Source organism: Falco punctatus (assembly GCF_963210335.1).
Source record: "Falco punctatus genome assembly, chromosome: Z".
In the NCBI taxonomy this organism is placed as follows: Eukaryota; Metazoa; Chordata; class Aves; order Falconiformes; family Falconidae; genus Falco; species Falco punctatus.
This window is the reverse complement of record NC_137586.1, coordinates 63,240,239-63,816,954: the sequence shown is the minus strand read 5'-3', so window position 1 is coordinate 63,816,954 and position 576,716 is coordinate 63,240,239. Positions and strand designations below refer to the sequence as shown.

Here is a 576,716-nt window from a genome sequence, read left to right as displayed (position 1 = left end):
CCATCCGATTTCCTAGGAAAAATACTGTTCAACAGTTGAAAAAGCAAGATACATTACTTCAGTATTTGAAATATTCATCTGATGGCACATTTCTCCATCCTGTACTGGCTACCATATATTCATTTAACAGTGGTGGCAGGTATTTGCCTGAGGATAGGTAACTACGTACATTTTCAGCTTCTCAAGATAAAGTCACACAGTACTTTACCTGTACAGCTAATGAGTCCCAAATTAATCCATACATTTTTGAAGGGTATGAATATGTTTTGGAGGAATGAATCAGCTTAGCAAGAAAGGGTGAATTCTGTCCATAAAGACCACTGTCTACACAAAAAACAAATTTTAAAACCTTTTTCACCTTAAAGAGTTACAATTCGTACAGGCAACACCTTAAAATTCATAACGTTCAGTTTGAATCTAATGCCGAACTTTTTGAAAAAAGCTTATCATATACCTAAGTATATCACAGTCAAATTATTTAGAAAAGTAGAGAATGCAGGTTTACTGCTGAACTGGCTAGGTAGTCAGTAAAACAAGTTTGAGAAATGAGATTGCCTTAATCCAAGTATACAAAACTGAAATACAAAACTGATTAAGACTATTTTAAATCAGGATGTTTTATCACTTTCCTGTGCCTATCTGTCACTAGGATTTACAGGAGTATGGTCTAGCTGGTTTCTACAAAGGATAGATACCATGCAGTATAGCTGAATTATTTGTTGTAATCAAATACCTGTATTTTCCTCCATACATATAGGGTGGGTTTTTTCCATTTTAAAGTGGTTGATTCAGTAAAAAATCTCTTTTGTGCCAAATAAATAAGAATTATTAATTAAATCAATGAGAAACGGAATGCCTGAAAGAAAATTATGCATAATTTTGTACAATTCAACATCATTGGCAATCTTTGCTTCTGGCTTATGGTTGATTCAGGATGGAGATTAAATTACCATTTATAATACTGGAGGAGAGGTGGTCCATTTAAGTCATGGCTTAAATACTGAATGTTGACTGAAAAATGTAGAGAAGCACCTGGCAAGCGTTTAAATCCTTTTCTGGGAGTAATTTAACTTATTATGAAAGGGGGCAAAAAAGCTACATTACAAAGCTGAGAGAGGAGTAAAATTTCTTTCAACTATCTAAAAAAAAAAGTGGTTTTAAATGCTTTGTGTGACATTTAGATGGACTTCAAATGCTTCTGTCTACATCACATAAAGTAACTTTCTCTGTGAATGTACACCTGTGTTACTGCTAAGCAAATGTTATTTCACCATCAAATTCCATTCTTCCAGTATGTTTGCTTGTTGAAGAATGCATAACAATTCCCCTTGATATAAATAATCCACTTGTAATGGTCTATTATACATCTTTTTTCCAAAAGCACTATTTTTTTTTTTTGTCAGATGCTGAAGAATTTCATAAGGGTATTATATGCTTAAGCAGTCTTTGAGTGTTAGTTTACAAGAACAACACATGTTAAAAAGAAAAGCAAAAGTTGATGAAATTTTATTCACCAGAGACACAAATCCTACAACAGGAGCTACCTTTCACTATTTTCATGAAAAGTTCATGGTACAAGCCCTAGGTTTTACCTTCTACTAGGAAACACACTTGTAAACCTAGATTAGAGCTTAGAAGGAAGTTAGTGAACTAGGATTTTTTTCCCTGCACACATGTGTCTGAGGAAAATATGGTTGTCTTTCCTTATGCTCACTGGCATATTTATATCAAGTCTATGGTCAGAAGCACAACTTGTGTAAGTTAGCATAGCCCTATTAGCTCATTATGCTAAAATATAAAGCAGGGAATTTTTGCCATATTAATGTGCTGGGGTACTGTCATACAGATGACCACAAACGGCTCTTTCTTGACCTCCATGGAAAGGGGAGGACCCAGCAAAAGTTGAAAAGTAGGAGGGTTTCCTTGGGGTTATACAGGGATGCCTTGGGATCAATCTAAATGGAGCTCTACAAGGCTCATGAGGATGCAGTTTCTTTGATATCCAGGATGTATCTTTGATATCCGGTCAAATTTTCAGACTTGTAGCACTCCATCTTCTGCTGGGATTGATGAGTTTATGTTCACAGGTTGTATAACAGCTACACTAATTTCTTTTAACCCTCAACCCTGCTTGCAATGCTATTTCCTAAATGATGAAAGGAGAGCCATATAACTCTTTAGATTTGACTTTAAATAAAGCCACACCTACAGACTCCTTCTGTAACATCTCCCTTCTCCTGTCTTGTGCTTCTTCCCTAGCTGAGTGAATTCCCTAGCTGTTGATAAAACTGTAGCTTGCATTCTAGTAAAGGCTGTGCCAGAATGTAACAGAAGTCTTCTATTTTATCTTTTCTATTGATAGTCAGCTCTAAATTCCACATTTGTTTTCTAACAGATATAATTTCTTCCACAACATTACGGTAAAGAAAAAAAAACCCACTACCTTAGATCTTAAACAGGCCTGAAATCATACAGCACATGTTGACAAAAATTTGTTAATCTATGTCTGAGTCTGAGGTGAATTTTGTTACAGCAAACACATAAATCACTTGGTCTAGTTCTCCTTTTACATGCTTGTTTTATTCTTATTCCTCTGGCATTTGCCAGTTGGCCGAGTGAGTCTTTGGCTCATCATATGTATGCTAACACAAGTGCTTTAAAAAAAAAATAATCCTGGATCTTTGCAAGCTCATAAATATATCTGAATAATACTAATGAATAATATTCTGAAATCTCAATAAAACCAGCTGCAAAGACCAACGATAGACGTAATTTGAAATTCATGCTTAGCACAAAAAAAGATACCAAAGGAAGCCCAAAAAATGTCACAAAACTAAAAAAAAGTTGACAGCCTTCAACTCTTTTACAGAAATGTAGGTTGCAATAATATGTATTTACACATTCACTTTGTATCTTAGAATTAAATGTGTCCAATCATGCACTCTACAGATGTAATAGGAGGTTTTGATGACTTTTGCAAAACATTAAGTAGTAATTAGGAAAGCTTCCAAACCTAGTCAGTAAATTAATAGGTCTAGGAAACTCATATAGGATCTGGCTTATATTTGCTTTCTGTGATCAGTTTTTTTTGTGAATATACCAGGCTTTTGCAAATGGTACAAATCAGTTTAATATATAGCAGAATGAGTTTAATGCTACAACAATAGTACTATAAATCAGAAGCATTACAGTGAGTCATACTGAAAGCTACAGCTTTTTCCAACTCTTTGTATTTGCAAGCACAGTCAGAATCACATTTTTTTTCCCCAGTCCGGCATGTTTGAAAGTCATTGTTCATAAATGTTTTCCTTGTTTCCTAGTGACATTGTTCCTAGTCAAAACTAAACTATTTCTCTTGTGCTGCATAACTAAACCATTATTTTTTTCTTGCACATTTTTTTCTGTCATTATGAAGAGCTCTGTATAATGAATGGGTTACCAATAAAATGTTTACATTAGCTGACATCATACTTCTGGCCTCCATGACAAAAATTCTCTTTACCCATTATTAAGTTGGTTTTTCAGAAAAATAACAAGTAGACATTTTATGATACATAAATTGTACTTGTGGCACAGAGTGACCTTAAAAACTATGCACTATGTATTAAGTTATGGAATGAACAATACCATAACCCTCACAGAAAAATCTTTTGAAGTAAATAATTCCCTGATAACATCTGAAATCACAGTGAAACTGTAAGTGGTAAAATATGTTATTACACTGATGTTTAGAATGTGTCATGTCCCATTATTATTGAAACTTTCCAGGATCATAATGTGATGTCTGTGATATGATCCTGTGATCAAAAAGTAAATTTTTAGCATAACGCTTCAGTTTCAGCCAAAATTAACTTAACAGGTTTAGGAGGGTGCAGCCCCTTAGGATGTGTTTCTGCAAGAGTGAAGTTAAGGAAGGGAAATTAAAGAAAGTTATAACAGGATTCAAGCTTATTGTATATAATTCTGCTCACTTGATATCAGAAAGGGCTCAAAAACATACATCACGTATATGATGGTATGAAAAAGGATGAAATGAATAGTCCTGACTAACAAGGTCTACTTAATTTTTGCTTGAATGAGAACTGCACATTTCTTTAAAATGGTAATTTGATATATTCCATTGATTTTTGAGTCTTTTCAATTCTTCTCCAAGCAGAGGTACAGAAAGGCAAATAAGGTTATCCCAGTATCATTTCTGGTGCTGTAGGCAAACTGGAATCTTATGCAGTCTGTTTTCACAAATCAACAAATATCCCAGTGTACTTTCCAATGTAATTTCCAGACAATTATTGTGTAAATAAAATATCTGATCTTATAAATTTCCCGTCTTTGGTGTTTTGACATATGTAGGATTATTGAAAAGCAATAATTCAATAGTCAAAGAAATAACACCCTGTATCATATTTTTCCCTCTTGCCAGGTGACCATATGTAAAACCAGCTTATATCTATTGTGTCTGGCAATGCTGTTTTTCACAGTCACAATCATCCCACGTTAGTTCCTACAACACTTGAGTGAGAGCATAAACTCTACCAGCAGAACCAAACTGTATCAGTTTTAGACTCAGCCTGGAGGTGATCATATTGATATATCCAATATTCTACTAGCATGGAAGTGAACCCAAAATGTAACACACTGAGACATAACCATAGAGCTCACACAACCTCCGTACACTCATGACAAAATATGTAACTACACTTTACATTAAAGATGCTGTAATTTTTAGTTTTGATTCAGAAACTGCACGCACATCGTCTAAATGAACCATTATATCAATGTGACATATTTTGCTGTGGTTTAGACCACTGCATCTTGGATGTGTTCAGTCTATTTGCGTAACTGCCACTAAATGTGCCTGTGTCATGTAACAGTTATGTGGGAAATGGCTGCCTTGAATGTGGGAGACAACCCCTTCTGTTCCCAAACCATAGGGACTAAGGCAGGAACAGAGGGACAGGAAAGAACAAGATGCAGACATGTCCTTTGGATTTGCACTTCACAGCTCCTGGCTGAGCATTAATATTGTAAAGGGGCAGAAGGTATTTTAATAAATCAAAGCCACAGGAGTTTCAGTCTCTGGGCAGTATAGTCTTGTATCTTTCCCTCCACAAATTCCACAGATTTCCCAGGCCTAATCATTTCTGGGCCTGAGTTTTGGATGCATTGTGTGAATTACACCCTTTTGGCAAATTTCTCTAGTATATATTAGTATTGATATAGTGCAGGATCCAATGAATGAAACTATATGAAACCAAGAGACTGACACCGACAGCAGTAGCAGAGCCTATGTGATTCTAAGACAGATACAGATATCCACCAACAAGGTCAAAAAGAGAAAGGAATACCTTTATATCAATGCTGAGAGTATCATCCAGGAGGATGGACATATGGACTCTGCAAATGTCAAGCTGTACTCATCGCTAGGATGCATATTTGACTAGGGAGTGATCTGAACATCGTGCAGTTGTTTACCACATTAAAAAATACTCAACAGCAGAGGTAACAAAGATAATGAAGTGAATATAACCATGAATGCTACCAAGTAATAAAAGTCATGAGGAATTTGGATCACAAAGAACATGAATCCTAATTAAACTCAGACCATATTTCATGGTGGGGGACTGTATTGCTTTGTACATTATTCTAACTGCCTTTCATCAAGCTGTTTTTTCAGTGGTAAGGTGCAACCAGCTGCTGAGTATGGAAGAAGAGCGCTGGAAGTGCGCTTCATGAAATGCTACAGGCAGCTGGAAACACAGACTAGAACAGAATGCCTAGGCACTGAGTCCAGTGGTCTGCAGGCATCTTTCTTAAGTGCCTAGGAGTGCACATCTTGCTTGCTTCCTACACACAAAAGTTTTTCTTAGTATGATATTTAGATTATCAACAACAACAAACAAAAACCTAGAGGGATCAAAAGCGAGAATGACCAGAATGTGTCTGGTGAGGGAAATGAGAAAAAATAATACCATTTTCCTAGTTCTCCAGAATAACCAACAAACCACTATATAAATTTCCCATGTGAGGCAGAAAGTAGGTGAAGCAATATGCTTCAAAGAAATAAGGAGAAAATCCAAAGGGAACAAACAATTCTATTTGACAAAAAATTCCTCCTTGTCTGAAATCTTGCTGAAGCCCTGAGAGATTTTTAACACTCTTAGGAATACCAATACATGGTCTCTGTCCAAGACTGAATTCTGATGCAAAAGAGGAAAAACATATCCTCCTGGAAACACAACTGTATCGGAAAATGTGTGGTAGACAGGGAGGGGAGAGAGGAAAAGAAAGAGAAAAAGAAAATGAGAAGGAAAGGAGTTATTTTTTGCTGCCATGGGGAACAAGAAAAATCTATAGAGTAAATCATCTGTGATTAAGTTTTGGTTGAAAATGCTTTAGGGATACCAGCAAATCTGTCCATGTAGTGGAAAATAAGTACCAAAATGTCCATGGAGTGATTTAGCTAACCCCTAGCACCCTGAGGGCTTCCAGTTGCCACATGGAAAGGGTGAGGATCTTCTCTGTTATATATGTCAACTTCATGCAGATTCTGCCAACAATGTAGGGTATCTAAAATTGTTTTAGCCACTTAGGTTGAAGGATCTGATTTTTGCCATGTACCACAAGACAACTCAAAGATCACTGTTATTGTGGCATAGATTAATTTGCATGCAACTTTCAAAGTCTGTCATGAAATTATTATGGTTCCACTTACCTGTGGGAAAGTAACCATCTAACAGTTAGAAATGTTTTCATTTCTAGTTTAAACACAGTGATGGCAAATTCATTACTTTCTGTCTTGCACCTGTGCTATCTTTTCATTTAAATAGTTGGACCTCCCAAAATATACAGAATAAACGTATGCTGTTCTCTACCTACAGTCTGGTTTTGCTATTTCAGTGCAATTAATGACCACTTCAGTAATACTGAAAAGTCTTATTAGTGTCTGAGTGCATGACTCTGAATTTTTTACTCTGAAATTTAATTCCCATTTTTGTTCCTTGTCTGCAAGGTCATCCTGTACTTCCCATATGTTTTCCTCAGTAATAGTAGCACTTGTCTATCACATGCCTACACTTTTCACCCTGAGATTTCCAGCAAGGCTTCTCCTTTTTAAGCTGCGTATTTGTTGAGGATTTCTGCCTAAGAAACAGAACAGAGTGTCTGGCACAAGTGCTGACTGAGTGAGGGAGATGTGACCCACTGCCACACCTGCCCCACCACTGGGGACAGGAGTGCAGGTATCCCCACTTCTGTAAATCTGGGGCTGAGAAGCAGATGTAAAATACTACTTTCATATCTGAAGAAGAAGCAAAGGTTGAATGGGTCTAACTTTAGCGATTTTTTTGTTGTGAGTGGAGTTCATACAAGTATGAGTAGGTAGATATATTTCAAGTCAACCCCTGCTTCTGGTTTTAGGAGTGGGGCACAAATGAGTTGGGAGGTGCTGTGGTGCTTGAAGGGTCGCCCATAAGCAAAGGCAAATGGGCAGAGCTGAGGGTCATTAAACATCTTCAGCACAAGACTACAGTGTCTGGAGAGGAAACATCATGCAAACACAGATTATTTCCTGCCCCTGACACACATCACTCTCCACCCCCCCACCCCCAAGTCTATCCCTTTTATAGATACTACATTCCTTTATTTTGCTGCGAGGAATGTGGCACACATCATCCATACATTTCACCTACACGTGTCTGAAATCTATTTAGTCTGAAATCACCATACAATGCAGAATATTCTGAATACCCTAACGAAAATCCCTAGCCACCAGGCTGATAATTTTCCCCTAAATACATGCTGTTGCAGTTTCCCTTTTAGTTTCTTCCCCCCTCATCATTCCCATATTAACGGCCATCATCTCCATTTTGCACAGTGATTTACTATAGGACACTATAAGAAACACCTCACTTAAGATAGATGAGGTCCACTGCATTAACCTTGCCAAAAGAATCAGTTATCTTATATAAAAAAAAAAAATTATTAAATTAGTCTCACACAATCTACTTTTGACAAAACTACACTGTACTTTACTATTTTCATTTGCCTTCATGCTCGTAATCACACTTTTCTACACAAATCTGTTAAAGACTTTACACAGTATCAAATAAAAATTTCTGCATTAGAAAAGATTACTCTTCCTCTCCACATACCACCTTCACCCCCCTTGTTAAAGTACAGGTATTGTTCTGCCATTGCCAACTTCTAGCTTTCACCAATACGTGAAGTTCCTTGGTATGGCAAAATTACACTTTTGTAATTTTTACTAACACTTTCAACTTTTGTTCATCTTTTCAGTATCTTACAAGAAATAGCCCCCTCCCTTCCCCAATGCTTTTTCATAGAGCAGTGTAAGTTGGGCCTGCCTGTTAGATGTTGCAAAACCTTTATTCCCTTTTTCTGCCCTGATTTCTACTACAAGATCCATCAATCACCGTTTGGAAGTGTCCATCATATAGTGGGAAGCATCCAGAAATATGGGAAGTTCTCTTATCCAGGGCAAATCACCAGCAATAAGATGGGATCTGGCAAAATTTATCTGCCAGATCTTCAGGATAATTAAAAACAAGCTTTTGCAAGTGAGGCTCACACATCTAAAAACAGCAATAGCTAATTTGTAGCACTGATTATGCATTTAGCAGGTACAAAAATTTCTGTCTAGAGCAACATCTTTCAGAAATCTGTAATGTGCTATCTTTGACCTGCTACTTACCTTATAAATATAATGTGAAAACATGGGCCAATTTTACTAAAAGGTTATGATATTCAGCGCACAGCTGCAGCACAACATAAATATTAGAAGTCATATGTGCCAGACTGATTCCCAGTGGTGAATCAGTGGAGAGTCAGTTGACATGAAAAGAGTACTTACATATATTCCTGACTAGTATCTTATCATGTGTTATCTATAATCAAGTTAAAAATCCCTCAACTTGTAGTCTAGCAGAAAGGATATATACAGATAAAATATGATCCTATAGATCTTTCACATGAAAGATTTACTGTCAATAAAAACATTTTAAATGCGTGCTTATGTATCTTTATTCTCTACATTATTTCTAATCTACATCTGTAACAAGAAATTATTGCACTTGAAAAGAATCATAATCCACGTGTAAGATGCAATGTTCAGGAAATCACCATATTTGGTGGTCTATCCAAACAGTGTCATAAAATAGAGTGATTTAGAAACATAAATAGCTAGAAAACCATCTAAAACTAACTTTTATGAAGGATTTTTTTTTCTGCCCAACACTTGTAGCAAACATACAAATGAATTAAATACTGCTTTTTTCTGACATGAATCTGAAAATGAGATCATGGTATTGAGAAGCTCTTAAAGCATCACAAGTATGTTGTAAGGCAATCTTAAAACAGTGCAATATATTTCTAATATTTCCATATATACAGTGTTAATTTCATTTGTTTACTGACTCCGCAAGAACAAATATATTTGGAGTAAAACTTTCAGTCTTTGTTTCCTACCTTGCGCTAAGCTTTCTTGTAGGAGTGAGGAGGACCAAGAATGGCTCACTCCATTGCTGAGGTATGCTAATGAAAGGTTACACGTGCACTTCCCTCCCAGCTGGAGTGAGAGTACAGACCTGTAACACGGCTGGTCTGGTCTCCAAGACTGATTCAAAACCACTCAGATCCTGTCTTTCTCAAAGTGTGCCAAAATGCACTCAGCTGTTCTTTCTGCAGTTGTGGAGCAGGAACTCTTCAAAAAACTGAAGAACTGCACATTATATGTCCATAACTGGCTTGCTTATATAAAAGAAAGAATTACTACTGCTCCCTGTCATTCATGGAGTCCAAAGTAGAGGATCCAGATAGAGGAATGCTGCAAATGAAGGGTTCGCCTTTTCCTTTTTTTTTTTTTTTTTTTTTCCTTTAAAGAAGAAATTTCATTACAGAACCTACAAAGAAAGAAATAGAGAACATCTAGATAGCCGTTTCCCAACAAGAGACCAGTTTTAAGTTGAAAGATTGTGAGCTGAACAGTTTAGCCACGTTAAATCTCTGCTATGCAAACTATGAGGCCAAAAAAACCCCACCAAAAGGAGAAGAATAAGAAAGATTCTAGAAGTGGTATACAGATAAAAACAAGGAACAGGACAGGATTTCAGGGCTACGTAGACATAATTATTGATTTAACATGCATGCACAGGGACCATGACTGAGACTGGAGTAAGTGACCTGCACAGATAGCTGGCTTCTCTGAGCACTAATGATACTGTCATTAACAAAACCGTCATAAAGGCATGCTTGTTCATTGATGATGAGCACCTGGATGTACACATTTAGCTGTGTCCCGATAAAACAGTGAGTATTTGTTAATTACAAAACCAAAAAATTGAATTTACTTGTGGTTCCGGCTGCCAGAAAATTGTATTTAGAACTGATCGGAAGTATGAAGAATCCAAAATGCTGATAGCTGCAGTCAAAACTCAGGCAAGTTTCTGGTAATTTCTTGGAGGGCTGCTAGGAAGACTGAGTTTCCAACATCCAAGACTTCAGGGCAGGCCCGTTCAAGCCAGTATTACTAGGTTTTGTGTTGGAATAGAGAGCCAAATGTCCCATTTCAGAGGAGGAGCCAGCAAGCTGTAGGCTTACAGGAACCAGACTTCAGGCACATGGCTCATATGGGTATGCAAGACCGTGCATAACGGAGTGGCAAGACTTCTGGCACTGCACTGTCTAATCCTGCTGACACCAAGGTGGGTCTAACCTGGACCCAGACAGATTTGATCAGCAGTCACTGGAGTCTCCCAAAGCTCTGGGTTGTTTGAAAAAGTGTTGATAATATGTACCCTATGTATTTGCGCTTTTTTTGGTTTTGTTTTCATTTCAAATTGCCTTGGACTAAATGAATGCTTGAAAAAAGAATGTCAGTGAGATGAGCTGTTGTAGAAGCCAAGGAATAAAAGGGCATGAGGGAGAATTTCAGCTGGGATCATTCTACTGGCCTGAACAGCATAACAAGCAATGATAAAAAGATGTACATCAGTGCTTGCTCTTAGTGCAGGGTGCTAGAAGAAGCATCAGCTGTTTGCAGCCAAGAAAACAGCAATTACCACAGACTGGAGAAGTCTTCAGCTAACATCAATTATTGCAGACCAGTCGTCTGCCTATTGCTTATCTTTTTATATTCCTGGGCAAAAGGTGAATTTAGCTGTGTCGCTGTGGGAGTGTCAGTATTACTGACATAGTTTATGAACAGCTTAGTGCTGTGTAGAGCTTTAAGGACGGACAGCCATTCTGTGATGCTCCACTGTCTTTGGTGGGCTGGGGCTCACATCAATGTGCTGTAAAAAGGTTTTTTGTAAAAAGCATAACTCACCAAAAAGCATCCAGGACTTAGAACTATTTCCTTCAGTCCATTTTAAGGAAGTCAGATTTTTGATTTATTATGTATTTCTTTATACATTTACAGAACGGACATATCTGTTACCATCGAGACTCTAAATGCCTTGTAAATAACACTTGGTTGTCTTAGACATAATTTCTAAAATCTTTCCTAGCAGACATCTATAGTACATACTGCTCCAGGCAGAAAAAAAAGAGCAGCTTTTCCATGAAGCCAGACTACAGAAGAGCACAGCAACAGCTATAAAAAGTCTTTACTATGGCTTTCCCTTCAACAATGTCACACTTCAGGAAAGTAGAGAGTAACAAAAACAAACCTTGCAAAGGCTAGGAAGCGTTAATCTCACATAGCATTAAAAGTGTCATGAACAGCATGGAGCAAGCAGTGTTTGCTCAGAGCAATTAGTAAGATCAGGGCTGGTGAAATCTCAGAAACGCATTAGCTTGTAAAGTTTAAAGGACTAGAAATAATGGCTAGCACTGATGTTGTAGGTCTTGCTGCTGTGGAATAAGGGGGAAAAGGCAGAGAAAGCTGAGTTCTCAAGAAGTTCAGACTATTTAATTAGTTGCCAAAAGTACACAGTACTTGGAAGTTGTGCTTGTTGGGGATTTACCCATCACTTCCTTCATGGACTGTGGAGGCAAAGGGAACACAACCGATAAATTTTCTAAATTAATAAAAAAATGATAAACATAGTTTTATCCTCTACTGAAATACAGAAGACATATGGTATTGTCCTGGTTTCAGCTGGGGTAGAGTTAATTTTCTTCTTAGTAGTTAGTACAGTGCTGTGTTTTGGCTCTAATGTGAGAGCAGTGTTGATATGTGCTGATGTTTTTTAGTTGTTGTTGGGTGTTGTTTATACTAAATCAAGGACATTTCGGTTCCTTGGGCCCTGCCAGCCAGAGGGCTGGAGGGACATGGGAAACTAGGAGGGGACACAGCCAGGACAGGTGACCTGAACTAGCCATAGAGGTATTCCACACCACAGGACATCATGCCGAGTATATAAACTGAGGGTAGAAGAAGGAAGAGGGGGGGACATTTGGCATTATGACGTTTGTCTTCCCCTTACGCATGATGGAGCCCGGCTTCCCTGGGGATGGCTGAGCACCTGCCTGCCCATGGGAAGCGGTGAATGAATTCCTTGTTTTGCTTTGCTTGCGTGTGTGGCTTTTGCTTTACCTATTAAATTGTTCTTATCTCAACCCTTGAGTTTTACATTCTCTTCTGATTCTCCTCCCCATCCCTCTAGGTGGGGGGGAGTGAGCAAGCAGCTGCCTGGGGCTTTGTTGCCAGCCAGGGTTAAACCACGACAGATATGAGGAAAATCTGGTTCTCAAGGAGGACTTCAGCCATCTTGGTATCTGCTGGAAGGAACACAGCCAGGCACATGCAGTCCAGGAGGTTCCTGCAGAGCACTGATGGTAACTTTTTGATGCAGGTGGTGGAGAACCCATGAGGCAAGGTTGTACTCACAAATAAAGGACTGGTTGGGGATGTGAAGGTTGGGGGCAGCCTTGGTTGCAGTGACCCTGAGGTGGTGGAATTCAGGATCCTGCATGGAGAAGGCAGGGCAATAAGTAGAATTGCAGCCTTGGGCTTCAGGAGAGTTAACTTTGGCCTCCTCAAGGACCTACTTGGAGGAATCCCATGGATTAGGGCTTGGTAGGTAGGGAAGTCCAAGACAGCTGGCTATTATTCCAGCATCACTTCCTCCAAGCTCAAGATCGGTGTATGCCTATGAGTAAGAAATCAAGCAAAAGTGGCAGGAGGCCTGCAAGGATAAGCAAGGAGCTGCTGGCAATGCTCAAACAGAAGAAGAAAGTTTGCTGGATGTGGAAAAAGTGACAAGTGACTTGGGAGGAATATAGGAATTTTGTCAGAACATGCAGGGAGGCTATGCAGAAAGTGAAATTCCATTTGGAATTAAATCTGTCAGGGAATGTCAAGGACAAAAAGTGCTTTTTCAAGTACATCAGTAGCAAAAAGATGACAAGGGAAACTGTTGGCCTATTGCTGAATGAGGTGGGTGCCCTGGTGACAAAGGACACAGAGAAGGCAGAGTTACTAAATGGCCTCTTTGCTTCAGTCTTTACTGCCAAGCTTCTCTGACCTGGAGGCAAGAGAGGAACTCTGGACACAAGAAGACTTTCCCTTGGTTGTGGAGGGTCACATCAGAGATCACTTAAGCAAATCTGACACCCACAAATGCAGGGGGCCTGATGGGCTGCACCCCTGAATACTAAGGGAGTTGGCAGGTGTAACCGCTAAGCCATTCTTCATCATCTTTTAAAGGTCATGGAGAACAGGAAATATGCCTGAGGACTGGAGAAAAGCCAATGTCACTCCAGTCTACAAAGAGGGCAAGAAGGAGTTCCCAGGAAACTGCAGGCTGGTCAGCCTCACCTCCATCCCTGGAAAGGTGATGGAACAGCTCATCCTGGAGGTTATCTCAAAGCATGGGGAGGAAAAAAACATAATCAATTGTACTCAACATGGATTCACCAAGGGGAAATCGTGCCTGTTCAACATGCTAGCCTTCTGTGATGAAATGTCTGGCTGGGTAGATGAGGGGAGAGTGGTGAATGCTGTCTACCTTGACCTCAGCAAGGCTTTTGACACTGTCTCCCGTAACATCCCCATAGGTAAGCTCCGGCAGTGTGGGTTGGGTGAGTGGACAGGGCGGTGGATTGAGAACTGGCTGAATGGCAGAGCTCAGGGGGCTGTGACCAGCAGCACAGAGCCTGGCTGGGGGCCTGTAACAAACTGCAATGCAGGAAGTTTCATCTGAATATGAGTAAAAACTTCTTTACCTTGAGGGTGACAGCACCCTGGAACAGGCTGTCCAGGGAGGCTGCAGTCTCCTTCTCCGAAAACATTAAAAACTCACCTGGATGCGATGCTGTGCAACCTGCTCTAGTGAACATGCTTTATCAGGAGGTTGGACTAGATGACCTCCAGTGGTTCCTTACAACCTTGACCATTCTGTGAAGACAGGCAAAATAGAACACACTGGTTAACTATTTATTTCTTCCCCTTGTATGCTTGAATATATCTTCCTTTTCCTGGTGATCTGTTCTTTTCTAAAACACTCTGTATTCATAAAGAACTTGGGTATGTGCCAGGGAGGGTTGAGGTTCCCTAGATGGGCATGGCTTCTAGATTTGGCTATAAATTTGTGTTTGGTTTCTCATTTCAGAGCAACCAAGCAAACAATATCTAGTGGTTCAAGGAATTTAATTATTTAATTATTTGAGAAGTGCTTTCCCTGAAAAGCAAAGTGGGTTTTGCTGCTTTTTAAAAAAATTATTTGTTAAAGATCTTTATGTTTAATGGTAGAGATAGAAGACTGACATATGGTGGACTTGGCAGGCGTAGGTTTACAGTTGGACTTGATTATCTGAAAGGTCTTGTCCAATGAAAATGGTTCTATGATTCTATGATTTAGGAAGCACTGTCCACTGTAGATACAGAAATGCTATTACTGGTGGACAGATCAAGTCATGTGTGTTAACCATTAGAATATATAACAGATAAGGAAGGCAAGTGGCTTAATCAGCAATTTTAATCTTATTCTCAAAACACTGCTAAAATAAATGTGGTTTTTTTAGAAAACTACCACGAAGCCTAGTAACACTAAGATTATGCACTTCTCCCAGTATGTGGTTGAAGTCTGAGAAAGAAACCGTATCTTCTGTCTCTCCTGCTGAATCCTGAAATCCATCTCCTTTGTTTATCTTTCAGCTTCTTCTGAGGTCAGCATTTAGATTTTCTTTTCAACATTTCCCAAACACAAGTCCCTCAGTGTAACTTTCTTTATTTCCAGCTAAAACTGCCCTTAATTGAGTCAAAGATGGCCCACAGAAATATATGAATAAAGGTAGAAAAGAGGGATTGTGGTAACTTAGAACTCCTCCCAGAAAAATCTTACTGACTTAAGGTTAGTAATGGGATGGGATCTGAATTAAACAAAATGATCCCCCCTCCCATGCCCTCCGTAGAAAGTACCTAACCATCAGCCTGCCACAGTTTCTTTTCCTGTCAGGCTCTAGGATTTATGTTTGCCAAGATACGCCATTCTAATTTAGCAGAAAAACTTGGGTATTCTCAAGTTTCCCAAGGGGAAAAAAACCAAAAACTTTTCTATAGGTGTAAACTATAGAGTAAATATAATAGTAAAGTACTATTACTTTATTCCTGTCAATAGCTCTAAAGTAGTGAGGTTAACACTGTTAAAACTATTCCAAGCATTAAGACAATTTGTAATGAAAATTTCCCTTGTTTGTTTCTAAGTGATTTGTTTTGTGCTTTCTGCAGACATTTTAGTATACCAGAACAAATGTCCTGCAGTTGTATGTGCTGAAACAGAGTAGCTTAAGCAACTATTGTTTAATATTTATGAAGAGACTTTTCAATGAATAGTGGTAAGTTTTACCCAAAACATGCTCTAAGAATTTAATATAGTCAAGGAATGTAACAATATAACTAATCGTTCAGGTTTTAAATATTGAAATAATCAATACAAAGATTAATATTTTCAGTTAAGGGTTAGTGAGGAACCCAAATCCGAAATCAAGATTTTGATGAACATCCAATCATTTCAAACACGGTGGAATTTTTTAAAAGTTTCTAAGCAAATTCAGTAAAGTCCAAAGAAATGCAACATGGTACTGTGTGGAAAACTCTCTGGGGAGAGAGGCAAGAATGGTAAGAACACTGAGATGATGCTAAATAAATATAGATGTCCACCGGCTGTCTGAAAACAGTTGTTGGGTCAGAAAAAGATAACCTGGGCTATTCTAAAGGATTAGTCTTTGGACTGGTTTCATTTAATAGTTTTCTTAATAATACTGCTATAATATTCCAAGCAATATTCCAAACTGATGCACATGCCTCAAAGAGGATCAAATTAGGAAGTATTTATCATTGCACAGGAGGTTCATTAACAAAATGGCTTACCCTGAGGACTGATTATCTGAAGAAAAATGATACAAAAGTCAAGGTTATGCACTTGGAGGTAACTAGAATTTCTGTGACAAGCTGTGGGCTCATCAGTTTTAAGCATATGAAGAAGAAAGAAGGAGATGTAAGTATTTATTTTAACTGAGAATGACTACAAGTTACTAATATAAACTGTCTTTGAAACAAAGCAGATTAAAACCTAGCATATTTCAGAACATATTCCTGTAAAGTAAAGACTTTTAATTTGCAAAGGAATGGTGAGACCTTATCTAGAAAACAATTCTGAAACCATATTCTCAGAGCATAGGTTTAGTTAAAATTAATTCAGTCTTCTAGGATGGCCTTGAAAATAATGTTTTCTTGGTGGAGAATAAAAATGGGCAGTCTATCTAACACAAGAATGCTAAAAAACAATTGGCTTCCTCAGCCTAGGTAACAAGGGCTGTATTCTGTAAATACACTAAATACAATACACATCAAGCACCACTGCGGGGAAAGATCTGTTTAAGCTAAAATAGAAATAAATAGGCATAAATTGACCATGAGTAGTTTAGGAAATCATATGATGGCAACCCTGCAGAAATGGGGCTCCAGAGGAGCACTTCCAAACAAGCAGTTGGGATAAAAACAAATAAAAGAGCTAACTTAAAGTGATGTTTCATGGGTTTATGAAAGGCATTATCCAGCATGGTTTCCAACAGTATTGGGATGACAGTCAACAGCCAAGAACTCCCAGTGTCCTGACATAAATTTCCTAGGTTTTCTTCTTCCATGTGCTTTTCTGTTAAATGTAGAAGACATATTCAAGTCTATACATATATTTTTTCCAATTCATCTTGCAAAGTGAATATTTCTTAAAGCAGATATTTGCAGCAGGATAACAGCAGGTTAATAAAATCTGCACACATCTTCATGGAGATCTGCATGTAGGGCTGTACAGTACTTCAGACTGTAAGTTACTTTTGCCCCATTTTATGAGTTTAATGTTTTATTTTTAGTTGCTGTGTTAATTTTATACCAAAGTAAATACAAGCGCCACTGCCTTTCAGAACTACAACAGTCTGGTGTTTCATTATTTCTAATTAGGGGGTTTCTTTACTTTCATGCCTATCCATAACTTGTATTACTGTTAATGGGAACTGTTTGTGTACTGATCTGAGAATATACCCCTCAGATACTGTGTAAATAGCTTCACAGTTGACTGGCCGTTGCTTACCATCTGAGCAAACTGATATCCTCATGCACCACTTATCAGAATTTGATGAGAAAAAAAAATAATTATGAGTTCTGAAGGCCAGGGTAAGGGGAAATAAATAGTTTAAATTAGGATAAAGGCACACAAGGGCACTGGTTCAGTTTGTCCTAAGCTAATGATCACACTATGCCCTCCCAAAACTGTTCAAGACGCATGACATTTCACCCACCCTAGGTAACACAGAAAGTAGGACTCACTCCGAAACAGAATTTAGCTGTCTTCTGTAGGCTAGTTAACTCTGGCTCCATTCATAACAAAGGAGGAGAAACAGGGAATAAACCTCCCCTTGGAAACACCTGTCTCTTTTTCCAGTAACTGGACGACCAGTACAGGCTGTCTTTCTTTTAATGACTAAAATCTTGAGCTAAATCACACCGAGTGTGAGACACTTTAGGGGAATCCTTGACTTACAAACTAGCTCTCTCTTTTGTAGAATATGTCTGAAAAAGAGTCAGGAAGTCTCATTATCCTTTTCCTGATTTTAATTATAAAAAACAAACATAAAATTTCATTTCTGATTAAATAGATCATTTCTGAAACAGCAAATGTTGGTTAGAAGACAGATGATCAATGGAGAAATACAGTATCCAAACTGGGAAGAATCATTTTAAGAAACTTGTTATTCTAAAGGCAGGTGGTTTACATAGTATTAGCATAATTATTTATAGCTATGAAATCAGTAATTACTATGGAAATAATTTAGATTTCCCTGCAGTAGCCTCACATGGTTTCTCAGTAATAAACTACTATGTTCCCTTTTCCAAGCAGAGTGGAAGCAGCCCCACAGCAGTAAATAATGTTCTTTTCTATCAGTGTTATTATTTTGCTGTTTTGCAGATAGGACACAGCAGCAAACTGAGCAGCAGTTGTGTGAATGGTGTTTTAAAAACCCAAACAACAAACCTCTAAGCTTGTGATCTGACTGCCCTATAAGCCTGCTCATCATCACAAGTCTGAATGCACACTTAAGGCTTATAGTGAAATGTGAGCCTATAAAATACATGGAGGAAAACAAACTTTGCTGACCTAGAATGTGGCAAATACAATCTGTCCTATGCACAGATATTGAAATTATAAAGAGAACCAATGATGTATAAAGAGAAACCTCTGATGTTGCCAGGATACTGGAGCTGAATTTTCAATTTTATCCTTTGTCTGTGTTAAAAGTAATAAATAAGCAATTAAAAAAGAAACAATAGATTAACAGAGAGGGGAAAAGGTTGCAGAGTAATTTGTTTTCCTTTCTGAAAAGCATAACTACTTGCGTATACGATATACAAATTAATTCCTTTTTCATTCTAATGTGATAGCCCCTATTGTTTTGTGATTCATTTGCTTCTCACACCTTTCCTTTTTGACTATGAGAAAACTAAAACCAGACAGCTTCATTAAATAAGAACATTACAATAAAAGCTCAAGTACTCTAAGTCATGGTAAGAGTCCCAAAATAAACAGTGATCACATGAAAACAGCCCCATTGGGAGCTGAACTGACATCAGAGCTCTAAATAAGATGGGGATAAAAACATACTTGTGATACAAATGTGTCTGTCTTAAAAAGAAATTGGCTGTGGAGATGCATTTTGCAGCGTAGAGTGACCTCCAATTATAAATACTTTTCTTCCCCTCCCTGAATTTGAATGCCTTAATGTTCACACTGAAGGGAACCTGGACATAAGTCTGCTTGCATATATATGCAACATATACATGTTGCTATGATTTTATCTCCTGAGTGCAATTCAATGGGATTTACTTCCATGTGTATGAGAGTCCCTTTCTCTCTCGTTTTCTTTGTTTCAGTCACACAAAGAAATGAAGCCACAGTGAACTTAGTCCCCAGGTGGCTTTTGCTTTACTTAGTAGCAACAGCTACAGAGACCTATTTGGTTTGGGTTTTCTCAAATGCTGGACTTGTTAACAGTCGTCAAACAGGAAAAATAAACCAGCACAATTAATTTCTCCCCCACTATGAAAGGGATGTGCAAAGAAGCAGCATGTTTCTAACTAGGCAGTAATAGGTACAGTGGAAAACATATTTACAACACTTGAAACATCTGAAAAAGAAAGGATTCCAGCTGAAAAACATTTTTTTTGCTGGGTCTTTTGGTGCATAATTGTCAATATGCTAGCAGGAAGAAGTAGTATTACCCAACTGGGATCCATTTACAACCAAGCAACCACATAATGCATGTTTACAAAAGATGTAGAGCTTGGTTTTGAAGGAAAGAACGCCATTCCACTGCCACCAAAGCAGAGTGATGTGTACAGTTAGGACATCTTTTCTTAGTTGCAAAATTAGTGTAAAATTGCTAGGGCCATAAACTACGTCAGCATAAGTCACTCTAATTTGATGGGTGAAGGTAGGATTTTCAAACAACAGGCTTCTCGTTTTAGTTTTTATTTTAATCAGCTAAATAATGAGATGGGGGTAGAGTTGCTTAACCAGGCCAAGGGAAGAAGAAAGCAGAATCATCTTAAAACACCAATCCTGGATTTAATAGCCTACAACAAAACACTAAGCAGGTCAGCTTCATGGTTCAGCAATTCCTAAAAGCCCTGTCTACTTCTCAGCAGCTTATCAGCGGCCAGTGTGTAAGATCTCCCAATGAGATCTGATTTACAGCACTAAAGGGTTTTGCTGTGAAAATGAAGGGCAAGAATGGCACACTGTTTTCTGTACATTCTGTCTGTGCACACATATATTAAAAAAACCCCAAACCCTCAGAAACTAATTCATTCCTCATGATAAGGATCTCTTGCATTTTTCATTAACATAAACAGGTCACAACACCTGGAAAAGCTTACACAGAACTCAGCAGCAATCTGGTTTGTTTTTCTGGGTCAAAGTCAGAGTTTATCTTGTTAAGCTATCTAATTGAACACAGCCCATGTGATACAACAGGACTAAGTGCATTAAATGAGGAGGCACTGGAAAGGGGGTGTGTGTGTGTGTGCACGTATTTCTGTGTGGTGCTGGGTAGGTGCAGCTTCCTGGAAATACCTAAATTACCTTTGAAATCACTATTTTTGTGGCTGGAGAAAAAAGATGTCCAACTTCTATAATACGTTTTGTGTACACACACACACACACACATGTTGTCCAAGGCTAGTTTAATATGTTGTGATTATAAAGTGGTATTTCACCTTAAGCAAAATGAACATGTCCTGATCTCCATTTGCCTGGGGTAAATGTGAAATAATTTTATTGTTGTCAGATGAACAATGGCGGGTTTACATAGATATAACCAAGACCAAAATCAGCTCCCAAATGTCAAGTGAGTTAAAGCCACAAACAGCATGATTTAAACACAGTTGTACAAACCAGGCCGTATGCAGATCTCAGTAAAGTGAATTATATATAATAACACTTACAGTTTCCTAGTACTATTAGATTTGCCTTTTTACATAAATGCTTAAGTTATGATAAAAACCAGAGCTGTGTCAGTTCTTTTCAGTCTCAGCACATTTGCTATTAGCATAAGAAATGCTGCTTATGGCAGAGGCAGCCGTGCTTGAAATTTCTGAATTAATGGATTTGATTTCCTCTTGAGACAAACCATCAGCCTTGCAGTAATGGAAATAGATATAGTTGGTAAAACAAATAAAAAGCTGGCATGCAGATAAAATGGGTTTCAGTTTAAAATAGTAATGTTGTAATTGAAGTGAACAATTACAGGGTTGCTCCTAGGCACAAAAGAAATACCACGAAAATGAAGTAATGTTTTTGTTAAGTATAGTCATTTCATGAAAATGTAGAGCTGCAGATGTCATTGTCTGGAAAAAGGAAAACTATACTTATTCTCCTTAGCTGAGATCCTCTGATAAGATTTTGTTAATTTTAATAATAATTGCTAATATTAAATCTAAATTTCACATGGGGAGAGAGGAAAGAGAGAGGGTGAGCAAAAGCTTTACAACTGGTACTAAGCCAAAAAGGCTCGCTCGCCTTTCAAGGCATTTCAGTTATCAAGGGTCAGACGCCTGCAGGAAGAATATTGGGAGGGCAGGGGGAGGGAAATAATTTTCATTTGGTAGAATAAAGCTCTCTTGTCTGTATCCTTTGTCAGGGCTATAACACTGGAAAGCCCGGACAGGAAGGGAGGATTGCTGTCCATGCTGGGTAATCACCGACTGGAAACTGCGACGTTCCCCTGAGGAAACAGCGGAGGAACATGCTCAGCATCAGATCTCTTTACCAAAGACATTTTCTTTAACTGGGTCGTGCTTCTGACTGGCTTTCAGCTATATACACCACTGGGGAGAAGCAGGGACTTTCAGCATATGAGAGCCTTTCATATTAACGTGTAAAAGTAAAAGTAATGAAGCACACCGAACGCCACCAATGTAAGTGTCACCTCAAATCTGAGAGTGCATTCATTAACTCCACCGCAACAAAATGCTCTGCTGTGTCCTATATTTCCTCTTGCTTTGTATGCATGACAGAAAATGTTCTCATCGCAATTCTTCGTAGAGATCTATTAATTAACAGATCACGATTAGTGACTTGACAGTCAGCAGAGCCCACAGCTCTTCTTGCAGTGGATAAGCCACAGGATGCTACCTGGCACAGCAAATGCTGTCCACTTGATACATTTTTATCACCCAGAGTTTGCACTTACACTGCTGCACCACACGATACGAGGCATGGCCGATGGCTCCACAGTTATGCGGCCAATGCACAGTTCATAGCTGTACTGGTTTTGTAGTTCCAGGAGCAACTTTTTAGGCATTTTTTTGTCTCCTGCCCTATCGCTGGGGATAACTGTGGTGAGGCGTGAGGCTGCAGCCCACCCGCCCAGGGTCTGGTGGGCACCCTTCTGTGGGTCTGGGTCGCTCCCTGAGGGCTTCAGCTGCGTCATGTCCAGGAGTAGCCTTTAGCGAGGAGTTTCTAAATGCCATGGTTTATTATCATTTGTTATTCAATTATATCAGCCTCCAGTGTCCTGCGTGGTATTTCACACACAGAGGCAAAGCTCCTACATACAAATGAATTTTCTGCTGTAACTACTGTATGTCTGTACTGCAAGATATAATAGCAGCCTATTTACATATGTCACTCGAAAGTGCTCACACTGAAATTTTACTGCTTTCTTCACACTCTTGCACTTACATAAATACACCCACGCAGTACAGGTGGATTTCTGAATTGTCAAGTGTTTCTCTTCCATTAGGAGACATTTTTTGAAACAAATTAGTGCCAAATGCATCATGGTCTAAATGTATTTATTACTTTATTTGGTGTTTTAAAAGCTCTTCTGAAATTTTTTAAACAAGGTGATGTGCATCCACGGAATTCAATATACACTTAATCTGTGAAGGAAATAAATGTCTGACATAAAGATTTAAATCTTTATTTTCCTCCCTTGACATGGTGGCTGGTGACACATAAATGTACTTTTTTTTTCCCCTTTGACAGAGTAATAAAAATCTCATTATCTCTGAATAGGCAGCAATTTCGTTATCTAATCTTTTTACCAAAAGGTTAGTTAATTAATCAGAAACAAATCCTGATTATTATTTCAATAGAATTAGAAAGACAAATCACCAGAGTACGGCTAAATAGGGCAGGCCTGTGGTTTAACCTGCCTCATTTACATCCAAGTACAATGATTGTCAGGAGCTCGCAGTGAGCAAACAGCCCCGAGAACATAAGCCAGCAGATGGTTTTCTCTCGTCGCTAGCCTTTCCTCTCCTCTAATGCCTCTGATCCCATTACCTCACTGAATCCGTTACCAGGGTAACTGTTAAATTGCTGTGAAAGGCATGGTAATAAAGTAACCTGTCACACTGGCAATAAAAGCAGCAGAATTTTCCTGTTCACTGAACTTTTCAGCTCATCAATACTCGCTTTATGGAGAAATTCACCACTACACACAGGTCAGCTGCAGGAATTGTTCCATGAGGCTTTTGAAAAGCAAACCAAAGTTCATGTAAACATGGGAAAGGTATAATTAAAGACTGGATTCAGAAATGCACACAGCGTTAATGCTTTGCTATTTACTGTAGAAGGTTAGTAGGAGATTAGAGATATTCAGGTTGCTGCTTTTTTTAAGCATGCTTTATAAATAACCTTCACTGCAGGCAGGATGATGATTAATCCAAAATCATTTTGATAGTGTTTAAAACCATAACCTCTGTTGCATCAGGCTGCTTACCTTTAGCAGCTGTACTCTGACCTATTTGCTGGAGTGGATTTTGTTATCACAGGATAATCTGATGCCAGAAGGATCCATTTAGAATTGTTTTCCAGCATTTGTCTACATTCCATTGTTTTAGAGACTGTTGAAGCAAGTTTGATATCTTTAACAGGTTTTTGCAATATAGGGGTGTTTCCATTAATAAGACCTTACTGAATGTAACCCTAGGGAGAAAGAAAGCATACAGCCACTCTGCCAGTCCTCCAATATGAAAATGCTTTCCCTAGTTTTCTATTTAATATATCCTACTGCAATTTTGATCCAAAAAAAGAAGAGCAAGATTTCTTTTCTGTCAGCACACTGCTCCCGCACCCCCCCACCCCCCTGCCCCCCTTAGAAATACATGGTAAGAGGTTTTTCCACAGGGCACATGCACTATTTGCCTGTGATCAGAGCTGAACTTGAAAATGTCATGTGGAAAAACCCTCCTGACTTCAATTAGGCACACAAGGCACTGTAAGAACATGAATGAAAAAGAGAGAATATATCTAATCCTTGTTATTAGCCTTTTGCAGACTCTACACTTTCAGCTCCATTTGGTAATACCATTAATTATACAGCAGTAATCTTGGAATCTATTGGAGTTTACTTGTTAGGATAGCATCTCTTTCAGTGTCCTTTTTTCAAACTTGCAGACACTTACAGCTTGTTATGAAAAATTGAAAGCATTTCTTTGACCAACAGCAAGTGTGAACTACAGTGACTATTCCAGTTGCAGGTGATAAAAAATAAGTGTCTTTAAATAGTAGCCACGTTACATAGTCCTGAGAGTATGGATTTAAAGTAAGGCTTGTTGCAGTCAAACCTTTGTGCACACTGTCTTCAACTTTTAGATAACCACGTTCAAGACAATACTCCTTGTGACATTGCTGTGGTAAAGGCTGATTTTACCCTCCTGAATGAAGGCATGTTTGCTGCTTTCCAAAAACATCTCATAACTCTAGGAGCTGTTTAGAGGGAAAGGACTTAAAGATTATGTCCTGTTAGATATTACTACTGCATTCAGTGACCTTTAGCTCCTTACACAAGCCAGGGTTCTTCAAAATGCTGGAAATCTTCAGGGGAAGTTTGTATGAAGAAAAACAAGCCAACTGCACACAAAACTGTAAACTCAGAGCCTTCAGCAGAGAAGCATTTATTAACTTGCATGAAATAAAAAATGTTATGCTGATCTCTAATCTAGAATTAAACTGGACCATTTCTGACATTCAAGAAACTCTAAATCTTGCTGGTATCTGGTGTGTGTATCACGTCTAGTTATAGATAAAAGTGGAAATATGTCTTCAAATATGCCAAAATTCTTGCTCTTTTCAGGTGACTAGTAGGGGAAGCAATGTTCCCATGAGATCTGCAGACCATTTTGCAGGTGTAAGAAGTCCCGGTAAGATACCCTTGGCAGAGCCTTCACTCCATAGTCTTTTATGTTTAAATAGAGCAAATGTCAGGAAGGGTGACATGCACTTAGCTTCAAGGAAAGAATCAAGTTCTTAATAGCTGCCGTTGTTTTAATTTAAAATTTACCTTAAACTGTGTGCATACGGGATTGTTCATGATTACACTTTGGCAGAATGCAAACATAAATGAGATGTCAACATGGATAAATTCCTTCCTTTGAAAATGTGTATGAATATTCATGAGCAACATTTGTTAGCTCATTTTCCCAGCTCTGGTTCGAATGCACAGAGCAGGGTTTCTGTGCTTTGTGTGAGCCTCTAAGGAAAAGTCTTCCTGCCAACAGATTCTGGTGGTGTAAAGAGGCACAGTCTTTTGGTAGCAGCTCTCTACTCCGATTTGATTTCACCATCCCTGTAGCTGCAATTTACATATTCAAAAAGTCAAGAGTTCACACTAGGCTGAATTACAGCTGGGTCCATTTATACTGGCACACCTTGGGTTTGCCTCACCGAAATCTGTAAAGTTATGGCATCAGAAAGAAAAAATGGTGTCAGAAGAGGACTGAAGCTGCTCTCTTTGAAAAAGAAAGAAAGAGGAGTAATTGTGTCTCTCATTCCACCAGATGCTGTGTCCTTATTATTGTCCTCCTCAATAGCATGTTGTGACTAGACTGGCTATGCAGCATGTAGCCCTTTTCTCCTCGGATTAAATTCATCGCTGTGCAGTGGAGCATCACGCAGCCTCAGCGCCACGTACACCCCACGTGCAGCTCTGCTTTCAGCCCTTGCGTGCTGCACAGTCCTTGCACGGGCCTTGCACAGGTGTAGATTACACCTTTCAGCTTTAATTTGAAAAGACAAGTGGCTGTGAAAATACCACAGGCTTAGATCCACCAGGCACTGCTGGGAATTTTCCAGCCTCACTGATTAGTTTCTGAATGTCATGGTTAACCATCAAATCAGAAGAGCTTGCTTTGCGAAAACAGCCGAATATTTCCAACTTCTGGCAGGGTCTGGGCACACCACCTTAGACATTTATAGTCTTACTCCTAGTTCAGTGACAAATTGAGGCCTCAGATACATCAGAACCAAAATTCCCACCCCGCCTCCTCCAATTTTTGATGTCTATTTTGGCTCCCTTGTCTGTTTGGAACAAGAATATTTTCCTTACTCCATTTCTATCTCTGAACATTTCTCACTGTCTGTCATAGCTGCCAGTAACGAAGTTCACAAAAGACAAAGGAGCATAGAAACAAATCTAAAACATATTGAACTACTCTTTCATTGCATAACTTATAGTGGGCCAAATTCTATTAAGAAGCAGATCCAGGGAGGAAAAAAAATAATAATCCCAACACTGCCACATATTTCAGTGGAGTTCTATTGATTTGCATCAGTCAAGTAACCAAACTGCAGCTATTTATCTTGATGGAGTGAAAGAACTGGGAAGGACATCTATCTCTCAGGGTTACTATATAGCTTATTTGATCTTACCTATATGTTTGATTGATCCTGCTAGCTTATATTTTATGCATCTCTTATCCTTTGACAGTGGAACAGTGTAAAAGTGCATCTTCCTTTGTTTTCTTTTTTAACATTTTACACCATGCTCCCTGTATTGTCCTTTTTTCATCTACAAATTAAAAATTTACAGCTCTCATATCCAGCATGGGCAATTATGTATGAATATCAATCCAATCACTTACCCTGAAATAAAGGTTTATGATGCAAACAGTTTTTTGTAGTCCTTCACATTGCCAGAGACTGGGGTGGAGGTGGGAAGGGGGGACAACAAAAACCCACGTCAACCCTGGATTTTTGATGGCCCTGCTGTTTTGTGCTGTGACATCATGCTCCCTGAAGAAACAAGATGCATCAAGCAGTGCCTAAAACACATCCTCTTCAAACACCGGGAATGATTATTTCAGCAAGTTTTAGCTTTCAGCAGCAACATATGTAGCAGCAGCTGTGCAGTAGTGCTTTGAGACCACGGGTACTTTGGAACCCAGTAAAGAAAACTGTGACTTGCATGTAAAGAGCAGGAAAAAAGTTTTTCCTCATTCAGAATTGTGCTGAGACTTCAGAAGCTTAAAGGACTAACAAAGCAGTTTACTTCACCCACTGGGATCGAACGATCTGCCCTTCAAAAATTTCAATACACATGTACATTAAAAAATATGACCAGTAAAATTTTTCAACAATTTTAGCTGACTGGTTTGCATCAATGTTTCACACCAAGAGTGTAAGTGTCTTTGATCCCCAGCTAAACTCTTTTCCTCTCCAGATCTTCCATTCATAATTATCTGTATTATTTTGCTTTCTATATGTTATCAACAGAAAATTCATGGTCATAGCCTGAAGATCAAAGATGAAGTTTAATCTTCAGATTGTGCTGCTCATGCTCATAAACCACTCAAGCGCCACTCCTGCTGTCTGTGACAGCGGCAGAATCCTTGATTCAATTATAGGTTACAGTCAATGGGGATCCCGCTTTAATCTGTGTACAAACAAAAGGATAAAACAGAAACATGTACCCATTCTAAGGATGATACTTTATTACAGTGTGACATCAGGCAGCACTGCAATAATACAGGCTGGTTTCGGAAAACGGATGAGATTAAATTGTCTGCTAGGTTATGCCTGCCTGTTATGTACAGACTGGCACACATACTGCTCTGCTTCCCTGTCATTTATCTGGCTCACAAAGACTTTGATCCACTACATGTTGCCTGATCACACAATTCCAGTGAGTCTGAAGGATTCCCAGCATTATGCAGGATTAGACCATTATTCTAAACATGATAGGATTTTTCAAATACTACTTGGATATGAGATATTATTCAGGGGAGTAATTCTATTGAAATAATCAACATTTTTGTTCAAGTGTTAGCATGTTCACATATCAGGATGTCTGAAATCAGTTTCCACATTTTCCAGTGCTTTTTGAACTCTCAGTGTTACATGCTTCTTCCAAGGTCAACTTAAATGAAAGGTAACTTTGCAGGTAGCTGGCCGGTCTGTGGCCATGGCAGCCTTCCACCACATTCAAGCAGGACCTCTTTATGCATCAAGCTGGCATTCCCCAAGCTCCATTATTATTATTCCAATTTCAGAAAACACTTAAACACATGCTTAATTTCAAGACACATTTCAAATATCAGGGGACTTCAGCATTTGCTTAAGTATTTTCACAAATTGATTAACTGAACTGTGAGGGAGGGACACCAGTAGAGAAAAAGACTATTTCTAGCAGTAACAACAGCTCTTCCTTGGATAAATTCTGCATTTTTAGCCCACCCATCTCACTCCCTCTTCCTTCCTGCTTTCCACCACTCCACGTGTGGTGGTGGTCTAAGCCCTGCAACAGCGTTTGGTGATGGCAGGCACAGGGGCAGAAGGAGCAGGCAGGGGTCTCTCCATGCTTCCTCCCCTTCCCAATTACCTCAGCTAGCTTCTGCTCCTGCCCCCTCCACCACTGCGTGCAGCATCTTGGCTTGTTACACCGGGATTTTCCTGTCAAAAGAGCTTGCCTCATTCTGCTACACCAGAGAAAAGTATATTTGCATTGCTGAGCCTTTTTCTCCCCACCCGCCCCCTCTCCCCGCAATGCACAGGTTCATTGTATCAAGTGATGCAAAATAACTTGACACAACTGCATGGCATAATGAAAATTAGAACAACCTCTTTTGGGAAGGAGAGCAAACTGTCTTGGCACCACATTAGAGCAAATAGCAGCTCATTCAATGCTCATATCATCTATAAACCACCAGTAACCCATTTGTCAACTACTGGAATAATTTTAACACACCTCAATAAAAAATTGTATTACTTTGATATCTAATGTGATTAAGGTTCTAAGTTTGTACTTTATTAAATCTCTGTGGCTCCTTCTTGTCATTTCCTTTGAACAGTGGTTATAAAAAAAAAAAAAAAAAAAGTAAATTTAAACAGATCAATTTAAAACCTAGTGGAATGAGTTATCAGAGAAGAAATAGGGAATATCCCCTGAATAATGATGTTTTACTCAGGAACAAGGATCTTTCACAAGCTGTACTTCTGAAGGAGCTCCTGTAGTTCTCTGAAGTTACAGACATTTCGCACACCAGGGGAAGGCTGAACAGAAAGTTACGTGAAAAAACAAATGAATTGCTTCCCACTGGTATAGTTAGAGCAGTTCTTGAGGGCTCCCTTACAGTGGACATCATTTAAAAGCCACTGTTTGTCAACAGGTACCACACAGTTACTGCAGTTGTTTCCTGCAAAGCTCTGGTGCTTCAGACACAGCTCGGTGACAGCTCTTGACAAATGCTGGCTTTTAAGTGGCAACCAGTATAATTATGGCATTCATGAAAGTGAGAGATGAACAGTGCTGACTGAAAAGGAGCCAGGTATCATATCGTGTGGGCTAGTGCCATGCCTGCTTTCCCACACCGTGCTGCCAATGCTGCTTGGTCCTGAGCAGCGGGGCGCCTGCTATCCCAGCCTTGAGCTGCTTCCGAGCTGGAGCTGTCAATTTTATATTTTTTTCAAACTTCACAGTGGGTTTTATAATGAGGTGCTTTTGAAAGGACAAGGATGAGAGGTCACCAAGCATGTTTCCATGCTTAACATAAAAGCGAAACTCATCTAATCTGCTCTCGTTGTTCTGTACACGTTTTTCTCTGGTCTGATGGAGATCAAGAAATTAGGAGGCTCAAAAAGATGGCACAAATCTATGTGGATATAGGTCAGGCTACACATGTCATAAAGCCACTTGCTTTTCAATAGCATTGGTTTGTCAGATCTGTTCTTAAGAGTAGAATTTAATTCATTTTATGAGCTAAAAGTCACATATAGGAGGGATTTTGTTGTATAAGCTAAATTTTTGTACTGATATTCATAAAAATAGTTGCATTGGAAAAAGTCCTGTTTAATTTGCAAGGACAAGTTCTGGATGCCAGATTTAATGTTATTCATGCATTAATGTTATCCGTGTGTGTTCATCATCTTTTCTGAATGTTTCTATAGTCCACAGGAAAGGAAAGAAGGACACCAGTTTGTTAATGAAAAGTATCCTCTGTGCTACAGGGCTTAATTAAAGCTACATAGACCAGCTGAATTTCAGCGCTTCATTCTTTCACCGTACTGTGAATGTAGCATGATGTAGTCTGTAGTCATACTAATGTTCAATATGTGAATAGTTGTTCATCTGAATAGTTTCATTGAAATCAATGGGCTTAACTCACATGAGTAAGGTCTTAGAAGACTGGGATATATTTATATTCATACTGAAACCATGACTTCCCTGTTCACTGCTACTTAGTTTGCCTTATTAATCTGCTGGCATCATCCCTCAGTTTCACTGAGGCATATCCAAAGCAGAGAAATGAAGCACTTTCTGTAATTTTTGGGGACTCCAAACAGTCACTTAAAAGCACATAGTGAAAGTCTGCTGAACCAAAAACAATTATCTAAGAAGCAAACTCGTTGTTTCATCTATAAGTCATTATTTCTGTGGCAGCAGAGCAAATGAAAACTAAAATATTTATGATTTCTAATACCATAAATTTGAGTGTACTCCTGCTTGCCTTAGAGCATGTTACACCTTCCTACATTTAACAAGGCAAACTTGTATAAGAAAAGCAGTGCTTATTGAGAATCGCTGGTATAGGAGTTTATGGATAACCAGCACAGGTTTCCTTTCTGCACAGATTGCACTGTTTATTCACATTTGGCTGCCTTTGCCAGGCACTTGTCATGGAAAAGGGATGGGATTTTGTTCTAAATGCTCACTTTTTTTTCTGTGATTTATCCAAGACGCTGCCTGAAGTACAATTTTGTCCCATGGACCTATGTTCAGCTGATATGTATGAATAAATAACACACACTAACCTGTTTTGTCTGTGCCAAATACAGGGGCACATACTGTCACGGAAGTTGTAGCCATAATCCCTGGATGTACGCTGTCATCAGACCCTTATGTTAATTTATATGAACATTATACACCAAATATAGCCAACAGGGAATTCCCTTAACGTGAGGCCAACCACTGCAGAGTCAAAAGACACCATGACAGCCAGTGTGCCATCACCTTTGAGACCATTAACAGTAAAGAAGGAAATATGGTCATCATACAGTCCAATTAACCTAAGCATCATCTTTTAAAAACTTTGGCTGTAGCACTATTGTTTTCCTCAGAGAAAAAGAAAAATCATCAGAATCATCTTTTTCTGCATAATTTCGGTACTGAAGATCATTTTGAGATTTCTGGATGAAGTAGCATCAAAATGAAAGGAAACAATTTTGCTTAGATCTGTGTGGTCTACTTGTCTTGGTTAATTAGATCTTCATTTCCTTTTATTTTTTTTTTAAAAAAAAAGAAAGGAAAAAATACAAGAGATGACAATAAAAAGAAATGAGAAATAGCTGACAAACAAAACAGTACAAAAGATACAGAAGCAGTGATACCCAGGCTGCTTTTCAGATGAGGTTATGAAAAACTGGACTGATTTGGCAAACATACACAGTTACTTGGTTGTTATGTTATACTTTCAGTGCTATAATAGCATTTTAACTTTATGATTATATTTTATGACATTATTATTATTCAAGGTTATAAATTTGAAAAAATTTCACACCACAACTCTCCACCAAAAATAAATGAATTGTCTATTCCAACAGTGCTTGAAACCAATTATGCCAATTTACTAGAATACAAGACTAAAATTAAGCAAGAAAGGAGGACAGATTAGAAATCACTGGAACCTTCCCTGCCCACCCTGGGTACTGGAAAGCAGGAGAGGGAATTTAGGACTTAAGAGATTTTATAGATGTTTTTAAGCTTTGCTTAAAATGGCCACTCTGACAGCATGTCTGAAAAAATAATATATTACGTCTCTGCTATTTTGTTGACAAAGAATTAAAAGTTAATCTCGTAGTACCTCTGTGGAAAGTTCCAAGAGCAAAGGTTCTGTTCAGCGGGCTTACATCTCCCTCCGTATTTTGCTGCCCTGGGAAAATAATAAAAAAAAAAATCCTTGTAGCAGCAATACAGCAGTCATGCTGGGTCATGAAACTAATTATGTTTTGTGATGGTGGAAATTCTCCATTTCTGTGTGAAGGGGCACTGCTGCATGATAGATGAGTGTTGGAAAGGCAGTACATTGTGCTCTTTCATCTCTGTCACTGCATATTTATTCTGACTGCTCCTAAATTATTCATTTTCTTTAAGCAATCAATATTAATAATCTGATTTGCTCCTTGGCATTTTTAGTCACACTTCTGTTTAACTGACTGTAAATAAAGGTCACTTGGAGGCTTCCTGCTGCTGTTCTGAAGGTCCTTGCCTAATTAATTCCCAACACTTTTTTTCCCTGTGACTCTGATTAGCAGTTGCAATCAAGTTCAGCAATTAGCTGCCTCCTTGCACAGTGATTTGCTCACTCTGCCTCTCTGTATAAAGCTACATTTGGTCTCTACTTTAGAAAGGCATAAGAAGGAATTTAAATTCATTTGTTTTCTGTTCCCTGACCATGCAGAACAGATCAGATTTGTCACTGCTTGTGCATAACCTTTGCCAATCTACATCGCACCTAATAATTATCCCTGACGCCCCCAACAGACATCATAAAGGTAATGAGTGGTCTCACCAACAACCCACTTAAGGTATACCTAATCTCAACCTCTTGTAACAACAAACAGCTACAGCTCATCCAATGATTCTAAGTTATTTAAGAGTTCCTATGGTTTAGTTTACATCAAATTACTTTTAAAGAAGGGGTCTACTTCACATTTAATGGTTTTACCTTTGTATGCTTGTGGCCTCGGGACAAGTCCCAGACTGAAACACCTATGGAGGTCTTATTCTAGTCCACAAGAAGACACAGATCTTAACCATGTTTGAGCTTGGGAAATAATAATCTTGGTGAATTATTTTTGCCTTTAATTTCTAGAACTATGGAAAAGTTGTTGGAAATTTCAGTACTGCAATAAGATTCTAGTCAGGAAGGATGTCTAATTTGTAGTTGACAGTGCAAAGAGGAGACGGTCTCCTCCAGTACTCTTCAGCAACTATGTATTTGAAAAGCAAGGAACAAGAGATAAAGAATTACTGTAAACATTGTAGAAATATCATAAACATTTTCTTACAGGCCTCCCCAACCAGTCTTTGTGTTCTCCATTCTTATTATTGTGTCCAGGCTAACTATTTCCAGGCATTATTTTTTAATGAAGTATTTCTGAAAAAAAGCATTTTTAGTTTCAGTCTTATTTATAAATGCATTGATTTAAATGCTTCCAATTCAAACAGTGATTCCATATGGATATTAATTCAGACAGAATCATTTCCATTGTCTGAGCGAAAACTAAGATGTGTGCACAGGAGAAATCCTTCTTTAGCTGAAGCCTGTTTCTATTCATTCACAGTTATTCAACGAATCTACAGGCAGGTTTTAAAAAGGTGATAGAACTGCAGCTGTCAGAGAGTCTGTCATGTCAGCATTGTACCCACAACATTTTCTGTTAGTGTTATTACTATTTTGTGCATCCCAGTCCTTGACAAGTAAGCAAACAGTAGGACTGACAAACACCACCAGAATGAAATAAGTATCTATGAATACATCTTTAAGACATAGCCAGACCCTAGAGGAAGAAAATAAAGGTCTAAATTCCCACATATTGGGCATAAGGATTTAAACTGTCACCCACCTTTCACAACTCACTACAAAAACGTCTTCATATTTCATTTTGACCTTGGAGTTCTTTGAGCTTAGGGGAGTTTTCTACAGGTGGGTTTAAGTGCCCTGAAAAAGAGACAGATCAGAATTTAACCTGGTTACTCTGTACTTACAATTTACTAAGCATATAAAGTCAGTTCCTTAAACACAGCCCATTTCTACTGCTAGCACCTACAGAGCCCCTCTTCTGACAGCAGCAAGCCAAAGCATGCATGCCCTGAACAAGCAAATTTTTTCCTTTCTGTTCTGGCAAGTGTGTTCATTTAATCTCACAGGGGATCTGACAGCTTTCCCCAGCTCCTAAAGCAATTCTTTAGCACTCATTGAAAAGTGCCCTAAGCAAAAGGCAGCAAAACTGACTGGTGGTTGCATGCAGAGACAGGCAACCAGGGAACTAAGCAGAGTTAGTCTGCTTCCTCAACGTGTAACGCACAAAATCAAGGCTAGAAGCAATAGTTAAGTCACTCTTGGATTTATCACTTAATGAACATAAATACACAAAACAGAATGGTATTGTTGTGAATCATTATATAAAACATCTGGTGCTTTGAAATACAGGCATGTACACACAGTGAAGCACTTGTAGCTGCAGTGGTTAGGGCTGTAAAACTCACATACTCAAAACATCCCTCATTTCTAGGGTGGCAACTTTCCATGTTTGGTCTCATCCCAAAAGTAAGTATCTTGGAACAGTTTAAAAAAAATTCCTTTCAGCTTTTTTAGATTTGTGGCAACAAAATGTATTATTCTCATTGAAGAAAAAAAAAATCACAAAAATTTTGCTGAGAAAATAAATGATGAAATTTATTAATGAAGAGTATGTGCCTAAGGCAGTGAGAAAGGAACCCAAAGCTGTTGTTACAGTCACAAATGTTTGAAGACTTGCTGTGGTGAATTACTCTTCATTCAAAATTGTATGTGATGTACACGGGTTTCCTTTACCAGCTCTTTCCTGTGGTTGTTCTGAAGTTACGTATAGTTCTTGCTTGCTTAGTGTCTCTTGCATGAGACCACATATCACCACTGTTTTCTCTATAGGACATAAAATATCCTTCAGATTTGGAGCAAAGCACTCACAGTAGAGAAACATGCTGTCTGTGTAACCTTGGAAAAAAAGATTTAGCTCCTCACATTTGTGTAATAGCATTTATAATTACTCATTGGGGAGGTATTATTTATGAAAGCCTTCCTGAAGGTAATGCCTTGCAAACATGTAAAGGATTACATAGATATTTATTGCCTTGTACTTGGAAGAACAAAGCGAGCTGTATGGGGAGAACTTTTTTCCTCCTGGTCCAGGTTTTTCTTCCTTCCTCTGAGCCCAGTGTGCACAGCAGTGGCTGAGTCTGAGGAAGCAGAGGAAAAGCAGAAGGGGTGGGTGGTCTGGAAAACACTGTCTGTACTATATCCTATTTTCATAAACATAGCAGTTATTCAGAAGGATGGCTCACTGGAATGACACTTGAAATCTTTACTCTCTGTTGGGAGTTCACATCCCACTGAGACATGGATTGACCCTTACTTTCATTCTCCATGTGCATTGAGGACAGTTTAATACCGTTTATTTTGAATTTTTTTGCAACATATTCCACGGCAGAACTTTATACCTATCCTCTGATACTGTATGCAATTTATGGAACAGATGGTTGAAGAGCAGCAATCTACCTGCATTTGTTAAACATTTGTCCTTTCTGTTAAACCCTTGAGGCAGTTGACTGTTGTCCTCTACAGACACAACGGTAGTTCTGTGATACTTTGTATATTAGTCATGTTCAGAATGAAAGGTCTTAAATACTTCATTTGAACATGCTATATGGGAGATGTTGTCTCCCAAGATACTGATTTAATCTAATAGTGAATAGTAATCACCGTTGCTTAACTGAAACAGTATTACCATGAATTTATCTAGCAATGAATAGATTAATGGTGATTAAGCTGGCAATCTTAACATGGATGATCTTTTAATAAATAAGTTACAAAATGGAGATGAAAGATATTTTTTTTTCTTGTTAAAAAGGTTCTGGATTGTTTTGTTCTAGCAGTGTTGCTCAAGGGCAATTGAGTTCATGGACTGTCCTGATACCTACCTTGAAAATGAAACTAAGAAGCCGTAATTACATTATTTGCAAACTGTAAAGCTTTGAAGTCCAAGTATATCTTGTAACACATTCTGATTTTCTTCCTCTCTTGTACCCAGTTTTTCATGAAAAAATTTTTTTAAAGAAAATAAGTGCAAAAAGAAACTGTGTTCATGCAACATTCAGTTTACACGGTGAACTACTCAAATGTCAAGAAATGCCAAAGGATGAACGCAAAACTGTAAGAGTGTCCTCCTGTGTGTGTATATTATAATAAGCTTCAGTTCCAGAATGACACAGAACAATGTAAGTTATATGTCAGGAAAATAGACTATGGAAGTAATCTGAATGAATGTTCCTTCTGCCCTGGGCTATGAATAATATTTGATTAACAGGACAATGAATATAAAACTACTTGGGCCCTAACAAAAAATAAAGAGGAAGCTTGACCTCTCAGGGCATTCCCCTGAGAGAACACAGATGACTCTGACCTAATATCTTTGCTTCTATCTGTTGCTACTCAAGAAATAACAGTAGTAGTGAGTAAAGTTGTGTTTGTAATTTCTTACATCCTTTTCCTTCCTGTACAAGAAATCCTCAGGGCATGCATTAGTTCATTATCTATGATCCCTTCTCCTCCACCCTGTAATGGAGAAGTAGTCTGAACTGCACTGGAAATCTGATTAGTTCCAAATTCGGAGATTACAAAGAAATGCCCCTTTCCGAGGAGGACTCTAGTTAGGGTACTTAATGGGTTCTTTTCCTGTCTTACAATATCCTGAAAACTTTGTTATACCTTAATGAGGAACAAAAATGGTTTCTTCTTTTATTTTTACACATAGCATGGTAATTTATAGTCACTGTACAGTGTGGATGAAGAGTTCAAAGGACCCATTTCCTAACAGTGGATGACCCAGGTGATTTCTCTTTGGTTATATTAGCAGCAAGAAAAAGACATCTAAAGTCTGCACAGTTTGAAATATTTGGAGGCTAGTCCACAGAAAATCTCACTATTTCCCAACTCCTCTGACATTTGAATCAGGATGGAACAGTGGTTTGTCTTCAGCTGATACGTTATGACCAGATATCAAAAACAAAGATAGTAAGAAAATCAAAACCCTATTATAATTCTGCTAATGTAAATGTAGCAAATATATATCTGACCTTGCATATTTAACTTATTTGAAGTGGAAAATAAAATGAAGAGGGGGTGAGAGAAAAGGGTTTGGGAATGTCAGGAATATTGACTCTTGGTAAAGGTAGCAGGAGTGCAAGCTTGCCATTCAAAGTTTATTCCTTTAATACTCCTGTGTATGCATGGATCAAGAAAAATACTATGTAATACTCTGTAGAAGAATCTTGTGGAACTGGTGCAGTGTAACTGTGAGAAAACACGTGGTTCTGAGTCCAGTTAAAATATTCATAGGTGATCTTACAGCCACCAGGGCGCTAACAAATTGTGTGAAGTAGTACAAAATTTACAGGAATATGGACTCTGGAGAACATAAGAAGCTAATTGTGCTCACAACAGTTTCAATGACTATACTAAGAGTTCTCTGATTCATGGATTTTGGAATAAATGCAGATCAGGAAATACACATTCGCAGAATCACAGAATTACAGAATGGTTGCATTTGACAGGGACCTCTGGAGGTCATCTTGTTCAACTCCCATGTTCAAGTGGGTCACCTAGAGCTGATTGCCCAGGACTATGACAAGATGGCTGTTGAGTATCTCCAAGGATGGAGACTCCATCACCTCCTTGGGCAACCTGTGCCAGTGCTTAGTCGCCCTCACAGGGAAAAAATGTTTCCTGATGTTCAGATGGAGCCTCCCGTGTTTCAGTGTGTGCCCATTGCCTCTGCTCCTGGCACTGTGCAACAGTGAAGAGAACCTGGCTTCATCCTCTTGGCAGCCTTCCTTCAAGTATGTATATACATTGATAAGACCTTCGTGAACCTTCTTTTCTCAAACTGAACAGTCCCAGGTCTCTCAGCCTTTCCTCATAGGAGAGATACTGCTGTCACTTCATCATCCCAGCACTGAACATAGTACTTCAGGTGTGGACTTACCAGGGCTGAGAAGAGGGGAAGCATCACCTACCTCAGCCTGCTGGCAATACTTCTAATGCAGCCCTGGACACTGTTAGTCTTTGCAGCAAGGGCACATTGCTGGTCCATGTTCAACTTGGTGTCCATCAGGACCCCAAGGGCCTTTTCTGCTGAGCTGCTTTCTGGCTGGGTGGACCCCAGCACGTACTGGTTCCTGCGGCTGTTTCTCCCCGGGTGCAGATCTTCATGTTTCCCCTTGTTGAACTTCATTGAGGTTCTTGTCAGTCCCTTTAGGGACAGCCTGTTAAGGCTTCCTGGATGGCAGCACAACTCTGTGCTGTATCAGCCCCCCCTCACAGTTTGGTGTCATTCATTTTTATTCTTGTTTAGTTGGAAAAAGTTTGTCTCTCAGTTAAATTTTCAAATGGACAAGGTGCAATGTATTTTCTGCACATGAACTTTTCAAGATCCATGTAGCACTGGAGATGTTCAGATGTCTATTAGTGAAAACCCACGAGTTTTTCCCTCCCATCAGGTTTGTACGCAGCCCTATTTGAACTTAGCCCTACCCAAATTCAGGTACCATTAATTCCTAGAGCAGTTTAGTCACTCAAAAGTACACCACAGTTCTCAGAGGAGATACAGTTACAGACCACACGGTCAGTGACATAGGGTCAGATGTAGACAGTTGTAGGAAATACCTGTAAGTGCAAGCAACTCCCTGCTTTAGTATTGAAGGTACAGATGAGAGATGGGAAAGCTCAGCTGAGGATCTGTTTTGCTCTTCCCATCTCGCTGCTGTCAGCTCTTACTTCTGCTTGGTATGTTAAATGTGCTGGCAGCTGGAAATACCCTGCTGACCCAGCTCTTCCTTCCTAGTGGTTTCATGAGATGCATGTTTATCAGACCCGGGCAAGCTCCTGTATTTCAGAAATGAAAGGACAAGGAATAATCTCTGAAGCCTCATGGCAAAGCAAGGCAAATGCAATGAACAGCTGGCAAAAGGGAAGACTCTCTTGACCTTTAAATAAAATGTTTAAAAATAAATGTATGCTTTAGAAGTAAGCCAGCAAGAAGCAATCATGATTCAGCCTTGAAGAAAAGGTATTGGAGTTGAATGTCCCATACAATAAGAGATACCAATTTCATACATGACAAAAACATTAGAAAGAATAATAGAAGGAAAGCTTAAGAAGGCTAAGTGGAAAGTTCTGTAGCCAGGACATATTCACATACGGAAAAGTTCCCATGTTTTACATGGATTGACTTGATTTCTGATGATACAGCTTTGCAGCTCCAGGAGATGTATATGCCCCAATACATTACTTTGATCAGTCTCAGTTACTTCCTTCTTTTTGTCAATATCCAAATAAATTCAATTTCACTGACAGACTCTAAGAAGGAAACACCAGCTTGAAGAGTATGAAGAAAAATTACATAGCTACAAAGGTAGATAATCTGTGAATGACAAATTAACCCCAAAAGTCTTCCCACTTTATCCTCACCAGTGAGAATGAAATTGTTCCCTAACTGCACTATTTAATGTATTCTTTGTGCGTTCATTTTACAAGATATCATAAAAATTATGACAAAGTTCCGCACTTTAAAGTTTTTACAGCTGTATCCCACCCTATAGACATATATGGCTATCTCTAAATCTTTCATACTCTATCTACAAAGAGAAATTAATATCCATTATTTTCAAAACATTCATTCGAAGATTCATGTGGAGGTTTTGTTTAAAGCTTTTTCAGTTACTTGACAGATATTTTCCTTCTTTCCTCAAGACAAGATATTAGGATGCTTAGCATGAAAATTGTTTATTTTATCCACCATGACATCTGTTTAATAAGCAGCTACAGAGGAAGTTTCCCCAGTGACTGGCCACATAGACTGCTTGTAGAATCAGAAACCCCCTCAAGACCATCTCTTGTGGAGAGAGCCTGTTTGGTCCTCAACAGAAAGAATCATGGCCCTTCTTATTTTCTTGACTGTTTTAAATGTGGTAAACAAGGTTTTTAACTTATTTCTTGTGCTTGATCAAATATTCATTGATTAATAGGTTTGGTATCTGTAAAAGTACTTTAACAAATTAAACCATTGTTTCTTGATGGTTTAAATCAAGTTCTTTGACATCTGACATCTCTGAAGATGAAGGTACTAATAACTGCCAAGGATCTAGGAGACTGGTGATTCTTGACCAAAAGAGCTCCCTTTGTAGCTAATGCACCTTATTACAAATTTTAATAAGTATTTTCTTCTTTCTGATGTAGACAGCTTAGTTCTTTAGCATGTGGGTTTTAGAGAGCTAAATAGCAAAGTACTTTTTTCCCACTCCTGTGAAGGAAACATTTTAAAAGTAGATGAGGTGTGAAGTACTATTCCAGTGTTCTGTATCCACTCTTGGCTTTCATCTACATAGGCAGTTTGGATTGTGTGAAAATATATAAACCCCATTGTGACAAGTGAGAACTACTGCAAGTGCTTTATGACTTAAATATTTAAGTTAAAGCATTTGAAATCTGATAAAGGCAATCTGTATACAAAGGGAAAAATACTCATGGAAGTTCAAACTTTAAAGTTCAGGAAAAAAAAATGGAAAAGGTGGGAATCCAACCTGCTTAACCAGTGCAGTCCATTTTCATATTTCAGAGACATCTGTAGAAAGTAGGAAGAGAAGGTCAACACCAACACACACACACCCACACACCCACACACCCCAAGTTGTTTCTTTCTCATGATTTCGGCTTTTAGAATGCTTGGTATTTGTTATGGGGTGGAAAACCTTTCCTATTTGGTCCTGTCTTCTTTTTACTAAATAGATTATAATAGTGCTGCCTCCTTCAGTGGCCTGCATGGAGGCTGTCCTATGTCCTCCAGTCCACTCACAGCTCCTAATTTTCACCTTCCGTCCATCTCGTTCATGCTATTTTCAATCCCTATGATAACAAGTGGTAAACCAACATTGCTGCCTCCACCCTCTTCATCTTTCCTGATAAATGACAGCAGCCATTCTCCTGACCACTATTTGGACTTTTGTCTGATTCTCTTTGCTCTGATCCAAAGGCTAATGAAGCTCAGGGGAAATCAGTAATGACTTTAATAGTTGCAGAAGGTGACAAAGGCTTTTGTCTCTGTCTTTTGTCCAAATGATTCCTGTCTTTCTATCTTCACCTGTAACCCTCCAATTGAACACAGACCCCTCCACTCAAACTCATATGTCTTCCAAAATATCTAAAATAAACAGCATTTCTCATTCAGACTTTTTTTCCCTCCTGTGCTCTCAGTTCAACTTTCCTTTTAATTTTTTAAGTTTCACTGACTGTATGAATACTCTTAAATCTAATACTTAACCTCTTACAAATTATCAGAAAGTTATGTCATCCTCTCTACCCTTTTTCTCTCACTCTAACATTCTTTATACCCCAAGGGTGGACCTATTGTATCCCCCAAAAATTAGTTATATTCTCATTATCTTTCTGACATGCCTATCCTGCCTATAAGTCTGCTCACTAATGTTTTCACTTTCCACACTCAATTTACATGCTTTAATTTTGCCTTCAAAATGGAGATAGCTTGATTTGCATAGCTTTTCTGTGCTGCCTTTGTCTGCTTCTGTCATTCCTTTGTCTTTATCCAGTGTTGTCAACACTGGATTCTTTCCTTATTCAGGCAAGTGCTCATGCCCCAGCTCTCTTCTTTTTCAAACCATTCAACAAAATATTTTGCTCTTAAATCTTCCATTTCCAATAGGTTTTCCAGTAATGTAAAGACAGATGAATTAAAAAAGTAAAAAGGTACAGGCCATGGAACAGCAAACCATATGGATCACTTAATCATTTAACTGTGTTCATGGTTCCCTTCTCCCTTCTGTTTTTACATGCGAAGTTGCTAACTAATGTAATATTTATTCACTTTTCCAATGCACCTGCTTGAATATGCTGCACATCATCCCTTCTTAATCATTTTATACCTCACATATAAAACACAAATCAATTAACTGCCATAGTTCTCCATCTAGTCTGTAGACTATATTGATTTCCATCCATTTTGTGAGAAAAAAGTGAATAATCCTTGACAGATTTTCTAGTAGGTAAATCTCAGCTGCCCGAAGCTTATATTAATTTGCACACTGACATATTCTGTGGATTTAAAGGACAGTGTTCTTATAGGATTAGAATTGACTTGCTTTTAGGGACAGTACAGCTGTGTTAATTTGTATAAGCAGGGGGCACAATTAAAGGAGAAGTCATTTGGACAGGTTGCCCTTGTTCTTCAGTGTTCCTTGACTTCTGAAAACACCCCCTGGGGACATGACCAAACCTTCAGGCACGGGCAACAAAGTAGTAGGGAAGTCTGAGTGAGGGAGTGTGGAGTGGAGAAGAACTAAAGGGCAGAGGAAAGATCAAAAAGCCATTTCCAGCACCATCCCACAGGGAAAAATGGCCCTTCCCAAAGGTGCAATCTCAAGTGAAAAGAAAATATTGTCTGAATATTTTTATGTATTATGTTATATATATATAAATATATAATATTGTATATTATATAATATCTATTTTATTTTTTATATATAACCTGTATTTCCTAGTAACACCATATGTTTTGTAAGTCCATTTCTAGACTGTCTAAACCTTTTTGAGATAGTACTATGTATTACTCTTCAGAAAGGGTTTTCTTTCAATTTCAAAGCCTTTGAATAACATTATTGCCACAAGTGTACTACCAAGAGAAATGCTTCTGTCCAATTCCCATAGTTTTTAAGTTTGTAGATCGTCTGAAATGTGCCGTTGTAAGACTTCTCCACAGTTGATTTTAATCTCATGAAATAAAATTAAATAAAAAAATAAAATCTACTACTTTTCAGGGAAATATATTTGGTTACGATTTTCCTTGTGAAATTGCAGTTAGCTAAAGTTACATTTAGGGGGTTGGATTTTTTTTCTTAATTTCTTTTTTAGTTTTATTTCTACAAAGGAAAGAGGATAAACTAAAGGAGTGATCTGTATATATCACTTTTTGATAAAATTTATTTATAGATAAATATATCTACACACATAGACATTTATTAAATCAATTACAAGCTCACAGCTAATTTAAAACTACTCTTAACTGTGGTAAAATTCACAGTAATTCTCTCCACTTATTAAAATACAAGAAGTAACATATACTATTATATATACCAATATGTCTGAGTAAGCAGTGGTTTAATGCTGTTTCCTTAATTTATTCTCTTTTGTAAATCAGTTTGAGCAACTCACATGAAGACTGGCCATTTAGACAGACTTCAGTTTCAATCAGAAATAAAAACAGCTACACATACTTCAATTTATTGATGTCTAGATTTTTCCTATACATTCATGAATATATCTCAGATTATTCTATTTAAAACCCCACCAGTGGCAAACCTTCTGCCTGTCCAACAGGCTAGAGAAGGCTTGCATTTGGAAAAACGAAGTTGCTGTTAATGCAGTTCATTAACCTAGAAAAAAGGATATCCGATCTTCAGCCATCCCCTTTATGTGATCTCATAGCAAATTCTCAGGACTGCTTAAATAAACTAAGAGGCTAACAACAGCGTTTGATGTCAGAGGAATATACTGCCCATTCAAGTTCACAGCACCTGCAGAAACGTAGGAAGATGCTCTGACGCCACCAGAACAGGAAGCCCAGCTTCCTGCCCCTGCTCCAACACAGCCAGACGTCATGTGGAGAACCCACCCGCAAATGAGGGCAGGGGATGATCAGAGCAGACTGCATGCTGCACAGGTGATAAACAGAAACAGGCAGTAGTAAAAGGGAAGTAGGAAGGAAAATTATGGAAAGGGAAGGTTGTGAAGACTACAAGACTTAAGGTGAACTGTGGGAATAGGGTTATAGGTGCTGCTGTGGATGTGCTTAAATGCCTGGTCACCTGGATAAGCATCTGAACCATTTGGATAACATTCAAACCTTTGAATACTAATCTGAGTTATGTCTGTTGACTTTGTCCACCGCTTATGTTCTCTGGAGAGCAAGGCTTGGCAGGGAATGAACTGATGACAGAGCAGGCTAGCTCTGGCCTTCTCATTAACACGTCCTACGCTTTGGCATCACACAGCATTCCTAGAGTGGGAGTTTTGGGAAGATACACTTTGTGCTACTTGCCAGATGGAATTCAGACGATTTAAAGAAACATAAAAAACCACACACAAATAAACAGAACAGTAGGGGGAAAAAAAAAAAAAAAAAAAAAAAAAAGAAGAAGGAATTTGTTTGGGTTGAGAAATACACTTCTTCCTGGTTCTTCATCTGAGTTTAATGTTAATCACACCTTTTATGAAAAAAATAAGACAGAAAGAGATCTCTAAAAACATGTGCTTGTACAAAAAGCCATTTTTTGAGGTTTTAGACCAAACACAGTGGACAAGAAACAGACTTAGGCCACTTCACAAACGAAACAGAGCTGAAGCCTACAGAGCTTAAGAATTTTACTAGTGGGGATTATTTGGCAAAATAATGTAGAATATGTTTTACTTTCCAGGACTGGTAGATGGAATTAACTGGACACCAAGTTCAACTGTCCCAAGGCCAGACTGGGATCCTTCCCGTTATTTTCCTACTCTCCAAGTTCATGCCCTCAGAATAAAATGTGTGCCATGTGCAAGCCTTTAATGTCTTCCAGTCTGTTGAAGCACCCTAAGAAATGCTCTAACACGGCTAAAAAGAATTGTCAGGCATTTCTGTAGGATGCTGGGCACAGATCCTCACACGAGAGGTAGAATAGACTTTTTTTACCCAGTGTAAAACCAAACACGTCTGTTCTCTTCTTCCCTTTACTTCACAGCCCTGTGTCTAGGCTTAACCCTGGGGACTGCCATACCCACTGCTGTATCATGTAGCAGCTATCAAGCTAAAGAATTTGCCTGTCATAAGATTACCTTACCACAAAAAGACACTGTCACCCTCAGTCTGCCCTTTGGGTTGCTCGACCGTGTGCTCTCACCTTTGCCATGGATCTGTCATAAAGGCAAAACTAACTAAACCATGAATCAGTTTTTCTGTCAGATGAACAGCTACAATACGAAACAGGAAAAACAGCATCAATATAAGAAGAAGAGGAAAGTTTGACATGGAATTGCATAAACCTTTGGAGGACCTAAAAGAAGAAATAAAAGTATTTTATTTCTTATCAGTGCTGTGCTTTTGTGGTACTGACTGGCTTAAGCATACATTTTAACTTATGTGATTACTGTTTTAAAGAGACGAAAAGTGGGTGGGGTTTGTAATTCTAACTTTATGTGCAGTCAAGCTAGCAAAAGAATTACAAAAGTGCTCTACAGTAGTTAGACAAACAGCTGAGGGGAGACTAGAATTGCAGCTCTGTTTCCTATGTTCATTATGACATTGTGGCTTTTTGGAACAGAATTTTTCACACACATTCTGGCTTTCTCCACAAATAAAAAATAGCAGAGATTTGTGAGGTTTGTATGATTCTTATAAATTATTTTTATCATGGCAACATGACAGGGTTGGAATAGCTTAACTGTAAAAATGGAATCTTTAGAGGGCAGCATGTGATGGTCACTGTTATGGGAAGAGCTCATAAGAAAAGCTTTCAAATGATTTTACCTGGCTGTAGAATGTGTGGCTTTCTGTTCCTGCTTCTTTCTCAAAGGGTAGGACTCTTTCACACATATTCAGATAAAACTTTGAAATTCTGCAAACTATTTATAGCCAACATATTTTAAATATTGCAAAGATGTGAGAAATGCAACAACTCACAGTATTTCAAAATATACAGTTTAACTCCATGTCCTCTCATTCAAATTAAAGTATTTTTCCAGAAAGCATTTTGTCTGATTTCAGAAAGTAGTAAGCCAAAGCACGCTTGCATGCTGTATAGCAATTAGAATTGTACTGTAAAGTGTGGGAATCACTTTAAAGATCATTTAATGAATCTGATTCTTTTCAAATATGTATGAAGGCATGCTCACATCTATATTGATACATACATATGCACATGTATATTACATATTATAGATATACAAAGAGCATATACCTTCTCTTTTTTCCCCCAATGACTCAATATGTGATTAGAGACAATAAAAATCTTGCCTTATCAAACTGATGCATTTGAGAATACTGTCAGTGATAGCTGTGCAGAGATATATCCCCTACAAAAGCATGCAATTCTCCCAAGTTTGCTTTCATAAAAGATTTATTTCTATCATAAACCATCACCTGTCTCTTAGTCCTCTGACATTACAATGCTGTCACATTCAGCACAGTGGGGTGGCTGGGGTTTTCTCTTTTTTGCAAATATGAAGATTGACAGGCAGCTGACAGTGTTAAAGAACAAGATACGAACAAATATATAACATTTGTACCAGCTGAATAGCTACAGCAAACAAAGTAATAAACTGTCCTTTTTACACCTGTGAAAAAGATCATACAGGGAATGAGCAAAATAAATGGGGTGTACATAAAAAAAATTACCCTGGCTGGGAACAGGCATCTTATCATAAAATCATTTCTAATTGTTACTATAATTTAGTACTTTCTTCTCTCCTTTGGATATTTTCTTGCATTTTGGTGCCCATTCTATCTCGCTCACACACATTGTATGTCAGAACAAAGGCAGTATTTGTACTGCCTTCTGAGCATCTAACTCTGGTGGTGAATCGCTGCCTTGTCAGTACCCATCTCTATAAACTGTAGAGGAAATCTAGGTGCCTTATTTAGTCCACTTAATTGTACCTAAGTGAGACACCCAAAGTGGAATGGACATTATAAATACCCTCCAATGTGTCCTCTGCTCTGAAAGTTGTCACAAGGCATTGTTGACTGTGGTCCTTATTTACTGATTTTTGCCGACATTCATTGTGAAGGAGAATATTAATGATAGAGTATTTATACAGAAGTCTCCTTATCGTGACCTTCTATATCCTTAACAATCCTGGCAATCTACTCTCCAGAGGTTTGCATAACCTAGTAAGTACAGATGGATTTCCTTTACAACTGAGGGTCAAAGGTAAAGGAGCATGTTCTTAGATGTGTCACTACATGAATTAAAATGTAGTAATGAATTTGTGGTGTACTCTGTGACTTTATGTTAGACCTTGACCTTAATATCACATTTAACTGAGCACAATCATAGGTCACAAATTAGAAAGGTTTAAGCAATCTTCTGCTCTATCAAGGGAACCCGATTTAATCAGATCTGATTTAATATGCTGCTCAGAGTTTAGGGAGCACTAGACTAATATTACTAAGAAAGAAACTGTCACCATATCTACATCCGTGCTGCAAAAGCACAAAAAGGCATTGGGGTGCAATTCCAGCATTTTGCAGCAGCTTACAGTGAAGAATTAGCATTTTTTAATGTGATCCTTTCTTTTTTTTTTTCCCAGATAAATGGTGCTCTGAAACTCTTCTAATACCAACTGTTTACAACATAATGATTACAAAGATTACATCATTGCAGTAATGTGTTTCATCATTCACTGGGAGAATACCCACAAAGAGGCAAAATTTCAGTATCAAAAAGCACACTGGAGTAGGAGTTAAGGTGTCATGCAGAGCCAGCAACTCAAAAGGTGTCCATGGAAGGGACAAAGGGAAGGAAAGACCCTGAGTACCTGTGAGTGGAAGTAGAGGTGCAGAGTGACTTCATGCCCTTGAAAGTGGCAGCATGGGACAAGCACTGTCATCTAATTGTACGGATCCCATTCCCATTCCTTTACAAAGCAAAGGAGAAAAGAAGAGAAAGTGAGAATAAAGTGTTTCTGCAACAGGGGCATGACTTATATTCAGCCTTGCTTTTTTCAGATGCACTATGACAGCTGCAGATGTGCTCATAATTATTCAGCTAAAACTACAGATACATAAATATGCACCATTCACATAAGTTATTTCTCATCTGAGACAAAAAAAGCCTGCCCAAATACAAGATTGCAGAGAAAATATAATACTCCAGAACTGTAAGTGTGCATATGAATAGAGAAGTTGACTCCAACTGGACTTGAGATTAGATCAACAAAGCTAATCGATTTGCTGATTTATCTGTCCTTAGATTTGCATACAGATTTAACATAAAAGACAAACAGTACAGATACAACCTGAACACATCTGATGAATCCAGCTATTTTATGTGGTATAGTAAGACAAATACACTTAGTTGCCTCCTATGTCTGCTCCAAGTCTGATGGTCAAACATTGGTTTTCTTTTTTGTTTAAAACTATATCAGGTTTACTGTTTCAAACTGCAATATTTGAAGGCGTCAAGTAAAAATAAACTGATTGCTATCTACCAGTGTAATCCTGAGTTCATGTACATATACATTAACTTATTCCCAGGAAACACCATATTTGCTTTTCTTTCTCTTTTAAACAAGGCTATTAACATTGAATCATCCCAGTGTGGTAAAAATGAGTTTGCAGTGCTGTAACAATTCTGCAGTGGTTAGCGGTGCTTTGAAATAAAACCACAATATATTCTACCTTAAAAATTACGTTGAAAATAGAAGATACAGGTCTTAACTCAGAAGACCAGTGCAGATAAATCCCACAGAAAGTGAGTGGAAATTGTTTTATAATTCTTGCTTGCATAAAGGTCTCATTTAAGCTTGTTTAGGATCTTCCCTGTATACTTTTGATGTATTCTAGATACCTTCCTCCATAGTGAAGAAGAAATCTAATTAAAAAAAAGAGGAAATCAAACTTCTGACAATTAGAAATTTAAGAACATTTTAGAAGTGTCATTTGGAAATTCCAGAAATCAGACTGTGTTACTACAGAATAACCCTATTTATCTGCAAAATCAGATTACACCTACAAAACATTTAAATTGAAAAAGCCAGGAAAACATTTTGTGAATTAAATAGTACAGTTCTTCAGATCAGAACCCTGGGATGAATCACGTGCCCTACCACATATGACCCTTGGCTCCATATCACTATAGAAGTAATTTGTCAATTTTAATGTTAATGCTGAAATGGCTGGATGACAAACACGGACATCCATTTTCTGTAATGGAAATAAACTTGATATGTCAACAAATAACAAACCAATTGACTTACAAAGGAGATCTTCCAATAATTTAGTTTCAGTCAATACTGTTGGAATAAGCCTGTGATTAGTAGGAGTTTATGTAAATTCTCTTGAATGACAACATGAACCTCTTTTGTAAAGAAAAATAAAAGCTGCCTACTTCTCTTGCATTTTTGTTATTTATTTTGGCACACCTAACTGTAACTCTTGCTCTTTGTGCATGGGGTGTGCGGGGGAAGAAGTCAACATCTATACATAGGGAGCTCCTTCTCAGCAAAGTAGCTGCACAAAATTTTTTTAACAAAAACAATCACAAAATTTTCTGCAGTCTGCTTAAATCTTCTCCAGAGTTAGAGGTATCTGACAGTAAATCAGGACAGCCAAGAGATTAAGGTAGAACTAGGAAAAAGGTGAGAATTATGAGTCTTTTCCCTTATTTTCTTTAATTATATTAACTGCATTTGAGATTAGAAGTAGTTTAGTTCTGAATGTTTGCTAAACCTCTCAAGTAGCTGTTTTCCTGACAGTAGTGAAATTCAATAAGAAAGTGATCTAGAAAGTCACAGTTAAGCATTTCTGAAGCATGAATCATCAAATTATGTGCAGTGAATGATTGGGACAAAATGAAAAATGTCTAGCTGTCCTTTAAAAGTCTTTCATTTGCATACAAAAACCTAGCAAAACAGTACATGTAACTGTTAATTTTGATTAACCAAGCCTATAGTGTCAACAAATGAGGAGTTACATCTGAGTAAGTGGCACATTTTGTGTATGTCATTTCCCTTGGAAAGCAGGGGGCACTGTAAGAAGTTGCAGCCTTCTTTATGAAACTGTTGTAAACTATCTACATTAGTCAAAATTTACATGGCTGAAAAAATGCAAACTGCTTTCCAGTCTGTATTACTGGGATTTAGCTGTAACTTAACTTAGCCCTGTTTTCCCAGCCTTTATCTATCAATTCATAAAAAGCAGTCAGCTAGGTCAACAGGCTGCACATCTGGACTGGTGTATTTTCAAAAGCAGAGAGCCTTTGAGAGGAAGGAAATAAGAAAAGTTGCAAAGTATGTTACACTGTCCTTTATTCTCACAGCTACAAATTGGATTTCAATCTAGTATTCAGTGCCTGAATTACTGCTGATTTTGAAAGGACTAACAAAGCCAAATACCTCAGTGCCAACAGGTTTCTTCCCAGTACTGTCCTTTTTCCCCAGCTTTTGTATTTCCTCCCAGCTAAGTGTATTTCCCAATGTTTACCTTTCTAATCCTGCATTTTCCATGAGTCTTATTCAATCACCAAAAAAAAGAGATCTTAAAATATTTCATTGACAATATAAAAGATGGTTGCTATTAATTATGTCTTTGATAACTGAAATATGGATAATCTGAAATGTCTGGAGTTTCTCAATTTTAAGTTAGAGTATAAATGTATACTTTGTAACCAGAAAAGAAGAATAAAATATAATGCGCTGCAGCATTTTTTCCAACTGGTTTTCCATAAATTGGGATTCTTAGATTCAAATCCACTATCAACAGCTCCTCAGTCTTCCAAAGCTGATACTGTTTGTTCCAGTTTCTCTGGTAGGTAGGCCTAAATTTGATTATACAAAAAAAAAAAAAAAAAAAAAAAAAAAAGAAAAAGAAGAAAAAGATGTGAATGGTAACCTCCAGACTTCACAAAATGGAGATAACAAACATTCCAAAGATCCAGTCTTCCTCACCTCTGCAGTGTTTTCATCTCTTTTTCTTACGTTGCTGCCTACTTCATTTCTGTTAGTGCTTAAGAACAGACCTTACACCTGTGCTACCTGAAACAGTAAACACAGTAATAAATAAATAAATACATACGTACATACCAGACTACATTTTAACCCCTTTATCACTTTGTACTGGGTTTCTGTGGCAAGGATTTGGTAGCAGGGGAAGGCCAGGCTGCAAATGTGGCTTCTGTGACAAGACAACAGGTGCTTCCCCCATGTCCAGCAGAGCCACCTCCAACTGGTGCCAAGGCAGACTCGCCGCTGGCCAAAGCTGAGCCCAGCAGCAGCAGTGTCTGAGCTATGCAACAGCAGCTGTGAGAGAGGGGTGACAACATGTGAGAGCGACAGCCCTGCAGCCCCCAGGCCAGCGCCGCAGGAGGGGCAGGGGGGGCTCCAGGGGCCGCAGCAGAGATTCCCCCCAGCCCGTGGTGAAGCCCACGGTGAGGCAGGCTGTTCCCTCAGCCCGTGGAGGCACACGGTGGGGCAGGTACCACCTGCAGCCCGTGGAGGCCCATGGCAGAGCAGATGCCCACCTGCAGCCCATGGAGGCCCATGGCAGAGCAGATGCCCACCTGCAGCCCGCGGGGGACCCACACACAGCTGCAGGTGCGCAGGCCCTGAGGGAAGCTGCAGCCCATGGAAACCCCGCACCAGAGCAGGCTGCCAGCAGGAGCTGCGGCCTGCAGAGGGGAGCCCATGCAGGAGCTGGTTTTCTGGTAGGACCTGACCCAGGGGGTAGCAGTCTGTTCCCGAAGGACTGCATCCCATAGTGAGGACCCAAGCTGGAGCAGAAGAGTGTGATGAGATGGGAGCAGCAGAGCATTGCGAATGGCCAGCACCCCCCATTCCACATCCCCCTGTGTCACTGGGGCAGAAGAGGTAGAAGAGTCGGGAGTGAAGTTGAGCCTAGGAAGAAGGGGGGTGGGGTGCTGTTTTTACTGTCTTTGTTACTAATTGGTAATAAATTAATTTTCCCAAGTCAAGTCTGGTTTATCTGTGGTGGTAATTGGTGAGTGACCTCCCTGTCTTTATCTTGACCCACAACTTTTTATATTGCATTTTCTCCCCCTGTCCTGCTGAGGAGGGCTTGGTGGGCACCTGGCAGCCAGCCAGAGTCAACTCCTGTAGGTTGTGTGTGGGATCCTAGGGATCTAAGGTACTCAGACTTGCAAATTTTTTTCACTGTTTTTTCTCTTACTCAAAGTAAACTCTTCAAAAAACCTCAGAAAGTATCTGAACTTTTCAGAAATCATTGCCAAGACAATGAATCAGAGCCTAACCATCTTATCCATAACAGTGTCAGCACCTTGCGCTCTAGAAGTAGATATTTAATTTCTCCTCACCTTGTGCTCCAGAAGTAGAGACTTAACTCCTCCTGCATCTTTCTCCTGACCAGCAAGGTCCTACACCTAGCTAAAAATTACCCACCTGATGTTCCTGGGTTCCTAACAACTAAGTCTAAAATTATATTACTGTTTGGATATCTGTGCCCAAGATTTACTTGATACCAAGTTCCACATTTACTAGATTTTATTTTTTTTTTATTTTATTTGTACACAATAGCCATTTTAAAAGGTTTGTATCAGCTGTCCATTCAAAGTAATCTGAACGGTCATCGTGCAGAACTGGGGAGGCAGCAAAGGCACACAATGATGATATGTGACAGGAGCATGGAGGTTCAGTGAGTAGGGCGGCCTCAAGACTGTCCTGCCAGTGAAGATGGCAACTTGCAAAACTGCAGGACCAAAGATAAAAAGGAGGCCTTGTTTTAAAGGAAAGAGAAAGCAATAAAAATAAAATTGAGGAATAGCAATACTAAACCCTAAAGACACAAAAAATACAGAGGATAGTTAATATATCCATTTTAGAAAACAGGTAGATAAAAAGATCTCTTTTACCAACAGGAACCAGATTCTGATGCCAACACAAATCAAGCAAAACTCCACTGAAATCAGAATACTCCTGAAATTTTTATTATTAGGTTGGTACAAACAAGATCAGGTTCCAGCCAGCTTCACAGAAGCTCAGAAAATCCACGACAGTTTATAGTGACAAGCGTGGTTACTTGTGATTGAAACACACCAACATCCTCCAGAGAATACAAAGATATATACACATATTCAGAAGGAGAAATTCCACATTAACTGTTACCAGAAAGAGGCACAATAATTAAGGTATTAAAATGTTCTTTTTATTTCTAGTTATCCTCTATCCCCTTGGAGAGAACTCATGAACATTTTCTATCCTGTGATATCATGAGCACACTAAAAATATTTGCAATGTCTCCTTTACCCTTGGTGACCTTGTGAGTGTGCTTGACACAATGAATATACTGAAATTTATTAAGGTTCAGAATGCTCACTTCAATGCTTCTGTGGCTGAGATGATTTTTTTATTAAGTGGTCTCTGTAATAATTTATTAGCATTTTGAGCTAAACAAGTACATTGATTTCTCAAGCAGCTGCATAGTTCCTGACACTAAAGATCTTAGGTATTTTACATCATAACCACGCCACGCTTCATAGGAAATATCTTGTTAAACTTAATGGTAGTCCAAATATATTTTTTTTCCCATGCATTAGCCTTCATTTTAAAACTCTTTCCACTAGTCTAAAACACAACATCAAAGTGAATAGATCACAGAGTTAGGTTTGTTAGGATTTTTGGTTTTGTTTAGCTTGTTTTTATGCTAAATATTTGGCACAGGACTCAGGACAAGTGCATTAATAAACACAATTAATTAATAAGAAACATAATTACTATAATAACTATATAAAATTATAAACATGTCCATCTGAAAAATCACTGCAGACATCATAATCTTTAAAAACAAAATTTTAACCTGAACACATACATTTTGACAAACACTATGGGTTGCTAACCCAGTGGTTTGTGTAAATCTTGGAGTGATTTGCTTTAATATTAAAACACCTGGTTTCAAGTTGTAGCGCGAACGTTTTGCACAGTGTAACTCAAAAACTGCAAACCACAAGAACTCATGACTAATATGCAGCACATAAGTGACAAAAGCAAAACAGTAGTATAAATGCAATGCAGTAAATCAAGACCAGATGTAACACATAATAAATCAATCAAAGCTGCCAAAAATTACTAAATGTAGTGAATTTAATTAAAGATGCTGCTGCCTCTCTAGACAATTCAGATATAACCATTAGCATAGGCCTCCTGCTTTTCCCCTCGCCTCTTTTTTAAGCGATACCTTGGCCTGTTTTTCTCTCCTCCTTCAAGCAAGATCCATGAAAAGCAACAGGAAGAGCACAGAGCAAATACTATGGAAGATGGTGCCATGTCCCAGCCATACCCAGGATGCAGAAAACACTGATTCTGTAAAGGGGAACAGAGTCAGACTAGCTGATCTAATCCTCTGGAGATAAACAGTAAAACTTACCTGTTGGCTAACATACATATTCACATTTCTGCTCCTTTGTCTCTGCCACTGTTCAGAAGGTACTCTCCAGGCCTGATCCACCTTACACACTTGCTGGTGCACACCTGCCACACCTGTCCCACTCGAAGCAGTAGTGATGCATAGCCCCGCTTAGCAGCACAGCTTTGGTGAAACCCCTGCCATGGATGCAATGGAGCTGAAAGAGGAGAACTTTTGCCAAAACAAAGCTTTTGCTCTTTATTTACAAATCCATAGGAATTTCCTCTCAGAAAAACATGGTAATGCACATCATGTCTACTCTTCAAGCAGGTGTGCACAGCTTGGGGCAGTGCTGGTGGTTAATGGCTCTCCGCCATGGGCAATGAGATGCAGCCTGTAGCAAGTCAGTGTGCCTTCATGGAGGTGCTGTGCTAAACTGCCATCTCCACCTACACCAGGTAGCACATTGTACTGCGTGCAGCAGCTCCAGAAGCATGTATTCCCAGAAGTGAAGAATAGTGCTTTCCTTCCTAATAACAAAACGTGAAAATGTCTCCACTTTATAGATTCATCCACCTGAAAGGGTAGCCAAGTTTTCAGACTCTCTCCTAGGAAAAGTTGATGGAAAATAAGTTAATTTCCAGTTTTTAAGTTCAAATCCAGCTTCCAGACAGGCACCACAATAATAAACCACTGTGGGATATTTTTGCTAAAGAAACCTCACATTATCTATCCAAAAAATAATTTCTGATCCCATGAGTAGCATTCCCTCTGCTAGTTACCACTGTGTATGTTTGAGTACAAGTTAAGAAGATGATGCTTCTTGCATTAAGCATTTTTGCCTTGAGTTATTGACACATTTTAAATTATTCTTCTTTATGTCCATCCTTAATAGAACAGAAATCTGCTACAAAAGATCTTTCTTAACTGACTGCCTCAGGTGCTGCACAGAGATTCATGATTTAACAGCTCCTCTAAACAGACAGGCATATTGCTTGTTTAATAGGCTTGTTCAGCTCTTTGGCATCTGTGAGGTATAAGTGGATTATGGAGGTTTGTTTGTCTGGCTATCTGATTAAACAGCTTTCCAAATAATTGTCATAAATATCCCTACTTCCTTAACTCAATTAATGAAATGTAGTAAATACTGAGTATACCGCTTCTATTGATTATAGAGTTGCTTAGGAAACGCATAACTATTGCCATCCAATGCTACTTGCTGTGGTTCTGGTTTCACAGAGAATGGAGATACATCTAAAGAAAAACAATAGAAAAACTCATATAACTCACACAAATATTTCTTTTGTCACTGCTAATGATTCTTCTTTCTGCCATGAGTTTTCTGAAGACAGGTTTAATGGAAAACATATGGATTCATTATTGCTGAAAATCAACATCACTTCAGACAATCATTTGTTTGCTTTCTAGAAAAGGTTATTTATGCAGAAAAATTACACTCTGGGAGTTTTAATAACCATCTTGCAATCCTTGTAATGGTAATCTGAATCCTTCAGTAAAAACAGTCAGCATAGGAGTGTTTTGGGAACAGGATGAATAGAGATAGCTCACACAAACAAGACTGGCAGTTATCAGACTTGATTTTTTTTCCCTTTTCCTTTTCATAAGCTAAGCAAAACCAAATAGCTATTAAGTAGACTAAATATTTTCATTTATCATAGGAAACACTTAAAAGAATAATCGTTTCCCCATTCAAAAAATAAATGTATGGTAAAAGCACAAGGTTCATGAAAAAAAAAATGTCCTGTGAAAAGCTATTAAAATATTAAATATTTATGTTTTCAAAGCTTCATCTATTTCACATCCCCTTAACTATTTTAGCATGATTTTATGAATATTTAATGCTATAAAAAACATTCTTTCTGTGATCCTGTTGAAATATTCAGCAAAAAAATAATGTCATTTACACCAGATGATTAATGTCCAAGATTCCTAAATCAACAAGCACAGAGACCAGGGAACATTGGTAAAAATGGGTTGCAGTCTCGAGTCTGAAATGGGGTTGTGTCCTTGAGAACAGCAGCATTGGAGAAACCCAATAAGGATGCTGGCTGTGTTATATTTAAAAACAAGAGGAGGCATGTGTTGTGCACTCTGTGGGGGAAGACGTATGTGCAGCGTGATTCAGCGTCACAATGGCAGCAGTGCAAGGGAGTAGATGTGCTAGCTGAGCTGAACAAAAGCTAACAACAGTAGAACAAAAAAGCTTTTGTGCAAAGGCAGGAGAAACCCAATTCAAACAAGCCAAGTGGAATTAGAAGTCTGAGTGAAATATGCTTGTTTAAAAAGACCATTCCTGTCTGGAGATGGACATTGCCTCCCTTCTTACACTGCTGTAGCACTTACCTGGCTTGCTGGAAAGCAGAGTGTGTTACATGCAGCTGTTGATGTCAGCAGACAACACTAAATGCCCCCAGTTATTTCATTATTTATGAAATGTTTGCTGGGTGAAGTCAGTGGCTTCATGATGAAAAAGCTCCAACAATGAGGCCCTGTCAGATTTTTGGCGGAGACACATCCAAACACATAAAAACAAGTTTAAACACTATCGTTTATGCATAATTCTTTCTTGGCATGTGTCCTCAGTTACCACAATTTGCAGCCAGAAAACACTTACTTCTACTTTTTTTTGCTGTGAAATAATCTGGCCAAAAGTGTATCTAATTCCCCTCCTCTCCCAGAAGAGAAACAGCCTTGTCAAGAGCTGGGTTGTATGTGTGTTTGAAATATCGAGCTTTCTATTTACCGCACAGCTGCACTGACTCGAGCAGCTCTGCCTGCTGCCAGACGCCTGGAGCCACAGCCCCACAGCTTCCCACAAGCATCATGGGCGGCCAGGTCTCGACTTCTCAACTAGACCCAGCCTTGGCTCTGCTCTGGCCGCTGATCCACCCCTATAAAACACATGCAGAATGGCAAGCCATCACTGTGCCAAGTGATGGAGTCAGCATGGACGGGGCGGGAGCACAGCGCAGAGCTATGAACACTTTGCAAAGGTGCACTTCGAAGCTGATTTATGGCTGGAAAGCCCTCTTGGTGCAAATAGTTCATAAAGCATATGACCTAAGTACTTGCCCACAGGGCCACAATAACATTTATGTAGCATAAATTAATGTGTTTCAACCACTAATTCAATCTGGCTAGCTAATTCCTCTGGTTTTGGCAGAGTCTGACCCCTGCAACAAAGTACTGTGCTTGTGGTGATGACTCACAGTTCTGGCTGCACTACGTTTTAGAGTCACACGCACCCTTGCGAACAAAGAGTGCTATTCGTCGAGCAGTCGTAAAAATATACCTCCAGAATATGTTTGGATCACTGCAAATTGAAACTTCCTTTTTATAGGAGCCTGATCAAAACCAGCTGTGGGAGTCAAGCAGGAACAGATTTATAAATTACATTAGAAACCTGACAAATTCAGAGAGAAGCAGCTGAGCAAATGCCTATAATCCACAGGAGAGACACATATAACACACAATAGCTTGAGACTTCCCCAGAGGAAAATCCTTCACTGGATGTGCATTTTTTTGCAAGTGTTTTTCTTTTCTGATTCTTTCCTCAGTCAAAGGCTACATTTAAGTAGTGTCCCGAATTCAGAGAGACTTTAGGAGTGCTTTTAATGATGCTACAACCAGAGAACAAAAAAGGCGAAGCAAATGTCTGAGAACAACAACCTTTTCTGTGCCTCTCTCCAACAAGTATGATTAGTAACATGCCTGTCTGTAGCAAATCAGCTGTGAGATAGCCAAATATATATGTTGGAGAGAAAAAGCAAGTGGGTAGCAGTCCCCTGATCCATAACTTCCCCAGCTATCAAGATCACTTGGTGTTAGACTGCTAATACTGTTCAGGTAGTGAAGTCTTACTGAATTCTCAACACCAAATCCATTATCTTTCACCCTATGACTGGTCAGATGACCATCTTCCACCCTTTCAGATCCAGTTGTGCCTACAGCAAGTGTTCATGGAGATCCACACATTCATAATCTTCATGGCTGACTACTGCAGTTCATGATGCCTGTAAATAAAACCATATGCTTTGGAAAAATTCCAGGTGCACCAAGCCATGGCAGCCTGTCTGCTTAGCATCCTATTGCTGTGAATATCTGAGCTCCTCTGCCTGTACGCAGGCTCCCCATTGGAAACCAAATCCAGTTCCTGATTCCTGATTCCTCTTATGACCTTCAAAGTCAGCAACGTGACCTGCTGTGATGGCCTAAACCCCAACCTATCCAAAGAAAGCGGGTGACAAGAGACGCTAAATGCCAGCTCAGACAGCTTTATTACTACTACGCTATTTGTGATCTTTATAAAAAACCCCAAACTATATAGCATATATTGTGAGACTGACAGAAAGATAATGGTTCCTGTGACTTAAAATGTTTGCATTTTTACAAAAACATGAAGATGTCAAAATGCAAACCATCTTGTGAGAAAAATAAAATTAAAGAGAACTTCAGTCACCCTATTGTGAAAAATTTACATATCCCAGTGTCTCTCTTTCAAAAGATCAGTCAGTGACACCCAACCCCATGTTTAGCATGCATTCTCAGGGCTAAGTGAACACACTATTTGTTGTTTCAGGTAAAAAGAAGGTTATTTCAGTAAAGAAAACAAAGAAGATGTTACCAAAATGTTGTGATGGTTCTGTTGTATTACTCATCTCAGAAACCTCAAGTTTAACAAGAGCAAAGAGGACTTGCAATATTATCTCTAAAGGCAGCAATGCAAAAGGTTGGATTAGTTACAGCAGTGAAGAAAAAGCCCTAATAAATCCTTGAGTAGCAGCTAGAACAAGGCTGTGGCAGGCAAGGTGTGCAGACAATGATTATTTTTCTGATTAAACAAACTAATTTAGTTCAGAGAAACTGAATACTCTTTTGAGTACCTAAAATCTTCCTTATGTGAGAAAAAGAATAGGATGTACATTTTGGGGTGCCCTTTTTGAGTTGTGCTTGTAATCAAGATTGTAATCTCCTGTTCCAATAAAATGAGACCAGACTTGTTCTAATGTTGATCTAAGCAAATCAGATGAGTTGAAAAAATTGCTCAGTTGAAAGGCATAGACCCAAATGAAGTGTTGAAGAAGAGAATGCCCTTGGTTGCTTGCAACACAGCTTAGTTTTGAATGCAATAGCATATGGTGTCAACAGTCTATTTCTCATGGAACTATACTCCAAGGCTGATAGCATCTTGTAAGAAGTTTTGGAGAATATACTACTCTGTGTTTATCCCATGAGTGTGTCAAGAGGGCCAGGCAGATCAGCCAGGGAGTAATCACCTTCTCCACAGATGGAAAGCACCTGTCATGACTTTTGGTCTTGCTCTTTGATCCTCCCCAGTTTGTGTTGTACTAGATGAAAATTTCAGTTAAGGAGAACCTTAGTGCTATAGGCAGAAATTTCACACAGACTGGCTCTTTACTGTAGGGCTTACCCTTGAAAGAGTTAAAAAGAACTAATAAACTAGACAATTAAAAGCAAAATTAATTGCTCTACATTAGCTTCATCTAAGCAAATTCCTAACGCCCACTCACTTATGAACACAAGCACAAACAAATAAGCAGTTAACCAAGAGGTGAAGAAAATAATACTTCATAACAATTGCCATCATAGTCACATTGATTATCAGCAAGGCACTACACGTTTTGTCACTGTGATTAAAGAGGAGGTGGTATGTGTTGTATTCCCACTTTTGAGACAATAGACATTTCATGAATATTTTGTGTTTTTACTCACTCGGGGAAAAGCTTACAATTTGGAGCAAGTCTATGAATGTAACCTAGCTGTATGTAGAACACTGTACAGTGAAAAATCACTCTGGTAAATAGTCTGAAAGATCCTAAGGCAAGTATCAGAGATTTCCACCCACTTGCACTTCCTAATGCTGTACAAATACAGTTTTGTGTTTTAGGGAATTTCCTGCTGTGATGCTGGTAAAAGAATTGTTTTCAGTTTGCTGAGGCTACTGTAAGTGTTTAGGCAAGCAAAGCTTTGAGACATAGATATGTTTGCTACAACACACTTGCATGAGGAAATGCCCCTGGAGAGATTTGGGAGCCATCATTTAAACAAAATGACATTCCTCAATAGTTATAGCTGTTGCATTATGCCAGGATTTTACAAAAAAGAGTCTCAGTATCTTATTTGTTTTTGGATGTAGCTATGCAGGCAGAGCAACTTTTGTTTTGTGGATGGATCCTGATGTTTTCACCTAGACCAGCTGGAGTAATATGATCCAGCCTAAGCAAGTTTCTTGTATCCCTAATTCTTCCCCCAAGAGCTGCCACTGTGTAACACTTACTAATTCTTAAGCTAATGCTACAATGACATGATGTGGCCTAGTTGATTTTCTGGAAATTATCACTTCCGTCATTTCCAACATCTTAACTAACAGCATACAAGCTCGAAGGCTTTCAAATGTAGTCCAAAGCTGTCTCTGTTTCTCATCCAATCTCTTGAACAGAAAGGAGTAGCAAGCATAATTGATGGTTACATTTTCATAACTCTACTCCTTTTCCATTAAAAAAAAACATACCTATGGATTTTTTAGTTGATTTATTACGCTAATTAGCAATACATTTCTCTAAGGAATATTAAGTGTAACTTTTTGAATGCAGAAGCAGACTTTCTTAGAAGGAAACCAAGAAACGATCAAATTGCAGGTATAATAGTCAGCACTATTATGGAACCTGCAAACTTCACAATATCCATAATTAGTTCCATGTAAATATTGCATGAATGAAGCACAATGGAGTTCTTGTTTCAAAATAAACGTGTCCTCAGGCAGGAGGATGATTGTTGAATTTTCATGGCTATACATTTCTAACACCAGACATAGCAACTAATGAGTGAAGCTGTCACTATGACAGATTAAAATATGACACATTGCACCCTTAAAGACATGGAATTTAAAAACACGTGATAAGAATGTCTCAATTTTTAAAAGCCATTTTTAACTTATACCATTAAGAAATGTATAAATTAAGTTGGTTTGTGAGGCTTTTAAAAATCTTTACACATCAATTTAATGGTGTGTCAGGCTTAAAAGGGAAAAGTGTCAGACTGATTTGATAAGAAAGATATCAGAAGTGCATTTATTGAGCATGTATAAAGATTTTTTAATTTTATTTTATTTTAGATTATTTTATGCTAGGAGGGAAGAGATAGAAGCAGCGTAGGGAGAATGTGTAAGCTGTGTAAATGACATTGATTTTGTGTTATAACTCATTGATGCTGTGTACATGTAAAACATATATATGTTGAAGGGGAGGATTTTATGCACTTAATGTACTTATTTGCCACCTCTTTTGATCTTGTTAGAGTTTTTCTAGTTTCATAACCCTAACATGTTGACCTCTGAAGTAGAAACATGAAGAAAGAATCAAAATGTAGTCCTTGAAGTTTCAGTGAAGCAAATGGAAGAAAAGCTATTATAAAGGGTCACCACTCCTTACATCCTACTTTACTCCCATATAATGCAGAGGGGTAGGTTCTCATTTAGGAAACAACATCTTTTTCCTTACAAAGTAAGTTGCTTGCAACCTTGGGGACAAGAACAGCTGGGGAAAAAAAAAAAAAAAAAAAGAAAGAACAAAAATGAAAAGCTTTACCTGGAACAGACTAAAGGCTGGAGATCCACTGCTCTTTAAAGGGTTTCCATCAGAATGTTAAATTAAACAACCTGAAATGTCCAAGATAGGGACTCAAAGGTACAGAATGTATGCTGCCCAGAACTACTTCCTGACCTGGTGGATCAATATAAGATCTACACAAGTACCCTTTCAGAATTTGGCCTCGCATTTTACTGTTTGGCCAGAAGGCTAGGTAGACTATCAAATTACTTTAGGGTGCCAAAGCTCTCTTAGCAATTTCGTGTTGGTGGGGCAAGCCTGAGCGATGTGGCATTATTCTCACATGCCTCACTGAGATGCAGCACACACCTCAGCAGCTCTGTCCAGAAGGCATCGTGGACTCATCACTTATGCTGGAGTGGTACTACAGAGAAAGATTCCTCCCTTCCTGGAATAGCTGAGTTATGGGACTTTTTAATTGCTTAAATTTTCCCTGAAGTAGTTCTACAACAACTGGTAGATTTGTTGGACAAATATATATGAGATCTACTCATTTGTATCTGGTTTAGCAGTTTAGCAGATCACCTGTTAATGGTAGTGGAAGCCCAGACTACCACCTTTTCCCCTCTCTTTTTCTTTTTTAACAGTATTGAAAAACAGCTGAACCAGGCTGACAAAGGTAAAGGACAAATGTTGTATTTTAAACCTGTCAGTGAAAAAGCATCTGAAATAGTGCCTCTCACAGAGCATACATGCATCTGTTTTTTTCAATAACATGGCGATTTTACCTGTCATGTTTCTCTCCCCATCTGCTTCACTAAAAGCAGATCTAGAGATACTTTCACAGAGGAAGATGGCACTTGAAAGCAAATCTGCCAGAAGGAAGAGCCTGGTTGGACAAACAAGCCATGACCAAGACATCATAAGTCAACCATGTCAAATAAACAAGAGAGCTACCAACACGGACACATCAAGTCGGCATGGGCCCAGCAGAATGTGACTGTTAGTCTTCTTACACAGCCTCTGCCTCTGCCTGAACAACCAGAGGTTAGACTAGGAAATTTATGGAGCATCTCGCAGGTGGAAAATCCCTGGAGAACCCCACCTGTACAGAGCAGCAGCTCTTTTTCCTTCATGCCATCTGCTGTGCTTTTTGTCCCATCCTCCAACCCCACTGCTCAACCAGGCAGCCTGCCATGACATTGAAGAAACAATTCCTTGTACAAATAGCACTGAAAAAGGACTTTTAGTAACATAAAAACTAATCAAGACAGGATGGCATAGTTTACAGGTATTCTCCCTTACAGTAACCTCAGTAAATTGATTATTCTCACATGGCTCTGAAAGATCATCTTCATTCCCGTGTTACTGTATTTTTAAAGAAATAATTTCCCATTCTGAAATACATTATTTTTTATTTAAATCCAGTTGTCTTTTCAGTGGTATTTATATATTATATATATAAAAGTGAGCAATGAAAATACTCTCAGCAACTTCATTCACACTGTATATACTGAGATCTTAAAGTTCTTCTTCTGCCAGCCCTTTGGTGAGGGCTAGAAGTTCCCACTTTCCTGCTAGATGACTCCACCACATGCTTACGTTTGTGTCCCTGGGGAGGGCTGCAACCAGCCAGGTTCCTGGCACTGATCATCAGCTAAGGTCCCCATATCTGAGCTCTGGCATCCCCACCTGCCTCTGGAGCAAGGTTCAAGCACAACCATCAGGCCTCACAGAAAGGACATCTGAGGCTGCTTACCTCTCCCTGCTTTCTCAGGGGCTCAGTGAGAAGGCTGTCACCTGGAACAGTGTTTTCCGATCACAGTTTCACCTGACTTAAAGCAGAGATTTGTGTTCACAGCTGCCCAGGATATCCTCCATGCCTTCAAGCCGTTGGCTCAATGTGATATACTGCTGGAGTTTTCTCTAATCACAAGCAATAAACACTGCACAAGATGCCTGTGCTTCCTCAAGGTTCTCCATGTCTTTCTGTGTCATCAGAGGGAGTGCCGGAGTTGCATGTCAACATTTTGCAGATGTAACAGTATTCAGGATAGGAAAATCTAAATTAGCAAACATTAATAATGTACATGAAAATTAGAAAGTAAACCATATTTTCTTAATAATATGAAAGAGCCAACAGGTTCTTATGTATAATTTGAATAACTATTATTTTAAAACTCTCATTTAAAATATTTATTAAGATACATATGTTTACATCTCAACTTTCTGATAATCAATAAACAGGAAAAAGGTTACTCTTTCTATTAAAGGACCCTTCTTTTGGGGAAAGACTTCTGTCATTTTTGTGGCATAATTTATTTCTCAGAAATTCCTTTTCTCAGAAATTCCTTTTATCTACTGTATTTCACAAATCTGTTTGAAGTTCAGACAGCTCTAGACAGATGAAGTCACTGGTATGTATTTAAAAAAAAACCACCTTTGAAATATAATCAATAGTTTCTGCATGATTCAATAAAGAACTCTCTAAAGAGGAAATACAATTCCTCTGTGTTCCCCTGAACTATACTTTTATCTGCCTTTGTGACCACTTCCAAAGTTTGCACCTTTGACTTTGGGCAACTGAAATAATATAGCCCATTTTGCTCAATAAATCTTCTTCATTAAATGTAAACAATAGACCTACTTTAGAAAAAAGATGTATTTATGGGTGACGTCCACGGTTCTGGAAACATTTAGGGCATACAGGATTTTTTTGGAGGTTTACTATAGGTCTTTACTATCCATTCTAACATAGTATTACCTCATTATCATAACGATGCTATACTTATTAATGAGCCTATTCTGTACTGCAGCATCTTCATCTACAAACCATTAACAATATTTCCCCTTGTATTGTACATAGAAAGTGGTTTTCATTTTCTTCTTCTATTTATTTGTATTAAATTGGGTTATTATTAGAAGCCCTTTCAAGCAGGAGGCAGTTATTTGAAGGTAAAGATAACGATTTCTTAGGATGCAATCCTATTTCAGCAGCGTCGATAGTAAAGCTGTTGGCACTTCATGGCAGCAGGACTCAGCTGCGTTGAGCCAAAGAAACTCTACAGAAAGGGCATTCTGGGCTTACACAAGCAGACAGTGCAGAACATGGCCTTTTGTGTTTAAATAATTATATTGTTGTCACAGTAAAAGCCTTCACAGTTGTCGTTTCTAAGCACATAGAACTACAGGTTGTTGCCTGCATGCACTGTGTAAAAATGTTCTAAAACCCAGTAAGTATAGCCACAACAAACTCTTTATAGCTTGCCTCTCTCTATCACACGGCTTTTCTTCCAGCAAAGGGTATCAGCCACGCATTCCTACCAACCAAGTGAAGAGTGAACATCGTGGGTTAGATTACAGGAAAGCAAGTGGAGATGTTGCCTTCCTTCCTCAGTACATCGTGCTCCAAGAGAATCTGTGTAATTTATAGCAGTGGTAACCACAAGGGTAATGTCATTTCCTACTGGCTGGCCAAGCTGATTCAAACCAAATGACCCTGCAAAACCCCACTGTAAATTTCTTTCTCACACAAGTTCTCTGAAGAAACATTGACTCACCATGGTCCTCCACTCAGAGAGTCTATTTGTTGTCAATGTCAAGCTTCCTGGCCCCCTTTCAGTGTGCTGAGCCTCATCCCACACTGCATATGCTGAATCCTTGCTTGACGCTCTTTTTCTCTACCAGCATCAGTGCTCTTCTGCAGCTTCTGCTGGTTTTTCCTCTAGATGTATAATTGCAACTTGTATCACTGTAACAGAGCTTTTGTGGGTTTTCTGACTTTTTGAAAGGCAGAATGTATCCCTGTAGTGTTTGCACTCCTTTATTTGTGTAAGGAAACACCACCTAAGTGGTGGGCTGCAGGCACAAATTGAGAAGATGCAGCAACTAAATTCTCTTGAGTGTTAGATCAGAGGTCTTGCACTGGAAATATTTTTCCTCATGAGCATGCTCTGATTAGAGAAAGCAGTTTGACCTCCTGCACTGAGAATATTGCCAAAGTTCAAGAATTCATAAGTTAATAATAGCTTCTAGCTTCCTCTACTGCCTGGAAGAAATTAACACCACTCTGCATTTCCCCGTCCTTTGCTAAAATATTGGGCTAAAATTCTTACAAATTTTAAGCTAAATTTGTGACACTATCTCTCCACTAATGCTAGCAACCATGCTATTTTCCCAGTGTTTAGAGATACATGAATGAAGCCTGGTAAAAATTATTGGAGGAAGCATTTTTAATAACAAGATAACATGGTAACGTTAGAGAGAGCCATACTCAAACATGAGTGGGAGAAGGTACCTCCCATCCTCCCTGCCTTCAGGATATTTCCAGCTATCCTTCCCTGCTGTGTGGAGTTAGAGAAAGGCTTTCCCATGCATTTTTGCTTCTTTAAGTATCCAGATATGACACCTATTCCACACTAGAGTTTATTGCCACGAGAAAAAAAACAATTTGGAAAACCATGAACGAGAAATGTGCAAATATTTGATTTATTAGGTTAGGGCTCGTATAATGGGATGAGTTGTGTTGGTCTCATTAACAAAGAGAACTTTCTTTCTCCAAGCCATCTGGAATAACAAAGGCAATTGTGTGACAGTTTAAATGAAACTAAGACATTTAATGTAGATTTTATTTCTATTTCTGATGCTTACTAGTCACAGGAATAATTTCCAATAGAAAAAAAAATAATCACAAATTCCAAAGAAAAACCAACAAACCAGGCAAAACAACCCAAGGAAAAGACACTCTTGCATATCACCTGTAGTAATAACAAAAATGTCATTCGGGCGAAACGTTGCAGCTCAGGACAATGCATATGCTTAAAGAAATTGTTAATGTTTGTGTGTTTGAAACATTTATAGCTTTTTTCTTTTGCCATTGAAAACCAAGGAGACAAAAGATAATATAGACATCTGTTGTATTTTTCCTGAATGTAATGTAGTTAATTATAATCAGTGAGGTTTTGCTTTTTATGTAACAGTCTAATATACTGTTTAAAATGAGTGTTGTTCAGATCAAATACAAAGTATGACAAAGCTGAACCGTGTCAACATATTCATGTACTGTCACAGGCACAGGCCGTTCCAGAAATGTGTTTGCCATACAGAAAATTCGCCTTTACTTCAAAAGGGTTGGGTAGTCTATAGACAAGACATTGAATTTTTCTCCTGCTTCTAAATGGTGTAGTTTCAAGGGCATGATGCATCACAAAACGTTTGATATCAGCTAAAATTAATGTGATTACAGTATGAACCAAAAGAAAAAGAGACATAGATTTGTATTTAGTTGTAAATTTGGAATTCAGACAGTTTCATTTAAAAGATCTTTAAAGTTCATACGCCTACACATCCTTTCAGATGAGTTAGGGATGATTGATGATCCTGTATCCAACATCATCTTAATATTTTAATGCAAAACATAGTAAATTATTTTATTGTTTTGCATTCATTGAAAACCGGCAAATATTTTTTGACAAAGACTAGTAAATTGTGTCTCTTTTCAGTTAAAAATTTTACAATTTTTACAATTACTTTTTTAAATAAAAGTAGTATCTGTGCTCATAAGTTATTTATAGATTAATTTCTGTAAATAATTATTGTCTCGCAAATGGGTCATAAAATATGCTGTGTGCTTGACATAAAATCAAAGGTGTTTTCATTATTTTGTTTTGGACGTAGTACTTGCACAGATGATATCAACTTGCTGACCAAATAAATATGGTTCTTAAAAAAATATTTGTACTTGCATATTCACTATTTTGAAATCAAAACTGTTCTTCAGGAGTATTTATTAATTGTTATTTTATGTTGTACTATTTTTTAAAAAATATCTTCCAGTAATTGTTTCTGCTTAAACAAAACAAAAAAATCAAACCAAAACAAAAAAGTTCATGGAAAGAATTCCTGGAAAAATTCTAATGGACACAGGTTTGCTTAAGCATCCCATCTATAACTTAGAGATGCTACTGCATTTTCATGTGAAATGAAACCAAAGAAAATTTTCATACGAACTTTTAATATTTCTTACACTTCTGTATTAGATTAAATCCAAATGGTTTAAAAGATTGTTTCTGAAGTTAATCCAACTAGTCTAGGAGTCAGCTATTGACTCTTGGATATTTTTTCAAAATTCCCTCATTTCATCTAGGCTAGAAATATCATTAGAATAGCTTTGCATATGGTAATTTTGCTAACACTTCTTCCTAGATCAAGTTAAGCTTGAAAGTATGAAGGTATACAAAGAACGTATATACAGCCAACAAACAGACATAAAAGGGTGAACAACTGCTCACACAATGTTATAATGATATAGCTACGTAAATAAGGAAAGAATTTAAAAGGTGTTCTATATATGAGGATCAATGTGAAATAATGATCAAAGCAAGAAACAAAATCATTAAATTGCAGATGAGGTATTACTGATTTCCCTGGTAAGCATATGTTTTGTAAAGATATGATAAGGTAATCACAAAGAAGTCCTTTAAAAATTCCATTATTCTAAGTAAGCAAGTCGGGAAACACCTTTAAGACGGGGTTTTAATATATTTTTAAGTAAAGAAACAAATATCTGCACAGAAGGAGTAACAAAAGCAATGCTAAGGGAAATCAAGATTTCTTTTACACTGAGCAGTCTTTATTAATGTGATATGTTTATTGATGGTGCTGGATAAAACAGCATCATCTCTCGACACAATTTCCCCAAAGGTCAAGGTTTCAGTATATGTGTTAGAAAATTACAGATCTCACATTAGATTCAAACCAATATACGTTGTTCTTATACCTTTGGGAGTATTCACAGTGAAGGTTTTTGTTTCAGCCCCTTTCTAATATTTATGTAGTCTACATTGTGAAAGTGCCAAACTCTTAGGAAAAGTAGACCTCCTTACTCTGTGCAACTTAATCTTTGCAGAGAAGCAGAAAGACATAGCCAAGTTCCTTTGAGCAGACTGTTAGTCTGTAAATTACTGACCTGAGAATTTGTATAGTTCTACTTTATATTGAATGACCAAGGCAACATTAAAAAAGAACCATTTTCACTCTTGAAGATGTTAGTTTGTAACATTTGAAGTTGTTACTTTATAAAATATTTTTTTATCTTTCATCTTACTATAGCCATGTGGGTTTTTTACTAATTTCTAACACAGTTTTCAAAAAGAATTAGTAGCTTTATGTAAGATGGGGTACCAAACACCATTAGTCTATAAAACCCTTTTAGATGAATAAGAAAACAGGACTATAACGACGAATTCTGTCAAGATTTAAGTCAGAAAATTGGAGAGCAATAAAATTTGAACATTAGTTTTTTCACTTTAATCTTTGGGACCCAGTTAAAGGTTTATGAGTGCCCGTTCAAAATCTTACAGGATTTGCAAAGGAAAGGCCAATAAAATGCATACTTATGAAGACATATATTTATGAAATAACCTACTTTCAGATCTTGAAGAAAAAGATATGCAGCAATGTATCTGAGGACTATCTAATGGACCCAGATGTAAATAAGATCCAGCAAAATGAAGTATGGAGTAGGAGTACAGACATTATTAGATTAAAACCACCCAATGCTAGAAGTGAAAGACATGATTGTACAAAGCATCCAGTCTTTTAGGCCCAAGGCAAACCCCAAGATCAAACAATCAAAAAACCCAGCATGCTACAACTGAAGACAGTTCCCAAACATGATCTGCAGCAGAGCACAGGGGTACACATGTGCATCAGGGATGCCTTGCCAAGGAACACTGGCCCCATTCACACCTCCCCATTATGCCCAGCCTTGTGGCCAGAAGCAGCTTTGTACTTGGGCATGGCTCAGGACCCAGTTACTGAAGAGACCTCCTTGTTCATGTGGCACCACCAAACTGAGACCCCCTGAGGACTGGTGCTGGGACTCATGGATGTCATCAAGACTATCCTCTGAAACAGTGGGTGGCTGGCTGCCATGGGACCTGGGAGGGAGCAGTCTTGATTTTGGAAACTGTTTCCTACCTGTACAAGAGTCAAATCTGATGTCCTCTGGAGGACTTTCTAAAGTCTATCTTCATCTGGAGAAAGGAATGGTTAAAAGAAATTAATCTGGTGCCTGTGACAGCAATGGGCTACACTGGACAAGTCAGACTACACCACAATATACAGATTTTGTTGGTTTGGATGTGGATTTTACAGTGAAGGAGAGGCACAGTTCTTCTATGGCATAAATAGGTAAAAGACAAATGTAGTTAATTTTGAAAGTATGTTTAATACTAAATCTGAACCATAATTTTGTATAGAAGGGTCACTTAACTGGGAACTATAAGATGTTGGTATATTTTTTTCACTTGGCCATGTAGGAATATCTACATCTCAGATATATAATATATTTTGAAACAAAAATAACTTCCAAGCCACTTGCCAATACATCTTAACAGAACTCTAAAAAACACTATGGTACTGGAACAGTGAAATTCCATTAGGCAAGCTGCAAATACCAAATTGAAACAGACTGAGATCTTAAAAATTGGTTTCCACTTGGCTAAAACCTCCACTGGAGAGTGTTAGTGAACGTGTCAAGCAAACAAATGCTAGCTGACAGGATTTTAAAGTAAACTTGCTTCATAATGATCACTATCTCATGAGAGAGCAAGAATGAAATAATTTTTTTGATTTAATTTGCCATTAGGATATTCAAATCTCTTCCATCTTTTTGAAACAAAGTTTCCTTTCAATTTAAACATTTTTACATTACTGCATTTCTTACAGCAGTGCACAACCTTGTTTGCCAAGAATGCAATTAATACAGTGAAAGCGCTTTGCTAATGGCGCTATCTTCCTTGTTCTTTGGTATATTATTTCCTGCAGCTTAAACCTAACTAATTTAGATATTTCTCCTTAAACCAGTCTAGTGCTGTTGTACACTTAAAAGGACTGAACAGTGACAGCAGAGCTTGGTTCATGTTTAGGGGATAGATTCAGTGTTAACACATGCTTATCAATACTAAAGTCAATACCATTGCCCCAGGTTTAAGACCTGTGTGGCTAAAGTTAGAGTGCTTGATCAAGAATCAGGATTTTTACTTCAGCATTGAAGATTGAAATTGAATCAATTGTTTATAACCAAGAATCATAGTTATTGTGAGACAATTTCTTTTTGTGAAAGGCAACCAACAGAACTTGATGGAAATATGTTTCAAGATTAAATTCTTGGGATTAATCTGAAGACTTACCAGTCTTAACACTAAGGGCTGAATATTGAACGTCTCAAGTAAGACAAAGGTAATGCATATGGATTCTGATATTTGCATTTTGTAGAGAGAACTGAAATGTTGTTATTCAACTACAACATCTATCTGTGTAATGATCTTCTAAAGAGGTAAGGAGATACATATGATCACCTCTAAGATAAAACTGAAAATTAGTAAGGATTATAATAGAACATAATAGCACGAGCTTGTAATACTTAGCAGATTTCATCTTGCATACATTTATATACATGATCATACACACATAAATATGCACTTATAGACACAGAATATGATGGCTGGGGACACTTCTACAGATTGGTTTTGCATTGATGAGTCCAATTAGCTGCATCATTGTCTATATTTGCAGCAGCTTTGGCTTTAATTTAATATCTCCTAATTTACTCCCTAAGAAGGGGGACATGGCTAGTGAAATTAAAAATAGAAATGAGGATAGGCCATTATTGTATGTATGCCTCAATAGAATCTTTCTTATGCAGTAAGTTACCCCAGCAACCCAGTTTATTGTGTTTTCAAGTTGAGTGGTTATTCTGTGTTGTGCTTGGGGAAAGGCACTGTCCAAGCTGAGAAGGTTCTCAGCAGGCAACTGTGCAGCTTCGTTTGCAACATGGGGGCAGGGCTGGTTCCTGGTCCCTATCCATCACTAAACATTTACCTGCTGAGGTCAGTTCTCTATTACCTGTTGATATTTAAAATACCTCCAAGGCTTCATCTGATTAAAACTGGAAAAACAAGGTTATTATAATTTGCATTTCATGTGAATTTTGTATACAGGGAGCACCAAAAGAACTGATGGAAGTGAAACAAAATGAGAGCAGAAGTATCACAAATGTACGTGTAAGGAGTATTACCTCTCGCTGTATAGAATATATCTTCCAGTGATTGGGAAAGAAATCAAGCTGAAAAGTAACTGAAAGTCTGGATAAATCTACCTGTTACCAGGGTGTCAGAAGCAGTGGCCTGGGATGTGCACATATCATATGACGCTTCCTCAAAGGCTGGATCATAAAAGATACAGTACACGGTGCTAATGTGATAACTTCTAAGAAACATTTCACATGTCAAGTAAATGTAACCCCTACGTTATGCCCTCCACATTTTCTCTGAAATACTGCAGAAGGTGTAGTTACAATATTCAAGGATAATGATTAAGCAGAAATCTGTTCCTTAAAATATAAATATAACATAAGAAAACCAGGAATAATGTCCACAAGATCACCTTGCCATTGAATGAAGTTAATCCATATCAGCAAAGGCTCTTTTAGCAAGAATGGAAAAGTGGTATCGCTCAACTGAGTGGAAACAACATGCAGTGCAACACTAGAAATCAGGTCAGATAAGTATTGTGGTCAGACTCAGACCAAAGTTGGTGGGTGGTATTTAGGGCAAATCAGAACACGATGGTCTGAAAAAAAAACCAAAAAAAATCCCCAAAAAGCCAAAACAAAAAAACCCCAAACAAACAAACAAAAAAACCGCCAGAAGTAATTCAGAGGTAAAAGCCATGACTTAAGGCTGAAAGTAAATATAATCTCAAGGCAGTCTAACCCCTGTTCTCAAAACACACCGCTGTTCAGGAAATCCTTAGCGTTAATGAGCTGAAAATTAACCCCAGTTTGAGGAGATGTAAAACTGGCTGTTAAATCAGTTTTGAATATCCTGGTCCAAACCTGTTACTGTTTTTCTGAAGTGATGACCTAAAAAGATTCTGAACAACAAAAAGTTTGAGATATTTAGATATTTTACATATGCAGTTTTGCAAAATGCGAACTAGCACAGATGATAGAATTTCCTGATGCGGTTCAATTATATCCACTGGAATATCATAGTAGAGACACTTGCAATTTCTATTTTTCAAGACAGCATTGACTTCCTCATTTAAGGTTCTCTGAAGCACATTACAGTCAGTCTTTATTATATGTAACTAGAACTGACAACTGCAGCACTGAAGATGCCCATGTACTCAAGTCACAGTGGTTTTTGTGTGTAGGACAATTTTCAAGCAATCAGAAGTTTAACAGAACAGATGTCTGAATTTCTGTTGTATATTGAGGATCATAGGTGTTATTCACTGAGAAGATACAGTTCATATCTTGCCTATTTTTGCCAATTTTACTTGTAGATTGCTGTAGCCAATTTAGAGTCCCAACCAACTCCCCTTCCAAAGGAAAATCTCTGTAAAAAGGCAGAAGAATTTTTTGTTTTCTGTGCTATTATAAAAAAAAAATGAAACAATAACATGGTAAAACGACATGAAGTCACGTGGCCAGAAATGACAGAAGAGCAAAATGAAAACCTATTTCTGCCTGAATAAAACCTGGACCTGGAAAATGAGTTTCCAGGCAAAATGCAGCGTAAAAAAGTAGGCATAAATTAAAACTACCACAAACAGCATAAACATGTTAGTACAACTGGCTGCAAGGACTTCTGCAAGTATTACTTTTTCTAATACAGTAAGCAAACTGTGGCAAGCATTGGTATGGGATCACCTCATGGCATCACATCATGTTTCATGGACTTCTCTTTCTGTGTGGATAATACCCTACAATTTCAATTACAGAGGCACTGCAGTCCTATTAAGGTATCAAAATCCTAATAAGGTGTCCTAATTCGTATACCCTGCAATCATAATAAGGTATCAAAACTTCGCTAGAGTCCATCTATACTGGCATCTTGCATGAGAAAAAGTACAATATTGCTAATAAGGGCCAAAACAATTTTTGGGCACAGTTGCATTGAGTGCTGAATTTGATCACATTAAGCTGCAGCTTTCCCAACAAACACTTTTGTGTGCATTATTACATTATCTATGCACTGTGGTTTGTAAGAATAAAATAGGAAAAAGAGCCACAATCCCAGGCTATATAGTCTCTTAAATTCCAATCAGAAAACAAAACCAAAATTAGCAGCAGACTTTACCACATGCCAGCTGATGACTTCAAGCTTGAGAGAGTTTGGGAAAATTACCAGCAGTAGCCAGCTTAAAGCCTCTAGCAAAAATTTAATACACCCCCTCCACTCTCCAAATTGCACAAAACCTCTTGTTTCAAAAGCAAATAGCTATGAAACAGCATTTGTATATTAACAGAGAACAAGCTTAAATTACAACATGTACTATAAAATTAACAAATAAGGAATATTATCAATAGAGTCCTCGTGTTAGACAAATTTACTCCGTATGAATTGCAGAAGTCTTAAATGTTCAATTAGCAATGAGTAACTCTCTAATGATTATGATATCATGCCATAAACTAGCTAATGAGTCCTAATGAGTGAAAAAGTTCACTGGAGATATATACGTATTAAGAAAATCAATGGAGACTGTGGCACCTAAATGAGTTTCTGAGTACTGCTTTCCAGAAATGTGGTACTATTAGGAGGAAATCACATTTTTTAAATGGTTAGCAGGGCGTTTTTTTAGTTATCTACCTGCTTTGTGAATGTTCTGGTCCCTCAGGGTTCTTCAGGGAGGGGCTTGGCAGGTGGGGACAGCGGCACCAAAGATGAGGGGGCAAGCCACTGGGTAAACTGGAAGTGTGCAGGATCATGACCAAGCTCACATTGCAAAGCCCTGGTGGTGGGAAGCTAATCCCTTCCCCTGACCCTCATACAGCCCTCTGGAACAGGGCACGTTTTCCTCTCCCTGGGTTGTTTGGTGGCATCTAACAAACCACATTACGAAACTTGCAACTGGGACGAGCTGGTGGTGTCCAGAAGTGGTCACATGTTCTCTGCTCCATCTATAGGAGGAAAAGGGCATTGCTACAGGACCTAGTTAGCAGCAGCAGTCACACTGGAAAGGTCACCTGATGACCAGTTATAACATCATTACCCACATTAAATAGAAGAAATATCCATTCAGGCTCTTCAGACACCTTGAAATGGGAATACTTCAGCTTTCTCAGAGGTTCATTCAGTTGCAGCTTAGCACAGGTGTTGTGGACTGGATGCTTGGAGACCCAGTGTTAAGCAGCCTCAGTTATTACCACTCTTCTGTTCTTGAAAAAGACTCCCACATTTTGTTCAGTGGGACTTGCCAACCCTGTGTTCCACAGCTGCTTTTAAGCATCCAGTTTGTAACGAAAATGCGGTCACACTGTCACCGTATAAACTAGGGATGGCAGAGGCAGCGTATGCCTGAAGTGCTCAGGACTTTTTATCCTTTGCTTCAGAGAAAGTCCTGCAAATGTAAAGAAGCCTTATTTCTCCCTCTTAAACATCTGTTCAAGATTATTTGTTGTGTTATGCTCACTATCACACATTTCCCAAAAGCCACAAGTCTCAAGAATTGTATATTTAGAAACAGACCTTAAAAAATACTCTCAGAAAATTTCTCCCCAAACCCAACATAATTTTCATCAAGCTGCGCTCCAAGTATTAGAGAAAGGCAAACAGATGTTCACACTCAATCTTATGGTCTAAGAAAATGCTGAACCTATTGACAGATGTAGTAACAAATCCAGCTTTAAATAAGTGGAACATCCCAAATAATCATGCTAAACTTCTACTTTATTCTGGTAGGCAATAATATGATTTAAACACAGAGTGCTGCTGAAACTGTAAAACACACTTCAATGTCAGGGGAAGAAAACATCATTACTACTCAATGAAAATCAAAGGAGATTATTTAATTAAGATAATTTCATCCTTTATGCAAATAAAATAACCTGAGTCTGTTTCCTTCTGCCTTGCTTCTTCCTGCCCCCCACCATCAGTTCGTTGAATCATTTTGGTCAAAAGCATAGTTTAAATCCACATCATATGCTTTCACAACACCTATTTTACACTTATTAGCCATTTCTAAGCTTTCTTTAAACAAAATAGGGGGCAATCATTTCTGACCACATCTTCCAGAAACAGGTTCCTTATTAGCATTTAATCTTACTTTCTTTTCTTTCCTATCTTCTCTATGGTCAATTATCTTGTTTTCTGCCCTGTTATTTCTTTTTCTAATCACAGCATTATACAGTCTTGCTCTCAAGGCTATATTCCACACTGTTAAGATCTTATTATATCTTCACACTGCAAATACAGGAACTCTTCAGAGTAGGTGCTGTGTCTCAGCCATTACAGCAATTTGGTGCCTGCTACTTTGCACCTTTTGTCCTGTAAATTCTTTGTCTTAAAATGGCAGTAATCTTCACAGTTTTTTTATTCTTTAATGTCTTATGACTAACAGAATAACTGATTATTATGCCAATGCAGGTAAAGTATTTACAACAACATCAGATATTTTATTGCAGCTAAAGCTACTTATGTATTAATGTTTATCAGAAAATACGGGACTTTTGAAGGAATAATATCTCAATACACAGACATAGGTTTCTTGTAAGTCTTCTCATTTCTGCCTCATTGCAATTACTTATTTTTCTCTTATTCTTTCACTTTCATGCTTAAGTTCTGGTCAATTCTGAGTAGTTGCTTTCATAATACTCTTTTCTCTCTTTTCTCCTCCAGAAAGGAAAACAAATAATCCCAGAGGCCAAGAACTCTTTTCATGTTTTCTACATCACAGAATCAAAAAAGACCATTGCTTTGGTATGTATGAACACCTCTGTTATACATCTGGGTTGAAGAACACATGATAGAATTTGGGTTGAGAAAAAAAGACAGGTCCAGGGTTTCTGCAGTATTGCTGAAACATTCAGTATGATTTTACCCAAAGCATACTTTTTTATAAGCATTGCAGTGACAGCACAGTCACCACCACCAGTTAGTACCATTGTTTGCAGATTCAGGAAGTTATGAATACAGAGAAGCTTATCTTCTTTAGTAATATGCAGTGTTGTGTACATGACATCAAAGAACAACCTGAAAGGAAGACTGAAGACAACACACTTATGTCATTTTTTTTTTTTTTTAAAGTAAAAAAGAAGAGCAGGAATGAAAATATTCTAGTACATCAGAAGAATTTAATGCTGTGGAAGGAAAATAATAAAGAACATGCGTTTGGTTCATGCCCAGAGAAGTTCTTAATTAATTTTTCTTCATTGATATAGAGTGGGGGTCCATGCTTCCAAAAATATTTTAGGAATAATTGCAAAGAGAAGTAATACTTTAAAAAATTACTGTGCTATTTTTTAAAAATAAATTTTTGCTCCATTTCCCTGTAGTATTTTTTTTCAAAATAGAATATAATAACATAACTGGACTTAATATGGCAAAGATGTTGGGTTTGTGGCTACGTTATACACAATAGAGCATCCTATGTCTATTTTGTAAGTGGTTGGTAAAGGCTTTTATGGCCGAGATAAAAAGTATTGCCATATTTATATGGGCAAAAAATCTCACTCACTCAGAATAAGCATTCCTGAACAATACCTGTCAACAAATAGACAGGTGCCCTGTACCACCAGAATTAGCAGGCAGAAGACAGCCTTATTGTTCTTTAAAACAGAGTGAGCAAGAGCAGTTATGCAATTTAATCTTTTTCCCAGTGCTGTACACACCCACTCACAGATGGACGCTTTGCAAGAAGTACAATCCAAATGGAGAGTAGATAGGGAGCAAGGTGGATACTGGGCAGATAAATGTATTGTAGATTGGGACCCTTTTGGAAAACTCAGGACCCAGATCTGAGAAAAATCAGATGAAGGATGAAGGCCCATGTCCACATTACAACACTCAATGCAGAAACCTGGTGTGAAGCTGAATGTTTTCAATATTTTTCTACCCATAAGAGGCTAAAGCTACTACAAGAACACCAGCTTTGAAGTGCTCCCCTATTTTGTTTTGCCAACTGGTATGGTCAGAAAAATATCTGTTTAATCTAGATGGAGCTGACAGACTTTTTCTAGGTTATTGTGATGTCACATAGTTTGTCAGGCTTTGGCTAGGCGCAAGACTATAACAGTGTTTAAGTAAAAAGTCATAAATACCATAACTTCTTGAGTAATTTCTACAGTGGGAACTTCACCTCCAAGGTGGGCGTTGAGAGCACCTGCAGTCAGAGAGAGCGCCTTTGGGGCTTGCGTCTGGCCTGTGATTTCTGATTCACACCCAAATTGAAAGAACAAAAGTTTGGGATGACAACAGTAGTGCCTAGAACTAATTTCACATACAAGGAGACAGTAGGAATTTGTTCAAGACTCAAGCTTACCTTCTTAAGCACAAATAATAGGAGCAGATGCGTATTTCTCTTAGGTTTCATTTTTGTCTTTGAATGTATTTTGTTTTGATTTGCTATTCCAGGAACCTTGCCAAGTGTCCCAAGGATGTTTGAAGAGTATATTGTTTCTAGCTAGTATGTCTTCTGCCAACAAATTCCACCTTGTACCTCTTCTTTTCCACAGCACCCCAACAAGTGAGAAGTGCAGGTTCCTTCAGGGCAGTTCCTCTTCCTGCCTCCTAGGAGCAGGGGCAAATTCTTGCATTGTTTGTGCCAGCACTCCTTTGAAGCTCAGTACAGGTTCAGTTTAGTGTCAACAAATGAAAAGGATCAGAGTAGATATATATAAACAAAATTAATTTCAATACCTAAAGCATAATCTAAAATTTTGCTGAATATGCTAGCAGGGAAAATCTCACTTTTGAAGTAGGCTTTCAAATAGAGATAAGTCTTATAGAAGAACATCAGAGAGCACTGATAGCTGCTTGCTCTTCACTCAGCCATGTGAAAATATTGTTTAATTATGGATCAAGTTCAGCCTTTAGCTCCTTGACCAGTGTTGATTATTCTTTTCATTTCCTTCTGTGAGATCATGCTGAGCAGGGTTGATGTGCAGATAAAAATTTATATTATTCACCCATCTATATTCTCTAGAGAACATCAAAAACTATAAAAGGAAGGAAGAGGAAATAAAAAAACCCCACCCCTTGGTGTGCTTTGAATTAAGACAAAAGATAGAATTGAATTAGACAAAGGATAGAATAGCGAGAACTGGGTCTAAAACAATAAAGTACAACTCTCTCTAGACAAGAGATTCGAGAAATGGAGACAACAACCATTTTTCTCAGGCACCTAAATTAAAAAAATATATAATTCTTTGACAAAAACACATAAAACAGAACTCTCTTAATTCTAATGCTTTTATTGTTAATGCAAAGCAGGTTGTCTCTGAATAGACCATTTTTTTTTTTTTTTTTTTTTTTTTAATGGACAGGATAACCTAAAGGGCAGTTTGCTCTCTTCTTTACCTTAGCTTATGTCTCCTGTGTGGTGTATTTAGCTCTAAAAGGGTTATCCGGCAGCAGACAGCAACTTGTCCCTTATGAGGTGTTCAGAACATTGTTACTCCTTGAAATACCAATGGAACAGACAATAGAAGTTGCAATGTAAGACCATTTTTTTTTTGGACAAAATTCCTACGTGCCTCACCAGCCGTTGTCTGTGGTTTCAGACCTTTGCATCTATTGAGAACTCAAGAAATTAATGGGTTTCAGTATGGTGTATCAGGATCACCTCTGTGCACAGCAGGATAAAGACAGTAAAAAGAGCTAAAACTGATGTTATGCACTTATCTTTGAACTGCATTGATTGCTTTTACCTTACCTTCAGTGTGTGTTTCCTCTGTGAGAGCATAGCTCAGCATGATTTCAGCAGCTGTGTTGATCTCCTGTGAGATAAACTATTTTTAACAATGCTTTATCACAAACATATTTTAATTAATACAAGTGCAAGAAAAGACCAAATTAGGAACTGTTTCTGCATCTTAATCACACGTATGTAGACATTTTCTATAGACTTACTTGAAATGAAGCCAGTGAAGCATGATCAAGAAACTGTCAACTTGGCCTAAATAAGTGACAACAGTATACTGAGAGCAACTGAGTAAAAGCTGAGTATAGGTCACTAGAGCTTCCAAGCAGATGTACCCAGCCATACCTATGAAGAGTTTGTGAACCATTTTGTCATTCTGGAAAGCACTGGTGAGAAATGAAACAAAACAGCAACACGGACTAATCTAATACAGTTTATGTCTTTACCTACACAGGACAACAAGAACTGTGTCTTTCCTATTGCATCTGTTATTCTTTCTCCCCCTGTTTGTTCCCTGTGTGGTTGTATTAGGTTAAAAACTCCTGAGAGTTTAAATGAAAACACGACCAAAACGCCCAGCATCTGTGCAGCATCCACTGTACAGTGTAGACATTCAGAATAAGTAAAGACAAGAATTCTTAATTACAGTGATTAGCATACTATAACACAGTCAGTCTGTGCTGAAGATCCTGAGGGAAGATTTGCTGAAGGACCAATTTTTTTAACCTGGGATGACTTAATGGTATAATATAAAGAAGCTCAGGAGTCTATTCTAAACAGCAGCAGCCTCTACCTTCATCTGTAGCCTATGTCTGTCAAGCCACAGTGTGAACATGGCAGATATCATCAAAGCCTGAGAGCAGAAATGACTGCCTGAAGACCTGCATTCAGTTTCAAAAAGTAAAATTGAAGATATGACCTTTATAGCTGTATATTTTTCATTAATACCACATCATATACTTTGCAAATCACTCCAACAGAGAAAATGTTTTGCTTCACTTCAAAAGAGCTATATCATGTTTTGTTGTCAAGCACAGTGAGAACAGTTCTTACAGGTTTTTTTCTTTCCACGTATCACATCAGAGTATGTCTACACCAGCATAGTAAACATCAGCCTAATAGAGGTAAATACAGGGGCAAATTTTTCACTGCAACTTATCAATCACTTCTATAACATTCTCATTTTGGGGCGTCTCTGCCAGATGTAGTTACAGCCCACTTTCTCCATCTGTCTGCCACCAGACATAGATCAGCTACTGTGAAAGGCATGTATCTTAGATTATTGACAAATAGGTCAGTTATTTCCTATGCAAAAGTTCAGTCTCCTCAGCAGAAGTACATGAATAGAACTAAGTCTTATCGGAAGCTTAAGAGTCTGTATAAACGTTACACGTTTCTCTGTAGAGTTGTACTTAGTCCTGTCTTAATATTTCACAGACAGCAGCTAGTTCAATCTTTTTTGCCATCCTGACATGCATCCAGTTGCTAAATTGGTTGCTGTTTAGGGTATGTCTATTCTGCAATTCAAAAGTGTGACTGCTGATGAGGCAGACATATTTAACTTGCCTTTTAGAGGAGAGGAAGGTGACAGATGTGCCATCAATCTCTAAAGGTGATTCAAGGGTAATCCTTAAAATGACACACTTGAAAGTCAAACTCCACGCCATTAAAATTTGTTTCCAGAAAGATTAAAAAAAAAATAATAAAAAAATTAATGACCACTGGGATCAATATGACATACTGGGAAATAATCAACATTGCTTTTGTAGCTGGAAGTCATAGCTAATACAGTCACTAGATTTATATGAAGAGATCACCTAGTACGTGTGGGTAAGCATGAGATAGCTGGTACCATGTAGTTGAACTTTCAGAAAAGCTTTCAGCCTTGCTTCTCTTCAAACACTGGTTCCAAAGGTATTACAAGATAGGAGAGAAGACAAGGCCAAGAAGTAAAAACATATTAAAAATAGTAAATCAAATATAGAAAGAAATGGTCATTTTTATCAAAAGGGAGGAAGCCACAAGATTGCTACTGAGATCTATGTATTTTACGTATTTATAAATAATCAGGAAAAGATGACAACTAGGTAGGTGCTAAAACTTGCCAACAACATTGGAGGCATGAAATGGGTTCCATACAAAAAAAAAGAAAAAAATGTACCAGGATGCTTTATCTTAAAAATAATATGACTGAAGGGATACAGTTGCAGTTAATAAAATGACAAAGAAGGAATTATTCAAATGAAATTATCAAAGAGCAGGTTTAACAATCATCCAAACAGGAATACATTCACTTCTAAGCTTTCCAAAGAACATATTCAAGTTTTGACTGAAAAAGCAAGGTTCTCATACTCAGATTCAATCAAAATTGTTCATAAATGTTCCTTAGGTGAGGAAACCAAAAGAAAATCTAGCGGTTTATTCACCTGATTAGATACCAGGAAAAAGGAAGCTGCAATTACCATGAAGAGTGCTGCTGTGATTTCCCCCAATGGATACCTGTGGTCCCACAGGAGTAACCCTGACAAAGTAGACTTACGGGACTGGCTGCATCAGCACTTCTCCCAAGTACTTAGCTTTGCATCCTGCCCTGTGCCATTAAAGAGCAAGGACAGATGTGTGCTTTGGGGGACTGCCTGCTAGCTGGGCTGAGTTTTGTCTGGCATTGTTGATTTACCCAAATAACGTTTCCACCAACCGGTCCCACAGCTCAGCTTCCACCAGCTGAATTCAAAAAGTGAATCAAGCCTACTAACTCTCTCCAATAAGTGTGGAAAAAGAGTAAGTAAGAGGATTAAATAGCTAGTAATACCATGGAGAAATATAAACTCAGTGCTGGGGAAATTGTTCCAGCTCATGGGAACATTTTGTATTAATATGTGGCCTTAACATCTTCTTTTGTAGTCCAGTGCAGTAAAAGAATGGAATCACTCCCTTATTGAACAGTATCTACAGAAAATAACAAAATGCAAATGTTTCTCTGTACACTGCACATGGGACATCTGTAGGGTCACATCATCTTTTTCCTTTCCTTAATATTGCAGACTCTACTAAGAAGGACTGAGAGCTCAGTCTTTCCCTTTTGGCTTTCCTTAGAGCAAGCCAGCTGCCCCATGGAGCTATCAAGCAGGGTTTATTTTTCCTGGCTTGGATGCAAACCTCTAGTTATTAATATGAGAGTGAGCTCTGCTAGCTGACAATTTAAGATAAAGTAAATTGGAAGTGACATAAAGGAGCGTGTGGGTGTTAATGTGCGTCACCAAGGTTCTTTTCTGACATCCTGAAAGGTCTCGTCTGTATGGTCGACACTAGCAACCTTTACCAGTGACCCTGTGCTATTAAAGGGTAGGCACTCTCATTGATTTGTAAAAGTGACAGATGCGGCATGTGGTTGTAAATTAGCCATGTGAAGTCAGTCTCCAGAGATTTCCAAGTGTGTTTTTTCCTTTGCAATGATTTGTGTTCTTCCATTTGCCAAGCTGCATGAAGTGAAGCACTTAACTCTTTTTCACCATCTTGTTGTACTTCACTTCTTTCTGAGTTTGTTTTATTTCTCCTACTCTCTTTAAGCTATTGTGATTCATAAGGCTAAACTTCTGCTCAATTGTCTCTCAAAATTTTTTTTTTCCTCATCATACCAGTTCTGATGGTTAGCAAAGTCATATCAGGATAAGCTGAAATCTCTTTCACCCCCTTAAGGCCTAGATTTTATTTACAAATGTGTATATATGTATGCATGCATAAATATGTTCATTAATTTTGCGTATAACAGAATGTTCTTGTGAAGGCTTAAGTGAAGGCTTTGTTAACAACTGAACCATAGCCACTGCTCACATACTCTGCAGATACAGACTGCATGAGCTTCCAAGTGTCTTCAACTCTTACACAGAAACCCAGCTGTGACAGAATTGCGCAACTTGAGACAGGGCCAAGTCATCTTATACAGCGACAACTGCATAATCGAAGGATGATAACATGAAGTAAATGTTATTTTCTAGGCTCAATCACATGATTTGCTTCAGTCTTCTAACAGGTATCTGCAGTTATTGCATGAAATTAAGACTTATGGGTGATCTGGAACAACCACATGGTCCATCCCCACCAGGCAGGCATTAGTTAGAACACACAGTCTGCCTTCTCTGTTTAGTCTGCTTGAGAATTTCTTTCCATGGAAATTCAATCATGCCTTTGTAATGCTGATTTTAGATATGCACTTACATTGTAATTAATCTGCTACAATAAATCAGAATTCCATTTATGTAAAGATTAGCTAGATAATCAACCTTCTAATAATTAAATTTAGGGCATCTAAACACTTACCACAAAAAGTATCTGTGTGCCACTGCTACAAAACCAAACCCAAAGCAAAACAAAAACATGTCAAGACAAATTATTCCCTGGACTAAATGTCACCAGCTGTAAAAAACACCATCACAAAAGGTGCAGGTTAAAAGGTCATGACCCCATAAAACTACTATTCTCGCTCCTTATCCTAAATCACTTCCAATTATGTATGGTAAGGTCTTTTCATTTTGAACTGGAAAATACTTTTTCTGAGAATTTCAAGCTGGGCATTCAGCACGGATCCAGAGGGGAAAGGTTCAGAGTTTTAGCTGCTAAACTACCAAATCTCTGTCCTCTTCTCTATTGTCTTTTCTTTTGAAGTTATTTGCAACAGTTATTTCTAGTGAGTATTTGCTCCATGGGGAGGGCTTGTGCAGCAGTCATGATAGACTCTGAAACAGTCTTACAGATTATTTAGGTTTCTACCAGTCCGTAACAGTGCCATTCTTTCCAGCTTTAGCCAAATGCATATAAGCACCCTTTTAAGACAGTGGTGTTTGAGGCTTAGATGTTGGTCCCTAAAGTTGAATTTGAGGGCAAAACCCCTGCCTAATAGATTTCCAAACTTCTTCCTATGCAACTACCATGTGATCTTAGTGCACTGAGATCACTCCAACATCTGTGTGGATCACCTCAGTACGTGCAACACCATCACGGACATTGCTGGGTGTCGTGGTTTAACCCTGGCTGGTGACTAAGCCCCATGCAACCACTGGCTTACACTCCCACCCCCACCCCCAGTGGGAAGGGAGAGAGGATTGGAAGAGTAAAAGTGAGAAAATTTGTGGGTTAAGATAAAGACAGTTTAATAGGTAAAGCAAAATCTCCACACGCAAGCAAAGTGAAGCAAGGAATTAATTCACCGCTTCCCATGGGCAGGCAGGTGCTCAGCCATCCCCAGGGAAGCCGGGCTCCATTATGCTTAACAGTTACTAGGGAAGACAAACACCATAACGCTAAACATCTTCCCCTTCCTGCTTCTTCCTCCAGCTTATATATACTCAGCATGCTGTCATATGGTATGGGATATTCCCCTGGCCAGCTTGGGTCAGCCGCCCTGGCTGCGTCCCCTCCTAACCTCCTCTGCCCCTCCAGCCCTCTTGCTGGCAGGACATGAGAAACTGAAAAGTTCTCGACTTAATACAAACATCACCCAGCAACAAGTAAAAACATCAGCGTGTTATCAACATTGTTCTCACACCAAATCCAAAGCACAGCACTGCACCAGCCACTATGATGACAATTAACTCTGTCCCAGCTGAAACCAAGGACACCAGGGCAAGCTCGCTTCCTGAGAGAAAGAGAATGATTGCAGAAATGACAGGACTCCTTAGTGTTAAAATTTAGTACCAAGCTAGAGCACCATAATCTTCACAGTAGAAGCCACTGTCTCATCAAGCTGCCAAATCTCAGGTCACAGTGTTAATCATTTATGTGTTCAGAACTGCTGTTTGGAGTGGTGTTGGAAGGCTAGGTTAACAATGTAAGGGGCTGGAAAGGGTTTAAGTTTTTTCAGATATTTTTTTTCCCCCTAGTAGCCTCTAAATGTTTTATAATTGTTAATTTTAAACCTATTTCCTGGTCAATCATTCTCAAGCTACTCATTCCCACCCTTTAGTAAAGTCCAAAATTGAGTGTTACTATGGAAACTGCTACAGATGTAACAGCTGCAATTCACAAGAAAGAGAAAGAAGAGGAAAATGGATCAAGAAGTGTCACTTGCATTATGCAAAATTTCATAGCTATGTATGAATTGCATGCTGTGAATAAGGTCCTTTGTGAACCTAAAAAGTTAGAAAGGTCACCCTAGCATTAGAGGAAATGATTTCTAAGTCAGTAAATGAATTGCTTTCAAAATTTCAAAATTCCTATGTGAAAAAAGAGTTATTTATAATCTTTCTTTCTAAAGTCCATCTGTCTTTTCATACAATAAAAATGTATTTCTTTTTTCTCTTTTTTTTTTTTTTTTTTTTTTGTGTGTGTGTGTGTGTGTGTGTCAGAAAACAGAAAAGTCAATCCTAGGTTTCTTTAAGTCTTAAACCACTTTAAGCACAACAGACATGCCACCAGTGTTTGTTACGAAGTTGTCAGTTATTTCTTTAATTTGCATATTTAAAGGTATTTTCTCCCACTCACTTGAACACATCTGTGTATTCAGCAAAAGAAAACAGGGCTATGAACACTCAAAAGAATAGAATTACTGTAGTAAACAAAGGCTGTGCAGGCATGTACTCAGCCTGTTTCTCTTATCAGCTACAATATTTTTACACCCCCATAAATTCCACTGACTGCCAGCAGGTTTCTCAGACAGGGCCTGGAGAGCCTTAGAGAGGGGAGGGAGAATCAGGCCTTTTGTCTAGTGCTCAGCTGCCATCAATTATTTAGGAGCAAAATTATGTGACATTTTTCTTTCAATTATGCTGTTTAACAAGGCTTGGGAGTTAATGCTGACCAGAAGATATTTTATCCAAGATATGGTGTAAAATACTCTGTTCTCTGTAGAATAGATCTCCCTTGGCTCTCAATTAATGACTGCAGCCATGCAGCCACACTAAACTGGCTAATCTCACTTGACGAGCTGAAAGCACCACTGTGTTTGTTAAAAGATTTTTTGCTCTTCTCTAAGTATATTGAGAAGAACTGTTTGTGCTGGACACACAGTAATAAAAATTTGTCAAATCTGTCAGAAGGCTTGGTTCCTAAATACAATTCTTCAAAGAAAGAAGTGTGTAAAAAACAGAAGGCACGCTGCTTTATTATTACTATGGGGACTGTGTGATCTTGTGTCTGACAAAGATCTGTTTAAGATGTATGAGTGGTGCTGTGAGTCTATATCCAACACCATCCCTATTGTTTTTCATCCAGCAGTTTAGTCTTCAGCCTGGAAACTCACTTGTGCCTTTTGCCCTTGACTTCACAGTTCTGCACAAGCTACTAAGTACATTCCCAAGCTGTGCATTTTACGCACTCTGAACAGTAAGCAACCATTTAAACATTATGACATCTACTGGGGCGTGCATCAAATGTAAAGAAGAAATGCTTAACAAGTATATTTTTAACAAAGTCTTATTTCCACATGAAGCACTGCCTGGCATCACAGCTTCTGAAAAACTGTAATGACTCACTCACTGGAAAACTCAGTGTAAATGGAAATACAGTTTCTGGATTTGACAACTACCTGCGCCCTTTACAGCTCCATTATTTGACATTTGATCATAAATCATGGGTCCTTTGAGAAATAAGTTCATTCCTTGTCTTCAAATCTTATTTCTTCCTTTTGTGTCCATCTATCGTTTTCTTTTCATATATGCAAACAATATCCCTATATTTTTCTGACTGGTTTTGCTGTCTTTACTTCACCCCCAGGGGCAGCAAAATGTGTAGCATAAGAGTTGCAAGCCTGTGCATGCTGTTGTCTATTGTTCACTTACGTTCTACCACAAATTTCAGATCAGCACTGAAAAATCAATTCTGACACCAGCTAACCTAGCATTTCTTGATGTTCTGGTAAACACAGAGGCTACAATTTCAGGGAAGTCTTAACATCTGTGAAGAAAATATGTCTGCAACTCCATTCAAAGCATCTATCTTTTGGAGATATAGTTCAGCCAATTCAAAAAACTTCAGAAAATCTCTAATCTGTATTACCTAGTTTTTTTCTATTCTTTCATCACTTGCAGTCCTTTATAGGCAGAATGATTGCTTTAAAATGCTGCTTTATCTTTGAGCCATGATACTTCACACATGTTGGTTAAATCACAGATTAAATGGTAACACTGAGGAACTAGAGGGATTAATGTGATTCAGCAAAGCCAAAGAAACTTCATTTCACATAAATTTGGTGTCCCCCATCAAACTGATTCAAAGTTATTTAGAGCATGAACTACAACATAAGGAACCGAGATTGCACGAAGACCTATTTGGTCTAAAGGACTGATTCATGCAGCATTTGGGGTTGCATTTGCATTACTTTAGCAATCTATGCACGTTGTTTGCTCTGATACTTCATCACAGATTGCAACCCACCTCCTGCCCTTCAGCCAGAGAGGCACTTATGTGCGTGCAAACTTGCTGAATTCCTGCAGTGACTTAAAGCTGGGTGTTGCCTCAGATCACAGAATTGAGCTTTGCAACCATGTCCTGCAGGTGAAGGGCAGAGCTGGCAGCCAAGGGAGAAGACAGCCAGAAGGACAGCTTTCAGCCACAGTTTTGTCGGTCCAGGAGCTGGTGAGGTCCTTAGCATGTCTGCAATAGCCCCAAGATCGTGTCTGTCTTCCAACAGACTATGCATACCATGGTCTGCTCTGCTGTTTAGCAGAGGCATCATGGCCCTTCCTGCTTGCTATCTGACTCCTAGCAAGCCGTTTTCACTAGAGCTTGCCCAGCACAAGGAACTTCTTTGTAATGCAGAAAGAGGGGCTTTAGGATTCTTTCGTGGTAATCTGGCCCCTTCATCCCTAAGAAAAAGATTGTGGCATCCCTCCCACACACAATTCAAAGCAAAATTTCTTGTCTCAGAAACAGGAGTTTCAGGGGAATCAGCTCTTTCAAGACTTACCTCCGGAAAGCAAAATCCTTAGACATGAAAGCCAGGGTCCATTTCCTCTTTCTCAACTGAAATCACAGTATATCCCTTTCTCCAACCCAAGGAATTTATCAGGAGCTCACACTGTGGCAGATGATCTATCAGCAGACAAGGCTCTGTGAAATCATCTCACTCCCTTCACAAATATGTCATACATTAAGGCTCCCTTGGAGTATCAGGAACACTGTTTCTTTTCCTTAAGAAAGAACGATCTTTATTTTTTCAGTCCTGTAGAAAATTAGAAATACATAGGAGCATTTCAACAGCCAGCTGGTCAAGATAATAATCTTTTCTTCAGTTTTACTGGTATCTTCCTTCAAAATACAAATTTAAAATGTGGCCACGATTCCTCTTAAGCATCTGATCAGAACTGCAGAGCATGACATTTCACACAGAAGTGCCTTCTCAAACATTTGTATAATTCAATGTGAAAAATATCCTTTATCCCAGAGGAATTTTATGGAAGAGTGAAATCTCAGGCGCATGAAATCACCAAAAATGGAATGGAATGGAAAATTTTTCCCTTGTAAATTTTCCACATAAAAATATCCCCTCTCTTTTAAAGGCCTATATTAAAAGCAAAACGTAATAAAGACAGAAATAAACCCATGTGTATTAGTCATGGTTTAGGCATTAGCATACCTTATATTTATGAATTGTTGAGCCATTTTATTTTGTAATAAATGGTGAATAATTGATTTATCTCCATGCTTCCAGTAATTTGTTCCACATTCTCTGTACTTGTGATTTTATTTCCTTTTCAAAGAAAAGCAAGTGAGGAATTGATTGACGTACTTTGGCTACGGCTATGCACAGTTTTATCTAGGATAGATTTCAGAGACCACACACTTTTTTGTTTTGAAAGGCTGTGTTTCTATTTGAAAAATTGCATTCATTACTGTACTTGTGTCTTTTTTCATTAAGACCATTCTTTTCTGTATTATTACCATTTATTGGTGAAAAGCACTCTACAGTACTTGCAGAATTTGCTTATCTTCACATTTATAACAAGAAATACTTACGCTGTCTCGTGTGACAGCCAGGAAAAATGGAGAAGCCCAGATGAGTTATATATCCATACCCATTCTATGAAATACACCTGAAAATGAAAAAACAGTGGCTATTTATTGTAATGACACTGGCTTTAGGATGGCCTTACTGCTTATTAATGTCCTTTTATTCCCCTTCAAATCAAGGATAAACTGTAAATGTTATTGAAAGTTGTTACTGAAATTATATCACTATCAAAAAAAACCAAAATAACTTCCATATACAGAAAATAAAGATGAGGTGCGAGGCCCATATATATATCCAGTAAATGGAATATGTAACACATCAGAAATAATTGCAAAAGAAGTTTAGAGTATCCAGGAAAAACTGAATCCAAAACTAAGAACAACGCTTTGATCTTCAGCTGGTCTGCACTTTACAATACCAAGACCTCATTGGTTATCCTCTAGAGTTTGTCTCAGTAAATTAAACTCCATAAATACAAATAATTTTTTTTTTAAAAAAAGGCCATATATGTGGCCTTTCTTATACAATTATGAGAGTCATGTGAGTGAGCAGCAAGCCATTCAACTGTGAAACATGGTAACATATGACGTGATCCAACCTAAAGAGCCTGCAGTGGGAAGCAACAAGTTAGAGAAATCTGGTATAATTATTGAGAAATGGAGATGATTTGGGAAGAGAAACTGTAGGAATAAAATATGAAGCCCTGATGAGACAATTAAAATTTAGCAGCAAAGGTTGAAGCACGTCTTAACCTCTGATACCACTTGATGCCTTACTTAGTGTCATAGGAAGTATGAGTTTTCTAAAGAGAATAGCTCGGTGACTATCCAAACCTTTATAAAGGCAACTTTCCATGAAAACAGCTGACCATGTGACAGACACTTCAGCAAATGTCTGTCTTCAAAAGAAATAAAATAACGGTTTGGAGGGCATGTTTTTTAAAGGCAGTAATCTGGCTCTTTCAATCACAAGGCAACATGTTACTACATCTATTTTAGATTGCAGTGTGGTTGTCAAAAAGTTGCAGCATTGGTTTAAAATTTGAGCTAATATAACTGTTGAAAGCTGTCTTGAATGAGTATAATGTTTAGAGGAACAAATCATGACATAACTTCAAAATTCCTTTGAAGAAATGTTCTTTTTCTAGTTGCAAAAGCAGTTCACAGTACTGCTATGTATGACTTAGTGATGTTAAAAGCTAATAATTTAACAGAAATGTGTATTTTTTTCTTTTATTGACCAGAAGCTTAATTTAGTCATTGGAAGCCTATTTTCAAAGCAAAGCTAGCATTAGAACCTCAGAAGAGTCGCTTTTGAAACATTTAGCCACCAAAGCACTAAATGGTAATCTATGTAATCATTGCTTTATGTAGAACTTAAACTGAATTCCAGGTAAGAATTACCATTCATTTGTAATGAAAGAAATCTAATAGGAGAACCTGGGAATTATGTGTCTATTTAAAAATGGAAGACATTTCCCATAGCTGCCTTTATCTGACTGGAAGAGCTCACAGCCACGGAACTATAACTACATAGTTCCCTCATGGATGAAAAAAAATCCCAAACCCTATCTGCTTGCATGCAATGTTATGAGGCCTCTTACCTGTACTTGTCAGGCATCGTCGTTCATGACAGACAGCAGAAAGGATGCAAGTGTGTGTGTTATTGTGGGCTGAGAACAGATTACAGTATTTAGATAGCTTTTATGTCCAGTCACATACTGGTGACACTATATATCAATGCCAGGTTTAGGACATCATAGAGGTGCTCTGCTGGACCCAGGGAGAAATCTCTGGAGATGAAAAGGTGTTCCTAGAAGTGTAATAATTATGGAAGTGACAGGTAATCTGCACTTGGGCTCAGTCCACCCTTTTACAGAAAATATAGGGTTAGTCCCAGGAGTTTTATATTTCCATTAAGAAGGGAATGGACAAGTTCTCTATAAAAAACAGATTTCCTCTCTTTAGCTGTATGACACAAAAGGGCCCCCTCTGGTAGTTCTGATTTTTTCCCCCCCACTGTGTTCGCAGAGGTTCAGCACCTTGAGCGTGTGTAATGCTCTGCACACCAGAGCAGGGACATAGCCTCCGGGCTGCCAGGTAACAGGGCAGCACACACCAGTCCGCCTCCCAGTACTGCTACACATAGCAGGGGTGACCCAGTGCCTTTCAGGAAGGCTCTAGTGAACTCCAAGTCACATCTGTTTTGAACGCTCTTTGAACACAATCTTTTCCACATTTCCATTGTATATTGCAAAGACTCAGCATTTTTTAGCATCACAAAACCGACTCAGGATGTGAATGTAACCAGCACAACCCAAACCATTGTGTAAGAATTCCTGGCTTAGGAAGGACCATGGCTAGAAATGCCTGAAGAGGAGAGAGTCAACATGCTTACCTGTAAGGCAAGACATGATTCTGAGAATCACGGAGTGACTGAACAGTTCAGGCTGGCAGGGACCTCTGGATTTCATCTGATTCAACCTCCCTGCTCAAGCAGAGCCACTTAAAGCTGGGTGCCCTGGACCGTGTCCAGACAGTTTTTGCACATGTCCAAGGTGTAAGACTCCACAATTTCTCTGGGCAAACTGTACCAGTGCCCAGTCACCCTCACACTGAAAAAGTGTTTCCTTTTGTTCAAGAGGAACCTCCTTGTCAGAGTCTGCTGCTCTCTGACCAGGTTATTTTGTATGTTCCATACATGGAATGTGTAATGTTTAATATCAGATTTACTTATCTGAAGATACTTTGTTACAAGGAATTTCTGATTTAGCAGAGTGATACAGACTTAGCAAAATATATGTAGCAATTGCAATAAACAGTTTAATCACGATGACAATGTGCTTCCCATTATTGGTCTCCCTAGTGTGCTCACCATCACGACACTGGGCATCCCCAATTGCCAGAAAGGCATCTGTGGGTTGAAGGCATCTCAACTCCAATGCTCTCTATGAACGCCTTTCATTAGTTTTTAGGTAGTCTGTGCTGAGCAGAGCCACTTACTCACTCCCCCTATGTTGACCTGTGTAACTCAGGAAGATATTCAAGTTCTTTAAATGAACTGAGGAAGAAACCTTCCTACCATCAGCTGATCACCACTCCACTGTTGATAGCTGTTAATCTAACAGCTGTTAATCTAACAGGGGTCCTCACACTTTTTAACCAGGGGGCCGGCACGGATGCAGTGGCAGGCAGCCATCTGCGGCTGCTTGGTTTCCCCCCCCAGTCCCTGACGAGGGGGGGGGGGTGGGGGTGGGGAAGGGGGGTCTGTAAATACCGGGGGCCGGATTGAGGACCCTGGGGGGCCGTATCCAGCCTACGGGCCGTAGTTAGAGGACCCCTGATCTAAAACAAAGGCCACCACCAGGTCCCTTTGGTGTTGAGATCAGGTCAGCTGCTTTCAGCAGCTGTGATCAGTCCCAGGCTGCACTCTTCTCTGAGCTTCATGGGCACATTGCCCTGGCCCATGTCCTCTGAGTCTTCTTTCGTGGTAGGAGTTTCTTGTTCAGTCACAGTGGCAATACACTGAAAACAAGCAGATGAGGGGGGAGGGCACCCCTGTGAAGATCTCTGTGCCCTGGACACATACTCTTCCCTCAGGAGACCTTGGCATTGTGTATGACATGGGATGCTCTGACATGCAGAGCAAGTGGGTACACTGGTGTCAATTTCTATGTTAAATGTTAGTAAAGCTTAATTTATTTGTAGAGCTTTTTTTTTTGTTGTTGTTGTATGAACTAAATATAGTTCTAGTGCCTCTGCACACCCCAGGGGATATTCTTGCTCACCCCTGGGGTTCAACCCCTCTGTGGTGGAGCCCAGGGGGTGAGAAAACCGAAGTGAGGCACAATCTGCCTGCCCTCTGCGGGAGGCGACATTGCAAGGCCAGAAGTTCTCAGCACCTGCCTCGGTACAAGTGGCATCCCCAGCTCCGGATCAGCATTGTTAGCAGTAATGATTTTGGTGGTTAGGTTTTAGTAGGAAGACTGTTTCCACCTCAGACCCTTACTCAAAGCTGCATTCCCACATTGGTTTGCTTCTATATGACTTTACGAAAACTTGGAAAGCTCTCAAGTGAGGTGAGAGATCTGGGACTTAGTAGAATCTGAGCTTGATTGTTACAAGAAATCAGTAATTGCTTCTGGATCAGTTGGTTCTCTTTGACTGGTGAACTAGAAAGTCGGTCTGGGATTCGGCTGTATGAACAGGACAGGACGGCTGGGTGGGGTTTCTTATTGCGACAGCTTCCAGGTACCTGACGCTGCTGGCTTGGTACCTGGTGGGTCTCCCGATCTGCCATAGCGAGCAGCAGGGTCCCAGCCCGCTGCCTGTGGCGGTCAGGTTTGGGCAGCGAGGGGTGGCTGGTGAGTGGGCGTTCGGTGGCCCTGGCACGGCCAGAGCAGGGGCTGCTGCCAGCGTGGACAGCCACGGGAGCCCCAGGTGCCCGAGGTGAGGCCGCGGGGCAGCCTCGGGGCCGGCAGAGCCGCTGCGCCCGGTGCAGGGGCAGGAGGGCGGGAGACCCCGGCCCTCTGTGCAGGTGCCCGGCTGTCCGTGGGAGCTGTGCCCTGGCTGGCTGGAGGAGCGGGGGCGGCAGGAGCCGCTGCTGGGGGCCGGGCAGGGCCTGGCTGCGCTGCGGTGGCAGGGAAAGGGAGGGGGCGCGAGGTCTGGCAGCTGCGGCTGCACCCCCACGCTGCACATCTGGGCTGCCTCTGGAGTGGTTTTCCTCCAGAGCTGGCACCGGTGGAAATGCAGCTGCTGCTCTCCTCTGGTGGCCAACTCTTTGCTTGCTGTTCTGGTTTAACCCCGGCTGGCAACCAAGCCCCAGGCAGCCACTCGCTCACTCCCCCTCACTTGGAGGGATGGGGAGGAGAATCAGAAAGGAATGTAAAACTCGAGTGTTGAGATAAAACAATGTAATAGGTAAAGCAAAAGATGCATAGGCAAGCAAAGCAGAGCAAGGAATTCATTCACCGCTTCCCACGGGCAGGCAGGTGCTCAGCCATCCCCAGGGAAGCCGGGCTCCATCCCGTGTGATGGTTACTCAGGAAGACAAACACCATAATGCCACATGTCCCCCCCTTCCTCCTTCTTCCCCCAGTTTATATACTCAGCATGACGTCATATGGTACGGAATACCTCCTGGCTAGTTCAGGTCACCCGTCCTGGCTGTGTTTCCTCCCAATTTCCCATGCACCCCCAGCCCTCTTGCTGGCAGGGCCTGAGAAAATAATAAGTCCTTGACTGAGTGTAAACACCACCCAGCCACAGCCATACCCATCCGTGTGCTGTCAGCATGTGTACCAGCTACTGAAAAGAAAATTCATTCTATCCCAGTCAAAACCAGGGCAACCTCTCAAGCGAGTGGGGATCACTTCTCTTGAAGATGGGGTTGTAGTAGAAGCAAGAAGAAGAGTTAGTCTTTGGAGAGGGGAAACACCAAGACAGGAGAACTGAGTGTTGTAACAGCAAAAGACCAACATGGGTCTTTGCAAGATCTATTGGGCATTTGAAACCTAAAGCTTAGGCAGAACAAAAGGTTATGCTCTGGTTCTGTGACATAATGGCCACCCTTGTGTTTTCATCTGAAACAATGAGAAAGGAATGAATCTCTAAGCATTTCCTGCCCTTCTTTCTTCCATTGCCAAGGCTTATGATACTGGAAGGTGAAGCTTTTGTGCTACAATTGCTATGAGAGTCAGTTCATGCACAGGGGATGTGATGTACCTTGCTATGAGCAGAAGATGCTTTTGCTTCTGCCAGAAATTCACCAAGCGAGTCAGACATTTTTGACTCCTGTTGTACTATGGTGAATGCATAGAGGTGGAGCTGATGAAGGAAACTTGTCATGCTGTCAGTTTTTAAAAAAGTGGCACAGAAAGGTATGTGCCAGCACCTCCTTTTTGAGGGGTTCCTTGTCGATGGCAACATGATGCCATCATCAACCACTGAATGGATGGAAACCAATTGCTTTGGAGAACTCTTCAAAGCTTCTTTGGAAAAATGAGGGATGTGAAATCATCAGTTTCACCAGAGGTCTCCTCTAAAGAAATGCAATGAACTCTGTTGGTTTTGTGGTCCCCCCTGCATGCTTGGAAATGTTTTTCATCCTTGAGGGATGCTAGATCAACATCACAAGGTGCACTTTTGATCCATCCTGGAGGGACAGAGGAAGTTGAGTCTGTCAATTCAAAGAGCTCATCTGAAGCAAAGCAGGAGATATTTCTCCTGAAGATGGCCCCCTTTCAAGCTCTCTTGACAGGGTTAGACCAAAGTGGTGCCTAGCTGTAGGCATTTCTCTGGGCAGTTGGGCTTGGTCCGGCCAGACAGCAAGCACTAACGAGTTGGCACCATCTGGCTGCGGGTACTAAGTGGAAGTTCTCAAATGTCTCCATGATGCTGTGCCTAATGGCGGTGACATCAGAGCCTGGTGCCCGTGTGCTGGCATGCTGCAGCACTAAGAGAGGAAGCTGCTGAGCAGCAGTTTTTACTTGTCATTTCCAGTGCTGCAGGTGCAACGGTCTTGAAATGGTGTAGGTGATGCCAGGGCAGTGCTGTGTCCCGTTGTCGGTAGGAGCTGGTGGCCAGGGAGGGAGAGGGAGGGCTGCAGCGTTAGGCATCACAGTGTCCCATGGTGGAGGTTATCCAGCTGGGCACTTCCCCCACATCCAGTCGCTGCCCTCTTTGCTGTAGTGGTGGCTTTGGAGCTCCCTCCTGAGAGCATGCTTGGGCAAGAGCTGTGATGGATGGACAGTGCTGGTGCTGCAGCCAGTGCCCAAGCTGCTGGGTTTGTGGAGTGTCTCCTCCTCTGAACATTGCGTGGCCTTGGACATGTTGTGCCCTGAATAGCTGCAATCTGGACTCCTTTATTTCCCTCTGGGTTCCTCAGCTCTGCGTGGAAATGCATTTCCCAAGTAGTGCAGGTGAAGGGAGATCAAAACCTCTGCCCAGTTTCTCCCCATTTCTGAGCCTAAGAAGGGCTCTGTGATTTAAACCGCCCTCCTTTTGTCTGGGCAGTCCTGGTACCCATGTGATGCTCCCGGATTTAAGCAGTTTCTCTGTGGCTACTCTGTAGGATCAACTGAAGGTAAAACACTAAGTACGTTTTGCAAATGATATAAATGGGAGATAGGAAACTGCCTCTGTTTCTTTGAATGGGTTCCTATGTTTTTATTTGACATTTAAAATCCAGAAAGCAAATGAACAAAATCAATAACCCTGTCAACTTTCTAGAGTCAATATTCTCCCTACTGCTTCAAGTATTTTTTATGTAGAGGACCGGTTTGATATAGTGCAAGTAGGAATCAGCACTTCTGTTCCCTTCAGCATTTGAATCAGGCTCAGGGAGGTTTAAGAAAGCCTGGACTAAGCATGGGGACAATACACCTTGGGAACCTGTGGGCAGAGCGAGGACAATACACCTTGGGAACCTGTGGGCAGAGCGAGGACAATACACCTTGGGAACCTGTGGGCAGAGCTAAGTGACTGGAGTTTGGCAGGGTAAGAAGGGTCTCCTCCAAGTGCTGGAGCATCCCTAAAGGCCTAGCACAGGAAGAAGTGAGTTGCAAATCGGGTGGCCTTTGCTGTTAACCCTGCAATGTTGTTCAACGCAATAGCTTGGGAAAGAAGGGTTGTGTCTGTGGGCTGAGTGGGTTGCCAAGCGAAGAGGAGAGAGCTGTAGGGACATGTTCGTAGCAGCAACTGCAGCAGTAACTAGTATAAGAACTGTATAAAAATAATAGCTACTACCAAAAACTAGTACAAGTAATTTGGCTGGTGTATTTGCTTTAATAAAGTTCATTGTGCAAACATGACAATGTAAAAGCAATGCTGAGGCACGAGGCTTTGGCTGTGGTTTGGGAGAACATGTCTTCTCTGGTACATCTTTCCTGTGGTGGCTCATCTCACAAGAAAGTAATTCTTAGTGTATTTCCTTATCGAAGCAGAATCTGGCAAATACCACGAGCATGTTAGAACATCAGTACTTCAATGTGTGTACAGAACAGTACAGCTGTGTAGCCCATCTCCCAGACAGTATTGTTTGTTCTAGTACTTGTTTCTTCCAATTTTCAGCAACATTTTCCAGTCATCTTCCAGCACTTTTCTCACTATTAAGAACAAAACCTGAAAAGAAGCTGCTAGAGATTTATCATTAAGGTCAGTGAACTGTTGTGTCACCCTCACAGTAAAAATGTATTTCCTGATGTTCAGAGGGAACCCCCTGTGTTTCAGTGTGTGTCCACTGCTTCTGGTACTGTGTCAGCCTGTCCTGACACAGCCTGGCTGTGTCCTCTTTGCACCCTCCCTGCAGGTATTTATACACATTGATGAGGTCCCCCATAACAAACTGACCCAGCTCTCTCAGCCTTTCCTCATAGGAGAGAAGCTCCTGTCCCTTCATCATCTTTGAGGCCCCTCCCTTGACTCTCTTCAGTATGTGACAGTGTCTGTTTTGTACTGGGGAGCCCAGCACTGAAAGTACCCCAGGTGTGGCCCCACCAGTGCTGAACAGAGAGGAAGGATCACCTCCCTCAACCTGCTGGTAATAAATTGTTTAATGCTGCCCAGGATACCATTCACTTTCTTTGCAGCAAGGCCACATTGCTGGCATATGCTCAACTTGATGTCCACCAGGACACTCAGGGCCTTTTTGGCCAGCCTGATTTCCAGCTGGGCAGCCCCCAGCACATACTGGTGCCCGGGGTCGTCCCTCCTCAGGTGCAGGACTTTATACTTCTCCTTGTTAAATTTCATGAAGTTCCTGTCAGACCTTTCCTTCAGCCTTTCCTCCTTGTACTAGATCCTAGTATAGTAACTTTTTAAAAATTGAACTGAAATCAGAAAAGTCTTGTTAAACTCAGTCTTTCAGCTTGATATAGACAGTACAGTGTTGATTGAAGGCAGCATGGGTTTGAAAGGTCAAAACCATGGTATGGTTTGTCTTTGCAGGACTTCTATTGTAATAAACTGTGTAGAGCATTTTGCCTCACTTTCCTTAGCCATGACATTTTATTTGTGCAGTATGATAACTTTTAAACAAACACCATCATACTGTTAACATACAGCAAACAAATAATTGCTTTTCTTGAAAGCTCCCTTTCTCACCTCTCAGGCATCCACAAATCATAACAAGTACATACCTGACATTAATATCTTTCTCACCTAGAAAAGTCACCAAGTTGCTCTGGGAACCTTTTAAGCATTTTGAAGTCATCTTCCATCCATATATTTGCCAGCACAGTACTAGGGCTTCTTTTCAATTTGCAGTTGCGCTGGGGAAGTATTTTGATTCTTGATTTAGATCGTGGTCTCCCAAAGGTTCCAGGGTTTCCGGCTGAAAGATAAAGCTTCATGTTTTATGGTTCCTTGCAGCAGAGCAGTAACACACACCACACACTGCAATCCAGTCCACAGTTTTTTGAAAGTAATTCCAGTACTTATTTTGTGAGTCTTCTGATACTTGAGCACCATTTCCCAAGGGAACGAGTCAACCTGTATACATTTTCAGCTTCTCTTTGTTGCATGAACCATGTGGCACTCCAAGGGTACACTTGCAGTGGTGTTAGGTAACGAACTGGAGGGCCTATATAGAAATATCTGAATATTTGTCACCTGGTATTACAAGCTGCAGCCTAGAGCCATGCCTGCATTCAAAGAAATCCTGTGTTCTCTAGTATAACCTATCCAACAGTGGGTGCAGGATTAAATAAAGCTCCTCAAATCAGGAACCACTGTTTGTCCTTTCCTGTGTAAAGTGTATTGCAAATGACCATGGAGCTGAAATAATATTTTAACCTTAATAACTATTTCACACTCCAGGGTATCTTGAACTCATTGTTTCAAACAAGCTATAGCCTATCCCATATGGGAGGCACAGAGCCAGCACAGACAGTTCCAAGCAGAGCAACCTGCTCAGTGTTCATCTGGAAACTATCCAAGCACTGACCCACTTGAAATTACATGTTTACTAAGCTTCACTTAATAAAATGCATAATACAGAAATTATCACCACACATCCTTTACCATCTTTGCAAATCTACAGTGATGACACAGTACAAACAAGCCCACAGCTATTTAAAAAAAAAAAACCCAACTAATTTTAAATTACAGATTTACGGTTGCATGCACAGAAGTATTAACCTTGTTTTTCTCTGCAGACCTAAAGAAGCTCTACATTTTATATGGCTTTGCTTCCCCCCTACCCCCACCACATGACTTGTAGGTTCGCCAAAAGATGCTTGCTTTCTTTCTTTTTCCCTTTGCTTTTCAGAGGCCTGCTAGGTTCTCTTTTTTGTGTGTCAGTTCAGGCTATAACCCTGCAGTTTGAGTTTATCTTGGCCGTAAAACGCAACAGTAATTTATATGCTCCCTTACTCGGCACTCCTCTGAGGCATTGCCAGCTGTCTAGCCAGCAGTTTAAAGAAAGAGCTGTAATGAGCACAAGTGTGCAGGGGGTAAGGGGAAGGCACACGCAGTACACAGCCATGTTCCTGTTTCCTTAGCTGGTGGTGGTTACATTTAAATGGCATTACAGCAAGCTGTCAGCATGGCGAGAATCTCTGCACAGGCACTGCACACCTCCTTCTGTGGATTTCTCATTCCTTTCTTTCATTCCTCAGTGAAGAATAGGTTTCAAGGATGAGACAAAGCCCAGAGCAGCTGTTATGTGATATGGAACGTGAGTTATGAGTGTAAAACCTTGCTCCCTCCTGCCTTTTTCCCCTTTATCAAGAGTAAGCTCTTTGAGCAGGCAGACAAAGCCTGATGGTGATCTTGATGTACTTGACATGGGCTTTGATTTTAGCTTGCCAGAGCTTCAGTTTTTGATGTAATACAGTTGTGAGTTTTATTTCTTCCATAGCTGTGCAGTGTGCTTATTTAAACTTTGCCAGCACTGTAGTGTTAAAAAAAAAAAAAATATAGGGAAGGAAAAAAAAGTATTTTGCCTGTAAGTCACTCCTGCCAAGGACTTTTTTCCCTGCTGTTGTCTCTAAAATATTGTGATATTTAAAGCAAAAGTTACATGTTCACACAGTCCCTGTGTATTGCTGAAATCCTTCAGATAGCCTCAGTACTTTCCCTAAAGTCCATTAAAAAATAGTAGGTTAGACTCTGATCTCAGTGAGGCCAGTGTGAATCCAGAAAAAAATCCCACGTCATCCCACTAGGATCAGTAGAATTCATTTAGCATTACACTGATGCAACAGATGAAAACCTGGCTCAGTACAACCCTTCCACTTACATGACAAAATGCTTTCTTTTCCTATAAACTTTCTACAAAATCAAACTATCCAATATTTAACTGGAGGTTTTGGGCTCTTCAACACATCAGCAGAAAAATATGGCTTTGATTCTTACGATATTCTTAAATAAGATGAGAGTTATGATCTGATAAAAAACAATGTCAGTGCAGAAATTCAGTTCTCCCTCAACCCCCACCAATACTGCATAACCTCTAATTGGCCTTGAGCTGGAATTTCCCTTTGCTGTACAGCAGGACAAAAACTAAGACTCCTTAAAAAAGGCAGAGTCCAGAAAATGCTATAAATACTTTAACCCCAGCAGAGCACAGTGTACAGGTAAATTCTTTCTTATGTGATGTTTTAAATTATTGGTCCCACACACAAGGTACCTCGAAAAGGGAAACTCCTCCTCAGTCACTACACTTAACCTGTCCAAATCCATGATATATAAAGCATTTTGGAGTATCTGAACCCACAATAATGAGTAACTCATCTAGGCTGATCTAAGCTTCATTAATCAAAGGAATCATATGTAGATAACCCACAAGTCAACATATATATTTTGAAGCACAGTTTTGAGTGAGATCCCATCTGGAAGGTCTTGACTCCTATGCTGTTTATTCTAATAAATCCTGGCTAAGTAGTTAAATGTAATAAAGCCCTCCCTCAAGGTGTAATTTTCACTATGATTCAATACAAATAAACCTACAAATGCACGATTTCTTCTTTCAAGGATCCCATGAACAGGTTTGTTTAATCATAAAACAAAGTGTCCTAGAGGGGTCAGAAATATAGGCAGGAAGTAACAAAACGAGATTCAACATGAAAAAGGCAAGTTAACGTGTCTGAGGGAAAAATAAACTGAAACAGATATTCAGCAGGAGGGAGGCACTTGCAAAACAGTGAAGGTAAAAAAGCTCAATAAAACTAATAGAAAAGTCAAAATTAGCAAAGAACTTGTAATAGGAAAGTGGTGGCAAAAGCGAGCAATACATTTTATGAAACCATATGAAAAAGCCATCATATGCATCTGTATAGCAGTGGTGTGACTGAACTCAAACATCAATATTCATTTCTTGCCAACTAAGGTGAGACACAAAGTTGCTAACACGTCAGAGAAAGTTCAGAGAACTTGCATAAATAAAGGATTTAGCAGCATGATCAAAACCACAGGTCCTGAGATTTCTTCTACAGAAATCATTTTCAGTATTTCCAGACTTAAAATGCAGCAAGATCAGCTAAATACCAATTAACGGCCGCTATGATTAACTGCAGGATGCAGACACCAGCAAGACATCAAAATTACCCAGGTCAAGGACTGACTACGAGCGATCCTCTGAGACCCTCTTCCTCTTCATCATCAGAAGCAAACAAGCTTGGAGACTATGTGGTGGTCTGCAGTATTGAGCCACACAGAGTCCTTAGTCCAAGAAGGTATAACTGTGAGTCAGAAGATGGAAGAAAGCCAAAATAAATGTAGATTGAATATCAGAAAAAACATCCCTGTTCTGAAAGCCAAGTCTAGCCTCCCTAAATACTTGGAAGAAAGTACCACCATCTGTTGGATCATTTAAAACAAAAGAGTGTAACATGCTACAAAATATGTATTTTAGCAATTTAAATGATAGCTCTCTCTCTCTCCACATCTCATACTACCTGTTTAGATTGCCACCTGATGCATTTGTGCAGCACAAGCTGTCGCTGTGCAGCTCCCTCCTTTGGCTATAACTGTTTACCTGCCTGCCTTGGACTTCCAAGGACCAAGTAATTTCCCCCACATTTTCCATCCGTAAAATCCTTGGGCCAAAGACCCCTTCACACTCCTTCTGTCCATGGGTTTATCCATAGAGGTCACTTCCAGCAAGCTGGCAGTGCCTCTTTTCCAAACCGGCATGAATGGGAGAAATTAACCAGTCCCTCTCTGCTGAGGCAACTAACAGATGTGCCTCATTCACCAGCGTAACATGGAGAAATTTCATCTAAAAGAATGACAGACAATATTTTGGACTCAGGATTCAGCAATATGTACATCCTGGATAGGCTAAACGAGTCTAAATTTCCACGAGCTGCTAGAAACAGTCACATACTCTGAGGCTAATTTAGATATTTGCATCTCATCTGAAACATTTAACTTGCTCCTTCATTTATGGGAAGATGCCTGTGTAAAAATGAAGAAAAATGTCTTTCCTTCCATCTTTCCCACAGTTAAGGTTTTATTTACCTTATATAATCACTTTCTTCCCTGTCGCCAAAAAGCAACAAATAGCACTTCCTAGAGCAGTGCACAAAAGGAGGAGCCACGGGATTAAAAGGCAGACACAGCAGCTTCATTAACACTTCCTTCCTCCTTTCTAAAAACTGAACAAGAAAAGATTGAACTTCAAAAAAAGAATGACTACTATTATTTCTTTTTCCTCAGATTCATCGTTTAGTTTTTCTCTCTGTATCTGACCTCAGATCCCATTGATATCATAAACCTGACATCTTTCTGGGTTTCCTTGGGCTTTTTCAATTCCGTTCCAAAGACATAATGACAAAATTGGTGGAAACACTTCTGGCTACTTTGGATGAATGCAGAGGTACCTTAGGCTTTGCTCTATCATTACAAGTTTTACCTGTTGGTTTACAATGAAGAAATAACATAAATGATAACGGTAAGTGCCAACTGCTTGATATCCAAAAATCCAACATTATTCCAGAGAATCATGCATTATATGCCTTCTCATGCTTTACATGTTTTCCTCTTTTTAATCACGAATGTGCAGGCAAAATAAGCATTTAAATTACACTTGTTGGATGACCATAATTCATTGAAGAGGGAGGTGGCAGTTCTAGTATCAACAAGAGATTCTTTTCCCCACCCCCCACCCCCCACCCCCCCACCCCCCATTCTTGGTAATTAAAAGGCATAAATCACTGTCTTCCTTTGAAAGATTTTGTTCATATTTTGAAGATTTTTATCCAGTCAATTAAGAATTTCTAACTTTCAGATACTAATGATGCACTGTGAGAGTTTTAAATACCAATTTTTTTTATAATCACTCATCACGTTAAGAAATTCAAGGAAAAACACTAACAAAGCTGGTTTTGATTTTTTTGATCACCAACCTGATTAGAAGGTTGCTGGGATTGATTTCGGGTTTTTTTTAACAGAAACCGATTTATAGAGAAGATGGCAGTCAGCAAAGAAAGTAATGACACAGAGCCTTTGAAAGAAAGCCCCTTCCGTGCCCTACAAGTACATAGTCAAAATGAGTAATTGGATGAAGAGCAGATGTCAAAACTAGAAACACCAAAGTCATGGCATCAGGCAGAGAACAAAAGAGACAGAGGTATTTTTAAAGGCATCAGCCACTTCTCCGATGACCACCTGCTGAGTAAGCTCCTGTCCCCTGATAGCTGAGACAATCCACACAAAGGCTCCTAACTGGTTTCTGAAACAAAAACCAACAAAAGATGCAGAACTGCCATTAGCCATCCCTGATTGGAAGCAGATTGTGGCCCTCCTCTCCCCCCCTCCCCCCACCTCCCTCCCCGCCCCCCCCTCCCCGCCCCGTGGGACTTCGCAATTTCTGCTGCGCGTCAACTCCTGCAGCCCCCTCTTCTGCGGGACAGCTTTCATCAGCACTGGGGGACCTGCGCTGTTCCCAGTGTTCTGGCTGCTGCGCGGGAGGGCAGTTTTCAGTCCTTCTCATATCCCTACAGCTTTTTCCAGTAGAGTCTGGGACCCTCGCATGGCAAATCTAAACAGGCATGCTTTTCACATTTACCTTCGATGCAGTTCCATGCCTATGAATACCCGAGGATTAAAGGTTGAAAACTGCTATGAAGGTGCATTTTAGACTCCTGTGCTCCAGCAGAGCGCCCACTTCCCACCAGATTTACACAAATGTTTGGTGTAAGAATTTGGAAGCCAGCAAACACAGGAGTTGAGCCTGGCTACTCGGTTACTGCTCCGGAGGCGAACAAAAGGAAGGAAGCGAACAAATCAGGGGGAGGGAGAGACAGATTAAGTTACCAGAGGCTCTGACCCTGAAGGCTCAAGAAGTAAAGTCAGGGAAAGCAGAGGCACTAGTTAGTTGGAAATTCCTTTAAATTCCTTTAATCCCTTAGGTCGGTTTAAAGGGAAATGATCTGACCATTCTGCATCTGCTAGTGATTGAAGGCAAATAAGGAGCATTGTGTGATTTCCAGTTCAAGAAGTATATAGTACACACAGCTTTTATGAAAGCAAATACAGCAAATCTCAATTGACTTAGGCTGACTAATAAACCCTGAGATGCCTCTAACATATGGGAAGCTGATGCTGGCTACAGACTCCCCAGAATAAAAAAAAAAAAAAAGAAAACAAAGAAAGAAAAAAAGCCCCAAACCAAAACCAAAAACACGAACCCTCCAAGTCTCTAAAGTGAAGGAGGGGGGAAAAGGGAAATAATTTACTGCAAGGAATGTTTTTGGCTGAAACACTGTAGTCCCCAAATCATCCTCAATATTTAGTCTGCTGTTATGTAGACAGAAAAAAAGCCTAAAATCACACCCTACTGGGCCTCTCAGATTAAGCCGCCTGCTACACGTCTCTAACTGGAAACAGCCTTCCAGGGCTTGTTTATGTAATAATGACACCATACAATAAGAGCCTGACTACAGAGGAAAGCTTTATTGGACCTTCTAATAAATATTATTAGTGTGTAGCACTGGAAATGATCCCGTTCAGGCTTGTAATGTACAGTGATTAAGGGCTAGACCATGCCTGTAAAGCAATAGCTTGGCAGTGGGTGTCAGTTAACACAAAGACATGCTTTTCAGAGACACCACTCGACTGCACATCCTCTCCAGGCTCCCTACCCATTTCTCTATCATTCCCCTTACATCCCCACAGGTGCCACGCATGGCAGCCCCACAGTAATGAACCTTCCTCTTCCCCACTCTGCCCAGTCTGAGGAGGTTCATTTCCTAGGGCCTGGAGCTCAGGAAATCTGTAACTGAGATTAACCTTTATTGAAGGGGTCAGAGGAAAGACTTCCTGCCTCCTCACTATCTAAATCGGTATCAACACATGGAAAATGAAATGCATAGCTACGAAATAGCAAACACCACAGAGCAAGGATCAGGCAGTTGCTGGAACACACGTGTGGGTGTATACAGTCCTCATAAATTGTTTTTTAGTGCTTGATAAATAATACTAAGCCAAGTTAATTTTAAAAAAGATTTGACTCCTCCAGGTTGCCAGTTTTGGCTCAGTCCCCTACAAACATCTGAAATACACCAGGTCTGACTGCTAAAGGTCTGCTCCTCCCTCATGCCTCATTCCTGTTTATTAGCAACATTTTCAGCATGAAAAAATAGTCTTTTCTTCTGACTGCATTTAGTTACAAAAGACTCTTCTTTCAATGTTCATGTGTATACACTTTGGTCTCCTGTAGCACATTATAGAGCATCACCATTCAAATGCATGAGCTCTGCACACTGACTGAGGCTGGATAGAGTTTGGCTGTGCTGCACAGCAGAAAAAAAATTGAAAAACATTTAGGTTTTTGTAAATTAATAATAACTTTCTCTACATACTCTATTTTCTATTGGTATGGCTCTTACAACATTTAACAATTTGAAGAGAGAGAAATTTTATAACAGAGTGTTCTGCAGCAAGATTGCCTGGCCTCCTCTTCTAAATACATAACTGCTAATTCTTTATGCCAAGTGCTGAATTCTTAAAAACTCCTTAGTTACTCCTGGGATAAATGTCTCCATTCCTTTCTTGTAAGTTGAATGATTTTGGCAAGAGTAAGAGTAACAGAAATAATAACACTAATAATAGGAAAAGGATTTGTAATGTCAATTTTAAATGTTGCATTCAGAAACCTACTGAAGTATTTTCCTAGGATTCCAAATGCTGTACTGGTTCTTGGCAATGCTCAAAACTATCCTCTCACTCTTTCATGCTGCTCTGTTTCCTACAAATCTGCTGACAACATCTTTCCAAACTGTTCCAAAGGAAACAAACCAGCATGTCTACAAAGTCAAGCCTCTTTTAAAACTGGCTTCTAAGCATACAGCAAGATGATGTACAAGAAGATACCCCTCTGAAATCATGTCGAAGCAAAAGTATTCATATTCGAAGAGAAAAAGCAACATAGAACTCTACAAATATAACAGTAAAAAAGTGTAATTTGCAATCAGGCAGCGTTAAATGCCAATAATGCTCCATAATGAGATGTTATCTTGATGTTGAGGTCAAAGGTATGCTATAACTACCAGAAAAAAAAAAAAAAAAAAGAAAAGACATCTTTCTGTTATTAGAAGGATCTTAATCTTAAATGTTTTTCTTCAACAAATAAAATTCACTTTTTTTAAAGCACCTGAATAAATATGTTTACTTGAAGGCTGATTAGTGTAATATCATAATTGGTCATATCAATTATAAGACATAACAATGTGGGAATAAAAATGTGAAGATATGCTTAGTACAGACTTATGTCTAGAAATGTAGGGAGATGCATTTCCAGGAAGTACTTACTGAAATGATTGTGAATATGTGAAGAAAAAAATGAAGATTGAAATATCCCACTGTCTTGGCTCTCCTTCTCTCTCTCTTTGTACTTGGTAACACTGAACATGGGGTCAACAATGAGCCAGCTTCTGCAGGTGCATGAAATCAGAAACTAAGTATGTGGAGGGGGAGAGGAAAAAAAAAACAAGAAAGAAGAAAGAAAACAATAATTATGGCAGCATACCAAATTCCTCTCTCAGGAGCAGATAGACACATAGGAGAATGTGTTTTGCAACTGGACATTTTTTAGATGACAATGGAAAAAATCTGAAATTACAACAGAGCTGAATACAAAGCCAAACAAAGCAACTGGAAGAGGTGTTCCAGGCAGCAAAGACTGCAGTGTGGTCCTTTGTTATTTAAGTAATTTGATAACAAAACGGAATGGCACATGTAAAATTCAAAAAGCACACAAATAGTTTAACTATTGCCAAAAGTCAAACCTGAAGGATATCTTTAAAAAAAAACCCACAGGGTCAAGAGCCTGGAAAAAATGTCCGAATAAGCTGTGTGACACGGCTGACTCATGCAGTTACTAAGCTACCCTTCACCCATATTTTTTGATTGAAGTAGTCATTAGAAATCATAGAAAATGGTTAAGGAGGAAACATGACTGTTGGAGCTTAGCTTGTTTGTAACCTTGGCCATGTGACCTAGCAAGGCTCTACTTGTAAATCCTCTTCTTTCTCTTTTAAATTCTATTCTGGATTTTAAAATTTCCCCACTAAACTGAACACCTCTGCATTGTTGCTTTTGTGTATCACCTCTGTTATGGCAAAACAATTTGAAAATTCTGAGATTTTTTAAAGGCAAATATTTTCCCTTCCTTGATTATTTGTGTGTATCCTCCTTGCAGCTTGCACAATTTTCCCATGTGTTTCTTGAGCAGTGGGCACCTGGACACAAATACCTGCTATACACTCTTCTTACTCATAAAACTTATTTGCAAGCTCTGCTTCCTGTGAAAGACTACTTGTCCTTATCATATTCTGTATCAACTGTATTCTTCAGTGTTTGACTGTGTATGTATGAACGCTGCTGTTTGTCTTCCTAGGAGCACAGGTAACTTCATCAATTTATAATATTCATCCTGTTCTGCCAAACAGTTGTGTCATCTGCATATTGTAACAGTCATGACTGGGAAACCTCTTTCTGGTCGTAAATAAGCCGTGTCATGATCAGAACTCTTTAAAAAAAATGGAATAAGAACTTCCTAATTTTAAAATTATTTTACTTTATTTATTATTTATTTGTTTGTTTGTTTATTACATTATTTATTTATTCTTTAGTAATGATTGGTAGAACTTCACCAAAGAGTTTACCATTTTGTTTGATAGACCCATCATTATATACAGCATCGAAAGCAATAAAAAATGAAAATTGGTTTAACATTAGCTTCCTTTCAGCTCTGCAGAACATCCCATGTTTCCAAAAGTATGGAAAAACAGTGTTAATGGATCAGAGAGGTCACCAGCTAGCTTCTTTAAGATGATCTTGTTTTGAAAATTTTAAATCTCTTCAAATAATTTAGATTTAACTGATGATTTAACTGTTTAACAGCCTTCAGTGTTACTTACAGAATGGGAAAAAATATCATCTTTGCCACTAATACTCTTGGGTGGCATGTACAATACCTGGTTGCAATACAAGAACACAGACAATTCAAATGCTTCCATCTTGTTCTTGAGTGCAATTTGGTTGTTTGTAAATACCTCCTGGTGTCTGTTCTCCAGTGCTCTGTCATGATTTTGCTTCATAGCTGCTATCACTGTGACAAAACAAGCGATGCTATTTCTAACAGATAGCTGTTGGCTTTCCCTTCTCACCAATCCAGATAGAGTGGCCAGAGCCCCAGGTCCCTGTCCTGCAGACCTCTCCACCATGCTTCAGAAAAAACAAGATGAACTTTTTTCTGAGAACACATAGGTTATTCAGAATTCTGCTAGTACAGTCACCAATTTTCAGTTTTATTTCTTCCTAGTTTCATGTCTTCTTCACCTAGAACAATTGATTTCTCTTCCAACAAACATGGAGGACTATGTAAACTGAACCCCTTCTTCCCACAGAATACCCTAAAAAAATCAAAACCTTCTACATCACATCTTATAACCACTGTCTAGTTCATTGCCTTTGACATCTGAACATAAAAGATTTCAATTATAGTATCTTGGACTTTTGCTTCTGCATCCTTCAGTACCATACATTGTCTGTAATTCGTAATTTTATTAAGAAGGAATGAAACTTTAGCTTACTCAAGACTAAATTATCCATTTTTAAAAGATTTTAATGTATCTTGAAATTAAAAATACAAAAATAGAATATACTCTTGTAATGAAAAACTTGTAGCATTTTAAATAAAAATTTTGGCACTTCTGAAATAAATTGTTTCATCTGGAAAATGTTGAAGAAGTGTCTAAACTTTAAAAAGTTTTCTTCTGGATGCAGGAGTCTTCTTAAATGAATTCAGCCTTAATAATTAAATAATTTAAGTATTCCATCCCTACATCCTGATGTCATTACTACCACTGGAGAAAAATTCACACACATTCTAATTCTGAATATGTAATACCAAAGAACAATATTGGCAAAAATTAGTAGCTAGAGCCTTACAACAACAGATGCCTTGCAGCATAAAGACAGTTGCAGCTAGGTACATCTTTTGCTGAAATCTACAGCAAAATTTTGATTGCCAGCAAGCAGTAAGAGCAGGATTTGCAGAAGTCACCACTGTAACCAAATGGGATCATGACTGTGAAGAGAATGTGGTATCAGCCATGGCATAGCATGGCCATTCCCACATTTGCATGCTACAGCCAGGAGATAGATAACAAATTGATTAAAAGTAAGAAAAAATGCTAAAAGTCGGTACAGTATTATCCCAGGGAGACTTTATGACTTCTCTGTTTTGACTTCACTCCTGATGCTTATCTCTACAAAAGCAAATTAAGTTATTTTCAAGTTTTACAAATCTCCCCAATATACAGCTGTCCTACTTACCATAGCACTGATCACATTTACATCTTGACATTTCATGACATGAACAAGCCACCTATCATGTATTGGCAGTGAGGAACTACCGAGAAACAACTGCTATAAAACAGACAGTCTTGGCTCTTTAATGAAGGACTCTTACATCAACAAAGCATGAACTTATCCAAACTGGAAAAGAATACCTTACAATAGTGTTTGCATGCAAAAAAGATTTTGCAGTGTGGCCAAGGACAGATAATTATTTGCACAAAGACTAATGACAAATTCTTAGAGAGACCTTCCAAAATGGTTATTCAATAGCATATGCTATTGAAGTGAAAGTGATATAACAAAGGACCTGAATGCTAATAATACTGCCAAGAATGCCTCTAAACAGATCAAAAGTGACAATGAGGCTCAGAGCAAGGGTGAAGGAGTCAGAGGCTCAGATGGTATTTTCATTAATCCTTCCATCAAGGGTCAAAGGATCAGACCAGGACAGATTCATCCTACAGATGAAAGTAGGGCTGCACAGATGGTTCACCAGGAGGGCTTTAGTTTCCCTGACTTTGGGAAGATGCTCCATAAGCCATTGGTGGAGGGTGGTTTCTATGTCATGAAAAGGATATGTACATATTTGCATGATACTCACTAGCTTTACAGAAGAGACTCTTCAGCTGCAACAAACTGGGAACAAGAAACCACAACAATATGGGTAAAGGCCCTTAAAGCAAGAAGAATGAAGTTATTCAGAGAAGCATCACAGAAAGGAAGTAAGTTATATGTTTGTGATTTCTGTGCACCAATACAAGAAGATTGGGAAACAATCAAGAAGAGACATAAGTATTAATTGAAGATGAAAGCTATGATTTAACTGGTCTAACAGACATTTGTTGGGAAGAGTGATGTGATGAGAAGGAAAGATTTGGAAAATGTTGATGTGTCACAAGAAGCAAGCAAGTCCTGGTTTGGGGGGATCAAAGACCTTTTGACAGTCTGATAATGAATAAGGCAGAACTCAGGAGCCCAACAGTCAACACATTCAGACAAATGAACTGCAAAGTTTCAAAAAAGGCATAGAAGTTAAGGCAATTATGAAAGAAAATATGACAGATTATCTGAAAAATTAAATACTTCTAGTCATGTAGTCATGACCTGTTTTACCATTCTGGGTTCTCAGGGAAGCATCATCATCTGTGATCTTCAAGAAATCACAGAAGACAGAGAAGGCACCAGTAAAATTACAAAGGCACATCTGGGTGATTTAGAAAGGAAAATAAGTTACAAAAAGTTTTAGGGCAGACATGTAGCTTCAGTTCTGGGAAAAAAAATGTTGAACCAGTCAGATATTTTGCTGAGATCATCAGAAAATATAATTTAAAAAAAAAAGGGTGGGGGGTCAGGGAGGGGGGAGAAAAGAAAGAGATGAACAACAGCCAGCAAGGTTTTGTCAGGAACAAATTATGTCAAACCAATCTAATTTCATTCTGTGACAGAATACCTTATGGATACACAGTCATTCTGTGACAAAATACCTCATGGATACAGCAGAAGCAGAAAATGTCATCTTTTTAATTAAGGCCTTTGACTCTGTCTCATATAACGTGCTCATAAGCAAGCTAGGAAAACATGTAGAGATGAAATTGCTTAACGTAGATGCAAAAATGATTAGAAAGCTGTATTCAGACAGCAGTTGCTGTTCTCTCTCTTATAGAAGGAATTTACCAAAACTGAAGGTCTATATTCTGGTCCTGTAGTATCAACACTTTTATTAATGATTTAAATGAAAAAGCATGCTTATTAAATTTACCATATACTAAGCAAGCTGGTAGAAGCTGCAGATATTCTTAAAGGCAGGACTGAAATTCAAAAGGATCCTTACAAACTGAATGAAAGAAAAAGAGAAAGAGGGATGCAAAAAAGCAAGGAAGCTGTAGAAGGGTTAAGCAGAAAAAGCTTAATCAAGAAAGAACGAAATGCCTCCTGGGCAGCAGTCTTACTGGCTAGTCTGGAGGCTGTAGTGAAATCATAAGGTGAACTTTAGTCAATAAAGTTGCAAAAAGAGCCAAGCATAATTTGGCATACATGACAGGACAATAATTTATAACCACGGAATTAATCCCTCACCTTCTACCTCTACAGCATTACTGAAAGACAGTGTAACACGATCACTTTTAGGCAACACAGATTCACATAATAATTAAGGTTGGAAAGCAGCCCTCAAGGTCATCTAGTCAAAGCAACACTAGCTTCCAAGCTAGGTCAGATTGCTTAAGATCTTAATTAGGTGAGTTTTGAAAATCTCCAAGGGTGGAGGTTTCACAGTCTCTCAGAGCCCCTGTTTCAGTGCTTGCCACTGTCACTACAAGTACTCAGTTAAAATTTCCGTTATTGCAGCTTGTTACCACCGCCTCACATCTTTTCACCGGGCACCTTAGAAACATTTGGCTCTGTCTTCTCTACACAGCATTAGGTTGTTAAGCAGCAACTAGTCCTTTCTAGCCTCCTTTTCTCTGGCCTAAACAAACCCAGCTCCCTCAGCCTCCCCTTCTGAGTGTGTGTGTTGCAGGGGTGGGGGTGGAGGTGGAAGCAGCCAAATCTACAAAAAGACCTTCAAAGAAGAATGTTAAAAAGTCCAGAGGAGAGCAGCTGAGAATAATCAGTTGTCTAGAAAATGTGCCCTGTGGGGAAAGATTAAAAGAACGGGCATTGCTTAGCTCAGAGAAGACAAAACTGATAGGGGAACATGGTAGTGGTGTTCAAATACACTAAAAAAAAAGGGTAGAGAAAGGGAGAGGAGAATACCTTGTTCTCCATATCAATGGCAGTTAGAATAAGAGGCAATGGATTTAAATTGCATAAGGGAGCATAAGATTAGATTAGGAGAAATTTCCTAAGGGTAAGGAAGGTGAAGTACTAGAACAGATTGCCTGGGGAGATTGTCAAATATTCATCACCAGAGAGTTTTCAAAACAGATTGGTATAGTTTGTCCTGACACAGGGCACAGAACAGTCTAGTATTCAAGTCCTATTTTCTGGGCTTTTGCGTACAAAGCTGACTGAAGAACAGTTTTGTGGCCCGGAAATACGGCAACTGAACAAGAATAAAGGATAGTCACTCTGATAAAAAGCATTAATCAAAGCAAGTGTGTGCTGGCTTCAAGGCAGGGACTAGAAATAATTTGAGGGGAAATAAAACATCAAGGTTTACTTTCTATCTTTATAAAAAATACATTTATGATAAAGGTCTCACTTCCATCATTCTGTCAGAACTGGCAGAGACTATAGGAGGAGCTGCATCTGCTTCCTCAGTACACTGATGCTATTAAAATTAAAGAAGTGTACAGAAGAATATCATATACATGTTCGTGTGCATATCAGAGACAGAAAGATTTCACTGAGAAAAGAAACTCTCAGAAAATATGCCAAATCCATTCTGGAGTAGAAGTCTGTAACTGCAATGCTACAGATTCTGTACAGGGGCCAAACATGATCAATGACATCAGCCAACTAGGGAGCAATTAAGATTCATGTGGGAGACTGAAACAAGCAGAAATTCAGTCACATCACCCTGTCACAGTGCCACACCAACCAAATGAAGAGGAAAAATCCCTGCAAAACTAAGAATTAAACTTGCTGGGATTCTATTAAAGACATAGGAGGCCTTAGTAGGCTAGTACATTACTTGCACATATTGCAGATGTGTAAGACTTAAATCTACCTCCAGAAATATTGCAAATAGCAGAGATGGAAGGACTAACAGGACCCAACAAAAATGCCTGGGGAGAGGGAATGAGAGAGAGGGGGAAAGACAGATACATGACTAGAACTACAATCCAGATACTTTAACAAACTTAACAAAATGTTTCCTTCTGAACACATCTGTATGCTAAGACGGCAGTATCTTGTGCTGTGCAGATCACTCCTGGCTAGACATACGTGTTTCAGCAAACTCACACAGGCATTTATCCAGTAGAAACACATGGCAGGAACTGGTGCTATAGTGGACACTGACTTCTCAATTTGCAGAGAATTATTCACAACCTGGGGGTAGAAAACAGACAATAAAAACCAGAGGTATAGGAACAGCCTCCTGAAGCACCACCATCTCAGCAGAACTAGAGGCAAGGCAATCTTCTGCCATGACAGGATTTTTATTTGCCCCACCTGCAATGTCCATTGAGCACTTTATATACCAATGTGCATTACAGTAGCCTCCCAGATTCCCAAAGAAAATATCTTCTTTCTCAGAAAGGATTATTTAGCAACACATTTTTATAAAATGCCGGCTAAAATATGCATGGGTGACTTTCATCACACATACATGCATATGTTGGATAAGATTCAACACACTTAACAGACATCCACAGATGGCCTTCATGCAAACTGTAAGGACTCAGAGGTGTCCCCTGCTCACTGGTCATCAGTGAGAGGGGAGACACCTCATCCTTCACACCAAATCTGTGCCCTGTGCAAGCACTGTGTAGAGGTGAAGTCTTCAAAGTTTGTCAAGGCCATAAACCCGCTAGGTAAAACTCAGTGTGTTTTTAAGAATTTTGTCTTTCATAGATATGGGAGTCACTGTACAGCAATAAACATCCTTTCAAATTTCTTTTCACGGACCAGCATCAGGCCAGTATAAACATCTAATTTTAAGGTAACTGCTGTTTCCCTTTTTAGGCAGTTTCAGCTGAAGTCATGGTGAAAAACAAGAAACTGCTTTTGCTTTTGTCAGAGTCCCTTGAGACAAGACATTACAACAAGCATTTTTAAAGTGTCTTTTTCCTTCACAGAAATAATCAGACCAAAGGAGTGCAACATTACTTCTGTCACGGTAGAGATGATTAACTGATTATTCATTCTAGACAGATACTTCTTGGTCATCTACACTAGCTTGAAAACCTGGGAGTTGTGCATTTTAACACGCATATTTGGGTTAGAACAAGAAAGTGACATACCACATCTATTTAAAGTATATGTTTAAAGAGAAAAGATGAACACCAGAACTTTGTATATCTCAACTTCAGCTATTTAAATCTTCACAACATGAGCACTGTGTCAGCCACTGCTTCATTTGTTTTTTTAAAACATAGGTTTGTGGGGTGTTGAATTTTGGGTAAAAGCAAAACAATTTTAGCTGCTTAATGATCATCATGTTGTCTCACATTGGTCACACAGTGATATAACATGTGTTTAAAGTGCTGGTACATACTTCAAGGTAACGCACCATCACTGCCTTCCCCTGTTGCCCTCTTTTTTTATGTCTGGTAAGTATGACCATTCCAATCCACTGAATTCTACAATTCCTACACTCTTAGTTTCTAAACTTACTCACCTGAATACAAAAATAGGGCTATTCTTAGGTTCCTGGATGGGAGCCTAAAATCCTTCCTTGAGTTTCATCTAGAAAAGTTAAGCCTCTCTTTTCTTGTCTGCATTCTCCTGATGTGATGCCGTGAAATAGTTTCCATGTTGCATTTCAGAGACTAGAAGTGTGGGTGAGGGATCCCAGCTGAACTGGAAAGAAAATATTTTGGGACTTTTCTGTATTTAAACTGATACATAAAAACAGCATGGGAAATTACATAATTAATGTATTTGGTTTTCTTACACCTTTAAATTATACTTAATTGTGTTGTGTAATAAATATGCTTTTTGTTTGTTTATAATTGGGCTTAAAATAATGTGTGTATATATATGTTATTTGACTTTAAAACTTCATTAAACCACAATGGTTTTTACTTTCACTTTGTCCCCCTGTCCCCCCATCCACCCCCCCTAATGTTAGCATGCTTGTTGGGGGAGCTGGAAAAAAAAGAAAGGTCCAAATAAAATCCTGTGAAAACCCAAACAGGGTAGATAGATTGATATACTTGTTCTGAATGGCCACTGTGAGAAGAGTAAAATATCATAGACAGTAAGCAATAGAATAGTCAGAGGTGGAGTGTGTACGATAACAGTGGTTAAATTGAAGAAGTGAAGAAGTGACTTCTGGTTAGTGGAGCAGAATCTTGTTAGTGGTCAATTAGGCGGTAAGGCATTAAGAAGCCATTGGCCAAAGGAGCACGAAGGTGTTGCATGCCAGTGTTCTCATTCCAGATACACTGAATGGTTCATACTCTCAGCTGAGTTACACTGCACCTCATTAATGGTGCATCTATTCTGTTTTGTTTTCCTCAGCAAAACCCTAAAAATGAGATGTCAAAGCATGATATTAATTTGCAGGGAGGAAAAAAGAAATAGAATTTACCAAAAGATGCTCTTGAAAGAAATTTTAATTAGACCATCTGCACGCTAAATACAATGGAAAGAATATGGCCCTGTGGAAGGAATTTGTGTTTATGACACATAAAACTCTGGTCACTTCTGTATTAAGCATCTGAAGAGTCTATCACTGAAAAAAATGTAACAGTGATGTCTGTTAACAAACTAACTGAACTGATGGTAAACCAGATACTCTTTTGGATACACACGGGCCAAGACTATGAGCTCCTCTGCAGTAAAGTTGCATCAAATGCCATGTATCTTACATTAAGTTTGCAAAGTTAAATGTTCTGTTTAAGCAGGCATGTAACAACGTGCTGTTGAGAGCAGATACTTGCATTTGACTGTAATCAGTTAGTATTTATGGCCAGTGGCTTTTGTTGCTATTATAAAGAGGAGTGTCAGTGTCAACAAATTGAAATTTCTGCAACTGAAGAGTAGAAGTAGTTGGCAACATACTATTTTTTTTTCCCCCACTGTGGAATTAACAGTAGTGAAAAAAAAAATGCCACATTCTGTTAATGCTTATACCTGTATAAATTTGGAAAGATTGGTGTAGGTTTTCAGTCCTGCAGGTAACTCTTCAGGGATACAATCCATTTAGGGTCCAATTAATTTGCATAAAATAAACATTCAAGAGTTATTAACAGGGTGAAATATTTTGATGTTCATAGACTACTATTAATTCATGAAATCATGAAAACACATTATAAGACTGAGCATTTCTTTTCAAGAACTATTATTATTTCAATCCTAATGAAGACCACGCAAGGTTTTTTAAATGCTTTTCCCCTTTATTTTGTATTATCTTGCTGTACCCAGAGCAAAAGAAAAACTCAGATTTGCCGAAAATAGTGAGGGGAAGAAAAAAAAAAAAAAAAGACAATACTTTCTCTTAAAAAAAACCCAAAACACCAAACAAAGGTGTCCTGTATCTTCCCAGCAAAAGGACCTTCCCGGTGGGACCTCTTTGGCTTTTGGCATGAGTGTGGCCTCATCCATTTTCAACAGCCAGTAGGATAACGAGTCCATTGTTATGGAAATAAGCTCACTGCTGGTAATATGCTCTGACTCCTGTTCACTTTACACACTACATCTTGAATTTTTTAACAAAGTTGTATATTATAAGAAGGGGAAAAAAAATGAAAGGATGACAAATTAACAACGGTTTCATCAGGTTTTTTTATCTAGTGACCTTATATAGGAATGAAGTTATAAAGCATGCCTACAATGTGGAAGTTGAAGATTGTTAAAAATTTTTGGTATTAAAATGATTGATTCAGCCATCTTGGGCCACTGTATAGGATTTGTTAATTCCTGCTTTAGACTGTTGTTTTCAGGTTATGTGAGGCATTTCCATTTAACTTTTCCTATATAGGGAGAGAGAGTTGATTTCTGGATTTCATCTACGCTAAATGCAAAGGTGTTAATAAGACCCAGTCCTAGCATGCAACCCTTTGTTCTAAATAGCCCATCACAAACTAACCTAATAGAATGCAGAGGCATCTGGAGAAGTCATTTTTAGCTGAATCTTTCTGATTAATTTCACCTGAGATGGGAGTATGATAGACATTGCAAAGACAGTGTCGGCACAAGTGCTAGGGAATCCCATGTTGCAGATTACAGCGAGTGAGGTGAGAATAAATGATTCCGTATCCAGTTGGCATTATACCTGATTAGATATCCATGAAAAGACATACTGACATGAACTTCTTATCTGGTTATACACTAACTTTTCAACCAGCAGCTAGCACTTTGCCAGTGTCTTATCTACAGTATTCTGGCTGTGTTCTGTTGGCTTATTTCCTAGTAGTCTATCAAATCTATTGGCAATACTATTAGTTAAAGACATAGTCAATGAATTAGATGAATTAATGTTCAGAGGGCCAGGAATAAACCTATTAGTCACCCAAACAGGCTTCCAACTTGAAGAACCCATGAACTTTGTGCAAAACTTAACTTCTGTTTCCTTATCTGGGAAATGTATCCATGTATTACAACTGGGTCTTTTAGTATGATGAGACAAAACCAAACCTCATCCTGCAGAGATAACAGAAAAATTCATCAGAGCTAGACAACAAAGGCCCACTTCATTTGTAAATATACATATCTATTTAAAGTATTTTGATTTAAAACTAATTTCTGCCTGAAGATGCCAGACTAAATTTGAGCCCACTATACTTCCTTGAAAAATGTTGCAAGAATTAGTTGTACACATTGCTTTTCATTTGAACTGTGAGGGACTTTACTATACACACATTTTTTCTTTCCTTAAACTTTTGTTTTCCTTTATTTTTCCATAGGTACCTGTCTTGCCGCAACAGTTCTCTGGGAACAGTCATGTCTGCAGTAGCAGTGGATTGTAAAATGCTTTGGCCTTGTCCCACCAGCACTGCGGACTGGGCTGTGACAACTACAGAGGAATGGCTGCTGGGGTGCTTCATGCCTCCAGAATGCTGGGATTTTCATCCTGATAGGGCTCTTCTGCTTGGCTCATTGGTTCTGCTTTTCTCTCAAATAATGGTAGATGCTGGATGGGGAAAATGTAAGAGAAAAGAGAGGGAAAATCCTAGCACTACACTACCAGGGTCTGTAACATGCCCACTTAGGAAACCGTGAGACTTCAGAGTCTGTCAAGGATTTAGGGAATAAAAAGTAATTTGATTACAGGTGCTCAAGTAGCATTCATTTTATTCTTATTAGCTGAGAAATGTCTCTAGGGATTGCATGCTAATCTTCTCAAAAGCAGATAAATGGCTCTATTAAAAGCGGTGTACATAGCTCTGTAGCATCAGAGCATTTTATGAACCCAGGGAAACTGTAAATATAAAACAAGAGAGAGGAAACATCTTCTTCAAACCTTGTGTAGATGACTATATTTGTCTTTGGTGATTTGTAATCCTAAAAGGAAGTTTATACATAGAAAGAATATTGAGGAATTGTGGCAATATGTTTCCTTTTATTTGCTTTAAGGGCCAGACATACTGAAAAATGCAATATAAAGCATCTTTATTTTTGAAGATTAAAGGGAATTAAACCCCTGAACCTATACTTTATTGTTTCATATATGCTTTCCAAAGTGAAAAGGGAACAAAAAAAAATGAAAAAAAATAGCTAGAGTGCTACTTAAAACTCAAAATGTCTATACATTAAAATGAATATATTTCTTTGTAGTTACACATGGTGAATTGCATAATTTAGGTTTTGTCTTGTCAACCAAACTAGCGTTTTTCAGGTTTTTGTAGTTACAATATTTTGAAAAGAAATTTAGGAAAAATATAGACATGATTTTGTAACAGTGTACAGTATACAAATGCCATATGCTGCATAGCATTAGACAAGTACAACATATTTTGGATACAGGGCACTGACTCTTCAGTATATTTACACTTAAGGATTGTTTTGAACTTGGATAACAAGGCATAGGACTCTGGTCAGTGTAGTGCCTTCAGACATGTGTGTGCAACTTCCATGAAAATTAATGAAAACAGAGCCCAGACATGCAAATCTAAAACTAGGTTTCAAAGGCCAGATGTAAGCTTCAGTGGAAGTCTTGACTTAAATGAGCTTTGGATCAATGCCAAGAATTTACTTTGTAAATGTTTCTCCCAGCAAGGTTCAGGGTACAAAATAAACATTTCCATACCGTCTTTTGTAATAAACAATTACAAAGGTAAACTGAGAAGCTGTCATTGTTGAGGTGGAAGCAGCTTTGTGTTGAATTTCCTTTCCTTTAAGGAAAATACAGGTTTGGCTCTGCAGAAAATATCATTTCATTAGTTTCAAATACCAGTTATACACAAAATACTATCTGATGGCTGAAGAAACTGAGCCAAGAACACAGATCAGGGAGAGATCTGTTGAAGCTGTTATTTCACAGACTCACAAAATGGTGAGTGGAGAAATGCCAAAACCACAAAGCTGTGATCAGGCGATGAACTTCTCTGAAGTTCAAGGTCACTTCAGCTGGGAGGTTCAACTAAGCCCAGCCCTGTAAGTAGTTAATTTTTTTCTCACAGAACATTTGGAGGTCTAGTCCAAGCAATTTGCCATTTTAAGGACCTAATCACAAGCACGATGCACACTGGTCCTTGTGCGTCAGCACAGCTCCAGCACAGTGACCGGAAAGTCTGCGGCTACCCCTGCACATCTTGTGTGCCTGCGGATGGTTGCGATTACATGTATCGGCACAGCTGCATATTCTTTTTTTAAATACTTCCCTGTCTGCTGCCAGTGACTGTAAATTTAATGAAAGCACCTGCTGCCCTCTTGCCTAGTTAATTCATAGTGATCTGCCTGAACTAAAGGAAATTTCAAAAAAGCCTCTGTTCTTCAGTAATAAATTACCAGTCTATATCATGGCCTAAAGGGCCTTTGATTCATGTAATATTACACTTACACTAAGCTCTGCTGGCAGCAGGGACATTTAGTTTCCCTAAGTAGACTGGAGAGAAGGGGAAAGAGGCAGGAGGGAAGGGAGAGGAAAGGGAGGGAGGTGGCTGGTGAGATTAAATAAAATGAGAAGATCAATTGCCTGAATATTGACAGCTGAGGAAGGTCTTTGTCCTTGACCTCTTACCCTGAGGCATTTTTTCACTATGGGTAAAAGCCCTGGTTGCTGAAAATTCATAATTTGCATTGACAAGCTATATTTTAAAATCTTTTTCTCAAACAAATATGCAATAACTTCTTTAGTCTGAATTTTCGATTTAGCTCACATTTATCAGTAAAATGAATGTCATTCTAGTTAGGTAGTAACATTGTAAACTGAAAGCAGTAATGCCTGCACCAATTATCGTTTTATGCATTTCCTTTAAACAGAAACAATAAATCAGGAAGCTTCTGAGAAAATAATTCTGGAATAAAGAATTTATTGGGGTGGAGGAAGAAAGGCAGGCAGCTGAAGTGAATATAAAATAAAGAGCATTGTAAAGGGAAATAGATCAATTATATTCCCCTGGAAAAGCACGTGGTGCAAATGAAAAGTTACAGCCACATTAAAACAAACCTGAAACCCAAAACATAAGCAGTATCCGAAAAAGATTTATGTGAAAGTAGAAACTGTGGAAGTGCAGGGCATTACAAATAGAATTTTGTATATCCCGCAGTTTCTGGCTCCCTCAGAATTTGTCTTTGAGGTATTGGGAGGTTCTGACTTCCACAATTTGAATGACTAATTTATGTCAGATGCATAAGGCATTCTGTCAGGTAGGTAATATACAGCTCCTGTACTCTACTCACACCAAGTAGTATCTCCACACCTGGTAACTAAACACATGTGCATATGCCTTAACTTTAAACATATGCAGAAGGATTTTCAGGACTAACCGAAGCCCAACTGAGTGAACTGAAACAAACACTGAGTATGGAACTGTGCCAGGTACAGAAAGGTGGTAGAAACAGAGACAAATTAAAATTGAAATGTGTAAGAGTAAGAAGTAGGAATATCATTCAATCACTTGCTTTTAGTTGCCTCAGGCTCATATTTTAGGGACTGCAACATCCATTATAAAAAATAAATCCAAAGAAGCATTTTATCCTTTGAACAAATTGTTAATCCTAAATTAAACATATAGTTAGATGATGTTACATTGTATGCAGCTTGACAGAGGTCTGAACATAAACTTCATGCCTATTTCTGCATCTGTTTTAAAGTATCTTTCTATTATAATAAGGTATAAAATGTTTTCCTGAATACAAGTCAAGTTTCTCACTTTTGGCATTATAAGAATCAAAACCCAGCATGAAACTCACAATTACATCACAAGAATTGGCAACACTACAACTTTTTTACCTTCCCCCTTTCATAAGCACTTACATTATTATAATGCAGGAATAAAACATTACCAGTCTGGGCCGGTAACATGCCAAATCGACTTCACACTCAGAACACAAAGGTGCAAATGTTCATAGCAGGACATGGTCTCATTTTTCATAGCACTCAGACATCTCATTCTCTTAACACAGAATGTCGCGTGTTGTGTGCATATACAGAATAAAATGTATGTAAATATTGCAGGATTTTCAAGCTACTCTGAACCATGCCCTGGACCAGTCCTAAACTTAAGACCCTGACAGTTTGGGGTTTTTTTAAGAGGTTTGGGATTTTTCTTTTTATTGAGGCTTGTTGGAGGATTAGCTCTCTTTTTAAACCAGAACTGAGAGGCCATTGCATAGAGCCATGGGAGGGTGAGAGAGTTCAGATGTGTCCTGTCATCACCACCCAGAAGAGTGTAATGAAGTTACAGGAGTGGATGTGTAATGGATAATTTGAAAGTGCAGTAAAAGTAATACAGTGCCCACAATATATCATGCACTGCACAGCATCGTAAGTAGATGAGGATCTAGACGTTAAAAACTTTCATTTTGTTTCAAGCAAAAGACTGAAAACTCTCTTAGTTGTTTCAGGTATCAGTAGCAGCTTTGAGTGCCCTTGGCCCCTTTTTCACGAGCAAGTGAGTTGCCTTACACACTTTTCAACCCATATGACACCACATCCCTTTCCCTTGTATTGCATCAAAGTGCTCGCTGATTTTAATGGGATCATTTCTGAAGTAAACTGAGAAAGAAAGTATCAATGCTGGTCTCACAGACAGCAAAATGTGACTATGAACACAAATAAAGACATTACCTGCATTGAGAGTTGCACCCATTCATCCACCTATAACTACCACATGTGGAGAACAAATGCCCGGACACACAGAGATGAAATGTTCAGTATATCAGATCTTGGTGTGGATACCAGCTTCCACAAAACAAGCTTAATAAAAAGTGCTCTGCCCTTTTCTTTTTACACTGACCTCTCCTATTGTATCAAATCTCTTCAGCACCTTGTTTTATAATCATGATTATAGTATGGATGCAACACACCAGTGTCTGTGAGCTTTTATTTTGCTCAGTGATACTCACTATCTAGGTGAAGCTTATCTGTGCAGGAGATGATAGTTTTATTAAAGCCATCTCAAGACTTTCTCCTTTTTTTGTCCAGACTGGCTTCCTTCAGCACATTGCCTTATATGCAGCTGAATCCCTGACTGGAAAGCAGTCCATATGCACCACAGTGACAAACATCTCTCCAGAATGAATGTCCTCTTGTGAGACTCCAGCAACGTTGATGAGGATGATGTAACACAAGGGGCTGTTAGGGAAAGAACGAGCATTTAAAGAAATTTAAATCTCTGCTGTCACTGCTGTTCCCCTCCTGTGTTCATCATACAACATAGGCTTTACACAGTAGTATTTTCCAAAGCACTAAATCTCCTCTGGCATTTTTCCTTTTAAATAAAACATATTGGAATAGCTGTCATAAAGTCACCAACCCCAGCTTAATCTGCTTTCTGTACGCAGACAGTCCTTCCTCATTGTTACTAGGTGACTAGATTTTATGTATATACTTTTTCTCCTTGAATGAATAAAGTCCCAAAAGACTAGGTAGCCACACACTCTGTAATTCCACCCAGATAACAGATTGCAGAATTTATAGCTTGGTTCCTGCATGGTGCAAAGTCATACAGTGTATATAGAACTGGGCTGAAAACTTGAGAGATTCTCAAGAGAGATCTAGTCTGGCTGACTCTATTAGAGAAACTCCCTTTACATATGTAATAAACTCATTCAGATCACATAAAAGGTATCTGAACCCATTAAAATTTTGCCTTGACTGCTGGATGAAGTCTGATTTCTGTGCTTCCCAGCTAGGTTTCTATGATTTTATCCTCACTTAAAATATTTCACTAGGAACTTGACAGACATTCAGTCCTTTCTTACAGGACTCAAACCCTGTGGTAGCTGCATTGTGTTTGTACAACTGCCATCATTCTTTCAAACTGTAACTCTGGAAACCATTAATTAAGTAATCAAGTTAGAAAGTAGAAATTAAGAATTAGTCACAGTACCTAAACGGTAAGCCAATTAATACAACAAAACAAAAGAATACTGAGACAAATGATACATAAAAACAAAACACTCATTAGGAAAACAGATTTTATCAACATCAGCATGTATTTACCACACATGGAAACACACAAAGGATATCCTTGTTGCATTATGTTGCATTCCCTTCGAGGAAAGATGAACTGTCCTTCCACAATATTCCTCTTCTACTAACCTGTTAAAATACAAACCTCAATTCCCAGTGGTTTCAAGAAGTAGAAGCTATCACTCTCTAAATGAATGAAAAGAACCACCTTTTCAGATTATTCAATTAAAGTGAAAAAGTATCTCAAAACACAGGAATGACATGGAGGAGTTCAACCTCAAACTTTTCAGCATGGGAACTCAGTGTTTAGAGGTCCAAAACTGACTTGACATTCCTTGCCACTATAGAATTGTTAATGTGAAACCAACAGTCATGTGCGTATGTATATACACGCATATATACACAATTTTTTTTTCATTTTCTGATGGATGCTGCTTTCTTATGATGTGTGTTCTGTTTACATCACAAGGACTGATGTATATAGTGGTTATGCTCTGTAGCACCAGATGGGCTCCAGCTTCATTTTTCAAGGTACTTCTGAGACACACAGGGGTAAAACTCCCTATCTGAAAAAAAAATATAGTCAAAACAAAATTGGTCATACCTCCTTCCCCCTTGAACCACTACTGGCATCTCTCCAAAGCATACGTTTCCAGTCTGAAAATTTATGCTTTAAATTGCTATGTAAACTGATCCTGTCATGTAAATTGTTGCAGTCTGTTCTTCCTGCATTTGTGGACTCTTTGCTATTAGTTGTAAGCAACAGTCAGCCACTCTGAAGAAGTTAATAGCTGAAGGGCTCCTCAGCAGGCCAAAGAACAGGAATACAGCATAGATCTCTGCGAAGAAAATCATGCATTTACTAGAAAATGAAAAATCCTCACTGATGTTTCTAGTTCGTAGTACAAGTCTTTATTCCATCTTCCACCTTTTCCTAATATTTTTCTGCCAGAATTAGAATATGCATACACTACATTTTATTTAATTTAAGACAGTTTATAAATTTTAACTTAAAAGATTAAATGTAAAAAATTATAGTCTTTATTTTTTTCCCTCTTTCAATATTTTAAGTAATTTCCATAGACCAGAGTTCTGACCAAAACCAAAAGTTGCCTATTTAATGTGTCAAAACAGTCAACTACTCTGGGTGGGTTTTTTGCTGTTAATATTTTGCCCCCTGCATTAATCACCAAATAATGTGGAACAGAAACTGCCAGCTACATGATCTGCAGAATTGCTTGGGAAAAATTGATAGATGGCTGTTTGCATCAGCAATCAAAGAGCTTTGACTTTTTCTAGTTGCCAAAGAATACCCTTCCAGAAGGTGGTTACCTTTTTTATAGACTTTGATTAATGGTTTGGGGTGAAATAAAGGCACTTTTGTGGGGCTTAGCTTACAAAGAGCATTGAGTACCGCAGCTTTAAAAATAAAGCCCCCTTTTCAGATGACTAAAATTGCTGCATCAAAAGCCAGTGTTAGCATCTGAAAAATGTATCTGGTGCTGCTAAGATGTTTTGACATCAAAAAAAGAATTGCTACACATTTTTCCACCTGCAGTATATGAGAGAACACTAGCACTGCTAACCCTGGATTGCAATTACGGCTTCCATTCATGTCTCTTTGGCATTCAAAAAATGTACATCTACAACAGAAAATCCCACACTCTTCCAAGAGCATGCCATCCTGACTGAAAGCTTTATAACCAGACCCAGTGGTATCTCATAGAACAATTGGAATCCCAAGCATGTTTTCACAATGTTATAGGAAAACATTTAGCTTGTGTAATGAACAACAATAGAAGCAGCAATCAAAGAAAATCATGATTGTCAACAATGAGAAATAATGTCTCTTAGCAACCAAGTTTCAATTACTCTTTGTTTGCTAACAAGCACCAAGATATTTAAGGCTGGTAGCTTTATTCCAGTAAGTAGTGCACTATCAAAGACCATGATAAAGAGCTCCTGTTTTAACCAGCTCTAGTTTGCAATCAAACATCTTGCAATTAATTTTATTAGTGTTTTAGAACTAATTTACTTTGAATAAGCTGTAACTATGATTTGTTATTGTCATGCAATAAATAGAATTGTAATGTGTAATAATTATTTGTTTAAATAATAGAATCATTGGCATACAGATGATAATCCAAGCAAGAAAAAAATTATTACCATTAATAATAAGATTAAACAAAATTGTATCCAAGAATAGATCCCAGGAGAACCCTTCAGCTATTTTAGGTGAAGTAGAAATAATAGTACTAATTAAGACAGAACACTGGCTGTCATACAGATAGCTGCAAACAGTGCTTCCTAGTGAAACAATGAGACTTCGTCAAATTGATAAAAATGACCTGACTGCAATCCACTGTGCCTATGGCTGTTACCAAGCCTCTGAAAAGTTACTAATTAAATGCCCTGCTCACTTTCTTACACACATACACACTGCCCATGATCATGAAAGTGTTGAATTTATATACTTCTTGAATGAAATGCATATAATTCTGAATTTCTGGATTCTTTATTTCAGGAGAGGTTTTAACCAAACATCCAGGCAGGTGGTCTTTTTCCTGATGGAGCGGCTGGAGTGCAACACAGGTAGCTCAGCACTGAAACCAGCTGGTCCATTTACTCCATCTGCTGTGTCTCTGCGTGTTACAGAAAGGAAGGGATTCTCACTCCCCTGGTTGTTCCTGAGCAACACAGGTTTTTTACTCAGAAGTCAGGTATTTGAGCAGCACTGTGTAAGGAATCGGAAGAATGCAGAAGTCAGAGCAGGAAGAAGTGCTAGCGTTGGATGGAGCGTGCAGGTTAAGAGGTTCACCAGCCCAGGCTGACAATGCAGGGGTGCAGCTCCCGTTCCAGAGGCAGCACAGGCCCTAACCAGTTCGATGCTTCCCAAAGAAAGCTGTGTCAGTGGGGGAAGTGCACGGCACACTGAACCCTGGTGAGGGCAAAGGGCAGGACCTGACGTCCCATGCAGCAGAGGCCATCGTACCACGGACACCCCAAGGCAGCCACCCCCTCTGGGTGCTATCATGCCTGCTGGCCATCCCTGCTGCTGCCCAACCATTCTTTCTTCCCTGCTGCCAACCCCAAAAAGAGGTTACTCCTTTTTTCAGTTCTTCAAATATATCTTTTTTATTCAGGTTTCCCTTCTGTAACCGGAAGACTTAACAACTCCTTTGCTAGTGTTTTCACACAGTGTTGGTGTCTGGGGCTTCGCTGGAACCATCGGAAATTACAAGGCCCATGCTAACAAGCTGCAAGAATTGGCAATGCCGAAGTTCAGTCTCTGCAGCTTGTATTTTCATACTATGGGGGTATTAGACCTTATTCTACCCCATTTGAGGTGGTGTCAGTCAAAAAATTATTTGGATTGCAAAATCTTCTAGCCCCTAATGTATAAAGAAGTGGCTATTTCGGGTGCTTTTTTTCTTCAATTAGAACAAAATTAGTGAAGACATAATACTTTGTGTATTGATTGATTGATTTCTTCTTAAATTTCACTAATAATTCCCTTTAAAATTAGATTAAATGTACATTAAATGAATGCAGGTACGTGTATGCTGGCTCAACATACAGTACAAGATGCTTTTGTGCTTCTTCCAACGTGTGACAGAGGGAAGCCCATTATCCCATCAGTGGTAGTATATTTCTCTTTCCTTTGCTCTATTCACATGCCTCAGTCAGTCTAGGGTTAACAATTCTAACATGTTCATTTAATCCTTTGTCTGAGAGGAAGTTAAGAAGGTTCTTTAATAGCACCAATTAAAGAGGTTGGTTGGCCCCCAGGACTGCGGAGAGACTGAAATGCTTTCAGTACCGGCTGTCTAACAGCAGACAGCTAGAGAATAATATTTTATGAGTAATGCTGACTCAGACAATCATGTCATTGAATAGCGTTAGCACCATGGACCCATTGTTCTTGTAAACTGCCATAGCAGGTCAAAATTTTGTGAGAGTGTTTTCATGGGGTTTTTTCCCTACATGAAACCTGAGGAAACAGTAAGGTCTCTGACCATGTAATGAACCAGACCAAGGAATGACTGGAGACCATGCGTTTCCAATCCACTTTCTGTGCCACCCTCAGATATGATCAAATCCATGATGTAAATTCAGGCATTTGTTGTTTCTCATGTAGAGAAGCTACCACATAATTATTTCCAGATTTGTAAGGGGAGACTGCTTCCCCCTCCTCCTCAGAAATTACACTGATCTAAGTTTTACTCACAGAGTAGTCAGCCGTATTAGTACAATCTCATACTTTGGATCTGCAATTTGTGGTCCAGACTAATACTCTTTAAAAAAGCTTAAGGACTGCTTTTCAGGTTAATGAGATTTTGGATCAGACACTGAAGAGCTAAGGATCGCCGCTATCCAAACCACACTGATCATTCTGTGCTCTTCCTGTTGACTCCCATTGCATTATTTTTGCTTTAACCCACCCACCTTCAGTGTCTTTCAGCTGTTCTCTCAGCACTGTAGGGGGTCTTGAACTTTTGAGAATGAATGAGGTGTGCCAAGCTAAGAATAATTACTTTATTGATGTCACTTCAGCTTTCAACCCACTTTTAACCAAGCTTCTACTGCTTGAAACAGTAGGTCATTTGTAGCACATTATGCAAATGTTAAAACTAATCTTTTGCATAATACATAAGAGCTCAGTTTGTGCATTAACTAATTTATCTGACTACACAGGAGCTACAAATGCTGATTTTTATTAAGCTTTTCATTAAGTCAGAATGTAGCTGAAGTGTGTGCATATAAATATATATATATTTATATAGTCACAAAAAGAAATTACTTCAAAAGCAGAAACAATCACTTGATACATGGTCTTTGTCAATTCCACTAGTAAATGAGGACTCCTTTCATGACAGATAAGCATAATCTGGAAGAAATTGGATTCTCCCTTTGCAGTAAATAGGTAAATGAATGAGGACATGCATAGCCTTTCAAAAGGATCTGAAATTATGTTTGTATGAGATGCAAAGAATGTATATAGATTGTCAACTCTCATACAACCCTTCCCTAGATTAAGTCACTAAAATTGGATTAAATCTCATCCATCTCATCTGCTGGGTTTTTTAGCATGGGATAAGTAAAGGAAATTATGAGTGACCTCTTTTTATTTAAAATTTCTTTATTTAATTTCCACAGAAAGCACTTTATTATCTAAATATAGAACATAATTTAATAGCAAAAATAAATTAAGATTTCTAGGTGCTGTACTACAAACAACACAGTTATCATACTACCTACAACTCTGCACTCATAGTTCATTGTTGGACAGCTGCTTTATTGACCTTGATGGGGAGTTTTGCATGTTTAGGAACTAGTGATGCACATAACACCTAATATAAGTAGGCACAGGACTGTGCTGTGCTGTGCTGTACTGCGCTACACATACCTTCAGGTCTGTGGCCTTCAGGTCTGTGCTGCCCTGCACAAATTCCTTGGCTGCAGCTTGAACTCAGCCAGTACATTGCAAGAGACAAGGCTGTAGGCAGCTCCCACTGGGTACTGCGCCACCTTCGTGGCTTTGCCTTTACCTAAAAGCACATCAAGAAGTTCTCCAGAGAGCATCTTCTAGGAATACAATTGTTTTCTTGTGAGGAAATCATATGACCAAAAGAGAGATTGTTTTTCCATGGACAGAATCTGCTCTGCACAGCGTGGTGTGTGAAAATCTGAGCTCCAACCAATACCACACAAACACAGGGCAACCAGCAGCCAAGGGGACATCAGATTTGCTGGGTATCTACATTCCTCTTCTTATTAAAGCAATTATCTTATTCAACCATTTGTTGCTGGGTCTTTCTTATTGAGATACAGAATGAGTCCTGCACTTTCTGTCTCTCACCCCGCTGTTCCCACCATCCAGTGGGGAACAGCTGTTATTGGAGAAGACCTCTTAGATCTTCTGCTCTACTGGCAGCATACAGTTTACCAAGGCCATGTGAAACATAAAAACACACAAAGAACACACCAAAAACAACTGCAGCAGCTGCTTTCCAGTTCTATTCAGTCTCCTTCCCCTTCATGTGAAATAAATTCACATTTTCCCTATTTGTGTCTTTCTGGGCAAGCAGTGAGAGATTAATAACTACCTTCAGTCTCACATTAAAATGTATATTGACATTGTAGTCACTTTGCCAAGAGCCTAGAAGGTCAACATGCTTCAAGAGAGGTAATAAGTGATGCTCCCTCCTTATATTCAACAGCAGTATCTAACAGGCTGCAACAGATGGGGAAAGAGGAGTGAGATGTCAGCTATCCTCCCAGATCCTGCAAGGTCTTTAGATCAGTTCATTAAAATTAATGACCAATCACCATGTGTTATGCATAAGAACAGATCACTCTTCCATTATCCATGTAAACAAAAAAAAACCAACATTACATTACTATTGTGATACTCTGTGCACAAACGGTTCTGGGATTTGGCCACATGCCCCACTTTATGGCAGAATATTTATTAAATTATTAAAATTTATAGGTTGATAGCACTTTCAAACAATTTATTGTAACTGTAAAATATTTTAAGTTTTGAAAACACAATAAAATTGATTTAATAATCCCCTAATCTTATACACAACTTCCTCTAGACTTTTCTTCAATTACACCTCATAAATTATAATTTATTGTATGTTATAGAAACATTAAAAAATAAACACTTCATGAGAATTTCATCAGACTAATTTATTTCATTGAGTTAACAAGGAAGCATAACAAATTCACACATGACCTCTGAACTCTGAGCACAGAGCCTCAAATTCAGTCCACCAACAAGAAAATCCATCTGCCAAAGATAACAACTAAATGTTCTGTTTAACTTGTGCCAAGAAGTTTACCCTAATGACTGGGGGCGGGGGGGGGGGGGGGGGGCGGGGATAGAACAAACAAAAACCTCGCACAATTATTTCAGTTCTTTTAAAACAACATTAGAGTTCAAAGATTTAAAAAAATCAACACTGTCTCCTTTTTATGAGGTTTCTTTAGTAAAGACGTGTCTCTGGAAGTAGAAGTAGACAGCTGTAGTAAAGTCTAAATGCAAATAATTTCTACTTTATAAATGAAAGATATCACTCCAGTGTCAGCCGCAACTACATCACTTCAGTCAAATACCTTATTAAAATATTGCCCTGATTTGTGGTGATACTGTTTTGGGATTTGTTTTATTCTGCATGCACCGCAACATTTAAGTTGCGCCAGCAGAAGCCATGGTGAATATTGAGAGGTTCAGAATATGAAGAATGTAACACCCCACTGCAGCAGACCTAAACGAGTCAGGAAATTGTCATAAATTAGCCATCCCCCAAAGGACCCTGTTAGGCCAAATGATTCTTAATAGCGATGACCACTGCCTGATAGTGACTAGTGTTTCTGCTGAGTCTGGACGCTTTCATAGGATTTCACAGTATATAAGCCATCATACATTCACTTACAGTCATGTTGGATCTGTCATCTTCTTCAGTGATTTTCCCCCCACATCTTACGTGTGACTATATATAGCAGCATATGATTTAATTCACCAGCTCCTGCTTTTTGCAGTTAACTTGCTCTTTGTAGTAGTCACTTGCCATTCCTAGAGGATGCGCTAGTTTAATTCTCGGTGCTTCTGCTTCGTGTGCTGATTATGATTAACCTTGTTGACTTTATTGACAGGGAATCTTTTAAACATCCCACTCCATCAGAAATTATAGGATAATCTTGTGGTATGTATAGCTATTCCCAACAAGATTAGGCAGTATGGTAATTTTGTCAGGGGGTAGAAAGAGATGGTAGGTAGAGATGATTAACGGTCACACAATAGCGCTCTTGGTTGCACTATTTCAAGTGCATGGTAAACTGGAAGTTCTTCGGCATCATACGTGGGCAGGCCTCAATAGTATGATGGACTGTCTACTTCATTGAACTAGTACCCATAATTTATGAGTAAAGCTTGGCTCTAATGAGGCAGAAAAAAAGAAAACTTTAAAGTCTGTGACAGTATCAAGTACATTTTAAAGAGTTAATAGGAAAAGAAATCACTATAATACAATATGTTTCTGAAGTGGAGCAGTTTTTTCTCCATCAGATCAACTAATTTCATTTCTCTACTACCTGATCAGTATTTGTTAGAAGATATTTTGCTTCAAACCCTATTCCTGCTGAAGTCAACAAGAATTGTCTTCAACAGGGCCAGCAGGATTTTACTCTGAGAAATGCGTATGCATTTTTCTCACAATGCAAACCTTGTTGCCACACAATAAGATAAGGTAATGAAGTGACTGAGCATCAAGACTCCTGTTGTCTGCGGCATATTTGCTGTTACAAATATTCCGAGGTTTCTATTGTCGGTATTGAAGACAGACGTCCTTTGTTAAAGTTTATAGCCACTATTTTTCTAATTTATGGGTGATGTTTTACACACCATGCCCTTAGCTTTCTCAAAGGTTCTGCTTAAACTGCCTGTCTCCTTTAAAAGCAGCACAAGAATTGAACACAAGCCTAGGTTTTGCTATGAATTCTGCAGCACACAGGTAGTCTTATTACACTTATTACACTAAAAGCCTGCTTTTTCCTTATAACTGAAGTTATTCTGTTGCTGTTTTGTGACATGCCTAGTGGGGCATAATGCAGAAGCTGGCAAAGCCAATAGATATGCTCACATTTACTTCTGTTTTCTCAATGAAGTCATTTAAGGTACTTGACTTTCTAGAAAGTCCTTCTTTAAGGGAGAATGGGGAAAACACACATTTTCTTTCTACCCACACAGATTCATAAAAATTTATCACATAGACAGATGAGCTTAATTCTAACAACTACAGAAAATATCTTGGTAAACAATTTATTTTTAATTTTCATTCATCTTACAGTTAAGAAAATATTAACTCACCCTTTCACAGGGAGAAACTCAAAAAATGTAAGAAAAAATGTGCACATGTACACAGGTTCAGAAGATACTACTATTCCAACTCAAAATTATACAGGCTTTTGGAATAGTAGAAACATTATTGCCACTGTGAACAAGCAGTGCTGTTAAGGTTGCACAGTAATTCCACTACAGTCTGTTGGCTGCTACCTCTAGCTTCAATATTCTTCAAAAATATGTCAGCTTCTGTTGTGTTTTTTACCCCTCTTATCAGAACTTCTTCACTGTAAATTGTAATATCCCACAGGATCTGTTCTTTTGAGTGATACACTTTTGCTGCCGTATACATCCCCAACAGCAGTCTGCAGAAACTATGGCTATGTCTACACGAGCCAACAGAGCAGCCAGAGAGCTCTGTAGAGCTGCAGCTAGTGGCAAGAACCTGAGACCTATACAACACACATCTCAGGGTTTGTTTGTATGCTTGTTTCTACCTTTTTTTTTTTTTTTCTTTGGGGAACTATTTCTTATGGACTGTGATTGGGGTGCATAAGGTACCTTTTGCTAAAGTGTATTCCATTTGAGTTTCATCTAACAGAAATCCATGCTGAGCACGCTGACACTGCTGTGCGCTATGCAGTTCAGTAGAGACAACTTGGGCATCTGCTTCAAAAGCATGCTTCTGATCAAAACTAAAAGCCCATGTAGGCACATCCAGTGTTTCCCTAGAAGAATACTGAACCTGTCTTCCCTGATTTGCAAGGTCATTTTAAGGAACATTGTCGAATTGACATTAGTCATCTATTTATAATGTCTTCCTTTGCAGATTGTGCTCCCTTTCGGGAAATATTATTTACCTTTTGAGAGCTTAACATGCTATAAAAGCTGCCACGATTTTTTTTTTTCCTTCCATGAAATGCCATTCCATGTTCTTATACTCCCTCAAAGTTTTCTTAAGTAATGGATCTATCCAGTTCTTTAAGCTTCTGCCTTAGGGCAAAACCAAGTTATTATGGAAAGTTATTATGGGTTGAGCACTTTCAGCTATATTCTACTCTATGCTAAGAGATTTCTCTGGAATGTGGCATACCTACTGAAATTGTAGAATAAGTAGTATTTGGTCATATAATTAAACATTGTATCATAATACATAGGAACAAGGAAAGCTTATTTTTAACAATTTTCTTTTAAGATTTCAGTAGCTTACTTGCAGTCTTAATGTTCTTGTGATAGCACATACTTGCAGCTATATTATGAAGGATGTAAAAGGCTATATTCCCATTTTCCTCCATTTTCCATACAAAACATACACCAAAAATACTTTTCTAACACAATTACTTTACTCAAGGCATACCAGATACATTATATTTCAGAACTCCTACACACACTGCAGACCTTTTTTTATAATAATTCCTTAACTGCTCCTTTATGGCTAGAGGGAAAATGGCTTTGAGTCTATGAATATGAAAAACACTTATTGTCATCTGTATTTATAGAGGTTGAAAATACTTGAAGGCAATAAAAATGTCCAGGCTAACCCTTGTTTCAGGTGGCAGTGCAATAAAGCTGGCCTAAATAGAGCTTGCACAGGACCACTGTGGGCTCTAGAGGACATCAGTCCTCAGTATCCAGCCCGGGCTGCAGAGCACATCCCTCCACACAGACTGCAAGGGACCGGAACTCCTCTGCGGATTTTGCATCTTAACCTGCACATGCACTGGAGCATTTCTGAGGGTATTTGGGTTGGCTTTGGCTGACCCATGAGGATAAAGAGGCAAAGGAGGCTGGAAGCACTGAGCCTTCACTCTGCCTCCTCCAGCTGGAAATCGAGTACAAACGGTCCTCCTTTTCAAAACCCAACAGGTTACATTGCTTTGGTACAGTGAGTCTCCACATGACCCTTGAGCACCAGCATGTACTCATTTACCCCAGCCTTGTGGTTTTCACTGGACTTTAATGAGACTCATAAAAATGTAATACTGTATTTGACATACTAATGCTTTAAATTTTTTAAAAACAAGCATGACAATAAAAATAGATGGACATATTGTGAAACTATGATTGCAGGCAGAATTTAGTTTCTGTAAAATGTAACTCTTTTCCACTTTAAATTTTAGTTATGACTATTAGCAGTTTATGTAACATGATAAAATAATAGGTAAAACATTTAGCAATGCTAAGGGAAAATGTAATCTAATAGAAGAAATATACACTGTCTTCTTAACAATTGCTTAGAAATATTTTAAAGTATCACAAATGAATGACTTTTCAAATAACACTCCTTCTTCAGAATAACTTTTCATAGTAATCAAATTCAGAATCATTATGATATTACAAAGAAGGAAATACCCACTGTATTTCTAGTGAATACAGTGAAGTACTCCTGCAGGAAAAAAAATGAAAGCATTTTTCTTCTTACTAAGAAACTACTAGTACCAGCCATTCTCTCATAAGGAAGCAGTCACAGTACGTAATAAAATCATGCCATAGACCTCTGTGACCTAGGAAAGATTTTTTTGTACCTCAAGTCTCACCAGTTTTCCTGAGTACATCAATAGGCCTAACCAAAAAAGACTCTTCCCCAAAACTTGTCCTTGTACAAACTATATCTTTTACAAACTTAGTAACCTAGTCTTAGTTTCTTGCTAAATGTTTCTTTCCTGTCGGTCAGCAAGATATTTTTAAATCATAAGGACATGAACTTACCCCAACTCTGTTTTTCCACTGGAAATGAGAAAATGAAAATATTTGTAAATGTCCCATTTTAATTACTTCGACATGAATAACTGCTGCTAAGACTTTGCCATTAGAGCAAAACACTCGGGCACTGTGATAATAGGGTTTTTTTGTAAAAAAAAAAAAAAAAAGAAAGAAAAACAAAGAAAAAAATATCTCTAGGCTTTTCCTGAGAAAAGTGAAAGCACTTACATCCCTGTGTAGCTCAGAAGACCACATTAGGATATAAGGCTATCCACCTGTGCAGCATGCACTTCATAAGAAAAATATTAATATGCAAATAATTGCTCCTAATCAAAAATCTGCATGAAATTCAGTGAATGAAGTTTCTTTAAAAAAAAAAAAAAAAAACAAAACCCTGCCAAAAAAAATTTCCAAGGAGCAAATAAGGAAAAAAATCATTTGCAAATAATTTGTGAATAAAATCAGAGTCTAAACACATCAGATAAACTGTTGTGAAAATTGCTTTCTTGGGACTGTAATTTAAACCTTTACTACATTAGTAGTTTTAAAATATGGCAGCTTCATACACAGTGATTTTGTTTACAAAACATTTCTACTTGCATGTTCACTAAAGCAGAATGAGAAATGCATGTTCCCTTCACATTGGTGGTACTTTCTTTTCATTTACGTCTTCCTTTTTCCATCTACCAGTGAATTCAGAGGTGGCTGAGTTGGGATGTTCCCACCCTATACACACATTTTGCTAGCTTGAACTCTGAGAGCACACCAAAAGTATTTTTCTCTCCAGTTAGTGCAAAGAATCTTTCTAAGCTACCTAACTGCTTAGGAAGTCTTCAAGAAAAGATAAAGCTTCAGGACTGTCTCCAGAAAAGCTGCAGATAAGCTTAAAAAAGATTATTGCAATGTTTCCAACTGCCACATGCTCAATATTTTGTTTCAAAAATTATTATTAAAGTACTTTAGCAGTGCTTAAAATACAGATTTGCTTCCTTTTTTTTTTTCCCTAGGAATATTAGGGCTCATATTTTTGAAGAAAAATTGTACCTACATCTATCCTCATCTCATGCTTGCAGTCAGATTTACTTCCAACAGCTAGATTTTGAATGTATTGAATATACATTTGAAAATATTTTGAATATAGCTTTCTAGTATATATTTTGAATAAAAATTACTACCTCTTGTTCATATTTTACTGGAGACATTTCTAGCTGAGATTTATCAGCTATAGCCAATGGTCCTCCATAAGAGACACCCTTCCAGGGTACAGTTATAGCTCTGTAAAAGAATGTAGCTGGCTCTGCTATTTCTATCACTATTTTAACCAGAAGAATTTCAATTCATTAAGGAATACTTGGCCAAGTCCTTCTGTAGTTAATACTTTGTACGTTGTAAATATCAAATGCTATCAGAAGAATTTTGGCATAAACAGAGGTGAAAGTGCTGAACCGTCAGCACAACTTGAAGCCTGAGAAAAGCTATGATCTAGCTATGGCTTGTTTTTGCAGTGCTGATCACATGTCATTGGTGGTTAATAGAGAAGTTTGCATGCGCTTAAAGAAAAAAAAAGAGCTTAGTAGGAAAAGCAAAAAGTACATTTTAGACTGGAAATGTTTGGACTTCCTTTTTTTTCTAGCTCATAACAATTTTTGTAATTTTCGATACTTTTTATAAACTAAAAAAAAACAATAATGCCTTCATCTTCTCTAGAAATACAACTACAGAGCCTCTCAACACATTTATGGGTTCAAAAAATAATTACAGTACATGAAGACCTGTTCAAATGTTCAAATGTACTTGGATTACACTGAACTGCTAACACGGCTGCCCAAAGGGGAAAGAGAAAAAAATAGCCATCTCTGGCCCAAAGTAAGCTGCCCAGGAGGGAGAAGATGATGTCCTCTCCAGCACCGTGCAGCCGCTGGTGCCACCTCTGTGGTAGCCCAGGACCATAAGAAGCCACAGGCTCTGCAACCTGTTTTCGCTCCGGGACCTCATGTTTGCATCTGGTTACCACCACAGCCTGGCAATTGCTTCTTCTTCCTGGCAGTTTTTACAAAGGAGTGTATTTTCCATGCTTCTGTAGGACAGGGTTTCATGGAAAGGAGCCTCTGGGGGACCGGGAATCACCAGTCCAGGGGGGTTCACACTGCAGTGGGGCCAGGCTCATCTTCACAACTGCCCCCTTCACCCATGTCCCCAGTCATCTCTCCGCACACCCATGGCTCACTCCTGCAGGTGCTGCCAGACCTTCTTCCACACCTTTATTTATTACTATATACACCCATATATTACTATTTCAAGCTTTACATACATGGCTGTGTCAGACTAGAAGGTCTGTACCTGTAATCAGCACATCAAAAACTTCTTTCATGCTGCAAAAATGCCTCAAATGGACCAGAAAAATACAACAAAATAATCCCCATATTTATGAAACATTGCCTAGAAGCACTGGAGTGACCAGCCAACACAACAGCAGCGCAACCCAGCATGCAGAACACAGGGAGGAACCTGGCATTTCAAGTGAAAACAAGCAGTAATGATAAAGGTGTGTACTTAATTTCCTGCAGATTTGTTCCCTGTTGCAAATTTTAGACCTTACACGGATTTTGAGTTTCCCTTCATCAGTCAAGCAAGGCTGGAAAAAAAGAGATTTGGAGAAGTTGCAGCAGTATACAGGGCTTTGACAGAAACATCATGCATGCCATTCATCTGATCACCACTTGTGAAAGTGTGTCCTTAACTCTGTACGTCCTGACACCTCCAGCAGTGCTGTTTCTGCTACTCAGTATTGTTCTGTTACCCTCTCTGTTCCTGCCCTTATTTAACTTTCTTTCTAAGTTAATCAGTTCTCATTGATTGTCAATCCTGCTCTCGTACTGTTCTTTGCTGTTTTATTTCCAAGCTTGGCTGTGTGTGGACCATGGCAGGTCACTCTCACAAATTTGTGCTTAAGAGTTAAGCACTGATACTGGAACCAGGGAGCCAGGTTTTCTGGAAATGCTGGATTGTTGTCAACATCACCCAAACAAGTGCTTAAACCTGACACAGCCTTCAGCCTTGTAATGGGTTAAAAACATCAGAGATTGGTTTTGAGACAAAGTAATAATCCTGGCCGTGAAGACCAAGGTGGACCAAGCATACACTCATGTTTCAGCTGTGTAATTTATTGCTGTTAAGATGGACCTTCAGTCTTGGACAAGAGGAAAAAATCAATATTAATCCACTCATACTTGTAATGGAAGGATGTGGTCGCATAAAGTATCACTGGGTAGTGCAGGACTGCAGCCTGAGGTTGAAGACAGATGCTATAGGTTTGCTATGGAAACAAGAGACCATAACAACGTATCTGATATGGAAAAATCAATCACACTGCTACTAGCTGGAAACTGCTATATGTTGAGGAAAGAATATAAAGTACTTCAAGCAATTGTTGAAGAGAAGAGGTTTCATAATTATTTAATGGCTTTAGAGGTCAAAACAATTAAAATATCATTTCTCAGTATTTTCTCTGAGATTTGTTTCCAGGAGGGGGAAAGAGGAAGATAATATTTTCTCAGTGTTCGTTGTCTCGACTTAAACAGTGACATACAGAGATAATAACAAACAACGTTACCAGCCCAGATGCACTATGCTTTTTTCAGCTAGAAACTATGTAGCATTTTTTTTTTGAAACTAGAAAAGACTTTTTTTTTTTTAATTAAAAAAAAGTAAGAAAATCTTCATGCTGTTTCTTACAACACATCAACAGCTTTCTGTTCTCTGAGGTGGTTCTCTCTGAGAATATGTGTTGCAAAATAACAAGCAGCAGCTATGAGACCTTAAGGGTTCAAGTGCACAATGGATGCTGGTACCTGCAACCTCTCTAGCTGCACTAGGCTTATTTGTTACCAAAGCTCCTATTGTTTAACATCGATTACCATTTCTTCTAAAATTAAAATATAAAAAATCAGCCCTTGTTACATGACTGTTACCTAGCCATTTTAATCACAGCAAGGCAAGTGTCAGTGATAAGATTTACCTTGGGTGACCTCTTGTGGGGGGGTGAAAATTCCTTCAAAAAGAGCAAGCAATTTACACTGCCTTTAAAAGCACACTTAACCAACTGTGTGAAATAAACAAAGATCTTAGTCCATTTTCTAGCTATGCTTTCCAGACTATAGTACAAGCAATACAGATACTAATAGTCTTGTCATTAATATTCTGCCTAATGAGAGTGACACTGTTTAAGTAGGATGATGTGCAGATAATTCTTCCATAACAGTACTGAGGCTGAATTACAAATAAGAGAAAGTTAATAATAGTTGCCTGTATTATACTAGTCCTAAGAATGGGCTGAAGATGCCTGAGGATGGCCCAGCTCCTGTTTTCACTAACACAAAAAACTTTAATTCTCAAAATCCACGGCTGCTTTTGAATGTATTTTGTATGAAATGGTGGGGTTTGCACAATATAAAAACCATTTGCATGTGTAAACCTGGTAAATAATAAATACATGAAGGAAAAAAGTTGCCGTTATTTCTAACTCCAGAAAATAGAGTACATCACACCATTTATTAATGATTATATAGCCAAAAGCGATCTGCAAAATTACTTTCCCATGGTTTATCACTATGTCTTAATTGTGTTCTTTCCACTTTTTTTCAGTCAAACAACTGGAGAGGACAACATTGACAACTGACATAATATAAGCAAGCAAAGAGAAACCATGAGTAGCAAGTAGTCAAAGCAAACATCACAGGTTTTCCTCACTATCAAGTGCATGTCTGCAACCTGCCAAGGGAACTTGAGGATTAAATTATTTGTAGAGTGGCATGATATTTTAAAAAGGAGCATGAAGGATAAAACACTTAAGGATCAACCTTTTAATGTTTTCATTACATTTCTCATTGATGCAAAAAAAAGTTATAATTTCTGCATAATTACATGAAACACTCAAACAACTTACATATATGTGCATGTCTTGTATATATCTACGTATACACCTCTGTGAGCATTGAGTTTTTCCCCAGCAAGCTTACTGACATTTTTCCTCTCTCACTTGTCTCAACTAATGCAGTGGTTCTGTAAGTGTTTGAGCTCAGACTGGATTTTTTTTTTTTTTTTTTTTTTTTTTGGGGGGGGGGCATTGATATGCACTTCTGCTAAAGTGCACTGTGCAAACATTGGAAACAATTAGTGCAAATAAAAAACAATGACTCTTCAGTCCTCAGAAGCATGTATTACATTATTTTTGCAAAGAGGGCTGAAAGAAAAATAGGATGCGGTATAGAGGCCAACTTTGTACTCTGAAAAAGGTAACATTGCTATTGAAGTCAGTGGGAGCTGAGCATGATTTTCCAAGGACAGTCTGTACTCAAGTAGCTAACACATCTGAAGGACTGAGACTGACAGTCTTTCAAGTGGAATGGGTTAACCACACTTTGTTTGAATAAATCAGTTAACCAAATGAACATCATCATTTAGGTGACGACTCTGAAGAGGAAAATAGGAACAGTACTTCCCTTTGAAATAATGACAATCTTTTTCCACGGCTCTAAGAAGCAAGAAGGCAAATGTTGGGCACTTCTTTATAAAGCTGTTCAAATATTATTGAATTATGCTTTTTATTATTTGAAGTCAGCTGTGCAGCAGAAATATTTAAAAGTAAGCGTGGATTTTCCTGAGTTGTAAAAAATGGTCCTCCACCTTTTGGCATTAGTTGAATTTGGATCAGGCACTGAAACACATAAAGGTGTCAGCTGTTTATTTATTTATTACATTTCTTTTTTTACTTATTTATATTTGCTTGCTAGGCAGGTTTTTCCTCAAGCTCTTACAAGCCTTATTTATTATTCATTTTCATCCCAGGAAGAGAAACTTGAAATATTTATCCACAGGATATTATTTTTTAGAAATATTTTCCAAAAGTGCCATATAAGCTCAATGGCTAAATCCTTTCTGAGACAGCCAACATGATTATCTTCTCTGAAATCTCACTTTTTAAAAGGTTAATAATTAAAACATTACATAAACCAAAACAGTAAGCCAGGCATACAGTTCATAGGACAAAATGATTACTTGGAGAGAAACTGTGGAATGAATTTCTTTCAGTTCAGCAGGCTGTTGCTTTAATTTTATTGAGTTTTATTCCAGGTCTAACAAAATTAATCATTTCTGGGAAATGCTAGCACAACGACAGACCTCGCCATGCAAACTGTTTTACAAGGAAGCTGTTTCAAGCCATAAGCTGCCACCATGAGCAAACAACTGACGGCCAGCAGTGTTTTTGTTAGACTCTGACAAGGGAATCAATAGACACGGAAAAGGTTCAATCAGAACAGACACCACTAATACGAATGGCCTTTTGGGACCCACAGAAGCGTGGAACTGCTTTTCCATGTTAATTTCTCCTCACTACCCTTGGGGTTATCACCTTCTTTGGCCCCTGTTAATTAAAAACTGCCTCCTGTTAAAGTTCTTTGGCAGGCATTCGCCTTGTGTCAACCCACTTTGTTGGCTGCTGAGAAAGGAAATGAAGGGAAGGAGAATTCAGAAACTGCCACGTGAAATGCTGACAAAATCCTTCCTTGCAACCACCCCTTGACACAAATGCACAGATTTCTCTCTCCATCACTTCAGATACTGAGACAACTTACACATGACATGCAAGAGGCAGATTTTAACTATTCATTATGCAACTGTCTCTTTTTATGAGGATATGGATATAAAAGTAGCCCTGAAAAAGCAAATAATTGATTTTTCAGATAGGCAGCCAAACGGCGAGGGAGGGGGAGGGGGGCGGGGGGGAAAATATGTATTTGATACATTCAAATAAAGCTCATGTACCACTTTTCCTTTGTTTTCTATCTTGCAAAAGTGAAAGCTGCTCCTTTGCTTCCACTCCTCCCAGACTGCTTCATGCTCATGTTTCATTTTACCTACAGGGAAAAATTCCATTTCTGTCAAGTTTGTAGGAAAAACAAGACCAATGAAATGACAGTTTCCAGGAATGGGAGGGAGCAGTATTATATCTGTTTTACTTAATAGTTCAGTGATTAGAGCATTTGTCCTGAATGAGTTCAATCTCACATCTGTCTGAAGGCATTCAGATCCCTCTGTCCCAAGAGACCACAAAGGTATTCAAAGGGAAGAAGGTTATCAGGCCGTGGTTAGCTGTTCTCTCCTTGTGTATAAATAATTAAATCTTCATTAGACTGAGGACCCAGCTGCCACTGCTGAGATTCATTTCCTCTTTCCAGTTCAGCAACTATTTATTTATTTTATACAAAGCTGGAAGGTCTCCAGCCGAAGGGACTGAGGGAGCCCTGCCCAGAAAACCCCATGAAACCACAGTTCAGGTGCACATGCAAGGAAAGGGAGCTGTAAGCTCAGACTGAGCTTCAAGGCAGAGAGGGCGTAAAAACTCCACTCCTGAGGCTTCCAAGGCTCCACTAGATGAGGCCAGGCTGACTTGATCTACCCTGGGCCACAGCCCAGCTCTGAGCAGCAGTCTGGGAAAGTTAACTTCCAGAGATCCATAGGATCCCTAGACCCCTACAGGTCTCCTGTATCCCTAAACCTCATTGGAAATACCAGGCTGACCAAGAATTCTGAAAGATTTCTCTGCTGTTGTCTCCATTTCATCTTAAATGTTTTTGCTAGAACTTTCCTGGGCTATTTTGCTACCTTTCTGGGCTAAGAATTCAGTGAATCTAAACTCTCCTCTTCCAAGACAAAGTAGATTTCATCATTTTTACTGAACTAATATTCAGCATATTGATATCCTTTAAAGGTTTAATATGTTATATTCTTGGAATCCATAAGAAAAATATAACAGATCTGATCTTCATTTGATATACACATGAAAACTTGATCAGTGTCAGATTTACACCATCTGACAACCTGATCTATCATAATAAAATTTTGTATTTGACATCAGTCATCCGTACCACCCACATCATGTTGCTAACAGTGTCAAGTCAATGCTGATAAATAATTATTTTCTTAAAAACTTATTCTTGCGTAAAAAGAAAAAGTTCTTTAGATAGGATTTATGATTTCATTTCAATGGAAGACATGGAACAATTTATTGTTAGAAGATGGAATTGTAATATCAGAGGTAAGTTGACCACAGCTCAGTGGCTGTTAGGCTTGGGTTTGGTTTTTTTTATAACTTACATGACATTTTCTACTCATTATGCATGAATCAGATCAATCAAAATAAGCATTTTCCTGAGCCATTGCTGATTTCTATAATCAAATCTGTTGGTTTGTTTTTTGGTTTTTTTTTTTGTTTGTTTTGTTTTGGGTTGGGTTTTTGTTGTTTGTTTGTGTGGTTTTATTTTTCCCCCCAGTTAAGGACACATCACTCTCCCACCCATAAATTTCTGATTAACCTAGAACGTTGAGTCCTAGATAAAGGTATAAACTAAACCTTTTCCCACCCAATATTTAACATAGGATATTGAAGTGACATTTTCAAAGATTTCTGCACACTTTCATTCCCTAAAACCTGCACGTAAGGGCAGGATCATCTGACTCTTCAAATAAACTAGGAAGTCCCATGTCAATATAATCATTTTCCTTGGAAAACAAAGGCGTTTGCTTAACCAACTATTTTACCTTCCTAGTTCCTCTTCTGTGTACATATTTTATGCCCATTTTTCAAATGTTGTGTTAGGGAAAATGTAGTAGGGTGAAAAAAAAAAGAGAAAACAGGTTTGTAAATTAATGTGAAAAAGCTTGTCTGAGGTTTGCATTTCCTCTGTTTTGTCTTCAGTTTACCACAGGGGAGAATGAAGGATCCCATGTGATTATTTTTTTTCCTCTTTTGAGCTTCTTTTTTTTTCTTTTTTTTCCTTTTTTTTTTTTCCATTGAAAATAAAGGACTTCAGAAATGGAAGAGGTTGGCTCTGCAGAATAAAGAAAAATTCCTTTTTCAGTACCATTGTTCACTGTACATTCAATGACTGCTACTTCTGGATTTAGAATATATTCAGCCATGCAGTAGCGATACAATTTCACCTGGTTGACTGAACTGTTGAAGTGGAACTAGCTGGATTTGGGCAAGAGTCTCATGAACTGTTTTTTTTGCAGTGGTAATAGCAAACATGCATTACCTCAGTCACTTAGTATCTGTTCCTGGAAGGAAAAGTCCAGTAGTCCAGCATTTCAAGATAAGAACTGGGAGCCGCTTTTGCATTGAAATCTCACATAAATGAAGAAAGCATTGTGGGAGTGACAGGCAAAAGGAAACAGCTTTGAGGACAGGAACTTCTTCATCAGTCAGTAAAAGACAAATGATGGCCTCTAGCAAAGTTGTTGAAGACTTGTCAAAATAGCTGAAGTAAGTGTTACAATTCTGTCATGGTATGTTTATAAAAAGACTGGGAGGATGATAAGGAAAAGGATGTGTATTTTCTGAAACACCCAACCCTGCAAGCAACTACAGCTGCAAGCCAGCAAGGCAAAACTCTGCACCTCTTTCTGATTACAAAGCTGGGGCTGCAGAAGCATTTCTACGTTGTCCAAAAGCAGTCCTGACACAAATAGCAGAACACAATGCAATCCAAACACTCAAAGTATGATTTTTCTCCCTTGTCCCTTTCTATCCTCAGGTTGGAGAAAAAGGTTCAGTCATGTTAGAAAACCCTGGCTTTAAATACCATGAGATTTGACTCTCATGTAAAACCCGCTAACTCCTCACTATGAGGGCAGTAACAAAACAGCAGTAACAGAAGTGAACTGTTTGTATTTGCTGACATCTCAGTAAGCTGTGGATTTAGTCTCAGCAATAGGTAAAAGTGGATGCAGTGTTTATTTTAACTGGATTGCTGCAATCTCTCAGACGCTTAATTTACCCTGGTTATGTGACATACCTTATGGAGATCTGAGAGCAGACACACACACACTGTGTGTCTGTATGCTTCTTTGTGATCAAGTATATCAGTGTCTGTTCAACCCATATATTCGTATGACAGAGACCACCGTGTTTTTCTATCTTAACACAACTCTGTGTTATTACACTGCATTACGAAAGCATACACTTTGAAGAAATATGTAGGTCTAAAAATTACCTCCACCAAGACTGAAAATGCCTGGAAAAGTAACTGGCAAGATTTGAGCACCACGATATTTCACTTTTTATAAATTCTAATATTGAAATATCTGCAGCATGAAACCCACAACACTGCATCAAGAGCTGTTTACCATTCTGAATATGTATATGCGGGCTCCTGTACATTTTAGAAGAGTATTTCCAACCACAGCTCAGAAAAGCAGGTAATACATACCATCAGCAATCAAACATCAAACAAAAGTTAAATGTTTGACATTGTGTTCACTACAAAGTAGGTAAATCATTTTGATGTTAACAAACGCACACAAAACCGTCCCTTACTCAGAAAGGTAGATCAGGTTATATTATCTCTAAATATATGGCAATAATGTATAGGATTAATCCTGTTTTATTTTTTCCTTTAGAAGTTTAATATTTTATTACAGTCGAAGGGAGCAGAGCACCTAACTCATCCCCTCTGACAACCACTTTCTTTGTCTAATTTCCATTCGTTTCTTTGGCAGCTAAAACACCTTGAAATTACCTTCTCCAGTATGGAATAATAATTTTTTTTTCCCCCCACTAGCTCTGGCTGTCAGAGTGATTAGAATTTTAATTAGTAAAGCAGTGAGGAGGGAGGGAAATTATGGAGAAAAGCACATGAAAGATTCACCAGAGCAGGGAAGACAAAGAGGCGTTGGAGGCAGCCTCACAGCTTGCTTGTTACAGCAGCAATTGCAGAGCTGTGCTTGAATCTATAGCACTAACACAGCACCGTCCTTTAGACCTCTGACAACGTCAGGCTTCTGGAGCATTAGAAAACATTTTTATCAGTTGTCACTCAGAGCAAGACAAGGTTTTTAAAGCACTCCAACTAGGAGCCGCTCCACTGCTGGGCTCATTTTGGCCCTTTGATCTGCTCTGCAGGACTCTGAGCTCAGAACTCAAGCCGTGAAGACAAGATTGTCAATGATACAGACTGCTACCATCCAACTATTATGCCAATTAATATTGTAATTATGTATCAGCATCTGGAATTTTTATAAAACAAAGGAAGCCTCTAAATGCCGAAGGGCTGATGGGGGAGAGAAACAGCAGAAACCTTTCTGTGAACAATGGTGTATATTTTCATTTGGAATAAAAAATTGCATTTTAGCAGCAAAACCACCGTGACTGGTTGTTCAGTTGTCTGTGATCTGCATAGGCATTTTTGCCTTGATATTGTGGCTTTGATGCCACAGCTCAGTGCAGGAGGTAGCTTGGACCAGGAGGGGAAGCCCCTTAAAGGCTAATGAGCCGAGCGCTGGGTATGGATGTGGCTGCCTCGCACCTAGGTCCTGGTGAGCCACAGATGCCTTTTACTTGCCTTGGGAGCCTTCCCAGGCTATCCCCACCCTCTCCTCACTTACCTCCAACATTTCTGCCCATGTCTCGCTCTGGAGGGGACCTCCACCTACTGGGGTTCTGCTCCTCACTAGGTCTGTCAGCCCTATTCCCCACTATTATTGCTATCACTGTTGTCACTTCTATTATATGAGCTCATTCAATTGACAGGTAAGATCAGCAGCACGCTGTGCATGGCAAGGTACATACACGCACTAAATGCAGGAATGAATATGTGCTATTACCTATTCAACAGCAGGAGAGCTCAGGAACAGAGGTGCTGAGTGGCAGAATGGGAAATTGAATCCCATTCTGGTGCATGAACAACAAATTTATTCTTTCTAAACTCATATCCTCTCAACCTAGTCCTTGTACTCAAAGATATTTTAATCAGCTGAGAGCAAATAATTTTCTGTCTCTACAGGGTCTAATCCTGAATTCCTCACTCACATGACTGGTTTCCTTCCAGTGAATCCAAGCTTTCAGCAGATAACACCAAAGTAACAACCGGAGAAGATTTAAAACATTTTAAAAGGGGGTTATCAATCTGTGCCACTGATCTTTCAAAATAGTTGTGTGTGTGTGCTCCTATTTCACCAGAGGTCATTCACAGAATATTCACTAGGAATTTTTGAACTTTTTGTTTGACAGGTATTTTAATTCTGTTCCACATCAGCCTTAGCTATTATTCTGCCTAGAATAAAATACAAGAATTACAATAGCTAGGTTCTCACAGAGGATTGTTGCCCAGTCACTAGCAAATACTCTACGAGGGGAACAAACCAGCTTGCTGACCTTTTCTCTGGTAACATAGCACATAACATATTTGTAATTTATGGAAATCAATCCACAGATAACTTTCTGTTTCAAGAAATTATATCTCAGTGCAAGATCCAAATAAAAGTGATGAAAAGGTAATAAGGCAAGTAATACAACAATACAGATAACCCCCAAATCTGAGGTTCAAAGCACAGATCTTGACTACACAGCTGTAAATACTGGTAAGAAGCCAATAATTACAGCTAAAGTCAACTGACAGCTGTTTTAAAGCACAGCATTGAAACTAGCATTGCAATTGCTACCTTCCAGTCCTGGCTGCTAAAATAGCAGACAAGAAACCGAAAACTAAAATCCAGACTTTTAAAAATAGCTCATCACTTTTTCCTTTAATTGCTTGCCTGCTCTGAAATCATCTACATTTCATGGTATGTTTAGTGACAAGGAAGATTTTGTGCAATGCTTTTACCACTATGATGATCTCATTCTAAAATATCACTATGAAAACCATATGTGTTTACAGAAACTCTAAGGGAGCTAATGATTGAGACTTGCCTCTAGAACAGAGCACACAGTGGGCAAAAGAAGAAAGAGTTAATGGAAGGCACAAGAAATCACCTTTTCTTCTCACCAGCAGATCTGCAAGTGCATCAGGTGATCAGGTGTTCCTGTGGATGCAACGTGTGCAGGAGAATCAGAGATATGTCTTCTACTCTTTCTAGTCTTCAAAGGAAGCTACCAGCTCTGAGGTGTCATCACATCCCTATTGTTCCACCAAACCTGAATACTCTTTTGGGGATTTAGCAGGAACAGGAGTTGTACTAGCAAAAACATGTGCAGTTTATTCCTGTAGGGGTGAACCCAGTATGTACTGTTACAATGGTAATGGTATTTAGAGTTCCCAAAATAAACAGGAATTTGATTTATGCACTTTCATGTGACCTGTTACTACAGTAATTTGAACTGTGTACTGCCTTAAAAGCTCATTCCATACTGTCTTGGAGAAAGTCTTAAATTGGAAAGTTTTCTAAAAAAATCCTGATTTAGCTCTTAAAATGCACCACTGAACTGCAAGACAAGGCACCCCATTACCCAACATATGCTAGTAAGTGGTCATAATCATGCCTGCCTATACAGTCTGCATATTCAGTGCCTTAATAATCACGCTGACTTCAATTACAACCATCTCCTAGTTCCTCAGTCACACAGTTATGTCTCAGAAAGAATACCATGACAAGGCAAATGAACATTAATGAGGTACAAACTAGTCCTAGTTAATGCTGGAAACAACAAATAGTCCCAAAGCCCTCTATTCAGAAATACCTTTTCACAACACTTTCATACAGGCACTCCAAGAAACAAAGAATACATGAATAAAAAAGATGAAAACTGTGGGTAATGTGCCAGAAGAATCTGATTTAAGTAAATGTGGATGATTTGTTTGCTGAATGTTGCACAAATGTGGTGTGAGAGCAGGATGAATTCAATCCAATTCTTCAGCCATGGAGAATCTATATTTCATATAGATTTTAAAAGTTGCCTTAGGACTTTAGTCCTAAAAATAATTTGAATATCCTGCAGAGGGAAATCCCCAGTACATATGACTTCTTCAGCATTAGCCGATGCCTTCCCAGGCCTGATATTTTTGTATTTCAGGCATAGAATGAAGGTGTTCAGAGGGGGTTAAAGTTCAGTAAATAGAAACAGAAGATGTAACCCCAAAAGTCAAGTATTGATTCTACCCAGGCTTATCTTCAAAGCCTTGACAAAGCTGGGGACTACACAAGGATAAGAAGTTGAGTTAGGGCTTCTGGAAATATTTACAGCAATAAACTGTGTGAAGACAAATGGTGCTGTGTCAGTTCTGAGACTACACACAGATCCCCCAGAAAGATTCAAACCATAGTACACAAACGAAGAAACACCTAAATAGCACAAGCACTTCGGATTTTACTGACGGTCACAATATTTCATGTATTCCAAACACCCGAAACCAAGTGATTTAAGAAAAGTCCCTATAAGAGGCTTTATAAAAGGCTTATTTGTCCGTCTTTTTTTTTTTTTTTTAATAAAAATTTACTTCTACACCTCACAGCTGTGAAAAATATTCAAAAATATTCAAAACCAGAAAATTATGATCATTCTGAAAGCTCATACCTGGGAGACCCAGCAAGAAAGACAGAGGGGGGTGGCAAAAAGAGCACAAACCAAGCCAAACATTTCCATGGCTGGATCTTTTTGGTTTTTTACATGATGTGAAGTTGGCAAATGCAAACTCATGATTTTAAAGGTACAGAGTAACCTAATCAGAGAAAAGTGGAAAAATTCAGAAGAAAAGGTAATGACCTACAAAAATCTCCTGTCATGCTATCCCAGACTAAGGATTTCTCTCATCTTGCAGCAAGACTTCCATGGAGGTGTCCTTCCTAACCCTGCTTTGTAGTGGAGCTTTTCAAGCTCACATGTCCCCTCAACTTGTATTCCTAAGTTTTTCTTTTCAATGCAGTGATTCATGTTGACATGTTAAGAAAAAGCACTGATGTCAATACATAGGGGAGGTCTCCCAAAGGCTAATTGAAAACAAGATTGTTTCAAAAGAAAATTATTCATCTCTCAGACTTATGCCTCCCTGCACAGATATAACCAGCATAAAATGGCTCAAGTTGAGATCATGAGTTTTGCAATCCACTTTGTTGAAATACATCTTTACACAGCCTGTCAGAAGATAGGAGACAGATGTTCAATGTTTTCCACACTAATCTTCAAATAAACCACATGAGTTTTATGAGTGTTTCTCAGTGGGATAGAAAATGGCCTAGCCAAACAGCCTGGAAACTACAGAGTAATTGTATTTTTGTTTGGAAGCTAGAAGTAGACTCCTCTTTTCTCCTATCAGTTGAAAAACCTTGTCTGGAGAGGCTCTGTTAGAGAGCGCTTTTGCTTCATTTTCCCCCCCACTGCTCCTGTCTCATATGGGATCGCCTACAAAAACAGTGCCTGAGGGATCTATATTCAGTTTTCTAAAGCAAACATAACACAAGCACTGTTCCTGGGTTACACATTTTACTCCTGTAATACAAAATGTGAAAGAACATCCCCTAATGGCATGCAAATCATGTTCTTGCAATTTTCAAGTGTCGAGTGTTTTTCATATTGTTTCTTGGAAAAGAGATGTTCTTACATGCTGACTTCGTATGTTGAACAGCTATGTGAATTCTGTAGCATGCTAGCATACAGTGTTTCCCATGTCAGACAAATATCTTTTCTAGATGGCAATACAAAACTGTAAGTTCTTACTTTATGGCTAGATACTGAAGTCCTCACTCAGGAAAAATGGTCACTTAATTAGCACTCAGTTCACAGAGACTAAGGTCAGAAGGGACCATTAGATCTTCTTAAATTTCATCTACTTAGCTTTGTATTGAGCTCATTAACTTACATTTGGCTAGAGTACCATTTGTGTTTGGCCAAACTGTATTTTCTAATAAATTTTCACTGTGCACACAGTAACACATGGACAATTCACCAATGGTCCCAAGAGTTTAACAGTCTCACTGTAAAAAAAAAAAGAAAACTAAATGTGCCTTATTTTCAAATGTAACTGATCTGGTGTTGACTTCCAGCCACTGGTTCTTCTTGTTCTCTTCTGAGCTAGACAAAAGAACCCTTCATTACACAGTTTTTCCCCTCAGTGGGAGTACTTCAGCTGTATCGTCAAGTCACCTCTCAGACTCCTGTTTGGTGAATTACACAGGCTGAGCTTGAAGCCTACCACATGAATCTGTATTCCTCCAAAATAAATTTTGTTGCTTTTTTCCACACCCTCTCCAATTTTTAAAGAACCTTCTACAATATACACACTAGAACTTGGCACAGTATTCTAGGAGCAGTTTCACCAATGTTACTTGCAGTTAAAAAGAAGTTTCTTCTCTCACTTTCTTACACTCCCAAGGATAGTACCAGCACTTTTGGCATAAGTATTGCATTGGAACCCCCATCAGAGATCCTTACAGAGAAAAGTAGTCCTGTTTTCCATAAAAAAAGTCCTGCAGTCCTTGATACTGCAAAGTTGCTTTGCGGTTGGCTGTTTTGCTAGCATTTGATCACACAAAATAACACATAGTTTCCATGAGAGGCAGTTTTCTTTCCCCATAGCCAGCAATCTGAAACCAGGACATCAACTTTTGAACCACACTGACTACATGGGAAAAGTGTAGAACAAAGCATGTAGTGGCCACTGCAGAGGACCATTATGATATGACAATACTTTTGAGAGTAGCAAAAGCAATTAATTAAAAATTGTTAAAAACAGTATTTTGAAAGCGTGACACTCTGCGAAGACATGGAAACAGAAGGGAAGAACACAAAGCCCTTCAAAACTCCTCTGGAGTCTCCACAGAAACAGTCGTATTTAGACATATCCGCCTTTTGTATTTTCACAGCAAGCAGCTCCTGACATCCTGGCTTATGCCTTGAAGAAGGCTCTCTGGAGTCAATCCAGCTGCACACAAATAGGCACTAAATGAAATTTTGAGGGTCGTTTCGATAGTGGTGACATCAACAAGGGTTCAAGAGATCGGTCCTGAGTCACATGGGAGATGTGTTGCTTTGTGGAGTGTTTCTCACAATGAGACAATGAAAATGCATAACATTTACAATGTGCTATGGACTTTACCTCCTCATAGATGATTCTGCATTTTCTTCAAAACCCACAGAATTTCTGATGTACCTGTGTGAATTATGAAACACAGAATTGCAGTTAATGCTATGTACCTGCAGTGAAAGATAGAGCTGAGGATCACAAGGACTGGCCAGTGGGTAAGAGCGAAAAAGGACTAAACAAATGAGGAGAACCATCTCTAGCACAAGAAACATAAAATGAAAAAAGTCACGTGCTCAATCCCCAATGGCATAGCAGTGTGAGACATTAGAGGATGTACATGTCTAGATGTTATAGTTTTGACAGCTGATTTTCTACACACTTAATAGCAGGACATTTCTAAGAACGATGGGGGATGTGAACCCTTCCTGAAACATTCAGGTTTTCCTATGAAATAACAAAAAGAGTGATGAGATTTCTTATCTCTGAGATCAAGTCCTCCAGGCTACACAGCCAGCAGGCTGGAGATAGGAAGGATAGTGCCTTGTTCATTTTATGTTGCTATGGAATAAATGAGGATTGCAGATTCATATTTTCTTCTTAAGGCCTTTTTTTGTAACACAGTGGGCTACATCCTCCTTAGGGAGAACAGAAGGGTTTGCAGAGTGTTGTGAAGCAGCAGGCAGCAGCACTGCATCAACCCTGCAGCAAGCAGAAACCACTCTTGTTCCCTGAGTAAAAGAAGCAGAAACTGTAAGTATTTACACTATTATTTATATTTTATTTATGTTTAAGTTCTGGCAGCAGCTCAGTTCCTTCTAAATAGGGACTGCAGTAGTAACTGAATTTCAGTCTCATACCCTTGTCCTAGAATTACCAACCTCCTGTTGATCCAGTATGAAGACAAGTGCACCAAAAATATAATGTGGTTTTGCAGCATTTCAGAAGTACAAGTTTTAACTGTGAGAGAAAAACCATCCACCTTTCATTTGAAAACGTGCTAGAAAGTCTGTGGTGCACAACATGTGAGCAATAACTGGGTCCCTTGATCTGTTTTCATGCATGATCTCCGAGCTTTCTGTAATGAAAAACATATGAAAAGAAAATGAAGGACAGAGAGGAGTAGCATTCTTCAAATCATTCCTAACTGAGGGCATAGGATACTTCACAGATATTTCATTAAAAACTAAACCCCATTTATCCACAGATATGTGCAAGGGCCAAATCTGCAAATATTCATAAGATGGCAGTGAAACAAAAAACTATGGCTTTTTATGAAATAACCATGAAAGTCTCAGTCTCTGGCACAGTTTGGGCAATGATAAATGCATAGCCATAGTGACAGCAAGTGACTCATTGTTTTTGACAACTATGTAAAAAAAGGGGAGCAAACGCTGCCAAGGAGGGTTACGAACTCCACATTTTTAAGTGGATCAAATGCAAGTCACTTGCTATCCTATACTTAGAGTTTTTATTTGATTACGTCAACATACTGAGAGGTGGCCAAAGGAAATTTGGTAGGCACCAACAGACAGCACATTCTTTATAGAAGAGGAATGGAAGATTCAGATTCTATTCACTGAACACAGTTGTTAATGTTTCTGATTGATTAAGAAATAGGACATGACAGAATGCAGAAATACTGTAGCACTTGCAGAGTACTCTATGTTCAACAGTGTACAAGAGGGAAAAGTGAACTAAATAAATGGGTATTTTTAGATTGGGAGAACATCACAAGACATGTATAGAGGATACTTTGCTTTTTCTCATACAGCAAGAGATAAAATATGGTGCAAAACACTTCCATTAATGTAGCACATCAGAGGCTTGTTTTTCCCCCTGAACTTCCACTCCTGGCTAATGTGTTTATTCCAAAGAAAGCAAGGTGTCTGCAGCTGCCTCCAACAATTACGGTAGTCAGCAAATGAAAAGGTGGGTTGGACAGGCAGAAAAAATTGGCCGAATAGGTAGGCCATGGGCAATTTCAATTTATCAAGGCTGGCTTCTTCTCCTCCCTCTTCTTCTCTTCAAAGCACTCCTCCCTCTGTCTTACCGGTGAAACCAGCCTTACCCCAGATCTCCTCAGTCTCATTCTTCCCATCTTCTCCAGATCCGCAGCTGCAATCACCTCCTCACTTTTTCCTCTGTTAGTATCCACCCACTTCTGTGACCCTAGCTCACGTAATAAGCACTACCTCATTTTTGTCTTGGGGTTTTTAGGGCTGGAGAAGCAGCCTCCTTCCCAACCCCGCAGCTAAATCGTGGGGACACATAAGCCTTGGGCTCTCACTTTGGCTGACCAGACACCTCAGCAGCAGTGACAAGTTCCATTTTGGCTACTGGTGGGCCAAAAGCCCAGCATGCCGTTGATAGCTTTCCCCCAGCACATGTAGCCCAGCGATGAAGCTGGTGCAGGGGCTGAGCTGCTATTGTGTAGGCACACGAGAATCTGCCAAGCCAAGGAATGACTTGTGCAAAACATGAGGACAAACCTCACGCTGGGCCTTTAAGGTGCCTTTTATAGCAAGTAGAGGGAAAGAAGGCAGATTACATATCAATTCAAGCATTGGTAAAGTTGTCAATTTTATAGTCTATGAGGATAGATAATGCAGTTTCCAAAAGAGCAGCGACTAGCAGGAAGAGCTAAAAAGCAGTCACTGATGCTAGTTATTATTCAAACTCTAATCCTGGTCTTTACCCCCCCTCAGAGCAGTATTCACAGCACATCATATTTTAAAGCCTAAACTGTACTTATCTCACACCTCTAAATCTGGCACAGAATAACCAACTCTCAGTAAGGAATGAAAAAATAAAGCCAACAGAAAGCTGCCTAACTGAATTCTTGGGACAATGAAGTGTGAACAGGTGTGATGATGTGTTAAACAGCATGTGGCAAAAATGCCTGTGCTTGCTAATGAGGTGACAGTTGCTTGTTATGCAAACTGTCCTAGTAAAATCATCTTTGCCTGGTACCTATGCCCTTGGGCTCACATCCAATCAACCTGAGAGGTGGAACATATCATTCAAAATGACAATCATCAGTATAGATAACTATATGAGACCTATATGCAAGAAACCCCCAATATTTGCTACTGTAAGGTAAATGCAAGTTCTCATCAGCAAGTTTGGAACATGAAAGTTTCCCTAGTCAAAAAGGAGTGGGGACTGATGAGAACTGCAAGCCCCACTAGTGGGAAATTTGACTAATTAAAATGAAATCCCCATTCAATGTATTTCTGTAGCTTGAAATAACACTGATCTTTTCCAACGGAGTGCTAATAAATTTACATATTACATTGTGAAGAGCTAGAAGAGAAATGGAACAATATGGGCATGTCTGTGATTTTTCTCCCAGAACACAGCCTTCCTTTTTATTTTATTTATTGGAGGGAGAAAGAAAAGGAGGCAGGGAAGGAAGAGTAATAATCCTGTAATTGTTCCTCCTGACGTTTTTTGCTGGAGAGTGTTACACCTTTTGCATCTTAAAGAAATTAGAAAGAAATTAAAATCTACTGCCAATACATATATTAACATATCAACAACTGAAACCATTGAAATCAATAAAGTAGGATGATACATTAACCTTTAGAGAACTGGACTTCAAGATGAAGACTGATGGAGTGCTTCTGTGTTTGATCAGCTCATTTAAGCCAGTATGCAATGTAAGTTAATTGGCTGTTTCAAAGTAGTGCACAGAGATTTTCATGGTTTAAAAAAAGACTTCATTTTCATTATTATTACTGTAGCAAATTTTAAATCTCCTTACGTTGTTTCCACGTCCTTTTACTATGAACAGCAATACAGAAGGTATATTGTACTGCAACACATGCTTTAAACGACAATAATTTTTTAGGCTCATTTTCAATCTTCTCTTTTTCCTTGCCATGATATTTACTTCCTTTTGGAGAGAGCAAAGGAATGAGGAGAAATCATGCACACTAAATAGATCACAGCATTCAAACGCATAAAGCCCAGCATACATGAACTCTGGATATTTCAAGAAAAAGAAATTTCTGACAAAATGCTTCTTGGAATTTTATCTTCCACAGCATGGAAGGCAATTTATATTCAGTGTTAATGACAGTAATATGCAAAAATAAGATGTCTGCTGCATTGAAAATAGTTCCTCTTAGTTTTTAGCCAAAAGGAGGATATTCCTGACATATTTTGAAAGAAGTTGGATATGTTCGAATTAATTATGAGAAAGACTGAGGAAGATGGTATGCAGAAAAATATTTTTTTTTCCTGAGCCTTTCAAAAATATTTCAGCTCTTTAAGCAAGGAATAATACTAATGACTCATAACAGGAAATGCATATAAATAGCAAAGTATTATGGCAAACCATATTTACCTTTCATTTTTAGGATTAAATACTGTCACTGAAACAATGTAGTTTGCCTAACATTATACTTATTGTTTTCTGTGACAGCTGTTATTTTCTAAATTTTATGGGTGAATTAACTTATAGAATAGGGATTATTTACCGTATATGTGTGACTACAATTATTTTTAAAGGGAGGAAAGCATTTAAACACATGCATACACTGAGAACAAAATATAATCCTATCTTTCTGAACTCAAGTTGACCTATATGGGTTTGCTGACACAACATAATTATGTTGAACAACCTCGTTATAGAATAGGGAAAGCTTCCTGTGGCTGTGCTGGTTTAGCCAATATCTGTACAATATCAATTGGGCAAATGCCCTCCACAATTAGAAAAATTAATGTTATAATAATCTGTCATTAGAATCAATAACTCTTTTGTTATTCATAATGCCTGAAGTGCTAAAATAAACCTGTTGTGCAATAAATTTAGTGGTTTGTCACTTAATACAATATGATTTTACAATATTGCTAATGTGCACAAAACATTCAAATATATAATATTGGCATATATGATATTTATGATAAATTGAATGTAGGAAGGAATCTAGGCCAAGTCTTCATGTTGCTCAGCTGAGGTTGGGAAAATCAATGTTGCTCATAATGCATCTGTGACTTAAATGAGATCTGAAGCTTAAATGAGAAAACTTCTGAGTTAGAGGATGTACTTCTTTATTTACCCTTAGCTGCTTTTTTTTTTTTTTTTTTCACATTTCTATGAAATCCAAGGCATCTAAGAAAAATTACTAAGACATTTTAGATCTTTCCAATGGAAACAGTATGCATGTGATTAAGAAAAAAGAAATGGTCTACCGTAACTTTGAAAACTATTTCATTTTCGATTTACTTCAAATTCCATGTATGCCTTTCAAATTTAACAGTAAAATAACAGAAGAATTACAGATCTGAAATAAGTACAGAATTATATCCCCAAAACACAAGTAGAAAGCAGATATATGTAGAACTTCGTTTTCTTTCACAATTTCTTCTGTGGAACAATCCTACCTTATCCAGGGGCTTCAAACAGAGAAAAAAAAATGAAAGAATGTAGCTAGTGAGATTAGCTACAAGGCTACCTAGCACTAATATAAACTCTATCCTATATGTCAAATTTTTGAAGATATTTCTTTTGTAACATCCTATAACTTTGTACCTCCATTAGGACTTAGTCTGTTGCAGTTAATACAATCAACCTGGAATATTCCTGATGATCTGTCAGAAGACAATGAAGTTCTGAAAAAATGGACTATTAAATGAGGAAAAATTCTGATTTTATGTCTTAGAGTTGTCTGAAAAAGAGGTGCAAGAACAGCAGACACTAGGAAATACCCAGAAATTCTGGGTTTCATTCAGCTGCACAAACAATACAAAATCTGGAAATTAAATAACTTTTGAAGTATCATTGGCATACACTGAAACATCAAAAAGAATAAACATTAGTCCCATATCTGCAAGAAATATTAGGAAAAGTAACAACTTAACTGAGAATAACTAGTTTAAAGAGTCTGTCAACATTCCCATGGTTTTATAGGCTGCACATCCAATTCGTACCACATATTTTCTGAGAGTCTCCACAAGTTCAAGACTGTTAAACTGTGTCTCTTCAAAACGGTCCTAAAAATCAAGTCCATATGAAATCCTCCAGATTAATTAAAAAAAAAAAAAAAAAAAGAACCACAAATATACTTCCTTCATTACCGTATCATCCTGGAAGTTCTGTGGTAATTGCTCTTAATTACATTCTTATTAGCCTTTTTTCAGTGACTGTGCCTTAATACAGTGTCTTTAGGACACAGAGTAGTTTGCTTTGTTCACCTGTAGTGGTGTCATGTCAGTTACGATATACATTGTTTTTAATGTAACAACAGTAGCTGATTTTACTTAAGTAAAATATTCATAAAATAGGTAGGAACTTTCCAGGCAAGGATAACACTATTTCTGTTTCTTGCCCATTCTGGTAAATGCATTAAAATCATATGTCATGATTAAACTCAGAGGCAAGGGGAACTTTTAACTCCATGTATTGAAAATCTATTTTTCATGCATGCAGTGTATTCCCTTGACTAGTAATTATAATTTAGGAAGTTCAAGTAGAACTGTGTATATCATTCCTTCTGCCAAAAACACTCTGGTAAATCTTTGTTCTTTTGACCTGAAACCCTTGACTCAGTCCTGGGAAGTCTATAGTATGTTATTAGGTTGGAAGCATACTGTAAACTCTCATCTGCTTTCACAACAGTATTGTATGTCTTGCTTGAGCTTTCTTATAAATATCTTTAAGTATACTAAACCATATCGTATCAAATTTACAATTCAAGGTCATGAATTATATGATAATAAAGTGGATTTTAACGCTTTCTTTCTCCAAAAAGAAAACTCACACTCAAAATATTTTCTCATACTGTGGCTTGGATTACCACATTTTGAATTTATGCTGGCCTGACAATGACACTCATAATTTTTTTCAGCACTGTTTTCAAGTCAGTTCATAATCAGTATGAACTAAGTCCTGTTTTAAAACTCTTTTTTTCATATACATATGTCTAGGCTTACATCCAAGGTTTGGGGTGGCTCAGGCTTACTGTGTGAGGTTTTGGGGCTTTTTTTACTTTTCATTTGTATGAGATTGTCTCCATCATTGAAGAAACAGAAGACTATTAATTAAGTAGGACAATGTCACTTTTCTGCATATGCAACAAAGAGGTATCAAACTGATTGATGTTTGGAAAAACATCTGTACTTCTACTGTTCTCCTGTGGCTCAGTTGCCAATTCACAGAAAGGCACTACTACCTTCTCAAAATATGCAAAATGGAAGTCCAACATAAGAAGTTGGATCCTCCCTCAGGTAGACATCATGACAAAAAACTGCCATATATCCATAGTCATTGACAAGTTTTCATGTGATTCTGTTATAAACCTACACCCAAAAATATATCTTCTTTTGTGTAAGAATGATTCTAGCTGGACTTGACTTATGTAGAAAATTGACAACTTGTAAGACAGGCAACACCAGAAGTTTTGCTGTCTGTCAGCCAAAAATTCAGCTTTGGTGTATGATTATGACTAGAAACAGATGAAAACTTGCAGTAAATTCCTGAAAATGCAGTGTAGGCCATTTGAAATTATGACCAATTTTCATCCCTATTTCTTCTAACAAAAAAAGATGATGAGAGAGTGGATGAAAACTTTGAACACTGAAATTTACATTTTGAAAGAAAAATACTGTTTTCAGTCTGAAGTACAATTCATGTAAATTTTTTCTTCATTTTAAAACAGGGGAAGCATTAGTTTTAGTTAAGACGCTCAAACCAAGAATTAATAATACTGCCTTAGAAATAAGTTACTTTTGCCAGCATATTTTTCATTACTATTATGAGTTGGACTACAGGTAGCTGAAGATTAAAAAAGAAGTTGAGACTACAATCTTTTTTTTTATTTCAGTTTCTGTATAAAAATGTCACAGAATTAGCTGAAATGTGAAAAACATCAACCTCAAACACTGTTGTGATACAATGCTGGAGAAAGAGTTATCTATTTCAAGCCAGAGAGTGACCCACCATGATGGAGAAACTGAATTATGCAGGTATTCTACATGGCCAAAAGACTAAGCAGAGTGTAGAAACTGTATTTTGAGGATGGTTATGGAAAGAAAGCAGCCTGGGCTGAAATGCTGAGCAAAATACATTGCCTTATTTATTCTTTTTTCAGGAAACAGGTTTTTTTTTTTGCTTTGGGGTTTATTTTTCCTTTCAGATACCTTGGATGCATGTGCAGAATTGCTGACTCTTTTCATCATTTTTTCTTCCCAACAAAAATGTCTGGGTTTAGTTGGAATTTTGGATAGTTGTTCAAGTCAAATAATACTTTCAAGGCACATCCAGACACTGCATGTGATCTGAATTATGTCGTCAGGAACAAAGGTTCTGAGAGCAAAGAGGTCAAAGGTCAAGTAACATGATTTCTAATTTACCCTAAGAAAGAACACAGTGAACTTTCCCACCTTTGTGCAATTGAAAAGAGGGGAAGGAAGAACCGCTTAGCACTTTGTCATTTTGCAGAGAAGTTTCTTCTTCCCTGTAACCACAAAGTTCCTTCTCATAAGATTCCTTTAATAATCCATACTAGCAAACCCCAAACCAGTTAGCATACCTGCAGATACAGTGCACATTGGAAAAAAGAGTCATAGTTAAGGTGAAAATGAAGGTGGTTCCTTTTAAAGTTTTTCTTCAACTATAAATATCATCTACTGATATTTGTGCTACTGTCATGGTGCCCATCTCATCATATGTGTAAGATTTTATAGTGCATCTGTCACCACACATAGCTATCTGTTAGTTTAATTAAACATGTCATCTTTGAATATGCCACTCTTCTTCTCAGGTTCTTTGTAGAATAGAGTATGATCACTAACTTGTAAAAAAAATCTTGCAGACATGATGGAGTGTCAGGAAGCTCTGCTCTATTTTGCAATAAGACTATTGCAGAAACAGCCCTAACTTGAAACTTCTAGAAACTATAAAGCAATCAAAACCCAAAATACTTTAGAACCAAATATGCTTTCATTGTTAACATCATGCAAAAATACAAAAACGTACCGATATTATTCTGCCTCTGTCATGCCATTCAAAACAAGCAATGTTTTTGCTCTGTCATAAAGCTGTATAAAATGCAGTCATGGACTAAATCATGTGAAAAATAATCACTTTGTTATCCTGAGATCAATTTCAGTTTATAGTGAGCTCTCACAGTGTTTTCTAGCCAACAAAGCCAATGCTGAAATGATGGCAAAGGATGTTGCTTTCGTCAGACAGTAGGTTGAGTGGGAAGAGGACCACTTACGAAGGCAGAAGTTAGAGTTAGTGGCACTAAGCAATTTCTTTCCATCATGGATGAAGTCTCTAAAGAGCAATATCTATTCAAACCAAGAAAAGAAAAAGACTGATTATTAGAAAATATGAAGAAAAACCTTTTGTACTGATGCCCTAATTTCAGAAAGCAGAAGCAAAGTTAGCAAAATTAATCTAATACTAGCAGACTTTGAATGACTAAATAACGTCTCCATCCTTGCTTCTACTATCAAATCATCCTGTCTAGACTTTGAAAAGAGTGTCTTTTTCCTCAAAATGAGATGAGGAAATTTTCTAAATGAACCTGGCTGGCAGCAGGTTCTCTTCAGGGTTCTGGCTCACTCTAAATGTACTTTTAAAAAGAAATGTAAGATACTGTGCCCACAGGGTATGCAGTTTCACCCAATCTGTACTCTAGTAGCTAGAAGCAAGACAACCTCACCTGTGCATGTTGTCTTATGTCTTGAAAAATATTGTGTTTATGATAATATATTAGATTAGATAGTTACAATTTCTTGCAATCTTCTGGGACTAGCCAAATTTCTGATATCAAGGATGCAGCTGTACAATGAAGGGAAAAGCAAATTCATCTATCATTTCCAGCTGGTAGTGCTGAATGGAAACAAATCTGCTGAGACCCATGAGACAGTCACATGCAGAAGCAGTCTCTGAAAATATTAGAAGTTAACCAGCTACTGTGGGACATTGAATTTACATCAGAAAGACATGTACCTGAAATTCCTGTGATACTGAATGTGTCTGCCTAAGATTTTGTTCAAGCCTAGAAAACTTCTTGTCCTTTTCTTCAGTCTATAAATAAAAAAGGGAAGCTAGGATGAGGCATGAAAATTTTCTTCGTTATATTAATTCAGTGTAGCATTTGACAAGTAGGTAGCTAAACATCTCATAACAATATTTCGTCCGTTTCTGAAAAACACATCTTGCTCTTAAAACTCCAGTGAGTGGGGTTTGGGTTTTGACTGCTTTTTACATTCCCTTGAGAGGAACTATATTTATCTATGTAAATAATAACCCACCTGAACAGTTAAGTTGAAAACTGGTGGGGTTTATTCATATGCCATTGATGGATATGATTTATAAGAATTTGTCATTCATTGTGGAAAATTCTCAATTAGCATCATGGATGAGTTGCAAATAAATCAATCAACCTTTCACATGTCTTTAAAACCCACAGCAATAATATCAACAATACTTTATTGTTAAAAGCTAACTCCAACAAAATTCAACAACCCATCAGAAACAGGCAGAAGTGTTGGAATTACCTTAAAATAAAGCTAATTAAAAAAATATGAAGGTAATAGCCAAGCATTCAAACTTTTGTACTGAAACGGACAAACTGAATTGTAACTCAGTTCTGTCTTAAAAAGTAAAAAAAATTTCCTCACCTTTAAATGTAAATCTTACTAACACAGAATGCATATTTTTAAGAAGTAATGGTTAGTACATGTTCCCATTCATGCCGTGCTTATCATTGGATGGTTACATACTTCCTGAACCCATACTGTGGGAAGGGAGCAGTAGCCAGCAGCAAGCAGATGGGTGATCTCAGTCTTTAGCCAGTGAAGTCTTCTACAGTGGAAAACAATTTACATGTCTAATTGAACTCTGCTATTACCAGTTTCTTTGCCATGATTTCTCACTTTAAAACGTCTTCAAATTTTAGCATTCTGCTTTTAAAATGAAAACCTATTCCTACTTCTCAGGAAAGCTGTTTGATGTACTAGCCACATTCTTCACGAATTTTCATCCCCTTATCTTTACAGCATAGTCACAAAAGTCATCCAAGTATAATAGCAGAATGTGCCTGTTAGTATTCTTCCAGTTTTATATTCTAATATAAGGTAGACTATGAACCCTGGTTCCTAATCCTGGACAACCTATTTTCCTTTACAAAATCTATTTGATGATTTCAACTGAATCCATCTTTGGTGCTATGTACTGGTCAAGTTCACAGAATTGACATCATAACTCAGTTTAGTTGTCAATTTTTAACCCAAGAAATAGCTCAAACAGAGTTAGTGTGATAACGGAACTACCTCTCATCCTGTCCTTTACAAAGAACAGTTATTTTAAGTCAGCATTGACTAAGGTCACCTGTAAACCAGTATAGAATATTTCTGAATACCAAACACCTTTCTAATCACCCTGTAGTCAGCGGATAAAACACAGAAGACTGGTTGTCAGCTTTTTGTTGTTGAATTTTGGTAAACATTAAGACTGGTGAACACAAGTTTCCATTTGAGAAAAGAAAGCAAAATGTCTGTCAAAGGGGAAGTCTGCAGGGATAAATGCTACGAAGGCACAAGTATTGAACCAGACATGCCACAGTACTAAGGAAAAAACAGTACAAATCACATATGAAAAAAAAGACGAAGTGTGTTCTGAAAAAAAGATTAAGTTCATCTGTAAAGATGAACTATGGGGTCTTTTTTCCTCTTGGTTTGTATACAAAATTCCAGCATGCTGAATAACAAATACATTTTTATTTTAAACACAACAGCTGCCAAACATCTTAGCTGCTTGGGAAATGCCAGGAAAAAATATTGTTTTACAGAAAGCTTCCTAACAACATATTCTTTCAATAATACTGTTGATATAACTACTAGAAATGTATGGCAAGAGATAAGACAATTCCTCTAAATCAGTTACTTGTTTTAGCCATAAACAAGTTACTGACTGACATTGCTAAATAGGAACTCAGCCTATGCTGATGTATATCATACGGGAATGAGTATCTTAAAATATGAAATCTCCCAAATGTATCTCCAAATGTCCCAACTTGTCCAACATCAGCACTCTACGTTCTGTGATGACATCTCATGTATTCCATGTTTTCACTGTAGCAGTAGGAAAGGCAAAGAAAAGATCATATCTCACAGAGCTTTGGAAAAAACTTTTCTCATTTGTTTTCTGACAGAATTGTTCTTCATTTATGCTTATCTAATTGGCACCATTGACACAAAGCCTTCCCACAGCATGCCTTAATTTTGTGCCCCCACTAGCTTTAAAAGGCTAGTGAGGAAGAGTATTTGACCTACTAGTAAACGTGTAGTTTCTCTGAACCCAGAGATAATTCACTACAGTTTTTCACAGTTTCACATCTCCTTCTGTATAATTCCATTTATTTTCCGCTTGTGTGTGTGTGGCCTACAGCAGAAAATACTGAACAAATTAAGCCTTTGGATATGAGCCTTTGGGTTATGTCATGCAACATTAAAAAAGTTTCTAAGAGGTACTACAGAAAAAGGTTGGCTGTGCCGTTCTGCCATGGGGGTAGTGTATCATACTATATAGTATGATAGCGCCTCATACTTCATTCAACATCTCCCAGCTGTTCAGCACTTTGCAAGGTCCCACTGAAATTTTTCATATCGGTTATCAGCCCCAGGATGTTTTTCAGCTGCCCAGAAGGAAAATTTTCAACCATTTTTTTCTGGTTATTTCTAAGAACATGGCTAAGGGAAGATGACTCTGATTGCCAAATACGAAGTTCCTATAGTGAACACATCATTTGACAGAATGATTTTCAGCCACCTTTTTCTTAATCAAAACTAACTACTTCCTTTTTGTGTGTGTCCAAGATGCTCTCTCAGTTGTTTTCTTTAAAATCTGCCAAACTTGTTTGAAATAGAAGTGTCTGAAATCTTGACATCTACCTGTGCTCAGAAGCAATGTATTAGAACTTAGCAGTGAAATTCTCCACTGAACACAACCTTCCTGGCATTTTCCACAATGAAGATGACAAATACAGTCCTGGTTTTCTGTGCTGGTTTGTGGTCTGTACAAAAGAGCAGGATAAGTCTTAGCTTAGCTGCTTCCATTTTCTAACTGTTACTTCATGTCCTCTAATGCCCCTGAGCTCCTAACATTCACTTAATTAATTCAGCAAATATCTCTTAACTATCATAATTATGTATTTCATATAGAATAAAATTAATTCAAATTTATAACAGCATTATCTAGATTGTACTTCAGTTAATAAATATACAAATGGTTAAAATAATCAGATTAACTATTTGAATGAATAAGGAAGGCACATTTTGCACAAAGAAAACACTGTAGTCAATGGATCTATTAATACATTACATTCTCCATCACAATTTACATATTAATGCTTCTGCATGAGCACATCAAAAATAATGGAATTTAATAAGGAAGTTAGAGCCAACAAAGTGATTTTGCATTAGTAAGTTATTGGCTGAAGCCATAAACTAATATGAGATTTAAATATGTAGGCCTGCCCATTCTAACACAGAACAATTATTTGATGTAGCTGTTGAGAGCAAGAAAGACAACATATTGCTAGTGCCAGTGCCAGAAGCAAAGTGTAACTAGCTAAATACAGTAGCCTCAAAGCCACATTTGTACTTAACCAATTTTAAACTATTTGCCACCATCAGAGAATTAAGCGCAGAAATACAAGAGAGATTCAGAAAGCAGATAAATAAGTAGAGAAGCTTTAAAGGCATGGGAAAAGCCTTCTGGCTAAATAACAACACTAAATCATGTCAGCTTGCTGTGACCAGGAATGTAGAAATCAATGTCAGAATTCAGCTGCAATTTAGTCAGGGGCAGGGGACCGAAACAAGTGCAAAGGAGTCTAAGGACATCTTCTAGGGAATAAGAAAGCTCTCAAAACGTGGACTGAAAAAACTCTTGAAAAACCCAATTACCTGACAGCTACTGCACTGGAGAGTGCTCTGTTTGTCTGGAGGCAAAGGAGAAGAGAGGTTCTGAGCTGACCCAGTGCTCTGGGAACCCTAGAGCAAGTGGCATGCTTAGATGTTCATCCAAGATCATTTTCTGACATACGTAAAATGGCAGCGCCTTTTACTCTGTCAAGGAAGCCCTGCTGAGGGAATACAGCAGATACCAAGTACTTTTCTACTCCAGACACATCAAGCACAGTGCCCCAGCAAGCAGTGTAGTCATGTGGGCACATTCACGTCTCTTCTTCAGTCTTCTCAGGTTGCCAGGTTGAGCCTGGCCCTCAAAGTGTTTCAAAGGAACACAGTATTTCTAGAAGTTTGCTGATATTAAAGAGGTACTAAGACCTACAGACATGACATTTTGATCTGGGCAGGGGGTGGGACGCATGGACACAGACAACAATAACCACAGAAGATGATGATCCAGAAGCCCCAGGTGGCTTTGGAAAGAGCTGCTGAATAAGCAGTAAGAAATAGAAAAGCTAAAATAGTGAAACAGGAGGATGTTCAAAGTACCTGTTGTTTCACACCCTGCTGATGTATCTGTACCAATGAATTAGAGAAGCAGAATTTACTGGGAATAAAATAGGAAATATACACACACACACACATGCATATATACAATATGTACCTATACATATTTCCCATATACTTATATGTATATATATAAGTGTGTCTATATATACACACAATTGCTAGGAGGTGGATAGGATGAAAAATGTTACCCAGGACACTAATGCACTGTTCCATGACTTTTTTGTAATAAGCTGTACTTATTACAAAACTTTTGATTTATTTACAATTTTATAAAAAGAGCTTTGCATTCTAAGACTAGTAGCCTCAAACAGCCAAAAAGAAGTTACAAGAGAACAAGAATCAAAGAAATGGTGGTTCCCTTTGGCCATAGACAGTTTGTCAAGGGGCAGCATTTTGAGTTGCACATCCGGACCTAAACACATCACAAAGCTGTGATTGCTGAAATAGCCACAAGACATAAAAACAATCTGAAGTCGAAGAAAATAAATTCAGTACTTTCACTAACCACAATTCAAATAATGAACTTTCTCCCACCTCAGGTTTTTGTAGAATATCTCTCTTGCAGGAAGAATGAAACACCCATTTTCTTACAGCCTAATGTCTGACATGTAGGGCTACCTTTAGCCCTAGTCACCTGATCACCGTTCAAGTTCCTTAACAGCTTAAATTTTGGAAGAATTTAAATATTAAGACTTTTTAATTTTTTTTATTAAATTGAAAAAATATATTTATTAGCTAATTATCTCATGTTGTATTTATATTGAACTATTTTTCATTTATTTGCAGTATGTCATGTTTAACAGTTCAGTAAAGCCATTTTAAAATCATGTATTTGGAGTACTTTCTTTTTCCTGAAACCTGAACCTTGACCTGTCTTGGCTTCTAGCTCCTGCTAAGGGGATTGATGTATGACTTAACCAGAAAAAGTGAAAATCTAAAGTAACTAGTAGCATTTTATTTATAAAATATGCATTAAGCATACACATGTTCCCAGGTAACTGGAAGAAATCTAATGACTTGTTTGACCTTTGACAAGAAGCCAGAACAGGTGAACCACTGATGTTAAGCTCCAAGCAGTTATAGAACTGCACATCTATGTTGTAATGTAATGGAGGCTCAAGCATTTCTTCTGAAACTCAAAATCCTGTTTATCTTTCTCATTCAATCAACATAACTGCTCAGTTAAATAAAATAAGCACTATTGGTTCTGCCTTGCAACTGTTAAAACCTTTGTGAGAAAGAATTGGAGTTAACAGTGCGATTAGATTTTTAATCAGTTTTATCAGGCATCACTATGAATCATTAACACGTCCTTCTGTCTAAATACATTGCTACTGACTTTATTGTAATAAATGTCAAGTGAAATTATGACTGTTGTCTTACACCAAAGTATACTGACACATGGTATGTGCCCTGAGGACCTTACATGTAAGACTGGAATATGTGTAGGAAAAGAACAGCAAAGACTGAGAAAATGGCTATTCAAGGTGAGAATAAGGAATAAAACTTTGTCCATCTGCCCAGAGTGATGACTGCTAGTCAGCATTGCTTGTTGATTCCTTGATTTTGAGAAAATTATTTTTTACCTATGCAATACCTTACAGACTGAGACACAGACCATGAAGTACAGTCATATATCTATAAACCTGTATCTTTTTGGCTGTCATGGGTTTTCCCTCTGCAAGTTCCCTGTTGTAAGCTGAAAAGTAAATAGACCATTCTTACATCCAGAGAGATAAAAGAAAACCCACAGTCAATAGTAGCTAGAAAATCAGTTCATAATTTTTAACCTACTGAACAGAACAATAAAACATCGTACCAAACCTTTATCCTTCACGCACACGATATATTACACATGCTTTACACTGCATGGTATCCTCCCAGCAGGGCAAGTACAAAAATGGATTTATGATTAGTATCATAAATCCCTTATCAGTTGTGATCATATGTGTATGGCATAAGAATTTGCTTTGCACCGTTACCAAGGGTAATATAAATCGTTGATAAAATAGGTAATTGCTCAATAATGGTCTGGTCATAGCCACAGAGTAATTGATCTGCAGGTTTACCTTCTTTATTCTTACAAGAATAATCATCCAGAAATGACAAAGGGTGATGCAAGCCATTCCTTTCCTGATAGATAATATAACTGTGGAAAAGCCAATTAAAGTTTCAAATCAATATTTTGATATATCTTTAAGAAAAAGCTTTCTTTGCATAGTAACACAAATTAAAATCAGCATTAACAGTTAGTGCATCAGTGCTGTGAATACTGCAATATAATTAATAAGTGACATTGCCAGAATATCAGGTTGTTGTTACTTAAAAATGTTGCTGTCATTGTCACTTTTGGCTAAATAGTTCGCTTTAATATAAATGAGAGTAGAACTAAAAAATCTTGATGTTTAATGATACTCTTAGCTTGATGTAATATCCTATTGCAACCTCTATTTTGCTATTATGTAATGACAAAATGAAAAAAATTAAAACCTCCCAGAAACAGCATGTTTTTCAATTTTTCTATTTTAATATTTTTTTTACTTGCAATTAAAAAAGTAATTCATGAAAGCAAAGCTAAAAATTAACCTCACTTAAAATCCTAAACAGATGGAAAGAAGGTATAGAGTAAGTTTTCCCCGAGAAGGGGAAGAAAGAGTGATTGTCTAAAATTTCTACTAAATTCCATATGTTAAACATAAATTGGGTTAAAATCACTATATTGCATATATTATGTTGATATGGAAAATTATTCAGAGATAGGCTCTGAAAAGCTAGACTAGTAACTAAAAAAGCAGAAGTACCTATTTGGAACAACTCTACGAAGTTTTCTGTGGAGATCACCCCAAGAAAAGGATCACTGAGTGGTGGTAGTAATCTCCCCATGAAGCAATTGAACAGAGGTATTTTTCAGGCTGACATTTGCATCCTTGGTCAAACCTCAGTCCTTTCAAGAGTGAAGACTGTTTTTTGCAGTCTGAAATGAAGGAAAAGCTTTTAAAATGGGAGGAAATGGAAAGTCTTTTAAAGGGACTGGCAAAAATCAGTTGGGTTACTTCACTTCCCTCATGACTACCACAAAATTCATGACATCCTCCCCCACTTTGACTATGCCTTGATCATGACAGCTCTAGGGATCTGGAAAAAGTGGGCTTTATAATAATACATCCTTTAAAAAAAGAGAGAAAATCAAGAAGCTGGAAATGGCAGGAACTAGACTTCTTTATCTGTTGAAATTATGTATGCATTATAATTTCTGCTATTAAGAAATTTTGCACTGTATCTCAAGTTATTCATTATAACTTTGAAGTCAAGTCTGTAAATAAGAATAAAAGTCTTTTCCCACAGTGACACATTTCCTCCATTTACTAAGCAATGAACTAGTTTCCATTCATTGTTTGTATGGCATCATTAAATATAAGCAGGATTTCTATCCAAATGAATTCAATTTGTGTTTCACATTAGTGTAACCAGGGGGTTTATATCTCTGTTGCTGTACTAATATTTCTAGTGACAGGACAGGCCTATCCCACATTCCTTATTAAGCAAAACTCCCAGTGAAACCACAAAAGCTTTTTCTTTATAGCAACAGTAGGAAGGAACCCAGTGCCAGAACAAACCCAGGACTAAATCCACATATTGTATCTGTACTTGACTGCAGTTGCACTGGAGGAGAAAATGAGGAAACTTTACGCTCTGCAGAAGTGTTACGTGAAACTCTAAAAACTTTCTACACATTTTTCAAGACTGACATGACAGGAAATTAAAATCCTACCTAATTCTATGTCATTTCACAATAAACCTTATCTCTTCTGCAGTGTTTACAGCAAAACAGCACCAAGTGTAAGTGTGCAGATGCTGATGCTGGAAAAGGCCCAAAGCTGAATGATATCAATAAGCCCTACAGGGCATTCCAGTTACGCTTCAAGTAAACCTAAATTGATTGATGTTATTAGTCTCTCTTCCAGCTGTTTGCATGCAGGAAAATGTTTACTTAAAAAATTTCACTAAGCAATATTATTAATGATTTTGCAAGTTATATGCTATATATACTATATATATATGCTATATATACTATAGACAGTAAATCACATCTGCTAAAATACTACTGAAAAGTGTATTTTTAAATGTGAATTTAAAGTGAATGCTCTAAGGAGACTTTCCTGTAGCTCACATAGGAAGCATCTCCTTTAACAGAAGAAAACTAATTTTACACGCCTGTATAGATTCAACATCTTAGTCACTTTCATTACTTTATAAGCGTAATGTAGTTGGGGGCCACTTTTTAGTTAAAGTTTTTCACTTTCCAGATTTTAAGCATGAATAAGTTCTTAGATGTGCAATACATTTTTCCACAGAACAAAAAATGTTTCCTAAAATCTTTGCAGTTTTCACCATCATGCTGCTTTCCCATATATAACTATCCAGAAGGCAACAATATAATGAAGCAGACCAGAGTACTGTAATTTGGAACCAGGACTAAGAAAACAAACATATGGAATAGAAAACATTTTAACAGTCTGAATCTGATTCAATTCAGAGAAAGAAAGGGTCGTTCTGAAATGAAGCAACTGTACTGGAGTGCTGAGACCTATATAACAGGTTCAAAAATCAGAATTAGGGAAGAAATAACATTTCAGGGCTTAACAGAGTTTTATCTGTAAGTGAAAGAAAGTGTAAAAGCCTTTTCTATTCAGGAGAAAGGGTCCTTGCTGCTCAGCCAAATACTTTTCCCAGTTTCTTGTGCCTGAAACATTTCCCAGTGCATCCAGCAGAGTCAATTTTACCTTTGAAAGGACATGCAAAAGTACTTTTGGTACAACATGCTTTATGTCACTGGTAAGATCTGCATATTTAAAAAAACAGAAGGTATGCTCAGTTGTGAAATCAGCTGTTATACATATACTGCACACACATGCACAGAAATGCCTCAAGTTGAAAAGAACAAATAAGACCTCTTTGACAAGATCAGCATGAATACAAATAATTCTATTAAGTGTATATTCTTATTAAATACTTACATACAGAAACTTTCATTAAAACATGGAGAGATCAGCTACAGCTGGGAAAACATAGGATATTTTGGAACTTTTGACATGTTTTTAATCACTCCATGTTACAAAGATTTGTTTAAAGTTAAGAGAAAGATTTCTGTAATTTTTTAAAGATTTAAGAAATCTTCTAAAGATTTAAGAAATGCAAATCTCATACACTAGAAATATAACATTTGCAGTTCCCGGTGCCATAACCTGAGGTCATTTACCAAGCACACCTGGTATATTGAGTGTATGCTTGTCTTTCATAAGCCAAAGGAGTATAAAAAAGCAAGTTTAAAGTCAGAACATACCTTGCAGTTAATTTTATAATTCACTTGTTCAGGAGAACAATTTGGCTGAGCAGTACAAGTTAGACTCTTTAGGTATAAGACATCCTCCTTGCACTGCTCGATCACACTTCCCATTAGAATTTGGCAAAAGATGTCACATCCAAAAGCAAATGAGTTCAGATTAGAATTTCTTTCTAGTTTTAGAAGTCTGGAGAAGTATATGCACTCTTTCCTTCAGAGCGGTTTTCCATTTTACCTCTGGTTGTCAGGGATCCATCTCACATGGACTACATCAATGAATCGCATTGCTGTGACAAAATTCCTCACTTTGATCCAGACCCCATGTTGACCCAAGAATACAGACAGTAAGATATCACTGAGTAACACAGATTATATTTAAAACACCTGTCCATTAGTGCATGTGACAGAGTAGCTCTTTCTGTAGTATTTAGCATTATCTTTGCGGCTAATAAAGTTATGGGACTTGTTCTAAATTGTTCAATACAATCACCTAGACACTGTGTACAGTTTGGGGCCCCTCAGTACAGAAAAAATACTAATAAGGCAGGGTGAGCTCAGCAGAATGCCCCTGAGGTGGTCAGGGCTGAGGATTCCACCCTGAAAGAGAGTCTGGAGGACCAGGGCTGGTTTAGCCTGGAGAAGGGACAGCTCCGGAGGCACCTAACAGCAGCCCACAGTGCCTACAAGCGGTCATCCAGGAGTCAGAGCTAGGCTTTTCCCAGCAGGGCATAGCAGGAGATGAAGGACACAAGAGGCTTGGATTTGCCATAAGGAAACCTTTTCCTTAGATTAAATTAATAATGAAAATGGTCTGAAATATTAATTTGTACTAATCTTTCTTTAGAAAGATTTTTGTGAATTCTTTTGTACGAACCATGAAAATAATTTTAGAAACCCCTTTAGGTACAGGCTTATGAAAGATCATAACTATACATGTAAATACTGTTTTAAAATATACACAAGCAGATTTCATCACAAAGTAAAGCAAAGCTTTTCTATGTTGCAGTCTAGGGAATATGAGATGACAGAATCACTATTTGTTAGATAACAAAAATAAAATAATAAAAAGGCTATGAAGAATAGAAAGAATATTTTAGAATAGAATATTTTAGAATATTTTAGAATTAGAATTAGAAATAGACTAGACTTGACTAGACTTGACTAGACTAGAATAGAATAGAATAGAATAGAACAAAATAGATAGAATAGAATAGAATAGAACAAAATAAAATAGAATAGAATATTTTAGTTGCAAGGGGTCTACAATGTTCCTCTAGTTCAACTGCCTGACCAGTTCAGGGCTGACCAAGTTAAAGCATGTTATTAAGGGCATTGTCCATATGCCTCTTAGACACTGACAGGAATGGGAAAAAAAAAAATAGTGGGCTAAATTTTAAGACAAATATCAAGAAAACCCTATGAGAGAAAGATCTCTTGGGCTGAACTGTAGAGCATACCTCCACTGGCATAATTAGGAAATTGCTTCTAACTCCAATACAAGCAAGACTAGACTCATGTCTCTGGACAGGAGATGGCTGGGATCCTACTGCTTAAGACTTTTAAGCCTGCTATGTATGATACATTAGTAAACTGGCAATAGAAAAAAATGTTCATTGGCAAAGAAATTTGCCTTAGTGGATGATGACATTTCTAGTTTTCCATCTGTACCACACATATCAGAGAATTCAAAACTAGAATAATACCTCCCATGCCACCTTGTCTTTGGGAAGTAAGCAACAAACAGACCTGTTATGGAATCTTTTAAAGAAAGTTAATGGAAAAACTAAGGTAGAGAAAAAAGTGATGGACATTTTTCGTGGAATCCATCAGTGTCAAAAATGCAAAATAATTTCACAGCTTTCTCGTGCAAATCTGATAAGAGTTTGCTAGTCCTAGCTTGACTTCCTGGAAAGAGATGACTGCAAGGTGAGTAAAACCCACCAGTGTCTGTAACTCAAATTATTAGTCTCTGCCCTGACAACTATAAGCTTTGGTTCCTCTACTAAATAGTGTTATGACTGATTCAAACAGCTTGTGCACATACCACTGAAATCTCTCATAATAAAAGGTATTGTATTCACTGCATGAGACTGTGGTAGATCCAGTCACAAGTCCATTTACAAATGTCTTCTCCGAGCAGCTGTAAAATCAGGTCAGCAGAGCACTTATGACTGGCTACATCAGTCATCTAGGACTTCAGCTGCTTGTCTTGACTTCTTCATATAGATGCAGCAATTGATAAATAAGAGGTTTGGTGTTAACATGGCTTAAAATAGCCAACTGTAATTAACATTAGCTTGTCATTAAAACCACGGTTACTGGTTACTCTTAAAGGTAATGCTTTTGGTATGCTCAGTCAAGATTAGGCCCATTAAAAAGCTGTCAGAATTTTTCTCTTACTTCTTCCATGCTGCAGTGGACACTTCTAACTCATAAGATCTTTCCTTTCCAAACCATTGAAGTAGCAAGCAAAAGATCTTTGGGTTTGATGACTGTGGCTGAAGCAATCAAGATGATAAATACCCACATTATCTGACCATGTTTACAAATGACTGTGATGGTCCTTTTTAACACTAAGAGGCCACCATGTGCTGCAGTCACTGTTTGTGAATCTGTCTCCCTGATTAGTCAGTGCTCTCTGTAATAACCCTGATAGCACTGAACATATGTCGTGGGAAAATGTTGTCAAGCAAAAAGCTAAGCTAATCTCATCTATCTCTGTCAGCTTTAATACATATACTTACTATTTCAGATTTTTTTTATAGGATAGTAACAGATTTGAATCATAATACTTAAGCATTTTCACTCCTGAATAAAATAATCTCTTGAATTTAAAATAGCATTACTGGAAGCATTAGGAAATGACTGGCCTTGTTGCTCAATTTAAATTCAAGGCATAGACTAGCACAGATAATCATTAGCCATACCTAATTAAGCAAGGCACATGTAACTGAGACACTGAGCAAGAAAGCAAAATGTAGCTTGCCACACATGCCCATACCATCGTGTATGTATATATTCAAGCGCAATCAGAGACTCTGTTGAAATCTACTATATTGTGTCAGAAGAAATTTAATGTCTTCATGTGAACACTAGGTTTTATTTCTCTTTCAGTTGCTAATCTCAAAGAACCTTTAATGATTCAGTTATTGCTTACGTATCTATAACCATGAGATCACATGCAGAGTTAGCTAGAATAGAAACTTACAAAAGACTGCTATGTCATGGTTTTTATTGTTTGTGCACAGCTGTAGGATCCCAGATATAATGTATATTTTATACAGAGGAATGACCTTTTTTAAGGCAAGTATTTTTTTTTTACAGAGAAAAGGTTTTTCAGCAGTGCCTCTGCTAAAACATCTTCATAAATAATGTCACATCTTACGATTTTACTACAAGAAAAAAGGACAATTACACAGTAATGCATTGGATACACAAGTTCATTCGTGTGTAACAGCCACTGCCATGTTATACTGAATCACCCAGAAGAGTCAACATTCTTCTAAATTAATTACAGCCATTTAGCAATAACAATAAGTGTAGTAACCTACAATGTACTTTGCTCTGTCTGAGCTGCCTGCATGGAAGTGTTGCTGATTCAGATGACTGTTATGCAATTCATTTCTGAACATACAGTTTATACTTTACTACCCTCTTATTATTCAAGTCATGCTTACAACTCATGAGAGACTGAGCTAAGACCAACAGAACCGTACTCAACACTGATTTTGTGATGTAGCTCAAGCCAAATGTCAATAATGAGTGTATGAGGAAAAAATCTAACCTCCTCTATTCCTCTAGAGCTGCTAAATTCTATATGCAACTAAATGTACAGCAGATGTTAAATGTGATTAGAACGCTTGCTCACTGCTAATGTTTGTCAGTAATGAGAACCTTATGAAAAGTTAAGATACAAAACAAGTACAGGGAATTACTAATCCGTAAACCTCTCTCCCCTCCCCCCAACACCAGAGGGATCACATTTGATGGAGTTCCTGCCTTGTTTCGCACTGGAAGTACGAGGGGCTTGACTAGGAATTTATCACTTACATTTTTCAAAACTATTATTGAAATAACCAAGCCAGGCTTCTTTAATGAATAAAACTTAAATTGAAAAATCAGGCTGCTAGCTGGCTGAATATTTTGCAGAAAACATTCTAAGTATTCTGTCAAGCAAATAAAAATATATTAGATCCCCAAATCCTTATTAGAATTTGAGTAAGCCAGAATTCAACGAAAGCCTCATTGTGCAGCCATCACTGGTCGGAGCTCTGTCAAAGCTGCCATGCCCTAAGCCTAAGCTGTGCTAGCATATCTGTACAACTTTTTGGTGTGAAACTGTCTTGCACATATCCAGGTGTAGATGTGCCCTTACAATGCATCCTGCATACTGGAGATGACTCTTGCATGCAATGGTTAAGCATAAGCAGTGTTGTTCAGCAGTCTCTGAACACCCAGTTAAAGAAAATATGGAGAGCTTTACACTAATAATGACTGAGGGAAAACTGGATCTGTGTTCACAAAGCTCACTCTGGATTTTGTCCTGAAATACATTCATGCACATTTCTGCTTACATCTGACAGCTTTCAAAAGAACCCATGTTTCTCCAGCCATCTACCCAATTATACAGAACAAGCTGTACACAATTTTTTTTTTTTTTTTCCAGATGAAGGTAATTAGCTGGGAATTATGCACAGGCATACTTATGTTGTTCTGATCTATCTATTCCAATATGAAAAAAACAAATTCATTCTCTATGCAGACAAAGCCATAAACATAATTTTTAAATCTACAGGAAAATCAAGCAAGAAAATTGGAAATTTTACAACATCATTAAGAGTAGTCCTTAGCTATTTTGTATTTTTAGCCATTCTTTTATATGTAGAGAAACTAAGTAACTGAGGCCCACAGCAAGAAAGCACAGACAGGACAGAATTAGATTTAAGCAACCTTACACAGTGCCAGCTCAGCCAAAGAGACATGTTTTGTACATATTTTTGCAAAAAGGCAGAATTTGACTGTTACAGTGATTTACTCTTCATTACCAAAAAATGTCTGTAATGATTGTCATACTTAGCAAACAGAATACTCTTTAAAGGAGGGTCTTCAGCTTAAACTAACTACTTAGAAAACCATCTTCGTAAAGGTGTTCTTGCTGCCTACTGGCAACTTTAATGGCGTATCTCAATCTGATCCCAGATAAGTACCACTGTAAGGCCTTCTGGGCCTTACTGGTGTGTCTAAGATATAATTACTATTTTTTAAGAGTATGTTTTATATATATTTATATATGCATCTCAAAGATTTACTTTAAGTTTAATGACTACAGCTAATGAATACTTCCTGCTTGCCAATATCATTTCATAGGTCACCCATACCTAAGAAATCACTCTGACATTATTACCTGCATAAATCCTCTGTGAACCTTTGTATGGAAAATCAGATTTTTATTTTTAGAAGAAACATACTTAGGGTAAAAATTAAATTATTTTAACTAGCTTATTGGCTGAATGGCAGAGCTCAGGGGGCTGTGACCAGCAGCACAGAGCCTGGCTGGGGGCCTGTAGCTCGTGGTGTTCCCCAGGGGTCAGTGCTGGGTCCAGCCCTGTTCAACTCATTCACCAGTGACCTGGACGAGGGGACAGAGCGCACCCTCAGCAAGCTGCTGATGATACAGAACCCGGAGGAGCGGCTGATGCACCAGAGGCTGCGCTGCCATTCAGCGAGACCCGGACACGCTGGAGAGCTGGGGCAGAGGGACCTCATGGAGTTCAGCAAAGGCAAGTGCAGGGTCCTGCCCCTGGGGAGGGACAGCCCCAGGCACCAGCACAGCCTGGGGGTGACCTGCTGGAAGGCAGCTCTGTGGAGAAGGACCTGGGAGTGCTGGTGGGCAGCAAGGTGCCCATGGGTCAGCAGTGTGCCCTGGTGGCCAGGAAGGCCAATGGGATCCTGGGGGGCATTAGGAGGACCATGGCCACAGGTCAAGGGAGGTGACCCTCCCCTTCTACTCTGTCCTGGTGAGGCTGCATCTGGAGTACTGTGCCCAGTTCTGGGCTCCCCAGTCAAGAGAGACGGGGAACTACTGGAGAGGGTCCAGCAGAGGGCTATGAAGGTGATGGGGGGACTGGAGTATCTCTCTTATGACAAAAGGTTGAGAGAGCTGGGGCTGTTTGGCCTAGAGCAGAGCAGACTGAGAGGGGCTCTTATCAATGCCTACAAATACCTTAATGGTGGGTGTCAGGAGGATGGGTCCAGGCTCTTTTCAGCAGTGCCCAGCGACAGGACAAGGGGCAATGGGCACAAACTGCAACAGGGGAAGTTCTGTCTGAATGTGAGGAAAATCTTCTTTACTTTGAGGATGGCAGAGCCCTGGAACAGGCTGCCCAGAGAAGCAGTGGAGTCTCCTTGTCTGAAGATATTTAAGACCCACATGGACACAATTCTGTGCAGTCTGCTCCAGGTTTTTGTTTTGGGGGGGAGCTGAATCTCCAGAGGTACCTTCCAACTGTGATTCCAACCGTTCTGTGATGATGTGATTTTGTGACTTTTTTTAAAAAAAGTGAAAAAACACAAAGCTATAGGTGAAGTTATGTTCTTCTCCATGTTATTTTGGAGTTACACATAATTTTAAATTCCAGCATCAAAATGTCTTGTCACTATCACAGAGTGATTCCCTGATCATGTATATATGTGATTAGGTTTTTCACAATTGCCCTAGTCAACCTGTACATGTATTCAGTACCCAACGAAGTGACTTACAAAAATGCGGGCCAATCTTCTAATTAAAATCTATGATTCTAATGTAAGAAATCCCAACAAATCTTTTGAAGCGCTGAGAGACAGTACATGCGAGTTTTCCCCATGGTGATGTCTAACAAAAGATGCCAGTTGGAAATGGAATGTAGATCCATTCATTTGTAATCCCATGATCAAAATACCTTGCAGAAGCACATTTTTAAGCATAAATCATTGATTTTTTTTTAGAGTGCATATTATATATGCCCCATTACCCAATTTAATTACACTTAGTTAATTTTATAGATGAGCATATTTTTCATTGTCTCATTCTGTCATAAATTGTGCCTTAAGGAAGTAAAATAGTGGCTCTAACACCTTTACACACAGACCCCACTCTTTTACTTCATGAATCCAATAGTTTCTCTCTTCCTTCACCGAATGGAAGTGTTTGGTTTTATCACCACGGGAGAAAGATGTTAATGCCTGCTTCTGACTGGCCTTGAGATCACAGATCTTTAACAAGCATTTCTTTTTAAGCAGTACAGGCTTTCTATTAGATTAAAGGTGAAGGCCCAGCATTTTAAATAAAAATTGTTTAAGCAATTCTTCCAGCATGACATTTATTAAATGTTCATGCAATCTTCAGAAAAATTACATACTTCATCTCAAATCAGTGACTGCTTCTTTGATAAAGATTTTCTTTGAAAAGCAGCCCTTCTATATCTCAGCAACCCTTTTGGCAATTAAACTTTCTCAAGAAATAAAAAATGTTTCATAGTAAATAAGATTGGGTTTTATTCTAATATCTTATGATGTCATTGAAAAGGGTGTTTATTGAGTGAAGAGTGTCTGTCTTTATGGGAAAAGACACTAGGATCTAGTTGTTGTGGTTTAACCTCGGCCAGCAACCAAGGACCATGCAGCTACTCGCTCACTCCCCCTCACCAAGAGGGATGAGGAGAAGAATTGTAAAGGAATGTAAAATTTGAGGGCTGAGATAAGAACAATTTAATAATTGAAATAAAAATGAAAGAACAATAGTAACAATGATGACAACAACAGTTATAATGAAAAGGGTGAGGAAAAAAATAAAATCCAGAGGGAAAGGAAGAAAGGAACACGTGGTGCACAATGCAGTTGCTCGCTACCCACCAACCAATGCCCAATCAGTCCCTGAGCAATGACCTGCCCGCCCTGGCCATCCCCCCAGGTATATATACCAGGCATGACATCCCATGGTATGGAATACTTCTTTGGCTAGTTCGGGTTGGCTGTCCTGGCTGTGTCCCCTCCCATTTTCTTGTGCCCCTCCAGCCTTTTCATTAACAAGGCCTGAGGAACTGAAAAGTCGTCTACTTAGTATAAACATTACCTAGCAGCAACTAAAACCATCAATGTTATCAACATTGTTCTCACATCAAAGCCGAAACACAGCACCATACTAGCTCCTAAGAAGATAATTAACTCTAACCCAGCTGAGACCAGAGCACTAGTAGTTGCATGCAAAGCTCAGACAAAGAAAGAAGGATGCTTTCAGCTTGGTGGCAGGGAAGGGGAAGGAGAGAAGAGAGGGAATACCTTTGGTTTTCCAAACCATGCCTAATTTTCCTTTCTCCTGTCTCCACCCCAATGTCTCCCTCTATTTTGATTTTAAGAACACCTTTGGATTTTTACATATCATACGGTTCACTGATGAGGACTGTATCAGCCCTAAGCACTGCTTTTCAGACTGGAAGAACTTTAAAAGCTGGTTCATCTAAGGAATGAGCTTCCTAGCACTTTCTCTCAGTCCCCAAACCCAGAAGGCACCACCTACAGCCCAAGAATAGCTCACAAAGAGAGGGAAAACTTACTTTCTTTAATCCACTTTCTCCTAGTTTCTTTCCACCCCCATTTATCAAGCATATATGATGACCTTCATTCACCTTCATTTCACTCATTCTCATGAGGCATTACATTCAAATTGTCAACTCATTGCAGCATCAAAAGGAAGAAAAGAATTGCTTTTCTTTTAGGCTGAACAGTTGAAGTGGAATGCAAGTAAGAGGACAAAAGACAATTCAACACTTATGACATATAGTATATGTAGTTTTGACTCAAAAGGCAGTTTCACACTTCAATGTAAAAAATTATACTTTTTGGGGGTTTTCCCCTTTCTATTTTTACAAAGTTTTAAAAAGTTCCACAGATCTATGAAAGTTATGAAACATGAAAACTATCTTAAGTCAAATTTCAGACATTTAAAACAGAGTTTCAAATAACTGTCCAACAAGTGAATTATATAAAATGTGCTCATATTCATATGCATGCTTTCAAACAACTGGCAACAGTTTTATCCAGGAAGGAAAGATGTTTCGTTAATGTAAATGGAAAGCTTTACACACAGCTGACAGCTGAATAAACACATGGTTTTTCTTTGTCTTCCACTTATATTTAACAACTTAAAACAGTCCCCCTCCTGTACTGGCCCTTCACATTGGACAGGAAGACAGAATAAATCTTCTCATGTAAACCACCTTTACTCCTTCGATTTCAAACTACTCTTCAAACTATTTGTTCAACTTACCAACATATTTAAGCTCATATCAGTTACTCTGCCTGGGGTTACAGAAGAAGTGTTGACAAGTGAGAAAAGACAGTAGGAAATGTCTTTGCTAAGGCATGAACCTTTGAAGTTTCTGATACACCATTGCTATCAGCTGTCCTTTCGTATCACACTCTTCTTATGAAGACCTTCCTTGCTCTTGACGTTTTCTAGACTATAGTGTCTCTGCTATTCAACTAGTTTAAAAAGTCACAAAGAATGTACTGAGCATGGATTAATTTGCAGATAATTATGTCTATTTTTATGCTATAAGCAATACACATTTAAAATACATGTTAATATTTTTGCTGCTCTGGATTCTACTGAAATACAATGGAAAATGAGATGGTGCATGACTGAGTCCCCAGTGCATATTTGAAGGTCACATTACATGACGATTGTCATGATGATTAGAATGGCTAATGCCATGTATATGTGTGTGATTTTTAACTAGATTCTCCTCTTTTCCCTTCCTTTCTTACACTCTCAGAAAGCTTCTCCTGTTCCCCAGGAAGATGGATCCAGGTTGAGTGCAAGTTATCTCAGATCTCACTCTGAATAAAGAAACACAAACCAGAATTCCCACAGAATATTTACTAGGGCAGGGGAAGATCTTCGTGGAGTGAAGGTCAGTGTGAACATAGTGGTCAGAGGCTAACAGAAGAAAAGTTTCCGCTTACAGTAAGCTTGTAAAATTAATTCGATGTTGTTTATTTTCCCCCTGCAACTTGAATAAAATGAGCATGGATGTTTTCATGCTGTGTGCTATGACAGCCTAAAAAGAAGAATCACTTGCCTTGCCTTGCTGTGCCTTGCCGTGCCTTGCCGTGCCGTGCCTTGCCTTTCCATCTTCATTAAAGCATGCTCTTTTCTAAACATGTTATTACTTTTTCAGTCATGACAGAAAGAGAGGTTGTGCTGTACAGCTCTATTTTGTGTTTAACAAACCGTATAACCAGACCTGTTATTGTGTGTTTCTCTGTCTTTGAATCTATTCATGTGGAGGTATCCTTGAATTTAAAATCAGAGAAGGAGAAGGTGTCTTTTATATTTATTGAAGACAGTAATTTCCTTTGACTTTTTTCACACTCTGTTTTAACACCCTATTAATGCCTAATGGGGAATTCAGCCATAGACAGCAGTGATTAGATTGCAAAACATGAGATAAACCAGAGAACATACTCAAAAAGCTTCAGGCTAAGAAGTAACCCAAGGAAGACATAGGACTGTAGTTTGATGTGGTTATGTTGCCAGTGATTCGGGAGGAAATGCTCAGAAGCACCATGCTAATTCAAATCAGATTTCACAATCACTACCATTGTTTGCTCTAAGTAGTTGTGTTTACTAAAAGCTCCCAGATCATATTCATTACAGTCCTGAAAGGTTAGGAGAAACAGAGGTTTGCTCCCTTGCCCATTTGAAAAAAATTCACACACTAAGCAAATTGCAGAAAGATTTTCCTTTCTTTAAAACACAAGAAGGTGAATAGGAAACATTAAGTTTCTATGTCCAGTATTAACCATTCATCTAAAAATCATTCATAAACCTGCTCCTTGAAATCCTAGATAAAACTTTCAGTTTAACAGTTTAGCCCTATGGCAAAGGAGGCTGGAAAGATTAAGGAAGTTTCATTTAATTCTTGTAGTTAAGGAGAGCTGTTGAAAGATAAGGGGTATCCAAAGAGTAAACAAAAACTACAACAGCTTTAAATTAATATCACAACATCATTTTATTTCACGTAACTTTCCCCTTGCATTAAAAACATATAATGTTTTTACTAACTGATTTCACAGTAACTATTTAGAGTATTTCTAAACATTTTCATACACAGTTCAGTCAAATGGAGAAATGTGAGCTAAAAAGGACTAAAAAAATTTGGAAAAAGGACCTGTCGTGTTTATATATTGAACAACTTTATTTCTCTTAAAATATAAAGAACTGTGGGTTTGCTTTTTGTGGCAGGCAACTTTTCCAGTTAAATTAAGAGAAAAAAGAAAATAAAAGGCTTTGGCATTGCTTCTGCTACTTCTAATATACACCAAAGGAATAATTATGATCTGTGTTTTTTAAAAGCCTCTTTAATTCAGCATTAATTACACATAAAGGGTACTACACTCACTCTTGGTTGATGGTGATTGCAATACAGTTAGGTGTGATCTTGCAAACAGACCTGTTGACCTCGAATTCCCAATGAAGTCAACAAAACTGTGGACAGGGTAATGCATTAAAACATAACCTTTTTCAAAGCCAAGGCCAGAGTTAAGAGGCAGATGCTAGAAACTAAATGTACATGGATGTGCATGCATGCAGCTGGCTGTTGTTTATGGTGGGGTGTGTGTAACAAGCTGTTATAGATTATTTTGCTTGAAATGCAAAAAGGGATACCACAAGAGTCATCTCCAGGCAACTCAAAACACTGTTTTTCCACCTTTACCACACTAAAATGAAAAAGTGTCTCGTTTGATCTGAAGAGCAAGTCATTTTATTGGTGGTACTTTGAAATTAAATATCTCCTAAAAAGTATTTCAGATTTTTGTTCTTCCCCTTCACATTTTTTCAACCAAGTATATTCACCTAATTTTGACACGATTTGCATATAGCTTTGTCTGTCCCTTTCAACCCATGAAGTCTCATATGAAGGATTTTACTCAGTCTTCCCATTCACAATCATTAGTAATACAGTTACAACAGAATTATTTTCTTAAGTTCTGAGGTCAAGGTGGGAGCTTCCTTAGGTTTGGGGTTCTTTTTTCCTCCTTTTTTCCTTTTTCCTTTCTTGTTAGCTTGATTGTCTCTGTGTAACAGCAGAAATCTTTTCTGAAAGCCTCCCAGTTTTTGACCTGTCTTGAATCTGTCTCACTTGGCTACAGATGGCCTATCAAATCCATCAAGTCCTGATTGGAATAGATTACTAAATTGATGGAGCGCTGGGATTAGGCCCATCTGTCTGCAGGAAGCTCTGTAATCATGATGAGAGGTTATTGTTGCCTGGGAGCTGAAAAGCAGCAAACCATGCAGCGCTAGAGGATCAACCAAGGCTTTCCATAAAGTAAAGGAGATGGAAAAAAAATTCTGCTGAATTCAGTGAACACCAGCAAGATGCTGTACATACACTTGAAATACTCTTTCATTGAACATGCATCTTGTTAAGATTATTTTCTGTGAGAAATAGAGTTTTAAAGACCCCCTTTTTTTTTTTTACCCTTCTATTGTTAGAGGGCATCATCACAGTTAAGAGAGTCAGAAATTTTGGTCCTGAATGCCTGTTTGAATGCTAGTAGTCTTGAGGTTCAGCAGATGAACTGGAATGAAAGTAAAGGTTAACCCTATCCTATCTACCAAAGTCAAGTGTAAATAAAGACATATAGTAAGGCATTAACCATATATAATAATTCTCTTAATTTGGAATCGTCTTACTTCTTGATGTAAATCTCAAAAAATACCCAAAATACCATTGCAAGTAATGCTGAGAGGAACCTGGTTTCATTCTATAGCCTTTTCAGAGTTTTCATCAGGTTTCTTTTGTTCTTTGAAGCAAATTGAAGTTTGAAATGTTTTCACTGAAACATAGGACTGCATTGAACTGTCCTGAGGCTTCCAAGCCAAGGAGGTATGAAAGTAACTTTAGAGTTTGTCTGCACTGAATATAAGAAACTGTAGTTCAAGCTTTTGCTGTGCTTTCTCCACCAGAGAGATCTAGAAGAACACATCATGCTCTGGCACTCATCCAGACATGTTCAGAGCTAAGATCCATTCTAAGCCAAAGCCTCAGGAATGGGTAAGCTTTCAGAATGGGGTACCAACTGCACTCACTTGCTTCCTTGCCTTCCATCTCAACTTCAACACCCCCAACAGCAAGACAGATCTGATAAACTTACAGCAAAAAGTCTTATGTAATCAAGTCTATGCCTCTTTACCTCTCAGACACAAACAGTTAATTTAGCAGATCAGGAAAAAAATGTGGTTTGGTTTTTTTGTTGTTGTTTTTTTTTTTTTTTCCTGTCAGTTTAGTTCAGTTCAATTTCATAATTTAAGGACTATTTTCCCCTATGCAGTTCATGAGTATTTTGCTATTAATTTCAGTAATATGAAGACTTGGTGTCTAGGAGACCAGACAGTAAGTTACTCTATTTGTACTTTAAACTCATCATTTCCGTACACTCAAATAGAATTGTATGATTTGTATGGGTAGCAATGTGTATGTGTGTTATAATGGTTGTCTTTTTTTTTAACAGAAAAATTAAAGTGTGTGAAGAAATGTTAATGTTTTTTTACTAAGATAAAAGCCAAAGACCTTTATAAATCTTCTTTTGATAGTACTTTAATGAGAAGATTCATTTTATGCCACTGCTTAGCAGACATTGCCTCCATAAATTCTAATGCTGAATTTTAAAAATAAGGTTAAGAAGAAAGAAAGAAAAAGATACACTCAACACGTTTGTTCAAGTGGAGTATTTATATATTCTCTCAGGCTCCTCACCCAAAATTTGAGTTTGAGATCAGATCTTCTATTATTATTATTTTCTATTCTCAATTACTTAGGCCTTTTTATGAATGCAGATAAATGCCAATGTTCCTATTTGTACACATTCATATTTGATTCTTTTAAGTTCAAAACAGAAATATAGGAACCCTATGTTCTATACCTTTAAGTCTTTCCTTAAATTCTCACTTAGAATAACCTGTCTCCATTTTGGAGCAAGGGATGTAACACAGGGAAAAGAACGACCTATGACCAATCACTAATGATTTAGAAATGAAAGTGAGCCAAAACAGTTCAAACAATTTTTGCCCTCATAGTGACAGAAAATACAGTGGGGGTGAGGGTGGGTGGGAAGTGTGTTTTAATCCTAACATAAGGTACCAAGGTGTTGCCATAAATTATATGAAGACAACAGTTAAATTGTGTTCCTTTAATAGTTGTCTTTCTTATAATATACCACTTACACTTTTTTTCTTACTGGGGAAAATTATGTGAGACACACTGAGGAAAGAAAATTGTTGAGCAACATCATCTATTAAGGAAAATGCTACAAACTTTGGTAAACAAAGCAGTCTTATCCTTCCTTCTGAATTTGCTTGTTGTACTCAGGATGTTTCTACTGCTGGGGAATGCAAGTAGGGTGACCCTAAAAACAAAAGTGCAACTTTTATTGGGACATTGGGAATTGTCTGAATTGGGAAATTTAGAAACCCAGGCCTTAGGAAGGAAATTATGCCCTTTGGCAGTGACAGGCTGGACCAAGAGGAAGGCAGGGGATAATTCTTGAAACACACACGAAGTCTGAGGCAGCAGAAAAAAGGAAGGACTGGTGATTCACTAGTCAAACACCCCATTCTGTCAAGTTTCCAAATGATTACAGGACAAGTTTCCAATCTAACATTAGTCACTGGAAATTAAAACCTGCAAATAATACTTTCTTCCCCTTCCCTATCTTGAAAACAGAGATAATAAAAATTTTCTTAACTGCAGATAGTCAAGATTTTGAAGTGTTTACACACGATGTAAACCAGCTCATATAAATATTGGAGTTTGCTGGATGCTGTCAGTAACTTCAGGGAAGGGTCCCAAAGCCACTGTCTCCAATCTGTCCTCAGAGCCTACTGCTCTACTCCACAGATCTTCCCATAGCCTCCCTGTCAGCCCTGAGGCAATGACTGTGGACTGCTCCTCAGCTACTTCAGATTCTGGGTTCCAGCAATGACGGTGCTGATAATAAGAGATAAGCAAGAATTTCACAGCTTTCTGCCACACCAAAATCCCAGATGAAAAATGCAAAGAGAAAACACCAACAGCCTGGCCAATGCACTGTCCTCCAGCAAGCTTAGTTTCTCCTTAACTAACCACAGTAAAGGATGGTCAAATACGCACTCAATGACTGTAGGTTCTTCTGGTCCCACAGCAGCCAACAAAGAGAACACAAACAATACACATTTTCATAATTCAGTAAAATCTCTGTAATTACCTCAAGGCTTGATGGATTTTTAAAAAAAATGACAAAGGAGAGGGAGTGAAAAAGAAGTATCAGGTGGTAGCTACGAATCTATTTTTGGTTATCCCTGGATGAGTTACTTAAACTAGTGGATTACTCATAGAATCATAGAATCATTTAGGCTAGAAAGGATATTTAAGATCATCAAGTCCGACCATCAACCCAGGCCTCAAGACCCTCCTCTCTGCTACTACTCTCAACAATGTAGGACACAATGCAGCAGTGATGCTAATCACACTACATCCTGCCCTTCCTAGTCCTACGAAAGCTGCTTACAGATACTTACAAAACCCCTTACCAGTTTTACAAGCGCGACTGTACAAATAAGCTCACATTGTCTAGTTTACATGGATTTTGCCTTACTTCTGTGTTTGCTCTAGCACATCTCTCCAACATCCTGGGAAACTGAGAGCTGACTAAGCTAAGGAACAGAATTCTTACATTTTAATTTCTTGCTGGCAATATACTAATTAATGATGTGGGTTTGTTCCCAGATTTCAAATGCTAAGATACAGCAACTGACAGTAAAAAACATGAATGCATAGTCCTTCTATATTACGAAAGATTTCTACCTTGTAAAAATAAGATATGTGTCATGTGCAAACATTATTTTACCTATTTATTTTTAGCTAAAAAATTTGAGGCATAGTTTCTTAACATGATATACTATATACACTATATAACCACTTTATAAATAGGATCTTGCAAGTATTTGTGATAAGATTAAAAAGGGAAGAAAAATGTCACATCCTAAATGTTTTGCAGATATCCTTAAACAATTCTTTAATGCCTGTGAAAAATTAAATATTGATATATCCCTCCCTCCTACACCTACTTCTCTAGCTATCTAATAATATGTACTGTACTTTGTCTACTATGTGTACCTTTCATTTTGGTCAAAGCCTTTAATCCTCCACTTTTTAGATAAAATGCCATAACCATAATGTAGTAGGTTAAGCTTGATTGACAAGTGCATATACTTAGAGCTTCAATAGTGGAGTATGTTTTACAGTTGGAAATAATGCACAACTTTGAAAATAACGAAGTTGTGCCCTTTCTCTGGGATAAAAGGATCATATCAAAATGGTTCATTTCCTTGGCAGAATGAAATAAAAGACTTCCTTTAACAAGGAACATTTCCCAAAAGGCTGCTGGAGGAAGTTTCTTTGACTGGGTAATATTATACCAAGAAGAAAATCTAACGAAGTGAAAGTAGAATATTAGGAAATGTTCCCCTTTTAATCTCATTTTGTATTCAGTGATGTATGGAAAAGATAAAATAAAGGAAAGAAATGGCTAAATATTTTTGCCAACATTTAGAGAAATGAAGGTTGTTGTGAAAAGAGTAAGCTGGTAAATGAGAAGGACATGTTGAATCCTCCTAATCAAATCTTTTCCACATCTGCCTTTGTTATTTTAATTCCAATACCTTTCACGGACAACACAATTTAAATTTAACCATGATTCCCTTAGTTTGGATCAGTGGCCATTTCAGTCTTATTCAAATGCCTTACAGCTGATAAGGAGTCATAAAGAGGAGAGAGAGTTTGAAAGACATGATGTACATTCAGGTTTCAGCCACAGGGAAGAAACTCTGGTTTAAATACCTAGTTTAACACTGACATAGCTGTATGCCATAGAAGGCCTTTTTTTCTCTTATGTATGCTGGGCATTTCTGGTAAGCAGCAACATTCCAGTTCCATGCACCATGCATAGCCACGCACCCTGGCTCATCAGGAGCAGCATAAACTATTCACACACACCCTCCAAGGCCTGCATTCAAGGACTTTGTTGGGAAAAGTACTTGTGAATGGGGTACAGAGCATACTCCCAGTTTCCAAACAGGAGAGGTGATAGTTCTTATTGCCCCATCACTACTGGCACTCTCTACTGCTTCATCCCAGCCACTAACATAGCTCTTCAGCCTTCCTCTTCAGAAATTTTTGTTACTGGGAAAGGTCACTACTTTTGTGTCAGGAATTGCTGAACCCTTTTACCTAAGAGTAAATTTCAACCTAAAAGTCAGATTAATGGCAAAACAATTACAGAAATAATATTTTGGGGAGTATAATGGTGACTAAACAAAAGTTAAACAAGATTTTGTCCTGGAGTTAATATTTGATCTTATATATATAAGTTAATATAGATTCAAGTGTTTTCAGAAGTTTGAGGCAGAGCAAACACCATGCCAAGCAAGTCTGCCATCCATGCTTCCGGGCAGAACTTCTGGGGCTGAGCCCACTGTCAGTGCAATAGACATTCACCCCATGTCCCACAGCCTTTCTGCCTGTCTATATGTACTTGAGCACTTCCTGGCATATGTCACTGCTCCCTCGCTGCACCTGTCACGTGACAAGTTGACATGCCGGTGAAGAGGGTTCTCTGCAGTGCACGAGCCTTTTAGTGTGGGCACTGCCATTGGAATATGTCTACATGGACAAACGGAATCAGTGTCCATATGAATATGGGGATATGGACAAACTGAATCAACTGCTGGACCAGCAACTAAAATGGAATATGATTTCCTTACAAATAAGTCTCATTACATATATATATATATATATAAATGTTAATTTTGCAGTAACAGTTTTCCTTAAATAGCATAATTATTTTAATATTACTTAAATTATATAAATGTGTGTGTGTGTGTGTAATCAAGATTTTTTTTTGAAAGGGATAAAGAATTTTTTCCCTTTTAGCTTTTCTATGGAGTCAGCAACTCCATCGTATCAGGTAGGAGAAACAAGATGCATGCAACATGTGGTGTGCTTTCAGTTACAATGGCTCAGTAGAAAAGAAATTGTCATGATGACATGAAAAGAAATCATCAGGAAGAAAATATGCAGCACAAAATAATTTACTAATAAGCATGGAAAAAAAAAAAGACTACTACTTTTCTAACCATATTTGCACTGGACTAATTTGAAATAACTTCTTTATATCCAATGTTTCAACATGCATTACACTTAGATTTATTAAGACATTTAGTATATGGTAAATGTGGTTCAATTGATTATTAAAAGCATATTCATTAATATTTAACAATGCTTGTAAGGTTCCTCTCCTACAGCTTTACCCAAGCTGAACAAATGTGGTTTTAATAATCTACTGGTCGGTATGTAATTAACACAAATAACTGTCTTAATGTACTTAATTCAAATGTCAATTCAAGACTCATTTTAAAATGCTACCTTCCAAACAATGTAACATGACTATCATGATTATCAAAATGTTCATATTGTGAAGATGATTTGTTCTTCAAAGTGTTCATTGGGAAAACAGATAAAAAGGAGAATAAATCAGCCCTTGAGAAGCTAAATCACTGTTTACTTCCCAGGAGTTTTACTGTATATAGGGAATATTATAATCATGTCAGCATTTTTTTTTACACACAATAGAAGAAATACACATAATTTTATTTGAATCACACTAATAACTAAATAAATGAAGAAATAAAGAAGTAAATTTGGCTCCTGCACTCACTTCTATGATTTTAACAGTATAATTTTAATCTTATGTTTAAAAGGCAAAATGAAGACACTCTTGGTGTTGTCTTGGAAAACAAAAGTGGGGCAGAATGTTTTTTCTGTAAAGTTTGGGTTTTTACGATCCTACCATTTGCAGCTATCCTGGTTTCTATGAGACACCATTTAAGCTTACATTCTGAAGTCTGTCTAATTATTGCGATTAAAAGTTGGAATAAGTTGTGAGCAATAAAAGGAGTAAATTATATCCAGTCTGAAAGTAGAACTAATTATAAAGCTGTTGCTTGATTAAAGTGTTTATACTGAAAAGTATTAAAGGGATTAGTCTAAAGCTTTACATCCTGCAGCACAGAATTAATATGCAGGATTTAAACACTCAAATTAATTCAGGTGCACCAAACAATTATATAGAATAGGAACACTCGACCCAGCTAATGGCCGCACTAGTCCGCCAAGCTAATTTATATTCATGTACTTATTGACCTCTCTGCACGTTCACAAAAGGACTGTTCTAATGCTAATGCATGCTTCCAAGACAGTCTCCATCTACTGCATCTAATCACAGAGGACTTTAGTAAGAAGACAACAATGTACCCCACAGCTAACATTTTGCACCAATGAAATGTTTCCTGAAGGACAGATGTGGCTTTCTTAGATTTCTCTGCACACAGCAGTCTGAATTATGATCTGGGATACATGAATGAATCACTGCCAACAGGAGAAGCCTCAGAATATGCAGTTGAGAGAAGGATTTATTACAGAGCATTCAAGCATAATACAAAAAAAGGAAAAAAAAAGAAAAAAAAAGAAAAAAAAAGAGAAGATACACTAGACAATATAGGGGACAGTGTATGGGATGATGTGGGCAGAAGCAAAAAGAGGAGGAGGTGTAAGAGATATCTCTAGTGAGCAGCTCCTACCTACATACACCAAAGTGAACTAAAGCATTAAAATAAAATAGTATCTGATGCAAGGATACACTTAAAATAGAGTCTTTTTAAAAGTCACATCAAAAAATGGTATTGGGCTGCTTTAGTAACAGCCTTCAGACATATGTGTGACCTTGTGGAAAGATGTCTCCAGTGCTGAACTCACAAGCAAATAAAGAAAAAGAGCAGATTTCAGGAGGAACTTACAAAGCCTGATTGCAGAGTTCAGTTCCCCAGCAACCACAAATAAGCTTTATTAAACAAGTGAATAGACAAACAGAAAAAAAATATTGAGGTTGGGTTTATATAACCATCAAAAGGCAAAGACAGCACTGGAAGAGACAAATACAAATCCTACATCACTTTACACGTAATGCCTAAGTGAAGGCACAAAAACTTTAAGCTACAGAAGTAAAAAATTGTAGGCAATACTATCAATTGTGTTTGGAGGAGTCACTCAGGGATGATCCTAGTGCTGTGTCAGAGCAATGCTGACATACTTTGGTAACAAGACACCCAGAACAAGCCCTCCACTGACTCTTCCAGAACATGGCCATGCCCAGAGCAGCCAGGCTAAGCAACAATGCCACCCCCAAGCTCAGAAAATAATGAATGCTGGCATGGTGAGAGCATCTGAGATAAAGACCTCAGCATGACCTGGCTAGCATTGACTATGTTCTGTCTTATCTCATGCGTAAGTGACAGTCTGCCAATGGAAAGTGAAACACGCATCCATAGGCCCCAAAAGTTTCCACCAGATAAACAAAAATATTTCAGTCCTGGCATTGTGCTTAACCATTTTATATCTCTGCAATAAAAAATTCTTATTTTCAACAGCACCCAAAAAATCAAGTTTCAGGATTCTTCAGTCTGTTCTATGGTGAAAAATACCTGGCCAGCACCTCTTCACTTTATAGTTTTGAGTCATCTTCAAATCAAATATTTCAGATGCCAAACCATGGGACACTTAAACCCTTATTGCTCCTCCAGTGTGTAGTCTTCTGAGAGCTTTCTTACTCCTGGAAAACATCCTCAAATTTCTTCCCAGATGATTTCTTTTTCTGTACTTCCTCCTATCCTCAAAAAGAGAAGATCCATTTGATAACACCAGAGGTTACAACACTCATTTTAAACTCATTAGTAAGAAACTCACTTTTTAGATCACTTATGCAGTAGTGATTTTTTTGCTCTTTGCAGTTCTGTTTTCCATTGGGTTTATGCTGTTTTGGATTCTCAGATACCTCCAAAGGTTAGTCTGAACATTTGGGACTAAAACTTTATTTGGACAACAAATCCAGCTTGCTTTGCTCATGGTTGTCCTCCAGACCGCTGCTTTTCCTTCCCACACTGCAGTCATCAACCATTATTTTTAATCAGAAACTCAGCCCCTCACCCTCTGCAAGATTTGGCTCCCTTGCCTCTTATCACCAACGCTTTCTAGTCTCTCTGGCCATGTGTTATCGTTATATAGTGCTCAGTAACTCTCTCAGTCCTCTGAATTACTGTGCTGTGTTCAGCCTTCCCTGTTCAATTCAAAACTGCTGAATATATCACATGCTGCATAGAACAAAATAAGGCAAATGCTAAAGGTGGCAACCTTCAGATTGTCTCCCATTTTACTGGCTCATGTTGCTTACAGATATATGACAAGCACTTTATGAAACAAGACAAGCAGTCTTGTTTCTGCTGTCTTGTGTTCCCAGAGAGTAACAAGTCTGACAGAGCTTTCAATTGTTTTACTCTTCTGCCTGTGGTACTTTAAAAATTACTTTTAATTCCTGGTACCATCCACCCAAAACCTGTTCCTTTTCTTGCTTAAGCATTCAAAGAAAGGTGTTAAAAGACAAGGTCACAAAAGATAGCTATTGAAGAAATGCAGTTATCTCTTGCCCAGCCTGAAAAATGAAGAGTTTTTACTCACAGCCACAGTGTTTTTGGCAGCAAACACATTATTATCACTCCAGCAAGCTTCACATCAGGAGAGGTAGAGCGCTGAGTTCGCTTCTCCTGGAGAAGTCTACAGAGATAGCTAATTGCAGTCTTCAGCTGTGAAAAGGGGAATCTAGAGAAGACAGAGCCAGACTCTTTTCAGATGTGCACAGAAAACCAATGAGAGTCAGTGGTGTCAATCTGCAGCAGCAGGACTAACTGGCTAATCAAACACAAAGAAGGAAGGTTTTCCCGTGAGAGAGGTTGTGCACTGGAACAGGTTGATCAGAGAAGGTGTAGAGATGTTCAAACTCATCTGGACTAGGCCCTAAGCAACCTGATCCAACTCCAAAGCAGAAGTTTGGACAAGACAACCTTCAGAGATGGTTTTTAAATTCAATTGTTATTAATCTAATACTTATACCTTTTCTAGATCAAATATCAATAGCCCTGGTAAATCTTTTGTAAAGCGATTGTTATGTAAGTATAGAGGTTTTAGAAGGGACCATTAAAGGTCATCTAGTTCAATGACCTCAGCAATGAGCAGGGATAACCTGAACTAGATCATCTTGCTCAAAGCCCTGTCCAACCTGACCTTAAATGTTTCCATGATTTTAGCTGGAATGATTGTGCAAATGTGTATGCATGGAGAGGAATGCAAAAATGGGGAAGGGGATTTCTCTCCTTAGTCTTCAAGGATAGATCTGACCAACATCTAGAATTACAAATGTGTAACAGGTCCTGGACTATGGCAGAATAGATTCAGAAACAAGTACTAGAAGACCAACTTCTAAGGTATGTCAGATGATTCTTCTCATTCTCTGGAGCGGCTTTTGGCATTAAACTAGTATACTGCAACATGGTGCCTTGCCCTGCAGAGATTGCTTTCTTTCCTAGTGGAAACAGGAACCTTCAGCACCGCTTTTACTACATGAGTGAGTATGCTGCAGTGACACAGAATATCTGGGTGTCTTGCTCTGCTAAAATGGCAGTGCTACAGGAAGTAAATCTATAATACAACTTTGAGAAAAGTGAAAGAAAAATGATCACCTCCCAAATTCTCTTCTCTGACCATTCCAAAATATGCTTAGATGGTAAATTTCTTCAAAAATCCAAACGGTATTGCCACGATCTCGGGCTTCAGTTCTTCTCACCTCAAGGAATTTTCCTTTTGTGCCTCCAATACCAACTGCACATTATAAATTCAGTAAGGAACTGGTAACAACGAGACTAGCTTTTTTGACAGCAGAGCCCTTGCAGAAGCCAGATACTGTTGAGTCCCCTGATCAGTGGAGAACGTAGCTTTTGAGGCTTGGATTCACAAATAGGTATTTAATATCAGGATTTTTCCTTATGTGTCAGTTGTCCAACACATTCAAGCAATTCTTAAGATGAGTGAAACATCTACAAACAAGAACACTTTGCTCTGCTGATACATGCAGGAGCGTGGTGTGCTGTGATAACTTCTGGTAGGGAGACATAGAGATTAGAGACCTGTTGCTAGTGTCACAGCCCTGTTTCTATCAATGAAACAAAAGGATTCAGCAAATGTCCACATTCCCGAGAACAAATAGGTAAAATATGGAAAAGCCATTTTCCCAGGAAATACATAAAATTCATCCTCTTAATTAGCAGCTGAAAGCTGCATGGTTCCTGACAGCTGAGAACATTGTTTGAAACTGGTAGCTCCATCAATAGGCTCCATACAAGTAGAGAAAAACCACCAGCACCTCTGACCCTTTCTATCTAGCTAGAAACTGCTTACCTCATCTCTTAATTTTTTGGGATATATTTACATGGGAACCCCTGCATCTGTCAAGGTCAGACCGTCAGCCCACATACCTTTGGAAGATGCAGAGGAAAGGCTTTTTCATTAGCTACTCTTAAACACTGATACATCATCTGAAGGGACTGTCTTATGTGTTTTCAGCTATATGGACAGTCTAGGGCTTTTCATTTATTGCCTCTTTTTCAGTCCAGCTTTTATTCTTATTCGTATATTCATATACATATACAGCTAGAATTCTCTTATTCAATACCACATTTCTGTCAATGGGACTAGACAAACATTTACAAGGACAAATTAATTCTTGCTAAACTGAATTCTCTGGGAATTAATTTACTGTTATAACTAAATTTACATTTTAAAAAATAATTCAAAAGTTCAGGAAGGGGGGGGAACATTTTCTAAAATATATTCTCTGCCCATTCCAGACTTACTTTAAAAAACACTTTTGCCATAAAAGACAGAGATATGAAAAGGCCATGATTCTTATTTCCCCTTTGTGTACCTGTGGTTGCACACTCAGTCTAAAGGGACTCATGGAAGATTTTGCCTAACTTCACAGGTTTTATATGACCTGCTTTGTTAGTATAAATTCTTGTACTGAACTTCAGATTATAATTTCAGACCACTAATAGATCAACTCAGGCAAGGAGAAAACCTTGCTGTATTTTGAAATAACTACACACCTAGAAATGATGGACAGTTCAACATCTATGTATATATAGGTGTCCTCGAAACAACTGTTGAAATATCCATTTAAAATACTTATATAAATAATTAATTATGAACAATTCCACCATGGAATTAAAAAGAAGGTTACTAGAGGACTTACTGTCCCAAATCCTTTTATTTTTATTATTGTTATTTTGATGCCATTTTCTTTGAAGACAATGATAGCCTAAAACAAGAGTAGAGATGCACTTGTGCAGTCTTGTGTTCACTGCTGGGAAGGAAGAAGAATATAGAGTATGCTGCAAGCGGAACAGGTTTAAATATTTAAAATCTTAGCTATCCACCATGGGTCTTGTTCACAAACAACATATGATTTTTATTTAGTTAGTTAGTTATTAAGAGCAAGACTCCAGTGAAGAAAGATATTTTTAATATGCAGTACTCAAAGCCTTCCAAGCCTGGAAAGAATTAAATATGTGGAAGAAAGAAAAAATTCTTAAATAATTTAAAGAAAATCTACTGCAGATATATTTTTTCCTAAACAAAAGACTGAAACATTTGAGGTTTGTCTCCTCTACAGATTTATTTAGCATTTCTGATAGATGGCAGTTGGATCTTACTTGGAAGAGTGAAGCTCTCAAGCTACCTGTAAACCAGGTACAGCATTAACTATGGCAGTAGAAACCTCACTGTACTCCCATGTACCCCTATGCCTTTACATTAACCTAAACTGACCCTGTATCCTTAATTAAGCAGCAGTGGACTATCTGAAGTAATTTTTAAGCAGTGAATTCAACTGAAATTTGACTTTAGATCATAAGCCAAACTGTTTTCATATGGAAATACCTTTTATCCTAAAGCTTTTACCAATAAATTCAAATATCTTTGATTTAAAAGAATCCAAACCTACAAGTACACACTTTTGTAACTGGGGTGTAATTTTTCACCCTTAAAATTTCAATCACATTTTTCTCAAGCTAGAACAAAAGACTAAAGTAAGGAGAAGACAAGGCAAAGTACAAAGGTATATGTCTTCTCATTTTATCTACATAAAGGTGGTGTGCTCCCTGGAGCTCTCACCCTTTCCAGCTCATGAAATTAAACACATGAGACATGTGGGGTCTAACTTGCTATTGCTCATAGATTTAGTATGTATGAGCGGCTAGAAAATGCCCGGTTTTGGCCACTCATTCCAAATTTCCAACTGGAAGTCAACTACTTCACCAACTTCTCTCCTTTTGCAGGAGAAGAAACAGATAAAGAAGACATGCTGAATACATTTTGCACTGTATGTGATTAAAGTTCCGCTGACTAGGTCTTCAGGACACAGGAAATTGCATCCAATATTTCGACATTTCTGAAAGAAGAAGTCCTAAGCTTCCCACTATTTTTATAGCAGCACAGAGTCTGTTCTGGACTTTATGGAGGTCAAAAACACAAAACACAAGCTCCTGGAGAAATTAATGTACAAATGTTTGTTAAGTTGATAGTATAAGGTGCTGCCAGAAGGCGCAAACTTCCTTTTAAAATAATTTTAAATCCTTCTTTTTTTCTTCTCTTCTCTCATTTTTACCACTGCTTGACATAATAAACAGAAAAAAACCCACCACCTTACAAGGTCACACCAAATATCTATCCTGCCCAGTAACCCTTTCTCTGAGACTGGCCAATAAGGAATACCTAAGGATTTTTTTTGTAAGAAACAGAGCTCTTACAAAAAAAAACAAACACCAAAACTTCTCCAGAATCACTCCCAGTCTTCACTATTTTTAGCTGCAGCACCTTCTGAGCCATCTCCGTGTTTAAAAACACACGCTAGGTTTTTCCCATTTATAGCTTGATTGCTTTTTGAACCCTTGTAAACTTCAAGCATTCATGTATTTTGTGGAAAGAACTTCACGTATTTACTGAAAAACTACCTCCTTTCTTTATTTTGAATGCACTGTCTGCTACCTCATTTGATGCCCCCTTATTTTCATACTGGGAGAAGATATAGACATTCCTTATTCACTTTTTCTATGCCACTTATGAGTTGACATTACATCTTAATCTCTTCCACTCTTCCTCACTCTGTGGACAGATATTTTTCTAAGCTCAGGAATCATAGCTCTCATGTGGATCATTTCATACCTTTGATGATGCAACAAGTAATTACTATGTAGTGCTCAAAATGCATTACAGACACTTCCTCTGGTTTTGGCCTATTTAATGATAACCAACAATGCTTGTCATACCTTTCAAAAATAGTATAAATTAATAAGAAATAGATTTCACACCACTTTCCTTTTCATTTTTTAAATGCAGAAAAAGCACTTAGTGAACTGTAAGAAGGAAGTGGTACACCACACATCAGACTCTTACCCAGTGAGTCCTTCTTTTAAACCAAGCCATCAGCATCACTTGAGGCTACAGAGCTGTCTAAAGGCATTGATTTCTTTTAGTCTTTCTTTCTTTCTTTCTCTAAAAATAATGAAGTGATAAAGGGACACAAATTATTTTCAAGGATATTTTGTACCCACCTGTCTGAGAGGTAAATGAAAACCAATTGTGTCTATTATTGATTAAGAAATAGTTTATTATTATACTAATGAATATTTTTCCTGTCACTGTTCAATCAGAATTACTTTAAACAGGCACATAAGGGATGCCTATAGAAAAAGTCTAAGAGTGTAACATGTTAACTCACACTGGGAAAACCATGGTTATGCTGTGAGGCTTTAAAATTAATTCTAAAAGCAGACAGTCCAGGGAAGAAAAAATTACTAGTGTTTTAATTTTTAGTAAATTATTCCAGGCAGCTTGAATCAAAAACTTGATATTTACATTTGATTTTCGTTTCAAAGGGCATGAATAGCGCAGTCTAGACTTATTGTACTTTGATATATAGTTGCTATAGCAACACATGTAAATTATTAATCTTTGTATGTGAAATATCTCCAAAGGACAGATTACCTTTGTGTTAAAAATGCAGATAGTTTTTAATATTTCCTTGTGATGAAGTAGATTGCTTATAAAATAATGTAGTCAGGAAAATTAGATCTCCTGAAATGTCTAGTAGGTGCCCCAGAACTGAAAGCTAATCTGAAGCTAAAAATTAAATTAATAGTAATACCATATGAAATTCTATATAATATTTTAAATGGGTGAATATCTTGACTTCATGTTTCTGCCTAGAAGCATCCCCGTTCCACTCTTATAAGTAACATAAGCATGTGTAAAGCAATGGAGTGCAGGATCCAAGAAGGACACACAGCTATGCAACGTGAATGAGAGAGACCATGCTTACCTGTACTGCAAAGCAATAAATACCCTGCAAATGGGGTTGCACCATCAAAATACTTTGATTCTCTATGGAGAAGAAAGGAATTTCTTAAGTCTTGATGGTAGCCTTCTGGAAGTTATCACATTTCTGCATTAGCCTATGAGATTACTTGTAAAATCTGCCTGCATATTTTAGCTCTAGGTATTGTCTTTCTTTTAGAAGACATTAAAGAAAGCACAGTGTCCCTGTGTTTTAATGACAGATCAAACTAACCAGGAGACCTTCAAGGATGTTAGTACAGTTTGAGCCATGTATATTGAAAAGCAAGAGGCTGGGGAAATTTTCCAACACATACATTCTATTATAGAAATAAATTCTATGCTATGAAAACTGCTGAGAAATAAAGAAAGAAGGTCCCATATTAAGGCATTTCCAGGAAACAGAAAATAAATAAACAAATAAATTCAGTCCAACTTTGCACACAGTTTTGGGCACATTATAAGTTAACATTTGTTAGCAATATTGGTAGGTTTCTTTTATTAAGAAAGATGTTGGCTGGGAATAACCAAGAAAACTGATAGAGTACCCTAGTCATATTTGGCTATAGTTATGAACTTGGTTCCTACTCAGTAACTTAGGAAATTAAAAACACTAAATCTAAGGCTTTCTCCACCGGGACTTAATCCGTCCAATTTACAAGTTGAGGGTTTATAAAGGCTTTTCTGAAAGAAATGGGGAAATGTCAGCAACAATATCTTGGTAGAGTTGCACTGAATCTATTAACCTTGCCCAGAGAATCTAACGTTATAATTATCTCATTTACAACATTATTATATATCATTAATGACCATGGCATCAAATCTCAAACTAGGTTTTGTATTTCAGAAAAATTTACATGTCTATAATATAGATTATTGTTTTCTTATTCAGGAAAATATATTAAAATATTATTTACAATATTTCAACTTTAAGGAAAACACAACATTTGAGGTGACCGGGGTGGGGGGAGGGAAAATTTATAAAATCTTCAGACATCAATGAGTATCTGTGACTAAGCTAATGTTTCTCCTCTCTAATTAAGCAATATGAAGCATGAAGTACATTCAGTTAGTCTGAGTATATATAGATACTGAGAGTCTCAGGTGGAGATAGGCATAAAGGGAGATTTTTGTGCAAAATGGAACACAACACTCCAAAACCACACTGGAATCCCTCCAGAAACACCTACCACCCCCAGCTTACTTCAGAGAAGAAATTCAGAAGTGGCCCACAAATTTATTACATGTCTAATCAAAAAAAAGAGGGCAGGAAAAGCAGTACCATTTGTCTCCTGTGTGACCTACAAAATGCTTTTAACTTCCCTCTATTTTTTGGTAAGTTTCAAAAGCTTGAAACACCAGAGATAGTTTTTAATTTTAAATATTACTTCCTTGCAATTTTTCTGTCCTTTTGATTTACAAGTTTTATGCTTGTATTTCATTCTAAGTCAACCCCAAACCACATGCGGAACCACAACGAATGAGAACTGCTTCTGAGCAGGTGTCACTGTTACCATGCCATTCCCAGGCATAAAAAGTACAAAAATATGCAGAGGATGCTTCCTACCTCATGAGGGATGAGTATGCCAGGTTCCTGCACAGTCTGGCCCTACAGATAACAGATAAAGGGTACCTTTCAAAACAGCATGTGAGAAATACTGCTATTTCTCATGGATACCTCAGTAACCAAACACATCTCATTTCTGTTTCTCTGGCACAGAGACTTAAGGTAAATATCTTAATAGTATGTTGTCTACCTTAACCTTATAATCAGTATAGGCAATGTTGGATTTAAATGCATAAACTGATTAATCTAGTGACGTTCTATGATGGAGTGACTGCCTCAGTGGACCAGGGAAGAGCTACAGTTGTCACCTACCTAAGGCATTTGATAACACTCCATATGCAACATTCTTGCTGATAAATGGAGAGATGTGCGCTTGATGAATGGACTGGTAGGTAGATAAGTAATTGGATGACAGCTGCCTCCAAAAGTTACTGCCGATGGCTCAATGTGCAAGCAGATACCAGTAACAAGTGATGTCCCTCAAGGCTTCCTACTGGAACCAATATTATTTAATATCTTCATCATCAACATAGTGCAATTGAGTGCTTCCTAAACAAGTTTACAGATGACACAAAGCTGAGTGGTGCGGTTCATTCCCTAGAGGGAAGGGAAGCCATCCAGGTGGAACTCAACAGGCTTGAGGAGTAGGCCCATGCAATCCTCCTGAAGTTCAACAAAGCCAATCCTGCACCAGGGTCAGTACAATCCCTAGTATCAGTGCAGGATGGGGGGTGAAGGGATTGAAAGCAGAGAAGGACTTGGGAATTGTAGTAGATGAAAAATTGGGCATGAGCCAGCAATGTGTGCTTGCGGCCCAGAAAGCCAGTCATATCCTGGGCCGCATAGAAAGGGTGGCCAGCAGGCCGAGGGAGGTGATTCTCCCTCTCTGCTCTGCTCTCATGAGACTCCACCCAGAGCTCAGGAGCCCCCAGCACAAGAAAGACAGAGCTGTTGGAGTGAGTCCAGAGGAGGCCACAAAAATGATGAGAAGGCTGGAACACCTCTTCTGTAAGGAAAGGCGAAGAGAGTTGGGCTGGTTCAGCCTGGAGAAGAGAAGGCTACAGGGAGACCTTATTGCAGCCTTTCAATAGATAAAGGGGAAGTACAAGAAAGATGGAGAGGGACTTTTTACCAAGACCTGTAGTGACAGGAAAACAGGCAGTGGTTTTAAACTGAAAGAGGGTAGGTTTAGATTTGATTAAGGAAGAATTTTTTTACAAAGAGGGTGGTGAGACACAGGAACGGGTTGCCCAGAGAATCTGTGGATGCCTTATACCTTATACACTTGGAAGTGTTCAAGGTCAGGCTGCATGGGACTTTGAGAAACCTGATCTAGTGAAAGATGTTCCTGCCCATGGCAGGAGGGTTGGACTAGGTGATCTTTAAAAATCTGTTCCAAAGTAAACAATTCTGTGATTCTATGAACCACTTCAGATTTACATAAACAAATTGGGTTTGTAATTCTGCTACTCTGAGATGAACTAGAAATGTGCAGCCACCACTTGCATATGAGTATTGACTTAACTACGTACTGCAGCTGGGTTTTGCTTTAAATCACAGTTGAAATTATGCTTTACAATTCCACTAGTAGGAAACTCAGAAAAGTCTGAATAGAGATCTTGAAGAATGCTGGCTCTCATCTCAAGTGTCAGATACTACATACCAGTGTATGAAAAACACTCTGATGCAATCTTTTATGCATCAGCCCTGATGCAATGTAAGCATTGCTTTATTTTAAGGAATATTCTACATTCTTTCAGGCAAAAATATTTTTTTCTCTTCAAGTTGTTGAATATATGTAGGATTAGTGTAGCTTGTGCTGTGTGAGTAATTTAGAATTGTAAGGTACAATAAGTAATTTGATTTACTGCTGACAGGACTAGCTTTGATTCATGTATGTCATTTCCCCTTGCAAGACTAAAATAGTTAAAATTTGGATTGCATTAGTTCAACTTTTCCAGCTAGCTCAATATAAACTGTTGTCTGTCAAACAGTTACAGTACCTAAAAGGACAGAGGTTTTTTTCTTCTGTTGTAAAGGTGGTAACAAATACAAAAAGATTACATCAGAGCTTGTTTGCTGGTGAACTTCTATTTCCCTTACTAAACACTTGCATACCTGCAGGAACACATTCTAATGTGTTTATTATGTTTATTTTAATAAACATGTTATATGTCTGTTAGAAATAGGTGATCATTCCCCATTTCACCATCAAAAAGGCAAATGTATGTAGTGATCCAATATATTTAACTAGCTAGTTTCTCCCTCTTTTCTGCAATACAATGCAATACATCCTTTGTAGTCAGGCAAATTTTGGCTTTCATCTTCCTTTGAACCAACATCTACCTAATCTAAGAGTTGACAGACATGAATATCATTAATTGCATTCATAAAATGATGTGCTGGTTTTGGCTGGGATACAGTTAATTTTCTCCACAGTAGCTAGTATGCGGCTCTTTTTTGGATTTGTACTGGAAACAGGGTTGACAACACAGGGATGTGTTAGTTACTGCTGAGCAGTGCTTGCACAGAGCCAGTGGCTTTTCTGCCCCTCACCCACCCCACCAATGAGTAGGCTGGGGGGGAACAAGAAGCTGGGAGGGGACACAGCCAGGGCAGCTGATCCCAACTGATCTGAGGGATATTCCATACCATACGGCGTCACGCTCAGCAGATAAAGCTGGGGAAAGAAGGAAGGGATGGACTTTCAGAGTGATGACATTTGTCTTCCCAAGTAACCATTACACTTTACGTGATGGAGCCCGGCTTCCTTGGGGATGGCTGAGCACCTGCCTGCCCTTGGGGAGTGGTGAATTAACTCCTTGTGTTCCTTTGCTTGCATGCGTGGCTTTTACATTATTAAACTGTCTTTATTTCAGCCCACGTTTTCTCACTTTTTCCGATCCTCTCCCCCATCCCACTATGGGGGGAGTGAGCAAGTGGCTGCGTGGGGCTTAGTTGCCGGCTAGGGTTAAAGCACAACAAATGAGAAGTTAGTGAGGATATGAAAATATAATGCTTATGATAGGTGTCAGAACAATAAATGAAGAGATGCTCAGTCACTGAGTGCCAGTCCTTGAGGTCTGTATTATATGCAGTGACTCCAAACTATTCAAGAATGTAGCAGCCTAGGACAAACAACCTCTGCTAAAAAGTATGCCTGAAAGGGATGGCATGCAAGAATTTAGCTACTACTTTCTGAGACATCAGTTGCCTTAGAATCTCTCTATGCACAGGTCTGTAATATTTTGGCTTCATCTGGTCCTGATCAATACCTATAAACAGCTATCAGAAAAACCTGAACACGAGTCCTATACAGATAGATGTCCATGCTCTTTACAGAATAATATTTTCTGTTGGTCAGTCTATTGTCATCAATGGTAGGACATGAACATATCAGTTAACATCTGGATGAAGACAAACACAAGCAAGATAGAGATGGTGCTGGTAGACAAATAAAAAAAACCCTACCCTTAGCTATGAAAAATTCCTGGCTGTCATAGGCGTCCTTTCACTGATGGACTACATTCAGTTCAAAATCTAAAAATGGTTGTAGAGTCATTCTCAACACTAGCCTTTTGCTTAGCAGTATGAGCTTCACGCTACCTATGGTTGTCTAGAAAATTCAGCTCTTCCTGATGCCACAGATCAATGTACTCAAGACCACTAGCCGTACCTTTGAAACGTGCCAGGGGGAAGCATTTAGTTGTGGTAGCAAATCTGCTTTTTCATTCTTTCTCTTTCACTGAGGTTCAAGGGAATAGAGTTATGAGACTCACACCTACAACTACTTTTATTCAGTCAGGACTTATTGCCACCATTCTCTTCTTCCAGCCTGTAATTTCATCTGCAATTTTGCTGAGTGATGAGCAATTAAAATGCTTATTTTCTTACATATCTTTAAAATTCATAAAAGCCACAAGTTATAAGTGTTAGCACCTGCAATATGGAGTTATAATGACCTTGATAAAATGCTGTGAAAAATGACTAATATTTGAGGGTTGAAAGATTAATTACTAGTCAGTTGCACTCAATAAAGATATTTCAAACTCCCCAGTTGTGAATATTGAAATAAAATGTGGCAAACAATAAAGTCAGGTAATAGTTTTGATAGCTTTTACTAACTCTACATTCTCTGACTTGAAGCCATTTATCCCAGAAGGATTTTTTGATACAGAAAAGAACCCTTATCAATAAATCAATGTTTAATATCTCAAGAAAAAAGATTTCACAATGAAGTATATTTTTCTCCTAGATAACAGACAATCTATAGAAAATGTACTTCACTGGAAAATATTGATACTGGCCTATCAAATAGCCTACCTTGAATTTAATTATGTAAAATCAGAAAATCCAATTATTTTGGAAAAAAACCAGCTGCAGTTCTATTCACTAGGCTAGCTCAATGAAAATATTATGACTTGACAGTAGCCACAGAGCAATTAACAGTTAGGCCACAAATGCTCAGACCTACTAGTTCAAGATCACAGTGTTCTAGGGCACCAGGAGTGTGAGCAAACCGGACAGTCACACCTCTGCCATCATTGTCTAAAAATAACACAAATAAAAACCACTCGCCATTTCACTTCAGAGAATAAATTCTGACTAACATTGCTAAAGAATAATGCCCACAAATACCCAAATATCAAATTCACCTTTACCCATTAAAGATGTAAAAGCCAGCTAGGAAATTAAATATTGGGATTTCAGCTCCTTTCTCATTCACATGTGCATACTATGAATTACAGCATGTTCCAATCAGAATTTTTGGGCTGGGGCAAAAGAAAAATTCTAATTCATGTTTGAATCTAATAACCAAAATAATTTAATTTGCATTGCTTTGACACCTTTTTTCTTCTCCTTCATGCAAAGGAACAAGACAATGTTCCAGTCTTGCCACATTATACACTCTGAATCCTGCAGAAATTATCACAACTGAGCTGCAATTTCTATATTTGTTCCTTCTGTAACTGCAGATTTTCATTATTATGAAATCCTTGGCTTTTCTTTTTAAACTCTTTCTCTTGTCATTTTACACATCAGCTCTCAACAGCACACAGTGGACATTCACATCCCACAGCTCTGGGGACCTGACTTGCAGCCCAGGGTCAGAGGTTTTGGCTGTAGTCAACAGTGGGAATGAAGCTCTTTGACAGGGCAATGTAAAAAACCTCAGTTTTTGCTCCAGACATTGGCTTGACAGGGACCTAGGGAGCAAGTCCTAAAGCTAGATGGTCTGAACAACCTCAAAACGTAGAGTTCTCTTGTTCAGTTTATCTCTACATTCAGGAACTAGTGTCTGTACAGTTTATAAAAAAACAAAAAATGAAACACACACGTTTGCACTTGATGTGAGAAATATACAACCTGGAATATCTTACCATAGCAAGGAAAAATTTACAGTGACCTTTTCTTCACTTGGATTTCTTAATCTGCATAACGTTCTAAATAATCATTGCAAGATCAAGCTCTTTCTACCCTGATGCTGTCATGACATAGATCAAAATGGAGTATTGAAATATATCAACATAATAAAAAAATATTTTAAAAATCATGGGTTTATTATAATAAAGTTGAATGTCATGGGAACTATTGATTTTGCCTGTGCAAAACTCTTAGGGAAAAAATACCCTCATGAATTAATGTTCCAGCTTTTAAAACTGCAAAAGTCTTACTTATAATTTAGTGACTTGAAGGGAAAATGTCACTGATGTGCTATACCTGTGGTAACTTGTTTTCTCTAGCTGTAAGATACCTTACTAGAGTTGAATTTTAGAACAGCTACTTTAGAAATACCTCCTTCTTTTCTAATTCTGAAATAAAACACTAGCATTCCCACTACTGAATGGGACTATTTAGAGTAATCTTTTTATGAATCCATTATTTCAGTATTTATTATCATCATGCTTTTTGGGGATACCTTGGTTAGACACAGTTCTAAAGTATTAAAAAAAGTCAACTAAGGAGCCTCACACAAGCTTTTCACAGCTTTCCATCTACCATGCTCAAAAATATATTTAATCCTAGATAGAAGAGGTGAAATGGACTTATAGTTCATCTGAGTTTGGATTGTCACTACTGAATTTCCTCAAATACTTTATCTGTCTAGCCTATTTTTTCAGTATCAGCAACTATGGTGCTTCCATGTTGACCTCAGAAGATTACAACAGATTTTAGCTGGCTCTCTTACTCTTTGTCTGATGGAAAGTACATTTTCCTGTGCAGATTTTCACATTCTGGCACTGTGTTTAAGAGTTCCTCCCCTCCTTCTCACCAGCAGCCTTGTGACACTCCCTAATCCATGTTTCTCCCCTGAGCTGCTTTTTTTTTCTGTCCCTCTTTCTTCAACTGTCAGTTCTCCAAGCCCTTTCACATCATGCTTGCCGGCCTTCAAGTTACCTCCAGTTTACCAACATCTCTTTAAAATACTTTCTTTATATGATGTACATAAAGTATATGTAAAGTGTAAAGTAGAAGCAATTTAAAAGAGAAAGTGGAATGGGAACTAGCATTAGCCTTTAATGCTTATTTCTTCTTTCCCTTCTAATATCCTTGTTTGGGATATAACATTCTGTAAAAAAAGCAGATTGAAAAGCTAGCAGACAGATTCGAAGGTGTTCAGACATAAAAAGGTAAGCTCTTACTATATATTTCGCTTGAAATCAAACTCAGAAACCTAATAAGGTGAGAGCAGGGGGCACTAATACCCCCTCTGCTGCTACTCCTTGCCACCAACCACCAAGGCAAGGAAGCTGCAGTAGCCAAGAGCATGAGCTTTTCTAAATTGTTCCAGGCTTCAAGACCACCATTATTGGTTGGCCTGACCAGGCACATTCTCTCCATTTATGTGGCCTCCTTTAGTTACTTGGCAATGTTTGATATGCTGGTGTCCGCGGCAAGTGTTTTCTTTTGTGAGAGTCCTTCGCTCCTTCCCCTTCAGAAAAGACTATTTAATCCACCTATAACTAAGCAGACATTTTCAGTGCTTTTTTCTCCTTTAATGTCAAGTTTGACTAACAAATCAGATGTCCCTGTGCTTAGAAGCCGTGCAGAGCATACCTTCCCCCTCAGTGACAGCCAAGTTCAGCCCAAAGCACAGCTGTCACTGCCAGCTTTTTACAAAAATAAAACTAATGTTTCCTCCCACACTTCTTTTTTTTTCTGTAATTGCTGTAACTATCAAACTCTCACCCAGAAACAGGAGACCAAAATTTGATTGTCCCTTCAGCATGAGGAATTTAAACCCACAGCACCCATATGCCCAGCTGACTGTCCTAAGAACCAGAACGTGCTGGTTTATGCATAAAAGTCTGTAAGATTCATGAAGAGACAGAAAACACAGGAAAGTGCTTCACTCCACAGAGCAGGGATGAAAGAAGTTTGCTAGGATGAGAATCCTGAATTTTTATTTCCCTTCCAGGAACAGATCATGATTTTGCATTAAATAAACAGTACATGAAGCACATTGAATGTCCTGCCAGCATGCCGCTTTCTTGCCCTGAAAAACCCTTGACCCTCTTTCTTCAAAGAAGCTGAAAAAGAAACCTATGTGGATGTTGCTGTAATACAATTTGTCCACAAGCAGGAGGTGACTTCTATAATCAGTTCCCCCTGAATGCTCTCACTCCAGACTGAGTCAGACGTAAGCTACTGTATTTCATTTGGGGCCCATTTTAAAAATGCTTATGGGTAGAGTGAAAGTTGAAACAAGAATACATGGTAGAATTGCCTTAGAATTTAAAAAGACTTAAATTTCTGATAGCATCAGTATATTTCAGAATAACTTCAATGATGTTGGTCTTGTTGACAACATCAATTGCATCTGTTAATGTCAGATACTTAAAATCAGTCCTCAGACCTTATACTTTAGCCACTTCCCTTAGAAAATTAGTAAAAAGTGGCAGGTACTGATATGGCACATGCTGACTTTTATTCTTTGCTTTAAGTATACTAATAGTCTATCTCCTAAAAATCTCATTCCATGAGATTGAAAGTGTCTTATCTTATAACAGGAGTCTCTAAAATGAGCATTTTGCTACAAAATGCTTAGGCAAACATATAGAATGTGATGCAAAGGATGTGCATAAACTTCAATGAACAACAGAAAAAATAAATTACACTCCTGTGTCCTTTTAAGCATAACCAATAGGGAGCTGTCTGGCTACATTAATTTTTACACTTGTTTTAGCTAATCTGAGATATTAATTTAAAAGCTAATACTAAAGGATATGTACCTGTGGCATTCACTGGAGAGCACAAAGTCCCATAACAAACAGGTAAGCAGCACTGCTCCATACATATCAAAAGAGAGGAGGTTAAACTGCTTGTCACAATGTTGCAGAGTGGTTATCAGAAATAGTATTTTGTCAACGTCCTATGCTTTAATAGAAAACACAATTTGATGTCAATTACAAATATGAAATGAGGGAGGCGTTAGAAAACGTGATGACACATGCAAGCAGCTTCCTGTCACGTGTCAGAGTGTTCTAGCAGAATATTTTGTTAATTGCTTCATTCTGCCCTGAAAAATACAACAGTGAACAAGACACAAATTACAACCAACAGTTAAGTATTTTACTAGCAGTCCTTCCAATTTACTTTGCTTCTGATCACATTTTTCCCAGAGCCATCTCTTAACAAGCACAGAATTTCTAAAGGAATGCTCTTTTTGACAAACTGCACATGAAAAAACAATAAACCCAAAATAAAAAAGTAAAATCTAAATCTTTTCCATTTCATGAGTACTACACTTCTAAGAAAAATCTTTTCAGCTCCCTGAATTCCAAGGTGTTTATTCATAATATCCTGAAGTGTTTTGCAAAATCACTTTTACAAAATGTGCAGCATCCATAGCATCTAAAACAAAGCAAAAACTTCCTTTAAAAATTAAACTTAAATGATCATTAATTTTAAAAGTTTCCCCTATTTCTCTTTTTTACAATAGAAATTCTAACCTAGAATACTAATTAACCTATGAGGCACAAGTCAGTTCATGAAAATCTGCTCTTGAAACAAGATTTTTGTTTACTTTTCAGGTTTTAAGATAAGTTTCATCAACTAAAGTATCAAGAACGTTTGTAAGTGAAGTATTTTTCTGGGAATTTGCATGCAGTCTCTGTTTTAATCTTTCCTTTTTGTGGAAAGTATAGTGGGCATGCATCCGTCTGTCAATCAATCAATCTAATTATCTGTTTCTTGTATGTGTGAGATTGTGTGTATGTATACACAGTATACAGTGTGTCTACACCTATGTTGTTCCTCCCTCTGAATATTAGGGGGCCAAAAATAGACACTTGAGGTCAGCAGTAAAAATTTGGAAAGCAGTAATCATCAATAATGTTAGCAGCCAGGTAATAGTGAACAGAAATACAGTTTTCTCTGCCAAACAGTTGGAATTTTTGGTTATTTCCCATTTTAAAATAGGATTCCTAAAACTGTTTAGTATCTGAGAAGGCAACTGCTATGCTTTCGTGCCCATACAAAATCTTAATACTGGGATCTCATATAGTAAACTGACAGAACTAAATGAATTTCCTGTTTTCATCTTAACTCCTTGGGTTTGGCATAAAAATATGCATTAATGATGCAATTTAAATAAAGAGAGCACTTAAGTTTTCTACATTTCAAACTAGCTTGTTTTTGAAGGTTTCTGTTCAATGTCATTACAAAAAAAAAAAAAAAAAAAGAAAAAAGGAAAAAAAAAAACCCAAAACAAACCATCCTCTGTCAAGTAGCACTAAGGTTCAGGTAATTTAAAAACCCTTGGTTCTCTACACCACAACACAGGGAGATACTGGAAAATCACAGATATTGGTTTAGACATCTGAAACGGGAGAGATGTCATTACAATAGTACTGAATGGTGATGCATGTCATTAAAAGAAGATGTTGCATGACATGTCTTTCAATTATTTGGATGCACTAGAAATACTGCAGGAATTTCTCTTAAACAGTATAAAGCTAATGGCATGCCAATCAAATTCAATGGAATGTCACAGAAATGCAGATGGCTCGAAAAAAAAAATCATAGCATTCAGTTTATTGTGTCCCCTCCTCCTGCTAGAGAAGGACTATCTTTTACAGGGAACATGAAAACAAGGCAAGCTGGCATTGGCATCCCACTTACATCCCCACATTTGTTTAAAAGCAAAAAAGGAGTTTGGCATAAATCAAATTTGCTTCAAAGACAAGCAAATACTATCCTTAATAAAAGATCTAAGGTGTATATCCTAGCTCAGGGCTCACACACTTCCAGGCTGATTGGAGATACAGAGTTTAACAGACCAGCACACAGGGCACAGATCTCTAGAAGAAAATTATCTCAAGAGGCCAAAACAGGTTTCCATGGCTTATAACTGATGGTATGTGAAATGGGGGAAATATATAATGGAAATGTTTAATAGATGCTTATATTTGAATACTGGAACTGGCATGGGGTATTTCATAAAGCTTACTGCCCAGCAGGGGTGAACGGTCTTTGGCTACACTTCAAACCATTATTATCTTTCCAATGATTGTTAATTCTTCTTAAACACCTTAATCATTATTTCTTCTTTAATGACATATTTTTAACTAGAAGATTCTGCTTGCAGTGATAATAATTTTCAGGTAAGCAAAACCAATCGGAGCATTTTATGAGGAAAACAGAAAGATATAAATGAAATAAATGCATGCACAAGTCTCATGCCAAAGGCTGGAATAAGAAAGAAAGGGAGGAAGGAAGGAAGGAATGATGCATGATATGCAATTAGCACTTAATTTACAGTAGGAGAGCAGAAAAAAGTGTTGGGGTGGGAGCACTGAAGGGTCAATGGAAGAGCTGTTTCTGCAGGAGTCCATGGGTTACTTTCAGGCAAACTGTAGACAATTAGTAGGAATTGAGTCAGTGCTTCAGAAAGATTTGGAGAATACAAGAAAGGAAAATTACAGTTTCAGTGGTTTTTTTTTTTTAGTGCCAGGGTGAGCTGTTTTCCCAACAGCAGGGTTCCTAATTATGATTAGCTATTTGCAATTGTGGAGGAAAATGTGTTGAGTGTCTACATTTTCATCAGGATGAGAGGATAGGCTGTTGAGTTTTCTTCACGGGAAGCACTGGCCCTTTGAAAGGCTTATCATTTTCTAGGCAGGAAAGAGGCTATACATTAGAAATGTTACAGGATGGGCCTTCTTTTGACAGCTTATACCAATATGTTATTGATCACACTGCACACACACACATACACACACACACACCCCCTTCTCTATTTTACCTATTATAGACATAATACAAATATGCAAACTCCTCAAATTAAAGCATACCATATTTTAATTAAAATTATGTTTTGGAAGCTGATACTAAGTAATAAAAAGAAAAAATGTTTCTACATTGACAGAGTAGGTGTGAGAGGGAAAGTTGGAAACAAGTTTTCATTACGCCTCTCTCTGAGGTAAGAGTGGAAGGTAAACTGCTGAAAAACCCTTGATTTACAAATTTACATATACTTGATACTTTCTCAAGGGTCTTAGTGATTTCACATGTCCCTAATCTATCCTCCAGCCCAGCTCATAGCAAGAAGGACAAAACAGGAAAAGCAAAATACTTCTTCCTTACTCTGGTTTCCTGGTAGAAACTCTGCATCACTGAAGCTGCCCTGCATCTAACTCCATATTTCCTAAAGCTATTCATTGAAAATCCTGTCTTTTTGTTTATCAGCAAAGATCCTTGCATTTTTACAAGTACTCTACAAATTAGAGTAAAGCAGAATGATGGAAAAAAAACCAAAAAAATCATAAATTCTCTTATTTTGTGTAGAGAAAATTTGTCTATACAAGCATGATCTATTTTTACATAAGTACATACTTTTTAAAAAACAATAATAATCATGACTACATCAGGAATAATACCATTGGTAAAATCTCCATCGTTTAATTGGCTATTACCTAGTCACCTGTCATAGCTTATTTACATTCCTGCCATAAAAAATGAAATTAAGGTGATCATTCAGAGCACAGTGAACAGAAAAAAATGCTAAGTATAAAAAATGAACTATCAGTGACCCAGAAAATAACCTTGTTGGCCTCTGTCACAGTGATGCTTAGCCTGCATCAGGGAATAAGTCTGTACCATGGCTTTATAAAATCAAAATTGTTAAGCAATGTTTTATGTATTGGCCATTATTGTTATTCTGGATCTAGATAAGCACAAGGCTGGAAATGACAGAATCCTGCCTGATTGTTTTTTTCTCTTTAGAGTAATGCAAAGGTAACTCATTTGCCCGGAGAGCATCATCTTCATTTCCTGATTAAATGCAATCAGAGTGCTTTGGCTGGCAATCTGGTCTAATTTAAAAACTATCATACCAAGTGATCACTGTTAATAACTACCAATATTATACAGCTTTGAAATGAAGGTCAAAAGCTGTGGCTTGAAAGCCAAGACAGGATCATAGCTTTACTGTTGCTCATGGGAAGATCCTTTTGCTCTGATCTAAATGGGTCCTATGACAAATGCCCACAGTAGGTATTTTACTCACCCCTCATAGAAAGAGTACTAAAAAAAAATGCTAGGGAATAATAGGGTTTATCAGCCTTTCCATTTGCAGAACCTTGGATTATACTGCTTCTGGAAGTTAACTAAACTTCCTATTGTAGCTACACAGAATGCTTCATTCCATATCAAGATTTGGTAAAGATTTGGTCTATCAAAATAGTACTTATGCTATTACTAAGTACATATACTAAGTGCATTATGGACAAGGGAGAAGAATCACTGAAGTGCATTGGCACTGAAAATGTAAAGAATTAGCCAAAAGAGCCCAAAAGAACAGTGTTGAGGCAGCTACAGACACACAAACACACATACAACCAGTCAGACCTGATTTTCTTTGGCAGTGGACCAGTCTAGTATCACATCAGAGACAGGCAGGTTCCCACCATTATGCCAGCAGTTCTCATATTTTTGTGGTCCATAAATGCAAAGCAAGGATAGAAAGTTTTTGCTATGATCAGCAACAGTAAAAATCACAGAACAATTTATTTCATTTGGTCATCAGCTGCATGGCTTAACTATGAAAGCAAGAGCAATGCTGAATGACAGGAAAGGAGCCCTGTCACTCATGTATGGGACCTCTCACGTCTTCCCCATGATCTCCAAGTGCAATGTGCTGGCAGCTATACTACCTACGTTATGCAAGAACACACTTTTCACAGAGTGTCTCCCATGCTCCATCTGCAGAGGTCTGGATAATTCTTTTAATTATAGCTCAGACTTCTGATTGCATAAGAGTAAGCTATGGACTGAGACCCTCAAAACATTTTCACAATATTGCTGTTCTAGTGATACCAATGATGAGACCAGCTGGTGCTCTTTCTGTGGAAAACACTGATCACCATCAACACCACTACACAGACAGCAGTACAGAGGGTGTACTTTCAGCTTGGGCTTCCCTGTTGACCATGTCCAGTGCTGCTGGTGTTTTTTTTCAAAAGGCACTCACCTTCAAGCAGCACAGCATCTGAGAGCAGGGAATACACACATATAACAATAAAAAAACAGGTACACACACACAAACACAAGGCCATTTTTAAGGAACTATAATTCACACTAAATAGATACGTTAGTTTACAGAAAAGGCATTTGTACTTTTTGTAAAAAGTGATCATTGTAAATCTTGTAAGGATGCACAAAGATACATTCTTTTGTTCACGAGTAACAAAGAGCTTTAACGCCTGCAGTTTCAAACCTCTGTGCAACCATAACAGTGTCACTGCTGTAGCACATCCATAATCTGTAGCACATTTTGAGATTCTCAGATGAAAGGCCCTATATAAATGGAAACTATTATTATCTATATAGCAGACAGATCTGCTGTAATATGCTGTTCTCCTCAGGGGGCTCAGGCATGTGAGCTGTTAAGTACTCTCCATTTCCATTACATCTCCTTGGAGCTGAGAGCACTCAGCATCTAGGAGGATCAAGCACAGAACTGAGTTTGGGCTTCAAAACCACAACCTTCATATATGCAAAACTTCCATCAAGGTTTTTAGTCTGTGCTTTGGGTTGTGGTAAGTGCGACAAAAAGAGGAAGTGTAGCAGAAACATTAGAGAAAAAAGCAAAATACAATAAAACTCTAAAGATATAAATAAATTACTTAAACCATTAAAAGGGTTATTGCTGTTTGAAGACTAGATTACTGAAATTACTGTCCTCCCATCAGATGACTAAATAATGTACAACATAAAAGAAGAGACATTGTACTGGCCATAAAACTCACATAGCATCAACAGTGAAATACACATTTATTAAATGACATATAAAATTAAATAATAATTACACGAGCATTAAATGTGGAAAAAGAAATTCAAACTGTGGCTGTGCATAAACTGAAACATTTGCTTTGTTTTACCCAGTGCGCACACACAAAGCAGTAAATTTCTCACTAAGGGTTTTAGGTTTTTTTTCCCCTCCCCCCACTGGGAACAGCACAATTTCAAATCCTCAGTATTTCCACCTCTAATTGCTAGAAGGGTTCATTATCAGCTGTCTAAAGTGCAATATATCAACCTTGCAAAGCTGATATACAAAAGACTTTCACACATCTGATGGGCTGCTGTGCTAAATACATCTTAATTTGTGCTGCATCTGCTGTTTTCTAATTTGTTTGTCATGCTGTGAATGCTACAGACTTTGCTACAGCAGCTCCCTGATTTTTTATTTTTAAAAACACAGCAGCTACTCAGAAAATGGCTGAGTGCCACCATTGTTCCTCTGATCCATGGAATGACATCAGTTCTCTTATATTAAGCATTAAATACTTGATGATATATGTTTAATATATTACATACACATGGTCCCATATGTCTCCATATACAAACTATATGTACGTGTGTGCTATTTACATCTTCCCTGTTAGCATGTGTTAGATTATAGATCTCTTCAAACCGGTTTCTTTGCATTTAGAAGAATGCTTTATGTCCTGTGTGCCTTCAGTTTTTACTGGCAATCCACGTTTTTGGTCAAAAACCTGGAAGAGGCGTGCTGCCAAAATCCTAATTCTTAATGATTTTTACACATGAATGAAGACTAGTGCCTTTTTTTTTTTTTTTTTTTGCATATTGAAGAGCATTTGTGAACCTACCTACAGCCCTCAGTGAAATGAGTTTGGTGTTCTCTGTTCAGTCCCTGCTGAGCTGAAAAGCAAGTGGTAGAACAACATGTGTAATTCAGCATGATTTAGAATAGATCAAAGTCTCTGTACAGAAGAAGCCTCAGCTTGAGCTGGCAGGGAAATTAAATTTCTACTCTTTTCTCTTTAAAGTGGAGAGTTTTCCGAATACAGTGAGTGAGCACTAACACTGGGGAGAGTGCAATGAACTTTTAGTGAAGCAGCCTGTGCTGTCATTTACCTTCACAATCACAAGAGTCCCCCAGGCACTCTCCCCCCAAAAATAAGAGTGAAATACCAAGTGGCATTTTGTGCACATCCTCCTGCAATTCCATGGTTTGCAAGGTTAGAAAGGTGTCCACCTGGCACCATACACAGCTTCCAGGAGAACCTGATCTCTCAGAGCCCTTTCTTTTAGGAAGGCCAAACCACTGCCAGTCACGCCACCACAAAAGTCAGCTTTCAAAGAGATTTAAAATCACACACAAAGCAGAATCTTGTCATTGTCAAATCTCTATGTGGTGTACACAAAATGAGATACCATAACCCAAGCCATAGATTTATTACAAATAATGTCCCTTATTTTTTCATGTTTAACTGTCAGTCTTCCCAGCTAGACAAGAAAATGTGTCTTGTGCACGGTAGGTGAGATATAATGAGGAGGATAACTCCCTTTGTTTTGACACAGCCCGGGCTTTAAAGGAGCAGCTGGAAAGCAGATTTACTTCTCCTGCTTTTTGCAGCATGACTCCTGATGCTCCAGATATGGAGAGTTATTTACATAATCATAGAATCATAGAATCGTTTAGGTTGGAAAAGACTTCTAAGATCATTGAGTCCAACTGTTAACCTAGCACTGCCAAGTCCACCACTAAACCAAGTCTCCAAGCACCACATCTACAAGTCTTTTAAATACCTCCGGGGATGATAACTCAAACACTTCCCCAGGCAACCTGTTCCAATGCTTGAATCAGTTTCTCGTCTCCAATGCCAATCAATTTCAGGTGTCAAGTCCTCACAAGAACATGCAGCAGCTATTACAGAGGCAGGCTTTATGACTGGGGAAGCCATAGACAAATCAGTGTTACCATAAAGGAGTATGTTTAATCAACAAAGCATATTGTTCATCTAGTATGGAAGAAAAAAAACCCTCATAGAGTAACAGCATTTGTAAAGGTTAATCGATTCAGCTAATTGTAAATGCTCTCAGTTGCCAGTCCCTAAACAGTTCCTTTTCTTTGTAGCTGGTAATTCACTGTGGGATGCAGCAACACTAAGCTGGAAAGAAGGGAAGGGAAGGAAAGCAGTCAAATTTCTCATTACTCTCCATGCTGTACTCTGCCTCTGCCTGTAACATCAATGTATTTACCACAGGGAGATAATCTTTTCTTTCTGCTAGCATTGCCTTTCCTCCTTCATTACCCACAAAACAAAGCAAGAGGTCTATGCTTCATGGTCCAGGCAGATGAAAAGGAAATCAGGGTATTGATCTTTTTGTTCAATTCTTTAAAAGCCGTGTATGACTAATCAGTGGGGTAGTTATTGCAGTGCTCTTTATTTCATGGCCATAAGAAAAGATTTTTTTTGTTCGCTAAGAATTGTTTCCTGTAGAAAAAAGGACAATCAACATGTTTCTGTGTGTCTGAGAAGCAAAGACAGGGCCACACTACAATAAAGCAGATAGAGTCTGATTTGAAATTTTGTCTCTAGCCCAATTTAAAATCAGCCTGTGAAGGCAGGTTGATAGCCTCTGACAACTCATGAGCTCTGCACTTGTTTGTTATTTCTGAAAGCACTTTGGAGTTTTCTAAGGTTATACCTAGTCCTTTTTCAATGTATTTCCTATTCCCGTTTCTGTATCCTGAGTCTGAAATACAAAAAGCTTTCCTTATGGCACCCACCTCAGTGTGCCTTTCAAATAATGCCAAAGTTACCACATCTGCTTGAAGGCACTGTTTAGTTTTGTCCCTCATGTATTTCTGGTGTTTACAGCAACTGAAAGACATTAGCACCTTCTAATTGTACTTTTACAAAGCCAGCCAGAGGTCAGAGACTTCAGGTCTTCACGGAATCAATCAATATTGATTAAAGGTCAAAGCAAGTGCTGAAAACACAGCGCACACTCCCACCAAACAAAGCACCATCCTTCCTGTAGCAACAAGAGAAAGAGGACAGAGGGAGAAATAGCAGCTTGTTTCATCCCTTTCTTCTGAGTCCCAGCCGCCAACACCCTTCTTGTCCTCTCCGTGCCCCTGCCAGCACCTCCTGGCTCATTGTGGCCAACTAAGCCCACCCTTTGCTTGGATATCCCGCAAGAAGAAAGCTCTGGATATTTTTTCTTGTGGGTATTTTAAAAATCTCAACGCAGACTTCACTTGTCAAATGTCTGCCGGGACAAGGCTCTGAGGATCAGTAACAAGGATATATCCAGGAAAAATACATGTTCATACAAGGTAATTCAGCTAAGGCTATCACATAAGTGCTCTGCTAGGATGAGTATTTCATATTAAACTGATAACTATATGATTGGTTTGGTTGTTTACAAGTAGATCGTCTGATATTTTGCCTCTCTTGCTCTTTTAGCATATAGGAAAGTCTGTTCCTACTGGGCATATCATTAAAAAGTCGAAATTCAAGGCAAATTATTAAAACCAAAAGCTGTTACATCAGCTGAGGAAACATCTGAAGTACAAATTTCATTACTGTGATGACAATTACATTTTTAATTTGCTGTGTTTAATGAGTTTGTACCTTTGCTCCCAATTCCTAGTAGAAAAATGTGATAAAATGCTGAGTTGTGGTGGAACAAAAGCAAAAAACACAGTTATGGAAAGTGTGTTTTATTAAGCAGAAATGCTCTTCCTACAACCATTGTTTCAGACATAAGTTAATAAATCATTTGTTTATTTTACACAAATAATTGCAACTTAAGAGTGCCACACAGCTTTACAGCACAAGGAACACAAAGGAAAAAATGTGCTTCTGCGTAACAGCTCAGTATCAGCCTAGATGTTAAATATCCTAAGAGATCCCTTATCTGTTAGTTGTGCGCTTCCTAAACCATAAAGATCCCTTTCCTTTGTCCCTGTCCTCTTGACTTAACCTTCAGGGTGGTGTCATAACTTTGAGAAGAGCCTCCTGGCCACGTTTTGGCAGCTGCTCTAAGTTTTAATTCCTATTAACTCATCTCTCACACAGCAAGGAAAACTGGGACCCTATTACTCTGTGAGGTCTGGGGGTATGTTGCTCTTCACCTCATTGTTGCACTCTCCACCACTACCATATTGCTCTCTCTTATACCTTCTCCCCTTCCCACTCTCTTCCCTCCACGCCCTTCTTTTTTCCCTTTTTTTTTAAGGAAACAGTTTATTTTTCTTTCCAGATGGTAAATTTTTATATCAGTTTAATAATCTCTTGAAGGTATACTGGAGTATTGCTCAACTCACTTCTAAATTAAAGTACTTATTAAAAAACTTTGAAGCACTTTAACAATTTTAAATCATGCTGCACATAGCAATTTAAAATTATTGGAGCAGTTTTATAAGCACTTGAATTTGGAGGTGATCAAAGACCTGAAAATGTGCAATATAGGGTAATTTAAAATTATTAGAGTACTTCACATTTTTTATAAGCTTTTCAGTTTGGAAGCGATCAGGTTCTGACTTGTGAGCTTGCACATTGTAATGTGAGTGCTCCTCATTCTTTGAGAGATACAGTCTGTTAAATCAAACTACTTCAGTAATTGTAAATTGCTATACACACAGCATGCTTAGAAACCTGAATTCACTTCTTAAATTAAAAATATTTTTCACTCCAATACTGTAAAAAGTGACTCTTGAGTGACACAAGAGCAATATATCCTTTTGGAGAAGGTTGGCTGAAGTTTCCCAGGATGAAAACAAACAAAAAAGTCTACATCAAAAATATTTGAAGAGGTCATATGAGAATATTTTCTATAAGCCTATATATTGAATCTTCAACAATGCTCAAAATCAGCCTTCCCCATGCTCACACACAGTGTTCTACACATCTTAATTTCATCAATAAGAATTTGTAAGATCAATAATCATATACAAAGCTAAGTAAGACTCATACAGGAATAATGTTGTGTATTTCCATGTTGCTCATACTAGTGATTAAAAGTAATCTCACTAGAGACTTTTACAACTTCTAGTCTTTCAGTTGAGTAAAGCAGTTTTGTCCTTGTTCAAGACAACATTTCATAGTCTCCTCTCTGGAGGAGAGAAGCATCCTCTCTGGAGAAGAGTCTCAAAACAAAAACCCCACAAGAATTCAGACTAGACATAAGTGAGGATCTCTCTGTAGGCATTGTTGTATATGTGTAACATAAACATATAAAATATACTTTATACCAAAAAAAAGTGCTTTTAGGTATTTTGTGTCAGGGTTTTTATTTACCAATGGAAAACTTCAAACAATAAGTACAGCAGAGAAAACAATACAAAAAATGGGCTTGCTAACAAAACTGGAAACAATGAAAAGTTAACATTATTTGTGAAAGAGCTGAATTGCTGTTACTTCAGAGTGCTGCAAGCCATAGAGTGCGCCTATCAGAAGAAAGCAAGTAAGGGTGCATGGAAGCAAGTAAAGCCAAGTAGCTTTCCATAAAAACAAAACATCTCTAAGAGTTCAGCAAAAGGGCAACAGTAGCAAGACTACAGTGCTCTGTGGTAGATGAAAGCTTTAGACTTTAAAGTCAGATCTAAGAGTGCAGATATTTGTGTTTATCTTTTGTGATTTGTGTTCCTCTTTATATTAAAACTGTAAGAATGAAATGATGAGCTGATTGCTCCCATGAACAACAAGATTTCAGGCAGGCAGATGGGATTAAATATTAATCCCAAAATAGCATCATCATTAATTACCATGTACCAGCAATAAGTGCTGTATTTATGGCAATCCTTAGTGATTCAGTATTTATAAAATTTGATGTAATGATTTAACATGCAATGTTTCAATGTCAGGGCTGCAAAACATGAAAATCATGTGAAAACATTTAAAGAACCACTTTTAGCTATTAAGTAATGAGAAAGCACAAAGGGATAAGCTAATCAGGCAAGTAGTGTGTCTGAGAGAAGACTGTTCAACTTGGGTGAATTTAATACAACTGTCAGTTTGTTTCTTAGCTTCTAGAAACAGAAGCTGCTTGACAGTGTAACCTAACCCAGAGGTTTGGAGCTCACAGTGAACAAAACTATGTAGAAAAGACCCAGATAACTGTATAATACACAATATTAGGGAATAAACTGTCTTTCAGGGAAGTTTCTTCCTCTGCTGTTTTCACACAGTAATTGTCTTGTGGCTCATATTCCAGGAAATTATATCTCTTCCTATGAAAATCCTCATGACACTATATATATATATATTTGTTCATGTAATTCATTTCTATCAGAGTCCTGTAGAGTGTCTGTTCTTTTTGATTTAATGTACTAAAGAACTGCACAAGTTAATGCACTATATTTTACTAAAGTTCTGTATAAAAAGTATTTCCATTTATCAGTTTAAAATTCCAGTCTTGTCCACAATCATTGAAACAACAGCTTTCTTTTTATACAGGGTCAAGCTTCTTAATACTACTCATGTCTTAAAAATGTCAAATCACTTTTTAACTTCCTTTCATCTACAGTTCAAATCTGGACTAAATGTCCCCTTTCTTCTGTTGTTCCTACAGATGCAACTTCAAAGAGCACTTCAGAAAAGCTTTTGCAGGATTTGTATTTTTATAAACGTATTTTTGGGACCTCCCTTTTGATTTTTTCTGCGCACCTCTGATAGCAGCACATGTCAGAGCTATTCACCAAAAGACACTAGCAACTTTTTTAGGAAACCCATGCTGTTTGTTAATTCAGTAGGTATACCACTGAGTAGGTCACCACATTAGCAGCCATCAGCTGTTTTAAGTATAAAACCTCATCTGCCTCTCTTCTTGCAATACATACAAGCCCACAACCCAACATTACATTGTAGCTCCTGGAGTCACCTGTGGAAAATTTACTTCTTTGCTATCAGAAGATGAGTCCCAGTTACAGTAGTTTATTCCTCTGTTCTATTTTGTCCAACTTCTCGCTCATTTTAATCCCTTTCTCAGTAAATCAGAGATGTACTTGTTTACTCTGTGATGTTTCTATGTAATTCCATCTAATTTTGGATTTTGGCTTTGATGCCTTCAGTGCACACACATGTTCGTATTCCGTTCAGACAGCAGCACACCAAGCAGTAAACTGGATATAATCTAGCTCTGCTCTTCAAACTAAAATTAAACATATTATTTTACTCTTATTGAGTTTACAGTTTATCAGTTTGTGTTCTGCTGTTCAGCTAGGAGCTATAGCTGTTCTAGCTTCTTGAACACATTTTATTGACTGCAGTCCACTAAAAATTCTGCCCCTCATCAGCAAACACAGCCAAGCTCCCTTGTGGTTACACAGTGTTGTCAGAGGCTTTTCTCAGCTCTTTCACTTTACAAGATCACTTGTCCCTAGTAATACATATATAATTCACGTATGAACTAGAATAGTTCCCCGAAAGCCATTCATTCCCAGAGGAAACTACTCTTTAATTGTTTGTTATGCCCTCTCAGCAGGGAGGCTGACTTACACCATACATGTGCATCATTTTATTTAAATGACAACCTACCTTGCTACGAAAGCTGCCTGAGCTATTTGATCTTCTTCCACTAAGGCTGCCAACTACAGAAAGTCCCTCGAGAACAAAGCAGCAGATGAAAAAGAAGTGCTGCTGCTTCAGGCAAGCCCTTTTAGCCAGAACTGTAATAGCAGCAATGTGCAGCAGGAAAAAATACATGCTTCGAAGGTAATTATGGTGGGCTGCATCTACCTATCTTTATTTAAGGTACACATTTTAGGTTTGATTTCCTTTCAGTGGCAAAGGGAACTGCAAACAGCATCAGCCTAAACAATTGAGCACTAACTGCAATCCAGAAAAAGAAGCTTCTCTCCCATCCTCTGCCATCCTCTCCGCAAGGATCACACCTTGCGATAAATGCTGCAAGGCTGATGTCCTGCGGCAGCGTGCCTCCCAGATGCTCCAGTGGTCTCTTGGTCCTTCCTGATTTCACGCTATCGCCTCGGTCCCCTCGCTGGGTCACTTCCAAGACACCCCAGGTTGCGTTGGAACTCTTTTCCAGCACGACTTGGGGTCAGCAACACCGTTGTGCTGCTTTAACGGACACCAGAGAGACGGGGGATAGAGCTCAACACTGCATGAGAAAATAGCACCTCACAGAGCAATGCAAAAGCACAGGCTGAACAAAATTGGCTGTTTTGCTTGACAGATGTTTACATGAACCCTCTCTTCACTTCTAATATTTGGGAAATTATTGCCTGAGGTTTGCTTTGATTTTGAAGTTCAAATGAAGCATTAAAAACTATCCCCACAAAGGAAAGCAGAATTGCTGTTTCACTGGATTTTGAATCCTAAGCCTCAAAATCACCCCCAGGTCTCTCAAAAAGCTTTATGAAGGAAAAGGGGCAGAAAAAAGCCCCAAGCAACACACCACCCTTTGCCTGGACCTGGGCTGACTTTCAAATCTGAAATGAAACACAAAACTAGGCAACATTTGAGTTAACGTTTCAAAGTAAGTTGTAGTTAGAGGGTTAGATTCAATCTGAAAATAATGAGTAAGCATGTTGGTTTACATTACGCCTCTGTATTGCTTCTGATGATAAAACTCATCATTATGGGAATGATTATGGAATTTTTATTTCAGGATTTTTCCTAACCTGAAGATTATCACCTACATTATGGAGTCTGAAAACAAAAATATATGGCTTTGGCATAAGGTATAAAGGACATGCCCTGCAGATTCTTCAGCAAGATTACTAAGTCAGCAAAGTGCTCATCTTCAGCGTCCAAATCAGGTTTTAATGGCTGGAGGAAACACCACAACAGAAATTTGGGAGTGTGATTTTATACTTTCTCATGCAGCACAGACACTATCAGTAAAGGTCTGAGCTATTTATCTCCGTCTCTTGTTTCAGCGTTGAGTGGAAGAACTTGCAGCCAGCAGCACAGCACAGCACAATCCTGCTCGGGAGAAAGCTGGCAAGGGCACTGAGTTTTTAAGTGGCTTTTACCAATCCACACTGTTAGCACCTGCTGCCACTGCAGCTTATCCAAAAGCAGCACTGCCTCATTGGCTTTCCACCGCTCCGACTGGAAGTGCCCACAAATGTGGCATGGATGACATGCCTCGGCAGCAGCTGAAGAGGACTTCAGAGGAAGATCTGGGCAGACGTGATTCACATCAGGGTAACCAATTTAGAAAGCCAAAAAAAACCCAATCCCGGAGAGGCAAAGGAACACATACATGTGTCAGGTAACTCATTCTTGCATCCCCTCCATTTTAATAAAAGGATCAGTTATGTTCTGTGTATTTATACATCCATTTCTTTCTTTGCAAGCCAGTGACAGCCCACAGAGCTCTGCACAGATTTGCCAAAAATAATTACTCTGGTCACTTAGCAAAGCAGAAGATCTGTCATCCAGAAACCTATTGCCTAGCAACAGTTCACTTACCCTTCCTCCCTTGCAATGAGCAAACACTGCCTGCCCTCCCTGCTCCCCTCTTGTTTTTATTGGCTTTCTGGCTGCTGGCAGAAACCACCACTCACCTGGGTGTAAAACCCCTCCTGACAGGAGGACTGTCTGTGCCATTTAGGTCCAAGTACATGTGAGAAGATGCGTCTTGTTACTGAAGAAAAGGTGCAACTTCTGCCTTTGATAAAATAGTTTCACACTATGAACGCACTTCAAATTAGATCATCGGTGTGGTAGCTCTGGGCAAACCGTGATATGGTGTGGTGGGGGGAGAGAAAAGGAAGTGACAAACCCAGCCATACCAGGCAACAAATTGTAGCAGCACTACCTGCAGCTGTAAGACACCTAATTTTCCTCAAAGGTTTTTCATTAGAAAATATTTTATTATTACTGTAACATTATGCAATTGTAAATTAATTTCTAATCTTTTTTCATATGAAAGTATTTAGGCAGGGGGTTGTGGAAAACAACTTTCCCTGTGGAAGTGTTCCTGCTCCTTCCCCCGACTCAGGCAGCACCATTTGGTTGCCTGATGGTTGGTGATTGTCAGCAGTACAGAGCTTTTTTTCTTATTTTTTGCAAAGCATTATTTTGGATGATTGCACAATTTATTTTGCTAACAACTTTGTGTAACATTCTGTGACCCTTTTGGACATCTCAAAGCTAGAAATTAAATTAACATGACACAACTTTTGCCTTTCTGCTATACCACCCACCTCTCTGCCCCATGTTACACCAGGGGAGCCTCAGACCTGACAGCTGTCCTTAATCTCAGTAGTGGCACAGCTAGCTTTTAAGTACCAGCTCTCCCAGAGCTGTATGCAGATAAGTGACAATTATCTAAGATATAAATACTGTATATTCTCCCTATGGCACATCTGTGCTGCTTCACAGTGTAAAACTTACATATAGGCTGTAGCTATATTTGTCACTGCTTGGCATGCATATAATAATAGGCACATTCTAAAAGTTATTTCAGATTTAAAAATGTCAGAAAGTACTCACTCCAAACGTTTTTCTCCGCTAGTCAGAAATAACTCTAAAAAACCCCATCATAAAGACACAGAGACTTTTTGAACTGTCCTAGTGCTCAACACCTCACGTCCATTTCCCAAAACACAAGATACCAGAAATCAATCTTTATTTAAAGAAGTGTTAGATGTCAGTTTTGAAATACACAACTTTGAGATGAGATTTTAACTTGAGTTGCCTTTGAACACCCAGATCATGCAGTAAACAAAGAAGATAAGGGGGAAAATATTGCTATTCTATATATCAACATTTCACTGCTTTGACTAATGGAGTGTTCTTTAAATAACAACACAGTGCCCTTATAAACATTTGCTATTATGTTTTATTTTATGTTCACAGTTTTTGGAAATTGTTTCAAATTTCTGGGGAGGTTATCTACTGATTTCAGTATTGCTGTTACTTTATTGCTTGTCATAAAATGTTTCAGTCTGAAATAAAATATCTCTCCCTACCACTCTTGTCCCTGCCCATTTGGCAGTGATTTTATCTTTTGTTTTAAATGCTGCAAAAACTAATACTGTGTCCTTGTTCATGTGCCAGCATCCTTGATTATTTCAGCTGCAGTATGAACAGTTTGGTGAATACTGTTTGATAGTTAGCTACTGCTGAAGAACCTGGAAAGTAAAAAGAATACTTGCTGTTCAGCAAATCTTCCCCTACCCCCACCCACCCCCCACCCCCAACAGGAATATGGCAATTCATTAATGAAAGAGATGCAGCAAATCCCTAGAACAGTCTCTGATTAAGATCCAATTTAACGGATCTTAATTCCAGGTCCTAAACTTTGACTTTTTCTATTTCTAAACTATTTGGCACATAAATTGAAGACATGAGCTTAAAAAAAAATAATGTATAAAACATGAAAAAAATGTTTCTAAGATTCTTTATAGTTTTTCAGCTGAATTACTTACTTTTTCTATTTTTTTGGTAACAGGCATCTAGCCACAGATTTAAAGATGCCCTCTTAAATGTAATTAGTTTCCTACAGAAATGTTCATAGTGTATGTATCATGTGTTACACTTTAACAAATAGAAATGCACATTCCAATGCATTCATTATCTTAGATGTTAATAATACCAGGCTTGATCCAGCATCACTGAAACATATGGGAACTTGCATAGTTATCCCTACAGAAGCAGAAACACAGTAATACTATTGAGCCTATGTCCAGATAGAAAGTCTGAATAACATTTTGAACATAACACCACAGAGAAAAAAGTTGAAGTGGAAGAAGTGAGGTTTAGAATGTTCAGAATGAAAAACAAACAGAAGAACAGAGGACATAGATGCAGGGTAAAGATGGGGCAAACCAAGGATGACTATTGGCAGGAACAAATTATGTCTCCCAGAGTTCTATATTACAGGGCACTCTGTTGTACAGGATGTGTAGTAGCAGAAGCAAGCAAACCACGGATTGCGCAATAGTTCAAAAGCAAATACTCTTTTGAGTATTTCTGTTTCTCTGCTTCATTTTCCTCTCTTATATCATGTACCTCCTAGGTTTATAGCAATTGTTAAGGGATTCATGATGCCTTCTCTTCCACTAGCATAGTTTTCCCTGTAAAAGAGGCAGTCTTCTGCTGGTTTGCTGGCATGTCCTACTGTATTACATTTTTTCTGTTTTGTGGGCTGAAAGAGTTTCTTTCACTGATGACTTCAAATTCACCTGAAGTCATAGCTTCATCATCATCATCATCATCATCATCATCATCATCATCATCAATAATCAAAGTCTCCATTTGACTGATTTTTTTATTGAGTTACTACTCAGACGGTTTGAACCTAGAGAAAAAATATCGGGTATGCCTTTAAGTAGCTGAAGTTTTTTCATTCGATGTTGCTCCACTGAGCCAGATCTTAACAACTCTGTTAAACATCATATTGCCCCATATTGAAATGTTTTCATTATTAACCTACATTGCCTTTGTCTTTGACTCAAAGAATACAACTTCATAACCCAGACTCTGCTGGGCTTAAAAGCAATGCCAGAAGTTCCCCAGACTGTTACACAGCTCCATAGCAATGCCTGCAACAAGCACTGGCAGAAACTGATGTATTCATACCACTGGGAAGAATTTATTCATGCCTGAGCTGATGGAGCAAACAAGGACTTGTTTGGTCTCTGTAAGGGCTACCAGTGTCACTGATCCTGGTACAACACAACAATGGAAACATATTTGAAAATTTTCAGCTTAAGCAAAGCCTATTTGAGCTGAGTATATCCATACCTAGTCTCAGTGAATTGTTTAACTGCTAGTTCTTGCTCTTTGTTCCAGTCAGAGACTGTGCATGAACAGCTGCTGATTTCATTACTTTTCAAAAATTTTTATAATACAAACAACCTTCAGCTTATTGTATTAAGTAAGCTTTTGCTTTGAGCTTCATACTTGCTTATAATAGTAATGAGTCCATGCAGTGAATGAGAAGCAGCAGTGAAGAGAGAAAAGAGCCTGCCAAAAATAAGAGGCTTAGGCCATATGGAGACATCAAGGGATATCTCTGATGTGGATGCTGCCAGCACTGCTTCTTCCTTTCTGCTTGGCATTTCTGAAAGCCACCTCATACTTCTGAAACTCTCTCAGGCTTTGCTGTGTAGCACGGGGGACTATTCTCCAGTAAATGAGACATCACTGAGCTCCATGTTTTCCAAAAAGCCTGGAGAGCTCAGTGAAAAATAAAAAGCAGACCTAAGGTACTCCCACAACTGCCAAACAGCTGATTCTAATGGCAGACCCAGATGCCTGCATAGCTTCCCTGAAATTAATGGGACTGGAGGGAAAGGGAATGCATGAGATGGGGGTAACTGGATATGGCATGGATGAGAAATCAGGGCATAACTGTGATCGTAGCAAGGTCTTCCTGCAAGAAAGTCAGTGCTTTGGTCGAGCCTGAGGCTGGGCATTTAAATCCTTGCTCATTTGGCATTCATGGTCTAATTAAAAGTTATGTCCAACTTGTGAACAGCCATAATGCTATACCAACACATGGATATGGCTGAGCAACTGAAAAATTATGTATGGAAGAGAACTGAGTAGAGGAGTTCCAAACAGAAATGTCCAGACAACTATCCATTCTGATATGATTTCCTGTGGGTAAAGAAACATGCCACTGCTAATCCAGGTCTTGGAAACGTTAGCTTAAAAACATAAAATAGTGCGTCCACAGCTGCAAGGCTCTTTTTGTCCTTGGTGAGCTGAGCAGACGGGTGTGGGAAACACCTCCCACACTAATTTTACGTCTGAGCACTAGTATCCCACATAACCAAACAATACCTAGTTATGTACCCCAGATGGCTTTTGGTTTAATTAGTTGGCAGAGAACAGTACAAATTCTGTGGGATTACGTGTTCGTGATGGGCACAACATTTTGCTTGAATTGATTTTGACAACTGATTAAATGCCAGAAGAGCAAAAGTTCATTTTGCAAAGTATTACGTTTACTAAAAAAAAAAAATAAAAAAAATAAAAAAAGCAAAAAAACCACACCCAAAACCAACTTAACCTCGTGGTTGCTATATAGTCCTGACTCCTACTGAGCTTGTAAATGCTCACTGCTTACGTACCTGCTACTGTATGCATTATTGCTTTCAGTAATGCTACTGACATAACTATTTAATATTCACATTAAACTACTACTGCTAGCATTTGATTCCTATTGCTAAGTGCTGTACAAATGTATTGGAATGACCTGTCTTCCCTTTGCGAATGGAGCATAGAAATGGGGCAGTGGGAGTCTGTCTTGATGAATTTATCACACAACATTTAGCAGCTCAACACCTGCATATAGCTACACTATGGCCAATAATTTTTCAAGGAATAACTCATGAACATCTTGTAATAAAGTGAAGAAATAGCATTTCAGGGTCTTTTGACTATTGTTTATTTCAGCTGAAATACGTATTTGCAGCCCAGCAGTCAGACATATTTCCATTGTATGAATGCTGTTATTTTCAGCTTTGTTGGGGTACAGCTAGCTATAGCAGCATCCCCAGAAATATCTCTGATATAAATGCTCCCCATAGTACAGAGGAAATGAAATCAAGGCATTAGGAATAACCTTTCACTTTTTTTGCAAAGTAAAACTTTGCCCTGGCATTTGAATAGAGAAATTACAGTTGTGATAAAATTTACATTTTCTATAAAACAGGAATATAGGGATCTACCTGAAAGTGGTCTGACTACTGTAAAAACTAACCTGAAATGTTCCTTTTCTTTTGCTTTTCAAATGCACTTGGCTATTTACTGTAGTATTTTTCAGTCAAGCATGATCAAAGAATGCCAAGCATGGCTTAGTATTTCTTTATCTACGATGCAACAATAACCTAGAGACAGGAAAAGAAGAACACTATGGAAAGTCTTTCTGTCTCCATTAGCCACAGATCTCCACTAGGACAGCACACAAAAGTCTGACTGTAAGCAGGTGATTTAATACTTCTTCCAATTCATTCTTTCAAATTCAGCAGTTTCAACTCTGAAAGGATTATTATTGTTTTCCTCAGCTGATCAGCAAGCTTTTGGCCAAATGCCTATGGAACAGGGGGTAACCATGAATTAAAACACCTCTTTGGTGAACTTCTGCATACCTGCATGAAGATAATTAGATGAAATTTCCTTAGCTGTAGTCTAGACGACACACACTGCAACAAGGTGTGTTGCATGCAATAAGGTCTTCTTCCCTGTAGAGGAAAGTTTCTTTGCAAATCTGTTTTTCAACCAGAATGTAGGAAAGCAGGCAGTCCCACATGCATTTGTATAAGGGTTTTCACTGCAGCCAGCAGCAGAGAGCCACTAACCTCTCCAAGGTGCATAAAACATAATTCGTCAATATTTAAGCGCTGTTTGAGACATGTCAATTGAAGCAGAAATGTAATGTATTTCACTTTACATTTTATGCTTTGCTTTTTGCTTCACATTTTGCTAGGGTGACATTGTTTTCTTGGGAGGCTCGTTCCTTCACATTCAACTCCAAGTCCCGAAGAAAAGAGGAAAGCCTGTTTCTGTGCAATCCCTCAATGTAGGGCTCCTGGCCACCACATATCCCTCAGCTCATTGCAGAATTATCTTATGGAATAGGTAGCACTGTTCCAAAATAGTGGATCTGAGGAACTTTCCCTAAAATACCACGACACTGCACAGCAAGGTATTAAGGGATACATTGTCAGCTGTCCCGCAGTTGAGCCAGTCAGCAATGCAAGCGCCTGGTGAAAGGGCTATGGAGTCTGTTGCTTAGCCAGCTTTTAGACCCCTGTTTCAAAACACGAACTCTACATGTCTGCATTTCACACATAATGACATCTCCCCCAGAGGCACAACACAAGGAGATTAAGTATTCTCTCAACTAAAGAATAGAAAACACATGCACAGAGAAGTTGCAAGTTGCACAATAGCTTGCTACCCTATTTTTATTCAATTCTATATATTAATCATTAAAACACTAATGAGTTGTTAAAGCACTGAAGAGGTGTTCTGTAAGGATGCTCCTCAGGCCTTCAAAGTGTTAGGGGCCTCTGGACTTAGGAAAGCAGGGAGGCTGGAGGATGTTACTGATTTGTACTATTTCTCTTGTGGGCTGACTAGTTGTTTCTTTCATTACCCCACAGGTTATGGAGGAAAAAGTACTTATCACTTCCTGGGCAGAAGTCTGAAGGATCCTAGAAAAGAGTGTGCTGAACCTCAACCCGGTCCAATATTTATATATTCAGGAAACATTACTCTTCAGATGCACACTACAGGGGCTGTGCAGATGCTTTCTTTGGCAGCAGTGTGTTGCATGCTGTAATTTCTCATTAGCAACAAAGTTCTCAACTACAGTCTAGCTCAAGAAAACTGTAAATAAATTTCACATTAGACATTTTGTTCCTCAATTGTTTTCACATGTTCCTAATAAAGCTTCCTGCTGTGAGGACTGTTGGACAGGAATACATCCAAGAAAAGAGAATGTGCTTTTACCTTATTTTCCATACAAAATGAATGACCATATCGATAATGAGCAATGATGGTTTAAAAACCATATTATGCCATGTAATTTGAATGATAATTTGCAGTTATGAGTGAGATAGTAAAATATACTCTTTGATGGTTCAATGAGGCTGAAACATAATTTTAAAGAACAGTTTTACAGATTCTCCACTTTTCCTGCACTAATACTGACAAATAATATTGGTGACTGTTAGCATCCATTCTGCTATTTATTTCATTTTTTCATATGCAGCATTTCTAGTAGAAGTATTTAGCCACTTGGGGATTGTGTGTGGGTTGGAGACATGGAGATAGAGTTTAAATTCCCACCATTTCCCACATTCCTGTCCTAATTCATGCTTTTGACCATTTCTAATCTCTACCAGGGTCATGACTTAGTTGCTTTGGACTCTCACATTTCAACTTTTTTTAGAATCACATATCTAAGTTAAATCAAATAGCTCTGAGGAAATATTTCAACAAGGATTGACTTTCTCGTTTTTATTGATTACAGTATTGTGTCGTATGACATCTTTCTGCAACAGCTTTCATAATTTTTTGGTTATGCAGAGGTAAATACAGTCATTATTAATATATTAGCATAACCTTACTAGTATGATCTGCACCATGGATTTCTACTACCATCAACCCAAGACCTCTGAGACATCCATTTGTCAAGTGGTTGCTCATTACATCCCCCAGCCGGTCAAGAGAGTCTCTGTTGCTTTCCTGTTTCTTTTTCCATGTCTTCTCTCCTAAGCCACCTGGTGGGGAAGAAATAAAACTTTAAACCCACAGTTATACACTCTTAAATGCCCCAATGAGATCTACTTATGCCCGAAAAGGAAGACAAGAAGAGACTTGACACAAAGACTTCTATGCTGACCTCTCCTTGGTGGTTGCTTAATCAGCTTCTCTTTCTAGTGTGTATCATTCTCCTCTTATATGCTACACTTCTCACTATAAACTTTGGGTGAAGAATGCCTGTAATAAACCTCAAGATTCATTAGTACTGCTGTAATTGAAACTAACAATGATGCTTTATATAAATACATACAGCTGGAATTTCTTCTCTCAGCATATGTTATCAGCAGATCTGAAATTCTTACTTATCATAATTCCTGCCAAATAACACCAATCTCCAGCACTTCAGCATTCAAAGCAATAGCCCTATTTCCTCTAGTTGAGAAGACAGACTTTATAAGCAATGTCATTTTATCAGGTTTGTTGTTAAATATTAATGTGGAAATTAAGCAAGGTTTAAGCATTGGGTTTTAAGATTTATTTTTCATTACATCTGTTTAACAAACCATTATTAATATGCTGTGAAATGAGAAATCTACAGCATCACTAATAAAACCTTTTAAGTGGTAATCCTTCAGAATCCTTCCTTTTAGTGGTTGAGCATTTGCAGTACTAAACCAATGAAATTCACACGTACTGCAATGGAGTAGTGGAGCAATTATTACAACATTTTTTCCAAAGTACCTTAGGCTTTAGATGATTAGAGAGTAGTCTTGTTTCAAACTTTCTGCCAACAGTGAGGCTTTAAGTTGACTTGGAATGTGGATAAATTGTAGGATAATGTATGCTGACAGTTTAATAACATGGGTTACTATCCTTAGTTTGCTTTATGATGTAATACATCTTTATAGGAGTCTCTGGAGATTTCTACTATGATTTTCAAGGCAGAGAGAACTCAATAAACTAAAATACTCTGAGCAAGTATTCTATTTCCTGTATACTTTGGAAATTTTCCTGAAAAATAAATAGGTGCTACAACTTTTAAAAGTTTTTCTGACATGACTTTTTGTTTTTCTTGTCATGTAATAGATTTTAAAGGTACATTTCATATAAAGTTATACATTTTCTTAAGTTCCTTTTTATAATAAATGGTCTTATTTTTCAGATCTCTAGGGGAATTTTCTTTTCTATAAAACACAGTAATTGGTTTTCTTTTCGCCTCTTTCAATTCTCATTATACATGCATTTAGATCATTCAGCTTGAAAAAGTTTACTGGTAAAGGTCACATACGTTTGGGCTAATTATTCCTCATGTTTTGACAAGTACATGCATAATAATGGCTAAGTATCAAGCAGCATAAATCCAAATAACAAAGTCAAATATAAGAATTAGCTAATTCTTCAGCTGCTTTCAGTTCATTTTTACAGGTAATCAGGAGAAGAAACTAATTTAGAATGGAAAGAAATTAGTGGGTTTTAGTAATATCAGTCTAAGTGAAAATAGTTTAAAAGGATATCCAATCAACTTCAATATTAAATAAATTCAATTGCCAGTTTTGACAATATTCTTGCAATGCTAGAATTCAGAAACTACTGAAACCAAATTCTTTATTTAATGTACTTCTTTTACATTAGTTTTTGAAGTGTAATCGCTTTTTAGAATTATGCCTATAGATGACGTTGTGCAAATGCTTTCAAGCCTACTGCTAACATGATTTGCTGTGATTATGTGTCCACAAAGGTTTGTCTAAATAGATGATTACCTAGACAATGTGGTATTCCTCCCTATTCCAGGCTAGCTGACCACACAGAAAGTTTTTCAGGACAATTTTACGAAGCCTTTTTGGTATGAATGATTCAAATGAGCTAGGCTGTTATGCCCACACCAGTATTTATGACACATTCTTTCCACTCATATTGTGTAAACAAAAATTTGCTCATCTGAATGTTTGCAGTAAGTGCATAAATGTAGCCTGAAATAAATCTGTACTGTTTGTCAAATAAACGTTAACAAATACTTCCTTAAAGTATGCACAAGCTCTACTTTCCTGTTAAAATAAACCTATTGTAAAATAACCCTCATTAGGTAATTCCTGAAGGACATGTTGTAAGACCACCAGTGCAGAGAAGGTCTAATGTTGTGATTACAGACACTCCATAAAGACAAAAAGCCAAAACTGGAGCATGTGACCTAAAACGTCTTTTAACTATCATTTAATCCCTTCTCTTTTCATCATCCCTTTGCTGAATCCAGGTAAGTGCTGCAACCAGCAAGCTCCCTGAAGCCTCTCAAGCCAAAACCATTTTCATAGCCCCCACAGGAGGAATACTCAAATTTTTCACCATCGGTGGTCACACTGGCCTCTTGCCAAAAGCCTGAGGGCCATGCCTAATTGACATTTACATCTACATACATTTTCATCCCTAGAAAATATAAGCATACACACAACCGTGACATTTGCTTAGGCTAGTACCACTGACAAGATAATTCACTGAAAACCTGTTTAGATTAGTTGTAAGATTTGCTCTTGCCCAGCTGCCACTGTGCACCCCCACAGGCAGTATGTGACCATCCCATGGGCCACGTACCCAGCAGCAAACCTCCGCAGTGCCAGAAACAGCCAGGACCAGACTTCTGAAGGTGCTTGGCAAATGAAGCATACAGATAGGGGTAACAAATAGGGTTGAAAAACCAGATCATTCAGCCCCAATAACTGCTGTTGAAATATGATACTGTCAAAAATTTGCATCTGTAACCATAAACTTGGAAGCCTACTGCACTTTCTGGTTTTACTCGTTTTTTTTACTTACTATGAAAATGTAAATCCTACCTAGCTCCATGGTAGTCATAAATCAGATGGTTCCTAATTGTGTCGATGGGCTTGCTGAATGACTGGCAGACTTCATTATTATTTCTGTGACTGATCACATCTCTTACTCTGCCTGTGTATCCTAAGGGGAATGCCAAAAAAGCATAAAATGCTGAAGCTAAATTTAGCTGGGACAGAAGTAGAGAAAAAAAATTATTATTAATATTATTAATATTATTAATATTATTAATAATAATATTTTTATTATTATTATTACGTTGCCTGAAAATTATCTTGTGCATAGGCATACTTGCATGCACACATACACCTTTTATTATGGTGTTAGATATGTGCTTCTTCTATATATCACATATGGGGTCAGCTCCCTCTTGACCAGCACAGAGGCAACTCCACTGGGACTCTCTGAAGTTAAGACCACAGCTTATTACACCTTCACCTAAGAGGCTATCCGGGAAGAGACGGTAGCACTTTGTACCTCCTGCAAATCATTACAATAGAGAAACTGCAATAATCAGCTGATCAGTCACCACTGGGTTGCAGAATGCAAATCTTATTTGCCCTTTAACATTATTGTTAAGAATATATACTCCAGGATCAGCTCTTGGTTTCTGGACCAGTAAAAGAGCCTCATATTCAATATAGGTAGAATTACAAAAAAAAAAAAAAAAAAAAAAAAAGGTGGTCAAGTAAAAATTTGTTCTGGAAGCAAGATAGAGCTGTTCAACTGCTTATTCTATTTCATAATATTTATAGAGATGTTAGAGAAAAGTAAGTGTAAGTTATTGACTTGCAGGTTACCTTAAGCTTCTATAGAGATTTTTTTCAAGATTATTTCAAAGTACTGTATGAACTCAAATCTTACAATAGCCCATTTAAAATCTGGTGCAGAGGTTCAATGTTCAGAACCACAGACCAACACAGTTCAAAACCAAAGCTAAATCTTACCTCCCTGGCGTCTTCCTACCCCGTGCCATAACTACCACCTTCACAGCTGAAACCATACAACTACTAATATCAGTATTTTCCGAACCTACATCTGAGTTTCTTCTGATATACTTCAGTCTAAGAAACAGAAGCATCAAGCCCTTCAATGTGCAATTTCTCTTGGTAAGTATGCTCAACCTTGTCTCTGGAGCATTCTGCAGACACAGTGAATCAATGCCAGACACCTGACCCACTGATCTTCACTCTCTGTCTTCCACCACTAATAGCTGATAAATCTGTTTTGTTGAGAAGAAATAAAAAGCAATCAGCATGGGACTCCTTCATTTGAAATATTTATTTGGGCAGCCAAAGCTATCACCGTCGCTGAAACTGAGTGACGGCAAACTAGGGCCCTATTTTGGCCAGTATATGGGACAAGTACAACAACGAACCTTTATTTTCACAAGATTGAAACATTCAATCAATTTCATTGTAAACTGAATCCCCCAAACAGGCTTATATGGGGTCCTAGGTGGGAGTTGTTTTGGCCTCCAAATAATGCTATAGCTGATCTAATAAACTACCCAGAGATAGTATGTCGATAACAAAGAACTGAGTTGCGTGGCTATGGAGAAAAAGTTGTCTATAAATACTTGGGTCACACAAAACAGTACTGTTTAGAACAAAATGTTGATGCATCAAATATGTAAATGATTAGATTACAATTATAAAAGTCATTGCAAAGCATTAAAGACATAGCTGGCAGAGCTCCTACCAGTTAAATCTAATCTCCAATACATATCAGATGAAGCTTGGCTTGTCTTGTTAGGTAAACAAAATGTGTCTTGACTGTCATTGCCATAAAATATTAATGCACTGGAAGTCTCTAAACCTTGCTAAGCATAAGGCCTATTATCACACTTAAGAGCAAAGCAATCTAATAAATCGCTGGCTGTATAAAAACTAAGTCAGCTGGCAGAGACAGTTATCTCCCTAAGGGATAGTAAGAGCCTAATCTTCAACTACAGCAGCTGCAGTTTCAGAGAAATTATGTTTCTACTGCTCACTAGAAATACATTTGTGCTGAATTCTGTTATTTAAACTCTAATGGAATCATTAGGAGTATCCATACATTATCAACAATACAAAATGAACTGAAAAAAACATCTATGACACAGGCTTATTAGAGGCATCATTTTTTTTATTATTATTATGCTTGATCTTTGTTGCTTTTAGTTAGGGCCAAACAAAAGCTGAACTGAATGCTCCTAATACTCATTTTCTTGCAACATCAAGCTCATACATAAATAATCTTGTGTGTTTAGTAAGCACTGAGACGATGTCCTTAATTGAAAACAACTTACTTGTTTGGCGCTGGTATGAGGTCCTTGAGGCTGTATTTAACTATAAACACAATATTGTCATATACTTTGTAACAGAACAGATAACATCATGATTATGTTATTTTTATGGTGTACTTAGGGAAAATAGTGTGTGATTCAAGAGAAACAAATCACCAGAGACATACAAGACTACACATACAAAAAGTAGTTAACAGACAAAATACCTCAGGATATTATCAAAATTATTTATTTGTTACCTTTGAGATTAATAGGAAATTAGTCTGTCCTCAAAATGGACTAGGGCAACACCTAAATAGCATGAATTATATCTTTAGATGATGCTAAAAATTTTCATAGGATAAATGCATCCTGGAAAAAGAATCTTTAAATATGCTACAGGCAAATGTTGGTTGCTCCTGAAAAAGGTTTTGATAATTTATATGACAAAATAAACAATATTGTGTTTGATTGCACATTTCCCATTAAATTTTATTTAAAGTGAATATTAGTAAGTTATTGGGTGAGCAGTTTAGATTTTTTAGTGTAAATCCTATCAAACCAAAATAATTTTTCCTGGAGCCCTGGTGTCTGTCTGTTTGGTCCCACACAAAATCATGGAATGGTTGAGTATGGAAAGGATGGGGGGGGGGGGGGGTGTCTATAGTCCATACCCTGCTCAAAGCACTGCCAATTAAGTCAGGTTGCTCTGGGCTGCGTCCAGTCAGGATCTGAATGTCTCCCATGACACCAAACCCACAACCTCAGTAGGCAATCTGTTCCAGTATTTAATTGTCCCCAGGGTGAATATTTTCCTCCCATGCAATCAGAATTTCCTATTTTCCAGCTTCTGATTCTTTTCTTACCACGCTGCACCTCAGAGACAAGTCTGACTCCATCTTCCATACTTCCTTCCATCTGGTAAGTGTAAGCTGCGATAGGGTCTCACCTCAGCCTCCTCCCCCTGAGGCTGAACAGACTAGATTCCCTCAGCCTTTCCCTATACATCATGTACCTCCTGACCAGTTTGGAGGACTGCTGTTAGACTCCTTCCACTATGTCAACACCTTTCTTGTAGCAAGGAACCAAAAATGGACGCAGCACTTCAGATGTAGTCTCACAAGTTTTCCTCTGGACAGAGAGGAATAATCATCTCACTCAACCTGCTGGCTGCACTTTTGCTAATACCTCTTCTACACACCAGAAACTGCAATAACTAAAGTCATCAAGGACCTATGAGTTTGGAAGCACTGCAAGACTGTGCCAGCATGGACTCCTATGACAAAAATGACTATCTCCTAGTTAAAAGTTACGTGTATGATATAGTGGGAAAGGCAGGTGGAAGAACAGAAGCATGTGGACATGCTGTGAGAACTCTGGAGATGAAGAACATAATTTTTGTAGCTAAATATTTAATATTTCCTGACACTGTTCTGCTACATTTTTTCCATTGTAAACCATGTCGTCTTCCTCCTTTTATAGAAACACAAAAATTGTCCTGCTTTCTCTTCTAGCTGTCTTTCCCCCTTTTTTGGATCTACCATGATATTTTTTGCTGTGACATCCTGACCAGTTCATCAATTTTCTATCTTGAACTTAAAGTTTCCTGGAAAGGCTCAGAGACTGTAAAACAGCTACTTATCTGCTTAGGGATGTCAGCTCATAAAACCACATGAGAAACTGAGAAAGTTGGAGCTGTTTAGATTCAAAATAAGATAGATGCATATAAAAGAGTATTTCAAACAGAAAACATACATCAAACAGTTCCTGTGTGGCATTTTTCATAAGAACAAAGGGGTATGAAAAGACAGTGAAAGGCAGCAAAATTTAAACTGATAAAAGGAAACACTTCTTTTACAAAACTCCACCTGTAGAAATCATTGGTATAACATATTTCTGGGAATGAGCATCTTAGCAGGATGGCAAGATTAGGCATTAGAGTAATATAAGTTATGGTTGCCTACATTTAAAGAGCCTTAAGGTTGCAAAACTCAGTGCTGTACTCTTAGGAAAAAAAAATGCAATGCAAAGTTGCTTAAGCTACTTTAATTGGTTCCCTCGTGCATATGCATTATGATATGATCTTCACAATTACCAACCTACATGATTACTTGCTATTCCCTCAAATACTGGCAATTCCTAGCTTTGAAGTCTTTAACTCTTCACCTTTAATAACATTTCTAATTCCTCTTCTTTCTTTTAAATTGAATATTGAATATGAAATAACTTCTCAATAAGGAAACCTATACTGAGCTCCAGGATGTTGGAACTGTTAATTTCACCAGATGAGAAGCCAGTACCTGAACTAAAGACACAACTGGCTGCAACAGGAGGTTCTTACACTTTTAAATCAATTAGTAAAGCAGGAACAGAAGGGACTGTCACTGAGTTCTGCAATTGTTTCTGACACCAGACTAAGTAAAACCTCTGGTTCTAGCAGCAAGTGCATAACAGCAACCAGCCACTTCTCTCAGCGGCAGCAATAGCTTGCCCTGCCTTGCAGCTCTGTACCAAGCACTAACCAGATTCCCTGGTCTGTTTCTCTCCCTGGCTCACACCTTTACTTTTACCTGTCTTGTCTGCAATGAAAACTTGAATTGCTGTCTCTTAATTTCTTCTGCCATCCTGCCCTTCCACCAACTCTACTGGTCCCCACAGGCCAATAAAAATGTTGCTTTCTAGTAAAGAAGTTTGCAAGAAGGATACCCATCCAGTTTTTAATCTTTCGGGATCTGCTTATGCTGTAAACTGGATATAGGACAAAGCATCTCCCTGAGGCTGGTAAAACACAACATCTTTGCTCTCAGGAGAGAAGCAGAATCAATGTTCCTGCACAGGGATGACTGTGGGATTACCATGCAGATCAGGTGTTCTGCCTAACATCACTCTTGCTGCAGCTGGAATGGGCACAATGAACAATGATTCAATGAACTCTCCTCTTCCACAATAGCTGTGCTTTTCTTAGGTATCTAGTTAAATATGTGGACCAGACAAAGGCAGTATAATAGAGGTGAGGCAGTGGAATGATTTGTAATAATACTGTGGATCCACGAACAGCCTTCTCTATTACAGTCCGGTCACAAGTCTTCATATCTTTCCTGTCAAGTCAGACCTGTGATTTGCAAGTGATGTTCATTTATTCATATAGATGCCTAGATAGCCAAAAGTGTCAAGTTATTAGGTGGCTTGTTACTGAAGAGTGACCTGGAAACAAATAGGAATTCTGCGCTTTCATCACTGAGTAGTTTTATCAAGGTTGAGACATACCAAGCTAGATCCTGTTCTTGTTTAAAGAGGCAAAATAAGCTTAGCAACTTAGCAGATTCTGCCTGGAAAGAAAGATCAGAATCTGGCTCATGAAGTCGAATCACTGAGCCATTGCTTAATTACGTTTGTTTAAAGTAATAGGAAAACAGTGGCACCTGCCTCCACAAGGAAACAGGGAGGCTAAAAGGAGAAATTATTAATGTAACACTCTGTTAAAGTGCTATTTGTGTTAGGCCAGCTAAATAGAATCAATTTGTCAAAGACTTTCCTGTCATTAATATTTCTTGTCCATCAAAAGGGAGAAACAAATCTCAGCTGCATTTTATTCCCCAGGGTATGAAGGATATAATCCCAACACATCACGCTCACTCTCTGTATCAGGCTGTCTTTTAGAAACAGACCAAAACAGTGGTGCAGACTTCTTGAGTGCTCTGAGATCACACTTCTTTGCGGATTAGGTGTTAATGATGCGTAGCTGTTTTCTCTAGGATTTACTCATTGACACATAAGTAGATATGCTTAGTAAGCAAAGAAAATATCTGAAAGTGTTTACTGTCTTGGTACTTGCAATACTGTCTTGTTGAACATACTGCTGAGTTTGTTATAGTTCAGAGAAGACAAAATAAAACTTCAAGTTTATGAATTCTGGCATTTACTGTCAAAAACACTGTTCAGATCCAGAAGCAATTTTGCACTTGCCTAAGCTTCACCCATTCACTAAAGCAACCAATCATTTTTAAAAGCTTTCTAAAGAACACATTCAAGCTGGTTTTGTCCATCTTTGTTGTAAGCAAGGAACATCAACTGATTATTTGTAATACCATCATCTGATATTTTCTTGGGTCATACTCTTAACACCTTTCACATAGTGTTGCACAAGAAACCAAAAGAGTATTTTGAATAGTTTATGATACTGACTCTTCTTTAAAATCAGCAACAGGATTTAGAGGGGTAATTGTTGCAACTACTATGATCATCAATCTTCCTTGCAAGTGCTTTATTTCCTCAAAAGTCTTTGTTTATTTGAGACAATTTTATTGATTTCATCTCACCCATATCAGATTTCCTGCAAAGAGTCATCTTTTCCCAAAAGATTATGTCAACAATGCTAACCCAGGATAATCTAAGTGCAATGATTTCCACTCAAATTCAGATGCTGAAGAGAGATATATCCCTCCTGTGGGGGTATAGTATAGGCAAGTGGAGGTATTTCTTTTTTGATTTGGACACTATAGTTATAATCACTTCTTACTAGAGATGTCAAATTACCTTTGTTGTATTTATTACTGCATCTGCACCCTTTGCCTTTGGAATTCCCCCTTGTCTGCCAGACTGAGTGAAAACTCAGCTGTTAATATAGCAGTTAATGTGATGAAACAGCTGACAGTGCTCAGATAGACAGACATCTACTGTCCAGTAGTAATGGTTCCTCAGCTAGCGCTTCTGGAGAACAAGATTATGCATTTAGATAACTAGCAGACCTCACTCCATCTCCTTTGCACTCAGGCAAGGATCTTGCCAAAAACACTCACTTGCATTTCTGCATTCTTGATTAAATATTCCTTATATTTGCAAAAGAAGTTGGAAAAGTATTAGGTTCATTCGAGCATCTCCACTAAGATGTGGGCCACATCTTCAAAAAGACCTTTTGAACATAAGCTGCCACATTCAGGGTAGTTCATCTGATTTAAAGTATTTCACTTTTAAAGAAGGGAAACAGCTTCTTTCCACTAAAAGCCAAGAAAATTAAGTCTATTCCAGTTGGTATTGCCACACTGAGTCCTAATATCTGGAGAAGATGCCCCACGGTGTCCCAGGCATGCAGCACCATGATCCCTACTCTTTCCTCAATTTCTTTCCAGCTGCTGTTACTAACATCTCCTGCTTACTGGACTGCCATGGATATTACCCACTTAGCTGTGTCAGTGAGCATAGCTCACTCATCCAGGAAATCAGTATTATCAGCCACAGTCACAGGAAATACACTTAGAAATTGCAAGAGCACAGCTTTTTTGGCTTAAAATTTTTTTCTAATTTTCTACCTTCTGCTCAGCTTTCTGCTTCCACGCTCTTCAAGAAGACACTCATTCCCACTGGTAAAACCTGTTGAATACATCATGAATGGCCCTTCTGGAAAAAATACAAACAACTTTTCTCTTTGCTCACTGAAATTATATGGTTCCTCAAGAGCTGACTTCCAGTTCTGCAACAGGTTGAAAGTCTTAGAATCTACTGTTTTATTGTAGTGGACATGATTACTTTTAAAATTGTATTAAAAAAATTAATTCCACAACTAAATTAAAACAATAAATAACAGTTGTAAGTGTTCCAGGTTAGTTCAGTCATTAATGCACTGGATGTACTCTGGCAACCTTATCCATGCATCATCTGCTTGAGTAGATAATTACACTATAAGTCTACAGTTCGATGCAGTGGAATGACTTACAGAGTAAACCACGAAATACATGGGTCTATTTCAGCTGTTTGGATGTTACTCACAGTATTCTAAGGTACTACCACTTTTAGGAAATGTGGATGCATAACAAAACACCCCAAGCTTCACATGGTAGGTATCTTTATGCTTGGAAATATATGCGACAAATTCCAGAGTCACAAGAGAGATACTTTGCTTCAAGAAAGAGGAGCAGACTTGCAGCAAACCCACTATCTATTCTGTTATGGTTGTGGAATAAGCAGGTGCAAGGTGGAATACAACACATTTTACAGAAAGGGCAGCAACCAGCACTTGGTAATGGTATGATTTCAATGCAGTTTATACTTCATATTATTAAGGAGCTGGTATGAATCATGCTAGGTTAGAGGCAACTGTGTAGTAGTAAATAAAAAAGTAGATAATCTGACCTGTTTGATGTGTATCACAATAAGTTAACCTTTATAGTGGTCACATTAGATGCAAGTAAATTCTGTTTCCTTGCATTTACTTTCAGCTGCATTATTATTTAGAGATGGATATTGTGAACATCTGTTTAAGGCCACTTTTTCTGGCAAAGCCAGTGACTTGTCCTGGTAGAAGCAGGCTTGCTCACATTTTTATAATTCAGATACTGCATATGCCATGACTTTATGATGCTTTATTCTTCTATTGAAGCATTTTATTTTATAAATAAATACCTTAGGTAATACTTACTAAATCTTTGTTATGGAAATCTTTTCCCCAACAGAATGTGAAGAAGTCATTTGTAGATACAATATTCGATTTCCATATATGCTCAAAAGAGACAAATGCATCATAAGAGCTTTGTGAAGAAACACCTGTCAAAAATATAGTTCCAATATGATATACTTTGCAGCATGAATCCATGCAAAATTTTTTCCTGTAATTTTTCTGATTTAATTAAACAGCTTAAGGTGATGGCCTTCTGTCATTTTTCTTAAAAGTTGTTCAGTTCCATATATGAATCTCTGAAGTAGTCAGGGAATGCAACTCCCTCCTCAAAAACACAATTTTAGTGCAAATAGTAGGAAATTTTAGAGCAAACAGGAAGAAAACTGATAAAGTATAGATAAAGACAGATAAAGTATTCTGTCTACATTTTCCAAAATTGCTTGAGGGTGATGAGCCCTTTTCAGGATAAGAATTTTACTACACTCTTTACAAAGACCTGAATCCTTAGTAATTTAATTACAGTGAGACAGGGTCTAATTGCATGAAATACTGAAATATTGCATATACTCTGACCAACAAAGCAATTGTTTTACAACACTGAAGGTCCAGCTGGAAAGAAAAAAGCACTATCCCAGAATATCAACATTGAGATTTTAGCTCAGTAATTTTTAGTTTATTCAAGTTTTGAATATAATCATGCTAAATACAAACCTGTTTTGCTAATACAGGGAGTTTCACACAAGACTGGAATGGAGAAACGATAGTAATCTATTAGATGGCAATTGGAATCATGTTTTTAAGCCATTAGCACTGAACTGAGAGTTGACACAAAAATTAAGCAAAAAGGTTCATGTGAGAATACTTTTGCAATTCAGGCAAAAATTACTGTTTCTTGATTAAATAAAACCAGTTGTCAGTTCCTACAGAGTTGTCAGGATTTCTCACAGTTACCCAGACATTACTGTCACATAAGTGCTACCTTGGGTGAAAGACCTGGTGAATCATTTTCCCATCTATGAATCACTGAGAAAATAGCTCAGCACACTGGGACAAGAGCTTAAAGACCAGGCAGTTGCAGACTCCCACCACCACTTCAAGAATGGATCACTGCCTCAAGGAAATCTGAAGAGAGAATACGTATCAGGCTTTTTAGTTTGCTTGGTTTTGGCACAGTAACAAATCAGTTTCCACTGGTTTCACTGCAGCTTTGCTCATGGTTAATAAACCATGCATTTTTTTTTTCCTTCAGAATATAAGAATCTAGAATTTGAGTTGCCAGAATGATTATCACAGAAGAACAAATTATAATTAGAAATCATTTATTCACCTCATGTAACTGTGAAAGGCAATTTGGTAGTGAAGCAAACCCTGTCATCACTAAGCAATGCAAACAGTTGAGTACCAAACAGCCTTAAATATGAAGTTTTCTCTTATTGAATCATGACAAAGCATAAGCCTATCTTTTGGTGGGGAGGGGACGAGACAACAGAGAACCCATTTTGTTGGCAATGAGAGTTTCATGAACCATGGAATCAATTCCTCTTCTTTGCTACTCCCTTACTATCTGAAGACTAACGTTGTCCCCATCACATCCCAAAAGCCTGAGATACCACAGCTAGAAGTATTGCTAGAACCCACTGGAATACTGCTACACCCTTGTCAAAAGTCCTGTTTGGGCTCAGGTAAGCTTACACCATTGCTTGGGGTGACATTCACATGTTGTCATTGCTCACCCTGGCTCTAAAACATATTTTGCTGAGAATTCCAGCTGATATACAACATTTTGCTTGTTGAAACAAAGCTGCTGTTAATACAAAAAGTTTTGATACAAAATCAACAGGGAGTGACCTGAAACTAGGCTGACTTCATTGCTTGGCCAAACATATATATTCTGACAAGGCCTACCACACCTTGATCACCTCTGTGCATGTAGTAGCGCATTTAATGAGGACTGATGTATATATATGTCATAGTACTAACATTATAGAGAACAGTAGCCTCATTACCACTGATACCGTTAGAAAAGGAGCGAGGAGGACCACCCATCAAGTTCCTGTCTCTCCCACCAAAAAGAGCAGGATCTGGCTGTGACTTCTTAAGTCCACATGATTCAAAGTAATCAGTGATGAATGGTGTCATAAAGTTTATGGATTAGGACAGTTTGTTATAGTTGTGTGTGATAGATGCTCATTAGCAAACACCTCCAGTGTCCCTACCCCTGCCTTTTCTGTTCATCTTTGTACCATCAAATAGCAACTTTTGTTGAAACACCTCATACAGCACACAGACCTACAGCTACACTCAAGCGCATGATTAGCACTGAAATTCAAGTGCTAAGGAAGACATCCTGTTTTCCTGTGAGAGACCAGTCTCTCTTCCAGAAGCAGTAACCATATGATGGGATACTCCCTCTCATATCTAGGGGCTATCCAAGGGACTATACCTACTTGATCCCAGAAACACCTTTGACCAAAGTAAAATCTCAAACCTTGTGACATACATATAGATGAGTAGAACTAAATATGCAGATAGAAATTTAGCTTTGGCATTCACTGCTATCTGAGCTGTTCCCCTTGGAATATATTAACAGTGTTTCTTTGAATGAATGAATACATGACTGACATACTTAGTGCCATCCAGATAATTGAATCTGGAAATAGACATAGGTCTCCTGCTTTTACAAGTCAAGTCATCTCAAAAAAATCAACGTGTACGGAATAAGAGAGGATCCCTCCTTCGTTATTAATACTAAGTCACTGTCCTTTGTAGTACCAACCACTTTATTGAAGTACCAAGTCATCTTAATCTATTTTTCTCTATGTAGTCTGGCTATCTAAAGCCTTACATTTCTAAATTCTTGCTATAGCGGACATTTGCATTGTTTGACACACAGTGCTAAGCAATAAACTTAACAAAGTCATACTTCCATTTCTTAGAATTACATATTTTAAGTTGAAAATACTCTTGTACCGTTACCCAGTTTTATAAAAATAAAATGTGTAAATGCTTAGAAGATAGATAGGAGGAACATATTATCTACAAAGACCAAGCATACAACAGAAATAACTTATTTCAAAATGTGATCAGCAGGCAATACAATGAAAATAATAGTTTCCCTGGAAACTACTCCAGGGTTTGAGTAAAAATATTCAGAAATAGCAAAAAACTTTTATTTTCACTTAACATTTAAGGTGAGTAAAGCACAAAAGTCAAGAGCTGCTAGATACAGCCAAAATGACAGCCTGCTAAAATACTTACTCGAAATTACTTTCATTGCAAAGAATCCTAATGCACTTGGATTTAAATCTGAAACAGATCATTTGCAGTAGCTCTGAGATTTCCACCTATACCCAAAGTAGCCTCTATTTGCACTATATATTAAAGCTAATATTTAAGAAAATTAAGTCAATAGATATATAGATGTCTTACAGAATGGCAGTTGCAAAAGACAGCCTTTTTGACTTTCTGAAAGCTGCAAAACTGCAGCAGGTCATTAAGGTTTGACATAGACAAGAAAACAAAACAGTACTCTATACTGCAGCAGTCTAAGAGAAACTCCATCAACTGAATTCAAATTTAGCCTCATTTTAGGATCCTTTATTTATAGCTACAGTGGTCCTCAGAAGTTTTACAGAAATCGTATAAAACACAAGGAGTGGCATAAGCAGGGACTGCTCGTCGGGAAACAAGCTCTCAGCTCACCTCATTCAGAAACTTGTTTTGTGACTCTTGGAATGATATCTAACTTCTGTGTTGCTTGTCTCCTGCTGTCTCAAAAAAACCCGGTGTCCACACCCTTGTAACAAGATTTCATTCACACACCATGTTTGAGTGCATGGAACTCTCCAATAAGGCACTGCCATTCAGCAGTCGCACCAGGGGATGCATTCCGTGCTTTTCCCCAACCCCATGCACAGGAAAGACCTCTGTATACTAAAAGCTCAGGAGCACCAGATTTTCCTTTTCATTTTCTTCTTTGTTTCTTTTTTTTTTTAAAAACGATTTATATCAAATTAAAATATTAAATCACCACAAATATCTGTTAAAGGTAATTTGTGATTAAAAACTGTGAGTTTTTCAATTTTCTTCAGGTTTTTCGCTGTTCATCACTTTTTTTCAGAAACAGACTGCCAAGCAATCCCAGTTATTCTTCATTTTGTAATTGCTCTTTACATGCATCCATATCAGAAGGGAACTGATCTTAAGAGACCTGCCAGCAGGGCTCAGAGCTGAATACTTTGCAGGGGGACTACTCTCCTACATGCTGCCTGGGCAGAGAAGCAGAGTCAAGTTTTTTAATAGCACTGTTTTTCTCTCCATCTGTCCATTCTTACTCCTCCTATGTGTTCTTCACCTTTTTTCTGTAAATTGAGGAACATAAAAAAAAAAAAAAAGACACCACAGAAAACTATGACTGAGTGTTTTCCAGTTGCAGATAATGAATCTTAAAGAGCTCTTTTAGGTAAAGAAGGGCAGATAAAACCTCTTCTGAGACAGTTTTTACAGCTGTTAATCTCAAAATGGACCCATCCTTTACATTGCCAAAAAGGACTTACTAGTACCTGACTACTGGTGGTTTCTAGTTGCCTGAAAAAGGTACATTGTTCAATGCAGTCAAAGAGAATTTCCTCAAAAAGGGTTCCAGAATAGCTGCTTGCTAAAATGGTGTTGCCTCCAGCTCAAACAGAGAGAGGTCAAGAAGGGAATAAGCCTCAAACCCTTGCACTGCAAGCGCCCCACATACAGCTGAAGGTAGATGCCTCATGGGATCAGTTACCAAAACCCCTTCACGAGTGTGGGTGCCCATCATCTCAGTCTCAAAGAATTAAGCAGAGTTTGCTTTGCACCTATCCAGGAGGCAGCCTTTTACAAAACAGTTCCTCGGACACAAAGCTAGAGATGTGCAGTGAAGCAGATACTGTGTATTCAGTCTCTACTTGCCAGAGGGGATCCAGGTGGGACCCAGACCCCTCATTGTGATGCTCACCAGGACTCTCTTGCTTCCTGGCTTTAAAAAGCTACAGTTGTATTATCTTGTATCACTCTGTACTCCTACATAGATGTTGTTAAGGTGGCAGTTTGTCCATGGGGACTGTAAAAACTAGGCAGTGACCAAATACTATGAACACAGAAACCACCCTCTCCACCTTTCCTCTTAACATGTGCCTTGTGAAAAAGATTGGGTCAAAGAGGGAGAAGAAAAAGTAGTCTGTGGCTTGATGCTTATAAACTACACCTAGGAAAGAGGAGAACAGGGTTCGGCTCCCTGAAAAAACATGATTATGCAGCAGGTCTTGCCCCTAGACACTATGGGAGAATCATTGCCTCTGCCAACCCACTAATGACTCATGTTCTCATTGACGGTGCAATCTGCACAGTGGCACTGGGTATCATCCAAGAAACCCTATCAGATCAAGACCCATGACAGGTTCAGCTGTAATCAGGCTGTGATGAGACACCTAATCAGGCCAGTGATGAACTGCTCAACCCTGCCAGGATGTAGGCTCTGGAGGCAAACCTAAGTATCCTGCAGGTCACTTCCAGTCTGTATTAGACTGCTGGTATGAAAAATAATAGTCATTTTGTTCTAAAAACCACATGAAAGAAGGAGTTTATGCAACTTGGGCAGCTGGGAAGGGTGTCCTTAGGATCCCAGTTAAGTATTTTCTCTATTTTTAAATGACAGTTTTTCAACAGCAAGTATATTAAATTAGAATTTGGCATTTAAACATCAAGATCTAGTAATAGCACGTGCTGACAAGACTTAGCATGTTCTTTTGTAAAAAGCATTAACAGCAATGTTTCCTTTTACCAAATGTTTTGATAGATAATGGATGTTAACATGGTCCCCAAAGTAAATTACTGCTGCTGGCGCCCCCAGAAAGAGCAACCAATACCAAGGTCACACCCGTACAGAGGATATGTTTAAATGTGAAGTCTTTTTCTGTGGTTCACTTCTCTGTTAGAACACCAGAGACAACTACAGATGAATGTGCAAAAATAAACAGAGACATGGTGTTTTGCTGCCTCTGCTACAAAACTTAGTCACCTTAAGTCTACAGTTGGAGTGATCTCTAGGTACCGTGCAGCAGTAGCAGTGCAGCTAAATGCCAGTGCAGGCTGCCAAGCAGCAGTGGTTCTCCTGCTCTGGCTCTTACACAGCCACCCCAAGAAGCAAATATTCCCAGGAGACATTTCAGTAAAATCATCTGCTCAGCTAACCCTGAAGCTGAAAGAACAATAAGACTATATGGATAGCATCTGTAGAAGCCTCCAGGTTAAGCATGGTGCTTATAGCACAATATATTTACTGTAATGAATGTAATTACAAACCATACCCTTTTGTAAATCCTTCCATTACGCTCAAGCTTCCTGACCAGAAGAGCCACAGCCACATCACCCCTGCCTTATGTGCTGCACAGTGGTTGTACACAAGGTAGCTCTTTTCCCATGGTGACTAGAAAGTCTGAATTGGGCAGATGGTAGTTGTTGCAAATCTTTGCTTTTTCTTGCGTGGCTGGTTAGGAATCTCACCATTACTATTTTTGATTATTGTTGGTCAACAAAGATGTGCACAAAGAGGTTGGAAAAATTTGCTAGGAGTTATGATAGTCTGGTCTCTGACATCACCATCCCCAGATTTGAAAACTTTACTCCTGCATAAACTCAGTAGCCTGAGTACAACTATTGCATTTTTTCACAAATGTACCCAACTTCAACCTGATGGCTCAGAGGCAGGGGGATGGAGATGGGGAAATCATGTCTGTTCCAGTATTTGTTACCTTTGCTATTCAAAACTTGCTTTATTATATAGAAAAAAAGAACACTGGAACACAGAGAACCTCAAGGTAAAACAACATCAAAATACACCTGCCTGTTTTTAAAATTTGAAAAATGCATCAAGAAATATCTATTTTACATTATTCTTCTTCTTGTATGTTTTCCTTTCTCCTCAGACAGAAAGAGATCCCCAGCATTATTTGTCATTTTAAGTACAGTTAGCCTATGATTGTTTTTACTAGAAATGTGCCCTCCATAAAAATAGGGGGTTTATGTATTCCTACAGAAATTTGGTTGTGATCAAAATAGTCTGCCATTTTTTTGTGTAAGTGCATACTAACAATTCTTTTGATAACAGTAATATTTTCACATACTAATGAAATTGTCCACTAAGTCATACTGCTTTGTCCCTGCTGTTACACTATGTATAAACCAGATGGGTAGGTACTGTCTGGGCTCTCCTCCAAGAAGTTATCAGCTTTGTTTCTTGTTGGCCAAGCATATCACCTTCAATTTATAATCACTATCCACTAACCCAAGGACATCAGGACTCAGTTCCTAAGTTCTGTCTCCTTACTGAATTTCTGCCAATCCCCTGACAAGGATGAATCTGTCTTCCTATGTTATACTTGGGCAACCTTCGTGCTATGTTACAGCCACAGGAGGTGCACCTGTTTCCCCACAGAAATAATTTTAAAGCCTTGATAAAGATGGGAACAGTTTACACTGGCATGATTTGTAAAAAATGGAACATGGTACGGTTAGGGAGAGAAAAACCCCAATATACCAGGTTTTATCAGAAGTGAAAAACCCACAAAACCCCAACGTTGGGAGAGGCAGCTCGCTGTTGATTCTGACAGACTACTTAAGGCAGAGGGTTAGAGAGGTTTCACTAGTAGGAATTGGTTTGGGCTGTGGAAAGCTTAGCACACTTGGGTTTTGTGACAAACATAATAAGAGATATATGCCAAAATATTACTTAATACATAAAAAAGAAAAGAATCAAAACATAACAAACTTAGTCAAAACTTATCAAAGTCCCTTTTTACGAGAGAACAACTGTTAAGGTCTTTTATTCTGTCAAGCAGTTCTTTTACTGAAGAAAGAGCTCTGTTGACTATTTCCCAGTTATGACTGCAAGATGCTTTTCCTGCCTTTGATAAAGAAGCTGGTCTGAAATTTAGACATTATGGTAAGTAGAGGGATAATCTGTCTGGTTTGGCCAGTCCAGCTTTACTGGTGTTTTTGCAGGTTAAGCAATAAACTGTTCCCCATCCCATTAGATGATGCTGCCCTTGGCAGGTGGACCTGTGATTCCGTGACCTCAGGAGCCTGTGAAAGGAATGGAAGGGCGAGAAGCAATAAGCGGAGAGTAGGATATGGAGGCACCTCACGTGCCTCTGGTGGGGCTCCCTCCTCTGAGAAAGCTGCCTACACACACAGCCTCACCAGCACAACATCAGATGGCAAAATGGTGATGACAGCCATGGCAAGAGCAACTGTCAGTGTGCAGAAGTGACAGGGAGCTCCTGGGTGAAGCAGAGCAGGTGGACATCCTCTTCCTCTCTCTTCCACCTGTCCATTCAATGCGAACTCTGTTGTCTCTTTAACAGGTGTCTGGAAGACAGAGAGAATGGGTTTACCTGTAATCTCATTGCTTTATTCACTGGGTTTCATTTCACTGGACCAAGAACCAGTATATCATATTTCTAGTCCCACCTTTCTCTTCTTTCCCAGAGAATGGTTTACAGCTCTAGGTCCATACCACCAGGCATTTGTTAAGCTTATTTTAATTTCTGCCTCTTCCTTTTTTGTACTTTTGGCATCAGCATTTTGGTTACAGCTACTGCAGTACTTTATTTTGTTCTATTTTAGGAAAATAAATTAACTAATTTCTAATTAATTATTTTTAGAAAAGAGATTAATTTAGAATTAATTGACACCAATTGGCAAAAAAAGTATGAAATGCTAGTAGCAATCATTAATCCCATAGGCCACAGAGATGTCAGAAAAGCATGCATGCAGCAGATAAAGGGGCCTTGTAAAAATGAGTTTTACAAAGAAATCTCTGGGGGTGGAGAATAAATCTGCTGAGTATCACCAGCTGCCAACTCTGCAACTGGATGATCTTTGTGTGCTTTGTGCCTTGGCCTTCACATCAGCTTTTTTTCCCTGCCCACTCTCCCAAAATTAAATCCTTTAACTCTCATCAAACATTCACCATGGAAGGGAGATCAGAAAACTGGCATGAAATTCCAAACTGCCTCAGTAGTTTGGCAAACTATGTATTTTATAAGTGTTCCTAAAGTATTGCCTGACAACAGCTAACAGGTGAGCTTGCTATATTTTTAGACTGTTATGCATGATGTCTTAGTGCAGGTGCATGCCAACATATGCTGTGAAAACATAATTGTTCGATGTGTCAGTTTCCTGCATTCAGCCTCACAGCGTTGGGTATAAATGTTAAAGGCTCAGTTTTGAAAACTACACAATATAAATGGAAGCCTACAACATTTTTTCACTTAAGATTTGTACCCTTCAGGTGATGCACAAAGCTTACTGAGTAGCCTGAAGTGAACCACAACCACCAAGTAGCAGGAAAAATACCTGTGGCATACGTGTATTTTACAATCAGCGAAGTGTAGCATGTATTAAATTCTGAGGACAAATGTTCATGCAGAAGCACTTCTGCTTCACACAGCACTCATTGGCTGTGAAGATGCATCGTTCTCTATCCTGCCAACCTTGTTGTTGTGTCCCTATTACTGCTCTGTAGTCACAAACTGACTTACTGTTGCCTGATAAATGTCAGTACCCCACCAAGTCAGTGTGCAAGAAAGGCCCACAAAGAACTACCAGAATAAGCAACTTAATGAACCAAACTCCAAATAAATTGTAGAAATAGATCGCATCTTGATGGGCTCAATAAACAGGATGACACTGAAATGAGTTTTGAAGGAAAATAAAATCAAATCTTTGTTAGTAGTGCTATTTCTTGGCTATGCAACTTCAAAGCATGACAGAAAGGTCTTGTTTCAGATCTTTGATATTCCAAGCAGCTCAGAGATCTGTGACCAAAAGGACTTAAGGCAAAAGTTCTGTTCCTTAAACCAGTTCTCTTCCAAGTATGAAATCTAGGAACAGTCCACATGTTTGTAATGCCCATATCATATGAAAAACTTGAAGAAAACCACAGCCTAGAGTATCTTAACTGTGACTAAATAAATTTAATAATATGTTCAGTAATTGATAAACATATGGGATGTTTATTTTGCTGTCATTAATTTGCCAGACTGAAATATCTTTCCCTAATTAGTCATGTCACCTACATTAAAAATGACAACCAGAAATTGAGAAAAAAATATAAAGTGCATGGTTTCTTTAAGAGTATGTATGGACTCCATTCCCAGCCAGGCCACCACCTGCTTTCCATCTCTTTTGTTCTTTACTAGACCGAATCTCCAGGGAAAAACTGAAAAAATGCTATGGTACACACTCAATATATTTATGTTGTTTATTCATGCTACTTCTTGTCAAAGCAAATTCAAGTAACAAACCCTATTATTTTTATATGTTTATTGAGTACTGTGCAAACTCTACAGTGTCTGTATTAGTTTATCTCTTGCCTGAGAAATGCATTGCTCTAAGTGCCAGAGTTTTACAGCACCAGGTTTCTGTTTGCTCAGTTGTGACTTGGGATGAGGGGGAGTTAAGCTATATTTTATAATACTGGAAGAGATTGTATTACATTTATTATTTTATTGTTGTAGCTTATGGACTGAAGTACAGTAGAAGAGAATACTGTTCTTTTGAGGAAATATTTCACAGGATAAACAATGTATATCATGAGAAAATGCATAGGGATAATATGGCACCAGTGAGACAATAAACTCAGAATGTTGCTGAGAACTCCAAGTAATCTTTGCAAACTATTTACAGGGAGCTTTGTATGTATTTACAAGGCATATAAAACAACATTTACAATAATAAAAAAAATGTTCTATTTCAGGTCTAATATTTGAAAGCCAGGTCGACCTGTCATTCATTCCAGCACAAGGATCTATTGCCCTTCAGTTCTGCAGCATCTCACAGGGGACAGTCCTGGTGGCTAACTCATGTGAAATGTTGTTATTTTTGTCCTTCAAAACTCTGCTGGCTTGCCTCTGCTTTCTTAAATGAACATGTTTACTTTCCATACAGACAAAGCAATGATACATCCTCCAATGTGACAAGTACGTGGACAAGTGCTGTTACCACCACTAGCTTGCTCCCATTCTCCATGAGCAGTCTCCCCAGGCTTCTTTACCCCTTTCCCTCCACTCCCCACTGACCCACTGTGTCCTCTCAAAGCCAGGTACACCATCCTGCCACTCATACTTGCAAATTAGCCACATACTGCTGTATACCACTTGTAACCAAATCATCCCTGAAGCACAGAAAACAAAAGGGAAGGGCCTCCAAGGCAAAGGCTGCCAACACTGAGAAAAGGCTCTGAGGACAGGATCTCAAAACTGCAATGGAGAACATTTCCCATTCGGTACCATGGCAACTGAACAAAGAACAGTAATTGCTTGTTCCTATCCTCACCTCCCAGATTCACTGCATCTGGGCTGGCTTGTTTTTGAGGATTGGACCTTTACCTGTCTCTGGGTGCCTGGCATATACAACAGAGGGGGTGTGGAGGTGGAGAAAGAAAAAAAAAAAAAAAAAACGGAGGGGGAAGATGACAAAAGAAGATACCTTCAGAAAACTCTGAGTAGTCTTAACAAAAAATTTCTTGGGCTGGAAAGCAGGACAGGGCTTTGCCATGACTTAAAAAGAGTAAGAAACAAGCAAAGAAATTCAAAGATCATGAACAGGTAGATTGTTTTACTTGAAAACGTGCTGCAGCCACAGTTGTTGTCTCTAAAGCACCTGAGCATGCAATACCATTTTACAGCTTGTCAGGCAACAGACAAGGCTGAGAGACTGAAGTTATATACAGTTGTAAAGTGACAGTCCAAAAAGGTTGCACGCTGCACTGTTAGGCAGGAATAGAGAAGTCATGACTTTTTGCGGATAGGCTTTACAATACTGCTCCACTGCACTGAGCTCTGCTTCTGCACTTTTCTTGTTGATTCAGATATCATGCTTTGATACAGCTCAATATAATTTCACCTCCTATTTTAAAATTAAATAAATTAATTTTGAGGAAACATGACTAAATGATCTAAAATGCGATTAAAGAAAAGCCTGACTTCATGAAAAGCATTCTTCTTAAATGTGGAAGGACAGTTCCCAAAAATAAATATACTGTAACTTCATAAACATTTCATAAAGTGCTGTAGTATTTCATGAGTTTTCTGTATGTTGTGTGAAATGTTGCAGGATAGTTATAGAAGTTACAATGACATATTAAATCCTACTTATGTTTCAAGTAATTTCACATAATATTGTTGTGCTGCTGAGTGCCTGCACATAATACCACATACAACTTCCATGAAATTAACTTGGTTTTAGTTACACGCATAGAAGCTTTTAGTGCTGAAATACAAACACACCACTAACCTGGCCACATGTCAGCAGAATGTATTTTTGATCATGGAGTTTTACCAGCTAGTCTCATTAATCAGAAAATGCCCATATGCTTCCTATATCAGTCAGATGATTTTAGGTATTGTGAAAAATAGCGTGCATTTGTAAAATATGACAGTCCCTAGCTTTATCATAAGACAAAAATAATCTTTCTAAGCCCAAGCAGAGTAATTTATGACAAGCAAGGACCTCAAAAGAATGAAGACATTCCAGAGCTGCTGAAATTCTCATCCAGTGTTTATAAAAGGTAGTATCTCTTTATCTGCTTAATATTAAAATCTATTTTAAATTCTCCAGTTCCACAGGTATCACAAGCCTTTTCAAATCTTCACAGCTTACAAATGATGCACCTGCCAGTGATGAAACACTGCACTGAAATACTTCTTCCCACCCACGCAATGGAAGGCCTTCTGCAGAAGGACTGAAAGCATTCCCACACATCTCATTCCACATGAAAATCTACAGCTAACCCTCATCATTTCTGGGCCATGAAACATTATTTTAATAGCAGAGCTCACCTCCATTTAATCATCTGGGTAAACTATCTAGGTAAAAAAAATCCTCTGCTACCAAAACGCCACCGCAGAAGCCCAGCTCTGCACACATCCCCAGGAAAGCATCACTTGCCATCGTGGTCAGCAAAGGCCTGTAGCTCAGTTCTTTCTCATTAGTCAGCATGAGTTGCTGAAGCCCAGAAATGGCTTTACACAGTACAAATCTGATCCAAGGAAATGTCAGTCTACATTGTCCTCTTTCTTCTCCTACTCCTGCTGCTACTGGCAGGGCAGCTGCTTGTGCTACTCTCCAAATTTTAGCAAAAGTTGGCCAGCAGGTGCACCTGATGACCTGCTAAGCCGGCATAGGGCAATGGCACCTATACAAACCTCTGTTTCTGATGGCTGGAACAGAACTGTATCATCACCCTATCTAACAGTATTATCTGAAATTCTGGTAGCATACCTACAGAAAACAGATCATAGGATATCAGAGGAAGAATTTGCACACTTCACCTAGACCCCAAAATTGTTGTATGAAATGTTGCTTTTGGATGACTGCCCCAAGAAAGCCCATAATGCACTGAGGGCAACAATCCCATGATGGACATAGCCAGCAGTGAGAAAACTTGCACATATATCTGCATAGGCTGCTGCTTGAAAGCGGTATAGAAACATCCAGCCATGTGGTCAGACCTCTCAGATACAAAACCCTCTGCAGATGCCATCTCCTCTGCAAAAGTTTGCACAGGCCACTGCAAAGTAAGATCCTTATGTAGACAAAATTTCAGTTATGTATTTGAAAAAAAACCACATTTTATCTTTATGCTAAGATATTATTACCTGTCAGTTCTCCCTTTCTCTAACAAAAAGGTTATTTTTTTATTTAAACAATAAAAGGAGTAATATATCTTACTTGAGCAGCAAAAGATTTCCTACAATGGAAATAAAACCATAGCGGACCTGTTATTTTGCTATTGTTCATATCTGATATCCTCGACAAAAGCAACGTTCTTACAAATAATAATGTAGTCTTGTCAGGTTTTTTACTGCAAACCGCTGTAAAGTCCCATCCTGAAATCTTTTGTTTATTTTGTGGTTTGTTTTCTTGGCATGCTCCATACCACATTCTGATTTGTATACCAGGTGAAATTTGAGACCAATTTTTGATTCAGTTACTCAATCATCATATCGTATAGTGCCACAAATAAAATGTATCACTGATACGAAATCTCAGTGACATCAGCAAGGTTGCTCCTGTATTTACCAACAGGCAGAATGTTTAGAAGAACAAAGAGCCATTCAGAAAGAGATTTTGACTAGCTTCTGCGTTAGATGCTAATGTTTCATGGCACTGCCCTTCCTGCATGTCTTTTTCCCTCCATTACTTTCTTACTGAAGTTCTCCTGATATTAATAACACACCATTCAGTACCAGTTTCCTCCTTCTTGGCATAAAAGTATGGTATTATGTATTGTTTAGATGACAGCCAGCACTCAGGGACTGCAAAAGGCCATGTGTTTGAAAGAAATAGACTAAACTCTTGAGAGAGAGAACGCCTCCTCTTCCACCTATTAAGCAAAAAGATGGAAGAAAAGCAGCACTCTCTTCTCCTCTCTACAATTAAGAAAACTGAAAAAGAAAATTATTAATGCCTGGATTTCAAAGATGCTAAATAAAACAGAATAGATAATGAGTTTAGGCTCCTGCCAAGCTTTCAGGCAACAAGACCTCTGCAGCTGGGTCTGGAAGTACAATGTGGGAAATCCTACAGGTGATACACACATCACCTGCCCCAGCTTTAGTCACTGTGGATCATATCTACATCAAGAACAGAGCAGCAACAGTGGTGAGGAAGGGCATCTTACCTCTAGCATGATACCATGTTAGTCCCCTTACTCTGGCTTTGGAAGCCAAGCTCAGTTCTCTGTATTGTATCACACTGTGTCATGAGCTAGTTAACTTCTCAGCTTGAGACTGTATTTCAGAGGCAGCTACACCACATTCTGATCCTGCACCAACATAATTTAGTAAATGTCACCTGACATGAGTGACCTTTTAAAGCCAATAAACCCTTCACCACCTCAATGGGAATTGTCCAAAATTTTTTCCAGTGAGAAAAAATGTCCCTTGCAGTTAAACATTTCTGCAGCATAAGGAACCTCCATCACATATTCAAAAGCCACCTGATTTGTGTGGAAAAAGGGAGGTTTTCCCCCTGGTTTATCTTTTTTGTTTGTTTGGGGTTTTGGGGGGGGGTGGGGGGGGGTGGTTTCTTGCTTTTTGTTTGTTTGTTTGTTTTTGGGTTTTGTGTTTGTTTTTTTTTAAAAAAAGATCTTTAAAATCTAACTATTGTTAATGCAAGGGGCTTTGGGAAATTATTTCTTTCTTGTCTTTTTTTCCAGTAAGGAATATTTGAGCAATGAAGTGTAACTTGTTAATGCTCCACTCTTTGTAATCTGTGCATGCCTCATCTTTTGGCAATCTGTTGAAAAATCTGCATTTAACATATTTTGGTTGCTAACAATTTGAGAAACAACATTCTCCTGGGTACTAGCTAAAATGGTGGAAATTTGCATTCTGGTGACTATTAAGCAATTTGTAGTAAAAGAAAAAGTGTTTAGTATAATTGTTAGGAATTGCTATTAGGTCTTTCTCAAATTTCTCTCTCAACTTGATTAGTTCCATTAACTGGCTTTTTTCCACCCTCTGCTCTAAGCTCTTTCTTTCTGTTCTTGTTTTGCATTTGTTTGTTTGTTTTACAGTCAGGACAAATGATTTTATCCCAGACGTAGAGCTAAGCACTCTCAGAATAACTGAATCATTTAGTGGTGCTTGGCTTCATGTGTTTGTCAGCTGCAGATGACATTTAGCACAGGCTTTATCTCAGTTGTGGTAATTATTATACTGACATGAGCTCTCATACACAGTACAGATTGTTTTCAGCAGATGTAACCAAGCAACTCTGCTTTCCCTGAAATAGTTTATCTGGCTTTCAGAGTGTGACAATATTCAGATACATATGCACACACCCTTTTATATACATAGGGACAGATATAAAAAGCAGGCCAGGGCCAGTTTTAAGGCAGTATCTGCTCTTTTTTCTGAGTCAATTCAATTACCCCACGCAAGGGTAGTATAGAATCTCTCAGTTGTACACCGCTCCAGCATTGCATGCTGGCTGTGCATCTTATTATACATGAAGGTTATTGTTATTGTAATGTATCTCAGTGGTATACCAAATGTTACTTTAATGATGTAATTAATATGCTTGGATTTACCATCTGATGTTCTTAGGCACCACTTGTGTTAGTATGTGATACTACCAATTTCAAAGGTATTTGGAAACAGCAGCTTTTTGTTAAGAGAGCTGGCAAAGAAAGAGAAAGGATTAATAACAAGTAACGTTCTCTAACAACACTTCAAAAACATTTGTGTCAGAAGTGTTCAGCTGACATGACAACTCAGAGTGATGCTGCCTCTGAAGTTTGTACAATATGTGTTATTTATATATAGATGGCCTTTTTCTTTATTATTATTCCTTTTGTTGTTGTTGTTATTATTATTATTATTATTATTATTATTATAAGGTTTAGCAGAAACAAAACAATACTAGAGTGTGAAATTTGCAATCAGTTGAACAACTTTTGGGATGGACTGCTTTCAGTACTAAAAAAAGAGTTAACACTGACTTTTTTGATGAATTAAGTTTACAAGGAAGAAAACTTGCCCCTACCCCCACCCTCCACCCACCCCACCCCTGAAGAGCACTTGGTTCTTCTAGAAAAGATAACAGACACCAATGCCATGCAGTTACCTTAGTGTAACAGGGATGGTACCTGAAAGTGAAGTGCATGTACATAAACATAGTAAAAGACCAAAGCAGATTCTGAATTAATCTTCACCAACAAAACTGTCACTCATCACTTGCTAACTACATATGAGTTCTTTTATTAGAAAAGCAATTATGAGCATAAATAAGAAATAGAATGAAGCCTAATGTATATTAATGGTGGGCAGAATTTAAGAATGTCCAAGAACACCGCATGAAGAAACAAATTTTAAAAGATTTTTCTTAGTCTTTAGTCTCCATCAGAGAGATACGTTGTGTTCTTGATACCACAGAACAGCTTCTTTCTGGTGTGATTTCCAGTTTTTTTCTAGGTCATGCTAGAAACACCCTAAAAATACTCTCCCATTTTCCTTGCAAAACCCACACATTTGTCAAGGAAATAAAAAGACTCAGGAATGCTACTACTGACTTTTGAAATATACATATTTTAAGAAATTAGAAAAATCAGTCAAAAAGATGAATGAGGTTTTAAAAAAAGAATAAAATCCAAAGACTATAGGAAGCTTTACACTGAAATATGCTTTCTTTCATTTCATAGATCTAGATAGCTGCTACTACACTGCCAATGTTTGAGTAGACCTTGCCCAAAAAAGCATTTGTATTTAAATAATATTTTAGTGGAAATGTATCATTCCAAAGATTTTAATAGTTTAATATGGGATTCATGAATACCATCACATTTTGTTACTAGTGGAAAAAGGTATTTATGTAGGAATAAGTTCTTGTGCAAAATGCTAGATTGAGTTAAATGCACTTGCCAATCAATAACAGAACATGTACAGTACAAGATGCATACTATAAATTTATGGATGCCAAATAGATAATTTTGATCTTTTTCTTCAGCTTCTGAATCCTCCATCACCATGGTCCATCTCTTGTGATTATACCTGCTGCTCTGACATCTAAGTTTCTTTAAATAAGTAATAGTGAAATTAGATATCTTGACATTTCAAAGTACACTGCTTTTAGAAATACAAAACACATTCAGGACAGAAAGTATTTTTTAATCTCTACCACTACCAACATTTGATCTTGAAATCACTGCTGTCTTGAAGTAAAGAGACACATAAGAATGCATCACACCACAGGAGGGATGCAGAAATGGCCTTTTGAACTCTTTCCTGTGGTGAATGTTTGCCTGTGGATTGATGCCAATTGACACATTCTCGTGGTGTGAATAACTTGAGTCTAAGCCCTTGGAACAAGGGACTCTTTAGGCAGAGTATCTATAGTACTTCAAGAAACAGATTTCAAATATTAAATTTCAATAGTAAATGTCTCCAAGTGACTTTTTATTCACTTTTCTTGCTTTCCTCCACCATCCCCATACACATCTTCCTAAAAAGAGTATTTATTAAAAGGTCTGAGCCCTGTGAGAAGCCCAACACCTGGAACTCCAATTAAAATCTATCCAACTAGCCAGACTTTGCAGCTGCTTATACAGCTCAGCATTTAAACCAATACTAAGACTATGGTGGGACAGCAGATATATGTATTTCCTTTCCATAGTTCGTCCAGCAAGCTTCCCACATACTGCACTACCTCACTTAATCCCCAACATGAACAGACCACCTTGATGGTGTGAAGGACCACAGTCTGACCAGCAAATTCATGATAATCAAGATTTTTAAAGACTCATTTATGTAATACCCAAACACAAGCAAGTTTCTATAACCTTGGTCTGACATAGTCCTGCAAAAGCATCAGCTGTCTGAATTCTTAGTTACACAATTGCCTTAAAAGGACAAATCATTTTAGAAGGCATCTCTCAGGTCAAGAAACATTAACATGTATCCTAGCCACACAGAAACAGAGCCTGTGTATTAAAGAAAAAGACGTACTCAGAATAGAAGTAGAGGGCAAAAGTGTTTTCTTACGAGAAATAAATCATCTTCAGATTTATATTACTTGGCTATGGAGTTGCTGGAGTCCCATTTAAATAAAGCAGTCCAACTAACAAACAACAGGAAGATGTCAAACACATGGACAATAAAATTATAAAACTTCTTCAACTTGTTGAAGACACTCAGCACTTCAGAAACTTTTAACAAATACATGTTAGGTATTAAGGATGTAAAGTACCCCTTTTCCCCCAGCTCATATTTTTATTGTTTTTACAAGTGCTTAATAGCAGTAGATGAATGTAATAATAATAATATTCTAAGTCTTTTTCCTCTAGGAATTAAGAAGTAACAAGAAGAATACTGTTATGGTGATAAGATTTATGATGCTAAATTTCCATTATTTTATTTTTTTTTGAATGACTCAAAGGCACCTATGTTACAAAGATTATTCGCTAGAGAAAAGAGAGAGCACACTGCATTTTGAGTATTAAAGAACCCTTAGTACATCAGCAACCATTCTTTTTTTCCAGGTACTATATTTTTGACACAGAAGGAGAAAGCTAGAAAACAAAGCCCAAATACACATTATTAGAGATAACATACCTATTTATCCAAGAGGCAATGAGAATAAATTAATAATCTGTATAAAGCCACAGCAAATGAAATTCTGTAACAGGCCAGGAAAAAAGAAAAAAAAAAAAAAAAAAAAAAAGAGAGACTTAATCATTTCAGTGGTTATTTGCTTATTTTACCCTCGGAAGTCCCCTATTTTTCTTTTACAGTCTCTCCTTATAGAAGGTAAGGGTTGATGATGACTTAATCTCCTTTTCAAAGAGACAGAGCAGCTGAAACAGCCTAGTTAAGAACTACAAATTTTTCCTTGCTGTCTCCTTTGCCTCAGGAGGGAAATAGTCTGCTTTTGTCAATGTAAATGTAGGCTAGTAGTTGATTATTCCTCTTTATCACTCCTTCCTCACGTGCCAACTCAGCAGTACTGTGAGGTGTGCAAGTAGGCAAGGAAGAGAGAGGTATTTTACTCAGAACATTTTATTCTGTATTACAAAACAGAAAACTAACATTAAGTAGTAAATTCATTTGGGGACCAATCTTCCCTCTCCCACGTGGAAATCAACGGCTGTTTTGCTGCTGGCTTCACTAAGAACTAGATTGGATGTTTCACACTTTGGGAAAGAAATTTTGAATATATCCTCATAATAAAACACAAATCCCTGAGATCACAATATTCTCAAAGATATGCAAAATGCTGCTGAGATTCTCAATGTGCTTCAAAACCAGATTTTATTTTTAATTTATTTATGCATGTACAATGAGAAATGCAGCTTCATGGACATATTCTTTGTCTCTGTTTCCTGCTTCTCTGTCACTCTTGTCAAGGATTTCATTGCCCTTTAAAATTAGGGAATAATTTTTGCTGTAAAAAACAGAATAAGAATTAATTCAGTTAAATGTCTGAATAACTTGACTTTTTAAAAGTAGTTCAATAATGATTTTATAGGTGGACAATTTTTATAGAAAGAAAAAAAAACAGATTTTCTTCTGTACGAAAGATTTTATTAGCGAGCCACTGGATTTCTTTTAAATTTAAAACTTATAAATATATGTACATTTAACATCAAATCTACTGAGATTGTTTGAACAAGTAAGATGACGTTAATTTAACCCACTGTAAATGTAACACTGACATATTACACTGACATATTAACATTGGTGCTAAAGTTTTGCGTTTGCACAGGATGAGCTGGGGAAGAAGGAAGCTGAGGGCATCTGAACAGCCTGGTAAGCACACAAAGCTGCATCCTGAATGGCTGTTCTTTAGACTTTTCTGTGATATGGGGATTCATCTTGCTTTTTCCTCTGTTAATGGAGGAAATCAGAAATTAAAAAGAAGCGTGCACAACAACTTATTGGTGGCAGCCATTAAAGGAATTACCTTGCTCATTGAATACCATTTAGCTTGGAATCAGTGCTAGTACTATTAATTTCTACCTTTTTAATGCACACTTTAGCTAGCACATGACCCATACTGTGTAACAGCAGTTACACCCCAGGGACTAGAGATTAACAGCATGTGCTACGAGTGGTTTATTTTACAATTGCTGTGAAATAAAAGCTGATGGAAATGAGCCACTGGTGAATTACTTTGCCAGCAAAATCAACAATATTTTTCTCGTCATGGAAAAGCTCCTTCTTCTCTCTTGATTTTTTTCCTACAACTGGTTTCATAGAAGAACACAATAGGGGAAATTTGGGGGAGGGGAAAAACAGAAAAGCAAGATTATACACTCAATCCTGCCATTTTCATTGTCTGTTGCAGCTCATCTGAATAAATTTTACTAGCTAAATTTCTGTGTCACAGTTAATTAAAAAACAATTTAGGCATAAAAAGCAACAGTCAAATGAAATGAAAATTATTTTCCGATAAACTCCAGTCAGTCAGCTTCTCCTTCTCATTAAAGGAACATTAATGCAGCTGCTACACCCGCATATTTTTTTGGAGTACTAGGGAAGAAGAAAATTAATCTCACAGCAGGGTATTATGGACGTTTTGTTGTTTTTTCAGCCCATAATGAATGAAAAACAGTGCACCAAAAAAGTTTTACTTCTCTCCACAGCCTTTCTACTGAGCAGTAAATTTATTTCAATTTAAAATAGAAGACAAATGTAAAACAGTCCACACTGTTAAGAAGCACATAGAAAGTGTGTGTGTGTGCTCTGGCCATTAGGGACAACCTGCACAGAAACCACATTGGTTTCCAGTCACACAAGGAGGTTTCCCCCTGTCCCAACATGTTCCCCCAACAAGAAACTTACATCACAGACAGGATAAATCTCATCAGCTCTTACTCCTCTAGTGATAAAACATGCTGAATTCTTCCTTTAAAAAGGTATCTTCTTAAAAACATTATCTGGAGAGTAATGGAGAAGACCGATACTAAAGGCAGACACCAGAAGAAGGGGCAAACATACCCATCAGTCATAGACACATTTTGCCTACAATTCACTGGATTTTGTTCCCACTTTAGTGAGATTTTTTCCCTTTTTACACTCTTGCCTGCCTTTAACTTCAAGCAAATATTTATTTACCTTTGGTGTCACTCTAAGATTCAGAGCAAATGTGAAAATTTTGTCTGTTGCCTGGTTGTTTGTCTGTAACACACAGTGCTTATTGCTGATGGATACCACTGACTGCCTTACCTGATCCTTTAGCACCCCAGCAGCCATGCATACCTTACTCAGGGCAATCAGATAATGGTATGCGGCATGCTTTACATGTGCAGAATTGAGAATTCACTGTGAACCTAGTTACAACTACAATGCAGTTGAGAGAGTAAGATGATTTAATAAATAGTATAAGGGTTCTTTGACAAGACATGTTAATACTACAGCCTTTTCCAAACTGTTCCAAGTAGTGGTAAGAAGCTGTAACTCCACATGTTTACTTGTACCATGTTTTATCAGTATGCATGTATGTAACAAATCAGTATTCATATGTAATGAGTATACTTAATCTTAGACATTGCTTCATCACAGAGGACTCGCCATTTAAGTCTCCATCCAAAATTTTGCTGATATTTTTAGATGTTGGTATGGAGCTGATGTACAAAGAGGCCCCGAAACGGACTAAAAAGGAAACAGAGCTGGACAATTTTTCAGTGTTTTTTTAGTGTTTAGACAATTTCTTAGAGCATTTTCTGGTGAACTGCCTTATCTTACCCTAAAGACATTTTAAGAAACACAGCTCCATCTTTTCTACCCCTATTCCTGATCATATGGAAGAAATTTCTCAATATCATAATTTAAAACAACCAACCCACTCTTGTTCCAAACCCAGGGCTTTCCCCAGTCACTCACCCTACAAAACATATTCTGGTATCACCCTGTAGAACTTGACTGTGCATTCATAAGACTGCTGGATTTTCTTATACAGCCATTTCACTGTAAATCTTCCAACAAAATACTTAGCTTCACACAGAATGAAAATCACACTATAATTCGATCCAGTGATGGCCTGAATTCACTGCAGTGTGGGCAAGAGCTTTATAGAGTATGTCACCAAGAATGGCTGCCTCTGTTAATAAAGCTTCTGGTTTGTAAGGAATTAAGAAAATGAAAACCTGGAAAGTGAACGCATACAGTATTTCCTATTAGTTTTACACAGATGACTATGCTGGTCCTAAATGGGTAAGCCTTATATGTCATTTCCTGGTGAATGAGCATTTAATTATATCTGGGGGGTTTATGCTTACATCATCTATTGCTTCTGTATGGCTGTACACTTGAGTACAAGCAAATCTGTCCAAAGGTGCTTATAGAAATCTCAAACAAGGATAGTGTAGGTTTTTCTTTTTCCCCATGAGTTTACACATGGGATCTCAAATGCTATGATTTGAGCTTGGCGTATGAGATAGGTGGTGCAAATAAAAAGTCAGATTTCAGCACCAGTGACTCCAATCTGCAGTAATGAGGACAGGTGTATGTGATAAACAAAGAGAAAGACTGATCAAGGTCTGAAGGATGAAACAAAAATGATGGGTAAGCATGCATTTGCCTGAGTACTACGGCCCTTGATACAATAGAGGCACACAAAAGCTCAAACCACAGACTGCTAATATCCAAAGAATACGTTATTCCTTTTCCGAAGAAATCAGGTGTTTAAATTGAAGGGGATGGGAGTAGTAAGATAATAAGCAAAGTAAACAATAAAAAGAGTGTAGTATCTGGGTACACCACTGAGCCTTGTTAAAACACACAACACTGTCATTTTGCTGTTGCCTGTTTCTCGTTATGTTCTGCTTGTATACATCTGAATGTCATTATCTAATTTCAGAAATGCTGTGGGGACATAGATAAACACAAAAGCACTCGGGGTCATGCTAATTTTATTCTCTACAGGCACAGACAAAGTAAAGCCAGGCTTACTCATGTTGCTTCTTAGATGGTGTATTTCTGAAACATTGTGGCTTTCTTAAAAGGAGACATATATATTTCTACTAAAAGCAGGTAATGCCAGCTTTTCTAAGTGGCTGATTCAACCAATAATCTGCCTGGAGAATTTCTGAAAGCTCAGGCAAAATGCATGTCATAGCTTAAGAAACAAAACTTTTATAATGTATGATTCTGGTGGTGGTTGAAAGGCATCCAGTTATCCTTCATCGCATTGAGGATGCACTAGATGAACTGAAAGATAATATTCTTTCAGTTAAAGGGTGGGAAAGGGGAAGAACACACATATATTTTAATAAACTATCTTTAGGTAAGACACTTAAAGCTGGTGTAGCTTGCAATTCTGGAGAACACTTTAGGAATCCAAGCTCAATGGTTTCTACCAAATTGAAACATGCTCAGCACAACAAAGCTGAAATTCTAACTACAAAAATATCAAAATGCACAGAACTGGAGAAAGAGTATTAAATAACTCGTTCCCCCTAAAAAAGGACCTTGGGAAGAGAGCAGTGTAGGCTACAATGAATACAGCTAGGCAAGGTATATTCCAGAGGGAGTAGTAGCTAGGGCATAAAAGATGACAGGTTTCACAGTTTTATTCACCGGTGACTCAATTTTATGCTCAGTTAATTAATGCCAGTATTGATAAAAGTTGTCAAATCCCAAGTTTAGAACTGTGATTGTCACAAGCCTCATGTAAGAGAGAGACACAATAACTTATACTTCATGCAACACACTTGACACTGGTAATAATGGCTGAAATGACAGCCCCTTTTCCTTTTTGGTGTTCAATTTTTGATACATTTTTGCTTTGGCAATAAAAGTTTTCTGGTATGGTGGACTTACTGGGGAGGAAACATGGCTAAAAATCATGGTGATGTTGCCCATAGACAACAAATGTGAACTAGCATTTATGAAGTAGAGGATCTGAAAGTGAAATTGTAAAAAATATTTGTGACTCTGGCACCTCTAAAATGTTATTGAAAGCTTGTAAATTGATCAGCTCCAGCAAGCAGCTGGAAATATACAACTTTGGGAAGCAAAGAAATGCTCAGCTCTGTTTCACCAATAAATGCTCTTAAGATGAAATCTTTGTTGATGTAAATGAGCTATGTAAGCAATTGCATGACAGAGTCTTAAATACGTACATTCTTCATTTGTCTGCTATATGGGCAGTTCAACTCAGTAATTCGTAATACCAAAGTGATCACCCCTCAGAATCCCCTTTCCCTTGCAAATTTCAGTATCTGAAGCATGCAATCATACCAAATCACAACACATTTCTAGATACTTTAAAGCAATTCTGAAAAATACTGGAATTCCTCTTACCTGGAAAGTTCCATACTGCACAGATGTTCTACAGGTGCTTTTATACAAGAACCAATTTCATGGGGAACTGCTAAAAGGTGTTTCTTGAAAAGCTGTACATTTTTCTCAAGCCTGTTTTATACCCCTTCTACTTTAATCATCAGGACTCCAAATTATCTTTAAGAGTAAAGAATGTTGTCACAAAAATCTTATTAGTTAGCAATTAGGGGGTTTATAGTGAATAACATAAAATATACAGAGGGAACATTACAACTAAACAGGTATTTAGAAATGTCCTGTCAAAGTAATTTACACAAGTCTGGTATTGAACATAATCTGTTCTGTAAATCAAAATATCAAAATGTGGAAGCCTGTCACTTTCACCTCATATTAAAACCTTTTCTGATTTACACAATTGCATTTTCCAATATCTACATTATGAGTAATTGTGTAATTCATGCAGTCCTTAGTAAGTGTATATTACACATCTTCCAGTAGAAGGTTTTATAAATGCATCTTGTGGTGGTGAATTAAAGAGGCAACTGACATATAATGAATATTTAAATGTAATTGCTTCAGCAAACAATGTACAAACTATGGCTCATACGATGCTCATATAAATTAAGTTCGTCATTACTGCAATTTTATAAGTGAGCTTGGATTCCCTCTACCACTCTCCCTCCTCCTTATTCCCTCCCCTTTTCCTTTCCCTCTTTTGCTTGCAGGGGCATTTAATGCTCCTTTTTTCCCCCCTGCTCCTTGGCTGATACAAAGATCTATCTAACAGGCCTGAGACTGAGACTAAACATAGACTGGCTTACCGTGTCTTTACATTCCTACCTTCACCACGCTAGCATCCATCTCCTACCTTTCCAGTTTCCGATTTGCCACTGTTTATTGACATATGTAAGGTCAGGTTTAAGAACAGCATGAGGATCAGACTCTTGCTAGACCTGCCAATATATTGATGAGACCAGTACATAAAGCAAGGCTTGAACCCCCCCAGCTCTAGCACCCAATTTACGTAGCTGATTGGAGCCTTCTTACATGATTGTTGTAATAAGCAGTAAATAAAATATCCACAAGAAAAAAGAATATAAAAAAAAAGAAAACATCAAAATGAGATGGACCAGATTGTCCTAAAACTACAGATAACCTTGACTTTTCATTCCTGACTAAACAGAAGAGAATTTCCAGGGGCTAAGAGAGCACTGGAAAAGGATTAATTTAGCTGACCTAAGTACACCGAAAATAGGTTTTCTTGAATCACACAGACCTAAAGTAGGCTTTTGATGATCCAGAACTAATAACAGAGATTAATTACAGTTCTTTGACGCAATGTATATTTTAGAGATCTGATGAAATCTATGTTCTGCCTGCCATAATCAAATGGGCTTATTAAACTTGAGTAGCACAATAAGCCTAAAATAAATAGCACCATTAAACTTGTTGTTACAGCACATGGGTTGGAGAAGAAAACAGTCATGCACTTGCAGAAACCTTGAGGTTCTATTTCGTAATAAATCACCTTCTGGACAAAATTACTCAGCCACTATTCTTCACAAAAAAATCAGAACAAACAATGAGATTGTTTCAAATACCTTCATTTTCACTGCAAGTTGATTTTTAAAAAAATCATACCAAAGCAAATGTATGATAATACATTCTTTGTTCAAAACATTTACAGTGGCTTCCTAAAGCAGTTTTCTTGGAAAGGCAGTGGCTATCACAATACTGTTTTGCATGCCAGAACATGGAAGCAAAACTCCAGTTAAAGCTTGCTTTCAAACACCATTTGCAAGGAACCTACCATGTTCCAAGGTAGTTATACATCCCCTGTCTGCATCAAAATTTTGGACCAACTTCCCTCTGTCAGAGAAATTTTTCTTTGGATTTGAAAATGCTAGGAGAAAAAAAGAATGAATGCAATCCTAAAACTAACGAGTCTTCCCCCATCAATGTACATGTACCAACAGAAACATCACAAAAAGGCATTTCTTGCTTCATCATCATCCTTTCCCTTTCTCTTCTCTCTCTTTTCCACCCAATTCGAATAATTGGAAGATCTGCAATCGTTTTCTGAATCTTCTTAGGACCCTTTTTGGACTCAATTTCTGTAACAGGTTCAGTTCTTTCACTTCTCCTACCTGAAGTTTAGGCTTATACATTTAGGTGATTTCTCTGAAGGACAGGGAACTTGATGGGTTGCATACAACAAAATGGTCCCAAAAGGGTTGGAAAATGGTAGGTTTTTCATAGACAGAAATTTATCTTGGTTTCAGTACTTTGTTCATTTCTCCAACCCATTTCAAGTCTGGTAGGCCACAGAGGAGGAGTTTCAAGCATTAGAATAAAGTTCAAATCTGTAAATTCACACCAAGCCTCTGGGACAGAGATTGTAAACACTTTGTGCCTTAGTATAACACTTCCAAAAATAGGATTCCTCCCAACACTTTTATCTAGTTGCTTTGTCTGTAAACTCTTTGGGACATCGTCCGTCACCTTTAGTAAAATCACCGAGCACAAAGTAGAATGAATTTGAATTTAGCCTGAGTTTGCAGTAAAAATTAAATACTGCATCAGTATTTTAAGTAAAACACACGTTAAGCTTTTAGACAACTCCACAAAATGTTAGTTGGAGAATACTAATTGGAAGTTCAGTTTTTTCCTGTCTTCTTCACTACATAAAGATTTAATGAGTGATGAGTTTTTAAGCTCAACAATGACTCCCCTACATTTTATTACCCCTTTTGAAAGACACCACAGCAACCATAGTCTTGAACTTCCCCCATGTTTCCCTGCTTGTGGGTAGCTGTGTTGTCCTAAGCCTTCTCATGAATTTCTGTCTTGCCACCCACATCATATTTAGTGGTACTGCCCCAGAAATTTCAGTACCAGCTATAGTTCCTCACATAGATCAGATCCATTACTGCTCATTATTAAATGTTTACCACAATATGTACAGACATCATTAGCCTCAAGGACCTAATTTAGGAGCATGGGTCCTTCAACTGTCCATAGGGAAAAAACAATACTGCCAACAGCAACTCTGACACCTGAAATAGGTGGTAAACTCTGGATCTAGGTATTCTAAGCATTCATCTAAAGATACTACCTCTCTGCACTGACTATGTTGTGAGTGAGCCTGTGATCCTAGATTAGGTGCTTGAGGCAGCAAAATATATCTGTTGCATTGCACATGTGCCTATACTTTATGAAGAAAAATGATAGATAATGGTAACTGCATAATCCACAGAAAGCCTTCCTCTCTTCGTAGCTGCATATGAAAGATTTCTAACCTCCATTAGATCATTGACGACTTCATCAGAAAGTCAAAAGGACTGTAATGCAGATAAAAAAAAAATATACTGTCCATTTGGGAAAAAATCTAGAGAAAATAAAGTTACTTTTCTTCCAAAATAGTTTATATGGAAGAAATATGGAAGCTATTACAAATGTAGGAAATTGTTCTTTCAGTTTTATCCAAGAGACAGAAATAAAAATGTGCATGTTTGAAGGTTTTCATAAAAGCCGTTACAAACTTCTTGCAGTACTTTTCAATAATCACATTACTTCAAGCAACTTAGTCTCATCCTACTTGTCTTTGATTTTTCTGTTGTTGTTGTTTAAGTTTCTTTAACAAGTAAAACAGCAGCTAGATACATAAACTGTCACTTGCCATAGACCTATACAGCTCTTTATGGGACATAGAAGAACAGAAAAAATTGTCTAGGAAACATGTTCTTGGAAAAAAATGCATTGAATTTTTATCATTAAGACTTTTCCCAGGGACTCAGGAGAGACTCAAACCAACCATATTTCTCATCCTTCTGCCCAGAACACCCACCTTCTTAACAGAGCCAACTCATTTCTGTTATTTCCAGCACAAGAAAAAAGGTGATGCAGTTTTCTTTTCAGGCTCTTGAACTATTTATTGTTCAGCAAAAGAAAATTTGGCCTTGCTATTTGAAGACCATGACAGAGATGAATCTGAGAAAAAATTTCATATGGCTGCAAAAGTACAAAAATTCATGTAATAGGGAATATAACAAGTAAGCCTATAGGCCTAAAATGCAAAAATGCTATGGAGCTTGTAATATGTATTCTAACATACTGCATGCAGCACAGTGACAGATGATGCTAATGTAGTACTAGAAGCATGAAAGTAATCTTGTTGTGAAGACAGAAAATATCTTACTTGTAGGAGTTTTTAAGGTATGCTCTCAATATGTCTGTTAAATAAACTTAATGAGGTAACTTGTTAAAAAGCATGATATTTGACTCCTATAGACTGCTGTTTTGCAGTACTGCCCCTAAATTCATTGGTGTGCTATTGATCTAAATTAACTGTTCACTCATTCATGTGTGCAGCTGTAAAGTGAAATTACAACCTTCTGTTCAGTTCTAAGAGTTATTTCCAGGACATTTCAATTTGTTACAAGATTTCCCAGTTGCTGAAGAGTCTAACATTTCAGAGTACAGTTTCATTGGGTATTTTGTTACCTGGCCCATGCTGTAAAATTCTAGGATGGTTTTCACAGAAAAAACATGCAGAAAAACCTACTGAAGCAGTCTTTGTTCTCTTGTAGGCCAGAGCTATTCGGTCAGCCATTGTATGCATTGCCACACAGTGACAACAGCAATGGATTAGAGGCAGCCTGAGATGTATTTCCTCCCTCATCGCTGTCATACTGAGAGAAAGAAGTAGCCTATTCCCTGTGCCATCTCCATACATGCACACAAACAGTGGAGAAACACAAAAAGCAAAAGAGCGTGCAGTACTTCCCAGCTGCTTCTCATCGTGGCACGGGGATCAGATTGTTCATATAACTTGATGATGCCTCCCAGTGCCTGGTTTCATCAGATTTGCACTCCAACTGCAACAAGCAGTACAGTAAACATGTAGACCATGAACACACAGCAGGTCATCAAAGCAGACACAGAAATCCATGGATATAAGACAGTGGACTTTCCTGGGAAAAATCATATTTCTTATTGTATTTTCAGCATGTTAAAAAAGCATCCTTTATCTACATTTACCATCTATTGTTTTCCACAAGAAGCTGACATAAAAGCAGGCACAATTTTTCCTGTTCAACCAAAAGAATGTTCATTTCAACCATGTATTTTGACCTTTTTTAAGAATGCATATAATTGATAACACACCATTCACAGTGATGCTATAAATATAGGACAGTTTCCTTGTTATTAAAATCCTGTTTGAAGTCACTACGGCTCCAGAAGAACATTCATAAAATAATAGCGAAGATTTTGTATGTATAATATGTTGAAAATTTTAATTGATGTAACCGGATTTTAACTGAAGTCAAATAATATCCCAAAGGTATTTTTGAATATATATAATCCCGTGGTCAAAAAAACTATTGTAAACAGCAAATGAGAGTGGTAGAAATTATTTACCCTCAAAGCTCAGCATTTAGTGTTAGTCCCAATCAAAGATCTACATATCTCAGATCGCACAAAAAACCTGCAAATGTAGAATAAGGCTGTTGCCCTGGGGGAGGTAGGAGAGAAGGAATATAACTTCCTCACAAAGGAACCTTACCACAACATGGTATTGAACAGCATTTAACAAGTTCCATGGAAATCCTTTTTTTCCAGACTTCATGTCTTCAGTGAATGTTTATAGAGTATAAGTCCGCAACATACAAGTATGCCAGCAACTCTTAGCTGTGCTTTTTAACTACTCGGCACAGAGATAAATGTTGTACAAAATAACACAGGGCTTGAACTAATGATTTCCTGAGACTTATTTAGTCTCAAGGCACTCAACCACTTAGTGTTATAATAATCACAATAAAATCTTTAAAAAAATATTTTAAAATAATTTTAAAATACTACTACTAATAATGCCATTTGTCCCTCATAATAACTTTTTTTCAAATTAGGGGAAATATAGTGATGTTTATCTTATGCTGATGGAAGCCTCTTCGCTCCCAGCAGTCATCTGTTTGAAACATCATGAGCTACAGTTTGTATCCAGACCAGCTTAAATCCTTTGAATGAACTTTTCTCTCAGAATTTTTCTAATGACATTTTAAATCTGTTTACATGCCTTTCTTTGGCAATTCACAATATTTTTTTAAAAGGATTCCCTTTAGCTTGTTTTGTATCTTCTGCAGAATAACTTCACTGGATGTTGCATACCTGTTATAATGTGAAAAACAGTGAACAATATCTCCCCATTCACTCTGACCATAACATTTGCTATTACATGGACATCTATCAAAATCACCTTCAGACAACTCTTTCATATAGTAAGAAGACTTAAGACTCTTTTCCTTTCTCTATAAAGTAATGAACTGATTATCTTTGATCATTCCCATTTCCTTCTCTGTGCTGTTCCTAGTTCTGTTCAGCCCTTTTCCAGATGGAATTTATTGCAGTCATAATCATTTTAAAATGTCTGCAGACTATGGGCTAGTTGTGTGGTGTCACGATGTTTTGTTCCCTATTCCTGTTCCACTAACATCTTATTTACCATTTTCACTACTGCTAGGGACTGAGGCGAACATTTCAGAGCGTTGTTCACTGTCAAATATTGACTCACAAATGAGGCACCACTAATTTCAAGCCAGTTGTGTCTGCAGTCAAGACTGCCTTGCCATCTGCATTGCTTCATATTTATTGACATTAAATGTTAGCTGGCACTTCATTACTCGCTTGCTCGTTGACAACCTTCTGCAACTCTTTCCTACCTTGAGTAGTTTTCTAATGTCAAAGCCTTGTCATCTCACTGTTCACCCCATTTCTAAATGTTTTCTGAAGATCAGCATCGAATAAGATTGTTACCTGCAGAGGCAATCAAGGAATGCCACTGACAGTGTACATTCATTGTAAAAACTTCCCACTGTTTTCCTGATTTTTCTCAGTAATTAATCACCATTTTTCTGCAAATCCAATGGGCTGTCAGCAAGCTGCCCTCATCTGTGTTTGCTGGCATGACTTTCAGCACTCCAGCAGGACCACAGGACATGACTTACCACACTGATTTCCCAGCTGACTAACTAACTCTATTCTTTCTTATAGTTTCTGCCAATATGACTGATACAGAAGTAAGATGTAATGGCCTGTAGATCCCCAGATAGCCTTTGGAGTCCTTTTTGAAAACTTGTTCTCATTTGCTTCCCTATTCTTTTCTTGGATTCAAGCAACAGGTTTTACATCATATAGTTGGTAGCAATTCAGTCTAGACCCCCTGGGTGAAATCTTTTGCTCTGACAATTCATTACTCTATATTTTGCTCTAAAATCTTTTCCAGTAATGTGCCTATTCAAGTCTAATGAACACAAATATAAAGAAATCATTTAGATTTTACCACTGTTGCCTTGAGTGCTCAGTTTTATATGCCAGCCATCTATCAGCCCTATGGAATGAAGTACAAGCTTCCAGTTTCTGATGTGTTTGAAACCATTCTTATTACTCATTTTTATGCTTAAAACCATTTACTCTTCAAAAATCTTCATTGCCTGCCCGGTTAGATATGATTTCAGATTTAACTTACCATAATTTATATTCTTTCTATTGTCTTTGGACACAATTTTCAATTTTCTGAAAGAAGACTTTTCAATTTTTATGATCACTTTACTCTGCTGCAAAAACTATGACACTATAAAGCAACGATATCAGAACATGATTGCACCACACCACGCTGCCCCAGATTAGCTTAAAACATAAGCATTTTTTTCATATAATATAAACAATTTCCAAATTTTTGTGGGGTTATCTTTCCCAATAATTTTTTTAGATTCAAATTCAAACGTCCACCTTTGGTCCAAATGCAGACATTCAAACATCAGTAACAGAGATGAGCCAGAAACTCGGCAGTTTCCAAGGTGAAATTAATTCTCCATAAACACACTTATGGTCAGAATTTATGTGTACAAGATAAAAAAATGCAAGAAAGAAATAGAACAAGTAAAGATCCCTTCTTTTTTTTCAGGTCTTGAAAAACCCTTTGACCACACCATCGGAAGCCTTGTTCCTCCTATTTATCCAGCAGATCCAGGTGACAGACAATCCAAATGTCAGCTAGTGTGGAAGAACAGAAATAAGCTGTAGTTTTTATCTTGACACCTTTTAGAATTCTAACATCTAATGTCATTTTGTACTGTTCTGGGACAGTAATTACATAGAAAACACATTATAAATACATGCTAATGAGATAAAGCAACACAAAATGTGTCCCTCACTAATGCAATCCAAGGAGTATAGCACTGAAGCAGGAACACATAACAGCAACTATCAAAAAAAAAAAAATGTCAGGACTTAAAACATACTGAAATGTATTGATGTGTTTTATACATGCTGTAGTGTTGATGCAGACTTGTTATTTATACAAAGTTCCCAGTAGACAGTGAGGTAGTGTGCTGACTAAAAATCCAGCTTATCTTCAGCTGAGCCATTTGGCCATGTATCTTCAGTGAAACTGATTTATAAATATGCCAGGAGGTAAACTTACGCTTAGTAACCCATGTTTTGACAAAAGCAACATTCACATATATACATGAGTCGATACACAGAAGTGACCAAAAGTAATATATTATTTATGTTATTTATTAGATTTATAACAAATCAGGGAAGCTGAATTGACTTGCAGTTACTGTATGAAACCGTATTGGAGATTAACACGGAATTAATTAGTCTCCACCTAAAGTCAGTGACCCAGTTCCAAGTGATTTCCATGATGCAATAAAAAAGGATTCTTAAAAGTTGGAAATATCAAAGTCTTGAAAAACTGAAACATTAACTGTTTCACATATGAAACTAATTTCATAGCTGAATAATAGGGCAAAAATACATAACTAGAGAAAAGAAGAAGCCTTACCATTTTGCAGCCATTCCTTATCGTGGAGTTAAAGTCTACATATCCTTTAGAGAATACATTTCAGAACCAGAGGAAGTTTTCTAGTTGAAATACATCCCATGTCATGGATCCTTACCTAGTAAACATCACTGGCCCTCAGCCTACATTGAGGTAAATGCACTAGGGCTCAAGTTAATGACAGGTACATGAAAGAACACCTCTGTTTCGTCATTTGCATAGATACAGCTCAACCAGCAACTGCCTTTTCAATTCAATGTCTCTGTTTGGTTTGTCCTAACCTGCATGCACAGCCCACACAGACAAGAAAGTATATCCAGGTGGCATTTTTCATCCAGAGTCCTCTCTACTTTCTACTGAAAAAGGCTCAGGCAAGCCTGCTCTTAATTTGGGAGCCTTAGTGAAGATTTTCAAGTCAGGTAGGATGAATTTAGCATTTCATTTGCAGTTACTGCCAAGCACTGACTTCATTCTTCTGTAAGAATACAGCTAAAGTTGCCCTGAAACACTGAAGCAACTGAAGAAATCTTTGTTCACAGGATTTCTTTTTTAAATCTGATTTGCATTTTTCTTTCATAATTTTCTGTCAGTTACCAGGAATTGGACAATTACTGCCAAAAAACAGCACAACTGCAGCTTGTAGCGTGGTATCCACAAAGTAACTCTCACCCCATGGATCTTATTTAGGTATTGCTTTTCATGAGGCTTGGAACATGGTTTTAAAAACCACTTGTTAACAACATGAATAGAGAAATACTCAAGATTATCTCTTTTTTTCCTGGAGCATTCCTTTATGTTTCTCCTTAACCTAATGCAATATCACAGTTATTATTATAAGTGCCTAATTCCAGTTCTTTTTAAACAGTCACTAGGAACTCTATGTTTCTGAGAGACCCTCTGTACGTTTTTGTATTGAAATAGTTGAAAAAAAAACTATCAATGAAAATAAAGCTTTCAAAACTGGTCTCCCAAGAGCAGTAAAACACACTCTAAGAAGCAAATGATTTGAAACCAAAGCATAGTCTGGATTTTCAGTATAACTTTGGTAAGGAAAATATTGTTTTAACTGTAACATCCAATGACTAAGACCCTAAAACAGGAAGAACCCAGAGAGTTGACTGATGATGCAGAAAGCAAAGAACACAATAGAAGAATCATTGATATTAACATGAGTAAAAGGCTTACTTGACTGTTAAGTTCCTTAGCAGTCCTAAAGATTTAGGGATGACAGTGGTAAGTACAATAACCTGTGGCAATAATGAGTTTTGCTATGGCAGTTTTTCCTTTTGCAGTAAAATGGATCATGAAAGCACTAGCAAAGAGTTTTTCAAAGAACAATATATTTTGGCAAACACGTCAGTCAAAAATGAAGGAAACCAAGACACTTTGCAAGGGGAAAGTTTTCATTAGGGAACCCCTTCAAAATTCAGACTGGTTCAATGTTCATGAAAAAAACAAATGGAGGAGAGCCATTAGATGAGATAGGATTTAAAGGTTTAATTCTGGAAAGAGTTTTGCACCCTCAAAAGAATTACCAAGCCACACATCCATGTATTGAGTTTCATGAGGTGGCTGAATGCTTATTTTATTATATAAAACAGAAAAAAGAAGTCTTATTAGCAGCATGATACCTGGGTGGACATATACCTGTGTTTACTTCCTAAAGTAACTCAATAAACTAGGTCTGGTTAGTCAGACCTATTGTCAAAAAAGAAGCAAAATTGTGATGTTCTTAAGTGCCAATTACTTGGAATACATGCATGAAGTATTACAAAATCCCCACCTTCTGTGAGTTTCCATTCATGGTTGGACCACGTATTTCAGCAGAAACTTAGCTGACACCACAAATAAGGTTGCTGGAAGGAAATGGTAAAATCCTGCATTCATTACATTCAGCTTCAACAGTCTTATTGAGTTTAGCACAGATAATATTTTCTCACATGGTATATCTTTAAGATTCATCCAGGTGCAACAGCTGGAAAGAGAAGCCACCTTAAGTTCTTAGCACTGGATACTATACGGTATCAGGGGAAGTTAGTGGTTTACTTACTAAATAAAATATTGTCAAAGTGAGCAGTTAGAGAAGTTCTTCTCTTTCTGATAGTATTTCAATATTGAAAAGCCACAGTTTGTCTTTAATTCAATACTACTGCAATGCCTAACAGACTGGGGACTCAGATGCAGGGACACATCAATAAAGAATATCAAAAACTCTTAAACATAAATCAGTCACTAATAAGCCCAGCTCACTCAAGAAAAGAGTACTTTGGGGTATTTGCAGAAGAGAATGCAATATTTGTCCAGAATGGAATGAAAGGGCATGCCAATTATATCCTAGGCTGAGAGCAGCTCCTTGGAGATATGGATACATGGTTCCCATCCATAGTCTTAGGACTATTAATGCATCATAAATTATATTTCCAGAGGAGGTGTCCTTGTCTATTATAAATCAGGATGTTTATGTAGGTTTCTATTCCAAGGCACCTCCGTGATTTTTTCTTACTTGTCTCAATGTTAGATGACATAATTCTACCAAAAGGGTTGACAATAGCCACAATCCATGGTTCTTATTCTTAACTTACTTGCATATCTATGCTGTAACACCATGGAGAGCCTCTGAATTGGATGTAGAGTTTGAAATCTGAATGAAAATCCGAGATCAATGTTCCACTGATTTCCTATTCTGAGGCAGGAAAAAGAGCTTTCAGGGCTCATGGACCTCTCTATGACCTTTGCCTTCAGGCAGAAAACCCGTAGAAGTTACAGGTTCAGTTTCTAAAACTACTTTGCAGCTGACAATAAGTATTTCTCCATGAGTCAACTGCTAAAACATTCAGATAAGTAGAGCTAACAATATATCTAGAAAACAGCCTTGTCATTGACAGCAAAGGTTATGTTTGCAGTGTCTATTGCAAGCCAATACAGTTCTTGTTCTTGCTCAAATGCTGGGCAGAAACGAGCTTGATCTGTCTAGGTGTAGGCTGGAGAAAAAAAGCCTAATGTCTGCATTCATACGGTGTCAAGCCCAAAGTAATCAGTAAAATATCCTGCTGATATGCAGGAGCTTTTAGTGGATCTAATTTTGCACTACATTAGCACTTCTTTACCTATTTCTACCCTTACCACTTTTGACTACTATCAATCCCAGGAGACTATCAGTCTTCACTGAATGTCAAACTGCTGCTTAGTTAAAGTCAGGTGATGCTCTGGGCCCTCATCATTACATATTTCCCCAAAATATATACACATTATTCTAGAGAAAGAATAAAATACATTTTAATAAATCTTCTGTACCGAAGAAAAATCAGTTTTCAATAGATAGCTTTCAAAAAAAGAGTTCTGCAAATAAATTAAGGTCAAAGGAAAGAAGGAACATCATCACCACCACTCCCAATGTAGAAAATTTCTGCAGGTTGCTCTTGAAAAGAAGATTGGATAGGGGTAGGATTCAGGAACTTTGTGGTTCTCCCCTATAGCACAGGCATTTTTCTTCCTGCAGTGAGCTCCAAAGCTATATAGCTAAATGTGGATGGATAAAAAAGGGTGCCAAAATTTTTACTGTCATCTAAACTTGTAGGTTTTGTCAATTAAAACATTAAAATGAAAGGGTGAGACACTATGTAAATAGAAGCTTAGATCTGAAGACATCTTTTAAATCAAAAACATAGGTGTTCGGTGCCATTTCAGATGTACCAATATAATTTTATCTGCCTTCAACTGACAACCAGAAAAACATGCTTCTCCATAAGTCCAGTGCCCAATGTGTCATCCCTGTGCTGATGCCTCAGATAACTATGGACATCTCAAATGGTAGTAGGCACCTACAAAAGAATAAGTGAACAGAATTTAGCATGTCAGAATATAATTTTTGAGAACTGATCACACTTACATGCTGTCATTTAAGGGCATTATTTACATGGAGGTTCAAGAGACCTTTGTCTTCATATCCTAGAGTCTGGAAAAACAGCTTCTTGAGTCAATCTCCATTCCTTTTCTTCTCAATAATATATGTCTGTTTCTTTACACGACAGATAATTTGAGGGGAAAATGGTGATTACTGGAAAGAGACAATCCTTAGTTTACAAATAAAAGTACACTCTTTACTTTGCCTTTTAAACTTCACTAAAATATCATTGAAAAACAGTTGAAGAGTAATGAAACAAATTTCAGTTGGCTGCCTTTAGCCAGCCAGTCACACTCTCCTTGCCACTGATCTCATAAGGTTAAAAGACTTTTATATCAAATCTTTGTAATTCTTAAAACATTCAGTATTTCAGTCCATTAAAGGTTTCAAAAATAGTAGATGAGTTAAAATTAAAGCTATCTAAAACAACCAAACAATGCTGTGCAGGGCGGCTGCATTATATGTGCTACAAGGGAATCACGGGGAACTTCCCACTCTAGCACCAGGCAAAAGTGAAATGTGCAAGAACAGATAAAACAGAAAAAGCAGAGACCTTGTAAATAACAGGAAAATTATATATACTTATTGTTATGACCACACTTTTAATATTACACAATTATTTATATCTTAATTTTTTTAAAAAAGCATTAGATATGATGCAAGAAAAATGCCTACCTCACATCATTGAATTACAGTCATGTCCCTCTAGCCACATTCCTAGATGTCAACCAGCCTAGCACAGAGACCTACACAAACCAGAAGTACTAAGTTACCAGGATCCCACTGCCTCCTAATTGACCAAGCAGTAATCAATAACAATTTTGTCTATCCACATACACTAAATGCCAGAAGACTGAAAGACCTTGTGATGGTTCATTAAATGTCAGTCTATTTTTTCCTTTCAATACTGAGATATCATTGTAAGAAAAAAAGCCTATGCTACAGGTCAGCTGGTTTTAAATCCATGCTGCTAAAGCTGTTCAGGAAATATTCATGTAATTTCTACTTCAGAAACACATTACGAAAATAAAATATTTTTGTGAAAGTGTCCAGCTGTGAATGAGTTTCCACTGGGAAAGCTTAATTCAGGTGCAAAATGACATTTCAGAAAAACAGAAGAGTTAGACTTCTCGAGAAAGGAATGGCCTTACTATCAGGACAGCTATTCCAAAGGCTGTTTCACACATTTTTAACCACTGTGCTACTAAATATATCAATAATTGGTGAATTTGACCTTCAGCTTTCTATATCTCTTGCTTTGATTTTCACTTCTTTTTATTTTCAACACCTTGGTTTCCTCAGTTGCCCTGATTTTATAACTGTTTCATAAGAAAATATGTGGAAAGAGCATAAAGATAGCTTTTAAGACTGGTACACCCACTCAGAAAATGTGATCCTTTCAGCATTACTTATATAGCAAAACACATAGCTATATGAACAGATTTAGAAGAATGTTTCTGCCAAAAGATCTGTCAATTCATTAATTTGCCTTCTTTAAGAGAAAATTCTTGTTATCAGAAGAATTTTTGCACGGCGGATATATTTGTTCAGTACCAAATGTATGGATGAGTTTGATGCATGGGTGGAAAATACAGTTTACAAGACAGAGTGATAATACTGTTCACCACCACTCAGCTTCCCTGCTGATGACAGAAGGAGGTTCTCAAAAAAATAACAAGCATGTAGTAAAAACTGGGCAAACGCAAGCTGTTCTGGCTACATCTGAAAACACTCTTCCAAAAGGAAAACTCAGTAGGCAAACGTAGGGAACTTCCTTTGAAGGAAGCAGCCTCTCTCTCTTGTGTAATAGCTCAACTATGTTTACACTGAAACTTAGACACTACTATTCTGGAGCAGAAAAGAACACACCGCAGCCCCTTCAGAAGGCGTGTAGTCAATGGTAGTTGCCACTATTTCAAGACGGCCACATTCTTTATAATGTGTACAATTTGATAAACACATCTATAAAATCCTTTCCTTTCAGTCCCCAAAACCAGTATGGATTTGTCCCTGAAACAGAAATGTGATGCCTTGTACCATGAAGACAGACTCATCTGCTGGAGAGCTAGCAACAGGATCTGTTGCAGTACGGCAGCCCACTGAATCACATTAGACAGCAGTTGTTTATTTGTTCTAAGCTATGGACAGGTAGCATTTTGCTCCCGTAAGACATAGTTTGAAAGCAAAAGATACATTTAGCATTGTGTAGGAAGGAAAGGTATGTCTTTCACACCTCCTTGAAAGTGAAACACTTTCATTATTGAGTCTCCTTGCACTGCAAGTGAGAAATCTGCTGAACTGTGTTCTACCCACTATCCCACATCACAAATTGTTAGCCTGTAACTTCTGAATTAGAGACAATGACTACAGAAATGTCCCCGTTCCTAACAGCACTTTGTTATGAAAGACACTGAGTAGTACTTCCTATACTCAATAGTAAAGAGGAAAAAAAAAACACTGGATGGCATTCTTCTTCCAAGTCCTCAGGTCCTTTCAAAATCCTGATTAAAGAAACCCATCCCTTGAAAGCAAGCCTTCCTTGTTCCAGAGGTACCCCAGAAACTGTTAATGTTAGAAAAATACTTGAGCGTTACCATATACCTAGTTTAGAGAGGATCACAGATAATCCTAGAAAAATAAAATACGTACATAGCTCTTTTGAGTTAATAAAAGCAGAGAGGTAAAAGAAAGTAAAACATCTCTAAAGGAAAGTTCTTAACTTGGGACTTTGGAGGCCCTGCTTTCAGGAGTCTTGATTCTACATTTCACACGTGGATACAATACTTGCCAGTTTTATAACAGTATTTCTGAAAATGGTCATTGAAAATACTGTAAAAAGCTCAGGCATCATGGAAATATAGGTCTCAAAGAGGAAGCTTCAGGAAGAGACCAGTGGTAAGCAGAAACACAAAGAATTTTTAACAAATAGCATTTACACTGGCAATAATTTTACTGAGCACAGAAGAAAACATACCTTTCAAACAGGATTAAAATGTTAAAAACAAAAGGAGGATGAAGGCCAGGAGACTAAGCTAAAAACACACAGAAAAAAAGTGCTTACTATGGGGTTCCTAATACTTCAGCAAACACAAAACTGTTAGGGGAACTGCTTTTAGAGAAGGATTACTAAATTTAAAAGACACATGAAAAGCTCAGAGGTTTTGTGTGTTAATACTCCCTGACTTAAGATTATTTTTCCACTCTGATGTATTAAATTAACACTTGTATTACAGTGACTTTAGAAAAAAAAACTTCAAAGAACAGAAAACCTCAAAGATCAAAGACTATCATTTCCCAAGTTTACATGCTACTTCCAAAAATGTTCACCTAGCAAATTTCAACAGCCTGGCAACAAAATATTTGCACAAAGTCATATTTAATTAAACAGCCAAAGACTGTAATCGCCTAATTATATCACTAACCTTAGTCCTGCACTGATTCATTGGAAAGGGATTCAGGCAGCAGCCAGTAGGGAGTTACTGGCTCTGTCCTGAGAAATGTGAATACTTACACCATTATTTGTTTCTCTTAGCAAATTAATTTGTAGAGATCAATCATTGCTAGCTAGCAAAATCACACACTCCTAAATAGACAGAGCACGCTTACATTTGAAAGAACATTCATGTATTTAAAGATTTCATCAGCTGGCCATATGAATCTCATTTGTTTAGGTTCACTTTAAGTTCAGTGATCTCTGCTTTATTCATTTTCTCCCAAGTCTGTTTTGAATTTCAGATATGAACAAATGAAACAAGCTATCCTTCCATCCTGTGTGACTTCATCCCTTTCCTCCTTGAATTAATCCTCCTGCCTTCATATATGTAGTCTGATTATAGGCACATTCTGTCTCCATATGACTTTTGGGCTGCTTTTCCTCTGCTGTCATAAGGCTCTGTGAATCCCAGGAAAATCAAGGTCAAGATAAAACTGCATATTTTGGACCATTTTACTAAAAATCAACTAAATTCTTTAGAATTAACTTTTCGCTTTCCCTTTACATCTACCACGGCAGTTCTGATCCACATGAGCAGGTGCAGCACCTGGTGCTAAGCTCCTAGCATCTGCAGTGTATGCTCCTTGGGGTTATTTGTTCAGATTAGATGTACTCTGATCCCCTAAATTAGAAGTCCCCACTTCACATATACTTCAAAGCTGTGCAAAGGGCCAATTACTGGGTCTGAATCTCAGTAGAAGTTGAGGTGCCATCAGTAAGTATCTGGCCCAGAGCTCCTAGTTTAGCTGTCTCAGAGAAATCTACTGTGACATGGATTGAAATGTTGTGCCACCCAAATCCCCACAACGTGGTGACTCACTTCAACACCACGCTACAAAAAGGCTGCTGCCATCTCACCCTTACTAACATAGTAACAAGAAGTAAGGAATGCATCTGAACCAGGCTTTGATTATACAGTGAACCCTATAACCAGGCTTCTCAGTGGCAGAGGTCACAGCAAAAATTTTGCAGAGCTACAGAACCGCACACAAAGGAAGCTGCTTCTCCATCGATATCACAGATCTAGCAGTGAGGCAGCCCATAAATCTGGATTCTGTACAAAACCAGTCAACAAACTGTCTGGTCCTCGCAACATACTTTTTGGGAATGTGCATCAGTTACACTACAGTATGAATGAAAGCTTATCAGAACACCTCATCCAGCCACAGGGGGAGGTTGGCGTTTGTGGCACATGAAATTGAAATTGCAACATTGTTATTAAAACAGTTTCTCTGATGTTTCCCAAACTATGGTTTTTACTTTTCATTTAATGATAAAATGTCAAGTTCTTTTCTTAATTCAATACAGATTGCCACAATCTCTGAGCACAGATTATTTCTCTTTCCATACTTTATCTCAGAAGCCAAATAGGAACCACACTGTTGGTGAGCATTTCTTTTCGTCAAAAGACATAGGCTTTTTTAAGGTTGGTTGAACAAAATCATCCAAGCTACTGGCAGTGGAAAAATATTGTTCAGAGGAATATTATTTGTAGTGTAGAGCTGTGCTTATTCCAGGCTGCGTTGCCAGCACCATGAAACGCAGGGCACAAAGCCCTGGTTTGTTTTTAAGTCCACAGCACAGCTGTTGTAGGAAACCTGCCTAAGTATTCACCAGTCAGTTGTCAGGAGAAGTCAGCCATTTGTTCAAGTTACCTGATACTCTGAGAAAATGAAAGTAATGAAAGTAAACTAAGCATGCAATGCTGATAGGCTTTTTAATGACTTGAGGTCAGAGGGCTTCTCCATCTATACAAGGCAGCCAGCAGAAGAAAAATCCAAATTCAAATGGTAATTCAGACATCTGATTTCCCAGACTGCAACCAATGTCTTTCTAATGGTTTCCTGGGTTGGTTGCAATTGTAATTACATACACTCTTTCCGATACTGGCAAACCTACAATTCAGGAGCACAGCTGGAGGAATGAAGACACCTCACCCTTACTGCCAAGAAGACATACTGCTATGAGGCAGCCAGAGGAAAAGAGGATTAGGACACTGTCAATGGAAAGAATATCGTGTATTAGAGGTGGAACTGAACTTACTGAGCAAATGCATCACTGCTGCAACAGTAGCATGGTTTAACTGGGCATACACAAAAGCAACCTGGAAAACAGGAGATAACCAAGGCATCAGTGCAGTTTGGGTTATAGTTATTCTGAGGAGAGAAGTGTTCACTGCTTGATGGTTGTGGTTTTCTGAATGGATCTTAGGCACATACCCTGAAGACATTAGCATGCATCTTTTTCCTTATAGACAATGGAATTTCTTATTTATTATTATTTCCTAGAATACACATGAAATAAGAAATACCAATAGGACAGGCATTATAACATTATCAACAAAATACAGATCTATAGGATAGAGAAGTAATACTAAATCAGTGGACAGAGGATTTTGTTTTTTTAAAGACTAATAGCAGAAGCTCCAAATTCTGAATTTGTGCAATTATAATGGGAATTTTCTTTTAAACATTCAAAGTTATTTAGGAAACCAGAAAGTCTTTGTAGGATATAATGCAGACCTTCAAGTATAAGAAGAATCACAATTTTGAAATATTATATTCTGTGTAAGAAAATGCATGTTACCTTTTTTAGTAGAAAACTTCTTTTTTTCTTTAAGTGAAACTATTCTTACTTCTGATAACTTCTGACAATCATTATCTTTTCTTTTCCCTGTTCCCTGCATGCACACACCTCTTTTTCTCAAATATTGTTAGCCACCGGAACTGTGAGTACAAGTTAGAGAAAGAAAAAGAATTTAAAAGGAAGTAGAAACCATGAAGGTTTTGTGAACACATTCTGCATATATTCCCTGGAAAATCTGGCCCTAATTTGTTACTAAAAATAAATAGTTTGTTCTGTACGTGAAAACATTCCACCAGCTTGCAATCGTCAAAATAATCTTTCATCTTTCCATGTTCATGATAGAAGTTCTGAAAAAAGCACAAGACTTTATTTGCCCTCCCACTGACATCCAAAGTTGTTTGCTTTACTTCTGAGGGCACTGGAGTTAGGCACACAACTCCGGGCCACAGAATTAAAGTATATTATTGCATCCTTAACAATGGACTGCATGGGGGAACCGTTGAATCAGGAATACAACTTCCTACCAATCAGGAAGCACTGTTAATGATTTTCAGTCAATTAAAGAGAGCACACTTATTACTCTGTTGTGTTGGTGAAGAAAATATTCAGCAACTATTTCCGTGCTATAAAAGGAACACATGAACTAACTTTTATGCTATGCTTATGCACAAACATAGACCATCTTGTTCCCCACAGAAGCTACAGAATGCTAAGTCATCCCTCTCACATTTGTTTTCAGTTTTCTTGGAAGAAAGTGCAGACTACTAGCATTGCAAACATATGTTCTTTAGTACAGCAAGCAGCCTGAAAAACATAAGCTAGCAGAAAAGAATATCCTTGAGAAGGTGTAGTTGAATTCCTTTAAATACTTTAAACAATCAGAGCTTCTGCAAAATGCACAGGTGATTTTCCTGCCTGATTCACCAAAATAATTCTTTCTCCTATGAAAAGGAAAATTATATGAGCCAAAGGCACATGTTTGAGTTTTATTTCCTTGGGTATCAGGAGGAGAAAGAAAAAAGGAGTCTGAAGGGAAGGTAAGGAATATATGCATGCTTGCTAAATTTCATGTGAGAAGTATGTGAAAAAGTTGGAAACTTAGAGAAGAAAAAAGGTGGACTCATTTAATACCTGAACTCAAAAAGCTGTTTTCTAGTTGTTACTGTAGCAAATATACTCAAAGTGAATGATATAAACCACTAATTGGGGCTGAATTGCTTGTGTGCATTTGCTTGAGCAACAGAATTCCCCTTGCAGAGAATTCCTGCATTTATAAAAGGGCTGAAAATTAAAATTTCCTGCTTTTGTCAAATGGAAGCATGTTTCAACAGGACTCTGAAAACATCTAAAGGATTCTTGCATCCTGAGATCATCTGACTTAAGTTTTGAAGTGTTGTTTCTTCATGAACTGTGAGACAAGTATAGGATAAGTGGTTGCAGATTCTTTAAAATACAAGAAGAAAATCATTAAAAACTGATCATCATACTTGGTGATTTCTGTCAAATATCAATAGCATGACTCAGCTGCTGAGGTGTTTGCTGTGAGCTGCACATTACCACCACCCCTGCTCACACTGCCCTGTATGCTTAGATTGATGTCACCACAGTTTTAACCCAAGAAAGGTAATAGCCTGAAATAGCATCAAGCATTCTCTGCTGCTTAAACACAGAAAAGGTATACTACCAACCCCTGCCCTCTTCCTTGTCAATGTTTCTCCAGCCACTTGTGAAGGAATCATGTGTCGGAACAAGTGTTCACCCTCACTGCTTATTTAGTGCTTGGCCTTCAGGCTGAAACTGCCAGCTAGTTCATCAGCTGTGGCCATACCACAATGCAGAATGATTCCTTGGATCTAGAAAAAGCATTATCAACTTATTCCAGGCCAGTCATCAAACTATTAAATCTTCAGTTAAAAAAAACAACCAAAAATTATTCACAACAAACCATTGGATAAGTTTCCCAAAATAGACAGGTACAATTTTATCCAGTTACATTTCATCTCCTATTACGAAACCAGAAATGTCAAACACAGCAACTTATTTATCAAAGAACACCTTTTCAAGTTTGGTTCAGTATCACAAAATTCAAAAACGAGAAGACTGAGCAACCACTGTTTTAAAATTACAATGAAACAGAAATACCAGAATGAGACGATTTGAAAGACTGAAGATGGAGGAGTAGAGGAAATCAGACCCAAGAGGGGTATGCTCCAAAGTGCATACACATACGCATATGCATGCACAAAAACTACTACATACACATAATAAAAATAGGCTTAATATATGGTAGAGGTTCAGAGACACTCTTGCTTTTAGGCTTTGACTTTCCAGGGTTTTCATTTTAAACAACACAAAACCAAAAGACCCCATCCCTCAGTTCCCAAACTGCAGCTTTTAGAATCACTTTACCTGCTGATACAACATTTCCTCTTCTCAGTCAACCTTTCTGCAGGGAGTAGATCTTAAAGACAGCATAGGAGATGCCCTTCTGTTGTGCAAGTTACCAATTGCAGAAAATGGGTAGAGGGAAACGTGTGATCCAGCATCCACTCCATTCAGGAGCAGCATCATAGGAGGACACTGCTCCCAAGATATTTATTCTACAGCATTTGCCACACCATATTCAAGGCAGGACAGCACAGGAGTGCTGGAGAGACTCCAGTGCCACTGTGTGGGGGAGGGCAGAAGGAAGGAAGGAAGGAAGGAAGGAAAGAAGGAAGGAAGGAGGGAGGGAGGGAGGGAGGGAAGGGAGGGAGGGAGGGAGGAAGGAAGGAAGGAAGGAAGGAAGGAAGGAAGGAAGGAAGGAAGGAAGGAAGGAGGGAAGGAAGGAAGGAGGGAAGGAAGGAAGGAAGGAAGGAAGGAAGGAAGGAAGGAAGGAAGGAAGGAAGGAAGGAAGGAGGGAAGGAAGGAAGGAAGGAGGGAGGGAGGGAGGGAGGGAGGGAGGGAGGAAGGAAGGAAGGAAGGAAGGAAGGAAGGAAGGAAGGAAGGAGGGAGGGAGGGAGGGAGGGAAGGAAGGAAGGAAGGAAGGAAGGAAGGAAGGAAGGAAGGAGGGAGGGAGGGAGGGAGGGAGGAAGGAAGGAAGGAGGGAGGGAGGGAGGGAGGGAGGGAGGGAGGGAGGACTACTACTTCTAAGAGGTCTCTTAGAGCTTTTGAGATCTTTGGAGATCTTTTGAGAGATCACACATAACTTGACTTCAATAAAACACTCAAGAACCTAGAGACAGTAGCAGAAAAAGGCTTCACTGTGTGACTGCCACTTCCTACTATAAAACATGTAAAAATATCCAGGTCTTGCTGATATTCTTCTAACTATGATTTAAAACGTGCAGTTATATCACCACATCTAACCTAGCATGAGGCCATCCTTATAGTAATTTACTCACAAGAACAATATTACATGGTCACAAGGTTTCAGACACAGCTTTGTCTACTCACAACCATGGTATAGTAGAGAAGGCTTACAGAAGAGACGTGGGATAGCTGGCCTAATGCAATGAAGTGTAGCTACATTGCTTTCCAAAAAGGGAACAATTCATGAAGTCAGGTTCAAAGACTGATCTTCCAAAGTTACAAAGGTAACAACATCAGTTTTTTGATAGATGGTTCTTCTGAGCCAACAGTATTTCACCAGTACCAAAAATAAGAAAGTATGCCCAGAGTTACGCAGGAAAAATGGTCACCACCAACACCTAGAGAGAAAACGTACAATGTACTAATGGGCCGTGGAAGGCAGAATGGGGAGGGAAACATTTTAATGCTGATCTTTCATCAGGAAAGGATTTTAACAAATGTAACTGAAATAAAACTGTTTTCTCTGTATGAAAGCCAGTAAAATCATTATGACATACTGAGCTTCAGGGTATATACTCTTCAGTTAAGTGAGGTAGATGATGATGTTTAAGTAACAGATATGTTTTTGTCAGGTTATTTCAATCATCAGCATAACTACCATGGCTGTGGAACAATCTGATCTTTTTTTTAACTAAGTAAACATTAATTATATTATTCATTTACTAAGGAATCAATTTTTGTCCATAAAAGTATTAAGAAAACACAGTTACAGGCCCATAAAACTGCTCAAGACATAGAGTCAAAGAGAAGCAATAAGAACTTGTATGGGTACTCCTCTTGTCCTTATTTATATACACTTTCACATCAATCAAAACCTCCAGTATTTTTTACAAATATTATCACCTTCCTTAGCTGCTCTATTTGGTAACCATTTCCCGTAAAAAGAGAGTAAAGAAGAAACTCAGCATTCAGTATTGATATGCACAAGAACTATGACCCAGGCTTAGATTAAAATAGCTAAGTCATGTTGGAGGTATCCATTCAATATTTTATATGCATAGATCATACTGTATAAAGGGGAGAGCTTTTGCCTTATGGGCAGTGGGTAGAGTGGAAATATGAGAAATTTGAGCTTTCTTCTGTATTTTACTACTGACAGATGAGCTTGGAGACATAACTAGTCTGTCTTTGTATCACTGAAGCAATGATGGTTAACCGTATTGGTAAAATATTTCAGGAACAACAGGCAAGAAGTGTTACAGCAGCTACAGCTCTAGTTGTGCTACAACTCTAACTGTACATTTGACACTGAGTGATTAAGCTCTGAAACTCAGTAAGAAGAGTCATAAGATACACGCCTGCTAACATGAATGCATGCTTCAGACCTGGAGCTCCAAAACTAACAGATTTCTTTCTTATCTCTTGAAAAATGAAGTTCTAGAAACTGATTCTAGCAAACACTTTTAATTTTAACTGTTAGTCTCAATTTATTAGAAAATACAACTGAAAGTACATTAAAAAATATAGTCATTTTATTCAGGTTCAACAGAACACTTTCTTTCATGGAGGTAACACACCATTCAAAGTAAAGAACCACTGCAAAGAACATTTATCTAATTTCAGGCATAATACTTTCAAAAAAAGTTTTTTAATTCTTACAAGTAAAATTAAAGCAAAAGTATAATTAATAATCACAGCTTTGACTTTAGAACATAAATTAACACAGCTATACTGACCAGATAAGCCACTCTGATTTCTAATAATAAGGAATGCATGGTCCCAGCCCTGGCTTATAGAACTTCACCTACCAAAATTTCACAGCAAAAAAATTCTTTTTTTTTTTTTGAATACAGAGATGCTTTGTGAATTCAGTCAGGATACTGAGTTAATCAAGGTTTTTTTGTTTTTTCTTTATAGTAACTTGTTTATTTCTGTGACATTTCTTTTTCCAGGTGCAAAATTATTTGTGACGGATGCTGACTGAAAGTGCAGTCCTGATTTATTTCCATACAGCACTTATATGACTAGGCACAGTGTGAGGCTTTACATAATTTAGAAAAAATATTACTTGCAAGTCTTCCGAATCTTACTTGGTAGGAGAGATCATCAAAATATTCTTTTCAGGCTACTTAATGATTTATACCAGCCTACAGTGCATGAGCATTTGCCAGCCTGTCTTTTTCCAGTATGAATTATCTTGCTAAATCTAAAAAATATATTTAATTAGTTATCACAGTACCCATATAGCAGTCAGTGGGTTATGGATGTTGTTTTAGAGTAGCTTTTATTCCCAAATAGACCAAAAATTTGAATTGATTTTTTTAAAGGCTAACATATTTCTCATTGCTACAACTTGCTTGAATTACTTCATGATTCACAAAATTTTCCACTTTGTAAGGAAAAGGTCTTTCACCTCTGGTTCAAGCCACATGCACGGTATAAACATACCACAGAGTGGTAGCATAAGGTTGCAAATAAAATATGAATTGCAATTATCTCACCAAATGCACAGACTCTGCTTTAAATATGTTGCTGTACATTACATGTAGTTACTAGACTTTTTTTCCTTCATCTCCCTTAGTAATTTCAACTCGGTAAGTTTGAGTTCAGTTAAAATATTTAATGATTCCATTATGCTACCAGTACATAAACATAGCACTCCCACTAAATATTTATAGCTGAATAATCATGTTTTATGAATACAAACATGCAAAAAAAATTACTTAGGCACCATGACAAATTGTCATTCCGTTTTCTACACAAACCAGTTTTACAAGCCATTTGTACACAAACCATACAGTTTAGTTCAGAGATGAATGAAACTATGCAGTAAAAAAGCAAGCAGAATTTATTCTTTTCTTTGCAGAAGAAATACAATGAAGAAATACTACTCACCGTGGCCTCCCATACCATTTGCAAATAATCAGGCTCTTATTAAAATTATGTCACTCACTCTTCTTTATGTCAATCTTAATATTAACTGATGGCCTTACTAATAGATCATAATAAGTTAATTAAGCATTGCAAATGCTAATACCAATTAGCTGGTTGTTGGGTTTTTTTCCCCCTCTGGGCACAATTCTAGGTAAACCTGTTTGAAATTAGTAAATGTATGCTATTAAAAATGAAAGGATAAATAAGGATCAAAAGATCTTCTTTCTACAAGCAGAAGTGTGCTGCTGAATGGAAAACAAACTAAACAGGGTCATCATCTTTCAAGAACATTGAAGCACAGAAGTATCTTGAATGGTTTAAATAGGTTCAGATACAGAGGTGGTTTGTGCTGCAATATTATGTTTATCATGATCAAACTATTTCTTTTTACCACTTAACCACCTGATCTTGAAACAACATCGGTCTCATATTCTGTTGGGTGTAGAGTTCATTGTACATACATTCAGTAGTGCTCCATGGAAGCAGTACTACACAGAGCTGACCACTGAGACGCCTAACTCCTAAATGCCCTGATTTTAGATACAGCAAACCCCATCTCTCCTATTCATCATAAGAAGGTTTGGTAGTCACTGGAGCTGGCACCCCTGAAAAGCAACATCCCCAGCAGGGTCTGGACTCAGGTAACTGTGGTGAAGTACTACAGAACGGGGGAGCCGCATCTGAAATACCCCCCTTGCGGCTCTTTGGTACTTGTCTTGGGCTTTCTGGAAGTGCCTTCCTCTACCTCAGTTTCACAGTGACAAGCATTCTTCCCACTGGCCAAGAAACTACAACCAAAAGGGGATGGGTATGTTTATGCAGTAACTCAATGATTCAGACAAATTAATTAAGAGACAAACAGCCATTCATACGCTATTAGTGGGTATGTTATTTACTAAGACAGTGCCAGGCAGCTAGAACTGTCACAAGATGCTATGGAGTCGCACAATGCCTGTGTTTGGTTGCTGTTTTCACTGATAATGTGGAAGAAAGCCTTACTTTCAGGTAAGTTACCAAGCAAGCACATTTAAAGAAGTCACTACAGGTATATTTTGTGCCTACCTCACATTCCCCTGCTTGGTCTCAACCTGGTAATGTATTTATTCTCTTTTGTAGTATCTTCTTTTAAAATGCAATCTTCTAAAAAAAAATCTTTGTTAAAGAACAAACAGGTAAAATACTGACCTCAGAGGGCTCACTGGAAGCTTTTTCCCACCTTCTGATGCAGTGTCCTAAAATTATGACAATAAATAATTTAAACATTCCTGAATGAGTCTATTTTTCTAGCAGCCAGAAGGGGACACTTTTATATCACTGCTGCAGCTAGAAGTCATCACAGAAATTTATTTCCATGTAATACAAGCCATAAGCATATGCGTTAATTTAAGAAACTAAATCGCCCAAACTACAGGAAAAAAGGACAATGGAATCCAAAACTAAAAGTGTGAGGTGAAACAGTTTGCTCTCAGATTACGAACATTCATCTCCATCCACCAGCAATACCTGTCCGCACTATGAGCACTTCCAGAGAACACAGAGAATGTCATTCCTTCTACAGATACATCATTTTAGGGAAAAAGAAGGATAAAATCCGTTCACTTAAAGCATTTACTTGACTCTTGAAAAGGATCCTTTTAGCAAGAAAGGGACAAGATCTTATGGAATAACATTTGCCCTTAATCAAGCAAAGAGAGGAGGCAGAAGGAAGAGAGCAGGGCAGAGGGAGTGGCCTCATGAAAGTCATCTGTAAAACATAATAGTATCAGTGACACCATGAAACACAATGTAGTTCCAAGCACAAAAGCCCTGTTGCGCATGCTGACTTCGTTACAGGAGAAAGCTTAACCTGTCACTGTGACAGCATGCTTTGACTATGATATTCATAGAGGATAAATCAATCCAGTCTGTCCACTTGCTTTGCTATTAAAGCTGACGTGGAAGCAGCAGTGAGCATCACTAGAGAAATCATGGCAATATACATCTGTCATATTATAATATGGCAGGATCAGAGATCATCCCAGGGTGTCATAATTGTAATTTCAGAAAACCAAATTTGGTTTATGTGATAACACCCACTTGTATCCCTTTAGCTTGTATTTCCAATTTGCTGCCTGTTTGCATCTATTCAGAAATGAAGTATTGCATGTCATTAAATACAGTTTAAATAAGTTAGGCCTGACTGTGAAAGATCAACATGAAATGAGGAGGTACAAGGTCAGCTGCAGTGGCTACAATAGGAAGCCCTTTGATGTGTGAGGTCTGTGAAGCATAGCTACAATACAATATAATTTGAGAGTATATGCTTTATGGAGGTTTGGAGGATGGGATTTCTTCTTTTGTAGTTCCCTACAAAAGAACCCATTACCAACAGAACAATGAAAAACCCAGAAGAGTTGATAAATCAAGCCTTCAACAAAATGATATATGCCCCCAAATTAAGTAATGAGTACTTAGTTTACCTTCCAAATTGTAATTAAGCTCTAGTCTCACCTCCAGACCTTCAAGCGGGGAAGAACAGTTGATCACAACATTGTTTACTGAATGTCTTACTATGGAAAGGGCTACTTCTACAGCAATTTACACATTACCAAGCAAAATGGGGATGAAAGATTTGCCTTGCACAGCTCTTAATTTTTAACACAGTTTCCTAGACTGGTACCCTACAGAATATTTCTATCAACACTGTCTTTTTCTGTTCAAGATTTCTGCTAAATAAATTCCTGCAGCACTTAACTATTGCTAAAGTATTAGACAAGTTCTTTTGGCTCTACAGTTCTTCACTGCTATGGCTTACTTCTGTATTTTTCAATTTCTATCTTTTTGTTCAGAAGTCATGAGTTAAAGACATTTTAGATCAGGTTTTGGGGTACTCAGTACCTCCTCCTGGATGCATGATAGAAATATCATGGCAAACCTACTTGCAAAGAGATGGCACAGAGAAAACATAAATTTACCGCCTATTAGTGATGCACTGGAACAAAACATTCAAATTTACCTAAGTATTTTTCACCTACATCATTGTGTGAAGTTAACACACATGAAAATTCTAAGAGGACACATAGAGGACCCCTAATATCCTTTGGTATTTAGGGGTGAAATCATAAAAAGGAAAAAGTTCTGTTCAGTCTAATTAAGTTGCAAGAAAGCTCTGGTTGACTTTCAGATCTGTGCAACAGGCAGCTAACAGGCAGCAGGCAATGATTTCTGTGAGGTGACTGTCAGAAAAATGCAAAGCTGAGATAAAGACAAAGTGCGTAAGAATATGGTCTCCAGTTCTAACCGACACTAGCTCTCCCAGCCAGCGCTGCCTCAGTATGCGTTTCTGAATGCAGCCAAGTAAGAGGTCTTCCTTCTCTGCAATTTTTCTTTCTTTATACAAAACATTTCTTCTCCCAGGTTGTTTTATAAGAATACACTTAGTCTCAGAATATTTACATAGGGCTGTTGAAAAGCTTCTACCACCATGCATACATTATTATTTTTTTAAATACTTAAAGCCAGCTATATGTATATAGCAGAACAAAGTGTTCAGAGGGAAACACAATGACTCTTCTAGAACAAAGCCAATCAGTGCTTGATATTGTGAAAAAAAACCAGAAGACACATGAAGTTACAGCAATTGCAATAAGAAATTCCAAGAGCATGAAGCAGCACTTATATTATTCTGGTACCCAAACTTGGGTGCAGTTCCTCTAACACAGCTCTGAGGTTAAGGAAACCAACATGACACCTTTGCAAGAAAAGGAGACTGCAAGGTTAATATATTCCAAATGTTGGAAATACAAGGTATTTTCACTGTGGCAATATCCTGCCTTGCATTGTGTTATTTTTAGCCTGTCCTAAAATATGACATGATGGATAAAGGAAATGACTATTTTTATGGCCAAAGCTTGTGTGCAAAGATAAGGTGTGATGAATTAGCAGCTGCAAAAGAAGTAAAAGGTCTTTGTTTAATCTTAGCAGGAAAAAAAAGAAGCTGTTTTGATCTATTTCAATTTTTTCTTTTTTTTTTCCCTAATAGCAAAATGCATCTAGTTCTTCTGAAAAAAATCTGTAAATTCAACTTAAACCCTAAGTATCCAGTTTCATGAAAGACAGACAACATACTGCAAATCAAATTATTTCCTCCTTTAATGCTAAATATAGTTTAAACCTGGAAAAAAAAATCTTAGTTAAAATTATGCATGATCAAACCACAAAATAAATTTCTAGAAAATGTTGTAGCTATTTCTTCAACTGAGTTTTGAAGTTTTGTGTATACATTAATGTTTTACATTCTTTTTAACACACAAGAGACATACAGCGAATCCAGCAGGATTCTCCTGCTCCCTGGCAAATCAGATTCACATAAAAGAGACACATTCAGAAAACAATAATATTAATTCCATTGCCATCAGTGAACATACAACGTACAAAGTTGCATTGACTTAAAACCACAAAAACACAAAGTGTGCGTCCATGTTGTCTACAAATGAATTTCATTCAAACCACTTTACTTGGCTTCTCAATTCTCCAATCTCCATTAACATGTTTTATTTTCACTTGCATATTTTGTCAGACTTTAACTGCTACTCTTGGAATGTTTTGGTGCTAGGAAACACCACTTGTTCACATGAATGAGAAAGAATTTTATTATAAAGCACAAAAGGTTGAATGAGAATAAGAATGCATATTTACATGACCCTCAGACTGGACAACATGATTCTGTGGTTAAAATGTTCTTTTTTTGTGCCCTATTTTGAGTGGACAAAGGTGGAAAACAATCCTATAAGAGCAAACAGTCCAATGACGATATGATGTATTTCCACAGGAATTTCAATAGAATTTGAAATTTTCAAAATCACCATAAGCCTTACAGGTCTCTGCATTCCCTGCTCCCCAAACACTGGGGAGGGGAGAGGCAAGGGGAGACAACATCACAACCCAACTACTGCAGCACTTCCACACCCCCGAGAAAGGGATCCAAATTGCAGATTCCAAGAGGTTTATAGTTGTAAATTTCTGTTAGATGATAAAAGCCAGGATATTTTTAATGAGCTGTAGGAGGGAAAGAAAAGAAACAAGGCAAGGAATTTACACAATGGAGTTTCTGCCTTTGCAAATGATACAAAATTCCCCCTTACCTGATCACCTATCTGCAAAATAAAAGATGCGCTTTACAGAAGACCGAATAATTCAGATAAGCAAGCCCCTCCAAAATAATTTGGGAGGCATGAATTATCAATATATTTTGCACACTTTTTTCATACAGGAACAACTCCAGATTTTAAAAGCATTACCTCCAAGTTGCATATAAACAAATCCAGCAGCTGGCAGTCACACGCATTTCCTGCAGTGAGGCTGCATTTCTAAAATCAAGAAAACACAAAAGAACTCTCTTACATTTGCATCCCACCATCCACACACAGAAAGCAAGCAGAAATGTACATATGCAACTAATTTACACAAAAGTGTTGAGTGGGCACAAATACAAAGTCAAAAGTGCCCTTTTCAAAGTTCAGATGAGGGAAAAAGAGGAAGAAGGGAACTGAAGTCAATAAAACCAGAATTTTTAAATTAATAGAATATGTCATGTCCAATATACTTCTTTATTAAATTTTTAGTTGTTTATCAATCTGTCACCACAGATTTGAATATGATATTGCTCTGGAAATACATAAAACCTGGAACTTTCATTTGGGTTTACAGAAGAGATGATGAGCACCATTAAAGGAGGTTTTTGCACATGTGGATGCTTTTTGAAACATGTGTTTTTCATGTATTTTCATTTGATTGTTTGATGTTCCATTGAGTCTAACAAATGGTTGAATTAAAGGTCTGAACTGTTTCAAATGATGAAGGTTCAAAAGAATCCACAACTAATCAGAACTGCCTTCAGACATTTCCAAGCTAAGGAAAAATCTTTTTATTTTGCAATTGCTCACTCTCTCCCGTGCAAAACACCAACTTATAAAAGAACAAGACTCCTAGCTAATGATGGAAACATGTAATATATACTGCGTTCTTACCTTATGTGATATACTGAGGAAAACAACAGCAAAATTAACCTTTTATAAGAAACACTTTAGGTGTCAGTAAATAGATACCAATGCTGTACAGTGCAGTTCCCGTCTAAATTACCTTCTCAGCAATTAACATTCTCTCCATTTTCCTCACAGTAAGAGGAAAAGTTGTAAGTGAATGTTCATTCATCCCATGGCAACTGTACAAGAGCCACTAATAAAATGAATGTCATAAATAAACATATTGCTGCGTAAAGGAAACACATTCTCAGTCTTCTCCTCTGGATACCTTCAGACCCAACTACATACAGACCACCACGAATATTTCACATCCTCTGTGCTAAGTATTAATTTTTTATTAATATCTCCAGTATATTCATCTGCACTAGGTTGGCTTTAAGACAACATAGACCTAATGAATGTAAATCCTGACAGAAGTGAGCATGTCACAAAGCTGGCTGAATTAAAGCACTGAAGTCATTAAAAAAACATCAAAGGAATGATGCATACTGATCAGTTTTTTCTATTTGTAGCAGTTTATAACATGTTAAAATGCTATTGCTTCCCATTCATTTTTAGGAACTATCTGTGCTCTCCAGAGCTGACTTCTTGACACCACTCAAACACCTTTAGAATAGAATGGGAGGGGAAGGGGAAGGGGAAGGGGAAGGGGAAGGGGAAGGGGAAGGGGAAGGGGAAGGGGAAGGGGAAGGGGAAGGGGAAGGGGAAGGGGAAGGGGAAGGGGAAGGGGAAGGGGAAGGGGAAGGGGAAGGGGAAGGGGAAGGGAATAATTTTGGTTGGAAGGAACCTACAAGAATCTTGTAGTCCAACTCTCTAACTTCTTCAGGGCTGACGAAGTTAAAGCAAAGGTTTGATTCAATCTTTAGGAGCAGAACGTACTTTCAGGCAGCTGTTGCCTACTCTAAGAAAAAGGATTCTGCCACATCAGATTCAGCCCAGCAGATTAACTTGTAACAAACTGGGTAAGTTAGACCTTGTGTTTCAGCTAAACAGCTTGAGTAAATGGGCCAGATTCAGCAATACTGTGTTCAGTGGTGGTGGGATTTTTGGTTATTTTTCAAAAGAGCATATCAATGGCTTTTACTTCAACAGTATTGTGTCATCATGAAAACACAGTATTTTGAGTCAGCCCTGAATTCAAACTCCATGTTGTGATGGAACTGTGCCAAAATTTTCTAGCTCAATTCCCTGAGTTCAGTTTGAAAAACTGAAACCTGACCCTAAGTCTCCCAACTCATTCTTCATTTATAGATCATATAGTTCAATACTCAGGTCAGACAGAGATCAAGAGTTAAAAAAGAACTTGGAGCTCCAAATTGTCTCTCAATGGGGAAGCTAGCAACAAATGTTGGACAACATGATGGATAAATACGTGGTCGAAATCACACAATGAGCAGGGAATGGTTTGTAACACTTCCTGAAACTCACCATAGCCTGCCACAATATGCTTTGTGGTTTGAATTGTTTTGAAAATATCTCTCCCCTTGCTTTTCTTCTTTTAAATGATCAGCAATTTTCAAGTGAAACTGAGAAACCTAAAACCTGTAAGCATTCAATTTTTCACTTTTAGGGTGAAACACAAGTGTATTTTGATCACTTTAAAAATAATATCCAAATCTATCTCTGCACAGATGCATTTTACTGAGTTTGTAAATGTTGTTAGTAGCTTCATTGTATGGAAATTAAAACTAAATGAGTGACATTAATACTATGCAAAGAATAATTCAGAAGTCTAAGCTGATCCATTGTGGGTTGTGGCCCCTGGTGTCAATTCCACCATCCCTAGAAGAGTCAATAGAGATTAATTAGGTTCAACACATTTCTAATTTAAGTAACTATGCTTGACCTATTGTGTTCTGCCAGAAACTAGGTTTTTAATGATATTTTTCAGAATGCTTGCATGATAAAAAAAAAAAAAATCTTGCCAATATCCCAGATAATATTTTATTGAAGTCAGGGTCCAAACACAAGCATTGTCAATAAGCCTGCACTATTTGGAAGAACTACTCGATGTTTTTTTAGATCCAACCCATTCTGATTTTCATGTAATGGCAAATAGAATTTTTTTCCCTTGAAATTTATAATTCATTTTCATGAACTATTACACTTTGGCTGATTCTGGGTCTGATTTTTTCCTCTAAGCATAAAGTATGGGAAGAACTATTTGTGTCATTTACTTTTCCAAGTCTATTTGTTGGAAAACTTTCATACCAAAAGTGCCTTTCCCATTGGGGTTTTACATGATCTCAATTTCATAGCTGTGGTAGATCATACTTTATAACCTCAAATGAGATGAGAATAATTTAAGTAGATGAAAGGCAGCCACTAATTGGTAAAGCAAATAAAATTCCATTTTGGTAGACTTTTCTCCCTTCCCTCCCTGCCCCTTCTCACTCCCTCCTGTTTTCCATGTGTAATTCTCATTCTGGTTGTCATGCATGAACACATCAAGTTCAAGACACAATAGTGGCATTTCTCAAAAAGGTTTATGAATAAGAATATTAAGCCAGAACAGCTGTGTTGACTTGGAATTCCTCTTTAGCCAGCAAAACTGACAGAATCTTATAATACACTACTGCTTCTTTAACAGTTTTTAAAGAACACATTTCTCTAATCAAACACATACTTTTTTTGTTGTTGACATTTTTATTGATTGGAAAAAACCTACAGGCACAAAGGGACAAAAACACCTTCACATATCCATATTTCATCTTAGTTGCCATTTCTGGTATTTTATTATTCAGAAGTTCTAATGTATTTTCAACAACAGATCTGTGATATAGGCAAGTCCTTTTGGGCTTGGGTGATGTTTGCTTTTCCCTTTGAGCTAGGAAAAGAGGAATAAGTTCTGACAAGCAATAATTCCTGTAGGGAAGCACATGTTTTGGATTAGCCAAAGGAAGGTTTAATTTATTTAAGAGTCCAGTAAAAAGTGGAGCTCTGGCTGTTGCAAGCAAACCACCTCATCAATGCCTTGCTTCATCAAGATCTAGCAGAACAAGGAGACATGTGAGGGAAGACTTCAGCAGGTGCAACAGAAGTTGCAGATGCTCTGTTGAAGAGGGACATGTGTGTCGTGTCATCCTCTCAAGAAGGACTGAACACCACCTGTATTAGGAATAAAAACAGAAAAGCTGTAGCGAAAAAAGGAAATAATATAAATAGATCAAACAGTATTGTGTCAGCTGCATATCTAATCATCTTGCCAGTACTGCAAGAGGGTTGCAAAACAGACTTCCTCTGGAGTCTGCATTAAAAAATAGATTCTTCTCATGGATGAGACTGTCCTAATCCATATTTCACAATACAATTAGTAAATCCAAGAGAAGATATTTAGCTGGCCACATTTTCTCTCCCTTCTCCCAAGCATCAAAAATCACTTACACTTCTTTTCCAATCAGTGAAAAAAATTCACTTGTATCTAGCATGGCTGCATTTTTCTTCCTCAGCTATTCATTGTTAACGGCTGCCTAGATCCTTAAATATTCACATGATAGCTGGCAATACATAATTAAAGGATAAAAAATGTGGATATCTTCTAATTTGCATTAGAACTGTTGCATATTTTCTTACTGAGTTAGTCAATAGTAATAACTTGGCAAAAGATAAGGAGTCACACTTGTTATGGGTAGCTTCATTCTTTGTTTTACTTGTTAAAATTATTTTATTAAATTATTTATTTCTGATATTTATACATAAATTGTTCATAAGGTATTTTTTTTCAAATATGAACTTCAGAATATCATTTTATCTGTATATATTAAGGGGATTTTGGCAAATATACTTATATTCCCTGAGGATTTGTGCTGTCAGGAAAAGTACCAAGATTCTTTTCTTTGATGCCCAGAGGCTTCACCCAACTGATTCTTATAATTCCAGGTCAATAAAAAGAACCCTGTCAAAAGCTGTGTTACCAGCAGTGCTTTAAAAATTGCTGGCTCTGCAGAACAGATTCAGATTTCTTAGCAACCCCCTGACACTAGAGGAAAAACACTTCCCAAGCTTGAACACCTTTATCAGCTGTGCTCACACAAGAAAACAAAACATGTGTTGGCAGCCTTGAGAAACAGTCAAATGAGAACAAAGTAACACTTTGACAGACAGGTATCTACTGTTAAAAACATGAATTTTTCACACTTTGTTTTCACGATGTCTCAGTTAAGACCGAGCATTTCTATCCCTTGATTTTGTGTTATTATGAAAGAAAGGCAGAAAGACCAGGAGGATAAGACTGTGCAGGTGAAAGAGGGAGTCTTACACCCAAGGGACCTCAGGGTGGAAGGAAGGCATAACCCCAAGCAAGGTAACCAAGTAGCACCTTGGTTGGTGTTGATCTCATAACACCATGTTGAAGGGAACTGCAGCCATTGGAGAAAACCCAAAGTCACTTGCATCCACCAGATGACATAACCCTGCATCTCCTATTTCCTGGGAAAACATCTTCCCCACCAAGAAAAAGACAATTGGAGACAGATAAGCACAACAAACCAGTTAAGCCCATTGCTAAGCCCATTGCATTTTGCATGGCATAGTTACACAACACCTGGTCTGAGATGCCAGCAGAATGTTGGCGTGGAGGCCAAGCAGCTACATGTTAACAGGAGCAAGTCACATGTGGGCACCTGTGCAGGGACAGAAGTGCTGTGACCACGGAAATTAGTATCTAAGAAAGCTGACAGTTACACAGCTTGGCTCTACCAAATCGCCTGCTTGGAGGACTGAATTGCTAGACAGGCAGCTAAAGTTTGTTAGAAACATTTTTTAATACACAATGCTTTTCTTGACCTAGTCCTAACCAAATGTGCCATCAACACACAGGAAGCTTCTGAGGAGCAAAGAAATGAAGCCAGTTTGGCACCCTTCCCACTAGACCCCCCTCATTTTATATGAGCAAAGACATAGTAGGTTAATAGTACTTTACCAGAAATCATTATTTTCAAGTAAACCAGAGCCATAAGCACTGAAGAATCTCAAGCCAATAGCTTTTCGACAAATAACTTGAAATAGAACCAGTAAATCTGAACGTATCTTGTAGAATCTTGCTTAAGGTTTTCTCTGTGAGTTACTTTGTTCAAGCACAGCTCATATGACCCATTTCTGTTCTCTATCAAGCAGAAAACCTCTAATCTGTTTTCCATTGCACCTGCAATTACAGACTCACTCAAAAATTTTCTCCTCCAGTCTATCCCTGATATCTATTTGGAATTTGGTATGATGGAAAACTTCCCTGCTTCCAAACTTCAGCTTGAAACTTTCAGGACACTTACAGGAAAAATAAACCAACCACATTTCTTTCCACTTTTATAGTAAGTTTATTTTGAAATCTGAACACATCTTCATGAAAAATTGTTGCCAGAGGCCCAGCTCTACATGATTTTTATTATAACACCTCTGCTATTCTTTTATCCACAAGACTGAATGCAATGTTCAGATTTCAAATAGCACACAGGTCAACCACGAGAAAGATGAAGTTGTGTTTAGCAGATAAAAACAAAGAACAAATGGGAGGCCAGATTAGATTACTGCCTGTCAGCAGACCTTATGAGGCAATTGGCTGGCAGCTTTGGTAATGCTAACTACAAACAGCTTGCAATACCGAGCCATTACATATATTCCTTGCCAAGACTGGCTGTCAGCTGTATGACTGGCCATTTCCTGCCAACATAGTTGACATTCTCTCCTCATTTATTAGTGAGGGCCCTGTACTTGCTGACATGGAAAGTCAACAACCATCAATCCCTCATCTTATGCTACCTACTGAATCAGGTTGTCTAAATTACTAATAGCAAGGAATGTATACTATTTTCATTGGGTCACAAAATACTTTTTTTTCTGATGTCCATCATGTTTGCAATATACATGCCCTGGAAACTATTTTTTCTGTATCTTTCTTTCTTTCTGATTAAAGTAGCATTATGTGGTCATTTCTTATTTATTGCTAGAGGCAGGCTTACTTTCACAGAAGTACAGCAGCTGGCAAAAAAAAAAAAAAAAAAAAAAAAAATCGAGTACATCCATTTCCAGAAAGCAGAATCATCAGCAAACTAGCAAAACTAATTATCTCGCCATATTTTCTGGAAAGCACATCTAGTTCCAGTACAAGTAATTGTGACAGAGAAACCTCAAATGATTGTTTGGACATCCATGCAGTATTAATACAACTCTGACCATTGTCTCCTCATTGTGGTCTGTAAGCCCTTGATTTCATCACTCTTCTTTATCTCAACAACTTGGAGGGGACAATACAGACAAAAGAGTTTTTAAGATAAGCATTTGTAGAGTTATTGGTGCTAAAGAGTTTTCAGCAACCTGCCCTTGGAAAACCTGAAGGTTTTTGACAACTTGCTCAGCTTGTCTGACTTTCATCACTGAAACAAACTACTAGGCAGCCTTCTCTGGAGTTGCTTAACCTACGCTCTTCTGTTCAGCAACTAATTTTATGATGTTATCTTTAAATTCTACATTCAAACTAGGTCAGATTTCAAATACAGAAACCCATTCAATGAGTCTATCTTTCTTTTGCATTGCTAGGTTTGGCGTGGGGAGGGTGGTGGTGGTGTCCCTCTGTATCTGAGAGTCCCAGATCCCTTATTCCAAATCCAAAAATATTGAATGTTTACCACAACTTCTAAACAAATGTTTTGGGCAACAATTTGGTTCAGCATATCCAGATACCCATTAGCACATTTTTCCAGGTAAATTTCTGACAATGTCCAACATTGGTCCAAGACCCAGAACCACTTACTGAAGCTCCAGCTATATGTTTGAAAGTCAAGACAACAACTAGACACAAAGTATCTCTGAGTTTAGCCTAAAATATCATATTTTTACTTTCTCTCTCTGCATGCCAATTGGCAGTTTTCTAGAGAAACCAGTCAAGAAAAACAAGAGAAAACAAAAATTAAGAAGGAGAGATTATGGTAAACATACTGTCTATGAGTGTTAGCCTTTAAACACATTTCCACCAGTTACAGAGATACACTGTGTGACTTCAGGTAAATTGTTAAAACGTCTTGGTGCTTCAAATTCGGTCTATAAAATGGGAGGATGGTAATTCCCAACCCTATGGTGTGGACTACAGGGCAGGAACTTCACACTATAGAGTGATGAAGATTGTATGATTACCCAGAACAAACAAAGTTAAGAAAGAATTTGAACTAATAGCACTCAGAAGACAAACCAACACAACCCAAGATGATCTGAGCACCAAATACACTTGGAATGCTGTGGAAGTAAAATTTGCAGAAGACAGACCATCACATTTCCTTCCATCTACTTTTTTTGGTCTCCAACGGGAGAACAATTTGTCTGCGTATACAGATATACCATATAATTTCAGATATCACCTTAAGAAGGAAGAAAACATGAAAAAGCATCACGACAAAAATGTTCTCCAAAGATCTTAATTCTCTAGGATTGCATCAGCTAATGACAAGCCTTCATTTATGATTCACTTAATTTGAATGAACTTGTATTTGAGACCCACTCAGAATATTTGCATCAGTTTTCATCAGCAGAAATTACATGTAAAGGTAATCCCCTTACATTTCCAAAGTATACCAGGACGTAGTAATGCAGACATTGTAACCCTCCCTCAATCATGGAAAATGGCCCTGTATTTTCTATGGCACTGTATCTTTAAAGATAACAAATCCATGCAGTCCTCAGAGGTACAATTTGATGAGTTCTGAAAACAGCACAAAAATGCCTGACTTAATACTATATTAGGCCTTTTATAGTTTGCTGCGAGCACCAGACTTAAAATAATTTTCAACCTATCCACATAACCGTGGTGTTATGTTTCCACGTTCCAGATTATGAGTCAACTCCCATCTAAACATGCAATGTTCTTGGCAGACTTTGACTTACCCAAAAACATTAAGTTTCTGAATACAGATTGCTATAAGCCTCCCAGGCAGCACGAGAACAAGCAACTTCTGTTTATATTTAAAATCTGCAGCCTCCCCTTCATCTCAGTAAAGCTTGTTAAAAAAGTTATTACAGGTCAAAGCTAGAAAACAACACCACGTGGGGTTTTTTTCTTGTAAGATATAAAATAGATTATATGTATAAATTTCTATAGTAAAACAGGCAAATTAGCTCATATCAAAACACTTGAAAAAAATTGAAATTACATAGAAAATGGACAGTATAGCCACACACAGTATAACCAAACTACTAGGTTTAGCAGTTGGTTTTACTTTGGAGCAGTTAGAAACCAGAATAAAATGTCCGGAAAATAAATAAAATTGAAGCAAATAATTTGATCTAAACATTCTTAACATAAACCACTCGATTTTCCTTTTTTTTTTACTGTGGCTTTCTTCTTAAACTCAATTCCAAAGTTTCATGCACAGAATCATTCAGAAATTTCCCTTCATATCTGGAGAAATCAGACTAGTAAGGCTCAGTAATATCCATGAGTTCCTCTTTAACCATGCAAAAATGGACAACTTCATTCAATACTTTCATTTGAGGTAGAGGCTACCCTTTGTAACGTTACTTTACTGGGAATTAAAAAACTATAAAGTTGCTTTTAGTTAACGTGTAAGCAATTTTAACATAATTCTACTAATGACATTTATGGTCTTTGGTATATATGAATTTGCTTTACCCTCAAGGTAACAGAATTGTTCTTGTTCTGCAGATAGATTTACATATTTTTAGATGAAACTCTATTTTTCAATGCTCAGTTGATTCTCTAGTTTATCAACTTTGTTTTTCCTATTGGAAACAAGATTTGTGGGATCAAAACATATATATGAAATCAGAACTCATCAATGGCTTGCACATTTAATTTTGTACACTCAAAAATGAGATTTAACGAATAATTGGTAGCTATTTGCAGCGGTTGTTCAACACAAAGACTGAAGTTATGAGCACTGTAATAGAAATATTGCATAAACTGATGGTTTATGGTATCTAACAGAAAAGAAGATTGTAGCTGGTGCTCAGGATATATAGCACAATTCCTGCTCATTGTGCATGGCAAAATGGCTTCCCCTGACAACTGCCTAAAAAACAGCTGAAAAATCAGCCAACTGCTCATGGATAATTCCCTCATAATAAAGGAAGAAAAATTCAGAATGTCAGTTATTTATAATCAACTCATTCAAGCCCAGTGCTTGGAAATGTACCCAATGATTTGTATTCATTAAAGTGAAGAAAGCAATTGCTGTATTTTCCCCTCTCTATATCAAGGAGTCTACTTTATTTCCCATCTAGTTAATTTCTTTATCCTTCCAACTCGTTCTGCCCTCCCACTCCAGCACAGACACATTTCAGACTCAATAGCTATTTAATTAAACAAACATTTTTTCACTAAATTCTTGATTTACTGTGCAATGTCTAGTTAGAGCGGACTTCCAACAGGAAAGACAAAAATAAAGTCAGGACCTATGACGGAGGATAGTTCAGTACTGATGCAAGTGAGGCGTGAGCCTCACCGTGTTGGACACAGGAAGGTTCACATTCCTCTGTGAAATCCATTCTATGACACCACCCCATGTGACTCCCACCCTCCTTGAGGACTGTGGTTCTTCGCACCTCAAGAGCAGGCCACTCCTAATGAACTTTTCTCCTGAATACTCTGCAATTCTACAGCATTCTGCTTGGCTGATCTAACCGGGGAGTGCAGTGCAGGAGAAGAGAAAAAGTCACTGTCTTCTAGACATTTTAGAGAGGCTTCCAATACATTCAAAAATCTACTAGGAAACTTGTGTTTATGCTGTTCAGCTGATATAATATTCAGTTTTCCCACCATAAAACTGTAGCAGTCCCATAGCATGGAATTATTCTGCTGCCATTTCACGCAACACACATTTCATCCAATTACAATTATTTTTACACAGACAGAAGTACGGAAAGGTGACAGCTCAGTAATTTACAGGTGGTGGGCAGAGAAGCACCTATTGTAAGTCAAGCCAAAAGATGATTTTAAATCCTGAACTACTCTGTAAGTGTCAATCCTGCTTTTTCTTTTTTTCTTCTGTAAAAACTGCTGTTGAAAAAACAGACAAGAGAAAAGCAGATTCATAAATTTATCCCTCAGTCTCATTTAAGGGACTCAGATAAATTTGGGCCAGGATATGTATCATCTTTTAAAGAATCAAACTCAATTGAGACTCTACAAACCCATCTTTGGTTTGGGTATCTTTGTTTGAAAAACCTTCTGACGGATTGATGTGAGTAAATGTTTTTAAATTAGTAAAAGACCAGACAATAATGTTCCCGAAACATTTTGCCAGCCGTAAATTGATGGATTTTCTCTGTTTGCCAGTAATTCACGATACCACACTGCCTCAATTCAATTAGGTTGGTTAAAAGGCATTTTTCTTGCTATAAATGCTTCTCAGTTGTGGAAATATCTGTAACAAAAACAAGATTACACATGATTGGTATTTATGGGGCAGTCTTATTGTATTGGAAATTGAATTCCAAGAACCCAGACTTTCATACTTCTTTAAAAAGTCTTTCTATGGAAAAGCAGATTTGCTGACAGAAATAATTCTCATCTGACAGCTGTTTAGTAGCCCAAAGTCTAAGACCATTCCCAGAGGACAGATGTCTGCATCTTGAAAACCAGCACTACTACCAATAGCAAGAGTAAACATTTTACACAGAAAGTCAAAACAGAGGTCAGCACAGAGCTGATGCACCACAGCATCAGCCCAGGTGAAGTTTTTGGAAAGCACAACACAATCAGACCGTAGAAGCCAGTCATAAGTGTCCCATATTCAGCTTCCTCCGTGGTGACTCCTTGATGCTTTGCTGTTTTTCTCTTGTATTCCCCCTTATAACCTGACCTTTTACCAACATTACAAGAGACAAAGTCCAGTAATACAAAATCAAACTATAAATAATATCAATTAGATTCCCTGTAATAAAGAACTGAGACCACACTGTAAACTTCCTAGGTATAACAAATGCCAATATCTATCATTTACTGACCAAGAACAATGAGGGTAGGAACAGAGTGACATACACAAGTATAGCAAAGTACTAGAAAATATGGTTCAAATTTTGACATTTAGAAAAAGATTCAGATGTCAGACTAGGTCAAACAGACAACAAATCTAAGGAGACTGGGCAGACAGAAGTGGTGCAGTAACATCAGTGTTGCACTTTTAATTGTTAGATACTGCCTGCCCAACAGATCATGACCCAAACACAAATGTTTGGAAGCTGAAATGCAAGCATGCAATGATTTACCATGTTTGAACTATTTTTTCACATAAATGTATAGTCTTTTGTTTTTGAAGTCCAGCTACAGGAAAATTAGGTAAAAATATATACCTTTATTGACTATACTTTTAGGAGCACAGAATAGGTGTACATTTACGTACTGGAAAACTCACACCTTCAGAGTTTCCACAAAAATGTGCTAATCTAACAGATCTGAATGAGCTGGAAGACTTGAAAAGATAAAACTAACCTGCAGGTCTGTATACGGACAAGCTAGTTTGGGAAGAATTCCTGCGCTTTCCCTAGACTTGGAATATTTAGAAAAAATTAGCAAATATCAGTATCTAGATGCTATTTTCTCGTCACAGTATACATAGGATATGAAAACGTCAGGCTCCAGAACTCTTCATTTGCAACTCCTATCACTTCACTTTCAAGAAGGTAAAAACCTGCACCTGTTTTTTGTTTTAAAAGTGTAATACACAAGGTATATTTAGCCTATTCAAAATTCTGATTATCAGACTGGGGGGAGAGAGGGGGTTACATACATACAGAAAAGTGACTGAACAAATTCAAGTGACTGAAGACACTTGACTGCAGATGGGTCCAGAAGAGGGCTACAAAAATGATTGAGGGGATGGGATACCTCTTCTATGAGGAAAGGCTGAGAGAGCTGGTTTTTTTCAGCCTTGAAAAGAGAAGCCTCCAGGGAGATGTTATTGCAGCTTTTCAGTACTTAAAGGGAGTCTACAAGAAAGATGGGGATGGACTTTTTATCAGGGCCTGTTGCAATAGGACAAGGGGTAATGGTTTTAAACTAAAAGACCTTAGATGCAGACTAGATATAATTTAGAATTTTTTTATGATGAGGTGGTAAAACACAGGAACAAGTTGCCCAGAGAGTTAGCAGATGCGCCATCCCTGGAGATGTTCAAGGTCAGGCAGGACAGGGCTCTGAGCAACCTGACCTGGTTGAAGATGTCCCTGCTCATTGCAGGGGGTGGGCTAGATGGTCTTTAATGGTGCCTTCCAACCCAAACAATGCTGATTCTAAGACTGAAATAATTCAAAGCTAGAGTAAGTATTTTAGATATTTTAGTATTTACACACATAAAGTAAATACTAGCCTTCTCTGAAATAAAACCATACTTTTAATTTTGACACTCCCAAATTGCCGTCTGTGTAAGGATGGATTTTGTAAATGTTATTTGTGTCATTTGTCAATCTTAGGGATAAGAAAGGCAGACATACATATATATATATTCAGCAAGACACTTAACTGCACTTACCTATTTATAATTGGGCTACTTTTCTATTTAAGTAAAATCAGTATTTGGCAGCAGGACAACAAAAATATCTAAATAATTTTGATCCACAATGATAAAATAATGGGCATACAGGCAAAGTGTCATTCACTGGTCAAAAAAACAAAGGCAAAATATTTACACCAGTCACTGTATCTTAAATCTATTTTGTATGAACTGATATTTGTGAAGCACAGCTCCACTCACTATTTGTGGGATACTTAACAGGTACTTAAAAATTGACAGCAGAATTATATTCTCCTTAATTTCCATTAGAAATGAAATGTCACTGATTTCTGTTTGCCTGGACTGGCTGTGCAGCATCTTTCATGATTCTTCTTTGCACCAAATATCACTGATAAAAATTACCACATATCACTGGATAGAAATTTTCAGCACTTATAAGAGTTCTGCAACTCAACAGAAACAGAGATTTGCATTGACTGAGGCACTGTGCAGTGTACATCATTTATTTTCATGTGCTGGAGACCCTAATCCCAGGATATGATTGCCTATGAGTAGACTGGAGCAAAAAAATATAGGAAAAAGCTGAGCTATACTTGTCATCCAACTCTTAACAAAGCTATTCATGGCACATACAATGATTCACAAAGAGAGTACACCAGGATGAAATACCATCTGAGCTCAGGAAATACCACCTTTTACTGTTGCTCAGATATATATCTCCTTGGAAGAAGAAAAAAATAAAAACCAACCAAACAACAAAATAGAAAGAAAAAAAAAATGAAGAAGAAAAAGGTTCAGTTTGACTTGCATGAAGATATATTAATGTGTTATTTTAGGTCCATAAATGAATCTTCAAGCTACTTTATCATGTGTGTTACTTTGGCATGCAGTCCTGCATACTACTACATGACCTCTGAGTAAGTCCATTTTGAGGAACATTATCTTATATTTTCACATGGTGAAGATACCAACAACTGGAGAATCTAAATATATACTATTAGCAAGTGGAAAAGTATGCAAGAACGAGAATGCATGCCAATTCTGTCCACTGATGCTTTCATTGTCTCTTATTACTATTTTAAAAGCTACATGAGTACATGGTAATTTTGTGGGTTGGCTTGCAATGCAGTCATTCACTATTTTCCTTAACAGCCTTCTACATCCCAGTGGAACAGAACTCCATCTTTCCTCTGCAAATCCACTAGTGAACTGAAAGCCCGAGATGGAGCTCAATATTTCCAATCAGATGCAAGACAACAGACACGATAACTATTATCTGTGCTTGGGCTGCCAATGGATACACTAAAGATGTGTTTGACCTGATGCATAATCAGTTTATCCTGCTTCTCCAGAAAGACTCAGGGGAGGAAGCTGAAAAATATTAATATGTGTTTTCTACTCTATACAACGTAACAAAAAAATATACTCTCTCAGTGAATTAGTGGACAGAACTCCACAAGACTGCAGTTGGATTTTGAGCTTGTACTGAGCTCCTCAGCTAGGGCCAGCATACTGCATCACAGTAGGTATAACAGGAGTGTTAGAAGAAAGGGGGCTGGGTTGGTTTGAGAATCCAAGAACAGAGCAATGGGCAGGAAATTTAAACAGCGTGGAAGCAATGGGCTAAAAAAAGTCCTGACCAGGGTTAACTCTGACACCAGAGTATCCTTAGTATCTCTGTGAAATGTTTGTTTTCAGATTGTAACCCATCAAAATATTTGGAGTTTCATTTTAGTGACTGACCCTTAAGATTTTATCACTTTCACTATCACTCCCCACCCACGAATATACCTCTAGCTCAGATTCCCCACATTAACATTTTCCTTAAATGCAAAATGGCTCCAAAAAGCAGAACAGATGGAGCTGCTTTCTTTCTCTCCACAAAAACACTAGATAGGTAGGAGTGTCATTTTCACACCATTTTCCTAGTACTAAGTATGATAAAAAACAATGACGACCAAAGTAAATGCATATAAAGGGATTTGTGCAGGTGAAAAAGATCATGTGACTTCTGCTAATCTCTGCATCTGCCTTAAGGCATATTTCATGTTAAACTCCATCCTCTAATATTCCTTCATATCTTATTTTAAATCCTGCAGAGCATGTACATCATGTTCTTTTATGTTCTATTTTACTCATTCATATGAACATATGTTTCTTTACATTTTGGCAGTTCTTCAGATAGGATCATTTGAAAAAGGCTTACAGTTAATGACTTTAACCTTCCTAAACAAAACACACTGCCTCTTCAAAATTTGGAACACTTTTCCTAGCACTGACAACCACTTCTGTTAGCCAGACCAGTCGTTCATATAGATAATTATATTTTAATTAAAAAAAAATCCCTCCAAAACTGCCACACACATGTCTGGAACATTAAAGGATATTGTTATTCTTAGCAGAAATTCTTCTATATATATAAAAAGCAGCACCTTAGAGCACTTTTTGCCTTTATCTTCAACATTATTTTTTTCCAATAGATTGTCATCAACCATCAGAAAAAGGAACAACACTGACAATTGCTCAAACAAATTTGGAGAAACTTTTAGCCAATGACAAGCTTTATAAGATAAGCATCTCCAAAAAATAGGTACAAATGAAATTCTCAAATAAATTCAAAAAGACTCATGGATGAGACAAAGTTGATAAATCCTTTCTATACTGCATTCAAAAGCTTCTGGATCAAACAACTATGGTTAAGACTAGAATAGGTAGAAGGTCATATCAGCAGTTGTACCCCTTCTAACTGTAAAAAATAACTAGTTCCAAGTTGAAAAACCTTTGGCCTAGCTCTTCTAGTGTTTTTCTGGAAACACACTGAATTCTTGAAAAGTATGTGCAGCTGGAGTAAACAATTAGAGTGACATTAAGGCATAATTTTGCCCCATATATTTAAACGAAATGTCAATACTTTATCTTTCATCCAGTGTATTACAGCCTTCACATCAGACTGGGGCAGGAGAACTGCACTCAGACTGAAATAATACTGGCATGTAACTTTTATTTCCATTTTTACTGATAATGGTTGGGAATCAAGAGGTAGCATAGCATTTAGCACAAAAACTGGAAGCAGAACACTTGGTGCACATAGCAGCATTTTTCCTTTGACTCAGCGAAAATGTGAAAGAAATTGATACAGGCATATTAGCCAATGTCTCTGTTTCAATACATCTAGTGAAAAGCTATTCTCCAACAGGTTTCTGGTTAACAAGACTTTTTGTCAGCCTGCTTAAAGTACAAAGCAGTTGTTACTTAAGGCTACTGATCAGAAGAAAAATAAATGTTAACAGGAGTAGTGAGGAACCAAGAGAAGACTGTACCTCTTACAAGATGTTTGGCCACTGATTTCTAAATCATGGACGCTGAGCTCCTTTTCTTCCATCAATTACTGTTGGATCAGTAGCAAAAGTGTAGCACAGTTCTCTTCCACTCCATTTCATGCATGCTTCCAAGTCCAGAAATTCCCCTGTGTTTTTATTCTTGAAGAGCAAGCCATGTTGCCATCTATAAAGGAGCTACAAAGCAGTGGCTTATCCTCCTTCCCACCACTGCTTCTCAAATGGTCTGCTAGTTATCTGATCTCTTTGTCCTCAGGCAGCATTTTTTCAAGAATATCCTTCAAAGTCCAAAAGTCAACATACAAAAAAAAGCAGAACAGCAGAGGCTCTAAGGTCTGAGTAAAAGTAAGATAGAAAGAAAGAAAGCTCATTCAGCAGCACGATGATCAATGTTACAAATTTGTGCAATGATCTTGTCGGTAGATGTTCATCTTTCTGAGTTTAAGTTTGCTTGGACACTTTCCCCCACACTCTGCATGACCTACTGCAGTCTACAGATAGAACAAACCCAAGCAGCATCCATCTGACCTCATTTTCCTACCTGCTTCTGCCAGGAGATGTAAAAATAATACATACCTAATAGAGTTTTAAATACATTTATTGAAACAGAAGCTGCTTCCACATGCAGTGTTTCACAGAGTCACCATTATCTGAACTCCTGGAAAAACACAGTAAGAGCTGGGCCTGAGGCTGAATGGCTGCAAACAACAAGCTGTTGTAGTAAAGCTTTTCTACAAGCCTTCCATTCATTCTTGTTCCTATTACAGAGCACCTGTTTCCAATCATCACCTCAAAAAATGTAATCTTTTCCTCATTTTTGCCTTCCTCATTTTGCCTCAGCAAAATGAATTGAAAACCAGAGCCTGGAAATTATGGGGAGGAATTTATTTCCTTCTTATTTCCCAATAAACTGGGACACAGGGATTGCTGCACCCTTAGCGTCAGGTAGAGATTACATTTGAATTCTTCCACCCCTCAGGGTGCACCTCTGATATGGGGCCACTTACACTCTTTAAGTCCCTGGAAAGGTAGTCATGGTGCTCCTCAATGCTCTGCAATGAGGTCTAAGGAGAGAGCGAGATAAGTTTGAACTGCCTCACACAAACAAGTTATTTGAACCTATGTCTCTTATGCCCAGACTTACAGTGGACTATAGACAAAAAGGACAGCTGTTCCCATTATCTTTGTGAAGGTAATTCCTCCTTACTGAGGCATTCATTTCCTCTCTCTTTCAACATCATTCCTGTTTAGATCCATCCGTCTGTCTGCATCCCTTCAGCCCTTTACATAACTTGGTAGCACAAACAATCACATTAAAAAAAAATCCAGTAGGAGAGGGTTTTGTTGTTGCTGGTTTAATCTAAACCTCTGTATTCTTCAAGAAACTTAACTGATATTCTTCAGAATGTTTCTCTGGAAAACATTTTTCCTTCATCAGAAACCTTTTATTTTTCTATATTCACCCTCAAACTACAATGGATAAAATGAAAACAGACCCAGAATTTATATACCTTTATCTACATACAATGAATTATTATATTAATACATTATTTTAACATAGCAATCTTTTCCTGGAATGTTCAAAACTACTATTCTTCAAGCCAAGCTAAAGCCCCAGAGTGTATCAGCAAATGTAAAAAAATTCACAGCTATAAATATAAAAAACTACTAATGTGAAAAGCAAGGCAAACATAAGATAAAACATATGTGAACAAAGAGCACAGGTGGTAGGAAGATCACAGTAACGAAACAGAATTCCTTTGCTGCAAACATTTACCTGTAGGACTTACACCTTGCCTGCAATTTCACAAACCAGGTGAGAGCTGTATACATGGAGCAAAAGGAAAAATGCTACCATGACACTGATAACACCACACAAGGCAGTAATAAAAAAGATAAAAATCAATACAAGAACGTTGCAGATGAAGATGCCAAATCAACCAAGCCAGATAATCATTGTTCAAATTAATATTACTACATTAATAAAAAGTGGTTTGCCAAAATCTATGGGAACATATTGATAACTATGAAATTCCAATGGAAATGTAGCAGGAAACCTTCCTGATCTCTCTGAAATTTCTCAGCAACCCCCATCACTTCTGACATAAATTTATCAGGTCACATCTACAAATCCAAGTTCTGTTTCACTCAGTGCAGCTAGTGACATTTATATATGATGTATGACTAATATAATTACTATGTGCCACACGAAAAAGCATTTTTCTTAAAAAACTGTGTTACTGTATTGCATTCTGTAAAAAAATAATACTGAGAGTCAGAGCAAAATTACTCAAATCTTCCACAGCCTAAGTTATGGAAGTTACAGAATCATTAGTCTCCTCAAAAGTATCCAAGCCTCTCAGCCAAGTCCTTTGTCAGTGATTTTATATCACTTTTACTACTACTGTGAAGCAGCAGGACCTCAGAGTACAGCATCCTTACACAACAGGGTAAGGAACAGGTGAGGAACAGTTGAAGGATGTAGCATTTGCTTAAGAGAGCAAGCGAAACTGCCTGACTTACACGTATTATTAATATTCAAACCACAGCCATAAGAAGCCAGTGAAGGAAACATATTATTACTACTTGAATGTCAACAAGGCCAAAGGAGTTCAGGAGACAAATAATTTCCCGGGAGAATCAATTGTTGTGGTAGACATAACAGAATAAAACCACTTACATACCCTTTTGTTTAACCTTTCAAAGTGCTTTAGAAATCTCTCCAATTCTTCCTGTCTGAGACAGATTTTATGTGCAGACTTTAGGAGGGACTTGCCAAATTCTTCAGTAATTCCAGACACCGAGGTCTCTAGCTATTTAAAGTGATTAGTAATAATTAATACAGATTTTAGATTTCAGTTATTCAATTCTGCAGCCAGAATTTTATTGACTTCTCTGTCTCGCTCAGATTAATTAAGTGCTACCTACTAGTAAAGATTCCTTTTTCTTTTTTTTTTAAACATTGAAAATAACAATGCAGAAATTACTAGGAGTGGTTCTCCCTGTTGCCCTGGTTCAGAAAATACCTCTCACAACAGCTTTCTAACAGATAATTTCTTGGTTATTTATGCTGGCTTTACCAAATAACCTATAATCTGTAGTAACCTATAAACCTTTCCCCAGTGTTTTCAGAAATATTTCCTGGATACTTCTCTAGAAAAGACAGAACATACTCACTAGCAATCTCCTAAGTATTAGAGTTGTGCCTCTTTCCCACCTTTTCTTCAGCTCCCATTTTATCAATGGATTCACTTAGATATAAAATGACAACCTCCTCATCTGAACATTTTTTTCTTTTCTTCCTCAACTGATTTACAAACAGTTCTTGCTTTCTGAGCATTAGCAATCCATGGCTTTACCCACCAGTAAAACTGTTGTTCTTTAATAGTTCTAGACTTCAAAAATACAGCTGCAATATACCTAGTCCTTTGGAAGACATTAAGGCTAGTAAGTAGCCATCAGGGAAGGAACTTCTAACTTATGTACTGAGTTATTTGCATAAACTGAAAGCTAAAACACTCTTGCCTAATATATATATTTTTTATATTATATATCTATTATAATATATATAATAAATATATATTATATTGCTTATAATCAGAAAAAAGACTCAAGAGAACACATTAGATGTCTCTTCAGAGTATCAAGAAAAACATCAAGAATTCCTGCACAGAACCACTGAAATAGGTACAAAGGGATTTATTTCAGTACAAAATCTGAAGTGTTCCTTTAAAATACTAAGCCCTTGAGAAGGGAGGGAAAATGATCATTTAAAAGATAGTAACATAAAATGTTCTCCTATAAAGCTGAAGACAGAAGAACATTACTTCCCTAGGTTGTAAAAAAATAGCCATATAGAGAAAATATTTTCAAACAATATTACAAAATAAGCTTAGATGTTAATGATCTACATCCAGCTATATTCAAAATGAAAGCTACAAGATAACACAAGTATACAATATAAGCAATGTCATACAAATAGACTTATGCAAAATTAGTGACATTGAATTAAAATGACATGGAAAGAGACCATACCACTACACATTTATGCTGCATCACATATTCAAATATCTTTGGTGACCTGACAGAACAAACAGGCTGTAGTTAAGATCAAGCAAAAAAATGAAAAATAGAGGGGATTAAAAAAGGACATTGCAATTAATGAACAAAGAAAAAATCCTAAAACATAAAAGCAATCACTTATCCCAAGTCAATTTAGAAGTGTTTTTCACCATCAACAAGACCACAAAAGTCATATAAACTTGAAAGATCTGCAGTAGCCACATGAAAATAAACATGGGAATCTTAAAGAGCACAGAAGAGAGCTTTGGCAGGAATAAATTTTTGGCTTTTGTCAACAGACCTACAGCAGCTTTTCTCAATAGAATATCTGGAATGCTTTCTCACACCTCTAAGTACCGTGGTTTTGGTTTCACCAGGCTTGTATTTTTAATGCCGGGCTTTTTCTAACATTTCAGCTTCTTCTAGCATTTCAGTTATCAGTAGTATCATTAATGCTCAGAATGAGCAGAGCTTTTCTTTAGTATTTTCACCTCCTCAGAGAAGGAATAAGTTATTTAACCATGCTTTAACTTGATGGTGACAGGCTACTTACTTGACTGGAAGTCAGAAAGATTCCTGATTCAAACTATGATTGAAATTCTTTCCCACTAATTGTTGCATTATTAAGCTGAACAATGTGTTATAACTTATGCTCACCTTTCTCTCAGGAGAAGAGTGTCAAACCTGTTACAACAGCACAGTGAGGACTGATTCCCTGTGGGTGACTGCTTACTTCACTCTTACACTGCTATTCTTAAATGGCTCAACAGACTGTGATAATTAGACTCAGTCCCTCTCAAACAATAATTGGGCTTTTAAACAGGACCACAAAGATAAAACAGATATGCTTGTTACCTTTCATAGTAAAATTGCAGAAGATACTGCATTTCATATTATAAAATACTCCTTTAGGCAGGAGTTTCTTCTAGTAGATCGGTATGAATAGTAACAGTTATCTAAATCACATAGACTACTAGTAAAAGCAGTGAGATCCGGCTATTTTTCATTCCTGTATCATTTATCTGCATCAGAAACCTTTCTTCACTTTAAATATGAACAAACTATGTCTTCTTTTGTCTTTTTAAACTTAATGCATAATAGTGAAAAATAAATGTTCATAGAGAAAAACAATCATCTAATGGAAATAAAAGAACAAGAGAGGAAACACACTTCAAGCTAAATTATAGAGGATAAAATCTGTCTTCTCATAAACATCCCATAGACTCCCTGCACAAATACATTCTGGTAATGGTTCATCAAACGCTGATGTGCATGAGGAGTTTCTACTGGTTATAATGATTCCTACATGAAAAACATTTAGCTCTCTGAAAAAAAAAAAAAAAAAAAAAACCAACAAAAAAAACAAGGGAAAAAAAACCCAAACAAAATAAACACACACAAAAAAAAAAAACAAACAACACATAACAAAAAACAAAAAACACCAGCGCATCAAAATGTACTGCTTAAGCACGGGGGGGTGGGGGGTGGGGGGGTGGGGGGGTGGCGAGAATATGAGTACTGGGTCAACATTTCCAACAGTTCTTTCACAAGTGCCAAAGAACTGAAGCAGACTGAGCAAATACAAATGTAGAGAAAGACAAACACCGTTAACTTGACTTGAACTCCACCTGCAGAGAGAACACTGTTAGCCTGTTTCTGACAGATACAAGCAGACACACAGGTCTGTATCCATTCATTTCTACAGGCTTAATTAAAAGGCTTCAGATGTTTCTTGGATGAACCATTTCTCTTTGCTGCAGCAGGATACACGGGTGTATAATCTTTTAGAAATGACTCAGTTGCTTTTAAACACAGCTGAAGAAAACATTTCACGCATCAGTGGATACATGGGTTAATTGTAGCCATATTGGACCTTAAAGCACAGCTATACACAGAGAAACAGTTCGACTTCTTCAGTATTTTCCTCTATCTTTCTAAGAGGTTTGTGTGCATTTTTTTTAACAAGGGCTGATTGCTCTGATTAAATTCAGAGTATTTCTAATATGAATTTGGCGTCAAATGTGTCCTTTTGAAACAGTGAGTTACAACCAATTTCATTCTTATTTCTGTGATTTTGTGGGACTTTGTGTATCTAATCAATGGGACTTTAAAAATTATGAAGACACAGGGATGAATTCATCTCATTCATGGCAAAGAGGTCACAGACCAGACACCACAACTCCAAAACACCCAAGCCCAGTCTGTAGCTATGAATCAGAACCGAGAGCTTTCCTTCCTTCCCTACATTTTTTACAAGGCACATAAAGAGCCTCCAATATCAACAGATTGAATTTTCACATTGATTTTTATGGAGTTGGATGGTACATCATGAATGCATAACTAACAAGATTCTACAGACTAATACAGTCACCAAATATTTCTCTCTGTTTAAGCATACTTTCCGTAGGAGGGAGCAAGCTGAAGCAATATGCTGCAGGTTTCCGTGCCTCTCCATATGAACTTAGCCGGTACCCTGTCGTGAGAGCAGCTGCTGCTCTCTGCTGTAATGGATGGAGGCTTGGAAACATCCTTAGAAGACAGGACTACATTTGTGGTCACTAGAACTTTTAAATCTTCAAAAGCACATTTCCATGCTCTACCAAAGGCCTATTGTGAGCCTTTTGAGAACCTATTGCTGTGGCCTGGCACTCCAAGAACAAATCACCATTTCATTTCCTTTGCAGTTGTGCTCACACTGAGCACTGGTATCATTTCCAGTACATTTCTAGGTGTTGAAATGAGAACTAGACTTCAGCAGTCAGGTGCCCTAAAAAACACACTAAGCTGCCTTTTATTGAAAATTGCCAAGGAGAAGGTACATCCACATGTTAAAGTTCAGTGTTAACGTCTCAAACACAGCGTAACTCCATCACAAAGCTAACTGGAGACACGGGACCAGAGCACACACATCCACTGCCCCTGGAGCTAGCTCTCCTGCAGCTGTTTCAGGCATTTTCTAGGACAGACTCCACTGAACTGGAACACCTCCATCGCTGCTTCTGTTATACTGTAACAATATCTTCCATTTTCATCTGGTAATATCAATTGTCTTGGTGATGTTAAGTTTATCTTCTAAATTCCCCTAAAATAAACAGTCTCCTGTATAAACTACCAAGCCTTGATGAATCTTTAGTTTCCTTTGGAAGACTCCCAGGACACAAGTAATGCTGAATGAGGGGCAGTGAAGTCTGTGTTTTCTGCAGATCAGAAAAAATTGCAGTTTGACTAAACATTACAGAATTTAGGAAACAATGTGTACATATCAAGGCAGAAGATTCACTTTTTCTTATTTCTTTTTATTAATCCAATTTCATTTGGTCACTTCACACCTTTTGCTTGCAGAAACAGGGATTAAATTTCAAATGTTAGCTGGCCTGACTAAATTAGGTGGCTGCAAGATCCCATAAGCTGCTTTTTACAGCAATAGTGAGCTCTCAGCACTACTGCACAGCCCTTAATTTCAATCGCTTACTTATTTGGTCATGTTGAACACACCACATTTTTTTTTTTCGCTCCTTGGGGAAAGGGGTTCATAAAAACATGGTTTTAAAATTGGTACAGCCATCCTACAAAAGATCATCTAGTAAGGGTAAAGGCTGGAGGGGAGAAAGACAAAGCACTCCAGAGAGAAAAAAAAAATGTTTAAAGACAGACACCTGGAAATTTTCATTTGTCTTAACTTGACCAAAATTACACCAGGACTAAGCAATGCACACTGTCTCAGCCATACTTTTACCATCGGTTGCAGCAAAGAAGCTTAGTCTTTCCTCCATGCATGCTGCCATTTCTACATTATCAATTCTGGCTCAGTTATTTAACGATGTGAAACACAAACATTTCTTTATCAACTCATTTTGCAAAATATCCTGCCTAATTAATCTCTACTCACTACTACCTTTTACTTTCTTTCTGTTTTTAACCAGAACGTTTTGCTGCTAACTTACAAGAAGATGACATAGGGCAATTATCATTAAAACACAGCAGTACAAAGCTATGGTAATGAGAAGAGCTACAGTTCATTCACTGAGGTTCTGGAAATGATGAAAGGAGTAAACTGAGCCTACCTTTCTTTTATAGATAACAAAGCAATTACAACATGTAAAGTAACACAGAGAAAATAATAATTTACTGGAAAACTGAGAGAACAGCGGTCTCTAAAAAATACAAAGGCAAACAAGTTGTATAAAAGATAATTCACTGTATCAAAAACTATTTTGAATAGGTGGCATTAAAAAGTACTGGGATGCATAGCAAGTAAAACCACTATTTGAAAAAGAAACCCTGTTAATTGGAAAATTAAAAAAAAAAAAAAAAAAAACACAGGGAAAAGAACCCAAACAACTCCTCAACTGTATTTGCAGAACATGTCAGTTTCAGTGCCTATTGAAATAAGGTGTAGCTCCATTGACTTCTGCTAGGTTGGAATTGTCCATTTTATTCTGCAGGGAGCTTCCTGAGTATTCAAAGCAGGGCAGTGGTGCCCTCCACAGAATACAGATGCCAAAGATGGGTATCTTGCTTATCTCCCTGGCACAGGGTTCAGCATGAACAGCTACAGACCAGAACGCAGCATTAACCCCATATGCCAGGCTAAGGAGCTGAGGCTTTATGCAGTGCTCCAGCAGATTAGGAGCAGGAGTAAGTGCCGAGTGACCCAGGTTCCCACACTCTTTCTGAACTTGTTTTATTGCAGAGCATAACCTCTATGAGTTTCAATTCTCCCACTTGAAAAAGTGAGATAATTACACCTCTGTACCTCACTGGGACTCTGTGAAGCTTAAATTAATAATGTTTGCCAAGTGCTATGTAAGTGCAAAAAATTATTAAGGTCATTCAGCATCAAAAAGGGGACCAGAGTCCAAGGTTTTACGGCTCTTGGCCCCATATATAATCCACAATACTTTCCACTCAAGCAGTCACATTAAATAAAACTAGGACTTCAACTCTTACTATTTAGTGTGTGAAATGTCCTAGGCAGCAGTTCATTACAAAACTGGTTTCTACAAAACACATACATGTTTACACAGCAAATTATGGGTTTTTTGAGCTGCCTAACTACTTATAAAGACATTTGCTGGAAGTTTGATGAACAAGTTTCCTCCAAGCCTTTTATCACACAAGCAGATTGGTTTTTCCAAGACATTAAAAAATAAACCTGACAAAGAAAGGATAAATCTTACAAATATCTCATAGATGGAACTTTGTTTATTTTCAAAGACATCTTAGGAATATATCACTTTTTCATTTTTCTTTCTTTCTTTTTCTTTCTTTCTTTTTCTTTCTTTCTTTCTTTCTTTCTCTTTTTAAGGTCAAAATATGCTTCTTTTTATTGGGTGAAAAAGAATACAAGGTTTTCTCTTTATATTCATGGAAGCATTTATTCTTAAGAAGAAAAAGTAACCCATTAACAAACCTTAACTTAGAAGTATGCTGTTATAAAGAGGGTTTAAACACAGTATAAATGTACCCCTAATAAAGCCCTGGTCCATCGATTGAGAAGACTCTTGGGGAAACAGAAAGAATGAGAAAAAATTGTCAGATCAAACTGGCTCACAGCTAAGGGGAGGTACTGTAGGTAACTTTAGTATTGCAAGACAACATGATGGAACCAGTTGCTATTTCCATATGCTTCCTCTTCCAGATAAATGCAGTGAAGAGCAATTGTTCTCTGCAGTACAGTTTAAGAACTGGCAAAATATGTTGTAATATCCTTTCCAGTCACACTAAGAACAAAGCTCTCCAAAACATACTCAGTTCTTTCCTTTCCTGGGGCTGGGCAGGGGAGAGGAATTTTCAGCACACTTAAAAAAATCTCTCCTTGAAAACAGATAATAATTTGAAACAATAGCTCTCTGTAATATGTTCTCCATCCCACAGGAATCCAGTATTGTTTGCAAATGTCAGACGCCCAGGAGAAAATTTCCCTGGAATAAATTAATTTCATATATTAGCATTTTTGTAAAAGAAACAAGAAGAGTGCCTTGAAGTTCACAGATGAGGTTACCCTCAGAACTTCACCCAGACTCTGCAAAATTCAGACCCAGCCTTTATTCTAACTTCTTTGTCTACCATGGAACAATACATGACAACGATTTTAAAATAAGTATTTTTTTGTTTGCTTTGTTTGTTTGTTTGTTTGTTTGGGAATGCCAGGATGAGGTTTGGGTGTTATTTTCCCCATCGCTCAATGGTATTCATAGTTACAGCTTTAATTCTTGATGTTGTGAGGTCTTAAAAATGGAAAAAAGCTAAGATTAACATTGGGCAGGACAATGGTATTTGCTCAGAATTAAAAGTCATGAAAAAAGTCATACCCATAATGTCGAAATATACACAGACTTCTTTTATAGAGAACATCTTGTGAAAATTTCTGACACCATTATAAAATTTAGTTTTACATTCCCTTAATTTGCAAAATAAAATACTCCATCTGGAAAACAATACTGTTACTAATAGTAGTAAGCCTCACTTTTTATTTTAAAGGAAAATGCACAGAAATAAGCATCATTATGTTACCCTGGACCTTGCTATTTCACCAATAGTTTTATAAATTCATTGATAGCTGCTGGTGAAAAGCAGTAGTTAATTGGAAAATGTGGATATAAAAATACACACATCTTGGTTTGAACCAAGTAAACTTTTTTCACTTTAGAACAAGAAGGAAAGCTTTGCTAGCCTTGTAGCCAGATTTTCTTTGCCGATGGAATATAAAGCAGTACTGTTATTTATGAAGATGGAAGAAAGGTCTCTAATTTAAAGTGAAATGTTTCGTCTGCCTTTGAAACAAACAGACTTTCTGATAAAGAAATCAGTTTGAATTTGTTTTGGCCTGCTGGAGTAAAATCATTAGGAGTATTACATATATTTCTGGTTATGGACAATAAACATGATAGAAACATGTTTAACTTCACATTTCTGTTTGCTTTGCAAGTCATGTTGGAAAGTTCTCAACTATAAAACCCATGCAAGTCCTCAGGCTTTGCTTTACAGACTGACAGTGAATTAACATATCTCCTACAACGTAGCTATCCCTTAAGAGGCAGAATTACCTGTTTCTGGAGTGGTGAGAGGGGAGAACCATTTAAGGCCTATCTGATTAACCAGATGCCTTACAGGGAATATATTTCATGCGCTGAAAAGGTGGAATGAAATTCAAAATTCCTTATCGTGCTTTTTTTCTTCCTGAACATCTCTGATTTCATCCCCAACCAAGCATATTTCAGCTCTGCAACATGAATGTAAATTATTGTGATAATGTCACAATAATATAAGAGCTACATGCTTGAAGTCAGCTTGGTGAAAATAGAAGGAATTGCTACATACAGCAATGCCTGACATGTTGCACACATCACTCTATTAGTCCCAGGGAGACTGTATCTTTAAACGAGAGAGCGTTTCAGTTTCAGTGCATTGTCTGGTTCCTGTCTCCTTCCACATTCCTTATGTCAGCTCTGTAACTATTACTCGAGCTAATCTAAAAGAAATAACCTACCTATTCAGGAGAAGTCTGAACATTTCACTTAAGATTACATTTCTTCCTTTCCATGTCAGGAGCGATAAGCAAAACCCAATATCCTGAGTAGAGAAATGATAATTCAAAGAGAAAGAAAATACTCTTGACATTTTAACAATAACTAGTTATTAATATAATTCACTTCAGTTGAAAGAAAGTGGAATACATTTACAATGTGACTGAATAAAGGTTAAGTGTATTTTGTGTTTTGCTCTGCATTAAATATAAATATCTGTCATATCAAATCCTAGACTAGTTGTAAGCACCCTCTTAAAATCTATGTTTCTAGTAGAACGGAAAGCAATTTGAAATACCTTTTTTGCAAATGACAAAATCCAAACCAAGTAGACCTCCTATGGAATTGCTCAAGAAAAACTAGCACAGCTATTTCTGGCAGTTATCCACACACTGGGAACATCACAATCTCCTTAAATGCAACCGATACTGTTAAGATACGGTACCCTTGCAGCAGCTCACTTAGGATCAGTTTCCCAATAGGAAGTAATGTAAAGCAGACCTGTGTCTTCCTTTCTCTTGCTTGTTTCATAGTAGCTCTTCCATACTCCCCTCTATGAAAACCATATATTTTTACACAAGAAAATATTTAACTAAGCAAAACACCACTGTAGATTTATTAATAATTTTTTAAAGGTACATGCAGCAGTTAACTACTCTGTTACAAAACCACAAGACAAAGAATAAACACAATTGAAAACAAATGCCATCCTCTCCCTTTTCTTAAGTTATAAGGGCAGTCTATCTGAAGGAAGCATTGGCTTCTCCACTTTTGGAGTCAAAGAATGACTCCATCAGGGCTCTGCTCACTTTCATCAGTAGTTCTTGGCTTTTTCTTGGGACGCTTCCTAGCCATCATTTGAAATGCCATTTGTTTTCCTATAAAACTTTGGGCAAATAGTAGTCTCCCAAAGGTAAGAGCAGCAATAGACTTTAAGCTGGTTCCCTCCTACACTTTCTCTTTTAATTGGCCACCAATGGCATAACACTTCTGTTCTAATGCTAGGAGATAAGACTTGTCATCACTAGCAACAGTCTAATTATCTTGAAAAAAAAAACAAACCCAAAGCGCTATAGCTTCTGGGAATTTTACACCATTCAGGATCTGGGGGTTCAAAAGCCCACTTAGGACGTCTACTCCAGACAGTGAAGTACTACAGTCAAGATCCAAGCTTTGCTTGCTACTATTTGCTTTACGATGGTGAGAACTATGTACAAGGTTGCCTACGTAGATACCAGCTCCCATACATTTGTTCCCTATACCGTAATCAGCCACTAACAAATGAGTGTGTGTAACAGAATAAAGGGTATCTGTCTGTAGCATTTCTCTTTCCCTCACATGCTTACCTTCTAAAGCACAAACGGTAAAGCACTTTGCAGAGGTGGTGTGGAAAGGATGCTCTGTGGAATGTGGGAATCCTCAGTCAGAACAAGAAAGGAGACGTGAAAGACATTGGTGTGCAGAGGTGCTTTTCAACTGGAAGGAATTTAATGGAGAAAGCTGAGAAAGAAAATAACAGGGAATAACACAAAAGGATACGGCAGGGGCCAGGGAGGGGGGAAGTTAACGAGAAGTTCAGCTGCAAATCCATGCAGTATAAAAGTATACAAAGGTAGTTAGAAAAACGTGTTTAGTCTGTGAACGGAACATGCGGCTCATTCTGAACTTTTTTTTGCATTAGAAAGACCATTCCAACATGAGTAACAGATATGCATGTTTACTTACTCTACTGCTATAAGCAAATATATTGTACAATATATAAGAAGGTAAAGAATGCAGCCAGATCTCACTAAGGACAGATGTATTTTGTGTGCTGCAGCTCCGAGCAAAGCAGAAACTTGTAACACTAACAACATTTGCAAAGTTTTAAAAGTCACCAGCTCTGTTCAGAAAACATCTGCAGAAGCCAGCTGCACATGGACAATGCCAAAGAGTAAGGAGAAAACAAGCCAATAAATTTTTCCTTTTAAATCTAAGATGACAGGCTCAAAGGCTGCTGAACAACCACTTTTTGCTGGGAGAAAGACACATAAAACTTCTGCAATGAGAGTGAAAGAGGAGGGTGGAATGAATACAGAATTCTACTAACGTGAATGGAAAGTATACACATAGGGAAAGCAACCTCAGTGGAAAATGCAACAAGGCAATTAAAATAGATACCAACTTAGAGAAATACTTTGCAGCTCCATATCCACTTCTGCTGCTCTCTCTGAAGTGAAAAACAGAGATTGAAAGCAAATCTAACTCACTTCTCTACCACAGAAGGAGGACAACCTCCCTGTAAGAACAGCAGCTTTCCTGCATGGAGGGCACAGCAGTGGCTATACTGCAGGAAGTATGCAAGAGAAGGAAGCTCAGAAAGGTCTGCTTAGATATTCCTTACTTTTCAGGGACACCTCCATGGGAAATGTCCTCCATACCTATCTGCCTGACCTCAAGATAGGTGTTAGGCTCTGGATTTGTTAAAAGTCCTATGACTTAGCAAATAGTCAAACACTAACAGATGTTAAGCAGTTGCAGCTTAGGCAGTATATTTTTTTTGGATTTGCCTACAAAGAGAATGAGGGTAATATACAGCAAGGTGGCAATTTAAGTTTTGCTATGTAGGCTAAGGGGATAACCTCAATTTCCCCCCCAGCTCAGCTTGGGACTCTGACCTTTGGGCTAGTTAGCTATGCCGCAATCATCCTGTGAAGTCACTTTCAACTCCATTGAACACTATTGGCTGGGGAAAAAAAGCATCTTTAGGAATGAAGTATTTCTTTAAAAATCAGTAAATAAAAAGCTCTAATTAAAATGCATACTTATCGATATTGGAAAATAATAGGTAGCACTCTATCATAATTTCTTATTCTATGGAATCTTCGTTTCCATAGGACCATGAGAGCTAACCAATTACTTAATAAAACTATTTCTAAATGCTTTTTTCTTTAAAAAAGTATTTCTAAAACAATTGTAAATACCTATTATTTAACTTAAATTTTATAGTCACATAATCTTTCAGTGTATGTGTTTAATACCTTCTAGAAACACTTCCTACAAGTGTCTTTCACTGAATTCAAGGCACATTTTGGGGAAAGCACAACAGTATTCAATTTTAAAATCACTTTAGGTCTACCTAGTGGTTTTCTGAGTGGGAGGAAGACAGTGGGAATCACTGTGCATAGCTAGGAACCGGAGACAGACCCAAGGAAGATTATTTTCACTTAGAAAATAGCTGAAGTGTTCCCTGCTTCTTCATCAGACAAATGGGTTAGAAGTCCAGAAGTAAGCCTGCTGTACTGAAGCTGTGACTTTGCGTTTGTAAGCATTTTGACCAATACCATTAAAAGTCACAAAAAAAACACATTGGTAACCAGAAGAGAAAAGCTACTACTAACTCATAGGAGAATTAGGAAGTTGAAAATTCTGCCGTGTCAATAATTTTGGCCTTTGCTTTAGATTAAAAGAATGGGGATGAGACAACACAGAAAAACAATATTCACACTTTCATAAACCAAACTTGTGTCTAGAAATGCATTTTGCAGTTTAAAACCTTTCCATTCCTTTTTTTTAAGGAGTGGCAAGAGACCCAGATGATGGAAACCCTGAGGGCTAAACTATTTTTACATTGTCAAAACAACATATTTCCTTAAAACCACATTTAGATGAAACCTTTCTAAAGCCATTCAAACTCAGATATACCAAACTTGCTTTCAGAAATGAAATAAAAAGAATGCCATTTTTGCTATAAGTATTGTAAATGATCATTTGGTCCTTAACAGCTCACAAGTTCTTGATCATGTTAATGATACTGTTTCGGGGTTGCTAGAAGAATCCCACCAGCTGTCTGTGTTTTACATAAGGGTTGAATCAGTGATATCAGATTATAGTGAAAAGAGTGGCCAAGAACTGAGCACAGAACAAGAATGAAACCTGTTTCTTATTGTAGCTCTTTGTAAACCATTTGTCAACTTTTGTTTGACAAGTTACCTCTGAAGCACGATAGAGCCTAACCATGAATACTACAAGCTTGTCATTTCATTCAAATCACTAAAAGCCCAAACAATTGTACTGAAAGCTTTTCATAATCCAGTGAAGATGTTCTACACAAGTCACTATTAACCAAAGAGAACACACTGCCACTAATGACTGTAACACTAATTGGAGTTATATATTATCATCATCAAGCACAGTGTCGTCTTATCTGCTAGGAGGTAGCCTGCACAGGTTCACTCAGGAAGCACTCAACAAAAACACTATGGTTTCTCCCACAAAAATTGAGCGTACATTTATATTTTACGGTGTCTGTACCACAGTTAGAACGTGAAAGCTCATGCTAGTGTATCATTGCTCACTTTGAACTGGGTAATGGAGCAACTGATTCAGGACAGTATTAACAGCTGGCCAAAAAGTGAGCTGAAGACACACCTTCTTACACAGGGAGCCAGTCTGTACTTCACCACATAACATTACAGACAACCTCCCCAAAGGTGGCATTTTAAATAATTTTAAATTATCATGGTGTCTATAAAAGATGCAGTCACACTTCTGACTACTCCAGAAATGTACCCTACAAGAACACACAAACCTAGAACAGTCATCAAGATAGATAATGTAATCGCTTACCTAAAAAAAAAAAGTTAGAGAAAATTTGTATGACTACAATCATGATGCTTATACCTTTTCTCCTTGTAAAAAATCTTATTGTGGACATCAAACAGAATGTGGATCAACACAGTAGCTGTGGGACACTAAAATCAGTGGATATAATTGCTGGCACTTTTAGCAATACTTTTTTATAAGTTTCTAGAGAGGCCAGTTTTGTTTAAGACAGGAAACTAGAAAGTAATTAAAATGAATTTTCCATTTTATAGTTATTTTTCCTTTTCCACTTCAACTTCATACTGTAATTTTTCTTTCACATTTCTTTCACTTCATATTCATTTCCATTTCCCTTGTTAGTGCTACAAAATCCCATAATCTGTGAGTAGTCCATTAAAACTGGAGTAAAATAACAATGGAGCAATTAGTTGTTTATACTGAACTTCACAGCAACACTGTTTAAGAGATAAAAAATCTACGTAAAAATTCACAAACTAAATGATTTGCATACCAAATTAAACTGTATGGTGTATTTTCAATGTTGGAAGCAAGCTAAGGTACCTAATGAAACATCAATGATTTCTGAATGGTCCCCCAGAGACAACATACATCAAAACAGTCTTTTCAAAAGGAAGGCAAGATTTACTACATCACTGAATGGTGGTAAAATAATTAATATTAAGAATCTAATTTTATCCTTGAAGCAGCAAATCACCTTTTAGCCAACATAGCACTTATACAATAATATTAATTTAAAACAATTATATATAATCACATATCCTAATTTTTACTTTCAATTGAGGATTGCTATATCATACTACATATTCTAGGGTTTTCGTGCCATAAATAATGTCTTTGACTACCTCAAATAGCATTTTTTTAAGTGAAGAAGACATACAAGATTTTTTTTTTTTAAATTAATTACAATTCCCACCCAGGAAACAGACTACTATGCACAGATCTGACAAGGGTTTTGTTGCTGTTGTTGTTAGGGTGGTGTGTATTTTCATTTTGTGGGTGTTTCAGACCTGAAAATTGAACTTGTACAAAACCCAATGAGGCTGTCCAAAGGGTAGCAATTTCTCTTTATGCCATGAGGCAGCAACCTCATATTCCACCTATAATACCAACTTTTGTATTTGCACAGTATAATAAAACACTTAAGTGAATTATCATGTCGTAGAAACAGGTATAGAGCCTGATGTGTCATTATATTTTAGACAATTTACATGATTCAGCATAAAGACAGGTAGCAACATAGGACAATTGAATTCTCAGCTTGCAGGAAGAGAGTAGTGATAGCTGTGATGTTAAAAATACCAGTCTTTCCGTTGCAGTTACCTCAGGTCAGTAATTCATAGGGCAGGAAGGGCAGAAGCCTTAACTTCATAAAACTGTGGTAAGTGCTGAGCTAGCTACTGCCACCCAGATCTTGAGGCTGTCGTAGGCTGTTCTCCGAAAGCATCAGTACTCAGTAACAAACAGATGTTAGAGATGATCTGGAAAAAAAAAATAATAATAGCAAACAGAACCGGAGAAAAGCATCATGCCTCAGTGAAAAATCCATGCGGCAGCAATGCTTTGATGCTGCATGTAGTTCTGGACTTGTATCAAAAAGGACTAAGCTGGAAAGAGCAACATAGATGATCAAAAGTACAACACACCACCTGCCTAAGGAGTTACTAAATAGATGACTCTTTTCAGCCTGGACAAAAGATCACTAAGTGGGGAAGGATGTGCTAGGAAGTACCTACAAAGTCACAAGCGCTTGGAGAAATGAAAGTGAAAAGGCTTTCCTTAACCTTTTACATTGCAAGAACTCACAAAGCAAATGAAACAACCCGGGTTCTGCCTGCACCCCATGACCTTCTCCACACCCCACCCTCCCCAAACAGTCATTCTTCACACAAGGACCAGTCGAGCTTTGGAAATCCTTGCCACAGGGCACTGTGGCTATTAGGTGCTTATAGGCATTTATGAAGCAACTGGACAACTTGATAGGAGAGGAAGAGACCACTAGGCTGTTGAATAAAAAGACAGAAAATCCCATGCTACAGGTTGCTGGAAACTGAGACCTTGTTTTGGAGGAGGTGTCCTCACCGTGCTGCTGCCTTGTGGTGTCCCCCATGTCCTGAGGCACCTTGAGGCTACTGCTCCCAACTCCTGGCCTGACAGATGTCAGTCTCAGTCTGGAACAACCATTCACACAATTTTATAGAATAAACCAGTCAAACATCTACTGCATACCTCAAGGTGTTGAAGCTATTTTTAGGGTGTAATATAACTCTATTTACTCAGCAGCTATGGTAAAATTAATGCAGAGCACGGTTGAACCTGGGCAGGAGAGATTATCAAAATTTAAGGCAATACAGCCAAAGTCTTAAATCAGAAGACTGCCCCCAGCTGAGGAGCTGAGCATGTCATAGTTTAGACTTCTCTAGGTATTAAATTCTTTACGTGACAGACTGCCTTTCTTCTGGGGCTTTTTGAAATTAACACCACTTTGCCACTTTCAACTCAACCTCTTGTTTTGAATTGGCTGTTATTTAGTTTCCACATTTTATACTGTCCCATCTCAGATTAGCAATCTCTGCTCATGTAATTACTTCCAGTATCCTAATGTAATAGGTGGAGTTAATTACTGGGAGTACCACAGTAATGCAACCATGATTTTCTACCAGTTCCCAAGAGGGTTCCAAGTGCAGAAATATAATGTTTTAAAAGTTCCTTTAAAATGCTTAAAATGTGTCATATGAAATAAATGGTGTATAGGGTGAGAAGACTGCCTCAGTGTCACAATCAATCAGGAAGGAGAGAAAGAGAGAAAGGGAGAAAGGGAGGGAGGAAAGGAAGTGGGAGAAAGAGGGAGTGAGGCAGGGAGGGAGGGAGGCAGGGAGGGATGGAGGGAGGGAGGACCTGTTAGGTTAACTGAAGAACAGGCAAAACCCCAGAACATATTAAGAAATACATAAACTACCTCTGAGGTCTCCTGTTAGAAGGTTGTATATTAAGAAGTGGGTTCAAAACCACCAAGTTTTGGAGTCCTACCTGAACAAACCACTAGCTCTTGTATTCTCTTGTTATCTAGTGGGTTAAATACTATACTTTTTCAAAATCCTGAAGGACATACTCCCTTAAAAGAAAAGAATACACAAGAATAAAAATAACTGAAAGAACCCCCACTCTTAAAAAGATAATTTCCTCTTATTTATAACTTGCTAACTAGCAATAAAGTGTTCAAACTCTGGAAAAATCAGAAAAGACCTGTTTTCCAGCTTTCCAAAACAAGCCCCAGTATTATAGAATTTCATATGTTGAGGTCACCAGTCAAAACAACTTTCTTAGCCCATTTTGGTCAAATTCCCAATAAAAATCAAGACTTCTCATTCTTTCTTTCTCCAAGCCAGTCATTTTGGAATCTGTCAGTGACAGACGCTGTAGCCATCCTTCAGCCCTAGTTAAATACTGTTAGTTACACAGCTTTAACATATAACCTATTCAACAGCAATGCATTGAAAGTGTTCTTCCAAACTATTGTCTGCTAATGAAACAGCAGCTCTTCTATATTAAGTTATATTATATTATGGTGGTGCTTCACCTCTTCACAATGTAGTTCACTGAGAGACCAAGGATGCTGCCAACCCCTTGCCCTTTAATCAAATCTGAATACTCAAATGTTTTATCTGGTCAAACTATTTATTAAGTTTGGCCTTGCACATGGTCTTACTTTAACTCCTGTGTGGTTTCTGTAAAGTCTGACAGGACATCTTGGTGTGGTTATGGCTCCTATATGTGCTGAAGGAATTATTGCAGTATTATAACACGTATTGTCAACTGGGAACTAGCAAACCAACTAAAATAAAATAACTGTAATCCTACACCTTCATTAAAATTCGGTTCAAAGTGTGACTATTAAAGAGGAGGAAGTATGGCCTTGCAGCTAACGCCACAGCTATATGCTGGAGGCTTCAGTTCCTGGTAGTCTCAAAGATTTTTTGATTGATCTGGAGCTGTGTCTCTTAGAGCCATGAGATTGGAAGCACTTGCTGATAGAGCATCTAGCCACATTTGCAGAGGTTTCTCAAAAAGTCTTTATAGTAATTGACGTTCAGTGTTGTGCAAGCATGAAAGCTAGCATTTTTAGAAACTTCAGCACATATGTATCTGTGCCTCCCCTCCAGATGCCTGTATGCCTTGGAAACACTGAAAGTTCTCACCAGTTTTCAGCTGTAAACTAGGGATAACATTGCCAAATCTACTTCACTGCAGTTTTTAGAAGACAATTTTACCTGAGAGCCACCCTGATGGTCAGGGTGGCTTATGGTTTTATGTCATAATAAATGGCTGCTCTGCACAGCCATCCTCTAGCAAAAGTAGGAAAGATCTCAGTACAAAGCAGTTAGCTTTTTCATCATTCTGTCTCAGAAACACTTGGCACTATTTTTGTGAGATTTGCTGTAAAAGGAGAGAGATGGCTAGGAAAGACTTTTTTTTTCCTTTTTTTTTTTTAATACTATTTCCTTTCCTACTTCAGATACAAAGGTAGAAAGATCAAATGCATTACTAATAAAGCATATTTCTCCCTCATGACCCCCTTCCCAGAATTCCCACCAGTGGAGATCCTGGATTAACTGTTTTTATAGAAGTCCAAAATCCACAAGCCCATAAAGCAAATGGTTCAAATACATTTATTACTATACTGTTTGCAGAATATTAGGTTGTTACAGAAATTTCTATGTGCCAGGGGACCATTGAGTAAAGGGGATCCATGTGCCACATGAGAGAAACAGCGCTTTGCTGCGCTGCAGAATCATGCTAATAGGACTGCCATGGAGGTAGCTGTTAAAGACTAATGAATGAAGCTGGGAAAAAGAATGATCATATTACCTCCCAAAAGGTCTGAAAGGGATATCAAAGGCACCTGAGCCAATGGTGTGGATTGACTGAAAAAGCAGAAATCAAAACAGAGCTCAAAAGGCACTTTCAGTGTTGGACCTTTCTTTAGGGTTTGTCAAAGAACTGAAGGATGAATAAGGATATGGACATTGAATGAAAGCAAAATAGCAATTTTAAAGAAAAATGTCTAGTCTTTACTTAATTTTGTTTTGAAATTATAAAAGTGAAAACTTCGGTAATTTTTCCCTGTTGGGCAAGTAGACACAATTACTTTATTATATATCCAATGAAATGCTTTTTGCAATGAAAGCAACTTCATTAGTGAAGAGAAACAGCATCAGAAGTAGCAGTGTCTGATGAATATTGCAATATAACTTAGGACATTTTTTTTCAAAACAATGAATTGTTATGAATTTATTATATAAGATGGAAACACTCTAAAATTCTTAAGGAAAATCAGCAGAGTTCTAAAACAATCTCTTTTTATTTTTTCAAGAGGAATCTGCAGTTCTGTAGTAAAAGCAACGTAATCAGCACATTCCCCTGTTCTATTTTGTACCTAAGGCACAGTGTTCAAAACCAAATTCAATTTCTAATTCCACGCTAGAAGTATGGTTTCCACTAAAGGCAGCTCTCTCAATTAATTTCAATTAGCAGAAAGTGGCACCTGGATACAGATTTTAATTTCTGCTGACTCCAGAGCTTGTCATAAAACTCACATCCAGGCAAGATCCTGAAACCCCATCTCTTTCTGGATGATCTTCTTTCTCGAATGAAGATCTGTTGTGTTCAGACGCAAGAGCTGCTTGGTATACTGAGTAACTTCTGACAAGATTATGGAAGGCTATATACCAAACCGGTAGCTGGTCGGTTCAAAACTTGAGTGATGGAGGTGAGCTGGGTTACTTTTCTACAGCTATTATTCTGGAACTGGAAGTTCTTCAGCTTTAGCACACCTTTTGATAACGAGACAAAAAGCAAACAGCACCATGGTTTTTCCCAGTTGTAAATCCTGATTGTGATTTCACAGCAAAATAAAGCAAAAATAAGTCTGATCTACATTTACAAACATTAAAAATAGGCATGTATAGATTTGAAAAAGGTTCTGTAAAGCTTTCATCTACTAATAACTGGTTTCTGTATTTGGCACTCATGACCTGAGCTCTGTATTACATTAGCAACTGCTATGTTAGTGTGTAATTCTATGTTTTCATACTCTTGAAAAATCTTTCTGTCCATATTCAAGCACAAGTCTGGGGTGGCTTTTTATTTAAAAAGGTAAGATCGTCTGTCTTGGAAAACATACTATATTGTTTTACTTTTGTTAACTGTATTTGAATATCTGTCTTACACAGTACCTTGCAGGCTATGAATATTCAAGAGATTGTCTCCAGCTAAGCAATTTCAATTTATCTGTCTCTCACATCATAATCAGAAAAATGGTTTGCATTTTACATAAAATGGACAGAGTCCCAGAAATCCATTGCCTGCCAGAATTTAAACTTCCTACTGTTCAGAGAAGAAATCATGCAGGATTTACTACCAATGCTACAATCAGGTTGCAATAAATGTTACTTTGAATTAGATGTGTTTTAATTTACCATGACTTTTGCATCTCTAGGCACCCTGTTGGAGTTCTGCTGTTAATATTAAGTGAAGCACATAGTTCTTTTGTTACTCATTAATGGCCCTATTCAACAGAAATTGAATTTCCACAGCTGCCAAGCACTGCAAGCTCCTAAGGCTGTGTACACACAGAGACTGATCCTGATGTAACTGTTAGAATTTGCTTCTCATACAGTGAGAACTTTCTCCAGGACTGCCATACAATCTCAGATGGTCTTCCACAGTCCACTCATTTAGATCTAAGGAGAAGAAACATGTCCAGGCAATGGACTGGACTGTTTCTGGAAGTGTTAACACACCTCTCCATTTCAAAAGGTATCCTCTGAACATTACAGTCCTGTCCAGGTATTTCAAGTCATAAGTGTCCTACCAATCTGGCATGAAAATATTTCATTAAACTCTATGAAAGCTGATGAAAGCACACTTCTTTATGGAGCTGATAACAGGTAATAGGAAAGCATGCATTTTCAATGCTTTCACTCTTCCATTTTGTCAAAGGATATCCAAATTTGGTTCTTATTGTTTCCACAATATGTCTCTGAGAATGCAGGATTCCTACTTTACTAGGAAGTCTCCTGAACTCAGGAAAAGCTGAAGACATTCCCACAGCTACTTCATTTCCATAGCCGTTATATGTTAGATGATTAATGTGGGGTCACAGAACGAAAACTTGTTTCTCTACACTAGGATTTCTGATGATGTGACTTCTGCTAAATATAGGAGCTTAAGGTAAATTCCTTAGTAATTGTTTCTCCTCAAACATAATCTTGACTAAAATTATTAAAACTTCAAAGAAAGCATTTTAATATAGCACTTGTCAAAAACTTGGCATTTCTGTAGATATAGCTCTTCATGTCTTCTCTTACTTTGTCAGTCAACCAGCTTATGCTGGGGTTGAGGAAAGGCATTGAACACCAGCTGAGCATCATAATTTATGGAGATGGAATACTATGGTAAAAGCAGTGCCACCAAGAAAGACTTTCCAGCCTCTGCAACCTGTTTGCTGCCTGAAAAGATATCATGAACCTATACCCAGACAATTCTCTACCTATCATCTGCAGACATTTTACAGGCCCTGTCTCCCACAAGGACAGAGGACTTACACTGGAAGTGGCTTATTTCCACGCTCATAATTAGGAAAGAAAAGCTCAATTATTTTTTTTCTTAAAATACCAGGGTCTCTATCATCAAAAGGGCATGCAGTATTCCCGTTTATCTCTGCAATGAGAAATTGATTGGATTTATACAGTTTTTACCCCGTTGCTACTCTGATTTTCTTTTTACTGCAGCTTATAGCTGCGACATTCCAATGACTTTCTAAATGCATGCCAGGAATGTACACTTAGATCATTACAGCACGAAAATTAGTATTTATAGATTAAAACCTGAAAGTTATAAAATGTAATAAACTAAACTAAACACAAGATAAATACAACAGAGGAGTTGATTCTTTGCCAGCATGAAAATTCACTATATTCAGTGGGACTTCTTGTAAACTCCAGGACTAATCTCCTGTATTTCCACAATCTACACTGATGTTAGTCTGCAGATCATAGAAGGCATGACTTTAGAAATGGTCTTTGTAATTAACATGAATAAAAGGCTAGCAGCACTGAGTATACTTTTTCTATTCAAGTATGAGAAAAATCAATATAATTTGACAGAAATCGCTACTAAGCTTCATGTTAACGGAATACGTATTTTTATTTTTTTAAAGTGGTATTTTGACCTTTCTTGGGTAAGCTCCACATAGCATAGTCTTTTATACTAAACATAGTTTAACTAAGACTAAGTCAGTGAATTCAGCAGTAGGAAAATAAAGAGTGGACTACCTACTGTCATGTGTTGCAGACAGGGAATCCTTTGTGAGCACCTGAACACATACATACCTTTGTCATTTTCATGACATTTTATCATGCAGCACCTGGTACAATACAGTCTCAATTATATATGTCCCTAAAGATAGCACTATTGCTATTGATAAAAAAATGTTCATGCTTCCCATTCCCACTCTCAGATGGGGTCATATAACACGCCGCACTGTACACTGTCCTGCTGTTTTTTATACTGGAATGTAGCATCATGGAATATCTAAAGTCAGAAGAGACCCATAAAGGTCATCAAGTCCAACTCCCTGCTCTTCACAGGACTGCCTAAAACTAAACCATATGACCAAGAGCATCATCCAGCTCCTTGAACTCCAACAGGCTTGGTGCTGTAACCACTTCTCTGGGGAGTCTGCTCCAGTGACTGACCACTCTCTCAGGGAAGAACCTCTCTCTGTAAGGCTTCTCTACCCTCAAGTGAGTCCACAGCTCCTCCTAATTTAGTATAATGTTACTTAACATACATTTCACTCCTGCATCCAGATAATTTATAAAAACATTAAAGAGCACTGGCCCTAAAACTGAGCCCTGCAGAACTACGATTGACTCTTGATTTTTCCATCCATTTTTATTTTCTCTTGTACTTCTATCTAGGTTTCTGTCTTTATTTTTTGGAAAAAAAATAAAAAATAAAAATTAAGCATTTGTGAAACATTTTAAAATTAAAGACAAACTTGTGTAAGATAGTTCTAGTTGCAAATAATTCTGAATCTTTAGGATGAAATTTCAAGAAAAGTCAATTAAATGCTCAAAAAATAGTCACTATTCTACACAAAGACCTGTTCAAATTAGCAGTCCACTGGCACTGCCTGGTGGGTATGCAGAGAAACTGTTTTACAGAATAGAAAGAAAGAAGGACGAAGAAGTTTTAGTTCATGCTTCTGTATCAAACAATGTTCAAATATACCTGACAAATGTGTCTCTAAAGATGACCTGAAAGACAGCCAGCGATGGAAAATCCATACTATCCCCCAAGTAAAGTATTCCAGTGTTTCACTGTCCTTACCATTGTAAAGGTATGTTGCTGATTTCTAGCTTGACCTTTCTTCCTTCTTGCCATCTGAGCTCATCAGCACTCTCCTCTACACAGAAGGGAGAAAAATTCATTCCCCTCCTTTCATCAAGCAGATTTGTAATTATATAAATAATTAATTCTCCGTGCTTTCCTAACCTTTTCCTTAAGATAAACATTTACAGGCACTTGAACTTTTTCTCACAGGTCACATTTGCTAGTTCTTCTCTGGATCTCAGTTTATCTATGACTCTCCTTAAGCACCCAAAACCAGATGTTTCTCTGGTTAAGGGTTCAGATGTGCTACTTGAGAAGCAATACCATGATCCATTCATGTTTCTCTTGGTATGAGTTAATACCCAACACTTCCTTTAGGGCGCCTACCCTGTACTTGTGGAGTTCCTATGTTAATGTGTTAGATTGTCCTCTCTTGAGTGTCATCTTATTTTTGTTCCTGACCACCTTCATAAACTTTTTCACCTACAGTTAATCACCTCCAAATGTGAATGAGAAGAATTTTTCATTTTCATTAAAATCTGAACAGTCTTAGACCCCTTAAGGAAGCACAATATATATACATCCCCATTTCAACAGTAAATTTGTGGTAACAGATTCTATATATATTGCTACTTACTATGGCAATATTTTCAGTCAAGATGGTGTTTTTATAGCATCCCTTTTAGGCCACCCCATTAACCAGTGTCAAAAGCTGGTGGTATGTACTGTATCTTCCCTATCCAAACTGCTCATCACTTTGCTGTAATTTTTTTTCAACTTGTTGTGTTCTCAATAAACCCAGGTTACTTACTACTCTTTCCCCTGTTATTTCTTAAATGCTCAGAATTCTGGGAACAGAAGTAGCTTGTTGGTCTGTACTTCCTGGATCTCTTCTCTCCTCTCCCTGTTTCTATGTAAAAATTAACATTAGGCACTACTTTTGCCATTTTCTAGCACTTCTGTTCCACAGTTGTCCTTCACCATTTCCCAAAGGCAACTTCCAGCCATTCTGGAATTGCTTAAGCCAGGTCACTAAGCACAGTATTATGAAGTTTATCAGACCAGACAATTTGAAAACAACTAATTTATGTAAGTGCTCTCTAATCTGTTATTTCTGCAGTTCAGATTGAACCTTTTGTCATTGGTATTAACTGTGTTAACCATCTGCTCCTGACTGACCGTTTTGTGAAGACTAAATGCAACAAGGCCTGGATATCATTTGATGGTTTTCAGCTTGGGAAAGGAAATGGTTTCCTTTTCCCTTCAGCTTCCTTTTACTAATAATAGACTTAAGGAACTCACTATTAACTTATTTTCAAATGGTTTTTATTTACCCTTGATACTTCCTGCTATTTAACCTCATTTTGTGCCTTGACTTTCTGATTTTGTTACTACATATTCACATTATACTTCTCTTCCATCAGACTATCATCTAAATAACCAAGTTTACATTTTGTGTTCAGTCCTTTTGCGAAGTCAGTAAAGCTGCCTTGACTTGGCCTTATTTGCTATACCTATCTGTCCTGTGGCAGCTTTCTGTAGCTGCTTTTTCATCAGGCTTTCCACCAATCTGACCTCAAACAACAATGCTGAGAGTTCATTGAAATGTGCTTTCTGGAAGTTCATGATCTTTATTTTGCTTTCTCTCTTCTTCTCTTCCCAAGGATCATAAAATCTTATTTCAATTTCACTCACTCTCAGTTCATAGCCTCAGGCAGTTCTAGATTTGATTGCCCTCTCTCTCTGCTTGCTGCCTCCACCTTCTTTAGCAAAAGAAAGCTTTCATCTGTCAATTCCTGTATTTTGCTGGAAAGCCTGGGTCTTCACTTGAATTTGTTAAGATCTTCCATGGAACATGAAGTTTTTCACTTCATGCTTTCTACATTTTGATTTGGCTTTGTTATCTGATTAAATATTTTTGTGTAAACAGACCAAAACCAATGATGTATATTTCTAACATGTAAGCCTGCATGTTTTATTATAGACTTTGAACAAGTCTAACTGCATATGTACTGAAAACCTCAGGGCAGGCATATTGTGTTTTTCGTGTTCAAGATCACACTTTTCTTTTTTTTTTCCCCCCTGAACAAGCTATACACTTGTATATTAGCATTCCAGTAATGAGTAATTCCACAAAACCTGTTATACTAGTTGAATGATGCTCCTGATTGTGTATTGAGATTTACAACTTCTCCTGTTTATATTCCACATTGTTTCACTTATGTGCTGAACATGCAAGATGTTATTTTTATTAGCTTTTATGAGTGAACTAACTCAGTTTTGTTGTCTTGTGTAGAAGACTGTTTATGATCGTCCATGGTTTCTTCTCATATCCTGCTTCTTGATCTTCACTGAGGTGATAAGTGCAGCGGTGCTTCCTCCCACTTTTTGAATAAATTCATTCTTGCCCAGTAGCCCATGAAACATCATTGCAAGACATTTTATACTTACCTTTGAAAAATGCCAGTGTAGTAAACACTACTCAAACATCTGAGTTCAAATTATGTGGGGTTTGTGGGGTGGATTTTTGTTTGTTTCATTTTTTAAACAAGGCAGAACTGAGAGGAATACCTGTACTTACCTTTCAAGTGAACATAAGTGAACATTGAACCTTATTTCTTTATTCAGTTATAAGAAGGTGCTCCAGAAGCTTATTTCTGTTCTGCTAAAATCAGTAAAATCTGACACTAATCTTTCTCTTTGATTGCATTATTCCATAGTTGCCTATGTCAAGACTTCTTAACCCTTCTTTGAAGCAGCTGGTTACTGAGTTTGTTGGATACAGAGTACTAGACTAGCTAGGACCCTGACATAGCAATTTACATGATTCTTTCCCAAGTGATCCTCTTCAGCCTTTTTCATCCGTTTTTCACTAGGGCCCCAGCTGCTGCTCCTAACACTGGATCCCAGGCAAATTGCTTATGATACCTTCATCATTTTTTAGACAGGATGAAGAAGTCAAACAGGGAGCAGAAGACTACCATTCTTTTGATATGCAGCCAACAAGGAAACCCCACTGCATCAGACTGGCAACCACGCAGCAGCACAGCAGACAGCACTCCTCACACCTGACGGCTACGCAGATCCCAGTGGCAGGAGACAGGAGGGGGAGATGATAGGTTCACCATTAAACCGTAGCAGATGAAGAAACCAGGATACTCACATGAAAAGCAGTTGAGACTGCAGCAAACACAGAAGAAAACATCAAGTACTGCATATGTTTAAAAAGGCACATACAGTATCTCAAGGTGTTGCAGAGTCTTTAAAGCACAGGAGAGGTGTCAATGTCTGCATTACTGGGGTGATCAAAGTATTTGATGAAGATGACAAGGATGACAATGAAGAATAACAAGAAGCAAACTGCTTCAGAGAACACTGGGTACCGTGAAGTTTCCATGCACTAATTCAAATTATTAAATCTCAACTCCTCTGACAGTTCTAGGGAAGTACACAAGAACTGTTTACTATTAACATCACCATATCTACACATTTAACTAAAACCCAAACATATCAATGCTTTCTGTAACAACTGAACATAAGTCATCCTTTAGTGTGTCCCTTTCTAGCTTACCTAGTCTAAAGAAAACTAAACTTGTAGACTAGTACAATACAAGTAGACTCTTGAATGCCGCCTGTTTTTCTGAATTCCTCTTTTAACCTGATTCACACATTGTGCTAGGCCAAAAAGCACCTGGACAATAGGGGGTCAGTAGCTGACAAGTTCTAAAACCAACAGGTTTGCTTTTTCTCATAAAAGTTTTAAAGCCATTTCATTCTCAAGAGCAAGCAGTAACAGATGTTACAGATGATAGGAAAAGAGGCCTTTGTCCGAGAAAGCACAGGAATAGCTCTGTGACAAAATCCAGTTCATATGTGTACCATCAAAAATAGACGATTGAGTTTTAAGAGAGTGTTTTCAGAAGTCTGATGGGCTGTTTTATGTATTTCTCTTTGTGCTTTATTCCTTCTCCCCAGCCCAAGATATTACTCCTAGAAGGCCTGTGAAAGAAAAGAAAGAAAAAATCTCTTTTGCTTTTTAAAGACACTGACTATCTTGTTCCATTCCTATGTCTTATTAATTGCATTGCTAAGTGGTTTCTTTATTAAAAGAATCAGGATCATGTTCAACTTACAGGAGTAGCAATGGCCAGTCTGCATGAAAAAAATCCATGGTGAAGCACACAAAGTATAAACAGGAAGCATCTCCTGTAATGAACTTGGTGGCAATTAATATCAGGTTCAACTCCCTGTGCTGACATGTGAGGTTCGCCTAGATCTCACACAATCAACATATGGAACAAAATTGATCTTACCTATTTTCAACACATACAGAACATCAGGCTTCACAACATAAGCTGACTGCATTGGTCTTGAACTTCACATGCAGTAATTATCAGATTAATTAACAGATGTAATGGGCAGTGGCATGTACCCTAAAAGGCAGGTGAGAAGTAAATAAACTTAGCCAGGCGGACCTGCTCTGGACACCCAGGCTGAGAATGACTGCAGACCCCATCAGTTCATAACCAGTTCATAACCATAACACAAGAGTACCATGCGGGAGTTTCCCCAGTTCCAGCTGGACTGTTAGTACAGAGCAATTTGCTCTGAAAAGGAAAAGTAAATTCCCCATATATTACAGATCACTGCATCAGCTCTTTTTTTGTTGTTGTTGCATTACAGGGGGCTTCCTGATTGAGAATGGATTTCACTAACATTATACAATGAATGTTAATCATAGCTTTTCCATCATCTTTGTGCAAGTAAAATAAATTAGCTCAAGTAACTGTTCAGAGCTTAAAATGATTCCTGGTGAAATTATTAATTCTTTTTATTAAAAATTTCATGGCATTTAAAAATCAGTTTATGACCAAGGTGTTTGCTTTCCAAGAGAAATCATTTTGTGAGATCTATTTTTATGAGAAGTCTTTTATTAATTATAGCCAAAGATACTTCAAAACATGCTTACCTTTTTAAAAAAAAAAAAAACATGGTATGATTGACCTCCATTTAGTTCAAACTGAGCAAAGTAGATCTTGATAAGAAAATTGTCAGTAGGTAGTACTTTATCAGTAGAAAAAAGTACATGCTATGACATAGCCTAGGGGATTAGGGAGTGGAATTTTTCCACCACTTCAGGTTTCAAATCTGTATCATGGAGTCTTTCAGGAAGGCAAAAATATTTCTCTTTGTTTTTACTCTCTCACTTTGTATTTTTCTTCCAGGAAAAAATAAAAAAATTAAATAAACCAAGGGTTGCAACTTCCTTTAAAAAGAAGGGGGCCAGGGCCGGGGGGGGAGGGGTGGGGGGGGCAGGGTGCTTTGTGATAGTCATCCTACTGCGGATTGCCAGTTAAGATTTTTCTTTTACATAAATATTAATTGAAATATCTACAGGAGATTTTGTAAAATCCACTTGAAGTCTGATATCCATATCTTTAAAAGGAAGCAATCTTGTGGGAGTCTGAAAGTGCAGTTTTATTTTCACCCATTAGACAATAATGCTATAATTTACCTTGTCAGCCCAAATCTGCTTTACTAGATGCAGTCTTCACACATTGCCCTTCTTGTTCTGTCAAAATTACCAGTGTGAAATTAGAAGGGAAACTGATATCACTGCAACAATAGTTTGACATCTTATTGTACAGTGGTCTGGATAAGTGACTCAGCCTGAATGAGCAACATGATCGTAATGAAATATCTTGCCATACAGTTTGCACACATATATTGCCTATCAGGCTCCAATATAAAAACAAACCATTTTACAAGAAGATGGTAAATTACTGTTATAGTGACATTTTGCTTTCTAAAGAACCTCATCACAAAGAGTGTAACAATCCAAGTCACAGTTCTGGAGATTTGTAATTGCAGCAGTATATATATGCTCAAGCCCTCATTCTGGGCACAGTTGTAAGCTGCATCAGTCTTCCTAGTATCTTAGTCCTGCTTCTTTAAGCTGAATGATGGCAGGTGCTGTCAATCAATTTATTAACCCTTAAGATGTATAGCCAGACGTGGCAGAGAACAGGTTCCCTCTGTGACAGAAGGATACAGTGGAAAGGATGCTGTTGCTTCCAGGCAAGCAGAAACCAGCAATGGCATGGCTAAGCTGACTAGCACCTGGCAGAGGACAGACAGTCCCATCAGCATCCATCTCAAAAGCCATACTTGAGAAGCACAAAGCAGGAAAACCACTGAGAATCGACTGTACTGCTACTGCAGTGACTCTGGACATTCTGCTTCTTAACCATGTCTTATGGTTTCACCTGAATTATAAAGATTATGTCCAAAGGTACAGACAAATCCATCGCTGGTGGCACCCCAAGCTCTCAGTGAGGGACCACTGGAAATGTATCTGGTAATCAGCCTTTGCTGTCTTCCTGACTTCCAACAGAAGGAGAAGGAGAAAGGCAGTAAAAAGCAATGATACTTAAAAAGAAAGTAATTTCTAAGTGTGGCTTTAGGCCCAAATTCTTCCTTTCCAACTAAGTGCTTAACGAAGTCACTAAATCATCCCAGCCTTCCTCTGGAGTCAATATAGGAAAACAGTGGGCACGATTAGCTGCTAGATTAACGAGGTACCCAAAGGCAACAAGTCACCTGCCGTCAGCACCTCAGGAACGAAGGAACTGACTGGGCCAAAACCACTTACTTACTTCAAGAAAGTAACACACTCTATTCAGCTTATTAACTTGTGATCTACACAATGATGAATTTAAGCATTTTCTTAAAGACTTTCTTCAACTGTTACTGGAAATAGCTAAAAAGGCATGAAACAATTTACTGATATTACAACTATTTCAGCTAAATCTATGGGATGGACATGGACTAAGGTTACTCGAAGGACAAAGGAACATTTTGTGCATTTGCAGGCACTGTTCAGCTAAGTGTGCCGCTATTATATTGTGTTTCACACTATGAAAACCTTGAATTTTACATTTGCTTCTCTGATGAGACTGCCTTTGGTTTGGCTATAATATGTCCTCTCCTGTTTCAATAAAATAAATTTCCACTCAGAGCTTTTAAATTACACTTCAATTATTAAAAATTTAAAAGTAAGGTATTTGACCATAATTTTAACAGAAGGTTCCATATTAGGTATACATTAAGTGGAATACATGAGTACTCCTTTGGAGTCATGTGTGTTTGTCACACATAATACACAAAACAAGTAGATTAGAATAGCACTGAACTCAAAGCAGCATTCAGTGCAGAATGTGTCCTGACACTATTATTTCTATTCAGATAAATCTTTGGGGGAAAATTCTGTGTAAACAGAATTACATTAGAAAGCTATTTCAAGTGAAAGAAACAAAACCTTTTAAAACTATGAAAAGCCACAAGAGATAGTCAGCTGACACCTTAAAATTAGGAAAGCCCCTAATTTCAGAGCCTTGGTAATCATTCATGTAGAAATCATTTTCTATAACTAGTTGCTTTCTGGGAACTGTGATCAGCAGAATTCTTGCATACAGTTAGTGTAACCTTGGAAATGTCTCTGGGTGTTAATTATTATAAAGAGCAACTGCAAAAACGACAAAGACGTGTGAACACGTATTTCTTTAAGAAGGGTGCCCTTAATCTTTTTACTTGAGCTGAATTTCATATGAACTTCCTTCCACATTTTCTTTGCACTTGACAAAGAAGAAAATTATCCTTTCTGACCTCCACTGTAGGTACTTAAAAAGGAGATAAAAGATTTTTGCCAACATGGCTACTCACTCTCCCGACCAAACCGTACCACTTCCTTACACAGGTCTTGCTACGCCCGTTAGAGGAAGCACAGTGGTTAGTCTCATGCAACATTGCCATCTGGTGAAGAAGCGCTTTCATTACACTATGAGCATACCAGACAATGCTTTACAAAAACAAAACTAGTGAAGTTGGCTGCTTTACTCACCCATGACCGACCACCTTTGAGTACTCAGCAGGCAAGATATGGGATTACAGGAAAACAGGCAGTGTCCCCTTAAAAAGTAATATATTCTTGCAGATCTAGTTTGTATCATCCAAAACTGTGTTCTGTGACCAAAAATGTGTTCACACTGTCAGAGGCTCTGGCTGCACCTCATACATTATATGTACAAGCAGATGTAATCAGAGCAGTGGAATAAATTGCACAGGTTTAAAGCAAACAACCATAACTTGCACTGGTGTTTTAGCAATGGAGAAGAAAAGAGGAAAGCATGATCAAAAGAACTAGAGATGCAATTTAAAAAGAAATAACTGTTGCTATTGCACTAGATAAATTGCTAGACACCAGAGGAGCAAGTAATCACTTGCTTTTTTTTTTACCCAAAAATAATCTGTGTTGGTAAACTTCATAACCTGACATTATTAGGCCGCTGTACAGAAAAATAAGAAGGTGACATTAATTTCCCCCCCCCAATGATAAGTAACTATAATTGAGTGCCAATGATCCACAGGAATAACTTGTCAAGTCTGCAACTACTCGTTACATACATGAAACAAAGTACAAAAAAGTGATAACAAATATACAGAGTATACACATACAGTACAAAGCTCATTTTAAAAATTAGAAAAATGTGAGCAGTGCTACATTGTTAAAAAAACACACACAAACAAAACAAAACAAAACAAAAAAGCAAAACAAACCCAAAGCACTGGAGTTTTTCTTCAGTCTGTTAAGGAGATAAGGCTCATGTCTGACAGTGTCTCAGTAATGGTGGACCAGTTTTGGCCAATTCTGTTGGAAAGCCAGAGTTCAGGAATAATCAAGTTCCTGTGAGTGAAAATGTTCTGAAGGAAAGATATGCCTTTCCTATCATTATAAGTTTTATTTCTGGACAAACAACCAGCTGGGGTACCAACAGGGACCAGCTGTAAGCATCACCCTACACACTGAAAAGGGCAGGTGTGAATGCAGTGCAGAGAGAGAAGAGTTGCAGTCAGAAGAGTAAGCTTAGGAGATAAATCCTGGCGCTACTTCCAGCCTCAGATCAGCTGGTCACAGATGTTAAGAAAGAACAACATTTTATTAAATCCTAGATAAGCAGCAAGAGTCAGGCCTAGAGAAATGGATCAGTTGAAGTCACGGAACCTTCTAATTGTTGAAATGGAGAGCTTCTTTTATGCTCTGGTGCAAAGACACTATATACACCAGAAGTTCTTAATGTTCCCTGGCTGTGTCTGCAAACCTCGCTGCTTCAGCTTCTCACTGAACAAAGTTACAGTCTATTCTCTGTCAAGAGAAAAAACTTTGTCAACTTCTTTGTCAAGAAGTCAAAACCAATTCTCAAAACTTGGTGCTTAAGATGTACCTTTTAACTCCTCAAATGTCAAAGCAATTAAAAAAAAAAAAAAAAAAAGGTACTTGTGTACTTACAAAGGGTATCTTTATTCATTTTATATACTTCAAAGCACATGAAAATGTATACACTTAAAAGCAAGTGTAGAGCCTGCCATGTGCCCTTGTGATGTAAGGATATCACAAGCAGTTCTTAGAAGCTTGATCTCTTAAGTAAAAACCATGGGGAATTTAAGTCAAGCCATGGGTAATAACATCGTAAGAACATGAGATGCTCTTGTTGCATCAGCATCTTACTGCTTTTAGAATTATAACAGCACATCGCAACAGTAACTCAAATGAATAAATTAGAGATAGGCAGCCCAAAGCTAATGCTGAGAATGAGCACATGTTGCAGCGGGCCAAATTTACCTGGATCACAGAGTACTACAGGCAGCCTAGGCAGCAAAACTTGAAAAAAAATATTTAGAAAGGGAAGTTCCTCAAAAGCTTTGTCTCCAGTCTGTGGGATGAAATATGGGCCACATAAAGGTACAACAGCAGCTTGCCTGTGAGCTCTAGAGTGATTTTGGATATTGCCAAACCTGGAGGGAAGTCTTTCTGCTGCTGCTTTACCTTTGACAACTACAGCAATATTAGGATGCTTTCCCCCTCATCTCCAGGCCCAGGAAAAAGTGAGAATATTCAGGTTTGCTCTTTTTACTGCAGAGGAAGATCTTTGTTGATCCAGCCACATTTTGATCCTCTATCTACAGTAGCTTTTGTGTATGCCCTGCCACTGCTATTTCTGCTGGAAGCTCAGTCAATACCAGAAGCTTACGGTCACTAATGGTAGTAAATTAACCTCAGACGGAGACATTTCTGCTCTTTGAGCAGAAGCTGAATAGGAAAACAAGTCACCAGGGGTATAATTTTCGATTCATTTGTACATATAATTATTCAGTTTGTTTAGGCAGGTATGTGTTCTGAACAATTTGCAGACTTAATCAAAAAGCTCATTTGGGGAAGAGTAAACTTTTTTGTTTCTGATGTTCGGAAGCAGTGTTACACTCGGACTGACACGGGCACATGCCAGGCACAGCACTTCTACCTTTGCCTTCTCATCTTTGCCTTCTCAGCTTAAAACCAAGAAGGGAAGGCTGTTGACAATGGAAAAAAATCCAAAACGGTGTGCTGTATGGAAAACAAAAAGAAGGAAGCTTTTATTTTTTTGAAAAATAGTGAAAGTAAGGCTCTCAAGAAATTCTCTGATCAAAAAGTCCCTTTAAGAGCCAACAAATCTCTTGTACAGATCCCAGGGGAAGTCATGCTCAAGGTCACTAAAATCCTCTGAAAATAAATTTTGAATGGGAGAGAGACTGATGACGTCAAATAGCAAAGTGTAGAGCAACAATAAACAAAAGTCTTAATTGCCTGATCATGTATAGTTGGGGGTGGGGGTGGGGTTGATGTAATATAAATGTGTTATAGAGGAGAACAAGCAGGTCTCTGTACCTGCCAATGTTCCTTGTGCTAGCAGAGGCCCTTCCCAAAGGGATGAAGACACATCTATTATGTCAATGTTGCCCTTTAATTCTTAACCACAGATTTACTTTCCACAAGTCACAGATCTATGAAACATAGTAGAAGATGCTACACACTCTCCTGCCACTGTCAGACAGAAGAATGGAAAAGCAGCAAGGCAGCCATTTGAATGATTCTGTAACACCTCAGTTTCTTAATTCCTCTCATGATTTTACAAGCTGCTGCTAACTCAGTTCAAGCATTTTGACATGGCTTTAAAAAAAGAGATGACCATTAAGGAACAAATGCTCAAATACACAATAATGCAAAAATGAGCCTTTTAAAAATGGCAGATCCACCTCACTGAGTGCAAGAGCCACCTTCAACTCACACTGCCAGGAATGCAAGCAAGCATTTAAAGGGGAACCTAATTACGAAAACTGACTGGCACTAGGAGTCGTTGGTCTTTTGGTGCAGGGAGAAATTAATCTAGCACAGAAGACTTGGAAGCTGTATAACGTAAAGGGCACTCTGCAAACTGGTCACTAGGTGCAGACTAAATTCTGCATTACGCATTCATAGAGGGCTCTGCCAGCATTAAATCAGAGAAACAGTCAAATATGGGAAGCCTTTGAGCCCACAGACTAGTTGACTTTTGCAGACCCTGCATAGCACAATTTAACCTGTGTTTTACCCACATTAAAAGGGAGCTGTTGCTTTGAGGGTGAGTTAAATACATCCTTATCCTATGTGCAGGATTATACATGGTCGACATATGAGTCAACAGTGAATATTATTTCTCCAAGATTCATCTCCAACCAGCAGAGACGTTCACATGTACAGTACAATGGGGATATTTTAATTCCTTTCCATATTTATCTGACATTAATTAAAGAAAAGGAAGTGAAAAGGCATACTTGCATATGTGCATATAGAATAAAAGCAAAAGCAACGTAAAAATAAAGATGACTTGGATTCAAGTCAAATAACCTGCAAGACAGTCACATCACAAGGAAATGGTGTGGTAAGCCAGACACCCAGAAGAGACAAAAACACAGGGAGATACAAAAGCAGCTTTCTGTCAGGGTGTATTTTAAATTACTTGAAAATTGTAACTTATCTCAAAGAAAAATCTGAGAAAGACATGTACCATATGGTCTTTATACAGTCTTTATATACCATCTATTTAGAATACAGCTTTAAAAAGTTTTGCAATCTCTGGACACGAATATCATCTTCCCATGGCTGTAAGGAAGGCACATCAGTACAGAATACCACAACTTTTTAAAAACCTTGAATAATTGCCACCCAACATGCATAGAAATTTATTATTTTAACCTAACATTATATCTGTACCAAACCACTACAACAAAAGGTAGGGTGTCGACAAAAATGTTTGCAGTCAAAGCACACGTGATGAGTTTCATCAGAGATACAGAACAAAAGCTCGTGCAGCAAGTCAGTTTAAAACTAGGGGAAAAAGCTCAGCACTATTTCATTGAAGATTTTTTTCTCTGAAAGACATTAAATTCCATGATCATGTGTCTTTTCATTGCTAGAAGCAGATGCTGCAAAGCACTGTTGAGAAGTCGGCAACTATTGTTGTCCTACAGACTAAAGCTGCAGTTGCTAGTCCTCTGCGGTAAAGAAGCCAGACATGAAAACAGTGACAGAACACTGTGTCTGAAGCTTTAACTACAGCCCACGTCCCTACCAAACTCATTCCTAAAGAACAGTAACATTTAAAAAAAATAATTTAACTCACACTCTCAAATATGTATGTGCATAACACCCAACAATCCCAGAGACATCTCTGTTGTACCAGCACTGTAAAAATGCAACACATGGGGACTTTCCTAACTGGATTTTTTATTATTATTATTATTTTATGGAATTGATGTAAATCCAATTTCAATCAGCAATTAACAGAAAATAAGGAAAAAAATACAAGTCTTTATAGTCATTAATTTAATTTATTAGCTATTGTGACCTCAAAAAAACCCAAGCCATTGAATTTCATCCTGTATTACCATCCTCAAGCTTTCTGGGTCACCTTTGTTAAAAGATGACATTCTGTCTTTGAGTTGTATGACGAAGAACTTAACAGTCTTAAGGAAATAATTTCAGTGCTTAGTTCCAATGCATTTAAACGTGTGCTCTTTTATTTCTAGATACAACTTTATTGCCAGTCAGTTTTTCACATTCTGCTTTTGTCTTCTTTGTCCAAATGGTGCTGATTTTACCTCTCAATGACCAGGTTGCCAGTCCAAGTCCTCTAGTAGTATAAAGCCTATCCTACACAGTGTCCTATAAGACAGGCAAATCCCAGGTAGCAGCACTTGCCCTGGTCAATGGCACAGTATGACTAGCAAGTATATGTTAGCTCAGGTGCAAAAGCAATACACCTATAGCTATGCACTATGTTAAACTGATCATAGAGGTATATCAACAGTAATTCCCGTTTTGGTGATGGCCCAAACACTACCAGCTTCAGCAGAGGCATACATGTGGAAAGGGGATCTGTGCTACTTTACACTGAGACAGACATACCATTTAAGAAGCTCCCTGCCTTTAACTAGGTGACAAGAGCTGTTCATCAAACTGCTAAACAACCCAAATCTTTGGTCCAAAAAATTTAATTCACTATGACTTCATTTTGATTTCAGAACACACCCACATACAAACATCAAGCAGAGCCAACTGCGCATGTTTAATTCTGTAGCACAGGATCTAGTTTAGGTTCTCTTTCCATAGCGGGTGGAGGAAGAGCTGTTTAGAAGCCTTTTTATTCCCTTGAAATCCCAAGCACAGCACTGCTTTGTTACCAGTTACAGTAAAAGTGACCTCTGTCAAATGGACAAGTTCCCCCTGCAAACACAGTTCTTACCATCCATTCTCCCATTTAGGGATGTCTTGCTGAAATGTTAACCAGCACCTGTTCCAAAAGATCAGAAGCCTTGATCAATTTTTCAATGCTTTCTAATCAAATACATTTTCACAATGGGCAGGCAGGGAACAGACAGTGTGAAAAGGTTTTTAAATACGTTCTGAAAGAAAAATTTGCAGATCAATGACAGTGGACAGAAGTTGAAGTTTAAAAGACTTTTGATCACATCCCCTACAGCTTTTATAGAAATTAACTCAATGTATTAAATTTAAATTTAGATAGCCTGGAGAACAGAGGCATATAAATTTGAGAGCTTGGTTCCACCCATCAAGATGGTAAGAGCTCATCTGCAAAATTAAAAAAGTAGTCTGTGGATAACTGGCTAGCTGAAAAGGGTCACATAGACATAGTCCAGCTGGCTGGACAAAAATGCACATCGCTCTCAGCTTATCTGAAGTAAAGCAAAAATACACTGTCCTTGGCTGTTCTTGTTACGCAATAACAGGAAGATCGCGGTGGGAAAAGAATGTTACAGGTAGGAACAGATAACTACAGAAGAGAAACTAGGGGCGGGCTTGGTATTTAGGCAACTAACCAATAATGAGCTTAACTTTTGTAATATGTATGAGCTAATTATAACAAGGCATAAAAGGTGACTGTAAGGTACAATAAACGAAGTCTGCTGATCACTCATATTGAGTGACTGTGTCTTCCCTCCGTCGCGACAGTAGTCTTGCATGTCATGTTCTGGGGTGCTCACAACCATAGGCTACATATTTAGGTCTGACCAAGCTGAGACTGTGAGAGATCCAGAAGAGGCAAAGGAGGGCAAGGAAGAGAACAGCTCTGTGCTACTATCCTGCTCACCAAATCCTGATCATTCAGGAGGCCTCCACCGGTTTCAAACTATCACTAGAACCAGCTTTCACAGTGCACTTGCTAGGAACGATGTGGTGACACAAAAACAGTGTATTGCTGCCCAAGCTCTGAGGGTGGGCACCCACGTTCAGGCAGATGCTGTACGGAGTACTAGGCTGCAGTTCCTCAGGCATGTGTCAGCCCATGCCCCAACCAGCAAGCAAGTCACTGGTCTCCGGTACAGCTGTGTGGCAGCAGAAGCAGCACTACCATTGGATTATTCTATTTTCCTCATTCATCTGCTTAATAATGCTTTCTTCAGAGGCTTTGCTTCTCCTCCATCAGGACTAACTCAGATTCCACTTTAGGGAAGTTTTCAGGCCACTTAGTAATTCTTAGCACATGAGGGTTTGACTCTGGCCCTGTATTCAGATGCTTGTACATATTTTGCCCCAGAAACACAGTATAGTAATTCTGCAAGTCAATTGTTAATGAACCCTTATATTACAGCCCTAACCACTGAATTAATGTATTAGTCAAGAACCTCAACTTTTCATTTTATTTTTAAATTTATGAAGAATACATATCCAGCCCTCATGGTGGGGTGAAAAAAATATATGTGAAAATTGAAGGGAGGGGGGGAGAAAAAAAAGTCATGACTCCAGAAGGCTCACATATCAAAAAAGAACAGCAGATGATCATTAAAGCCATTTAAGAATTTAAGATTAAGTAACTGGGAGTGCAGTTTTAAGAGCTTCAAATTGACATAATGACTCCCAAGTTAGAAAAACTAAATAATAGTTTTTGAAATTATTGTATAAACATATCTGTTTGATATATAAACTATATAATGCCATATACTTCAAATGTTGTGGGGTTTTTTTGCCTTGGAAGGGTCTTTTGAGACCAAGTGTAAGGTGGGAGACCAGGTGGCTCTTGTCTTCAGAGTATGGACAGCCCTGGAGTACAGCTTGGGACAGGTAAAGTTGTGAGATGAAGGGAAAAGGCAACAGAGAAAGACCCATTAATTTTTTCTTGTAAATGTCATTCCAACTTCTGAGTCATAAAAACTGGGGGTAAGCAGTGAAATTATGATTATCTAGAATTTGAGAAGGAAACAAAATTCGTAACTATGAAATATGAAGTGCTGTCTAGTTATTTCAACACTTAGTTATGATAAGGCTACATAAAGCTGCAGAATACATTTGGAATAGAAATATATACACTGATAGCTGCATGGGATACACTATATTTGTTTATTCATGAAGTTTACTCTCTCTACTTGTCATGAGCAAAGCTTGACAAAATGAGTTTCCTAAGAGACAGTTTTCTGGGGCAATTTTGACAGTTCCCATTTGAGTTTTCTTCAAACCCTTCAGAGAAACATCAGTTAAAAAAAGCATATTGCAGCCAGAGAGCTCATTCTTAAAATCTTGAAACCTTTTTCTAAAGTCAGCTGCCTGCATTTCCTTGTAGCCTATTTTCATAGCTTTTCCTTAGCAATATCTATATACCTACCCTGTGCTAGGCTAAACCAGAAGGAAAAGAAGAAACATGAATAGAGCTGAATGGCAGAAGAACATTTAGGAGCAGCTTGCTCTGGGATGTTGCCAGGAATGGGAGAAAAGAAACTGGAGTGCTAGCATATTAGACAGCTTAGTCACATTCTTTAAGCATAAAAGTGTTCAAAGCAACAGAAAGTTCAATGAAGTTGAGATACGAGGTGCTGCTTTGTGAAGGGCTCATTTCATTCTCTTTTCCAATCCACAAACTCTTTAATCAATCCTACATCAGACCAAAACCAGCTGAGTTACCTGTCTAGTTATATAAAGACTTTCCTGAGCTATTAAAATGCCATAATAAATGTTTTCTTTGGACTATGAAGAAAAAAAGCTGCCTATAATTGATTTGTTTTCCTCAGGGCATAGCTACTGGAGAACCTAATTGAAATATCATCCTCCTTTTCTTTTTTGCAGCTTCACTTAAAACTTCAATAATCCCAAGTCTAATGCAAACAAAACACCCTTACAAGTATGTGATTCTAAATATAAGAATTTCCTCGACATACTTGAATCTAATGTAGGTCAGCTTTACACTCCCCAAAACATTCATTAAAAGCATCAGTATATTTTCTTCAGAAATACTCAAGGAGACATGGAGGAATATACTTTGCTCGTGCACATGTCGGTGAGTGACTTCAGTCTTTATTTTTTGGTCTCTACTACCTAGTGTGAACCCTTCTCGCACTCCCTTCCCCCCACCCCCCCACCCCCATAAACACTTCTCGGTACCTGTTCTTTTGAATGGCTTATGAAATTGTGTAAAATTAAAACCTAGGGCACAACACAGATAATTTGCTTCATCTGCTTATTAACATTCCCTCGTTCCTACTTCAAAATTCAGGATAAGTTAAAACAACATATGCTGTAATACTAGGACTGTATTTTAGATCATTTCAAAGCAAAGAAGAGCTAGCTCTCTTTCAACACCTCTGTGACAGCTAGGCCCTGCTGACAATTTTAAGATCAGCAACTTGATACCTAAAAGTGAGCTGAGCTGTTCATATGAGCCTAAAATAATCCACTTCAGCTATTAGACCACTGCCCTTTAGGTTAAAACATTCAACACCATTTGAAAGCTCTACATCTCTACTAATTATCTGCTTTATGTAATTTTATTGTTTTCCTCCTGTATTTTTATTTTTCAGCTTAATTAAATGCCCAGGCGCATATTAAAACAGTTTTTAAAATACTCCCTTTCAGAATCACAGAATGCAAACATTTGCAGCAGAGCTCTGAACATGCTCCCCACATCTTCATCAAAACAGAAAGGTGGACAACAGTGGCTGCATGTAGCTCAGCAGGGACTTCTTTGATTTATTTAACCATTTCACTTGACCTGCATTTACACTGTTTTTGTCATCTCTGTGTTGTCTAATAGAGGAGTCTGCTGCCAGAGGAATACCAGGCAGTTTGTTGGAAAGAGACAAGAGCCAGGTCATCTGCATCCCTCCCCATACAGGGATTTCTGAGGCAAACCAGGGTTGGATTGCACAGGTCCCCCAGACCTTGCCAAGCACACGTGGCCACCAATAGCAAGGACTGAAGCTTGCTGGTAGCAGTATTTAGACAGCTAAAGAGCCAAATATCTTATAGCATAGCTTTGGAAACAGACAGGTGTAGGTTTGCCAGGCAGCAGTCCTCACTTCAGTACCAAGTGATACAATGCATATGTCCCTGGCAGGCTGACACAGCCACAGTACAACACCTGCACAGCCCTCTGCCAGGCCAGGGCCAGGACTGCTCCTGCTCGCTGAGGTCATGCTACAACATCAGCTCAGGTCTGCTCCTCCTCTCTCCGTTTTCAGTCAGGTGCATTTGCTGTTAACCTGTAAAAGTGCACTGAAAAATACCTGATGCTTAACAGACCCTCCAAGCCCATGCAAAACCATACCGCTGCCATTGCTCAGTGAATCCCATCTCCAAACACATCAACTAAGTCCTCACATGGCGGTCAACGCACAGTAGTACCCAGTCTGGACCATGCTGTCATAGTCACGGTACTCAGCATGGCAACAAATTTCAGGTGCAGGATTCATGCGGACTACAGTGGAAGTGGGTCTGAGCACGCTCCTCCATCTGCCCTCGGGTGCTGGCTCCTCTGAATTCCTCATGTGCCTTTCTTCAGAACATGCGGTTTCTCTTTTGGTGACCGTGAATGGGCCAACGAAGAATTGCTTTTCCTACTTCTAGCCCATTTTCATGGTAGTCTGGAATTTTTTCAAACTGCAACACAAATGATTTTATTTTTTTTTCATAGGAATGACATTTTTCACTTGAATTGCATATTGTTCTCCTGTGGGCAGCTGTAACAAAGGGAAAAAAGAGAAAAGCCTTGGTTCCCAAGTTACTGAAACAAATAACACAGTGACTAATTCTTCTGCAGCAGAAGAAAAACCGGATCTTCCCTAAGGACACCATTATGTCCCAGAGCACTCTACCTGGCACTCTGTAAACGACTCTAGCTCATTCTTGTTTACTTCACATTAATCATGTAGTTACCCACTAAAGAGAAAGCAAAATCCTGATCATCTTGATAGTCCTTACCACCCAACAAAGCATCATAAGCTTTTCAATGACTGTTTAAGAACTCTATACAAAACAGAAAAGCTTCAGTGTACCTTTTCTTCGGAATAAACCATAGCCAATTTTCTGGCAGATGAAATATGTTTAAGATATACTGGAGCTGTCTTGATACTGTTAAGCAAACCAGGACAGGATCAACAGGCTGCAGTGAGAACTCATCCCAGACAACATCAACAGCCTGCTATAGGTGGCGAGTTAGGTGACCCATGTCCTTCTTCAAGGCATAGGGGACCGAATTTCGCATCCTTGCCAGCATGCTGCTGATGTTGAAGACTGTCTCCTGCTAAGAACATAGCAGAGAGAAAATCATCATAACAAATTTATCTCCAGTCACAATTACTCAATGAATCTGAACACCATGAAACTGCATCTCGGGCTCAAGGTTCCTGCCCTCGTCAAGGGGTAGCTCATTGTGGAACTAATGTAAACCCTTACATTAAAAATACAGTGCAGCTTTACTGCTCATCTACACTGGCCCCTAAAAGCTTAGTGACAGAACTCAGACCCCAACCTAGAAATATAATCATCACACTCCTTTCCCAAACTGATAATGCAATGTTCTTTCAAATAGGCAGACCTGGAAAAAAAAAAAAAAAAAAAAAAAAAAAAAAAAAAAAAACAAACAAAACCAAACAAACCAGTATAAAACTCTAGGAGTAAGAACCCAGAGCTTCCTCAAGAGCTGCGAATCTGGTTTACACATTAAAATATAACCTATTTCCAGGAATGTCTTGATCAAGTTGTAAAGTTTAGTATGGACAAGATATCCACACCAAACCTGCAATTTTTTTTTAACCTCTGATGGAGCCCAGAATAAAAACTGGCTAGGTTATATCTCACACTCTCACACTCTACGGCTAGAATTCAGAAAAACAGTATTTTAAATAATTTTCTACACTCAGATTCCCCTAAAACCACTAAGCAGCAACAACAAAAATGCTTATAACTCTGACATCAAATTAAGGATTTTATTTATTAAAAAAAAATTAAGGAAGTAGAAGAATGTTTTATGTTTAGTTTTAAGGCAAACATATTGTCCTTATTAAACATCTGACAGACTTCAAGTGCAAGCAACACAATACTGGCAAGCTGTAATCCAGGGTATGCCTCAGTCACATGGTTAGTATCATGCACTGAGAATTTTTTGATGTTTATGGTTTGCTTTAAAGTTCAGAGCAAAGACCTTTCTTGCGGAGGACAGACACTTACATTGTTAGGTTTTCTTGACTTTGTTCAGAACTTCATTACAAGTGCTGCAGGACGAGTTATGGCTCTCATTCAGGGGGAAAAAAAAACCAAAAAAAAACCACTAAAATGCATGCTCACCACTAAACTTGCTTTATATACTCCCTAAAAGGCAATTTCTCCAGAGTCAGTACATTCCGTCACACGCTTGTTCTTAGCCTGGAGGACTCTCAAAAACAGTAATATATGATGGCTTTTGCATAGATGTTTGAAAAAAAAAAGGATAACATTCAGTTTAGTACTCTTAGCAGACAGAATGTCATGAATGTTTCTTATAAAGATCTAAGAATGATCACTCATGATCATGATGATATGCTTAAAAACATACCATGGTAGGCTCTGCACAGATAAAATAAAAAATAACAAACAAAAAAAAGTAACACAAAAAAACCCTGTCTGAATGAAAAGGAGTCTATACAACATCTATTAACTCTTCTAATCCTCTTTCTTTTTTGGTTGTGAAGCTTGTCACCAAAGCACAGCCCTTTTTTTTAAATGAATATCAGAAAGTTAGTCTGAAAGAAAATCTAGTAAGACAATCATTAGTAATACTTTTGTTACAGGGAAATACATATTATTCCATCCAGTACTAGCAGCACAGACTAGTACATATTCTAGAGTGAAGAAAACTAGCTGAAGAAAGAACGTAGGGAAAAGCTCCTGCCAGACAACTCTCTTTCTCACACACACACACTTTTCCTCATTTAAAATTTATGAAGATGAAGTGCTGCTTTTGTTTCCTGTCTCCAAGATGAGCCCTAACACTCTTGCCAAAAGCAAGCTAACACAGTGTAATTGTTTTTCTTCTAAATTGCATATCCAACCTGCTTAGTTTTCAAAGAACATTGATAATGTTGCTTTGATACTCAACTTCCAAATGATAAAGTACAGGGCATATAGACAGATGGGCATGATGAGAATTTTTAATCTTTACGTCTTTCAGCTTACAGAACATGCAAACCCAGAAGTGGAACACAGGAGAGAAGAAAAATTCTTTGTAAGAGCAAGGTGGTTCCTATTTTCATTAAGAATAACTCAGAAAAACAAATAGTGAAAGAAGCAATTCAGAACAAAGATCCCCTGAGGCTTTTTTAATCTGTTATATTCCATACAGGTAAAAGAGAGAGCTTTTTGAAAGGTTACAATATGAAACAGAATGGTCAGAAAGCACAAAGGCAGCTTTCTTTTTTAACAAAGACACAAGCCTTTCTTTTCAGAGAAAAGCAGCTTCACATTTTGATCTTCACAGAAGACACTTGTAAATGGCTGAAACCATAAATTACTATCTAATGTTATCATCCTTTAACTTTCTCAAGTTAAGAGACATACCTGAACTATATACCTGCACTGATCTATTTTCCCTCTTAGACATCCTATTTCATGTCATCTAAACAGACGCGTGACATGCAGCTTTGAGAAAACAGTGCCACATGGAAACGTATAAGGAAAGCCATGAACAGCCGAATTTGCAAGTGTGTCCTTGATGATGGTCAGCCAGTGCAGAAAGACATGCAGCTTTCACTACTGATCCATACACTTCATTCTGTTATCTGAAGCTAGAACAAAAAAAACTTGATACAGTTTATCATGCTTTTTGCAGTTAATGTAGTACCTTCCCAGGGTAAACCAGTGTTCTCTAATTACATTCTCTAAGCTTTACCTAGCCGGAGCCACTCGTGTATTGACTTCCCTGTTGTGCATGTGAAGCACATGGCTTCAGCAGCTGCACCATTCCTGCAGGCTGTCTGTAACCTTTTAGAAATACCTGGGTGCTGGTGGTTCAAGGAGAAGCAGGGCATCCTGTAACACCTCCTTTACAGGTGAGTAAACTTGTGTGACAAGAACACCGCACAAGGGAAAATGCAAGGAGAGTGTGTGGCAGGACAAGATGATAAGGTGGATCTCACCATGAATTACGGAGGGAAAGCAGAGATGGAGGGGTTTTTGCCAAGACATATGAAAGCAGATTTTTCTTCTGCCCTCTCCCAAGCTGTAAGAGCTACTGCCATTCTTTTGTTAAATGAAACCACAAACATCAGTTTCATATTTAATACGTACCACTATCTATTATCTATTATTATAACATATTATTATGATGTCTTCTCACAATCTGTCACAAGACATTAGTTGTCATGCTTTCTTGCTCACACAGACTTTCCATCTACTAACGCACACGTATACTTATGGCTTAAAAGAGACAGAGGTCAAGAAAATAAGACCTCTTACATTCAACGAAAACTGTGCAGAGGGAAATTGACTCAGGGTGTAGACACTCAAATCTACACTTACCATCAGTTTACCACCTGAATACTGGCCAGTTGTGACTTGCCTTTGTCAGAAGTGGTACATTCATGGAATAGGAGCAACCACGCATACTTTTCCCATGCAATACTCACGCACATAGTATTTTAAGTGACACTTTGACAAAGTACTTAATTTGGCTGCTCAGATACTTCCACTCTCATTACAGCATAATTCTCCAGATTGCCAGTAAATCAACCCTGGACATTTAACCAAACGTTTAAAATACATGCTTAACTTAGCAGTATTTATATCTTTAAATACTGGCCTTTTAGCTCTGACACACTGATTAGCAAGTGTTATCAAGCAAAGACTTGCTGTTTACAAATGACTGGGTACTTTTACTTATCAAGAGCCTTTAACTTTTACACAAGGCCTCGCAGAAAACCTTGAAACAAACCACAAAAGACACCTTCACTGTTTAATCTTTTCCCTTGTCAAAGGAGAAAGAGCAGCGTGATTACAAAAATCAGTACGAGGCACCAAACAATCTGTTCAGAAGCCATCGGTGCACACAAAATGCATCTAGCTAGAGACGTCCCACAGCCCATTAGCAGGAACGTAGATTGTGCATTTACTGAAACCTGTCTGACCCTGGGTGAAGACACGAAGGAGAAGGGCAGAGCAAGTCAGTGACAGCCATAGCCTGAACTTCACATGAGTGCTATTGATCTTATTGACTGGGTCACTGAAGTGCTGCTGTACATTAAGTAGGGACTTACAACTGAAAATTACATTAATTCAAATTGTTAAATCAATATTTAACAGTATAGTTAGTGGCAGTTGACCTCGGGTGCACCTTTAATAAAACAAAGGTGAACTAGAACAGCCAGAGTCATAAGCAACCCAGTAATGCGAATTAGCATGAAGGATGTATTTTAAAGGCCCCTGTAAGTGTAGATGTTCCCATATAAATATTCACATTCCTTGCAGCTACTTCATTTCTTGTAGAAAGATAAAGCTTCCTGCCACCACATCGTATTACACATGAAGAAAGGATAAAGCATTTTCTCTTCACCTTGTGCAGTTTGTTCTAAATAGACACCTAGGTTACCACTGACATCAAATTGGAAGAAAAGAAAAGCCCTAATATCTCACAGAGAGAATGAGGTTTCTTCCTCAGACCAGGTATCTCATAGACATAAATTCAGTTCAGATTTTAACTACCCTTAATCAAAGGGAGACTAAAAAACTGTGGAATTTTATCTTGACAGGCTTAAGAACTTTGATTATCCTAGGTCTTTGAACGGGTAAAGTTTTGAGGATACCATTTCTTCCCACAGGCTGAAGCCTAAACATCATGAAACACTTCATGTCATATTATCCACTACACTTATTTAAGACAATCATCTCTACCATTTCCATTTTTTGAGCAGGAAAAGGAGGAGATCAGGCCTTTTGAATCAGCTGTGAAAGGCCAAAATCATCTGCCATTTTCTTGCCTAGCGATAGAGTTCCATGAGGTCCTTCTGCAATGTTTTACAAGCAGCATTCCTCCTTACCAGACTGAACATCTTCAATACAATGCAAGCAAAACATAATACAACTAAGCATACAGAGTGACAGTTCCTAAGCCGACTTTTTCTAGTCACAAAAGATTTTGTGATTAAACTAGATGGTTTTATGAAAATATCAGTCCAACACCCAGTTTCCTGACAAAGGATGCTTTATGTGCTGGAAGTTTACAAGAATTCAAAAGAAAAAACAAAAATGAAGAAAAAAACCCACTATAGTATTCACCCACCAGGAAGTATTAAAACAAGACTATTTCTCCCAGTTCACGTAACTCCAGAACTACAAGTGTTATTGTGTGCCCTGTAACTCATACATAAATGCTCACTACTGGCCACTAACAGAAATATGACTTAGGGCCCAAAAATTTCACCCAGCATGGCCATTCTTCACTTCTCCTTTCTCTGAAGTAAGGAAAGCATGTTATTTCCAATTTTATGTGTGAAGTACAGATGACAGGTTATTTCCCCATCATATATCAAGGTAGTAACAGCACTAAGAATAGCATTTTTGATTCCCTGTCCAGTACCAGTGACCAAATAAACATTGCCTTCACCCTGTATCTGAAGGTGATAAAATACCTAACCAAACCCTAATGAAATTCCTTAGATTGGTGAGATAAACTCATTTAAATAAAACTTAGCCCTCCAGAAATCTCCTTCAATTGGCATCTCATTCTCTAATCCCTTGACAAAAACCTAGGCCCTCTACCACCAACTTTCTAGCAGTTTTCTGTATTGCAATAAATTGTTTAACTATTCACACTTAAAATACCCTTTTACCTCTACAGAACACTGCAGTGTTTCTGAGATTGACAGTTTTAAGCAAGAAAGTAATTTTTTTTTTTTTTTTTAATGGTGATCAACTGAAGTAACAGAGTAAGTCTGCTGACATTAAAAACCACCAGTTGGTCTTCAGTTTACCATTTGCATGTCAAGGAAGTATTGTCCAGCTGGTGTAATCAGAAAAACACTGGGCAAAACTGACCAAAGTCATATTTAGCTATTGTAAAACAAGAATAGTATCTTCCAACACTTCCTGGGGCAGTTGAAAATGGTCCATTTTATGAGGCATGAGATCCTTCCAGTTTACAGTGGGACAACACTTCAGCTGTTTTTTAACAACCAGAGCCACAAGTCCTCAACTGCAGGAAAAGTTAGCATTAACTGAATCAAATTTGCTGTTATTAATACCCTCTCAAATGCAAAAATAAACCCAACCCAAAACAAACAGGAATCACTGCCGGGAGTACAACAGAGTTATACTGCTGTGATCCACAATGTAGTCCTTAAGAATATTAACTGCATATTAATATGAGAACTTCACCATTTTTCTGATACCATTTCCATTAACTTGAGTAGTAGCAGCTACGATGGAACAGAGTAAAACGTTATCCAACTATGTTTATTTCATTGCCAGTTTCTCAAGCCCTTCTAACAGGAAAGTGTATTTTCTTAACACAATTAACTTCTCTCCTCAGTATTACTAATAGGATATTAGAAATGGTAAAATTGTAACGATTTCTGGTTAACTAAATATTAGATATTAAAAACCTGGCACATAAGTCAATGAGGAATTTTCTTTTATATTGGCATAGCTGCTAAATTTTTGAAAGCAGCCACTGTGGATTAATTATTTTATTTCTAAATGCTCCCTAAGTCTTTTTTATTCATGTTTTTTATCTGCATGGTTTGGAAAAGTTTTACATCTTTTTTGAAGATTTAAGTCAGAAATCTAGTAACTAATGGAGGCATCATGTTTTCATAAGGCCTGGGTCCAGGAGGCTCTTGATAGACAGGGTAACTATGAATCAAGGAATAATAAGCTCCTCTGAAGTGAATTTTTAATTACTGCAGTGCCTTAACACAGTTCACTGGGGCCATGAATGTCATCCAGGATATATTTTCTAACAGCTTTATTTTCCTTTAATGCACCTTTCTGTTAAAAACAGATGACATTTCGCCGTTACTAAAGCTGGAGTAATACAGGGATATCCCTAGTGACTACCTTAAGTTATTATTTACCATAAAACACCTAGGAGATTTAGACTTAGTGTATTTATTACTAGGGTGAATTTGTTCAGATGTTACTTCTCTTCTCTTAATTGAATTTTGGAAACAAAGTCTTTACTTCCCTTTTATTTCCTCAATTAATGGATTTTGCTGCCAAAATAACCTCTTCTGGTCAAAGAATATGTTTAAATAACATTAGGAAAATAGCTTACTCTTTGACAAAACGATGCTGACCATTTTTCATTCTGTCATTCAAGGAAAGTTCCCATTTACAATCACCAAAAAATTTCAAACCAACCTGATGCACTCCCCAAAACATCCCACACGACACACTCTGACTTTCATTTAACATCAGCTGTACAGCTCATTGACTGCAATGTCATAGAAAAGAATTGGCTTAAGAAAATGTTATTTAAAGCTTCTCAGTAGTAAGTTATAATTAATACTTACAATTAATACCTGTCAGTTTTAAGATACCCGGTAGCATACTGTGCTCAATATACTCACAAGTGACCTGCATTTGTCTTTTCACATGTATTTCTTCCCAACAGAAATGTTTTATCCATTCAAATAAAATTACATAAATCGCAGTGACTTCCTTTTAACTGAAGGTAATAGTAAACAGAAGTCAGATGATAGCTGGTAGTGTGATACGGTGCTCCTATTGATAGCTTCTTTTTTGCACAAAGTAAACCTTAGTTAGTTTGATAACAGCATGCTGGACTTGGAAGTGAGTGTTATTCGGAAAATAAGTTCTTCTCAGTTCTCACTGAAGTGCTGACTGGGGCTTTGATTTGCATAAAACTTGATTATATTTAGTACCTGCTCAAGTATCCATGCTAAATCAGCATCGCTTCATCAGCACACAGAGATTATCTTTCTGCCTATATTTCTTCTAAGATCTTCCTAAGATGACTTATTATTAGAACATATCATACAGCAATTTAAAATGTATGTATGTAATCATACATATAATACTCATGGGTACTCAGATGTCTCCTAATTTCCTGCCTTTCTCTTCAATTTGTTCCTCAATGTGCAATAAATGGCTGTAACTGATATTCAGCTTCTAAAGGACTCTTCTCTGGAACTGCAGTGATTCATGAGGTGCACAGAATCTTGGTAAATGTACGAAATGATGATCAACATTATCTGTTTTTTTGAAGAGGATCCAATACTTGACCTTACAGATGTTTTTTTAATACATTGTCACATTATCTATTCATATTTTTATTTTTGTCCAGGTCATCACAAAAAGCACATCACTGGGTTCATGTGCTAATGTGTGTTGCATGTTAGTGTGACAACAATGAAGTCCCGTGCAAAGCTATTACTGTTCTGTGATTATGACAGCTCCTTTAGGGCCAAAGGCAAATACCTATGGTAGAGTTTGACATCAATGCCAAAGTGAGACCAAATCACAAACAAAAGGAGAGGGCATTACAACATTCCCTCCTGTGGTATCTAGGGGTTTCTTTTCTTCTTTGTCTACCTGGGCAAAAAAAAAAAATAAAAATTATGTTAAGAGAATATTCTCAATTTACAAGATGAAAGGGAGATCCTAATTTACTTGTCTACATGATAATTAGTGGCACAAGGTGGGCAGGGGTGGGTGGGACACAGGCAACAACTCTCTTACTGGGGAACTTTAAACCCAAGCTACAAACTCATCACTTCTGAGCCTACCTTGAATAGCTAGGTAACGGAGAACAAAAAAGTGTGACCAAGTTGTCCAGTAAAGTCACAGACAGAAATCATTATTTCACCCTTATTTAGCCCTATAAAGTCACTGTCATCACTCTCTGAGATGCTGTCTCCACGTTATAAAAATCAAGTAAATAGGATAAGTATAAGCAGTTACATTTATAGGTATACATAGGCTATAATTAAAGTAAGAAACCTCCTCTTCAACGATTTTTCCTCTCTTGAAAATATATAAAATCAGGGTTCTGTTGTGGCACTGAAGTGATTAAGACAAAGAACACATATCTGGGGAGCTGGGAAACAATGTATGGAACAGTATTTTGCCCAGCTACACACAATTTACATTCCTCACCTTTCACAGTCCTCAATGACTGCATATATTACTTTTTTTAAGAAGCAGATTTTGGCTAAAATGACCTTTTCATGTTGTGTAAGTACAGATAAAGTTTTCCTAATGAATACACTGAACTTACTGAATGCAGAAGATAAAAATAATAGTCTCTCACTACAGCTGACAAGGAAATAAGTATCAAGACTTATTCTCCACTGCATTTGTGTTAGAAGTCAAGAGTAATTTTTGCACAGTCAACAGATATGCACCAGGATAAAGCTTCCATGGTTCAGGCTTAGGAGCCTTACAGCTGCACTGTTTCCCAGGCGATGAGACTCCGCTTGGCAGCAGAAGGCAAGCTGGTTTTTGGTAGTAGGTCCTATCAGGCCCAGGTTAGCTCAGTACAGTCCATGCCTCTGGAGGTCTCACAGCTGTGGCAGCCCTAAAACGGGATGATGCACAGGGCAAGGAGAAACTTGATAGGAAGGCAGGAGTTCAGAAATAACAGGAAGAATAATCCCTATGCTTTTAAGTGATGATTAAGGAAAAGTTCCTATTCATATTATAAAACAACTTGCTCTTAAAAGAAATGTAAGAACAGTGAGGAAGGATGTCCTGCTTTGGAAGTCCTTGGTCCTGTTGGTACCAATTGGTTCAAACCAAAACATATTTTTCTACACAAATACTGCAAGCCAATGCCTCCCATTGTTGATAAGCCACAGCATATGGAACCTTTGTCGTATAACACTAAAATGGGAATTTTATTCATGTTCTCTTGTTTTAATAGATTCATGTTCCTTATTTTAAGAGAGAGGTGCTCAAGCTCACAGACTTGGATTTTCAGAACAGTTAAGCACCTACTTTGTGAACATGGCTGAAAGTATTGTGTATTTGAAGTACAATATTTTCTAGCTGCACACTGTGAACTTGGGCCAGAATTTCAGAGCTTAGTGTCCAGCAGCTCCTAGCATTTCACTCTGTTCTTCTGGGTGCTAGGTCCTTTCAAATAATCTGACTACTGAGGCACCCATGTGGAAGTATAGTTTATAACTCGTTCAAAGGAAAACCAATTTTCACTGCAACAGTCAAAGCATTTATTAAATAAGAATTATTGCTCTGTCAAACTACAACTGTCTGTGTCGTATTTCTGGTATCACTTAGGAGAAAAATGCAGCTGAGAAAGCATACTTTTTACTACATTTCTTGAATTCTCTAATAGTAAAACAAGCTTTGTCAAAACTGCCTTTTCTTAAAGTTTTCACAGACACCCAGCAAGTTTCAGAGCCCATATTTTTTGCTACAAAGCACCTGAAGACAGAGGTGTAAAGTGGACATGAGAGTGCAACCTTCTCTATCTACCATAATACTAATTTACATTACTAAAAGTTCTAAATGCAAACATGCTTAAAAAGCATGTACAATTTTCCTTTCCATCCAGATTCACCTGGCTGAAAAAATGATACAGAAAACTATACATGTTAGTTAAACAAAACCTACACTTTTAACTAGTGTGTATGTTTGTTGTGTCATCCATTGAAGGGGCCAATTAACATGTTGTATTACCCATTTTTTTACTAGTACATAGTGCATTTATATAGAATTCATGATGCTTTACATCAGGATTTTAATAACATTACTCATCAGTGAGAAAGAGCACCCTACCTCATACTGGGTAAAACCAGCTGCTCAGGATTTAGCCAAGCACCAAGACCATCATTAGTGGGCTCTGTTTATTCTTCTGGACAGTAATTACCCAATGTATATTAGCCTTTCATCAGGGAAGGGCTGGGAAGAAAGACAGAACGATATTAACTGAATTAATGACTAAGAAATCATGGAAGGCAGAAGATGGCAGATCCTCAAAGAGAAAAGAGAGAATATAAAAAAATCCTTGTCCTTCATTCCCAATGCAGATTTTTCTTTTGAAGTTATAGGCTAGGTATTTGCCCAAGGGCCAATATTCTAACTGCATGGAGCAGGAAAGCATCTATAGCTCACTCTCTAGATAAAGGGACAGAGAAAAGGAGCAATCTTTAGGAACTCAAACCCTGACAAGCAAGCAAGCAAGCAAATCACAATTAAGCTGAGTCATGAGTCTTTAAACAGACAGTGAGGCAGCAAGGATTTGTAGGGTTTATGAATGAAATGTTAATGTTTGCTTTTAGCTTGACCTGGGGCAACCTTGATCACAGTTGCATTAAACCAGCAAAATAATATGGCATGCTATCCAGCCAGCCATGGTAATACTTAAAAGTCAGCAAGGATCATTATCTGGAGTTCCCTTCACAGCTCTGCTGCGTGATTTGGCAGGTATATTTCTACTGTTCTGCAAGAACAGCTTTGGGCTTGGTAACCAAAGTCTGTATGGGCCAATATCCATTCCATGCAAGGCATGATACTGACTACAGCAGGTGAGCAAGGGCCACGTTGTACTATCTAATGGCTTTTTCCTGTGTATTTGTGTTACTCTCTTGTAACCTAGCAGAGACAAATTCTGCAAAAGATTGACTTAAATACGATTATGGTATTTCATGCAAATGCTTGAAGAAACACAATTTTGACCAGTGCTTTCTACACTTTGTCCAGGTTTTTTCCATACAGCAAGCGGGGGGGGCAGGCGGGGTGTGGAGAGAGAAAAGTGGGAAATACGGGATGAAATCCAGCAAACACATGAGGTTTCTAAGCTGGAACAGTAATTGTCGCATTACTGTTACCAAAGTTTCCGTTGTGCACGAGATTCAAGTGTGTTCCTAAAAAGGATGGAATGAAAAGATAGGTTGTTGTATTCTTTCTTATCCTCCCAGGGAAAATAAAAGTTTCTAAATGTTTTAGTGCCATATTTATAAAATGACATGTATTTAGTACCCCCTCAGGCATTCCAGAAAAAATATGTTTTTATTTCCACCAAACAGCATTTTTCCAGAAACTCCTTCCGAATGTGTCAGCAACATTGGTCTGAACTCAGTCAACAACTGAGTTCAGGTGTGATTTCTTTTACACATAGGTAAGATCTAGTGAACTAGAACTGAGTTATACAAAACATAAAGGCATGAATACTCTAAACATTGACACACGTACTCAATTCCCTGCAAATAAGTAACCTTGTTTAGTTCCACTGTGGATGCCATATTGAGTATAAGCATAACTGCTTCCAGGATCCAGGTCTAATCTAAATTACTAACCAATACAAATGTTCTAATATACATACAGGATGGTGTAAAACATACATACACACAGAGACACAAAGTAAATATTACTGTTTCTCAATTGGACTCAAAGCCAAGTGCCAACAAGCAGGAAGGAAAATGGGAATTTATTTTATTAGACTTCACAAGAAGAAATTATCCAGCTCTGATGAGAATACTGATTTTAGGTTTTAATTATTATTCTAATGGAGTCACTTCCATTTGCAATTACACATTTCATTTTACAATTTAATAAATCATCACAGTGGGAAGTAAATCAGTAGATATTCAAGCTTAAGCCTGAGATTTCTGGTGTAATTTGCATTAAAAACATTAAATAATAGCAACAAAAAAAGCATTAAAAAAAAAATTAAGGCAGAAGCTATGCAAAAGGAAATGAATAAATGCAAAACTACTGAGATTAACCAAATGAACAGCTTGAGCTATTGTAAATAAAATGGAAAATGTCCTGCCTAGTCAGCCACATGGTAGCTGTGTCACGATACTAAAGCTTGCAGCAAAGAAAACAGTACACACACTATGAAAGCAAAACAGCATCTTGGAGGAAAGTTTACGCACTTTATAACTTTAATGTAATGCCAAATAGCACAAGTAAATGACATGTAGAACTTGGACTAGCACTAGATGCAAAGAAAGACAGCATCTGGCAAACAGTAAACAATTCCAAATAGACAGTGGGACACCGGCAAACCTGTGAAGCTACAAAAAGAGCTATGTAAGAGGAGAGAAAACTTGCAGCCAAAGATAAAACTGTTCAGTTTTCCAAATGCAGCATTAGGACAATGCAAATTATAAGCAGAATTCTAGAAAGAAAGAAAAAAAAAAAAAGACATGCTAAAATTTTAGGCAGGAGAAAAAGCACATAAACCATATAATAAATAAATAGACATGCAAGCAAAGCCACCAGCACTAACAACATTCTGCCAGGACCCATAATATCCACTGGCATTTTCACAAATACAGATTTACATGACCAGAGCATCCTCTCTGTAAACACACTAAACCAGATAAAAACACCTTAAGCAATATAGCATCCAGCTTATTGATTACTTTTATGATATTAGAGTAGTGGAAGTAATAGCGCACACAGAAAAGGAAGGCATTGTGGGTAACATCTGTAAGTCATTTGTGCCAAAGAAATATCAAAAAAAGAGGAATGAGAGTCATGAACAAATTAGTCAGTGTTTGCAGTGTTAAGAAAACATGTGAGTTTAAGCCAGATTTTAAAAGTCATGAAAGAGTGCCCCAAAGATGTCTTTCAGTAATTGTCTGAAAAGGTAGCATTCTTAGCTCCCAGGGTCTGCACAGTAAAAAATGCCAGAGATGATCACCTCTGACTTTGTATCTAGAACAGCTCTGCAGCAGGCCAAGAGGATCTGGACGCCCCTGGAAAAACAGGAAACAGAGATAAAGCAGATGAACTGAACTAGTTCCATGGCTTCAGAGAGAACAAAACCAAAACAAACAAAAAAACCCAAAGCAAAAAATAGAAGACTGAACACAAGCTAATATTATAAGATCATTTGCATCTGATATTCTAACAAGGATCAGCCACTGAATATCCTCAACTACCAAGATCAGTGACTGAGCAAACTATCACTGTGTGTTAAAGCACTGAAATCTCCTCAAAAAATTCTCTGTGAAATACTTTTAAGTTATTTGGGAATATGGCTGGATTTGACTTTCAAGTCAAGCCTAATACATATGCCAAACACGACCAGAGATAATCAGCATACAGCAAGCAGCTGGTGACACATTCCAAGAAACACAGTGCAAGCAGCGAGAGCCAAATGCTTCTTGGAAATTGAGAGCATTCCTAGTCTGGCGGAGAGGGAAGGAAGTATTTCATTGACTGATGGACCTTGCTAAGGCTCTACAAGCAAGAACAGCATGGCAGATGAGTAAACCAGAAAAAAATAAAAATCTCAGCCACTGAACACAAAATCCTATGGTTTACCTTGCAACCTATTAAGTCAAAAAAAGAATGTCGGTAAGGAACTACCCAGCATACTAAGACAAGCTACCGCTGATGTGATTTCAATTCGATTTGTAAGAGTGCAGCACCCACAGCATTCAGGAACCAACTCATGTCCATCCAGCCCTGAGGCAGAATCAGGGCATCCCCAGGTGATACGGTCACTGCCCTCACCATCACAGCCGCCACCATGGCAAAAGCACACAGCACACCACACCGCTGGCTTCATTCAGAATTTGAGTAAGAGGGTGTTCTGCAGATGTTCTCTACACCAACCAATGACAAGGGTTTGCAACACTTGAGAAACAGGGTATTTTTGATAACAGATAACTGTTCACTAGCAGCAGGTTTACACCAGTTAAGCAAGAATTCGGTCATATCACTCCACCATACCAGAGCCAGCCAAAACCCAAAACTGGGTCAGCAGCTAAAATTTTAGCCTCTTAACAGCTGCATGAAGCAAACAAATGTCAAGCCACCCTTGAAAGAAATAATTGCAAAAGAGATCTCATTAACAATGTCTCAATAAAACATTCTGTGCTGAGATGCAGGCCTTGATAACTGCAGCAGGACACAAAATCAGAATCAAACTTACAGAGTGTAGCACAATGGTGACACAAAACCTTCCAGGGATCCTGTGAGGAGAAAGCCATTTTCTCAAGATAAATCATGTCCTGGAAAAAAGCTGTGTATGTGAAATGGAAAACTCCATGTGTTTTGGGTTGTTTTGGTTTAAGTGAATGGGTACATATTCTTCCAAAACCACAAATACATCTACTCACTATGAACACAAGCTTCCATGAAATAATACTGAGAGTCCAAGATTTGATCAGCAACCCAGGGAAAGCATCACCCGGGGAAAGCATCTCCACTAGTAAGTGGCCAGCATGATTGAAGATATCCTCAAAAATGCTACATCCCCACAAAAAAAAAAAAAAAAAAGAGCAAGACAATCTACTGAAAGAAGAGCCCAACTTCAAATCGTCCGCAAAATACAATGCTTCATTCAATGTCAGGACATAAAAGGAAAAGCTTTCAAATTCAAAGAAGAAAGAGTTGGTTGCCAGATGGGAGGGGGTTGGGGGGTGTTGAACTCTGAGTTTAAAAGAATGAGCATACTGGTGACAACACAAATTTTACCGTAAGGGAAATAACAATATATGTATGTCAGGTACAGCAGCTGTATTTAGTTGTGTCCTGTTGTATAAACAGAACAAAAGAAATACTATGATAATCAGCTACCTGGCGAGAGGGTGCATAATATGCATGTATAAAGGACCTTAAAATATTAGCACTCAGAGGACATATATGAAAAGCAGACTTCTGCACTAACTTCACACACACATTTTGCACTTCAGCAGTCAGCACATTTGTCTTGGAACACTGTTTCCTGAAGACAAACATGTTTTGGCTTTCAATACAGCTATTCCAGAGGATCTCATCACACCTTCCAAACCAGTCTATTTACAAAATCCAAAGCAAGGAGGGTCTCGGGAGTGGGACAATGGACTTTACAAATGACAGAAATGAGGGAAGAAAAGGATCCAAGGCTTCCAGCAGGACTTCAAAGCAGAGAGTCTTGTCTTGTCCAATGTGCAGCTTGCAACTTACAAAGACTTTGGTTTGCAGAGCAGCTGGTCCAGTAGGACAGTGAAGGTTCAGCTTCTTTTTTAATGCTTAAGTCCACTCATTTTATTTTATATGAAGGATATAGTTTATCCTAGAAAATGACAACACTAAATTCTAGGACACCAAATTAATTTTTAGAGAGTTTGTTGGTAGAGCTCTTTATTTTACAAGTTAAAATTAATTAAGGCTTGGGTTCTTCAAGAAACATAGCATCTGTTGGTCTTTGTCTCAGACAAGCTGAGAACAGAGTAATTACAAATGGTCTATATGTGGTTGCTACTCAAGGAAATACTTAATATTTTGCAGTATTGGAATAAACCAGTTTTTAATTAGATGACAGGTGATGTACTACATTTCAGCAACTGGATATGCTATGAAGTAGTTCAAATAAGTGGTTCTTAAAATGAATCACTTTGATTCAATTCATCTCCAGTAACTCCACTAATCTTTCTTATATGTGAAACTCAGATTTATTTAGAATTGATCACCCACAACTAGCAAACTAACTGCAAGAACTACTCACTTAACTACTTCCATGTGAAATACCTTCACTCTCAAGTGTTCTTTTATATCACCTATCTTAATTATGAATTTAAGGAAAAAAATAAGACCTTGCAATTAGGTTGGAGCAAGATTTTAAATCACAGAATCATAGAATGGTTGGGTTGGAAGGGACCTTTATAGGTCACCTAGTCCAATCCACTGCCATCAGCAGGGACTTCTTCAACTAGATCAGGGTGCTTAAAGCACTGTCCATCCTGACATGAATGTTTCCAGGGATGGGCACCTACCATCTCCATGGGCAACCCGTTCCAGTATTTCGCCACCCTCATTGCAAAAAATGTCTTCCTTACATCTAGTCTGCATCTACCCTCTTTTAGTTCAGAACCATTACCCTTACCCTATCACTACAGGCCCTGTTTAAAAGTCTACCCCCATCTTTCTTATAAGCCCCCTTTAAGTATTGAAAGGCCAGATGGGTGCCTTTGTTCAAAGAAGCATTTGTTTCATTAAGAAATAGTTTCAGGCATGTTTTCAAGGTTTTCTCTAAAGACTGAGAACTAGAAATATTTTTAGGATGACAGTTAAAATATACATGTAACCGTGGGCCCAGGAACATAAGCTGTAAATAAAAGTAGTATTATGAAACTGCCATGTTTCAGACATGTAATACACACTCAGATGTATCAGCTTATTTGATTATTTAATCTACATCCATAGCACAATACTGGCATCACAGAGAAGATTTTATTGGCCTGAGGGTTGTTTTTGTTTTGGTGACTGTTTTTTTGACACACATGCACCAGGTATGAAACCTCCTCATTTTTCATCATCATCTGACAATTTTTTCAACTTCTTATGTATTGAAACTTATTATAAAAATTATTTTTTTACATAAGCTTATTTGCTTTTTTGCTGTCACTCAGTGTGGAAATATGAAGGAGATTAACTTCTAGTATATAGAGCTTTAGAGAATGTAGGTATTTTTAAAAATCAAAACCTCCACTTTCTATCAGTGTACTTCTTTCCCTAGGAAGGGCACATAGATAGAAAAATAACCAAGTTAAGAAGAAAACACAAAATCAATATATCAAATGTTAGTGGATGGAAAATGTTAAACTATAAAATATTTCCTAAGATCAATTAGCCAGAGTACAGAAAGTTTTGACAGTTCTGGTGTATGAGCCCAGGCATACAGAATAAAGCACTGGTATCTAAACAATTGATTTGAGCTTAATAAGAGTGAGACTGATTTGCTATGCACAGAATTAGTAGAAGCATTTCAAAGAACAAATAATCTGAATCCACAGTTCCATGTAATTTATTCCTCAATTTCATTTCTAAGATTTCCAGTGTACCTAGTAATAAAAATCTGAAGTGGATAAGAGGGTAATTAGGGTTTGTGTCAACCTCTGTATATTCTGACAGTACTAGAAAGCTGCACTGCCAGCACATGGAATACTACGGAGTATGTCTGAGGTTCCCAGTGGTAAGAAAATGTATACTGTGTGCCTGATGTAAAACAAAAGACCCTTCTCAGCAGTTTTCTAGAACATAATACACTGCAGTACAGTACAGTGGACTTTAGCCTAGCAGAGGAAGTAACAAATACATCCATGTTTTTTGTGTTAATGTTTATTGTTTTTCAGCAATAGATTCACTTGGATACCTCATGCCAATAATAATGTACTGAGTAGTTAGTCCTTGTTTACATTTATGGCACAGTTTTACTTGTAAAGAAATGTAAAAGAAAACATATGCCCCATCACATTAGTGTGATGCTGTCTTGCTGTTTAACATCAGCCGTAATGATCTTTCAAGAGTCTGACTGAAAGCCTGGAGTTTCTCTACGTGATGTCCCTTTAGTCTCTTGGAGAACATCACAGAATGCCTGCCGTGTAAAACTAGGCCTAATCTTAATTATCTTGCTGTCTATTTCCTGAGCTTAATTAACTTTTCTGACTGCTTTTCTACATGACCATTTTGTCTTATTCAGCATTTCATAATTGCTTTTCCCTCAGTTCCTAGGACAACGAAAAGCCTTCCCAATCTTAAATTGTTATGGCAAAAGCTAAGGTATAAGATCTGAAAGAAAAGCTGTAACAAAAAATTTAGGAACATAAGGCCATGCATACAAATAGAAGGGCAGAAATCTGCAAATGTGGAGAGATAATCTATTCTAGCTTCTAAATGAACTGACTTTAAATATTTAATCTTGTTAAGTAAATTCAGATTACAGGATTCAAATTCTTGTCATTATAGGTCATCAGGCTGGTTTAGGTGAAGTACAAATTGTCCATAGTCCACAGTGCTCAGATAAGTTTAGAATAATATAGCAGCTAATTTGCATGGCCAAGCCTTCTCCCTTAGTACTTATCCAAATACTCTATGATCTGGCCACTCTTCTTGCAAGGGAGAACAACACAGTGAAGGCTGAGCACATTGTAGCATCTCATTTTGCTACTGCTAGAATTTTGCTTTGTTTTTTCAGATTACAAAAACCATCTGTATACTTCAGAGAAACAAACACTAAGACTTTGCTTACTCCATTTTTTTCACATTCAGGACACAAAGGGGAAGTTTTAAACTGGCTGTCTAAAAAGCCAATATGATTATTTTCATTTAAAAAATACTGTCTTCCAAGCTCACACAACCTCCATTAGCTATTCCAGTGCATTTACTACATATGACTCTCTTCACCTCTACCATGCCAGCCAGAAGCTGAATGATTAGTTGATATGCAGGAGTTCAGTCAAGTTGCTTTTTAGTAATATTGGAGATAGACCAGATAATTGAAAAGCTAATAAGTGGACAGCAGTCATCCCCTAGCTAAAGGTCTGAGGTCCAGTAGATTTTACAGAATATTTGTCTAACTTTTCAGGATTTGATCCTGTCACTATCTGACTGTCAGCACCAGAAGACAGATTCAGACATAAAAATAACCAACATCAAAGTAAAAACAATCAGCTCAAGCACCCATCCAGAAAACAGGGAAAGCTATGCTATCTTTTCTATTGCTACTTTTCCCGTAACACCCAGAAACAACAATCAAATAGCTTAGCAATAACTTCATCAAAGTGAAAAACAAAGCTTCACAATGGTAAATAGCTAACTGATAAAATTAGCTATATCCCCTTATCATGATGGGGTTAATAACTCTAACGACTTGACTCTTCTCCTCTGTTCCCCTAGACACCAACAAAATACCCTTTATACTAAAAAATAACGCACTGCATAAGGAATCAGGAGTGCCGAAGTTCATATCGTTTCACTTCCATTTGCTTGCACTTGTGTATTTCAGTCGTTTTGACTGTCAAAGCCTCCTGCTTGCAAGCTGAGAAGTCACACAGGATCACTTTTAGCAGCTATGGACTAAAAACTTGCAAGTACTGCTGTCCCAAGCTCTCTGCTTTTCAGTGGTATTTACAGAATGAAGATGGAGTAAGGGTATTTGGATGTACTGAACACCTAGTATACTCTCCTAGAGCAGCAGGAAGAGAAATCAAGCACAAACATCATAACCCCATACTGTTATATAGGAAGCACAGTGTAGAGCATCAATGCAGCACACAAGCCTGCAACTGTACACTACAGCTGTTACATCTAGCCTTCTCCTTGAACTTCATGTTAACCCTTTCTTAACACAGAACAGAGTATGGTTTTATCAGGGCTTGGTAAGAAAGTAATAAATTGAGTTATGGACTAGACTGCTCACAAAAGCAGGACAAGAAAGACAGTCTTAATACAACCTATTATAATAAAGAGCAAAATAAAGAAGAAAAAAAAACATCCCTCGACCTAGTTTTTACTTACTTTTTCCACATTAGCTTCCACAAACTTCATTACTTAAACACTGAGTAACTCATCCAATCACAAATTTCCCTCTTTCCTCTCCCACCTCCAGATCACTAGGGCAGGTGTGAAGAAAGGCAAAGGCTACTGAACAGAACCAAAGAGTAAGCTCAGCTGGGCGAACTTAGCCTCAGAAGGAAGCAAACCAGGCCCCCGGGGCTGGCGCTGACAACAGGCCCAACCGCCTTGGCAGTATACAGAACAGGAGGGCACACCAGGAAAGGACAAAGAAATTGCTGTCTCCCACTTGTGATGTGACTCCAGGGCTGAAGGAAAAAACATCTTTGAGCTCCCGGGTATGCCTGGGTCACTCATCCATGGGACAGTTTTGACACATGGCCCATAATCTTAAGAAGGTTGGCCATTTTACTTTTCAAGTTTCAAGCACAGTCTAAATAAGAAAAGTTTCATCTGAAATCTTTGGAAATTCGAGTGCCTTTCCCTTCAAGAGAAACCCCCCTCAGGAATCAGAGCCCAAAGCAACTTACTGGTGACCAGTTCTGAAATGTCCTATTAAGCCAGGGCTGTTCACACTGCTGTGAACTCTGTTGTGTCAACACTGAACCACCAAAACTTTAATCTTTAGGGCAGCTGAAAAGATTTATTGCTATGTCAGTGACAAGCTGGAGTTTAAAGTTTCAACATATGAAGCTTAAAAAAGGGACAACCTTTCTCTTAAGTGGTTTAAGATCTGAATCACAGTTCCACCAGCTTGAGGACTTGTGAATTGTTTTCAGCTCATGGAGCAATTGTACTTATTGCCAATAAATTGGAGGGCAGTTTGATTAAAAGATCAAGAGAAACATTCCTCTGTTCCTAGCTTTTAAGTACTAGGCTAATGGTGTAAGAAACCATTGACTAGACAGAAGTGCCATGGTCTTCAACCATAAACCTATCACCTTACTGTATTTATTGTCTCTTGAAGACAGTGACCTGCTTTTTGTGCTACATTAGCCACTTTATAAAAACTGACTGCTAGTCAGCCGCTGTTAGGTTAGTTTCCTTAGAGCATGTGTCATTAGCATGAGACTGAATTTTAAGACAATCACTGGATTAGCTAGATACACTTAATTAAATAAACTTACAAGACCACCAATAACACTACTTGTTGAAACCACTCAACAGCAGTGGAATCTCTGCAAATGAATATTAACAGAACTTGTAGTTACTTGTGTTCAGTTATCTGGAGTGGTTCGTATGCTCTGGAATTCAATTCTCGCTGAGACCTGCAACCAAACTTATATACACGGGTGTGTAAACCCACTCAATATACATTTGAAGAGGAAGGAGGAGAAATATGTATATCCCAAACTATTTTGAAATGAAGAGTCTGACCAACCAAAAAACCTCAATACATGTACTTATATCCTCATATTTACTGAGAGCAAGTGGCAAATAAATGAAATGGAAGAAAGAGACACAGAAGCTCAAGCTGCTTCTGTGCAAAGACAAAAAGTGGCTGCATTTTACAAGTGAGAGTGTAGTTTTCATACTCATGCATGCTTGTGTAGAGCAGTGTGTACTTTCTGCTGTCTCTCTTGAAGAAGTGATGAAGCAGATCATTAGAAGTGAACAGATTGAGGGACTAACAGTCATGCAGGGTGTTAAAGCAAGCTCGTGTTATCCCAACTGCACTATCATAATGCTTTCAACTACTACTTGCTTGATAAAATGGAGCAAAGTGAACAACTAGGGAAACAAACAGGAACTGAAATAAACCCTAGTAAGTAAGTAACCGTTGGTAACAGCAGCTTAAAGTTCATTTAACTCATAGGCTCATTTAAAAAAACAGCTTCTAGCACCACTTAGAAAAAAATTTGCTCACGCCTGCGTATGCACTGAGTTTCCAGGTATGCTTTGTGATTGTTAGAAAATATATTAGAGTTTTACTTGATCTAGATGACTGGAAAAAAAAATAATCCTGCATCTGCTGAAGCCACTAACAGCTTAGTGATATGTTCAACTGAGCCTCTTCCAGGTTTTCTCTACTTTCATCAATATATATCCTGGCAGTCAGTAGAAACAACAAAACATAGTATTTCAGAAGGTAGGGAAAAGGCCAATAAAGAGCTAAAGAAAAACATAAAGCAACTTAAAGCAACTTTTTTTTCCTGTGCTTTTGCTTCTTCCTCTCGGTGTCTGCCCTGATGGTCTTCTACAGTTAACAAGACCTGTTGTTCAAATTAATATGAATTTAACATACTAACATATGAACACACTTCTCTGCTTCTTGCAAGTCAGAGATTTCTTTCTGTATTTTATGGGGGTTTGAAATTATAGGTCCCAGAAGCCATAGAGTACCATTTGGCACACACTCAAATATAATGCACAAACATATACATGTGGAAAGCTCCAACATCCATTCAAGTTCTGCCATATTTCCATTGCTACACAAGTCAATAACCACCTCTTCACTTTATAGATTCCAACACATTTCAGCTTACAGCATTTCCATGTAAAGATACTCCTAAGGTTTTGGAGGAAATTAAAATATTTTCAAAATAGGAAAGAGTTATTAGAAGGACATGTTTCTATGAATAAGCATTCTTTCTGAATCCTAACACCTGTGGGTTTTTGTAGATAGCTTTGAATCTAGGCCCTTTGTATATAGGGCAAATGGGCTGATATGAATCAAAGGCAGTACTAACTTTCAATGTAGTCAAGATAGATATGTATATATTTACATACACATAAATATATCTATATTTATCCTGACTATATTAAAAGGTATTACTGTCTTTGATTTATATCAAGTGGTTTGCCATATATTTAGACAGCAGGATCAGAGAGGCTCCAGTAACTCTCTTGTTTTACTACTTTTTTTCATACCTGTATCTCCTCTGTGACTTCTGCAGCCATAGGGCCACGTTTAGGTCATTTTTGTTCTGGCAACACACTGGGATTTCCAAACTCTGCAAATCAGATTTCGCAAATGCCATTAGCTTAAGTCAAAATCATTAAATAGTAAGAGGGCTGAACATCCCATTATTTCCCTTTAATTTTTGTAGTGCAATTTGCAAGAAACATGAATATGTATTTTTGTGCCCTTTTTACTGCCACCATTCCTACTTGCATAGTCATTGCAAGATTGACATCACTTTAAGCACTATTTGCAATCACAAAGAAATAATTCAGTGATGTATTTCCCTTTTTCCACTGCAACGTTTTGCACTTATGCAGCCAACGTTACAAACAAATCTGCCATTGCGTACTAAAAGAATGAAAGGGAACTGTACTCATAATCTGATGTTGCAAGAACTGTGGGGAATAAACACAATGGCATAGAATGCCAATATTAAGCTTATGATTTGATATCTGCTGGAGAATAATTCATACCAATTTTTATGTGAAATTTAGAACAATACATCTTTTTGTGGAAAGTCAACCAATAAAAAGTGTTGCCTTATAATATTAAAAAATTGTGCACAGGAAAAAAAAGCATAGTTGCTGTTACATCTAAATTATGGAAGAGACCAAGTCACTCAAAACTGCTAAATAACAGGAAAGAAAAACAAGAAAGGTGACACAGCACAAATCTAAAGTAAATTCAGCTGGCAAGGTTGGACTATGTTGCTTTCTGTGGGTGCTAGCAGTGTCAGCCAGACACCAGGAGTTGGTGATAATGGGCAATTTCAGTGTTTAACAGTGGAACAGAGCACAATATAAGCTAATTCTTCTGACATAAAAGGGGCATCCTCTAAATACAAATATGAGACAGCAGCTCAGTTTTCAAGTGACAGCAAATAAAGGTAGAAACCAATTTAGCTGAGGGTAACAATAAAGTAACATTTCTGGTTTTTAGGAAGGCAGACATGGGAAAAAATATCAATAGCCTTCAGGAAAGCAGACTTCTATAACCTTACAGACCTGGTTGTGGACGTCACACAGGATGGAGTGTTATTTTTGGGGATAGGAAATATCAGCTACCCTGAGTTTTTTCTTCACAAGTTTTTATCTTATTATTTTTGAAGAACCATTTCACATTTTGCATATGTTCCAGGAAGAGTCAACTCAACATCCCTGGAGTTATTTAAAAGACATGTAAATGTGGTGCTTACAGACATGGTTTAGTGGTGGACTTGGCAGTGCTAGGTTAACAGTTAGACTCACTGATCTTAAACATCTTTTCCAATCTAAGCAATTCTGTGGTTCGATGATGTCTAGAGAAGATGAATAAGGAAAACCAGTAATCTTTGAAGGGCACAGATGTATATTATCACAGTGGAATGAAAAGATAATGAAGGATTGGAAGACACCAACTTAGCTAATTTTTTTCAATGATTTCAAAAAGAAAGCTCAAAGTAGAAATAAGGTTAGATTATTGTTTAATACCACTAGTAATTTAAACAAACACCAGCAGAAAATCTAGAAAGACCAGCCTTTGAAGAGTTAAGGAGAAATTAAACTTATTTGGTAAGTAATTCAATGAGAAGACAACTACCAAAGGAGCTGGTTTGATAAACAATGGCAAGGAAGTGCTGCTTCACAGTTCTCACTGACTGACACATTAATACCAATTTACCTCCTCCTTCACTCAGGATGTGATCAATGCTTAACATGACCAGCCCCAGTAACAGAAAGGTAAGAATTCCAGCCACTGCAGGTTAAAAAGTATGTTGGATGTTTTCAAGCTGGAAGTGCTGTTGAAATTTACCTTTAAAAACACTGAGGCCACTGCCTCCATGAACAGTGGAGCCTGTCTAATGGCATACTGGGGCTGAGAGGGGAGGAGAGGAACCCTCCTGGTCAGGAATGGGCAGTTTGTTGGCCCATTCTACTGTCCTAAAACCAGTGCTTGCAAAAGGCTAAAGGAAGCAGCTTAAGAACAACTAGCAGTTATCTTTCAGATTTCATAAAGGACATGGATGAGCCCAGAACACTGAGAGGAGGACAGGAAAAACATCTGGTGCCTACCTTTAAACCAGGGAAGAAGAAAGGTGAGAACTTGGGACATGGAACCCTGCCAGCTTACCTTCACCTCCTAGAAAACAGGAGAACAAGAAAGTTTAAGCATAACAAAGGTAAAAAGGGAATCAGAAAGTGCCCCATGGAGTAGTATCAAGCTATTCACACTTTCTCCCTTTGTCTAACACAGCGATTCTACTGAACAGGGAAGAAATATTAAGTGTTAACACCTTGATTTTAAGCTTCAATTATAAAACTGTTTCAGATTATGTTCTTGTAAGAAGTAAGAAAGCAAGTTAAGAGAAAGAAGCATGTAGGAAAAAGTGGATAGCAAAAGTACTATTGGCAGGTTAGCAACAAACTGGAACAGGGTATGGAGTAAGGTTTTACAAGAGTCTATCCCGAGCCCAGAACTATTCAGTATTTTTTTATTAACTTGAGTGAAAGAAATGACAGGTATGGTTAATAAATTTACAGGTGATACCGATCTGGAAGGGACTTAACTTGAAGGACGGGATTAGAATTCAAAATCCTAATTAACTGAATTCTTACTGACTACAGCAGAGGTTAGGCACTACTCAGAGCAGATGCAAAGTTCTATATTTAGAGGTAATCATCTGCACAGTCATAGTATAACAGATGACTGTATACAGCTGCACTACAGAAAGAGACCTAGGAGTTAACTGGTACATTTTGTGATCCAAGGGCAAATGCATATGGGAAGAGGTTTTACCCCCCATGAGAATTTCTTCACTCATCTACGCCATGGAGTTGCCCTCAGCTGGAAAGTCATGCCCAATTCTGGGTATTAATTCAAGAAGGATGTGAACCAGCTAGAAAAGGCAACAAGAATAATCAGAGGTCTGGAAAACAGGAAAAGCTGAAGGAATTATAGTTGCTCAGTCTAGAGGGATGAAGAGTGATGTGGCAAAAAAATCATACATACTTTACAATAAATTCTTAAGGTCCATTGTCAACAGTACAATAGTGATCTTAAAGTTTGAAAGCTTTACCTTACATGCCAACAAAAATGTCTTGACATCCAAGACTTTTAGAAATGGAAGACAGTCCTCTACCCATTCCTGTTTGACAGCAAACCGAACAAATGTCTGCGACAGACAGGAAGAAGCAGCATCACATTGATTTTTTTAATGGAATTAAAACTTAATTCAAATAATCAAGTAAAAAGAACTGGAGCTGGAGAAACAGGTAAGTGCATGTCCTATAGGAAGAATACATCTGAATTATGTGAATTACAGTTGTGCTAGGTTTGCATGGCAAAGTTTTGGTAGTGGGGGAGGCTACAGGGGTGGCTTCTGTGAGAAGATGCCAGAAGCTTCCCCCATGTCCAATGGAGCCAATGCCAGCTGGCTCCAAGATGGACCTGCTGCTGGCTGAGGCCCAGCCCATCAGCAACGGTGATAGCGCCTCTGAGATATAGGATTTAAGACCGGGGGGAAAACTGCTCACAACAGCAGCTGTGAGAGAGGAGTGGTAATATACGAGCGGAACAGCCCTGCAGCCCCCCAGGCCAGCGCCGCAAGGGGGGGTCCAGGGGCCGCAGCGGAGATTCCCCCCAGCCCGTGGTGAAGCCCACGGTGAGGCAGGCTGTGCCCCTCAGCCCGTGGAGGCACACGGTGGGGCAGGTACCACCTGCAGCCCATGGAGGCCCACGGTGGAGCAGATACCACCTGCAACCCATGGAAGACCCCACACCAGAGCAGGGCGATGCCTGAAGGAGGCTGTGACCCCATGGGAAGAAGCCCACGTTGGAGCAGAATCCTGGCAGGGCCTGTGGCCCCATGGAGAGGAGACCCCACACAGGAACAGATCTGCTGGCAGGGTTTGTGACCCCATGGGGGACCCATGCTGGAGCAGTCTGTTCCTGAAGGACTGCACCCCATGGAAGGGACCCACAGTGGAGCAGTGTGTGAAGAACTGCAGCCCGTGGGAAGGACCCATGTTGGAGAAGTTCATGGAGAACTGTCTCTCATGGAAGGGATCCTGAGCTGGAGCAGGGGAAGAGTGTGAGGAGTCCTCCTCCTGAGAAGGGAGGAGCAACAGAGACAACGTGTGATGGACTGACTGCAACCCCCACTCCCAGTCGCCGTGTGCTGCTTGAGGGGAGGTCAGAGAAAATTTGGAATAAAGTTGAGCCTGGGAAGAAGAGAAGGGTGGGGGCAGGGTGTTTTAAGATTCAGGTTTTTATTTCTCATTACCCTCTTCTGATTTGACTGGCAATAAATCAAACTAATTTCCTCAGGTCAAGCCTGTTTTGCCCGTGACAACAACTGCTGAGTGATCTCCCTGTCCTTACCTCAACCCACAAGCCTTTTGTTTTATTTTCTCTCCCCTGTCCTGCTGAGGAGGGGAACGACAGAGGAGCTTAGTGGTCACCTGGCATCTTGCCATGGTCAAAGCCACCACAACAGTATAGACGCCACATACTTTCTGGCGGGCCTCTTTTCCCTTTTATTCTGATTGTCAGTGACCTGCAACCAAAGTTTTTGTCGCATCGCCCTTTAAATATCATTAGATTGCCAATTTTTGGTACCTATTCTTTGCAAAGCTGATACTACCTCTGCCTTCAGGAACTGAAGCACAAGAAGGAAGAAAGTGACAATCCAGTTCTACGTTAGTATTTGTGAGCTTTACCACTGGAAAATGGGATTAAAGAAACTGAAGACAACTTGTTGATGTTTACTGTCTCATTTAAAGCTACACATCATTTAAAGCATAAACACTTCTTCATGTCAAGCCACTGCCTTCTGCTTTGATTATCTCTATACATTGCTGATGGTGGTATTTGTGACTTGGGCAGACAATTCAAATGTGATACCAGAATTGTGGCAGTAGATGGCATAACTACACTGTGATCTTGGGGAAACTTCAACTCCGCTCTTTTCTTTTGCCTAAACCATTCAGACCAAATATTTAAAACAGAAATTTAAAAATGCTTTATACCCAACATATTTTGCTCTTAAATTGAGGAAGCATGAAGCAAACTGATCATCTATACAAGCAGAAACAATATAGTGGGAAATGGGGCTGTTTTCTTGTTAGAGAAAGTTGTGCTCTAGGCCCAAATTTTTGTAACAGTGGTCAGAATCAAGCCAGAATTCAGTGCTTAAATTCCTTTCTTGCAACTATAAGCAATAAAATGTAGATGTATAGAAAATGTGGTTAACATTACTAAGCCTTCCTTTAAGATTATTTTCTTCCATACAGATTTTAAGGCAAAATTTGGTGGGTTTTTTTAAGAAATAGTAATTAAATTTAGAATTAACTGTGTTTGGAATGTTTCATATCAGAATGTTTCCCTTTATCTTCTCAGCTATCACAGGTTTTCAAAAATTTCATGTGAACTTATTTTAAATTACAGTAAAAGCCTCAGTGTGTTTCAGCCTATGAACTCAAAAGTGATGAGTAGATATTAAAGCATGTAATTGTAAAAACATTATACCAAAAACAATGTCATACAAGACAGACAGCAGTAAAACTAAGCTTCCACTACCAGTAAGGGGTTAGCAGTACCTTAAAGAAAACTGAACTGCATGGTGCTTGTTTCCTTTGCACTTAAGAACGTTTCAGGATTCATGCTGTAAACTCTCCAGTAGACATCAGCATTATCTTGTTCATGTGATCCTTATTCACTGAACTGTACCACAGGCTCTCAGAAGGAATTGAAACAAGTAGAGATATTCTTAAAAAGCTGTAGCATCAGAGTAGCTAATACCCCTAACATGTGGCATAGCATCTGGAGACAGAAGTGCCCCACAAAGCAACACCAACCCCCCTTAGAATCCCAGATCCCTTCCTCAGTACCACCATGTCTCTTCTTTCTTCACCTACCTTTACTGCTATCTTTCCTTACTTAGAGAAATAATGCAGGAAGAGATACTGTCTACAAATATTTCTATAATGTATGCGTAAGTTTTGAGGGCTGTGGACCACTCTGATGTTCTTACTGGCAGTTTAGGCAAAGAGACATCACTATCCCTTCCCCATTTCATCATCTCTTCTTTACTAAACTCTTGCAGGCAAGCTTAATCTGTTTCTAATTTGCACTCAGAACTTTGTTTATTCTCCTGGGGACACACTGGGTATACACACTTTTCCTACACCCAAAGAGCCTTCTGCAGTCTTCAACAGATTCTTCCACTGTCTAGAAGAGTCTTTTATAGTGCCCTTGGACAAAAATATCCATAAAGAGGGAAAGAGCTAGATCCTCTTACATAAGACTTTGCCAAGGAGGACTCGAGACTTGAAAAAAGAAACTATCCTTCCAGTTCCGTATACGTGCTTTTGTTTACATCAGTTGTGATATAAGCAAAGAGGTTCAGGCAGGTAAGTTTTGTCTCCCTTGTGCATTGTAGTAGCCTTAACTACACGATCAAATTTCTTTCATTCCAGTCCAGGATGCTGATGCTCACTGAATAGAGGGTACTCAGCATTTTCATGTTGTTCTTCTTACCCTGTATGCAGCCTCACAATTTAGTATATTCTTTACACTTTATCCTAAATACTCTCTTACTGATTTCTGTATGAAAGTGAAGTGTTTGTCACCCATCACATTGTCTTAGTGTTCTCTTACAAATGTCTCAGAAAGTAAAGGGGCATTATGATTCCTTTGCTTTTTTATCAGTGATAAATCAAAGCACGAGAGTCAAAGTTAATACAAGGATGACAACTTTTTCAAAAGTACAGTGTGATTCTTTTAAGTTTTCAGAACAGTTTCCATTCACTAAAGTTTAGCTGTGAAATCTCAGCACATCTGTGAACTGGGATACTCAGGGGAGAAGTAGCATGCAAATAGTGGAGGTTTTGGGTTTGGGTTTTGCTTTTTAGTTTGTTTTGTGTTTGTTTGTAGGAGTTTGATTACTTACTAAGATTCCAGTAAGACTTTGTGCAAGGTGAATTAAATTCTCAAGGACAAATTTCATCTGCCTAAGTTTTAAAACCCCTCTCTGCTACATCAGTGATTAAGTGTTCCTGTCTACATATCATTCAATCTCCACAAACCTCTGAAAGTTTGGACCTTATACCCAAAGTGTTTATTATTTTCTTGTAATTGCTGTTCAGTATGCAGTGCAAGTGTACTGGCTGTTAAAAATACAGTAGGAAGAGCACTTTGTGAGAGACTGTCCTAGTTTACTTATACATGGAAGTGTAGTATGTCTTGCTGGCAGTTATAGTATTCCAAAACCACCTTTTTAGTGCTTGGGAACAGTCCAACTACCCCCAAACTTTATAGCATAAGCCTCTATACTGCATGTTAGGAACTATAAAAAGGAACATTTCCCCAGCATTTCTCTCCCAGCCCAAAATAATTCCAAATGCATATGACCAAGCCTACTAAACTCATCAATAATACTCAAACAACTTGAGATGCCTTGCAACATGCCTTTGACTTGAGGGTGTAATCACAGAGAACAGTGTTACTGCTCCCAGAGGAAAATATTTCAATGTGACATGATGGCAATGGACTCTTCAGACCTCGCAGATTCTATTCTCATGCTCAAGTCAATCCAAGTTGCATCTTGAAGGGATTTAATTTAGTTTTTAAACAAAACAAGCTGGTTTGGGAAAAAGATTTTGCAACAGAAATGTGTTGTGTGATTCTTCCTCTCCTTTCTCCTCTCCCCCTGCAGTACATCCTGGAACCCCAATGAAGCTTCCAAAATAGAACAAATATTCATTAGGCTCCCTCTCCCAGTTATTTCTCCTTTGTAGGTAATGTAAATTCAACAGGTTTGAGTCCACGTGTAACAAGCAGTCTATCGCCTACTCCCAACCCCCTGCAATATTCTCTGCTGGCGAACCCACTCCATTGCTGGCAGCGTCGGGGGTGGTGGTGTTTGGGTTTAGTTTGGTTTGCGGGTTTTTTAAGAACTAAAGCCATCTAGATCCTTTTAGCTTCTGTACTTCTATTTCTGTCACAGTCCTGGCTTAATTCTTCTTTACCACATGAAGATGTTCTCAGGCTTTGTCTAACAAGTATTCTCTCTGTAGAAAGAAGAAAGTCTGCAGCTTTTACATATTTATCCAGTAACAAGTGTTCTCTTGCCCAGTGTCTTTTCATGTAACATCTGTCCCAATTCCCTATTTTCCTGGAAAAGTCAAGTCATGCTTGTCTCACAGGTCATAAAATTGTTCTCTGGAACCAAATAAACTTTCCTTTTGTGTCAAAGGCTTCCCTCAGTATTGTTAGGACTATTGCTCTCTCAGGACACTAGACAATGTACAGCTGATAGTAAAATAACACAACCCAACCACACCATTTACTCTGGGTTAACAGCTCAATGCATTATACACTAGGTTTTCTGGAAGACTCTGTTACACATAGCAAGAAACCTTGCAACAGTTGTATTGTCATTCATGATCTTTGGCCAAAATGGCAAACTCTACTGAGGTTTACAAATGTAAATAGTGATGTAAGCTTCTTCTATCCTATAGGTAAAGATATGTTTCTCCTTCCACTAATTTTAAGGGCCCATACATTTTGTCTGAACAACAGCTTGGATCTCCACTGCTCATACGCTACAGTTTCTTTCACTGTAGTATGCCAAATTCTAAGTAATTTCTATTTTTTCAGGCACTATCAACCTTCAGAAATGGACCAAATCCACTGTCTGCCAAGTTCTAGCTGTTTTGTCAAGCATCCACTGTTTTTCAGAGTTTTTATTCAGCATCCAATCTTTTATTGGATACATCTTGTAAAGCAGTAGAAAAAAAGCTGCTTAACCACTTCAATCTTGCTGCAACTCCCCCTGCTCAGTAAAATCATCTTTTCTCCAAGTGTAATTTTTGCCAAGAATACTGAATTCTTCAAGTTCCTACATTAACACCATGATGGTTTGGACCTGGCTGAATGCCAGGTGCCCACCAAAGCTGCTCTGTCACTCCACTCCTCAACCGGACAGGGGAGAGAATATAAAACAAAAGGCTTGTGGGTCAAGATAAGGACAGGGAGATCACTCAGCAATTACCACCACGAGCAAAACACACTTGACTTGGGGAAATTAGTTTAATATATTACCATTCCAATCACACCTTCCCCTTCCTCCTAGGTTCAGCCCTAGTCCCAGTCTTTTTGTCAAACCACTGTGCGGCACAGGGGGACAGGGAATGAGGGTTGAGGTCAGTTCATCACATGTTGTCTCTGCTGCTCCTTCCTCCTCACACTCTTCCCCACCTCCAGCTCAGGATCCTTTCCATGGGAGAGAGTCCTTCCTGAACTTCTCCAACATGGGTCTTTCCCACAGGTTGCAGTTCTTCACACACTGCTCCACTGTGGGTCCCTTCCATGGGGTGCAGTCCTTCAGGAACAGACTGCTCCAGCATGGGTCCCCCATGGGGTCACAAACCCTGCCAGCAGATCTGTTCCTGTGTGGGGTCTCCTCTCCATGGGGCCACAGGCCCTGCCAGGATTCTGCTCCAACGTGGGCTTCTTCCCATGGGGTCACAGCCTCCTTCAGGCATCGCCCTGCTCTGGTGTGGGGTCTTCCATGGGTTGCAGGTGGTATCTGCTCCACCGTGGGCCTCCATGGGCTGCAGGTGGTACCTGCCCCACCGTGTGCCTCCACGGGCTGAGGGGCACAGCCTGCCTCACCGTGGGCTTCACCACGGGCTGGGGGGAATCTCCGCTGCGGCCCCTGGACCCCCCCTTGCGGCGCTGGCCTGGGGGGCTGCAGGGCTGTTCCGCTCGTATATTACCACTCCTCTCTCACAGCTGCTGTTGTGGGCAGTTTTCCCCCCGGTCTTAAATCCTATATCTCAGAGGCGCTATCACCGTTGCTGATGGGCTGGGCCTCAGCCAGCAGCAGGTCCATCTTGGAGCCAGCTGGCATTGGCTCCATTGGACATGGGGGAAGCTTCTGGCATCTTCTCACAGAAGCCACCCCTGTAGCCCCGCTGCCACCAAAAATTTTGCCATGCAAACCCAGTACATACATCTAGAGTTCACTCTACAGAACAGATCCTTTGATGTAACTGATCATCATTACACATAAGAAGCCCTCCCAATATGTCATATCACAATGGCAATTCCTTCCCGAAAACTCGCATTATCACTCACTACCTATTTGTAGGATTCAGCATTGATACATTTTTATCAGGTTACCTTGTCTTTTTAATTGCTCCACCTCGAAGTTTGTTAGCACGCTACCATAGGTGGCATGCAGTAATTCTTCAGAAATAAGACGGTTTACATGGAGTTTTGATTCCAGACACCTGTAAGCTACAAAAAGCAAGCTTTCGCACTACCCGTTTCTCAGGTGTCTGCAGCCTTCCTGCAGGAAGCAGTCAAGGAATCTGCCTGCAACCCTCAAGAAAGGGACACAAGCCACTCCTGAAGAGGGGATGCCTCACCAGAAAGCAAGACAGAGGAGTCAGTACTATTCAATGTCTTCCATTATGCAATACCTGCTAATTGAGAATTGTGCTATTCAATAAAGAGATACCAAGCATGATGTGAACACAGATCTTTTTCTGAACAAAATTAACAACTGCGTCAGCTTTTATGGAAACTTGCATCTTAAAAGAGTTTGAATTCCATGCAAGATTACTTGAACGGGTGCTTCACAAATGCAAGGGAATAGGACTCCTGTGTATTTTTGCAACAAACTGTTGTTTTCCCGATTTGGAATCCAATTTTAAATATTCAATTTCCTGCAATATCTTTGGACTCCCTTCCAACTAACTAGCACAAAACGAAAGGTTTATGGTCACTTTATTGAACCAAGAGTATGTTGTTAAAGTACTAATTTGAAAATAGCATTTGAAAAGATGATGTAGCAAAAAAGACACTGCACAGAAAGTAATAAAAAAATATAATACAGACACAAGTCTCTGTCAGATTAATTCAAAGCTACTGATACTTGATATGGTTATTATTACAATCAAATTATTAGTATGAAGTAGTAAGTTTCAATACAGCATTAGATCACGAAGTACCAGCCAGACCATTGAAAAAACCTTCAGAATTTTGGCAAAGAGTGTATGGGTATTTCTGCATGTGTGAAAGGTTCAAAATTAAAAACTTCATTAATGTGGTTCTCCTCTAAAAATGGTTTAATTCAAAAGGTTCATAAGGCATAATTTATTCTGTTGGCTTGTTTTCTGAATGTTCAGTTTCAAAATAAAGCATAAGAGCCCAGGAATGTGGGGCAGGGGTTGCGTATCTCCCATTCATCTTTGCAAAATGCACTTCTGTGTTTTACATCCAGCTGATCCTACAAAGCAGCCATGGGGAGACTGCTGAAATCTGGGAGCATCACCTGGGTACACAAACTGCCCAGGACAGGAGAAGGGCTACTGAAATCACAGACCCCTTCTCAGGCGAGTGAAGAAATGGGGAGGAACTGGACATCTTGCACATGAGGGCTGGATTTTCCTGCCTTTCTGCTATTGCAGCCAGGAAGAGCCACTCGACAGGCCCCCAGGCCTGACCTACCAAACTGAGAGCACCTGTGGTTTCCCATGGTTCTCCATGCTGGCAGCAGTGTTTGCTCTAGCCACGCCAGGGCCACAATGTCCCCACATCCCAGCCACCCCCCACAACACATCGTGCATCTGAAGCCCAAGTACCAATGCAGGAAAGGAGACACCCCACAAACCCAGCAGGCTGGGCAGTGACAGCAGCCCCAACCCTGCCCATCACAGCTCTTGCCCAAGCATGCTCTCAGGAGGGAGCTCCAAAGCCACCACTACAGCAAAGAGGGCAGCGACACTTCTGGATGTGGGGGAAGTGACCAGCTGGATAACCTCCACCGTGGGACACTGTGATGCCTAACGCTGCAGCCCTCCCTCTCCCTCCCTGGCCACCAGCTCCTACCGACAACGGGACACAGCACTGCCCTGGCATCACCTACACCATTTCAAGACCGTTGGATTTACCGCTCCACTCTCAAGTCCAAACACCTGCAGCTCTGGAAATGACAAGCAACAACCGCTATTCAGCAGCAGCTCCTTTGGCTGCTGCAGCATGCCAGCACACGGGCGCCAGGCTCTGATGTCACCGCCATTAGGCACAGCATCATGGAGACATTTGAGAACTTCCACTTAGTACCCGCAGCCAGCTGGTGCCAACTCGTTAGTGCTTGCTGTCTGGCCGGACCAAGCCCAACTGCCCAGAGAAATGCCTACAGCTAGGCACCACTTTGGTCTAACCCTGACAGCCGTCTCCAGGAGAAATATCATCTGCTTCTGCTCTGGACGAGCTTGTTGATTCGGCCGACTCAGCTTCTCCTGTCCCTTCAAGATGGGACGAAAGCGCACCTTGTGATGCTGATCTAGCATTCCTCAAGGATGAAAATCATTTCCAAGCATGCAGCCAGGGCCACAGCACCAACAGAATCCATTTTTCAGAGGAGACCTCTGGTGACGCTGATGACTTTGCATCCTTCGCCTTTCCAAAGCAGCTCTGGAAGATGCTCCAAAGCCACCCGTTTCAGTCCATTTGGTGGGTTGTTGATGGCACCTTTGCTGCCACTGATGAGGAAGCCTTCCAAAAGAAAGTGCTGGCACAGAAAGAACCTCGTAGAGTTTTTGAAACTGGCAGCATGAAAAGCTTCTTTTGTGAGCTCCACCTCTATGGATTTTGCAAAAGTGCCACACGACTAAAACCACTGACTCGCTTGGTGAATTTCTGGCAGAAGCAGCAGTACCTTCTGCTCATAGCAAGGTACATCACTTCGCCTGTGGGTGAACTGACTCTCATAGTAATTGTGGTGCCAAAGCTTCACCTTCCAGTAACATAAGCCTTGGCAACACAGAAGAGGAGGATAAGGGCAGGAAATGCTCAGGTACTTACTCGCTAAGACTTAGGCATGAATGATGTGGTGGGTTGGCCTTGGCTGGCCATCAGGTGCCTACACAGGCCCTCTACCCATCCCCCTCCACCCTTCTTTTCTGAAACTGATCATTTTTTAAATTCTTTCTCTTTGCTTTCACTGTCATCAGGATCATGACCCAATTGCACTGAAAACACTCATACCTGGCACACTTAACTATTGGACTTCCACTTGTAATGCTATTGCAAATTAAACTAGGCAGATTTATGAAAAAATGAGTTGACTACTGGCAGCATAGTGTGGGTTAATGAAATGTTGGTAGTAGGAGTCACAACATGCTTGTTGGAATCTATCATTTGCATGGCTCAGAAATCAATGCAAAGAAGTGCACGTGTACATATCTGAGTCTGAATTTTATTAAGTTCACCTTCTTTGAAAAAAAATTTTATTATTTATTAAGCTCCAAATTTTGTGGTGTTTCTGTATTTTTTTCTTAAAGTTGCTCAAGAGGAAAACTACTGTGGGCCTATATGATTATCCATTAGATAACTAGGCATAAATGCAGCTGGAAGCCCAGAATTCTTATCTTTGTGTTGGAGGCAGGGGAGAGGGACGGGGGAAGGCTACTTCCTAAAGCCTGCACCTGCAGAGTATGGCTTACAGTGCAACTGGGCAGCGAGGGGTGGCTGGGGAGTGGGCGTTCGGTGGCCCTGGCACGGCCAGAGCAGGGGCTGCTGCCAGCGTGGACAGCCACGGGAGCCCCAGGTGCCCGAGGTGAGGCCGCGGGGCAGCCCCGGGGCCGGCAGAGCCGCTGCGCCCGGTGCAGGGGCAGGAGGGCGGGAGACCCCGGCCCTCTGTGCAGGTGCCCGGCTGTCCGTGGGAGCTGTGCCCTGGCTGGCTGGAGGAGCGGGGGCGGCAGGAGCCGCTGCTGGGGGCCGGGCAGGGCCTGGCTGCGCTGCGGTAGCAGGGAAAGGGAGGGGGCGCGAGGTCTGGCAGCTGCGGCTGCACCCCCACGCTGCACATCTGGGCTGCCTCTGGAGTGGTTTTCCTCCAGAGCTGGCACCGGTGGAAATGCAGCTGCTGCTCTCCTCTGGTGGCCAACTCTTTCTTGCACCTCTCAAGTGAGTGGGGATCATCTCTCTTCAAGATGAGGTTGTAGTAGAAGAGTAACTAAAATATGCAAGAAGAAGAGTTGGTTGCCAGTCTTTGGAGGTGGAGAAACACCAAGGCAGGACAACTGAGCCTTGTAACAGCAAAAGACCAGCGTGGGTCCTGAAAAGGTCTATTGGGCATTTGAAACCTAAAGCTTAGGCTGAGCAAGAAGTTATGCTCTGGTTCTGTTAAGGAATGAGCACCCTTGTGTTTTCACCTGAGAAGTGCGCTGAGAAAGGAATGAATCTCTGAGGATTTCCTGCCCTTATCCTCCTCTTCTGTGTTGCCAAGGCTTATGTTACTGGAAGGTGAAGCTTTGGCACCACAATTACTATGAGAGTCAGTTCACCCACAGGCGAAGTGATGTACCTTGCTATGAGCAGAAGGTACTGCTGCTTCTGCCAGAAATTCACCAAGCGAGTCAGTGGTTTTAGTCGTGTGGCACTTTTGCAAAATCCATAGAGGTGGAGCTCACAAAAGAAGCTTTTCATGCTGCCAGTTTCAAAAACTCTACGAGGTTCTTTCTGTGCCAGCACTTTCTTTTGGAAGGCTTCCTCATCAGTGGCAGCAAAGGTGCCATCAACAACCCACCAAATGGACTGAAACGGGTGGCTTTGGAGCATCTTCCAGAGCTGCTTTGGAAAGGCGAAGGATGCAAAGTCATCAGCGTCACCAGAGGTCTCCTCTGAAAAATGGATTCTGTTGGTGCTGTGGCCCTGGCTGCATGCTTGGAAATGATTTTCATCCTTGAGGAATGCTAGATCAGCATCACAAGGTGCGCTTTCGTCCCATCTTGAAGGGACAGGAGAAGCTGAGTCGGCCGAATCAACAAGCTCGTCCAGAGCAGAAGCAGATGATATTTCTCCTGGAGACGGCTGTCAGGGTTAGACCAAAGTGGTGCCTAGCTGTAGGCATTTCTCTGGGCAGTTGGGCTTGGTCCGGCCAGACAGCAAGCACTAACAAGTTGGCACCAGCTGGCTGCGGGTACTAAGTGGAAGTTCTCAAATGTCTCCATGATGCTGTGCCTAATGGCGGTGACATCAGAGCCTGGCGCCCGTGTGCTGGCATGCTGCAGCAGCCAAAGGAGCTGCTGCTGAATAGCGGTTGTTGCTTGTCATTTCCAGAGCTGCAGGTGTTTGGACTTGAGAGTGGAGCGGTAAATCCAACGGTCTTGAAATGGTGTAGGTGATGCCAGGGCAGTGCTGTGTCCCGTTGTCGGTAGGAGCTGGTGGCCAGGGAGGGAGAGGGAGGGCTGCAGCGTTAGGCATCACAGTGTCCCACGGTGGAGGTTATCCAGCTGGTCACTTCCCCCACATCCAGAAGTGTCGCTGCCCTCTTTGCTGTAGTGGTGGCTTTGGAGCTCCCTCCTGAGAGCATGCTTGGGCAAGAGCTGTGATGGGCAGGGTTGGGGCTGCTGTCACTGCCCAGTCTGCTGGGTTTGTGGGGTGTCTCCTTTCCCCTGGACATTCCTTGGCTTTGGTGATAAAACACCCCCAGTACATGCTTTCTGGCTTCCTGTATTTATTTCCCTTTGGGTTTTTCAGATGGACTCGGAAATGCTTTTCCCAGGCAGCAATCATGTGAACGGGGCACCTCAGCCCTGCCTTAGAACCATCCACCAGCCCTGCTCTGCTGACCAGAGGTGGCGCCTGAGCACTCCTGTTCCAGGAGAGCTACAAGACAGCACTGAGGCTGATTCTTATCACCAAGGGAAACTTCACCCCCCTAGAGGGAGTCCTACTGTCACTGACATCTCTGCTTCCAGACAGTTTGACCTTTTCTTGTAGTTGGGCCTTCCATGCCTGGGCAATTACAATTTGAATATCCCCTGCAGATTCTGTCCTTTCATGAGCAATTGCTCACACACATTCACCACTGCAAACCTTTCAAATTTCTCCTTAAGCTTCTTGCTCCCAATTTCCATTTCCAAAATCATTTGCTTTACCACACATAATTTTATTCCCTTTTCTCTCTTCTTCATTTGTTTACAGCTTAGTTTTAGACACCTTCAGATAAGGGTCTCTTTCTCTTACAGTGTAGGGTAAGACATGCTAGAATGGCCACAGACACAGACACCCAGTCCACCACTTGTGGGAACCTGGAATCGACCAACATGTGGGCCATGTTGGCCCATCATTCTTTCCTGCCTCTAGGTTTTATAATCATTTTTAGTCATTAGTACAAGCAATTCTTCCTTTTCTTCTTCCTTAGCCTCTTAACAAATTCGGCATTTTTGTTCTGGTCCTTGCTTGCTTTTTGCTATGCTCTATAACATACTAATTGGCTACAATGTAAGATCAACTGAACTAATTAATACATGCACAAGCACTGAAGTTAACAAACCCCATTGTATATGCTCAATATGTATATGTACCTCAATGCTATATTAAGTCATTTTTTCTCACCACCCTTTCCAGTCCGGTAACCATCTCCACCAGTCAAAACAGTTTTTCACCAGGTATTTCACGCAGTATGTGAACATTACCTCAAATTTTATGTTTGTCCATTTCTGTTCTCTGATCATCACCTGCATCTGTGCTGCAAGTGGTGTTAAGCAGTATCCAAATACCTTCCTGCCGTGACAAGCACATAATCAAATGCCATTCTGTTTTGCAGGGCTACCTGAGATGCTCACTGTGCCTCTAACTATAAGGCTGAGACAGCATTACCATCTCTCTCATTACAGCAGATACACTTACAGCCCTTTATAGTTGTGATTACAATGCCGATTGGTGGAAGCCAGTTTTTCCAAAAAAAAGTACTTTGCGAAGAGTGTTTTATCTTTTGTTATGCTGGGGTAAATTGTGCCCGTCTTTTCAGGAGAGGCCTGGATGTATTGAAACGCCAAGAAAAAAAAAAAAGAAACATTTTAACGCACAAGTGTCAGCAGGCAGTGTCTTACAGGCTTCAGAGTCACATACTCCTTATAATCTTTCCTTTTTAAGGTCTCACCACATAACAATTCTTATAGATTAGTATATGACCTGTAATAAAGTAAAACCAAATGCAAAACACTGAGCTACAATTTCTAAAAACAATCAACAGTTTCTAATGATAGCAAGGTCACCAACGTCTATTTTCAGGGCTGTAGACTGTACTTTTGCTGACATTTCATCAAAGCATGTTCATCCAGATAATCCAGCTCTGCTGTGACAGGTGATATGCTCTGTGTCATGTCTGAAGATGGTATGACCCTTTTACCCTGGGAAGCACGTATTCATCAAGCAGGTCCTCGCACATGACTGCAGCATCAGTAATTACCAGTACCAATAAGGTCCCTTCCAGTGCAGCTGATGCACATGTTCTCACTGGCAGACTGTGTAAAGTCTGCATAAAGATTGTATAAATAAAGACTGTAAATGTAGATTCAGTCTCCTGATTTCAATGCATGACAGACTTGAGTGGTGGGTTCTGGTAAAGCATCTTTCAGCAGTCTGTGGGAAGTCCTTAAAACATTTCATTAATAGCTGACAATATTTCAGAAGAGCTTTATCTGTTAGTTTTATGTTTGAATGCAGGGAGGGCTGAGTGAGACAATCACACGGGTCTGCCCATTAAATTCTGGTGAGGTAACAGCCCATATTTTCTATTCACAGTGCTTCTTATATATACATTAGTGGGAGAGGTAACACATCCAGACACTTTGGGTCAGTGTCTGCAGAATTTTTTCCCAACTGTGTTTTAAAATGCGAGGTTTTTCTCTCTGCAGCCCCACTGCATTGGGGATCATGGGTACAATGCCACCTTGGTTGCATTTGTAAGGCTGCCCATATTTTTCACATTACTTTTCCAGTAAAATGGGTCCCCTTATTGCAGTCTAGCATTAGGGGAATACTAAAGCAAGGAATTCGTTCTCTCAGCAGTTTTTTGGGTTTTGGTGGTGGGTTTGGGGGTTTTTTTTGCAATAGTTGTTTCATCTGCATGCGTACAAGGGCAGACCTCCAGCCTGAAAGCATACCTAAAATGACAAGGACATACTCAAAATCACAGCATTTAGGCATCTGAATAAAAATTTGGAAGTTTACAAATGGTCCTCACTGTTTAGGGTGTGCAGCTATACTTGCCTTCTCCTTCTGTTCCATTATTTTGTTGAAATCATGTCCTAACAATAAGATTCAAGAATGGGAACTGTACTTCACTAGCAAACCTCAGTTCTTTGCACCTTAATTTCCAACAAAACGAAAGCCAATTCCTGATCATTCAAGCTACAGAACTACTTGATTAAAAACCGCGTTTGAATTATACAAACCCTAAACTTGTGTACACTATTAAAAAAAATCACCTTTCAAGTTCTTTAACTGTCCTTTTTCCAGTATTAGCTGTATCTTCAGATACACCAACATTTTAACGGTGTAGTCATTAGCTCAGTTTAGAAACTGAAACTACGTGTAAAATTGCAGAGACAATTGGTCTGTTAAGTACAGCAAGAGCACAACATGTTTTATTAAAAAAACCAAAACAACTGTACAGAAACTGAATGAGATATGAAGAATAAAAGCTGAAGCACCATAGGGCAGGCATGTATTTTGACGCTGCGCCCCCCCAAAAATAAAAGGCAACACAGAACCAAAAGCAACCTTTGCTACATACCCTCAGTATAAGCAACGCAGGCCAGGAGAACTTTGCTCTCTTGGCTGCACACCTTGCACATTTCACCAGCAGCCTCTTTACCCTTTACAGACTGGGTAGTCTGAACTCTGGAATGAAATCAAAGCACTGTGAATTTCATACACCAGCTGAAGCTCCTTTGAGGACAACTAAACATAGGCATGTTCAGCTAGCAGCTTTATCTAGCTTTGTTACAGGCCTTGGAGATTACGTATCACCATCTGCACACTTTGGATTTAATTTCCATGAGATGAGCTGAAAGGCCAATTTTCCAGCAGTACACAAATGCCTGCATTTTGATTGACTGCCAGATGAGGGAAGAGTTTTATATTTATTAGAATGAAGTCCATTCAATAAGTAACATGGAAAGCATCACCAAAATTAATAGTTCTTTCTTGCCAATGCTGTTGATTGTCACAGGGAGCGTGGTGATACCCTTCTGCCTTCCTGCACACAGAGGCTTCTGTGATACAATAAAATCAAGCATACTATGAAATCAAACCACCTCTGAGTCCTTCCTAGTGTGCACTAGCACATCCAGTTGTTACAACAACAAAAGACACAGGGGGTGAGATGTTGTTTTCAACACTGAAATATCTGAAGAACTACTTTCCTCAGGGAAAGAATCAAAAGGATATGAAATACTCTGTTCTTCAGTTGTCACAGAGTGCAAGCTCCTACAATCTGAAAAGCTGCTTTCAGAGTGTCCCTGTGTAGTTTTGGGTAGCACAAACAGACAATACACACAAAAATCCTGAAGAATTAAAGTATTTTAAACTGTTTAAGTTTACTTGCTTTAAAAAATCAGGTTTTTCACTTACTGAAAAAACAGGTTTTTTCCCCAGGCACTTCCAATAACCAGATGTCAAAGTAAGTGTGGTGCACGCTTTCAGGAAGCAAGCTATTAAATACACACTTTTTCAATGCAATCCAGCCAGAAAATTAATTTGCTATTAGAGCTTAGCCAGCATGCAAGCCAGAAATTCCAGATAGACTTTTAAGTGTATGACAAACCGAATACATTCTTCACATCCCTAACATAACACTTAAAATCAAGTTAAATCACAAAGCAAACCAGCATGAGTGTCAAGCATATATAATCTATTTCAACAGTGAGACAGTTAAGAAAAATCAAAAATAAAAAAGCCCACCAAAGCAGTTCTCATTGATTTGAGAGCTGCTTCTCCCTCCGCAGACATTATATACAGATAGATATATACAGACTATTTATACAGACTGAAAAATGCTCTCTTTCAAATTGCTGTTATAATTCAGTAACAAACATGTACACTTTTCCTGATCAGATCAGCACTTGCTTGTGCCAGCTTTTTTAATACTTTTCTAAATACTCCAAAGACATCATTCTTTTCAACAAGACCTGTGAAAACTTGGAAAAGGAAACCTGTAAGAATAAGGATGCAATTTAACAGAGGGAAAAAAAAATATACTAATAGCCAGATCTGGAAAACATGCAGCAAAATTTCTTGCAGCCTCAATGCTCCCACTCTGGTTGAGTACAAAAGGAGCCATGCCAAGACACAATGTCCACTAAAATTATGCTTGGTCCTATATCTCTGTAACAAACCCATGAAATTTAGCACTTACAATGAAACAGAACTCAAGCACATTCAATCCTTATTTTAGTTTGTGCAGTACTGTTTCTCAGGTCCACAAAGCTCATTCTGATAAGCAAAAGTATAAAAAGTTTAAGGTAAATATGATGCAAATACAAGCAGGCAGAAAAATTCAGTCTCCAGATCAGGAGATGAAGTTAGACACTGCAGAAGTCTTCAAAAGCCAAGGGTTCATGAACAGATAAATGCAGATGAAGGAAAGGTAAACAAGAACAATTCCCCACATTTTATGGCAATGTTGGTATTTCTGATCCCTCTTCAACCCATCCCCTTTGAGAAAGGGTAATTTATAAAATGCTGTTCAGAGACTTTTGGTTCCAAAGATGCTAAAAGCAAGTTCGGAGTCTTTTTTGCCAGGCAGTGAGGGGGTTTTTTAAACCCAAAAAAAGCCAAACAGGCAAATCACACAAACTTTTTTTTCCCCCTATAAATAATTCTAGTGCAAAGTTTCCATTGAATTTTCAGAATTCAGGATGCATACTCAGTTCCACATGGAATTTCGAGTATTCAAGGAGTAGCACTCCTTGCTAAAACCAATCAATATTTTATATATTTCTACATCAGCTTTAGGATTGTGTCACCTCTATTTCTCCAGCTTTGAGTGGGGCTGCATTCAGCTATGCAAGCTCAATGTTTCCAGCAGAATATTGCTGCAAGGTTGTTATGCATGTTTACAGCCAGATTCATTCTGTCAATATGTTCTACTACTACCATACTCCTTCATCTTTTAGCACTAAGAAGAACTACGAAAGCAGTAAGTAATAACTAGAGTAAGTGCATCTGTGCATATGAAGAAATCCAAGATGAGCATTCCATGTGAAACAAGTGAAGAGCATCACATCATTAGGTATACTGCTGCAGGGGAAAAAGCAACAGAAGTCAGATCACTGGATTACTCCCAGACATCTGTCAGCCCTACGTCCTATTCATGTTCCTGCGCACCACCTACCAAATGAAGCACTGTTATCAATGGGCTCTCTCCATACACAAGCCTGGCAACAGCCTTCACACCAACTTTGATCCACTGCCGGGTTACTGTGTTATCTGAATCTGCAAGCTTGTATCATACAACAGGCAGCCTGGATTAGCATTCACCATCCTAACAGGTGTATTCCAGAAAGCAGACAAGTTATGGATTACACAGTTATCACAAAGGCTTTATGACTGAGCATGAATTCCCTAGCATACATAAAAACAATTCTTCTTTTTAAATCCAGATTAGAACTGAACCTCCACTGATTTTTCCCCTCAACACAATTCAACTATCTCATTTCATGATCAGATCACCTTAGTTTCAGATGTGTGATTTAACATACCAAACACCTAACATTTTGAAGGTCTTGCATATGAATTAGATGATGAGAACTACCCTCTCCGAGGACCAGGGATAAAAAAAAAAAAAAAAAAAAAAAAAAAAAGCACGACAACTATACCCTACTAGCTGATGAAGCTAAAGCAGTGCACAGACTCAGCAGTTCTACAGCTAACTAGCCTTCTCAGAACTATACACATGCCCAAATGTTCCCTTCCCCCCTCCTTCTCTTTTTTTGAAGGCTCAAGCTATTAATTCACCTATGCAATATGTGAATTATTCACCATTATAATATAATATTCCCTTATAATATAAAACAAACCACAAATATCCCTATCACGAATGACCTACAGCTTATGTAGGAGGATCTCGCTAGTACTCAATCATACCAGGTGGACACATGTTCTATTCTGTTATGCAATATTCTCAGATGTAGAATGTGCAAAGTTGTTACAAAATGTAGACAACATTGAATAAAAAGCAGCAGAACAAACAGTTTTTCTATAGATAAAATATATGAGACTTCCTCCAATTTGTAAATTTCTTACTGTCATTTTGCATTAAAACTAGCAAACAACTCACACGTAAATTACCAAGCACCCGTTTTGACATCCGGCTGCATTCAGATCCCAACTTTCTCATTTGTTCCATCATTCTTGGCTCAACACCCTAGACCAGATTCAACTCCTATTCTTGCAAACCAAACTACGTTTAGGCATCGTTTTATGAAAGTCAGAAGGGTTAATGGATCACAACAGAAAAAGTTTTCTTTGGAAGAAAGACCATTGCTGAAGAGTTGCGCTAACTATCAGTAAGTGCACTGCAGAGGTAATAACAGCATTCTCAAACGGGGAATATCTGTAAAGGTTGCTCTTTAAACACAATGTTATCAGAACAGTTTTTAGAATAAATAAATTAATTATTAAATCTCCTGAACTCACCTCACGCTGCAGAAAATTCATGCACTAAATTTTGCAATACTGTTTTCAAAACTGACTGGAGGATCTGCAATTTATCATTTGTATTAGCCGCCAACCCAAGCCAAGGGGAACCGGTGGCTGCAGCACCAGCAAGGGAGCTCCGGGCGCGGGGTCCCCGCCTCCGGCGCGGCGGGAAGCGGAAAGCGACGGCCTTGTCGCACCGGACACCGGGGTGCCAGGACCCGCGAGGTGGTGCTGTTCGACCGCGTATTTAGTGCCTTTGGCTCCCAACTAGAAAATTCGGACTAGGAAAATACTCACATATTCACTGAGGGGAGCGTTGTTTTTGGTTGGGTTTGTTTGTTTTTTTTTTTAAAAAAAAAAAAAAAAAGAAGAAAGCAGGATGAAGTTTCAGAATAGTAGTTTATCAGCTTTCTCCTTATCACCTGTGGAAGTGGTACCAGCTTCATCACATCTTTTTCTTGAGGCAACATTAGGTCACAAAACTAAACTTTGCCCTAGTGTTACAAGCTTGGAGAAGTGTTTTCTTTTTTACCTGTTGTTCTCTAAAATAAATCAAAGCTTACGCTTCTCCAGTGATAGTGTATTTTTCAACCAAATACTACATAACACCATTGGTGAGTTTTCTTACTTTATTAATTCAAATAAATAGCCAACATGATTGAAAATAATTTACACAGAAAATATAATTTACATTGTGGGTTAAAAAAAATAGATTATAGGGAACAAAACCTGAACTTTATCCTGTTTTTACACAAATAAATGTTGTAAGTCCACTGCACAGAAAGGCTTTTTTTCCCAGATGGCCTATTCCATCTGAATTTCAAAGTAATAGTCTATGCCCTTCCATACTCTTGAGGGCAAAGGCGGGGGGGAGGGGGGGGGCGGTACAAAGGGGAAGATTGTATTTTCAGAAAATTGTGGTGTAAAAATGGCAGTCAAATCACAAAAGGTCATTATTTCTTCCTGGAAAAAAAAGGCAACACGCGAAAGAAAAAAATTATACATACTTAGGATTACAAGGGGAAGTATAACAAATTGGAGTGCTAGGGAAGCTTTACAGCAGACTGCATCACAAAAGATAAGAATTACAGTAAAGAACAGTGGAGGTTTAATGATTAGCAGTTTCAACAGAATTTAGAAACTAAGTGTCTTATTGCCAAAGGCCTAAATAAAGTTACAGGAGAATTCAAGACAGCAATTGCAGATGGTCAGTGAAGCATCACATTACAATCTACCTTTCCTAGCTTCTAAGTGAAAGCTCAGAAACAAGGCTGAACCCCAAAGTTAGGGTGAACATGTTAGGCAAAGAACAAATCAAGGATTAGCCTGAATAGCAATACACAGAGAGCGATGTGCTGATGAAAACTACTATTATACATGCAAAGTTACAATCACACCTCAAGAACCTAGTATAAACGAGGAAGTTTTAACAGCATTTTTAAGGCTATATGATTAATATTACATTAGAATGGCTGACATAAAAAAAACTTCTTAAACAAACCAACAATTCTGATTATAAACAAAAGCTGATCCTAAGTATGACTGCAGAGGTTTAATTCAATCTTTTTGATATACAATGGACAAAAATGTTAAAGGTTACCAACAAAACCAGCAAGTAAGCCAAAAAAAAAAAAAACAACCCGAAAAAAATTGCGATGCCACCACCGTTTCTAACAAACTAACCCCAGTTACCATCATTTGAAGAAGGCATGCAGAGATGAACTGACCAAAATGACCACGGTTCATTTCATTTAAGCCAAACAATAGCTTTATGTAATTCATTTGAAGTAATAGGTACACCAAGGACACAGTCCTGAATCACTGGTCAAACTGAAGACCTGATGTTTTGAAGGCTCTCCCTGCCTCACTTACCTGAGTGACATGGGTGGCTTGAATAGATTAGTTGGTGAAACCAGCCAAGTTCCTTTAACCTTCCCCGAATACCCTCACATGTTCAAGTTTCACTTAATGTAACTGTAAAAACAGGTCTACTGTTACTCAGCTCTCAATGGTGTCATTAACTTCATTAGGTGCTGTTTGTACAATGTTTTAAGCTCCTCATTAGAACATTCAAAGTGGTATTTTAGACTAATGAGGCTCTATTGTTATAACCTATCACTGTATAATTGCAGTTTCTTTGTAAGTACCTGATGTGGTGCAAACTCTCTTAAATGGTAAATAATGGCACAAAAATCAGTTTTCACTGACATGTGCTTCAAATAATCCTCCCATTAGGCTGCAAACTGTACACCTACCGGCTTCAGACAAAAACGTTTTAAAAAAAGAAAGCTACACACACGTGAGCAACGCCTCAACCTTTATCACAGGAGTGCTGCAGCCTCCCTCGCTCTCTGCGGCCCCGCTAGGCAGCCTGACCTACCGAGCAGACGCAGCAGCAGCAGGCAGGCTCCACGGCTACCGAGATGACGAGAGTCCAGCTAACCCCGCCGGCGTTTTTCAGCAGCAGCCTTCACTGACACCTTCAGTTCAGGTATTTTTCTGTCTCTTCTCATGATAGAAGGAACCCCAGAGGTCCGGATTGCCAGTCTCACAAGTGCAGAGTCACAAGAGCTAAACCGTGTTACTGCAACTGCATTCACAATGTCAGGAGAGGGATGGTGTCAGTCAACTCGGCAAATACTCTAAGCAGGACGAATATGTACAGCAACTCAGGCACAACACCTAGGAGGGTTTTGGAATGGAAGAAGTTAAGCAAATCAAGGGGAAAACAAAAACAAAACCCAACAAAATACCCAGGTTGCAAACAGGAAGTTTGCTTCTGAAACAGTTTTGAACAGTGTAATTTCTGTGCTATTCTTTGCCCTTCAAGAAAGACAGACACAAGGTTTATGCAATTTAAATCACATACATAGCTAAATATAATATAACCTTAAAGGGAAGAGAGCCACATCTAAACAAACCATAGTTCCCCTCTTGACATGACAAGTCTCCTTCTAATTCTCATACCTGGGCAAAAAAGTTTTGCTTTTAACATGGTTGCACTGAGAAAGCAGATTAAAACAGATACTTGCATATGAAGGGATAGAAATTTCTATCTGAAATGACATTTGAGAGTTTTTTTAACAAAACATGTTTTTATTTCACTTTCAGGAGGTACTCTACTGTGCAATCACGTAAGATTAAACTTCCCTCTTACTGTTTGTGCTAAGCACCATAAATACGTGGTAAGAGGCAAGAAGGGAATTTAACAGCTGGGCCCATTTTCTCATTGGTTCTACATCAGAGCAGTAAGTCGCCACTTACAAGGAACAGAAAAACAGGTCTGAAGTGCTTAAATTTCCTGGAATATGTTTACCTTCCTCAAGATATTGCCACTTCTCGTTCTTAGCAACAATGTACTCTAGGCCTGACAGTAATTCTCATTGTTACCACAGAAAGTTTGAAAACATAACCTTGACAAACTCACCAGATTCAAGTATGTAAAGAAAAAGTTGTTGGGGTTTTTGTTTTATGATTATGTTCTTACACTGCCAGGGGGGAGGACGGAGGATTGTGGGGAGACATGGGGGGGAGAGAGGGAGAGGTAGATGGGAGAAGAGGAGAGAGGGGAGAGTCGAGAAGAACATACATTCACTTTTTTTTAATGCTTGGACTGATAGTACTGCAAGACTAGACATGACTTCAAGGAGAAATGCAGCCATTTACAAAGCTGAATTTCTTTACCTTTTTAAAGCATATCCTGCGAGCATCAAGGCAAAGAATGGCCCATTTACTCAAATGAGAAGCACCCTACACAAATGAGATGCTAGTAGCTTATTTGCTTCACATGCCTGTATTCTCTTGTTCCTACCACAGAGTTTATACTCTCATCCTCACCCAAGCCCCTCAGGCCAGACAATATTGGCATCAGGAGTCCTTCAATGAATCAAAAAATGTATTTTTGTGTTGTTACTAAGAGACCCAAGTCTTTCATTCACACAGCGCAACAAACTCAAACTAAATTTTAAGACTTCAGAGTTTCCTAGAGTTCCAAGAAAATCTTCCAAAACTCCATCTTCCAAGTCAGTTTCCTTTACATAATCCCACCACATGAGGCTCTCTTCTCCACTCCAATGGCTTTCTTCCAAGTTAGTTGGGTGTGGGTTTGTTTTTTTAAAAAAAATCTTTCCTGTCTGGAAGGAGAGGCTCCTGAACACAGATACGCCTGAGTACCCCAAGTGGTTAAGTCCCATCTGTGCGGCTCCAGAAACTGAGCACAAGGGAGTACCAGGGGGAAGAAGGTGAGCATTGACACATGAGTAAGCACAATGGCATCTACTGAGGTGACCACCATGACAGAGATCAAAAAAAACATAGTTTTAAGTGCATGTTCCTACAACAAGATTACTAAAGAGAAAAACAGTCACTGGCTTCCACAAACACGGACACCACACTATTCAGCTCATTCCTATACACCTCTAGGTTATTTCTCCTGTGCTACATTTTCATCTACCTCTTGCTGCACCTGACCCGCTGACAGTTTTCTGTCAGCTCGCTCTGTAAACGTGTTTGTGATTACACCAGTTCTGCTCTCATCCAGCATTCAGAGCAGCACAGAAGGAGCCGCAGCAATCCTAGGTATCTGCCTGTAGCATCTGACATACTCACAGGTGTAAGTTTAAGGAGGTACAACTCCAAACTCACTGTATATAAACTGAGTGTATCTCACTATGGCAGACTAAACATAGGATAGAACAGATCGAACACAAGTTTAAGAGGAAGCCCAAGAATTTTGAGATTAGAAAGAGGAACAGAATATAGGAACCTAGATATAAAACTTATCTAAGACATGTCCAAACAGATTTTATAGTGAACTAGATCTGATCCATATTGCATTCTGGAATTATCTGTGGAAGGGTACACTTTTCAAATGTACAACTCAGAGAAAAAAAATACTTGTTTTTGCACAGGCTTGGTCCAGGCAGGAAAAAAAAAAAAAAAGGAAAAAGAAAACAAAAACTGGGGGCGATCCTAACCATGAAAGACAGTCAGCTCTGAGTCAGAGCAGCTACTTCTTTACATACCATAGAAAACAAAAATTATGCAAGCCAAATGCATAAAGCAAGAACTCAGTGCTTTAGGCTACTAGTTAAATGTTGTTTCCTCCCCCCCAAAAAAAAAATATTCAAGGGATCATAACAGACTAATTATGAAGTCTTACTCTGATTTACAGGCAGTCTTACTCTGATTTACAGGCCTAGTAAATTCTGAGACTCCGAACAAACTGACGGAACACCCACTCATCCATTCCCTTGCTCTTTATTACAAAATCTGTAAGGTTTTGTGGCTGCACTCCAGCCAAGATGTAAACTCTTATAAGATTGTACATAAAAACATTCACTACCACCTCAAATCACTAATATGACATTCTGCCACAAGTACAGCGGCTGGTTTATTATTGATTTGATTCATTCTTGGATGGTAATAAAATGGAATGGTTTGTTCAGAATATATTTCCAGCCATCTCTTTGCCTTTTTTGTTTAATGTCTCCTTTTATCATCACTTCAACTTGCAATCTTTATGCAGTTTCTTAGCAGTTACCTGTCACAAGGCACCAAGGCTTTTCTAGCATAAATGAAAGTTCTCGCTCTGAACACCCAGAATTCATAATTTTTTTCATCCCATCCAATAACATGAGATCATTTTAGTAAAGACATAGGGACTTAAAATAGGTGCAATGCAATTGGAATTGCTAATATATTTCCCAGTCTCAGAAGAAATACTTCAGGGATTGAGAAATCAAAAATAAACATTTTTTTCCTGGAGGAAGTCACTTTGAAAAAAAATTCATAGCAGTCATGTGGATAACAGAAGAAAAGAAAATTATAGATTTTCCCAGAAAAATTCTAACCTTTCAGTGATGTTGCAGACTGAGAATAAAACTGTTTGAGGTTCAAGGACACCAATCACTTTTTTTTCCCCTCTGTCTGCATATCAAAAACAATTGCAACAGTGCTAGACTCCACAAGATAGAGTCTAGCAGGTAGGAGATAACAGTGTCAGTGACAAAGGTCAGAATTAAAGGGCATAGTTTGGTAAACAACAAAAATAAGGATACACTTGGCCAAATCTGCATACAGGGTTGAAGAAAAGTAGGTTACCAGAAAAGAAATAAGAAATAAAGGGGGAAAGCTGTTTTTATGAGACAGCAAGGGAGAGAGTCAAAACACGTATTCAATTTTACAAGCCACTGAGCTACCAATTTCTTCAGAACATGACGAACAAGTCTCTGGGGAGAAGTCCATGTCAGCAGATAGCCACACCATCAGGAGTATCAACTTCTCCCCACACCTGATCCACTGCATCAGAAAGAGAAAAGATACTGGTGTCCGTTAAGTACTGCTAAGAGATGTGAAGCAAGCAGCTAAGAAAAATAAGTACTGTATCTGCCACATGCTTGCATAGGTAACATTTCTGTAGGTATCTAAACCTCTCCTGGAAAATTTTATGGACATCAGGAATCAGAAAGACAAAGAGGAAGGGAGTGCTTTAAAAAGCTGCATAGGGATTACAAACTAAAAGGTTTGTATCAGCTTGCATCAAGATATGACTGTCCTGAGGCTGATCATACAGCTTAGATCCCCTTCCAATAAAAATGGCAAGAATTCAAGTTTTGTCTTTTACACAGGCACCATCAGGTCAGCCCTTCTGTCCTCCTAAATGTAAACTACTACCTCCTTCTCTTCCAGTCCCAAAACAATCTCCAAAATGTCTCGGGATCACAGCTGTGCAGAGGCACTAGAAATCAATAGCAAACACAGTTTGTCTGAGCCTGATAATACGGAGGGAAGCTCCATCCCTTGGGCGTATAATGACATCACTACCAGCACTGTACCTCTCCATTCCCACCAGAAGTGCATATATACATACAAACAACAAAATCATACAATTGTTTAGGTTGGAAAAAAACTTTAAGATCATCGAGTTCAACCATTAACCTAGTACTGCCAAGTCCACCACTATTCCTGCCTGCTCCTCTTCTATCAATCCAGACAGTTACCGCTGCCACACTCAAGAAAGATGAGCCCTCTTAATAAGCAGCAGCGGTAAGAGTCTCAGGTCAGTGTCACAAAAGCCTGTTTTTCCTCACACGGCCATACATACCACCAGTGTCACTGCAGCAAAGTTCATATGGTAGACTTGGCACTGTTACATTTATGGTTAGATTTCATGATCTTCAAGGTCTTTTCCAGCCTAAATGATTCTATGATTCTATGTCGGGCTTGAGCTAATCCTAAACTAACTCAGTAATACCAGCTGTGTAGCCACAAAAGCACACAACACACCAGCTGGTTAGTATAGCACTAGCACAACAACAACAGACCTGGTTAGTATAGCACTAGCATGGGCAAACCTAGAAGCCCTTCAGTACAGGCATACACTACGTGGTCATGTAATTGCAGGCTGGAAAGCACAGACTTGTGGTAGCATGTGATGGAGTATAGTAGTTTACAAGGGAGGCACGGTACTCTGTAAGGGAACTGTTTTGTGGACAACAGCAAAGAATGAAATTGAAGGGAAGAAATCATGTTATGGCTGTCTCTTGCTAAACATGTTCCTGCACTTACCCATTCAGGGAAAAATTAAATTGTCCTCTCTCTGTATTTGCTCTTTAACATACAGAAGGAATGCAGCTGCATTCTTTTAATGAAGGGTTTTCATTGTATTTTGTTACACAAATAGATTGTTTTCAAAGATAAATACTTCAAATTAATAACTTAAAAGCTCACTATATCACTGAAGTTTTCTAATCAGTTTTTAAGGATGTTTGTTTCTTTAAAAAGAATAAATACTGCCTATCCTAAGTAGATAGATCTGAACAATGCAACAGAGCCAAGGCCAATTCTCCTTCTGCCTACAGGAGAAAAACAGCTTTTGTTTACTTTGTTAAAGGTTGTATCACTTGTTTTATGGAGGAGGAGTAAACTACAAAGACTTTGCCTATCTAGACAGCCCTGCATTTGTAGTCTGTGATCACACAGGATCAAGAGAATCAGAGTAACAAAAAGGCCTAGACATCAGGAAATCAAAGACTTATAGCATAGCTACTGAAGGAGGCATGAACTCAGAACATTTAAGAGGAAAAATTCAATTTCATCAGCTTAAATACTACTCCTGCATACAAGTGTTCAGTTTTTTCTACTTCACATGGAATACCTAAGATGATGAAGGGTGTGTTTTTCACTCCTTTTCTGCCTTTTCCTTTCAAGACTTCTCACCTTTATTCAGAATTTTCACATTCAAGGAAACTGCTGTTTAATCTCTGCCTTTGCTTCTTAGCTATAATGCTAATCCTGAATTTCAATAGTTACAGTTTCTCCTGTTGTTTCTGACATTTACAGATTTCATTACAGTTTACTTAATACCAATTACAAAACAAATTTTGTATTTAAATAAGCAAAGACCAGGTATTTAGTCATGCAAAGGAACTAGGGACAAAATTCAAACCAAACATGGAGAAAGATGTCTTCGATCTTATGAGTAAAACCTGAGAACAGTGCAAATGCCTTTGTATTGTTTCACAATCTGTTTATAAATGCTGAGAACAGAAAGAGTATACTACGTTCCACATGTTTTTTTGGTCTCATAGAAGAATGCTTATTACCATTCAGGCCCTAAACGAAGTTTGACAGATCTTCTGGAGGCCTTGGGGTGTTAATTCGGTATTATAAGTGGACTTGCAATCTAAAGAAACATTGCTTACAATTTCCTTGACTAATCTAATCACTGTAGTAATCTTCAACAAACAGAAAACTGTGTAAGTTTGTAGTTAATGTTTGCCATTTCCTATGGAAAAAATGTTTATGTAAAATAGTTTTTTTCAGTTGGGTTTTGGGTACTGAGAATTAAAAGATTGTCTGTATTTAAGCTGAACTGCAATGACTTGACTTCATAGCAGCCACATGCATGCATGTGCACCAATTTGTCCCTGAAGAACTGCAATATAATAATTTTGACATGTCAGGATGGGTGGATATAGTCACTTTTGAAGGATATACAATTATGTTATTCAAACTTGGGCAATTAAGAGACAGGTAGATAATTCCAAAAGTAGAATTTATGACAGACCATGTTACAGTTTTTGTTACAAATTTGTCAATGAAACCCAATTTGAAATAGAGTTCTTGTTCTATGTATCCTTCTTTTTCTCAATTCATCAAAACAAGTTATTGCTATTAACAATGACATTCCAAAGACAGAAGTGCACCCAGATTTGACGACCTTTGTTTCCAAGTAAAACTATCAAGTGCTGCAGATAAAAAAGAAAACCTCCTTATGATGTCACATCAGCATGTTACTCATTAACTGATTTTAAAAACTAGCCTGAGCTAGAGTCACACCAAGATTGCACTTCCTATAGCAGCGAAAGGCTGTGTGTTTGAAGGATCGCACTAGAACTGAACTTGCCTAACGCTGCAGTTAACTCCATTAAAACGATGAGAAAAGGGAATTCCTTGAAGGACTCTGTTTTTCATTCTGAAAGTCAGAACAGCTTTGGAAAGTCGAGTAATACTACCCCAGTCAGCCCTACAGAGAGCTTTGGATCAGTATCTATAAGGTAAATCCTGGTGTGTTTGAGTGTTCTGTATGTACTTGACACTGGGGGGTACAGGGCAGCAAGACAGAAGTGCACGGGGACAAATACACTGGTGAAAATAACCTGATGGGGAAGCTTAATATGAGAACGCAATGCATGCAGAGATGATAATTTCACTCATGTTACTGACTGCACTGGGAAGGGGAGCACTACTGTAAAGCAGAAATCTGTAACAGCCGACAAGGGGGTGTTGCTCTCTCTTTCCTCATCTACTGCTTCCTTACAGTGAAGTAGGGCTTTGAATGTGTATAGCACTGTAGAGCAATAAACTCTTTTTAAAATGACCTCTGAAAAGTCATCCAATACTACCTATGGAATTTGAATGGATTGCTGTACAAAGCAAATATAAGTTTTGTTAGAACAGGGATTTTTAACAAAATTTTCAGCTGTGTTTTGGACTATATGAAACTTTACAGTGCTTATTAAATTATGTTTCAAGAGAAAAGCTGCCATAATCACAAGGAGTATTCATGGAAGTTAAACACTTGCAGGAATGAGTACTGCTAAAGTGTTTGCTAACAGCATAATCACAAACTATTTTTAACAGAAAATGTGTTTTCTTACTTTGGAAGGGTAGACTTGTTGGATTGTGGACTCACATTGAGGTGGAATTCATTGCAATGATGAGTTTTGGATAAATCATGCATGTTCTAGACAGCAAAGATAAATGAGGGAAGACAGTGTCATAGGGTTACTGGCACTTACCAGGTGTCCTCCACCATCTACTGCAGGAGACAGACAAGTAAACATCCATAGTATTTATATCAACTCATTATGAATATACTTAAAGTAGCTTTAGATGTTTATTAGTCCCTAACCACCTTGAAAGTTCTTCACCAAGTGCTGTCCTTAATATCCACTCAGTGCCAAACCACTCTGAAGAGTGATTTGGAGGGAGCACCTCTACATAGTCTTTGTGAGGCTGAATTATATTTCTTTGTAGCTGTACACAAATTCTTTATATGGGGTAACAGCTCATATCACTACCTGGGTCACAAGTATAAGTAAGTCTGATGGCCTTGGTTTTCCTCTTTTGAAATGCTGTTAGGGCTTTTTAATATTATATTTGCATAACATCCTTTATTTCAATTCAAATGTCAGAGACGTAATGTCCAACAGTTTGAACAGAGAATAAGGAATCAGAAATTTTACATTCTTACTAGAGTTCTCAAAGGCTCTTCCCTAGAACTAATCACTTAGAGCCTGTTTTAAAAAAAAAAAAAAATCCGTGTGTTTTTGCATGCCTCTCTTGATCTCATTTTCCGATTAAGCACGGGACATAAGTACATACATGGTGTATGGAGGGTTCAACACAAGTAGGTGATGTTTAACCATTTCTAATTTGGGCAACTGAAAGTTTACCCTCTTTTCTCTGTCCAACCCAGAACACTGGGCAGACAGATTTACCTCATTTTTTATTTGCCACTAGATAACCAGTACACCAAACGCTACCATATATGCTCTGATAGCGACATGATCAGCTCTTACAAAGAACAGAGCCCTTTGCCTCAGATTTCTCAATAATCAACCGGCCTGCCAAGTAGCGAGTGGCAGGGGCAGGCCTTCTTAGAAATCCAGCTTACTCAGCTGCTGTTTCAGTAAAGATAATATGACCATAAAGCCCTACTGTGAAACTATACCTCTGTCAATAGCAAAGATACAAAAGCAGGCTACAAATACTAGACATTCTAATAAGAAGAATGCATCATTGCACACAATGAGCTAGTAGCTGGACTGAGCTCTTGCACAACTTGCTTGTCATGTGTTTGTCAGTCATGATACACTTACCCAAAATCAACCACATGAAAAATCAGGGAAAATGCTTCTGGGAGAAAGAAATGCAGGCTCTATATTTTTAGATACTATTTTCAATACAGTCCTATTTACTTAGAGCATATTTCCCATATGTGAAGATGCATCCACACAGAAAATTCACTGTATTAATGATTGCTTTTGTTCATCCTAATTATTCATGCCCGAGGACAAAAACCAACTATATGCCTAAGTTTTTATATACCTGTTTTCACCTCACTGTAATTGGCACCATGTGAGTGAGCAAAAATCTGCCAGAATCCAGGGGGTTATTAACATTTCAGACAGGGGAGCTCACAGTTTATCACCATGGCAGCATGTTATTCCTGACATAGAGTGGCATTGATTTCAGAAGCAAATTAAGACTCTGGAGCTATAGCTGAGGTGTCAGCCATGCATAACAGATCAGAGATTTGTATTCATGAAAGTATTGGCCACATATGTATGCAGCATTTTATCAGCACGAATGTATAGAGTTGTACTGACATCAAAACAAAACATTTTCCAGTAGTCCAGATAAAAATATTGGCAAAGACAATAGGCATCTCAAACTTCTCTTTGGAGCCCATCCCTATAATGTGAGTCAACTCCCTGCATCCAGATCTCCTAAACTTTAGAAAAATCTCAAGCCTTATGGTTCTGACCAATCTTCAGAATGACCCTGGGAAAAAAATATATTGAACACAAAAGAATGAGATTTTTACTCAATTTAGATCAGGACTACTGACCACCAGCACTGTGAATGTCAAACTCTTACATATGTTAACATAGCAATAATCAAATGTAGGTTGTATATCAAACGCTTGTTAAAAAAAAATATATATATATATATATATATTAGTGAAGATTCAGCATTTACCAATACATTGATATCAGGTAAAAAAACATAAATAAATAAATAGAACCACCACAGGAAAAATAGTACAGTATGAAGAGGTACGTTTTCTAAATGCAAAGTCATGGAAATGGGAGTCAAAAGGGTCCTCAACTCTAATCCTGGCCTGGCAGTTAATTTGGTGCATTGCAATGCATAAATCAATTAAATACAACACTTGTGTTTTCCATCTATGATCTGGCATTAATATTTACCTATCTTTTGCATACAGCAGACTAACAGAAAAACTTGTAACAAACTTCAAAGATCATTTTGTGGTAGTTGGGTTTTTGTTTGGACACAAGAAAGGATCCATACATTCAGGTTTTCTCTTTGAAGATTTTTGGATGGGGACATGAACTTTTTTTAAGGCAATTTACTGCTGTGTTGAAATTACACCATTCAGAAACATCCAATGCACTGCTGTGAGGCTGAGGCTCAGTTCAGACTAATCCAAGCAATCACATTAAAGAGATAAACACACACCTACTGTCTTCTGAAAGGTGTACTGCCTTTATAGCTCAATTATGAGCACCTGAAACACTAGCAACCACTTTACTGTTCAATGGCTTGCACCTGGGATTTGGCATTCATCCTATCTAGCCTCGCTGTGCAAGACATACCTAATGTTTGGTGGGTTTTTTCCCTCCAGGGTAATATAGCTCCTAGTTCTAAATGAGACAAAACACTAAGTCTATCTGGCTCAGCAGAACAGCTTACTGTTCACAACGCCACCTGATGTAAAGACTGTAGAACTGATAGCACGATTCATTCTTTCACATTACTTCGTGTCTCACTTTAACCTTCCTCTCCTCAGGGTAGGAACAATTCTTTCCTAAGTTCCTGGAAAGTCTGGCCACTATTTTTTCTTGTGGAAGATTCAATTTATCCTCAAAGAAGCTGTGCTTTCACTTTCGTACATACTTAACACATGATACTGCTGCTCTTCAGAGACTTCCAGATGACTAACAGTTTCTCTCAACAAAATGATCACCATATTCAGATGTACCGTGAATGTCTGCATGCATGCATCTCTATCAAAGTGGATAGCAAAAAGAGCTATCCACACCTGTTCCTTTACAACACACAGATTCAATAATTACATATATGCATGCACATTATTCACTAGACGCACATAATCTGTTTGATGTCTTATACATACCAGTGCACTTAGATCAAAATTTTTGTCCACATTATCTGTACACAGAGATGTCACATTTGGATGTCACCCAGGATTTCACTTGGCCATTTATAAGCAGAGAATGACAAATCAAGCTAGGCTAAGGCACCAGGGTAGAACAAACAATATGTGTATTTATCTTTTCCTGCCTAGCTGGCCAATATATTAGATGACGGTTATAAATGAAGAAAAATGGATTTCACTGCCATGGGATTTGGTACTTTTATTGTAACTGACAAGATCTAGGCATCACAGCATTCTAACAATGCCATCCACGAGGCATCCAAGGCAATATATTGCTTGGGAAATATGCCATGACTGCTTTTTTTTTCTCATAAAAGTAAGAGGAGACACTGACCTGTGTTTTTCAGCAAAGTGTGAACTGGCTGAGTGCCATCTCATAGGTAGCCGAACTGAACTACCACATGTCATAAGGTTCCTTTTTCCAGAATATAAGAAAGTTGCCGTGAACAATTTGGAGGGAGACAAATGTTCCCTTACTTCACCGGTTCCACTGTGTTTTGCCATTAACCTTCCTCCCCATACTGCTGTTTTGATCAGTATGATATAAATTAAGACAGATCAGTGAGACACACTATGCAGCGTATCTTCTGTGACTACACAGTAAATTGTGTGAAGGTCATTGGTAGCAAAATGGCAGTGAGCTGATGGAGTACACATACACACTAGTGTGTTAGACACTCACTATGAGGAGGGTGACACCACATTACTAACAGCCCAGACATTTTGTGAGTATTTCTCCCTTTTTTCCTGCTGGGTACTACAGTACATAATTGTAGTCTATTTCATCCAATGGCTTCAGTATTCAGCCACAATGGTCAGCCTCAGCGAGCCTCACCATTTGTGGTGAGAAATGTTCTAAATAGCTTTCAGCCCACTTTACTTCATATGCCCTATGCACTTCCTTGTCCAAAGGGGAGTTCATACTAATACAGTAATCCAGGCTCCTTTAAACAAAAAACAGGAACAGACAAGCAGATATGACTTCTAGCAAACTGCTCAGAAGAAACCAATCACCTGATACAGATATCTATGAAACAATCTCACACTTTCAAAAAAAAAATAAAATACTGAACTCTTAATCTGGGAAAGGAATGGGAATCAATTGGCCGAAACTGCCTTCCACTCCTTACAAAATTGCAGCACTCATTACTGTGTTCCTGCCCTAAGTATCTTCTACAGACTATTTAGTACCTTGGTTTACTGCATTTCTTCTGAGCATACTTCAAGTGCACTGACTGACTTGCAGATGTTTATGAACAAACCTGCTTGAGGCAGGAGTATCACCAACACCTGATCAGATCAGGTATGGCTTTGTTTAGCTGGGTCTTGTAACCTCCAAAGACAGAGTCTACAGCCTCTCTGGGCAACCTCTTCCAATGCTGCACCACTCTTTAGTGCAGTTTTGTTGTCTTTTCTGGTCTGTACTTTCCAAGCTGTAAGCCATTTCACTCTGGTTTGCCGCTGACAAGAAATCAAAATTTTTCACTGATTCAATATCTTTCCAAATGCTTATTAGTTTGTGTCTCATACTATTAGAACTCCTATTTTTATGATATCTAACGTAATACTGCTTTCCTATCATACTTCAACAGAGTACTATAAAGACTTACTTAGCAGGTCTTTTATCGCTTAATAGCTTCCAAGACATTTGAGTAGCTTTCACAGAACCTTATCAATGCAGAATATCTCAGAAAACTGAAGACATACAATGACCTAGAATCCAAAAATACCTGTATTCAGGTACTGTAAAGGTGGTATTTCTTTGTACCTTATTGTACCTGCAAAGAAGTACAGAAGAATTCTCTACTGAGGAGAAACATACTCTAAGTATACAGAATTCCAGAAATCACTGTACTCGTTTTCTGCTTTGTTGCTTCCTGAGAAAGCTTCCTCACATTCAGGAATGATGATACTCACTGTATAAGCGGAGAAATATTTTATGAACAGCCTTTATGACTGTACTGAAATAAAACCCCAAGATACACAAATACTATTGATTAAGACCATCTCTAACCCTGTATATTTCCAGCTAGATTGTCTTATTTATCATTCATTGGCAATATCCTACCCAAAAATCTCTATGCATGGGTAGCAGTCCTATTGCTTTTTATACTGACCTTTCCAGTGTGCCTCATTGTGCTTTCCATTGCCCTTCCCTTCCTTATGTCATTCAAGACAGGATTCATAATTCTTCTGATAAATTGAAGAAACAGTCTGAAAAAAAAAAAAAGAATGAAATTCAAAAAGGATATGTAGGTCATAGTCAAATCTAATAATCAGCTGCTAACGTGCTAGAGGAGAGCATCTCAGTCCTTCCTAAGCTTCACCAGGTCATGGTGGTTCAACTATTAACCCTCAGCCAGCCTCATCCTGCTGTGAAACACATAAACACGTTATTATTAAATACGAACAATGGTAGTGTGTATAGGACAGATGAAGTAATCTAATCTTGTCTTTATTCATGAGGCTTCTGGTGTCTAGTTTGGGGCACTGTGCTTCAGAAAAGATCTGAAACTGTTAGAGACAGTTCATAGGAAAAAAAAGAAGTCCAGAAACCACAATTTATACCTTTTACCTGAGGGTAGAGAGGATAAGAAAATGGGTGGAAACGGGAGACGGTTTTTCACTGTTCCTCATATAGAATAAATTAAGAAGCAGTGGCTTTAAATTTCAGCAAGAAGGATTCAGGATCATGTTAGAGATTAAGGATAACTTCGCCTGGATGATAGCAAACACTGTAATTGATTGTCTGGATACACTACTGACTTTTAAGAACAATTTAAACAAGTGTCTTGTCAGAAATGACACAGGAGTAGCAGGTCTTACCTTGGGATAGGGAATGAACTTGATGAATCAGTGCATTCTATTCTGCTTTTCTGTGATTTCATAGATCTTCTTTTACAAGGAAAGTTTTTCCTATTATTTCACCTCTAGTTTTTCATCCTTTGCTGTGCCATATGTAATGTTAGAGGTCCTGATTATTGAAAGCCTTCAACCCCCTCTGAGGCTTATTGTAGCCTCTTCAGAGCAGGAGGATGTCAAGTTTCAGCCTACATGGCATCGTACGGCAGGCATCAAACGGTAATCAATAATTTTATGGTACACTAATTTCTGTTTCTTTCCCCAATCTGCACTTCACCAATTAAAGAAAAACACAGTCCAGATTTTCTGACAACAATGGGTTTCTCTTGGTGACAGCTTGGTCTTCACTTACTTGCTATAGCGTATCTGTATACATGAGCAATTATAACTGTACAGGAAAAGGTCCTTCATGCTTCTTTTGCATATGTAAGATTTGCTACAGCGTATAAAAAAAAAAGCATAAGGTTTTCAAGTACATTCCACCCACAAGAGCAGCTGCGCATTTGATTGTTTAATATAAGGAACTCCTCATTGCATATTACTTGAGAATCCTAGCATTCAGGACTTCTATCACTCCGGAGTGCGTCCTCTTGCTCTGGAGTTGCTGCACCATGCCGAGTTTGACAAAGCTTGGCCACAGAGTTTCTTTCTCAAATCCTCCAGAAAACACAAGCTATATTCATTGCCTATTACTTCCACCATCATTAACAGGTAACAACAAAATGCACAAAGGAGGCATGTATTGACAATTTGCCAGAACCAAGTCTCTGACAACAGTTAAGATATCATGGTATTGAACAAAGTAGTAAGGATTCCTTTTTAGTGTCTAGGCTGCTGGCATTAATTTATTTGAATGTTAACTTTCTTCTACAGTAAATGCCTTGACTGATTAAAACAGAGAGCTTTGCATACCTTGAGAATGGTGCCAGACAAAACTAAAACAGACTGAGCTCCAGGAACCAAGCAGCTCCCTTCCATTCTTGCACCACTGTGGTAGTGGCAGACACCTCTGGAAACGCGTGAACAAAGCAGACAGCAGTAGCGTTTCTCTCCTGTAACTAAATCTGCCAGAGACTGAAAATCTAAGCACTCAAAAAAAGCAGCTGACTATATTTCTTCAAATATCTAAAAGTCAGATTCTTACCCACTGTAAACCAGCATTGTTCTGCTGCAGTAGGTAGAAGCTACACAAGAGTTATTCAACCACAAGTATGCCTTCATCTTCAAAATTAGGACTAAAATAGCAACTGATACCTTTCTAGTGCGGTGAAAGGCCTCAAAAAACGAGATGAAGGGTTGGTAGTCACTTTTCCTTGGTAGTGCATAGCGATGTAAGAACAATTCCCAGGGAACCCAAAACCTCATACAGGTTGCTGTGTCACAGCAAAGGGTAGCAGGTCCAAACAGACACAGGATGCCAGCTCAGACTTCCCTGGCTTTTTCAATTCCAGTTCCACCTGCAGACAGCTGAAATGGGGCCTGTTCTGTTATTCCCCAAACATATGGGATGCTGCTATATAGCCACAGGTTGTGATTGGCATAGGGGCTGGGAAAGGCTCTGCAGTGCAGTGCCAAGCCTCCTAAGGTGCTCCACAGGGGAGCATAAGGCAGCAAACAAAGTTTCACAGGTGCAGGACCTAACAGGCCTGAATAATCGTTCTTGTAAATTGCATCTCATTTCTTTTCCACATGTGCCTCGGATTTTATGTTAAATAATACATAAACATTAGTTAATGATGTCTCCCAGAAATACAGACATTTCAAGTGTCTTCCTTTCTATGCAGCTTCACACACAGTCTTTATTTTGACTGGAGCTAATTAAACCCACCTGGTCTAGCCGAGCGGATACAGCAATCTCACATCTTCTGTGGGATCTGTGTGCCCAAGCAGCTATGGCAGTCCTGAGCCTTTTCACAATTAACACCTCTTCCTTTTTACTATTTCCTGAATATATTGCAACAGTACCTAATACTTAGTTCTTGCACCTTCAAAATACTGTATGTATCAAGCAATGCTAACAATGCAACTGGAAGGAAACCGATTATCTTCATATGTCTTTTCAATCTGAAATGTACACTAGTACCTATCTCCTACCCAGATGACCACTAACAAGAGACCACTCTCCTGTACATACTCTCCCCTTATGTTCTATGAAGTCTGCCAGTTAGGAAGAAAATATATTCTATTATTACTTAAATTAAGATATTGTAACACATTAAACCATGAAAATTGGCCTTTTTCTACAGATGTTACTTTGAACTCTCGTAACAAAGCTGGCCTTCCTTAGATCGTATTATTAAAGCCGCAGACTCCATCTTTGCTTTGCGAAAACATCAGCTCACCACACAGAACGCTGACGTGGGTATTAACCAGGTAACAAAAAACCTCTGCCATACGCACACCGACAGTTTGCGTCTGCCACGTGAGATGGCTTGAGCCAAATGCTGGCGTGTAACTTGAGGGCACACAACCTCCCCGACAGTCCCACCAGCACCAGCCGGGGGGAGGCTGTGCTTGCGCTGGGCTTTGTGCAGCGTGTGTCCATTTCCTGGGCAGACAAACCAGCCTGGGGCACTGCTGAAGAGAAAGGGAACAAGAACACACCTGGGGCGGCCAGAGGTGTAAACCACCAGCTGATCCCCGCGGAAGCTCGCAGTACAGCCGTCCGGAGGCCCTGGGCTACCGCCTGCTGCGGACGGCGGGGCAACGCGCCGGCGGAGGCCTGTGGACTGCCGTTTGCTGTCGTTACCGCGGCCCACGGGCTCTCCCAGGCCTTCCCGCCGCAGACCGCGCGTGTGAAACCGCGCCCCGCCACGAAACACTCAGGGCACCTTGTGTCCGAGCCAGCGGGAGGCAGCGCCCCACGCGACAGCGTCCCGCCTGGGTAACGTAAGGCGCGCAATGGATCGCCCACGCGGGGAGCGCGGGCTGCCGCCGCCCGGGGCCGCGGCCGTAGCCGGGGCCGCCCTCCCGCCACGGCCCGGGACAGCAGCCGGCCGCCGAGCGGGCGGAACCAGTTCGTAGCGGCTTCCCGCCGCGGGCCCCTGCTCCTGCTCCCGGCGGCCCAGCACGGAGGCGGAGGCGGCGGCGGGTCCCGCCCCAGGGCGGGGCGGCGGGGGCGATCGGCCCGGGCCGGCGGTTCAGTGCCGTGCGGCGGCGGCGGGTGCTGATGGTGCTCATGACCGAGCAGCGGTGCGATGCGGAGGAGCCGAGGGCTGCGCGGGCCGCCGGCAGGCGGGAGAACAGGGCCGCCCTGCGGCTGTGAGTACTGCCCGGGCCGGGAGGGGCGGCCGCCAGCCCGCCCGCCCCGGGGGCCCCGGCTGCTGCCCGGGCTGCTCCGCGGGGCAGAGGCGGCGGCGGGGACTGTGACGGCGGCGGCCGGGCGCCCTGAGGCGGCGGGGGAGGCCCGAGGGGCGAGGGGCTCGGCAGCGAGGGGGGGCTTCGCCGTTGTGGGAGAGGGGTGTGTGTGGAGCGTATAGGGAAGGGCCGCCAAGGGCTCTGCGCGGGCAGGCTTGCATTAAGCGCGGGTATCTGTGCGCAGCCGAGATCTGCGCTCCTCGGAGGGCAGCCTCGAGCACGGCGTCAAGCCCCGAAGTTGTACTTTTAGCAGCAAGGCATGTAAATACTGCTTCTAGTAACTTCAGTGCAGCAGCCTGCAAATCCTTCTCTTCCGTGGCACAGACGTCCAGCAGCAGTGCTTTAGCACTCCAGTACTGCTCACGGGCTCCAGTGGGAAGCTGTGATCCTCAGACCTGGGTGCCAAGAAGAGGCAGAACTTTCCTGAAAGTTCACAAACTTTGATGCAGGCAAGATGCAGTACGATGGGAAGTCAGTCTGACTTCAGTCCCAGGCAGGGTCGGGACAGGCCACTCCACTGGGGCAGCAGGCGCTTGCCTGCCGGGGTGCACAGTTCCCCACCAAGCTCCTACTCCAGCGCAGCCGTACCCACACCTGGCCTCCTGCTCCTCAGCCAGAGAGGTACTGTAAAAATTGCGCAGATGAAGAGATCAAGAATACTTAATATTCTTTGAGATGAAGAGGAGGCCTTGCTGGCTAGTAAAGCCTGCTTAGGCTAACTGATGGAAGGTAGGGAGGTCAGAGGGCTTTCCCTTCCACGGGTGCAAAGAATCCCTGCACTCTACCGAGGCCACTGACCTTCCCAGCCTCTGATGGAGGCTTGGGACATCAGGGGTTAAGGGCTGCTTCTCCTGCACTGGTCTTTAGCTTCCTGTGGAGGTCTCAAGTTGTTGAGGTGCTTGCATGCCATGGTAATGACCACAGCGTGAAAATCTGGCTGGAATCAAGCAGCTGCCTGGTTCCATACTTCCATACCGGGCACTCAATTCATGTGGGACTTGCCAGTCCCAAGGATGCAGTTTGAGAAGTAAAGCATCTATGAAACAAGAAAATAAGAAGTCTAGGGTTTTCTCCTCCAAAGAAAGAAAGAAAGAAAAAGTTACTTTTCCCTAATCTGGCATGATTCCCCTGCTCATAGAACTTTTCTTCAGAAAGATCTGAATCTTAATCTTTAATCTCAAGTCTTTAATTTTAAATGGCTTCCAGCAGAAAGGAGGACAAGTTACCAGCAACTGGCATTTTCTTTGGAAAGAAACTCCGAGGTCTTTGTGTCTTTATTTTTTTTTTCCCCCAACTGTTGTATCTCTGGTCTCTGAGCAGGTGTATTCCCAAAGTATGTATTGCAGTGAAATCTGTTGCCAGAAATAACTTGCTAGTTAGAGAGCACTGGGAATCAAAATGTCTTCTGAGTGTCCTTTATCCTATACAGTGTAGTTGCATCAGTGACTTCACATTGCAAATGAGACATAATTCCCTGACCTTCTCTAGAGCCTTCTGACTTCAAACCCTGGGTCCCGATCCCCCATGTAGAATTTTGCTGGTGAACCTAATGAAGTTCTTCAGGTATGCAAGATCTCTATCTGATCTTTTTCTCTTTAGAACAGGACTAGGAGTCCAAGCCAATGTATAGAAAGCTTGATGTCGGAGACATTGCACATGCACCAACTAACTGACCCTCTGTTTTGTCCCCAGGTGTTTTAATTTTTCAGTGCTGAATCAGCTATAGTTAGAAGTGAGGTTAGTCCTAGCAAGTGTAATAGATGGAGAAGTCAGGCTTGCTATGACTCTTTTTTTTTTTTTTGCTATCAATTTTTGCTGTTCAGTAGAAAGTAGTGTGTCATACAATGAAAACCTAGGCGATCTGTTAGGCTGCAGGCTACAGTGTTCAGCAATACTAGCCTGGGCAGCACAAGAGTGAAAAGGCTGGAGTAGGCAAAAAAGTTGAAATGCTTTGTCTTAAACTGGATAATTGTTTAAGCATTTGCTGTTTGGAAACAAAGTTTGAATTTATTTGCCAATTCCATTTAACTGGTAGCTGGATCCATCAAAGTCGTGTTCATTTGACTGTGAGTTTACCTCAGAAACCAAGTAACTTTGATTTGACTAACACGAAGCTATAGGGAGAATTCTTCAGCTGAAGAACAAAACCAGAATCTTTGTTTTTATTCAGTTAGGAGTGAACTCACTAAAAACTGGATTGCTGAAGATTATTTATTTTTAGAAAATTTCATAAATAAGCATGTGTGGTTGTGGTAGAATTTTGTTCATTTCATGTACTTCCAGGGAGCAATATGCAACCAACAGAGTTCATGCTGACCTCTATTTGAAAAAAAATCCTAGCAGAGTTATAGAGGCTCAGGGAGTTCTCAAGTGTTTTCCAAAGCTCAGAGGAGAAAGATTTATATGTGCACTATAACCTCTACTTCCTGGAGGTATGCTTAAAATGTTTTTCAGTTTCTGAGATGGACTTTATAGCTTGATATCGATATGCTTCTGCTGCTCCCGTAAAGGTATCCCTGGGGGATGGGTGCTTCTGAAGGATGGAAGCTGTAGACATTTTGGCTTGGGGTTGGGTTTTTTTTGGTTTTGGAGGGGGTTTTGGGGTTTGCTTTTTTCTTAATTATTTCAAGATTACATCTGGGAACGTTATATGTCAGTGATTCAGAAACTTGATACAGAATGAGTTAAGTATATGCATACTAATTTAGAAAATGGGCTTCTCTGGCCTGTTTAGTAATAGTTATATCTTTGCAAAGTTTGCAGTACATCTCTCTGGATTGTACATCCCCTGTACAGATGTACAGAGATAACACTGCGTGGAAGATGGGTGCTGTTCCTATGTGGACCCAAAAGAGTGATGTACCAAAAGTCTGTCATTACATGGAGTTTCTCCTAAGCAAATCAAAAGTTCCTGGACAGAAAAAAACCTTCCAAGTGGTGTTCCTTGATCATTACATCCTGATGTGGCCTTGGACCAAAAAGGAATTAACCCTTACATTGTATTTAGAGGATATTTTTTCTGACTTGAAAGTGGGGTGTGTGATATTTATGGTGGCACTAGACGTGCCTCAGAAGCTGTCAGCCCCACTACAGGGACAGCTGGTGGAACTGAAAACAGAGGTACATTAAGGAGGAATGGCAGAGGTTTAGTAATGGGCAGTTCATGTTCTATGTCAGCATGCTTCTGCTTTCACAGATACCTGCCTCTGTTGAAGTCAATATAGCATTTTCTGGTTTCCACAGATAGTATTTGGCCTACTCCAATTAAATCTATCTGTATTAGGTCAATGTGCTAAGTTACAGTATGCTTATATACTGCTAACATTAAGTGGTACGTTCTGCCTCCTCCTTTGAGCGTAAGATAATGTCCAGTTACTGAGTGGAACTTAAAGAAATGGGGAAGCTGCGACCTAAGACTCTGAAAGGTATGGAAAGTTTTAGGTTTTGTTTTGGGGTGAGGGGTTTGGTTTTGGGCTTTGTTGTTGGTGGTTTTTTGATAAAAAAAAAATATTGCAGATACTGGGGAAGATATGCTACCGAAAGCAGTGGAAAATGCTTACAGGCAAATTACACACTTCTGGGAAAAGAGATAATGTGATCTTTATAGTTTGTTTGTCTGATGTGTTATGCTGCCATAACAGATGTTTCCTAATAACTGTTTATCAGTTGATAAGTTAAAACACAATTAATCAACTGACCTGTGCATAGTCACAACATAATAACTTTTTCTTAAACTCTCTTACTCAAGGGAAATACAAAATGAAGATAATAAAGAGGAGGTTATTTATTACTGATTTAAATTTTTATTTCAGCTTTGATCCAAGTTAACTTCTTTCCAGATGCCAAACTTCTACTGCTTTTTTGTGAAGGGAAAAGAGCATATGTATGTGTCTACATTATTCATATTTTGTACTTTCAGTGGATGGAGATATTAAAACACAGTATTATATTTTTAAATTATTCCGTGGTAGTTCTTCCCTGGTTTTGTAGCAAAAGTTGTAATGCATGATCTGAAAAGAAGGATAGGCTTGCAAAGTGAAAAATTTAAATTTGAAGTGTGACAGAAAAGAGATTTCCAGTCTGGATGACCTCCATTTGTTCATGATGATGTTCTCTAATTGCTCCTATTTTTTCCTATTTTCCTGTCATTCTTACTTTGTTCATTGTATATACAAGCTTAAGTTATACAAGCAGCTTTTTAAAAGTAACTGTGCCATGTGTAAATGCATACTATGAATCTGAACAGCCTTTTCATTGTACCACGGTGCCTCACTGGCTAACCTGAAATACTCCTGATGTTTTTTTTTAAAAGCAGTTATGCTGCCTTTACTGGTTATATGCAGTCTGTGAGAAATGCTTGTTAGGCAACATAATACTACAGATAAGCTTTGGGCAGCAGGATTTGTTGCTGGTATTTGACAGGTGATGTATAAACATAGTATCAGAGTATTGTGATCTGGCCACCATCTCCATAAATGTTGCGGTCATATGGTTAGAAATGATGTGCCTATCTAATGATGCCGCTGCTGGAACTCATGATCCTCATGCTCTGTAGTTGGCTGTTGCCAAGGCCATATATATCCTTTCCAGTTAATGTTTTAGACTTCCGTTACTGTTATACCAGAAGATCTTATGTTTGGTCTAACAATCTTTACAAACCTCTTTTGTAGTACTTATTTTAACCAAAATTCATAGGTAGCTGTCTGAATTCAGCTAGGCTAATCAGCAAAAGTCTCTTCAAAGGTTGTCATCACAGAACAAATAATTTGTCTGCAGATAACAGGAATATGGTAGGACAAGTTGGTTTTCCCCATTTATCCACTTTTCCTTTATCTAGAAGATTTCTAAGCTACACAAAATTACAGAGGGATTATGTTTTCTTGCCAAGAAGCTGTAAACAAATATTTAAAACATCCATTTTTCCTTCTAGATAATGCAGGGGTCAGTGGGAGATTGCAGAAGGACATGGGCAACTGCTCGCTGCCAGCCCAGTGTATAGGGCCCTTCTCTCTTTGAAAAATGGCATAACGTGCTATCTCATGCTGGGGTGATTATGTTACAGCAATGGAATTAAGTACTGGGAGGCAGGACACCTGAATAAAAGGGAGAACCAGGGATTGTAGGGGTATGTACAAGGAGAACACAGTTACCTCTTCTTAATTCCCTGCTAACTGAGCCTCAGTGCTGTACTGAAGTATTCACTTCCTTTAACTAGACTTCTGGCTGGTAGTAAGCGGCTTCTGCCTCCATCCTTGAAAAATAGAACACTAAGATGAGAGAGGTTAAGCTTCCAGAAAGAATGGCAGGAAGTAACATGCAGATTGCAGAGAGGCAGCAGAGAAACTTTGCAGTGCCAGGGATGTAGGGGCAGACTGAAGCCTTCTTCCCCAGTGGATAAATGGGGGAAGCCTTATAGTTACTGACAGAATAACTGGAACAGTTCCTGACATCCCCCAAAAAAGCAACCATATCTGAGCGTGTCTTCTGCAAAGATCCATTCCTGTATGTGCCTCAGTGGTTTAGCCTTATGGGAATCTTAGTTTAGGCTGTTTATGAAAGAGACACCACCATTACTTGATGGTAATTTTGTAGCTACCATTTATGCTGCACTAGTTCAAGAAGAGGCATTTAGGTTTGTTTAGCCTTTTTCTGGACAAGAAGGAATGTTGTATTAGGAAAGTCCACTAAATAACACAATATATATATGCTCATTTGGTTTTGTGAAGTTTTACAGTACATGTAAATATACTATGGCCAGCATAGGAGAGAGTCGGTGTTGCCATGGAGGACGCTGTGTGGCCAGTGGAAAGGCTCATACTGAAGAGGGAGGCTTACAGAGCATTCAGACTCAGTGTTCTGGTGACGCAGAAGATAGAAAGTTAGGCTGGCCCTAGCAGGGATCTGGTCACCACATGTCACATCTGATGCTAATAAGAGTATCTTTGTGCAAGACTTTGGAAGGAAAATAGTTCCTTATGTACAGTGGCACTGTCAAAGGCACTGTTGTGGTTAGTGTCAGTTAGACCAATTGTTGGAAGGTAGTATTTCCTACTGTGAAGTAATAGCTTTTGTATTAGATTATCAACATTGTTCTGGTCTTTTCCGTGAACGCATAGGCAGGTCTGTCAGAAAAGTTGTAGGTTGCACAGATAATTATGGGAAATTCAGCACTGCCAGACCCTTGCACTGGTGAACAGTGAGCCTCCAACAGTGATTTCACTGTGATCCACTGCCATCCTTGATGGAAGATAGGATGAAACAGGGTAGATAGGCACAATTATATGTTCATCTTCATCTCGGTGTTTTGCATTAGGACTTGTTCTGCACTATTCTTGCTGGGGAACGTACAAAAAAAATGTTGTGCTTGGGTATCTCTTGAAATACCTACCGAATTTTTTCTGTTCCATCACTGTTGCCTTTTAAACAGAGAAATCCCATTAATGATTGTGGGTTATCTATTGTCAATGCCAGTTCTTAAAGGAACTGCTGCATGATCAAATCCAACCCTCCTTCCTTTTGTATATAACCTGTCTGAAGAACCAAACTTATTTTTTCCCGTGTACATTGATTAAAACACTTCGTGTGCAGCATATTAAGTCATTACTTCTAAAAGTGCCATAAAACAGAAGCAGCTGGTCAAGTGATTCATGGCAGCTTCATTTTTTAACTTTGTTTTTTCTTAAGCAGACGAGAAAGGAATAAAGGTGTTAGCAAGATTGCTCCTAAACCTCTGCTATCATCTTAAACTGTTCTGCATTCTTAATAGCAGTTGTTAATGTAATTGCTGTTGTCTGCTTGGGGTTTTTTGGTTTTTGTTCTTGTTTTTTTTGTAATCCTAATTCAGTCTGATGTAGCTACTTAGGGGTTTTTTGAAAACACAATTAATGCTGGAAAACTGGCAGCCAAGTCTTGTATCATATGGAGGCATGTTGCTGTGGAGTTCCTCATCTAAAACTCAGAGATCCAGGCTCAGGTAGTGAGACCAAACCTTTACATTATGCTCATGCTCTGGTGATCAGACCTCTGGTGATCAGGTGATCATTGTAAAGATGCTTGTGGTGTTCAAGAGAGATTTGCATTGTTTCTGCTTGAGTTTCAGAGCAGATCTAACTGATAGATGCCCATGAAGTCATACTGAAGACACGGATTATGTATAAACGCAGCATTTTATCTTTCTTATTGAATGTGGTATAGAACAGTTGGTAGACCTGAAACTTACATGCCTTTGCCCTCTCTTGTGCACCCTGAACAAGTCATAGGTTCAGGAATTCTTCTTTCTTTTCCCTTTCTGCTGTTACCGCTGGAGGCTAAAGATAAAAATATAATCTGATAAAACACTACGTGCTTCCTTTTCAGTAGGATTTATGATCCTATTTTTTGTCGTGTTCTGGGTTAGAAGATAAAGGTAGGCTAGCACGAGGAGACAGCAAAATCTTTCCTGCTAAAAGCTGCCAGCAAGTTGGGGAATTAAAAGAACACTTGCTCCAGCCCAAAGTAGATGTGAATGAGTGTCTCCCCTAGCGTCTTTTGCTTCCCATTTTTTTCAGAAGTTTATTTGTTGAGAAGAGTTGTGTTGTGCTAGATTTGTCCATGCCTATGTTCAGATAGTTTTTGGTCACCCTGCCAAGACTCCCATGAAAACCGCATGCTGGGAATCTTGTGGAGTTGAGTGAAGATACATATGAGAGGGCTTTTGCTTTTTGAAGTGGATATCTGAAACGGAAACTCTTGAAAAGACGAGAGAGCTAATGGCTTATGTTCCTGTTCTAGTGTTAACTTAATAAAATATCTTGTTATAGTGTCTCATGTTTCAGAGCACAGGGAATTCTTCTGTGGGTTGTTTTGTTTTTTTTCTATGGAACTTGATAGTAGTCTGGTTTTGATTAGACAGGGAATACAGCCAGTTAATAATAGATGGTATTTAGAGCAGAGAATTTACATACTTGCTAATGACGTCTGTGGTGTCACAGTGATCTTCCTGATGTCCAAGTGGTAAGGTAGTGTGAAACTTGATCTGGTTATTATGTGAAATGTCTATTCAGTTGAGGGGAAGAAAACTTTACTTCCTCTGTCCTTAACAGCATTGGAGGTTTCTGTTCAGTATTGACTCAGAAATGTCATTCATCCCTTTAATAAAGATACAGCAACACAAACATATGAGACTGCTCACAGGTGAGTGTGTTCCAAGACACAGTTGTGAAACAAAAGCAGGAAATATTTCTGAAATAAAATACCTTGTTATATTAAGTAAGATTCACAATTAGAAAAAGTCTTGGTTAGTTCCTCTTTCAGTACTAGCTGATATCAAGATTCCACCTGTGCCTGACCTGTTTCATCCTAGAAATGCACAAAGAAATATGTAGCATATATGTATGTGTGCCCATCCATATGCATTTGATATTCAGTTAATGTACAGCTATCTAACTTTGCCTCCATTATGCCATGTTTGACTGAATTCATGAGAAGAGAATTAGCCTACTCCTTGAACAACCTCAGGCAGTTAAATCTCAGTCCGGCTCATACCTATTCATGTTAACAAACTGACCCTTTCCCTCACGCAGGGTTTCACATCTCTGCTCCTTCATTAATGCTTTGCTGCTCTCCATATTCAGTATAATTACATTTGATGGTTGTATATCTGTCATACAACATACGTAAGAAATGCCAAACTTCAGAATTGGTTGCTTAGCTTCCTTCACTTTTCAGCCTTAAGTGCAGGCTGTGTACTAAGTATAAGGGATTATACAAATACCAACACATAGATTATGGCTATCCTTAACATCCATTATAGCAGCTGTTAAGCAGCTCTTTGCTCCTTTGTGATTACAGGCTGTGTACTAAGTATACGGAATTACACAAATACCAATACATAGATTATGGCTATCCTTAACATCCATTATAGCAGCTGTTAAGCAGTTCTCTGCTCTTTTGTGATCAAGGTAGCTGTAGCTCATTTTCTGCTTGTTTTGATAGTTTTGGATTCTTGATTATTGTCAAAGTTTGGCTTTCTGTTTGCACAGAAAAGTGATACTTGGTCTTAGAAGCAGGCTGAATTGTAACAATACTCTGAGGCGTGGGTTTTTTAGGAGATCTGTTTTCTCTCATGAACAGTGCCTTGTGCCACATAACACTGGATCATGTCTGTAGAGCTACTGGAGGCATTTTGCTTCTGAGTAACCAGACTTTGTAGAAACATACAACATCTAAATCCTCAAGTTGAGCACTTGTTAGTTTGTTCAGTATGGACACCACTGTAATCTGCTATGAAGAGGACAGCTGGAGAGTTTACTATGGAAAAGGTGTTTTCTTCTGTCCAGGGGTGAAATAATTCAACTGTGTAAGGTGTGAAAGAAAACTCATCAGATAAAGCACTCCGGATTCAGATTATGCGTCCAAAAAAGGTTTGTTCAGACCAGTGTGGCACAGAAAATATGCTTCGTGGAATGATGGGGCATACCTTCTGAAAGGACTTAAGACTTTAGGCCTAGCAAAGGGAGGTTGTGATGGTTGTTCCTTCAGGGTGTGGTAGGTCAAGGATATAAAGTCTGTGCTGAGGGAGGAGGCCTCTGACCTGCAGCATGCTTGGTAGGGTGTCCTTTCAAAGCATTAGCACATTTCATCTTATCCCCTTGCAGTCATCTCTGCTTGAGGTATGTTGCCCGTTTGTCTCCTGGATGCTGCCTAGATAGATCCCTTCATCTTGTTCCATCTCGTCTGCTTTTAAGCCTGCCAAAGTCTGTCATCTTGATCTGGGATCCTGGAATGTTTTGAGTCTCTTCCTTTGGCTTTTAGTTTCTGAAAGAATAACAAGTTCCTTTATCTGAATAGATTAATGTCAGGCAGTAAGAACAGCTTAAATAACACTATATCTTAGTATTTGGGCCTTTCGCACATCTTTGATTCCTTTGTCAAATCCTTTTGGTCTGCTAACAGCTGCCCACTAAATCCAACAGCTACTCAACAGAACCAAAAGATACAGAATATCACTGTATTTGTGATGGATATTTCCACATATACATTGTACCAAGCAAGACTCTGGACCTGTTTTGCTGACTGACTGGACTCCAAGCAAAAGTGGACTCCAAATCAAATATAAAAATAAATGTAGTTTATTACAGTACAATAAAGGACACCAGTGTGTATTATGATAAAAGGAAACAGTACTAATTAATATACACAGTATGATAAAAGAGCAATAGGAGCGATGCATCAAATCATTACTGCAAAGCAAAGTTTATACCACCGATTACCTTAATAACATCATCCAGGCCCACACTTTAGCTGGGAAACCCTGTTGCAGCCGGTGTGAGGAGTCTGTCAGTAACTGGGAAGTTCCTGCATGGTGTGTCCATCTGTAGGTGAGTCTTCTGGCCCAGTCACAGAGCTTGCCCACCTTTATATGCAGCAAAACCAAAACCAGCTTACATACCTAGTGTATGCAAGCTTTTAAGTTTGCGCCAAGTGCAGGCATACTCTGTGTCATGATCCGTAGGGTCCACACACGTCAGGGATGTTGGCCAGATGTCCAAGTGTGGTCAAGTTACTGTCATGGCACAGCTGCACGCAATGTTTATTGTCCAGATGATCCTGCTCACTTCCTGCCTGTTCAGGGGGCTCAGGACAAGCACCATCTGTTGGATTCGTTCAATGTGATATATAGTTGTCCTTGAGCAACTTAAGCTCGCTGTCCAAGTTAAACAATTCCTAACCAAGTACATGATCAAAGATGTTTTCATAAGCAGTAATCAATCATTATGTAATAAACTTTCACCAAAGGATGGCAGGGGAGAAATTACTCCACAGTCTTTTGGCTGATAAATTGCAATAATACAGCAGTTGAACTGCTGTTGCAAAATTAATCCTTTCTGTATAAAAGAAACAAAGCAGGATAGCAGGGCTTCTAAGGTAACATGGTGATCCACTATGTCTGCTCCATCCACAGAAGGAATGTTGCACCAATGCTGACTCAGTTAAACCCTAGAGAAATACTGGTTTGGCTGCTGTTTTGCAAGCAATTGAAGTTGTAGCTAACATCACTGGTTACTCAAGATGCTGCCTTCCTCCTGAGTAACTGATGTGCAGTTTGTGGACTGGGGGACTAGTTTGTCCCAACTTATTGTGGCTTCTGGACTTTTTAGACCTATTATCAGGCAGACCAAGTAGCATGGGTGTTCTTTGGGATGGATCTGAGGAAGCTTTGTAGAAAGGTTTGCGTGGTTGTGGGGAATGAAACACAGTAACCACTGTACAGTTCTAGAGTTTTTAATTTCTCTTATGTATGCCTGAGAAATGTTCATGTCTGGTAAGACCATATTGGGGTTGTCAAGGACAATGGTTGTTCTCCAAGGCTCACTTTCCAAACTGTGGCTTATTAATACCTGTGTGTCACATTTCTGTTCAATGCTGCTTATTCAACTAGTTTTGAAATGAATAGTAAAAAAAGTTGTATTTTAGATTAATTACTGTCTTCAATTTTTTTCCTTTTGAAAATTCCCCATTAATGTGACACCACATAATTTTCACAGTCTGTTTTTCAGATCCTAGATAAGATTAGCATGAAATATGAAAACCTTTTGAAGTTCAGAAACTTTCTGCAGTACAAGGAACTTGACACATCTGTCTATTGGAAAGTTGTTGGTTCACAGAAACCATTCAGATCGGAAGAGATGAAGTTCTTCTGACTTTTAAAATACATTGATGAATAATGAACTTCTGAACACTTCATTAGAATGAAACTTAGTCCACTGCATTGGTTAATCTATCTCATAGCATTTTCCCTTCTCTGTGATTTAATCTTAAATTACTCAGTTTGGTTATTGTATTTTTATAAAAGGAAAAGAAACATCTCTTGCAAGAATTTTAATTAGAGTGCTTGCAACTAATGTTTAATTTAACTTGCTTAGATACAAGATATGATCTTGTACCAAGTGTAAGCCTTGGCTTTGAAAATACTCCTTATGATAGAAGTTTTTTATTTAGAAACTAGAGGCAACTTTTCTTTTAGCTGTTATTTTAAATAGGCTTGTTAGTAGTACCAAATACACAATATATGTTCAATTTGAAAAATACTTATTTTCATATCAAACTCCTGATAAGTCAGACAGTTTACATGCTTTGCCCTGATATTTGCAAATACAGTTCACATATGTGCAACTCCTGCTCAATGTTGTAGTTAGCATCACTTTGTTTCTTAAGTGCACTTGATCTGATTTTTCTTCATGGATTGCTGACTTTTGTCCTCTCTTTAAAAAGCATTTATGAATCCTGCCTCATGCATGAAAATGGCAAGGAGTACTTTAATTTGCTTGTGACTTGGTGAATGGTATTGTACTGGTTTTAGGTCATACCTGTGATGTTTTCTTCTCCAGAAGGACAGGTAAGATTATTCTGATAAAGAAACCTACTAGGAACTTAGCTGCTGTGTGGAGCAATAGTTATCAGAACAGTAAAGACAAGTCCTTATGTAGTTTTTCATTATGTGAAGGGGGCACATAATGAAGTGTGAAGGATAGGCATAGCAAAACTTTATCAGCTAGTAGGAATACACTCAAAATCGCTACTGTCAGTGGCACGTGTTACACAAGCCACATTATTCTCCTCATGCCTGAAATGGTTTTGGGGGAAACTCTCACAGTGTTTGGGTACATGCTTCCTGTTCACAGCTGCAGAAGATGATCCTGTAGAGGTGATCAGACTGGCATGAGATAGTTTAGCATTTCCACACACAACAGTCAGCAGGATTAGCATGCTGAGATGCCCTAGCTCTCTGCCATTTGAAAGCAGCTAGAGGGAATCAGTTGAGACAGTAGCGGTTCAGGAATAGTAGTGGTTGATAGGGAAGACAGGGTAGGAGAGACTCATAGGTTTAACCGTGAAGTTGGGATTAATCTATGGGTGAAGGAAAAGGGAATATGAGTGGTAAGTAAATACAGCATTTAAGAGCAACAAAACATCTAACCAAACTGGCAGGTGTAAATGAACACTAAAACCTGGGTTACAGGTATTTTTGGAACAAACTTGTAGTATGGAGGTCTGGGTGTGATACAGGCTGCTTTGATCAGTCTGTAGTGTTGCTGTGTAAGAATAGCAGGCTGCCCAAGGTGAAGATGGACACCAGTCAGGCTCCAGACTCAAGCAACTACATCTTAAAGTACTGCTGTGTTATGTCAAGGCTGTGACTAAGACATTTGCAGGATTTGCAGATTTTTGGAATACAAGCTCCCCTATGCTTCCGAGAAGCACCTTGTGTCTCTCTGCTTAAACAGATTAAAACTGCTTATTTGGGTTTTTCGGGCATAGTTTGTGTTGGCTGAAAATAACCGCTGGTGCCTTGTGGTCAGTCAGGGCTCCTCCAAGAGTGAAGCAGTGGGGAAACCATTGGGTTTTTTCCTTACTGACTTTATTAGTGCTGTAACCCTTTAAATTATACACAGCACATGACTTCAGAAGTATCAATTCAGTGCCCCTGTGTTGGGGAGTGCTAAGGGTTGAGGAAGGATGAGGTAGGGGAATAGTTGCTCTATGTAAACATAAGATGCCTAGCACCAGTAAGGCAAAACTCCATGGCTTTTGTCCTGTGAGATAAGCTCTAGTTTAACTGGGGGGTAGGATACCGCCTCATTAGATCGCAATTAAGATGTTGTGAGGTTGGTCTTCTGATTTTACTCACTAAAGTGTAATCAAAGCAATGGATTTTTTTATGCCCTTCTTAAAAGAAGAGAGACTAAACTAGTCTGGGAACCTCTGTCAGCAAAACTCTTGTCTTAGTAGGAAAAGAAAATGTTTATTGTAAAAACACCATCACATAATGGCAGTGGCTGTGTTATTGCCATAAAATTTGAGAATTAAACATTATAATGGAAAGCTTCTATAAATAAGGTCATTCAGGCCAGACATTAACTGGCAAAATTGTTTGGCTTTATTTTTAATGCTAAGAGTATCCTGTAGTCTTTCTGAAGCTTTAGTCTTCCAAAGAAGGGTGTGTCTATGTATTTGTCATGTCTTATTTTAAGGTGTTGTCATTCTTCAGACTCTGCAATTAATGACAGCTTTTTCCTCTAAATTTTCTGAGTTAACATTTTATTAGAAAATGATGAAAAGGGAAGCCATGAAAGGCTCTGATGGCACATCTCCTAGCCCTCAGACTCTAGTTCCTTGACATACTTTTCTGAGGCAGTGGCACGTTCTGTGAAAAGGCAATGCACTGTGATGGCACTGCTGCTTTTGTAAAATAAAACCAGTGCTTCTGATACTTTGAGAGGACCCTTTATTGTGAAAATCCTGCAAGTAGACTCTCATAGAGTAGATAAATGAGAGGTAAAATAGGACCCAGCTTCCTCTTGCAACCCTGAGTCACAAATAATCTGCTAAGCACTAGGTACTGTCAAGCAGGATGTTTTTCTCCCGGCTTGCCGATCAGATTAATTTCCATTCATCGTTAAGTCTGAGTACTGAACATGGAATGCAGTTTTCCTAAACGAGACGTTCTTTTTGGAACGGAAGCTTGAGCTACAAATTCTATGAGCACTGAAATATCCATGGCAGTATTTCAATTTTCCTCTCTTCATTGCTGAAATTCCAGTATCAGAACTCAGAATACTGTTCAGATGTATGATACCATCAAGTCAGTAACTGAAAACTTTTCAGGACCTTAACATAAAATATGTAATTTTGTTCTTTATTATGTGCTGTATTGTCAATGAGTTGCAGTGGCATTTGATATCAGTATAAATCCTGCAATACATATTTCTATTTTTTTTTTTTCCTCTGCAGTTCAGATGGAGAAAATGGAACAGATGAAAAAAGAAAGGCAGGAAAATCACCTACTGTGTTGCTGCAGACCCCTACCACTGAAATGGAATATTTTGATGACCGGAAAAAAGTTGACGGTGCTAGGTAATGTGAGAAATGCTGTGAGTGTTGTTCTAGTCAAATAATCAGAATGGTTACAATCCAATCAAGAAGCTACTCGGGAAACTACTGGCAAGAAACTATGCAAGTAAACAGGTATCAGAGCCACTTTCCAGGGATTGCTGTTACCCACCACAACCAGTCAGACTAGTGGGAATTTAGATTTTGGGCTGGCTTAGATTCCCTGTTTTAGGAAAAAATGCTTTGCACTGCTTGGTGCCACTGCTAGTTATGACCTTTTCACAGTTTGAGTACTGGGCTGTAGCCAGAACTCTTTCATGCTGCAGTGTTGATTGTCCATGGTAAAAATGTGACATGTGTTAATTTTGGACTCTGTGCTGTATATTGCATCAGATTATTGTAAAGTCTCTGTGAATATAGTCATTCTTCCTTTGTTGGAAACTGGAATGCCTTTGAAACTCTTCTACAAGAAAACAAAATAATACTAAAATCCCACTTGAAATTTTGCATCTGTTCCACTTTGTGAACAGAAGTCAGCAGTCAACCTGACACTGTGGTTTTGGTCACAAGGCAGATATTTAAAAGATATCACTTAATTTCCTGAAGCATCTACAACGGGGAGGTATTTGAAGAAATACATGATTACTTTTTTTTTTTTACCCCAAACTCTCCTTCCAGTCTTACTTCTTACAATGTAATTGACTGATTGAGTGTGTGCTGGTGAGGGGTTGGCATAAGTGTTTTTTTGTAAGGCTCACTGTTCATTTCTGTTGGACCTGTACTTTACATAAGCACACAAATACACATACACAAGTATTTTAGAGTTTTCTTCTGAGACCACCTGAGGTATGCAACCAGTCCCCTTGCTGCAGCAATCTTGTTGCACATTCTCTTTCCTAAATCCAGCTATATCACCATTACACTTGAGCATTCTCTTCCTCTCACCCTTACTTTTTTTTTTGCTAGAAATATTGAACCTCTGAAGTCTAGGAAAGTAAAGAAGACTTACTGTGCAGGATAAGGTGCAGTAGTGGAAGCTTTTGTAGCACCTTTCTTTCCCCATTGAATTTTTAGCATATGTTCTTCAGGTCTTTCAGTATAGTGGTCCTGTGTTGTGTTTTTCCTTCTGCTCTTCAGTCTGCATCTGAAGGGCTAAAAAAATTAGAGCTACCTTATTTTTATAGCCTATTGACATGCTTTTGTTCTGTGCTAAATAGCTCTCAGGGATAATGTTCTTCTCTTCCTGATTTATGAAATACTGTTAGCCCAGCTTTGGTTTTGTTTTTCTGAACAGTCCATGCCATTATGTTCTTCTGTATAAAACAAACAAAACTCGTTTTCCCAGCCATCCAGAGAGACTTTCTTCTGTACTTGTTCTGCTCTAGAGCTGTTGGGTTTTTGGTTGGTTTTCTTTTTCTAGTATGAATGGCTAGAGCTGTACAGGTACAGCTTCCTATATAACTGGCCCTGACAATTCCCTTTCATCTCCTCTAGGATTGCTGGTTGTCTTAATGATTTCATTACACTACATTACACTTACACAGTTCATAGCCATCCTATGACTTATGCACCTGTATTTTATCTCTTTTGCACTCTCCAAATTAGTTTATACTTTGTGCAAATTCGTAGCTTTCAGTACACTGCCCTGCACTCTCAGCTACTAAGTTTTATCTTACTTTATCTTCTATTAGTAAGTAACATGCTTAGTGTTAGTATTTCACATGTTACCAAGAACCAAACAAACATGGAGCTAAGCACTGTGATAATTCATTAAGTTGTAAAAATGTCTTGAACTTCTACTTCCTTACAACTACCAATTTAGAATATCCCTTCTAAATTAACAGAAAACCTTCTGTGAGGGCTGGCATGGTTTAAGAATAAGATACACTCCTCTTTGCTGGATAATCCTTGATGAATCAGATAATAGTTACTAAAGAATTAATATGTTTCATGGAAAAGCACGTCCTGTTGCTAACTTTTCAAGGCTAATGAACTGAGGCCAAGCTTATATGGGATGCCTTTTTTGATCTTCAGGACAAAAAGCAGCACAGATAGTCCACTCCTGAACGTCGATATCAAGAGTGACTCCAAGACTGAAAGGAAAAAACGTGCCTCAAATCAGGTAGGGCAGAGGATGGACTTGTTTGTTTATATGTATAGTAGGAGTTAATATGTAGCTACCGTGAAAACCCCCTTGTTTAATAGTTCATGGTTGTATAAGGACATAGCTTCCATTTTCATCAGAGTCTGGGTAAAGCAGGACACAGACTTAATAGTCACATAGCAAAAATCAGGATTTATTGTAAAACAAGTGGGCAAAATTACAATATATTGGGAGGATAGGAAGTGGAATGGGTCACTTGATTGTAAGACTGTCTAATAAGGTATGTGTCTCTGGGTGTGGGGCTTTTTGTTTTTTAGCTGAAGGCAAATGCACACTTTCATAAGCTGTTTCTAGATGTTCCCATTGATGAGCCACTGAAACAAAGTGAGTATTAACGCCCTTGTCATTGCTGGCTGTGGATCTAAGAGGCTGTTACTCGCCAACTGTGGTGATGTACAAGTGGAACTATTTAAATTTTAAAAACCTTAAACTCCAGCTGCGTAGAGCTACAAGGCCTTCTTCTGCATGCAGTGGGTGTTTTTGTTTTAATCTTGCAAAACTTCGATCTTAGTTGTTGGGAGTCTGTGGGAATCCTAACCTGCTTTGCACTTGCAGAGTAACCTAGTGCAATGTTTTTCAGTACTGAAGCTTCCTTACTAAAGGTGTAACTTAACTCAGACAGCACTGGTCAAGTGACTAGCCTGAGTTTTTGCTGTTGATGATGCTTTAAGATTTAAAAAAACTGGTAGGAGAAGGACTTAAAATGTTTAAAGATTCTGCTGTTCCCTGTGGTAGTAGAATTCAAGTGAATTCTACATAGATACTTCTAACATGTTCCTGGAACGGAATACAAAGAAAAAGGTTCATGGGTGAGAAATTATTTGTTCAATGGCTGTGAAGTAAAAGCTGTATTAGTTTATGTGTGTTGTTCCTCGGTTGGTCATCTAGTCCAGACAACTGCTGTAGAGCTAAAAGTTGATGTTGCCTGAAAACTAGTAAAAAAAGTTTCTAGGAAGCTAGGTAGTACTCTCCCAGAAAGTATTCTTGGCTTCTTTGAGCCAGTTGTATGTTATTAGACATTTTGGTCTTTGTCTCTCATATATTTTGATTCTAAACTTAGGCCTGTGAAATCTTCTGAGCTTGTCAGTATTAGTTAAACTTACTGAATATTTCAAGGTTTGACAATATTTATTGAAAGGTATAAATCTAAACATACTATAATTTTGCAAAAAAAGAGCAAAACAAAAGCCAAACTGGTAACAGCTGGCTTGAATTTTAGTTACCTTAAAGATCATAGAGTATCTATTTCTTTCAGGTTTTACCTGTGCTTTGCAGAAAGAAATTCTGTACCAAGGAAAGTTATTCCTTTCTGAAAACTGGATTTGCTTCCATTCGAAGGTTTTTGGTAAGGACACTAAGGTCAGTAAAATCTTTGTGTACAGAACAGCAATGCTGTTCCTTAACAATCTGTTATTAATCAGAAGTTCACATTATTATGCAATGCTAGAATACTAATACTTCTAAGTATTATTGAATACGATCACTGTTCAGAAGTGATGCCCAAAAGTCACTGTAGAACTGGAGCATTATTAGTATTAAAGATCGAGTCTCTCTCTTAAGGACTTCCTATCTGAAAAAAACAGATGAAACGAAAGGATCTGATATGCAGCAGTGAGGTCATTGCCAAGCCCATGTAGCACAAACTGTACAAAAATATCTTACTTGGGCTAAGTATGGAAAAGAGGAGGAGGGAAGGCTGAGAAGTATAAGGACTATGAGACTGTAGTTGGAGAACTAGAGGGAAGAATCAAGCATATTAAGACAATGAAAGAGGGAGAGCTAAAACTGGCTTCCGAGTTGAGTGGCAAAGATCTTTGAGGTATTCTTCTAGCACTCCTGCATAAACAGAGAATGGGGAAAGAAAAAATAGTTTGCTAGTTTTTTACTTGTGAGCCTCAATTGAAGAGCAGAAATGGGACATGAACAGTTGGGAAGATCCTAATTTACAAGGTCATATACTCTTTTTTTCTTTCTTTTTTTCTTTCTTTTTTTGGTGCAGATACAACCCACCTAAGTCTTGGGTCCCCTGCGGTAAATGCTATGCTTACAGATAGAAATAAAGCCTTTCCAAAAAGATTTGTGTTCTGTTTCTGTTGATCTGGAGCTTTTGGAGTGGTTTTGTTTCCATAAACTGTGCTTTGTTTTTGAGCTTTTATTGGAAAGCAGCTCAGTTTGCTGCAAGGATTTCTTTGGCTTCTTTCTCAAGTACGTCCTTGAACAGAGTTCCTGGTTGGATCCAGACCTTTGTCAGTAAATTGGGTGCTGAAACCAGTTTAGGAGTTGAGAGTATCTTACTTCTCTGCTGTCAGTTGTTTTGGTGGAACGACATCTATCTTTGAAAGGGCTTTTGAGAAGGTGGAGTAATTTAAAAATGCTTAAAATTATTAACAACATGTTGTTCATAGTGACCTTTTAGATTATTGTGTTTTACTGCTTGGCCCAAGAAACGGAATTATTGTTGAATCCTAGTTAATGGGTCCTGTTAGTCATAGGCAGTATGTTAATGTAAATGGTGTGTATGTCAATGATACTGCCAGTTATCTCCCCCTGCCCCTGCAACACATGCTTAAGGCTTTGTTCAGTCACATAAAGCAGGCAAAAGTTTTTAGGAACACCATCAATAAAAAGCAGGAAGGTCAGGGATATAATGAAAAATAAGGTAATGGGAGGGGGAGAAGGAAATTAAGCTTCACAGGAAAAGGCACGTTCTTAGCAGTCAAATACACTGATAAAGTTTCCAAGACACAAAACTGCTATTGCTTAGAACTTGTAGAACAATTTAAGCTTAGTGATTAAGTGTTGTACTGTGAGAAACAGCAGGTCTACACGTTCTAATAAATTTTTCAATGTGAATTCTTCTACCTGCAGATTTTTTTTTTTACTGAAAGCTTTGGGGGAGGGAATAGCCATGCAAGTCAGGAGACTGTTTCTGCAGTGTAAACACTGTGCATATTCAAAAATAAAAGATTGCATCTGCAGGATTCAATAGGCTTTGAAAGACATCGCTCTCTTTCCAGGTAGTTCTGGTTTGGCTATATATACTGGCCTTGAGTCTTTCCTGGAGCTAACATTGTCTTACACATTTTAGTTGCTTTTCAAGTTGCCTGCAGGTAAACCTTGTTTCCTGAAATAATTATTGTTGCAGATAGAATGTTAACATCTTAATCTGGTGCTGGGGTAGCAGTGCAATAAGCAAGTACCTAATCCCACTGAAGTACACCTCAATCTTGATTACAGTAATGTTATCCATCAAAATAACATGCAGTAGAATGCCATTAATATCTCTGATTTAAAATTCTTTGAGGTGAATGGAACCAATAAGAAAATTTTTAAGCTGCTTTTTTATCGTTACTGTTTAGTGGCATTTCTGCTGAAAAATCTTCTGGTTTGCTTATGTTTTGGTTTGTTGTTTCATTTTGCCTTTTTAAAGCTACACAGATTCTGTTCTAGCTACCTGAAGATCCTGGGGGTTTCCTATCAAACACGCATCATAGCTGCTCCCTTCTTCCTACTCCCAGGAAAAGTTGTTTTGAAAAGTGTTGAAAAACTTTGTGAATGATACGATGTCCACTTTAAGAAGAAAAGATATAGTGGAGGAGCTGTTTAATTACCCATTTTCAAAAGACTAGTCTTCTGAAGCTGGACAAATAGAGGTGACGTGTTAAAAAATCAATAGAACAAATGATGACCAGTTTTACAGATTCTAAGACAGGGGACTGGGATTGAAAGTAACTAAATTAATATGCTTTGGAGTCTTTCTGCCAGCACACTTCTTTAATGAAACTACCAAGTAAAGAGCCAAGTTTCTAGCCCTTAGGCTACAAGCAGATACTTGACTAGCCATGCTTCAACAGTGGTTGTCACTCTTGCATCCAAATTAACGTACACAAATACCTTGTTACCTAAAACAATTTTTCATTTCATTACTTTCTGTTGCTGTTCTGAACAAAAGTTAGCAATGTTTTATGAAATTGTGTAACACAAAGTAACTTCATTCTCTTTCTACACTGGTGGTTTTGATGCAGTGCTGTGATTGCTCCTTGAACAATCTTTGGACACTTTGAATATCGCTTCCAAATTTCTCAGGTAGTTGTGACAGTGTGTGCCAAAAGAGTATTGAACAGGAATTGTATATTAACCATGTGTATCCAGGATTATTACATTTGCCTAACTTGCTAAGCTGTAGGCTTTTCAACTGAAAGTCAAACCAGATATTCTGTTATTATAAAGAACTGAAATACTCTGAAATTTAGCAGGCATTAAGCTAATGAAACTGGATGTAAAGCAGGAAGGAAAACTGAGAACTTTTTAATGTAAATGTAGACAGTCTGGATGGCACACACAGGAATCAGTTTAAGTCGGTCAGTGGGTCTATGGGTCTATATTTTCAACATTACTGAAGGATGAGCTGTTTACTCAGCTGCTTGTTGCAGGCTAAAAGATCTAAGTATGGAGAAGAATTCTGTGTTCATTCTTCAACAAGCCTGTGGTCTGATGTGTTCCAAAATGTTTTGTTTCTAGACCAAGAAGCCGAGCTTTAAAACTGGTATGTTCTACAGTACACTGAGCTCATAGCCTTGTAAGAGCCAGAAGGGATCAGGAAAGACAGACGTGAACTAAAGCCTGGATTAGCATCTGATAAAAACAGAAATAAAAACAGTTAAGAGGCAGTAATAATCTGAAACCATACCTGTTCCATGTGAAATATTAGTAATCAGGGATGTAGTAGAGAAATCTTTAAATGAAGAGTGTTGAAGATCTGGTTTATCACATCTGGTAGGCTGGCTCCTTGTGAAAGATATGTGCATACTGGTACTCTTAACACTACATTGATCTTGTTTCAGATTAGTATACCTGCGCTCTCTGTGACGCTTTTGAAGAAGACCAAAACTGCCCTTCTTGTGCCAAATGCTCTGATCATAGCAACAGTCACAGATAGGGTGAGTACTAGTAGAGGGTGAAGCTATTGCACTCTGCTTGCTTTCTTTTTCATTTTTTTTCTGCCTGTTCTTTTTTTTAACTCCCTCCTCAACAGTAATAGGAGGGATTCTTGAAAGTGCCAAGTGGCCACTTAAACAGCTGGCATTTAGACTTTGAACTTTGGAGAACCTGGTTTCCTAGGGGATGATTCTAGCCTCTTCTGCTAATTCTCTTGTGACAAGCAAGGACCCTTTTTTTTCTTCCTCTTACTAACCCTCTGTCTTTGGTCTTTGAATCTGCACTAAAAAGAGCTATGTAGAACTTTGTAAGAAAATAAGAAATGGAATCTCTGGTTTTCACCTCTGTAATCTATCGTCCCCATTCTCCAAGACTGCTGTGTAGTTGCACTGGGGGAACTGCAACAGCTGGGTCATGAAGTGTGTGTGCAGAGCATTATCTGCCTTGTTGGCAGCTCTGACATATTCTTTCATGTACTTGGGTCTCTTACCTGACCAGCAATACCATAGATGCACAAAATACATATGCTTACAGTGATATTCAGGAATAATAATTGCATCAATCAGTAGAAGATATGATTATCCTAAGAGCAGCTTTAGGCCAGCCCATTTTCATTGCCCAAACATTTTGTGGATGCAGGAGACTGTAAAAAAAGTGAGTTGTGGTTCTTTGGGGTTTTGTTTGTAGTTTTTTAAGAGGTAAGTATAACATAATGTGCAAAGTCTTCCTAAAAAAAGAACAGATCTGGACTATCCTCTGGTTTCTGCAGCAGGACATAGTAACTTTTATGGGCCTGTTCTGTGTTCTTTGTGATTAACCCCAGGTCATAGGCTTAAAAGGAGTGGAGGGTTTTCCTGCTCTACAAAAGTTCTTGAAAACAGTTACTTCATCAGCAAAATCACTTATTTTTAAAGTTTGTACTGTATGCTTTTCTCAAACAGTTTTGGAACTTTTGTTTTTTCAGTACATGTTCGTCTCCTTACTCTCCAGAGATACTACCTACAAGCTATTAAAATCTATCTGTAGACATCTTGAGGTAAGTACTAATGGGAGTGAAGATGATAGATAGCTTTGTGTTCCCTATTACCACTTTTCTGCTTTTAAATACTGGATAGTTTGTGAGTATGTTCCTCGTTAACACTGCTGCTTTTTTCAGGATAAAAGCATGGGCAACAGTCCAAATCCCTCTTCTGCAGAAAACAGCTTCAGAGCTGATCGTCCTACAACTCTGCCCTTGGTAAATGGCTTAGATGTTGGTTCTTTTGTTGCATGGCAGCTTTCATTGCAAATACCATTTATGTCTGAAGAAAGGCAACTGAAGGAAATCATGACATCTGTCCTCTAAAACTTCCACAATTTTTTTAACATTGGGAGGCAGTAGGAATGATTAGCATTAAGTGTATTTCATCTGATCACATGCAGTATGTATACGTGTGTGCACTTTGGATATATTCCAAGGTCTATGTGCTCTGCATATCTCTGTTTAACAGTCAAGTTTCACAGTGCTCTGTAGTAACTTAAAGTTGCTTTTCTGACTGCCATGACACTTTTTGAAGTGTTTCTAGTTGCAGTCCTTCCTCTGTGAGCCGGTTCAGACATCTGAAAGACATGTAGGCACATTTGATGACCAGATTCTAATTCCAGTAATGCCTGTCCTGGACATCTCAGTTTGTTTAATTGAAGTGTCTTTCTTCTCTACACAGGCTTAATATCCTCACTGAAACAGTGGCAGGGGATGAGGCTTGAATTGATCAGAGGGACTTAATTTGCTAACTTGATCTCTACAGCTTGATAACAGAGATTGTTCATTGTTTAACAGTTTTAAATCTGTAATTATTGGTTCAGTTTCTAGAGGAAGGTCAGAGGAAATAAGGTTGATTGGATTTAGAACAGAGCTGAGCTTTCTTGTGATGCTTTCTCCCCATCAGGATTTCAATGAAGACTATTCTGATCTGGATGGAATAGTGCAGCAGCGGAGGCAAGAGATGGAAGAGTCCAGCAGCACAGGCTCGCAGACCCCAGAGCTGGAATGCTTCCAAGGTGAGAGAGATTGTGGAGGCCCAAGAAGATGAGAACTGTTTAGCTCTCAGTTTTGCTTCTCTAATCCCCGCCTGATATGAAATATACATTGTCCACAGTCCTGGAGAATTGTGTCATTTTCCAGGTCTTCCTCAAAGCCATGTTAGCTGCGTTTCTATTATTTTGTCCCTTTGCAATCCAGACACAGGCAATGACTTGGTCAGCAGCGGATCTGACTTGTCATTACTGCTTCCAGTTATTTATTCATGTACTGTTTGCTCCCTATATCCCCCATGAGTTATGCTAGCAGAGATAGTGTGGGAGATGTTCCTCATTTTAAAAAAAGAAAAACAAGCAAACAAAAACCTCTAAAGTCATTTAAGTCACAATGTAACTTCCTTTAATCTGTACAAATCATGTCCTTTACTGTGGTGGGTTTTGGTCATCAAAAAAGTTATTTTTGACATGTGGATTTGTGGGTTTGTTTTTTAAACCCTCACTTTATTCTTTGCAGTTAAGACACTTGAAGATACTGTCCAAAGTTGTTCTTAACAGTGCTCTTTGTAATTTAATATGCCTCAAGTTATTCACCTAATTAGCAGGAATGCTGTGTAGAAACTCACTGCATGTAAGTTCATAAGTACAGCAGAACTTGTTTTATGTAGCATATATTGAATGTTAATAGAAAAAGCTAAGGTATTATTCTGTTGTAGAATTAATACATATTAACATATTAATGTGTTGTTATGTTACTACTCCAGGTTCCATGTTGACTATAAAATTATTTGTAGAAAAAGAAACATTTACTGTTAATTTTAAATTAAACACTATCATTTTTATAACTGTTTTCTGTCACATTAGTTTTAATTAACTCTTCTTTTTTGCTGTGTGCCTTTTCTTCAGTGGTATGATTTGGGGCTGTTTGCTTTCATTGGTCTTTGGTATTTACTGTGTGCATATTTTTAATTGTTTGGTGGCATCTGTGAAACAGTAACTAAATCGTGGTGTCATCACTTGCCACATGAATGCTTCTGAATAATGATTTAATTTCCTGTGTTACTTCCTTATGGCTAATAACTACTTCAAACCTTTCCATTTTCCTTTTCCATAAATAAAAAACCAACATGCAGTTAAAGAATCACCCTAGGAAGAAGAACTGGGGGGGGGAAGGGGGGTACATCTGTCAGTTGTGATTCTGTTTCTTGTGCATCGTTCAAGCAGTCCAGGGTGCAAGTAAAGCATGAATAAAACTGAGTGCGACTGAATTTTTCTGTTCTATCTCTTTCAAGAGCTATCCACATTTAAAAAACAGGAAAGAGAACTGTAATCTTTTTAAAGTAACAATGCAGTATCTCCATTTGATGTTGCTCTTAAAGTCACTTGGAATCATTACTATAGCATAGTCAGTCCTTTTGAGAGATTACTTTTGTGCCTGTATAATCTTCTGACTGGAAATTCAGTGATAACCTTCAAAATTTGTACAGGTTGCCATCCTTCAAAGGATCTTAAAATGTAAATGCATCATCCTTTTCCAGTCCAGGTGATGCTTTATATTTTGTGATAATGTGGAATTACACATTACAATAATGTGTTTTAAGATTACTAAACCAAATGCTGCTTTCTGTCCAAGTACAGAAATACACTTTTTAAAATCTTCTTCTTACTCTACTCCTCAACTAACCTAAGCGACCGACAGCTTCCTTTGACTTCATATTTCATCATTATTAAAAATCTTGCTTTTGACAGATTATCATGTTGTTGAGACACAGACTCACTTGAAAGTTTCCAAGACTGAGGCAAAGTCTCTCCACTCAGATGCACACAGTAAACGTGGACCTGATGGAAAAGCCCGAAACAGTCCTCGAAATGGTAAGGAGTCAAGACCATATCTTCAGCTGGAGTTAGCAGGGATAAGTTTGCATAGTTATGTCAGTTCATGTAATTTGGAAGAACTTTCTTGTTTATCCTTATGTTTATATTATCTGTTGCATGCTTCTAAAAATGATTCGTGTGCCATGTCTGCTTTGATCAAAGTAACGCTTGGTTCTTGTCCTCGTAGGCCATTCTGAAGCCTTCAGGTTCTTCCACAAAGTGAAGACCCAGAAGCTCTTATCTCTGAACCATGTACTTATATTTTACGCAGTTCTGTAAGTTAGCAATTAATACCAGTATTATCAAAATACTATGATTTTTTATGTATACATAGATTAGTGCAATCTAAGCTTCACTTGAAAAAAGGAAGCCATTGAGAATTGTGGCTTCTATAGTTCTCAGAAGTAGAAATGCTGGGGCAGGCTTACCTAACAGGCCTTTCACTTTTAAAAGCAAAGGGTCTTCTGGTTCAGGATGTGTTAAAGACTAACTACTTGCAAGTTCAGTTTACATGTCACTTAGCAAAGCCATACTCAGGGCTGAGATTTTCATAACTGTCTGATTGCCACTTACGGGTATTCCTGAGGTGTTTCTAAGAATGATACCGTTATTATTCAACATGTGCAAGTAACAATTTAAATGGCTTTTAGCATTAAATTTGTCAAGTACCTTTAAAGTTTTGATTAACTGATGTACCTTATTTTCCTTTCTTACAGGGTTTGTGTATTAATATTTTCTACCTTCTACATGAGATACAAAATCAGTGTCCTGGAGGAACGTATTATTTCCATCACATCCTTTGATTCACATATTAAGGAGTAAGATACGCTCTGTAAAATTCGGGAAATCTTCCAGTATTTGTCATGCTCATCTATTTTCCTCGGAAACCACTGTCATATTGTAGTGCCCTTGTGATAAGTCAGTGTGCTGTAGTTCTTGTATTCTGTACTAGCCTCATCTCACAGCTTTCTGTTTAAGACTTTCAGTAAAAATGTGGTATGTCGTGGTATACTACTGCCTTGAGAATGTTTCATATAGCTGTGAGTAACTTCAGTGTAAACTGTGGAAGTGATCATTTCCTTTCCAGAGCAACGATTCTGTGGAAAAGGTATAAGTTCTGTCTTTGCTCTTGATGTTATTTGATTAGCTGAAGATGACAGAAGTTACTTCATAATCTTTGGGCTAATCTGACTTGCTTGTATAATGTTTGCTGAAGCTTTGGGCTGCTTATATTCTCTTTAGAAATTGATATCCTGTTTTGCTAAAATAAAATAAACAAAATCCACACCACAAAACCAAACCAAAACAAAGAAAACCCCAAACACACCAAGGGAAGGTTCTTTGTGTATTTGAAGAGGAAATAGGGAAAGGGGCCATGGTTCCATAGACAGTCCCATTCTGTAGCTAGAGTCACAGATATTGTCTGCCCCTGTGTTTTTACTTCTTTTTTTCAATCTCCAAGTTGCATGGGTAGGCAGTGCAAGGGGCATACACCACAGCAGTATGCCAAGCTTCCTACTCCTCTCTGAGGGCAGAAGGTAGTTAACTGGATACTGCTGAGAATACTAATCAGTTCATTCAACATTAAATTTTGCATTAACTCTTCTCCCCTTCTTATACGTGATTTTTTCTGAGGTGGTCTGAAAAACATGTCTTCAAAAGCTATTTGTAAATCTCTGTGCAAGACCTGTAGCCACCTGCAGCCTGAGTGGCAATGCTGATAGCTGGAGAAGCACCACCTGAAAAACAGGGAAAGTAAACTCCAAAGAGCTGTACCAAGACTGGGTGGAACTGTCTGCAAAGTGTTCCAAACCTGTAGCAAGTTCTTCAATAAGTGTGCTTGTCAATTCAGCTTTCTTCGGTGACCTGTCAGTGACATATAGGTCACTGACAGTGCGCTTGTCATATTGAACAGTGACTGGTGCTGCTTAGGATCCAGCTGCTCTCAGCTGATTTCTGTGGAAAGCAGTAGGACTTGTATGCACGGGTGAGAAGACAGAGCTAAATTCTTCATAAAAAAGGAGTAGGAAGTATATCGTTCTTTATCTTAAACAGGCTTGCATTTGTATTTTATCCATAATGCAATGAGAGGGGTAACCCTGTCTCTAAGAGCAGGCAATGTCAAAAGCCATTTTCCCACTTCTGGCATGTTTTTATTAACAGTGTGCTGTGTCCCTCTTCTGAAGCACTCTTACAGGAGAAGGGCCTGGGTTTTGCTGCTCTGATCTCAAACAGTACAAGATAAAGGATGATCTAATGTGCACTTCTACAGTGTCAAGGGGTTGGACTTTTTGATTTCCTTCAAGTCACGGGACATGGAACTTAATGCAACTTTTCAACTTATTGCCAGTGGAAATAGCTGTAAAGTTTTCTGTCTAAACTTCTGGAGAATGAGACCACATAAAGAATATGGTCAAGAGTGCATAAGTGACTGAGGCCTTTGTTTCTGTAAACAAGTACAGTTTACAATGTTGCCACTGTATTCCCATCTACATGTATCTCTCAGTTCTGTTTTACTCTGTTTTGCTTCTGTCACACTTACTTCTTTATTCTGTTTGACAGACGTGCAGGGCACCAAGGTTTGGGATCTCATCTGCAAATTAATGCTGATGCCCTTTGTGATGAGTTAACTGCTAATCTTATAAAATTGGAAAAGGTAACTTCCTATGATATAATGCAAATTCTGACACACTAACCCAGTTCTTGTGGAATTTCTATAGTCTGTTATTTTGAAAAGTGCCAAATTACCCCCAAATTTGGTATAAGAAGCTGACATGTTTTCCTAGACAAAGGACGGGGTTTTGGACTATAAATTAGCACAAGTACAAGCACTGGTATGTGTAAATGTTTTGCCTTTTGCTGAGGCTTACAACCATGAATACTAATAAATGTACACTTCAGGAGTGATTATTGCATGTAATGATTTCAGTGAGGGATTATTGTCCATCAAGGCTAAGGATTCTGAACTTAACCTTTATTACTATTTGATGAACTTTTTTGTCTGGGGCTTTTGTTTGAGATTATGGGGGGGGGGTTAATTATTATAAAGAAAAACAATGCTGGCTTTCATGTGTGGTCAGCTTCTTCACATGAAGTGGCTGGAATCTGCCTGTTTTGGTGACACAAATGCTGCTGCACCAATTTTGTAATTCCGAGTATTCCTGGCATTTAGTTTTTACTATACTCTAATTGCAAAACTAAATGCACTTGCTGACTTAAATTGGAAACCTATGCAAAACAAAAGTGGGTGTGCAGACTTTATTTCCGTTTTAGTTGTTGTGGTGGGCTACTCTTGGCCAGCAGTCAGACACACAGCCAACTGCTCTCCCCCTTCCTAGCAGGGCAGGGGGAGAAGATAGAATGAGGAAGCTCGTGAATTAAGGTAAAAGCAAGGATGTTGCTTACCAGTTACTGTTGCAGGCAAAACAAATTTGACTTGGGGAAAATCAATTTAATATAGTACCAGTTAAAATAGATCTGGGTAGTGAGAAACAAGGACAAACGATACACCGCTGCCTTTCTTCCCCCCTGTCCCAGGCTCAGTTTCACTCCACTCCCAACTCCTCACCCCATTCCCTGCCTCCAAAGTGGGGCTGGTAGGCTGTTACAGAAAGTAACTTTCTGCTGCACCTTTCTTTCCCCATTTTCCCCCTGCTGGAGGTGGGCTCCTTCAAGGGCCTCCGTGCTTTGGAAAGTAACCACCTGCTGTGGCATGGGTTCTCCATGGGCTGCAGCACGGACGTCTTCTCTGCCATGGAGCACCTCCTCCCCCTACTCCCTCTCAGACTCCGGTGTTCCTTCTGCTGTTTCTCACCATCTTACTCTGCTCCTGTCTCTGTTTGGTGTTTTTCCCCTTTTTTGAATACACTTTCCTAGAGGCTTGACCACAGTCTTGGCTGAGGGTCTCAGTTGTGCCCCTGCAGTGGGTCCATTGGAGGCTGCTGGAACAGCTGTATCCAGCACAGGGCAGCCCCTGCCCTCTTTCCATAGCCACTGCCCCTGCAGCCCCCTGTCCTGTCCCCCCACCCCCAAACCATGACAGCTGCGCACAATACAGGTGCATGAAATGTTACATGTTGGGAACATGTACACTGGCCAAGCATAAAAAAAAGTATCAGTGGAGCCAATCCAAAGGTTACTTGAATTCCTGTGTGCTTAAGTCACAGAAGATATTTTTGCACTGTTTCTAAATCCCAGTGCACGCCAAGGTCTTTTAATACCTTTTTTTTTTTTTTTTTCCCCTAAACAAAGTTTCTCAAGTAGCATAAAGCTAGGGTTACATAATATCACTGTTTACCTGTGTGGCGTGGGTTTTACAAATACTGCCAAAAAGAGGTTTCTCTGCCCAAACCTCCACCCCCTTGGCTGTGGTGGAAGTCTAAAATAATGCTAGCTTAACTCCTCTGTATGCTCTGGATGCTAAGAATATGAATACAGAGGAAAATACTTACCAGAGGATTAGCAGATACAATCTTTAGCCAAATTAGGTCATTTAAGAGGTCACTGCTTTCCAGCTGTCTGGGACAGGCTGGCAAGATGGTTCATGAGAGACGTCGTTTCAGTGGGAAGCCTGCCAGCCAGCCCTTTGCAGCAGGGCTAGGCACTTTCCCACTCCCTTATATAGTCTTTGCTTGGAGACATAGTAAAAAGCAGCTGGATGATCAGATCATTCGGTTATCCCCAGAGAAGAGGCCCTCTGTCCTGATTTAGAGTCTGAAGTCAGTGCTTTTTTCATTTAGTGTCTACAGGATTGGACCCTTTAAGTCTTCCCTTGTATTTGCCGAATACTCAAGAGACAATCAGCTACTATGCATACAGGCTAAATGAGTATTGCCTGTAGCTGCATATTGTCACATCCCAGTCCTGTCTAATCTAGATGAGCAGTGGTTAGAACAGGATGTTTGTACTGCAAAACTGGTAGAAATCTAATAGCTTTATGTTCTCGGAGCAAAGTTACTGCTTAACTGTTTCATATGCCTTAGTGAAAAGTGCTAGTAGTTGACTGCAGCTGGCTTCAGCAGCACAGGTGGCATTGACAGTTCCGGTGTAACTTGTTTCTCACCTCGTTTCCTGTGCAACTGCAGCATTGTAAACTAGAGCACAGGCATTATCTAGACTAAAAAGTAGAAATTATTCTCCAGTTAAAAAGCGTTCAGTGCAGTATGTTGCAATGACTTTTTCAGTGTGACCTTGAGCTTTTTGCAAGCTCAGCTTCATACTTGGAGTTGCCATGGCTTAGCAGAATTTTGCTTTGGCATTTAAGTGAATTTAACAGGTTGTTAAAATGCACCGTGTCTATCAGAGTGTAAAGTGTTAAACTGGGGGAGGGAAAACGTGGCCTAATGTTACTCATTCCCTTATTCTAATGTAGCTTGTTAAAAGGAAAATCCTATGTATGCATTAAGTGACTCTTGCAAAATTAGGTGCTTCTTCCTGTGCTCCTTTCCCCAAAATGCCCCACTTGAAAAACGTGTGCATCTGGGCTAGAAATGAGGTAGGATTAAGAAGTGGTATCTGTGAACAGGAAGTATAATGGCTCCTCAAATTAAAGCCTGAAAGTATCTGTGACTAAACCTTCTGCAGCCAGTGACTGCTAGTTACTAAGATACAGAGAACACGTGTGCCAGGGAATGTGGCCCACTATATTCCCCCCTCTCTGCTTTTAAGGACAAGGAGATGAAAGATAAATAGGCTTTGTAGAATGGGTCTGTGCAAATCATCTTTGAGGATGTGACTGGCTGGTGTTGCCTTCAGTGTAACTAAGGAAAGATAACCCACTAACAATACACTGAACCAGGCAAATGGGACATACCTGCTAATGGTTAAAAGACTCATTTCGCTGCGTACGCCTCATAGGCAACTGTGTAGCTGAAACTGTTACAAAATTGTTTGAATTATTCACTTTAACCTGAACGGCAACTTTGAGGCTCTTAATGGGTTTTGATCAGATTCAAAATAATTGGGTTTCTTGTCCCTTTCTTTCTAGCTCTAGTCTTTTCCTATCATTTTTTTCTTATACCTAATGAAGGAGAGAATCTATAGGAGGAAATTGCAGGAGATGCTCGTAATATGAAAGCTAGGTGTGCTGCTAGCTGATTGTATCCAGATGTTTCCTTTGGCTAGGTCAGGAAGCATTTAGCATTAATACCATTGGTATGAATAGTTGTGACAGAATTAAGATGCAGGCAGAGAGTATAATGAAGAGTATGTCTTGGGTTTTTTAATGCAGTATAACGGTTCCTGCCCCCCAGTTATTTTTCTCTCCTTTTTCTAAGATACAGAACAACTTACAAAAACTACTTGAAGATCGTGAATGAAACGTCGATGTTCTTGGACTGCTTCAGACCTCATTCTTCTCTCTTGAAAACAGTTCCAAAGGAGCTCTGCTGGCCAGAGTTCAAGCTTCTCTATTTTCAGTCCAAGCCAAGCTTAAACTACTGTAAAGCTCATGTCATAATGCAGAAAGTCATTTTATTCTTGAGCATGTATCTATAAGTGTTGAAAACCTGTATGTTCTGATCTACAACATGTATGTTTTGATCTACATGTACGTATATGCTTTAAAAATAAGGGGATTTTTTTCTTTTCTGTTGTGTGTGAATTAATGGATTTTATAGCTTGCTTGATTCTAGACTTGCTTACACCAGCACAAACCTGGTGCATCAATTTTTTACCTCAGCATTTGCTTTCTGCTATCATCATACAAGTGTAAATGGGAAGAATTTCAGTCATGACTCATGCTGAAGTGTGAATAAGCTGGTCAGTTACGGTTATGGATTGGTGCTTTGCTATACATTTTTACTATTTTGTGCTGGGGTGTCCCAGAGATCAGAAGACAGTCACCTCTGAATGTGGTTATGTGAAGTTCTGAATGCTCGAGGCGTGCACAGTTCTCAGGTGCTGTAAAAAGGCTCAATTCTGCTTTCTGTGGCATTGCATCACCGCTGAGGGTAAGGTCTGTTTCTTACAGACCTAAGGAAACTGGGGATTCAGTTTCCACTGAAGTCAAGCTTGAAATATGTATGGACTTGCCAACTTAAAATCAAGTTGCTTATAAATTGCAGTATAGATGTGACATACCTGCACAGCTTAGAATAACTGCTAGGTTTTTTGTCCACTCATAGTCTCTGTCCATTAAGTTAATCGGTGTGAAGACCCTGAGTCAGCTTTCCTTGGAGTTGCATGGGGTTTTGGTTAGCTGAACAAGTGCAATTTGTGCTCCAGTTGATGGAAATCTAGTCGTGGTATGTGACTCCAGGGAACAGGTATTTCCACATAACAGGAACTGGTGAATTAATGATGCAGCAATACAATCACTAGAATGAATGAAGAAGTGGACACCTGCTTTGTGATATCGTACTATTTTTTTCACAGTGCCTAAATGGGATAACTGGGGATTTTTAGCTTTCTAATTCACCAAGCAGGCTGGTTAGTTTTTAAAAAGCAGTATTTAGGATAATAAAAACTAGTATCTTTAAAGTAACAGTATTGTTTATAATATGCTATGCATTTTATAACCATTTCTGTGAAATGTACCCACTTTGTTTAAATAAACTTTTTTAAAACAAGCGACTCGATACTATAATTTAGGTGAACTCAGTTCCATCCATCAGCATGAATATTGGTCAAGTGTGATAATCATGATGATGAGGCTCATACAGTATAAAATTTGTGCAAAAAACAGTACCCCACAGGAAGGGTTGCGAGCTGCGTCCTGCTGATGTGCTTCCTGTTACTCAGCTGTACCTGAGGTCTTCCCAGACTGCAATGACCAAACAGCAGGAGTAAATTTGGCCCCCAGAGTTCTTAGGAAATTTTAATAGTTTTCTCACGTGATTTCACCTTTAAGAACATTAGATGAGTATCCTAATGTTGAAGCAGCTTGGAGAGCCCTATGTGCCCTCTAATGTGCCTGCCTGGCTCAAGGTTCCATCTGAGCACGGTCTGTCAGAAATCTGAGTTTTCATGGTTCTCCCTATTGCAGCCTCTGCCTTTCCTTCCTCAGCTGTCATGAAATTATTGGAATACTTTGTTTCACAAAAAAAGCCCTATTGAAATAAGTTAAGTTTTCTTCTTTTTCCATCCTTTCCACTACTGCTATCTTTTTCCACAGTTACACAGCTTATGAATATTTTGGACTCTGACCTTATCTTCTCCCTTATCCTCAGCTTCCTTTAATTCTGTATCAGTAACAGAAGTTTGTAGTTCTGTTTATGGTTTAAAAATTGATGCCACAAGTCACCTTTATCAAAGGAACTTCAGGGAAGCTTGATTATATGCAACAGCTGAACTGTGTTAGCCTGTTATTCCATTACATCAGCAAAGATGTGCTTTGCTATAGGAAAACAAAGGAAGAGAGATAATATTTGGCATCTGCCTTATGTAAAGCAGGCAGGCTAACGCCTTATCATTTGCCATAAGTGAACACAGTAATTACCAGCCTGCATGAGTAATCAAAGGTGGATACATGCCCTTTAGCCCGTGGCAGCAGCATGCCAGGGGAGGCGAGTCTGGACAAAGGTGTAACAGTGTCTTTCAAAACAGAGAAGCAAATTACACTCCGAAGAAAGAACTGGTGCTTGGTGCTTGTGGCTCAGGTCACAATTCAGTGTTGCCACCTCACCTCTGCTCGTCCATTGGTACCCTCACTCCTTTTCCTAGAGGGAGGAGGAGGATGTCTTGAGGATGTCATACTGTTCAGAAGTCAGTGCACAGCTGGGCAGCGCATAATACTGCAGTGCTTCCAATCTGAGAGGCAGAGCACACGCAAGACCCAGTGGGGACAAAGTTTTGCAGTGTGAGAGGTTTTCTAATCTTGTGACTGAAGAGGGGGAGTTTGCCCCAGTCCTGATTGGGTGGGAAGTAGCAGCAGCAGTGATGAGCAAGGAAAAGGTGCTTGCTGCGAGGCTGGGAGTTGGGCAAAAAGCTAAGGGGGCTTCCTGAACTAGCATCTCTGGTATGTAGTCCAAAGTCCTCGAGGAGGGGTTTTGCTATTTGTCAGAGGTGAAGTGCTAGTTTACAGAAGCAGGTGGGAAGATGTGTGACTTCAAGGAAGTCAGAAATATACACCAAATATTTAGTGCAAGGTGTTAATAATGTTCATGTATAATTAGCTGCATAGGCTGCCTAGAAATTACTTTTAAAAGCCAATTTTCTTACTTCTTTTCGTTTTTTTTTTCCAGTTTTTTCTGTCTGTTGTCCCTCACAGCATAGAGGCTGGAAAAAACCCTGGGTTTCACCAGCCACAAAGGACCTAGTTCTGGAAAGATGCTTTTGCAGATACATGGAAGGCAACATGGACACATCACTAACATTTTCTGTAGTTGTAGTTGGTGATGCAGTAATTTTTTCTTAGCAATCTTAGTCCAACTTTCTTCAGTTTGTCTGCTTGCTTACTCTAAGGGAGAAAAAACAACCAAACAAGCAAACAGCTGCTTGATTTTCTTTCTCAGAAAATGAATTCTGAGGAAACTCCCAAGACACTTTTGGTGGTTGTGGGTAGGAGCCATAGATCAGACCTGACTTTTCCACATATATTCTGCCGATGTACAGCAAGTGGACTTACATCCTGGCCTGGTGAGACTAATTTGAAATTATTTTCTCCACCTCATTAGTATGAGGTTACCAAATGGCTAAAAATTGCTGGGAGGAAAGGGAGAGGGTTGCAGAACCACATGACATGGAAGTATATTATAGGCATGATTTTCTGATGGTTTGGAATTCTTCTGTCTTCAGGCTGCTGTCAAGAGGAAAAGTCCTTTTTTCCATTTCTCCACTCTTCCATATTCCCAGTTGTTATTTTCTTACACGTTTTCACAGGTAGAAGAAAGGAGCAGAAATGGGTTTGGAGAGGCTGGATGGGTTGAGGGCTTGTTGAATTAGTTTTCTGCCAAGTCAGTTACCTGAACTGCTTGGGCTGAGGGGTGTCAAGTTTATCATACAGTTGTTGTGAAGGATGCAGCTAGCACTCTGTTAAGGCAAAGTATTATAAAGCCCCCTCTCTGCAGAACATGAAAAATACTAATTGTCATTAGCCTTTGTAGAAAAGACTAACAATTTTGTGTGTGCGTGCACATGTTTGTCTTGAATTCTATCACTGGTTTCTTCTGAACTTCCATGCAAATGTGTAGCAATGCTCACTCATTCCTGCTATGCCTACACTTCCATTTCCAAGGTTCCACCTAATACTGACAAACACTAAATAAACCTCTAGGTTGGTGTTTTTCGGGCCTTTGTGGGCTATTGCTTGGCTGGTTCAGCTGCAGCTGCTAGTGAGGTATTACTCTCAAGAACAACAGGAGATTTTGCATTTACAGACCGGGGGTGACACGCAGTAAAGATCATGAAAAAGCTGGCTATTTAGACAGAAAACTGAGCAAACAGTTCCCTTTGTGCTCAGTGCCTGTGTCTCTGCTTCTGTAAACAGCAGAGGAATAATATCATTTGAAAGGATTTTGCCAGCACCTGCTTTCAGTTTGCCTGGTGAGATTATCTGAGTCTGACATGCAAATTTGCTCAAGAGGGAAAATTGACTAATCTCATTTGATGTTTCCAGGTTTATGGTTTGAACCCAGTGGACCTTTCTGCTAAACGTGGTTTCATGTAATGAGGCGAAAGGGATGAGGTTTTTTGCTTTCGTGGATTATAATATCGGTGTAATACTATTTTACCATTGTGGACCTTTAGAATACCTGTTGTTCAGTGAGCAGCCACAACGAAATACATGCCAGTATATTTCATTATTGTCTCATTATTCCCTCTTTATCTGTAGCCTTCCTGGATTTTAACAGAAGGTCAGGAAAATGCATGTACTAAAACAACGTATAGTATATGCACTAACTCAGCAGCCCTTAGGAGAGTTTATTCCCTGAGCTTCACACAGGCTTATGATGTCTGTAACTATTCCCATCCAAAACACAGGAATTTCACTGGTACATAGACCCCTGCATTTTAGACCTTGAGGTTTTCCTCCTGGTGGCATCTACTGACTCTCAACTTCCCTTTTAGTCAAACCGCCAGCGATACTGTCACTACTCAGATTATATCTGAAATTATTTGGGTGAGGAAGCCCACATCCTTACAGCACCATGGTTAGGGCCCCTTGCCTACACCTGCTACTGGTAGGACCCTCAAAGGGGATGATCCTAAGAAGGAGCTGGTTAGGAAAGTGCTCTGGAAGGCCACCAGTGGGATTGGTGTAATAATAAGAGGCTTTTGTCTTTCTTGAGAGGCTACCAGTGGGATTGGTGTAATAATCAGAAGATTTTGTCTTTCTTCAGTACCTGGTATCATCTCTATTACAGTTTACAAATGAGTCATCAGGCTGCAGCATCCTAGCAAGCAGACTTCAAGCATGAATTCAAGGCATTCCTATGTTTTCCCAAGCTTGTGTTTCTAATACAAAACATGTAAGAATATTCCAGCTATTCCCTATAGAAGTTACAAATGCTCTGCATGAATCACTTTACCTTTCTTCCCCACAACAGACAGTATTTGTGCCAAATATCTTGCCCCTCCTGGAAGGTCCAAACACATTTCCAAGAGCGTAATTGTTGGTGGAAGGAGTAACACCCTGAATTGGATGTCTGTTTACTAAGTAAACATCTGTGTCAAAAAAACTAGATGCTTGCTAGCTGCCAGCCTCTGTGAATTCAGTCTAGATAGCTCTTTTCCCCTCCCTATATTTTTTTAACTTTCGTCCATTGTGTGTGGAGCCTATGCCTATGTATTTTACTGTACATGTGACCTACATTGTGCCTTGCCAATTTCTGTACAAGTTCATCTGACTATTGCTTAAAAGCTCATTATGTTCTTAAGGTTGAAAATGTATCTTTTTCCAGGCTTTACATCACAAACAGCAAGTTCACGTCACGATGGTGTAGTAACTGCATCCTATTCTGCAGGAGTGATGTTTTATATTAAACTTCATAACAAGGATTTATTAGTCATTGACAACGCAGGTAGTCTGGGCTGTACAATAAAGTTCTCTTCAACTGCTGTTCTCACTTAATGGTATTAATAAGGTAATTTTCCACTGACTAGGCATTTTAGAAGTGCTTAGCAGAAGATTAAAGGAAAATCATTCCAATGCGCCGTTAAGTACAAAATTAAAGACCAGCTCTTTGCACTATCTACAGATAGACAGATAGGGGTTCATTCCAAGAAGAAAAGGTAATGAGTAACTTAATTATAACCTTACATGCTGCACCTGGCACGCAGGGCAAAATACAGCTCCATATCCTTCCCGCACTTAGAGCTTGTTATCGTGGCAATATGCACATGTGGCTGCATTCTGAGGCATGGGCAAGGTGGGAAGAAAGTCAGCGTGTACTAACAGATGTTTCCACAATGTATGAAATGAACCATGAACCTTCTCTCACAGACAAATCATGTGAGAAATAAATGCTTTATTGTACTGGCTTATGATACTATGTGAAGATGTGCCCTGTGTTTTCCTGTAAACAGTTCTAAGCAATGCCACTAACAGCACACATGAAAATAAATAAATAATCTACATTAGCTGATCTGGAAATGCCCAGCCTTCTAAGGACTGATTAATGGTAACGGCTATAAGGAAGATGGTTGTTGAGCTGAAGGACTTCAATTTCTTGATTGTGGGAAGACATCTTCCATACTTCTCCAAGTCTCTTCATATATTTCTGATTTCTGAAATCACACTTTGACCACCACAGTAACTCCTCCCATGAAAACAATTTGTGGTTTGCTGTCTAATTGAACTAATGAAAGCACATGAGTTGGATTACAGTTAGGACTAAAGAAACAAGGGTGCTCAGGGCTGGCTGTTGAGGGCTGCCATAGTTGCTCCCTCCTTCTGCTTATTGCCCATTGTCTGCCTCCATTTCCCTTCTTGTGCTACCAGATGTAACCTGAATCCAAAAGTTGATCTGTTAAATGGTAACCCACCCAAAATTAGTTCATTTTGCATCAGATCTATGAAGAAGAGTCTGTCTAACAGCATCAAAGACAGGCTTGTTGAGCAATGCCTGAAATAATGTTTTAGAAGTTTTACTGACATTACTACTTTTGCCCTCTATTGTATTCTGTAATTCTATTCCATGCAAAGTGAAGCAAAATTGGAAACGGTAAGAATACTCTGAGGCAATTTCTCTGTACACCTGCCCTGTACCTCGGTGCTTCCCCAAGGAGCTGTGGGCACAGATGACTGAGATGGACTGAATGCGTTAGCAGTGGTAAGTTGGGCTTCCACGCGACTCTGGTTAACTCCTCAACTGTAAGCATCAAAGAAAACTCCTCTTTGTAGATGACAACGGAGGATTATAAAAGAATAATGTGTTTGTCCTATGATCATTTGTCTGTGTGTGTGTGTTCCCTCAGGAAGCAGATAGAGTTACCTGGCACAATCAGACCTGTATTACTATTTCCAACATATGGAAATGAGATATTTTTTTTTAAAGTTGTGACAGCAGTAATGTTAATATTGGAAGCATGTCTGTCGTAGCAAATATACCTTGGGATAAGATGGACTGTAAGCTAAGTGCAATATTCATTTTTCCCCTGCAAAAGCAAGGTTATATGCTGACACACTTGACTGGATTTTTTTCCTCCTTGCTTTGAGTAGTGGAATTAGTCTCCAGGCGCCAACACCAAACATAAATCAACTCCCTCATCTCTTACTCTCTCTGCTTACCAGTTTTATTTCCCATTCATTTGTTTTTCATTAATAAGTTCTGCCCTGCTGTAAGCAGCAGAGCCGTCAAGTCCTGGTTCTGTTTTAATGTTTATAAAAAGCTCTTTAAGCTAACGCTAGAAATTCCATTTAAATTTCTGCATCTGGTGAAAAAATGTAGTTCTTTTTGTGTTGGAGATACACAGTAACAACTGTACAGTGTATTACATAGCATTCTTTTCAGAAGGTTTTTTTTTCTGTCCTTCTGAAAACTACCTTTTTTTTTTTTCTTTCCAGCTCTCAGACTGAGAGACCTTTAAGCTAGTTTGATTTCCACAGTGTGGGTATTTATTCTGTTCTGAATTCATCTATTCTTTCTTTTACAATGTGCAAGAATGTACTGCAATAGCAGATGTATTTAAATCACATTGAAAAAACAGAGATGTTAATGTCTAAACCGTAGAACATGTTAGCTTTTTTTTTTTTTCCCTCTCTGACAGTTTTTCCAACAAGTGAAAACTTGTTACAATACACCCAAGCACAGATGAGTGAGCATGTAACAGCTATGCTGGTTTAGCCACTAAATTATTATTGTGTGGTGTTCTGGGCCATCCTAGAAGGGTGCTTGGGAGCCTGAACTTAGAAAGCTTGGAGAAGTACAGGATTTCCCCTGCTGCCCTTTCCTTGCTTTGCCTGCGGAAGCTGCAGAACAGCTGCACTCCCATCGCCCCTAGGCAAAGTCCTTCCATAACATACCTTCACTGGGGAAATTTTAAATCTCCAGCTATTTCACCACTTTTGCTAGCTGTTACTGCTGCTGGTGATACCACCACTTAAAACTATGTGCTACTGCTGCTGGACGAGGGGCTGCGCTGCTAGTGGATGCTCATTCCACACTAGTCCCATCAGGGACAGTAGAAGCCCTAGGAGGAGAGAACTATTCCTCCCTATGTTGAACCTGACACAAAAATTTCATAAGTAAATAAGCTTGCACACAGGCTAACACCACAGCCTCATGACAGGAGACTCCAGCATTCTTATCAATCATGCTAGTATAAAAAGTGAAAAGTATAACATTAAATGCTGCAAAAGTTTGCCATCGTTGCTGAGCAATGAGGATGTACAATTTGAGCAAATGAAATACAGATCTTTTATGGGCTGAAATGAAGTTTTGATGTTTCCTCCAACATATTTTCCCTCATACCTGTCATCAGTCTAGAACAAACTTTGGCAACCTTGTTAAGAAAATCAGTAGAAAACCTGCCCCATCAAAAAGTAAGTATTAGCAGCCTAGATTATCTAATCAAGTTATGATCAAGAAATAGTCCGAAGTATGAAAGCCTCTGTATTGTGATAGTCTTTATTTGGACTCCCAGGTCATTTCCCCACTGCTTTGCATCACATACAATTTTGTGTGTGTGTAGACATACACATATATATACATACACACAAACAGACATGCATAACACATACAAAAACGCAATTTAAGTGTGAATTGCTGCAGTGGTGAGTGTATCCTGGCTCAGAGGTCTGAGGGTACAGTGGCTTCTGGCCCAGGGCACTGACAGCCTTTTGGCAGCAGTGCAAGCGACAGCACCTGAGAAGCAGCACTATGCAAGTTGCTGCCAAGCTGTGACTTTCAATATAGGTTTCTTGAGGGGAAAAAAAAAAAGTCAATAATTTTACTGCCACAATTCAGTTGGCTTAGTGAAGGCATAGTTCAGGAAGTGCAAATTCGCCAAACAAAGGAAAATATCCTTTCACACCTCTGTTGTAGGCTCAGTGGTTCTTCTTGTTCCCGTAAGTCATGTGCAATCAGCCTATTTCTCTCCTAGGGCTGGCTGATGAGTAAGTTGCTCAGCTGGGATTTCATTGGCAATAGCATGTGTCATAAGCTAGGCCACGGGTGCTCAGGGCCTGTTGAATAACTTACACTGCCTGTCTTTCTGCCACCTTCTTTAGCACTTGCAATGAGCAATCTCTCACAAAACACTTGTGGCCAGCTACATTATTATCATTTATTGCACCACTCACAACGCTGAGCAGCTGGTGTCTTTCCTGAGATTAAGAATGAGCGTGAAGAAATCTGCATTGCCTGATACTTGAGAGTTTAGTCATACAGCTGCCTGAGCCACTGCAGACATGCACATTTCCATCTCCTCTACCATTAGGCACTTAAGAGAGGCAGAGTTTGACAGTTGTCCAACTTGCCAGCAGTTGCCTCTGTGCTACTGCCACCCTACCGTCACCCCCCCCCTTCTTGGTCATGTGCTGCTGCTTCCCATCCCCACCAGCAGGCCTGTGCCATCACTATCCTAATTTGCTTCCAGGAAAATAATTTGGGGTTATTTTGTGCAAAGTCCAGAGTACAAAGGTACTTTGCATCACCTCTGCTGCTAAATCTGCTAAATAGATTAGATTTGAATAACCAGTTTGGCAGAGAAAGGAGGAGCTGGAAATTACGAGTTCCAGGGTGACAACACATTTATCTCCTGTGGATAGAAGTGGAAGGCGCTGCTTTGGATGTCTAACTCCCTTTTGGCAGCACAGACTTGGCAGTACCAGGTTAACGGTTGGACCTGATGATCTTAAACCCAAATGATTTTGTGATTCAAGTGCAAGCTTGGATAGGGCCACCATGCACAAACATATATACCCCTGGTCATAAAAGCAGTTACAACTACATCTTGTGAGATTCCCTGGCCTGGCTCACAGCAAACCTACTAAGTCAGGCAGCCAAAGGCTGCAGGACAGCAGCTGATTCACTGCCAGACAGCTCGGCAGCTCAGAAGAGAAAGAAGCGATGTCCCAGTGGGCAGCACAGATCCCATGTGGAAACCAGCATGGTGAGGCAGCAGTTTAACCAAGATTCTGTTCAGCCTCTAAAGCAATGCACAAGCCAAAATCCTGCTTCGTAGTGCCCTGGCCACAGCTCTATGAAGGAAGCTGTCTTTGTGCTGAAGTGTCTGTGCTTTTACCTTGCAGTCACTGCACCGGGTAACTGTGGAGCAACAGCAATTTCTCTGGAAATCTTGGGAGCAGCCCTCAGCCTGAGATGCTCATGCACTGCTGTGAGCACACATTGCTCTTACCTTCAGAAACACTGCAGCCAGGCCATCACCTTTACGCTTCATGTAGCAGGAGCCCTTTATGTGGTACTGCGGACCCCCAGCGACTGGCTCCACTGATGGGAAGCTGGGAGGGCGCGGGTGGGGGCTGTGCCTGTGTGCCCCCTGCCCTGGTGCCCCACCGCGGGGCAGGTCAGGCTGCAAGGGTGGGCAGGTGGCTCTCCTCAGCTCTGTGACCAGCAGAGCAGGGTAAGAGGGAAGTACAGCTTCTCGCACCCTCTCGCCTGGGGAAGAGCTGCAGAGGAAATGAAAGCTGAACAACAGCATTTCACAACAGAGATCAGGGAGAACTTGATCTGTGCTCTGGTTGTGCTCACTGTGTTCATCCTGCCCTGGTGGAAGAAAGCAAAAATTGATATCTCAAGTCTTAATGAAGTGGCCTGGTAGAGACACACACAGATACAGATTCTCCACTCCCAGCAAATATCATTCTGGAGTAATTATAGACAATTTTTAGAGCTCAAACAGAAACAGTGCTAAGCCAGAGTAATGAGAAAAGAACACAAGTATTTTCTGCTCTGCCCTGTTGATTAACTGAACCATAACAAAGGTTGACTAATCACACCTCAGTGCTGAGGAATGGGAAGCTACAAAATTATGAACTAGGTAAACAATTAAAACAAAGTCTTGGAGATGCTATAGAAAATACATGGTGGTCTATAGGTATTTAGGGGGAAAATGAATTGTTTTGGCTTGGGTCATACCCTTTGTAATTCTACGCCAGAATTCATTTTGATCTCTGGTAGGGAAATAATGAAAGACCATGATTTCCTGGTATTTTAACTCACATTCCAAAACAAGTTTTCTTAGCAGCTTAAATACAAATTTCAAAATATGTTTTCTGATTAGCTGAGGACCACTGTAAGCCAAGCAAATCACTTCTTCTTTGCAAGCCCAGTACACTGAAATACTGATGTCCTAACCCAGTTTCAAAGAAGCCCTAAAGAAACAAACTAACACTCTTGAGGAATGACAAACATCTCATAGTAATTAGGAAATCTGTGATTTGAAGAACTCATGAAAAGAGTTGTGCAAAGTATGCTTCATATTTACCATTTCTTGTAGGAACAGCACAACATGGAATGACACAGACTAAGTACCAGTAAGGGTTAGCCTTTCTGAACTTTCAGTATTTATTGTTCAGAAAGAAGGCAGTGAACAGCCAGAAGAGTAAATGATACCATCAGCATGCAGGCTAGAGTACTTAGGCAAATATTGGCTGAATAAATCTAATAAATACAGAGATTTGAAATGCATAGATTAATACATCAGAGCTGATCTTAAAAAACATGGAACAAAAATTGGTGTGCTTTTTTTGGTTTTTGGTGGGGTATTTTTACACAAAAGATGCTGAATGACACTGGGACAATTTTTACAGTACAGAAAACATTAGGAGAAACATAACTATCAAAGCAAGAATGTTGCTTCTGCTCTCAGATACTTTCCTTTGTGCTGTTGGTGCTCTTTTCCTTAATCACAACAACTAGTTTTGACAGTCTGTCCTACTGCCAGAATCATGCTCCAATCAATGAACTCTCAACCGATCTGGAGATTTAGGATTACATTGTTCCATAGTGAATATGTCTGTGTATGCTTTATCTGCCCTAATTGCAGCCTTATGTGTTGGTTTAAACAACATCCGACTCCTTCCCCTGTTCTCCTCATCCAGTAATTACCTTATCCTTTTGTTCCTTTATACAATATTCAAAACCATGCTCTTTCAATCTATCTTATTTTGTGCACTCTGCCACACCTCCCGCTTGCAAGAGGTCACTCTTATCTTCCCCAGCATTCCCAATGTAATATCTAGCACCTAAACGCCTGGTACTGGGTCCTCTCTCTCCTCTGCAATGCTGCCTGCGTGTTTCACCCTGGCTTCACCACCCCCTTTGCTGGTGGTTTTGAATTCCTCATCCTCACTTTCCTTCCTTTTTCTGCAGCCAGTGACTGCTTGCTGCCTTCCTACAGGTTTCCTTGCACAGCTGTGGTGCTTGTCAGACTTTGCAGGGAGTCAATTCAACAAGAAATTGGCGGGGGTGGAGGCGGGGGTGGAGGCGGGGGGGGTGGGGGGGGAGGAAATCAGTAACACAACTAACCAAAAAATATGGAAAGGAAATGACCAGGCAACACAGAGTCAACAGCAGCCAGTGCTGGTTATGCCCGCTTTGGAACAGCAGTGCTTGACTCACCATTTTCAGATTTCCTACCTTGTGTTCCATCCCTGAGTTTTTTCTTCTTGCCTTAAGTTTCTTCTCCTCTGCTGTCACCCCATGATCCTGCATACCCTCTCCTTCAGCTAAGGTCTTCACATTGGTTTTTCAGCCTATGGAGATTTAATAACGCAGCAAAGCTTAAGAGGATAGTTTGACTTGCACTGTATCATGAAACGTCACCATAACATTGCTCTGCTGTTTGTTCTGCCTTAAACCAAGACCATAAATCAAGTGCCATCTGGATCAAATTGAGAGGAGGAGGAATGTCTTTACTTTTTATGGGGCAAACAGATATCTCCCATTTCTCAAACACATGATTGTGAGCACATACAGTCAATAAGTGAATACAGTCATGTATGAGCTAGAAAGAGGTTTGAATTCTGGGGTTCTACGAGTATCCTGCATACTTGCTGTGATGTGTTAAAAATATAAAAATACCAGCAATCGTAGTAAAAAATGTAGTTAGAAGAAACACAACTCAAAGAAGAGGTATGTGCTGCACTTCTAAGGTATTTCTCAAATGCAGCAGTCACATCAGACTGAGAGTTTTATATCGTTACAGGTCAGTCTAAATCACAGCCCAATGAGTGAGTAGCCTCTTGAAACCCAAGACAAACAAAAGACAGGAGAATATAAGTGCTCAGTAATAGCCTAGGGATTAAATAAAAGCCTTAGGAGCCACACATGGTATTTCTCCTCCGTTATTCCTCAGTCTCTCATTTTCAAATGTGCATGCTGTCATTTCATTACCTCTGTATAATGAATAACCCTGCATTCATAACCCTGAATAAGTGGGTGATGCTAACTTCACCACCTCATGCAAGGAGGTTTGGAACACCTGTAAGGATGGTGCCAGGGAAGCATGAAACACAGTTAGCACCAACTTTGAGCTTTCCACAGTTTAATGAAAGGATGGGTCTTCCTCTGAAGTTCAGAGACGTAGTAGCTTGCACTGTTTGTTCCCTTTAACTCCACCTTGAAATCAGGTTGCAGGAAAACAGCTGTAAAACCAGAGAACAGTAACACGCTGTGTAAAGTATGTATTAAACAATTCTTTCCTCCCTGGAGAAGAGTACCCAGCTGAAACACTATTATTTTTATCCTCTGGCTTTTGGAGTTCATGTTTTATATAACAATTGCACTAATCTACTGAGGCTTTTGCAGAATAAAGTGTATTTAATTACCAGCTCAGAAGTAGTGTTCCCAGATGTGCTGGAATATAAAAGACATTGAGATGAAGAGATTTGTGTTTTACACAGCTGGCTAGTGAGCTTAACGGCGGCCCTTCAGCAGGCTTTAGCCTGACCAACAGCGACACCGGGAGGAACGTGACGACTCAAAAAACAAAGGCTGCGCTACGCCTTACTGTGCAAGTCCCTGTCCCAGAAATGCAGAAAGTGTTTCCCTATTATCTGGAGGAAAACAATGAGCTGTATGGAGAACCAATGCTAATAATTTAGGAGAAAACAGAGACTGAACATGTACCTTAGTACCAGGTACTCACAGGCAACCATGTTCAAAACACAAGGTTAGACGAGATGTTTTTCACTGCAAGCAGCAAGCACTTCAGTGGCAGTTGCAAACAACCGAACACAATCCATTACTTAGTTTTCAAACACGGGGCAAGTAGCAAATGACAGCACGTTATGACAGCACGTTTTGCTGATCAAGTGATACACATTTCAGAATACTAAACACAAGATATGAAAAAGTCCTTGACAAGCCGTATTTTTTTTACTCAAGAACTTAATTCTATGTGATTAAGTCATTTAACCCATATATATGCCTTCACAATTTTTCTCTTCCACATAGGAAAATAAGAGTCCATACTTGTGCAACACATGCCTAATACATTGCTGTAGCACCAACATGCCAAACGATTCAGAAGATAATCCAGGCGAAGAGGTCTCCTGTACTTCACACTTTATTTTTTTACATAGCTCTTGATGAGATTAATACAGAGACCTGAATAGATTAGTACAGGCTAATGAGTCCTGAATGCAGCAGCTATACATACATACAGTATCTCGTACAGAAACATAGGCAGCTGCCACAAATTAGAGTTCTGGCAGCCCCACGGTTTTGAACCCATCCAGCAACAACCCACAGAACTGAGCAACAGAAATACCATGAGAAAACCACAGGCAGAAGATGAACATGTTGATCTGCTAGCACTGAAAAGTAGCGGTGAGCGCTTTCCCAGTTGTTTTAAATTCAGCACTGCAGGGCAGCTATTTCCCAAAACCCAACTTGAGACCTACTATTGGTGAGTAGTATTCCTGGTTCCTGAAAACAGTTCCTGTACCAACTCTGCTATCAGAAGCTGTGATAGGATGCAATAGAATGGAAGAATAGCAGCCTGCAGCTCACAGCCTGCAGGTTTGATTTTTCACCATTCGTTTAAAAAGCAATTGCTTTGTTTACCAGTAAAAATTACATTAGTCTTCCGTTAATAATATGGCAAAATGAAAGGAAGTTACTTGTAAGGCTGTTCCCATCAAGGTCATTTCACAGTAAGCAATACTGTGCTAACAAATGAATTATTGATCACATGTCATTTAACACTTGTTATTCACTGGTGTTACACACTCAGTTGTAATTAAGTTTACGCAACAGTGGAAGTTGCTGATAGAATTTGTATTAAAACTGCAAGTACCATTATGTTGTTGCACATACCAGTAGCTCCAAGACACATTTTATGAATTCTCAGACTGCTTTCCTTGGGTGAGATAACCCAATGGCAGCTAATGCAGTTTACAATCCGAGTGGACTTTTCAAGTTAAAGCAGAAATTGAGAAAAGGGTGCTTACAGTATTGTTAAGCCTCCTTAGTTTAACACTGCACTACAATCGTAACTGCTTATAGGCACCTAAATCCTTGCCAAAACCTACTACAACCTGCAGCTGTCTTTAGAAGGCACTCTCCCCAGAGCCACTTCACTGGAAGTCAATCAGCTAGTCAGCTCAGGCAGGATTCTTCAACAACAGGTAACTATAAATAAATAGGGTGGAGAGAAGAAAATTGCAAAAATTGTCTAATGAACTCAAAGCTGCCTGGGAAGCAGATGAGGCGCTATGATTACCTGCTGCAATGCCATGCTAGCAGTCCAATGACAATGCAGGTAACATGAGCTTTGGAATAGTAATTCATATACTTAGCAAAAGTCAGGATGAATTTGTAATGTACTTACAGAGAAAGCTCATTGTTTGCCTACATAAAGTGGATCTAATGTGCTTACTTGTAATATACAGAGGTAGTTACACAAGTATTTCAAGTTGAGTCCTCTGGAAAACCACTCAAAACTTTGGGCTGAAGGAATTGCTGTATTTCAAAATGTCAAGTTTACCTTTTTACAAAAAAAAAAAGTTTAGTGTTTGCTATACAGTCATCTTCTTGATTACATCCCTACATTTTTTCCATTCATACTCATTTTCAGGTAATGATTTGATGACCAAACTGACTCACCATCCCAGTTTTGTTCCATTCCACGGCCTCAGTCCACCTATCTAAAGCCAGATGGCAGTTAACCTTATTCCTGTAAAATAAACCAAGGGATTTGCAAGATTATTTTATCTGAAGAGTAAAAATACCTTTATTTCCCAGAACAACAGATGTGATGTAACAAGGCTATACAAACCACTATTAATAAGCAGCAAGAAGAGGAAAGAGGTCTTGAACTTATTTTTCATTGTTGAAAGTTTCATGACAACATTCAGTGTCACAGAACAGTGTTTAAGAATACAGCTTCTGTAACTTGTGCTAATTTCAGAATAGCAGAAATTTTAAATTAGGACGTGATCGTTTCTTCGCCCTCTATCTGCTAACGATTTATCTGCCTGCTTAGGGGATTTCAGTTCTGTGTGCAAACACACGACATTATTTCATGAAACCCATTTCCTAGTTCAATGGCCAAGCACAAAGAACTACAGGAGAGTTCTCCTGGCTGCAAGAGACCCAGTAGGAAAAAAAAAAAACTTTGGCTGCCTACTGTTTATTCTATAGAAAGTGACACCTAAAATACCTTCTATAATACAGATGGTTTAAAACACAGTGTTTTGAAGCCTACTAGATAGTAGGGTGAAAGAAGACTACCTAGCACTGTGGAATGTTGCACCTTTAACACAATCTTGATGACATTGCTATTAAAATATCTTAGCATCAAAATTAAATCAAAAGCCATAACAGAGTCCTAGAATCTGGGCCCAAAATTAACAGCCCTGCCATGTTCAGAGATTGTGGAATTTTGGCACATAGGACTGAGAGGCAAAGAAATCTCCCCGGAAAACGGTACATTAAAAACCTCAGAAGTTACTCTGTGGAAAGTGAAAATCAGCCTAGTAGCACTGTGCCTTTTTCATCCTGGATTCTGAGTAAGGATCCATAATGACCTGCTGACAGCTGCAGTCTTCACTGGCCATGAGAAACCCCCATCTAAGGTGAAACACACATAAACAATGTGCCTTGCCCCAGCAAATTCCCTCTGGAAGTGTATTCCCTCCTGGCTGCATCTCCAGTTCTTCAGCTGGTTTCTTTGTAGGGTGCCACAGGAGCTGCGACAACCTGAATTGGCTATGACTCCTTCTAATGTTAAGAGGAGGTTCCAAGAGACTGCAGTAGCCCTTGGTCTTACCCCTTATTTCCCAACACACAAGGTGACAAGTCTCTTTTCTGAAAGAGGGGCAAGAAAACCGTATCAGTCCTTTTAGCCCAGTGATGCTTCTCACAGCCATAAAAGTGGACAGTCAGCTGAAGGTTCCTGCTCAAAAACAACAATAAAAAAAAAAAAACAACCTAGAAGCCCAAGGTATCTCACAAAATGTACTTTTATTTTTGCATGAAAAAATAGCCCTGTACTGCCCACCCCCCACAGCACCAGTTTTCTGTAGGAAACTCAGCACGTAGTTTGAAACATAGACCTACTAGCTAGAAATATCAGCAAATGGTGGGGAGGCAGAGGGTACAGATAGCATGGATAATGAAATAATAGCGATAAGGCAACAGATTATTCAGGACATCTGAATCCAAATGTGTTAGTTTCAGTCACACTCCCTTCTTCCCAAAAAACACATACTTCTCATTTGAAGACTGAAGTAATAATTTCATACAAAGTGAAGCGATTTTAGAATAGCTGATTTTTTGACAGAATTAGTATCTTTGTTGCAAGTCAGTTTCAGATGATTAATTTTCTTCACCATGAGGCTTAAAAGGCGCTTGTTTCTGAAATGCTAGGAGAGTTCATGGCACGGCCATTCATAAAACCGTTACTGAAACTTGATTCCTTGAGCCAAAGGTAAGTCCTTGCTGTAGTTGATTGTACTGGAAAAGAAACAAGTATTTAGAGACCAGACTTGATTACCGAGACAGATTATGCAGTCCATTTCCTACATACGAGGCTTCTGATTTCTGTCACGTGTATATAAAAAGAATTCTGTGAGCCGTTTGGCTATTTAAAGTTATAAATGGACTTTACTCCAGTTTTCAATATAGTAACTATTACATGGAAAGACCACATTCCCCAAGATCAAAGAGAGAGTAAAGTATAATTTCTCTATTTCATCTCTTGCTAGGAGAACCTCCATACAGAAAAATCAAGGTGGGATTTCTTGTCTTCATACACCTTTGCATGGAAACCAAACTTAGCACAGGTAGAAGCTAGGGAGGGCAGCAGAGAGTGGGAATTGTCAATCACCACAGGCTCTCAGGAGATGTATGGACAGATACCCAACACATAGCTAAATTACCCACCACTGGCAACAGTGGCCCCCTCACAGTGGTTGTCACTTCACATAATTCCTGGCAAGTTTCAGTAATTAAAAAAAAACAAGCTAAGTTTAAAATCAAGCAAGAGGGGAAAAAAACCCAGGTTGTTTAGTGGGTTTTTTTTCCTTTTTAGGAACAGAGAGCAAAGAAAGGTCTCCATCTAGACCCTTCAAATCATCTTCTACTGGGAAGACAATGTAAATTCTTGCATGGCAATTACACTCACATATGGCTATCTCACATTCAGTGAGGACAACCTCCGCAGTCAAGGATTTATATGTTTTGAACTTTTGCATTTATTTGGAATTTAAAAGTCTGTCTTACCAAGTAGACCGTCTCATATAAAGTTTCCATGAATCACTTCCAGATTCTCTTCCCCCACCAGTGTGCTTTTCACCACCTGTAGGAAGAAGGTTATAAATGAAAACCTGAAATTTTTTTCAGAGCATGGAAATCTGGACTAACTCTAGGTGATACATTTTATAAAAATTCATGGGAAAAACTATTTCTTTGCCCTTGTTCTATATCTGAATACAACTCATACTGCTAGCTCTCTCCTCTTGCTTGATCCAAAAATTGATCTTCCAGCAGTTGAAAGTTTCATGATGCTGGCACTAGAGCAACTTGTTTTAAAGCTTTTTTTTTTTATTTTATTTTAACATGGAACAGAGTACAACAATGTGCTAGTTCTTGCACTGTTTAAATGGTAAGATGAATATCTCTTCTCCCCACCCCCCACTTCCTTCAGTATATACAAAAAATGAGAAATAAAGGCAAAAATGTGTTTAAAGTATTTTTGTGAGAAAGTCTTTATGCTGTAATGTTTACACAGACATGCAAACATACACAACAACATCTTTCTATGCAGCCACATGTCTAAACAGATCCAGAACATATACTTCTGAGTTACATTCCCTTGATGGGGTCGGGGGGGGAGGAAATGCTACATGGAATATTTATAAACCAAATTTAGATATTTGTAAAGCTGAAATCAAACTACCTCTACTCTATTTCTGTTTTTAATAAAGCAGTATAACTCAAAATTAACTTCAATGATTTCTTCAGATTTAGTAATTTAAATGGACTGATTAAAACCTTGAAAAATAAGATGAGGAGACCTAAATTATACCAGTTAGTTTTACAGTAGTAATGCCTTATTCTCTTCCAGAATTACAAGGGGGGAAAAAATCCCACCAGCTTATAAAAAACAAAAAATGTCTGAGGATTAATACCAAGTCTTTAGACCTGATGCTAGAGGATTTAATAATTTAAAGGATCAAGAAAAAAGCCTAAGTAACATACCAAAAGCGCCTCCAATCTCAGCCCCACTGGTTGGGATGTTGACATTCACAATGCCACAGTCAGACCCCTTTGGTCTACAAACAAAGATAAAGACACAATTACTCCTCAGGACCAGGAAAGGCTCCTTCCCAAAAATGAGGACTATAAAATGCTCAGCTAGCATTATGCATAGGTTTACAAAAGTCACCAAAGACTGTGATCTTAGGCTTCAGGAAGGCAGAAAAATAATTTAAATTATACCCAAGCCAGCGGAAAATCCTTCCCAAATCCTTGGTAAAGATGCTGCTGGAAAGACCTTGTTTTACTTCATTATTCCAGGCAAACACCTCCTCTTCCTCCTAGAAGGAACACATGCCAGTGGTTAAACCATGACCATTCAAAGCAACGCAGTTACAAAGAAGCATAGTGAGGAAAAAAACAACACACAACAGCCATAATGCAAATATACTAAATGCCACTTGGCAGGCAGATACATGTGCACCAAGTCAGGTGTAGGTTAACTCCACCACTGCACAAAACATACAATATGCTTTTGAGCAGGTTGACATGAACAAAAAAAAAAAAAAATCTATTCCTGTCCAGACTCTCATTTAACTCCAGTGTTATTCACAGAAAAAAAGCATAAATCATAGCATCATAGAATGGTTTGGGTTGGAAGAGACGTTAAACATCATCTAGTTCCAACCCCCCTGCCATGGGATACATGGCAGTACATACAACCAGCTACACACTGAGGTAAGCTATTACAGTACATATCCCACAGTACAAAACATCAGTTACCATTTCTTGAGGTGCTGGGACAATTACATGGACATGACAGACATCTGAAATCTCCCTCCGGACTCATCTGTTAGCATCCTTCACACCTGACTAATTCCCCATTATTACTTTACCTTAAATTTCAGCACATACAGTATGGGGGCAAATGTCTCAGTGTGGACAATGGGTGCATTATGAGGAAGGCCAGTCACAATGGTTGGTTCAACATAGTTTCCAGGGCGATTTATAACCTTCAAAACACAAAAAAAGAAAAAACTAAGTAAGTTCAAACCAGCGTCCTGCTTAGTACTAGCACATGAACTGCATACTTCATGGCTGGTTACTATAGCTGTGCCTAGCCATCAGAAATACAAGATCACATCATCTGAGTAGGTAATATTTACTTGTTGAAGTATTTAAAATGCAGAAACATAACTTAGTCTACTAAGGAGGCATTCAAATCTCAGAGTCTAGCAGCTGACAAAACCTCCCTCCTTTCTCCTACTCGTCAGCTGATTAGTAAACTGATTAGAACTTTACAGGTATGAGGAATAAAGAAGGTGCCAATGCAAGACAAGAACTCCCAGAATGTTATGTCCATGAGAATGAAATATCCCTTATGATGAAGATGTGCAAGTGGCTCTTGAATCTCCAGTGGTTTGATACTGTGAATCCAAGGACAGAACAACAATTTTTGTTATATATTTGATATTCACCATTTATATTCCTGTTCATATTTTCACCATCACTTGCAACTAGGGAGCGCAAGGAACAGCCAAAAACTCTTAGCCATTTCTTGGAGGAGAAGATAGCTCTTAAGTAGAGCCATCTTTGCCCTAAGGACAGGACTGTAATTCAGACATTCTCAGATTAACATCCTGTAATGGCCGACAGGACAAACTGAGATACAATCTTGGCCTAAGCCACCACATTATTGTATTTTTTTCCCCTGGAACACTAAATGTAGCAGGCAGAATAAAAGTCAGTCACCTTTCCACCGTAGACCACAGAGCCACCCTGTTGTTTCGCTTGTTCTACTGCATCAAGAAACATTTTCACTGCTTCTTTGGTATGAAGAGGCCCATACAGAGTGTCAGCTAAATACAAAAGATCCAAAGACATGCTTTCAGCAAAACTGTATACACTTGCAAATATTCTTATGATCACATTTTGGAAGTAATTATCTATCTGTCCAAGATAAGCAGTATTAGCTGGACTCTTAATCTCCCTTTCAGAGTTTGTATTCTAAATGAAACCAGCTACCCCACTCCCTGGTAAATTGCGAAAATTAGACAGCTTTGACCTATCATCTATTTGGAATTTAAACAGAAAGAAACAAACAGAAACTTGTCTCCTAAACCCATGACTTGGAAATAGCTACTTACAATCCCATGGATCACCGATGCGGACCTGGGCATAGGCCTTCGCAAGCTTTGTCACCACGTCATCATGGATGCTTTCATGGAGGAACTAAATGAAATGTGGTAAAAAGGTTGCAAGACAGCTCAGCCTATGTAACTATTTCTGAAGTACTACTGCACTTTCAAGAGAGCTGAATGAAGTGTGGAGATAGTGTTGCTCATATTCAGCAAATCCCAAAGTTAAAAATGAACACATGAGCAAGGCCTCGAAACAGCGCTAACACCATGAAATGCAGATTTTAAATCTTCACCATGAAGGTTTAAAACAAGCAAAGAAACAAAAATCTAATTTTACCCCATCTCACATCAATGGTATCAATGTGTTCTGCAAACTTTTCAGTTATGTGTTTTAGGACAAATACTCTGCCCTTCCTGTAAACCCAAAGTTAACCTGCATCAATTTTGACAATATTTACCCAATAAACCCAATTCTGAAAAGACTATATAGACACAGGCTGACACTTAACACCTTTAAACTTGTTAAAAATGATTGGTTAAAAATTAATAATAAAGTAAGCAACAGACACACCCTTGCTTTGGTGAAATCTAAACCCTGCACCAAAATTCATAGCAAGCAAAAGCAAAGAAGCTCTGGCAGTGAAAACCGAGAGAAATACAGAAGGTATATAAAATTTTATTTTCCTGAGTTTTAGCCCCAGGTACTTCTAGAAACACATACAAAGAAACTCTTTAGAGCTAGAATTACACTGGAATGACAAACTACCATCGTATTTGGCCATCACACAGATTTTTGACAAAGTAAAAACGTGTTTGAAAGATTATTTGTTGCTCTCCACAATACTAGGAATTGCCAGGCATCTTCTGAGCTAATCTGGAACTAAGTTTAAATTCAGAGCTACCCAAACCAGACAATACAGATTTACTTACCAGCCTTCTAGCAGTTGTGCATCTCTGACCCGCTGTTCCCACAGCGGCAAACAGAGCAGATGGGATGACTAGGTTCAGATCTGCGTCTTCGAACACTTAACAGAAATTAAAAATATCAGCATGTTACTGAAGTAAACAGACAGTTTGCAAGACTTCAGACACTAAACAACATAATAAACTGTCAGGCTGGACAACAAACATTAGGAATAGGTAGCATTAGCATAGCACACTAAGATACACTGAAACACCTCAAAACTCCTATTACTTATACACCTGGAATTAGACACACAAAATCGGACATAAATGTTAGGTCTGAAATACTGAAAAAAGCCTTGCACAATAAAGCTTGCAAAGGACTTCAGCTTCATTTTAATTCAAGAAACTACAAGCTGTTTCTTGCCATTTCTTCACTGTGTCCTCTCACTGAGAAGTTTAGAAGCATGGAGAAACAATGATAAAGTGTATCCAGATGGCAGGTGAAAAAAGTAACTAAAATACACAGGTGTACCATAATGTGAAATATAAATGAACTGAACAAATACATCTGGCTAAAAGACATTGGGTTATTTAAAGCAAAACTTAAATACCACTCAGCTTAACCAGTCCCACAGAACTCTCTGAAGCATCAAAAGTTACTACTAAATTTGGGACCAAGTCCAACCAATGTTTACGCCATCATTCAAAGCCAATTCCACAAAAAGCAGGACTTCCATACAAAAAAGTAAACTATGAAGTATAATGCAAGTTTATGCTACTGGCTGCAAAGCAGCAAGGAGAAGAGACAGACCTGCTTGAATGTGATTTTCAGAAGAGCTTAATATTCTAGATAGGCACTTAGATTTGTTCAGAATGTGAGAAAAGTGAAACAGAAGGTTACAGCACAATGGGACAGCAACTTAGGAATTTATCTGCCTTGTATTTTCTTTCTGCCACGTTGCTTAGCTATTCCTTTCTTCACTTCAACAGTGAATACATGTAAGAGGCTTGAACTTTCATTTTTTATCTTAGAACACTACCCCTCCACAGTACTGAAGACAGAAAACCCTCAACATTCTACTACATATTTTTTGAAAACCCGGGGTCGGGGAAAGAACAAAGGGATAATTTGTTACAAACATTTGTATACTTTCAAGTTGTAACTTTCAAATATGGAACAACAATTCTGTGGTGAATATTACCAATAATGGCATTGTTTCCTCCCAGTTCCAGCAGACTTCGACCTAATAAAAAGACACAAAACAAGTTATGTCATGTGCACATGTATTCACTGCACCTCATTCAGTGAGGTCACCTCTACCTAGAGCTAAGTTTCATTAAACCTATTTTTCTGGATAGACAAAAGTTTTGGGCATCATATTCAACTATCACTCTAGCTAAAGCAGAAAATTACACCAAATACTACATTTATCACAAACTGTGAAGAGAAATAACTGGAGAACAGTTATTGCAGAAAGAAGCTTAAAAAAACAGCACTAGTATTTTTAGTGCAAAATAGCACTAGAAAGGAAAAGGTGAAAACAGAGTAAGTTCTATCATAGATACTATGATGCAGACAAAGAAGAGAAGGTGCTACAAAGATTAAAACTAAAGAGTTAAGAGTCCAGCAGTTGTGCGTGGACTTGCCTGTACACTTTTAAGCATTTGCAACAAACACAGCATCTCAAAAACCGTAACTGTTCTCCTGTATTTATAAGGAACAAAAGACAAGGGGCCATTTCTCCGTGAACACACTGCCAAAAAGACCACAAGCCCTGGCTGTTTATCTTGATAATCTCCATTCACTTATATTCATGGACCATCCCCTGGACCCAAGTTAACTGTAGGACCATGGATTTGTGGATATCCTGGAAAAAACCACTGAGTTGTAACAGCTTACTGAAAAATGCAGCATCTAATTTGCACCGAGTCGGGGGGGAAAGTCACACAAGAACTAAGCGAAGCTGTTATTTTAACCTATGGGAATCCCTCACCTTTCCCGACCACGCAAAGAAATAGAAGAGACCCCACACACTCACCAAATCTCTCCTGAACCATAAGCGCTACTTGCTTGCCGACTTTCGTGCTGCCAGTGAAGGACAACAGGTCCATTCTCTCATCTCTCGCCATTGCTGTTCTGCATGACGGGAGACAAACCACCATGTTCAAACAGCAGACAGCTGGAAGAGCTGCTTGCATCTTCCACATAAACCAACTTCAACCAGGGAGATCTCTCAAAAGTCAGAACCACTTCTTTGAAAACATCAGGTAAGTGACTGGGCCGGCAGCAGGAAAGCTTCTTCTTAGCCAGAAAAAAGGAACAAGGCTGTTTCCCTCACCCTTTTCAGACCATAACAGCATCACCTGTACTAATTTTGAAATTCAATCTGAAGTATGTAGTGAGATCAGCTCCAACTGTTACGTTCCCCAAGAAAATATGCATACGTATGACATTTTTAATGTCTACCATGTCTTTTGTCTTGTCTTGAAATGCTCAAAAGATACATCTGAATATATATCTGTACTGGGAATTGCCACATTGGAATAATAAAACAATATGATTTGTACAGCTTCCAAGCACAGGTATGCATCTATAAGCAAGTGCAGAGTCCTATGTGAGCATGGAAAATGGGGAAGTGTTCTCCTCTACAAGTGGTCTGAAAGACCAATGGGCTAGAAATTGAAAACTCCTAAGAACATGAGTTGAATTTATTATTAGCTGTAATCTTTGGCTGTAAGCATATGCAGAAGTACAGACTTAGTCATTTCTCTTCATTAAGCATCTGATAAGTTACTTGCTAGCAGCTGAACTTACAACAGCAAGTAGAAATTCACATTATGTTTACAGCAGAGTTTCAGACCAGCTGATAAAAATTATGGCAACACCTATGTGCATGTACTGGGAACTCCTGGAGATCAGAATAACTTCTTCACAACAAGTACCTCAGAATATTTTTTTACCCTCTATATCATCTTCACAAAACACAAGAAATGTTACCTACCCAATGTCTGCTCCACCACAAACCAGAGAACAGATTGCTCCTGGCACTTTGTTATCCTCCAAGACTTTGGCAATTATCCTAGAATCAAAGATGTAAAAATCTGAGATTTCCAACAGGTGCATATAATAGGGAATGAACCATTAAAGCTATCTGACAACGCACATGAAAAAGCTACTTATAAAAAGCAGCAGTCTTGCAGTTAATTGACAAGTAGTTTGTACAGTACATAATTCTCCCATCAAGGACTTCAGTGTCACAGCTCACACAGAAGTAAGACTCTAAAACATACTTCTTATGCATCCACACAACTGGCACAGACAAAAATTACATCAGTCTGTAAAAACCTTGGCCACAGTTTTTCACCATTAGAAAGAGATATTTATATAACTTCGTGGAGCTACATAAAATACTCTCAAGTCGTTTGGGGCCATTGTTCTCAGGAGTTAATATCAAAACTACAAGACTTACTAATCAGTTATTTTTAAAGGGCTTACTTACATTTAGGATTTAAAAATAGACGTTATTTGTAGCACACAATAGGTAAGTATTTAAAATGTTGATATAGTAAGTGAAGTAACAATAAACCTAGAGTATCACTATGACATTTATTCTTTGGAGTTCTTCTCCCTTTAGTCAAGAATGGGCTTTGAACCCTAGAAACACAAGCAAAGTTTTTACTGGGTTTGGATTCTAAAGATGGGGTGAAGGCATCTTCAGCCAGCCAGAAGAATCTGACAAGAAACTGGGTGCTGACGTTGGGCTGAAACTCCCAAAAAAAGGGGTAATTCTGAAACATGGATGTGTGATTCAGGGAAGATAAAATTGCATGAGCAATTAATCTTCTACAAGGAATCAAACCACACAGCTAGCCCTACTTCAGCAAAGGCACATCCCTGGTCCCAGAAAAAAATGGCTAACAGTATAGGTAACATCCTATATATTCTGTTACTTCTTAGGTACAAGGGGAAAGTAGTTCTTCTGACCATTAAGCACTACCTCAAACAGAAAAGAGGTTATTCAAAAAGCAAAACAGAAAGGAAAGAAACCAGAACTCACTTTGTAACAGCAACACTAATGAGGGATGTTGTAGGAGCACCCTTCCTAAAAAGAAAAAAATTATATAAAAGATGAATGACATTATTTTCTCTTCAATTCTTCAAAGAGTAAGAAATAATTCAAATATCAATTTTTATGGTATCTAAAACACAGCACAATTTGGTTAAGTTGGTTTTCAGTTGTGCATTGACAGGAAATCAAGTGTGGTTTTTGCACAGCTGAGCATTCAGAGCTTCTACTGAAACCCACATGAAGAAGAGCTATGCCAGACGGAGTGAAGCAGCTGAAAATGAAACAGAGGCTGGAAGAGGAAGTAAAGCTGCTTTAGATTCCTAATGTTAGCTGTATCTATTCTGAAAATATTAGCTATTCACTATCATTGCTGCAAGACATCAACCTGAGTTCTTTATTAACAGGCCATTTTGCAAAGTCCTGGACAGGTCTGAATCACAATACCTTGTAAAAGAGTGACCCCAAAATAAAACAAAGCTCTTTGACTACAAGTGAACCTAAAAATAAACAGAAATTAAGCCCACATGAAATACAATCAAATATACAGCAATACCAGATATTTGGTAACAATTTAATGCCTGAGATATTAGCTAATTTTAAAATATCGTCAGTACATTGGAGAGCTGTTACCTTACCAGAGGCAAGCATTTCCACAGATCATGGCAATTGCACTGTTCCACCCATAAACAGCTACAGGGAAGTTAAAAGCTGTGATGATTCCCACTAAACCAACAGGATTCCACTGCTCTATAAGGGCATGGCCGGGTCCTGAAAACAAAGAAACAATGTAATGCAATTTGCATCCATTTAATATTTTTTTAATTTATTTTTTAATAAAGGAAACCATGAAGCAAGAGGCCTAGTATCACTTCTCTGTCCACCAGAGCATTAGCTTGTGGACAGCTGTATTGTATGTGCTCTGCAGTTTACTGGAACAAAGTTATCTAGATTGTGAAAAAAACTATTAATTTAACAACACAAAGTGTTACTATTTTAACTACTCAGTTAACAGAATGGTGATTGCTGATCACTAACTGACAAGTAGGTCCCTCATTTCTAAGTACACCACTGAATTTTTACATACTTTCCTCTAGCACCTGCATTAACAAAGAAATCAAAGAGAATCTAATGCTTCAAAGACTGGAGAGAAAAATCTATTGCCCCTTGATATACTCCACAGGCTAGATACTTCATTAGGTGGCGCTACTGCTTACCAGCACATCTAATCCTAGACAACATGCTCCCTAGATAACTCACAGTACAGAGATTTTGCTGCATTACATCACTGTATATTTAAGATACATCTCCATCTCTTCATTTGTACAAAAGAACAACCGCAAGAAAACAAAAAAAAACCCAAAAAACAACATACATACACACATACTTACTTTCTGAAGGCAAAATAGGACCACCAATCATTCGGGACAAACCAACAGCATAGTCACAGACATCAACATACTCCTGCACTTCCCCAACACCCTCAACAAAAATCTTTCCCATTTCCAAAGAGACCTGAAAAAAAGAAGAGCAAAACAAAACTATTCTTTAAAAAATTCCCTTACATGCCCAATACACTTTGTCTCCCACTAATGTCAGGTGTATTTGCAAACCAAGTAAGATTTAATACACATTTTTTCCATTAGAAGAGATTCACCTCTTCCCAAGTTATCCATAGCTCAAAGAAAGATCACAATAGACAACTAGACAGGAGTCACATTCAATAGGAGGAAATCAGAAGAAGACAGTAATGAACAGATGAAATTCAAAATAATCTACTGAAATGAGTATCCAACAGTAGCGAGGTGCACTGGTTTAGATCAACAAAACACTGAATTTCCATCAGGACATTTGTATATACTGTGGACCAGGCACAGAATAAATTGGAAAAGGAGGGATTACCCTGCACTAGCAAAAGTGAAAGTAATTTACATTTTTCAAAAGCAGACTACTAATTTCATAACATCTCAAAGTGAGTTTGAGGGATTCCATTTTCAGACACTGCTGAAAATGTCTACACATCTCTAGTATGTTAGTAACCTGGGATGTTTAGGATTGATTTTTTAATACTTTTTTTATTAAGCTGAAGTCAATCCTAAGCTATGTCCTTCTGTTAAAGGCACGTTAGATGTACACTGCAGCCATATAAACTATCAGTAAGAATCAGCTGGTATTTTAAGACATTTTCCTGCAAAAGTGAGAAAATTCACTAACTTATGAACTAAGAAGTCACCCTTTTACCCCCACTTAATTTTACAGTCATGCTCTGGTATCTAGCTGTGACATTCATACAGATAACACCTACCACTTTAGACTGATGATTGTACTTTGAAAAAGCTGTTAAGTGAGGAATCAGGTTCAAAGGTTTGCCACAATATTTAACTCCCCATGCAAAGGTTAAAATAAAGGTGACTAAATGTATTTCTAGGTATTTGTATAACATCCATGGTCATCTTGAGAGAGAAGGAATAGCCTCCTCAGTGACCAGAAATGGAGGAGCATCAGACATATTTAGTATGAAACACAGCAGTGAGTCCGTAAGTACAATAGAGATCCATATGGATACTTGACAAGGACATTGTGAGGCAAGGCTATAAAGTTCCAATGGCATATGAAAAGGCGAGTTGCCATATCATTCTCTTTTACATACCCTAAAGCCAGGAGAAGTCCTAAACCCTCAATACCTATTGCACAGCTTTCACCCTGAAGTTCACCCCCTATCCTGGAAGGGCTGAACAGATTTATTATCTGTTTAGGAAAACTGGAAAAATGCTCTGGCACTAGGCAACAAGTTTTGTCCAAGGAACATACATCAATACATACATTCTGTCTGTCCACGCTCACCAAGGAAGCTGTACCATTTCTGAATACAAAACTACATTAGCACTCCAATTCCACCACAGAAACTCTGCTGACAACACAACATCAAGGGAAACGGCAGAACAAGGTTTTACAGGTTAACAATATGGGCTTGACTACATGGAGTTATTAACTGACACCTTCTTCTGAATAGTGGCACATACAGGCAAGCCTTGTAAAAGCGAAGTTTCTCACTTGTCTCCTTTTCGTCCCTAGCAACTACCAAGTGTTTTAAAGAAGCAGTCCTTCAACCTTTATGTCCTGCACAGCATTGCAAGAAGATCTCATTAAGACCATCTCACCTTCTGAAGCCTTATACCTCCACATGTCAGTTCACAAAATCCTGCGGATCACCAAAAAGAGCTCAGGGTTAAAAGCTCTGCATTAGAGGAAGGTCTTTTCCAGGACACTTTTAGTACCAGACAATGCCCTATCTGACAAGCAAGTGGGAAAACAGCAGGACAGCAGCTGTAACACTCCTCCCAGTAAGAGTACAGGCTCAAAATGAATCACACTTCCTTTTCCTATTATACATTATCATCTTCAGTGTAGGATGCCAGAATGCAATCTTACATTTTTTTTCCCTTTTCCTTTTTAAGTTAAAAAAAGTTAAATTAAATATAATTAAGTTAATTTTTAAAAATTAAAATTAATTTTGGCAAGCTAGTAGAACTAACAGCATTTTAACAATTATTAAAAGTTAGTATCACAGAGTGGTACATTAAAAACTGAGAACAACGTTTTGACAAACTGACCCCACAAAGTTAAGCTGCTTCTTAAAACACCTTACCAAGCTTCCTAGAACTTTGATTTTTTGTCTCAGGGCATCACCAATCTGTCGCACTATTTCTCCACGCTTAGGTGCAGGGATCTAGTCAAAACAAAAGAAAACAGAAGAATTATTTGAGACTGAACATCTGTGACTTCTGCTGCATGTATATTTTTAGTTTTCTACCCCTGCAGAAAGAAATTACTGATTGTTGTACTTTTCCCCTATCTTCCCAAGACATTATTGCTCATTCATTTTTATCACATACACTGCTTTACAAAAAATTGTTTCCTGCCTCACAGAAACTGGTAACACTGCATACATTTATATCTGTTCAAAACTTCAGTTCCACTGAATATTGCTAGAAGCATTCAGATTATTAGTTCTGCTACTTCTGTCCAGCTACACCACCCACAATGCCCCCAAATAATCAGCTGCACCTCAAGAAACAAATATTTTTTAATAAAAGCACACTCACTGGTTTCTGAGCTTTTGAAGCATATTTAACAGCACAATTTAACATCACAAACGTTTTTGACAATGGCTGCTCACATTTACTTTGTTAGCCATTCCTGACACACACAGAAGCCTTGATCATGGAAAAAGCAAACCTATATACCAAGTATTAATAGATATATTTTTTAATGTGGTATCAGTATGTTAGACAACAATCAGTAGCCAGGATTAATAATAAACCATATAAATACAACAGGATTTACAGAATTAGAACAGCAGTTCTCTGGGATGAGGGAGGTGGGGAATACATAAACCATGCAAGCACCCTCTTTACAGGCCAAATGTTTCAGATAAGCTCACTACAAACACCAAAATTCACAAACAACAACAAAAAAAACCCAAATAAACCAACTTTGAGATGAGGCTTTAAAGCATTCGATCTGTTGATTCTTTATTATGTGTTAAGATTGCTTTCAGATTATTTCCAAACGCATTAGAAACTGGCATGCACTCACCAACACTATATTCACAAATTATAACAAAAGAACATGTACTAACATATCCTGAGGAAGCTAAAGAAGCTGTTCTGTTTGTCTTGAAGTCTGTTCTCTTCAGGAAAGGTAAACTACTTTGCTTTGGATAAAATACCTAATGCGCAGTACCTTAAAATAATCCAGGTTTCAGTTTGTATCAAAGAAATAGCAGGTAGCTATAAAAACCAAGCCTGGCATAGCTAGCAAGAGAATGGGTGCTGGCTGGACATAGCTTGTAAAGGTGCACTGAGAATAAGGAAAAATAGCTTACCTATTGTCTGACACAGCAATGTAACCATTAATGTTTTACAGTAACAACTGTTTTGTGAGATACCAGGGCAGCTGGTGAACAAAAAAAAAGCACACTCAAAACTAGCAGTCCTCCTCACCCCTCGAGAACAAGATTACTGCCATAGGTCAGACATCCAAACAGACTGCAGAGCTCTCCGGCAGGAGAAAGCATGCAGAAACATGAAGTTAAACACACCTACAAGGATAATTTGCTTGCTACAAAGCTTCTGAACTTCAGCAGACCCATTGGCAATGGCTTACAGGCACAAGCCTGGGTATATTTGCCAGGCTTTTAAAAACAAACATTTCTGACAAGTCAATGCCCTCATCTTTGTACCTCAATGGTAATGTCCGCAAGTTGTCTGGGCTCCTCACTGCAAATTTTTGCTTTAATGCAACATACACAGTACAAACATATTTTTACACCTCCACCTGACAGGGCAATTTAACAGCCTTTATCTGCCAGAGATACGTTATAAAAGTGAAATCTCTGTTAACTTACATCAGCCCAGACCTTCCATGCCTCCTTAGCCTTCTTTACTGTTTCTTCATAATCCTCCAAACTAGCCTACATGAAGAAGCATGTCAAAGAAAATGTTAGGAATTTTCTAGAAGCATGTTAGGAAAACAAAAATCCCAGAACAAACAGCACAGAAGAGCTTCTGCATCCAACTCAATGTATTTGTAGTGGAGAGTACTGCACTACAGAATACCACTTTCACTGGCAGCTTGTATTCTACTAGTTTGGTCCCAAGATGGCATGTTGAGTTGCTTGAAATTACTGTTGAGAAAAACTGTATGTGCTGCCTCAGAAAAAAAAAAATTAACATGAGGAGGAATTTTCCTTCAGATGACAAAGGATGCTCCATAAAGAACAGCTGTAAGGGAGGCATTTATCATATATTCATATAACTTATCTTATAGCATTGTTAAACAAAGGCTGTGAGGTGAGGACTGTCGTGCTCCATCAGCCTCACCGACATTAATTAATTACGGTCTAATGGAGTCCTAATATTCAAAAGGAGTAGGTTAGCGATGTAGCGCTATTCTCATGCTAAAAACTTTCACAGATTTACCACGTGAATGCCACGTTGCTCTCCTTCATACCTCCCCCTGGCCACCAGCCTCCACTGAGTAGCCACATCCCACCCCTGTGGATTCTGCAACTTCCCCTAGAAAAAAACGGAAAGGAGCAGAAGCAGCCCTCGTTCTTCCCAAGAAAACCTGCAAGACTGTATGTGGGGGGCGGGGGGGGGGGGGGGGGGGGGGGGGCGGAGCTGGGGGTGAGGGCGGAGGGGAGGTTAACAGCTCGATTTTCTTCCCGGAGATGCCGCTGGCTTGTTCCAGCGACGGCCCGAGCTGTGGCGAGTTCCATCAACCGCCCTGGTCCCACCAGCCCCGGGCCCGGGCCGCCGCCCGCCGGCAGGTTCCCGCCCTTCGCCAGCCTGGCCGAGGGGCAGCAGCCGCTCCCGAACCGACGCCTCGGCACCCGCACCCGGGGGGCTCCCCCCTTCCCCACAGCCGCAGGGCCCCCGCCCGCCCAGCCGCCCCGGCGGCCCGGGCCACGGCGCGCTCACCTGCCGGACGCTGGCGATGGGCTCGTTGTTGGCCGGGCAGTAGGTCGTCACCACCTAGAGCAGGAGGGGGGCGGTTAAGCCGCGAGGCCGCGCTCGCCCCTCTACCCAGCGCAGGGGGCGCAACGCCCCAGGCCCCGCCGAGGCCCGGCCGCGCCGCCGCGCCGCACCCACGCAGGGCCCGGCTCCCGCGGGCCCGCTCCCCGCCACAGGCCGCGCCGCCGCCCGCACCTGGCCGCCGCCACCCCAGCGCCCGTTGTACACGCCCGGGTTCTCCTCCTGCAGGCCCAGCTCCCGCAGCCAGGCGTAGCGCGGCTGGTTGACCAGCAGGGTAGACATGGCGGCTGCCGGGGCCCCCGCCCGCAGCGGTAGCAGCGCGGCAGCAACACGGCGCACGCCAAGCATGGCCGGCGGCCGCCCGGGGTGGGGAGAGGAGAGGCGGGGCTGGGGGCACGCGGCGGAGGAGCCCCGCCCCCGCCCCGCCCCCCCACCTCCGGCGCCGATTGGTGGTGGAGCGGCGGCGCCCCTCCGCCGCGTGCCCCGGGCCCCGCCCCTCCCGCGTGGCCGCGGGACGCACCGGTCCCGTATTTCTAACGGCAGGGGAAAGTGAAAGCACACGGGCGTTCAAACGGGGAGCGGCTGTAGCTCTCCTTGTTCAGCAAAGGAGGAATAACGATGGTGATGATTATAATAACAATAATAATTATGATGGTACTGTTACTAATAATAACAATAATAAAAGTGTACTTTTCATTCTTTAATGCCGTGCTTGAATCTCAGTGAAAGGAAGCAGCTCCAGCCTCTAGGCCAGCCACTTACCCACGCACCACTGTTTGTGATGCCACGGTGTTTTCATTTCTCCTTTCCTGTACACAGGACCAAGACACTTACCTCACTGATAAGCACCCATCTCGCAAAACTGCAAGAGATTTTTATCTGGTATTTTTAACTCCCCTTAAAAGGCTTTAGAAATTTAAACAACTTATGCTCACAAAATACTATTTTCAGCAATGCAGTATTTTCTGAATGATAAAACCTCTAAGGAATAAACTTTAAATTAGGAGTAAGCTTTAAATTCTTTAGCACATGAGAAGAAAATGCCACGGATCTCCAGAATGCCACAATTTATATTCTGGTTTCCACAACTACACACTTCTGCTTACTGTAAATTATATTAAGTATAAACAATTTGCTCTTTAAGAAACAGTTGTTCAAGAGTATTTTGTCAGATGAAGGGTATTTTTGGATGATGTAAACAGATTAGTATTATAAAGCAGTCCAGCAAGATTCAAGAGCTGAAGATGCAATTGCCTTCATTGCACTCAAGATCAAATTGTCATTTGCACAAGGAAACCAGGATTGGATACTATAAAACTTGTACCAAAAAGATAGCAAACCATTCACCTTTGAGAGGAATACATAAAATCTCAAGCAAAAGCAACTCAAAAGGGAAATTACTGCATCTGAAAGGTAAGAATCTTTTTTTAAGTATGGGGATAAAACCTTACCTCTACCCAGAGAACAAACACCATCAAAAGAACAGCCGTACAGGCTTTCTTCCCCTCCTTTGACACCATGCTTTTACAGCCTTGACTTCAAGAACCTATGCTACAGATGGTATGGTAGATCAGTCCCCAGAGCTGTTTTTTCATCATCCAGCCAGCAGAACCTATCAAAAACCTGTTGGATAGGTCTCCATCACACCTGATCTGGAGTGAGTTTGGTTTTATCTCATGACCCAGAGGTGTGAAGCCTCCCTTGAGCTATTCTATCTCCTGATGACTGTTTCTCATAGTGCAAACCTTTTTCTTAGAAGGTTTAGTATATAGATCAAATATAGAGATGAAATAGGCTCCAGCTGGCTCTACAACCTGCAGCACCTGGTGAAGCAGGAGCTGCAGCAGCTCCACACGTGCCTCAAGGAAGAAGAACCTGTCAAGGGACTACCCCATCCCAGTAACTGAGACACCTTTGTGGCCATAGCTGTCCTCACATAGCATTCACTGGCACAATACAATGCCAGGGGAACAGAAATTCATAGTTACGTGTTTGAAACTATCCAGATGCCCATCAGAGAGCTTGACCTCCATCGACTTTGGTGAAACTTTGCAGAGATCTTCCTGAGAAGGTCTGGGCCTGACACCTCCCAGAGGAACTGGGGGGATATACACCAATGTGAGGATATGGGCTTTCTCATGGTATTCAATACCGAGATTCTGGACCCACTGCCTCAAGAAAGTCAAGAACCTGAAGGCATCAATGAGCCTTAATGGACCTGAACGGCTTTGCCTGGGGCCTCTGTCCCTCAACCCAACACCCAGGCATCGACTGAAAGTCAGCCCTGGGCCTTTGGTCCCTCCTGCCATGGAGCAGCCACAGCCACGCCTCTGCTTGGACAAGGATGTGGCGAGCCAGACCCTGGCCCAGGGGGGCCTGGCCTCTGCCCATCACCATGGGACCTGCTTGTCAGCTGCTGGCGTGGTCCTGACCCTGGCCAGCAGGCCAGCTTCCTGGCTTCACCTCGGACCTGCCTTGACACTGCCATACTGTCTCACCACCTGGGCTGTGACTTGGTCTGGTGAGGCCCCTGTCCTGTCCCCCAGCTCCCCATCCCCCAGGGAGCAGTGGCCCTTACTGCTTCCTGAAAGGGAGGGTACAGCTGCTTCAGGATGGTAATCTTTGAGAGGTGACATTTTCTAATGCATGGCACAGTTTCATGCAGACTTTCTCCTTTTTTGACCTTAAATGTCTATCTATGGTCAAAGTGATATTTCACAATAACATAGCTGCAAGATGTCCTCAACCCATTCACTGGGTTCTAGCAAAAAAGTGGGACCCTCAAATGTTTAGGGCAGTAGCTGAGGCACAGGCAATGTGGTTTCAATTCCACAATCCTTCTCTGTCACCATAAGCAAGCAGTTCCTCCAGCCACAACTACACATGGCTATTGGTACAGCAGCGACAGGTCAAGCCACAGAGAACATCAAAACCCTGGCACCATGCCTGACTTGGGTCTGCTCATCTTCTTTTGCTCCAGCCTGTCCAAGCAGATGGAATTTTTGCTGTCACAAGTGGTGCCAAAGTCCTTTCAGGAGGGACCTGAGGCTGACTTGCCATGTTGGTTTGTGATCAGATATGCAGGACCTGCGGTGTGAGTCACATTGCTTTTCAACCATCCACCCTAGTAAAAATGTGGTTTAGACCTGCATGAAACCTCAGCGTGCGGGGCCCAAAATTTTTTCTTCCTCACAGGCCCAAGTCCACATCTGTATCTAGATACACTTCTAGATGCTACAAGTGTGACAGGAGTGTGAACTCAGGCCAATGTCTGAAATACAGCCCAGGCACAACCTGTGCTTCTGCAGAGCAAGGCTGATCACAGGAGAGTGTGCAGGATACAAAAAGACTGTGTAACAGGGAGCTATATGAGGAGGGAGGAAAAAAGCTCCGTAATAGACTAAAGTATGTATTTTTTTCTATTCTACATGGTCGTACTGAGCTTGATATTTTAAATATTTATTTATTAAAGGGAATTTCAGTGAGAAATTAGCTATCTATGGTGACTTTACTTTGCAGTGTGATTATGCTAACATGGCAATTTGCATTCCCCTTGATCTGGATGCGTTGTGTCCATTAGTGAGAGCACACCTTGAAGTCTGTGTTGTTTAAAACTGGTCATGGTATCTTATTCTGCCATTAGGATATAATTAGGGTTGCTAAAATACTCATTTATACCAAAGCTTACAAACTGAGGGGAAAAGATCCATTTCCACCAAAGCTTACAAATTGAGGGGAAAAGATCCATTTTACTCATGCTTGTGGAAGTCAGTAAAGATGTGTCCTCATCTTGTCCATCAGCTTTTCCCTATTTCCAGATCAATGGTGAGGTGAATCAGCTGAGCATGTCCACAGGAGCACTTTGCTCCACCTCAAGGAAAGCAGCATGGTGGTAGAAAGGGGCTGGAAAGGGAGACAGTTTGACTACACCCCAGTTGTAAGCCAGTCTGTGGGTCCTGTGAAACTGTGCCCTTGGGTTCTGGGTTCACTTCGGTGCTCTTCATGTATAGCCCTTCCTTGCCCTGTGCTTCATTTACACATCTGTAGGAAAAGGTACAAGCTCCTTCCCTTCGTGAAGGATGATCCAGGGAGCGTTAACTGCTTGGGTACAATGAGGATGGATGTCAAATGTCCACATAGGGAGGAGGTCATCCCAGAGCTTTTATGTTTACGTGAAGTCAGAGTTGCTTCAGCCCAGTACAAGAAATTCAGGCAGAGTGGGGAAGAAAGGGGTAAAGCTTCCAAAAACATGCTTAAAACTCCCGTGCTTGCAGCGTCACACAGCTTTGCCCCAAAGTAGCAGGCTCTTCTGTCGTATTTACACAACAGCTTTCTCAATTAATTTTCAGAAGGAACTGTGTATTTTCCTCAGTGGTAAGATATTGGGAATGCAAAGAATTATGGCAATTCTTGCTCTCAAAACACGGTTAAAGCTGCAGGGTGGAAACATGTGATAGAATTTTTCTCCTGACCTTGTTACCATGTAGTTTAGTCTTTTTTAGCTTTGTAACTATACTTCTTACATATAACTTTTCTGTTTTAGCTTTGTAACTATATTGTTTGTTTCAGTGTAATCACTATGAAGAGACTGCTAGCCAACCCAGGTTCTGTAAGAGTCATTTAAAACTTAGGATCTCTGAGGAGACCCTTGTATACAGGTAACTAATGAAACAGGCTTGGACTCTCCTTGGGCTCTCCATATCGGGGAACTAAATTAAGGTTCAGTGATCGGTCAGCTGCCAGCTCTAGGGTTGGTTATTGTTTGAGACCCCTTAGAAGACTCAGAGACACCTTTAAAGGGTATGTGTGATGCTTACTTAACATAGTCCAGCCTGTTGAATGAATATGTAAGCTTTTTCCGAGAAATGTAATGCATAATCATAAGTGTGGACTATATAGTTTTGTTTGAATGAAACATACAGCATGCACATTGGGTGGAGCATTCCCCCATGCATCCGTCACTGCAATACAAGAATGCCTTTTTCTCAACACTATGTTGGTGTTAAGGAGTTTTCTTATTCCTGATTTCAGTGACAACCTGAAACATTTCAAATCACTTTTGAAGCCAACCTGAAATATTTCAAATCACTTTTGAAGCAGCCCTTCACTTTTGTAGTTTGTCAGTTACTCATATTTTAAAGTTTCCTGTTTACTCAGCACTGAAAGTGATAGCACCTACAAATCACTTGAATCCCAAGAAATAGACACATATGATTGTATAGCCTGTAAAGGCAGAAAACGGTTTGAGATATTTAAAAAAACCAACAACAAAACAAACCCCTGAGACTGAAAGTATCTTGCTGTGTGGACAATACAGCATGGAATTTAGCTTACAGATATGTGGTGATGCAGGTCGAGGCGGACTGAAAAAACACTATGTCTGCGTGGCTGGGTTCGAACAAAATGACAAAATGGCCTTTATTGTTTATACAGATTATTTATATATCTTAGACAGTACATGTGTCAGACCCTGATAGGTTTTTGTGTTCTTCTTGCTTGCTATTTGCTGTTGCTGTAGGTGCCTGTATGCTGCAGTTCTAAGTTCCAGTTCTTCACATCTTGTTTACATATCTGACAATTTGTGGCTGTCTTAAAGGTACATGGCTAAGTCTTTGAAGTCAACTAACTTTTCTGCAGACCTGCTGCAGACCCCAACGCAGACAAACAACTGACTTTACATATTTAGCTTCAAACGATTGTATAATGAGCAACAACATACTATCTGACTTCAATCAGTAATGCTTTAGCACAAGAAGTGATCAGCAGATAGTAACATCTGAGGCTGAAAAGGGAGTCCAACAACAACCTCTGCAGTCTGGCTTGTACTTTCCAAGCCAAAGTTGGTGGTGAGGTGGACACATCAGAAGGGAGAGCCATCTTACAGAGACACCCTGGCAGGCTGGAGGAGTAGTCAGGGAAGAACAGGGAAGTTGAACAAATACAAGTGCAAGATCCTGCAGCTGGGATGACACAACCAAAGAACCTGGTAGGGCTAGAATCTGGGTGGCAGGGGAGCAGCCTCGCTGAAAGGGAGCTGAGGGTCCTGGTGGACAACAGACAGAACAAGTCAGCAGTGTGTCGCTGCAGCAATGAAGGCAAATCAGATCCTGGGCTACATCTGGAGGGACATTACTAGCAGAGGTAGAGACGTGATCATCCCACTCTACTCAGCACTTTTCAGGCTGCACCTGGAATAATGTGTCCAGTTCTAGTCCCCACAATTCAAGAAAGGCACGAACGAACTGAAGAAGATCCAAAGGAGGGCCATGAAGATGATCAAAAGGCTGGAGAACCTGTCCTGTAAGGAAAGACTGAAGAAGTTTGGGCTCTTCTCCCTGGTAAAGAAGGCTCAGAGGGGACCTCATCACAGTGTTCCATTACTGAAGAGATATCTACAAAGAGGATGGAGGCTTTCTCTTCACAAGGAGGTACATGTAGAGGACAAGGGGCAATGGGTACAAGTTGCCCTGAGTGAGGTTCCATCTTGATCTAAGAAAGGCATTTTTTACAATGAGAAAAATCAATCACTGGAACAGCCTTCCCAGGGACATGGTAGAGTTTCCATTGCTGTTGATTTTCAAGACAGATTGCACAGGGTGCTAGATAATCTTGGTAGGCTTTCTCTCCTACAAAAGGGTGGACCAGATAGTCTTTCGAGGTCCCTTCTGTGATGCTATGACATAGGTGGGGAGTGTTGCCCTAAAGCCCAATACAGGAGTAATGGAGAAAAGGACAGAGAGGTGCAAAAGAATTTAGAACATGCTTGAACAATTATAATGGACTTGAGAGACGTTCTGAATGATGTTGAGAACTGGACAACCTGTGAGGGGGGGGGGGAGGGGAAGGAAAGGCAGTCAAAAGAATTTAGAACATGCAGTGTTTTATACATACATATGGATGCTTGGACAGTTTTATCATCAGCATAGGGCAAGACTGTTCATATCAAGTGGGCATCCCAAAGAGTTTCCTCACCAACTTTCATGTTGCCACCATCCCCATTAAACATGTAACCTCTTCAGAACAGGTTGTAATTTCTTAATAATTCTCTTCTGCTTTTTATATTAATGATACCTGATAAGAAAGTAAAACAAATTGAACAATGACCAATCTAGAATTTTCAAGGTGTGTTTCCTTTCAGACTTCAAATAGAATAAACATTTCCAGAAGGGGTAGGAGAATTAAGGAAATAGATAACATTTGCTGACATTCAGCCAATTTCAGGGCAGAGAAGCAAACTACAAAACAAAGTTTTCCCACATTTTCCTGCAAAATAGCAAAAGAGAAACATCTTCTGTCTTCACTTTGAAATACTACTGCCAGCTTATAACTTGCATACCTTTAAAGATAGAAGGAAGATGGTGAATGAATTAAATACAAGATTATTATAAGAGGTTTTTCTCATCCTGAGTCAATCCAAAATTATTCTCTTGTATCCCCTTTCTTTGAAATCAGAAAGATAGAAAAAATGGTTTTATTTTGGCATTTTCTGGTTTAGAAAATATTTTTTGGTGTGTACATTGCTTTTAAATTCTCCATTCATGCAGTTCCTTATACAAGATATTGTGGCCTGCCACTGAATTTGCAAGAAAGAACCAGTGTGTAGAAAAAAAACCCAACAAGACTAACTTCCTCTAACATTCTTCTTTTTTTTTAGCTGTTATGATGGAGGAGCATAAATCAGAGCTTTATCTACTCAAAAGAGCAGGACAGCTAAGTGCAAGTGATTGTAAGAGAGTTGAAGCACTGGAAATTTGTGACTCTACTGGAAACTTTAGGGTTTGCGAATAGAAGACTAATCATGCTAGGTGCATTCCTATATTGGCAAGTATTATATTATGAGTGCATTGTCAGATTGCCATTAGTTCCTGGGATGTATCAGCTCTTTAAAAGTGCACAACACCCAGTCAAGGCACAAAGAACAGTGCCAAACAGGCACAGCATTGCTGGAAGATTTCATGGTTGAGTTCTCTCTTATGTACCAAAATCTCACTATTGTTCTGACGGGGAGGGGGTGTTCATAATATTTTGTGTGTGTGAGTTCTCTTTCATGTACCAGGAACAGAGCTTAGCTGATACCTTGTCCTTCATTGAAGGAGCAGAGTCTCAGTCTCCCTCTTTATTTCTTCTTTATCATAAAAGAATGTATAGAATCTTCCCAGTTTTCTCATAAATCAAATGATGTGGAAAATTAAATCTACAGTTAATAAATTGGGTGGCAGTGGGAGGAGTATAAACATAAACTGTTTAATTTGTGCTTAGAGAACTAAGCTAAAAAGTAGATTATCAAAGGGAAGGATTAAAGTCCTGGGATATCTCCATCACCACCATTTCTTTTTTTTTACAGTGCTCTACCAAGCAGGGCCAAATCAATGGTTTACTACTGAAAGCACCAGCTTAATTTTTTTCCTTTAATTAACCCGATGGTACAGATCATAGCTTCCCACACAGGAAGAAGTGGAGGGCTTGAAAAAGATTAACTCTGTGGGATGCAGGGTGGTGCAGAGGTACATGGGATGCTGTGGTAGCTTTATCAAGACTACAGTTGCAATCTGATTATTTTACTTACCCACTGGGAGGGCTGATGAGGACAAATCAGTGTGTGTCAAGTTTTCCTTTGTTTAGGCTACTCAAATTGCATCTAATTTGGCTTAGCATTTCAGGCAAATTTCATTTCCGTATTAGGGTAACATTAATATGCTTGTCATAAAATTGATTTCATTTACATAGTTCTCCACATGTGCACATGTTGAGAGGGAGAAAACTTTCTTTAGAAGTATCCAGCAGAAACTGTTTTTCACCGTTCACATTTTCCCTCAGGCTCTAACTTTTCTGATTCTCAGCTGTCTCTTCAGTTACAAAGGCAATCAAATCACAACCCCATCTTCCCAACAGCAATTAAGAGAGGCTAAGTAAAGATCTACAGAAATCCACCCTAGGGCTGTTTCTGGAGAATGATCAAAATACAAAGGTCTTCATGTCACTGTCTGGCATCTGTGTGTGCATGAAGCAGAAAAGGCATCAGGGGAATGGGAAGTGGCTGTGAAAGAGCTTCAGGCTAACGTCTAAATTGTATACATCTTCTGGGATTGCTAGTCTTCATGACATGTATGTCTGGGGGAGAGTCTCATAAAAAGAAATGCCCTTCAGACTCCTTGGAACAGCAAAACGCTACAATGACTGCTTCAGGAAAGGGCTTGGTGAGACTCATTTATTGCAAGTAGTCCTTGCATGTCATTTAGTCTTAACTACAACAAATGCGGGGCTGCTCATCTTGTTAATCCTGAAAATACGCAGGGAAGTTTTATACCTCAGGATGATGTGTTTCTGTAGCAAGTAAGATGGAAGCACCTGTGTAATTGATTTTTTTTTAAGTCTGAGACAAAATCAAATGTTCTAATTGACTCTTAGTTGTTTGAAACAGATTGACTTGTAAAAATATTTTCCTGACCTTAAGGTTAAGTGACTTCAACTCCAGTTACTTGCATTGTCCCAGATCAAGACAGACCTAAGAGACATCAAAATTAACCACCCTGTCTGTCTCCAAGAGGCAGTTGTCAGCAAAAGCTAAGTGATTGATCAAAATACTACTATATGGGATGGAGCCAGCTAGGTCTTCCTAATCATGCTAGGCAGGCTGCTGTGACCTGCACAGATGACAGTGTGACAATATGGATAGCAAATCCATTACTTCCATTTATTTGCAGCTAGCACTATACACAATTATTGCCACAAACCTCTACCTTCTTTTTGTGATTTTCTCAGGTTAGAGAGGAAACAATGTAGCAAAAGAGATTTTAAGAACTAGTATGGCTAGGTGTGTCATAATTGTTTGTAAAATAATTTTTATTTCCTCTTAGTTCCTGAAAATTCATTATATATTGAATAACATACTGATGGTTCTTCAAGGAGCTCTATAAGGATCTGTTTGAAATCTTACTTTGTTCTTTTTGTTAAGGAAAGAATTGCCATGGAAGCATGTAAACAAAATCACACTTTTTCAGATTTGTAGGATCATTTACACCCACTCATAGCATACACACTCATATTAAACTCAGGAGGAATGTTATGGGTTTGCCTAAATTTGCAACCAAAAAAAATAAAATCATGCCTGTGTCATCTAATGGCAAAACAGGGGCAAACATAAATAATGAATTAAAGTATGTTCTGGCTAATGATAGATTTTATGATTAGAAAATAAAGACATTAAATAAGACTGCCTACCTATCCTTCCATGGCAACCAGTAACATGGTGGCTTATTACTGCTTTTATTTAGTTCTTTCTTTTCACTACAGTGCTTCATTGCTTAGTAACTATGGGAGGCCTTCAGAGAGTGGAGGAGCTTTGACTTCTTCTGGAGGTACCTGTTTACCTGAGGGAAGGGGGATCCCATAGGAGCCCCCTCCCTCTTCCATGACAGGGGCAGCTTTTTTAGAGGCAGTGCTCAAGAAGCTGCAGAGGGAATAAACCTGATCCCTTTGGTAGGGTGTTGTTCTGATGAACCACTCAAGAAGAGCCACAAAATTGAAGACCATGACCTTTAAAGACAGCTTTGGCTTGAAGGCCAGAAGAAATCTGGTGGATTATAAACTGCTGCTGGAGTAGGAAAGTCAAGTTTATGTTTACAGAGTACATATCAGCTGTGGGCTTGAAAATACTGCTATCTTAAAAAAAATTAGAACTTAACCAAACCTGCTAAACTTCTGTATCTACCAATGCATTTACACTGACATTTTTGAATCTCTGATGACTGAAGAAATGCCCCATTTCCAAAGCACAGCTTTCACTACCATCCTTGAAAGCTTGTATCTGAAGCCATGTTTTCCAAATAATTATTAATGAACAGGAGTGTATCATCACTATTAGGTACAGCAACCCACAAATGTGTAAATAAATGACATGAGATAAGGGTGAACGTCAATCATTGTTTTGAGTAAATTGAATGTAATCAGAATGCATACAGTCCCTAGGGGTATATGTATTTCTTCCAAGTACACGTATGTGTAACACCAATAAGATTTTTCCATTATTTTCCATGAGATTTTCAGCATGACCTAAGGAAGTTAGCAGTATCTAATGAATGTTTTCTAGGAAATCAGTATCTAAAAAAGATCACCTGGGAACTACTACTAAAAAAACATGAATAGGAAATATATTTTCATCAATAAAGGAAATTTCCTTTGAAAAATTCTTTATTTCATGAAAAAGGAAGTATTTTCATTTGTTGGTTTGACCTGAAGTATTTCATTGGGAGGTTTGTTTGGTTTAAAGTCTTATTTTGTCTGTACCTGCCTGAAACATTTCCTTGCAACACTTTTCATACCGTACCTCTCTTTTAAAGTACCATGGGCAATTATGGGGATTGTAGTATTGGATCCTTTCTTTTTCAATTGGTAAGGACTTTGTCCAGTTTATTTCTGAAGCACCTCAGTCACCTTGTGACAGAGATATGTAATGCACTATTGAAGTCACCTGCTGACAGTTTGTCAGGGGAGAGTGTGGTAGTTTAACCCCGGCCGGCGGCCAAGCCCCACACAGCTGCTCGCTCACTCCCCCTCACCCAGAGGGATGGGGAAGAGAATTAAATGTGTTTCAGCTGAAGCTGAAACACACCTCGTATTTCAAATTCTGAGGAAATCAGGAGGTAGTCCTAATGGATTGGTGCTTAAATTATATGAGAACTGAGAAACCTGAACTTCCTAGGGAGAATGCCATAAACTTCAGATCTGTGGGGAGCCAGGCTTGAAGGCAATGCATACTTCCTAGGGATCTCAGCTCTCAGCATCTCTGAGACTGAGAAGAGCATCAGTTCCACTGGGCAGCAGCATCACCTGTGAGACCACAACAAAGAGAAACACAAAGTCTGTATGTACGTGTACAACACCTGAAACAACAGTCTACAGGATGCCTGCAGCAAGTCGGTGAGGCTTGATTTTACTCGGTGGCACGGCAGCCCGCTGGAGCCTTCCTGCCAGCCACAACCTGGCACCAGTGCTCTCTGCTGGTGGAAAGCCACCCTGTGTAAGTTAATGACGACTGAACACACAAAAAACTTCAGTTAGGAGCAGGGTGTGCCTGGCTGGTGAGGGACTGGGGTCAAATACTGCAGGTGGTGATGGGTGCATTTGTCAGAGACCTCTCTTGTGCCAGGCATCCCCCAGCCCCTGGCACCTGTGGGCAGCAGCCTTAAGACCTTCGTTCCCTTTCACTTCCTAAAGTATGTACTGCAGAGAGTTCATCAGGTCCACTACTCTTTCAGATATCCCACATGAGAATAATTCAATGTTTTAACACCAAATTTACTTATTTGTAGATGTTCAACACAAATGGGATTTTGATTTAGGAGAGTGATACAGCAATGAACTGAAATCACAACCCACTATATAGCGATTGCAATATACAACTGAACCACAGTACAAACATAGTTCCCATCAACAGTCCCTATATGCTCCTGCATTGGGTTTGCATGGCAAGGTTTTGGTAACAGGGGGGCTACAGGGGTGGCTTCTGTGAGAAGCTGCTAGAAGCTTCCCCGTGTCCGATGGAGCCAACGCCAGACGGCTACAAGATGGACCCGCTCCTGGCCAAGGCTGAGCCCATCAGCGACAGTGGTAGCGCCTCTGGGATAATGTACTTAGAAGAGGCAGGGGGGGAAACTGTGCAATGAAATCACAGCTGTGAGAGAGGAGTGGTAATATATGAGCGGAACAGCCCTGCAGCCCCCCAGGCCAGCGCCGCAGGAGGGGCAGGGGGGGCTCCAGGGACCGCAGCAGAGATTCCCCCCAGCCCGTGGTGAAGCCCACGGTGAGGCAGGCTGTGCCCCTCAGCCCGTGGAGGCCCACGCTGGGGCAGGTACCCACCTGCAGCCCATGGAGGACCCCATGCCAGAGCAGGTGGATGCCCAAAGCAGGCTGTGACCCATGGGAAGCCCACATTGGAGCAGGCTCCTGGCAGGACATGTGACCCCATGGGGGACCCACACTGGAGCAGTCTGTTCCTGAAGGACTGCACCTTGTAGAAGGTACCCACACTAGAGTAGTTCATGAAGAACTTCAGCCTGTGGGAAGGACCTACACTACAAAAGTCCATGGAGAACTGTCTCCCAAATGCTGGAGCAGGGGAAGAGTGCAAGGAGGAAGAGGCAGCAGAGACAACACATGATGAACGGACTGCAACCCCCATTCCCCATCCCTCTGTGCCACTCTAGGGGAGAAGTCAGAAAAATTCAGAATAAAGTTGAGCCTGGGAAGAAGAGAGGGATAGGGCAAAGGTGTTTTAAGATTTGGTTTTATTCCTTATTATCCCACTTTAATTTGATTGGTAATAAACTAAATTAATTTCCCCGAGTTGAGTCTGTTTTGACTGTTGCTGAGTGATCTCTGCCTGTCCTTATCTTGACCCATGAGCCTCTTGTTGTATTTTCTGTCCCCTGTCCAGCTGAGGAGGGGACAGACAGAACGGCTTGGTGGGCACCTGGCTTCCAGGCAGGCTCAACCAGGCTCAGCTCCACTGTCATGATGCTGGCTGTTCCCAGTCAGTGGGAAGGCATAGGTGAGTTGAAGCCAGGTAAAGCCCATTGCTTTCTTCCAGGTCCATTTTGTTAGTTGTTTGATTCTCATACTCTGTGTTTGGCGGAGCCAGATATACGTTCCACTCATGTTGGTCTGGCTGGCTCAGGAAGATTATACTTCCAAATGCTTATTTTAAGGAAGGCCATTTACATAACCAGTTGAACCACTAAACTGATGCAGCCATTTATTGACAATAAAAGTCACCTGTTAATCCCCTTGGTGTTCAGTTCAGCATCTTTTACAATAGCTGTGACCACCTCCTAGATTCCTTTCTGAGCCTCATGAGCACATCATCCTTGTCTATCTTCTCTGAGCTTTCCCACTGTAGAGTTTGTGGACCACAGCTAAGGACAACACAATAAGTGCAGGTTACCTTTGTGCTTTGCTGTCATCATGATATAAAGTCCTAGTGAGCACGAGGGACATTTTGTGGTGTTTCATGCCTGATGGGAGAAATGTCATCCTCTGCCTTGGACCTCCAGTGTCCAGAGACAAGCAGCAGCTTTTGGTCTCTGGAGAGACACCCCCCAGAACATACCAAGGAGCAGCTAGTCCGAGGGGGCGAAATGCTGGCACTTTCTCCTTTCTGCAGACACAGCTCCAGCCTGCAGGTGCTGGCAAGCAGGCTTGGGAGCAATACTGGTGAGTATTGGTCCTGTCCATGTCAAGTCACGGGGAAAAAGCTTGAGAGGTCATGAACACTCAGCTACTCAGAAGGAACAAAACTAGAATGGACGAGTTGGGTTGTGACAACTGCAAAATGGCACTCGGAAGGTTTGCAGCAGCATAGAACAACCCAAACCCTGCGGAGACCATTAACTGCCCACCTGCATCTCCTGAATGTTCTTGGCATGCCTGTGGTGGCATCTCAAATGAAGGCAGAGAAGCTGACCAGGAGGTATTTGTGGGATGGTATAGCTAATGTGGGATATACTAAAAAAAAAACCCCACCTCCAGAACTGAGCGGCCTGAGCCTCCTGCTGACCTCCTTCCCCACAGGAGCTGTCACTGCCATACCTGAGAGGGCCCCATCACGCCCCAGCCCATGGCCTTGTGCTCCCAGCATGAGCCCAGCTGCCCCTCTCCAAAGCACCCCATGGTGCTGCCCTGGCTGTGGGAACAGAGTGGGTAGGACTCAGCACCCACCTCCCCACAGGAATGTGAGACACGCTGTGGCAGGTATCTCAGGGGATGGACATGAGAAGCCAGGTCTCACTGTCAATGGCCCTGGCATCCCTCCAGAGACATCTGCTCAGTGCCCATATCTCAGCTGTGTGAGTACCTCATGTTTGTCGTGTGGAGCAGGGAGGGGAGGTGGGATGTCATGCCTGGTGTTCTTAATGAAAATCATACCCAAGAAAACTCCAAACCGAATGGCAGTTTAGAAAGCCGACACGCGTGTATCGCAGCGCTGGGTGCACCGGGGATCTTTCCTCCCAGTGTGCACACCAAGCTGCTCGAGGGCACGCATTATATACCATAGAGCAGCGGCATATCCATAGTACATGGCGTGTGCATTGTCATGCTCAGGGCTGGTACTAGTTTCCCACTTCCCATGCAGATCAGCGCGCACCTCAGACAGCGCTGCTGAAGCCTTTTACCGCCTGCACATGCTCCCCATGCTCCCCATTTGCCCTCTTTTGGGGTGGGTAGGTGGGGGGCTATCTGAGTCGTAGGTCCGGATCTCCCACTGCCACAATTACTTTTGTCCTACTTCCAACTAACTTTCTGTTGGTGTGTGTGGATTGGAACACTTTATCAGTTTGTCTCTTCTTAGGGCCAGAGCTTTCTCACTTGAAGGTATCTTTTGCACAGCATAGAGGGCAGTGTTCTTTTCGCTTTCTGTCTTTGTTTCCCGACCTTGTGACATCAGCAAAAGAAGGGGGGCTGTGCAGGAGCGGGCTGGAAACTAGGACCGACCATGCGTGGCAATCAGTTAGCTGACAATTAGTGGGGGACGGGTGGCGCTAAGGATGGCGCCGAGGAAAGATAACACCTTGCTGTTGATTGATGGTAGTTAACCACCAATCGGGGATTGCCTAGTATGCAATGCTTAGCTTAAAGAACCAATCTGTTTAAAACGCGTGATTTCTGAAAGAATATACACCCGTGTTTCTATACAATAAATCGACATTTGCTTGCATCAAGCTGCGTCCTGTCCATCGCAGCAAACTGGTGACCCCGACGTGATCCGGTGAAGGATCCGACGTGAAGGGCTCTCAAATCGCCTGAGCAACTTGCAGCGAATCCCACAGAACTTTGAATGGAGTGCTGAAAGGGAGCGGGAGCCGGCCGGCCTGAAATCCCTCCAGAGCTGAAGTGAGCTGTGGGAAATCCGTCATGGGGAATCGGGCTTCGTCCCCAGAAAGAGACGTATATGGACTCATGAAGGGTCTTCTAGTCAGATTCGGGAGTCCGTGCCTCAGTCTCCTCAAATGAAGACCCCTATGGTAGTGTCCCGAAGCCTTGGCAGAATAAGGACGGAACTGGTCGATAAAAAAGAGCTCGTGGAAGAGGGCTGCGTTCCGGAGGAGACGTCTTGGCTGAACGATCGTCTTGCTGGCTGGACCAGGCGGACAACCTGCATCGAGACAGGTGAGCAGCCAAGAAACTTGAGACTTTGAAAGACAGCAGAGGGGAACTCCGTGTCGGGAATGCATTTAGCATCTTGGTGGCAAATTCTGACTACTTTTTGCTGAGTGTGGACTAATTCTACTGATGGTGCTAAACCAGAGGAGGCTGTAAATTCCACTGACAGCGCGACTTTTCTCAGAGACACACCGCCAGCGATGGCAATTCTGTCCACACCTCCTCTGCCCCCAAAGCTGTCACTGATTGCAGCGACCCTCACAACACAGGACCAAGCACGGGAACAGGACAACTCGGACAATGATTCCATTGACAACGATGAACCTTTTGATCCAGGTCCTATAGATCTGGAAAAGGGCTAGACCTTTCCTCTACCCCCTCATCTCTCCCGATGCATTGATTGTATTTTTGGGGAGGGTGAGAGGGGGTCTGGGGGATTGGTGGCTGGAATGCAAGTGGGAAACGCTTAAGTGAGGGGTTTTGGGAGTCGCTATGGCAAAACAGGTGTCTGCATGCTTGTGGAGATGTATAGCTGCGTAACTGCATGAGTGATTTTTGCCCTGGGCCTGGTGGTGCATACAATTGCGGTTTGTGTCCGGGCTCAGAGATGTAAATATGGGCTTCTCTGTTATGGTAAAGTGTCTCTGGTTGCATAAAAAAAGAGGGAATGAAGGGAATGACCCCAGAGGTATGTTCAGGGAAAGCATTAAAGAGTTAAATCACCTTGTTTGGTAGGCAGTTAAGAATGTGGGTCAAAATTGCCACTGTTTTTTGTTGTTGGCTCAAGGACATGGCTGTGAGGATTTTGATGGTATGTGCTGCGTGGATTTTAGGCGCTCCATTGCAGCAACATGTTATCAAAATCTGAGAAAATGTCAGCCTTTTTGGCATCCATTCACTCAGCTGGCAGTATTGTTTGTTTGCTATTACCTTGGTTGCTGTCATGTTTGCAAGGGCCCTGCAGAGCATGGCAAACCTGGTACTAGCTGTTCAAAAAACAAAAAGGGGAAATTGTAAAATTGTACAGAACAGAGACAGTGGGTTATTTTGACATTGATAATATGTCTTAGTTGCTTTTTTATTTGTTCTATTACTTATACCTTGGTTTTACTCATTCGGTTTCGAAGGTTCTTTTTGTGCAACAGGAAGGGGGAGATGCAGGAGCGGGCTGGAAACTAGGACCATGCATGGCAATCAGCTGGGGGGAATGTGCTCGAGCTTGTCTAGACAGCAATTAACAGAGCGTGGGGGACGGATGGCGCCAAGGAAAGATAACACCTTGCTGTTGATTGATGGTAGTTAACCACCAATCGGGGATTGCCTAGTATGCAATGCTTAGCTCAAAAGAACCAATCTGTTTAAAACGCGCGATTTCTGAAAGAATATATACCCGTGTTTCTATGCAATAAATCGACATTTGCTTGCATCAAGCTGCGTCCCGTCTCTTCATTCGCCGCAGGGCTGGTTCTTTGTTCTTTCTAACTAAATTGTGTAAGTCTTTAGTATCAGTGTCAGGGTGAGCCTGGGAGAGGGCTGAGGCAGTTCCCCCCACAGGGACTGCAGGTCCCACTGGCAGCAGCTCAGGCACTGCAGTGCTGTGGCTGCTGCTCAGGAGGGCACAAGAACAAAGCCCTTATGGTGCAATCCATGCAGAAAGCTATAGGTGGACAAAAGTTCTTTTGACTCAGAAATTCCAAAGGATGTGATGGCTCAGGGGGAGCCAAGAGCCAAGCCTCTGCAGAGGAAGGCTTTTCCTCAGCTCTAAGAGGTCTGTGGGTGGGATGAGGTGGAGCATGTCTGTGCGGGTTGTGTGAGAGGAGCCATAAGGCTTCCGCTCTTGCCAGTGATGTGGAAATGCAGCTCCCAGAAAGATCCCTTTAACTTCCAGGCTTGCTTCTTTTCAGCTTAGAAATGGAAGTCCCCCTGTGGAGGAGCTTTGTAGGGTCTTCTTGCTGGCCCAGGTCACTCTTGATGAGCATTGGTGAGTGCTCACCATGGCACAAGTTCAGGTGATTTGTATTGGATGAGTTATCCCCCAGGGTAGGATCAGCAAAAAGATATCACAGATCCATGTCTGTACTGGCAGAAGCTGCTGAAAACAGCAGGCTCCATTCTGCTGGCCCTGTAGGACTGACTCCTGCCTCAGGGTTTACTTATGTGCCTAGTAAAATACTGCAGCAAACTGAGGATTTTCTTCAGCACTGATGTCTACTTGTAAGAGTACATGCATAGATGATTAGCTGGATGGGAAGAGCTCTTTGCACAGCATCCCAGCACTGGGACACAGTGAAGCACACTGTGGGGATCAGGCTCAAGGTGGCCTGGGTGGGAGCCAGCCAGTTTGCTCCTCCCTCCTCTGCAGACCTTGGCAGTGTATGAGCCTCCTCCTGGTGCTGGGGTGTCTGTGCTGTCCCCCTGAATCACAAAAAAACTCAAATATGAGTGATATGAGCCCCAAACCAGTGAAGCACTAGTAAGCACCCTATTACAACCGACAGCAAATTAACATGCAAACCCACCCACAGGTAAAGCAGAGGGAAGTGCTGTGAGGGGTCACACCTGTGCAGCTGAAAGCAGGCACAAGAAAAGGCAGTGCTACACCCTCCTACATATTTCCAGGGAGAAGGATTAGTTTTGATTCTCTGATCAAAGCTGTCCCAATTACAAGGAGGGGAAAGAAGAGAAACCTTCTAAAGGCAGAAAATTACACATTTCCTTGGATTTTATTCTTACTTCTATGTTAAACAGAACTTTTCAATATATTGTGGATATAACTGCAGCTTTCAACCACTCTTTTGAGAAACCTCAGAAGTTATACACTATTAATACTCTGTCTTTTTCACTTTTCAGAAGCGTTCAGTGTAAAACATACTACATTTTTTTTTTTCCTGGGAAATCAAACCAACAGGATCTGTTGACAAGGCTCTTTGGCAGTGTTATTGTCAGTGGTGGTCTCTTTGGATGTTCTAGACAGGACGTCCTGGGGGAAGGCAGCTGACTGGAGGATGCTCCTTGTGCTACTTGGCTGAGGATAGTGTGTCAACATATTTGTGTAGACAGGTAGTAGGACTTTTGGAAGAGGTTCTTAAGGTTGAAAACTGCTATCCAATAAGATGATGAGGAATGGTTCCTCCATTACCTTGAAATGTAATTTGTGTGTTCTTATGCATAGGTGAGTTCTTGAACAAGACACTGAAGGTCTGCATGTGAAAAAGCATTCCCCTCTGAGTAATCAGATGGCTCTTTGTTTGCAGCATTCTGGAGTAGGAATGCCTTGTGTGCACAGCCTGTGAATGCACGGGCTGATAGCAAGCTATGCAAGCATACACAGAGTCGATATTAAACTGCTATGTGGGATGCATTTCTTTATCTGCGAACAGTATCCAGAATGACAAGGGCCCCCCTTCTTGGAGTTAAAGCTGAAAGGAGACTTGTCCTGAAGAGCAGAGCTCATATTTGCCACAACGGATTATTATTATCCACAGGATCTGCTTCTCTTTCAGCCTTTCTGACACTGATATAAGATACATACATGTATACTACAGATGGAAATCTTTATAGAAGGCAATTGAAGCAATGCCTTGGAAGTCTGCTCAAATTTTCTTCTATGAACTGAAAAGCAAAAATCCCTCTATGTTAGAAAATTGCTTTTGAGGGGCAGGAAGGGCATGGTAGTTGGTAGGTTGTAAAATAATGTATTGAAAAGATGATGGTTGTCTGTGACAGTCTCATCACCCAAATCAGTTCTCCCTTTCACATGCACACCTAGTCAATGAACCTTGTCTTAAAGAAAACAGGAGATCTAACTTCTTACGAGGAATTCATCAGTTTTCCAATGTGGAAAAGAATGCAAAATATTGCAATTTTCTTTGGTGCAAGATTCTTCCATCTTCTCATCACACACAGAGTGTGATTTGATGTTTTTCTTGAAAGCTTTCGTTTTGTTTTCTCTCCTGGAGGTTGGCGATGCTGCCAAAAGAGGGCAGCAACCAAGCAGAAAAACTGCATGCCTGGCCCTGCATTAGGTCACGTGGGAATTTAATTTAAGGGATCATTAGCACAGAAGCTCCGCGTCTTACTGTAATTACTGCTCAATGCGCTTAGCCTGCTGCCAATTTGTTCTTACGGAAAAAGCAAACCTCTGAATTGTTCTCTTTTCTTTGTGTTTTCTTTCAAACAGAAAAAATAAGCCCAAACTACTGCTGAACCATTTGAAAAGAAATGCTGTACCATGGGAGCATGAACAAACCCCAGGCACTGCCCTGCGAGTGCTGTGTAGAAGGCATAGATCCCACAACTGTGTTTCTGCAGCTTTACGGGGGGACTAAATGCATGTAACACAGTGTACAGCTTATACTGTACCTTTATTTCCATGTGTTAGACATTTTCATTGTTCATGCTGTCAGCTTCCTCCTGCAGGCTGCATTACCAATAATAAGTTGTTATTACTGCTCTGTTCCCTAATGGGCAGCGTTTTCTCTCAAGTCCACCATTCCCCTAAGACCCAGAACCACCTCCTTCATGTGTGAGGCTGCATAATCAGATCACTACATATCTTTAAAGACATGCTTATTCCAATATTTATTGACTTGATCCAGGCTGAATCTGTTTTAGAAAAAAAAAATTGCCATCTGCGGGTTTTAATACAGTTAATTATTTTTACCCCAAAAGGGATCTGCAGTGTTTTGGCCCCTGCCTCTGGAGGCAGTTGGTTTTCCTGCCTGTATTTTTGAGATTACAGCATTAAGACACAACATCCACAGTGGAATTTCACTTAATGTGGAAAATTTCATGGCCTGATGGGAAATGAAGGTAGAAAGAGTGAGGACTTTGTGTTACTGCAGGACAAAAGTGCTGTTGCTCTCTGGGGCTCTGCTCTTCCCATGTCAAACATGGGTGCTGGCTCTTTGCCCAGTCATTGGGAAACACCTGAAGCTCTACTGTTATAATGAAACTAATATTTAAGGACAGAAGCACACTGTGCGAGGCTGGAAGGGGCCGCAATGACGGGAAAGCACGAAGCAGTGGCAGACTCCTGCCACATGTTCGATATGAGCCCGGAATGGGCTGACGCTGGCTTAACTTTGTGTACAAAAGAGGGAAAGGCCGTGCGTCAGGCCAAGACCTGGTTGTGGGAGGCCTTGGTGGGCTTCTCAGGGCGGGAGGAGCTCAGAGAGCACCAGGCCCGCGGGGAAGGTGTTCAGCCGGTGTCAGGCACGGATTGCCTCGCTCGGCAGCGCTCTGGTGGGCTGAGGGTGCCGCTGGCGATCGTGCCCGTTCCTCCTCAGCCGGGACTTCAGGGGAGGGAGACCCATGGGGAGAAGGGGAGGCACAGGCAGCAGGACCGGAGGGGTTACGCCAGGCAGACCCTGCTCCCTGTGCAGGCAGCACTGCCCTTACTGCCCAGGGCCTGATTCTGCCCTGGTCCTCTGTAACCTGGGTGAGGGCACTGGAGCCCAGATCGGCTTCAAGGCCAGTTCAGCTGCCTAAAATCTCTGGAGGGTGTGAGCCTGGGCTGCACTTTTCCTGTTATAGCTAGATTGGTTTGGCAATTGCAGAGAAAGTGGCAGGATCGCTCCTGCCCCACTCCCCCCTGGGGGGTTTGCTCAGGTCTGCAAGCTGCAGCATTAGCAGAATGAAAAAAAGCAGGTCCTCCAACTTCCTTGCATAAAGGAAGGATGCTCCTGTAAGTTCGGCTAAAGCTGTGCAAATAACAATTAAAGAAATAAACAGGAATGAGACAGCAAAAGGCTGGCTGTTCTGTTTTCTACAGGTGCTGGACCTTGTATCCCCTCCCCAGAGCAGACACATTGGCTTTGCAGTGCTGCTGGCAGCTGGGCAGCCCCTGTGTCTGACGGGTGCTGATTTTGGCTGGGGTGAGAGCACAGATCACACAGGGGATGGATGAGCTCCCACCCTGCCATCCTTATGCCAACATTTTCTGCAGAGCACCTCCCTTTGTGGCATAGGAACCACTCGAGCAGGATCTCCCTGGGTGGACTTTCCTACTGGTGGCAGCTGGCAGGTCTTCATGGGAAGTGCCTGGCCTGCTTGCAGTCTGGAGAGTACTCAGCATTGAGTTCATCAGAAAAAAGGTCTGGGAACTATTGAACTGGAGTATCAGCTTTTCTCTCAGCATTTCTGCCTTCTTTCAAAAGCATGAGTAATAGCTTCCTCTAGTCAAATAAATTTGTTGTTTAGTAAAGGCAAGGAATTATTTTCTGTGTTGTTCTAACACTCAGTAGTTCTGCTTTTTTCTTTCTCTGACTTTTTTTTTTATAAGAATGGAGAAATCAGACATTAGTCACACCAACAAATAATTTTTGGATGTGTATGCTTTTCATAATGGGCAGGACTAACTCCAGACAAACCAATCTAGCAGAAAGCAGCAAAAGGCTAACAGCTTAAGTATAGGTCTAGGAGACTCCAAGCCAGTTAATGAACTGTGCAGCTTCTGCTGAAGTCAGAGCGCCCACAAGCAGGGCTTCAGGAGTTTGCAGCACTAATGAGATTTCTGCACTGTTCTATAGGTCTGTGGTTCTGCGTGCTTACAATGATGCAGATGAAGCCATCCAGATCCAGAACCTGCTGCAGAATAGATTTTATCTTAAATCTGGAATAATCTTTACAGCAATGCCTTGAACTGAACATGTATTGGAAAACTTAAGTGACGCTGTGAATGGTTCAGCATAGACTATAATGCTGTTGACAGAATTTTTGGAATGTATCTTGGTATGCGTTTCAGTCTTTCACCTCCCTTGTCAGTGCTCTTAACAACACAAATTACAACTCTGTGTTACCTGTGAGGGCACACTGAATAACCCACTTTCCCAGGATAAAACTTTTTGGTTTTGTTTTGAAGGCTGCTAATGCCCTGTAAGGAGATAGTCCTGGCTTGGAAAAACAAGTGGTGGAAATTTTCCACCAGTCTACATACAGGCAACAGTGAGAGATATGGAGGGAGGAAAGGATGAAACAGAAGCTAGAGCACTTGTCATGGTGAAAAACTATGAAGGCAGACCATATTTAGAATAAAGCAGAAGTTATATTCCTTGCTTTTGTTTTATAAAGGAAGGGAAACTCTTCTTTTGACAAAACTAAGGGTAAAGTTCTCTGCCAAGGCATGTTAATTAAGTACTGCTGAATGCATGCCATATAGGAAGGCATGCCTATCACTGTGTCTACTTAGAGGTACAAGATGCTGCCAACCCAAAACCCTAGTTATGTTCAGCTTTATATTGTGAGCTCTGCCAGACATGTATTGTTTTCTATTAACAATGTACAGCTTTTCGTACCTTGTAGCTGATACTGAAAAATATTAACAGAAGAGGAATACTTGACATCACAATTAAATCAATACATTGTGAAAGGCACTCTGAAATACGCTACCATTTTGAGAAATGGCCATTTCAAAGACATTTTATGTTTGTTACATTTGGGATTTTTTTCTATAAAGAAAACACATGCTGATATGTTTTGTTATTTCAAGAAATATTTTCTTGGGTTATTCTGACTAAATTTAGTTTGGCCCATTCTTTAAGGGAAAACATTAGACGATTACATTGGAGGGAATAGTGTGGGGGTGTCTTCAAAGCAAGTGTTCTGAGCTGAGGCTGGAAAAGGAGAGCCACAGAAATTACATTGGTTTGAATTACTTGTATTTTGTACATTTCACATATCCCAGTTCTTAAGCATATCTGAACAGATTTAAGATGGTTCTTCAGTGTTCTTTTTTCCTCCTGTTCTTGATAGGACTGTTAGTTGTGATTCTGTAAGCCAGCTTGCATTAGGTTTCACTATAGTTTTGTATTGATGTGGAATGTAATTACTAAAATAGCATTGGAAATCTTTGCTTTTTCTGGTAGAAATTAAATTAAACCAAGATAATTTATTATTTTGTGAATGACTGAAATCTGGCTGTTCCAAATGTAAGGACAGTCAGCTCTAAGCAAAACAGTTTGCTCCTTGCTGAAAATAAGAGGTAGTGAGGGTTGCCTTGGTGTCTGGATTAGCATTGATACCATGCCTGCGGGAGTAGCTGAGATCATAACTGTGCTATTGCTTGCATGCGGCATGGTTTTGGACACAATGTTTTGTGTTCTGCTTCTGTTCCCTCTTTTGTGAGAGAGTATAGCAGCTATGTAGCTTTGTCTCAAAAATCTAGGGTGAGAGTCAGTTATGGAACACCTTGTGCATCATCCATGTGTAGGCTGTATCCTTGTGCTGCAGGAGAGCAAATTTGTGGAGCAGCCCCTGCAAAGCACCCTCCATGCAGCCGGTCATGGTTCCTTGGGTGGTAGAATAGTCCTGAGCAGGGTAGGGGGTTTCTCAGTTAATCTCCTCAGGTGTCCCCAATGCCTATCAACAAACAGGCAGCTGTGTGCAGGCAGAGGGCCTCTTCTGACCCTAGTGCTGGGGGCCAGGTGACCATAAACAGGGCGGGGGAGCCTTCTGTTCCCTTCTGCCCCCTTGCCATGGTGGGGTGGCTGGAGCCACCCAAGCTCCTCAAGGAGAGCCACAAACACAGTGAGCATGCTCCCTCAGCTGTGGGAGGCTTTCAAGAGTTCCTCTGCCAGTGCCAGTTGATTGAAGTGCTGTCTACGGTATTTGTTACCTTTTTTATTTTCCCCTCAGTGTAAATGTACTTTTCCCTGTGATGTTTAAAAGGGTAAACATAAGACAACCTGTCTATAGCATACAGTCTACAAACCATTCCAATGGGAGAGTTATGCAAAGAAGGCAGAAGGAAAAGAGAATGGAAAAAAGCCCAAGAGAAACAGGAGGTAATGTGGTCTGTCCTGGGCTGTTATGCAGCTAAATGTTTCTAAAAGGGGAAACCAGTTTTCAGGCTTGGCCCAAACCTCAGCAGCACAGAGACTCCTGTTCTTGAGCTACCGACCTGCTGCATTGTTGTTGCTAGTTATTGCTTCCACCTCTATAAAACTGTTCCTTCTGGCTGGTCCCAGGAGATACCAGCTGTTTTGCTGGTGAGAAGCTCATACTTGCAGGTAATATCCTACTGTGCAGCTCTCAGCAATGTTTGAGGGTTGAATTCCTCAGGTCATTTATGTTTTAATGTTGTTCTCTTTCAGTTAGTTCAGAAAATAGGTGTTCCCACTAGTCTTACTGTCTGCTCATACTGCTTCATACTGCCTGCAAGAACCACACAGCCAGCCATCTTGCATGCACATAAAAATTGCTGTCTCATTTTCATGCAGAAATGTGTGCCTTGTCACTAATGACCACCACCCATCCTCCTGCTGGTATCACTGGGATGCTTAGTGTGCTGCCCTGCCGGCTGACAGCTGGTAAGCTGAGGTCTGCCTGGAAGTTGCAGACTCCAGCCAAATGAGACTCCTGTTACTTGTCTTAGACTGCGTTTGCTGCCTGCCGCAGCTCTGCTGTACCTCTCCCGGGCAGCTGCCTCCACACTACATGAGGAGTTCCCCAAGCACTGCAGCAGAATGCAGTACTTAAAAGGATATGTGGGGATACTCAGGCAAAGGGAGGAAATTTGTATCCTGCGATAAAAAAAGCTGAAGAAATGCATGTGTGATCCAGCTGTGACCTGCCCCTGCTCTCACACTTGTGCATGTGAGTGCTGGAACAGCAAGCTGGGTGACCACCGCTGTCTTTGGTACGGTAAGAGAAAAACAGTTCAGGAGTTTTGAGCATACTGCTGGGTGAGCTATATGGCAACACAAATCAAATATATGGAATTACATCTGAAGCTGAATTACTGCTCCTTGGGAGAAGCTGAAGCACTGTTGCCATGACTATTGTTCTTGCAAGGGAGGCTCTTGCCTGCATCCCAGAGCACTCTGCAGCCAGAAGCCTCTGTGCTGTGTCCTCTCTCTGGAGGTCCCAGATGGCACCTTGACACCACCTGTCCCCTCCTGGCAGAAGTGAGCAAAGGGTCAGAGGCAGGGAGAGATCTCATCGATGCTGAGCATCGCACTGGACTTAGGTGAAAGGCTCCTGGCCCAGGGGGCCAGCTGCAGTGGTCCCCTGGTTCAATAACAGTATTGGAAGCATGTGCCTAATTAATGGTTGAAAATCAGATGTGCTCAAACAGATGGGGGAGGGGAGTGGTGAGGCTGAGGGCTGGGACAGCAAGGCAGCACACCAGAAAAACACTCCATGGCATCAGCCTCAGCCCCCTCTCCCCACAGCAGTTTAGGTGCTCGAAGAGGTCTCTGTGCTTTGCTGTGTTCAGCTGTTAAACAAGGTCAGTGACCCAGAGGCTACACGTGGTTTATTTACAAAGTCTTGTGAAAGAAGGCATTGCATAATGGGAAGCAGAGCTGGCGCACTACATATGCCTAATGGAGTATTTGGCTTTCTCTGCTCTAGCTTAATTGTGATTTTAAGTTTTCCTTTGCTCTGCCTAAAGGCCTATAAAGACTTCTGCAAAAAAAATGCCAAAACATAGTAACTGGAATAAGCCATTTTCTGGGTTTTTTTCTCTTAAAAGTACAATCCTATTGCAAAATTTCTGGCACTTGTCTCAGACGTTTCCCAACCAACTTGGCCTATGGAAAATGTGAAGTCTTGCAGCTCCCATCTCACCCAGCACGATGAAAAGGCAGGGTAAAAGCAGCAGCTCTTCCTTCGCAGAAAATCATCAATCTCATTTGGCCTAACCACTAAAAGGGAGAAAAAAAGCAAAAAAAACTCAACTCAAAACTGAGATAAGGCAGCTTCTCCTCAGATTTCAGTGCTGGGGATGGTTCACCTGCACCCCCTGGCTGGCAGCAGAGTTGGGGGATACCCAAGGAAAGGACAGTGCCTGTGTACCAGCGGTACTAGCGAGGTACTAGTGGCATAAATCCAAGAGGTTTATAAATCTTAAATAAGATAAGACAATCTGTGGAGAACGGTTTTAATAAGCTCAGTGCAGTTAGCATTAAAAGCCAAGCAAACAGCTCCAATCTGCTCTGACTGAATCTTCTGAGGCATGCTTTCGAGAAGCCCCAATAAAACATATTTTAGTAATCCAGCTTGCAGAAGAAAATGGAGTAGATGTTCATAGGTTGCATCAGCGGAACAGACAGCCTACATAAGGAGGGAATTGGTTACATGGGTGTCTGTTGCAGACTTACTCAGAAATGTGAAACTTGGCTGTTAAAGGCAAATGCTGAAGAGCTTGTGGAGTTTGGTGCCTGGAGGGGAGGATGCAGGGCAATGATCGGTGGATGGCTGCGGCCAACACAGCTCCGCAAGGAGGAAAGCCTGTACCAAAATGACACCAGTCTTTCTTAGCAGAAAGCCACCAAACAGACAGGCAGAGACATCCCTGCATAAGGGAACTGAGAAACCAAGTAGCTGAGCCTTATGTCATTTAAAAGAAAAACCCAAACCTCTGCCTCCTAACACAGAACTAAGCCAGGCTTGGAAATAGTTTTCCTATTAGTCCGTGCCCTCTGCTTCTTCAGAGCCAAGCTAGAGTCAGCAGAGGCGGATTAACGGAAGAGTCCCGAGACACAATTTAATAGGAAGCTAATCCCAGAGATCTTTTTGCTAAGGCCACGTGCTTGCCTCCAACCAGCTGCTTATGGAAATGGTTATAAGGCAGAAAATGAGAGCAGAACTCTCCAAAGCACGCATGTGTGTGACTGCCTGCATGCATACGTGCACACCCACCCACGTGGCCAAAAACCTTTGACAAATGGAATTCTTTGCAACAGGCAGAATGGTTTCTGGATATATATGGCAATGTAAAAGGTCATGGCTAGTCTGAACTGCTCGGTGCCTCTGCAGACTTCCAGTGACAGTTACAGCTGCAGATGACTAAGATGTAGGGACGCTTATGGCACTTGCATCGGAAGCCAAGGACTGAAATACTACCAGCATGCTCCCTGACGCTCAGCAGCTTCTGCAGGGGCTGCAGTGCGTGGCATGTTTCAATCCGGGCTGTTGCCTAGCACTTGTACTCTGTTTTGTTTGCTCTCTGTGCTTGTGCTGGCTGGCGCTTACAGTAAAAGGAGTATTTCTCTGATTACCTCTGGGCCACCTCCCCGCTCTAGCTTCTACTGCCATCTATTTGAGGAAAAGTAGCTTTACCATATAGATGTTTGCTTCCAACCATTTTGGACCCCCTGGAGTCTTTTGAGCTTTCCATCAGCCCAGAGTGCTCCCTGGCCAATCAGCTCTGTAATTTTTCTCTGCAGTGAATTAACGGAGGGATCTGTACAAACGCCTGGGAGTTGGACATGCAATATTCCCAAGTATCATGACTAGCCTAGTAGGTTTCATAGTAGGTGAAACATCTGTTCCATACTTGGAAAGCAGAGGATGTTATGTATTTTTTATTCCACCCACTGTGGAAATTTGTGAATTCAATATTTAAAAGTCTGTGTATCTTTATCAACACTGTTGGGCCCATCTTTTCCCTGGCCTAGGAGCAAAGAAAGGAAATTATCAGGGAGATAATACGTATGGGGTAAAAAAAAAGGCAGCAAAGAGACTGTGAGCAGCTTATTCTGGAAGTTTTATGTCTATAATACACCAGAATGGGTATAGTCTGCAGGACAGGAGAGGATTCTGGTGTCACAAGGGTGCAACCTAAAGTTTACCAGAGCAAAGGATTAGTCAAACTAATGGCTTGAAAGCAAAGTCACAGTGTAGGCCCAACGTATCTGTGGTAGAGGATCACACCATGGCAGAGCACAGTTTAACCCCAGCATGACTAGCAACATGAACATGACTGGCTCTACCTAATAACAGCACAGGTCAAGTATAATGAGCCACTTTTAAAAAGTAAGCTCATTTTTGACGCATTTTTTATCTACAGCTTAGCTGATTGTTGACTGTACTGATGAATCAGATTATTTTGCAAATGTTGTTTTGGCAAAGAATTTTACTCTGGTAGCTGCTTTTGTTACGTTTAATTTCTACGATGTTAAATCGACAAGATTTACTGCTCAAGATCTGTTATGCAGCCTAGGGCAGCCTCTCCCAAAATGCCAGGCTATTGTTACTGAAGAGGCAATGTACGATTGTGCACTGGCTAACGGGAATGTCTTTGGATGTGTGAATTCAGATGTGCAGGTCTTTTACTGACTTTTACTGACTTTGCTGGAAAAAAAATGTCATCCTTACACTCCAGGGTGAATAGGCAGACATGCTTACTTCCTCTTGAGAAATGAGGTACTTCCCAGGACCAGACTTCTCTTTCTTGATCTGTGTCCACACGTGGGCTGCAGACAGTTTCAGCTGTTGCTGTGAGTTAAGTGCTGAAGGACAAGGAAAGCTCACAGGTTGCAGGCGTTTAACAACCCTGCCAAAACTTCTCAGTTCCTGCAGACTCACATCCCCAGCCAGCTCATAACCTCTCACAGTTTTAACACCAATTTGCACTAAGTTCATTCGTTTGCAAAACTAATGAATTCAGCTCCCAGAGTTTTGGTGACAGGACAATACAAGCAAGAGTTAGCAGTTAAAGAAGAAACTTCATCATCTGGCTTGTCCCCCAGTGGACTTGCATGCGAAGGGCTGGGGTTTTAGACCAAAGGGTGAACATCTGGATCAGTAATGTCACCTGAAGTAAGCAATCACATTTTAGGAGACTTAGCCTAAATATGCAAATACCTCATGCATGCTATCTCCCCAACTGTAGTGTGTGTCAAAGCCCTGTGGTGCTTGCTGTCCTGAGGGAGAGAGGGATGTTTTGTGATGCAGCAGATGCTGGGGCTCAGGTTCACATCACCTGTCCTGTTTACATGGTTCAGGGTCTCCTGCTGCCTCAGAGGGTGTCACAGCCCTTGGGTGCAGATATTTCCAGAGTCTCTGTCAGTCCTCGTGAAACTCTTCTGCTTTGTATGAAAATGCATAAATATTCATGGGTAAAAGCAAATGACAATAACTGCATGTAGCATCACTGCCGGCATCTGTGCCACCACCTGGGCTGCCAGAGCTGTGGGCAAGCACAGGCAGCCAGGAAGGGGCTTTACTAAAGCAAGTTTGGCAGCAGACAACCAGAGTTTGTGGTCACCACCTCCTCACCCAGTGATCAAGTCACCTCAAGGAATACTTAGGATTCAGGTTGTGCTTCACAGGTTATTTCAGTTTATTGATTAACTTGGACTCAGCTCACATGCAGGCATTTGCTCACAGATGCCTTAGGAACCTCTCTGCTCAGCTTACTGTCTGCTCTGCCTCCCCTTCCTGGGAATCTTCCTGATATTATGCCCTGTACCCCCTTCCTGGCCTATATTCCCTACATGTACACCTATATTTCCCACCTCTGTATAGGGAACTGGTGCCAGTTTAGGTAAGACATGCACTATACACTACAGAGAGCAGCTGGAGTTCATGTGTGTCCACCTTGCAAAATGCAACACTTTTTTTGAGTTAGTTCAGGGCCTAACAGAAGTATAGTCATGCTGTGAATACTGGCTGGTGCGTGAGGAAAAGTGGGATAAAAAAATTGAGGAAATAACCATATTAATGTAGATATATTGCTCCTAGTGCCAAAGATAACAGTGCAGATGTGGTTGAGGTTTCTCTGCTCTATTGCTGTGCATAGCCTGCCTCAACGAGGAAGAAAGCTCTGCACCATCCTCCTTTGTCCCTTGGGACACAGGGATAAAGAACTTGTCCTGGTTTCAGCTGGGATAGAGTTAATTTTCTTCTTACTAGCTGGTGCAGTGTGTGTTTTAGATTTGATGTGAGAACAATGCTCATGGTGCACTGATGGGTTTGGCTGTGCCTGCGTGGTGTCTATACTCAGTCAGGGACTTCTCAGTGTCTCAGGCCCGGCCAGTGAGAGGGCTGGGGGGGCACGGGGAGCTGGGAGGGGACACAGCCGGGACAGCTGGCCCGAACTACCCAAAGGGATATTCCACACCATGGGGCGTCATGCTGAGTATATAAACTGGGGGAAGAAGGAGGAAGGGGGGGACATGTGGCATTATGGTGTTTGTCTTCCCGAGTAACCATCACACAGGATGGAACCCGGCTTCCCTGGGGATGGCTGAGCACCTGCCTGCCCGTGGGAAGCGGTGAATGAATTCCCTATTTTGCTTTGCTTGCGTGCACAGCTTTTGCTTTACCTATTAAATTGTTCTTATCTCAACCCTTAAGTTTTACATTCCTTTCTGATTCCCCTCCCCATCCCTCCGGGTGGGGGGAGTGAGCGAGCTGCTGCATGGGACTTGGTTGCCAGCCAGGTTTAAATCATGAAGGGCTGAAACTAAATAATACAGCACTTTACAACCGGATCTTTTGCTGAAAACAGAATTTGCCTCCTAAAATATTATCAATGGTAGTCCTGAAAACCTTCCCACTGTTTCAGACGTAGCACTCTATCAAGCATGGTTGGGTGACCTGCGTGTTTTTCCTTATGGTATCACCATTTATACACAAAATGAACATTTCTTCAATCTGGAACTAGGGCTGTGGATGCAGCAGTAAACCACTGCTCTGTGAGATGCAGTGCCACAGAGGCATGACCCAGACACAGAGGGGAGGACTGCTGCGCACCAGACCACAGGTGTCTGCAAGGTAGGTAGCACCTCAGTCCTTCATGTATGTGACAAGTACCTTCTGCTGAATAGCTGTGAGGACAAGAATACACTGAGGTGAGAACTAAATCATGGCAACAAATGTTATTATTCCACTTAATACTGTTCTCTATTCACAGCTTTCAAAAACAGAGTTTATTTGGGGAACAAAACAGCAAAACCAATCAAGCATCAAGGCTAACTGGTCTTTTCAATAGCATGGGCTGCAACCGGGGCACCACAAAAAATCCCAGTCTGACAACACCACCCTTGTTCCCCACAGGCATGGGGCTACAAGAAAGGGGGAGGGAAGTCAGATGAAATTGCCCCTGGCACTGTGTCCCGTGCCAGACTGACTGGCTACAAATGGTTGAAATTGAAACCTTAAAGTAATGAGTTATCTCTTCTTTTTCACAGTGGTTTAGGTACACTGGGTCAAAATATTTGCTGCTTACTGCTGGGAAGCAGGGCTTAGGTCCATTGTGGAAGTCAGAAAATAACTGCAGTGGGGAAGTGCTGGCTGGGGCTGTGCCTGGACCCATGGCTCTTTGTGCCCCTGTGGAGCCAGGTACTGCTGAGCAAGTGCTGCCTTCGTGGGCCAGCATGGAAGTGAGACACGTCCAACAGCAGGCAGGATGCAGCCACATTGCCAGACCTCCCTAAGTCCACTTGTGTACTGAAAGTGACCTTTATAAAGTATAAATACAATTAAATAACTGTTGAAGGCATATCTGTATTGAGGTATGAAAGAGAAGGCTGGCACTTACAGAAGTCTAACTCCCGTAGAATTTTCTGTAAGCTTATTCCTCTGCTTAATTCATTTATGCCTACACCTAGTGACTCTTAAGATAGATTTCTGAAATGTCAAAGCATATCTGCCACAGGGGACAAAGGTTTTTGTTTAAAGAAGAACCCCAGCGGTCTGGCAGGCTGTCCCCAAACTCCCCATCAGTGCAGCTCACAGCTCCGTGCCAGGGCTCATTGTCTGCCATGGCCCAGGCAGGAGGTCTCTGCAGAAGCCGTTCCCATTCCCCGCTGGCCTGCCTGCCCACCTTTCCTCCCGTGGGCCCTGCCCCAGGACCTTGGCCTGATTCAGAGCCAGGAGGGTGTGGGGACATGCAGATTTGACATCTGTAGAAGCACTGCTCCATCCACCACTTTACAAGCGACCATGAAGCCCTGCAGTTTGCACATCCACCAGTGCTGCTTGCACTGTGTACCGCCCGCCCGGAAGACTCCAGGGACTGAAGGGGAAAGGTCTGTCAGGTCACCACCTCCGTGTTCCCTCCAGCACAGAACTGTTCCCTACAGTACCTTGTTCATATGTGATATGACCTGCACAGCCCAGACACAAATGATTCTATCAACAAGGCCCCACGACTTCAGAATGATTTTTCTGGCTTGACAACAGCCTCCCTACCAGGATATTATTTTTGATGCTAAGCATGGGCTTTCCTTCATTTTCTTCCCAATTGCTGTTGACTAAAGCTTGTAAAACTCTTCACATAATTCTCCACTTCCCTCACGTATCTTGAAAAACTACTCTTCTTAACCCAACTTACTTCTAATTTAGCATTTACACATAGTTACATCTTTTAATCTCTCTCCATAAATTAACCACCAGATCCTAAATAATTTTGATTGCTCTTCTCTGTATCCCTGTCATTTTTATCTTTCTGGCTCTGAGATCTGCAGACAAACCAGTCAGCAGCCTTTGTACTGCCTTGCTGGCACAGGGACAAAGGGGCAAACAGCAGCCCAGGCTGTGATATATTGCTTCTGTACATAAAATTTCAAATGGAGCTGCTTTGTGTTTTTTCTTTTTTTTCCCTTTCGCCCCCCTTTTTTTTCTTTTCTTTTTTTTTTTTTTTCCATTTTTTTGCGAGTATGGAGGAGAGGCTGCTAGACTGTATTGCAAATTGATGCCCAAATTACTGCCCTTTAACGCCCATGGGTCTTCTCCAAGTTTGTTTCCGCGTGTGGCATCCATCCCTCCTTTCTGTGGCTGGCAGATAACATACTTGATTGGGACAGAAGTTACATTCCCTTGCTCAGGTGCAGCTTTTGCAAGATCTTTTCCCCTTTTCATTATTATAGGAATAAAACAAATGTTACGTGCTAAGTCCATAGCAAGCCACGGCAACGTTGCAAATTTTATGCCAGACAGCGACGCTGCCCAGAGCCCGAGCATCCCCTGCGCTGCAAACAGCAGACATTTCACTCAAAATTTATTACTTCATGAGGCATACGTATATGGCATCTTTTGGCCCGCGGGGCTGAGCTGCCCCCCGGCGTGGGGCAGAGCCCGGTCAGCTCCGACGCCCCCAGCAAGCCCCGGCCCCGCCGTCGGGGTGCGGCGCGTGGGGCGCCCTGGCGCGCCCCCTAGCGGCCGCCCGCCGTGCTGTCCGCTGCCCTTGAGCGGCGGCGTAGTCCCGCCCCCAGCCCCGCTGCCAGTGGCTGGCGGCCCTGCACGCCCTTTTCTGATTGGTCCCGGCCGCTCCTAGGCGGCTGCGCCTCGCCGCGCTGCAGGCGCCGGGCCGGTGTTGGACGGAGCTCGGCGCGTAGCGGCCGGTGTTCCCCTGTGAGGCTGGATGCGGCGATAGGGGGCCGACAGCGCCCCGGGAAGGTAACCCGCAGACCGGAGGCCCTCTCTGGCCGGCTTCGGGCGGGCGCGGTGGCCGAGGCGGGCCGTGAGGGAGCCGGGAGCGGGTTTGGGGCCCTGAGGGGAGGGAGGGTGGGGGAGGGGGCTCGCTTTGAAGCGGGCCGGCGGCCCTCAGGGCGGGCTGAGGGTGGTCGTGAGGGAAGGGGCAGGCTCGGGCTGCCCTTGCCTCCTGAGACCCGGCCAAAGCCTGGCGGCCGGGGCGTGCGTCGCTCTCCCTGGCTGGCGTTGCCCCGCGGGGTGCGTGTCTGCGGGGCTCCGGCGGGGGAGCGGAGGGCGCGTTCCTTCGGCTGCGCCTCAGAACAGGTCGGGATACGGCTCGTCACGCTGTAAGGGCGAAGAGGGTTTTTCCGCAGCTGCTGCGGATAATACGCTGCTAGGATCAGCCCCCTCCCCTCCAGCAGCTTTCCTGAGGGGGCACCGCGCGGCCCGGGAGGTCCCAAGGACGGCAGCTGGACGTTGCCGCAACACTGCAGCGAGTTGTTGGGGTGTCGCTGTAGAAAAATACAACTGCGGTTACTTGTTCGAGAAGTAGGAGGTGAAAAAATCCAGAATTATTTCTCTTGCAGATCTGTAACAAGCACAGCTGGTGCTTTCTCAGGACCCTGTTCAGAGTCTTCATGTTGTCCCATCTAGATGAAACTGATCTGAGAAGAAGCTGGGGACATTCTGTTTGGGCTGTGTGTTTCCAGTAAGCTTTTGTCTGTGAAAAAGGCAGGCGTGTATCCTTCAAGAAGCAGAGAGGTACAGACTAAATGGATCTAAAGACAGCAGTGTTCAATGCAGCTCGTGCTGGCAAGCTGCAGCTCCTTTTGAAGTTACTGGCAAGCAAAACAAGAGAAGAGGTAGCCCTACTGATGTCAGAGAAAACCAATGGTGCCACACCACTTCTGATGGCAGCCCGTTATGGTCACCTTGACATGGTTGAATACTTGTTGGACCATTGCTCTGCGTCAATAGAAGTTGGTGGTTCGGTGAATTTTGATGGTGAGACCATTGAGGGGGCTCCGCCGTTATGGGCAGCATCAGCAGCTGGCCACTTGAAGGTGGTTCAGTGTCTCTTAGATCATGGTGCATCTGTCAACAATACAACTCTGACAAATTCAACACCGCTTAGAGCTGCCTGTTTTGATGGTCATCTGGAAATAGTGAAGTACCTTGTGGAGCACAAAGCAGACCTGGAAGTATCAAACCGTCATGGGCATACATGCTTGATGATCTCATGTTACAAAGGCCACAAAGACATTGCTCAGTATTTACTTGAAAAAGGAGCTGATGTCAACAGAAAAAGTGTTAAAGGTAAGTTTAATTTTTTTACTTTCCTTGTAAATACGAGTAAAGTTACTCATTTACCTTTACGAGGCTGACATCCAAAAATAATATTCTAGTCTTTTAAAGTGGATGAGAAAAAAAAAAAAGGTGTATAGCTATGTTTTTACTGTGTTTTTTCTCCCAATGTGTTCCTTTGTTAATGTGGGTTGTATAATTTCATTCTAAATTGATAAATTTTAATCTTAAGCCCCTAATTCTTAAAAAGACTCAGTCATATGAAGTGTCATATTTAAGAATGTGAAAAAATACACTTGGTAAGAACTCTTCCTTGTAGTAGGCTGGTGTAGCAACATACTCAAATACATATGAGCATATATTCTTGTTTTTCACACAGTTTCTAAACAAACCAAATACACTGTACATAAAACTTGTGTCAATGCTAGTACAAGGAAAGATGTATAGAGGAGAAAAATTTTCTACGTTGGAAATAAATAACCACTTTGCTTTTTACTCTCCTCTCCCTCTGAATTGTTGAATGATTTTGGAACTTTTTTCAGTGTTAGTAAACAAAAACATATATTAGGAATAAAGAAATGAAGTTACAGGTGACTGTGATATCAACAGAAGAACTGCACAGATCACAAACGTCATCTCTTTGCTCCTGTTTACAATTACCCTGGCGTTATCATTCAAAGTGAAGATTGTTGGTTTTGCTATGACTGTAATTATGTGGACCTTTTTCTTAACAACAGGTTTTTTTATTACATCTTAAACTTGTATGTGGGTGTGATATTTACCTGAAAAGCATGCCAATTATTGTAGGTTAGGGTTAATTTGTAGTTTAGTGAGCCAGGATTGGTTTTCAGCATCTTATTTTATATATTTTTATATATACACACATATAAAAATATTACTGATCTGCTAATAAACTTTTTGTAGCCTAATACTTCCATTGCCTGTTTCAGGCCAATCACATTTGTAACAGTGTACTTACCTTGCAATTATTTCTGTTACCAGTATCATACAATAATCTAGATACAAAGTATACTTTAAATGCCAGATATGAGAGTAATCTTTGGAGAAGCTGTTTAGTTAAATATGCCTTTTTTCAGCAAATCATGCAGATATGTGGGTTTAATGTAAAGAAAGCTAAACCACAGATTTGTCATAGAGGTGGGCAGAGCAAAATAAATCTTCCTTTGTAACGATTTAAGGTTGCTTGTGAATCATCATGGACTTGTGATAAGATAAAAATGTCATTTTTCTAGACAGGGTTCTTGGAATAACAAGCTAAATATAAAGTGTGTATTGCTCCTTAGTTTTAAACCTATCCCTTTATGTGATTGGTATGAACAGTGCAGTGCTGTTAATTCTGTGATGTAACAGGGAAAAAGATACATCTCAGCTTCCCACACTGCCTGCATCCCCACGCCCTCAAGTTTGTGTTGGTGGAGTAGGGTTTACTGGTCCTTAGTGTTCAGTTTACTAGTGCATTAGTATTGTTTGTCTTTGTTTAAATGGCTGACTGGCAGCCATACACTCCTGCGGATTTTCTCAGTATTCTGTTTCTCTCTTACCTTAATTCCTTCCTCTCTCTGCTTGCTTTACTTTGTGTGACTCACAACTAGGCACATGAGCAAAGGTTTGTATGGTATAACTGATCCTTACTTAAACTGAATGTAAAAAAATGTTGGATTGCATAAGTTTTAGCTCATTACAACTCAATTTTTGCTTTGATCTGCTATGTTTACAAACATATGTGTACATAATAGGCATCTATTGGTCAAGTATGTGGAATACATTTTTGTGTGTGGAAATCCCCTCTGATATGACACAAGCATACTTTTTATTTTTGACGTCTTAAAGCAGCCTGATCTCCGAACAGAGAAAGAAAGTACTATAAACCCTGAAAGCGAAAGCTGTGGAAAGGCAGAACTGAACAAAACTGATAGCCCTAAGTATTGCAACAGTATGGGTATTGCAGTGGCTGAGGCTCAATAACTAACCTTCTCAGCTTTGTTTTGCAAGAATGCTTAGCACCTATTAATTTCAAAATTAGTATTTCCAAAAGGATTTATTTTACGTTGTCATGTTCCACTTGAAAGTCTCTGTGTATTACTTTCAGTTTCTGCTCCTCCCTGCTGTGTACTAAACAGTTGACAATGTGTCTACACTTGTAGTAAGGAGATACAGAGTACCTGTGTGCTGTGCTCTGGGGTAGTAGAAGTTGTTGCTATCCTTACGTCTGAATTCTTTTCAGACAGGCACCTTCCTGGGCCATGTATGCAGAAGCCTATCTGTGGAAAAATTAAAAGCTTTAGCTACTGTAAATGTTGCTGCATTTAAAGTTACAACTCTCCTTATAAGAACAAAACTATGTAACTTCAGTAGCAATGCTGTTGCGGGAGATTACTATAGATTCTTTCCCAGATTTTATCCTTAAAACCAGGGTGAGGGCAGAATTACTTGAATTATTCCTTGTGGTTTTCTACTGGATTTTCATATTGCAAGGTAGAACTTAATTGTTTTAAAACCCAGGAAAATCTAGAGCTGGGAAAGATATGAAAAATTTTAAAATATTGACAGTTCCAGGGGAAAATCCAAATATTTTGAGATGAGAAAATAGGTAAGTTCACAGGCATCTAAACGTCTGGGTGACAATGGAGGCAGAGTATAAAAGAGCAAGTGAAAACACGTGGTGAAATCCTGCTTCTGAAATACAAGCAGAATCCTGCAACTGTGTTTTGGACTATGGAAATTCAGAATGCAGAGGTTCTTGCAAGACGGTTGTGAAAGTACAAAAGTACAGCTGGGAAACGATTCAGATGTTAAAGACTTCAGAGTCTGAGTCAGATTAGGTGCTACGTCGAGGTAAGTGTAGTTCTGGCATTGTCTTGCTGGAGAGGGTGACAAAGAAGTAGTGTTTGGTGCTATACTGTGAAAGATGGCCAATGGTTCTGAATTTAAAGTACAAGCCTTTAGTTGTCTTTGTTTCTACTGTTTTGCTGATCTGAACCTCCACAGTTTCCCGAAACTTTTATGAAGCTCGTAGGGAACAGATATGTAAACCAAGGATATTTTTTTTAAAGAATGTTTTAGGTTATGACCAGTGTTAGTGAGGGGAAAAACTGATGCCTGAGGTAAGAAGGGTGAGTTTTTTTCTCTCAGAATTGTGGAAAACAGCAAAGATCTCTGTAGAGTTTTGTCTTTTCTGTTTTTTCTTTTTTTCTTTAAGAAAGGCAAAAAGCAGCCAAAGCAATACTTGCAAAGTGAGTTAATGGACCACTGTCTTCCTAATTCAGAGGCTTCTCCAGTATGTTACTCGTAGTTTAAAAAAGTTGCGGATTAAAAATAACAACACTTATTAACTTTCACTGGTATAAGTCTTGAATGGCAAGTTGGGGTATTTTTTTTGTTTTGGGTTTTTTTGAATGCTCCCCGCCGCCGCCCCCCCCCCCCCCCCTTTAAACTTAAAGTCCTTAAAGGGTTTTATACTGCTTTTAAAAGGGGGAGCAGTGTGGATAATGCTAGAGTAGCAGAAGCCTGAGCTTTTTCAGGAAGAGGTAGAACCCTAGAACTAAGTCTGAAGTGAAGCACAGACCTACCCTTATGCTGGGTGAGGAGGATTTCTGTGTGTCAGCTGAATGCAGTTTTCTGTTCTGCTGCATTGCAAAGCCTGCCAGTGATCTGTTAGAGTGCTCCTTCATCACATTCAGAACAGACTGCTGGATTCTTGAATACGGGTTTTCACTGGTGTGTTTCTGTGCACAGTCTTGGTTTGGCTGCTGTGTGTAGGGAGGGAAGCGCTTCATGTAATTCAAGTGGCAGCAGTCTCTGGGGCCTTCAAATTAGAGATCTGGGCTCTCTTGGGGATATACCTGGGCTGTGTTTGTTGGATTTTATATTTGAAAGAAAATATTTCATATAATTGCTCCAATAAAATGATCTGCATGCAAAATAATTTTAAAGGGATCTTATACATCTGTTCTAACTCCAGACAGGACACTTGTATCTTGCATTTTGAAAATTCATAATGCGTACTTTGTTAATTTGTGTTACACTTTATCTTCCTCCACCAGCCTTGCTGCAATAATGGAGATTCATTCCCTGCCTTTCTGCAATTAGTGAGTTAAATTATAGGTTAAGTACACAGGTGCTGATAGCCAGGGTGGTCTGAACATAATGATACAGGGAATAAGGACTGTTTTCAAACGTATCTACTTGAAAGGCAGATACTTTTTCTGAACATGACTTGTAAGTATTTCCATTGCTCAGCTGCTTGGTATGTGGTCCTTTTCCCTTCAAGGTGATATTTGTGGTCTTCACTAACTCTGTTCCTCTTCTGTAGTTAGCAGATTCATCTGGTAGCCAAAAGACTAATTTTTCTCCTCCTGAGTATTAGAAAATTTCCTAAGAACTGTTAGGTGTTCAAGATCTGCACAGTGATGTCTGGTTGCAAGCCCTGATTCTTTGTTGTTTATGATCCTCCATAGTACTGTGGCAGTTGGAGGGACTTAGGTATTTTGAAAATGCAAATGAAAACTGTGATTGAATGTTTTATTGTTCTTAAATTCCACTGGCACAGTACTGATTAGAATACCTTTGTAAAATAATGTGGAGGACCAGGCTTGTTGAATTCGCTTCCTCATTTTGGAAACTATAGAGGCATACAGGCCTCAGTCTCTATTGGTACTGTATCAAAGTTATACGTACAGTAATACTATATCAAGGACTCATGCTATTTCAGTATTGTTATTTATCCAGGTACTGGAAAGTGTAACACTCAAACCTGCTGGTAAGGGCCGGGGCGGCGAGGGCGAATCTTTTGCAGAATTGGCAGACTCAGAAGCAGGGGGATTAGAGAGATTCACACTCTTTGCTGTATGTGGTTTACTATATGTTAAAAATCATTAATTTTCTCTTGCAGTAAACATTAAGGAGTCTGACAGGTTTGTTCTCTTCTGAGGTTGTTTGTCTTGTCTGCTTGCCAAGATTCATTTAGAGGGGGAGGGGTATAAAAAACAAAAATGGAAAGCTCCTCTTTTTTTCCTTCCCACTGCCCCTGCTCTTGCCCCCCTCTCCCCATGCGTTCCCCTCTTTCCTCTCTGTTGTTCTCTGTTTATAAACCCTTACTCCAAAAGTATTCTGCGTATTTTCTTTTGGGGGGTGTGGTGTGTGTGTCTCCTTTTTTCGGTTGGTGTTACATGGGCAGTGCACTGCATTTTGTAGATACTTTGTGTATGATGCTATGTGGAAACAACTTCCATAGGAATGCCTGCATAGAATAAGGAAGATACAGTTTAAAGGAATAAATTCTTGAATTTCAGTTAAAAGGGAGCTTATATTGAAATTAAATTATTAACAGCATGCTTCATATTGGTAATTGATAATGCAAGTTTTTGTGAAGTACTTTGAGCAAAAGAGTGATTATTTCTTTATAGTATATGGAAGCTAGACTAAGTTGTTGCGATTATCAGCTCTTTGCAATTTTTACTTGATTTCTTCTTAAAGGGAAGACATACCTTTAGGTTTGTTTTTTTTTGTTATGCATATGAAATAGGGATGTGTAACATTTTTCTTGTGTACTTTCCATGTTTGTATATATGTAGCTATATCTTCTTTTTTTTAAAAAAAAAAAAAGTAAAACCGGGAAGAATTAATTACTTACTGCTCTGTTAGGAAAAAAAAAAGTAAATGCTACCTGAACAAATTCACTTTATAAAAATGATTGATTTAATTTATAAGGCTGCAAAAATATTGTCATGGTTAACTCTGGCTAGCGACTGAGCCTCGTGCAGCTGCTTGCCTCCCCCTACAGTGGGATGGGGGAGAGGACCAGAAGAGTAAAATTGAGAAAACTTAAGGGTTGAGATAAAGGCAGTTTAATAAGTAATGCCAAAGCCGTGCACGCAAGCAAAGCAAAACGGGGAATTAATTCGCCGCTTCCCACGGGCAGGCAGGTGCTCAGCCATCCCCAGGGAAGCCGGGCTCCATCACACAGAATGGTTACTTGGGAAGACAAATGCCATCACTCTGGAAGGCCCCCCCTTCCTCCTTCTTCCCCCAGTTTATATACTCAGCATGACGCCCCATGGTGTGGAATATCCCTTTGGGTAGTTCGGGCCAGCTGTCCCGGCTGTGTCCCCTCCCAGCTCCCCGTGCCCCCCCAGCCCTCTCGCTGGCCGGGCCTGAGACCCTGAGAAGTCCCTGACTGAGTATAGACACCACCCGGGCACAGCCAAACCCACCCGTGTGCTGTCAGCATTGCTCGCACAGCACAGCCACAGCACAGCTGCACCCGCTGCGGAGAAGGAAGTTAACTGCACCCCAGCTGGAACCAGGATAAATATATACATGGGGTTACTTTTGCATACAAGTCAGTAATTTAAATTAGTGTTTTTTCTCTTTCTTTTTCTACTACCCAGAAATTTGATCAAGCATTTTGAAAGTGTTAGGAAGTGGATGTACTTAATTGGTTGCAATTCAAATCGCTTTCTGTGTCATTGCTTCATTTTCTTTCATACCCATGTCACAGTCTATTTTAGTAATTATTTGCTTTTGACATAGGAAATCATGGCCTCATTATGAATTTGAATGCCTGACCCCCACTCTGATAAGCTTTTAGAAGAATTAGTTCTGTGATACATGAAGTGTTTGCGTAGTGTTCATGCCATTTTAAAGAAGGACTGTAACAAACGAATAAAACATGACGCTCCTGCATCAACTGAACATACCTTTATCTTTAATTCATTTTTGCAAGTTTTGGAAGGACTGGAGGTGGAATTATTCCATTTCTTTGTTGCTGCTTTTAATTAAAGGAAGTTATTAGGTAACATGAATAGTAAAGTTTTATACAGATGGAACCTATTTTTAAGTAGTACTAGCAGTATGGTGTAGTGGTACCTATTTTCTAACAAAGAAGTACTGTAACTACCAAAACACTCCCAGTCCAATTTTGTTTCTGTGCAAGAGCTTTTCATGTTGTAATATTAGCTATCTTCTATATATGATTGAATTACTGCAGATCATTTTAAAATTGAAAATACATTAAGAAAATTAAATGAAACCTATTTTGAAATAATAATACACACCTTTAAAAAAATATTTGAATTTGACCAACATCTTCCTATGTGTGCCCTGGAAAACTGCTTATCAAGGAGAATGACTTTCAAATTTTACATTTCTAGCCTTTTCCCTTTTTAATATAGTAGTAGATACAATGTTTGTTTTTGTTACAAAAATATGATTAACTACTAAATTGTGTTCAGCCACTGTTTATTCCTGTCACTATAGACAATACAGTGTTTTTCAATTGGATGAATTAATTCACAGAATAATGATTGATTTGCTATACTTCCTTGAACTGTTCAATTCATGGCTAGTATATGGAACGTAGTCTTTGAATTAGGTATAATGGCCACTAGCATGTTTTCTTTCAAGTTCTTCCTCAAATTTTAAGACTTGATACTTGCTAGATATAGATGGATGGTAATCTTGTTATTTCTTAAGGCTGGGGTTTATGTTTTCTAAGTTGGCAGCTCTCAACTGTCTTCCCCTGCCCACTTTTCTGGAAACTTGGGCTTTTTTACAATGTATCATTTCCACTGCTGTACCTGTACCATCCAGTCAAACTTAAATAAGGTGCAGCCACTAAAAAATAGCGGTGCTGGCCTTCTTTTATTAGTTTGTACGTGGCTTAAAATAATTATAGTTATTTTAACTCCAAGGGTTACTACAATGTAAATAGCTAAAAAATGCTACTTTTGATATGCTTAAACAGCTGTTACTCACAGCTTATGTCAGTAATTGTAATAAGAATAAAAAAAGTGTTGATTTTTTTTTTAAATCAAGGACATCCAGTTGGACAGAGTAGTGAAATTCCTTGATGCTTTGAGTGTATTTCCACATGTTCTGCATAGCTGCGTTGTAAATTAACGACATACAGATTGTTGAATTGGACCTGAAGTTACCCAGGCAATGGCCAAGTTTAATTTCTGTGGATTTTTCCAGTATTAATGTGTCATAGCATGTATGCCTGGCAATTGATAAAAGAGTGTCAAGAGCAGCATTATATGGCAATGGATCTACGGTGTGTAATATGAATAGCTGCCATTGATTGTATTGTTAAAACCAGCAAGATGTATACTAATAGTTGTGGAGCAATATTAAGAACAGTGGTGTTATTAGTACCTTTTCACTTATCTTTAAGATGCTTTTATGTTACAAGTTTTTAAATATCTTAAAAAAATATTAATTTGAAGGTAGAAAACAGGTGCCAGTTCCAATGTTTCAGAGCTCTGTTGAGAGAAGTGGTGTATGGACTTGAATGCACCCTGAAACGGCTGTGTTAATTGGTGGCTCAGCCAACACCCCGATGCATCTGGTTTTGTCTTTATCACTGAGTGTGGAAGTGCAGGTGGTGTGAGGAACCTGCCAGTCTTTAGTTCTGAATTGAATGCTGTAGCTGCGTTTTAACTAGGCTTTCTCCAGCATAATAAGCATTCTTACAGTATATGTGTGCTGGTGAGTTTGTGTATTTGTCTGCGTTTGACATCTTCCCATTTTAGGAGTTTAAGGGTCTCACACCCCTCAATACTGAAGTATCAACAGTGTTCTGGTCTGCAGTGTGGTAAGGACAAGAGGGGATTACAGCTGGTAAACTATGCATGTCAAATTTGCCTGACTTAACCCACCTAAATTTGGTTGAATCTCCGTTTATGTGCTTGGAGATTTTGTTGCTCATGCTAAAGACTGTAGTGTGGCCAGACCTATAACTGACTTAACGCTCTCTATGAGTGATAAAAATTGCCTAAGGTATCAAAGATTGAAAATCACTTGTCATTGTAAGAAATGGGTTTAGCTTTGTGAATCTTAATCTAACAGACAATTTCAAGTGCCGCTTTGTGTTGGAGTGTCCTCTTCAGCTTATTTGTTAGGAAATGATAATAAAATCACTGGCCACTATTCCAAAATGTTTCAGGGAAAGAATATTTTCCAAGTTAAGTTCACTGTTTGTTCATGAAACAATCTGATATTTTCTGTGGGGTTTTGGTTTTTTTTAATGTTTGGAACTTGCACTCAAAATACTGGCTGGGGGGACAGAATATGTTCGTAGCTCTGCTATAATTGCAAAATCATGTTAAACTTGAGTCATAAGCTTTTGAAAATAACTTTTTACGCATCTTTTATATGAATTTGATTAGTGTGTCAGCTAAGTCTTAGTATCTGCTGAGTCTGGATTGAGACTCAGTCTGTCCTGAATAACTGCCATTCCTCTTTAGCGCTGTTCTTGTGGTTGCTGGAATTGAAAGCAACAAAGAGGCCTTGAAATGTGCTGTGAGCTCTTCAGTTTGAGAGAACAAACAAGTTTGAGGAAGAAGCAGCAGACCAATTTACATGTAAAGTTTTGAGAAGTGAAAGATACGAAGAGAAACAGCTAACAGAGGCTGTTTGGGATACTAGTGGGGAACCTAAGGCAAAATACCCAGTGTCCATTAGAAAATTTTCATCCAAACAGACCTTGAGTCTCTATACCACTACTTCTGCATACCAAAACTTGCAAAAGCATTGGATGAACATTTTCTTGGCTTGATGGCTTGTCAACAGAAGATAAAAGCAAGCTACTGCATGATAATCTGCTAATTCAAAACACCGAATAGAGGTCTACGTTGTAGATCTGAGGTGTCTGGTTTTGCTGGCAACAAGTGGGTATTGAATTTAGAGGACAGTCATTATGGCTTGACCAGATATTTCTGAATGTTACTTTTGTGTTTTTTCTTCAACTTTAACCTCTTACTGTGTCTTGTTAGAAGGAAGATGTGTGATATGAAGTCACAAATGTAAAAGCTAGATGATATGAAAATTATTTGTAGGGAACTACATTAAGGTCTTATAATTGAGATGAAAATGGAAAAAAATTTCTATTTCTGAACTGCATTTAATAAGTATGAATCTTTTTCCTTATAGACGTGTGCATATGATAAATTCAAAAGCAAAACATTCAAAGTTAGTACATGTGTATATATATATTTAAGACAGGGTAAACAACGCATTCTCAACAGAAAGAATATAATAGCAGAAAGACTTTACCTCCATTTTAGTTTTAATTTGTTTCTATACAGTGTTCAGCTTTTAAGACAGATCTTGGTCATGCTTTTGGGTTGAGTTTGATTAGCTAAGTACTGTAGTATAAAGAGTGAATTGCATTTTCTAGAGATCAGAGCCTGGAAAAAAATCGGAGTGTGTGAATATAAATAGAAACTGTTTAGATCAGTAAATTATATAAATACACGCTTAACCCAAATATGAGCTGAAGGTTTCAAGACTACTGCTGTCTCCTTACCCACTGTAGTTCTGTTAAAAACTAGTAATACAACAGCAAAGCACACTGTTAATTGCTGTCTTGTTGGCAATAAGAAAAAAGCCTAAAAAATTGCAAATTAGAGAAGTTTTCTGAAACTTCTCAAATTCTAGAAACCAAATCTGATGACTATGACTGGGCAGAGAACACTTAGAAAAGGAGGTCTCATTTGTGAATGTGGAAACTCGCTGAAGTGCAACAGAAGCTGATGATCTCATGGGCAGTTAGTTGGAATTTGCAGCTCTAAAGATGTAAGAAATCTCAGAGCCAGAATTTTTACATGAGCATTCTGTTAGTTTACATATTCATTTAGTGGGAGGCTGAAAAGTTACTATACTTGAATCTGTAGTATGTATAATATAAAGAACAAGGTAGTTATAAACTGTGTCATTTTAAAAGCAGTCAACAACATAAGCGACTATGTTGGGAGGCAACCAGAAGCATTTGTCTCCTTCTCCAGAGAAGTACTTATGTTTGAAGTTAAGCAAAATTTTCACCTAGTTGAAACCTAATAGTTAAATATTTAGCTGTTGTGTCCAGTGCTTGCTGTCTAATTTTTTGTGAATAGGGTTTTCAAACAGGTGGCACTAGTGCTTACTAGAAATTTCCTTACATGGTGTTAGAACTAGAATGCCTTTAAATAAAAGACTGTGAATTCTCACACTAATGAGAAATAATGTGAATGTGAATGATAAGACACTTAAGATAGATGGCTGTGTGTTGTTTGTCGGAAGTTACGTTTTTCTTCTTGGCTTTGGGAGTCCTAACTGGAGGAGCAGAGGGATTACTGAGCAACTTCAGGATAAAGACCTAAGAAAACATTAAGATATCCACCTTCCTCAGAATATACTGGCAGTCTCAAAAGGCCCCAGCTGAGATGAAGGGCCTGTTGTGATGATTTTATTTTCCATTGTGTTGGAAATAACTGTGTTCCACAGTTAATTGCTTCAAAACATATATGTCACCTGTTTGGCACATGGAGAGAGGAAGAGATATAGTGTAGAGGCAAACAAAGCCAATGTTGAGTTGGCCCAGCTTTAATGTTCGTACAGGTCTCATTACTTTTTAGTCGCTGGCGGAGATTGAGAGAAAGGGAAATTTGACAAGGGAAGAAGGAAAAAGTGAAACAACTTGGAGATAGCAAGCTTAAGTTTCTGTTTGCTACTTGAAAGCAAATAGAAAATCCCTTACAGAATAGAGTAGTTCTGTTGGAAGGTACCTACAATGATCATCTAGTCGAACTGTCTGATCGCTTTACAGCTGACCAGAAATTAAAGCATGTTATCCAGGGCATTGTCCAAATGACTCTTAAACACTGACAGGCTTGGGGGCATCAACCACCTCTCTAGGAAGCCGGGTCTGGAGTTTGACCGCCCTCTTAGTAAAGAAATGCTTCCTAATGTCCAGTCTAAACCTCCCCTGGCACAGCTCCACAAGTAGTTCCCTGTTTAGCCAGGCTGGTCTTCTGCTGTTTGCTTGACTTTTAACATAATGGAATTGCCTGCTCCTGCACTTCTATGTAGTGGAGAATTCAATTTTAATTCTGATCTTTTTTAATAATGAGACAAAAAGGGTCCTTTAAACCTGTTTAATTCCTTCAGGCAATAATAGCGAGCAGTTTTGTTTGTATAACTGCCTGGCAGCCTTGATATTCAATCAGATCTTTAATGTTTTACTTGGCCTTTCATAGTCTCTAGATGTCAAAACAGCTATTTTTTTAACTATTAATGTTTAGCTTTTTAAAAAAGTATTTTGAACTGATTTTTCTTAACTATTAGTGGGGTTTGGACTACAGTTCAACTATGATTCGCATAATGGTGTTTCTTCTTTTGCAGGAAACACTGCGTTACATGACTGTGCGGAATCTGGAAGTTTGGAGATCATGAAGATGCTTCTCAAGTACTGTGCTAAAATGGAAAAGGACGGTTATGGAATGACTCCCCTTATGTCAGCTAGTGTGACAGGCCACACAAATATTGTGGACTTTCTGACACAGCATGTACAAACCAGTAAGGCTGAACGCATAAATGCTCTGGAGCTTCTAGGAGCAACGTTCGTGGACAAGAAGAGAGATCTGCTTGGCGCCTTGAAGTACTGGAAGCGAGCTATGGAAATGAGATACAGTGATAGGACTAATATCCTGAGCAAACCTGTGCCACAAACGCTAATTATGGCATACGATTATGCTAAAGAGGTAAACAGCTCACAAGAGCTAGAAAATCTCATTGCAGACCCTGATGAAATGAGAATGCAAGCACTATTAATTAGAGAACGTATTCTTGGCCCTTCTCACCCAGATACATCCTATTATATTAGATACAGAGGTGCTGTCTATGCAGACTCTGGAAACTTCAAGCGTTGCATCAATTTATGGAAATATGCTTTGGACATGCAGCAGAACAATCTTGATCCACTGAGCCCTATGACAGCCAGCAGTTTACTGTCATTTGCTGAACTTTTCTCCTTCATGCTACAAGATAGGGCAAAAGGCCTGCTAGGCACTACTGTCACATTTGATGATCTCATGGGTATACTGTGCAAAAGTGTGCTTGAAATAGAACGGGCCATGAAACAAACGCAGTGTCCCCCTGATCCGATACAGCTGAACAAAGCCCTTTCCATCATTTTGCATTTAATTTGCTTGTTGGAGAAAGTACCTTGCAGCTCAGAACAGGAGCATTTTAAGAAACAGACTATTTACAAGTTTCTTAAGCTTCAGCCCAGAGGGAAGAATAACTTCAGTCCACTTCACCTTGCTGTTGATAATAACACTACATGTGTGGGTCGCTACCCAGTTTGTAAATTCCCCTCTCTACAAGTTACTGCTATCCTGGTAGAATGTGGTGCTGATGTGAATGTCAGAGACTCAGATAACAACAGTCCGTTACACATTGCTGCGCTGAACAACCATCCAGACATCATGAATCTTCTTATCAAGTCAGGTTCACACTTTGATGCCACAAACTTGCATAAACAAACTGCTAGTGATTTGCTGGATGAGAAGGAAATAGCAAAAAATTTAATCCAGCCCATAAATCATACTACATTGCAGTGTCTTGCTGCTCGTGTAATAGTGAATCATAATATATACTATGCAGGGCACATCCCTGAGAAACTAGAGAACTTTGTTTTGCTCCATAGGTGATAGTATGGAGTCCCAGAGTACTGATTTTGAAACACGACTTGGTGAAGATATTTTCCTTGAGCACTGTTGTGATACACCAGCGTTCCCTTAGCTTGCTCCATCGTGCTGTCATTGGCTAAAGTATTGTTAGCATCAGATCTGCAGAGTTGGTTACCCAGTATTTAATATGAACATGCCATATAATATATTTTGTGGATTATTTAGATATGTAATGCCACATCTAGACTCTTTAAAATTGTCTGCCAAAGGCTTGTCTATTCTGGTTTTACTTGCCTGTTGGGTGTTTGGAACTGGGTTGAATATCTTCCACTGATGTCTTTTTGCTATAACTGTTATGTGGATTTTATACAGTTGAAGGGTCATCTTCTTTTGGTTTTGCTTGAGCATTTCTACTCTTCCTGTATTCTTTTTCTATGGACTCATTGCTAAATTGTACAAGTTGTATGGACTTGTTAACATTTGCAACTACCATAAGTGCTTTTATCTTCTCTATAGTGCATAGAGAAACATGACTGTTGTGTGTGAGCATATTTCTATGCAGCACTTGGCCAATTTCAACTTAAATGCCAATTTTGTTTTGCAGTTTGTTTGGAGCTCTCTTGAGAATGCTGTCTTCATAGCATGATTAATTTTGGAGTTTACTTACCAGCTCTCCAGACTTGGGTTTGACTTTTTTGATTGCTGTAACTGAGGTTGCTTTCCTTTTGATCTTTGGAAACTTGTGCTAAATTTGGGAGAAGAAAAATCTTGCTTTTTCTCATTGTAGTCCACTTAAAGTTTAAATCTGAAAATTGTTTTACTGCATTGTGCAGTTAGGGAAGAGTCCTCATTGTGTATGACTGACACCTTCCCCTTTGCACTGATGTCTTGTTTGTGCTGGTTATGTGACTAGATGTGAAGTTTGCTCAGAGTTTAACCTTGAACTTAATGATACACTTTAAAGAGAAATAAGTCAAATGTATGCTGTAGTTTAAAATTTACAAATCAACTTTAGCTGCAAAAGAAAATAAAGCATGTCGATGGCATGATGCTTATCAGTCCAGATCTAGACATCATCTAATATAGTAAGTGGCTGTTTGCCAGGATATTGGAAGTTCTCTAGCAGTGTCCTTTTTTCTTCATTTTATGTATCTTTTTAAATACTTGCATGGACTTTATATCTCTACTATGCCGTCAGCTGTACTTAACAAGAAAGCAGAAGTTCTGTTGTGTATGTAGCTCCTAATTAAAGTACCTATTTTTATAATATTTGCACAACAGCTTAGCTTTTACAACAGAAAGGGCTCTTTTGAATTGATAAGAAATCTAAACAATGTTAAATCTGAGTGTGAATCAGGTATTTAATATAATTCAGCACTTTACTGTTGATTAATAGTAGAATTTATTGTGGCACATTAGACCTGCAAATGTCTTAAATTTAAATTAGTTTCTGTTGGATAGGCAAGTTTGCTTGCAGGTTTAGTTGTCAAGCCTATTGAATGTCGGTGGGCTTGATATTTTATTTCAGTGGTGGGCAGTTAAGTGTGCCTGTGGGGTTCTTGCTCCAGAAATTCAACAAGTTGATTTAGGCCTTTGGCAGTGATAGACATATTTAGAAGCCAAATTGATTAAAGGTAGTCTTTTTTAATATTTTTATTAAGTTGATGTCAGAATTATTTTGTTGTTTGTAAATTACATTGAGGAAGAATGTGTCTTAGGAGCATATAAGAATAGTTCTTCCTTGCTTTTGGGCTTTTGGTATTCCTGTTAGTGTACAGCATGGTGCCTACCAGCTTAGCCATTACTGGGGAAAAATATGGGGATGCTTTTAAACAAAGATCTGTTGAAAGCAGTGCTGTTTGTGTATTGCCACTTTCAGAGTCTGTATTTTGAAGCAACCTTCATCTGTTTGTCCCATGCCATGTCTACACTGTATGAAATTATGAGAATCATAGAATCTCATAGGCTGAAAAAGACCTTTAAGATCATAGAGTCCAACCGTTAACCTAGCACTGCCAAGTCCACCACTGAACTATGTCCCTAAGTGCAATACCTCCAGGGATGGTGACTCAACCATGTCCCTCAGCAGCCTGTTGGAGTGCTTGACAACCCTTTCAGTGAAGAAATTTGTTATGATATGCGATCTAAACCTCCCCTGGCATGACTTGAGGCCATTTCCTCTTGTCCTAGCACTTCTTATGTAGGAGAAGAGACTGACACCCATGTTGCTACAGCCTCCTTTCAGGTAGTTGTAGGGTGTGATAAGGTCTCCCCTCAGCCTTCTCTCCAGGCTAAATAACCCCACTTCCCTCAGCCGCTCCTCATCAGACTTGTGCTCCAGACCCTTCACCAGCCCCACTACCCTTCTCTGGACACGCTCCAGCACCTCAAAGTCTTTCTTGTAGCAAGGGGCTCAAACCTGAACACAGTACTCCAGGTGTGGCCTTACCAGTGCAGAGTACAGGGGTATGATCACTGCCGTAGTCCTGGCTGCACCGTTTCTGCCTGGTACAAGCCAGGGTGCTAGCTGCTCTCACAAATACATAGGAGTAAATTTCTATTAAATTGGCTGAATTTCTCTGATTTGTAATGATTAAAACACATGATACCCAAGTTGTCATTTGTGTGAACATCTAGGTTGATTTTTGATTTTTTTTATTTTTTAATAATTTTCTACTATTCTGTAAGTAGGGATAATCAACAAATCACTAGAAATGATCCACATTACTCTTCAAGTCATTAAACTAATTCTTTTTCTATAGGTCACAGAGAAAGGGGTTTTTAGAGTTTGAGTTTTATACTCTGGAATCTCTGCTCTTTAGTGGTTTTAAGTTTCTGTCTTTCTAACTGTCAAAACCCAAAATGTTTAAAATTAGTTGGATATTATTAATCTGCAAAAATTGTTAATTGTTAGCAAATTTTTAAATGGAAAACATTCCCAGAAGAGGAAACGTATCACTATTAAGTATATGTAAACGTAGTGAAAATTGCTACAAGGCAGGCTTATTCTGTTAGCCGCTCTTTAAAAACAAACTAATTTAATAGGATGCACTGATTTATTGTATGTAGTTCTGTCTAAATATCAACCAATGTGCATCAGTCCTAAAGACTGTCACCTCTGTGCAGAATTTAATTTTTCATGGTGATAAGGCTATCTGCTGAACTGTTGCCTTGCTGGATACTTGGGCTCAGGTGTCCAGGCAGATGAGTTCATGCATTTAATATCACTTCCATTTAGCCCTGTGTGTTTACATTACTCTGCTTAATTTCTCTTAATTTAAAACAATTCGGTAGAGAGCCTGTGCTGGGTACTGTGTTAGGCGTAAGTTGGATTTGTTGATTGGAAGAGAGGGTTGGGGCAGCAGTTCTTGAGATGCATGTGCCACTAAGGCCAGTGCAGTTGGGTGATAAGTTTTGCCCCCTCAGCCCCTGATTGAAATCAGTTTTGTCTCCACACCAATTTTGTCTTAACTTCAGTATAGATACCAAATTTCTGGACCAGAAATCTGTTCTGTTCTTACTGTGGTTACTCTTCAGAGGTGGGTATATGTTTTATTTTAGTGGAACATGGTGATGATACACGCAGTAGTGTTGCTAGCTGGACTCAGACTGTGGTAAGGATGAGGAACTAAAGAACATTCAAAACACATTTTATTTTTATATTTTTAATGCATTCTTTTTCTGTTCTTTTTTCTTCCTGTTTGGGCTTTTTTTTTCTGAGGGTATATACTGCTTCTGCTGCATGCTGATCAGAGCTACTGATGCAGAAGAATGCTACAGAAAAAAATTTATGCCCTAAGGGGATGAAACAGGCTTTAAAATTGATTAAACAGTTCATAGGTATTGCTCTCTAGAGACAAAGACACTGATACTTCCTCACTTGTTGAGACCTCTGAAGCTGTATTTTTGGGGATAAATACTTAAAGCAGTTTTTCTGCTATTCATCTTGCATTTCAACTTAAATACTTCAACCAGGAAGATGAAAGGTATTCTCATTAAAAAAAAAAAAAAAGCTTTTCTTACCAAATTCTAAAATTTTATTCCTATTTTTGTATAGCTTATGCTTGTAACAAGATTCCAGCTGTTTGTGGTGTCTCTGTTCTGTTTAAGTGCCGTGTGAAGACATTTTCTGAAATGCAAGGCAACAGTGTGGTTAGTTTACCTTATACACATTACAACAGTCCCTGGATGAGAAGTTATTTAGTGTATTTCCGAAGTCCCCAAAGAGCTCTGTTTTAATGATTGTTTTGCAACTGGTTAAAATTAACCTCTTCCATTTGTACAAAACACTACCTTAAAAAAGGAATAGAGTGCTATAGCAAAATCCTTACAGGAGGGTTTATGAAAAGATAAAAACCTTATGAGGAAAAAAATGTATCTCTCCTCGGTTTGTATCAACTGCAAGGTGACAAAGGCAGGATGACTGCTCTTGAAATAGCTTCTTGCTTTGAAATAGAGTGGGATGCCTGTTATACTTTAAAATGTTGACAAATGTAAGTAGGCTAAACACTAATTTCTATCTTCTGTGAGTACAGTGAAGTCAACTGGCATTTAATGTTTCAAAGTAATTTTGGGGAAATTGATAGGAGATATACTAAACTGCTCATATCTCTTGGCTTTAAGTGTGAAAGTAACTGTTCAGCCCTCAGTGAGGGCAGAATGAAAAGCTATTGTTAGTTTGATTTTAACTAATGTGTTTGTGTTCCATTCTGTCACAAATAATTCCTATGCAGGGCTAGCTCCATGTATGGAAATATTGCAGTTTCTTTTTTACGTGACGTGATTTAGCTTTAACAGTAATGTAAAAAAGGAAAAATAAGCATATTTCTCTGCTTTTACTCTCTCTCTCTAGGCTCCAGATGCAGATTACATTAAAAATATGTTTTGGAGAACACCTGTCTGAGTCTATGTATCTGTTTCCTTTAGGGTTACTGCAATACTCATTGGTAAGCCGCTCTTTCTTTGAGTTTAAATAGTTAAATGTGAATGCTGCAGCTTTAGATTTCAGTCTTCATATCATTAAGGATCCTTTACCTGAAACAAAAATGTCATGTTTTATCCTCTTTCTTTCTATGAAATGGTGGTCCAAACAAGCCTTTAAATTCCGGTAGTGGGTAATAGTAAAGAAAAGGCTTGAACTGGATAATACAGGAGACATTTTCCCAGTTTCTAGAAAATGCAGTTAGTCATGCTATTAACTCTGTGAAGACGTTGTGGTCTTAGTTTATAGCATAAAAGTAGTTAGAAAGACCTCGTAAGAAGTAAGGAAGTTGCACAAATTAATTTTCTCCTATAAACTTTTGAAGTCTCTTCCCTATTGCATGGATAGTTAGAACAGAGGAATAGAACATTCCAGGGGTGAGAGAAGTATGAGAAGATCCTCATTAAAGGCAGCTAAAGAATGGAAGACTTTGAATAACATTGACATTGTAATTTCAAAGGATCTTTATAGTTAGGCACAGTAGTCACAATCCTATACTTAAAAGGTAGCATATGCTTCAGAGAGCTGAAATTTTAGATGTAGGCCTAATCGGTTACAAACAGCATCTGGTTCTAGATGAGGAAAACTGATCCAGAGCTTTCACAATAAGATAATTTTCACACAGATGGCTTTAATGAATTGAATATAGAGTCTCTTAATTAGGAAAAGGAAGAACTGAAAAGGATCCTCTACATCATTATCCATCCCTCTGCAAGTTGCAGATGATGAAAGATGTTTTCGTCTGGAAGTGTCTGCTGGTTACCTAAGCTGTATACCCATGCAACAATACTTCTTGGTGGTAGCAAATGCTGGTTGTCAAGCGAAGACCAAAACTCACCATACAAAGTAGTGCAGGAAGAGGGCAAAAGAGGCCAAGTGTATGGTATGTACGGCAAAGGCAGTGTGTTGGTTTGTTTCCCACATAATATTCAGAGGGCATATGTATACCATCTGCAGTGAAAAGCAGAAAGTCCTTCCCCCTCCCACCAAATCAAAGCCTTATCTTGCAGTTGATCTCCAGCATTCTGAAAAACTGAGAATAAACTTTCTCCTCTGTAACTCAGAAGTTACAGACAATGATGTTGAATTATGCCCAAAGGTGGAAAAATAATTGCTTTCTGATCCCTACAAGTGCCTGTCAGAAGCCAGTGGGTGTGAGGCTATGATGTAAATGACAATCATGTCTCCCATCGTGTTGTAAAATGCAGGTTCCAATCTGAAGTTCGAAGGGTTGCTTCTATCACATCTCCTGAAGATTTGTTAAGTGATAAGTTCCTTGCCAAATTTCTCTTCAGAAGACTATTTGGAACGCTAGCCCTTCAATAATAAGGAACTTAATTCCCGTTTGATACTTATTTTTTCATAGTTTTGTATGTTTGGATCTTTTCATAGTTTTGTATGTTTGGATCTTTTCGTAGTTTTGTATGTTTGGATCTTTTCGTAGTTTCAGCACTTGTTTGTCCGTTAGACAGTTACCCTCTTGCAGCCCTCATGTGGTTACGCTAAACCAACCAAACAAAGAAAGCCCCAAGAACTAAGGATGGGCAAAGAACAGAGTCAAGTAAGCTGACCTAATGGTTCAGTTCTTCCTTTTCCCCTCCCTTGCTTATGTTACCAAAAAAAAAAAAAAAAAAGGATTCATGGATTCACTAAACATTTTTTCCTGCTGAACCTGACATTTAACTTGCCAGTTCTTTCCTTGTTACAGTGGAACAGGTTTTTTTCACAGTAATCTTACAGTCAATCGTTTTTAGATACAATTGTATTGTCCTAATCTTAATTTTTGTAGATGCCACTTGCATCTAACACCTCATATTCCAGTTAGGATAATGCTGTGCAAAATGTTCAGTGGATGAGCCAGACTTGGTTTATTTATTATTTCTGTCCCATAGCTTCAGAATAGTAAACTTGCTTTTTCTCCCTTTGTTTCTTTTTTGCATCTGTGGCTACCAGGCTCACACTATACTTCTATTCGCTAGCCTGTGAGACAGGGTCCTCCTAAGCTATCTGTCCTCCTACCCTGTTTTTCTGGCTTTGCTGCTTGAAAGAAATACATCACCTTTTTTATCATGCTTTTTTTCCCCCTCAGGCACTAAGTGAGAATTCCAGGGAGCTGCAAAAAAACCCAACCCAAAACCAAACAAAAAACCCAAACAACCACACACACACACCAAAAAACCCAAACCAAAATACAGGGCCTACTGTAACATAACAATGTTCTCTGTGAGGGAGATGCCCAGTGAGTAGCCAAACGATGAGTACACACATCTTTCATTGCCACCTTGTGTTAACCTTAGAGCCAAACAGTGGATAGTGCTGTGACAAGGCTGGCCCGTGCAGTGGCACCCACTCCAGTGTTGTAGCTTAGATCAGGAGTGTGCTTTTGAAGTGAGTCTCCCAGCTGTCCTCACTTTACCTGTTTGGGTTCATGTCACAGAGTTGTCTTAGTCCCCGACGTGAATTTTGAATGGAAGTGGGCTGAAAGATGTGCTCCAAAAGCTCACCTAACAGGCTCTGACCACTAATGGGTGTTCAGTTCATGGGAGCAGACTGTAAGTTGTTCTGAAATAACCCCTCTTTCCTCTTCTGTTCCCTTCACCCTCCAAAGTGTCACAGACTTTTGATCCTTGGCACCAACTCCTCCATGCTACAGATCTGCTCCTTACTGATACCAGTGTAGCCATAGTTTTATGTTTCTCTTCCTATGTTAAATAGAAGTTGACGCATACGCTCTTGGATTTGGTTTTTTTTCGCTTGCTTTTAAGTGGTTACTGCCTATCCAATGTAACATCCCACAATCCATGTCATGCTTTGAGCTGGAAAATTAAAATGAGATAATGTATTTGATTGCTAAGGTGGATCTACCACATCATTAGCTGTTGGAAAATGAGTCAGCTGTGCTGTACGTGTCGATGATACTTCCTTCTGACAGCATGACTGACCTTAGTACAAAGTGCTGTTGATGTGGTGTAAAGTATTTGCTGTGTTATATAAATGCAGAGACTAAGTCATAGACTCAGTGACCTCTTGAAATGACCATAGGAAGTTTGTGCTGTAGCAAGGAATATGGTTCAGGTCATCTGGTTCCAGGGACTTTTAATCTTCTGACTCTTTGTTCCAGGTATGGTTTGACATTAGTAATTGCATACATGAAGAGTCTGCTCTAAAAAAAACAAACAAAAAAAACCCCACCAGGAACGTCTTAGGGAAATTAGGCTGAAGTCATTGCGCAGTCTTACAGTGTCTATCCCTCTTTTCCCTCAGTAATTTTTGAACATGTTGGGCCAGTTCAATACATTGAACAGAAATAGAGCAGCCTATGCATGTCTGTATCTTCCTTGAGAGCAGCAGACTGGGCAGAAGGTAGGCTCCCTACTAACAGTTTGGTACAGTGTGAGCTTTACTCTTACCAGACTTGAAAGAATCCACACAGAGATTAAAATACTTGGACTACGGAAAAGGCTTTGATCACAGCCTGGACCTCACTAGAGACCAGTAGATCCAGTCACTGGTCAGGACATTACATCATATATCATACAATTCCTTCACCTGCTTATCAAGGTGGTGGCATCTGACCAAAGGATTGTTCTGGTTTGTACAGTCTAATCTCCCTCATTACTTACTCAATGTCCTGAGTTGTAGTTAGCTGTAGTCACACAGACTGTAAATGAAAATTGACTACGCAGCACAAAATAAGACCATCTTTGCCTGTATACTGACTATTGCACTACCTTAAATTAATTTAGCATACATGCCAAAATTGTTTACAGTTAATTTTTTGAGAAGTTATGATTGCCTACTAAGAGGGTCGAGGGAAACAGTGACTCCCAATTCAGCTATAAGGGTTCTGACCTTGTTTGCATCCTAGTTTCTTTTGACCTCAGTGTGTGTTACAAGCAAGACCAGACTGTATAACCACCCTCTCACAAAATGAAGCATTTCAGTCCTCCAAGATGGAAACTGCTGTATTAAAAAGCTTAAAGTGATGTGAAATGAATCCTGGAAAAGGAAACATGCATCTGATGGAAAACAGTTCTGTGGGAAAAGGGATCTGGCACTTCTGAAAAATCTGTCTGGTAAGGCCTGCTCTCTCCTGAGTCCCCAGCAGGAGTTTTCCTGAGATCCCCACCTCTGTCCCTGCCTGAGGTTAATTTTCCAGATCTCTCTGGTTGTCTTTGTGCATCGCTGTTTCTCCAGCTGTGACACCTTTCCTTCACGCCCCACTGAACACAGCCATGCACCCTGCCTGGCCCCAGCTGCCCTTGCCCTGCACTGCTACTGGGAGTCAGCTGCCAAATTAGTCAGCTCTCTCTGACAGTGATGCCTGGGGAACGCTGGTGCAGAGGATGAGCAATGGTAGCTATTCAAAAATAACAAAACCCTCAAAGCTCAGATTTCCCTCCATTGTTCATCACACTTTTCTAGCCATGCCATCATTGCTTCTCACTGTGTTCTCTGTCTCCTCTCTTTACTGTTCCTAGTTGCTCTGGAGAGTTTCCTGTCTCCTACTCTTCCCCTGTTGCCATTGTGGCTTACTCAAGTCTGTGTTAGAATGGGAAGTGCTTGGGGAAATTTGGCCCTTGCCATGTCTTAAGCAGATCATCCTGTTTCTAAGTTGTGTCAGTTGGGAAGTAGGAGGGCTGGAAGAAATGCAGGATTCAGCTTGCTTGTCTTTTCTTCATCTGCCTGCTTCTTAAGCAAGGAACGGGTGCTTATTCTCCTCATTAATGTGAAATGTGGGCTCCATCAGTTGCTCTGCACAATGTATTTTGTCTCACGTGAGGCTATGGATGAACTCCATACAAGTATTGCTGGTGTAAGCTGTTGTGATTCCACAAGCAAATCTCCTCCCATGCAGAAGCTACTTAAAAAGCTTTGCCCCTGTTTAAACACCTGGTCCTACATTTTCAAATTTGCTGATTTTGCAGGTTGTGGCTTTTGAAAATCTGCCTTAATAATATGTCATTCTGTCGGTGTCTTTCCAAGTCCCACAAGTTTGTCCACCAGTTTGCTGCTCCATGACCCCATTTTACCTTTCTGTGCTGTGGAAATACGTGCTAATACTAGGAATGTGACATGTCATGTGTTTCTTCTGAAGATGTTTGTTGGTGCTGCAAAGGTGGGAAGTGCATTTAAAATTGCCTCTTACTGTATATTCTGCCTGAATCTGTTGTGTCGTTACAAGGCAAGGGTCACCTACCTCACAGGATAAATTCTAGTAGGCTAAAAAGAATATTTTAAAATGGGTGATAATGAAATTTTTTAAATGGCTACTATGTAAATGTATGTTAATAACCTGAACTGAATATGGAACTATTTTCTTAAATCCAAAAAGGAAAAAATAAAAGGAAGCTGGACATACTTCTAGAAAGTGGAACACCAAGCATGCTTTGATTGCACCTTGGGACAAGGTACAGGCACCTACTGGTGGGACTGGAGAAGCAAGTAAATACACTTACAATGCTGTTTGCCCCCAGGCTACTGTTAACCTTACCATGGCTGGATAAGTAGACCTCTGCAGACTTAGCGAAAGAATGATAACTGCATAAAGCTGGCCAAAGGCTTCTCAGCAAAGTTGGCAAAAGGAAATCTAATCTTGCCTTGGCAGGGGATTGCTTTTTTGCAAGAAAAGAGGGAGGAAAGGCCAGAAAGTGTCTGATAGAAAGAGGAAGATGTGATGGTCAGTTGGACTTTAACAGACTTTAGGTGACTTAGGGATGCCATGGATGGATGTCTCTCATAAACCCCTGCATTCACCGGCTCCTCATAGCAGTCTCTCCTGACCATTTTGCATCTTTCATGGTGTCAGGACAAAGGTCTGAGCTTGTTTCTGCTGCAAGTGCAAGGGATGAGGCTGAAGAGTGCACCTGCTCTTGCTGTCACGGGCAGCAGCAACAGGGATAGTGATGGCTGCTGCTAGAAGTCCCCTTCTGTCCCCTGTGTGCAGTGGCCATCATCCTCCTGTTCTCCAGAACAGGGACTGCACAAGCAGTGTGTTGATCTAGGCAGCCCTCTACTCTGAGTTGCTCCATGATCAGGAGCAAGGATAGAATAGCAGTCAAGGTATCTGAGCCTACTGCTCTGAGTGCAAGTGGTATGGAGACACGCTGGGCGGGTGCCGCTTTTTCCTAATAGACCCTCGAACCTGCTTTGTTTAGTCTTCAGCTCTATGATGTTGGTCTTACATTGGCAGAAAAAAGCCAAGAAGAAAAGAAAGAAGGGCATGCAACTATTGCGAAACCAAGCTGATTTAGCAGGCGATAGTAAATGTTATTGTTGGGTAGGGTGACAAGATGCTGGAAGAATACTCAGTGGGGAAATGAAGTATCATTGCTGTACTAATGGCAAAAAGCAGTGCAAGGCAGACACTATAGATAGATCAGAGCCTGTGCTCAAATATTGTGAGCTGCCAGGCTGGAAAAGAAACCTGAAATATCACCTTAGTAATTTTAGCAAGCTTTGATCCCAGAAAAAGAAACATAAGTACATGTAGCTTTGTGTCTTTTCAAAGTAGCTAAGATTTTATGCATATTCACCAAACCATTCTCAGACATGATGCTAAGAATTCCTGATTGACATGAAATCACTGCAGTGTCTTCTGTAAAGGGCCTTTCAGCACAAAATTTGCACCTTCTAGGCAGAGTTTGTCTATATAGTCAACTCTTCAGCAGTCCATTCAGATAAAAGAGCACTCTTTGAAATTAAGAACTACCCCATCAAGGACAGAGACAAAAATGTTGTAGGATTTGTGCAATGGCATCATAAAACTAAAAAGCAATTCAGTCCTGAATAAGTTCATGTTCAAAAGTGAAATTTCAGAAGGTAGGGAGGAATGCACACCCTTTTCTCAATTCAGGACATCTGTCTATTGACAGTTGGAACAACCCATTTGCGTTATCTGTAAAAATTTGATAAATACTCCTAGAAAAAAACAGTTAAGTGGTGTTGTCCAGACCTTTTATTATATGCTCTCTAGAAGATGGCTGATGATGCTTCTGCTGAGAAATCACTTCTCAGCTCACAGTGGGAGGCAATTCAGTAATTGTTCAGACGGCTGACTTATGCGGATGTTACTATTATTCAAATTAGGGAAATCATCTGCTTTTATATAGAGGTGGGATTTTTAATTAATTGAGGATATAAGAAAGACACACAAACCTAAAACGCACCTAGAATTTGTAGTTTCTGTCTCCAGCCTGAGCGTTTAAACCATGGAGACTGTTGAAAGGTCTCCTGAAGCTCCTAGACTTGGCACCTGGCGTTGAGCACATGTGGGTGCTGAACTACATCTTGAAAGAGGCTTAAGGCATTCCATTGCCGTTAACCAGGCAGGGCCCAGCAAGTGTGCCTGTATTACATCAAAATGAGCGTGTATAGCTCATGGCATAAATATGCATGTGCGTGTCTAGCAGAACACTGTGTGCATAGGCATGCACATACTTACAAATAGGGAAGCACGCTCGCTCTTTTTGTTGTCTCATTACCCGGTGTGCAAAGAGCCAACTTCACACAGAGGCAGGGTATTTGTTTGTTGCATGTCTGCTTAGAGATGGGCACTAGGTGGTAAATCCACAAAGCTCACACGCCTCTTAACCCACAGTAAAACATTCTATGCACTTGGAACAATTACATTCAGTCACACTTAATTCTCATGGGTTCTTAGGAGCCTTGTCTCCATTTAAAGGTACAGTGTTCTTTCTTTTCGCTGCTCATGTTCTGTGGGGAGGGGGCTTTGTTGGGAGGGGGCTCTCTTTGCTTGAGTGTGGTTCTTTTAGTATGCTAAGCAGGACAGTTCACACACAGTTCCAGTAATCTTCTGTTTCGTCTCATTAACCATTTGGTTCAACTTGAGTTTATCTTGTTATTTCTTAGCTTGATGCATTTACAGTGTCTGTTCCTCTTCCCAGGGCTCCGTCTTGTTTAACTGTTTTCAAGGATTAACTAACATCCTCTGTTTTTCAAACTCTCTCCTGTTCTTCACTATAGATACTTACATATTTTGTCTAAATTTCAAATTAAATAACAGACTGACCTTCTATTACACGTACATGCCTACATTTGATCTAATACTGAGCCAGTGGACTATATTTTTGCTGCAGGAGCTGTGAACCTTCCTTAGAAATTAACTCTGCTTTTAACATGTCTCTTTTAATTTGCCTGAAGTAGCAAAGGCGAAGTGAGTGCCTGAAAGTCATTAAGCCAACTGCAGAGATACCAGATAGCTAAACTGAGGCACTAAGAGAACCAGAAGTGTTAACCATTATTGTTTTATGGCTTGTGTGGCTGTTTGAAACTGGCCATGGAGAAAAACATGCACTTGGACAAAGATACTCACCAAGGAGAAAGCTAATTTTCGTAGAGATTACTGGATTTTGTGTCTTTAATGGCATATGATGCAACTGCATATATGGATAAGTAGGAACTATTTTTCTGCTTTAGCATGGTTAGAAAAATGTGTGACAACATAGTGTAGAAGGGAAAAGAAATCAAAAACTGCCTTTGTTCCCTTTTCTGCTGTGAGCATTTGCAACTGATTGCAAGCCACCATGTGTACTTTTGCCCTGCTGCCCCTGCAGATGTATCTTAGATGAAGCCTGGCACGTATTCACAGAACATTTCCATTGAGGCTGTTCATTGAATGGAAAGAGGAAAAAAAAAAGTGTTTTCCAAGATTGATAAAGGTATGAGGTTTTTGAGAGGAACACCTACAGACTCAGGTTTTGTAGGATTCTTTTTTTTTTTTCTTAAAAGCTTTTGCAAGTTGGCTTTTTTTCCCCAGAATGGAGTAACTGTGTGTAAAAAAGAGCTACCAACAACATAACTGTGTTTTACCTCAAAATGATCATGCTATCTGCAAAGTAGAAGTGCAGTTTGCTTAAATAGCTCACTTGCAAAACTGCTGAACTGAGAACTTGTCTAATTCTTCACAGAAATGAAGACCAGAAGCCTCTTTGGCATGTCTCCTGTGTCTGAGAGTTCAAAGCACAGTAATTCTCCATCATGCCTAGTGAAATGCTGCAATACAGCAAGTGTGGTGCAGTTGGTGTGCGCTACCAGTTATTACCAAATAGTAATATTACTAAAATATGTCCCTAGCTATGGGTTGTATTGCAGAACATGTACTGGTAAGAGACACCTCTGACACAGGGCAAATTCCAAGTGTATCACCAACAGGAAGGAGTGGAGACTGCAGGCTGCAGAACTAGGATATATCCCCTTTGCCTGCTCCTTCATTTCAGGCTTGTGGGTTTTTTAAATTAAATGCAGACTTTAGTGTTAGTGTCTGTGATGTTAGCCTTTGGGAGCGAACCAGTGACAGAGGTCTCACATCTGCAGACAGCCTGAAACTTTGGCATTCAGAAGCAAGTTGTTTCCCAGCCGTGTCTCCAGGATGACAACGGTGCAAGGTCACAATGACATGGCAGCATTATTAACAATGCAAATGCCAGCTAAAGTTTCTAGGAAAGGCAAAGAAATGTCAGGATTACTAACAGTGTTGCACTGGCTTCCAAGACTTAGTGAAGCTTAGGAGGGTGCCATCATATTCCTTGTTTTTCCCGATTCCTGCTGTCTCCCACCTAGTGCTGTGAGCATGCCCACATGCAGTTCCCCCAATGATCTGCACTTGGCTCACATGAACTCCCTCTACAGTGCTCCTGGGGACCTCCTTCAGCTTCCAATGTTGAAGGTGAGCCATGAGGCTAATACCTCCCTTGGAAGGGTACCTGTGCTGCTTGTTTCTTCCCTGGTACAGAAGTCACCAATGGGCTGGTGGCAATGTGTTCTGCCAGCTGCCACAGCCATTTTGCTGTCCTCTGAGGGCAAGACTCTTCTTTGGGAAGAAGTCTATGTTGTGTAAGGGCTTGCTGATATAGGCAGGTTTGTGCCATCAAAACGCTTGTGCAAATACAGCACTATAATGGCAGGCTGCTGGGACTCTCCCTGTTCTTCAGGAATTCAAGGTATTTCTTAACGTTTCAGAGCACTCTGGAGTAAAATTCTTTAGATTTTGCCAGCTATAATATGAACAGCATGCAAGACTGCAATGACATGGCCAAACTGGTGAAGGACAGAAGAGGAAAGAGGGGCAGTGGCTCAGCAGCAAGGAATATTTCTGCCTTCCATCAGTAGGATTAAGGCTTCATAAGTCAGAGAGGGACCATTGTGCCTGCAGTCTGGCACAGATCCCCTGAAAAGTTAAGAAATTTCTCAAGTCAAGAGGGGTGGAAGCAACTGAATTGGTTTTTTTTTATTATTATATTCTTGCACCTTGTGTGTGAAGATGCAGATGCACAGAAAAATGGGGACAACCAGTAATAGGATCACCATGGATATGGGAGATGGGGGAAATATTTCTGAGGAGGGCTGCTTCTCCTAGTGGCTCACATGGTCCTCAGCCCCAAAGGGCATTCTTGTAAGGCACGCAGGAGTAAGACTGTGTGATTACCTTGCTCCTCCCTTGCTCCTCTCTTGCTCGTGGGGGGATTTTGCAGCTACAAGGCTCTGAATTATTGGTATGCTTACTTACGAAACTACAGTGTGTTAGAATAGGATTAAATTGTTTATACAGAGATAGGAATACACTGTGTACACTGCTGTGCAAAGTGAAATTTTGCCAGGCATGTTAAGCCATTTAATAATATAAAATCTAGGTTGTCACAGAGTACAGGGAACTTCTGATTAAGCTAACTGTCATTGTGTTTTCAAACACACAAAAAGCTTTCAAAAATGTATTTGCAACATGCCTTGGCAAATTCCTGGGTTTGGTGGTCTCATGCTTTTCAGCCAGCTTTCATTCTTGTTATGCTGCTGGAAACTTACAGATCAGAGTGGTTTTGGAACAGCGCGCTTTATAGTATGACAGCCCACCAAATCAGGCTGATAACTAAGAACATGCTTCTGCTCAACTTCTTCCTGTGAGTAGCTTCACTGCTGTCAAGGAGACTGGAAATCTACTTTACATGTGACTCTCAGCCAGATGCTAAGTATGCATGACACACTGCATGTTTTCTAGCTGCTGGTGCCATTAGTTAGCTTCCACAGGATTATCTAGGTTAGATGGGAACTCAGGATGTCTCTTATTCAACCTACAGCTGAAAGCGTGGCCAGGTATGAAGCCAGGTCAGGAAGCCTCAGATCCAGTTGAGTCTTGAAAATCTTGATGGTAAATGTTTCTTATAGAATCGTCTAGCCTCTCTGCTGAATATTTGGGGAGAAAGATTTCTCATTTATGCACTTCAGTGTAGAACTGCACACATATTTTACCAGAGTCAGACCAAGGCAGGGGTATTTCTGGTTTTTGTCCCAGCTGGCTCAATGCGCCAGCCTGTGGAGGGTAAGCTCCACAAACACATCACCTCTAAGTTGCATGCATTGTTTCAGATGTATTTATTTATTCGGATTTGTGTTTTTCTTCCCCTAATATTAATTTAATAGATCAACAAGCTGCAGGTTTCCTTCCTCAGCATTTTCTGATTGTCGATATTTGTCTTATTACTCCTCGATGCTTCCTCATCTCTGACTATTATTCAGCCACTGGATGCACTCCTAATTTCCCAGTGCGCTCACTTCTCTGATCCCACACTTCTTCCAGCATCATCTAGTCTCTCTGAACAGCTTCTTCATGTGGATAGACATGTGTGTATATAATTATGCAGAAGAGCAAAGTTAGAGGGAAAATATGATGACAAAGTCAAACAATTAAAAATTCAGTAAGGACTGCCAGCAGTCTCATTTTTCATTCCCACATGCACATGGCTGATCAAGCTGCTGGCAATTACATGATCAGGTTGTTTTATTCACAAACCCCTTCCTCGTTCCTTGGACAGGATGTGATCCTGGGTGTGAGTCAGGGCTGTGTCTGGAAGAAAGGAAGCTGTTTGCTGTTGCAGGAGCTGAAGCATGTGTAGCAAAAGGGCCTGACAATTGCAGGACAAGCAAACAGATAGCCTTGTGGCTACGGGCCTGACCACTACCCTCGCCAGTTGGATGCCACCTGACTCTGTTATGGGATTTTGGTGCTGCAAAGCCGCTGGCTTCCACCTAAATTCTCAAGGGTAGTTACACTGGGCATTTGCACTTCTGCCTTCACAGATGTAACTGAAGTCGGCAGGAAAGACTTGCTTTAAACATATAAAGAAATACGATAAAGCTGACTGTTTTGTATTCTTAAAAAATCAGTTCCTTCATGTTTCAAATGGGACATGGAAAAGTTAAAAGGAAAAAAGGAATAGAGGCACAGCTTGTTGAAGGCAGAGTTAGGAATGTTTCTCAAGCTCTGAAATGAAAAGGCGGCCACAAATCAGGTATGACAGGTGTGCTGAGAGGACTCAATTCATTTGTGCATGTGAAACATTCACAGTGGGAGCTCTGCAAACACACTCAGGAGGAAACCTCTCTGACAGCTGATGCCAGACTTAGAGGTGCCTGTTAACGGACATGCTCTGAAGGAAGGGAGGAAAAGGAAATTGCAATTTAGAAGAGCTTTGTTCAAAGCAGGGAGTGTTAAGCGGGGAGGCTGGGAATTAGCTGTGCTAGTTACAGGGGAGTGGAGTGTGCGTGCAGGGCAGGGGGCTGCTGGTGCTTGTGTTGGTGCTCCGAGCCTCTTTCAGCCCCAGCTGGCACCAGCCTCTGGAGGAAGCAAATGCTGCATGTTGTTCATGAGGTGGGTCCTTGACGTACTGTATCCCTCATAAGCATACTGCCCCACACACTGCTCTGAAATGAGCCAGGCAAAAGACCCGGCTTTACCATGAGGAGAAGTGATGACTGCAGTTTTATGCAGGAGCTGGTAGTGCCACAGCATCCTCAGGCACTCCTCTCCTGGGGATGGGCCTCCTTTCTGCCCTCCTACCTTCTGGCTTTCAACAGCTGGGCCAGAAATTAATTGTTTTTGTCATCCCAGTCCTGCAGCAAAGGCTGTTGTCAGCTTTGCCAGCATCAAGTGTGCAAACAGAAGGGTTGAAGAAAAGTTTCCTGTGAAACATTTGGGTTTGGAATTTTCTGAATAAAGTGTCTGCCTTCACAAATATATTTTGTTGGGCTTGCAGCTTTTTTGGGTTTGTGGGTGACAGGCTGAGCTGAGAAGGACAAGATGTGAGCGTGTATATCAGTGACTCTTCAGCTGCCATCCTTTTGGTGTCATTCACTCTGTTATTACAGATATTTAAAGCCTTATTGCATAAATCTATTGCTCAGTATTTACTCAGACTTCAGCTAGTTTTGAAGCTGAGTGTAAGAAGGAGCAACCCCGTATACCTGGGCCCTTCTACTGGAGCTTGCACTGGCTGCCACACATCTCTAACCTCCCAACACAACCCCTACATCCATCGCTTAGCCTCCAGCCATCAAACACAAGGTGTGACTGTTACAGAGCAGAGCCCTTCCAGTGCCTGAGGAGGACTTCCATGCTCAGCCCTGTCGTGGGTGCGTGGGGTGACCCAACATTGCAGGACGATTTGTGTCCCAGCTGGTGGGAAACCTTTTCCCTCAGATACTGCCACGTGCCCTTGTTCACATGCAACTAACTGAACAGTGTACTTATTGAGAGGTAGCGTTTCCATCAAGGATGGAGAAATAGGAAACAAATGTATAAATTGCATGTGCCTGGGAAAGGGTAGTGCTTTATTGACACTTACTGCTGTGGTGGGTCTGACAACGTGCACGTTGAAGTGTGATTTAAGCCAAGCTGATGTGTAGTGTGAGTCAGAGGATTGCACACATGTTCCACGACTTCCTTATAAAAAGCATTAACCAGCTGGAGTATGACATCGAGCCTGTCATTTCAGGACAGAAATTTCAAGCATGCAAGTAACAGGTGTGCCTGCAAAATGCTGGACCCTTTGGGAAAGACTACTCTTTAAATATACGAGTGACTACGTTTGTTTTAGTGATAGGTCACTAAGCAACCTGCAATGAGAAAATACAGTCTCAGCAATGCTTCTTGGTACAGTCGGCATCTTTGGCATTGAATCACTGTGAATTAGCACTGATGGGAGCTGTGGGGCTTTATCTACAGCAAAATGCTAGGGGCAGATACCCGACGATGTCAGTGGGTTTAAGTATTAGTTAAAAAGCAGTTATGCAGGTTTCGAGTAAAGTTATTTTAAATAACATGCAGTACTGTCAGTTTTGCTAGTTTGTATGAAAATGGGTTAATAGTTACAAAAGTCCATATTCAAATGTGGTAATTTGAGCATTAAAATTACTCTTATTTGAACACTGCTGGAAAGCAAATTTTGTTGCAGTTGAAGGCAACTAAACTAGCTGAAAAAGTGTTAGAGAGGAAAAAAGGCACAGTATCTTTTAGAGGCTGCGTGTCTGTGAAATACAATAGTGCAAATCTCTGTGACTGAAACTCAAACAAGCCAGGTGGCCTCACCCAGTTGTTCCTCAGTGAGCTCAACCTCAGCATCTGTCACACCTAAGCATTGCAGTCAGTCACATGAATTTGAGTTTAGTGAAGCAAACAAGTGGGTCATTTGTCATTAAGAATATGCATCTTGTTTTTTCAACTTCTTGTAAAGCATTATGGGACATCTCCCCTAAAAAAAATTATCTTCACAACCTCTGCCCAAGATGTTGGAGAGATCTGGCTGTAGGCTGGGGCAGGACACAGAGGATACAGTTACAGCTTTGCCTGTATCCTATAAATACCTTCATAATTAGTAAAACTTGTGGCTAGCTGATCAGCAGCACACCTCAGTGCCAGACCACGGGAGGAGACACTGGAGCACTCTCCTGCCCTTTGCTGTCCATAGAGGAGCCACCTCCTTGGGAAACCAGCGGCTGCAGTGTGCTCTGTCACGCTGTAACCCAGACCAGGGCATGCCCTTATTTCTGTTGATACAAGACTTACTAAAGCTTCTAGCAAGAAAACTAGCTGAGAAGCATGATGTCTGCACAATATAGATTTCTAGCTCTCCTTTGCTGATAGGAGTGAGCTACCTGAGGGTATGATCTGGCCTCAGGCAATGTGAATGCAGGAGGGAGTAAACCACAAAATAAAAAATTATCCTGGGAAACCAGGTGAAAAAGCATTACGGAGCTGCTAAATAGCACTTACGCAGTAAAATGAATTGGCATGAGTGGGAAGACTGGGTGGGAAGACTGACAGTATGCCTGGTCACGGCCCCGTGGTTTTCTTTTGTAACAGGAAAAGCAGCCAGTGTGTAATCTTTCACGCTGAATTTACTGCTTTACTTCCTCTATGTCATAACCTCAGTGTTGCCATAGCATTTTAGCATGTTTGCATTTGCTAAAATGTAAGTTACTTGAACATGGAGACATTTGAATGGGTAAGATTTACTTGATGCTCCCTGCTTCCCCTGAAAAAAAGGCAGGACGTGTGCCCTCGGTGAAGTGTGTGACTGATGTGAAACAAGTGTGATGATAATCTTGGCCAAAGCTTGTGAGAAAGCAATGCCTGCTTCATTTCCAAGGAACAATGGTTTCAGTGGAGATTAAAATCAGTATTAATTGGAACTGACACAGCAGTTTTACAAGAAAACTCCACAAGGATGACTTTGTGAGGCAGACAACTGTTTATGTTGCATTCACTGCGTTTCCATATTGTTTTAAGACCAATTCCTAAAATGTATTTCTTACAGCTCACCCCATCTCCTAGCAGCACAGTCACTACTTGGTGAGAAGGACCAACATTTTTGGGACAGTATAAGGGATCAAAAATCAATTTAAACTTCTTCTGACAGTGCAGCTGCTTGTTACATCGCCCGCCTCTCCCACCTACCATGATGATGTTTATAGCAATTCTCTGGTATATGGATCTATAATTTTTTTAATATCAAATATCTTCTTACTTCCAGCAGCCTACTGAGCTCTGATCTCTGCAGGTCCTGTTGCAGTTCATTTGTCTGGTCAAACTGAACTGATGCTCTCAAAATCCTCAGGAAGAAACTAATGTAACCAACTGCAATAAACAAAGAACATGCAAACGTTTTTTCTCTGCCCCCTTCTCTTTACCCTCTCCCCTTTTTAAACTTTAGTTTTATGAGCCTTTGGGAACAAGGGCACACCTTGGCTAGGGAAAGAGTAAATGTCCCTTTTGCCCTGGCACATGCTGCTGGAGGCATGACAAGCCCTGGAGCACACCTGTGCTCTGTGCATAGTTAATGTGCTCCAGGGAGACCCTCAGCATCCCTGCTTTGTGATGGGGTGGGGTGGGGGGCAGTGTCTGTAAAGAGAATTGATTTCCCAGGCTATCTGCTGCTATAGACTCGTGGCTGAGTGGCAGCAGTGATTGAAATTACTTGGTGGATGGTCTGGACACCTCCTGCCTGCCACCTGCTTAGCAGACAGGTCTACTGGACCAGACTTCACAGCTGGGGCTTTCTTTTTTGGGTTTGCTTGTTTTGGGGAGGATGGAAGCAAGGGCTTGCGTGTTCCTCTGATGGCTGGCTGGCAGCGGAAGATGCTGAGAAGCAGCAGGACCACCACCCACAAGTCCTCACCAGTGCCTGCTGAAGTGTCTGGTGAGGTGTTGGGGCTCCTCCACTGCCAGGTAATGGAGGAATGAAATGCAAACAGAAATGGCACCAGTGGCAGCTCAGCTGGGAGGATACTTCCGAGCAATGTGCATACAGGTGCTCCAGCATCTGTGCAGTGCAGTCTCGCCTCTAGGAGCAAAGGTGGGAGCTAGTGGTCCCAGCTGCTCTCCTAGCCTCTCTCACAAGGCTGTGATCTGAGAACTGCCAATTTATTGCAACGTGAAGTGCTGAGGCCACAAGAGAGAACCACCCACCTTCTGAAAATATAATTTACATTTACAATTATCTTTACTGAAATACACGAGAGGCAGAGTGGGTTATCTTGCTAGCACCAGGATCCACCAACATCTAATAAGTTACTCAAGTCCATTAATTTCAAATGCATCTACTTATTTTGCTTGTCTCAATTTATGCATTCACAGTTTGGAAAAGTGAAGCATTCATGAGGCAGCAGTGGGAACTCAGGTTGTTCAACAGCTGTGCATTTGCACTATTTAGAGCCTCAGGCATTGAAGCTGGGCAGAGGAAAAAAGAAGATCTCTGAGAAAGATGAACTGAGCTGATGCCTTGCAAAAACTTGGTATTAGTGGTTAAAAAAATTCTAGGGTTCACTTTGCTTACTCTTGATGTTATTTTTTATTTGATTAATAGTGTTGAGGGCTTAATAATCCTTGGGATCACTGTTTTTCATAAACCGAAATAAATAGCAGACTTAAAATAAATATGACTCAATATTCTTTGCAGAAGGAATCAAAACAGTGTTGGACTTGTATCTTTTAAATTTGACATGGTCTTTTCTTGATGAACCCTTGTGTCTCTCTAGTAGAAGTGTTTGTTGGATGGTCTTGCAGGGAACAGTGCTGAGAACTATATGAGAAAACATGTTCAGCTCATAAAAGCTTTCCTTTAAAGGAAAAATCCTGCCATTAATGCACAAATTCTGTTTTGCTAAATGGAGCAAAGATTGGTGTATGAAATGTAACGAAGGCTCAGGACCACACCTGTATCTGTGTGGCTTTCATAGCTTATGCAGAGCTGCCATCACCTATTTGTAGCAGGTGCTGAACTGTATGGGATAAGCTACACCTGGCAAAAATACAACAAAACACTCAACTGCTGCAGACCCTGACTGTTTTCTCTAGGTCTGTCCCTCTTCCACTTTCTGCCAAGCAAGTGCTAGCATCAGAAAGTTGGTGGCTTTCCACGTTCCTTGCTTCCCCACTTTTTAGAACTCCATTTAACACCTTGGTTAAAAGAAAACAAACAAAGAACCTCCAAAAGGATCATTAGTTGGATTATTTTTTTTTTAAACACCAATTGGCTGTAAACCAAGAATAGTACCTCCAATTAAAATAAGAAATGTATGTGTTTGGGTGCTTCAGAGTGAACAAACTAAATTGAATCTGAGAGGTAAGTTATTGAAAGATGTTTGTATAAATACACTGGTTCAGTGTGAAAACTATTATCTATTTCAGAAGAGCTGAAAGTTGGAAGCTCTCCAGGAAAATGTATGCTTCTGCTGCACATGTCGAAGAGCAGAACTGCATTGCTGACATTCAGATCAAGGCAGCTGGAGCCACTGCACAGGCTAGGGGAGGGGATGCTAAAGCTGTTGCTGAAGCTGCACCATCACTAGGAACCAATGAGTATGACCCCACTGTTACAGGGTCATCACCTGTGATGACTGTCACTGCTACGTGTGGTACTTAGCCTGCATTTTGCACTGTTAATTGCAATTTAGCCACAGGGCTGATGTGGCTAAAAGTACCAGTAGGTCTAGAAAGGGATTAGGCACATTACATTGAAACTTCAAGGAAACACCGCACAGTCTGCATGCAACTGAGCCCCTAAATGGTTGATTTCCAGAATGCATGCTAGGGAAAGGATTGCTTCATATTTGCATCATGCTTTATGCTCTTGCCCTAAGCAGTTACTGCTGGTTGGGGTCTGACTGAAATATGGGACTAGACTGGATTCATGCTAGTGAGCTGTTCCTCTCTTTTGCTACATCTTGTCTTGTACTGTGGAGTGCAGGCTGTCATCTCTGCAGCTCTGCCTTTTGCATCAAGGATCCTGAACCCACAACCTGTGGGTCCTTCTGCCAAACAGCAGGGACTTGGCAAGGGTCTGGCAGGGTCTGACCCATGTCACTCTACATGATGCTAGCTTCAGTGCCTAAGAATGGGCTGTCCCCCTCTACATTCCTTTTTGTAAAACCAGGAGCAGGAAAATCCCTTTTCTTATCCTCCCTGGACCTGCACAATTTCTTCCTGCTGCAACTCTTGCAAAACAGTTTGCAGCTGTCTGGGTTGGCACTGAAAGGTGGTGATAACATCCATGGATAACGAGCTCTGAGAAGAGCAGTTAATGCAGTTCTTGTTTCAGTGATCGTGCTCCTCTCATCCCTACAGTAACCAGAGACATGTAGTACACAAGCACGATGTTCATTGCACAGTGCTATTTTCATCCCTTTCCCCTTCTTACCAGCTTTCAACAGCTTGCCATGTGGATCCTCCCCCTGTGCTGGTCTGGCAGCTTATGACAGTGGTCTCTGAAGTGGGGGGGCATGCACCCCAGGGCTTGTGCAAGACAACCCATTGGGGTGCAGGAAGAAAATATTTTTTGTATATATAAATAAGATAAGAGTATATTTTTAAAATACTGTTTATTTAATCTTTACTCGTCCTTTCTATTTCTGTGTATGTTTTATGATGTACCTGATATACGGTACAGTAGTATATATATATGATTTATAAATAAATAAATATACATATATTGGGTGGGCATGCTCAAATTTTTTTTACTGATAGGGATGTGCAATCAAAAAAACTGTGGAGGCCACTTGTCTAAGAGACATCTTGGAAAGCTGACTTCTGCAAACTCTTCCGTTTCTTGAAGAGCTGGTCTGGTTTTTCGCTCCGAATCAGTCTGCCCCACTGGGGCTGTCACTCCTTGACTCTCATCTACATGAGTGCTTCCAGACTGCCTCCTATGTGATTTTCAGTCACACCTGAGATCTATACAAACAGTGGTGTTTTCACCAGTCAGGCTGGGATGAACTGGTTGTATGTTGCTGCTGGAGCAGAAGTCAAGACAACTAGTCTGTCAAATTTCTGAGGGGGTCTGCAAAAGCCTGAATGTAAAGATACATAACCATCCTGCACAGAAAGAGCGAATGAGTTTCAGGTATCAATCTGCTGGATGGAGGTCTGGCTGGGAAAACAAAGTCTGTGCTAGAAAATTATACGCTATATATACAGCTAAGTGGTAAAACTAATACAGTGCCACATCAGACCTGGTATACTGTCCACCTTCTGCCACAGGCTTTGGTTGGATGCATCCTCTCTTAGTGCCTCCTTTGCATGCTTGTACAATGACATTACCTGTCTTTTACTTGCTGTTTGTGTCAATTTGAAGGCCTTTGTGACAGTGGCTGCAGCTTGCTGTGAGGTCAATGAGATTGACCTCACCCTCCATATGTTGACAGTGATCTTGGGTAGAAGGTCCTCCCCTAGTGAGTACAGCTCAGCGTAGCTGCAGACAAGTAATAAGGCTGGGTTTATGCAAAAGGAGGGCAGTACCTAAATTCAGAACGACCTACTTAGACCATGTGTATTGAGTTAGTAGGTACTAATGAAATTCAGTGTAAAGAGCCACAAGGCTGTAAGCAAAGGAAACTGCAGTGACCTGTGGAGGGTCACCTTCAGCTGTCCCCTTCTAGAGCAAGTGTGTTAATGGGGAAAGATTTGGAAATTGACATAATTGAAACAGTAAATAAACCTTCTGCGTGAAATTTCAAATCAATACATGTGAGAATTACGCCTGCTTTAAAAATCTGACAGTAAAAGTGCTGAATAAATGGCAGAAGAAAATCATCCTCACTTGATTCAATAAAAAAGGTCTCCCTTTTCTCCTGCACCCCATTTCAAGGTGTCCATCTCTGCCAACTGAAGTACCACTGGGAATTGTGAAGGAGGCATCTGTGGGGAAATGGAGGGGGTTTAATGTGTTCCCCCTTAGTAACATGTATGTGCACCTTATATAGATTTTTCTGAGTTATCTTTTGGCCTTACTAAAGCAGCATGTGCTTCACTTTGACAAGATGGCAGTCACACTGGGACACAAGCAGATATTCCTTAGAAGGAAAGCCAAAGTTTGGGTTCTGTTCTCAGGAGAGTTTCATCTCCAGCCCTTTGAGAACAGAAACTTGGGTGTCTAGGGGTGTTTAGTATCTGAACTGTGCCTGGCAAGGGCTGCTGTGAAATGATGAGCTGCACCTCAAGTAGTAAACTTGTCTTAAGCCCCTGAGAGCTTTGCAGATGAGGACCTTGATTGTTTAGGAAGTGAATATGTAGGTGATGGGAGTCTGCAGATGAGATGTGATTTATAGTGGTGGGAATGTTGTCCTGTAAGCGACTCTGTTACCCAGTGTGCAGCTCTAATGCACACACAGAGCAGAGAAGTTGGTTGCATGTCTGCGTAGAGATGGGCACTAGGTGGTAAATCCACAAAGCTCACACGCCTCTTAACCCACAGTAAAACATTCTATGCACTTGGAACAATTACATTCAGTCACACTTAATTCTCATGGGTTCTTAGGAGCCTTGTCTCCATTTAAAGGTACAGTGTTCTTTCTTTTCACTGCTCATGTTCTGTGGGGAGGGGGCTTTGTTGGGAGGGGGCTCTCTTTGCTCAAGGGTGGATCTTCGGTTCCAGTAATTTTCTGTTCAGTCTCATTAACCATTTGGTTCTCCTCAAGCTTATCTTGTTACTCCTCAGTTTGACATATTTATGGTGTCTTTCCCTTCTCCCAAGGCCATGTTATGCCAACTGTCTGTATCATCCTCTTTCAAACTCTCTCCTGTTCTTCACTATAGATACTTACATATTTTTTCTGAATTTCAAATTAAATAACAAACTGACCTTCTATTAATCATGTATCTGTAAGCTGTTCAACTACAGGAGGGTGTCCCCCTGTGAAACCTTGACTACGCAGGGTCCTGGAGCTGCTAGCAGGTTAGTTGCTGCAAAAATGTCCTTACTACAAGATGGAAGTACGAAACTGGGCAGTAACAGGGTGACGTGGATGATCATGAAGGGTTTTTAAGTAGCAGGTATGATCAACTCATTGTTGATCCAGGTTAATTAATTTAATGAGAACATGCCCACCCCCCCCACCCCCCACTAACATCTGTTTCCAAGCTTGAAATCAACAGGTGCTAGGGTGGTAGAGCCTGCCTCTCAGTAAAGGAGGATCTTGGACCTGCACACATCCTTGCACCCTAGGACCAGCAGTACACACTGCACAGGGCACTGCAGTCTGTGGCCTGCTGTAAATATTTAGGACCACCCAAAGAAAGCCAAGAGTCTCATCAAAATAAAGAGTCATGAATAAGCAAGCATTGATTTATAACCAAAGGTTTGCCTGTGCCCTAGCAGTCTGCTCCCAGCCTGTTGGTTATAATCTGTAACATCTGACCAGGGGTCCTCACACTGTTTAACCAGGGGCCGGCGCAGATGCAGCGTCAGGCAGCCATCTGCGGCTGCTTGGTTCCCCCCCAACCCCCGGCGGGGGGGTCTTTAAATACCGGGGGCCGGATTGAGGACCCTGGGGGGCCGTATCCAGCCCGCGGGCCGTAGTTTGAGGACCCTGTAAGCTAACTAGTAAGACCTTTCAAAGTGAAACATGGTTGTGTCCTGGCTACATGCTTTTGCTTCTCTTCAAACACATTTTTTGCTAAGAAAACGATCTATCACACTTTATAGGTAAACCGGCATTTGGTAGAGCTGTCTTTGAAGGGAAGTCGCTATGGAGACTTTTGGCCATTCCTCTCTAATCTCAGACATCATCATTTCTGAAGGGGAGAGGCAGGGACAGCAGCAGGCAGCCAGCCCATGACAGCTGCTGTTAGCCATGCAGGCTGTGTGTAACCCCTTTGCTGGCACGGGGGGTGCACCTTCTGATCTCGACACTGTTTTGTTTATTTTTCAGCTGTGCATCAACAAGTACAATGACAAACCTGGTAAATGTTATTGTGCCCATGTATTTACCATGAGCCAAAAGCAGCTCCTTGCCCCACATTAGTGCCAAGCAGTGCAGCACGTATATTGTGCAGGACTGGATGTGGAGGCACATCTGTGCCCGGCACTGTGTCCAGCACTGCGCATCTTCTGAGCTACAACTCTACAGCAGCTCACACAGAACAACACATTTGGGCAAATATATATGACACTGAGTGCAGAGCTGTTCAGGTTATTTAATTCAACACTTCCAACTTGAATGCAACAATTTCTCCCTCCTGTCCCTGTGACACAAAACCTTCTCCATGATGGGACTGCATTTTAAAGGAGGTGGTGTAAATGCTTCTTCCCATGTGATTTGTGCTGAATAAAAAGTTAATGGTGATGTCCATCCCAGACTAAACATCAGCAGATTTTGTGTACGTGCATGTGCGTGTGTTAGTATCTCGTGTAAAAAGCCATGGGTCTGAAGAAAATGATTCACACAGCTGTTAGGGTAAGTACTGCTGGTTTGGATTTCTTTCCAATAGTGGATGCAAAAAGAGAAGGAAGGCTGAAGAAAACTTTCCAGCAGCACAAAATCCTGCTAAGTTATGGACAGGGAAATTTCAAAAGGAGTGCAAAGAACATCTGGAAGCTTCTGGTTTACATTTCCTCTTTCCCTAAATAATTTTAATTAATCTTGGCTGTATTTAACACTGGACTTTTATGGACCCTTTCATCCTAGGGCCTTATTTAAGTCACAAAACATACCCAAGAGATACACTGTCATTTTAGGTATGCAAAGAAACAGAGAGCACAGAAATAGTCCACTGGCAAGACAACACAGGAAACTTTTAGCAGAGGGAGGAAGGAATCCTGGGGTCCCTTGGGGTCTCAGGCAGAGTGCTGTCAGTTGCAGCTTCTTTATGGAAACCAAGGTTGACTATAAGATACCATATCTGCTTTCTATTACTTCAAAGCGCTTTTACAGGAAAAGATGATTTCTAATATTAGAAATAATGGCTAAAATATGCATGCACCTTTCCAAGGGCAAAAATACTTTCCTAAGCTTCTGCAGATGCAGTGCTTGTGCAAGGCAATGTCACTGCACAACTCCTTGTCTTTTTAAAAATATCTCACAGTTACAATCAAAGTAAACATACTGCCAGCTCCCAGGATGGACCTCTTGAATGCTCAACTTGACATCGTAAATACAGTTGCCTCTAAATAAAGTAACGTTGACCCTTCTGAACACTAAAATCCTTCATTTTCCCTGTCCCTCTCATGGAAATTATTGTAATTTTATTTCATCAGAGAGCTGTGGGCTGTGTAACACCTCTTCTAACATAGCCCTTAATGAAGCTACCTGCATGAGAAACTGTAAAAATCATCCTAGCCTTCTTCCAAGCCTCCCTGCAATGCTGTCTGCACTACCCTTCTCAGCTCCACCGCACTTTCTAATTGCTTCATTTTATGACTAGCATTCTCCTGCCTTACAGTTGCTTCATGCAGATACACGGCTGCACTTCAAACAGTATGACTGTACTATTACTTTGCAAACAGCACATCTATGTTTGATTAAGTTTGGGGTGGAATTTAATGGAGGTGGTGCAGGCTAGCCCTTACCCAAAGTGAAACTTGCTCAAAATGGAAGGTCAGTGTCTTCAACAGATCCATCCCCACAATGCTTTTCTTAATGAAAGGGAAGAAAAGTATTTCCCCTTCCTACCTAAAACTTAATTGTACTTTAGTTAAAAATAAAAAAAGCCATTCCTCATCTGCATGTGCAATGAAGCATGCCAAGATGAATAACCTATCTAGCATGCAAAATACTCCTAAGCATAGATTTGCGTCTGCTATTGAGGCTCATGTATCATTTCATGACTGGCACGAGTATATTTGCGAGGAGGTGGTCAAGTACTGTAAATACACCCACATGGAAGAGCTATTCCAGCAGGGACTTGCTGTGCACTTTTGACTCACTTAGCTCTCCCCTGTCCACTGCTCCCTCTTTCAGGACCCTGTTGGAACTCATCAAACAATGGCTTTAAACTAAAGTAAAAAAAAAAAAACAACAAAACCAAAACCAGCTGGAGAAACGTCATGCCATTCTCCTTCAATCTGCCATTCTTTTGGTAATGTTGCAGTACCTCAGCTACAGGCAAGACCCCTTCCAAGGTGTATTACCTATGGGCTACTGCTGTGACAGTGCTGTCACTTGTAGAGCTCCAGTGATGGTGGCAGAGGTACCCCCACTGGCAAAGGAGAGTCTAGGCCCTCTGTGAGGATCAAAACTTTCTCCAGTCATGGTCAATGATGCTGTCATGGCATCCTGTGCCCAAGAAAACCCTTTCAAAGTCCTCTTACCCTTTTTGAATTCCAACTTCGAAATCAAAAGAAGCAAATGTCTTCTTTCCTTCCCACCCTTCTGCCAAGGACTTGAGTACATTTCTATACCTGTTTTTGCTTTATGGTTGACTTTTCCCACTGGTTTCTCATCATCTGAAGCCGATTTAGGTTGTGTGTCTTTCAGTAGTTTTTCCTGGGAGAGGAATTAATGGCCAGAGGACAGCTGATGTGTTCAAGCAGTAAGGTGGCTTTTGAGTATGTGACTAACGGGATACAGAGTGGTGGCTGCATGCAGACTTTTTTTCCATTCATGGTCCAAATGAAGCGATCACCTCAAATGTATGGAACAGGAAATCTGAGCTGCAGTGCACTTGTATTGAGTGTATATGGGTATAACACAGAACCTACCTAGACAGGTAAACCCACACACATATGTACATGCAGCACATTCTCCATATGAAATAAAAAACATTTAACTTTAGGGAATTCACTGAACATATAAAAGGTGAACTTACTTTTCTATGTAACATCAGTTGTGCCAGGAACTGCAGCTCAGAAAGGTTATTTACACTGCTGTGAAACTGCCACACAGAATGTCATACCTCAGCGAAAAGACTTATTTCTTACAAAGGGGTTTGTAGGCAATGAGGGAAAAAATGAAAAAGCGCTAGAAAGGAGCATATTTTGTTCTATAGTTTCACACAATAACACGGCAAGAGGTATTTCATGGCAAGCAACAGTAAAGGACTTCAATAAAAAAACACACACAGCGTGACTAATGAAATGTAGCTTTTCTGCCTCCCAAATAAGAGAAATGTGCATGAGTTAGAGAGAAAAAAACAATGGAATAACAGGAGGATGGAGAAAAGAGACTGGTATTGTTAAACTAACGTCAAATGTGCTTCTTTTCTGTTCTCTTTAATTGGTTGAGCCAGTGCCAAAACCCCAAATAATAAAACCCGAGAACAAGTTCAGCAATAGGCCCTATATCTGAATCAGTATAACTTGCACTGTGGCTGTCCCAGGATTACTTAATATATCTTGATGAACAGATATTAGAGAGCAGTAGTGGGGAGGATGAATGTGAAATGGCTCTGCCGCCTGCAGTGGTTGTGGGGGTGGTGACAGTGCCAGCCCACGACTTCCACCGCCACGACACTAGGTGAGTCCTGCTATGATTAGCGTTAATCAGTGCTTTTTCCCTTTCAAAGTATAGCCAGGGACTTCTGTGAAATCGCTTAGTTGGTAATGAGGGATGATTTAATGATGGCTCAATTTAAGCCCCAACAGAGCACTTGCGTTTCATGTCACAAGCTGCCACCCCTGGCTGGTGGCCTCAGCAGAAAGGCTGCTTGTTGAGCAGCGCAGAGCTGACCCAGGCTCAAAGCCACCTCCATCAGTGCTGCTCAGCGCCGAGCTAGAAGGAGCATGTTCCCTCCTGCATTATTGCTCCTGCCTGCCCCTCTTGTAAAGGAGCAGGATGTCGCAGTCCCCTCCAGCGCAGCTGCCGGCACTGCTTCTCCAAGCCACTTCTGAGCAGTTGCCTCTTCCACGGTGTCCAGCTGGGCAGCCCAGCTCCTCCAGGTATGGATGTGGCAGGGCAGCAGTGGCCAGTCCTGTGAGGCTGGCATCCGCTGGAGCCCATTGGTGATGGGTGAGGAGACAAAGCTGGCTCTGTTCCCCTCCTGGGAGCCTGCCACACTCTGCACAGAGCTGTCGCCAGAAGCCGGAGAGGGGACAGCATGTCCCAGGATGGTGCAGGGTGCCAGGCATGCAGAGCTGGCTCCTCTCTACATAAACTACTGGGGTTTAAAACCTCACTGGTGCAGAAACAAATGCAGAAGCAGCTCTCTATTCATACCCTTGTTAACAAGAAAGTGTAATCCAGAGGGACCTCGACAGGCTTGAGGAGTGTGCCCATGTGAGCCTCATCAGGTTCAACAAGGCCAAGTGCAAGGTCCTGCACCTGGGTCAAGGCAGCCCCCTGTACCAATACAGGCTGGGGGATGAATGAGTTGAGAGCAGAGAAAGAGAAGGACTTGGGAATTCTGGTGGATGAAAAACTGGATGTGAGCCAGCAATGTGTGCTCACAGCCAGTCATACCCTGGGCTGCATCAAAAGAAGGGTGGCCAGCAGGTCAAGGGGAGGAAATTCTCCCCCTCTACTCCACTCTTGTAAGGCCCCACCTGGAGTACTGCATCCAGCTCTGAGGCCTCCAGCACAAGAAAGACATGGACCTGTTGGAGCAGATCTAGAGGAGGGCCAAAAAGTGATCAGAGGGATGGAACACCTCTCCCGTGAAGAGAAACTGAGAGAGCTGGGGTTGTTCTGTCTGGAGAAGAGAAGGCTCCAGGGAGACCTTGTTGCAGCCTTTCAGTACTTAAGAGGGCACTTATAAGAAAGATGGGGACAGACTTTTTACCAGGGCCTGTAGTGACAAGACAAGGGGCAACAGTTTTAAACTAAAAGAGGGTGAGTTTAAATGGGACATAAGGAAGAATTTTTTTATGGTGAGGGGTGGTGAGACCCTGGGACAGGTTTCCCAGAGAAGATGTGCATGTCCCATCCTTGGACGTGTTCAAGGTCAGGTTGGATGGGGCTTTGAGCAACCTCATCTACTGACAGATGACCCTGCCCATAGCAGGGGGGTTGGACTAGATGGTCTTTAAAGGTCTCTTCCAACTCAAACCATTCTGTGATTCAGGATGGAGAGGGCCTGTAGCACTACTGCCTCCTTGGCTGTATATAATGCATGGTTTTAAGTTACATAGGTTGACTTGTTTGTTTCTCCCACTGATTCCTAGTGCAGCACCTTCCTTCTGCTGATGCGTGTAGCACCCTGACGGGGAAACTGCAGAGGACCCCTGTCCAGGTCACACAAGCCACCACTGCAGCTCACACTGGCTTTGCTTCAGGTTAATGCTGACTTGTTGATGGCCAGCAGCGGGCCTGTACCAAACTCTCACGAGCAAAGTGCACTGACAGAGGCCAGGCTAGGGGACTCTGGCCTGACAGCCTGTGCAAAAAGCCCAGCCAGCAGCAAACCTTTCCCTGAGCTGGTGATAATCCCATTCCTTTGGTTCTTAATGCAATTTAAAGCATTAAAAACAAATTTACCTTGCAAAAACCAGCAAAAAAGGCAGCTTCTCTTAAGATTCTCAGTTGCTATGCTAAGGCAGCAAGAGAAGGTTGTAATGATTATTTCAGTAAGTGAGGAAAGCATCTGTGAGTGTGTTGACCATTAAGAGCTCGGCTGAACTCCTGGTCAGATTCAGGACAGTGTGTTCTCCCTGGGACAGTGGCTGACTGCTGCAGATGACTTCAGCTTTCCCAAGTTGCTAGCTGCCTGTCTAAAGCATATGCTGCTACAACAACCCTTTTCACTAGCTGTGATAGCAGAGGTCATGTTCTGCATGGGAACACAGCAAGCACATAGCAAAGACATGACAGCAGTGCACAACGCTGTTGTTCACAGCAGAAACCCAGCACCCCTGCTCTGAGTAAAGTGCTGAGAGTAAACCAGTGCTCCACAGGGAAGCTGAGTGCCTAGGGCTCCTGCAGGTGGATGTCAGGGGCCTGAAATACCCCTTCTGCTGGGTAGGTACCGCTGGCACATAGAGAGAGGGCCGCTCATGCTGCGCCTGTTTACTGCATCCGCAGTGCTATTTCCAACAGTGGGACTCTGGCTGTGCTCCTGAGGGAGATTAAGGCTGCCCTTCTTTCTGCGAATCCTTAGCTGAGATCATCCGCAGCTTTAGTACTGCACTTCAGCAGGGCCAAATCCTATTTTGCAGTTTTATAACCAGTGCTGCTGTGACAGCTGCCATCTACAGCGACAATGCCCATGGATGTGCTGGGGAGCCCTGCAGCCAAAAACATGGATCTTCCCCAACTGCATTGCAAAGGAGAAGCATGGACAGTTGCTTTCTCTTTAGGTGGCCACCAAAAGGACCTCTGCCTGTGGTCCCCAGGAGGACTCACTCATGCAGGTGCGGTAGCTATGCTGTCTGTCAGCAGCCCCAGCTAAATCAAGGTTGGCCAGAGCTTCGTTCTAAGGATCTGAAACATGGTGTGATCATGCATGCAAAAGGCTTGGTGGCCCCCTCAGTGGCGCTGTCACTGGGGTGACACACGACATGGAAGCAGCTGCTGCTGATCCAGCTGGAAAGTTAAATACAAATATAAAAAATTATGTTTGACCATAAACACAAATATAAAAAATATAAAAAATTATGTTTGTAGCATAGAGGATGACCTTCAGGATGCTTCAGCAAATGCAACTGCAATGCCCAAGGCTGTGTGTGAGTGGCTGTTCAGAATGTGATGGCCATTTCAGCCCATGAAGCCACCCAGGTCCAACTGTCAGTGACTCCCTGGGTGCTCGGGGCAGAGCATCTGCCTGGGGTGACAGGGGCCTGTCTGTCAAGCATGTGTGGAAAGAGATGCTGTGGAAAGTGCTGCAGATCTTGTTTTACATACTGTGGAGCAAAAACATTCAGGCAGCACGTGTCTGTGCTGTTTCCACTGGGCTTTAACAGGTCATTTTTTTTGTACTTTCAAAACCATGCTATGCAATACTCTATGAAAAGTACCATCCTCCCCTGCTTTCTAGTATATGCATTTCTAGAAGTTATAAAGAAATGGTTATATTCTATGCATTTTGGTCTTATTGTATCGCAACCTTTATATATATATATTTTAAGAGTTGAGTAAACAAGGTTAAAAGCAGGTACTGTGTCAGTCTGATCCAGGTTGATGGCTCTTGTGCCCATCTTGTGTGTTATGTTGGGGGGAGAGGGTGAAACTGAACTGAAACACACGTCTGTGTTTTCTTGTCTTTCCCTAAGTGAGACTTCCCCCCATCTCCCCACCCCAAAATCAAAAATTTAGGAGGTACACTTTTGACTTGAAAAGCCAGCCTTGGCGGACAGTTTTGGTACAATGCTCTGGTAGACCTCCTGTGCCTTTCGCAAAGACGCAAAACTAGCATAATTTTATGTGGTTTGAGAAGTACACTGGCTAACCCAGATTGGTTTTGACCTGGATGGCAAGCTCCTGCATACCTGTCTGGCTTGGTTTCTATCAAGTCAGCTCCCACGGTTTGGGCAGCTGCCCTAACCTACTTTCTCCAGGAGACACAGGTAGAAGCTAGGTCAGCAATGTGGGAAAAAATATCAAAACTTCTGTCTGAGATGTGGAAACACTGCATTCAAAAATGAAATTTATCTGTTTAAGAAGTGTCTGTCCTGACACTTATGTTAAAGCAGGGCTGAAATGACTTCCCAAATTTGCAGGTTGTTTGAATTTCCAGATCTCTGCTGGCTGAGAAATTCTCCAAGCTGTAGTGACCAGATCCAAATGTAATGCCATCCAGAGATGGTAAGTGTTGCTTGTGCCTGCAAAACTTTTATTTTTCTGATGCTTTCCTTTCATATTTCCAGTGTTTCAGATTTGAGATTTCAAGAAGATAAGTAGCTTGTGGAGAGTCCTCCAAAGAGGAAATGCACAAGGTACTCTTTCACAGACGATTTCTGGCAGATTTTTTTTTTAATTGCCTTACATAGACCACACAAAAATCATTTGCCATTGATGTTTTGCCTTAGTATAGAAAAATAGTGCTATCACATCTTCACATGGGCCATGTTTGCTTGTTGCTCTGAGTGTTGTTTTGTAAATAATAATGGTGCTTCTCTAAAACTAAAGGACAAGTCTTCTGCCCACTGGTTATGTTCCAGTGATGCTAAAACAGAAAAAAATGAGTATTTCAGTGGTCTTCACTGTCCCAGCATCTTCACACAATTTAACCAACAGGATATGATAAGAAGATGCAGGTGGCTTCTTCCAATGTGTAACATCTTTAAGCCTGCAGCTGATTTGTGTAAACAGTTATTTTCTCAATAATCTCTTATACGAGGAGACTTCCTGTGAATTGCATAATTTGAGAAAAAATACCACTGGAAGACTCTAGAGCTTGAGAGGAAAACAATAGGTGCTTTTCTCTCCTCTGATTGCCAGCAGTGACATGTGCTGAGAACATGCGTCATGCAGGTCTCAACTCCCAAGGCAATGGCTGCAAATTCAATTGCTTCCCCACTGCTGCTCTGAGCATAGCATCTCCCCTCACCACTACTTCAGCACGAGACATACGCAGAAACTGGGACAGGTGACTGGGAAAAGCAGCGGTGACAAGCGGCAGGGATGAGCTGTTAGCTTTGCACGTTTCTGGGCAGTGGAGAAACAGCTTAAAAATGAAGGAGAGGGGAAGGTGGAAAAGGAAACAAGAAACAGCAGAAGCGGTAGTAAAACAAAACTGGTTGAGGAGTCAGTAGCGAAGACAAGGTAGGGAGCATGGCACACCAGTAAGGGATAAGTTAGCTGGTTACAGGGAAAGAAGCTGTATTGTCTCCTTAATCT

The 576,716-nt window shown here is 39.3% G+C and overlaps 4 protein-coding genes and 1 long non-coding RNA gene across 10 annotated transcripts; 3 read left to right on the top strand and 2 right to left on the bottom strand.

Annotated features, from left to right (window-relative positions):
* Positions 1 to 103,547: 103,547 nt before the first annotated feature.
* LOC308056817 (uncharacterized protein) lies at positions 103,548 to 468,729 on the bottom strand (the record flags this gene model as incomplete). 4 transcript variants are annotated; one of them, XM_080372678.1, is made up of 7 exons in its annotated part: positions 103,548 to 125,275; positions 383,596 to 383,678; positions 385,681 to 385,747; positions 416,278 to 416,363; positions 421,721 to 421,817; positions 441,703 to 441,845; positions 468,427 to 468,729. In XM_080372678.1, 5 exons carry the CDS (start codon positions 468,727 to 468,729, stop codon positions 385,741 to 385,743), a joined length of 636 nt encoding a protein of 211 aa, XP_080228804.1. In that variant the 3' UTR covers positions 103,548 to 125,275; positions 383,596 to 383,678; positions 385,681 to 385,740. The 4 variants fall into 4 exon arrangements, 1 of the variants encoding a protein (XP_080228804.1); XR_013924973.1 differs by lacking the exons at positions 103,548 to 125,275; positions 416,278 to 416,363; positions 441,703 to 441,845; positions 468,427 to 468,729 and adding an exon at positions 425,070 to 425,205 and having other exon boundaries at positions 354,546 to 385,747; XR_013924975.1 differs by lacking the exons at positions 103,548 to 125,275; positions 416,278 to 416,363; positions 421,721 to 421,817; positions 441,703 to 441,845; positions 468,427 to 468,729 and adding an exon at positions 406,112 to 406,700 and having other exon boundaries at positions 354,546 to 383,678.
* LOC308056105 lies at positions 209,519 to 226,821 on the top strand. The gene is made up of 2 exons (XR_013924708.1): positions 209,519 to 222,624; positions 223,458 to 226,821. It is a non-coding gene; the product is annotated as an uncharacterized lncRNA (long non-coding RNA).
* GRAMD2B (GRAM domain containing 2B) lies at positions 425,570 to 458,274 on the top strand. 3 transcript variants are annotated; one of them, XR_013924972.1, is made up of 14 exons: positions 425,570 to 425,726; positions 440,595 to 440,717; positions 442,728 to 442,815; positions 443,115 to 443,181; positions 444,113 to 444,216; positions 447,702 to 447,797; positions 448,760 to 448,831; positions 448,952 to 449,032; positions 449,724 to 449,835; positions 451,561 to 451,683; positions 451,874 to 451,961; positions 452,403 to 453,488; positions 453,797 to 454,342; positions 457,962 to 458,274. XR_013924972.1 is itself a non-coding variant. In XM_080372676.1 (14 exons), the coding sequence occupies exons 1-14, from the start codon at positions 425,635 to 425,637 to the stop codon at positions 458,001 to 458,003; spliced, it is 1,284 nt and encodes a 427-aa protein (XP_080228802.1). In that variant the 5' UTR covers positions 425,570 to 425,634; the 3' UTR covers positions 458,004 to 458,274. The 3 variants fall into 3 exon arrangements, 2 of the variants coding, with proteins under 2 accessions (XP_080228802.1, XP_080228803.1); XM_080372676.1 differs by having other exon boundaries at positions 452,403 to 452,504; positions 454,249 to 454,342; XM_080372677.1 differs by having other exon boundaries at positions 425,584 to 425,726; positions 440,600 to 440,717; positions 452,403 to 452,504; positions 454,249 to 454,342.
* Positions 468,730 to 475,480: 6,751 nt separating the features above from the next.
* On the bottom strand, positions 475,481 to 491,769 carry ALDH7A1 (aldehyde dehydrogenase 7 family member A1). The gene is made up of 18 exons (XM_080372656.1): positions 491,562 to 491,769; positions 491,334 to 491,387; positions 490,259 to 490,324; positions 488,498 to 488,578; positions 486,240 to 486,363; positions 485,487 to 485,619; positions 484,840 to 484,884; positions 483,784 to 483,861; positions 482,821 to 482,918; positions 481,984 to 482,025; positions 480,806 to 480,900; positions 479,882 to 479,966; positions 479,487 to 479,593; positions 478,631 to 478,747; positions 477,978 to 478,075; positions 477,738 to 477,811; positions 476,760 to 476,835; positions 475,481 to 475,991 (listed from the first exon to the last, which is right to left on the bottom strand). The coding sequence occupies exons 1-18, from the start codon at positions 491,733 to 491,735 to the stop codon at positions 475,937 to 475,939; spliced, it is 1,602 nt and encodes a 533-aa protein (XP_080228782.1). The 5' UTR covers positions 491,736 to 491,769; the 3' UTR covers positions 475,481 to 475,936.
* Positions 491,770 to 522,475: 30,706 nt separating this feature from the next.
* Positions 522,476 to 545,357, top strand: FEM1C (fem-1 homolog C). Its single transcript, XM_080372654.1, has 3 exons — positions 522,476 to 525,674; positions 526,277 to 527,006; positions 539,175 to 545,357. Exons 2-3 carry the CDS (start codon positions 526,463 to 526,465, stop codon positions 540,482 to 540,484), a joined length of 1,854 nt encoding a protein of 617 aa, XP_080228780.1. The 5' UTR covers positions 522,476 to 525,674; positions 526,277 to 526,462; the 3' UTR covers positions 540,485 to 545,357.
* Positions 545,358 to 576,716: the final 31,359 nt, after the last annotated feature.

Bases quoted from the DNA above. Each gene is read 5' to 3' on its own strand.
- GRAMD2B (XM_080372676.1), top strand. From the start codon at position 425,635: ATGGTGCTCATGACCGAGCAGCGGTGCGATGCGGAGGAGCCGAGGGCT. The intron at 442,816-443,114 runs GTAGGGCAGAGG...TTTGTTTTTTAG, and splicing joins AAAAACGTGCCTCAAATCAG to CTGAAGGCAAATGCACACTT. The intron at 451,962-452,402 runs GTAAGTTAGCAA...CCTTTCTTACAG, and splicing joins CTTATATTTTACGCAGTTCT to GGTTTGTGTATTAATATTTT.
- FEM1C (XM_080372654.1), top strand. From the start codon at position 526,463: ATGGATCTAAAGACAGCAGTGTTCAATGCAGCTCGTGCTGGCAAGCTG. The intron at 527,007-539,174 runs GTAAGTTTAATT...CTTCTTTTGCAG, and splicing joins CAACAGAAAAAGTGTTAAAG to GAAACACTGCGTTACATGAC.
- ALDH7A1 (XM_080372656.1), bottom strand. From the start codon at position 491,735: ATGCTTGGCGTGCGCCGTGTTGCTGCCGCGCTGCTACCGCTGCGGGCG. The intron at 488,579-490,258 runs GTAAGTTAACAG...TGTTTTGACTAG, and splicing joins CATGGAAGGTCTGGGCTGAT to ATCCCTGCACCTAAGCGTGG. The intron at 475,992-476,759 runs GTAAGACAGACT...TTTCTTTTCCAG, and splicing joins TATATGAGACGGTCTACTTG to TACAATCAACTACAGCAAGG.